Source organism: Lutra lutra, chromosome 11, assembly GCF_902655055.1.
Source record: "Lutra lutra chromosome 11, mLutLut1.2, whole genome shotgun sequence".
NCBI lineage: Eukaryota > Metazoa > Chordata > Mammalia > Carnivora > Mustelidae > Lutra > Lutra lutra.
The window spans coordinates 975414-1515576 of NC_062288.1; the positions used below are offsets into that span (position 1 = coordinate 975414).

A 540163-nucleotide genomic window follows, 5' to 3' on the forward strand; every position below is an offset into this window, starting at 1 on the left:
GGGACCTGAACAAGACTATAAGCCAATTGGTCACAACAGAGATTTACAAAATACTCCATCCAACAACAGTAGAATACACATCTTTCTCGAAAAGACATGGAACATTCTCCAGTATAGACCAGATATTAGCTCATAAAACAAGTCTTAAAAATTTTAGAAAGATGGGGATCAGGCAAAATATCTTTTCTGATCAAAATGAAATGAAACCAGAAAGGTTTCAGAAGGAAAACTGGAAAATTTACAAATATGTGGAAATTGAACATTACCTTAAACAACAAATGAGTCAAGGAATAAATCACAAAGGAAGTGTGAATATTTATTAAGACAAATGGGAATGAAACCAGAACCTAGCAGAACTTATGGGATGTAGCAAAAGAAGTGCTGATAGGGAAATTTATAACTATCAATGCTTACATTGAAAAAGAAGAAATATCTCAAAGTCAGCAACCTAACTTTACACCTCAAGGAACTAGAAAAAAAAGAAGAAAAAATTAAGTCAAAAGCTAGCAGAAGGAAGAAAATAATACAGATTAGCAAAATAGAGAATAAAAATAAGATGAACAAAACAAGATAAGCAAAATAGAGAATAGAAACAGAGAAAATCCACAAAACCAAGAGTTGAGTCTTCAAAAATCAAAAATTGACAAGCCGTTAGCGACACTGACTAATTCAAAAAAGAGAGAACACTCAAACAGCTAAAGGCAACAATGAAAGTAGGTCATTACTACAGATTTTATAGATAGGGAAGGGTTATAAGAGAATACTGTGAACACTGTATAGTAACAAACTGAATAACTGAGATGAAATGGATTAATTTCTAGAAATATGAAATTTCACCAAGACTAACCCAAAAAGAAACAGAAAATATGAACAGATCCATAATAAGTAAGGCCACTGAATCAGTCATCATTTCTCCTTACAAAGAAAAACATCGGACTTGATGGCCTCACTGGTGATTTCTACCAAATATTTAAAGAAGAACCAACACCAATCCTCTTAAACATTTCCAGAAATAAGAAGAGGAGAGAGAACTCCCTGACTCATTCAATGAGGCCAGCATTACTCCATAACCCAGAGATACTACAAGAAAAAACAACTACCCACCAACATCCCTGATTAAGACCAGTGCAAGAATCATCAACAAAATACTAGCAAACTGAATATGGTAGGATATGAAAAGGATTATGCACCGTTACCAAGTGGGACTAATTCCTGGAATGCAAGAATGATTCTGTATACAAGAAACAATCAGAGCCATAGGTCACATAATGTGAAAGGAAGGGTAAGTCACATGATTATCTCAACTGTTGCAGAAAAAGCACTTGACCACATTCAGCACGTTTTCATGATAAAAGCACTCAACAGACTAGGAATAGAAGAAACTATGTCAACATAATAAGAGCCATATATGAGAAACCCACAGTGAGCATCATACCCCACAGGGAAAGGTTACAAGCTTTTCCTCTAAGATCAGGAACAATTCGGGGATGCCAGATTTTGTCACTTTTACTAAACATAATACAGGAAGTACAAGCCAGAACCATTAAGCATGAAAGGGATCCAAATTGGAAAGAAATACGAAAAATTATCTCTGGTTGCAGATGGCATGATCTTATATGCAGAAAATCCTAAAGATTCCAGGAAAACAGCAACACTTTTAGAACTAATCAATGATAGTTGACCAAAATCAACAAACAAAAATTTGCTGCAATTCAATACCCCAGCAATGAATAATTTAAAAAGGAAACTAAGTAGACAATTTCATTTATAACAGCATCAAAAAGAATAAAATACATTGGGATAATCTTAGCCAAGGGGTAGTAGAGTTGTACACTGGAAACCATGAAATGCTGCTGAGAGAAATGAAAGAATACACTTATAACTGGAAGGCTACTCCATGTTCATGTTTTGGAGAACTTGATATTTTTAAGATGTTAATGCTTTGCAAAGGGATCTACAAATAATTTTCAACATGGGTGCCAGGATTACTCAAGAGGGAAAGGACAGTTTTCCAACAACTGAGGCTAGGAAAATTAGATAATAGTATGCAAAGGAATAAAAATGGACCTTCACCTTATACTGTATACAAAAATTAACTCAAAATGAATCAAAGTCCTCAGCATAAGACCTAGGGCTATAAAAACTCTTAGGGAAGAAAAACAGGACAAAAGCTTTATCACGTTAAATTTGGTGATGATTTCTAGGATAGGACACTAAAAGCACAGACAACATAAGGTAAAATAGATAAATTCAAATACATCAAAATTTAAAACTTTTGTGCATCAAATAATGCCATCAGCAGAGTGAAATGGCAACCCATGAATGACAGAAAATATCTGCAAATCGTCTATCTGATTTGGGGTTCATATCCGGAAAACATAAAGAACTTTGTACATCCCAACAAACAAAAAAGCCAAACACCTTGATTTTAAAATGCACAAAGTACTTCAATAGACATTTATTTAAAGAAAACATACGAATGCCCAGTGAGCACATGAAAAGAGGCTCAACATCAAAAGTCATCAGGGAAATTTAAATCAAAGCTGCAGTGAGACACCACTCACACCCTTTGGCTGTGTTTTCAATGGGAAGTAAGATGTGTTGATGAGGGTGAGTTGGAGCCATGGTGCACTGGTGGGAATGTAATGCAGCAAAGCAGACAGCTCTTCAAAAACTCAAAAACAGAATTACCACAGAGTCCAGGAATTGCACTTATTGGTATACACCCAAAAGAACTGAAAGCAAGGTCTCCAAGAGATATTTGTTCACCTAAATTCACAGCAACTTTATCCCCTACAGCCAAAAGGTGGGAAAGTCCACAGATCCCTCAGGGGAAGAGCAGCACTGGCATATACATGCCAGAGAACATTCCTTAGAATTCAACACACGCCCCAGCACGGATGGACCTGGAGGACACTATGCTGCGTGATATCCACCCGTCACGGAAGGACAAAAATGGTACGATGCCACCTAGATGAGGTGCCCGGATGAGTCAAATTCATGGAGACAGAAAGTGGAACGGCGGTTGCCAGGTCTGGAGAAAGGCAGGGACGGGGGATTAGTATCTAGAGGGCAGTGAGTTTCAGCTCGGGAGGACGGCAAGGATTCTGGGGAGACCACAATGTGACAATGCTAATGCCACTGACCCGTCTACTTGAAAATAGTTACAAAGTTAACTTCTATGTTGTGTCTGTTTTACCACAAGAAGAAATATTTAAACAAAAAGTGTGCTTTCGTTAATGTGAATGAGACCCAGCCTGATTTATGATCCAGTGAGAAACCCAATTCCTGCACATAAACTCCCTGGAGTGATCTGGAACCCCACCCACCCCCACCCCCCAGTGCCAATCTCCTGCTCACCCTGTGCGTCATCCACTGTGCCCACCCACAACATCACGGCAGTGACATGGGACCCACCTGCCATTGTGCCTTGTTTGGAGTCACATAGTGGCAGGATGCTTGGCATAATTTCTCACCTGTCTTCACACAGTGGGAATATACCCACCAGCAGCTTCACACAGTGAGGGCCCCAAAATGTCCAGTCTGGTGTTTCTTTTTTTTTTTAAGATTTTATTTATTTATTTGAGATAGAGAGAATGCATGTGCATACACAGAGAGAGCACACGACCAGGGACAGGAGAGTAAGAAGCAGCCTCCTCACTGAGCAGGGAGCCCGAGACGGGGCTCGATCCCAAGACCCCAGGATCATGAAGTGAGCTGAAGGCAGACACTTCACCACCTGAGCCACCCAGGTGCTCAGAATGCCCAGTCTCTTAACCTAGATGTAGCCGGCACCATCACATTTTATCTTCAGGGTAATGAACTCAGTCTGAGTCATTAATCCACACAGAGCAGTGAAACACAAGAAGTTACATTCCATGACTCCACTGGGATAAAAGCAGAGGCTCCCCCTCCCACCCCCTTATGATTTGTACAGGGGCAGGTCGTACAGCTGAGCAGTCACGTCTCACTGAAACTGCCCCCTGCCCCAAGAATGGGGAGCAGCCTCTCCTAGAAGGTTGTCTGTGAGCCTGTCCCCACTGAGCTTCTTGGAGACCGCAAAGCAGAAGCGGGATCATCTCTAGAGTCTGCCTGATAGACTAAGCAGGACTGAGGTAACAAAATCCGCCTTCGGAAAACAACATAAAATGTCTAATAAAAAAAAAAGTATAACTTGGGAGTCACAATGCTAAAATCAGGAGTAAGAAGCAGAAAGAAAGAGAGAAGTCAGTAACTAGAAGTTTCCAAATGCCATCAGGGAGAGACTGGCATCATGGAAGTCATGGTCATCCAGGAAAATAGCCGGGAATGACACCATTTTGGAAGCTGTTCGCCCAACAGAGAAGACGTGGCTTCGTGAATATGGGGTCGGCTCATCATGCCTTTTTGAGAACCACAGAGATGCAAAGGATCCTACTGCTTTAGAGGACAAGAGCACAGAGCTTGGGGAGATCCACATAGAGTGAGCAGAAGCAAACCTGGACTGGGTCTGGGGAGGCAGCCCCTCAGCTCTCAGGGTTGCTATTCTGATACACCCTGAGAATGGCCTCCGTTAACCAGAGCCAGGCTCCTGCGCTCCTGTCACACCCAGCAAGGACGTGTGGGGCCACTCAGGGTCCACCGGGGATTACCTGTCCTTACAAAGCTCAAGGGTAAGAGAACCACAGAAACATACTGTGTAGACAAGAAATTAGAACCCTTGTGCACTGTTGGTGGGAATGCAAAATGGTGCAGCCCCTGAGGAAAAAAGTTTGGAGCTTCCTCAAAAACTTAAAATAGAATCACCATACCTAGCAATTACACTTCTGGGGATATGTCCAAAAAACTTCAAACCAGGATCCCCAAGAGACAGGTGCACACCCATGTTCAATGCACTATTATTCACATTAGCCAAGAGGTAGAAGCTCCCCAAGGGGCCACTGATGGATGAAGGGATATCTCAGTCCATTCAGGCTGGTAGAACAAATCACCGTAGACTGGGTGCCTTCTAAATGAAAGAAAATTACTGCTCACAGTTCTGGAGGCCAGAAGTCTGGGGCTGGTGTGCCAACGTGACCAGTGAGGACCCTCCTCTGGGCCACACACATTCACTGTGTCCTCACAGGGCAGAAGGGGGTAGGCATGTGTCTGAGCCTCTTTGATAAGACACCGTCCTTTTCTAGAGGATTCCGCTCCCATGACCTAAGCACCTCCCGAAGGTCCCACCTGCTAATGCCGTCATCACCATTAGGGGATTGGTTAGAGCAGTGACTTCAGGTGGGACACAAACATTCAGATCATTGCAACAGATAAAGAAAAGATGGTGTATCAAGACAATGGGATATTATGCAGACATTACAAGGAAAGGTCCTGTCCCTTGTTACAACGTGGGTGAACCTCAAAGACCTTATGCTGAGTGAAGTAAGGCAACCACAGCTAGACTCATGCTATAGGATTCCACTTACACGAAGTACCTGAAGCAGTCCAAGTCCTAGACACGGTTAATAAAATATGGTTTCCGAGGGCTGGGGAGAGGAGGAAGGGGAACTTCATGTTCAGTGTGTTCAGACCTCCTTTCATTTTACAAGATGAGAAACTTCTAGACAACATGAATATACTTAATATATTACCTTAATATAATTAACTTTGATAATGATACTTAACTAAACACCTAAAACCCGTTAAGATAGTAAATTCAATGTTATGTGCTTCTTACCACAATAAAAATTAAGTTTTGTATTTTCTTTGTTTTTTAAATCCTTTCAAACCCAGTATTTAATCAAACAGCAATATATACATGTAGTTTAAAAATAACAATTATTGTGTATTTTTAGCCCCCAGTCCCTTCCACAGAGTGAGAAATGCTATTACTAATTTGTTGTGTGTCTTTCCGGAATTACTGCGTGTGCGCACATGCACTTGTACGTGCATGTTCATCTTGGGGACTTCGGATGGGGGCACAGTGTGCGCATTGCTTTCCTCGCTTTAAAATAGTGTTTCCTGAAGCTCGTTATCAATAAATAGATTCACCTCCCTCTTTTCAAAGGAAGGCACTCTATGCAATACTGCACCGTAGCGTGCTTTATCTCTGCACTCACCAGTGGCAGAGAACCGGACCGTGACTGTGAGGAAGTGACACTGTCCTCACAGGCATATTCTGTGCCGCTCACATGTCCTGCAGGATTCATTCCCAGGACTGGAGTTTCTACTCCGGTGTAGACGGAGCACTGAGGGGACTTAAGGTGACGCTCCCTCTAGGCTGTCATCTTTAGAGCTACACAGCAAGTGTCTGGGACCCCCTTTATTTAATTTTATGGAAATTGCCCTCCAGGGTTTGTGAGAGTGGACAACTTTTCATGCATTTATAAAACTCTCTCTTTCATTTTGTTTACAGCCTATTTCTATCTTTACCAATTTTTTTCAAGACTATTTATTTATTTATTTGTCAGAGAGAGCCAAAGCACGGAGAGCACAGGCAGAACAGGCAGAGCAGGCAGAGTAGGCAAAGGGAGAAGCAGGCTCCCCCCGGAGCAAGGAGCCCAGTGTGGGACTCGATCCTAGCACCCTGGGGTCATGACCTAAAGCCGAAGGAAGATGCTTAACCCACTGAGCCACCCAGGCATCCCTAGCTTTACCCATTTTAAAATGATATTTTAAATCATACCCATTTATTTACAAGAATGCTTTATAAATGAAGAAAACTTGCTCTTTGTCAGATATATTTAAATTTTCCCCAATTTAGATTTGGTGTCTTCTCACAGCAATTTTTTCCCACACATCATTTTTAAATTAATCTGATTTATCGATCTTTTTTTGTAGCATCTGGGTTTCCCATTTTCCTTAGCATGCTCTTTCCAATAATCCATACAAAACATTTTCTAATTGCATCTAACCCTTTCTCTGTGGCAGATTTATTTTAAGTTGTATCTATTTAAGGTATAAAATAGGGATCCAACTTTATTTTTTTTTCCAGGTTGTCCCAGTATCATTTATTGAATAATCCATTTTTTGTCACTAATTTGAAATGCCACATTTATTTTTTGCTAATTCTGTAAATATATTTATTAACAAACCCTATTGTGTTTCTTCACTAATCTTTGCATTAATATGCTAATATAAACAATATTAAGTATTTTCAAACAGCTACATTTAAGCTTGGTAAGGCATTTTACTAACTTAATAGGAATAATTCCCTTTAATACTATCCTTTTACCAATTGCTGTGGATACTTCTGCATGCAAACATTCTAAAATGAAAGTTAGAAAGACCTCATTTTAGGGTCACCTGGGTGGCTCAGTGGTTAAGCGTCTGCCTTCAGCTCAGGTCATGATCCCAGGGTCCTGGGATCAAGGCCTGCATCAGGCTTCCTGCTCAATGGGAAGCCTGCTTCTCCCTCTCCCAATACCCCTGTGTTCCCTCTATCACTGTCTCTCTCTCTCTCTCTCTGTCAAATAAATAAAATAGAAAGAGAGAAAGGAAGGAAGGAAGAGAAGGAAAGAAAGACTTCATTTTATCTTATTTCAGGGTTAGTTAAGGATGAGCATACATCACACATCATTACACTACCAAGTCTTGATACCCAAGGACAAGGATTAATCTCACTTTTCTTTGATGCCCCTTAGTGGTGTTGTAAGTATTTTTTGGAGCATTTCTTGTCAATTTTATTGTTTGTGATTCTATTATAAATGCAGTCCATGGTTCCTTTAAGTAATTACTTATAGGTACAAAGAGAAATTAATTAATTTTGGAAATTACTTTCATGAGGAGATACATCGCTGAGTTATTTTAATTTTTTAAATTATTTCCCAGGAGATATTCTATGGTTCTCCAAGAACATATAATGATATAAAGAACATATAATAATAATTTATCTTCATTTCTAATTTTTATGCCTCTTGTATTATTTCTCTATCTGAAGGCACTTCATAACTTGAAAACGTGAGTTTAGAGGCTTAGAAAGGAGAGCTTAACATGTTCATCTTTTTTTAAAAAAATGATTTTATTTATTTATTTGACAGACAGAGATCACAAGTAGGCAGAGAGGCAGGCAGAGAGAGGGGGAAGCAGGCTCCCCACTGAGCAGAGAGCCCGATGCGGGGCTCGATCCCAGGACCCTGTGATCATGACCCGAGCCAAAGGCAGAGGTTTTAATCCACTGAGCCACCCAGGCGCCCCATCACATTCATCTTTTCAGGTCATGTGGGATAAGTGCTTTTAAAAAGCCCTCCAAATTCTCAAAAGTAAAGGAAATCCCAGATTGATTATCTCTGAGGTAGGTTCTGAAATAAAGCAGAAGTTTAAAACTGAATCTGGAGATGAACAAACAATAAGGGGAAAGACTACTTTTTACCTGAGTAACACGACCCATTATGAAGACAAGTCACCCATAAGACCTCATTGACAGAAATGTGAAAAACACTGGTCTCCTTCAGACTGCCGAGCAGGCATCTGTTTTACATCCACGTTAATCCTGTTCCCTGCATAACACTGCTCAGTAAATGATACCGTAGCAACTAGGCAGCCATCTGGGAAAAAACGTGAGCACGGATCCCTACCTTATGCCTGAGACAGATACAAAATGGACTAAACCAGGGATCAAGCAAACCGTAGCCCAGAGCCAAATGCAGCCGGTGCATGTTTTTGTAAATAAAGTTTTATTAGAACACAGCCACACTCGTTCACTTACACAATGCCTGTGGCTGCTTTCACACAACAGAGGAGCTACAACAGAGACTGTATGGTCTACAACACTGAAAACATTTGTCATCTGCCCCTTTACAGAACAAGCTAGCACACCCCTAGAACACACCAGCAGTCCTCTCAGCATGAGAAATCTGAACGTATTTAGAGAACCTCCAGCTTCTCAACTGATGCCCCGACAGTACTGGCTGGAAATCTGAGGATTGCTAATCAGAAATTCTCATCATCTCAGAGTTTTAAGACCAGCTACATTAACATTTTTTTAAATACTGAAAATTTGTCATCCTCTTCTGCAAAATACTAGTATTTATTTCATTGCTGCCTTTTCCTATACAAATTTACAAAACGTGTTCTGCATCAAAGGTGGAAAATTTACTAACTGTAGGTGGGCACAATTTCTGCAACTTGCAGAGAAACTGTACGTATACAGAATGCATAAGTACACACCACACGTGCGCATTCTGTGTATTTGCAGTATCCGCAAGTTGTTGAAAGAGTAGAGTTGACGGTCCCTCCATCTGAGACCAACTGTTGGTACAACATCCTCTGAAGCTCCACTGCTCGTGTTGCAAGGGGCTGGGAGACTCTCCAGAGACTCTGCTGGAGATTCCCTGAGCTTCCCTGCCTTCCGCCTCCCCGAGACTCCGCTCAATGATGTTTCCTTTCCATGACTGTGCTGCTGCAGAAACTTCTTTTTGTAAGAACTTAATTTTTCCATTGTTCACTTTTCCTGCTTAACACAAAAAGGATCCTTTTATTTTTATTTTTGTGCTCTTTCATGGAATTTTAAAAAATCCTACTTTTAATGAAGTAGGTACAAAGGATAGACAGAGAAACAAGCCAGAGACCTGGACTCCAGAGCCGATGTGAAATAGTCATGAGATGAATGAGTTGAGTGAAAGAGAGTAGTGAGCAAGACACGAGAAAGTAGTGAGTGAGACATGAGAGAGCAGGGAGGGTCTTAGCAATTTCAGAACAGAGTGAAGGTTTTCGGGTTGGGGAGGATTGTCATTGACAGAGAAGGAAGGAAGGTGGGAAGGGAGGGAGGGAGGGAAGGAGAAGGACAGTTTTCCAGGATGGAATCCAGCATTTATCTGCTGTCATTGAGACCTACAGTTAAGGGCACACAGGAGACCACCTTAGGCTCAATAGGGATCATCCTTGTACAACTGCGTGGGGAAGCAGTGTTAAACTTCTCACTCTCATATTTGGCACCAAAAGCCTCCAACTGCATAAGCCGCATCCCATGGGTGGCTAAGGTTTCCATATCGTTAACTACCCATATGGCTGGGGCCTATTTGAGAACAACTTTCCCTTAATTCAACCCAACAGCCCTTTATCGAGAAACCATAATAGGCCTGGGCCTCCCCAGAGATCAGTTCCTGACCTAATGGCCCTGGGAGCCCAGGAAGGGAAGACACATGTAGAAAATCCAATCGCCGTCCACAACAGTTAAGCGCCTCCCACAAAGGAGGGTAGAGAGGGGCTGCCGTGGTGATCGATTCGCTGTACATGAGGAGCAGGACGGTTAAGTGGGAGATACCCATGTCCCCGCCTGGCTGAGTACACGGAAGTGACCAATAATGGAATCGTCAAGTACTGCTCCCATTCTGCTATAAACCGACTGGTCTCAGAGCCGCACTTGGACCTGGTGAGCCTGGCATTGGCGCAGACCCCAACTGACCTTGCAGGCCCTGCACACCCTTTCTGCAACTGCCTGCGCAAGGTGGGGCTTGGTTCTGTCGGGTCGTCAACTCAATAGTGAACGTCGCACCCAGACCTGAAATAAACCAGCACGGACTTAGCGACTGAACTCACAGGGGCTGCGTCCAGTGAGTTCCCCTTCGGCTCCCGGCCAAGCTGCCTACTCAGCAGAGTGCCTACTTCCTTGCACACACGCTTCCTTATTTCTGATTCAAGTTGTCCTTATTATGATTGGACACGGTTCTTATCCATTTTTGTTCTGAAATCAGGTACGGGTCTCATGATTTTTCTACTTACACCAAGTAACTATGGTTCATTTAAATCTGAATTCAATAGTTTAGGATTTTTTTCTGGTGATGCCATGTTTCAAACATATCCTGAACCACAAACACACATGTGCCTGTGACCTGGATTTCACAAGCAATTATTTTCCTGTAGGCGCACCAGCCCCTTCCCTCAAACACACGAACCAGTGCAGAAGTAACTGGCGGCCCCGTCCCATCTGCATTGCTCCCAGCATTTTCCTGTCATTTCTTCTACCCTAAACCTTTGGAGTCACCTCTGTCACACTTGGAGAGCACTACGAGGTTGTCCTGTCTTTCCGTGTAATGTTACTTAGCCTCACTAATCAGTCAACACTTTCTGCTTGGTTCAGGTTGTAAATTATCCAAAGTAGAACAAAGTTTCAAATTCTTTGCTATTTCTCTTTCATTTTCACCCAAGGACCTACTGATACACATTTTCTCAAGGCAAAAGAAATCTGTTCAATAGAATTATTATACTAGATCCTATGTTTATTTCAAATAATTTCTTTTGTTGTTTTTCTTTCTCCAAATCCATTTACCAGTCTATCCTTAGACTATGCCTTTCTCGTGCAAACATCCTGCAGAGGAAGAAAACGCCACTTAAATTCTAAGTTGTCAGTATGTTCCGGGTAGCAGCCCAATCTTGAAATCCTAAGAGATACAAAATCTTTGAACTTGAGTTCTCAGGAGTTAAGAATAAAGCCCTAATTGATCCAAAATGTACAGGTTCAGGAGATAATCTAGTTCTCAAAGATGGTACTAACTTTAAGCACTTGGTCATTGTTGATAGAAGCAACGAGAAGACACTCTGAGCTTTGTTCCACTAGGTTGGTGACTACTGGGGAGAAAGAGAGTGTCCTGCGGCCAAAGGACAATGGAGTGAGGGTCCTAAGATCTCATTAAAGGGAGGAGCACGTGCTCAGGGTAACAGGTGCCCGGGACAAGCTTCATCCTCCAGCAGGTTGGAATCTCCTGCGATCCCAGCAGGTAAGGTCACTAAAGGAGCAGAACCACTTCTCCCACAGATGGGACATGGGTCTTTTCAGTCAGCGCTCTGGGATCCTCTGGGAATCTTGTTAAAATGCAGATCTGCGGGGCACCTGGGTGGCTCAGTGGGTTAAGCCTCTGCCTTCAGCTCAGATCATGATCTCAGGATCCTGGATTGAGCCCCGCATCAGGGTCTCTGCTCAGTGGGGAGCCTGCTTCCCCCCACCCCACCTGCCTCTCTGCCAACTTGTGATCTCTGTCTGTCAAATAAATAAATAAAATCTTTTAAGAAAATGCAGATCTGGGATCCAGGAAGCCAGGATGGGGGTTGAAACTCCATTATCCCTGTCAGGATCCCAGGTGAGGCTGATGGACGGTGGGCCTCCTGTTGGGCTGTAAGGCTCGTAGTCATCAGTTCCTCTCTCTTGCAGAGAAGGGGAGGACAGGAGTAGAAAGACACAATGTACAGGCAGAGGAAAGCAGATAAATATAAAAGAAAGCAGAGGATCATAACGAGAGATGAAGACTAGGATATTTGAGAATATGGCCCTCCCAGCATCCCTCCCTTCTTAGTCCAGGGCAGCCCATTAGGGTGGCTGCAAAGTCCTTACATGGCTCTGCCCACAGCCCAGGACCCTCGGTGCCTAGCATGGGGCAGGTGGGACCACCCGGTGGCAAGGAGTCTTCCAAAAACCACAGATGGGAGTTCTCAGATGGCCCCTCCACCGGAGCCAGACAAGTCCGAGCGCTTCCCCAGGCTTCTGAACCCATCCATCTGCACCGGGAAAAACATGCCAGTAGCTGACCCAGGGAAGGCGGGGGGCAAGCCTCCCTCTTGGGTACAGCTGAGCCCAAGGCCACCTGAATCTTCCTCTTCACAATGGTCAGACTCCTAAATCACCTAGACTGATTCAAATCTCAAGGCTGGCACAGTCCCAAGACCCTAATAATGCGAGCGGCTCACTGTGCCTAATGTCTGTGCGAACAACTCATTTACACTCAGTACCCGTCGTCCTGGTCGGGTCCTGCAAAGAGGGAGCCTGTGTGACCAGCCTCAGATAAATGCCCAGGATGCTGAGTCTCTAATGAGCTTCCATGGTTGACCACTTGGCGAGGACAGTTCTCACTTGTTCTGGAGGGAACTCAGCACGTTCCGTACGTCTCTGCTTGGAGAGGACCCCTGGAGGCTCATGCCTGGTTTCCTGAGGACTTCATCCCATCGACCTTTTTCCTTTACTCCTTTCGCTTTGTACCCTGGACACATCATAGTTTTGTGACTACTCATCAGTCCCGCGAGTCCCCCCAGTGAATCACAGGACCTGAGAAGGATCCCAGGGATCTCCAAACAGCCAGGAGGGGTAAAATGCAGCCCGGCCAACAGCTTACCCAGAGGACCCAGCCAGGTGCACCAGACTTCAGAACTACAGAAACCGTGACCTAACAGCTCTGTCTCGTAAAGCGCCTGGTCGCTTTTTACATGAGTAGCACAAAACCAGGAAAATGACAGTATCTCTTCTTCTAATAAAAAGGGTAAATATCTCAAGGAAAGTTTTTAGAATCTTAATTCACTCTGAAATTGATGTCAGGAAAGCATAGATTAAAAATCAGCACCTGAAGAGTGAGAAGGGCCTCCAGGAAGGTACGTGCTTTAGGGTGAAGAGCAGGTCCTCTGTGTGAGACGGGCCAGAGAGCAGCCAAATCCGCCCAATCGTCTTCAAGAGACTGTGGGTAGAATCTTAATTATCAACTCGTGGGACTTACTGTGGCCAGAGCCGGCCATGTATGCAGCCTGGGGCGGAGACAGCACCCCGTGCACTGTGGGGATGGCTGAAGGATGTGCCAGGAGGAGCGCCTTTCCTAGAGGAGACCGAAATGCAGAAGGAATTCCTGCCCTGGAGGAGCTTCAAGCAGCCCTGAGCCGAGACGAGGGCCTCAAACAGGGCAGAGCAGGGAGCTCAGGAGAAGCGTACCACCTCAAGGGAAGGTAGATTCCACCCCTGCACTCATCCAGCAAAGATTTACCAAGGCAGGTCTCTGTGAGCGAGCTCCCCGGGTGTGGGAGGGAGGCCACCACACCAGTCGTGACCATGCAACGGCCAGTGGGACTGAGGAGTCCAAGCATCCGTCCTCAGCTGCACAGTCTAGGGTCAGGAACACCACTATCCTTGGCCCTTACTCCCCTGGGCTCCTTGAAACAAGGTGCCACATGGTGATGCTTGGGTTTGGGTCCCCCCCAAAACCGCTTAGCTAAAAAACAGGAATGGTCACAATGTCGCATCCGTGTATTGGGGTGGGATGGGGGTAAAAATATGAACCTTGGTTAATACAACTAAGAATAAGCACGCATTAATGATCCATTACCTGATTTCGAAAAGCAAGATTTAATTTGGAACAAAAGCTCTCTATATAGGTAAATGCTTCCTTAACTTTTAACTGTTATTCATTCTTAGTTAATGTTGGTCTTAACCCTGGTTTGGACCTGGAGTGCCTAGAATTAGCTCAATGTCGAGAAGCACTTCCGGTCACACACTTGGCAACTGCCTGTTTGGGGGTATTAAAGTCAGCCGGTCCCTAAACACTAATTCTCGCCCATTTTGTTCTTTTACCCAGTGTTAGACAACTGACTAGTTCTTCCTAATTCAATTTAAATCAACATCTATCAATGAACTAGAAAGCGGTCCAGAGATAAAAAATTAAATGGGCCATGATCTATGAAGTTATACTAAGTAACAGAGCTCTAAGGGAGTTCAAGTGAGGCCAATTCATTACCCAACCCAATGAGTATTATCATTTTGTTGCTTGTTAGTGTTACAGATAAGCTAACGAGCTACCAGCTAACAAGTAATGGCTTTTTCGCTGATATTTCCCCTCTTTCCATGACAAGACAGTTTTTTAAGACTTACCTAAATATCCTTACCTAAATTACATGGGACCTAAACTGTATATTTTTTATTGTGGGTAAATTGTCCTAATATAAAATTCACCTCTATGGCCACTTGTAAGCGTGCCATTGTGTACCACTGACAATCACGCGGCTGGGCAACCGTCACCGTCATGCACCCCCAGAACTTTCTCATCTTCTAAACTGAAGCTGTCGCCATTAAACAGTAATTCTCCATTCCTCCCTTCCCCTAGCCCCTGGCAACCATCTAAAGTATATATTTTTAAAGATTTATTTATTCATGAGACAGAGTGTGTGGGAACAGGGAAGGGGGGAGAGCAGTAGGAGAGGGAGAGAGAATCTCAAGCAGACCGCCCACTGAGCGCGGAGCCAACAGAGAGCTCTTGAGAATTGGCCAGAAAACCCCCGGAGACCTCGCCTCATGCACCGCATGTCTGCAGGGCTGCCCCCTGGGCCTGGCCCAGGATCCCAAGTGGTCGCAGCTCGAACCCCGCCAGAAAGCCCTCCATGAGTCAAGCACAGGTGAGACCAACGCCTCCTGCTCCTCAGCCTCTGGGGGTCCCCTCCCTGGCACTGGCCCATGGGGCCAGGCCTGCCCCTAGGCCCGGGCCCTAACCCTCACCTGCTTTTGCAGACTTCTGTTTCCAGGATCCTGTCCCTCGGGCCCTCCAATTGGGGAACCCTGAGTCCCGCACCACGACTCCCCCTAACAACCCATCGCAAACAGTGCCTTTCGCAGCTGCAGAAAACCCTCGGAGCCAGAGAAACCTTCGTGCCCCCACTGAGGCCAGCCCCAACCTTGGGCGCCCCAGCCGCCCGAAAAGTCAGAGGCGGACGCCCAGCCACAACCCCTCCCTCAACTCTGCTCCGGGAAAGCTCCCCTGCGCCGGGGCCCCCCGCGTCTCAGAGTGTTTTCCGGGTGGCCGCGACATGCCCCGAGCAAGAAACCATTGTAGCCCACGGGGGACAGAGCGGTCCGAGTCGCCACCCAACGCCAACCAATTCTCACGATGTGGATTTGGGCAGAAAGCTGGCGAGTACCGGCAGGAAACCCCCGGCAAGCTCGCTCCCTGCGGCGCATGTCTGCACGGACACTGCCTTTATCTAGAGTCGGGTCCTGAGTGGCCGCAGCTGGAACTCTGTGAGAAAGCCCTCTACGAGCCAGGTAACACGAGTCCTTTCCTCCTGCTCCTGAGCCCCTGGGTGACTGCCTCGGTCCCAGCGGATCTGGCCTACCATGGCCCTAGGCTCTAAATAATCCTAGTTTCAGTGTTCAGGCTTCCATTCCTAGGCTCCTGGCCCCAAAGCCCTGCAGATAAAGGAGGTCTGAGTGACACACTGTGACTCCACATGCCACGTGGTAGGAATTCGTGCTGATGGGAGCTATGTCGAGCCTTCAAAGGGGGTGAGACCTACATGTACCCATAAAGCTATCCTGGCCATCTCAGCACTCCCTGGCCGTAAAGCCATATACTTGTTACCCCGGAGGTGTGCCCCCAGTTCAGCCCTGAGGGCAGCCCGCCTCAGATCCGGCAGATACGGCCTGCCATGACCCAAGGCCCTAACCCTAACCCCTGTGTTGGGTTTTTAGGCTTCCATTCCGAGGGGCCTGGCCCCCAGGGCCCCCAGATTAAGGACCCCTGAGCCACACCCCCAGGCATTCGCCCTCCGCACGGATGGAAACCATGCCATTTGGAGCTGAGCTGAACCCTCAGAGGGGGAGAAACCTATATGTCCCCCTAAAGCCACCCCTACCATTGGCGGCCGGTCAGAGACAAACCCTGATTCTTCAGGATGGCCAGACGAATGTCCTAAACTCAGCCCCGAGAGGAGCCAACTTCAGTGCTGTCAAATCAGGCCTGCCATGTCCCTAGGCCTTAACCCTAACCCTAGGTGGGGTATACAGGCTTCCACACCCTGAAGCCTGGCCCCCAAACCCACCATATTAGGGATGCCTGATACTCATGCCGGCACACCCTGGCCTCCTAGGGTGAGGTGGTGCCATTGGGAGCTGGGCAGATTCCTCAGAGTAGGGAAACCTGCATGCCCCTTGAGGCCACCCCCAGCATCTGTGACCCCCTGGACTCAAACCTGGAATCTGAAACCCCCACCTGGTGCCCGCCCTCAACTCAGCCCACCAGGGAGCCTGCCTCAGCACTGGCAGATCGGGCCTTCCATGTCCCTAGGCCCCTTACCATAACCCTAGTTTGGGTTTTCAGGCTTCCATCCAAAGAGACCTGGTCCCCACATCCCCCAGATTAAGGACTACTGAGGGACAAGAAAGGACTCCACCACGTGGGAGGACGTCTTGTGATTTGGGGCTGCGCCGAACTCTCGGACGGGGAGAAGCCTACATGCCACTCTGAGGACACCCCCAGCTTCTGTAGCCTCCCTGGACACAAACTTGGAGTCTAATGCCGCCTGACGTCAGCCCACTGGGGAGCCCACCTCAGCACCAGCAGATCGAGCCTGCCATGCCCGGAGGCCATCACCACAACTCTAGTTTCTGTTTTCAGGCTCCCCTGAAAGGCCTCCCCAAGAGGCCTGGCCCCCAAACTCCCCAGATTAAGGAGCCCTCTATGACAACCCAAGAATCCGACTGCCATGCAGGGAGAAACCATGCCGTTCGGAGCTCCGCAGTGGCCTCAGAGAGGAAGAAACCTGCACGCCCTTCTAAACCACCCCCACCATCAGCAGTCCCCCTGGCCAGAAACCCCGAATCTGCCACACTGCAGGATGCACTCCCTCAACTCAACCCCGAGGGGAGCCCGCATCAGAGCTGGCAGATCAGAGCTGCCATTCCCCAAGGCCATAACCCTAACCCTAAGTTGCATTTTCAGGTTTCCTTCTACAGGGGCTTGTCCCGCAAGCCCTCTGGGTTGGGAACCCTGGAGTCACACTGTAGGAGTCCGCCTGCCACCCAGCAGGTAACCAGTCCGTTTGGAGATGCACGGGGGCGTCAGAGCCAGAGAAATCTGCCTGTCCCCATGAGTGCTCCCCCACGTTCTGCTGCCCCCCCGGAGCCCGATGCGCCACCTGACCCCCATCCTCAACTCGGCTCCTCAGGGAACGCACCTCAGCACCAGCAGTTCAGGCCTGCCATACCCCTACCTCAGCTCTCTTCAGGGACCCCTGCCAGCTCTAGGCAGACCTGGAACTCCCCTTCCTACCACAAAGCTCTGGGATCCCCTCTCCTTCTTCTTGATTGACACTGGCCCAAAACTTTCTTGACAAAGGGGGAAGGCTACCTCCTGGCTGCTTAACACCTCCTTTCCTCTTCTGCCCTAGTTCTCTCCACTTACCTTTGTACCTGGGCAAACTGGAAGGAACATATCCATGGAACATGGACATGCTCCAACATCTGAATCTTCCTGGCAGCTTTCTGAGGACTCCTTATGCAAACAGAATCTCGTGTAGCGTAACACAGTGTGTTTGCAAATCATCCTCAAGAGAACAAGAAAGCGAAAATCACTCCATTTTTACCTCACTCCTCATGAAGTAGAACATGGTCTTCTTCTTTCCTTCCTTCACTTCAATTCCAATTCATTTCCATGCAGTGTTCGTTCCTTTGCTTCAGGGGCAGGATTTCATGATTCCTCGCCTGCACAGAACACCCAGAGCTCATCACAACGAGTGCCTTCCCTAAGAGCCCTCACCCACTGAACCCTTCCCCTCCACACTCCTGCTCTCTCGCTGCCCTCGGTTGCTGCTCTAAGTTTGAATCTGTTTCCTCATTGACCTATCATTCTCCCCTCACTATGTTCATGTTTTCTTTCTGAAATTCCACAGAAGTCAAAATATAGGCTATTGGTCTTTTCTCACTGATTTTGTTTAGCTAAATCCACTCTAGATCCATCCACATCCTTGCAAATGGTAAGATTCCATTCTTTCTGAACCTGGCTCCTGTTCCAATAAAACGATGTGAGAAATTATATATCTACGTTCATATATATATCACCAGCGAACGGACATTGGGACCCCCTCCATCGTTTCGCTATGGTTGATAATGCTGCTGTCCATATCGCGGTGCTTTTACCCCATGGAATGTGCATTTTTGTGCCCTGTAGGGAAATACCTAGGACGGCAACTGCTGGATCCTAGGGTTGTTCAGTTCTTAGCTTTCGGAGGAACCGGCGTGCTCTTTTCCAGAGCGGCTGCAGCAACCCGCATGCCCACCAACAGTGCACGAGGGTTCCTCTGGATGCAGAACGTTCCCTGCCAGCAATTTCATAAGGAGGAAACAGAAAACCTGGGGGATAACATGACTCAGACAGGGTACAGCAAGCAGCCCCAGAAATTCACCCCAGGGTGAATCCTGACGCCATGCCCTGGGAAGCCATCAGAATGCCTCTATCCAGTGGAATTCCCAAAGACTCTCCTTCTGACTTCACCACCCATGGAACTGCAGAGAAAGGATGCCATGGCCAACTCTCTAGAGGGTCCTCTGAGTGAAACTAGAAAGTCAATCTTCCCTTTCCAATCGTCCAAGACACCTTGGAATCCTTTGGAATGTTCCCTCTGCACTCATCAGAACCCTCTGGATAAAAAAGACAAATCCATTAGGATCCGTCCCCTTGGACAAAGGAGAAGCCATCCTCCAAGCTTCCAGCTGACCACAAACAGCCACCTCACTCGAGATGCCGGCCATTCCACCCCAGCCTAGGACCCATGGAATCAACAGTGTTCGATGAAGGAACACATTCTAGGTCCCAAACGCCGAGTCCATCTCATCTTCCCTTTCGAATCCAAGGGATTGCCTAGGAACGAGATGCTCCAAATACCTCTGTGAGCCAGAAAGAAGCCGAGAAAATGAGATCCCCTGCCAGGTGCTCCCTGCAAGGAAACTCAGGAACCCCAGCGCCCACGCTCCACGGCTGACAGCTGCGTTCGTGGGACTTTTAGGCTCCACTGGAGATGAGAGAAAACCCAGGATGTTTGGGGCAAGAGAGAAGTTTTACCTCCCATGCTGGCCTGGATGTGCCGCTGTGCCCCACGGGCCTGCTGTTTTCTCTGAATGCCGACGTCCTGGAACAAGCTGCATGACGGATTCAGACGCTCCTTTCCATACTTCAGGTCTCATGGAGCCAGAGCGAAGAAGGGTTGTCAGGTGCGGATATGGAGGCGCCTCCCACCTAAAGCCTACACACCTGCTCCGATTCCTGGGAGAAGGAGAGACACATGCTTGTTTCTTAAGTGGTCATTCACTTCCTTCTCAAGCCGGCCGATGCCCTTGTCCTTTTTGGAGAAGCAAATAGACTCTTCCAAACAGACACTCAACCCCTCGGTTCCAAACGCACCATGGGTTGAATTTGTTTCCCCCGGCTCCAGACCCCCACCGGGACGACCCTGCTGAGCCATCCTGACAGCACATTCCCATCAACCTGGGGCAACGGGGCACAGTGCCAAGTGGGGGCTTGGCTCTAGCCGTTGTGACCACCACTCTTGAGCCTGGGGAAACAGAGTCTTCAGCTCAACACTCCGTCCTGTAAAACAAGCTGTAGTGCCTCACGTTTCCAGGTCTCTCACCCAGCACCTCCCCACTGCCCTCAGAGCCAGCAGGCTGCACAGACTCTGCCTCTGGCGTTTCCCACGGCGGCTTGCACCCCTACATGCTCTCTCGCACCACAGCGCACCACGCCCCCAGTGGTGTGAATTGGCACTGCCGAGCCTTCCACAGACTCCTAATGCAGCTCCCACACCCTCCACAGGTCTAAAGCCACCCTGGCACTGTCCCTCCAGATTGGGACCTCTGGGCCACACCCCACAAGTCTGCCTGCCACCCAGGAGGAAACCGTGCCATTCGAAGTTATGTAGAAGCCTAGGAATGAAACAACCCGCATGCCTCCCTGAGGACACCCCCAACCTCAACCACGCCCCCCCAGTCACAAACTCACAGCCTGACGTGCTTCCTGACCCCTGTGCTCAACTCAGTCCCCAGGGTTCTTGACTCAGCACCGGAAGATCGGGCCTGGATACCCTTAAGCCCTAACCCAAACCCCAGTTTGTGTTTTCAGGCTTCCGCGCCCAGAGATCTGGCCAACAAGCCCTCCACATTGGGAATCCCTGAGCCACACTTAAGGACTCCTCCTGCCATCCAGGAGGAAACCCTTCCGTTTGGAGCTGCCCAGAATCCTCACACCTCGAGAGACTTGCATGCATTCCTGAGGCCACCCTCACCGCAGATGGCCCACAGGACAATGAAATCCAGTGCCCGATGTTCCACTTGACTCCCATTCTCAATTCAGCCCATTACAGAACCCACCTCAGTACCAGCAGATTGGGTATGCCATGCCCCTAGGCCCTAATCCAAACCCTACATTGGCTTTTCAGGTTTCCATCCCCAGAGAACTGGCCCTGAAGCCTTCCAAATTGGGGATACCTGAGCCACACCCCAGGACTGTGGCTGCCACCCAGGAGGAAACTGCCCATAGGGGCTGCATGACACCCTCAGAGCATGAGAAACATGCATGCCCCCCTAAAACCACCCCAAACATCAGCGGCCCTGGGCCATAAGCCGGATTCTGCCTCAGCGCTAGAAAAATGCACTCAACTCAGCCCTGAGGGGAGCCCGCCTCACCACCACCAGGTCAGGGCTGCTATGCCCCTAGGCGCTGGACCTAACCCTCGGTTGGGTTTTCAGTTGTCTTTCCACAAGGCCCTGTACCTCTAGCCCTCATATTGGGGAACCCCGAGTCACACCTCATGAGTCTACCTGCCACCATGGAGGAAACCATGACTTTCAGAGCTGCAGAAAACCCTCAGAGCAAGAGAAACCTTCATGCCCCCACTAAGGCCACCACTTTCCCCAACTTTCGGCGCCACATTGGGCTGAAACGTCAGATGCTGAGGCCCAGCCACCACCCCTCCTTCAACTCTGCTCCGGGAAAGCTCCCCTGCACCGGGCCCCTGGGTGGGCCGCGTCGTCTCGGTACGTTTTCCCGTTGGCTGCAACATGCCCCGAGCGAGAAAGGGCCCTCGGCCATGGGGGACAGGTGGTCCACAGTGCCGCCCAATGCCAGCCAATTCTCACGGGCTTTCTGCCCAAACCGACATTGAGAGATGAGAACTGGCCCATGAGAATTGGCCTGAAAGCCCCAGTGAACTCTCTTCTGTCGGCAGGGGCCTTCAGGGGTGCCACCTGGGATCGTTCCAGGGTCCCACATACTGTCGCCCTAAGCCTATGGGAAATGCTCTGAAGGGCGGGTGCATGCATGGCTCCCGTTGCCTCCAAATGTCGGCCAAATCCGCCCTCTACTCAGGCCCCCGGGGAGTCCGCCTCAGCATGGGGGCTTGGGGGGCTGCCATGCCGCTAGGTCCGCACCCTAACCCTGAGTTGGGATCTCAGACTTCAGTCCCCATAGCCCTGGCCCTCAAGCCCTCCAGATTGGGGGCCCCTGAGCCATACCGCAGATATCTGCCTGTCACCCAGGAGGAAGCTGTGCCATTGAGCTTCGGGAAACCCTCAGAGTGGGAGAAACCTGCGTGCCCACCTCAGGCCACCCTCACCTTCAGCGCCCCCATCTGCCAAAAAAGTCTCAGGCTCTGACCCTACCTCAACTCTGCCCCTAGAAAGCTCGCTTCCATGGGGGCCCACAGGGAGCTGCGTGGGCCAGGCTCACGGTCTCACCCAGCTGCATCACTCACCAAATCAATGTGGATTTGGGCAGAAAGCTCATAAGAATTGGCCAAAAACCTCCAGCCAACTCCCTTCTGGTGCTGGAGGCCTTCAGGGGAGGCACCTGGGCCAGGCCTGGAGTCCCACATGGTTGCAGCCCAATGCCCGGGAGCAAGCACTCCAAACGCTGTGTGCAGCCTGGTCCGGACTGACTCAGAACACCGGCCAACCCCACCCTCTACTCAGCTCCCCAGGGGAGTTCGCTTCAAGGGTGGTAGGTGGGCCCTGCCAGTCCCCTAGACCCTCACCCTAACCTGGGTTGTGTTCTCTGGCTTCCGCCCCCAGAGGCCTGGCCTCCTAGCCCTCCAGATTGTGGACCCCTGAGCCACCCTCCAGGAGTCCGCCCGCCACCCAGGAGGAAACCATGCACTTTGGAGCTGCACAGCACCTTCAGAGCCGCAAAATCCTGCATGACCCCTGAGGCCACTGCCACCTTCAGCAGCCCCCCTGGTCACAAACCTGCAGCCATACACCCGTCTGATGCCCGCCCTCCACTCAGCCCCCTGGTGATCCTGCTTCAGTGCCGGCAGATCGGGCTTGCCATGCCCCTAGGCCTAAACCCTGGCTCTAGTTTGGAATTTCGGTCTTCCATCCCCAGAGGCCTGGCGACCCCAAGCCCTCCAGATGGGGGACCCCTGAGCCATACCGCAGGACTCTGCCTACCACCAGGGAGGAAACCGTGCCCTTGGCAGCTGCGTGAAACACTAGAGCCGGAGAAACCTGCATGCCCCCTCGCGTTTGCCACCCCATTTGGCAAAAAACACGGAGGCTGACGCTCAGTCACCCCCTTCCTCAAATCTGCCCCCGAGGAGCTCACTCTGTGGGGCCCTCAAGGAGCCGCGTGGGCCCAGCTGCCAGTCCCCCATGGCCCCAATACACACCTAGCAAGAAAGAACCCCCAGTACGGCTCTGGTACACGGCCAGTATCACCACACAGCGCTGGCCAATTTTCATGAGCTTTCTGCCCGTGTTGATTTGGGCAGAAAGTTCATGAGAGTTGGTAAGAAAACCCTGGCAAACTTGCTTCTGGGGCGGGGCGGGGGCCACCAGGCGAGCCACCTGGGCCCGGCCCAGGGTCCCATGTGGCGTCGCCCACAGCCTGCGATAAAGCACTATAAACACTGGGTGCACCCGCGGCTGGGATCCCCTCTGAATGCCAGCCAACACCACCCATTACTCAGCATCCCGGGAGACTGATACAGCACCGGCAGGTGGGGCTTGCCATGCCACTAGGCCTGATCCCAAACCCTGGGCTGGGTTCCCAGGCTTCCTTTGCCAGAGGCCCAGCACTCAAGCCCTCCAGATTAGGGACCCCTGAGCCACACCTCAGGAGTCCGCCTGCCACCCAGGAGGAAAATGTGCTCTCTGGAGCTGCACAGAACCCTCAGAATGGGAGATACTGCATTCTCCTGAGACCACCGCCACCAATGGCAGGTCCCCTGGCCACTAACTTGGAGGCTGACACCCTGTCTGATGGCCGCCCTCCACTCAGCCATCTGGCAATGCCACCTCAGTGCCGACATACTGGACCTGCCATGCCCCCAGGCCCTAACACTAGCTCTGGGTTGGGTTTGGGTTTCTGTCCCCAGAGCCCTGGCCACCCCAAGCCCTCCAGACAGGGGACCCTGATCCCCACCCAGGACTCCGCCTGCCACCCAGGAGCAAACTGTGCCCTTGGGAACTGGGCAAAACCCTCAGAGCTGGAGAAACCTGCATGCCCCTCTCTGCCCCCACACTTTCAGCACCCCCTTCAGGCCAAAACCCCTAAGCCTGACACCCTCACCCACTCCCTCAACTATGCCCCTGGGGAGCTCGCCTCTGTGGGGGCCCTATGGGAGCCGCATGAGCCTGGTTCATTCCCAAACAGCCCAAACATGCACCTAGCAAGAAAGTGCTCCCAGCACAGGGCCGGCAAGCGAACAGAATCGCTGACCAATGCTGGCCAATTCTCATAAGCTTTCTGCCCAAATCGACATGCTCGTAAGAATTGGCTGGAAACCCCCGGTGAACTCGCTTCCAGCGCCCCTCCGGGGGAGCCTCCTGGGCCTGGCCTGGGGTCCCGCATGGTCGCGACCTGATGCCTGCAAGAAAGCCCTCTAAATGCCAGGTGCAGGCCTGGCCTGGATCACCTCTGAACGCTGGCCAACCCTGCCCTCTACTCAGCCCCCGGGAGCCCAATTCAGTGGCAGCAGGTGGGCCCTGCCAGGCCCCTAGGCCTGAACCCCAGCCCTGGGTTGGGTTCCCATACTTCCATCCACAGAGTCTTGGCCCTGAAGCCCCCCATATTGGGGACTGCTGGGCCACACCCCAGGAGACCGCCTGCCTCCCAGGAGGAAACCGTGCCATTTGGAGCTGTGCAGAACGCTCAGAACGGGAGAAACTGCATGCCTCCCTGAGGCCACCACTAACTTTGGAGGCCCCCCAGCCACAAATCCAGAACCTGATGCCCCGTTTGCTGTCCTCCACTAGCCCCCCAGCAATCCCACCTTAGCACCCACAAATCGTTCCTGTACTCCCAGACTCTCATGGGACTCTTCATGGGGCATATTCTGGGAACAAAGGTCATGTAAGGGCCACAGAAACTGCTGACACTGGTTATAATGAGACTCTGGGATGTCAATGGAGTCCCAAGCCATGGGCCATTTCAGAGTTTGTCTGCAAACATGGTTGGTGGGAAGCCCACATGCTGACAGAGGGTAGAGGAAGATGGAAAAAGCTAGGCTTTTCCATCATGACTGCACAAGTGGCCTAGGCCAGGCCCATGCCAGTACCACAGAGGGCCCAGGAAGCCAGGTGCCCCATAACATTGCTGAGGGCTGAATCACACTCATCCTGAAGCCCACACATGCTAGATCCTCTGCTACCTCAGGAGAACCCCCAATGTGCCCATGGTCTTGGCCTGAACAAGATGACCACCTGTGTGGTATATAACCCACAAGATATACCAACCTGGTAATGGGGCCTTACCCAGCCAAAGAGTACCTACATGGAATTCAACCTCAGACAAGCCTGTTGGGGGAAGCTGGAGGACTACAGAGAAATGGAGGGGGGGGGGATTCCTGAGGCCTGAATTGTTGCCAATCTCACTATCATCTTTTTTCCCTTTCAAGTGCAGGATCTGGGGTCAGGCAGGATAGATCCCAGTGTCTTCCCACTCCACCATTGGAAAGGAAGAGCCCCCACCTGTATCATCCATTGTGTTGCAGATCTGTGGTGTAGGAAACTACCACCCATGGGCAAAATGGGATCTCCCCCCATATTCTCGAAACCAAGGGTGTCTGGAACATGAGTTATGGACAGTCTCTGGCTGCCATCAAGCCACAAAGCAAGAGTGGAGTCATTGTTGGAAACAACACATGGACTGCAACACCTAACAGAAAATCTTTACAGACGACATTACAGAAAAGTCTGTTCCAAACCCTGGTCTCAAAGATTCTAGGATCACATCCTTTCTTTAAGTAGAATGTAGCACTTTCTGGGTCAACTCTAATTTCTTCACAACCAGAGCCAAGAACTTCATCCTTTTAGCCAGAACCCCATCTCCATCCTCCTCTATTTAAACCTTGAAAGGCATGTCTGCAGGTCTGCAGCCCAACAGGAATTCACTGTCGTTTCCATGCTCGTGATGCTCAGAAACGGAGGTGTCAGTGTGAACGTGTGAGGGTGAGCATGTGTTTCCTCTTTGTTAGCCACAGCGTGCAAAGAGAATACAACACAGTAGCATGTTTTCTGTCCCACAGGAAGGGCCACGCAATGTGGTTGCACAGCGATCTCAGAAGGAAGCCACCTTCATAGAACATGCTTCATCTGGGAGGACTCCTAAGTCCCTTATCCTGGACGCTAGGTTCCACTGAGGCTGGGGGCACTCAGAGGGACAGAGACTCCCCCTGCCCATCGGGATTTTAAGGGATGCCTGCTGCTCTGGGACAAAAGATCCCAACACCATTCATGGGCCTGTCATCCAGCCAGGTGTCTGGGAGAGAGACCTACTCCAAGCAAGAAGGACAGATGGTGAGACAACTGGAAGCCTTGTGTGAAAAGTGCCACAACAGGAGACATTCAGGAGGACTGGGGGTGTGCAGGGTTGGCCAGATGGGCGACAGGGAGACCGGGAGTGCTCTGGGAGAATGTGGCAGCTGTGCCCTTGTGTGGTTACACGTGTCAGTGTGACTGGGGATTGGTCAGACCAGAAATGACAGCACCAATGAGGGAAGGTGTCCCTAAACTGTCTTCTGCAAGGCAGAAGTTTGGTAATGAGATTTCTTTTTTTTTTTTTAGATTTTTTTAATTAATTGATTTATTTGTTTGACAGACAGAGATCACAAGTAGGCAGAGAGGCAGGCGGAGAGAGAGGGAAGCAGGCTCCCCGATGAGCAGAGCAGCTTCAGCTAGAGCCACAATCACCCATTTATCTTCCCTGGACTCCCTGACTCCCATGGGACTTTTCATGGGGCCTATTCTGGGAACTAAGGTCATGTCAGGGCCAGGGAAACCTCTAACGCTGGTTGTAATGAGACTGTGATGTCAGTGGAGTCCCAAGCCATGGGTCATCTCAGAGTTTGTCTGGAAAAATGTGGCTGGTGGGAAAGCCACATGCTGACAGAGGGTAGAGGAAGATGGAAAAGCTGGGGAAAGAAGGGTTGCTCACGCCCCATCTGGTCCCGCATGATACATGGTGTTCAGCAGTGTAAGCACCCCAAATGTCCCCCAGCGGCTCCACAGAACTCACCCCTGAGTTTTGAAGCTGAGGTTCATACATGGGTCATGAGCATCCCGGCTAGCCCATGGAGGCATGACACAGGACACAGTGAAGCCACCGCCTTGACAGATGTAAGTCATGGAGCAATAGCTTTCTCCAAATATATTCTGATATGGTTAAAAAAATTCATTGATAAAACATGGATATTTTTGATTAAAAAGAAAACCATACTTGTTGAACAATAAGTATTTATGGAGTATCTACTTAGTGCAAATAGATAGCTCTAGTCTTACCTGGGAGCTTGCAAAGAGCGTGGGATATAATCAATAGATCAACAATAGGAAGGAATGCAGGCTAAGCGCTAAGAGAACCATTCCATTCAGAGACGCCCATTAAGGAAGCCCACTGGGAAGATGCTTTTAGCCAAGACTGGAAAGACAGGGCCAGCAAATTCATCTGTGAGAAGAGTCACAGAGCAATTCAATTTTTAATTATTTTGATGATAAAACATAAATGTCAAAAAATATTGTCTTAAGTGTTGCTTTGAAACATTTCATTCTTCTCTGTAACTATTTGGGTTCCATGCTAAACTTTACTCACTGTAAAATACTCTAAGAAAATGTCTTATTTAAGCATGGACATCTTGTATTAAAGGCAAATAAATTAACCCTAGCAAACTCCTAAACCCTAACACCAACCCAGGACCCTAAATCCTAACTCTAAACCTGACCATAAACCTGACCCTTGGGTTGGGCTCCGAGGGGTCTTTCCTCAGAGACCTGGCTGGCGCCACAGTCCCAGGGACTGGGGACATCTGAGCAATTTCAGAGGACTCCGCCTACCATCCAGAAGGAAACTGTGGTGTTTGGAACTCCAGAAATGATTCAGAGCAGGAGAAATCCGAATGACGTCTTGAACCATCCCTGCCTATTTATACGTCCATACCAGCCTGAACATAGAGCCTGAGCCTGAAACTCCCCTTAACTCTAGCCCTCAATTCAGATGTCACTGAAGGTCTCCACACCTCCGCACCTGGGACTACCCCTTATCTAGCTTAAGACATGAGTGAAAACATGAACACACCTTTCTACCAAAGGACTTACAAGAGACCAAGAGACACACAAAAAAGTGCTCTGCATCAAAGCCATCAGGGAAATACAAATCAAAACCACAATGAGATGCCACCTTACAACAGCTGGCATGGCTAAAACTGAGGCAGGAACAACAAATGTTGGCGAGAATGTGGTGAAAGGGGAACACTTACACTGCTGATGGGAATGCATGCTCGTACCACATGTTATCGAGTTTCTTCAAGAACTTAAAAATAGAGCTACCCTATGACCCAGCAATTACACTACTAGGTATTTACCCCGAAGGTACAGATTGTGGTGTGCCTGGGTGGCTCAGTGGGTTAAGCCTCTGCCTTCGGCTCAGGTCATGATCTCAGGGTCCTGGGATCAAACCCCACATTGGGCTCTCTGCTCAATGGGGAGACACCTGCCTCTCTGCCTGCTTGTGATCTCTCTCTCTCTCTGTGTGTCAAATAAATAAATAAAATCTTTTTAAAAAACACCGATTGAGTGAAAAGTAGTGGCACCTGCCCCCCAATGTTCATTGCAGCATTATCCACTCTAGCCAAACTATGGAAAGAGCCCAGATGTCCATAGACAGATGAATGGATAAAGAAGATGTGGTTCATATCTACAACGGAATATCATTCAGCCATCATAGAGGATGAAGATGAGCCATCACATCCCCTGGCTGGAACTGGAGGGTATTACGCTGAGCGAATTAAGTCTATCAGAGAAAGACAATTGGCACATGGGTTCACTCATATGTGAGATAGGAGAAGCACCAGAGAGGATCAGAGGGGAAGGGAGGGAACATTGAATGGGAAATCATCAGAGAGGGAGAAAAACCGCAGGAGAATATATTGCAGAAACAGAGGGTTGCTGGAGGGGAGGGGGTTTGGGTATGGGGTAACTGGGTGGTGGGCATTAAGGAGGGCATGTGATGCAATGAGCAGTGGGCATTATACACACGTGATCATCAATTACTGAACATTACATCTGAAACTAATGATGTACTATAAATTGCATCATTGAATTGAAGTTAAACAAAACAACAACAACAACAAAAACTCAAGGAAACTCTCCTAAAAATCTGTATGGAACCACCAAAGATACTGAGCAACAACGCAATGTTGAGAAGAAAACAAAGCTGGAGGAGTCACAATTCCAGATTTCAAGTTCTACTACGAAGCTGCAGTCATCCTAACACTATGGCACTGGCACAAAAATACACACTGTGACCACGGAAACAGGATAGAGCCTCAGATATAAACCCGCAATTATGTGGCCAATTAATTTTCCACAAAGCAGACAAGAATATCAAAAGGAAAAGGACAGTCTCTGTCAATACAAACTGTATTGGGGAAACTGGACAGCTATGCATAGAAGAATGCAATTACTCTGCTTCCTTCTGCCATACAGACACATAAGCTCAAAATGGTTTCAAGACCTCAATGGGAGACCTGAAACCATAAAAATCCCACAAGAGGGCACAGACAGTAACTTCTTGACATGGACCAACACAACATTTTTCTAGACTGTCTCCTAACGCAAAGGAAATAAAAGCAAAAATAAACTACTGGGACAGCAGAAGAGCAAGGATGAAGTAATAATAATAATAAGACAACCAATAATAGTAGGGGATTTTAACACTCCCCTCACTGAAATGGACAGATCATCCAAGCAAAAGATCAACAAGGAAATCAAGGCCTTAAATGACACACTGGACCAGATGGACATCACAGATATATTCAGAACATTTCATCCCAAAGCAACAGAATACACATTCTTCTCTAGTGGACATGGAACGTTCTCCAGAATAGATCACATTCTTGGTCCTAAATCAAGTCTCAACCGGTATCAAAAGATTGGGATCATTCCCTGCATATTTTCAGACCACAATGCTCTAAAGCTAGAACTCAATCACAAGAGGAAATTTGGAAAGAACCCAAATACATGGAGACTAAACAGCATCCTTCTAAAGAATGAATGGGTCAACCAGGAAATTAAAGAAGAATTGAAAAAATTTATGGAAACAAATGATAATGAAAACACAACGGTTCAGAATCTGTGGGACACAACAAAGGCAGTCCTGAGAGGAAAATATATAGCGGGACAAGCCTTTCTCAAGAAACAAGAAAGGTCTCAGGTACACAACCTAACCCTACACCTAAAGGAGCTGGAGAAAGAACAAGAAAGAAACCCTAAACCCAGCAGGAGAAGAGAAATCATAAAGATCAGAGCAGAAATCAATGAAATAGAAACAAAAAAAAAACAATAGAACAAATCAATGAAACTAGGAGCTGGTTCTTTGAAAGAATTAATAAGATTGATAAACCCCTGGCCAGACTTATCCAAAAGAAAAGAGAAAGGACCCAAATAAATAAAATCATGAATGAAAGAGGAGAGATCACAACGAACGCCCAAGAAATACAGACAATTATAAGAACATACTATAAGCAACTCTACGCCAACAAATTTGACAATCTGGAAGAAATGGATGCATTCCTGGAGACATATAAACTACCACAACTGAACCAGGAAGAAATGGAAAGCCTGAACAGACCCATAAGCAGTAAGGAGATTGAAACAGTCATCAAAAATCTCCAAACAAACAAAAGCCCAGGGCCAGATGGCTTCCCGGGGGAATTCTACCAAACATTTAAAGAAGAACTAATTCCTATTCTCCTGAAACTGTTCCAAAAAATAGAAATAGAAGGAAAACTTCCAAACTCATTATATGAGGCCAGCATCACCTTGATCCCAAAACCAGACAAAGATCCCATCAAAAAAGAGAACTACAGACCAATATCCTTGATGAACACAGATGCAAAAATTCTCGCCAAAATACTAGCCAATAGGATTCAACAGTACATTAAAAGGATTATTCACCACGACCAAGTGGGATTTATTCCAGGGCTGCAAGGTTGGTTCAACATCCGCAAATCAATCAATGTGATACAACACATTAATAAAAGAAAGAACAAGAATCATATGATACTCTCCATAGATGCTGAAAAAGCATTTGACAAAGTACAGCATCCCTTCCTGATCAAAACTCTTCAAAGTGTAGGGATAGACAGCATATACCTCAATATTATCAAAGCCATCTATGAAAAACCCACCGCAAATATCATTCTCAATGGAGAAAAACTGAAAGCTTTTCCGCTAAGGTCAGGAACACGGCAGGGATGTCCGTTATCACCACTGCTATTCAACATAGTACTAGAAGTCCTAGCCTCAGCAATCAGACAAAAAAAGGAAATTAAAGGCATCCAAATCGGCAAAGAAGAAGTCAAACTATCACTCTTTGCAGATGATATGATACAATATGTGGAAAACCCAAAAGACTCCACTCCAAAACTGCTAGAACTTGTAGAGGAATTCAGTAAAGTGTCAGGATATAAAATCAATGCACAGAAATCAGTTGCATTTCTCTACACCAACAACAAGACAGAAGACAGAGAAATTAAGGAGTCCATCCCATTTACAATTGCACCCAAAACTATAAGATACCTAGGAATAAACCTAACCAAAGAGACTAAGAATCTATACACAGAAAACTATAAAGTACTCATGAAATAAATTGAGGAAGACACAAAGAAATGGAAAAATGTTCCATGCTCCTCGATTGGAAGAATAAATATTGTGAAAATGTCTATGCTACCTAAAGCAATCTACACATTTAATGCAATTCCTATCAAAGTACCATCCATTTTTTTCAAAGAAATGGAACAAATAATCCTAAAATTTATATGGAACCAGAAAAGACCTCAAATAGCCAAAGGAATATTGAAAAAGAAAGCCAAAGTTGGTGGCATCACAATTCCAGACTTCAAGCTCTATTACAAAGCTGTCATCATCAAGACAGCATGGTACTGGCACAAAAACAGACACATAGATCAATGGAACAGAATAGAGAGCCCAGAAATAGACCCTCTACTCTATGGTCAACTCATCTTCGACAAAGCAGGAAAGAATGTCCAATGGAAAAAAGACAGCCTCTTCAATAAATGGTGCTGGGAAAATTGGACAGCCACATGCAGAAAAATGAAATTGGATCATTTCCTTACACCACACACGAAAATAGACTCAAAATGGATGAAGGATCTCAATGTGAGAAAGGAATCCATCAAAATCCTTGAGGAGAACACAGGCAGCAACCTCTTCGACCTCAGCCGCAGCAACATCTTCCTAGGAACATCACCAAAGGCAAGGGAAGCAAGGGCAAAAATGAACTTTTGGGATTTTATCAAGATCAAAAGCTTTTGCACAGCAAAGGAAACAGTTAACAAAACCAAAAGACAACTGACAGAATGGGAGAAGATATTTGCCAATGACATATCAGATAAAGGGCTAGTGTCCAAAATCTATAAAGAACTTAGCAAACTCAACACCCAAAGAACAAATGATCCAATCAAGAAATGGGCAGAGGACATGAACAGACATTTCTGCAAAGAAGACATCCAGATGGCCAACAGACACATGAAAAAGTGCTCCATATCACTCGGCATCAGGGAAATACAAATCAAAACCACCATGAGATATCACCTCACACCAGTCAGAATGGCTAAAATTAACAAGTCAGGAAATGACAGATGCTGGCGAAGATGCGGAGAAAGGGGAACCCTCCTACACTGTTGGTGGGAATGCAAGCTGGTGCAACCACTCTGGAAAACAGCATGGAGGTTCCTCAAAATGTTGAAAATAGAACTACTCTATGACCCAGCAATTGCACTACTGGGTATTTACCCTAAAGATACAAATGTAGTGATCCGAAGGGGCACGTGCACCCGAATGTTTATAGCAGCAATGTCTACAATAGCCAAACTATGGAAAGAACCTAGATGTCCATCAACAGACGAATGGATAAAGAAGATGTGGTATATATACACAATGGAATACTATGCAGCCATCAAAAGAAATGAAATCTTGCCATTTGTGACGACATGGATGGAACTAGAGGGTATCATGCTTAGCGAAATAAGTCAATCGGAGAAAGACAACTATCATATGATCTCCCTGATATGAGGGAGAGGAGATACAATATGGGGGGTTAAGGGGGTAGGAGAAGAATAAATGTAACAAGATGGGATTGGGAGGGAGACAAACCATAAGTGACTCTTAATCTCACAAAACAAACTGAGGGTTGATGGGGGGAGGGGGGTTGGGAGAGGGGTGGTGGGGTTATGGATATTGGGGAGGGTATGTGCTATGGTGAGTGCTGTGAAGTGTGTAAACCTGGCGATTCGCAGACCTGTACCCCTGGGGATAAAAATATATGTTTATAAAAAATAAAATAAAATAAATACAAAAATAAAATAATAATAAGACAACCTACTGAAAGAGAGAAGAGTGGTGCCTGGGTGTCTCAGTGGGTTAAAGCCTCTGCCTTTGGCTCGGGTCATGATCTCAGGATCTTGGGATCGAGCCCCACATTGGAATCTCTGTTCAGTGGGGAGCCTGCCTCCTCCTCTCTCTCTCTCTCTCTCTACCTGCCTCTCTGCCTACTTGTGATCTCTCTGTCAAAAAAAAAATTTTTTTAAAGAGAGAGAAGATATTTGCAAATATCCTATGCAGTAAAGGGATGGTGTCCAAAATATATAGAATGGATACAATTCAATACCCAAAAAACAAATAATCCAGTTAAAAAATAGTCCAAAATATGTACAGACATTTCTCCAAAGAAGAAATACAGATGGCCAGCAGTCCCATGAAAAGAAGTTCACCATCACCCAAGCCCAGGAAAATGCAAATCAGAAGTATAATGAGATATTAGCACATACGTCAGAATGGCTCCCATCCACAGCACAAGGAACAGCAGGCGCTGGGAGGATGTGGAAGAAGGGGACCTTCATGCACTGTTGGTGGAAAAGCAACCTGCTGCAGCCACTCTAGGAAACAGTATTGAGGGTCCTGCAGATGTTACAAACAGAGCTACCCTGGGATCCAGCAACCACACTACAGGGTGTTTACCCATAGCACACAAAAACAATAACTCAAAAACATACATGCACCCCTATGTTTCTTGCAGCATTATTTACAAGATCACAATATGGAAGCAACCCAAGTGTCTGTGGATAAAGTGATAAACGAGATGACAGATGTGTACACACATACACACACACACATACACACACACACACACACACAGTGAAATATTACTCAGCCAGAAAAAGAATGAAATCTTGTCATTTGCAGCCACATGGATGGATGTAGAGAGGATTATCCTAAGCGAAATGAGTCAGTCAGAGAAAGGCAATGACATAGGATGTCACTCTTGTGTACAGTTGAAGAAACAAAGATACATAAATAAAGGAGAAAAAAAGAGACAAACCAAAATAGAGATTCCTAACAACAGAGAAAAAAACGATGGTTACCAGCAGGGCAGTGGCTGGAGGGATGGGTGAAACAGATGAAGGGGACTGAGAGCACACTGTCCTCGATGAGCACTGAGTGATACAGAGAGTTACTGACTCACGCCATTGTACACCTGAAACTCATATAGCACTGTATGTCAACTTGACTGGAATGAAAATAAACAATAAAAAGATTTTTCTTTCAGTAACCTATTTGAAAAAGCTTTGGTACACAACATTCATATGCCCTACTTGGGAGTATTTCCTCAACAATATTTATTCACTCTATGCCTGGAATTCAGATTTCACCAAATTCTTCTATTTTCCCTGTTAATCCTAGCCCACAGGAGCCATGGTTCCTTTCTGTCCACGATCAGCACCTACGCATTCAAGAGGGTATAAGTAGAGATAGAAGCCACGTCATAATCCAGAAAGCTATTACTTTTTGTTTTAGAATGAGATGGTCACAGAGTGAGGGACAGGTTTCAGAGCAGGTTTGTTCTCTCTCCTGGGTCACTAATTCAGTGGTCGTTCCCTGGATCCATTTGGCAAATAGGTTCCCTGTGGACGAGCTTGCTTCCAAGCACATCCATGGAAACACAAAGGTAGATGGGCTCAGTGTGGGATAGGAAGCAAGTCAAGCACAGACAAGGGTACGATCCCTCCCCTGATCCAGGAACTGCCGTGGGTGTGGGTATGGGAGACAGAAGCAACAGGAAACCACCGAACTCACCAGCTAAATGCAGGAGGCACAGGTCAAGGCATCTCAAGATGTGGGATGTGGAGGCTGCTCTAAGCTACCTCTGGGAGGGAGGCAGGGGAGTTATGAGAAAGAGAAACTGCCTGCACCTGGCCCATGCCACCTGCCCACCACTCCTGGCACACATCAGTCTACCATGCTGGCACAGCCTGGGCTCAGGATGGGCTGGTTCATGTCCCTTAGCCCTCAGTGGGGCAGCTGGCTCCAGAGCTCAGAGACATGCTGAGGTCAGTGGCAGGGAAGGCTCCCCTCCCAGATCATCACCTCTTTGAGCAGACAGCCCTGCAGAACAGCTGAAAACCCACTGAGAAGTTTGAAAGACATGCCATGGATGAACTAAGGCATGGAGACACGGAAAACAATATTGTTATTAAGGTCAGAGCTGTCAGCTTAGGAAGTGGGGACAGCTTCCCTGAGGAGGACTGAGGGGAGGGCAGGCCAGGCTGAAAAGGGAGACGTGGCTCTCCTGATTGGGGACCTGCAGTCTCCTTCCAGGGCAGGGCACCATCCTCACCTCACAGGGGACCGATGGAAGTGCTCCATCTTGGGACAGACAGTGCTGCCTCTTGAGAAGCCTGCCCTGGCATCAGCTTGCACAAGGCAGAGGATGAGGGCCACATGGAGGGACGGCGACACCCCGGGGGCCGTGGGGCAAGAGCAGAGGCTCATGACCATGAAATGATGAAAAATAGGAGGCGGCAGCATGGGAGCCCCTGGCATGAAAGTGCCACGGGCACAGCGCCCACAGCTACAGTGACTGGGCGCCTTCTGTGCCAGGCATGGTTCACGTCAGTGGGCTCCAGTTTAGTGCTGACCACAACCCTAGGGAGTGTGTACCACCACAGCCCTCCTCTCCCCGTGCTGGTGATAGAAATCACAGTCACCAGATCCCAAAAGTTTTCATGGAAACTGAACAGTGCTTCCCACCACACACTGCCCCTCTGGTGGTGGTCTAGTGTGACCCTCGTGCCTGGCCAGAGACTGCTGTCTCCCTGTCTCCACAGGTTCTGATGAGACAGATCCACAGGCCCCACTTCCCCACCCACCACCAACCCCCAGTGGGTCACTCAGGACCTCGGCTATTGTCATGAAGCTCACCATGCTCTGTTCCTGTCACTTCCAACAGAAAGTCGGGTTCTGGTCCCCCAATTTACCATACAACCTGGTTGCTGACTTGGGGCCATGCCATGAACCCACATGGCAGCTTTCTGTTAGAGAAGGCCACCCTGCACCTCCTGGAAAATGTTTCTAATGAAGTGCATGCCCATCAGGGCTACGTGTGAACAGTGGCACAAGGGCTGCATGGTAGTGATCAATAACCTAACAAGGGTTGGCGACCTCCTCCAGTCTCACAAACCCTCCCTCTGTCCCCATGGAAGTCCTGGTCTGCCCTCAGAAAATACCCCCAGGAAAGTAACTTTAAACTGAATGCTCCCTTCATGCTCTGGTTCAAATCTTGTCCAACCACAATAGTATGAAAGTAGAAATCAGGGGGATCAGGTCAAGATGGAGGAGCAGTAGCGGCTGAGACGACATCAGGTAGCAGGAGATCAGCTAGATAGCTTATCAAACCATTGTGAACACCTACAAACCCAACAGGAGATCGAAGAAAAGAGCAGCAATTCTAGAAACAGAAAATCAACCACTTTCTGTAAGGTAGGATGGCGGAGAAGTGAATCCAAAGCGACAGGAAGATAGACCACGGGGGGAGGGGCCGGCTCCCAGCAAGTGGCAGAGCAGCGGAGCACAAAATCAGGACTTTTAAAAGTCTGCTCCACTGATTCCTCAAGAAATTAAAAATAGAACTTCCCTATGACCCTGCAATTGTACTACTGGGTATTTACCCCAAAGATACAGATGTCGTGAAAAGAAGGGCCATCTGTACCCCAATGTTTATAGCAGCAATGGCCACAGTCGCCAAACTGTGGAAAGAACCAAGATGCCCTTCAACGGACGAATGGATAAGGAAGATGTGGTCCGTATACACTATGGAGTATGATGCCTCCATCAGAAAGGATGAATCCCCAACTTTTGTAGCAACATGGACGGGACTGGAAGAGATTATGCTGAGTGAAATAAGTCAAGCAGAGAGAGTCAATTATCATATGGTTTCACTTATTTGTGGAGCATAACAAATAGCATGGAGGACATGGGGAGTTAGGAGAAGGCAGTTGGGGGAAATTGGAAGGGGAGGTGAACAATGAGAGACTGTGGACTCTGAAAAACAATCTGAAGGGTTTGAAGGGGTGGGGGGGTGGGAGGTTGGGGGAACCAGGTGGTGGGTATTAGAGAGGGCATGGATTGCATGGAGCACTGGGTGTGGTACAAAAACAATGAATACTGTTATGCTGAAAATAAATTTTAAAAAATGATTAATTAAAAAAAAAAAAAGTCTGCTCCACGAGGGACGTCACTCCAGAGGCTAAACTGGGGTGAAGCCAATGTGGGGAAAGCATGGTCCCAGGTCCCACAGGGTCACAGAAGGATCAGGGGTGTCTGAGTGTCGCAGAGCTCACAGGTATTAGAACGGGGAAGCCAGCTACAGAGACAGAGCCAAGAAGTGAGCTCTCAACTCAGGGTTATCTTGAACCGGTCACAGGCTCAGTCAGCTCGGAGCATGGCTGGAGACCAGGGACATGAGAGTGACCAAGCGCTTTTCTCCAAGTGCGGCCAGAGGCCAGGGAGACAGGAGTGATTGAGCGCTTTTCTCTGAGGGCACACTGAGGAGTGGGGCCCTGAGCTCTTGGCTCCTCCAGGCCAGACACTGGGCGGCCGCCATTTTCATTCCCGTCCTCCGGAACTCTACGGAAAGCACTCAGGGAACAAAAGCTCCCGAAAGTGAACCCGAGGGGATTACTCAGCCCGGCCCCTGGTAAGGGTGGGGCAATTCTGTCTGGGGCAAAGACACATGAGAACCACTACAACAGGCCCCTCCCCCAGAAGATCAACAAGAAATCCAGCCAAGACCAAGTTCACTTGCCAAGGAGAACAGCGGAATTCCAGAGGAGAAAGCAAAGCATGGAATTCATGGCTTTCTACCCATGATTCTTTAGTATTGCAGTTAATTAATTTTTTTAAATTTAATTTTATTTTTTTTCTTCTGTTAAATTTGTTTTAACTTTTACCCTTTCCTCTTTTAAAGTTTTTTAAAACTAGTTTAACAATACCTTTTAAAAAATAATAATAATAATCTTTTTTGAACCTTCATTATTATAGTCATATTTTATCCTTCATTGTATCTAACTTTACTTTTTGTATACATAAAGGGTTTTTTCTTCTAAAACATTTGGGGTACAACTTCTCCTAATAGATCAAAATATACCCTAAATCTAGCATAGGGCTTTGTTCTAGTCTCCAGCCTGAGCAAATTCTCTCCACTTTCTTTTTCTTTATCCTCCCAACCAATTTATCAACTCCCTTTCTAGAAATTTTTAAAAAATTGTTTTCATCTTTGTAGTCATATTCCATCCCTTCATCGATGGAACCGATGAAAAAAACCCTTATATATGTTTTTCACTCTTTAAAATTTTGGGAGGTAGTTTCTTCTAAGAGACCAAAATACTCCCAAAATTGAGTGGGTGACCCTGTTCTAGTCATCAGTCTAATATACATTTTTTTCTTTTTTATACTTTTTCTTTGTTTTTTTTTCTCTTCTTAATATTTTTTTTCTGAACTTCTTTTTCCCCCTTTCTCCCCCCAACCCTCTTTTTCCCCCTTTCTCCCCCCAACCCACAATTTGGGGTGTCTTCTGATTTGGTTAAAGCACATTTTCCTGGGGTCTTTGCCACCCTTTTAGTATTTTATTTGCTCCTTCATATATTCTTATCTGGACAAAATGACAAGGTGGAAAAACTCACCACAAAAAAAAAGAACAAGAAGCAGTACCGAAGGCTAGGGACCTAATCAATATGGACATTGGCAATATATCAGATCTAGAGTTCAGAATGACAATTCTCAAGGTTCCAGCCAGGCTCAAAAAAGGCATGGAAGATATTAGAGAAACCCTCTCCAGAGAGATAAAAGCCCTTTCTGGAGGAATAAAAGAACTAAAATCTAACCAAGTTGAAATCAAAAAAGCTATCAATGAGGTGCAATCAAAAATGGAGGCTCTCACTGCTAGGATAAATGAGGCAGAAGAAGAATTAGTGATATAGAAGACCAAATGACAGAGAATAAAGAAGCTGAGCAAAAGAGGGACAAACAGCAACTGGACCATGAGGGGAGAATTCGAGAGATAAGTGACACCATAAGACAAAACAACATTAGAATAATTGGGATTCCAGAAGAAGAAGAAAGAGAGAGGGGAGCAGAAGGTATATTGGAGAGAATTATTGTAGAGAATTTCCCTAATATGGCAAAGGGAACAAGCATCAAAATCCAGGAGATGCAAAGAACACCCCTCAAAATCAATAAAAATAGGTCCACACCCCGTCACCTGATAGTAAAATTTACAAGTCTTTTTTTTTAAGGTTTTATTTATTTATTTGACAGAGATCACAAGTAGTTAGAGAGGCAGGCAGAGAGAGGGGGAGAGGGAAGCAGGCTCCCTGCTGAGCTGAGAGCCCGATGTGGGACTCAATCCCAGGACCCTGAGATCATGACCTGAGCCAAAGGCAGCAGCTTAACCCACTGAGCCACCCAGGTGCCCTAAAATTTATAAGTCTTAGTGACAAAAAGAAAATCCTAAAAGCAGCCCAGGAAAAGAAGTCTGTAACATACAAGGGAAAAAACATCAGATTGGTAGCAGACATATCCACACACTCCTGGCAGGCCAGAAAGAGCTGGCATGATATATTCAGAGCACTAAACGAGAAAAACATGCAGCCAAGAATACTATATCCAGCTAGGCTATCACTGAAAATAGAAGGAGACATTAAAAGCTTCCAGGACAGATAAAAACTGAAAGAATTTGCAAACACCAAACCAGCTCTACAGGAAATATTGAAAGGGGTCCTCTAAGCAAAGAGAGACCCTAAAAGTAGTAGATCAGAAATGAACAGAGACAATATACAATAACAGTCACCCTACAGGCAATACAATGGCACTAAATTCATATCTCTCAATACTTACCCTGAATGTTAATGGGCTCAATGCCCCAATCAAAAGACACAGTGTTGTCAGAATGGATAAAAAAACAAAACCCATCAATATGCTGCCTACAAGAAACTCATTTTAGACCTGAAGACACCTCCAGACTTAAAGTGAGGAGGTGGAAAACAATTTACCATGCTAATGGACACCAGAAGAAAGCTGGGGTGGCAATCCTTATATCAGATCAATTTGATTTTAAGCCAAAGACTATAATAAGAGATGAGGAAGGACACTATATCATACTCAAAGGGTCTGTCCAACAAGAAGATCTAACAATTTTAAATATCTATGCCCCTAATGTGGGAGCAGCCAACTATATAAACCAATTAATAACAAAATCAAAGAAACACATCGATAACAATACAATAATAGTAGGGGACTTTAACACTCCCCTCACTGAAATGGACAGATCATCCAAGCAAAAGATCAACAAGGAAATCAAGGCCTTAAATGACACACTGGACCAGATGGACATCACAGATATATTCAGAACATTTCATCCCAAAGCAACAGAATACACATTCTTCTCTAGTGGACATGGAACATTCTCCAGAATAGATCATATCCTGGGTCCTAAATCAGGTCTCAACCGGTATCAAAAGATTGGGATCATTCCCTGCATATTTTCAGACCACAACGCTCTGAAGCTAGAACTCAATCACAAGAGGAAATTTGGAAAGAACCCAAATACATGGAGACTAAACAGCATCCTTCTAAAGAATGAATGGGTCAACCAGGAAATGAAAGAAGAATTGAAAAAATTCATGGAAACAAATGATAATGAAAACACAACGGTTCAAAATTTGTGGGATACAGCAAAGGCAGTCCTGAGAGGAAAATATATAGCGGTACAAGCCTTTCTCAAGAAACAAGAAAGGTCTCAAATATACAACCTAACCCTCCACCTGAAGGATCTGGAGAAAGAACAATTATCATATGGTTTCACTTATTTGTGGAGCATAACAAATAACATGGAGGACATGGGGAGATGGAGAGGAGAAGGGAGCTGAGGGAAATTGGAAGGGGAGGTGAACCATGAGAGACTATGGACTCTGAAAAACAATCTGAGGGTTTTGAAGGGGCGGGGGGTGGGAGGTTGGGGGAACCAGGTGGTGGGTATTAGAGAGGGCACAGATTGCATGGAGCACTCGGTGTGGTGCAAAAAAAATGAATACTGTTACGCTGAAAATAAATTAAAAATTAAAAAAAAGAACAACAAAGAAAGCCTAAACCCAGCAGGAGAAGAGAAATAATAAAGATCAGAGCAGAAATCAATGAAATAGAAACAAACAAACAAAAAAAAACCAATAGAACAAATCAACAAAACTAGGAGCTGGTTCTTTGAAAAAATTAATAAGATTGATAAACCCCTGGCCAGACTTATCCAAAAGAAAAGAGAAAGGACCCAAATAAATAAAATCATGAATGAAAGAGGAGAGATCACAACTAACACCAAAGAAATACAGACAATTATAAGAACATACTATGAGCAACTCTACGCCAACAAATTTGACAATCTGGAAGAAATGGATGCATTCCTGGAGACATATACACTACCACAACTGAACCAGAAAGAAATAGAAAACCTGAACAGACCCATAACCAGTAAGGAGATTGAAACAGTCATCAAAAATCTCCAAACAAACAAAAGCCCAGGGCCAGACGGCTTCCCGGGGGAATTCTACCAAACATTTAAAGAAGAACTAATTCCTATTCTCCTGAAACTGTTCCAAAAAATAGAAATGGAAGGAAAACTTCCAAACTCATTTTATGAGGCCAGCATCACCTTGATCCCAAAACCAGACAAGAATCCCATCAAAAAAGAGAATTACAGACCAATATCCTTGATGAACACAGATACGAAACTTCTCACCAAAATACTAGCCAATAGGATTCAACAATACATTAAAAGGATTATTCACCACGACCAAGTGGGATTTATTCCAGGGCTGAAAGTTTGGTTCAACATCCACAAATCAATCAATGTGATACAACACATTAATAAAAGAACAAGAACCATATGATACTCTCAATAGATGCTAAAAAAACATTTGACAAAGTACAGCATCCTTTCCTGATCAAAACTCTTCAAAGTGTAGGGATAGACGGCACATACCTCAATATTATCAAAGCCATCTATGAAAAACCCACTGCAAATATCATTCTCAATGGAGAAAAAAACTGAAAGCTTTTCTGCTAAGGTCAGGAACACAACAGGGATGCCTATTATCACCACTGCTATTCAACATAGTACTAGAAGTCCTAGCCTCAGCAATCAGACAAAAAAAGGAAATTAAAGGCATCCAAATCGGCAAAGAAGAAGTCAAACTATCACTCTTCACAGATGATATGATACTGTATGTGGAAAACCCAAAAGACTCCACTCCAAAACTGCTAGAACTTGTACAGGAATTCAGTAAAGTGTCAAGATATAAAATCAATACACAGAAATCAGTTGCATTTCTCTACACCAACAAGACAGAAGAAAGAGAAATTAAGGAGTCAATCCCATTTACAATTGCACCCAAAACTATAAGATACCTAGGAATAAACCTAACCAAAGAGGCTAAGAATCTATACTCAGAAAACTATAAAGTACTCATGAAATAAATTGAGGAAGACACAAAGAAATGGAAAAATGTTCCATGCTCCTGGATTGGAAGAACAAATACTGTGAAAATGTCTATGCTACCTAAAGCAATCTACACATTTAATGCAATTCCTATCAAAGTACCATCCATTTTTTTTTTCAAAGAAATGGAACAAATAATCCTAAAATTTATATGGAACCAGAAAAGACCTTGAATAGCCAAAGGAATATTGAAAAAGAAAGCCAAAGTTGGTGGCATCACAATTCCAGACTTCAAGCTCTATTACAAAGCTGTCATCATCAAGACAGCATGGTACTGGCACAAAAACAGACACATAGATCAATGGTACAGAATAGAGAGCCCAGAAATGGACCCTCAACTCTATGGTCAACTCATCTTCGACAAAGCAGGAAAGAATGTCCAATGGAAAAAAGACAGCTTCTTCAATAAATGGTGTTGGGAAAATTGGATAGCCACATGCAGTAAGATGAAATTGGACCATTTCCTTACACCACACACGAAAATAGACTCAAAATGGATGAAGGACCTCAATGTGAGAAAGGAATCCATCAAAATCCTTGAGAAGAACACAGGCAGCAACCTCTTCGACCTCAGACACAGCAACTTCTTCCTAGGAACATCGCCAAAGGCAACAGAAGCAAGGGCAAAAATGAACTATTGGGATTTCATCAAGATCAAAAGCTTTTGCACAGCAAAGGAAACAGTTAACAAAACCAAAAGACAACTGACAGAATGGGAGAAGATATTTGCCAACGACATATCAGATAAAGGGCCAGTATCCAAAATCTATAAAGAACTTAGCAAACTCAACACCCAAGAACAAATAATCCAATCAAGAAATGGGCAGAGGACATGAACAGACATTTCTGCAAAGAAGACATCCAGATGGCCAATAGACACATGAAAAAGTGCTCCATATCACTCAGCATCAGGGAAATACAAATCAAAACCACAGTGAGATATCACCTCACACCAGTCAGAAGGGCTAAAATTAACAACTCAGGAAATGACAGATGCTGGCGAAGATGCGGAGAAAGGGGAACCCTCCTACACTGTTGGTGGGAATGCAAGCTGGTGCAACCACTCTGGAAAACAGCACAGAGGTTCCTCAAAATGTTGAAAATAGAACTACCCTATGACCCAGCAATTGCACTACTGTGTATATACCCTAAAGATACAAACGTAGTGATCCAAAGGGGCACGTGCACCCGAATGTTTATAGCAGCAATGTCTACAATAGCCAAACTATGGAAAGAACCTAGATGCCCATCAACAGATGAATGGATAAAGAAGAAGTGGTATATATACACAATGGAATACTATGCAGCCATCAAAAGAAATGAAATCTTGCCATTTGCGACGACGTGGATAGAACTAGAGGGTATCATGCTTAGCGAAATAAGTCAATCGGAGAAAGACAACTATCATATGATCTCCCTGATATGAGGAAGTGGAGATGCAACATGGGGGGATTAAGGGAGTAGGAGAAGAATAAATGAAACAAGGTGGGATTGGGAGGGAGGCAACCCATAAGTGACTTAATCTCACAAAACAAACTGAGGGTTGCTGGGGGGAGGGTGTTTGGGAGGGGGGGGTGGGGTTATGGACATTGGGGAGGGTATGTGCTATGGTAGTGCTTTGAAGTGTGTAAACCTGGCGATTCACAGACCTGTACCCCTGGGGATAAAAATACATTATATGTTTAAAAAAAATTTTTTTTAAAGGAAAGAAAAGAAAAGAAAGCTCCAGCACAGGAAAAGAAATCAACAAAGTGAAACAGCATCCTAGAAGTGGGAGAAAACATTTGCAACCAAGTATCTGATAAATGTATATGTAAGTACATAAAGAACACATACAATTAAATAGGGAAAAAAATTATCCAATTAATGAGCAAAGGACTTGAATTTGTAGGGGCCTATTTAGCCAGAGCAACTCCATCTCGGTTAAACAGCCATTTTGTTGTTTGTGCAGTAAAACTTAACCTGACCCTGCCCCCCCCACAAGAGGAACTTACTTAAAAGCAAGTCTGGGAAACCAGTAAAATATGGTCGACCAGTCCCTGATAACAGAGCCCAAATACAAGGACAAGTCAGGCCAGGTGGAGACAATCTCATTGGCCAGGCTCAACCACATGGCCTTTGCTCTATAAAAGTTAGTCTGTGAAGCCGGGGGTGGTCGCTCTCTGTGTAAGAGACGGCCCTGGCCGGTCAGTTTGATTTTCGGTGCTGGTGTGAAATAAAGCTTTGCTTGACCTTCACTTTGTATCAGTCTCGCTCCTTTGATCACGGATCCCATCATTTGGGGGCTCATCTGGGATCAAAGGACAAGACCTGAACCAGCATCAGAATTTCTGGGAAAAGACTCCGGAGGTAAGATCTCGAGACCCTGGTCTTTGAGATCCTGTTCTGTCTGTCTGTGTGTTTACGGTGCTCCAGGGGTAGAGCCCACTGGGGAGAAACTGGACACAGTATTGCTCCCCAGGGCTGGAGTGGATGCGGGGATGCCCCATCCCTCTACTGGTAGATCGCCAGGGAGTTCGAGTCCCCCTAGGCAGTCAGGGGACTGAGAAAATCCCCTCCAGGGGCAGGTTTTTTTTTGAGTTGGGATTATATCTTGCACACCCTTAGACTTGATATCTGGTCGAGCAAGGGCCACTGGGCCTGCGGTTGTCTGTTGTGTTGTTTGTTGTGTTTGAAGAAATGGGGCAAGCGGGGAGTAAGGGACCTGTGACATCCCTAAGTCTTATTCTCCAGCATTTCAAGGATTTTCAAGGTAAAGCCACCCAGTCGGGTTGACAAGATTTACCTGGGAAAACTAAAAACACTCTGCCAGTTAGAGCGGCCCACTTTCTCCACAGGATGGCCGCCGGAAGGAATGTTTGCCTTGGCTCAAATCTACTCTACCCAGAGTAAGGTCTTCGATCTCCATCGAGACCAAATACCGTACATCATGGCCTGGCAATATCTGGTGGAAGAGCCACCATCATGGCTCAAGTCTCACCTTCCCCCTACTAACAAAACAATTTCTCTCCTCTAAGGCAGGTCAGATCACCAAAACCAGAACAGAAAGATGAGGGGGGACCAGAGAAGACTGTCCTGCCTCCATCAATGTGGAGGACGTGGAATTTCCCCTCCTTATCTGTCCCCTAAACCTGACTCTCAGTCCTGAGACACCCTTGCCAGTCCACCTCATACGTGGTCAGGATCCACCTATGGGACTACCAAGCAGAAAGACCACCCTGATCCTTCCCCTTCCCTCTACTCCCCTCTGCCACCCTCTACCTCACTGGTTCCATCAGCGCCGATGCTGCCTCTCCGTGAGGTTGCTCCACTGGACGAGAGAGGGAGCCCCCACCTAACCTATATCCCTTTCTCCTCTTCTGATCATCTTGCCTTTACCAGTCAGTCAGCCCCAGATATAAGGAGGAAACTTCAGAACATTGAAGGATTTGAAGGGAAGAATCTAAGTTAGTGGGAATAGCAGAAATAGCTGCTGAGGACTATGAGTCATGTTTGCGGTGATGAGAGCTCTCTTACAGACTCTACAAGAAAAAGGGTATTGGGTGTCAGCGAAGAAAGCACAGCTCTGTCAGAGCCACGCCACTTATCTAGGCTTTGATCTCCATGAGGGAGAGCGTTCACTGTCTGCATCCAGGAAACAGGTGATCACCCAATACCCCCGCCCCACCACGCCCTGACAAGTGAGGGAGTTTCTTGGGACAGTGGGCTACTGTAGGCTGTGGATACCGTGATTTGCAGAGATTGCCCGACCTCTCTACGAACTGGCTGAGGCAGGAGTCACTATGGTAGAGTGGACAGCTGAGGCAGAAGGAGCATTTCGGGAATTACAAACAGCCTTGCTGAGTGCCCCAGCACTGGCCATCCCAGATGTTACCAAGCCCTTCCACTTGTATGTGGATGGAAAGGCAGGGGTGGCCAAAGGAGTTTTGATTCAGACTCTGGGGCTTTGGCAAAGGCCAGTGGCCGATCTTAGCAAGAAACTAGATCCAGTAGCGGCTGGATTCCCCCCTCGCCTCCGCATAATTGCTGCCATGGCCCTCCTGGTGAAGGATGCAGGTAAATTGACTTTGGGTCAAAATGTCATCTTGACCACCACTCACGCTATCGAGGGCCTTCTCCGGACCCCACCAGACTGATGGATGACAAACGCCCATGTGACAGAGTATCAGGCCCTCCTCCTCAATGAACTGAAAGTGACTTTCCGGCCTCTGGCGGTGCTAAATCCAGCCACATTGCTGCCAGAGGAGCTGGCTGACCACCCACACGACTGTGGGGAGGTCCTAGCCCAGGTCACAGGAATAAGGCCTGATCTCAGAGACACTCCCCTCCTGGATGCAGAGATGACTCTGTTCACAGATGGGAGTAGCTACATGGTCGATGGAAAGAGGTATGCGGGGGCCGGTCGGTCTGACTCAGTGCTGGCACGAAATAAAGCTTTGCTTGACCTTTGCTTTGTATCAGTCTCGCTCCTTTGATCATGGACCCCCATCAAATTGACATTTTTCCAAAGAAAACATACAAATGCCAAGAGGTACATGAAACGGTGCTCGGCGACACTAATCATTAGAGAAACGTTAATCTTAACCACAATGAGACATCACCTCACACCTGTCAGAATGGTTCTTATCTGAAGGACAAGTGAGAAGAAGTGTTGGTAGAAATGTGGAGAACAGGGAACCCATTCCCTGGTGGGGGGATGTGAACCAGCTCAGCCACCAGGGAAGACAGTACACAGGTTCTCCAACAAACGAAAAAGCTACCACATCCAGCAATCCAGCAATTCCATTTGGGGATACATCCAAAGGAGACGAACTCACTCAAAGAGATATCCGCACTGCCGTGCTCACCGCCCCGCTCCTCATGAGCCATGCAAGCAACTCCAGTGGCACTGGATGGATACGTGGATGAAGAAGATGCAATGGGACAGTCCTCAGCCATGACAAAGGAAATCCTGCCATTTGCAGCCTCACGGACGGACACAGCATTATGCCGAGTGGGACAAATCAGACAGAGAAAGACAACCACTGCTTGGTGCCATTTATACGTGGGATCCAAAAGCACTTGAGTATGTAGAAGATTCAAATGCGGGTCGCCAGCGGCTGAGGGCAGGGCAGAAGGGGAGATGCTGGTCAAAAAGGATAAACTTCCAGTTAGGATGAGTTCTGGGATCGGATGTACGGAGGGGCGAGTGCAGGGAACACGTATCGTGCACTCACAGCTGCTGCAAGAGGGCGTGTGAATGTTCTGACCACAGCGACAGTGCGGCGATAACTGTGTGAGCTGGAGCTTGTGTTCACAAATGGTAGTGTGGCAAACACTTCACAGTATGTCCATGTAACAAATCACCACACTGTACGCCTTAAACTTACCCGATGTAGTATGTCTCCAGCAAGCGGGAAAAATTAAAAATAACCTTAATGGTCATGAAGGCAAACCGAAGCTTCTCAGATGGTTTTGCCCTTTCCTCCAGCCACAATTGGCTGAACAAATACGGGGACAGGGTAGGATTAGGATTTCATTCAAATAGGATAATGATCTAGCCAATGGAATATAGCCAAGGGAGAAGAGGCAGGAGTGCCAGGAGGGAGTGTGCAGAGCAATAACTACAAGGACTGACTGGGGAACCCAAGCTCAAGAGAGCAGTGGAGACAGGCCACCTTGGGGACCATGACAAACCTCCAGACACCAGCCAAGGGAGGGTCTGCAGGAGGGAGTAGAGAAGCATCGTCTGCATGGAGAGTGATCTGTCCAGAATTAGGACAGGCCCTCCTGGGAGAGGGGCTGAGCCAGTGACAGAGCAAAGGCAGTGAGAGCCACAAGAAGGGGTGGCAGTGAAGGCAGATGACAAGAGGGTCAGAACTGAGGATGACCTTGCCAGACCTCAAGCCCCTCCCACAGACAAGGACTGTCTCCCCCATTTTCATACTGACCCCAAGAGTCACTGAGGTCATGCAGCTGCTCAAGGTCCCTCATCCCCAGAACAAAACCCTACACCACGATGCTAGGAGAACAGGGGCTGGAGAGGAAGCCAAGGGCTGCCTCTGGCCTCCACGCAGCCAGGGACACACCACCCTCGAGGGCCTTTCCCTCTAGAATGTTCCTCTCCTTGCCCTGGGGGACTCTCCTCTGGACAAATCCGCACAGGTGCTCATTATGGGAGTGGGACAGGGGTTCCCCAGGGCCCCATCCTCTCTTCTCAGCAGCAGGGAGAATTGATTCCCCTGCGGCTCACCAACATCCCTGCTCTACGGCTTCTGAGCCTTTTAGAATCTGGAAGGCAATTTCCGCAGCCAGCTGCAGCCACTGCTGACCTGCGACCGACCCAAGATGCCAGTCCTTGCCTGGTCTCACCCTGGTGCCGGCTCTCTAGGAACAGACACTGCCACTCTGCCTGAATCTCAGTGCTTCTCCAGACCTGACCGGCTTCTCTGCTGAAGACCTTATGTTCACTCCTCGGCTGACGAGCAAGGGGCTCGCCACCCCATGTCCTGTTCCTGAAGGAAGGACCTGGCTCTGACCTCAGGCACCCATTCTCGAAATCAACAGTCATGCCATTCGCTCTTTCATCCCCCTCTCCCACAGCCATTTCCAACTCTGAGGATCTGGAGCGGACACAACAGACCAACTGATCATCTGGAAACGAAGGGTGGAATATCAGTGCCAGAGACCCGGACATGAAGGTAGGTAGATGGTCCTGCAGACAACATGCACATTCTAGAATACTGAATGAGGTTTGGGGACACATCCTAGAATATTTTTACAACAGATTTGCCTCTGGAAGCTTCAGGGGAGTGATGAGGGGACATGTATGTGCACATATGTGTCTGAGTATTTGGGAATGTGTGTGTCCATGGGGTACAGGTGTTGGCTGTGTGATTTTATTGTTCTGTCTCTGTTTTCAGGGTTTGGCGTGTCTGGAGGGGAACTGTTCAGGGATTGGCTGGATGAATGGGTGTGTGTCTACATGATCTCAGAATTAGAAATCTGGACTCTCTAGAACAACATCTCTAGCACCATTGGGCCATCAGCCTGAATGTCAGCTCTCGCCTGTATTCCTCTCCCCGATGGCCCCAGTGCTCTGCAGCGAGCTTAGGGTTCGCATGTCCTTCTATCCTCCACAGCCTCTGGCAGAGTAGAGCCTGGCTTAAAGATATGTGCACAGATATAAAGCAAGGCTCTTGGAATTAGTGAGATTCGGGTGAAATCCTGACAAGCATTAACAAACAGTGTGGCCTGAGCGAGTTATCTAACCTCACCCCACCGCCTACCTTCCTCTTAGAACAGGAGTACTGCCTCACTTCCAGGTGAGTAAAGACCAGAGTTCATCAATTAAAAGACCTAAACTCCCAGCTGGCTCTGGCCCTAACTGGTGTGGGAGCGCCCCACTGACGCGCGTGTGGATGGTAAGAGCGAGCACTTACTAAACACACACTCAGTCCCATGCCTGTTCTAAGAGCTCTCCGTGCTTCAACCCTCCACCAAGTCCGCTTTCAAGTGAGGACACGGAGCCATGGACAAGTGAAGCCACGTGCCCAGGGTCGTTCCACTGGGAAATGGCAGAGCCGAGACTGGAGCTCGGGCAGTCTGATCCCCCCACCCTTGCTCTGACTCACAGCATGAACACCTGTTCTGTCTCTTGAGCATAAATGGATCCCTATAAGCACAACATTCTCTGGGGGGAAAAGAGATCTTTCCTGAAATATTTTAAAGAAAATTAGGGGATCATGATTTTTAAACTCAGAATAGTGACTATGAAGTTTATCTATCTCCACACACCTGCCAGGAATGTGCAGGAGTGAGATTTTGCTGTAACATTTAGTCATCGCCTCTACCGTATGGTTTCTGTACCTTTAACCTCTTCAGGGTTAAAGGCTTCTGTGTTGGGTCCCCTTTTATTCAAATGACAATTTTTTTTTTTTTTTTTGCAATGAGAGCCAGGTGATAAGACAGGAGCCCTGGAAATCATCTAGGTCAGACTCCTCCTCTTACACATGGAAACACGAAGGCAAAGGGAAAGGCAGTGACTTCTCCATATCAAATAATCTAACTGGCCCAAGGCAATTACGGTGGTGGGACCCAGGGCTCCTGGGTTCTAGCTTCATGATCTGCCAGAGGACTCTGGGTTTCAAGGCCCCCAGATCATGACCATCACACTAGGGAGAAGCCAGAGGGGCATGGACACTGGTGACAGCCTAGCAGAGCAGCACTCAGTAGTCAGCAGCTAATGGTTGTATTCTCAGAAGTAGAATCCCTGAAACAAAGAAGGCGATAGACGTTCTAATCTCCCAAGTAACAGCTCTACCAAGCCTAGGGCACTGCACTTACTCACAGGCGCTACACACTTTGGAAGGAGGGGAGAGAGGCTCAGGGGGGAATCTGTCTTCCAGTATCTGAAGAACTAATCTATGGGAGGAAGATTAGATGTCTCCTTTGGCCCGCAGTCAGAAGCCAGCAAGGAACAGAAAAAGCACGGATTTGGAAAGGAGACAAGCCCAACTACAAGCCCCACAGGGCCACTCTCTAGCTGTGACCTTGGGCAATCTTCCTTCTCCCAGTCTAAGTCGGTTCTTCCACAAAGTGGAAATTCTTTCTCCCCAGAAGTGTCTGCTAAATAATTCATCAGCCAAGCTGTACTGAGGTAGGGCTAGCTTCCCAAAGCCAGGGCTCCCGTCTGTAATTGAGAGAGAGAGGTGCGCTCCGCTCGCTCCCATTGGATCCCCCGCCCACCCCACCCCCGCACCCCTCGCTCCCGCTCCCATCCAGCTCCCCGACAGCCACGACAGCCACGTCCCCAGCCAGGCTCTCTTTAGCTCCCAGGAGGTAAACTCACCCTTTCGCTCAGCCTCCTTCCAAACACTCTGGGAGTTTCCTCCCGCAGGCCAACCACAGCACCGAGGAGCGCTTCCTCCTGCTGGGTTTCTCCGACTGGCCCGCGCTGCAGCCCGCCCTCTCCGCCCTCGTCCTGCTCTGCTACCTCCTGACCCTGGCGGGCAACTCGACCCTCGTGCTGCTGGCCGTGCGCGACCCGCGCCTGCACACACCCATGTACTACTTCCTGGGCCACCTGGCGCTGGTGGACGCGGGCTTCACCACGAGCGTGGCGCCCGCGCTGCTGGCCAGCCTGTGCGGCGCGGAGCTGTGGCTGCCCCGCGCGGGCTGCCTGGCCCAGCTGTGCACGTCGCTGGCGCTGGGCTCCGTCGAGTGCCTGCTGCTGGCGGTGATGGCGCTGGACCGCGCGGCCGCCGTCGTGCACCCGCTGCGCCATGCCGAGCTCGCCTCCCCGCGCCGATGTCGCGCGCTGGCCTGCGCCTCCTGGCTGGGCGGCCTGGCCAACTCCGCCGCGCAGAGTGCGCTCCTGGCCGCACGGCCGCTGTGCGCACCCCACCAGCTGGACCACTTCTTCTGCGAGCTCCCCGCGCTGCTGCAGCTGGCCTGTGGTGGCGGCCGGGACGCCACCGAGCGCCAGATGTTCGCTGCGCGCGTGGTCATCCTGCTGCTGCCGTCCGCCGTCATCCTGGCCTCGTACGGCGCCGTGGCCCGCGCCATCTGCGGCATGCGGTCCCGGGGCGGCCGCAGGAAAGCGCTGGGCACGTGCGGGTCCCACCTGACCGCCGTCTGCCTCTTCTACGGCTCGGCCATCTACACCTACCTACAGCCCACGCGCCGCTACGACCAGGGGCGGGGCAAGTTCGCTTCGCTCTTCTACACCGTGGTCACCCCGGCCCTCAACCCGCTCATCTACACCCTCAGGAACAAGGAAGTGAAGGAGGCAGCCAGGAAGCTCCTGGGCAGTGTGGGGAGAGGGCAGGCTGGACGGTGAGTGTGGGGCGGGGGAGGGAAGAAAGGGTGAGCCCCGGGCCCACCGATGGGAATGTCCACTGGGAAGGCAGCGAGCCCTCAGCCTGTCCATTTCCCTGTGAGAATCGGCAAGATGTGTCCTCAGGGAGTCTGAGGTCCTTGGGGAGGCCCCATCCTCCCCCAGGGAGATTCCTCTGCTTCTGGACAAATCCCTCTATGCTGCATACACAGGTTCAGGGAGGGGAAGTGGCCTTCTGGCTCTCTCTTAAGCTGAAGAAGAGAGAGGGCATGATTTCAAGAGGAACTTCCCCATCCTCAGGGGCACAGTGACAATGCCCAGAGAGTCCATACGCTGGCAAGATCCTGTACGACAGGACAGCTAACGTTCCCTCTCCCCCAGTCTGATGGCGCACATCGTGAAGACCCCACAGTGTCTGGCCTCAGGAGTCCCCCAAGTTGACAGAGAAATCCCAGACTCTACCCTGCCGAAGACCCATCCAAAACAAGGAGCCACAGTCGCTCGTCCAGGGAAATCAGTCCAACCTAATGCCCACCTAACCAGGTCACTAGTGCCACCAAGAGCACTGGAGCCCAAAGCGGAACAAGGAATTCCCCTAAGTTGGGGTTGTGCCGCTGGGGTTCAGCTGGGATCTTGTCTGCACAAGGTGGTTCTTGAGCAAGTTTAAAGAGCAGAAGGGACTAGACATGTCTTAAATGGTGTCGAAAATGTGTTCTTGACCAGTCATGAGACACAAGAGGGACGGTGAGACAAAGGAGTGAGTGAGGGAAGAAGATGGAGGAAGAGACCCACATTCCCCAGGGAGGACCAGACACGGGTGGGGGGTGCAGGAGGCAGCCAGGAAAAGGCTCTGTCAGCCAGGACCTGGGCACAACCTTGGGAGTCAACCGGAGACCAATTGCAAGCCCGCACCCAAACCATACCCCCGCCCCAGAGAAGACCCACTAGACCCTAACACAGGCAGGACAGAGATGGCTCCACAACCACACCTCCCCAAGGGACCCCCCCCGCCACTGGAGAACAAAATCTCTGAGTCCCCAGGAGAGGTGTCTTCCCACGCCCACCATCATCTCCAGAAATAAGAACAGCTGAATTCGCAGTGGGGCGTAGAGAGTAAGATGGCACACTGTGCTGGGATTCATTTCCTGCCAAACAACGTTAAAAAAGGACAGAGAAGGTGGTTTAGTTGAATTTCTAAATTCTTTATTACTTAGATTATAATCATATCAGAGGAATTAACACACTTCAATATAAATCATTTCACTGTTCTCTACAAGCAGAAATTCAATTTAATTCAACACATTGAGTGATATTACAGATAAAATGTATCGGTGGGAACACAGAAAGTAGGGGAACATGGATCCCAATGCGAAACTTACTATCTTGTTGGGCAGAAGAAGAAATAGGAATTTTTCTAAAAATCAGAAGAACGAGGGAGAAGATTAAATTGCAAGCTGGCTTGGAAGCTATCTCTACTTGCCTTAAAATACTATTTTCTATTTTCAGTAATATACACAACCCAGACACCTAATCAATTGTGTTCGATCAAAAAATCATGGAGTTAGAAAGTTTTCTGCAGTCTTCCTTCCCACTTAACCCCTAACTTTCCCTATTTCTCTTTCTCGTTCATTTGGGGAAATCATCAAAGGATGTGGGAGGAGTAGGAGCTAACAGCAGGCTCACCCCCCAATGCAGTAGTCTGCCAGCCAGAGTGAAGTGCCCGTCTGATGCCGCAATCCACCATGGTCTTCCCGTCTTCCAGCCTCTTGCCATTGCAAGTCACAATCTGTTGCTCAGGCGCGATCGTGGTCTTAGTCTCGATCATCTGTTTCACCTGGGCCACTGAACTGGACCTTCGCACCTGGAGGAGGTGCCTCTGTCCCCCATCACCTGACTGCACCAGAGACACTGGCAGCTCCTCCTCACTGGGCATCACCACCTTCAGAGTGAGGTGGACAGTCATCTCCTTGTCAATGCCGTGAGACGACAGCTTCCTCTGGGGCTTCAGCATCTTGGAGCCCAGCAACAGTCCTGCACGGGATCTTGGTTTTAGCCTGGACACGTTTGTTGATCTTCCTCACCCTGTCCTCCAAGTTAGCAGTGAATATCATTAATGTCCTTCCCTCGGAATAGACCTTCACCTGGACAACAAAGGCCAAGAGACCGCAAATCAAGGTGCCTGGAATGCCTGCCACCTTTACACCACTGTCCCCTCCTTGCCTGGCCCTGCCCTCCAGCTCCTATACAACAGGCTGTGTCCTTCCCTTTTGTGGAACTTCTCTTTAGGAATTTCAAGCTTATAACACAGGAAAATCATTCTTTTCCTTTACAACCATACCTCTCATTCATCCCAATGTCATTAGTGATTTCCCACATTCTCCACATGCCTCCTATCCAGATAAAGGTTGTCAAATGCCAAAAACTAAATCCAATTACGAAACACCCACAGTTATATACTGGACGCCAAAAACAGCTCCCAAAGAGAATTATCAAGCTTGTCAGCTCATGGGACACTCATGCACTGCCCTCCATGATTACTTTAGAAGGAAACCCTGGACAGGACACAAACTCTCCATACTCCTGATTTCTTTCTTACTGTCCCATAGCCGTGTAATAACTCACACATTACGGTGACACGGTGTTCAGTGTGACTTGTTCCCCTGGACTTCCTGTGTGTTTCTATCTACCTATTGCAGAATATGGTCTCCTGTAGCTAGACCAGGGCCTCACTCACAGAAGGTAGGGCCAGATCGAGGTCTTCCTTTCATAGTCTGAAGCTGGCCAGTGCACTTCTGTGTTGTCACTGGCAAGCCTGGGAGGACCTCCCTCCTGTTCTATTCAAAACCATCTTCCCAGTCTGGACGTCACAGACATTTCTTCACAGGACCAACGCCCCTCTGTGCTAAGCAGCCCCCTGATGCCAGCCCACATGTACTGCATGTGCTCCTTAAAGGCTCACAGATCTGGTCATTAACACCTTAGAGTGAAGGAGTTTTTTGTACCTCTCTTTTGGGAGGAGAAGGTGTTGAAGAGCCCAGGCGTCCTAATCAAAAGGAGGAGAAAGGGCTCCAGACAACATTTCCATAGGTTCAAATCCAGCCCTGTGGGCCCAAAGCCCACTCCCACTTCCCACCATCCTCCCCTAACAGTGGCTGGTCGGGCCTGACACAGAAGAGCATTGAGGAGCCAAACAAGCCACTTCTATTCCCAGAACCTTCCCTCAGCTCCTGTAGAGATCAGAGCCTGTCTCAGGCCCTGTAGGATGCCTTCCCAGCCACTCTGCCCCCACCTCCCCGAGCTCTGTCCCTCATGGATTCCTGAAATCACTCCCCAACCCTTGGCGGTGCTTTCCCTCTCCCCATCCTCACTTTTCAACCCCAGATTACATGGAGGCGGGAAGAGCCAGATGCCATGTCTACAACCAACAGAGAAGACACAGAAGGCTGAGGAATAGGACTGGCGTCCAGCTTATGCATGAGCTGAGCTGGAAATCCCCTGCCTGAACCACTGTGCCCACACCCTTTGTCCTCCCATGACATCATGAATTTTCTTTCACTTTCACTTGGACAGAGTCAATACACACAGAGAATACTCTCTGATCAAAACATTCCTGTCCTCCATTCCACCCGTCCTCCTCTTCCCAACATAGGATGGTCCTTCTCTGTGGAGAACTTCCCCACTTAACAACCCACCACTACCAGTCTTGACTTATGACTTCCCAGCCCACAGCCTTGGGCCCTCACCCACTTCAAGACCTTTACTACTAGATGGTCCTCTCCTGCTGCTTTTGAGAACCTGCCCCATGTAACACTCAGGCGCCTTCCTGAGAGCAAGGGTGCCCAGGAGAGGATGTAGGAGTCTGTGAGGAGTGATGAGCCTGTGATCACCCTGTTCAAGCCAGGTGGGCAGAGTGGGAGGCCCAGGAGAGGAGGTAGAGTCCATTAGGAGTGATGAGACCATGACCAGACAGTTCACACCAGTCGCGCAGAGTGGGAGGTCCAGGAGAGGATGCAGAGTCCGTGAGGAGTGATGAGACTGTGATCAGCCTGTTCACACCAGCCAGGTAGAGTGGGAGGCCCAGGAGAGGAGGTAGGAGTCCATGAGGAGTGATAAGACCATGACCAGACTGTTCACACCAGCCGGGCAGAGTGGGAGGCCCAGGAGAGGATGTAGAGTCCATGAGGAGTGATGAGACCGTGACCAGACAGTTCACACCAGGCACACAGAGTGGGAGGCCCAGGAGAGGATGTAGAGTCCATGAGGAGTGATGAGACCGTGACCAGACAGTTCACACCAGGCACACAGAGTGGGAGGCCCAGGAGAGGATGTAGAGTCCATGAGGAGTGATGAGACCGTGACCAGACAGTTCACACCAGGCACACAGAGTGGGAGGCCCAGGAGAGGATGTAGAGTCCATGAGGAGTGATGAGACCGTGACCAGACAGTTCACACCACGCAGAGTGGGAGGCATGCCTCCAGATCACACAGGATACACAGCCTACTCTGAGAGGAGATGGGAGTTTCATTCCCAGGGTGCCACTTGCTCCCTTAACTTGGGCAAGTCTGTTCACCACCCGAGATGTTTGTTTTCCAGTGAACGTGACATGGTTGGCGAGAATTCAGAACACAGTTTGTAAAATGGACCCTACATCCCTGGGTCTGGAGCTCTCTAGCACTCTTCCGTTCCTGTCCCGGAACCGGCTGCCCAAACCTAGTACTTAGAACAATCCTGGCCCAACAATCAAGGGGCGAGCCCACCTCCCATGAAGCAGAACAATGCACATCGGCTCTCGCACTGCGGTGACTCTGTTCCCCGCCTTTACTGCTGGACACTCCCTACTCCCCGTGCTCTGTGATCTCACACACACCCATGCTACTCCTCCCTCCCCGGCTCTGGAGGTTTGGATCAGACAAGAAGGGAGGGCACAGGCCGTGTGCCCTCAGAGAATCTACTTTACTACTCTGATCCTCCTAACATTCCAGAGGAATCCCTGTCCTCCCCCAAACTCCCAGGACAGCGCCACAAAACACATTCTCCAAGAAAGCCTTTATGAAAGGAACTCCCAATTTTTTCAAATCCCATAAAATGTCATAAAATGTAAAATGTAAAAATCCCATAAAAATGTCACTATCATCTTTTTTTGCTGTGTTCTTAGCGGCCATTTACTGTATCTTCAGCACTGGTAGATGTCAAATGGTCCCATTTTACTGCAGGACTTTCCATTCTGGAGAATGTGGTTTCTAGAAGTGCCTATACAGAGTAATGGCACTTCTGGTAAGCACCAGACAAGGATTTCAAAAAACTCAACATAAATCAGGTTCTCCTATTTGAAGCTCTTATTAGATAGCCATAAACTTGGAAAATTTTTAGTTAAATGTATTTTGGGGTAGACACTATTTCAAACACATAGGATGAGTATGGAGGGAGAAAAGTGTCTGATGGAACAGACAGGAAACAGTGGGCCCTGCCAGTCTCCCTTCAGAGGCCTCTCCGGGTTCCTACCATCTGCTCTGTGCAGAAACCAAGACTGTCATCTTGGATCTGCAGAAGCTGCTGCCCCCACCCCATATCCAGCGTCCAATAGGATCTGCAGATTCTGAAACATCACCAGTAACAGAAAAGCAGAAAGAGCAGAAAAGAGCAGAAAAGGGGGGCGCCTGGGTGGCTCAGTGGGTTAAGCCTCTGCCTTCAGCTCAGGTCATGATCTCAGGGTCCTGGGATCAAGCCCCACATTGGGCTCTCTGCTCAGTGGGGAGCCTTCTTCCTCCTCTCTGCCTACTTGTGATCTCTGTCTGTCGAATAAATAAATAAAATCTTTTTTTCAAAAAACTGAGCAGAAAAGGTCAGATCAGGTGGATGGAGGCAGGGAGCAAGTCCACGGCAGGAAGAGAGGGGAAACTCACAAGCATGGGCTCCTCACTTCCACATTTTATCTGCGCTCATTACCTTCTCAGTCCTTTGCCTCCTTCCTGGAAAGGGAAGCAGAGAAGAGGCGTCTAAAGCGGCTTAGCATTAAATCATTCTTCTCCTCCTCCCCCTTCTAGCCTTCCCTGCCTGGGCAGCCTACACTATCTTGGGGCAGAGGTCTCCTGTCTAGGGGGAGCAGGGAACCTCGAGAGAAGCTCCTGCATGGAGATCCCAGGAGCCACCTTTCTCAGGAATGGTGTCTGTCAGAGCTGTACCCGCAGCCCAGATCCAAGCGGCAGATCTGCAAGTCTAGCAGCTTCTGTGCACGGTTCCGAGTTCCCTGCCACCAGGTCAGAGAGCATGCATCTCCTTCCAGCTCTACCCGGTGTCAGGGATTTACACAGATACAAGATGTAAGCTGTGCCTCCTCCAGGAAGCCTTGCCTAGCTCCTGTCCCAGTCTGGATCATGTGCCTATCCTCTGTCCAATCATTCACCTTCCCCAATCCCCTCAGAGCAAGTGTCTCCAGCAGGAAGATCATCTGTTTATTTGTCTACTCGCCCCCATGAAACACTGGAGACATGGGGCAGGGGGTCCATGATTGTGTCTTGACTAACTTGGATCTCTAGCACTTCCCAGGCATGCTGTCTGGTACAGTAAATACTTAGCATTTAGCAAATGCATGAATGAACTAAAAAAAAAAAAAAAAAGAGTAAGTAAGTGAATAACAAAATTGGAAAAGAACATTTAACGAGTACTTGCTAGACTTCAGGAGCTGCACAAGGTGTTCATAAATGGCTCCTGATGCACTGTTCTAGCTTTTTAATGAGGTAAGTGTCCGTTTCCCCACTGCGCGGCACGCAGTGAGCTCACCCACAGTCACATCAGGAGGAGCAGGTGAGCAAGTCTTCAGGCACACATCTCGATGGCTGTCCTTCTGCTCATCTCCTCCCAGTGGAAAGGAAGGGGGTCTTGACATGCACGCCTTTGCGTTACAGGGAGGGCACACATCAGGGAAGGGGTGCAGACAGACCAAGGAAAGCAGAGCCTGCAAGGAGAGCTCTGGGCCCTATGCGGGTAGGAGCCTCCCTGGAGGGGGTACCTAGACCATGGGGCAGCCACGGGCAAAGAGCCTGTGAGTGCAGCAGGCAGAGCCTGGGGGAGGATGGCAGCCCGCCCAGGACTGGGAGGGCTAACGGTGCCACTGTCACACTCGCCTCAGCCACAGGGGATCTCCAGCTACCTCAAGGGCCAGCCTCGGATTCTCCCAGGAGTCACTGATTCAGGGGATTCCCTACCCAGCCAGGATCTGGATCCTGAGAAACACTGTCCTTTCAAGGAATCAGAATAACCTAGACATTGACCTCTCTCTTTTTCCTCCTCCCTTTCTCTGCATAGTTCCCTTCCATGCCAGGGGGCAGGGCAAGGGCTGTCCCCCGCGGAGTCACAGCTAGGATTTCTCCCCAGAACCTGACCTCCACCCTGCTTCCTAGCACACTGTCAATCTGACTTTTTTTTCCCCCTCTGTGTCACAATAAATGTTTTCAGAGGTGCAAGGATCTCTTTCCATCGGCCCTTTGACAAATTCAGGAAACCAGCCAAGGTAAAAGGTTAATTATGAAGATCTCACCAGGTCATAAAACAAACGTCTGACACACACAGACCTCCCAGTGTGACTCCCTCGCTGATGGGCGGTCTTGGGGTGGTCACTCCCTGTGAATCCTTCCTGGAGAAGAGGCCTCTCTCCTGTCTCATTAATGGTTCCCAGAATGGTATTTGTAAAACTGCTTTGACATCTAGAATCTTGCTTCAGAAATGTAAACCAAACTCACTCAGAACCTACTGTGACTTTTCCTTTATTGATAATTGGGAAAAAATATCAATCCACTCTCAAACATCAATTTGGAAATCCTTAAAATATAAGTCTTTATTTGTGGATATTTCTATTATGTTCCATTGCTCTATATGTCTACCCTTACATCACTAGTACACTGTTTTTATCTCTCAAGGTCATAATAAGTTTTGAAATCAGAGTATATAATTTCTCCATTTTTTTCTTTTTTTTCTTTACAAATCTGTTTTAGCTATTCTCAGTCCTTTGTATTCCCATATAAGTTTTAAGATTAGCTTGTCAATTTCTAAAAACAAAAAAAAAATCCTGCTTTTTAAATAGGTACTGTATCTATAGAGAAATTTGAGGAGAATACCCATTTTTTTAAATACCCAATTTTAAATTTTCTTCTAGAATTTTTGTAGTTTAGCAGTAAGGTCTGTGATCCCTTGTGAGTGTATAATGTGAGATAAGGAGGTCCAGATGAAAATACTTTTGGGTGTTGGTGTGTGGTTCTGATTATAACAGGACAATTTTTAAAAAGACTATCTTTTCAAGATGAGGCAAGGTCGCAGAAGAGTAGGGGACCTAATTACATCCGGTTCCTTGAATTTAGTTGGATATCTATCAAACCATTCTGAATGCCCATGAATTCAGCCTGAGATGTAAGAAAATATATCTGGATCTCCACAACTAGAACAGTGACTGCTTTTTGCAAGGGTAGGACGTGAAGAGTCCTGAATCTGCGAGGAGTTGTCAGAAGATAAACGGAGTGGGGAGGGAGCCTCCATAAGTTGGCTCCTAGAAAGTGATAGAACATCAGAAGCACAAAATCAGAACCCTTAGAAAACTGCCCCAGTGAGAGACATCCCTCTCTGAAAGGGGTTCAGGGGATGAAAAGGGCAGAATTCTAGGTGAGTCACTGTGGTTTCAGGATCCCAGGAGACACAGACGGAATGGGGGTGCCTGAGCTGGTAGAGTCGCCAAGCAGTGGAGGAGGGAAACTGGTTACGGTCAGCAAGCCCAAGAGGGACTCTCAGCTTGGCTCACCATAAACTGTGAGTTGGACCAGTCAGGTGACCACTCTTCCCCTGAGCACCCTGAAAAGGACTGGAATTTGCAGGCCATTTACCATCCTCTGGGAGGGGCGAACAGCTGTGCCCATGCGCGGCAACAACTCTCAGGGTGGGGGTGGCCCTGGACAGCAGGACAGCAGCCAGCCGTGACCCAGGAGCAGCAGAGCAGGGTGTATGCGTGAGCTGGCAAGAGCTAACAGACCCAAGGACACAAAGGGCAGTGGTGCTCGCGGGTCCCTGGGACTCCCCCGCAGGGGACTGCAGTGGGTGCGCACCACAAGAGTCTATGAAGTTTGGCACCCACAAAAGTGAAAATTCTTTGTCCCAGAGGGTTGACTGGAGAGGGGGGCCACAGTTTTTCAGTTCAAGGCCAGAAATCCAGGTATAGCTGTTTTTGCTCTGGTCCTCTGACCTGGTACAGAAAGCCTCCAGGGAACAAAAAGCCACACAGACAACCAAAGCTGGATGCTGCTGGATGCTGCCATAAACTGTGATCCACAGCACAGTCTGGCCACTCCTCTTTGAGAAGGGGCCCAAGAAGTGGCACAACTGGGGAGAACCCCCTTCCTCCCCCAGGAGACGTGGTGCCTGAGCATGCTGCAGGCGTCTGCTGGCTTTGGAGACTTCAAACAGGGTCACATGCCAGAGACAGAAATGCTTGGTCACAGGTCCAATGAGCACGGAGTGTGGACAGAGACCAGAGAGACATGAAAGATTGACCACTTTTCTGTGAGGGCGCACTGAGGAGTGGGACCGCGGGCTCTCAGCTCCAGGGCCAGAGACTGGAGGTTGCCATGTTCATTCTCATCCCCAAAGACGGGGATCATTCCCTGCATAGTTTCAGACCACAATGCTTTGAAAATGGAACTCAGTCACAAAAGGAAATGTGGAAACAACTCAAATACATGGAGGATAGAGAGCATCCTGAAAGAATGAATGGGTCAACCAGTCAATTCATGATGAATTTAAAGTGCCCCAACTTGTATTTCTATATACTGATAACCAACTTTCACAAAGAGATTAAGAAAGCAATGCCATTGACAATTGCATCAAGCAAAAAAAAAATCTAGGAATAAAAGTAACCAAGAATGAGGAAGACCTGATATACTGAACACATGGTAGAAAAAGAAGGAAAGATATGTGCATGTCAGTGGGTGAATGTATGGACCAAAGATTTGGAAGACGACACAAACAGATGGAAGCATATGCCATGCTCATTAACTGGAAGAGTTAATAATCTTTACATGTCCACCGTACCCAAAGCACTCTGGAGAATGAAGAAGAGAGAGAGAGTCCAAGATGGCGGAGGAGTAGGACACCTTCATTTCATCTGCCACAAGGACTTTAGCTAGATAGCTATCAAACCATCCTGAACACCTGCAAATTCAAGCACAGATCCAAGAAAACAATAGCAGCAACACTACAAATAGAAAAGTGATCACTTCCCACATGGTAGGAACTAGAGAAAAGTGAGTCTAAGCTGATAGGCGGGAAGATAAATCCTGACAGGGAGGAGCCTCTGTCAGCCAGCTACTGCCAGGTGCTAGGGGCAGCAGAGCACAAAATCGGAACTTTTAGAAGTCTGCTCTGGTGAGGGATGTCACTCTGGTGGCTGGGCAGGGGGTGGAACCCTCGACGGGACAGTGTGGTCTCAGGATCCTTGGGGTCTCAGGAAGACCAGGGGTGCTTGAAGGCAGCAGAGCTCCCAGGTATCAGAGCAGGAAAGCCGGCTGCAAAGAGTGAGCCCAGGAGTGAGCTCTAAGGTGGAGGTTACCATAAACTGATCCACAGCACAGTCTGGCCACTCCTCTTTGAGAAGGGGCCCAAGAAGTGGCACACCTGGACAGAGCCCCCTTCCTCCCCCAAGAGGGATGGAGCCTGAGCATGCTGCAGGAGTCTGCTGGTTTTGAGACTCCAAATGGGGTTGTGTGCCAGAGACAGAAATGCCTGGTCACAGGACCGGTGAGCACAGAGTGGAGGCAGAGACCAGGGAGACACAAAGGATTGACCGTTTTTCTGTGAGGGTGCACTGAGGAGTGGGGTCCTGAGCTCTCAGGTCTGGGGCCAGAAATAGGGAGGCCTCCATGTTCATTCTTATCCCAAAAGATTGGGATCATTCCCTGCATATTTTCAGATCACAATGCTTTGAAAATGAAAATCACAAGAGGAAATGTGGAAAGAACTCAAATACATGGAGGCTAGAGAGCGTCCTACTAAAGAATGTATGGGTCAACCAGTCAATTCAAGATGAATTTTAAAAATTCATGGAAACACAAGAGAATGAAAACACAACCATTCAATATCTCTGGAATCCAGCAAAGGTGGTCCTAGGAGGAAAGTATGTAGCACTACAAGTGTTTCTCAAGAACCAAGAAAGGCCTCAAATAGACAACCTAACCCTACACCTAAAGGAGCTGGAGAAAGAGTAGCATAGAAAGCCTAAACCCAGAAGGACAAGAGAAATAATAAAGATTAGAGCAGAAATCATTGAAGTAGAAAGCAAAAGAATAGTAGAACAATTCAACAAAACTAGGAGGCGCTTCTTTGAAAGAATTAATGAGATTGATACACCGCTGGTCAGATTTCTCAAAAAGAACACAGAAAGGACCCAAATAAATAAAATCATGAATCAAGAAGGAGAGATCACACCCAACACCAAGGAAATACAAACAAGTATAAGAACATAGGATGCCGGGATGCCTGGTTGGCTCAGTTGGTTAAGCGGCTGCCTTCGGCTCAGGTCATGATCCCAGCATCCTGGGATCGAGTCCCACATCAGGCTCCTTGCTCGGCAGGGAGCCTGCTTCTCCCTCTGCCTCTGCTACCACTCTGCCTGCCTGTGCTCTCTCTTTCTCTCCCTGACAAATAAATAAAAAATAAATAAATAAAATCTTTAAAAAAAGAAAAAAAAAGAACATAGGATGCCAACTCTATGTCAACCAATCAGGCAGTCTTGAAAAAATGGATGCATTCCCAGAAACATAGAAACAACCAAAACCGACCTGGGAAAAAAGGGAAACCTGAAGAGACTCATAATCAGCACCAACCTTGAAGCAGTCATCAAAAATCCTCCAGGAAACAAGAGCCCAGCACAAGATGGCTTCCGAGGGGAATTCTACCAACCATTTCAAAAAGATTTAATACCTCTTCTTCTGAAACTTCTCCAAAAAAAGAGAACTGGAAGGAAAACTTCCAAACCCTTTCCATAAGGCCAGCATTACCTTGATCCCAAAATCAAAGACCCCGCCCAAAAGGAGAATTAGAGACCACTATCCCCAATGAATATGGATGCAAAAATTCTCACCAGCATACTAGCCAATAGGACCCAACAGCCCATTAAAAGGATAATTCACCACAATCAGATTGAATTTATGCCTGGGCTGCAAGAGTGTTTCGACAACAGCAAATCAATCCATGGAATCCACTGCCTTAATAGAAGAAAGAACAAGAACCGTAGGATCCTCTCAATAGATACAGAAAAAGCATTCGACAAATTAATACATCCCTTCTTGATCAGAACTCTTCACCGTGAAAGGATAAAGGGTATATACCTCCATATCATAAAGGCCAACTATGGGAAACCAACAGAGAATACCACTCCCAATGGGGAAAAACTGAGAGCTTTTCCCTTCAGGTCAGGAACATGACAGGGATACCCATTCTCATCACTACTGTTCAACATAGTACTAGAATTCTTAGCCTCAGCCATCAGACAAGAAAAAGAAATAAAAGGCATCCGAATGAGCAATGAAGAAGTCAAACTCTCACCCTTTGCAGACAATAGGATACTTTCTCTGGAAAACCCAAAAGACTCCACCCCAAAATTGCTAAAACTCATCCAGGAATTCCGTAAAGTGGCAGGATATAAAATCAATACACAGAAATCACTTGCATTTGTCTGCAGCAACAATGCAACAGAAGAACCAGAAATTAAGGAGTCCACCCCATGTATAACCAAGCCCCAAACCATAAGATACTTGGGACTCCATCTAACCAAAAAGGCAAAGGATCTGTACTGCGAAAACCATACCATAGTTATGAATGAAATGGAGGAAGACACAAAGAAATGGAAAAACTTTCCATGGTCATGGATTGGGAGAACAAATATTGTGAAAATGTGTATGCTACTCAGAACAATCCACAGATTCAACGCAATCTCTATCAAAATACAATCCACGTTTTTCATAGAACTGGAATGAATAATCACCAAATTTGTATGAAAGCAGAAAAGATCCCGAAAGCCAATGGGGTGTTGAAAAAGAAAACCATCGCTGATGGCAAAGCAACTGCAGACTTCAAGCTCTAGTACAAAACTGTAATATAAAGACAGTATGATCCTGGCACAAAAACAGGCACACAGATCAATGGAACAGAATAGAAAAACCAGAAATGGACCCTCAACTCTAGGGTCAACTAATGTTCCTCAAAGCAGGAAAGAATATCCAATGGGGGGAAAAGTGTCTTCAATAAATGGTGTTGGGAACAAGGGAAATCCACATGCCGAATAATGAAACTGGACCATTTTCTTATACCATACACAAAAAATAGACTCCAAGTGGATGAAAGACGTCAATTTGAGACAGGAATTCATCCACATCTTTGAGGAGAACAGAGACAGCAACTTCTTTGACCTCAACCACAGCAACTTCTTGCTAGACATGTCTCCAAAGGCAAGGAAAACAAAAGCAAAAAGAAACTATTGGGATTTCATCAAAGCAAACTTTTACACAGCAAAGAAAACAGTCAACAAAACCAGGACAAGAAAAAGAACGAGAGAAGATATTTCAAATGACATATCAGGTAAAGGGCTAGTATCCAAAATCTAGAAAGAACTTATCAAACTCAACACCCACAGAAAAAATAATCCAATCAAGAAATAGGGCAGGGGCGGCCTGGGTGGCTCAGTGGGTTAAGGCCTCTGCTTTCGGCTCGGGTCATGATCTCAGGGTCCTGGGATCGAGCCCCGCATCTGACTCTCTGCTCAGCAGGGAGCCTGCTTCCTCCCTCTCGCTCTGCCTGCTTCTATGCCTACTTGTGAACTCTGTCTGTCAAATAAGTAAATAAAATCTTAAAAAAAAAAAAAGAAAAAGGGCAAAAACATGAACAGACATCTCTCCAAAGAAGACATCCAAATGGCCAACAGACATTTAGAAAAGTTCTCAACATCCCTCGATATTAGGAAAATACAAATCAAGTCCATAATGAGATACCACCTTACACCAGTCAGAATGGCTAAAATGAACAAGTCAGGAAATGACAGGTGTTGGTAAGGATGTGGAAAAGGGGAACCTTTTCATACAGTTGGTGGGAATGCAAGCTGGAGAAGCCATCCTGGAAAACAGTGTGGAGGTTCTTCAAGAAGTTGAAAATAGAGCTACCCTACAACCCTGCAACTGCACAACTGGGTATTTAATCTAAACCACTAAAGGTGCCATGTTTGAGTGATAAAATCCACAAGTCAGGGAATGTTCTGTGCAGCATGGAGACGAAAGTTACCCTGCAGGATGGGTACAGGCTCCCCCGCTACTTGAAAGTAGAGTGTTCCTAGGAAACCTCTCACCGCAGAAGTGGTATAAATGGAAAAAGGAACTACCATTCATTTCTACAGAAAAATGAGTGAGCATGCTCAGATACCAACAGTTCCTTCTTTTTGGCTCTTTTTATGCCTCAGGACACAACATCCTCACGGATGCCCAAAATAAATGGAGAGAAAGCACAGCAGATGCTCACAGATGCAATTCAAAGTGCCGGTGGCTGGACACAGAGAGCGGTGCCCAGGAAGGAGCTGGTTGGGGTACACGCCACCTCTGTAGCGGTTCCCCACAAAGCAGATGCTGAACACAATGTCCACTTTTTGACTTTTTTCTTAAGAGAGAAATCCTCTTCAGGTTTCTTTCTGCTACTGGAGCTTGGTAATAACATAGATCTTTCAAAAAAGCCAAGTGTCTTACCATCATCTTTGAGAAAAGTGGGGGAGACATGTACATGAAAATTGCTGAGGGTAGAAGTTCAGAGTTCTCCCAGACACAAACATCAGCAGGTCCTCTGTGAAAGGCACCTTCCTCAGCAGGTGGAACACGGACTACCTCCTATCCCCAGAAACCTCCTCCTTTGCCTCGCTCAGGACAACCCACAAGAGCTCAGAGTTACCTCAGATCTTTTCTCCCATTCCCAATATCGAACCCATCGACAAATCCTGTGAACTCCGTCTTCAATAGGTACCCGGAATAGCATAACCCCTCCTTCCAAGGCCACCACCCTGGTCCACACTGGAGCTCATCTTTTGCCTGACTTCCTGGAAAAGCTTCATCATTGACCTCCCTTCCCTATCCTCAATCTGGGTCATCAGTTCTCAACACTGTAGCCAGGATGGCCCAGTGAAACAGGGTCCCATGGGTTCACAGCCCTGCAATGGTTTTCTGTCACCCTGTCACCTCCCTGAGGTCATGTCTTAAGCTGTCTCCTGTGGCCATAAGGCTTGCTGCTCCTGCTCCTGGATATATGTGACATGCTCCTGCCCCAGGGCCTTTACATATGCATTCCCTTCTGTTTAGAAGGCTCTTGGTGTGATATCACTTACCTTCTTTAGAACTTGACTCAAGCATCACCTTCCTAGTGAAGTTCCAACTGGCCACTATATGAATAGCAAGCACCACCATCACCCCCGCTCAGCACCCCAGCCCTGTCTCTTGCTTTATATTTCCAGAGCAGTTATCACAGTCATCAGGCCATCTCACCAAGGGGGAAATGGAGCCCTACTCAGATGGTTTCACCCCAGACTCCCTCTCATTTCCTAGTCCAGAGCTCTGGGGGGAAAGGCGACCAGAGCTCTTGCACAGCCACGATGCCTGGGACAATGGGTTCCCTTACAGCACCCTGAAGACCATCAGGAAAATGAGCCATGAGAAGAATCCACTTGCACACGAAACCTGGAACCAGACACCTTCCTCGATTCCAGGGGAGCACATACACTTCCTCCCTTCGCCTGATGTGCTCACCTGAGACAGCTGAGCAGAGAAGCCTCCAGGGTCCACATCTCCCTCTGGTCAAGGTCCTGGGAAACAGAGAGCTCTCCTCCCTGCACCAGCCACCTGTGATTGAGGTCTGGCATCCCCCTGTGCTGGGGCAGAATGGTGCACCTGTCCTCTTTCCTGGGACGTCATCACACACCAAGCTTTGCTGCACAGTTTTCAGGATGGAACCTGTGGCAGCAGCCAACACCCAGGATCGGTCTTAGTCTCACACATCCGGCCACGTGTGGAACTAGAGCTTCAAGGACACTGGTGAGTCGTGTGGCCTTGAAACCTAATGGCAGGAGCTGAGATTTCAGTTCCAAATGAAAACTGGCCTCTTCCACACAGCACAGGAAAGTGGAGGATTTCTCAGGGGTGCGACTCTGGAAGAAGTGCTCCTGCCGGCGGAATTCACAGGCACCAGGCAGAGGACACCTGCGGTGCCTCGTCTGAGGAAGCAAGGGGCACACTGGGCAAGAATCCAGAATGTTGCTGGTGGGCACCCACCAAGCCTCCTGCTGAGACGAGGGCCTGAGAACCCAACAGGAAGCAAGTTTCCTATCACATCTGCATCAGGAGGGCTGGCTGGGAAGCAGAGCCCCATCCCTGGAGCAAGCTGACCTGTGCATCCTGACCGAAGGCCACCACCATGGCTCACAGTCTCCCAGCTGTGATCTGACTCCCCTGCCAGGCCCACACCTGCTGACACTGTGACTCCTAACACCAGGAGACTGCTTTCCTCCCCAGCTCAGTGCTGCTCACAGGGAAGCCAACTCCAGCCTCAGAAGCGTGTTCAGTGTTCAAAAGGCAGGAACGGGTCCGTTTAGGCAGACCAGCCGAGCGCCTGTGTGTGCAGGATACTCGGACCACATTTTCCCTCAACACCCACGCTTCCAAGTCCAAATTTCAAACCCTCACTCACTGGGCACGGAGCACCACATCAGCATGAACACAGCTCTTTCAAATCTCTAGTCTCCCATTCCTCCAAATCAGAAGCCAAGCTCCAGGCCCCACTCCATTTTCCCTTCAGAGAAGTAAGGGAGAAGAGAGAACAAAGCGCTCCGTGTGCACAGCTCACTTCTATCCAAATAGAACTCCGTGTTCTTCCTCATACGGGCAGCCTGACATCGCCCATACTAATGAGAGGGGCCACAAGTTCAGTCCTCATATATATATCTGACCTTGTGTTTTTCCTTTTGGTATTTGGATCTTGAAGTCAATGTCTACATTGCTTAAAATAATAATAATGATGATGATGACTTGGTCACGTAAAGGTTGGGGTCTCCACAACCAGACAACACAGCTCTGGTTCAGATAAGGATGAAGACACAATCTCTTCGCAGGAAGCAAAGCCCAGACTCAGGGATCCTGACATGCCTCACAGGCCATGGGTTCCTTTGCTCCGTGGAGTTGTCCGAGTGCAAAGGATGCTGGCGCCCTCCAGGGTTCATTCTGTTTTCTTCATCAATTCCCCAGGTCAAGTCACAAGGGACTCACCAGTCAGGTTTCAGAGCCCAGAATGGGCCACCAGATGAACAGCCACGCCCCCTCCCAGGGAGGGTAGATTTTCTCTGGGAGCACAACGAGCCACTTCCCGAGCTACTCAACAACCTACACTCAGTCTCCATTTGCCCTCCTCACCCTGTTAGAGCCCCAGGCCTGTGCTTTTCTTTAAAAAAGATTTTCTAATATTGGAATGTGGTTCACCGAAGAGAAAAACATGAACACCCACAAAGGATTCTTTTAATATTTCAGAAGATTTGTTTCCCATTGTTTAATTAAAACAGGAAATAAAAATGCACAGCTCGCCCCTTCCACTGCCCTGTACGATTCACAGCGGTGACTTAGAGGAGAGCAGGAAACACAAGAGGAACAGAGGTTCTGATGACCCGTCATTTCATCATTGAGGTTTTGAAACTCCACACACACTCAAAGAAAGAAGCCCAAGCCAGCGTCCTGGCCTGGTGATGTAGAGCAGTCTGAACTGGAGTGACAGGGACAGGCGGAGAGCTCACGGGACAGGGACAGAGTGTTGCTGAGGCTGGTGGCACAGAAGAAGGTGCTCTGCCAGCTCTCCACCCAGGCCTCACCTGTCCTCAGCCAGGAAGCTGCTCATAGCCCTGACCTGTCACAGCTGTCACACAGAAGACACATGGCCACCCCTGGAGCCGGCCCTGCCCACACCCTCCTGTCGAACGCACTCCACTCTCCTTCAGGACCCCTGACAGCTCCATCCAGACCTGGAACTGCCTGGTCTGCTGCAGAGCTCCGGGATTCCCCACTCCTGTCAGAGTGACACTGGACCAAGGCTTTCATAAATGTGTCGTATTTCTCTCCACTCACCTTCCTACCTGGGCAAACTGTCAGTCACGTATGGATGGAACACGAACCTGCTCTGAGATCTGGGTCTTTCGCTGCAGCCCTCTGAGCACTCCTCCTGCAGTAAATACATCACCTACAACGGGGGTCACGAAACTAATATTTACAGAATAATACAGCCCGAATCACCTCGTTGTGAGTTGCTCTTCATTAGGCCGAAAGTCTCTGTGTAAACAGCCTTTCCACAGATATTACCTTCCAGCAGTTTCATGAGGAGAAACAAACTCTGTGGGATAAGCTGACTCACCCAGCATCAGGCAAGCAGTTCCAGAACTCACCCCGGGGTGAAGTCCGCCAAGCCCCTTGCCACCACCAGCGTGCCTCTATCCAGGAGAATTCCCAGATGGTCTCCTTCTGACTCCACCACCAGAGGAACTACAGAGAAGTGCAGCACATCAAAATATCTAGATGACACACTGAGTCAAACTAGAAAGTCAAGCTTTCCTTTTAAATGGTAAAAGCCTACTTTGAATCATTTTGAATTTTCCCTCTTCCATAACTGGAGCTCTTCAGATGAAAACACGAATCAGTTATGAAACATCACCTTTGACAAATGACAAGACATCATCCATGTCTCTATCTGGCTGCAGAAAGCCACCAAACTCTAGATGGTGGCGTTCGACCATCCCCCCGGCCCAAGTGAATAAACACTATTAGATGAAGGATCCAGTTCTACGCTAAAAACACACTAAGAGCAAATCTCATCTTCCTTCTCCAATACAAGTGACTTCCTAGGAAGCAGGTGTGCAGATGACATTTTGTACGCAGTAAATGAACAAGAAGATGGCATTTCCTGAGCTGTCCTACCTGCAGGGACACTAAGGAACTCTCGCACCGAACCCAGAATGTGGACAGGGGCTTCGGTTTGACTTCGTGGCTCAACTCGAGAAAAGAGAAAAGCCCAGGAGGTTTTCGGTTAAAAAGAAGTTTTACCTCCAGTCCTGACATGTAAGTGACATTGCGCCCAATGTACCTGCTGCTTTCTCGGAACGCTGACGTCCTGTGACGAGCTGCCTGCCTGACTCAGAAGCTGTTGTTCTAACCTTCAGGTCTCGTGGAGCCAGAGTGGAGAAGTGTTGTCAGGTGGGGATGAGAAGGCGCCTCTGACCTAAGGCCGCCACACCTGCTTCTGTTCCTTCAAGAGGGGGAGACACATACGTGTTTGTTTTTCTCTTTCTTTCTTTCGTTCTTTTTTTTTTTCTCTTTTTTGGAAACACATACTTGTTTCTTAAGTAGTAATTATTAACATTCTAAAGTAGACCAATGACTTTGTCTTTTTTGGAAAAGTGAAATTATCCTTCCAAAGGAACATCTCAACTCACCTGTTCCTCATGCAACTTGAGTGGAGTCTGGTTTCCCCCAGCTTCCAGGCCCCCACCTGGAGGATGCTCCTGCAGGATCCTGACAGCCCATTACCACCATCCCCTGGGACACAGGGCACAATGCTAAAATTGGGGGATGGCTCTGGAGCTCTTACTACCACACATGTGCCGGGGGGGAGACAGGAACCTGGAGGACCCTCCAGTGGGATCCTGACAGCCCATTAGAACCATCCCTGGGGAACACAGGGGACAATGCTGAAGGTGGGGGATGGCTCTGGGGCTTGTTAGCGCCACACCTGTGCCTGGGGGAGGGGGGGCAGCAGGAACCTGAAGGACCCTGGTGAACAACCCTGACAGCCCATTACCACCAACCCCGCAGACAGGGCACAAAATGTTGAAGCTGGGGAATGTTCTGGGGCTTGTTAGCACCACACCTGTGGGGGGTGGGGAACAGAGAACACCCTGCTGAACTCGGGGTGCTGCTCAAGGTCCATTACCTGCACTGTGCCAGGGGACAGAAGGCACCTCACTGAAGCTGGTGACTGTGGGCTGTCTTTACACGCGCTCTTCCTGGGGAACACAGGAAACCCTGAAATGTCCACAACCCATCCCACGAAAGCTTGGGTGAGCCTGGCGCCCTGGAGCTCAGGGGGCTGGGGAAGAGGGCCACTTAATGGACATCAGGCAGAAGAGACTTTCAAGGGAAAAAGAAAACCCATCTGAGTCCCCACAGTGAACTCGATTCGTGCACCCTTCAAGGACCCTACCCCAGGGACCCCCCCGGGCGGGCGCACAGCACGCACTCACGGCAGCAGGATACCTGCCCAGGAGCTCCCAGGTGCCTGCCCCCGCCTCCGCATCCTAAGGCGGCTCTGGGTCCACCCACAGAGGACATAGCTCCACCCCCACGTGCTGGTCGGTGGGGGAGGGTGGTGCCCTGAGCCCACTGGATGCCCCGCCTGCCTGGACCCAGAGACCCGCCCTTACACGCGCACCTCCCTGCTTTTGCAGGTACTCCGGGAGGTGGCGCCTCCTCCCTGGAACACCTGGCTCCGTGGGGCAGCCCTGGGCGGGTCGTGGGCAGGGCCCTCCCTCCCCCAGACATCTGGCCCCTTTCGGAGACCCCTATGGCTGAAGACCACCCTCAGAACCCTGCCCCTTCCGTTCCTGCTGAGCTGTTCCTGGCTCCTGGCAAGTTCTGAGGCTCTCAGACCTTCCCAGTCTTGGGCTTTAAGAAATGCAATGGTTGGGGCGCCTGGGTGGCTCAGTCATTAAGCCTAGGCCTTCAGTTCAGGTCAAGTTCCCAGGGTGCTCTGATGGAGCCCTGCATCTGGCTCCTGGCTCAGTGGGAGCCTGCTTCTCCCTCTCCCACTCCCTCTGCTGTGCTCCCTCTCCCATTGTGTCTCTGTCAAATAATAAATAAATTCTTAGGGGAAAAAAAAGGAAACGCAATGGTTTCCCACATTTCCAAGGCAATTTTAAGACCCCAAAAATAATGCTCTAAACGGGAGGAGCTTCACCTCCTGGTCTCACCCATGGAGTGGAGAGTGCTTCGCAGACCTTCTGAGCATCCTTCCAGGATGAGCCCATTTGTGCTGGAAAATACACACACATGCTTGGCTCTCCAGGGAAGCTCCAGGATGAACAAGAGCAGTCGCCCTTCTGGGCTGTTGGAGGCATGAACCAGGAACACTGATTTTTCACTTAAAAAGAAAACATATTGTTATTGTCTACACTAAAGGAACAAAGCACTTCAAACATTTTAGAGAGAAAAGAAGAGCTTTATTCAAACCCAAGTCAGGACAGCTTTCCTGGGAGACACAATCTTCACAAGGAAGGGAGTGCTCCAGGGGAGGAACATTCGGGTCAGGTTTCTATAATCAGTCTGTTTTGTTTTACATACAGAGTAACACATCATCATGAGGAAGAACATTCCAGAAAGTTACAGACTTTTTCTTATGCTTTCAGTATGTGCAAGTCAGTATGACTTTAATCTTATGGGAGCAGGAGAGGTTCTTTTGTTTTTCTTATCTTTATGTTTGCAATAGCACTTGGGGGGGGGGGGTCTCTTTTTCTTCTCAGTGGAGATGTACAACATGTGCTTGGGGCAGAAATAGGGCCCATGCTCTGAGGTTTTGCCCAGTCATTTGAGCTTGGTAAAATGTTAAAGGTAGCTTCCCTGGGAGCCCAGGATCCAGGCCCATGGATGGTAAAAGACAAAAATTTCCATTATCCTTCTAATTACTACTAAAGAGAGGAACTAGAGACAAAAGCACCTTTCACAATCCTACTAAGAGATCAAAGCGATGCCTACAGAAGCTTACCTGTTCCATGGTCAACACAGGTAACAGAGGTGTTCCTAGAAGCTGGCCTCCTCCCTTTCTCCTGCCCAAATCTCTGAAGCACACAGATCATTTAAAGTCAGAATTTTAGAATCTCCCGACATCTTAGAGATGTCTGGTACCATTCCCTTGGACTACAGAATAAAACAGAGTAGCTCATTGCCACAACACTAATTTAAACATGAAGTCCTAAAGCTTGGATACACTGTCTTAGTTCTTTCCCTGCAGATTAAGTCATAGTCATACCATATAAACACTACGATGGTTGGGAAGTAAGTAGTCATGGATAAGGGAATAGTTTAGCACTGTTTACAAGCATTGTCTCACTTTGTAGAAAAGGCTGAGCTGAGGGTTTTTAAATACTATTTCAGACCTGTCTTGCAGCACATTCTGAACATACCGTAAACTGAATCAATTTTAAAAAGATAGTCCTTTGGTTTCACTTATTTGTGGAGCATAACAAATAGCATGGAGGACAAGGGGAGATGGAGAGGAGAAGGGAGTTGAGGGAAATTGGAAGGGGAGGTGAACCATGAGAGACTATGGACTCTGAAAAACGATCTGAGAATTTTGAAGGGGTGGGGGGTGGGAGGTTGGGGGCACTAGGTGAAGGGTATTGTAGAGGGCACGGATTGCATGGAGCACTGGGTGTGGTGCAAAAATAATGAACACTGTTATGCTGAAAAAAATAAAAAAAAATTAAAAAAAAATAAAATAAAATAAAATACAAATAACTTTAGAGAATTAAAAAAAAAAAAAAAAAAAAAAAAAAAAGATAGTCCTTTCAGTAACTTTAATATCAGAAAAATATTATGTCTCTGTTCCTAGGGATCTTTTGAGTATCTTACTCAGAGGTCCTCCACGCTTCATGATCATGATGGGCAGAGGTGAAAAGGCCAGCTGAATTCATTCCAGTTGACCACACAACAGTAAAATCCTGAGACCTGAGATGTTTCCACATTGAGAAGACCAGAGATAAGAGGGAAATAGTACCATGTATGGAATAACAGGGATCTGGAGTCAGTTTGGGGATCCCACTTAGATTTCTGACACTCAATTCCTCTGTGACTCAAATCATCTCTGAGCCCCTAAGCATCTAGAAAATGTGACTGATAATATCTACATCCAAGTATGGACATTTAAGAGAGAGAATTCCACAAAGAGGCATGTGCTGGCTCTCCAGACAGGTGCTCAGGAAGCCATGATTACTATTGGGGTCTGTTGCTTTCCCAGAACAAAGAACACATGTTGAATCCATATTTCTAAGAGATGACTCCCAAGATGGTTTTCAAGACTTAAGGAAGGTCAAGAACCTGTTATTGTGTCATATTTCACTCAGAAAGCGTGCTGTTGGACGGGTGAGGACAATACAATAGCACTGTCATCATTAGTGCTGTGCAGCTTCCCATTTCCATACGGCAATGTTGTCCCCCTTAGCTCAGGGCCACCAGAAAGGGCAGCCTGGGCGGGGGGCACCATCATCACTAGGAGTGGGAAGCTTCCCATTCCCATACAGCCATGTTGTCCCTCTTAGCTTGAGGCTACCAAAAAGGGCAGATGTGGGGGGGCCAGGCCAAGGCTGCCAGGTGTGGCTGGGGCAGGCAGAACTCTGACTTAAGGCTCAACTCCTGTCTGGTTAATTACACTGCTCTTCACAGACAGAGTAGGATTGTCTGCAAGCTCTGGTGTAGGAAAGGTTGAGAATTTCCCTTGTGATTCCCTCTCTGACCCATAGGATATGTAGCAAAGTTACATTTAATTTTTAAACATTGAGGGACTTCGCAGTTTTCTTTTCATTATGACTATGACTCAATTTCCCTGTGGTCTAAGGATATAATCTAGTTAATTTCAGGCTTTAAAAATGTGTAGACTTGCTTCACGGCCCAACATTTCATCTACTTGGGGAAATATCCTAAGACCACTTGATAAAAATGTATTCTGTACTTAATGTGTAATGTCCCATATATGTCAATTAGGTCACATTTGTTACCAATGTTTCATCTGCTTTTTCTATCAGATATTGAGAAAGATATATTAAAATCTTCAAACAATGCTACTCTAGTCAACATTGCATTGGGAAATCTATCAACTGTTATAAGGCAAGAGAAACTAAAAGAATAAAAATTGAGGGGATAATTGTGACTATTCACAGATAATATGAGGGTGCACATAGAAAATATGAAATAGTCTATAAATATACTATTGGAATTTTAAAAATGGAAAACCTGCAAATCTTAGAACCAAGAAAGCAGCCCGGGGAATAAGATTTCTTACAGAGGGAGGGAGGAACATCAGAATAATGTCAGACCTGTCCAGAGAGACCTGGCAAGCCATATTGAGGATACTAAATGAGAAGAACATGCAGCCAAGGATCCCTTATCCAGCAAGGCTGGCATTCAAAGAAGAAATAATACCTATTCTTCTGAAGCTGTTTCAAAAAATAGAAACAGAAGAAAAACTTCCAAATTCATTCTTTGAGGCATTACCTTGATCCCAAAACCAGGCAAAGACCCCATCAAAAAGGAGAATTACAGAGAGATATCCCTGATGAACATGGGTGCCAAAATACTCAACAAGATCCTAGCCGATAGGATCCAACAGTACGTTAAAAGGATTATCCATCATGACCAGCTGGAATTTATTCCTGGGACGCAAGTGTGTGGTTCAACATTCGCAAATCAATCAACACGATAGAGCACATTTATAAAAGAAAAGACAAGAGCCATAGGAGCCTCTCAATTAATGCAGTAAAAGCATTTGACAAAATACAGCACCCCTTCCTGATTCAAACTCTTTGGAGGGTAGGCATAAAGGAGACATTCCTCAGTTTCATAAAAACCATCTATGAACAGCCCACAGCGAATACCATTCTCAATGGGGACAAGCTGAAGGCTTTTCCTTAAGATCAGGAACACAACAGGGATGGCCACTCTCACCACTGTTGTTCAACATAGGACTAGACGTCCTAGCCTCAGCAATCAGACTACAAAAAGAAATAAAAGGCATTCAAACTGGCAAAGAAGTCAAACTCTCTCTTCCCAGATGACGTGATACTTTATGTGGAAAACCTAAAAGACTCCACTCCCAAATTACTAGAAGTCATACAGCAACTCAGTCATGTGGCAGGATACAAAATCAATGCACAGAAATCTGTTGCTTCTCTATACACTAACACTGTAACTGTAGGAAAAGAAATTAGAGAACTGATTCCATTTACAGTAGCACCAAAAACTGTAAGATACCTTGGAATATACCTAACCAAAGAGGTAAAGGATCTATACTCTAGAAACTACAGAACACTTACAAAAGACATGGAGGAAGACACAAAAAGATGGAAAACCATTCCACGCTCATGGATCAGAATAAACATGGCTAAAATGTCTATGCTGCCCAGAGCAATTTACACTTTCAACACCATCCCTATTAAAATACCATTGGCATTTCTCATCGAGCTGGAATAAACCATCCTAAAGCTTGTATGGAACCAGAAAAGACCCACACAGCCAGGGAAATGTTGAAAAAGAAAACCAAAGCTGGGGGCATCACGATGCCCGACTTCAAGCTATATTCCACAGCTGTGACAGCAGGGTATTCACACAAAAACAGACATATAGATCAATGGAACCAAATAGAGACCCCAGAAACCAACCCTCAACTCTATGGTCAACTCATCTTTGACAAAGCAGGAATGAATGTCCAGTGGAAAAAAGGCAGTCTCTCCAATTAATGGTGCTGGGAAAATTGGACAGCCACATGCAGAAGATTGAAACTCAACCATTCTCTTACATCACACACAAAGATAAACTCAAAATGGATGGCGACCTCAGTGTGAGCCAGGAATCCATCAGAATCCTAGAGAAGAACATAGGCAGTCACCTCTCCGACATCAGCCACAGCAACGTCTAGACACATCAGCAAAGGCCAGGAAAGCAAAAGCAAAAATGAACTATCGGGACTTCATCAAGATAAAACACTCTGCACATCAAAGGAAACAGTCATCAAAACAAAGAGGCAACCCATGAAATGGGAGGTGTTTGGAAATGACATGTCATATAAAGGGCTGGTATCCCTGATCTTTAAGGAACTTCTCATTGTGCAGAGGCAAAGAGCGAGGCCCAGAGAGGGGAGGCAAACGGCTCCAGCCACAGGACTGGTCAGCGGAGGGTCTGGGAGGCCAGCCCTCCCGAGCCACCATCAGCCCAGCCAGGGACTCCCTGAGCCCAGAGCGAGCCCTCCCCTGCCTGCCCGGCCACATACTGGCCCCTGAGCTGGATGATGGACTGTTCTTCTTGGCTCTGAGGGTGTTGCTGGCTGACTAGGAGAGAGGGAGTCCAGCTGGCGGGACAGGCTGTAGCTACAGGACAGAATGACATGTCTGAGCTAGCAGGAGCCACACTCTGGTCTCCCTCCTGGAGCCTGGATGGGAGCTGGAGTCTGGGTGCCCAGAGGTCGGCACACAACAGGGTCTGTGCTGAACCAGGGAGTGGTGGCGTCCAGGAATTCATTCTGCTCACCCAGCCCCTGCCCCGCATAATCTCTCCACACTATGGGGTTCCAGGGCCCGGAACCAGGCCCCATAGGGCTGACTCAGCTGCATCTTGTAATGAGTTTGCCGCCCCTGGAGCAGCTAGATTTCCTGGGGCTGGAGGGAGGACTGGCTTCAGACAAGGACTGGGCTGGGAGGTGTGGGGCCTCGTGGAAGGTGAAGGGTGGGGCAGGGGCTGAGCCCTGGGGCCGCTGCTCACGTCTAAAAGGGGCTGAAATCCCTGAATGCCCACGGGGTCCCTCATTACAGTAACAATACCCTCATGCTAGGGCAACCTGGTGGTGGGCCCCTCCTCCCCAGCCTCCATCCCACACCTCTGACTCCAGCCAGGGCTGCAGCCAGGGACAGGCTGGACCTCTGTCCCAGGGTCCTACCAGGAAGATGAGGAAGAAGGAGCAGAGGAGAAGGGGAATGGGGTGGACTGCTCTTCCCCCTGCCTTGAGTCAGCCTCCACTGCTGCCTCCAGGTCCTCTGGCTCAGCCCTGCACTTAGCAGTCTGCATTCCCAGCCGCTGGGTGGGGGGTATTCAGTGACCTTTGTGTCCCCAGATGTCCAACCCACCTGGCCTCGCACCCTGAGGCTTGCTGCCAAGGATGATAATGGTTCCGGGGCTAAGTGGACTTTGGGGCCACAGAGCCCTTGGCGGTATTGAGGAAACATGGGAGACCGGTCAGGTGCGGAGCCATGGGCGTCATGCACGTCCGCCATGGGACTGGGTCATGGTACAGGTGCTGTGTGCAGGTCCCCTGTGCACACTGGGCCCTCTCAGGAGGGAGGAGTGGCCAAATTCAAACATTTCCATGTCCAACCCTCAGGGACAGTTGGGAACCTAGGGTCAAGAAAGGCAGGGACTCACCCAGGACAAATGAGGGGTACAGAGTCCAAGAAGTGGGGCTGCTCTCTAGTCCCAGGCCAGCCCCAACCCTCCCATGAGGTTCACTTTGGGAGTGAGAGCCCCTCAGACCCTCGGGGATAGCTTATCCACCCCGTCCCATGTGGGGACATGACCTTGGGCATCCCCAGACAAGTAGAGGCATGTGTGCCTGCACACACACACACACACACACACACACCCCACTATGACTGCCTAGCTTGAGGTCTACTCCCAGGGTTAGACACCCTGGGAGCCAGTTGGGTAACAAGGGGGAAAGAAGAAAGAGGTAGGAGACAGCTGGGCCATGGGGCAGGGGCATCAGGACCCCTGGCAAGAACCCAGATCCATAGCATGGGGTCAGGAGAGAGGCCAGGCTGATAGTCAGGGGGTCCCCAAGGGAGACCAGAGGGGGTTGCCAGGGCACTGGGAGAGGACAGGGTCTGGGATCTGGTGTCCTTCACAATCCTGGGCTACTGGAAGTAGGAAGAGATACCCCCCTGAAAGGGTCCGTGGACAAAAGGATGAGACTGATACAAAGCGAAGGTCAAACAAAGCTTTATTTTGCGCCAAGCATCGAGAATCAAACTGACCGGCCAGGGCCGTCTCTTGCAAGTCTCACAGACTGACTTTTATAGAGCAAAGGCCATGTGGTTGAGCCTGACCACACACAGGCGGCCAACTGAATCACAATTCACCCTACAGTAGTTATTTGAACTAGCCTATCACTCTGGTCAGAATTGGCGCCCAAAAGGCAGGGCCCACAATTTTGGGTGGTGAGGGAGGTGCTTTCCTGATTGGATGTCTCCACCTGGCTTGGCTCATCCTTGGCAGGCAGGGAGGTAATACGTGCGCTTTCACTGATTGGACGTTTCCACCTGGCCGGACACGTCCTTGTATCTGGGCTCCGTTATCCCTGCCCAGCCGGACATGTCCTGGTATCTGTGCTCTGTTATTGGGGCTATTTGGCTGTATTTCACCAGTTCTGTTTCTAAGCGCTTTCCTCTTGGGGGAAGGGGCAGGTTCAATCTCAGTTTACTGCATAAACAACAAAATGGCTCACTCTGGCTAAGTAGGCCCTTACACCCCCCAAGTCCAGATGGGGTTACATCACAAAAGGCCTCAGCTTACTCTTCTGTCAATGGAGCCATAGAGATGGGGTGTCCCTAGGGTCCCACAGGCTTGTGGAAAAGTCTGTTGACCTTGGATCTTCACCCCTGACCCACTGTGCTCCAAGTCCTGGGAAAATGCTTTGTACTCCCTCAAGGTCCTTCTGAGCAGAGGACAGCCTGTGGGCTTGGGGGCCTGATGACCTGGGTTTGCAGAACATGGCAGAGCAGTGGACCACTGGTCTAGGGACCAAGGTCAGGATCCTCTTTGTTGCAGCCTCAAGGTCCCCATTTGGAAGAGGTTCTAGAGTCAGTGCTCTGGTCAGGGTGAGGAGGCCTTGGGAAGAACCAAGCACCAAGACAGGAGAGGGAAACAGGGAGAAGGTAGGCTTCTGAGGTTTCTCACATCACCCCCTGCGCTCCCAGGTCCTGCTCCTGGGGGGCACAGAGAGAAGACAGAGACAGAGAATGAACACAAGGGAGGGAACCAGAAGAAGTCACAGACTTTCTTCAATCGGGTTGGAAACAACTTCCCAACATTTTGCTCCATTCTATTCCTTAGAGCACAGTCACACAGGCCTCCACCCTGGAGGGGACAGAATTCCACGGGGATGTGTGGCAGGATTCGGGAACGCCAGGAACCACTGTGGGGACTGCCCAGTGCAGGGGCGCAGATGAGGCCCTGGGACTGGGCCTAAACCTAATGGGAGCCCCTGGAAGTCTGTGTCGCCAGGGGACAAGGTCGGAATAAGTTCATTGCAACCTTCCCAGGCAGGAGGAGGATGGCTTTTCCTGGACCCCAGAGCAGGCCTGGGCTCCTTTGAGCTGTGTTCTATGTCCCACGCAGCCCCCCACTCATCCTTGCATTGCCATCCCATGAGTGACCCATCCTCCTGTGGTAGCAGGAACGTATGTAGAGGTCCTACCCCTGATGGCGTCCCTAGAATTAGAAGCCAGAAGACCCCACTGTGCAGATGGCGAGCCTGGGGAGGCCCTGAGAGGCACAGGGTCTGTCCAGGGTCACAGTCCTGGGCATGAGCAGGAGCCTGGTCTGAACTCAGTTCCGTGGCCTCACAGTGGGGACATCGTCTGCACCCAGGCCTCGCAGGGGCTGTGGGTAGGCTGAGTGGGTATTGCTGTATGGATGGGGCATGGGATAGAGGGTGAGCATTGAGCAGCTGGGAGAGGGGAGCCCTGAAGGTGCTCCGGTGTGAGGAGGAAGTCAGGTAAGTGGTCCCTAGGAAGTAGTGACCTCACTTCCCTGACAACAAAGCCTAACAGAATGGTAACCAGGTGGTGCCAGGTAACCAGCACCCACGTTCCAGACACAGCCCCCTGCCCAGCTCATTTTGTTGGAGATCTTCGAAAGGAGAACATGTTTGTGTGTTGCATCCCAAAGTCCTGAGGCTGCAGGCCAAGGAAAGCACACTCTGCAAACACTTTCCCTCACTGGGGATGTCATATCAGTGCTCCCCACATCTCTGGTTTGGCCAAAAGTACAGAAAGGTGACACCATGAGGCCCAGAGCCAGCCCCCAGCCCCATATGCTCTGATCCGATCCCCATGCGTGCGTGCATGTGTGTGTGTGTGCGTGTGTGTAAAGAAGGGTCGTGTGGGGTGTGACCACCCCGAGCAGGAGTCAGATGCCCAGTGGGCAGGTCATTTTCACACCCCAGGTCAAGGCTGGCTGGGTGGGACAGAGTGTGGGGTGCTGCAAGCTTCTCCCCAGGGTTTATCCGGTGACCAGCAGGTATGGGTTCCTGTCTCAGGTGTGGGGCTGTGCACGCACAGGTCTGTGTGTGATCTTGGAGCAGCAGGGGGACTGGGCAGGAGGACAGTGAGGATGGCCGGGCAGGGCTGGTTACCAGTCCCTCTTTGCAGAACACCAGGGATGATGAAACAGGGAAGAGGCTGGTGGACACCAGCTCCATCTCTCTGACACAGGGAGTGACCATAGAGGTCTTTCCAGGAGCAGGGACTGGGGACTGCCTGGGAAGGCCTCTGACACTGCCCAGACCACTGTCCCTGCTGGTATACCAGACTTTGGTCCATCACGTGGAGGCCAAGCCCAAGCTTGAGAAGGCCAGGCTGGGTGTATGTGGGTGTCTGGGGATAGGACAGAGCTAGGCCCAAAGGCAGGAGACCCCAGAGACTGGTGTAGGGCCAGGAGCAAGGACTGGGCTCAGAGCACCCAGCAGGTGGACTGCTGGGGAGATGTCCCGGTGAGGGTTCCTTCCCGGCTGTAGCTTCTCTGGGAGGCCCTGAGCTGACCTCTATCTCTGCAAAGGCACATAAACATGTTCTTCATTCCACGATCTCCAACAAAATGAGCTGGGCGGGGGATGTCTCTGGAATGTGGGGGCCTGGATACCTGGGTCTAGCTCTGAAGAGCCAGAGCTGGCCCCGACTTCACCTGCAGCTCGAGGAGGGATGGTGCCTGGAGAGACTTCAGCAGGAGACCAGGAGCCAGCAGGTGACCAGGCACCTGCCCACAGAGAGCCTGACGCTGTCCCGGAAGAGCTGGCACTGCCCCTGCCCCAGCCCCTGCTACAGCTCCTGTCCCTGTCCCTGCTCCTGCCCCAGCCCCTGCTCCTGTCCCTGCCCCTGCCCCTGCCCCTGTCCCTGCTAGAGCCGCTCCCCCTTCCCCTGCCGCAGCATCTGTCCTAGCTCCTGTCCCTGCCCCGTCTCAACCCCTGCCCCAATTCCTGCTCCTGCGGGGCTCCCAGAGCCCACAGCCCTGCTCCCTGTACGGCTGTCCCTTGCTCTATCCCCTGAACCCGACGGCCCGCAGGAATGTGTCGTCTCCTACCTGTATGTTCTTTCTCTGGTACATATTAACTGTTATTTTATCTTTCCATGTTCTGTGTATTGTTTATTATTTGTTTTAAATAAAATTATTTGCTTTCACTTGAACATGTGACAAGCGTTAAGCACATTCCCAACACTGTGCCACCACACCACAGAACATCGCAGCAGGACATCTCCTTCCCCAAAGGAGACCCTGAACCCAAAGCCCTCCCTGCATTTCTCCTCCAGCCCGGCCTCTCGCAACCCCTAAGCTGTTTCTCTCTCTGTTCCTTTGCCTGTTCTGGATGTTTCTGGATGTGGAATCACACAATATGTGCCTTTGTGTCAGCCCCCCTATTTTCAAAGGGGACTCGTCTTTTTTCTGTGTTCATGTGACACAGAATTTCCTTTATTCGATATTGAGACCCCCCCCAATGGATTAGAAATGAGATGTAATCATAGAGGCCCCTTTAGGCATTATGGGCACAATCTCGGGTTCGAGACCCCTGTTCCTGCTGGGACACCACAGCCTGACCCCAGACAGGACACGGCTGGTTTCTCCTGTGGCCCACACAGAAACCAGAGAAAAGCAGAAAGCTGGAAGACACACCACAGAGGGCAAACGCATCGCACACAACCCAAGGCCAGAGAAAAGTTTCACCTGACTCTGCTCCAAACCAGGTTCCAAGTCACGGTGTTCCACAGGGACAGAGACCCAAACACGTGCAAGGCCAAGGGGGAGGTTAGGCATGCGGGGAGTATGTGTCAGAGATGCGGGAGCTCCCAGGGAAGGACTCTGGCAAAGGAATCCCTATGGAGGCAGGACTTGTCACCCTCAGAGGCAGGTGTCTGGTCTGGGGACCGGCAGCCTTGGGGAGAATGTGAAGAACCAGAGGTCCAACGCAGGTCCCCTGGAGAGGATGATGGGCACCCCTGTCTGGGAGAACAGTGAGCAGCCCCCATCCCAGGCCTTAGGGGCCCCCATCACCTAGCAGTGCTCAGCCTCAGACTCACCCCAGGAAACTCTGGCATGATTTTTCACTGATGCATTGTCAGGAGTGTGCAGCACAGCAGTGGTGGAGAGAGCAGGGAATGGCACAACGCTAATGCCCAAGGAGATGGATGGGATCCATGGTCCCGGTCCTCATGACAGAATGTCCTATAGCATTCATGTCATGTAGAATGTCCTGGGAACATTCAGAATTGTTTGAGGAGGTGGAGAGGATCCAGGGGACAGCAGGGCCAAGGAGAAGGAAGGTCAGCACAGGGAGGACAGATGGATGTGCCCTGAGCCACCATCCAGGGCCCAGGCTGTAATGCCCTCGGACCACACCCCAAATAATATCTCCTGATGTAGGGACCCGACTTCTACACTTTCACTCCCTCCTTCTCTACCTCATTTATTCACTCCATCATTCATTTCCCCCCTCTCCTTTCCCTGGGCCCCCCTTCACTCCCCCACTCCATCGCCCTCCCTGCCTCCCTCCCATCCCTCCTCTCTCCTTCCCCTCCCTCCTTCTCCTCTCACCCTCTCATCCTCCTTCCCTCCACCTCCTCTCTCCTTCCCTCCCATCCTCCTACCTTCCCTCCCTTCCCCCCTCCCTCACTCTCATCCTCCCTCACTCCCACCCTGGCATTCTCCTTCTCTCCCCTCCCTTTCTCCCTCAATCCCTCCCCCCCATCCCTCCCTCTTCCCCTCCCTTCCTTCCCTTTTTTCCCTCCCTCCCTCCTTACCCTCCCTCCACTCCCTCCCTCCCTCATGCCTTCCTTCACTCAGCGGAAGGTCTGGGGTCCCTGCTCTGTACTGAGCACTGGGGCTTCATCAGTGAGTACCCCCCAACCCACGTGGTCATATCCACTGTGGGAGGTGACGGGGGGGTGGCTAGCAGTGGTGATGAGCACCAGGAATCTGCTCCCAAAAACAGAGGCCAGTTGCACAAAGAAAAGAATGGAGAGACCCATGCTTAGCACTTCCTCTAGAAAAATCTAGTCCTTAAAAGTGATGAAAACTAAATATATCCTAGACTTGATGCGATGTGTCAACTGGGGGTTTGTGACAACTTTTCTGTCCAAATGACAGCGTTTCAGCCAACATCTCCAGGGCCTCGGAATTTTCCCAAGGGTCTCTGTAATCCTCTGACTCTTCCATCAACCTCCTGGGGAAGCTCTGTCCTGTCATCTTCCTTGTCTCCTGCCTTTTCTGCAATGCTTCTGTGGTCTCCCCTTCCCCTACCAGGGCCACCTTCATCAGGGTTCACCATGCCCCTTGGCTGGGTGCCCACATCCCACACTGGGCTCCATGAATCCTGTGTTTTGTGCAAGGCCTGTGCGCTCCCTCTGGGGTCACCTGGCATCTCCCTTGAAGCGGCCTGCATCTCCCTGCACTGGGTCTCCTCTGATGAGTATGTGAGGCCTGCCTGTGCCCATGTCATTGGCATGGAAGTGTGAGTCCAGAAGCTCCAGACGACCTGCTCCCAGTCCCAGCGTGTGGATCTTGGGCCGAGAGTGGTCCCTGAGCAGAGGAGGAGTTGGGTTCAGGGAGCCTGAGGAAGGACATGGCACAGTGAGCCCCCAGGAGGAGAGTGAGCATCGTGGGGGTCTGGCGCTCAGGCCTGCTGGGAGACCATGTCCCACCTACACTGGATCTGTCCCCCAGGGCTGGAGGTCGTCAGGGTTTCTACCCTCCCAGGCTGCAGGATGGCAGTGACTGGCAGGGGAGGGGCATGGCTGCTGTAGGAGAGAGCCCTCAGGCAGAGAAGAGGGGGCAGGCCCTCCCCCAGCAGCAGGTACACTGGGGTGGACTAGGGTGGGGGGCATCTGCGGACAGCAGTGTCTGCAGCTGGGGTCTCCACACAGGCCTTGTCCTGAGGCTCAGCACAAGCTTCTCTGGATGGCCTGTGGCCCCAAACACAAAGTCTGGCCCGGGACCTCCCCTCAAGCTCCGACTGCCAATCCTTTGTACTCAGCTCATGCGCAAGAAATGGCCAGTAGTTGAGGTGGTGTTGGGCGCACAGAGATGTGATTTTCTGGCCCACGCTGTAACATTGCTGGCATTTTAAAGATGTCAGGGCTTTGATTCAAAAACGGTAGAATGCTGGGGACCCCAGACAGCTTTCTGGAAACCTGCCTCTGTGCCTTGCAATCCTCTCATCCCATCAGCTCTGCTCAGAAGCCCTCCAGGCCACAGACCCATGGTCTTGGGTCCTCAGACAGCCCAGATGATGTACCTTCAATCAGCGATCCAGGTGGGCCACAGCAGGACATACTGCTGATTCCAGCTAATCCCCTCCCAGAAAATGAGGGTGCTGCTGGACAAGCTGTCTGGAAACAGCCAGGTCCAGGTCCCAGGAAGACACCAGAGGCTCAGGAGAAACTGAGGAGCATCTGAAGGTCAGGTACGGACAGTGGGAATCTTGGGTGGTTTTGCCTGGGGGCAGCTCCCGTCCCTGTAAACCCTCAGTATGATGGCTCCACTGCGGGCTGGGGAGGGACCATGCCTAGAGGACCCGCGGCTCCACTGTCAGAGGTCACCAACTCGATCTGTGCACAGGTGGGGAACCTGGCCACACCCCCACAGAATTTCTGGGAAGAGTAGCCATCTCAGTGGCAGCTGACCTGAGGTCACCTTCAGCTCCCTGAGGTGGGATCGAGCCACAGACCAGCACACTAGCCAGAAACAGAAGAAGAAGAAGCAGTTCTTCATTTCCAATAGTTTCTGAGTCACCGGTTTGTTCCTATGGTTAGTATACTATGCGGGGCCTTGAAAATGTTCTCCTCATGTTCTCTGCTGGAGAGGTGCTTGAAAAATCTCTGGTTTATAGGTAAAACCATCCAGAATTGACCTTGGTTGGCACAGCCATCATGCTGGGAAAAATACAGAGTTTCGCTCAAATACTAAAAATAGAACTCCTGTATGATCCCACTACAGGGTAGACATTTGTGGGAAATGAAGTCAGTTTCCCGAAGTAAGATCCGCACACTCTCACCCAATGTCCTGGAGGAGGGGCGGCCACCCTTAGCAATAGGGCACCCATGTGGGAAGTCGTAGGCAACCCTCCCCTGGAAGCAGGTGCCTCCCTGGACAAGGGGCTGCCCCAGGGCTGGGCCGTCTCCACAGCAGCACATTCAATGTCCTGGATACTAGGAGGAGACGGACAGCACCAGGCCAGATAGCGTCAGGACACACTGCCCCAAATATGGCACTGTGGCAAACTAAATACAGAAACTGAGTGAACTGTGCATAGAGCAGAAGCAGGAAGGTCCCTCTGATGCCCAGTGGTCAGCCCTCCTTCCCTGAAGCAGGTCGGACAGAATACTCCCCTGAGGAATTTCTCTCCCCAGACGGCAGGGAGGACATGCTGATCACTTGAGTCAAGGAATTTAGGGCCACAAAGGCTGTAGGAACAAACCTGGTTAAACTAACCTTTATCTTCCTAGTTACTTTTTTACCATTTACCAGCCCTAGCTCAAACCCGTGTCTCAATTCTTCACACACTGATTGTTTCTTTGCCTAAAACATAGAACTGTCTGCTCCAGTTGCCTCTGCTGGTCTCCATGTTCCTGGGAGGCTCCCACCAGAAAAGTCCATACACTCTGCCCGCTTTTCTCCTGTTCCTCTGTCTTTGTCAGTTTCCAGACCCAGCAGGGACCTTAAGAGGAAATCGAAGAAAACTTTCCTCTCTTGCAGCCCTGGGCTGGGGGTGGTGGCAGGGGAAGTCAGGAAAACCCATCCCGTCTTCCTGACCTTGGTCAAAGCCGCTCTCTGCTGGGAAGCAACACAGGGCTGCAGGTGGCTGGGGGAGCCCCGGAGAGGCAGGTGGAACATGTAGGCAGCTCCCTGACCCCAGCCAGGGGACGTGGCCCCACTGACAAGTCCAGGGTGTGATGATGAATATTATGATGGAAGATTCCCGAATATCAGACCTTCCCCACCCCAGGCTTCGTCATTGCTGCTCATTGTGGTTGCTGCCGTTGGCTTAGTGGCTAACTGAGCTAACTTTGTCCAGTTGGTGTTCTGTGCTGCGTGTGGCCGCTGAACCCCCATGCTGTTAACTTCGTGGTCAGCCAGGGGCTGGGCAGAGGGGTCACCCGTGTTTCCACACTATGGCTACAGACTGGAGGGCCCCGCAGCCTCCTCCTCAGGTTCGAACAGTCTGCTCGAGCGGCTCACGGAACCCAGGGAAACACGTTACTTACTAGACGACCCGTTCATTCAAAGGACGGAACTCAGAATCAGGCAGCTGGAAGCGACGAGCAGGGCAAGGTGTGTAGCAAAGGCTCAGAGCTCCTCCACTCTCAGAGGGAAAGAGGCCTTTACCCCCTGCACTCTGACTTTCATCTGTACTTCGGAACTGATGACGTCCCTCCTTCCGGCTCATCTGTTAACTCAAGTCAAAGACCCGGCGGGCACCAAAACGACCCCTCAAGCAATAACCACTGCCTGACCCCAGCAAGACACCAGCAAGATCCCAAGACAATGACTGACCACAACATTACTGACCTCCTGCACCAGCCCACCGACCTCTGTCCTAGATTTTCCTCATATAAAAGCCCAGGAGTGTTTTCAGCACCTTGAGACCATGCCAGTCCTCTACCTTCTGGTGTCAGCTGCACTAAAATACATTCCTTTCTCGTGTCACCACCACTCGTCTCTCTGCCTTTGGATCTGGGACACTGTGGACAGTGCAATGTAGCAAGTCAAATCCCAGTCCTGCCCCTCCCCAGGGTTCACCGCAGCTGCTGCTCTCGCTGCAGTTCTGCTGTGGCTTAGTGACAGTTCTGAAATGATTCTGTCGAATCTGTATCCCTCATCGTGTTTTGCCATGGAAGTATCTGGTCTGTGAATGTAGTGGTCACCTGTCGACTGGGTGAGATTTCCTTAAACATCTGGAAACTGCCCTCCTTCTGGGAGAAAAAAAAAAAAAAAACCTTCCAGTCCTTGCAGATGGGGAGGAGGGCTCTGGGTGCGTGGGTGTCGGGATGCACCTTCAGCACCAGCCAGGCTTCTTAGCACTCTGCCTTGGCCTTCGCTTCCTACTTGCCCAGTCTGACAATCGCCAGAGGGCAGAGCCTAGGACTTTCTCAGGTCAGCCCTGAGCAGGCACCCAGCCCACACATGCAGTGTCCTAGGGGCTCGGGAATAGGTCAGAGCTTCCAGGCCCTTCTTCCCTAAAGCTCCTCATCACTCGGCCTTTCTTCCAGTGATTCTGCTTGGTTTCCATTTGCCCCAACTCTTATCCATAGCCCTAGGCAGCAGAGACTCTCATATGCCTTTAAATGGTTTGGACCCCGAATGTCCTCCAGTAGCCACCTCACTACTGGGAGAGTTGGTGGAAAGCAACAAGTCACAGAGGAACCCAAGGGTCTGGACTAGGTGTGTCCCTCTCCTGAGATGGGGACATCTGTGAGAAGAGCAGGTGGCCAGCTGGTGGGGGAGGGGTGCAGGCACGTGGTGTGGACAGGACAGATGGGGTGGGTGAGGCTGAGACCCCCGGGGTATGTTCCTGCATCTGGGCTGAACTGGTCTTCAAAGCTGCAGAGTGGTCGGGATCATCTTCAGGCTGAGGAGGGAAATGAGGGGAGCAGAGGGGACTGAGGAGGCTCGGCTTAGACAGGAAAGGGCTGAGCCAATCCTTTGGGGGAAAAGTGTGTCAGTTCCAGGCTCATGCGGACAGAACTTGAGCCCACTGTGCTCCGTGAAATAAGCCAGTCCCTAAAGGGCTGATACTGGAGGAGGCGACTAGTGAGGGACAGAGAGCGCTCCAGCTCATAGAGGTGGAAGGTGCTGGGGGCTGGGGCTGGGGAGGGGAATGGGGATTCGGGTCTCGTAGGCAGAGGTTCAGCTTGGGATGATGAAGAAGTGGTGGTGATGGACGGAGGTGGCAGGTGCGGAACACTGAGTGCATTTATAGCCACTGAATTGGACCTGAAACGTGCTTAATGGTACCAGTTGTACGGCAGTCACAGCACAATAGAAAAGAAGTGAGGCGGGAGACGGGGTGAGGCGGGAGGACGGAGCCATCGCAAGTCCCAGGAGGGCAGGGATCCTGTATCTTAGTTCTCACTCACGCTCGTGCCTTGTTGGAGCTCACAGCTGGCACTCAGCGAATGCTCGCTAAGACGCCGTGCAGGCAGATGAGGGCACAAGTGCAGACCCACCGGTGGGCGCCAAGGAATCCCAATGGGACGTGCATCCAGACTGAGTGAGCGCCCACATTTCACAAGCGCCAGCACAGAAACAGCCATTTACAACCAAGGCAGGTGACCATAAGCTCTATTACAAAGCGGTGATCCTCAAGACAGCATGGTACTGGCACAAAAACAGACGCATAGATCAATGGAACAGAATAGAGAGCCCAGAAATGGACCCTCAACTCTATGGTCAACTCATCTTCGACAAAGCAGGAAGGAATGTCCGATGGAAAAAAGTCTCCTCAGTAAATGGTGCTGGGAACACAGGACAGCCACATGCAGAAGAATGAAACTGGACCATTCCCTTACACCATATACAAAAATAGACTCCAAATGGATGAAAGACCTCAAGGTGAGACAGGAATCCATCCAAATCCTTGAGAAGAACTCGGGCAGCAACCTCTTTGACCTCAGCCACAGCAATTTCTTGCTATACACATCTCCAAGGCAAGGGAAACAAAAGCAAAAATGAACTGTTGGGATTTCATCAAGATAGCAAGCTTTTACACAGCAAATCAAACAGCCAACAAAACCAAAAGACAACAAAAAGGAGAGAAAATATTTTCAAATGACATATCAGATAAAGGGCTCGTATCCAAAATCTAGAGAGAACTTACCAAACTCAACACCCACAGAACAAATAATTCAATCAAGAGATAGGGTGAAGGGGCGCTTGGATGGCTCAGTGGGTTAAAGCCTCTGCCTTCGGCTCAGGTCATGATCCCAGGGTCCTGGGATCGAGCCCCGCATCGGGCTCTCTGCTCAGCCGGGAGCCTGCTTCCTCCTCTCTCTCTCTGCCTGCCTCTCTGCCTACTTGGAATCTCTGTCTGTCAAATAAATAAATAAATCTTTAAAAAAAAAAAAAAAAAGAGATAGGGCAAAGACATGAACAGACATTTCTCCAAAGAAGACATCCAAATGGCCAACAGACATATAAAAACGTGCTCAGCAGCCCTCAACATGAGGGAAATACAAGTTAAAACTATGAGGTACCACCTCACACCAGTTAGAATTGATGAGGGAGCAGGAGGCTGGCTGAAGACAAAGCAAAAGCTGGCACCTTGCACCCCCCCTCCACCCGCTCCCCTCGGTAATATGTGTCACATTCCTCAGGCACCCCTGACTGCCCTAAAAGAAAAACAAATAGTTAAGTTGCAGAGATCACAATCCTGCAAGGCAGGAGTCTCCCTTGGTTTACAAATGTCCTTGAGATTTACAACAAAAAAGTTACCTTACCAATAGCGCAATTTCCAGAGGCACATAACTCAGTTTCTCAAGCCCTAACATCACCCTCCCCTCCATAAACAAAACTGAAGGAGGCTGAGGTAGAAGGAAAAGTAAAAAAAAGTTAAATTTCTTCTAAACCTAAATCTCACTAACAAGGACGCTTGATAGCAGGAATGTGACATTCCACCAGGAGACTCCCAATTGTCTTTATGTTAGTGCCTCATTAGAGGGAAAGCGGCCTTGGCTTGATAGTAACCAGGCCTTCAATATCCTGACAGTCTTCTTTACCCCAATAGCCCTTCTGAACACCCCTTTGTCCTCACCCACCCAACTCTTGTGTACATAACCTGCAACTCCACACATCCCTGGGGCAGCAGCTCTCCCTGCCCACAGGTCCTGTCCCCGTGCTCTAATAAACCACCATTTTGCACCAAAGATGTCTCAAGAATTCTTTCTTGGTCATCAGCTCCGGACCTCACCCCACCGAACCTCACCTAGGTTGTAGAACTTCATGAGAATGGCTAAAATTAACAAGACAGGAAACAACAAGTGTTGGCAAGGTTGTGGAGTAAAGAGAACCTTCCTACACTGTTGGCAGGAATGCAAGCTGGTACAGCCACTCCGGAAAACAGTGTGGATCGTCCTCAATGAATTGAAAATAGAGCTACCCTACAACCCAGCAATTGCATGCCTGGATAATTACCCCAGTGATACAGACATAGTGAAAAGAAGGGCCAGCTGCATCCCAATATTCATAGCAGCAATGTCCACAATAGCCACACTGTGGAAAGAGCCTAGATGTCCTTCAACAGACGAATGGATAAAGAAGATACGGTCCATATATACAGTGGAACATTCCTCAGCCGTCAGAAGGGATGAATCCCCACCATTTGCATCGACATGGATGGAACTGGAGGGGATTATGCTGAATGAAATAAGTCAAGCAGAGAAAGACAATTATCATATGGTTTCACTCATACGTGGAACATAAAGAATAGTGTAGAGAACCATAGGGAAAGGGAGGGAAAACTGAATGGGAAGAAATCAGAGAGGGAGACAAACCATGAGAAACTCTGGACTCTGGGAACCAAACTGAGGGTCACAGAAGGGAGGGGGTTGGGGGATGGGGTAGCTGGCTGACAGGTATTAGGGAGGGCACATGCTGTGATGAGCACTGGGTGTTACAGGCAGCTAATGAATCATGAACACATTAAAATCTACTGATATACTACATGTTGGCAAAGAATTTAAACTTTAAAAATTAAATTAAAAAATAAAAAACAAAACCAAGGCAGAAACCATACATAACCCGGAGGGCTCCATGCTCCTGAAGGCTGAGCTACTGGCCACGGTGGTCAGGGGACAGGGGATCTGACAGGTTGCTCTGCACAGCCCTCACCCTGAAGCCCCATGGCCGTAGCAAGGTGCAGGGACTGGGAGGGAAGACCCGGCCGGAGGCCATCCTGGCTCCCGAGCTACAGCACCACTCCCACCCCCCGGCAGTGTCTGTCTAGAACCAGGGAGGAAACCTTTTCCCTCGATTGTTCTTTTAAAGATGGTTGCTCAGCCTTGACACAGAAAAACATCTGCCATAAACTGGAGCCGTTCACAGCTGCAAATGACCCAGAAGTTATCAGATCGTAGTGGCCACAAAGAGAAGGCCTTGTGTCCCCAGGCGGGCCTCCTGTGTGCGGGTGCAGCTGGTGCCCTGGACATGTCCGTGTGCGCAGGGCTGGGCTCCACAGTCTCCCTCGAGGGGACAGGAGTAGGAACCTGCTCTGACAGCTCTGCTCAGGACGGCACCCCCCGATGGAGACAGGACAGCCCCTCATGAGTCCCAGATGTCCTGCTGATTCTTGGGCATGGCCTGAATCGCAGCTTCTTCATGGCGGGGTGGGGTGCGGGGAGGGCAGCCCAGCTGCTGCGGGTCCCACAGGTCCTCCGGGGATAGCTGGGCTTATGGCCCAGCAGGTACCTGTTCAATGGCTCTCGTCACACCACACAACCTCAGTCCCCTCGCCCAGGTCGACCCCCATCGCCTGGTGACAGGCCAAGGTCAGTCGGTAAACCTCCACCACAAACCCCCCCAAAAAGGGCCCCGTGTAGTAAATGTTGCCCTGGTCCCTGGGGATATGGGCCTGGGACAGTGGCCGGCACTGGTAGCTGAAGTCTTCACAGGACACCCGGTGGAAACTGGGCTGCAGGGTGCCAAAGAGGCGGGACAGGATCTCCACGCTCACATGGTCCCAGAACTTCATGTCCACATCCGCACACACCAGGTCGTCCACCTCATGAGGAAGCGCTGCTTACAGAGGCGGCTGACCATCGCCATGCGCTGCACGGACATCCTGCAGTGTGGCAAGCCGGGGACCTCGAGGACCACCACCCTCCGGCCCTCCCGGGGGGTGAGGGCACATGGGCCTGGCAGCCCACTGGTCCGTGAAGACCTAGCAGGTGACCTGTGTCCCACCATGATGGCCTTCTGTGCCCTCTGCAGGAACAGGTCCAGGAAGACCACCTACCTACAGGGACGAGGGACAAGGCAGGAGGAGGGTCACTGTCAGAGGCTGGCGGCAGGACCCCAGAGCTGGGGCCCACGGACGTGTGCACCTTCTTCACAAGGGCAGGTCCTGTGCTGCTTTAAGCAATAGCCACTCTCCCAGCCTGTCCTGAGCAAGTCTGCTCATGGGGCCTCCCTACCTTCTGCTCCCAGAGATGGGGGCCATTGGCACAGCATCATGCAAAAGGTAGCCTGAGGCTTCAGAGTCAGGAAACCAACCCCACAGTCAGCATGCTGGAGCCAGGAACATTCTCCCTGTGCCAAGTTCCCAGGCAAACCCTGCAGGTGCCCTCCCCTTGCTGAGCCCCTGCCAGGAGAGGAGCACCTTTGGGCACAGCCCTCCTTTCTTTGGCCTCCAGACTGGCTAGCATCAGCATGGCTGGCCTCCTGCCCCACTTGGCTTGGAGTGGGCTGTCGCTAGCCCCACAGAGCTGTCTCCACCCCCATAGGGTCCTCCCATGAAGGCTATAGGGCCTCTTGCTGACAAGGTCCATCAGTCAACAACTGCTATTCCTCAGGCCACCCTCGAACTCCCCCAGATCAGAAACCAGGTCCAGCCCATGGGCAGGGAAGGAGAAAGAGGACCGCTGGAAGAGGGGGCTTGCTTAGGCCGCAGCCATGAATCCGAGGGTGGAAGCTTACAGGTCCAGGTGTACATCTCCCCAGCCCCAAGAAGTTGGAAGTCTTGTCTCTCTGAGGGGACTGCCTGTGGGGACAGCAGGTCCCCCATTTTTAGCAAGGTGGTGAGCCCCTCTGAGACTGATTTTTTAAAGGTTTTATTTATTTATTTGACAGAGAGAGAGAGAGCTAGAGAGGGAACACAAGCTGGGGGAGTGGGAGAGGAAGAAGCATGCTCCCCGCTGAGCAGGGAGCCCGACATGGTGGGGTTCGATACCAGGACCCGAGGATCATGGCCTGAGCCGATGGCAGATGCTCAATGACTGAGCCACCCAGGCACCCTGAGACTGATTTTTTCACACAGGCATTAAGGCTACTTCCCTGTGCCTGCCCCATACCTGGCATCTTAGTAAATCACTTCCACAGGGAAAGTGGGGCACTACATTTAAATACGGAACAAGGCCACACACACCCAACGGAGACAAGTTAGGTCACCGGGGACAAATCCAGGTCCAGCCAATGGGGGAACAAGCCAGACATGAAGCAGGGGGAGAAGAGAGTGCTCCTGGCAGAGGGCAGAGAGAATGTCAAGGCTCAGAGTCAGGCCCGAGGCACATGTGGGATGACACACACCTGGGAGGCCCACGGGGGAAGGGTGAATACGGTGGGAGAGGTGAGGCTGGAGAGGACAGGCAGCTGGGGAGCAAATAAATCACAGAGAGGCTCAAAGGTTATGTTCTGAAAAGATCACTCTGGTTATGGGAGAAGAAGCAGAGGACAGGGAGACCCTAACCCTAAGCCTTAACCCTAAACCCACCCTAACCCTAATCAAACATCACGCTCAGTTTTGAGGACTGACAGCTCTACTCTGAAATCACTAACGAGTTCATCACGCTCGCTTCCACTCCTTGCTCAGTATTGTAATGAAAGCTCTGCCCAGAACAGTAAGGCAGGAAATAGGGAATCCACATGTGAAAGGAAACAGTAGAACTAGGTCTATTCAGACACCAGAGATGGCAGCATCTTATACACAGAGCTTCCTTAAGAATCAACAAAAAATGATCACAGCCAGTTCCCTAATTCTGCAAAGTTACAGGACTAAATATCAATACACAGAAATCTCTCTTGTTTGTATACACTAGCAATGAACCGTCCAAAATGAACTTTAAGAAAACAATTCTGTTTTAGGGATCAACACTGACCAAATACTTAAGAACAGATGTCATCAAGGTGTACGTCTTGTACACCGAAAGTTACAAAACATTGCTGAAAGCAAGCCAGGGAAACCTAAATCAATCTGAGGACACCCCCTGGTGATGGAAAGACGTACTATTGATAAGACGGCAACAGTACACAATGCCATGTGGAAATTCAATGCGCTCCCAAGAAATTTCACTTTTGGGAAAAAATGCACAAGCTAATTGTAACAGTTAAATGGAATTTTGAGGGTCCACAAGATAACCAAAACCATCTTGGAAAAGAAAATCAAAGGGGAAAGGTCATACTTCCAAAGTTCAATCTTAATACAAAGCAACAGTAAATAAACATTATGATATAGTTGTAAAGGTATGTATACACCCTGAAACTAAATTTACAAAAATTTTTAAATAAATAAAATAATTTTTTTCAAGTATGCATACAGATCAGTGGAATTTAACTGAGAGCCCAGAAATAAAGCCTTCATTTATGGTCCTCTGAATGTTGACAAGGGTGGACAACATTACACTGGGGAGACAGAATGGTCTTTTCAACGAAGGGTGCTAGACAATTGGCTATCCATGTACGGAGGAATGGAACTGGACCCTTACCTCACACCACGTATACACATTAACTCAAGGGGCTCCTGGGTGGCTCAGTGGGTTAAGCCTCTGCCTTTGGCGTGGGTCATGATCCTGGGGTCCTGGGATCAAGCCTTGTGTCGGGCTCTCTGCTCAGTGGGGAGCCTGCTTCTCTTTCTCTCTCTCTCTCTCTCTCTCTCTGCCTACTTGTGATCTCTGTCAAATAAATAAAATCTTTTAAAAAATAAAAATAAAATAAAAAATAAAATGGACGAAGGACTTGGATAGACAGACCCTTCTCCAGAGAAATCATAGAAATGGTGAAAAGCACATGAATAGATGTTAAACATCATTAGTCTTTACAGAAATGAGGATTCAAACCAGTTAGATGTCCTTTTACACAGAATCACTCTGATCAAGAAAACCAAAAATAATAAAAGGATGTTGAGAAACTGAAACCCTTACACCTTGCTTGTGAAAAATGGTGCAGTCTGGGTTTATACCAGTTTGTCATTATACAGTTTGTCATTTACTCAAAGAGATCAAAGCAGAACTACCATATGGCTCAACAACTGAACTGCACTCCTAGATGTATCCCCCCAATATGAAAACAGGGGTTCAAACAAACAAAAATGTGCAGGAATAGTCATAGCAGCGGTGTTCCCAAGAGGTAAAACCCAGAAAGATGCAAATGTCCGTCCACGGGGAAAAGGACAAACAGGAGGTAGGTCCATAAACGGCCATCTTGTTCCGCCCTATGAAGGGATGAAGGAAAATGGCTCATTTGTGGGAAAAAACTATGGTGGTTCCTTAAAATACTAAACACAGACTTCCACTGCAGCCTGTATGCCCCCAAACAGAAAGTAGAACTGCCCTTGCTCAGAGCAGCATTTCCCACAGCGGCCGAAGGGGGGAAGCCGCCCGAGTGTCCGCGGACAGACGGTCGACAAACGAACTGCGGTGCCGGCGCCGCGAAACCGATTCAGCCCTGAGGGCGAAGCGGGCTCTGACGCGGGCCACAGCGCGGCGGAACCGGAAGTCCTCGCGCTGAGTGGAATCAGCCCGCACCGGAGGACCGACGCTGTAGGATCCCACTCGGAGGGCGCGTCCGGGACACAAAGCTGGACGGGGCTGCGGCCGCGGGGACAGGACAAGGGGAGCGGGTGTTTCGTGCGCGCGGACTCCCTCGCGGGGACCGGGAACGTTCGGAGAACGAGGTGCAACGCGGGACTCCGCGAAGGCCGAGAACTGCGCACCTGAAGGGTCTTAAGGGGCCGATGTTCTTCTCTTTGTCACCGTGGAAAGCGAACGAGGGACGGACGCGTGTCACAGCGCGGACGGACACTGAAGACAGCCGCGGTGACTGAACCGTATGGAAACCGCGCTCGGACGGCGCCGTCCGTGCCCCGCACGTCCGTTCGGTTCCCAAGTACGGAACCTGCTGGAAGCAGCTCCGGAAGAACACGGCTGAGAGCGGGAAGACGTCGCGGACGGGGCGGCAGGCGGCGGCCGCTGACGTGGGCCTGCGGTCTGGGGGCCACTGCGGGCACAGTCAGCCGTTCCTCACCTGGGGTTCCGTGGGGGTTCCGCGGGACCGTGTCGCTGTGTGGGGCCAAACGCCCCGAAGCAGCCCGTGCGACGCACAGACGTGGTTCAGAAGCGACGGCGGGGGCTCTGCGTGCGGGGATGACGCGTCTCTGTGCGGCGGCGACACGGTCCCGCAGATCTGAGGTCAACGCAGAGGACGCGGCGCTCCCCGACACCCCCGCGGCACCACGTCGCAGGAGCAGAGACAACGTCGGACTCCGGGAGGGAAGCCAAGCCCACCGGGTCCAGGTCCCCCGCGCGGACCGGCCACTCGCCCTTGCAGGAGGCCGCGGCCCGCCGGACACTAGCGGGAGGACGGAGTCGGGGAGAGACTCGGCGGGGCAGACGCGACGGGACTCGGGGTCCCAGGTCCCCGCGGCGCCCCCACAGCCCGGTCGGAGCCGTGAGGAAGCGAGTCGGGCCTCGGGACGCGGCCGGGGAGCCGGAGCGGCGGCGGGAAGGGGGCGGGTCGGCGTCCGTCCAGGGAGCGACCGTCCGCCCCGGACCCGCGTCAGGAGCCGCCGCGGGAGAGATGCCCCCGTCCCGGCCCGCGGGGAAGCGGCGGGTCACGTCCCGCAGGGAGTCGCCGTCCCGCCGCCGGTGAGCGTCCCCGACCCCGAAGCCCGGCCTGTCGTCCTCCCGGGACCGGCCTTCCCCACCGCCTCCTCCGTGAAGCCGCGGTCGCTCCGCGCTCCCGGCGCCCGCGGGGACGTGGCGGGGACGTGGTTCCCTGCCCGGACGCCGCCCGCCGCCCCCAGACGCGCCCGCGGAGCCGCCCAGAGCCGGGGCCGCAGCGCGAGGCGACGAGCGGACACACTCACGCCTCAGCGTCCGCGACCCGCGGCGTGTCCGCGGTCCGGAGCGACCGGCGGGGGGAACCTCGAGGCGGCCTCGTCCGCCGCGTCCGCAAGATCGAGACACCGGAAGCCCCGACCCGGGAGGGGACAGTCCGGTCCTATCACAGCCGCCGCCGCTGACCGCGACACGGAGGGGACGCGCGGGGACGGAGACGCCCGGGGCTCGGGAAGCACCCGCCGTCCCCGCCGCCGTCTACACAGTCCGCCGTCGCTCCGGACGCCCGGACTCCGGCCGGCCCCGCGGCGGGTGTGGACACGGGAAGGACGCGCGGGGCCGAGGCGGGCGGGGCGGGGGGAGCGCGAGCCCCGAGGGGGCGGCCGCGCCCGGACCGTCTGCGGAGCCCCAGGAGCCGCGTCCGCGGCGCACGGACACAGCCCCGACCCGGGGCGCATCCGAGCCCGGACAGCGGGGAACCCCACAGCCCCGCGCTCAGCCCCGGGGAGGCCGCCGCGCCGCACACAAAACCGCGGAAGCCCAAGGTCTACACCGCGCGCCCTTCCTCCGGGGGTCCTGAGACCACGCGCCCCCTCGGCAGTGCCCGCTCTGGCGGCTTCTGCTCACCTTCTGCTCCAGGGGCTGGTCCTGAGGAGGCCGGACGTCTGTCGGCGTGGACGCGGACCCACGTCCCCCACAGCGAGTCCTGTCAGCGTGGGAGCGGCCGCACGTGCTCCGGAAGCCTCCACAGCGGGTCCTGAGGAGGCCGGCACCGGTCCCAGCTGCGGCTGCGCGGGCCAGGCTCGGGCGGAGCCTTGGTTCGGCGCCCTCTGCAGGCGGTGTAGGGCAGTGCAGGACTGGGGAGCTCACCCTTCCGTGGAAGCACCTGCTCCCTCCCGGGGTCCCGCTGAAGCCATTTCATTCTGGAAACTGCAGCTGCATGGAGCCCAGTATGCCCCGACTTCTCCAAACATACCTAAGGAGCAATGAATTGGAAACACTGTGGAATGACAACAGTCCCTGACCCAAACGGTGGCACCAATCATGACCCTGGCACTGACCAGACCCGCACTCTGACCTCAACTTGCTCTCAAGCCTGGGCCTGACCCAATCCAAGAGCCTAACCCCAGCCCCCAACCCAAACAGTGTTCACAAGAACCGAAGGCAGAAGCTGCAAATACCCATCAGTGGTGCGTGCATAAACGAACTCTGGTGAAGGGTTTGGGTCTGGGTTCAGGGTCAGGTTCCAGTCAGAGTTCTAGATCAGGGTTTGGGTTTAGGGTCAGGGTGAGGATTCAGAGTGAGGGGCGAGGGAACAGTTAGAGTTTAGGGATTTAGGTTTATGATTTAGAGTTTAAGACTCAGGGCTTCTGGGATAAAGTCCAAGGTCAAATTTGGGGTTTGGATTCATGCTGGGATTTGGGTTCAGGTTCATGCATCAGAGTTCTGGTTTAGGGTTTGGGTTCATGATTCAGGGCTTGGATCCTGGGCTCATGTTCAGAGTCCAGGCTTTGGGTTCAATTTTAGGTTTGGGATTGAGGGCTCCAGACTGGGCTTTAAGGTCAGGTTAGGTTTCAGCATTAAAGTTAGGGGTTAAGGTTAGGTTTAGGGATGACACATTTTCTTCAGTTGTCATCATGGACCCAAAATTTCTATCTGAAGTTTCTAAATCTGAAATGCATTTCATCTGGGTGTCAGGAGCTCATTTAGAATTTAAGATCTCAGTAACTCCCTACTGACAGCATACTGATCCCAGGGTCTCCCAGTCACCCAGAAATCGCTTTTGTCTTCGCTCAAACAAACCCTTGGCAGAGAAGGGCGAGTGGCTCCCAAAGTTGGGATGATTTCACTATGGTAGCGGTGTGAATCCAAATATTGTGGACCTGTTCGTAGAAAACGAAACAGGAGACGAATAATTGGTCGACTCCTGATTCTTCCACAATAGCAAAGACCAAGTTTCCAATAGATTCTGATAATGTTCCCTAGGAAGGACTATGGTCCTCATTACCAGTACTGAAAGAGGGCCCCCTCCCCTGCTTTAAACTAGGAATCACAGCAGGATATTTCCTACTTTGTATCAAAAAAATTTTTTTTATTATTTGGCTGTTCCACTGTACAATTTGTGGAAGCACTGACAATGTTTTCCTCTCTCAAATCCTCATCAATACACGGGTAAAATGCAGGCAACGTTGTAATGCACTGCTCATTGGAATACCGAGTACAAGAAGGGCTATTAGGAGTAATAAAAAGATATCGAATATGAACCTCAGAACAAGCACCCTTGATGGGCACTTAATGAGGATCCCTAACCATGAGATCTAACATCTCATCCTATGGAATTCACCCATAAAAGTCATCAATAACAATAGCCTGCTGACTGCTGTAACCACCTCGCCATTGACCTCTAGGCTTGTAATACACACTCCAACCGCTAGAGACTCACTTCTCAGCAGCAGAAGGGGACTTGCCCTCTCCCTCTGGACCAACTCTTACAGTGAAACCAAAAAATCCCACCCCTTGGAAATCCCAGCCATTAGGATAAAGTTGCAAAAACCACACCCAGAACTCAATAAAGCACAGACCTCATGAAGCAGAGGCTGCAGATCACCCGCATCCCACGAAGTAGCTCTACAGTGGACTCCAGGTCTGTCCCCTGCCTGGGATCACACGGGGCACTGCATTCTTCCAAGACGCCATCCTCAGAACAAAAGTGCGAACTGTCCTCGTCAGTCCTGTGTGCAGGCTCACAGTGAGCTCTGTGAAAGCCAGACACCTACTTGAGAGCACTCGGCCTCTCACGACGATCCTAGCGGATGGAGGGCGCTGCTCTCCCCAACTTCCACACCAGCTAGAGAAGACTTGGAACGAGTTTTGCCAAACTCCATGCAAAGGCATGTTCTTCATCTGCAAAATGATGGACAGTGAAACACCACGGATTCCCCGCACCTTCTTGAACCTGGGTAAATTGGAGGTACAGCTTGGCCAAGCTATTATCCCCAACACTCTACACACACACACACCCTCCCCTTGTGCACTCCAGACGAGTTTCCATTCACCTTGCTCATTTCCAGCCATTGTCTCTGCAGAGAAGTACAGTAGCACTGAGGTTCTGGGACTGAGGTGCTAGGTGCTAAGCCAGCACCTTGGACGAATTTACTATCAGAAATTAAGATTTGTTTTATTAACAGATGTGCCCCAGAAGATCTTGCCGCCACGGCCATTAGAAAAGTCATTACAACAGAGGTCCTAACAACCTCTGCCAATCTCCACGGCTCCACTCCCTGGCTCCAGGGATTGGCTCATTCATGGGCATGTGACCTGGTCCCAGCCAATGAGGTGGGAGGAACCTTGGGTCTCAGCCTGCAGAACTGAGGGATGGGATGGGCCACCCAGGCCAAGGGCTTTTCCATCAGGACTGCAGAAGCAGCCTAGGTGAGGCCCATGCCAGTGCCACAGAGGGCCCAGGAAGCCAGGTGCTCCGTAACATTGCTGATGGCTGGATCAGACTCATCCTGAAGCCCACACAGGATGGATTCTCTGCCACCTCAGGAGAAACCCCAATGTGCTCATGGTCTTGGCCTGAACAAGATGACCGCCTGTGTGGTATATAAGCCGCTTACCCAGCCAAAGAGTACCTACATGGAATTCAACCTCAGACAAATGTGTTGGGGGAAGCTCGAGGCCTACAGAGAAAGGTGGGAGAATCCTGGGGACTTAATTTTAGGTCAATCACACTATCATTTTTTTTAACTTTCAAGAGGAGGGGCCATGGTCAGGCAGGATAGATCCCAGTGTCTTCCCACTCTGCCACTGGAAAAGAAGAGCCCTCTCCCCCAACATCCATCATGTTGCAGATCTAGGGTGTGGGAAACTACCACCAATGGGCCAAATGGAACTCCCCCCATATTCTCTCAGTCAAGTGTGGCAGGAACATGAGTTATGGACGGTCTCTGGCTGCCATCAAGCCACAATGCAAGAGAGGAGTCATTGTCAGAGACACCACGTGGACTGCAACACCTAACAGAAAATTTTCACAGACAACTTTGCAGAAAAGTCTGTGCAGATCCCTGGTCTCAAAGATCCTAGGATCATGCCCCTTTTTTTGAGTAGAACGTAGCACTTTCTGGTAAAATCTAATTGCTTCACCCCCAGAGGCAAGGACTTCCATCCTTTTAGCCAGAACTCCATCTCCATCCTCCTCTATTGACAGCTGGAATGGCACGTCTACAGGTCTCCAGCCCAACGGGACTTCACTGTCGATTTCATGGTCGTGATGCTCAGAAACGGAGGTGTCAGCGTGAACGTGTGAGGGTGAGCGTGTGTTTTCTCTTTGTTAGTCACAGTGTGCACGGAGAATACAACACAGTAACATGCTTTCTGTCCCACGGAATGCCTAGCCATGCCATGTGGATGTACAGTGATCTCGGAAGGAAGCCACCTTCATAGAACATACTTCATCTGGGAGGACTCCCAAGTCCCTTGCCCTGGACACTAGGTTCCACTGAGGCTGGGGGCACTCAGAGGGACAGAGAATTCCCCTGCCTATCAGGGTTTTGAAAGACACCTACTGTTCTGGGACAGAAGATCCCGAAACCATTCATGGGTCCATCATGCAGCCCAGCAATCTGGGAGAGAGACCTACTCCAAGCAGGAAGGACAGACCGAGACACAACAACTGACAGCCTTGTGTGACATGTGCCATGACAGGGGACACTCAGGAGGACTGGGGGTGTGCAGGGTTGGCCAGACCGGGGTGGCTCCGGGAAGGTGTGGCAGCTGTGCCCTTGTGTGGCTACACATGTCAGTGTGACTGGGCATTGGCCAGACGGGAAATGACATCGCGGGCGAGGGGCAGTGTCCCTAAACTGTCTTCTGCAAGGCAAAAGTTCAGTAACGAGAGTCCTTTCAGTACGATTTCCCATCACATGCGTCCGTGAGTCCCTAAAGCTGACTGTGTGGAACATCAAGTACATAGTTGGCCATTGCTTTCAAACCTGAGGTGCTGGGGACAGAGCACACTGGATATTTCATACTCTGGTATGATGACTTTTCCCACCTTCATCTCTGACCCAAGCACAGGGTACAAAGGCAACACAGATCTACACTTCAAATGTCAACAGAAATCTGCAAACCCAAGTTCTCACAGGAGCTAAAGGTTCAGGACCAGGGTGATGGAGAGGGGAGGCCAAGAGCAAGGAACCAAAAGAACACGGCATGTGCATGTGAGCTGGCCCACTTCTCTACCTGTCAGAAGCGAGCCATGCCTGACAGGAGGGAGTCCCACCTGCACCCGGTCTGTCTGTTTGCTGCCCTGGAGCAGAGCAGAGAGGCTGAGCTGGGTGTGGGTGTCGGGGGGAGATGGCCAGCTGGCCACAGATGCTACCTGCCGAGTACCTGTAGAACCAGCTCCCGGTCCTCAGCTAAGATGAAACCATCATTATGTATGATGACTTATTTCTGGGGACAGGGCATGTGCTCAGTGCTTTCGTGACTATATCCTCTCCCATTGTATTTTTTAAAAACGCCTTAGGCATTAACACTGACATACACAAAGCTGTCCCTAGTTAATGTATGTAACTTGTCCCTGACCCTAAACCTAATATCTAGTGAAGAGACACTCGATTTAGAAAACTGCTCACCAATTAGAGGATGGTTCTTAGGAGCTAAGGAATTCAGGGACCAACCCTCTTCTGTCTTCCCCCTGGAAGCTGGTAAATGGGAACACATTCGGCCACGTGCTCTCTGGAGAGTGGCCACACGGGGGCAACAGGGAGTCAGCAGTGCCCCAAACCCCACTGCAAAGCCAATTCTCCCTTCATCCTGTCAAATTTTGTTCATTCAATGTTTACAGATCATGGTAGAGATTATGAAAGGTCTGACCTTGCTTAATTTTTTAAAACCAAACGAATTCTTTCAACCTGTTCAGAATAGAAGACGTTTTCTAAAATCTCAGAGTTGGCAAGCAGAGGAAGGCCCAGGGACCTGGGAAAAGGCTATTACTGTTGAATCTCTTCAGGTCTAGGTAGGACACAAGGACGACTTCTACTCCACTTCTTTGCAGGAGGAGTCTGTGTCCGCTCACAGCACTGAATCCACACAAAATAGTGCAGCTCAGAGGAAAATAAAGGAGAATCCTCAGCCTCCAGAAGCAGAGAAAGAGCCACACCTAGGAACCAAGAAGACAGACCAGGAAGGCTCTGCGCAGGCCAGTTTGCATTTCTGGAGAGCCTCTGGAGCTAGACTGCCCCCAGTGCCCCCAGGGTCGTGGGTCAGGCCCAGCGCACACCCTGACGCTGCACTGTTGGAACCCGTGACTAGTCTCCTGGTCCCTTCCTCCCCGAGACACCCCTACCCCGATGACTCCAGCCTGCTTCTTGGAACTCCCATTCCCCTTTCTGACCCCATCCTTCACTTTTCCCGTCATGGCCATAATACAGAGTACGTTGAAATACTTTCTATCCTGTCATTTAAATCTTTGTTTGTCATGGTTGCTCTAAAACTAAACCTTGCATCATCTACCCTGATGTAGAATCCCTTGTTGCATTGCCTGACTCCACTGTGGACCCCGAGTACCCTCACGGTGTCATGGGGCTAGTGTCCAGGGCGAGGTCCTCACTAAGCCAACCCAGCGGTTGCAGGGAAGGCCTGACCCAGGCACTGCTGCTTTCGTGCAAGTGAGGCAGCACAGCCAAAACCTGGGTTTGGGATCAGAATGGCTCATGGCCCCTCAGCCACATCGGATGGCATGGGGGCACGCCCTGAAGACACTTGCTAGTCCAGTGTCACCCTGGGGAATTTCCATGCAATAGCCATTGTGTCCAGTGGGGGGATCTCGGTAGGAGCGGGGACAATGGGAGTTGGAACTCCTGAGAAGGAATCCACCTTGGAGACCGCCCGGAACTTCCTGGGAGTACATTCCATCATCTCACATGAATCAATGCCTCTAAAACCATGTCCTCACTTTAGAAAGCATGGGCCTCAGGCTCCAATGACATGACTCTCCTGGGTCGTACTGGACATCAGCGGAAGAGCCTGACTGAGCCTGGAGACGGTCTCCAGTGGGAGGCAACTTCAGCTAGAGCCGCTTCAGCTAGAGCCGCAATCACACATTTATCTTCCCTGCACTCCCCAACTCGCGTGGGACTCTTCATGGGGCCTATTCTGGGAACAAGGGTCACGTCAGGGCCACAGAAACCTCTGACACTGGTTGTAACGAGACTCTGGGATGTCAGTGGAGTCCCAAGCCATGGGCCATCTCAGAGTTCATCTGCAAAGATACAGTTGGTGGGAAACCCACATGCTGACAGAGGGTAGAAAATGGAAAAGCTAGGAAAGAGGGGGTGCTCACGTCCCATCTGGCCCCAGATGTCACAGTGGTGTCCAGCAGGACAAGCCCCCCAAATGCTCCCCAGCGCCTTCACAGAGCTCACCCTAAGGTATGAAGTTGAGCTCATACATGGGTCATGAGCATCCTGGCCAGCTCAGGGCAGCAGAACACAGGACACAGTGAAGCCACAGCCTTGACAGATGTATAGTCATGGAGCAACAGCTTTCTCCAAATATATCCTGAAATGTTAAAAAAAAATCACTGATAAAACATTAACAGTTTTAATTAAAAAGAAAGCCATACATGTCATAGAGTAAACTGGTTCAATTAATAAGTATTTATTGAGGATCTCCTTAGTGCAAATGTATAGCTCTAGTCCTGCCTGGGAGCTTGCAAACAGCAGAGGATATAATCAACGGATCAACAGTAGGAAGGAGTGCTGGCCAGGAGAACAGTGCAGACTAAGGGGGCCGTCACATTCAGAGGCCCACCAGGAACCACCTCTGCAAAGGTGGCATTCGAGTCAAGACCAGAATGAAATGGGGAGCGAATCCATCTGTGCGGAGGGCAACAGAGCAAGGACATTTCTTACTAACTTTAAAGATAAAACAGAAATCCCGAGATGTTTTCACTTAGGTGTTGCTTTGGGAGCGCTGGTTCTTCTAACTTTTAGGGATACACACTTACCTTTCCTCACTGTAAAATGGTATAAGAAAAATGTCTTATTTAAGCATTGACATCTTTAATGAAAAGGCAAATAAATTAACCCAAGCTAACCCCTAACCCTAACCTAGAGACTTAGTACTGTATTAGTTTTTTACTGGAGCTTGAACAAATTTCTACAAACTTCGTGGCCTAAACAACAGAAACTTTCTATCTCAGAGCTGTGCAGCTCGGGGGTCTAGTGCGGGGGGCAGGGTTGTGGCCCTTCTGCAGGCTCCAGGGGAGAACCCCTTCCCAGGCCTTTTCCACCTCGTGGAGGATGACTCCTACATTCCACGGCTCACAATCCCTTCCTGCATCTCCAAAGCTTCTAGAAAGGCATGTGGCTCTGCTGAAACCTTGCTTTTAACTCAGCAAGACCCAGTTTTGTCTTAAGGCCTATGAAACTATGATGAATACACCTGAATTACTTTAAGCCACTACACTGACTCACACACGAGTGAAGGTGAGGGTCAAATGCAAGGATGAATTCAGCGTGGAGGTGAGGGCTGTTAGGGTCAGAATCCTGTTGAGGTTAGGTGCAGGGTCAGGGTGGGGATGAGGATCAAGGTCACCCGAAGGTCAAGGTTAGTGTGAAAGTAAGCATCAGGGTGAGCAGGGTCAGGGTCATAATCAGTGTTTCAGGGTTAATGTCAAGGTCAGTTTTAGGTGAATGGTCAGAGTGAGTGTCAAGTTATGACTCAGTTTGAACAGTAGCATCAGACTACTGGGAGAGCTGGGTCCAATTCAGGTTCCAGGTGAGAGCAGGTTTCTGGCCAAAGTCAACATCAGAGTCAGAGTGAAAGTAAGGGTCAGTTCTGGGTCAGCACCATGGTGAATGCCAGTTTCAGAATCAGGTTAACAGTACACTGCAAGGTCAGAGTCAGGTCATTTCCAAGGCGAGGGTATGTTCAGGACCAACAATAAGGTGAATGTAGGGTCAGGATCAGGGTCAAGTGTGACCCTGATCAGCATGGTGGCTGCAAGAGTCTTCCCTTTCTTCCTCTCCCCTTTTATTTATAACTACTTAGACATTCATAATCAAACAAAAGTGCCTCTGATCATCACACCAGGGCACCCAGATTTCTACGCACCTTGTGCATCAGAAAGCAGGCAGGCAGGGCCGTGAAGGGGGCTGCAGATCCAAGGAAGATGACGAGCCTGCCCCAGCCTGACTTGCCAGGACTGGGGGAAGCACAACTGGGCGACACTCACTGAAGACAGAGAGTGTGCGGAAGCCCAGCCAGCAGGGGAAACCAGGCCCACCACCGAGGCAGGGTAGAGATGGGCTTGGAGTCAGAGGAGAAGGAAGAATTCCAGTCGGTCCCTCCCCAGGGCACCCCTGGCGACAGCCTGCCCTTCAAGGCAGGTGGAAAGCCAAAGTGGCGAGTGAGTGAGGGCGTGACAGGAACTGGAGGAAAGGGAAAGAGGCAAACGAGAACAACCAAGGAACGCGTCCTTGCCGTCCGCTTCAAGACTTCTGCAAGAGATGTGCCTGTGGGAGTCCGGGAGCCCCGTCATTGCGGGACACGCCTCCTGGGGTGTGGGCACCCCCAAAGCAGAAAGACGTTCTTCAAGGAAGGTCATTCATCATATTTGACATTGTGATGACACTGGCTACAGTCAATCATAGAGAAGGCCACCAGGGAACAAAGGAGATTCAGCTACAATGCAGCCGCCATTTGGCTATCAGCAGATCTCTCAGAAGGAACGCCGCAGGCCAAGAGAGAATGGAAGGACCTGCTCAGAGTTAAATGACAGAAACTGCCAGCCCAGAGTACTCCCTGAAGTGAAGCTCCCCTTCGGATACAGAGGCACGACAGAGACTTTGCCAGACACCCCGAAACCAAGGGAGCTCACCGCCCCTTGACCAGCCTTGAAGGAAATGCTCAAAGGGTTCTTCAGCTGAAATGAAAAGGCACTAATTAGTGACATTAACGCAGATGAAAGTACATAAAACACTAGCAAAGGCAAAAGATGAACACAATTACAACTGGAAGCTTTATATTAGAAGGGTGTGCTAAGGGGCCCCTGGGTGAGTCAGTCGTTAGCGTCTGCCTTCGGCTCGGGTCATGATCCCGGGATCCTGGATTGAGCCCCACATGGGGCTCCCTGCTCAGCGGAGAGTCTGCTTCCTCCTATCTCTCTCTGCCTGCTTCTCTGCCTACTTGTGATCTCTGTCAAATAAATAAATAAAATCTTTAAAAATAATAATAATAATACACTCAAACAGATTAAAGACTGAGACAGAAGGACCTGGAACAACAAAACTCCTAGAAGTAAATGTCAGGATGAAGCTCCTTAACCTTGAATATGACAATATGAGACCAGCAGCACCAAAGGCCAACGTGAAAATGAACACATAGACCTCCATGAAACTTAGCACCTTCTGCACAGCAAAGGGAACCGTTAACAGACTGAAAAAGCTCTGCAGAATGGAAGAAAAATTTTGCAAGCCATAACTGGGTAAGGAGTTAATACTGAAAACATATAAAGAAGTCCTACAACTCAAAATAAAAAACAAACAATCCGACTGAAAAATGGGTAGAACTAGACCTTTCTCCAAAGAACACATTGCAACAGCCAGCAGACACATGAAATGATGCTCCATGTCACTGACCGTCAAAGAAATGCGAATCAAAACCACAAGGAGATATAATGTCACTCAACCGCAGTAGGCAACAACATGAACGCTTCTCACAAAATTAAAAATAGACCCACCAAGGATCCCGTGCGATTCCACTTCTGGATTCATACACAAAAGAAATAAAAACAGGATTTTGAAGAGAGATGTGCACTCCGGCATTTACTGCAGCGTCGTTCTCAACAGCCAGTCCGAGCCAGTCAACAGATGAAAGGATAGAGATGTGGTATATAAATACAATGGAATACGATACGGCCATGAGAAAAGAGGACGTCCTGCCGTTTCCAACATGATGGACCTTGTGGAAGTTATGCTCAGTGAAGTCAGACCGAGAAAGACAAATACCATATGACATCACTTACACATGTGATCTATAAAAGCAAAACTCCCCAAAACAGACCAAAATGGTGGTTACCAAGCATCAGGGAGTAAAGGGGACAGGGCAGCTGTTGCCTGAGGGTATACATTTATAATGAATAGGGAGCACAGACAACAATATTGTGTTATTATCAACAAACTTGCTAGGAACCTAGAACTTAATTATTCTAATGACTAAAAAGACAGAATTATGTAATTATGATAAAGGTGCTAATTGTCCAAGCATATTATGATATATAACACATTAAGATACATAAATGCATCAACATGTACACCTAAAACTTACACATGTTGTATGTCAAATATATTTCAATTTTAAAAATGGGTCAGGGTCACGATCCGGGTGAGGCTATGGGGTGACTATCAAGGCAAGGCTGTGCACGAGGGTCACAGTCTGGGACAGGATAAACACCTGTGTCAGTTAAGGAATCAAGTAAGGTTCAGGGTCAAGGTCAGGGTTAGGTGAAGTTTCATGATCAGTAACTAGATCAGGGTCATGAGGGTCAGGAACAGGATCAAGTCAGCTGAGGTTCGGTCAGATCACTGCAGGTGGAAGGGTCAAGGTCAGTGTTAAGGTGAGAATCAAGAAGAGGGTGAGAGTCAAATTCACAGAAGTCCAGGGTCAGGGTCAGTGCCAGAGTGGTCAGAAGGGTCAGGGTCAGGGTCAGGGTCAGGTTGAGTGTTGTCAGCAAGGTGTGCGGGTGTCTCCAGGTCTGAATGACAATCAGTCCGATCAACCCAGGGTTGCCGAGTGTTGGAATCAGGGATAAGAGTAGGCTCAGATCTGGGGTGCCTGGGTGACTTGGTTAAGCGTCTGACTCAAGGGGGGCACCTGGGTGGTTCAGTCGTTAAGCGTCTGCCTTCAGCTCAGGTCATGGTCCCAGGGTCCTGGGATTGAGCCATGCATTGGGCTCCCTGCTCAAGCAGGAAGCCTGCTTCTCCCTCTGCCTGCCACCACCCCGCTTGTGTTCACTCTCACTGTCGCTGTCAAATAAATGAATTCTTAAAAAAAAAAAAGAGTAGGCTCAGATCTGTGTGAGGGACAGAGTCTGGGTGACAGTTGGGTTTAAGGGTCTAGTTTATCAGTAAGAGAAGATCAGGGCTAGGGTCAAATTTAAAGGACTGTCAGTTTTATGGACAAGGTCATGATAAGACTCTGGGGGAGGATCATGGTCAGTGTTAGAACTAGGTTAAGGTCACAGTCGTGATAAGGGTCAGACAGCATGAGAGTATTTCCAGAGTGAAGTTCTAAGTGAAAGTCAGGGTTACATGAGGAATGTAGTCAGTCAGACGTGATCCAGGGAGGGTCCGGGGGAGACTGTCAGGTAGGGGTGAGGTCAAGGGAAGATCAAGCCATGGGCAGAAATCGGGAGAGCGTGACTGTTAGAGTGAGGGTAAAGCTTAGGGTAGAATCAGGGTCGTAAGTCAAGGTCAGGGCTGGGATTAGTGTGTGAGGTTGAGGTTCAGGGCGAAGCGTAACAGCGTCACTGTCAATGTCACAGTGAAGTTGGCCACCAAGCCCTGGCCCACTGCCCAGCACCAGGTGCAGCTTTTGCAAACGCCACCTCCTGAAACGCTCTCCTGCCGAGCTGGGGGTCTACCTCCCTCACCTGCCTGGAGTCCTCATCGCTGCCTGACCCTCCCTGTCCACCTCCATGGGGACACAAGTGTCATGAAGGCAGGGATCTCGGAACAGAGTGTTTCATACATGGACGGACTCCAAGCCCTCAGAAGAACGTGGGGCACAGGGCAGGTGCTTCACTGAAGCTTGTTTGAAAGCGACGAGTGTCCATAAAGGTATTTCTGGAGGGAAAAGTGCATCTGGCTATAAACTGTCCACAGTAGTTCTCTCTGTGGAAGAATTACAAGAAACATCATGCTTCACTTGATGCACATCCACACTGTTTAAAATTTCTTAAAATTCATGTTGATTACTTTATAACCACTAAAAATGGATTTTTCCACTTTAAGAGAAAAAGAGCTCCAGGTAAAGATCCTGGTAAAGTGACCAGACACGCATTGCAGCATAGCTATTACCCAAGCCTCAAACAACTGGCAGCCTTCGGGGAGCCCTGGAGCATCCTCAAAGGAACCCTGCCCTAGCGCTCTTCTCTAAGGAGGGAAGACAAACAAAGAGGCAAGACAACACGAAAGGTCCATTTATTCAACAGCAGCTTTGGAAAGGAATCCTCAAGACAGTGAGGGGACTTCCCCGTCTCTGCTTCACTCCTCTCCCACACGCCTCTGTCCTTCGCAGGCTAGAGCCTGCTGCAGACAAGGTGACTGTCTTAGATGTACTTATACACCACCTTGGAGGGCACAGTCTGGAGGTGCAGACGGACAGGACATTTGTAAAAGTGGGACAGCAGAGTCTCACTGTAGCCCACCAGGAAGTAGAACTTGTGTGCAGGCAGCTGCCTCAGGACCAGGGCACAGATCTCCAACTGGTTAGCCCGGCGCTTCAGGACCAGCTGGTCGGCCATGCACCCTGGGAAGGTGCCCAGCATGAACTTCCGGAGGAAAACGTCCTCCACCGTTCGCTCTGCAGCGTGGTCCTCCCCATCCAGGTTACCTGAAAGGAGAAGGGACCTCGAAGACTCAGCAGAAACTCCAGGAGCCTGTCACTCAATTCCACCCCAACCCTGGCTTCTCTCTTCTTCTACAAGTGGAATAAAAGGAATAACACTTTAAAGTTCAAAATACACAGCACTTGAGTGGCTCGGTTGGTTGAGTGACTTCCTTCGGCTCAGGTCGTGATCCCGGGGTCCTGGGATCGAGTCCCGCATTGGGCTCTGCTCAGCGGGAGCCTGCTTCTCCCTCTCTCCCTACTGCTCCTCCCCCTGCTTGTACTCTCCCTCTTGCTGTCAAATAAACAAAAAAAAATCTTTAAATAAATAAATAAAGTTCAAATACATTATTTCACTGTATTCGCAAACAAATCCTGTGAAGTCGGTATTATCATAGTTACCCTGATTTTACAAAAGGGAAGACTGGGGCCTTAGCAGGGCATAAAATTCATATGACCCTTTCCTGTCTAGCCCCTTCCCACTCTTTCTGGGCCACTTATAGAAGCACTGGCCAACCCCTGGCCCAGAGAGATGAGGCCGCCAGCTACTTCTGAGACTGGGGACATGAGCTCTGTCACCAGCCAGGGCCATGGCCTCAACCAGAGGATTCTCAGTGCAGACCCTGAAACCCCTCCACCTGCTGCAGTATGCCTCAGGAATCTCCACACCCAGCCCCAGACCCTAGAACCAGAACCTGGAAAGGGTGGGGGACAGGAATCCATTATTTTAAGTTCTCTAGACAGATGGATCTCAAAACGCCCAAGCTGAGAAGCCTCATACTGGACGAAAGACAGCCGATTCCCATTAGTTCGCGGTAGTTATGTTCTATGAAGTCAGCATGAGCAACGAGTTAGGAACATTGAACCCTCGCTCCTAGGGGACCCAAGGGGTTAGGTTTCTGCTCGCCCTGGACTAAGACAGTTTGGTCAACACATCAATATATAACCTTGTTTCCTGCGTATTTCTGCATAAAGACCCCTTGTTTAATACACATCATGGCTTAACTCTGAACTCTCGGCCCAGGGCATTAGACCCCGCGGGGAAGGAAGCTTATTAACATGTGTATCTTCTCCCCAACGGAGGTCACACCCTTCCTGTGCGTCCCACGTCAGCAGGAGGCTCCGTTAAAGCAGCGAAGTCACAACAAGGGCACAAACTGCAGACGCGGGGCACTAACGGGCCTCGGAAAGACACCTGCTCACAGCACGGGCGGAAACGAGAAGCAGCGCCCTGGGGGGTAGGCGCGTGCGGGCGACGGCTCCGCCCTGGTCCCACGCCGATGCCGGAATATGAAATCTGAGAATGAAAACCTCTGAACGAGCAGGAGTTGAACCGGGCCTCTCGCCCGTGTTTGCCGGATGTCTGTGCGACGCCGCGACCGAGAACTTCATCCGCGGGGTCCCCAGCACCGCGACCCCTCACCTGTGTGCAGCGACAGCCAGCCCTTGCGGTGGGCGATGTAGTGCGGCGCGTGCGCCTCCTCGTAGGTCACCGGCTTGTCCCCCTTGCCCACTCTGACTCGGGCCGCCCGGTTCTAGGAGCACAGAGGGGCCGTGATGCTACGCGCCCACCGACCCAAGCTGCGGTGCGTCCCCCGACCCCTGCGCCCCCGGCCCTCGGTTTCCCGCCCTCAGGCCCCTCCGCTGCCAGGCTCTCGGGTCCCGCGCCCCTCCGGCCCTGGTTTCCCCGACCCCCCGCCCCCCACTCCCAGGGCCCCGGCCGCCCGACCCAGGACCCCGGCCCCCGGCCCCACGCCTCCAGGCACTAGGTCCCCAGCCCCCCAGCCCCCCAGCCCCTGCCGCCCAACCCCAGGACCCCCGCCCCCGGGCCCCGCCGCGCTCACCTTGGCGCAGACCGCAGACGTTTGCAGGGCGCGCGAGGAGCACGGCAGCTCTCGGCTCCAGGACAGCACCTGCGGGAGGAGGGGACGTGAGAAGGACACTGAGGCCCCCACCGCAGACCGCGGGCCCCCGCCAACGTCGCCCGCTCACTCACCCGGGGCCCGAGGACCCGGCAGGACACGGCCGCCGCCATCTTGGGCCCGGCGCCGCGCGCCGGAAGTACGTACCGCGGCGCCGCGAGGGGAAAAGAGGCGGGGCGGCCTCGGGGCAAAGGTCAACCCCCAGGGGACCGCGGCGGCCGATTAGACCGAAATCGGAACCTGCGCAGGTGCGCTGGGCGCTTACGGGGGTGGGGCCGAGAGTGGGGCCTCCAGGCCGGGGCGGAGCCTCTGTCGGGAAGTGGCCTCTCATCGGGGCGGGGCATCGGCGGGCGGAGTCTCAGTCGGGGCGGGCCCGCAGTGGGCGGGGGTCTCGAGTCGGTGGGCGGGACCTCCGGTGGGTGGGCGGGGCCTGCCTGCTGGGGCGGGTCCGTGGGCTCAGCGGGTAGAGGTGGTGCAGTGCACGTCCAGGCGGTGCAGGCAGAGGGTCCTTCCCCCTTACCGCAGCGGGGACCCCAGCTATTCACGTCTCCACCTGCCACGGTAGGGGGTGTGTGGTGGCTCAGGTCCGGGACGCAGGTGGTGCAGAAGTGAGGTCTCGCCGTCTGGGAGCTCGCAGCGACGGAGACAGGGGATCAGCGTGGGCTCCGCTGCGCCCGCTGAGCTCCGCCCCCGACCGGCCCCTCGGTGCTCAGCTGCGAGCGGACCCCGTCCCCACCTTCTAGAAAGCGGGCTGCTGAGTTCTGCCTCCAAATAAGTTTTTAAGAAGGAAAGAAAACAAACAAACCCGGCTTTTTTTTTTTAATTTTATTTATTTATTTGACAGAGATCACAAGTAGGCAGAGAGGCAGGCAGGCGGGGTGGGAAGCAGGCTCCCTGCTGAGCAGAGAACCCGATGCCGGGCTCGATCCCAGGACCCTGAGATCATCACCTGAGCCAAAGGCAGAGGCTTAACCCACTGAGCCCCGCAGGCGCCCCAGAACCTGGCTTTTATCCACAAAGAAGAAATTCGTTTGGTTAAAATTTCATCCAGTTCTTTGAGGATGCCTTAGGCAGAGAAATAGGTCATTTCCCATGGGACCATACCCTAGTGTCTGGTCATTAGGGAAGGAAAATTTTAAGTAAGAGAAAGGGCTGGATGATAGGGAAATTCATACTCAAACCAAGCATTGTCGTGGTCACCGGTATCCAGTAATTATTGTCAGAGGGAAAAATACCAGCCCTGGGTATCTTACTTCACAGCTCATCACAGAAACAGAAAAAGCACGGACTCTGGAGTAGGCCCCAGGCGTCACAGTCTTTGGACAACTGAGCCTCAGCTCCATAATCTATAAGATGGGTTTATTAGCTCTGCTAACTCTAGGGTTGTTTGGATAAATAGCTTTCATCGCTGTGTTCAGCAGAATGATACGGAATTGCCAAGGCTGGGCTGGTTTTGACCTACATCATCTACCCTAACACTGCTTGCAAAGTCTGTGCTGCTGGTGGTAGGGAGGACTGGATTGTCATCTATGTGGAGGGGAAGTGGGGGGTGCTGGTGAGCTGCCCAAGGTCACAGGGGGCAGGAGGCGGGTGCAGAGAGGGACCAAGACACGGATCCTGACTGCAGGCCACTGTATTTTCCATGGTCAAGATTCCTCTGACCACTGGAAGCTAGGTCCTCAGAAAATCCTTAATAAAGGGACAGCATATTTCGTAGGACATATTCCTAATACTAAGAATGTTTTACTTCCAAATGTTTAAACTATGGTCTCCAACTGTTCTGCATATCAGATAAGGGGGCAGAAGGAGGTGTGAGATCACAATCGTTTCCAAATATAAGAACTCTCAACTTTTCCCAAAGGACCCTCTTAAACTGATAGTATTTTCTCTTTTTAAAGATTCCCTAAAGTTTGATAATTTCATAATTTGATAAGTTTTCTAAATCTGCCCAAAGTGGTGAGGAATATGGGAGCTGGTATATGAATTACAGCTTCCGGCCAAGTGACTGGACCTTCCCAGGCTTCAGTTTTTCTAATCTGTAAAATGGGAACAATGACAGTTGTTGTGAAAATTACATTGTAAAACTCAAGAGCAGAGTGAGCAGCTAATAAATGTGTCTTTAAAAAAGAATAAAGCCAGGGGCGCCCGGCTGCTCAGTCAGACTCTTGATCTCAGGGTGGTGAGCTTGAGTCCCAAGTTGGGTTTAGAGTTTAAAAAAACAAAACTAAAAAAACCTGCCTGTCACGCCTGACATGCACCTCCTGTTGGAGAGATATAAGAACTCACAGGACCCCTCACGAGAGGAAGGAAGAACCTCTCGTTCCAGCAAAGGTGACTCTTGACTTCTGTTGGAGTCCCAGGAGGCGTGGTCTCGCCAGCAGACCTACCCTCAATGCGTCCGAAAATGACACCAGCAGATTTGGGTTTGTCTTCATTCCTGTCTCTCTCCCTTAGGTCTGAGGTGTCTCCAGGGAAATCCAGACAGCCCTAGGTCTTTCGAGTGGCTAACAGCCTGCTAACCTAACTCTCTTTCTGCCGTGCCTTGTTGCAAAGGGGGTTCCAGCTGGTGCCTTTGTGGTGGGGTGGGGGGGCGGAGGTTGCATGTAAGTGTGTTTGCAGTGATTAAAATAAAGGAAAAATCGTTTCTTAAACATTAGTATGGATTGTTAGATTGTTTTAAATCACAGTGGAAACGGTTTAATGGGATGTTTCATTTTTCTGTCATTTCCATTTGCTAATGGTTTTGTTTGGTCAGAGAGGGAGACAGAGAAAGCAAGAACAGGGGGAGCAGCAGAGGCAGAGGGAGAAGCAGGCTCCCTGCTGAGCAGGGAACCTGGATTCGGGGCTCCATCCCAGGACCCTGAGATCAGGACCTGAGCCCAGGGCAGACGCTTCACCGACTGAGCCCCCAGGCAGCCCTGTAGTGTTTGATGTGCTTTGCTTCTTCCCTCAACTCTGTAAAGGAGGCAGTTTTGCAGAACAAAAAATGGAGGCTCAGCAAGTCACCTGGGGTCACAGAACTAGCCAGTGGTAGCAAGCCTCCTTGTTCCAAAGCATGTTCCTTGTCTGGGGACCCCCTCTGGGGTCCCCCTTCTCCCTGTGTCTCGGGGTGAGCACTTAGAACCTTGTGGGACGGGGGAATGGCCTGGGCTTCCGGAGGTGGATACAAAAAGCTCAGGACTGGCTCTGGGGAATTCCCAGAAACGGAGCGACCACGGGTTGGAACAAGAGACCCACAGGAAGGGCCCACAGGGGTTCCCAAGCCAGAACCATGGGAAGATGAGGATGCACACCTGTTTCTTCACTGACGTGAGCCTCTTTGCTCTCCATGATAACCAGGAAGAGCTGGAGTCGCCTTCATGCTTGCACGATGCTGGCTTCTGCTCATTTAGAGTCAGACGGCCCCCCATCGCAAGGACGGGACTGACGGGTTTACGTGGGCAACTCCCAGAACCTGACTTGTAGCGATCCTTCTCGGGGAGAGGGCTGTTGGCTGCTCCTCACACCTCTTTTCTACCACCGGTCCTACAAGACTGCGGCAGCTCCACCTCCAAGAGGCCTGGCCTTAGTCCAGTCCTGCTGCTCTTGGGTCACAAGGCACAGGAGGGGCCCGCGGGCGCGTCTGGGCTCGTCTGGACTTCTCGGAGACAGTCCAGTAGGTTCCAGCACGGCTCCAGGGCGCACCGGTCTCGGATGAAGGAGTGCTGGCCAGGCTGCGGGTGCGACCCTATGTGAGACGGACACTGTGGGCCCAGCCGAACGTGCGGAAAGCAGTCCAGCCTGGACTGTGCTGTATTTCCTTGGAACTCACCAGAATCTAGCCTCAGGGAGGGATCCCTTAGCCAGAGACGGCTGCCTTCCTGTTGGAAGCAGGATTAGCCAAAACAACCTTATTCTCCTAACTCAGAACTGCTGACATTTTGCATTTCGTGAACCTCTGCTAAATCTGGTGCTTCGTACTCCTGGTGATTCATTCTCTCCTGATGACCACAGCCATTCACCAAAGGATCCCAGAGGCTCTCAGCTCTATTCAGGGAACTAAGCCAAACCACCAAGGAAGTCCAGTTAGAACTGAGTCTTGAATTATTCCTCGTTTTTGCACAGGCAGCCAGAGGGGTGCCATTCCCGCATTCCCCCACCCCTGCTCTCCTTCTGCTGAGGCACAGGAAGAAGGGGGACTTTCAGCAGGTCCACGCCCGGGTCAGCTCCACTATCGGTGGCCTGGGCCTCTTCCTTCAGTGCCCCCACAAAGCATCATCAACCCCCTGAGGTCTTCAGGCCCAAGGCAGGGCCCTCAGGCCGTGGGGAGGGGACCGGGCAGGGCAAACTCATGCTGAGCGTTTGGAACCCCAGGGTCTGCCCCAGGCAAGACCCGGGTTTCTGGAAATTGGAATCACAGAGCAACGCTGACTTCGGGGTCTGAAGGAGCCCTCCTGGGACTGACCATCGCCTAAAACAGGGTGAGGGGAACGCCGCGACGGATGCTCTCCAAGGCCCCAGGGCAGCCTCTCCAGTCCCTGCACCCGAGCGGCGGTGGTCTGCTCCCACTTGGTCAGACGGTGAGTCCCCCACCGCCACCGGGGTACTGCCCGGGCACCCTTGTGGCCAGATTCTGTTACGCCCAGTCTTTAGATGGGTCTGTTTCCAAAAGTTTAAACACTTTCAGCAAATACTGGATGCAACTTCGCATACAGTGATTTTCCTGATTGTGAGGCAATTAGTCTTGTCTGGGTCCTGTGTCCTTTTGAAAGCATCAGACTTTTTCCACAGAGGGAGGGAAGAGGCCACACATAATTCTCTGGAGTTCGGTGATTGACCCTCGTCTCCAGGTGACGGACAGAGCCACTAGGGATGACTTGCCTGGTTCAGGTTCGAGAAGAGCTTGCATCAGTTTGTAAGGGAATTGACATTCAACGAGCATAAGGGAGCTTTCCCTGAACCCTGGGCCCATGAGTGTCCCGGGCGATGTTCCCACGGTGCTGGAGAAGCAACTGGGTAGCCCCGGCTCTGCGGGAAGGGGGGGAAGGCAGGAGAGGCTTTGGCATTTCCAGGTGAACCAACATCTTAAAATCTGTGTGACTTAATGATCCCAAAGAGAGGAGTTTCTAGTGCCCAAGGGTTAGAGATTCCTTCTGTGTCTCAGAAGGAAGAAGGTTTTCCCAGCTTCATCCGCGGGAGATCAGGTTTTCTGAGCCCCGCAGTACTGCGTTCAGCATGCATCTTGTCCGTCCTGAGCCAGGCTCCCAGGACTCAGGAACTACACTCTGAACATCAGGGGAGAAGCAGCTGTGGCGACCCGGGGCTCCAGGAAAGCGGCCCAGGGGCTCATGGCTCAAGAAAGGGTTCCCATCCAGAGGGCTGCCTCACCGAGTCCGGCAAAGAGGGGAAAAGGACCACGGAGAGGGTCCTGGTCACCACGGAGGGCCGGTTTCCCCAAAGCCACAACATACAGACGGAAGGAGCCCCCAGGTTTCCAGAACTTGCAGAGTTGGGGTTGGGCTCCAGGGACCGCGGGGTGCCCCCCAGGCTCTGTGAGGCCAGCACAGGCCAGGATTCAGTCACAGCATCCACGGAGGAGCTCGTACGTGGCCAGAGGCCACAGACGCCATCAGGAAGAGAGCCTGGCCCTGAAGGACACGCCACGGGTCAGCTGGGTCTGGCCTGGCAGTTGTAGGGGTCTGGGGGTGAGCCACGGGCCAGACAAAGGCAAGCCTGCCCATCAGCCCCCCGACCCCCAGAGGCATATGGGCGGGGGCTTCACTGCTCTAGGCCTCCCTTCTCATCTGCAAGGTGGGATGGCCAAGGCCTTGCCCGGCATTACTGTGAAGGCGCCGAGTCCCGCTCCCGGGAACACCTGCAGGGCGGGGCTCTGCTTGAAGTCGTGGGGGGGGGGGAGGGGGGGGCATTTGTGAGACCCTTGCCTCAGGCGTCTGCCATTCCCAACCTTCCGTCCCGCACCCGTCCTCGGACGCTGTGATCCTCTTGGAGGAAACAGGAAAATCAACAGAGAGAGGAACCTGCCCGTCACCATCATTTACACATTCATTCATTCCATTCTTTTAACAAATATTTATTAAGTGCCTACAGTGTGCCAGGCCCCTTGCCAGGCCCTGGGGGACAGAGTGGGGTCACACACAGCCCTCCCCTCAAGGAGCTCACAGCCTGGGGAGGGGCAGACTCGGGAGCTGGGCAGGAGGGATGCGCTGGGCTGAGTGTGGTGGAGGTGTAAACAGACGGCCCTGGGGGACAGGGCAGTCGAACTGGCAGGACGGAGTCACCAAAGGCCTGCCCCCGCTTCCTTGGGACAGCGTCTCGGCTGCGCTCCAGGGGCACAGAGAGGGAGCCCGGACACAGAGCACTGCTGCGTCGCGCCCCCGCCAAGGGCCACTCTGCTCCTGAGAGCACCTCCGACCTGGGCTGTGAGGTCACCTCCTTCCTCTACACCGTGTAGGAAACTCCAGGCCCCCAGCTTCTGCTTCTCTCCCTTTTCGCACAGGTGGGCCGCCAGCCCCGCTCAGGCTCCAGGCACGGCCCCGTGAGGACACCGGCCCTGGAACGGGCCACCCCCAGACACTCAGAGCCGCCTGACAAGCTCAATGAGCTGCTGGATGTTTTTGTTGGGGTTGGACAGGCCGTTCCGGATGTTCTCCAGAAGGCATCGCTTTAACTCAAAAATGGCCTCACTGTACGCCAGGCTCACCGCGGCCATGGGAGGTACCCCATGCCACAGGCCCGGGATGTGCCAAATATGCTGCTTTCCGGGGTCACAGAAGGCCAGGCCTGCCAGCGTCCGCATGCCGCCACCCGGTCTCTCCGTGTGCGCCCCGGCCCTGTCCGCCTCACCGGGCGGATCCAGGAGCAGCCTCCTCTCTCGCGGCCTGGGCCCGGGGGCACACGCGTCATGAAGGTTCTGGCACACAAACTGACAGTTGGGCACGCGCCCCGTCTTCTCCAACCTCAGAAACGCGTGCACAATGGCCGGCGGTATGTCCCTGGTCTCGGCTAAGCTGACCACGGTGACGTTGCTCAGCCCCAGGAGCTGCGTGGCCAGGGAGGCCTCCTGCTCGAACCGCTCCCCGGCCGAGGCCAGGGCCCCACCGATCAGGCCCCCGGAGTCTATCACCAGGATGTGGTCGCAGCCCAGGTCCTGGCTGAAGCTTTCCGCCACCGAGACGAGCTGCATGAAGGCCCCTCGAGGCCCCCGGCCCCGCCCCGTGGCAAAGCGCAGCCCGAACATGGTGTTGAGCAGTGTGGACTTGCCCGTGCCCGGCAGGCCCAGCGCCGACAGGACCACGAGCCGCGGCCTCCGCTCCAGGCGCGCGTGCAGCTCCCGGAGGAGCCCCGAGACCCAGCGCAGTGGGGTGCTCCGTGCGCTCCCATCGATCAGCTCCACAGGCAGCCCCTTCAGCAGCAGCTCCGAGGCCAAGCCCGGGAAGTGGGCGAAGCGCCTCTGCGCGGCCGGCAGCTTCCCTGCCTCCACCAGGCAGCTCTCCGCCTCATAAAACTGCCCCATCTCCCGCAGGAAGTGCTCCACGCCCAGGGGCTCGCTGGACTCCGTGGCCCCACAGTGCTTCGGTCTCAGCGCGAGGATGGTCTCCGGAGGCTGCCTCGGCCTCGGCGGGGCCACCCGGGCCAGCCCCCACTCCATCCACCTCAGGAAGTACAGCTTCTCACCCGGGGCCGGGCCGCTGATGCCAGAGATGAACTCCTGCAGGCCCCCGGCAGGCTCGTGGCCGAGCTGCTGCGCCCGCAGCTCCAGCAGCCGCTGCCTCAGCTCCTTGTCCGGGGGGTCCCCGGCCCACTGGGCCCGGCACAGCTCCTTCTCCACCTGGGCTGCCTTCCTCCAGGCGTCGCCCTGCAGCCGCAGCTCCTCCCTGCGGTAGGCGTCCGCGTCCTTGACCCTCCGGGTGATGCGCTCTGCCCGGCCCCGCGCCCGCTGGCACTCCTCGCAGTCCTCGTCCACGCGCAGGCCCAGCTTGCGCGCCGCGTGGGCCATCTCCTCCACGGACAGCCTCCGGCAGGGGGCCCGCGCCACGTGAGCCACGATGGCGCGCACCCTGCGCACGAAGCCCGCACCATCGGTGCTGCTGACCTTCACCAGCACGTGCGAGTGGTCCATCCTGAGCACCGGGATGAGCCTGTTGAGGAACCGCAGGTTGGCGTTGCGCTTCCCGCGGTACGGGCTCAGGATGAAGTAGTACTTCGTGGCCGACCCCTTCATGGAGTACAGCAGCTTGTACTCCTTCTTGCTGATGTTGTCCGTCAAGATGAACACGGCGGAGGACACTTCGGTCAACAGCTTGAACTGCAGCCAGTGAGACCCGATGTCGCCCCGCAGGTTCAGGAAGGCCACAGGCTCCGGGAAAACGTCCAGGTCCTCCCGGCCACTGGGAAGAAACCAGGAGACCTCCACCAGCCCGTCTGCGATCTCCCGAGGGTTGGTGCCCACGTTCAGATCGCGGTGCCAAAAGCAGTCCCGCGGCCTGTGGCCCGGGCCCAGCACGGCGTTGAGGAGCTGGGACTTGGAGTTGCTGCTGACCTCCATGCGCACGAAGGCGACGGCGGGCGCCCGCGACAGGACCGCGCTGTCTTCACGGAGGCTGCCCACCCCCCGTGGGGGCTGCGCCCACCATGTCCGCACGACACCCCTCAGGGCCCACAGCAGAAACGTGTGGTAGTGGTTCTCCGAGTCAGGCAGGACAAGGGGGAGGGCAAACTGGCAGAGGGACATCTTGTGCACGATTTCTTGTTGCAGGAAACTGTCCGAGGACAGCAGAAGGGCACAGAGAAGGTCCAAGGGGTTCACGGGCGTGTCGGGCGTTGGCAGCTCAGAGAAGGAGTAGATGTCTGCGGCGAGGTCGTCGGCCGCGTCCCAGTAGATGATCTCCTCCTCCATCTGGCTCTCCTTCTCTGCGGGCCTGGCATCCGGGGGCGCGTCCAGCACCATGGTGGTGCTTCGGGCTTCGGAGCTGAGAGCCTGCAGCTTCCTGAGGAAATTCCAGGGTAAGTCCCTGGGGGCCTGAGGGGCCCGGTTCTTCATGCTGTCGCTGCTGATCTGCAGGAAGTCCTGGAGGCTGAGCTTGTGGGCCTGGTAGGTGTCCAGGCCCAGAAGCGACAGCATCTCCCGCAGCCTGCTCCTCTCCACTGTGGGAAGAACAGAAGACATCAGCGCTCACCCTGTGCATCGGGCCCCGGCTGGAGGTAGGGAGGGAGACAGCATCCTTCGGAAAGCAGGGTGTGGGCACCCCGGGCCTGAGGCCAACAGGGGCAAAAGCAAACAGACCCGGAAGACGTTAGAAAAGAGAGAGAAGAGGACACCCAGGGGCCGTGTTTAAGGATTGGGAGATGCTGTGAAAAGGTCTACATGTCTGGGTTCTCTTGGAACCTGCGAGACCAGCTCTGCCAGGCCCACCGTAACCGTGTGCAGTGTGCAGCTGTGCACCCGCATGTGGGATGCCCGCCCCTCCCGGGACCCCGTGGCCTGTCGCCACATCCTGGGCCCAGCAGCGGGCTTCCCCACGCCGTCACCAGGAATGTCCCGCAGGGGACGCGGTCCCTGAGTCACTTGGATTTTCTAGATAATCTTCTCTTCTTTTTTACAAATAAGTTGGGAGGATTTTTAAAGGGAACACTGTAAGTTATTATTAAAGCCAGTCACAGAAATCATAGCTACACAACCCTTTAACAAATCGGAAGCCCATCTTGTGGTTTTCAGTGTTGCCGTGGCAACGTTTGTGGCAGACGTGATCAGAGGCCTTGCAGCATCGTCCACCCAGTACGAGCTCCTACGGGCACTAGGTTTCGCCCAGGATCCCCGTTCCTGGCCATGGTCACACCGCACAGTTAGTACACTCTCAGTGTCGCCTACGTGAGCGGTTTAAAATGCAAATCCCACGGAGGTTCAGCATCGTCTCCATTATGAAGCTGCGTGCACATTCCCATAAACCAGGGAGGAGTCGTGGGACGCCCTCCCCCCACAGCAGGACCCGGCCCTGGGGCACAGGTGCCTGAGCAGCGGGGAACGGCCCCGAGCAGGAGCCGGCGCTGGGCACAGGAGTCTCCTCCCCAAGGGCCCTGCGGGCAGCGCGTGCCACCCGGCACAGGGCTGCGGAACCTGCGCGGGGACACCGGGGGCGGAAGGAAACCCTTCCCGCAGCTGCTCCGGTTCCGGGGGCCGCCTGGATGACCGAGGCGTGGCCTGAATGATGGGGCGTGGCCTGGATGACCGGGGCGTGGCCTGAATGATGGGGCGTGGGTTCCTCCACCCACACAGGGACAGCTGGTTTCCTCCTTTCAGCAGCGGCGGTGACACAGGAGGGTAAGAGCCAGACCAAGGAACCTCTCGTGCGCTCCCGCCCAGCGGGTGACCCGCGGGGAACAGGCCAGGGCAGCCGAAACCTGCCCGCTCCAGGAACGCGTCAAACATCAGGGTCCCAGGGACGCCTGGGTGGCTCAGTTGGTTAGGCGGCTGCCTTCGGCTCAGGTCATGATCCCAGCGTCCTGGGATGGAGTCCCACATCGGGCTCCTTGCTCGGCAGGGAGCCTGCTTCTCCCTCTGCCTCTGCCTGCCTCTCTGTCTGCCTGTGCTCGCTCTCTCTCTCTCCCTCTGTCTTTGACAAATGAATAAATAAAATCTTTAAAAAACAAAAAACCAAAAAACCAAAAAAAAAAAAAAAAACATCAGGGTCCTGCACGTGCCCCTGCAAAGACACTAGTCTCCATCTCCTCCCTGAGGGGGTCAGAGGTGGTGCACGGGGGCCGGGGCCGGGACGAGAGGGGATCTCACAGGGCTGGTCCTCCTGTGACAGGACAGGGATCCGGAACAGAGAAAGTGCGTACCTGCTGGGAAGTCACTGTCCTGAGCCTCATTTGCACCATCTGAAAAAGCAAAGGAAAATGACAAGTCAACCAAGTCAGCGCCCGAGGTCAACACAATGAAGGCTAAACTCACAGCTCCTTCTTCTAAGGCAGGAACTTCTCCCAAAGGCTCACAGTATGCATCCCCAGTCACGCCCCCCTTCCTGCGCCCATCCCGGCTGGTCCCCCCCGCCGTCTCCACAGGACTCACAGTCGTCTGCGTCCATGTCTCTCCATTCCAAATCTGCAAGAAAGCACACACACGTTGACTTCTGTCAACACGCTAAGACCTTTCTTCCTAAAGTCTCGACTTTACTTTTAGTGCGGGGACTGGCTTCAGTTCTTCCTACATAAATTTGTTTTCCAAACCCAAACAAAACACAGAGCAGCGAGAGCTACATGCAGGACAGCAATTTTCTCAAGAACATATTCCTGTAAGAATTTACTGAAGTTTCTGAAAATAAGATATAAATAAGTTCAGGACACTTACGTTGATTAATCTTGGATTTTTAGAAACTATTTAAAACATAAGTCAATGTAAATTCCTTGGTTCAGTTTCAAAATTGAAACATCATTTTTACTTTTTAAAAAAATTACTTATTTATTTATTTGAGGGCAGAGAGCAAGCGAGCACAGGGAGGCGCAGAAGGGAGGGGGACAAGCAAGACTCTGCGCTGAGCGTGGGGCCCAACCTGGGGCTCGATCCCAGGACCCTGAGATCATGACGTGAACGGATGCCAAGAGTCGGACGCTCGGCTGACCGAGCCACCCAGCTGCCCCATTGTGCACTTTCATATTGTTCTGATCCAAGTAAAACTATCATCTAATCCAAAATGAAAATTACATTTTTAAAGCTTATGAATGGAGAAAAGATTCTGCTATTTTCAGATTAATTCCTCCCATGATTCCCATATAGTCAGGCAGATAAACAGATGTTTCAAACAGTCTTCTTTGACGGGGTCTCTGGAGACCGACATGAGGAACAAGGGAGAGAAACAGGAAATCACAAGAGATGACTCACACACATCAAACTGCAACATCGAGCAATAAAAGATTATTTTATTCAAAGTGGAGAAAAGACATCAGAAGAATTTTTTCAAGGAATTCAAAATGCCCTCCAAGAAAATACGGCAGTTAAAGGAGGGGACAAGACAGGGAGAAAAGCCCAGAACGAGGTGCAGGGAACCCTGAGAGCAGCTGTGAGCAGGGGTCAGGGAGTAAACCTCAGACCCAGGCCTCGCCTCGTTAGGGATGGGACACAGCCCTGATGGGACCAGACAGATTACAGATGACAGCAAGGAGGCCCGTAGCCAGAGGGTCCACCTCTCGAACTGCGGGAACCACCGAGGGGCGGGAGAGCGTCATGGTCCATGGGCAGAGACGGCTGGGAGCCTGGGTTGGCACCGGTGGGCAGCAGAGGACACAGCAGGATTTCAGGTGGGGACACAGCAGAAGCGTCCTCACCAGTACATGCTCTTGGTCTCTCTCCGCGTGACAGTGGCCATGCAGCGGGGGTGAGTGGTGGTGGGACTGTGGTTTGCCCCTGCAGGTGCTTACTGCCCATTCAAACACCACCTCCCAAGAAATGTCCATTCAGGTCCTTTGCCCATTTGTAAATCACATTGGTTTCGGGGCAGACTTTCAGGAACTCTCCGGATACTCTGGATATTAAGCCCTCATCAGACACATGGTTGGCAAACACTGTCTCCCATTCTGCAGGTGCCCTTTCTGTGCCGTGGAGAGTGTCCTCCGCGGCCAAAATGTTTACCTTTCCACGCGGTCCCGTTTGTCCCATTCTGTTCTTGTGGACTTTTCTGAGGCATCACCTCCCGGAAGTCACCGCACGTCCAAATGCATGAAGCTTCTGACCAGTGTGTTCTTCCAAGTGTTTTGTTGTTTTAGGGCTTACATTTAGGATGACCCTGATCCATTTTTGCCTTAACTCTTGTCCATAGTGTTGGGTAAGGGTCTGACTTCAGTATTTCACATGTGAACATCCAGCTTTCCCAACACCGTGTGCTGAAAAGACTGTCCTGTACCCGGTGAGTGTTCCTGGCACTCTGGTCCAAAAATCACTTGACCACACACCTGAGGGTCCGTTTCTGGGCTATTTCACAGGTCTGGATGCGTGTCTGGACGCCAGCACCACGCTGTTTTGACTGCTGTCACTCTGCAGTAGGTTTTGACGGCAGGAGTGGGGAGTCCTCCAGTTCAGTACGTGCTGCTGAAGTGAGCACGAGTTCGGTTCATTTCTCCTTCCTCAAGACTGTCTTGGCTCTTCACCAGCCCTTAAGATTCCATGCGAAGGACGGGCTTTTCCTTTTCTGCAAAATGTCACTGGCTTGTTGACAGGCACTGCAATCAGTCTGCACATCACGTTGGGTGTCACTGACATGGGACAGTTGGGTGTCCCATCCATGAACATGGGATGTGTTTCCATTTGCTTTTGTCTATTGTAATTTCTGGCAGCAACCTTCTGTACTTTCATTGTACGAGTCTTTCAGCTCCTTGATTAATTCCTAAGTGATTTATTCTTTTTGATGCTACTGGAAGTGGAACGTTTTTTGTGATTTCCTCTTCAGTGTCTATAGAAATGTAACTGATTCTTGTGTGTTGGCTTTGTATCCTCCCTTGGCTGAATTTAATTATTAGCTTTAACAGGTTTTTGTGAAATCTTTGGGATTTTCTACACAAGATGACATCACCTGCCAACAGAGATCATTTCAACTCTTCCTTTTCAGTTTGGATGCCTTTTAGTGATTCTTCTCCCCCAGCTGCTCTGCCTGGGGCTTCCTGTTCAAGGCTGGATGGGAGCGGTGATGGCAGCCTCCCCCTCTCATTCCTGATCTTAGAGGAGAAGCTCAGTCTCACACTGCTGGGGTTGTCCATGTGTGGTTTTATTACGTGGAGGTGGCTTCCATCTACTCCTACTTGGTACCTACTTGGTAGAGCATTTTTTTTTTATCAAAATAAGGGGGTAGGGAATTTGATGAAATGCTTTTTCTGTGTCAACTGAGATCATCATTTATCTTCCCCTTCATCTCGTTGACACCACTGACGAGTTTTGCATCGATGGTCCTAAAGGATGTTGGTCTATAGTTTCCTTTCCTTTGTCCAACTTTGGTTATCAGGGTTGTACTGGCGTCAAGAGTGAGTTAGGAAGTTTTCCCTCCCTTCAGTTGTTGAAGAAGTGTGAGAAGCAGAAACATTTGTCGAATTCACCAGTGAAGTCTTCAGGACCAGGGTTCCTCCTTGTCAGGAAACGCTTTATCACAGATTCAGTCTCCTTACTAGTTACGGGTTTACTCAGACTGCTCATTTCTATGTGATTGAGTCTTGGTAGGTTTTATGTTCCTGGGGATTTGTCCTTTCCATCCAGACTAAGCAATTTTTTGGCATACAATTACTCACAGTACTCTGTTATAATCCCTCTTACTTCTGTAGAATCGGTAGTAATGTCCCATGTCCACATCCAATTTTAGTGATTTGAGTACTCTCTCCTTTTTTGTCAACATAGCTAAAAGTGTGTCAGTGTTGTTGATCTTGTCCAATAACCCACTTCTGGTTTTGTTGATGTTCTGTACCGCTTTTCTACTCTGTCTCATTGATCTCTGCTCTAATCTTTATTATTTCCTCTGTTTGCCAGCTGTGGGTTTCATTTGTTCTTCTTCTAGTTCCTTAAGTTGTAAAACTGTGTTGTTGTTCTCATTTGTCTCTAAGTATTTTCTAACTCCCTTGAGATTTCCTCTTTGATATACTAGTTAGAAGTCTGTGTTTAGTGTCCACAATTTAAAAACATTTTTCGTTTTATGCTATTGATTTCTAATTACTTCCCACTGTGCTCACTTTGTCTGACATCTGTCTCCTGACATCTATGCAGACTTCATCTGTGGACCTGGTGGATCCACGCTGGAAAGTGTCCCGTGTACACTTGAGAAGAACGCGTGTGCCAGGGTGAAGCACTGCATCTGTTCGATGAGGGTGGGTTACTGTGTTGTTTAAATCCTCTGTTCCTTTCTCGTCTTCCAACTGGTTGTTCTGCCATTATAGCAAGGAGGTATTAAGGTTCCCAACTAAAGCTGTAGAGCTATTACTCCCTTCAATTCTATCACTTTTTGCTTCAAATATTTTGATGGTCTGTCACTGGATGTGCAAATGTTTAATTATATCTTCGTGCTGTACTGAGACCTCTGTTAATACACAACATCCTTGTCTGTCTCGAAAACGTCTTTATGTGCACTCCATTCTGTCTGGTATTAGTATAGCCGCTCCTACTACCCAAGGGTTACTGTCTGCACGGAGGGACCTTTCTCCAGCCTCCCACTCTCAAACCGTTTGTATCTTCAGCTCTTGAGTGAGTCTCCGTAGACAGCAAATAGTGGGATCCGTTCTGCCCATCTCTGTCTTTTTCCTGGAGACAGCAATCCCTTTCCATTTGAAGTAATCACTGATAAGGAGGCATTACTCTGTCATTGCGCTGTTGGTTTTCCTACATCCTGTTTACATGCAAAACTCTGTCCCTGACATTCTGTCGCCACCTCTTTGGGTGCTGACATCACAAATCACAGCTTCATACACTGACTGCCCAGAACATAAGCTAACAATTCTGTCAAAGACATTAGTCTCAGAAGTTAGAGAAAACAAGATCTGGAGTTACGAACCAAAGTTGCAGTGATACTAGATCTACATTTTAAAATTTTTCTTTAAATGAATTAGTCTTTTCAATCATTAAGAAATCAGGAAGCACAGTTATGAACCATCATTAAAATTGTTAAATTAGCTATTAGAACTGCCAGGAATTTCCCCTTACTGAGATCTTTGCTTCTTGAAACTGCTTCAAGTCCTTCTCTAGGACCCTTTCCTTCTGACCTCGGGTCTCGCTGGAGCACCTCCTGCGGGTGCCCGGGTCTCCCTCAGCTTTTGTTCCCCTGGGAATGTTTGTTTCTCCCTCACTCTGGAAGGACATATTTGCTGGATATAGGATTCTTAACTCACAATTTCTTCTTTGGTTTAGCACTTTAAATATATCTGCCTGCCAGCACTTAATTATATCTGGCTGTCTTGCGGCCTCCAAAGTTTCTGACTGAGAAATCGAGAGATGATCTCGGAGGGCCGTGGGTGTGGATCACCTGCTTCTCTGCTGCTTTCTAGACTCACACTTTGTCCTCTGAAGATGAGCTTCGACGCGTCTCCATGCGGGTCTCTTCAAATTCATCCCACTTGGGGTCTCCTGAGCTTTCTGCACTTTGTGCTCGTGTCTGTGTAAGTTCTCAGCCGGGGGGCGCCCGGGAGGGTCAGTGTTAAGTGTCTGCCTTCGGCTCAGGTCATGGTCCTGGGGTCCTGGGATCGAGCCCCGCATCGGGCTCCCCGCTTCACCCTCTGCCGCTCCCCCTGCTTGTGCTCCCTCTCTCACTGTGTCCCTCTGTCAGATAAATAAAATCTTAAAAAAAAAAAAAAGGTGTTGTTCTCAGACATTATTTCTTCAATTTTCTCTTGCCCCTTCCTGTCTCTCTCTCCTCCCTCTGGGACGCCCACAACAAGCACCTACTGATGGCATCGGACAGGGGCTCGAGGCTCTGTTTGCTTTTCTTCAATCTTTCCTCTCTCTGGTCCTCAGCCTCCAGACGCCCCATTTTCCTATCTTTAAGTTCACGGATTCCTTCCCCCACCGCCTCCTTCTGCCTCCGAACCCCACGAGTGAGGTTTTCATTCTGGCAACTGTACCTTTCCTTCGGTCTCTCGGGCTTTCCAGCTCCTTACCGATGCTACGGTTTCGTTCACACGTCGCGTTCTTGCCTTCCTGCACACCTTCCTCTAGATGCACCAGCATCTTCAGGACTGTCGTCGTAAAGCCTTCGTCTGATACGTCTGCCGCTGCGTCTCTTCAGAGACAGCCGTGGATCAGTTACACTCCCTCCCTGAGCAGGCCGGACTTCCCTATCCCGTGCGTCTCCTGGGATTCCGCTGCCGCACACTGGACATCTGAATCTAATAGCGCGGTAACTCTGGAAACCAGGTTCCTCCCACCTCTCCCGGGGCTTACTGCTTTTCGTTATTGTCTTTGTCTGCGGGATCATTGGAGGCGATCTCTGTGCCCGGGATCAAACGGAGGTGTACAAGTTAGGTCCTCCAAGGTCTTTTCTGAGACTTTCTTTGGGAACACACAGTCACTTTCTAATTTTCCCATATTTGCAGTTGTCTCCCCAAAGGGGGAAAAGAGCAAAAAGTTCATGGGAGGCAGGACGCTGGCCTGGAAATGCCCTGGAAGTCACTTCAGCTGGAGGGGGAGGGGCTGGCAACCATGGGGCCCTCTGTGTCTGCACCTCTGTGACCAGAAGCGGCACAGCAGAGCTCCTGGTACCGGACAGGGTTCTCTCTACCCACTCCGGCTTGTTCCCACCCGCCGTGTGTGCACGGCTGCCTGCTGCTCATCCAGAAATGGGAGACCGGGCACTGATACCATGCCGAAAGATAAAGTCGACCGAATTAGCTGGAAACTTATTCTCCATGTTTTCCCCTGCAAGCTGCAGAGCTCCAACCAATTCCAAAGGCACAGCACAGTTCACGGAACCTTCCGGCTGGGGCAACTGTCCGGCTCAGGAGCCAGGTTCCCAGTGCTTCCCATTCTGCCATCTCCCCAGAATCCTCGTCGTAGCTTTCTAAAACCTCCTTTCAAGAATGAGCTATGGGGTGCCCGGGTGGCTCAGTGGGTTAAGCCTCTGCCTTCAGCTCGGGTCGTGATCTCAGGGTCCTGGGATCGAGCCCCACATCGAGCTCTCTGCTCAGCGGGGAGCCTGCTTCCCCCCATCTCTGTCTCTGCCTGCCTCTCTGCCTGCTTGTGATCTTTGTCAAATAAATGAATAGGATCTTTAAAAAAAGAAAGAAAGAAAGAAAGAAAGAAAGAAAGAGCTATGAGGTAACTGGCATCCTCAGACTTGAGAGAAGGTAATACACTCCGTAGGACAATTGTACACAGCACAACTAATCTACACTTTCCGGAAATGCGAGCACGCTTCTCTGGCAGAGGCAGGTGGGGAGAGGCGTCCTGGGGGGGATGACATGCTCGGCTTCCTCGTCCGGGTGCTGCTCCAAACAGGTGCGTTCCCGCTTGTGAAATGCATCAAGGTACACGCTGGTAAGATGGGCACTTTTCTGCTTGCATATCAAGCGTCAGTATAACTTTTCTTTTTGAAGGGTTGGCTTTCAGTCTTACTAACAAAACACGCCGCAGAGGAAGTCACCTACCTCAAGAAGAAAATTTTAAAAAAATAATTATGGGTGGGCACCTGGGTGGCTCAGTGGGTTAAAGCCTCTGCCTTCGGCTCAGGTCATGATCCCAGGGTCCTGGGATCGAGCCCCACGGTGGGCTCTCTGCTCAGCAGGGAGCCTGCTTCCCCCCCCCCCCCCACCGCCTGCCTCTCTGCCTACTTTTGATCTTTCTCTGTGTGTCTAATAAATAAATAAAATCTTTTTAAAAAGTAATAATTATGGGAGGCTTCTTCACTGGACACATAAGGAAGATGAACCTGGGGAAGCACCACAGTGTGTCTGAGCCTCGGTTTCCCCAAGTAGAACGAAGGACTCCGATAACTAACCCCATAGCAGCATCCAGGGAGGCGACCGTGTCTCCTGAGGCCACCCCAGCTGTCCCCCCAATCTCCCTAGAGCAACACTCTCACTCCCACAGAACTGCCTGTGAGAAAGGACACATTCTCTGTCTGCACCGACCGAAGAGCACCATGTGCCTTGCTCCTCAGCACCGGAAATACTGCTAGTGTCGCTCAGCAGCGCAATGGTTAGCACTGCTCAAATCTGCACCGTGTGCCCAGTGGCTACTGTACTATACATCCTGAGAAACTGCAGGGCTTTGGCCAATTACTGCCACTGGACCCCAATTTTGCTGTGAGGCTTGCCCTGGCCATTAATCCCCCCAGCGTGCACATTCTAGAACATAAGTTCCAGGAAGACGAGGCGTTGGGGCCACTTTGTTCACCACCGTTTACTATACTCACAGTGCCTACTACAACGCCTGCTCATTAACTGTTCAGTAAATATTTGTTTAAGTGAATAAAATAAAACAAAATTTGGTTAATCCAAACAACTTTGCCTATTTTTGTGGGACTGTCTTTGCAAGACACTATTAAATCCAATAGGACTTACTTATTTTCCAAAGTGCCGAATTAATGATAAATCCAAAATGAGTTTCTAAGAGGAAAGATGTGTGGAGTGTGGCCACAACACGTTTAAGCTGAAGTCGTGAGGGGCAGCCACAGACCCGGTCCCCAGGTGCACGGAGACTGAGCCCACACGAAGAGCAGACGCCCCAGCCTGCCCAGGACAGGCCCAGTTCACAGCCATTGTCCCAAGCCAACACTCAGGAGTGCCCAGGTCAGAAACTAGACAGTCGCCCTAAGCCAGACCCGAGGTGGCAGTTGTGGCGTGCTCGGATTGGGACAATGTGTTCCTGGTAAACTGTGGGATAATCACCGGTGTGAAATGAGTCCTCTTAGGAAAAACCACAGCCTTCAGCCCTGTATGTCTGTGGCATGTGCTCCCCTACCCCGGGTGTTCCGGAACCCAGAACCCGCCCCCATAGCTGCAGGACGGGTGCCAGCCCCATGCTACCTGCAATGGCCACCGCTGTTTGTCTCTCAGATGCTTTTATTTCTGGGGCCACTTCTCCCAAATCTGCACGTCTGAAACAATTGCAAAAGAAGGTTGTAATTAAAATAATGAAGTAATTCTACAAGTTGAATCTACCTATTAAGTTAGCTGCATATCAGAATCTCTTGGGGGAGCTTTAAAAACTACAAATCCTGGCCACACCCCAGACCACCGAAACCAGTCCAGGGGGGCAGGCCTGGGCATAAAAAACGGCTCCTAGGAGCGCCCCCGAGGATTCCCACATGCAGCCGCAGCCGAGAAGCGCCCGTCTGGACAGAACGGCACCCACCGCCACCGCAAGCTAGGGCACAACTCGCCGTTCAAAAAGACATAAAAATATACATACCCTTTGACCAGTAATTCCACTTCTACCCTAAGGAAATAATTAAGATTTAGTTACAAAGGTGTTGATGTCAGCTTTACACATAATAGCGAAAAACTGGGTGCCTTTCAAAATCAAAGCCCAATTACGGGGAAGTACAGTACAGTCTCGGCCTGCAGCCGTTAGGAAACAGCGTATCGATTTCATTTTGTGGACAGAAAGATGCTGGATGACGTTATGGAATGACTTTAATGGCATGTATATGACTGGGAAGAAATACATGAATACTTACAGTGAGAAAATGTACAGTATGATGACGTTTTAATGAAATGGTGTGTATTTATGTTTTTGTCTACAGGTTTTTAAGGAGATCTAGAAGGACGGCTCATCAAAAGTTAATAGTGTGGGCAGGGAGGGGCGAGACTGAATTCTTTTAAGCGGATTTGGTAAATGTAGTCCATTTAAGAATAAACTATTTTAGGTTTATTATAGGAATGAGTAAACGTGTTGATTTTATCAGGAGCCACACGTCACTGTTGAAGAAGGACCTATGAATGTGGGAAGAAGGTGGGGCACTGGGGGGGCTCATGCGGTGAAGCGTCGGGACTTTAGCTCAGGTCACGATCCCAGGGTCCTGGGAGCGAGTCCCACAGCACTGGGCTCCCTGCTGAACGGGGAACCTGTTTCTCCCTCTCCCACTCCCCTCCCCCTGCTTGCGCTCTTTCTGTCTCTCTGTCAAATAAATAAATAAAATCTTTTAAAATCTTTAAAAACAGCAAAATAAATATGGAAAGAAGTAAGAGGGGACTCCCAGGGCCAAGCTGGAACCAGAGGCGCAGAGTGAACACGCGACTTCCACACACATGCTAGTGTACAAGCCCACGCGTGTGCACACTGGCAGCTACACGCATGCCTTCCAGCTCCGCCCACCGAATGGGTCAAAAACCAAAGACACTACAGAGGAGCGACGAGCACACCAAGCACCCTTTAACCCCTTGCACACTAAGAGACACCAGGTCTCCTTGGAGAAATGGCGGGTGCCAGACCTGGGGCAGGGAGAGAGTAAGAGGGGTCTGAGCATCTGATTTCAGAATAGAAGGAAGTGCTCGGGGCGCCTGGGGGCTCAGCGGGTAAAGCCTCTGCCTTCGGCTCAGGTCATGATCTCAGGGTCCTGGGATCGAGCTCTGCATCGGGCTCTCTGCTCAGCAGGGAGCCTGCTTCTCCCTCTCCCTCTACCTGCCTCTCTGCCTACTTGTGATCTCTCTCTGTCAAATAAATAAATAAAATCTTTAAAGAGAAATAAAGAAAAGAAGGAAGGGCTCAAAAAAAAGCTAGGGCATGCCTAGGAACACAGGAGCAAGCATGTCCAGGGCCACTGGGCTCGAACACAATAAATACAGTAGTTAGTGAGAACCCGCCGAGAGACAGGAACCAGGGAGTCCACACGGGTGATAAATAGGCAAGCTGGGGGCGGGGGCAGGGGGCTTAGGACCATCTGACGTGTGGCAGCACCCCCGTAGGACCGCGTCGTTCTGCAACACTCCCAACCTCAGTGAAGGTGGGCTCAAGCCAGAAACGCCAACAAACGCCAGCTCTGAGAAGACCGTGTGGACCAGGAGCAAGGTGCTGCCCGGTTCCAACACAGCTCCTCGCCGAAGCTCCTCCGGTGCCGGGAGAAGAGCCCTAGCGATGGTAACGCAGGCCCTTGGGGAGCCAGATCAGGGACGGGTGACGCAGATGGCCACTGGGTGCCCCAGCTGCCCCGCCCGGAGAGCAGGCACAGCATCCCCGGCCCTGCTCTGACCACGGGGGCAAATCCAACATGGAAAGTTACACACGATCCCCAAGGACAAATGTCACCAAGGAGCAGTCAAGGACGGGAGAGATGCTCCGGGCTCCACGTCTGAGGGTGCCGCCACCCCGAAGTCCACACTGGGTCCCCCAACGCAGGGGACACTTGGGGTCCAGGGATAGAACTGAGGCACAGGTGCTGTGGGCGCCGCCGACGGGGCAGGAGGACACGGACGGGTGTGGGCCGCTGACATGCACACGTACCCTCTAATGGTTTCGAGAATCGAGACACACGAGTCTGCGCGACAGAAACACGAACACTGCGAGGCAGGGGATGGGAAGTGAGAGTGTAAGTGAGAACACCAGCAAGACGCACTCCGCATAGGAAGCCTGTTATTTTTATAATTCAGCTTTAGGTACCAATTATTTTCATAAAAATTGTAGAATTGTAATAGTGGGTGGCAGGCACATGGGTTTATTCTGTCCTGTTTGCGTTTCTTCATGCAGAAGGAAGCGTTGACTGGTTAAGACTGGAAGAGCGACGAGAAGGATGCAGGGAGCAGGGTCTGGGTCAGAGAGAGACGTGCGGGTGCCCCGAGGACACCGGCTTCTCCGCGGCCTCTTGCACCGCGCAGACCCCGAACCCATGCAAGGACCCGCATGGACACAGCGACCCAGCTCCCCTTTAATTCTGCAGCAAAACATATGAAATCCACCCTCCCGGGGGAAACCCCGGAGCCCCGGCTGGCTCTTCCGGCATGTTCTCTGGGTGCCTCGTCCTCCACCCGCCACGATCACTGTGTTCATGGCTTTCAGCCCCTGTCCAGTGCACAGCACTAAGCAGCACTCAGACCCTGACGCTGATTAAAAAATGAGAAATACTCATCGCTTTTGTAGTAAGAAAAAAAACCCTTAAAAAGAGACAACAGGACAACAGGTTAAAACTAGCCCCAGAGCAGAGGCTGCCTGGCCTGGCGACCGCACACACATCACTAGCCACCCACCCCCCCAGCACACGGGCTCCCTGGACGGAAGCTGAAACCCAACCCACCGCTTCCCACGCAGGAGAGCACGCAGGTGACAGTGTCGCAGGGACGGGCTGAGCTTGCACAAGCTCATTGACGCGCACACAGAATTCCGCCCAGCAGCAGCAAAGGCCAGGCACAATCGCATCCCTGAGCTGTGAGCCCCATGCAGGGCCCAGCCTGGCAGGGGACAGCAGAGGCCCAGCTTTGTCCCATGCTGTCTGCTTGACGATGACTCCACCTGCAACGCTAGCACGGCCTGAACTATACCCAGACCACAGTGAGGAAACCCTGGCCCCCGATATCCCGGATCTGGAGAGGGGGCCTGTGACATCGGGTCTTTGTCCCCCTTTCTGGCACACAGCTCCTAAATGTGAGTTGTGCAAGTACCGAAGGACAGGGCACACTGCCCGGGGAGCCAACTGTGCACTTGGCATTTTCAGTCCCACCTCCCCCCACGTCCGGGCATCAATCAACAGTCACCGGTGGCCAATGAGTCAAGAGAGCGTGCCCGTGTCACGAAGCCCCCATCAGACCCCGGGGGGACAGGGCTCCGAAGCTTCCGGTCGGTGCACACGAGAGCCGGTGAGCAGCGGGCTCCCAGAGGGCTCGGAGGCCCCCCTGCCCCTTCCGACAGACTCGCCCCATGCACAGCTCCCCTCGGGCCATTCCTGAGCCACATCCTGTTAGAAGGGTCATCTGGTAACGAAAATATTTCCCTGAGTTCTGTGGGTCACGCCGGCAAATTCATGGAACCTAAGGAGGGGTCACGGGAACCTGTGATTTGCAACCGGTCGGCCGCACAGACAGGTGGTGACCCAGACTCTTGCCATTGGAATGCTAGGCTGGAGCTGCTCACGGGACCCCCCCGTCTGTCACCAGCAACCACAGCACGGCAGCGTGTGTAGTGGGGGTGGGAGCCGGTGGCAGGGGGTCCCACAGGACTGAGAGAGGCCTCAGGAGAACCCAAAGCTGCCCACACGGCCATGGGGGTGTCCAGCCTCCAGGACGGTGGGAAACCACCTCCTGTCGCTGAAGATGCCCGGCCCACGGGCCTGGTGATGGCGCTCTGAACAGATGACGGTAAGACCCAAACTGTCCTTGCCCGACACCGCCCCGCCAGACCCACACATGAGTCTTCTGGTTCCCTCCAGGCCCGTTAATTCTAAGACTCAGAGAGATTTTAGGGGACTTGCACTTGTAGTCAGTAATCACAAGAGTCCTGACAATCAGACCGTCTACCCGCTCCCAGCCCAGCTCCCCGGCCTGCGGCCAAGCCTGGGGGGCCAAGTGCGCTCACCGGAGCCCTGGACGCAGCCCCGGGGGCTTTCCACAAAGCAGGCCTGCAGAACCACTACTATCACTAGTATCTTTTCTGACCCACAAATAAGACAAATACAAAATACAGAAAAGTAGCAAGAAAATGCCTTTGCCATTTTGAAAATGACTCACCATGTTAATCAGTCCTCTCCCCCTCTCATCCAGTCACGTTGCTGTCACTCCTTCTGGCCACTGACTCTAGCCTCCGGCTTCCCTAAGGCCCTCCGTCCCCTAGACTGAAGGGAGCCCCGCGGAGGGGTCAGTCTTTTCGTGCAATGCGAGCACAGTGCAGAGCCAGACACGGAGCCCAGCTCAGTCCTGCCGGACGCTGGGGGCACAGAGACCCACCGTGATGCTGACCAGACCTGGGGGTCTCCGCGCACGGACAAGGGGTGACCTGCCCACGGCCCCGAGCACCCCGAGCGTCTAGCGGCTCTTCCTCACTAAATCAGTGAGCGCACGTTCCGGCCTGCGCCCTTCGAAGGCTCCCTTCGGGCCTGCAGGGGCAAGGGGGGCCCGGGCAACTCGGCGGCCTCACTGGCCACGTCTCCCGGGGGGCGCGGCTGGGCATCCTGTACTCGTCCGTCCGCCCAGCAGCTCGGCCTACAGGACTTTTCCACCTACACCTGGGGATTCCGATTCCAGGGACCTCGATGTTCCGGGCTCGGACCACAGAGACACCGGCCCCTGCAGAGCTCAGGGCCGTGGGACCAGAACGAACCGTCTGACCCTCGTGAGCGGGGCTGATGCCCAGCGACAGACCCAGCCCCTTCAGCAGCTGGTGCTGAGGACACAGAGAAAACCACCCCAGACAGGAAGATGCAGGACAAAAAGGGCAGTGGCCCTGACCGTCATGCAGCCGGCGACAGACAAGGAATTGCTTTGGGTAATAAAAGGTCTGACGGGATGTTTGCTGTTTGATGCCGGCAGCTTCGAAGACCCACCACTTACACTCCTGCCCTGCGCCTACGCCAGCCGACGAGAGAGCCTGGGGACCCCCTCCTTCGGCACTGGCGGGACCCCCATCCCATTACCACCCCGAAACAAGATAAGACCTGCAGCCAAGTGCTCTGCCCAGAAAGCCCACTGGACGGTACTGAACTTTTAAACCAGCCTGGTGTGTGCTGTGGGTTGAAACGTGACCCCTGAGAAGATATGTCCAAGTCCTAACCCCAGTACAGCGAACACGGCCTTGTTTGGAAATAGGGTCTTTGTAGATGTGATTAGTTAAATTAAGATCAGATGATGGTGGGCAGGGTGGGCCCCGATCCAACTGCTGGTATCACGGGCAGAGGCGAGTGTGGGCAGACGCACAGGGAGAAAAACACAATACAGCAGAGTCACGGCCTCTCCAGTCCCGGGATTGCCCAGGATCGCCGGCAGCCACCAGAAGCCAGCAGAGAGGCGGGAGCACACTGGCCCTCAGAGCCTGCAGGAGGCACCCACCGGCCGACACCTCCAACTCCCAGCACCCGGAACTGAGGGGGTCCTCACGCCGCCCAGCCACATCTCCAGCCACTGACACGGCGGCGCGTGGCTCCGGGCAGGGGGATTCGCCCCTGCCTCTGTCTGCGTCTCTTCTCTGCCTCTGGTACGGACACCGGGCACTGGGGGAGGGGAGGGCCCACCCAACCCAGTCTGGCCTCATTTTACCTCATCACATCTGCAAAGGGCCTACTTCCAGAAACGGTCACATTCACAGTACCAGGGGTTAGGATTTCAACATTCGTTTGGGAGGGGACAGGAGTTAACCGGGAACGACAGCCAAGCCCAAACCAGAGGCTGTCCCACAGCAGCAGGGTGACTGTGCAGTGGCGGGCCTGGCTGAGAAAACGTCGGCGACAAGGCTGCCCCGCAGGGCACCGGGCAGGGCGGTGGGGGACACAAGAGAAGGTCAGATGACACAGCACAGGTAGGACACAAGGACCCTGTAGCCTGGCAGCGTCGCCCCCACACGTGCTGGAGCGAGCAGGGAGCACGCTGGCCAGAGCGCCTCCTGCTGCCCTCCTGCTTTTCTGCAGCAGGAACCCCTCCGCAGCACAGGGGAGCCTGCACCCTGAGAAAGACACACACCCCCCCCAGGACAGCCCCAGGTGTCGCACACTGCTGTCCTCGCGGTGGGCCCGGGGCAACCTCAGCCCAGCACAGCAAGCTGAGCGTCTTCCCAGGACAGGAATGGCGTGTCCCCACGAGGCTTTGTCCTGGGCTCCCACCGTGTGGGCCACCGAGCAAGGGGAGGCCTAAAACTCTGCCTGATCTCCGGGAGCCTCCACTAGAGCTGGTTATACCCATGGAGCACACCCGGACGACCTCTGGGCCAAGGCTGGCTGTTCCCCACCCCCCCACACACCTCCCCGGGTCACCGAGCGTCTGGAGAGATGCGCAGGGGAAGCGGGTTCATACAAGGCAGCCAGTGTTCGCGGTTTTACGTGCACGTTACTCCCTGCTAGGAAACTCCCTAGGAGTCGGGGAGAGCTCCGAGGAGCACACCACCACCCAAGTTTTAACCACAGCCTGGGCTGGGGCGCAGGGGAACGGACTGCTGCGGGTATGGGGCGGGGGGCTCCCAGAGCAGGGGGCACCACCGGAGAGCGCGGGCGCAGCGGGGGCCAGGGGTCAGCGCCAGCGGGAGGCAGGGCCCCGGCAGCAGACAGGCCGGGTAAGACGGACACTTCCTGGCCACAGGCAAGACTCACTTCTGCTCTGGAGGGTGAGCTGAGCGCAGACGACAGGCTTGTCTGGCACTGGGAGAGCGAAGGTGGCAGGGTCAGCCCCAGGGATGGCAGCCTGGGGGGCCAGGGTGGGGTGGGGGGGCAGCCCCGAGGCACCCACACAGGGTGGGGCAGGTGTAAGAAAGCCACAGGTGGGAAGGCTGCAGGCGGGCAACCTTGCGGCTGGCACGGATGGGCTGGGAGCCCTCATAAAGGGACTACTTGTGTGTCCCCGGCTCCCCAAATTCTCCTCATTATGGCAGGCGGTTTTCCAGGTCTATTTGCAAATAAAATTATCAAAACCCTGCTGCCACCCCGTAGACTAGCAGAAGGTTAGAGAGGCCGGGGAAGACTCTTACAGATGCATCCACGCTGAAAAACAGGTAAGATGACTCTGTGGAGAAATATGTGTATAACAACAATCGGGAAAATACTGAAACAGAACAGAAAGAGGACAAAGCCTGCGGAGAGGAGAACACAGGACGGGTGGCCAGAAATCAAGGCTGTGGGCCTGGCTCACGAGATGCAGCTCCGTCACAGAGAGACATGCTCCCCTGTCAGCCAGGAAGCTCATCTCCGGCCCAGGGACTCAGTGTCTGGGGTCATTCAGGCATAAGAACCTGGGAAAACAGGGCCATCTGGGGGGCTGCGTCGGTGAAGCGTCTGCCTTGGGCTCAGGTCATGGTCTCAGTCTCCTGGGATGGAGTCCACATCGGGATCCCTGCTCAGAGGAGAGCCTGCTTCTCCCTCTCCCTCTGCCTGCCACCCCCCCACCCCGCGCTTGTGCACTCTCTACTCAAATAAATAAATAAAATCCTTTAAAAAAAAAAAAAAAAAAAAAAGAACCTGGAAAATAAAGGCAGATCCTGGCCTCTCGCTTCTCCAAAATGAGTACCGACTGGACTTAAGGTGCAGACTGGAAAAGGAAACATGCCCTGGAGGGAGACGTCAAAGCCTAAAACTCAGAGTCAGGAAGGCTTTAGAGTCACAAGGCAAGCGCAAGTCTGAGGAAAAGTATTCGTAACACAAATGACAAGGGCTCATTTCCTCCACATACAAGGAACTACAAATCCATGAGAAAATGCCAAGAAAAGTCCTCTCCAAAACACATTCTGGGCTTAAAACAAATGAGGGGACATAGCACCCTGCCGTGCCCAGACTGCGACCAGCTTGCATCTCCACGTAAGTCCCTTTTCCGCCTTTTGAAATCTGTACCATGTGCATATAACTCGTTTTTAAAAATAAGGCAACTGGGGGCGCCTGGGTGGCTCAGTGAGTTAAGTGTCTGCCTTCGGCTCAGGTCACGATCTCAGGGTCCTGGGATCGAGTCCTGCATCGGGCTCTCTGCTCAGCCGGGAGCCTGCTTCTCCCTCTCTCTCTGCCTGCCTGCTCGAGCTCTCTCTCTCACTCACTCTATGTCTCAAATAAATAAATACAACCTTTAAAAAATTAAAAATAAATAAGGCAACTAACAATTTCACAAAACATCACAACGCAGAGAGCCTGACAGAACGAGCCCAGTGAACCGGGCAGGCAGGTCTGGGAACCCCAGGTGGGAGCCGCGCGCTGGTCCATCTCCAGGCGTCCCTGTGAAATGCTAATCGGAGCCTCGGACACCCTGCGAATCCAGCTTCCTCCTCCAGCAAACCGTGTGAGCTCGTTCTGACGTGGGCTCCACCTGGAGCGCGCCCCAGACACATGACAGCACACACAGAGAACCAAGATTACTGTCTCAGTAACCACATTTAACACAACCGCAGTCATGGCTAATGGGGTGGTTCCCTGGTCTGAGAACCCCAGCGTCTCTACCCCAGTCTTCCCCTCCCGTCCCCTGGGCCTCCAGCCAGTGTGAGGAGCCCACTTGGACCAGACCAGGCTCTGGCGGGAGAGCTAAACCCTTCCCAGGAGGCAAAGGCCAGGATCCCTTCCTTCACCACCAAATGACAGGGTCAGGAGAGCGTCCTCGTGGGCAGGAAGGTCAAACACGGTTAAGACGGTCCTCAGGGGACCCCTGAGTGGCTCAGTGGGTTAAGCCTCTGCCTTCGGCTCAGGTCATGATCTCAGGGTCCTGGGATCGAGCCCCACATCGGGCTCTCTGCTCCGCGGGGAGCCTGCTTCCCCCTCTCTCTCTGCCTGCCTCTCTGTCTACTTGTGATCTCTGACAAATAAACAAAATCTTAAAAAAAAAAAAAACAAAAACACAGTCCTCGGTACTCGTACATGTCTGGTGTACGGTAGGGTCACCCTCAGCTGCCAGGAAGGGGGGCGGGCCTCCAGGGCACTCGCTCACCCCGCTTGTCGGAGGGCAGGCTTCACTGGGTTCCTTCCAGAAACAAAAACCAGAGGGGACGGCGACGGCGAGGCCCTGATGGCAACCACGGGACCAAAGACCCTGGCATGGACTCGGCTGAGGGAACACAAGAGGTCAGGCAGGAAGTGCCCATCTTTAAAGATGAGGGGAGCGAGGATTCCTAGTTCTTACCTCAATAATTCCATCAGACGGGCGAGACTTTTCAAGACTAACGTCGGGTGTTGGGAGGCAGAGAGAGCCCTTCAAGTCTGCAACACCCCCCCAGCCCCCCATGAGGACACTTCAGTAGGATCAACTGAAAGAGACAGGCCCCCAGCCCCAACATCCAATTCTTGCGCACGTCCAGAGGGAGAGACAACGTGCAGCATTATTTCACAGAGAAAACTAGAAACGCTGTGGCTACGTAATGGGGCCATGCTGCACAATAGTCCATAAATGTCAAAAGTTAGGGAGAGCTGGTCCTCGTTCTGCCGCGGGGAGAACGGAAACCACCCCACCGCGGGAACCAAGCAAGCCGCGGAGCTGCATGACAGCATTCCAGTAAAACCCGAACAAACACGCTGTACAGACGGCAAACCTCACAATGTCTATCTGACCGGAACAAAGGAAAAAGCTGGGGTGCGGGACAGAGCAAAGAAAAAACAGAACCTGTAAATGCAGAGGAAAATGTCAGACTGCTTGCCTGGCTGAGACGGGCGGCAGGGACACCCGGACGCCCCAGCTGTGTCTGGAAGGCTCCCTCTGTCAGAGTACAGCCCAACTAGAAATATACCATGACTGCAGAAGTGCTATCTGTGGAAAATCAGATTACATCTGGTTTTTATTTTGTTTTATGGCTTTTTGTTTTTTAAATTACCTACCATTAACAATCTGAAAAATGGGGGCACCTGGGTGGCTCAGCTGGTCAGTCAGGCATCCGCCTTTGGCTCAGGTCAGGATCCCAGGGTCCGGGGTGGAGTCCTGGTTCAGGTTCCCTGCTGGGCAAGGGGCCTGCTCCTCCCTCTCCCCCTGCTGCTCCCCCCAGCTCATGGGCACACGCTCGCGCGCTCTCTCTCTCTCAAATAAATAAATAAATCTTTAAAAAACTATCTGAAAAATGTATTTATTGAGCCCAGGTACTCCAGTCTTGCGACCTGTACTCCAGGAGGGTGTGGACGGAGGCGGTGAGGACGCTGAGGTTGAGCCCCTTCAGATGGGCTGCGGACCCGGTCCCAGAAACACACACGCCAACCCCCTACACCGTGCCCTTTCAGGGGACACAGGAACCCCAGAAGCCCACCAGTGAGTCATGGCCCCCAGGGTTAAGAACCTCTGACTCAGACAACATTTCAAGCCATGAAGCCATGGGGCAGGGAACAGGGGCTGGGATGAGCACACACGGGCCGCAGAAGCGGCGTAGCCCTGACACGGAGGCACAGAGCACAGGACACAAGCCTGGAGGCTCACAGGACACGGCTGACAAAAGCAGGTCCCCCAGCTCCATCTCTCCCGCCCTCCAGGCTGCTGTCACAGGGACTCCCCCTCCCAAACGGCGGGCAGGTCCCCCAGCTCCATCTCTCCCGCCCTCCAGGCTGCTGTCACAGGGACTCCCCCTCCCAAACGGCGGGCAGGTCCCCCAGCTCCATCTCTCCCGCCCTCCAGGCTGCTGTCACAGGGACTCCCCCTCTGATAACGGCGGGCAGGGAGCCCACACACCGGGCCAGGTCCCACAGTCTGGTCCAGCAGCCTCGTCTCTATGTAGCCCCAAACTCCACTGGACTGTGGGTCACCCGCACCATATCTTTCCCTTTGAGGCCTTGCTCCTGGCCAGGCCCTTGTGCCTAATGCCCAGCACATCAGTCAGGGCCTCCCCTGTCCTTCCCAGGTCCCCCACAGTGATTCACAGGGGAAAGAACACCAGAGTCAGAGGCTCCTCCGTGCATGGCCCAGCAGAAATCACAGAACCCACCCCATCCCCGCCCCGAAGCTCAGCCTTGCTCCCGCAGTGCAGGTCCGGGAAGCCGAGCATCTGCGCGTCGGCGGAGACAGGCTACAAAGTCGCAGGAAGTTGGGTCTTCCTGGCTGGACTCTGCCCTACCAGTGAAACCTGCAGTGTAGACAGGGTTACACGGTGGACCTATGGACTGTCCCCAAATGCATATGTGCCTTAGTCATATGCCACAGTGCACAGTTCTCTCTGTAAAATGGAGCAGAGGACACTGAAAGTTCAGTGACTTCAGCTTTCCCATGAGCACGCATCACAGCGTCACAGCTGAACACCACCTGCAGACTCATGGGGTCACTCACAACAGAACTATACCAAATTGCCATGGACGCCACCTACTACAGGGACGCCGCATAGGCCCTGCGGGCTCATAGCAGCCCACCATAAGGCCACCTCTGAGCCAGGTCTACTAAGTCGTGTGTCTGGACGAAAGGCACCATCGCATCGGACATGCCTCAGGGCAGCCCCACACGGGCTCAGACATCTGGTGGCTGCCTGGCCACCCCGCCTCCCACTTACCTGACAAGAGGGGCAGGGACAGGATGGGACCTTGAACTCCTGTTCAGTCAGTCTGGCCTTCTGAGGGATGGGCCAAGTGTTTATTCTATTTATGAGCTCAAAGTACTGGGTACTTTGTGACCAGAGCTCCCCAGACTGGAAAGCCTGCAGGCAGGTGGGAATGCCCATGACCCAGCCAGGGTCATGAAGGCCGTGGGCAGCGCCAGCTGGGGTTGGGGGGGGCACAGCCAAGTCTCCCCAGCGAGAGGCGGGGCTCCGGCCCTCTCTACCCCAGAGGACCTGCTCCCACAGCCACGGCCTCCAAGACCCTCCGGGCGCGCAGTAGTGCCACGAGAATCTCACCGGCTGAAGCAATGACCTTGAGACGCATTTCCCTCCTCTGTGGACTGTCGTCTCCAGCTCGCATGACTAGTTAGATTATGGAAGCAAAAACTAATTATAATTAATGGCTGAGGTTTTATTTTGCAAGAAAGGATTTTTTCAGAAATGACAAGCTCGGTGTGTGTCACCATGTTTTCCTAAAGAAAGCACATTTTAGCGCCGAGGCCCAGGCCGTGGAAGACGGTGATGTCAGACCCGGGCTGTCCCCCTAGCGGCCCGCGGCCCGGCCGGCCCGTGTCCCGACCCGCAACCCCCGCCTGGCGGGCGCGCGGCCTCACCCTGCCCTCGCGCGCGACCTTCGGGGACCCTCGGGCTTCGCCCCCGGGGGAGAGCCCCGTGTCCGCTCCCCCGCGAGCAAGTGGAAAACAGCTGCGCAGGGCAGGGCGGGGGCGCCGGCCGGGCACCGGGCGCTCGGGGCCCAGCGGCTCCCAGGACCCCGGGTCGCGCCCGCCCTCCCCGCCCCCACCCCCGCCCCCGCCCCCGGCCAAGCCCCGCGGCCTCGGCCCGCGCCCCCCGCGCCCCCCGCCCGGCCGCGCCCGCCCAAGGTCGGCGGGAGGGCCGCGGGGCCCGGCGGGCGGGGGTCCGGGGGGGGGGCCTGCGGCGGGGGTCGGGGGACGGTGGCCGCACCTGCACCCGGGGGCCCCCGCCGCGCGGCCCGCAGCCCCCTCTCCTGCGCGGCCCGAGCGCCGCACTCACCCCGGCGACGCCATCAGCGCGGCGAGGTCTCCGCGCTGCCGCCGCCTCCGCTTCCTCCGCGCCGAGCGCCTCCGCCGGGGAGGGGCCTCGCGCCGGCCACGGCCACCCGCCCGGGCCGCTCCGGGCGGCGGGGATGCGGGGCGGGGGCCTTGCTCGGGGAGGGGCCCGGGGCGGCGGGGCGGGGACGGGGTCTGGGGGGCGCCCGGGGAGGGACCCGGGGCGGAGGGGTCGCGGGGAAGCACCCGGGGTCGCCCCGAGCGGCCGAAGGGAGGGGCGGCGGGGGGCAGGCAGGGCAGCGTCGGCCCCGGGAGCGGGGGCGGCCGCGGCGGCCTGCAGCCCTGACCCGCCCGCTGGCCCACCTGCCCAGGTGCCCGCAGGCCAGGACTCCGGGAGAGGTGCCACGGGACCAAACCGGCCGAAAACCTGCCCCGGGGCCACGGATCAGCGGCGGGACCGGGTGAAGTCGACACTCCCTACCGGAGGAGTTTGATTTCCCTAAGAAGAGCCTTTCCTTCAGCCCAGGAGAGCGGCGTGGTCACTGCTCTGCAGCCGGCAGTTACCGTGCTATTGCTGTGCTGTCTTACACGAATCGCTGGCCTCTCTGAGCCAGTCACCCCCTTGTAAAATCTGGATAAAATTAACACTGTTCAGCCCCAAGCACTGTGTGGCACTTGGATCCCCCCTTACGTTGTGTTATTCAGCAGTAGTCAGGAGTCCGGGTTCCTAGGGGGTATCACTTACTGGTGGAGCATAAGGAATAACACGGAGGACATGGGGAGATGGAGAAGAGAAGTGAGTTGGGGAAATCAGAGGGAGATGAAGCATGAGAGACTGTGGACTCTGAGAAATAAACGGAGGGTTTCAGAGGGGAGGGGAGTGGGGGGTTGGGTGAGCCTGGTGGTAGGTGTTAAGGAGGACAGGGATTGCATGGAGCACTGGGTGTGGTGCATAAACAATGAACCTTGGAACACTGAATAAATAAATAAATAAAATAAAAATGCTTGGGGAAAAAAAAGAAATTGCTGCGTTAAGTTCAGCAGGTAATTAATGCTCTGTAAAGTCAGCTAAGTAAAGCCACAGAGCTGGGAGACACGGATTGGGAATAAATCCAAGAGGACCAGGGTTAGGAAAAGTTTGGGGAAGGGGATACTGCTAAATGGCCTGCTTCAAGGCAGTAATGATTGCTACTGGAGTGATAATTTTTTTAAATCAACTTAATTGATTTTAAAATATATTTCTAAAAAATAACGAAATATAAGTTCACTGAAATACTCTTCCTCATGAGTTTTAGTGCTCATGCGCCATTTCTGTGCCCGGTGGATGATCATGTTTTAACCAGCCCCGATGGGTGGACATAAATATTGCTGCCGGTAGGCATGATTATATGAAACGTGGACAGCAAATAATTTCCCCATCCATGAGGATGTCATCCAGTATTCACCCATGAGTATTTCCTCAGGCCGAGTTTGTAGGAGTTGAATTTCTAGGTCAGATGACATCAGCATTTTAAGTCTTTTCAGATAGTATATAACACACACGCACACACACACGCACACACGCATATGCTACATACCCGTACCCGCACATTCATACACACAGATTACTCTCCCAGCACACTCTCCAACACTGATAGTACCAGTTTCCCAAAACTTGTTCTATAAATTTAACAGTTTCTTTTGTTGCCAATTTGATAGGTTAAAAACCAGTATTTTGGCAAAATGGCAAACTAGGAAGTTCCAACCTCTCATTTCCCCACAGAAAAGTGAAGAAAACAGCCTGAACCTGCTGAACTAATTCTGTAGCTGCTCTAACACCATAGACCAACACCAACCAACCAAGCGCTCCGGCAGGAAACAGACACGTCCACGGTTGCAGGAAGGTTTCTGGCGTTTTCACGCGCATTGCCTTGCCCCTTCCCCAGGGCAGTGGTGCTCTTGGCCTTCCGCAGATAGGACCCTGTTTCCCAGGCCCCACAGACTTATTGCCTTGGACAGGCCGCATAAGGGAGTCCATCAGACTGAAACGACGTAATGCCAGACCATAACTCACAGCAGGTTGATGGTGTAAAGATCCATCATAAATATAAAGATATGGGTGAATACAAAAACCAAAATTTTAATTTTGGTAGTAACTCCACTTTTTATTTGCAATGGGGCTTAAAAGACAAATTCATACAAATAATTATGTTATAAATATATATTACCGGGGGGCACCTGGGTGGCTTAGTCAGTGAATCGTCTGCCTTTGGCTCAGGTTATGATCCCAGGGTCCTGGGACCGAGTCCCACATTGGGCTCGTTGCTCCTTAGGGAGTCTGCTTCTCTCTCCACCTCTGCCTGCCTCTCTGCCTGCTTGTGTGTGCGCTCTCTCTCTGACAAATAAATAAAATCTTAAAAAAAAAAAAAAAGTACATTATTGGGCACAAGGTATAAAAATGTAATTTGTGATATTAATAACTTGAAGGAGAAATGACTGTAAAGTACAGAGTTTTTGTATGTAGTTGAGGTGTTCAAGTCATTAAAAATGTACTGTCATAGGGACGCCTGGGTGGCTCGGTTGGTTAAGCCACTGCCTTTGGCTCAGGCCATGATCCCAGGGTCCTGGGACCGAGTCCCACATCGGGCTTGTTGCTCCTCAGGGAGTCTGCTTCTCTCTCCGCCTCTGCCTGCCGCTCTGCCTGTTTGTGCGTGTTCTCTCTCTCTCTCTCTCTCTGACAAATAAATAAATAAATAAATAAAATCTTTTTAAAAAATTATAAAATTGGACTGATGTAACTTTAGGGTGTTATCTGCAATCCCCCTGGTATCCACAAAGAAAATCTCTATACAATATATAGAAGAGTCTATATTTGAAGGGAATCAAAACATGTCATTACAAAAAGTTAGCTAACCAGAAATAAGGCAGCAAGAGAAGAGAGACAATGCTCTAAGAAAAAAATAATAATTTTTTTAAAAAAGGCAAAATGGCAGTAGTAATTTCCTCCTTATCAGTAACTATTTCAATGTGAATGGATTAAGTTGTCCAATTAAAAGGCAGAGATTGGCAGAATGGGTTTTAAAAAATAACCCAAATACACACTGTCTATAAGAGACTCACCTTGAGTCTACAGACAGAAAATGACTGGCAGTGGAAGGATGGTAAAAGGTGTTCCGTGCACACAGTAACCAAGAAAGTTGGGCAAGCTACCTAGACAAAACAGATTTTGTTAAACTGTTACAAGAGATGAAGACATGATATATTTTTTAAAATAGTCAATTCACCAAGACAGCAATTATAAACATAAATGCACCAAATAAAGAGCCCCAATATATAGAAAGCAGATATTCACAGAACCGAGGGGAAATTAGTTCTGTAATAAAACTCAGATACTTCACTAGTCACCTCCTGCAGGAGACAGGACAACCGGCAGAAGATCAGGAAGCAAACAGAGAAGCTGAGCCATCCCGCAGACCGGATGCCCGCAGACGCAGAGAACACCGCACTCCGCAGCGGCAGGACACGCATCCTTCTCAAGTGCGGACGGAACATCCTCCCCGAGAGACCACGTGTCAGGCCACAAAACAAGTCTTAATAATTTAAACAATGCTAGATCAATTATTCAAAATATCTTTTCTTATCACAACAGAATGAAACTGACGTCAAAAATATAAAACAGGAAAATTCACAAGTATGTGGAAATTAAGCAACACACTATAAACAACTGACAAATTAAAGAATAAATCACAAGGGAAACTAGGAAATACCTCAACAAAAATAGGAAGAGTAAAACATGTGATACAATGAAAACAGAGCTAAGAGGGAATTGTATACGTGTAAATCTCTGTCATAAAAGAAGAAAAATCTGTATGCGCCAAAGGGGGGAGAAAATGCAGAGCACACCATCCAAAAGCTAGCAACAGCAAGGAAATAATAAAGACTAGAAAAGAGAAAAACAAAATGAATAGCAAAATAGAAAAAAAACCAATGGAATAAAAAGCTGCTTCTTTGAAAAGATCAAAATGAACAAACTTTCAGCTAAACTCACAGAAAAGAACAGAAGACCTACATCACTAAAACCAGAAATGAAATTAGGGACATTACTACTGATTGTACCAAAATAAAAATAACTCTAAGAGAATACTACAGATGATTGTACACCAACAAACTGCATCACCTAAGTGAAAAAAACTGATTTCCTGGAAACACAGTCAACTACAGAATGAAGAAATAGCAAAATCTGAAGAGGTCGATAACTAGACATTGACATAGTAAACAAAAAGCCTTCCAGCAAGGAAAAGTGTGGACCAGACGGCCTCAGTGGTGAATTCTGCAAAACATTTAAATAATAACATTAATTCTCTAACTCTTCGAGAATATTAAAGAGCATGAGATCAGCATCACTCCTGATACTAAAGCCAAAGACCCTAAGAGAAGGCGACAGACCAGTCTCCCTTAGTTCCCCCCGATACGAAAGTCCTCAACAAGATACTAGCAAACAGAACCCAGAAAAAGGACTATATACAATGACCAAGCAGGATTGTCAATAATTGTCAATAATCCAATAAAGCAGGATTTATTCCTGGGATGCAAGGATGATGCCATACACACGAAGTGATCAGTGTAATATATTACATTAACACAATGAAGGGTTTAGAAAAAGTACATGATTATCTCAATGTATGCAGAAAAGACATTTGACAAAATTCAACAACATTCATGACAAAAACACTCAAACCAGGAGCAGATGGAAACCTCTTCAACACAATAAAGACCACATTTAACAACCCAGGGTTAACACCATACTCGATGGTGAAAGCCCGTAAGTTGTTCCCAAAAATTAGAAACAAGAAAAGGATGCTCACTTTTGCCACTTCTGTTCAACACAGTACCAGAAGTCCTAGTCAGATCAATTAGGCTAGGAAAAGAAATAAAAGGCTCCCAAACTGGAAAAGAAAAAGTAAAATTATCTCTGTAGGTAACGTGATCTTATATGTACAAAGTCCCAAAAATTCCACACCAAAAAAAAAAAAAAAAGCACCAACAATAAAAACCCTATAATACCTGATAGGCGAATTCAGAAAAGTTGCCCGTGAAAAGTCACCATGCAAAACCCATTGGGACGGCGACAGCAGGCCATGCTCCTGCGGACGCCTGCAGCTGGCGCGTCCGAAGACCTCAGTAGTAGGTCCGTCCAGAGACCCATCGGCCAGCACACTCTGAATCTCCGGCCACGCTCTCAGACAGGTGTCCCTCCCAGAGGCAGCCAGTAAGAACAGGAAGGGGTAACAGCTTCAAATGTGCAGACACCAACACTAAGCTAGAAAGATCATGAATAATGACACCACAGAGAAGCCTAGTAAAGCTGAGGAAGCAGAAACCCATGAACTACTTGACGAAGAACTCAAAATCATTTTCTTAAAGAAGCTAAGTGAGAGAACAAAAATAATTATCCCTGATGAACTTGGATGATAAATCCTCGACAAAACTCCAGCGAGCTGGTTTACACAGCACATTAAAAGTACACCATGACTAGGGAGGACTTATCCCCGGGTGCAAGGATGGTTCAAATTGTGCAAATCAATCAATGGGATTCACCCTATTAGCAGACTGGAGGATAAAAATCACACGATCATTGAAATAGCTTCCGAAAAGCAGTTTACAAAACTCAACACCCTTTCATGGTAAAAACTCTCAACAAAACAGGTACAGAAGGACGTTACCTCAACACAAGAGAGGCTGTTGACAAGAAGCCCACAGTAACACTGTAGTCAGTGATGAAAAAGCTTGGCCTCTAGCGCGTGAAACAAGGCAAGAATGCCCACTCTTGCTTCTCCTATTCGACATAGTACTGTAAGTCCGAGACAGGATAATTAAGTAAGAAAAAAGAAATAAATAAAAGATATCCAAATCAGAAAGAAGTAAAATTATCTCTGTTTACAGAAGACATGATCTTCTACGTAGAAAGACTAAAGACCACACACACACACCAATTTAAAATAAATGGATGCAGTAAAAATCCACATACAAAAATCAGTTGCATTTCTATACACAAACAATATTTCCAAAAAGGAATTTAAGAAAATAGTCTCATTTACAATAGCGTCAAAACAATAAAACACTTAGGAATAAACTAAGGCGTTAAGAGACTTGTACATGGAAATGTATAAAACAGTGATGAAAGAAATTAGACACAAATAAATGGAACGACATTTCATGTTCATTGAACAAAAGAATTAATTTTGTTTTTTTTTAAGATTTTATTTATTTATTTGACAGACAGAGATTACAAGTAGGCAGAGAGGCAGGCAGAGAGAGAGGAGGAAGCAGGCTCCCCACCAAGCAGAGAACCCGATGTGGGGCTCGATCCCAGGACCCTGGGATCATGACCCGTGCTGAAGGCAGAGGCTTAACCCACTGAGCCACCCAGGTGCCCCAAGAATTAATATTGTTAAAGTTAATTACTCAAAGTGATCTACAATTTCAATTCAACCCAAAAAAAAATACAAATGGCATTTTTTATCGAAGTAGAAAAACCAATCCTAGAATTCATTTGGAACCACAAAAGACTTTGAGTGGCCAAAGCAAATTTTGAGCAAGAAAAAACTGGAGGCATCACACTTCCTGATTTAAAAATATATTATAGAGCTACAGTAATCAAAACAGCAAGATACTGGCATGAAAACAAATATACAGGGCACCTGGGTGACTCAGTAGGTTAAGCGTCCACCTTCCGCTCAGGTCAATGATCCCGGGGTCCTGGGATTGAGCCCGGCGTTGGGCTCCCTGCTCAGTGGAGAGCCTGCTTCTCCCTCTCCCTCTGTCTGCTGCTCTGCCTACTTGTGTTCTTTCTCTATCTCTCTGTCAAATAAGCAAATAAAATCTTTTCAAAAAATTAAACCTTACCACAGTTATGCACATACAGGAAACAACAGAGTGTATATAGAGTTCCATATTATTCCCTTTTCAGGCATCTACTGGGGGGACACATCCCCCACTGATAAGGGGGGACCAGCAGTGGAACAGACTGGAGAGCCCAGAAGTCAGTCCATGCATCTACAGTCACCTCATCTCAGAGAAGGGTGCCAAGAACACTAAATGAGGAAAGGACAGTCTCTTCAACAAACGGTTATGGGAAACTGGACATCCACGTGCAGAAGGCTGACACTGGATACTTCCCTCACATCATCTACACACGACTCAAAATGGATAGAAGATATAATCCTATAACCTGAAACTATAAAACTCTTAGGAGAAAACATAGGGGAAACACTAAATATTGCACGTGGCAATGAATTCTTGGATAAGACATCAAAAGCCCAGGCAACAAAAACAAAAACCAGACGAGTGGGACTATCCCCAGCAAAGGAACAATCAACCGAATGAAAAGACAAACTACAGAACGGGAGATGTTATTTGCAAACCACAAATCTGATAAGAGGTGAATATTCGAAATACAGAAAGAACTCCTTCAACTCAATAATAATTTCTTTTAGAAAAACTGATTTAAAAACGGGCAAAAGGGGACGCCTGGGTGGCTCAGTGGGTTAAACCCTCTGCCTTCGGCTCAGGTCATGGTCCCAGGGTCCTGGGATAGAGCCCCGCATCGGGCTCTCTGCTCAGCGGGGAGCCTGCTTCCCCCTCTCTCCCTGCCTGCCTCTCTGCCTACTTGTGATCTGTCAAATAAATAAATAAATAAATAAATCTTTTAAAAAATAGAAATGTATGATAAAAATAAATAAATAAAAATGGGCAAAAGACCTCAAGAGATATTTCTCAAAAGAAGACATAAATTGGCCAACAGATATATGGAATGGTACTCAGCATAACCAATCATCAGGGAAATGTGAATGAAAACCTCGGTAAGATATCCGCTCACACCGGTTAGTATGGCCATTATCAAGTTGGTGAGAAGGTTGAGAAACAGAAAGCCTTATACCCTAATGCTGGGAATGCAAACTGGGGCAGCCCCTGTGGAAAACAATGTAGAGGTTCCTCAAAAAGCTTAACATAGAAATACCATATGATCCAAAGTCACACATCTGAGTATATACCCCAAAGTACTAAAGCCAGTATCTCAAAGAGATACCTGTACTCTGATGTTCGTTGCAGCATTATTCACAATAATCAAGATATGGAAACAAACTAATTGTCCATCAAGGCATGAATGGATAGAGGAAAACGTGGTGTATAAATACAGCAGAATACTGGTCAGCCTTTCAAAAGCAGAAAATCCTGACGTTTGCAACAACATGGATGTACTTATGCTAAGTGAAATAAACCAGACAAAGGACAAATTCTGCGTGACCCCATTTTTAAGAGGAATCTAAAATAGGAAAATTGAGAACCACAGCATTGAATAATGGTTACAGGGGCTGGGAGGAGGGAAAAATAGAGGTATTGGCTAGTCAAAGGGTACGAAGTTACAGTTATGCAAAATGGATAATCTAATGGACAACATAGGGCCCATAGTTAACAACAGTGTATGGCACACTTAAAAATATGCCAAGAAGGGGGGCGCCTGGGTGGCTCAGTGGGTTAAGCCTCTGCGTTCGGCTCAGGTCATGATCCTGGGGTCCTGGGATGGAGCCCCACGTCGGGCTCTCTGCTCAGCGGGGAGCCTGCTTCCCTTCCTCTCTCTCTCTGCCTGCCTCTCTGCCTACCTGGGATTGCTGTCTGTCAAATAAATAAATAAAATCTTTTAAAAATATGCCAAGAAGGTAGATCTTATGTTAAGTGCTCTTAAACACAAAAGAAAAACGACATATAATAAGTAATCAAACAAAAATAATAAAATACATAAAGAGAGTGAGGAGAAACTTTTTAGGTGATAGAGGGTTTATGGACTTCATTGTAGTGATGTCTTCACAGGGATATTCTGATCGTCAAGCTCATCAAATTGTCTACATTAGATATGTAGAGCTTTTTGAATATCATTCACACTTAATTAAGAGAGTAAGAGAATAAGAATAAGAAAGAGAATAAGAAAAGTCAGTTGCATTTCCATTCACTAACAATAAGAAATATTAAAAAAAGAAATTAAGGAAACAGTTCTATTTACATTAGCACCAGAAAGAAAAAATATGTAGAAATAATGGCCACCTGGGTAGCTCAGTCACTGAAGCAGCCCACTCTCGATCTCGGCTCAGGTCGTGATCTCTAGGTGGTGAGACTGAGCCTCACATCAGGCCCCACGCTCAGTGAGGAGTCTGCTTGAGATCCTCTCTCCTCTCCCTCTCTTCCTGCCCCTCCCCTGCTCGTGTGATCTCTCTCTAAAATGAATAAATAAGGGACGCCTGGGTGGCTCAGTTGGTTAAGCGTCTGCCTTCGGCTCAGGTCATGATCCCAGCGTCCTGGGATCGAGTCCCACATCGGGCTCCTTGCTTGGCGGGGAGCCTGCTTCTCCCTCTGCCTCTGCCTGCCATTCTGTCTGCCTGTGCTCGCTCACTCTCCTCTCTCTCTCTGACAAATAAAAAAAAAAAAATCTTTAAAATGAATAAATAAATCCTTTAAAAAGTTTATACAAACTGACAGAAGATGTGATGGAAAACTACAAAACAATGTTGAAAAAATTAATGAAGATAGAAATAAGTGAAAAGATATTCCATATTCACAGATTCAAAATCTTAATATTGTTAGGATGTCAGTGCAACCCAAAGTGATTTACAAATTCAATGGAATCACGATCAAAATCTCAAGACACTTTTTTAAAGGATAGAAGAAGTCATCCTTGGGGCGCCTGGGTGGCTCAGTGGGTTAAGCCGCTGCCTTCGGCTCAGGTCATGATCCCAGGTCCTGGGTTCGAGCCCCACATTGGGCTTTCTGCTCAGCAGGGAGCCTGCTTCCTCCTCTCTCTCTGCCTGCCTCTCTGCTTACTTGTGATTTCCCTCTGTCAAATAAATAAATAAAATCTTTAAAAAAAAAAAAAAAAGAAGAAGTCATCCTAAAATTCATATGGAATCTCAAGAACACTGAATAACCAGAATACTCCTAAAAATAAAGAACAGGGGCACCTGGCTGGCTCATTTGTTAAGCATCTGCCTTCAGTTCAGGTCATGATCCCAGGGTCCTGGGATTGAGCCCCATGTCAGGCTCCCTGCTCATCAGGAAGCCTTCTTCTCCCTTTCCCATGCCCCCTGCTTTTGTTCCCTCTCTCACTGTGTCTCTCTCCATCAAATAAATAATAAAATCTTTAAAAATAAAAAAAAATAAAGAACAGAGTTGGAGTACTCATACATCTCAATTTCAAAACTAACTATAAAACTATAGTAATCAAAATAGTGTAGTACATAAAGACAGACATATAGACCAATGGAATAGAATATTAATCCCAGAAATAAATTCTCACATATGTGGTCCAATATATTTTTTATTTAATTGCTAAGACCAGTTAATGTGAAAAGGATAGTCTTTTCAACAAACAGTGCTGAGAAAACTGGATATCCACACACAGAAGAGTGAGGTTGGACTCATACCTTGATCACAGGCAAAAATTACTTGGGGGGCGCATTGGTGGCTCAGTCAGTGAGGCGTCTGCCTTCGGCTCAGGTCATGATCCCAGGGTCCTGGAATCCAGTCCAACATGAGAGTCTCTGCTTGGCAGGGAGCCTGCTTCTCCCTCTCCCTCTGCCTACCTCTCTGCCTACTTGTGCTCTCCCTCTCTCTCTGTCAAATAAATAAAATCTTTTAAAAAAAAATTACTCAGGGTGGCTGGGTGGCACAGTCAGTTAAGTGTCCAACTCTTGGTTTCAGCTCATGTCATTATCTCAGGGTTGTAGGATCGAGCCCTGCCTCAGGCTTTGTGCTCAGCATGGAATCTGTCTGAGACACTCTCCCCCGTCCATCTGCCCCTCTTCACTGCATGTGCATTCTCTCTCTCTCTCTAAAATAAGTAAATAAATCTTTTTTAAAAATTACTCAAAATTGGTCAAAGACCTGAACATTAAAACAATAAAACTCTTGTGAAAAACAAACAAACAAACAAACAGGGGAAAAGCTTCATGACATTGTATTTGGCCATGATTCTTTTGGATATGATACCAAAAGCTCCGGCAACAAAAGAAAAAACTTGATCAATTGGACTTCATCAAAATTTTTTTAAAAATTGGGGGCGCCTGGGTGGCTCAGTGGGTTAAGCTGCTGCCTTCAGCTCAGGTCATGATCTCAGGGTCCTGGGATCAAGTCCCGCATCGGGCTCTCTGCTCAGCAGGGAGCCTGCTTCCCTCTCTCTCTCTCTCTGCCTGCCTCTCTGTCCACTTGTGATCTCTCTCTGTCAAATAAATAAATAAAATCTTTAAAAAAATTTTTTTTAATTGTATCAAAGGACATTTTCAAAAGAGTGAAAAGACAACCCACAGAATGGAAGAAGATATTTGCAAATCATATACCTGATAAGGAGATTAATATCCAAAATACATAAGGAACACATACAACTCAACCACAAAAAAAAAAAAAAACAACCCAAACAGCCCCATTTAAAAATGGGCAAAGGGCTTGAACAGACATTTCTCCAAGGAAGATATACTTGTGGTAAATGAAAATATGCTCAACATCCTTAGTCATTAAAGAGATGCAAATAAAAAGCACAGTGAGATACCTCTTCCCACATACTGAAGTGGCAATCACCAAACAAAAGAAAATATCAAGTATTGATGATGATGATGTGGAGAAACTGGGACCCTTGTATATCATTGGTGGGAATGTAGGATGGTTCAACCACTGTGGAAAACAGTTTCACAGTTGCTAGAAATGCTAAACATTAGAAATACCATATGAGCCAGCTGTTCTGCTTCTGGGTATAGATCCCAAAGAAGTGAAGGCGGGAAGTCATACAGATACTTGTGCACCAAGGCTCACAGTAGTAGGTATCCATAATGGTGAACAGGCAGAAACAACCCAAATGCCCATCAACAACTGAACGGATAAACAAAATATGGCATAAGCATAAGATGGAACATTATTCATTCATAAGAAGTGGAGTTCTGACACACACCACAACATAGATAAGCCTAGAAAACACACTACATGAAATCACCCAGATACAAAGGGATATTCTGGGACTCAACTTAAATGAGGAAGATAGAGAAGGCAAACTAACAGATACAGAAAAAGAATTCGGGGTTACCAGGGGCCAGAGATGGGGGAATGGGGAGTTACTGCCTAGTAGTTACAGAGTCTCTGGAATGATAAAGTTTTAGAAATAGTGACGTCATGGTTGGACAACATGGGAATGTAATGAATGCCACAGAATTGTACACTTAAAACGATTACAATGGTAAGTTTTATTTTTTTTAAGATTTTATTTATTTATTTGACAGAGAGAGATCACAAGCAGGCAGAGAGGCAGTCAGAGAGAGAGGAGGAAGCAGGCTCCCTGCTGAGCAGAGAGCCCGATGCGGGGCTCGATCCCAGGACCCCGAGATCATGACCTGAGCCGAAGGCAGCGGCTTAACCCACTGAGCCACCCAGGCGCCCCGGTAAGTTTTATTTTGAATAATCTGCCAAGACAAAAAAATTTGAAAAGAATCTATTTAGAAATCTCAGAAATTTTAAAAATATATTGTCAAAATAAAAGGTCTGAAAGAGTGGATTTATTTTTTATTTTTTATTTATTTTCAGCGTAACAGAATTCATTGTTTATGCACCACATCCAATGCTCCATGCAATACGTGCCCTCCATAATACCCACCACAAGGGTCCCCCAACCTCCCACCTTCCACCCCTCCAAAACCTCAGACTGTTTTTCAGAGTCCAGTCTCTCATGGTTCACCTCCCCTTCCAATTTCCCTCAACTCCCTTCTCCTCTCCATCTCCCCTTGTCCTCCATGCTATTTGTTATGCTCCACAAATCAGTGAAACCATATGATAATTGACTCTCTCTGCTTGACTTATTTCACTCAGCATCATCTCTTCCAGTCCCGTCCATGTTGCTACAAAAGTTGGGGATTCATCCTTTCTGATGGAGGCATCATACTCCATAGTGTATATGCACCACATCTTCCTTATCCATTCGTCCGTTGAAGGGCATCTTGGTTCTTTCCACACTTTAGCAACTGTGGCCATTGCTGCTATAAACATTGGGGTACAGATGGCCCTTCTTTTCACTACATTTTAATTATCAGAAAATGCAGGCTATATACCTAATGGACCCTAATCCTAAAAACAATTAAAAACTCTGGATAATTACTTTAAAATTAAATTGTCTAATCAGTAGGTAAGAAAGCTGGGAATCTTCCTCAGGTCTCAGGAGCAAAGAGGTGAGCCTAGAGAAGACAGTCGCTTCTTTCTCTCGGGGGCCTTCACCAGACCAGAGAATCTGCATTTGGGATTTCACAGCCACAGGTGTTTAAGAAACAGAAAATAATCTTCAGGACCCAACCAAGGCAGGGGCTATAAAAGAGCAGCCTCCCTCCCTTGGGCTGGGATTCCGGAGGGTCATACCCATGGTTTTGACAGTGAAATAGAAATTACTGGCCTCCACCCCAGAGAAGAGTTGTCTCCAAGTCGGCTTAGGAGATTATTACCTCCGAGAATATCGGAACCACTAGTGGCCCTTACATGGCTGTGCAGCATGAATTCATGCCACCTGGGTGATCCGAAAATTGAGAAGCAGCTTTAGAGTGATCCTGGGTTGGGAGTCCTTCTAAAGTCTGGCAGACACAAACACAAATTTCCTCAAATTGTGGAAGGATCCACAATAATCCTGGGCATCAGAGAATTTATGAAATAAAATTCCAAGGAAAATAAAATTCCAAAGAATAATTCCAAATAAATTTTGAAATTCAAAAATAATGCAAACAGAAACAAGGCACCATGGATGAGAAAAAAAAGAAATTGGAACAGACCTTCAAGAATTTCAGATAAATGGAATTATTAGACACAGGCTTTAGAGTAACTATGTTTAATACTTTAAAACAGATAAAAATAACCTTGAAATACATACAAAAAAGGATGAGATTTAAAAAACAATCAAAATTTAAATAAAATAGAATTGAAATTACAAGTGTAATGGATGGGTCTCATAGCAAATTAGACACCCTGAAATTAGTGAAATGGAAAATAGAACTGAAAAGATTATCAGTAATGGAGCAAAAATTCAAAGAGAAGGAAAATATGAAGGTTAAGAAAATCAGCAGATAAAGTCAGAAGGTCTAACATATATGTAATTATGGACCCAGATGGGAAAAGAGGGAAAATGGAGAAGCAACAAATTAGCCCTAAATAAATTAGTTATGTAACTCCTGGTTACATAAGAGTGAAATGCATAAAACTAAGAGAGTGTACTCTAGACAAGAGGAAATTGGCAGATGGAAGATCTGGGCTGCATGAAGAAATAAAGACATAGAAAATAGAAATCTATTTATTTATTTGTTCGTTTATTTTTTATTTGACAGACAGAGATCACAAGCAGGCAGAGAGTCAGACAGAGATCACAAGCAGGCAGAGAGTCAGGCAGAGAGAGGGGGGAAGCAGGCTCCCTGCTGAGCAGAGAGCCCGACGCGGGGCTGGATCTCAGGACCCTGAGATCATGACCCGAGCCGAAGGCAGAGGCTCAACCCACTGAGCCACCTAGGCACTCCAAAAAATAGAAGTCTAAACAAACACTGGCTTTAGAAACAATAATAGTGTATTATGGGTTAAATTTTTTAAAAATTTAAAGCAAGAATTATAGGGAAAGTAATGGTCTCCCAAAGACGCCCACATCCTCATTCCTGTCACCTATGAATACATCATGTAACATGACGGCAAAAGAGCACAGATTCATCATCTTCCAGTTCTGTAGGTTAGAAGGTGTTGGAAAGGCTGTGTTTCTTGCCAAAGACCCCTGGGGGAAATTCTATTCCCTGACCTTTCCCAGTTTCTAGAGGTGGCCTGTTGATCTCATCTCACAACCCCCTCCTCATTCTTCAAACTCAGCAACCTTGCATCTCCTCATATTTTCTTCTGCCTCCTGTCTACCTTCATGAACTCTGGTAATGACAATGCCTCTTCCCCTAATGCAGATAATTGTTTCATATTAAAGTCAGACAATTGGGGTGCCTGGGTGGCTCAGTGGGTTAAGCCTCTGCCTTCCGCTCGGGTCATGGTCCCAGGGTCCTGGGATCGAGCCCCACATTGGGCTCTCTGCTCAGCAGGGAGCCTGCTTCCTCCTCTCTCTGCCTACTTGTGATCTCTGTCAAATAAATAAATAAATCTTTAAAATCACAACCATTATAAAAAAAAATAAAGTCAGCCAAATACCAACCTTAATTCCATCTTCAACCTTAATTTTTCTTTGCCATCACCCAGTACTTGAGAAACATACACCAAAAAAACAAAAACAAAAACAAAAACCTCATAAGCATAAAGAATACATGAAAAAAAAAGAACTTGACCTAACATACATATATAGAATATTACACTCCATATCTATAGAATACACATTCTTTCAAGTGCTCATGTAACACCCATCCCCCAATCCCCTTCCCCTCTGGTAACCATCAGGTTGTTCTCTATATAAAAACCTATTTCTTGATTTTCCTCTCTTTCTTATTTTTCCCTTGTTTATTTAAATTCAACATATGAGTGAAATCATTTGGTATTTGTCTTTATCTCACTGACTTACTTCAATAAAGGGTTAGTATCCAGAATATATAAAGAACTTACACAGCTCAACACCCAAAAAACAAATAATCCAATTTTTAAAATGAGCAAAAGACACAAACAGACATTTCTTCAAAGAATATAGACAGATGGCCAACAGACACACGAAATGATGCTCATCATCACTTATCATCAAAGATGTACAGGTTTATTTCTGAGCTATTCTATTCCATTGGTCTATATGTCTATCATATACCAACACCACACCATTTTGACTACTGTAGCTTTGTAGTAAGTTTTGAAATCAGAAACTATGAATCCTCCAGGTTTGGTATTTTTCAAGATTGTGTTAGCTATTCACTGTCCCTTGAGATTCCACATAAATTTTAGAATGGACTGGGGGAAAAAAAAGTAACTGGGATTTTGTTAGGGATTACACTGAATATGTAGATCACTGTGAGTAATACATCTCAACAATATCGTCTTCCAGTCCACAAACATGGGATAGGTTTCCATTTATTTATGTCTTATTTCTTTCGGCAACGTTCTGAAATTCTCGTGGTGTAAGTCTTTCGTCTCCTTGGTTAGGTTAGTTCTTAAGTATTTCATTCTTTTTTATGCTATTATAAATAGAATTGCTTTTATTTTTGTATGTATTATTTATTTATTTATAGAGAGTGTGGGAGTATTGGGGAGGGACAGAGGGAGAGAGAGAATCCCAAGCAGGATCCAAGCCCAGCACAGAGTCCGATACGGGGTTCCATCTCATGACCCCTGAGATCATGACCTGAACCCAAATCAAGAGTTGGATGCTTAATTGACTGAGCCACTCAGGCACCTCAATAATTGCTCTCATAATTTCCTTTTCAATTTGCTCATTGTTAGTGTAAGGAATTGCAGCTGGTTTCTGTATTAACTTTTTATCCTGCTACTTTGCTGAATTCACTTATTAAGTAGTTTTGTAGCATCTTTAGGATCTTCATATAAGATCATATCATCTGCAAACAGAGATTTTACTTTTTCCTTTCCATTTTGGATGCCTTTTGTCTTGCCTAAGAGCTCTAGCTAGAACTTCTATTACTATGTTGTACAGAAGGAGTGAAAGTGGGCATCCTTGTCTTATTCCTGATCTTAGAGAAGTTTTCAGTCTTTCACCATTGAGTGTTAAGTTTGTTGTGTTTTTCATGTATGGCTTTTATTACATGGCATTTTTTAGATTTTTACATTTCCTACTCTTCTTGTTTGTTGTATCATAAAAGGATGTTGAATTTGACAAATGTTTTCTCTGTATCAAATGAGATGATCATGTGTGTTTTCCCTTCATTTTATTGATGTGTTACATCACATTGATTGATTTGCATAATTTGAACCATCTGGGCATACCAGGGATAAATCCCACTTGGTTGTGATTACAAAATCCTCTTAAAATGCTGCTAAATTGTTTACTAGCATTTTGTCGAGGATTTCTACATCAATGTTCATAAGGAACACTGGTCTGTAGTTTTCTGTTCTTATAGTTTTTGTCTAGCTTTGTCTGGCCAACAGAGTAAGTCAGCCTCATAGAATGATTTACAAAGTATACACTTCAATTTTTCGGACATGTTTGAAAGGTATTCTTCTTTAAATGTCTGGTAGAATTCACCAGTGAAACCATCAGGACCAGCACCTTTCTTTGTTGGGAGATTCTTTTTATTACTTACTCAATCTCCTTACTAATAAGAGGTCTAATCAGATTGCCTATTTCTTCATGATTTAGTCTTGGTAGATTTTGTGCATCTAGAAATTTGTCCGTTTGGGGCACCTGGGTGGCTCAGTGGGTTAAAGCCTCTGCCTTTGGCTCAGGTCATGTTCCCAGGGTCCTGGGATCGAGCCCCACATCGGGCTCTCTGCTCAGCAGGGAGCCGTTTCCCCCTTTCTCTCTCTGCCTGCCTCTCTGCCTACTTGTGATCTCTACCTATCAAATAAATAAAAATAAATAAATCTTAGAAATTTGTCCATTTCAACTATATTATTCAATTTTTCAGCATACAATTGTTCATGTACTCTCTTAATCTTTTTTTTATTTCTGTACAATCAATAGTAATGTCCCCACTTTCATTTGTGATTTTAGTAATTTGAGACTTCCTTTTCTCTTACTCCATCTAGCTAAAGATTTTCAAAAAACCAACTTTTGGTTTCGTTGACTTTCTCTACCATTTTTCTACACTATTTCATTGATCTCTGCTCTAATCTTTATTGTTTCTTTCCTTTTGCTAGCTGTGGCTTTAGTATATTCTTTTCCTAGTTTCTCAAGTTGTTGTTGTTTTGAGATCTTTCTTGTTTCTAACGTAGACATTTATAGCTACAAGTTTCCCTCTTAGCACTACTTTCAATGCATCTCATGAGTTTTATATATTGTTTTTGTTTTCATTTGTCTAGGTATTTTCAAATTTCCCTTGTGATTTCTTCTTCAATCTGTTGGTTGTTTAAAAGTGTGGGGTTCTTTTTGTTTTTAAGATTTTGTTTATGTATTTGAGAGAAAGTAAGCACAAACAGGGGGAATGGCAAGGAGAGGGAGAAGCAGGCTCTCCACTGAGGCTTCTCCACTGAAGGAACCTGATGCACAACTTACTCTCAGGAACCCAGGATCATCACCTGAGCCAAAGGTAGGTGCTCAATGGACTGATTCACCCATGCATCCCTAAAAGTGTGTTTTATAGGGTGCCTGGGTGACTCGGTTGGGCAGCTGCCTTCGGCTCAGGTCATGATCCTAGAGTACCAGGATCGAGTCCTGCATCGGGCTCCCAGCTCCACAGGGAGTCTGCTTCTCCTCTCTCATGCTCTCTTTCACTGTCTCTCTCTCAAATAAATAAATAAAATCTTTTTTTTAAAGTGTGTTCTATAGTGCCCAAAATTTTGTGCATTTTAGTTTGTTATTGGCTTCTAACTTTATCCATTGTGGTCAGAGAATATGCCTTGGAATACAACTAACTTTTAAAATCTATTGAGTTAATTTGTGGCCCTCCATATGGTCAATCCTTGAAAATCTCCCACGTACACTTGAGAAGAATGTGTATGATGTGTGGTTAGGTGGAGTGCTCTGTGTCTATTAGAACTAGCTGGTTTGTTGTATTGCTTAAGTCCTTATCTCTTTATCTTCTATTTTGTTGTTCTATTACTTTGAGTGGGTTTCTTAAGTTTCCAAATGTTGTTGTAAAACCTTCAACTCTGTCACTTTTTAATATTTTGATGGTCTGTGATTAGGTGCATAAATATTTATAATTACCTTCTTGCTGTTAAAATGTTCATTAACACGTAATGTCTTTTTTTTTCCTCTTGTAAGCTTTTTTCTATTTTAAGTCTATTTTTTTCTGAAGTTAGTATAGTCCTTTGTGCTCTCTTTTGGTTACTTATTTGCATGAAATATCTTTCTCTCTTTTCACTTTCAAGTGGTCTGTATCTTGAAATCTCAAGTGAGTCTCTTGTACACAGGTAGTTTGATCTGCCAATCTCTGATTTTAACTGGAGAGTTTAATCCATTTACATTTAAAGTAATTATTGATATGAAGGGACATATTACTGTCATTGTGCTGTTTATTTTCTATATGCCCTATTGCTTTTTTCTCCCTTTTCCTCCATCCCTATCTTCTTTTGTATTTGATTTTTTTTGTAGCAAAATGTTTAAGTTCCTTCTTACTTTCCTTTTGTGTATATTCTACAGTCATTTTCTTGTGGTTGCCATGGTGATCGACACTTAATATCCTAAAGTTGTAACATTCTTTTTTTTTTAAGACTTTATTTATTTATTTGACAGAGAGAGAAATCACAAGTAGGCAGAGCAGCAGGCAGAGAGAGGGGGAAGCAGGCACCCCGCCGAGCAGAGAGCCCAATGCGGGGCTCGATCCCAGGACCCTGAGATCATGACCTGAGCCAAAGGCAGAGGCTTAACCCACTGAGCCACTCAGGCACCCCAAGTCTTAACATTCTAAATTGAATTTATAGCAGCTTATCTTCAACAATTTAAACTGTCTCGAACCCTTTTAGTTGATGTCACCAAATCGCATCTTTATACACTGTATGCTCCAAAACATAAATTACTATTTAAATGCATTAGTCTCTTAAATCATATAGAAAATACAATTCGGAGTTGTAAGTCAAAATTACAGTAATAATTATACTAGTAACTAGGTTTTTTTTTTCCACTTAAATGCATTAGTACCATAAATCCCCTAAAAAAAGAAAACATACAATTACAAGCTATTACAATAGTCCTACGTTTATAATTTTCCATGTATTTATTTTTACTGAGATCTTTATTTCTCCTCATGGCTTCAGGTTAATATCCAGTGTCTTTCATTTTCCAGGACTCGCTTAAACATTTCTTGCAGGGCAGATCTAGTGGTCACAAACCCCCTCAATTTTTGTTTGATTTCTCTCTCACTTCTGAAGGATGTGTTTTATAGTGCCCAAATATAGTGCTGTATATAGGATTCTTGGTTGAGAGGGTTTTTTTTTTTCCTTTGAGCACTTAGAATATATCCATCATCTTCTAGCTTCCAACATTCTGATTTTAAAAAATCTGCAGACGATCCCTGATGATCACTTGTTTTTTACAATTGTCTTCTTTCTTGCTGCTTTCAAGGTTTGCCTTTTTATTTGGCTTTTGAAAGTCTGATTATAATGTGTCTTGGAGTGGGTCTTTTGGAGTTCATCTTAGTTGGAGTTTGTTGAGCTTCTTGGATGTTCATATTCATGTCTTTCTTCAAGTCTGGGAAGCTTTCAGCAATCATTTCATTAAATATTCCCTCTGCCTCTTTCTTCTTCTTCTTTGAGACTCCCATAATGCATATGTTGGTGCTTTTGGTGATTTCCCATAAACATCCAGGTTGTGTTTGCTATTTTTCAACTTTATCTATTCCTGAACCTCAATAATTTCTATTGTCTTTTCTTAAAGTACTGATTTATGTTCTGCCAGCTCAAATTCTGCCTTTGACTCCTTGTGATTTTTTTTTTTTAATTTCAGTTACTGTAACTTTCAGCTCCAGAATTTCATTTTGGTTTCATTTTAAATTTTCCATTTCTTGATATTGCATTTTGTTCTCACATTGTTTTCTTGACTTTCTCTACATCTTCCTTTAGTTCTTTTTTTTATATTTTATTTATTTATTTGACAGACAGAAATCACAAGTAGGTGGAGAGGCAGGCAGAGAGAGAGAGGAGGAAGCAGCCTCCCCACTGAGCAGAGAGCCCGATGCGGGGCTCGATCCCAGGACCCTGGGACCATGACCCGAGCCAAAGGCAGAGGCTTTAACCACTGAGCCACCCAGGCGCCCCCCCTTTAGTTCTTTTTTAAAAGTATTTTTTAAATTTTTTGAAAGATTTTTACTTATTTGACAGAGATCACAATAGGCAGAGAGGCAGGCAGAGAGAGAGGAGGAAGCAGGCTCCCTGCTGAGCAGAGAGCCCAATGCGGGGCTCTATCCCAGGACCCTGAGATCATGACCTGAGTTGAAAGCAGAGACTTTAACCCACTGACCCACCCAGGTGCCCCTTCCTTTAGTTCTTTTAGCATCTTTAAGAACATTATTTTAAGGTCTTCACCTAATATATCTTCCAATAAGTCTTTTTCAGGAACAGATTCTGTTGTTTTTTTTTTTTTTTTCCTTTGAATGAGTAGTACTTTCCTGTCTCTTTGCCTTGTGATATTTTGTTGAACACTGGACATTTGTTTCTAATAATGTGATAACTCTGAAAATCAGATTCTTTCCCTTCCCCATGGTTGGCTGCTTTTTGTTATTTTTGTTTATTTTTTATTATACTCATTCTGTGCTCAGGATCAGCCCAAGGTGTAGATACAACATCTTCTTTTTTCCTTATGCATACACAATCACTGTGTAATTTTCCCTGTATATGCAGGTGTTTTCGAATACATTAGTTGTGTTTTTTTTTAAAGATTTTATTTATTTACTTGACAGAAAGAGATCACAAGTAGGCAGAGAGGCAGGCAGGGAGAGAAGGGGAAACAGGCTCATTGCTGAGCAGAGAGCCCGATGTGGGGCTCCATCCCAGGATGCTGGGATCATGACCTGAGCCAAAAGCAGAGGCTTAACCCACTGAGCCACCCAGGTGCCCCTGAATATGTTAGTATTTAATGCCTAGTTCCCCACCACACACACACATACACACACGCAACAACACAGCAAAAAATGAAGGGATGAATGATGGGAGCAGGGGGGACACTTGCCCTTTAAATATCCTGTAAGACACTTGAGCCAGATGGGGAAGGTGCAATGATAATGGCTCCCTGTCTTTTTGCACCTCTATGTTCAGAATAAGCAATCAGTGATCAGATGAAAGATCCCTGATATTTGGAGGGCAGAATCTTCTTGCTTGCTTGGCTCCCACAAGCAGTGTGCAAGTTGTTCCAGGAACATGGCTGCCTGCCAAGTGGCTAGGGGTTGGCAATGTGTAGCTATTACCATCCTAGAACTGAAATCAAGTGAAATTTCCTATTCAAACCTTCCCCTGAAAGTTTCAAGCCTTCAACAGTTTCCAGAGTTCCAAAATAGTTACATCCGATGATTTTGCCAGTACAATGGTTGTCCAGGCAGAGAAACAAATTCCTGGTGCTTTTGATTCCACCATATTCCTAGAATCCTCGTTAGTCTTTTGTTGTTAGTAGTGGTGGTCTTTTCAAGAAATGATTTCAAAACCTCGCTTTTCTATTCTATATTTTGTTCATCTCTCATCTTTACTATTTCTTTCCCTCTGCTGGCTTTAGTTTAATTTCTCCACTTCTGAAGGACAGTTTTGGTGGATATAGGATTCTTGGCTGACAGGGTTTTTTTTTGGGGGGGGGTGTTTTTGTTTTTGTTTTTTCCTTTTGCCACTTTGAGTATGCTAGCCCACTCACTTCTGGCCTCCAAAGTTTCAGCTGAGGAATCTGGTGGGAGTCTTATTGAACATCCTTTTTGTTTTGTTTTGTTTTTTTGAACATCCTTTTTATATAATGAGCCACTTCTGTCTTGCTGCTTCCAAGATTCTGTTTTTGTTTTCAACAATTTATGTGCCTCCATGTGGGTCTCCTTGAATTCATCTTATTTTGAGTTTGTTAAGGTTGTTGGATGTTTATATTCAAGTCTTTCATCAAATTTGGGAAGTCTTCAGGTACTATTTCTTCCAACAATTTCTCTCTCTTGCTCACTCTTCTTCTGGGACTTCCACAATGTACAATCATCTTCTAGAAGGTGTCCTACAGTTTCCTTTGGCTTTGTTCATTATTCTTCAATCTTTATTCTTTCCTTTTTTCAGACTCGATCATTTCAATTATCTTTTCCAGTTCACTGATTCTTTCTTCTGCATGCTCCGATCTGCCTTTGAATCTCTCTAGTGAGTTTTTCACTTAAGTTCTTCTACTTCTCAACTCCAGAATTTCTTAGTGATATGTTGATATTTCCACTTTGCTCATACATCATTTTCTTGACTTTCTCTGTGTCCTTTAGTTTTTCGAGCATCTTTAACACAGTTTTTTCAAAGTAATTTCTAGTAGCTTTGCCATCTGGCCTTTGTCACTGGACATTTTCTGTTGTCTTTTTCTTTGAATGTGTCATACTTTCCTGTTTCCTTAAGTGTCTTGTGATTTTTTTTTTTTTCTTGGAAACTTGGATGTTTGAATCTAATAATATAGTAAGCCTGGAGATCAGATTCTCTTTCCCTAGGATTTTCTTTTGGGTTTTGTTTTTGTTTGTGCCTTTGTTTTATTGTTGTAGAGTGTCTCTGTGCCAGAAATCACCTGAGGTGTAAATGTAATGTCTTCCCCAATCTTTCTGTAGGCATGCACAATGACTCTGTTGTTTATAATACAGTTGCCCTAAAGATTCCTCCTGCATGCTTTGAGATCCGTATCAGACAATGTTACAATTTTTGTCTCAATCACCAAATTTAATTTAGAAAACTCAACAAGAGAAAAAAACTCCATCATGTTAACTTACATATTTACTCTTTCCACTGTTTTATATCCCTTCCTGATGTTTCAAGATTCCTTCTTTTATCATTTCCTTTGAAAATGAAGAAACTCCTTTAGCCTTTTTTTTTTTTTGAATGGGTAGATCTTCTGCTGACAAATCCTCTTAGTTTTCCTTCATCAGAGAATGTCTTGATTCTCATTTTATTCCAGAAAAATATTTTCACTGGATAGAGAACTCTGAGTTACAGTTCTTTGTTTTCACACTTGAAAATACCATGCCACTTTCTTCTTTGCTTCTTGGTTTCTAGTAAAAATTCTGCTATAATTTGGATTGTTTTCCATGTATTGTTTCTTTTTTCAAGGTATCTTGTCTTTGGTTTTCAGAATTTTGACCATGAAGCATCTTGGCATGGTCTTTTTTGAAGTATATCCTATTTGGTTACCATAGACTGGAGAGCTTATAAACAACAGAGATTTATTTCTCACAGTTCCAGGTTGTTGGCCTCCTCTGACATCACACAAGCACAAGAAGGAAGACCCCACCTTTTACTGCCAAGTGAAGATGAGAGTTCACCAACCAGGCTTCAAGAATGTGATGGTCAACTTTTACATCAACTTGACTGGGCCACAAAATGCCCAGGTAGCTGGTTAAAGATTATTTCTGAATGCATCTCTTAACGGTGTTTTCAGAGGAGATTAGCCTTTGAATTGATGGACTGAATAAAACAGAGATCCTCCCCAATGTGGATGGTAATACCCAACCTGTTGAGGGCCTGAACAGAACAAAAAAGTGGAGGAAAGTTAAACTGGCTCTCTGCCTCAATGCTTGAACTAAGAAATCAATCTTCTGTACTCAGGGCTCCTGGTTCTCAGGCTTTCAGATACAGACTGGCAGATACACCATCAGTTCCCCAGCGCTCGGGCTTCAAACCACACCACGAGCTCTCCTGGGTCTCCAATTTGTACAGAGCCAGTCATGGGATTCCCATAACCCAGTATCTTATAATAAACATATCTCCCTTTCCCCACTCCCACCCAAAGTTTCTCTAGAGAACACCAATACAGAGGGTGAGGAACACCTTTTAACTGCTCCCCATGTGGCCTTCCCTGTGAGAGAGAAAAAGTACCATGGGGGGGGGGGGGCATGACAATCCCATCTCCTCTGGGCCTTCTCTGACAGCAGCCCAGCAAGGAAGGAGGATGACCTCTTTACAACACAGCTATCATCAAAGTCTAGGCTCCTCACTGAACCTTCAATAATGCAGATGGGGCCTTATTTTGTTTCATGGTGTTTGGCTATAGTAAAGCAGTTATTTCCTGTAAGTTCTCTGTCTTGCTAAACTGCCCCTTTCCTGGTCCGTGGGTGAAAAAGAACAGGCTTCTGTTGGGGCTCCCCCCCCCAACCCAACTCCCATTGATATTTCCAGGTTGTTGGCTTCTCCAGCATCAAACCCAGGATATACTGAGCAAAAAGAGAACTCACTGTCATGTCATTTTCAGATCCCATGATCCCTTCCCATGTCTGCCATCTTCTCTTCATACTTGAGAGTTTCCTCATGGTTTGATAAAGCCCAATTTATTTTATTTTTGTATAGCGCATGCCGAAGTTATAAAGTATCTTTGTTCAACCCAAGGTCACAAAGATTTTCTGTTTATTTTCTAGAAGTTTTATAGTTCTAAACTAATTTAACAGTTAAGTCTATGATCCTTTTATGTACGTAAAGCTGTTATTTTTTATACATCTAATTGTTCCAGAACCGTTCTCCATTGAATGGCTCTGACGTCCACCGCAGTCCATCTGGGTTGCTATAACAGAAAACCATAGACTGGGGACCTTATAAACAACAGAGATTTTATTTCTCACAATTCCAGAGGCTGGGAAGTCCCAAATCAAGGCACAAGCAGATTTGGTATCTGGTAGGGTCCACTTCCTAATTTATAGATGACTGTTTTTTGCTATGTACTGACATGACAGAAGGGACAAAGGAACTCCCTAGGGTTTCTTTTTTATAAGGACACTAATCCCATTCATGAGGGCTCTGCTCTCAAGACCTAATTAATTGAAAAGTGCCCCACCTCCTAATGCCATCACCTTAGAGATTAGGATTTAACATATGACATTTAGGTGGACACATTCAGTCTATGGCAGCACCTTTTTAAAAATCAGCATGTGGGTTTATTTCTGTATTCTCTATTCTTTTTCATTTTCACATTTCATTTTCTATTCTTCCATTATTTCAAGATAACTTGGCTATCTTTATGCCAACACATCTTCTTCATTGCATAGCTTTATATTTTGTAATCATATGGCTTGAGTCCTCCCACTTTGTTTCTCTTCAAATTTGGCCTGTCCATTCTGAGTCCTCACCATATCCATATAAAGGCTAGAATCAATTTGCAAATTTCTACCAAAAAAACTTGCTGGGATTTCTTTTTTCTTAAATATTTTATTTACTTATTTGAGAGAGCATGAGCAAGGGGAGAGGGAGTTGAGGAGGCAGACTCACCGCTGAGTAGGGAGAATGATGTGTGGCTGGATCCCAGGACCCTGAGATCATGACCTGAGCTGAAGTCAGATGCTTAAGTGACTGAGCCATCGAGGTGCCCCAGCTGGGATTTTTATTTTGATTACATTGAATATACTGACTAATTCAGGAAGAACTGATATCTTAACAACACTGAGTCTTCCAACCCACAAACACAGGCTATCTTGCAATTACTTTGATCTTTAATTTCTCTGAGCAATGTTTGGTAGTTTTCAGTGTAAAGGTCTTCCATATCTTTTCTCAAGTTTATTCAGAAGCATTTAATATTTTTCATAGTACCATATATGGCATTTTTTTCCAATTTCTGATTGTTGCTAGCACACAGAAATAAAATTAATGTCTGTAGATGATTTTGCACCTGTTAACAGTTAAAGCATTAATAGTTCCAGAAGCTTTCTGTAATCTCCAATTTTCTGGACAGACAAGCATGTTGTCTGCGAGTAAAAACATTTTTATTTCTTTCCACTGCATGGATTTTACTTCTTTTCCTTGCTTTATAGAAATGGCTAGAAATTCCAGTATAACACTGGATAGTAGCGAGGTTTTAGGGTGATCTTCCGGGGTACTAGACGGAGTTTTTCACTAGCTGTTGGCAAAAGGCCTCTCTCAGTTCCTTGGCACAGGGGCCTGTCCATAGGACAGCTCACAGTATGGTAGCTGGCTTCCATCAGAGCAAAGGAGTGAGGGAGTAAGGAAGCAAGGAAACAGCAAGAGAGGTTGCCCAAGACGGAAGCCAGTCTTTTTCTTACCCTAATCTCGGAAATGACTTCCCATCACCTTTTCTATTCATTAGAAACATCACTTAATCTAGCCCACACTCAAGGAGAGGAGATTACACAAGGGCCTGAATACCAGGAGGTAGGAATTGTTGGGGGCCATCTTAGAGGCTCCCTACAATAAGCCCTCAATGGCCAAATCAGGGACAATTTGGGCAACATAATAAATAATGACACTAATGGACTAAAATCAACAGAATAAAAATCCATGAGTCCATACTGATATAAACAAAAGAATTGAAAAAATGAATTTAAAAACTGGGGGGAAAAAAAGGGGTGCCTGTCTGGCTCAGTCAGTGAAGCATATGACCCCTGATCTCGGGATCATGAGTTTGAGGCCCAAGCTGGGTGCAGAGATTACTTAAAAAAATAAAACATAAAAAATAATAAATACATAAACAAATAATAAAAGTGGGGGAGAAAAGACAGCTCTTCCTTACCACAGAATTCCATTTAACAAATGTTGATAGAGGGATGCCTGGGTGGCTCAGTCAGTTGGGCATCTGTCTTTGGCTCAGGTCATGATCCTGGAGTCCTGGGATGGAGTCCCGCATCAGGCTCCCTGCTCAAAGGGGAGTCTGCTTCTCCTGCCCTGCACCCCACTTGTGCTCTCTCGTGCATGCTCTCTAATAAACAAATAAAATCTAAAAAAAATACATAAATGAAAATAAAAATAAGCATAGAGAACTAGAAATAAAAGCATAGGGAAACACCACAGGAATAAGTGCCGTAGGCAAGACTGCGACCTACAATTTGGGGATGTAAGTGTGGTGAATATGCGTGCGCACAGCCAGCAGTCCCCCTCAGAAGTTATTTTTTAACTTTAAAAAGAAAAACATTAACTTTACAATTAAAAAATCAACCTAACTGATCAGATTTAATTAGGAATAAAACTTATCAATGTCATGTACCCTCCAATATGACGCACTGGGGACACAGCAGCACTTCCGTAATAGTCTTGCCAAAAATGCATTACCTGTGTCTCATGAATCAGAAAATCCAAACTGAAGGACATTCTACAAAATGACTTTCCCATACTTGCCCAACAATGACAAGGTCATCAAAGATGAAAAAAAGACTAGAATTTCTGCAGAAGGCTAAGAGATAGGACAAGCATCAGACAATAATTGGACAATTGACAAAATCTGACTGAAGTCTGTATGGATGTCAACCAGCTAACAGTTCTGTACAGATGTTACTTTTCTGGGTTAGTTCATTGTATCAGTTCGGTGATACTCGAACATGAGGGCAGGCTGGGTGAGTAAACAAGTATGTATGGTTGTTGTTACTCTATTTTAAACAGCTTACCAACCGTACACTTACAATTCACATGCATTTTAGCAGCCACTCTCTGTTCCGCCCTCCCTCAGCCCTAGGCCACCACTGATCCACGCTCTGTCTCTATGGAGCTGCCCATTCTGGACAACTGATGTAAGTGGCATCGTACGATATGCAGCCTCTTGTAAATTGTCTCTCATTTACCATGTTTCCAAGCCTCACCCATTGTTATGCCTTGAACTGTGTCCACCCAAAAGATGGAAGTCCTAATCCCCAGTCCCTGTGAATGTGACTTCTCTGAAAACTGGGTGTCTGCAATGTCAAGGTATGATGAGGTCATTCAGGAGGGCCCCAAATTCGGGGACTCCTTATAAAAAGGAGCAATTTGGACACACAGACACCTGAAGAGGTTAAGACAATGTCAAGACACAGGGAAAACACCATCTGCTGGCCAAGAGTGCCTGGGGCTATCAGAAGCTGGATGAGAGGCACAACCCTCACAGCCCTGACAAGGAAACAACCCTGCCAATTCCTTGATTTTAGACTTCTAGGCTCCAAAACTGTGAGCCAATACATTCCACCCAGCTGTCCAGTTTGTGGTCCTTTGTCACGGCGACCTCAGCATCTCATCTACCCATGTGGCAACACTCATCAGTGCTTCGTTCCTTGTTACTGCCAGAAGTATCCCTCGGAGTGGATGCGTCACACAGCCTTTATCCCTGCAACATGTGAGTTGTTTGACCTTTTGGCTAGTACAAATAATGCTACTATACACATCTGCGTACAAGTTTCTGTGCGGGCATTCATTCTTTATTTCCTTTCATTCCTCCTGGGTACACACCTAAGAATGGAATGCTAGGGCATACAGTTGCGTGTTCAACTTCTTAAGGAACTGCCAAACTGTTTTCCAAAGCAGTAGCACCTGCTTAAGTTCCCGCCAGGACTGTATGAGGCTTCCAACTTCTCCACGTCCTCTCTGATATTTCCCGCTGTCTGTCCTTTTGACTGGAGCCATCCAGAGGGTGTGAAGGACCATCGCACTGTGTCTGCAACTCTGCATTTCTCTCATGACTAAGGACACTGAGCCTTTGTGCTCTATGTGCTTATTGGCCATTTATTTATCTCCTTTGAGGAAACGTGTATTCAAGTCTTTTGCTCAGTTTTTAATTAGTTTGCCTTTTTTATTGAGTTGTAAGCATTTTTATATATTCTGAACACCAGACCCTTATCAAATATACGATTTGCAAGTATTTTCTCTTTCTGTCGCTTGTCTTTTTGCTTCCTGACAGTGCTATTTGCAACCCCAAAGTTTTAAATTTTTCTGCAGTCCAATTTATCAATTTTTAAATCTTTTACTATATTTGCAACACTTCTGTACATCGAAAATTACACAGAAGACTGGGTACAAAATACACAACGATTAAGATAAAAAGATGTACAAAATACGGGCACCTGGATGGCTCAGTGGGTTAAAGCCTCTGCCTTCAGCTCAGGTCATGATCCCAGGGTCCTGGGATCAAGCCCCGAATCGGGCTCCCTGCTCAGCGGGGAGTCTGCTTCCCTACCCCCTGCCTGTCTGCCTACTTGTGATCTCTGTCAAGTAAATAAATAAAATCTTTAAATAAAATAAAAAATAAATAAGAAATGCACAAAATAGACAGTAATCAAAATAAGCTGTACGAAAGTTTATGTAGGAGGTCTAAACCACTATGCACTAAACTACCAACACGCAGCAGAAATGGACTGTTCTCATTGCTATTCAACACAATAGTTTTTTTCCAATTATACAACTGATACAAATCCTCTAAGGAAATTTCCTAATTGAGATCATTAGCGAAATCACCACTCAGATAGTCATTGTTGTCATGGCTATACGAAACGATTTACAAACACTTGGGATCATCTGTTTTATAGGAGGAGAGCCACGCAACAACTTACGGACTAAGAAGTCTTTACGCAGAGACAGCAAGGACAGGGGCTCAAGCAGGGCTGCTCAGGCGGGTGACCCCTGAGCGGGCTTTGGAAGGTCAGCGATGGCTCTGCTTCAGGGGAGGCAGCGAGCTCTCCGAGCAGAAGGTGGCCGGGAGTAGGGAAGGTCATGGGAATAATACTGGGGGCAGCCGGGAGTAGGGAAGGGCACCGGGCCGGTGACGGAAACTGGCGACTGTGAGCCAAGCTGGACCACGCCGGATTTTGGAGAACCTGAGGCCAGTGGGCGAGCGCCTCGCGGGCGTCCCCGCAGCGGGCCGGGCAGGGCGCGCCTTGGTGAAACGGGCGCGGTACTGGAGAGCGCGCTCCGGAACGGAATCCAGAGCTGGGGGGCCGGGCGAGGTCTGCGGCACCTCGTGTTCTGACGCCGCATACCAGGGTGAGCCCGTCCTGCTGGAGCCGGGAGACGCCTGTCCCGGGGCGAGCGCTCCGCACGTCCGCTCACCCGAAACTCGGTTTAGGGCGCGGGCGGGCGCCGTGGTCGAGCGCGCGACTCCGGAGGCCGGGCGCGAGTCCGAGCGCGCCGCGGGTGTGGACGGGACTGAACCCCACAGCGCCCGCGAAGCGCCCAGTGCGGAGGGGAGCGCGCCTGCCCGCGCGCCGGACCCCTTGCGGCTCCGCCCTCCACGCGTCCGCCCTGCCACGGCGCGCTCCCTCGCTCCCCGCCGCGGGCTGCAGCCCTCGCGCCGCGCCGCCGCCCGCGAGCTCGGGCAGGAGGCAGGACGGAGGCTGGGCCCGCGGGGTCCAGACCGCGGCTCCGAGGCCCACAGCCGCCGGCGCCTCCGCCCACACAGAACACGCGCGGGCGGCGGTACTTACAGAACCATGGCCCTCGGGACCGCCCCTCGGCCTGGGAGCGAGCCCAGCGGGCGGGCACCGACCATGGCCTGGGAGCGAGCCCAGCGGGCGGACACACAGCCGGGGCGCAGGGCCGGGACGGGCCGGACGCGCTGGACCGGGCGACCGCTCCGCCTCACAGGGAGCGCCCGGCCCGCGGGCGCCGGCCCCACAGTGCCCCGCGGCGCGCACGCGCAGACGGCCGCTCCTCGAGAGACCCAACCCGGAGACTGACAACCGCGAGGAACCCAGTGGGGGACTCCCGCCGCGCGGCCTTAAAAGGGCAGGGCCACGCCCCTGAGTCACGTGGGGCTTGCGTCACGCGGGGCGGGGCCTGAGGGCGGGGTCCGGTGTGCGGGGGGCGGGACCATATGGGGCGGGGACGGGGCCCGATGGGCGGTGCTCCGAAGGGCGGAGGGCCTGAGGGAGAGGACCGACGGGGAGGGGCGGGGCCTGATGGACAGGGTTACTGCGCTCCTGGTGGGCGGGGTCAGGTGTGCCGTGGGGCGGAGCCTGGGGCGGGGTCCATGAGAGGAGTCACCGTATAAATACTTACATATATACTGAGTAAGTAATAAGTTCCCATGGGTTCAAAATTCAGAAGGTACAAAGGGGTCTCCAGGGAGAGTCTGGCATCCACGCCTGTCCCCCAGTTGCCCTTAAGGGTGACCCGCGTTAGGGGCTCCCTCCTCCAGGTCACACTCCCCAGCCCGCCCTTCGCAGCACTGATGCCAGCATCCTTGGCTCCGTGCTGGACACACCTGCGTATGCCATCCACGCCCCAGAATGCGCCGCCACATGACAGTGCTGGCCAGGAGGCAGGCAAGTGTCGTCCTCACGACGCACCAGATAATTATGTGGAGGCCCAGAGAGGTCCCGGCGATGTTCCCGGTCGTAGAGATTGGGCTCAGACCTGGGTCTTCCAACCGCCTTCGATCAGCACAGAAATGCGATACATGAGCGGATTCGTTTCTGGCAAATCACTCTGCTCCCTTGCAACGCCAGGCAACCTTCGAAACTCCTTGGTGTTTGTTGGAGTGTCCCGGCAGAGACCACTTCTGGCCTCTCAGGGAATGTCCCTTCTTAGTGTCACCACCGCCCGCCCTGAAGAGAGACGCGCGTTCTCGGGGCAGGAAACCACCGGAGCTGGGGAGAAGCCCGGTGGGCCGCGGGCATCAGGAAACCTGCAATACAGCCAGCTTCTCTTTCCCCCATGGTTCCCACTCCCTCTCCAGGACTTGCCCCAACAGACTTTGCACCAAGGAGCTCACTCATTCATGCAGCATTGCAGAGGACACAAGTCCGGCCCTGGGAGCCCAAGTGAGCAGGAAAGAAACTGCTCTGCGGAAGTGTCTGGAAACTCACTGCCCCAGTGAGTGTGTCCCCCAGTACCTTCACATGACCTTAGTTCCCCAAATTCACCGCTGCTGTGACCACTGCTCTGCTTCCTGAGTGCTGACCACGTGTGATCCATGTAGACACACGGGGATACTGAGAACCAATGGTGGTGTTGTGGTGGGTGTCTGAAAACCAGCCTCAGGGGTGAGATGCGGCCCTGACTTTCATGCTTGCTAGTTTCTGTGGTGCGAATACTCACCATGACCAACTATATTTGGGGGGAGGCGTGGGAGAAGCACAGGACAGCCGGAGAGGTGGGGGTAACTCGCATGGTCAGCACACCCAGAGACGTTAGGTGGGATCAGGAGGGCCTTTGAGACCCGGAAAGCTGGTGACCTTCCCGAGTCCAGAGAGAATTTCCCCAAGCCTGTGCTTGTGCTGGAGAGATGGAGCAGAGAGAGCGAACCCAGCCCTTAGGGTCTACACTGTGCGTTATCACTCACCCTGTGCAAGCCTGAGTTCCACTCTACCTGCCACACCCCTCGGACAGGTCCCCCCCGGTGCTACTCCACGTGCAGGCTCCATGTGCAGGCCTGTCTCTGCACATCCTCCAGACTCTCTCCCTCAGGGAATTCACATGCCTTCCAGGGTGCAGGTCAGCCCCCAAAACAGGCTTCTTAGGTCAGAACCTTCTTTCAAGATGCACCGGGGTGCCAGCCACTCCTCTATCACGTGTGTTCAGATGCCATATTCCAAGGCAAGTCCCAGGTCAGCAAGTGGAGAGCAGATCCAAAAACCCAACTGCAGGGGTGATGTGTTATTCTTCTCTGTGGACCGGAGAGCTTGGGAAGATGTGTGACCTTAAACAACTGATCCACCACGGAAAGATGACTATTAACTCTGACCGGAGATGTCTGGGTTTGCTGGATGGTGCTGAGATCTTGGTCCTTTGTCAGACTCCAGGAAGACCCAGGAGTTCTAGGAATATGGCACAGGGTCAAAATCTCCTGACAAGGGATTAAAATGCTGGGATGCAGACATCCAGCAGTCCTAGCAGCTCACTACTGAGTGTTATGTCCCTGCCGTGGGATTCCACATACCGCCCTGCAAATGCTCAAGGACAGGCAGGTTTCTGTCTCTGCAATCCAGGAGCAAGCCTCTTTAAGGACCACAGTGGTGCTTGGGGACTCCTCTGCAGATCTCTGGGCCTGAGGTCTGTCCCTGGTGCTGAGAGAGGGCCTCAAGGTCAATATGGGCCCTCACCCCCACCCCTTCCTGTGCCGCTGCTCCACCGCTGGCCCTTCTCACTGTGACACACTCTTCCTTCCCAGCAGCGCTGGGTGAGGGCTGGTCCTCTGAACCATGGAGGCTGTGGCTGCCATTCCCACAAAGGTGGCCCAGTACCATGTGGTGCTGTCTGCTGCTGAGGGGAGGAAGTAGCCAACGTTCTCCCTGGCCGTTCTGCCAGCCTCATCATGCCCATGACACCAGCTTCTCCCTGCTGGCAGATTTGATGAGTAACAAAAATCAAATGGCTATAGAGAATCTGTAAGAACCCTATCAGACCAGTGAGCAACTTCTTGAGTTCCCTGAAAAATGTCTCCTTCCTTCCCCGCCCTCCCCACTTCTCCCAGACCCCCACTCGATGCCTTTCAGAGAGGCCCACAGGCTATCCACCACCCAGCTGCTTTCAGACATGGGGGCTGGACCAGGCTTTGCTTCAGGAGGGGAATGATAGGGCTGCCCCCTCAGAGCCAGCCTCTCACCCCTGCACCCTCCAGGTCTATCTGTGTGGTTGCAAATGGCAGGACTTCCTTCCTTTGCACAACTGAGCAGTCATGGCATTTTTCTCAATGCTGTTAGTTCTTCCTGCATGGCAGCGCCAGAGGGAGTCAGCTGGCAAGCTCCTCCCCCCATACTTGGGCTTGGGTGCCTTTAGCACAGGGTCAGCTGCCCTCAGAGGTGGAGGACATTGGCTCTGGCTCTGGTTTTGTGCCCTAGAGCTGTCATCTGAACCCACCAGGAGAAAAGCAGCTCTGTGCTTACCCTCCTGCAAGAAGGCCACAGAAGTCAGTCAGTTAAGAAGAAGACAGCGGAGTCCTAGCGTCACCTCTGGGGACATCTCAGGCTTTAATTTATTTATTTTTAAAGATTTTATTTATTTATTTGACAGAGAGAGATCACAAGTAGGCAGAGAGGCAGGCAGAGAGAGAGGAGGAAGCAGGCGCCCCGCCGAGCAGAGAGCCCGATGTGGGGCTCGATCCCAGGACCCTGAGATCATGACCTGAGCCAAAGGCAGAGGCTTTAACCCACTGAGCCACCCAGGTGCCCCACATCTCATGCTTTTAGGCGGTGGAGCAGCTGACCAAAAACGGTGATGGCTTTGAGGAAACAGGAACGCAGACAAGCCGAGGCTGGAGGAACAGGCATGGAGGCATCTGGAGAGCAACCAGCGGGACCGTTTTAAAACATTAGCAGATCACACTGCTCTGGTTAAAGCCCCTCAGGGATTTGACTACACCTAGAACAAAGTGTGAAGTCCTTCCCTGACCGACAGGGTCCTCCAGGACCCAGCTCCCCTCCCTCTCCTTCTCCTTGTGCTCAATCGTCAGTCCCTCACTAGACTGCCTCCCCCACTTCAGAGCCCCAACACCTCTTGTTCCCTCCGCCCAGAGGACGTCTGCCCAGACCTTCCACAGCTGTGCTCCCCACCCCACATCCAGTCTCTGCTCCAGTGTTACCTCTGCGGAGATGCCTTTCCCAGCCTGTCAAGTGGAAACAGACTCCCACACCCTAGAACAGAAAGCAGAATCCTGCTCCCCACCTTCCCACACCAGGGACCCCCACTTAAGAGCCTTCTCTCGATGGAGCCCAGATCTCCCTGCTTTCCCTCATCCGTGTGATGCACCTGGCTACCACACCGAGTTGATCTTTTTCCAGAACAGAAAGAGCAGCATAGCCCAATTCAGGTAAGGTGAGTTCTCCCCCAAGTTGACTGAAATGTGGAAAAGTGCTCCCAGACCTCCTCGGGGTCCAGGGACCAGAGGCTGGGCGTGGCAGCCAGGTCAAGGAAGAAACTGGGGACCAGGAGGTGTTCAAAGAGAAGACATTGCCAGAGAAAGATAAAAAACACAGATGCACTGCGGCCAAAAAGAAGGCTGAAGAACAGTAAGAGGGCGGGCTGAATCTCCCCGACTCTGGAGAGGATAGTCGCCTGAGGGCGTCTGAGGGAAAACAAGGACCGAGGAGAAGTCACTGAAGAAAAAAAGAGGGCATGGTGAGTGTTAAGGAGGGCACCTGATGTGGGCCCTGGTGTTGTGTGCCGAGTGATGGATCATCGAGTGCTGCATCCGAAACTGATGACATACTACTGTATGTTGGCTAAGCGAATTTAAATTAGAAAATAAAAGATAAGAGATTGGGAGAGCTCAGAGGCCTGCAGTTGCTGGAGCTCACTTTTCTGATGCAAAGAGGCCTGCAGTTGCTGGAGCTCACTTTTCTGATGCAAACAGAGCGCAGAACAGACCTGCACCTTGCATGAGGCCGGGCCGCAGGCGGAAGCTGCTGAAGGGAAGGAGTGTTTGTTCAGGCCCTAGACTTCCCGGGTTCGGGGGAGGTGGCTGCTCTGGCCAGAGAATGTCGGGGCTTCTGCCGGAGACCTACAGCAATAACACACAGAAGTGCACTTCTGTGCACTTAACCTGTAAGCCACGTCTGTGTCCAGACGGAGCCGACAAGCCTGTATCTGCACAATCAGACCCAACACTCCCATCTGGCGGGAAGACCTGACCGCCTGCCCCGAGGCCGTGTGGTCTTTCCATAGCCCGCCCTGGTGATTTCTCACTGACGTCGCTGCAGAAACGTGGGCGCGCCGGACTGCGGGACGGGCCCCTGCGGGATGGGCTCCTGAGGGAGGGCTCCCCGAGCGCACAGGGTCAGCACGGGGTCGCCTCTCTGACATCCCAGGGACTCATGCACCTGTGCTGGGACGTGCGTGCAGGGCAGGGAGCAAGGATCCCCGCGCCACCCGGTCCTCCACGAACAGAGCGGGGAACGCAGGTGCGGGAGAGGAGGCTCCGCAGCACCTCGGCCCGGGCGGGCGCGGCCCGCACGCAGCGCTCGTGTTCGCCGGTGCAGGTTCCGGTCGCCGCTCAGGAGCGTGTGGAAGGTCCGCGCAGAGGCTGTCACGAGCCCGAGACGCTCGAACCAGTGCGCTGACTGCGGCGAGAGAAGAGAGAAATGCGCACTCCTCCGTGAGCGCAGCTCCCAGCGCCCGGTTCCGGCTCCGCCCGCCACTCCGCACCCCGGCTCCTCCAGACGCGACGGCCCCGCCCACTCCCCGCCGGCCGCACCCTCTCCCCGCCGTCCGGCCGGCCGCGCTTCCGCTTCCGGCCGCAGGGCGGGGCTTCCGGTCGCAGGGTGGGCGGAGCCCGGAAGCGGCGGCGGCGGCGGCGGTGGCGGAGCGGGGACTGCGGCGCTGGTCATGGCTGCGAACCTGAGCCGGAACGGGCCGGCGCTGCAGGAGGCCTACGTGCGGGTGGTCACCGAGAAGTCCCCGACTGACTGGTGGGCGCCGGGCCGGCGGGGCCGGGCGGGAGGGGGGCTGGGCCAGGGCGGGAGGGGGTCCCGGGGGCTCCCCGCTCCCCCCACCGCGGCGCCCCGCGAGCTGCTGGCCCCGCCGCCGTCCCCCGCCGCGGCTCCGCCCCTCGGCCGGTCTCCGTGTCAGATTGTGCGGCCGGGGGGGGGGGGCTCGGTGGCTCCGCCAGCTTCTCCTTCCCAGCCCCGGGACTTCCCCGCGCACCGGGGCTCCCCGCGGCCCTACCCGACGGAGCGCGAACCGGGCCCGGGGTCTTCCTAGCGCCGCGTTCAGGGAGGGGCCTCTGAGCGGGCGCCCCGGACCCCGCCCGGCAATGGGCGCCCTGCCCCACGGCCAGGAGGTCTGGGTTTGGGTCTCTGGTTTTCTGGGAAAGTGGATTCTTTCCAAGTATTCCCTTTCCTGTGCGAGCCGCACGGACACCAGTGACACAGCGGTGCTGGCTGCCTGTGGAGGAAGCCCCCATCCTCCCTGCACCTGCCCGGGACACCCTCCACTCTGCGGTCGGGCCCGGATGGGGCTTTCTAACTCTGGAAGCGGGTCGGAAGTCTCTGGGATGGCCCTGGGCAGCCCCCGCGCAGGGTCAGCGGCTGGTCACTCTCCCGCTTTCTTCAGTTGTTTGCACTGACCAGTTCTGAGCACTTGCAGCCCCAAAAAATACGCTGAGTTTGGTGAACTAAGGTGACCCGCTGTGAGGAGCCTCTTCCCCGGGCCAGGGGCAGGCCCCACTCGGGCTGACTGTGTGCTGCGCCCGGCTGGTCGCCACGCCCTGGTGCTCACGGCTGGAGGCTTTCCCTGCCGCCTTCATACCCTGTGCCGTCGTGCACGGGGCCTTTTGGGGAAGAGCTTCAGAGCACCTGCTGCAGGGGTGTGCAGACGCCTCTCTGCCTGCGACACCGCTGACCCTGATGGGACTTGGGTGCTGTGTTGCTGGGGAGCCAAGCGGCTCCTCTGTCCGAACACATGCACGTAGCTAGGGAGTGCGTCTGGGAGCAGTGGGATTTCTCTGCCTTCTCCATCTCATAGTGCTTTAGGAGGGTCACCCACACTTCAGGCCCCCGACCCTACCTGTCTCCTGCTCTCCAAGGGCCGTCACACCTCTGCTGTTACTCCAAACCCTGCTGACGGGCTCACGCGCGCGCCCGGTTTCACACCCACCCGCGGCCTCGTGCCCTTGCGCCGGCAGCGTGTCGGCCCCTCCGGTCCTGCTTGGCTGGGGTGTTGCTGTTTCATGTGCTCCTGAGTAGCTGGCCTGGCCCTTCCTGACGTACCTGCGAGACTCCTGGGCCCCCTGCTGCCTTCCTTCCGACCTCTTCATTCTCAGGGACCACCACTGCTCTGGGGGTGATGTCCCACAGTCCCGCTGGCAGCTCAGGCCTCGCATGTTTCTGGCTCTTCCTCGGCTTCTCAGAGTTGTCTGCTCCCAGCCTGGTCTGAAACTCACCCACCCCAGCTTCGCTCTGTGCCCCCCGAGGGTGCTGAGCCTCTGCCCCCCGCCCCCATCCGAGCCTACCCGTCTGGCAGCACTCCAGGTCTACACCCAGTGGTGCGAGCCCCCGACTTTTGATCTCCCTGTCACGGCCATTAAGCACCTCAGCAGATAATGTGCGGCGGGCCCCCACTCATGAGCCGAGCAGGTACCTAGATCGCGCTACGTCTGTGCTTACGCTCGGCAGCTTCCTCTTTCACAGTAAGTAGAGCCCAGACATCTCACCTCAGCTGTGAGGCCCTGTGGGGCCAGCTCCCGACCCCCTCCTGCCACCCCTCCCACGTACCACACTGGAGCCACACCTGTTTGTCACCACGGTGGCCTTCTTTCTCTTCCTCAGACGTGCAAGCTGCTTCCTCCTCAGAGCCCTTGCTCTGGCTGCTTCCCCATTCTAGAGCACCTTCCCCATGCTCCCAGGGCTCCCCAGACGTCTCAGTGCTGACACCGCCTTCTTGGAGAGGCCTTGCTCGACTGCGGGCTCCTTGTGTGGTTTGCCCAGACACACACCAGACACCTTCAGTGGGCTTCCTGGCACCGTTCTCTTCACCAGAGGGCTGGGCCCTGTCTCTGTCCTCAGCGCGGTCAGCGCCCGCGTGCACAGCGACCTGAGAAGGGGACAGAAGATGTGGCAGAGGATACCAGCAGAGGGAGGTGGTCTCCAGTTTGGTGGGTCATGAAAGGTTTCCCAGGCAGAGTGGGCGGCTTCGGGCTGGGCCCTGATTCCCCGGATTGTTCTAGATTGAAGCACGTTTGTTTCCCTCCTGCTCCCTCTTCACTACCTGACAGGACATTAGTGTTGGTGTGTTTCTTTTTGGTCTCCCATTAGAAAGGAAGCTCCATGGTCAGGTCCATGGTCAGGGCCTCTGGGGATTTACTGGACGCTTCATGCCCAGGAGCAGGAAGGAGCAGGTCCTCAGTACGTGTGTTTGGAAGGGATGCTTGAGTTCCCGGGCGCTCGGTGCGCCACGCTCCGTGTGCTGTGCCTGGGCCAGCATGCCTCTCTTCCACGGTGATTTGAAAGAGGGATGGGAGTCCGTTGAACGTGGGAATGAGTCTCCGAGCTGCGAACATTCAAGAAGGTGGCTTGGGCCAGAGCCCGGGGTGGAGGGGAGGGCAGGCGCCAGGCACAGACCTTGGCTCCTATGAGCTGCTGGGTCGCTTCTCAGAAGCAGTCTGTGCTGCCTGCTGCCTGTCTGTTGTCCCCGTCTTCTGCACTCAGAGCTTGGTGGCTTTGAGACGTATGGGCTTCTTTCCTCCAGGCAGACGTCTGGACGTCCACGAACTCCCACGTCTTTTCGCTGTTTGTCTGCATGTTCCCTGTGCCAGCGTCCCCTGTGCCAGCTAGACCCTCGGGGCCTGGGTCTCCTTTCTTCCGACTTTCTCAGTCTAGGCAGCTCTGCCCGGTGGCCATACCAAGGCCCTGGGGAAGCTGAATGGAGGCTGATTTGGTTCCTGTCAGATTCTTTTCTTCCCCCCCAGATTTTATTTTTAAGTGAGCTTTATACCCATTGTAGGGCTTGAACCCCAACCCCGAGATCAAGAGTCACACACCAACTGAGCCATCAGGGCATCCCGGTTCCTGTCACACTGTCACCCCACAGCCCCTATCTGGCCCTCCTCGCAAGCCTGTCTGTGCGCAGAGCGTGGGGATGGCCCGCTGGTCCGGGGTCTGCCTTTGACTTGTCTGCTGGGTCAGCACCCGTACGCCGTGGTCTGCCAGCTCTGCCTGGAGCTGAACGGCAGCAGAGCTGGTGTTGATGTTTGGGCTCCGTGTGGGCTGTGGCTAAGCCAGCTCTTCCAGAATGTTCTCCATGGGTAACCGCTGCTCTGGTCAAGGGGCTTTCCATGCCCCGGATGTAATAAAATTTGCCATATTTCCTCAACTCCTCTGGGGGTCACCTTCATAAGCATCTTCCCAGAATTCTTAGGAACAGTTAGTCTCACAGGAAAAGGCAGGGGCAGCCTAGGGTCACCTGTGGAAAGTTAAGGCTCCTCCAGAAAGAGGATTTTGCCCAGCCAAGGAGTCTGTCCTATAAGGAGCCTGACTTCATGCTGAGTCATGGCCCATGTGGCTTCTGGGTTTTCTAGAAGAGTCCCAAGCCCAGAGCGACCTGTTCCGCCAACTCCTCAGGTTTCAGAAGACAGAGCAGACCTGCATGAGGCAGGGGGCGCCTTCCCAGTGCCCTGATGCGCACACCCGGCTCCCGCTCCTCCCAGGGTGCTTCGGGTTCAGGAAGGTGTGGAAGGTTGCCCCGATACAGCTCACCAGCCCTGGGGCGCCGGGCCGGTCAGTCAGTCGAGCGTGCGGCTCTTGATCTGGGGGAGGCAAGTTCCAGCCCCACGTTGGACGTGGAGCGTCTTTCAAATCGAACAACCTTCACAGCTCGGTGTTTCTCATGGCAGACAGGGCTCCCTGCGTAAGTTTGTCCCTCAGGAGACGCTGCCGCGCCAAGGCCTGAGAGGCCCCAGCTCCGGGAGGCCTGCCGAGCTCCCGCCTCGTGGGCCAGCGGGGCCGGTGGCCACCGTGCTCCGCTCATGGTGGGTGCAGCGGGAACGCGGGTCACAGAGCTTGTTTGTGTTGTGTTTCAGGGCTCTCTTCACCTACGAGGGTAACAGCAATGACATCCGTGTGGCCGGCACTGGGGGTGAGTATGGCCCCGTGAGGACGCCAGTGGGCTGACGGGGGCTGGAGGCCCCAGGAGGCAGGTGTTGGGGAGGGGAGGGAGTCGCAGCCAGCAGTGTCCCCGGCCGCTGGCATTTCAGCCTTCACTGCACAGGGAGTGCGCCTCTCTGCCTCTTTGCCTACTTGTGATCTCTGTCAAATAAATAAATAAAATCCCTTTAAAAAATTTTTTAAAAAAGAAAGCCTGGTACCTAATTTGTAGCAGAAATGACATCTTTTTTTTCCTGGAACTCCCTGTGGGTTTTATAGGAATGGGTTTTTTTTTTTTCTTTTTTTTTAAAGATATTATTTATTTATTTGAAAGAGAGAGAGAGATCACAAGTGGGCAGAGAGGCAGGCAGAGAGAGGAGGGAAGCAGGCTCCCCACTGAGCAGAGAGCCCGACGTGGGGCTCGATCCCAGGACCCTGAGATCATGACCTGAGCTGACGCAGAGGCTTAACCCACTGAGCCACCCAGGTGCCCCTAGGAATGGTTTTAAAACCGGGGGGTGTACACCATCACTTGAGGTCCTTGTCACAGAGGCAGATCCCACGCCCCGCCAGCTCCTGTAAGTCCGTGTAGTGGGGAAGGACCAGGAGTCTGATTCTGGTGCAGGCGGCCCTGAGAACCCTGGCTCGGGGGCAGGTTGGGTTTCCCTTCCCAGTGGGCATTGTGCAGGGCCAGCCACGGGCTTGGGGCCTGCTGACGCCCCCTATGCCTGCTGCAGAGGGGGGCCTGGAGGAGATGGTGGAGGAGCTCAACAGCGGGAAGGTGATGTACGGCTTCTGCAGGGTGAAGGACCCCAACTCTGGTCTGCCCAAGTTTGTCCTCATCAACTGGGTACGTGGAACTGGGGGGCCCCGAGTTCTCATCTAGGTGTGACCTGGGAAAACTCCTTTGCCTTCTTTCCTCCTCTGCCTTCTGTGATGGGAGCAGAGGAGGACTTGCCTTTGGGGCGGCTCACAGGCAGTGAACGAATGGGAGTGGCTGGAGTGTGTGCGGTCCGAAGGACCACAGGGGGCCTTGCCGGGGCAGAATCCCCCGCTCTACCCCCAAGCCCAGAATCATTCCCACGAAACAGAGCACACAGTGCAGTTGCACGACACCCTTGCCTTTGTCCCAATCAGAGTAGTCGTCCAGAGGGAGCAGAGGCCCTGGGCCTGGAGAAGGCTCAGAGAGCACGGGACCCCTGGGTAGGACTGGAAAGCTCTGAACCGCCCGTGCCCAGCAGAAGCGGGCAGTCATCCTGCCTTGAGAACCTCCTTGACCTGGAGGTGTGGGGCTCGCTTTATCCTCTGCTGCACCCAAGGAAGGGCGGTGGCTCTGGGAGAGCTGGCAGGTCACACTGGGTGTGTTGTGTTGCAGACGGGCGAGGGTGTGAACGACGTGCGGAAGGGAGCGTGCGCCAACCACGTCAGCACCATGGCCAGCTTCCTGAAGGTGAGGACAGCCCCCAGGGGGCCTCCCAGGGCGCCTGGGCGGGTGTGAGCGCGTGGAAGCCAGAGCTGGAAGCATGTCCACACCCGACGCTTCCTTCAGACTCCAGCGCCACCAGAGGCTCCTGCACTCGTGCTCGGCGAGTGCCCAGGAGGCCGCACTGCGGCCAGAGCCCCCGGTGAGCTGAGCTCACTGGGGAGGAAGGATGGATGACTGTGTCCTTCTCGAGCACAGAGAGCATCGTGTGCGGCTAGTCCTGGGGCTCAAGGCCTTGGCTTCCACTGTTTTTGTGAGGGTTTGTTCAGCCGTGTTGTCAGGAGCTGGAGGAGACGGGAAGTTGCCCGTGCCCGGCCTCTTCTGCGTTCTTTTCCAGCGCACCTCATTCAGTTCCAAAACCGCTTGTCGTTTGCCTGTCAGGTCACCTCGAGTGTCTGTGGCTCCTGACAGAGAGGCTCGGGACTTTGATTTCTAGCCTCCAACTCTTCTTCAGATAGGCCTCAGTTTCTCCATCTAGGAGCCGAGAGAGGATCCCAGGCTCGCTGGGTGTTTACTAACAGCGAGTGACGCCATGGATCTGACTTGTCAAAAAGAAATTGGGGGCGGGGGTGCCTGGCTGGCTCAGTGGGAGGAGCACGTGACACGCAGTCTCGGGGCTGAGAGTTCAAGCCTCCCGTTGGGTGTAGAGATGCTTGAATAAATAAAACCTAAAGAACTTCAGAAAAGAAAGAAATGGGTAGGTTGCGTTTTTTGGAAAATGTGTTTCCAGATCCTTTTTGAAGTTCGCTTTTGTGAATTAGAAAGGATCTCTCTCGTACCTGGGCCTGCAGTGGGGGCGCCTGGCACCTGGGAACAAGCCGTAGGCAGGGCCACGGAGGGCAGAGACTGCGTGCCTATGCTGGGAGTCTTGGGCGCTTTGTCGGCCCTGAGGCCCCCAGCCCAGAGCCCAGGACAACAGTTGTCCGCGCTGTGCGCCCCGAGCTGTGCGTCTTGTCCTCTCCTGGACTTGCAATGCCTGCGTGCCGTCCCGCCACAGGGGGCCCATGTGACCATCAACGCGAGGGCTGAGGAGGACGTGGAGCCCGAGTGCATCATGCAGAAGGTGGCCAGAGCCTCGGGTGCCAACTACGCCTTCCACAAGGAGAGTGGCCGTTTCCAGGATACAGGCCCTCAGGCCCCAGTGGTGAGTGCTCCCTGGGCCCGAGTGTGGCAGGCCAGGAGCCGGCAGACGGGCTTGTTTCTCCCTTGTGGGGCTGGGCTCCTGCCTGCCTGGCTTTCGGTCCCCAGGCCCCATTCCGATGCCAACGGTGACCCCATGCCGGCCGGAAGCCGGGGCTACCCCTGGTGGGGCAGGCGCTAGTGGGCACGAGGAGCAGCTGTCTGCCACCTGCTGGTCCCACCGGCTGGTCTGGGGCCTCTCATACCCCAGGGTCAGTCCAGTCACGAGGCCACGGCACCAGCATGTCCTGCACAGTCCTGGGTGGTGGGCTCCGTGGAGGGATGTGAGGTGGGCGGGCGGGCCCCTCCCCATCGGGGGCAGACGCCAGGTACCCCGGCTGTGGGGAGCCCAGTTTCTGGGGCACAGCCGGGGTCCATGGAGATTCCTGGCCACTGCCACGGTGGTCAGCTGTCTGAGACTGGGGGACTGGCTTCCATCCACAGGGGCCTGGTGCAGCCAGAGACCCCCGTCAGCGTTGCCTGGCCGCTTTCAGGGCCCTTGGGCCATCTTGTGCTGGCTGGTCTCCGGAGGGGGCACCAGGCCCGGTGCAGTCCCCACGGCTGTTGCTTGAGCCCTGGGCTCCCGAGGGCGGCCCCACAGAGGACCCTCTGTTGCCTGCAGGGCTCCGTGTACCAGAAGACCAACGCCATATCTGAGATCAAAAGAGTTGGCAAAGACAGCTTCTGGGCCAAAGCAGAGGTGAGTGCTGCAGGGCGCGTGGAGCACAGCTGCCCCTCAGAGATGGTGCCACGGCGCCATCCTCGCCGTTCCTCAGGTTCTCTCACGATAAGCTCGCGGGACCACGCCCTCGGTCGTGCCTGTGGCCAGGCGAAGGCCGAGGGGGCTCTGGTCGCTGGGCTGGTGGGCGGCCCCTCCAGGCGGGTAGCTCGGGGGCGGACGGAAGGGTGCAGGTGCCGAGTAGGGCAGGCCGGCCGCTGTCCCTGCAGAAGGAGGAGGAGAACCGCAGGCTGGAGGAGAAGCGGCGGGCGGAGGAGGAGCGGCAGCGGCTAGAGCAGGAGCGCCGGGAGCGGGAGCTGCGCGAGGCCGCCCGTCGGGAGCAGCGCTATCGGGAGGAGCAGGGCGGCGAGGCGGGGCCCCAGAGGTGAGGCCCCAGAGTTAAGAGGGAGGGAGGGCCCCGAGTGGGCCGGGCTGGGCTGCAGCTCCTGCCTCCGCCCCTCCCAGCAGGAAGAGTGAGCAGCCGGAAGTGGTTTCAAGGAGCCGAGAGGAGCAGGTGAGACCTGCGTGCCCCCCACCCCCTGAGGGTCTGTGGCAGTAATGCCGGGGCCGTCCCTGATGTGCCAGGGGGACGGTCCTGCGGCCAGCTGGGGCACAGTGGAACCTGGGACACGTGGGTGCACCGGAGGTGGCAGTGGAGAGGGCAGTGAAGGGCAGATGTGGCCAGCGTGGTCCTCCACCCGGTCCTGGACGAGGCCCTCGAGACCCTCCTCACTGCCAGGCCCATGTGCCCCCCTGCAGGAGCCGGTTAGCCAGCCAGCACACCCACGAGAGATTTTCAGGCAGAAGGAGAGGGCCATGTCTACCACATCCATCACGAGCCCCCAGCCAGGTGAGTCTTTCCTCTGAGTCTAGGCACAAGGCAGGAGCAGGCCGAGGCGGAGCCTGGGGTCCCAGTGCAGGGTCCCCAGAGGTAGCGACAGAGGCAAGGAAGCAAGGAGAGCCTGGACTTCTCTAAGGGTAGCTTCTGGGAGGGGAGGCTGGGCCTCAGGTGTTCCTTTCCTGCCCGTGGCCTCGTCCTGCAGAGACCTGGAAAGGAAGGGCCACGTGTGGCTTCAGAGGGAGACTCTCCAGCCCAGCCCCGCTCCATTAACTCTTGGTGTAGCTTGCACATGGTGGCCGGGCCCCAGAGCCTCTGTCACTCCTCTCTCCACCCCCAAGGACACAGGATGGCACTGCCATCAGCTCTCCCACACTGGGGGGCTGCTTGAAGCATACTGTGTGTGTGATGTGTTTCTGCAGCAGCTGTGTGTCCCCCTATCCTCTTCCCCCTCCCTGTGACAGCTATGTCCCGGGACAGGTCCCTGCTCTGGGCAGCACAGGGGACAGAAGCAGTAGACACAGCTCATCTCTCCCTCGTCCAGAACTTGCATGTTTACCTTTGTTTGCAGGCAAGCTCAGGAGCCCCTTCCTGCAGAAACAGCTCACCCAGCCAGAGACCCACCGCAGCCCGGAGCCCACTCAGGCCTCCTCGAGGCCCAGGGCAGGCAAGGCGCTTGGCTGCCCCATGGGGGGCTGGGGATAGGAGTGTGGGAGGGAGGAGGGCATCTGCACCCCTCCCCGGGCTCAGCGTGGGCCGCACCCTCCCATGCAGATGTCCGCGAGGACCCGGCACCCAGCCCTCCGCCGTGTCCAGTGCAGGCAGAAGAGGAGGCTGTGTACGAGGAGCCTCCAGAGCAAGAGACCGTCTATGAGGAGCCCCCGATGGTGGGTTCCCTGCAGCGGGGCGCAGCTGTGAAGGGGCCACCTGCCCAGAAACACTCTCTTCACCCATGCCGGGCGCGGGGTGCCTGACTTTCCGGTGGCCGCTACGTGGGGATTCTCTCGTTCAGTGTTGGAGTGGCCCCGGGGAGTACATGGTGTAGCATTCATCTGCCGGCCAGGAAGGTCCTGGGGCAGGGGGACATCTTGGGGGCAGTAGGATGGCAGCAGCCCTTGCTCTCTGTGTGCTGTGCCCTCCCCCCAGGCCCGGTGTGGGCCTGTAACGTGGAGCCCAGATTTCTCTTCTTTCCATGCAGGAACAGGTGCCACAGCAAGATGCCGGCCCTGAGCACGTGGACCACTACCCGGGGCTGAGTGGCAGAGGGCTCTGTGCGCGGGCCTTGTACGACTACCAGGCAGGTAATGTGCAGCGGCCCGGCCACTCACCCTGCAGGGCCCCGTGTCGGGAGGCAGGCTTCCGACGCTCCCTTGGGACTCAAGGAAGGTGGGGGAAGGACGGGGTGGATGCCCTGCACGGCCTGGGCCTTCCCATCATGCTGGGCAGCTGCCCGTGAATCCCAGTTGCCAGCGTCGTGCTAGAGCCCGGGAGTGTGAGCAGAGGGTGGGTGGACCCTGCGCGCCGGAACCCAGGGACCTGCCTGGAGGCTCAGAAAGCAGCTGCTGTGCGGAGGCAGGGGGCCTGGAGTCAGGTCTTGATAGAAGGTGTGTCGGGGGAAAGTGGCCATTGAGAAGGGCCCCCGGCCCCCAGTGCAGCCTCCAACTCCCCATCCCGCAGCTGATGACACGGAGATCTCCTTCGACCCCGAGAATCTCATCACGGGCATCGAGGTGATCGACGAGGGCTGGTGGCGTGGCTACGGGCCAGACGGCCACTTCGGCATGTTTCCGGCCAACTACGTGGAGCTCATCGAGTGAGGCCCCTGCTGCTGGCTGCGCTGAGGCCATCTCCTACCCTTCCCCCCCACGCGTGCTTCTCCTACTGCCGGGGACGTGACGTGCGTGCCGCGAGAGCCACACGGCACTCCTCCGGGCATGGGACCCCCCCGCAAAGAAGACAAGCCCTTGGGATCTCTCAGACTAGGGTGCTCAGCCTGTCACTCTAGATGCAGCAATACCCTGTGATCCCCAAACATGCTCTGGCTGCTCTGGGCCCCCCCAGCCAGCCTGGCCTCTGACCCCCACGGAGGACAGGGAGCCGTGGTGTGGCCTCGCCGGGCGGTCTGAGCAGGGGCCTTTGCCTTGTGGTTCCTCTTCTCCTGGCCCTAAAGGGTGGTGGCTTCGGCTGATAGCGATCTTCGGGAACAGTGACCTTAGCATTTAGGACCAAAGTCTGGGTGGGTCGTGAGGGTTTGGGCAGCAGGTCGTCTTTCTGGGTCCTGCCCTGTGCCCCTGTTCCCCATTCCTCCGCCCGGGGATGCAGACTGTGTGAAGTGGTGCAGGGATGACCCCATCCGAGTGTGTGATCAGCAAACCCACGTCCTTCTGTGGGGTGCGCCCTGTTCGCCGGCCCCAGTGTGTGCTGTCACCGGATTCTGGTTCCGGGGGAGTGACCAGAGGGCCGATGCCTGCTGTCGCACCTTGTCCGTCCCAGCCCACCTGTGTCTGCTTCTAGAGTGAGCACTGCCCTACTGTGGCCTGAATGCTGCCGTGTGGAAATCAGCCCCTTCCCCGGGGTGTGGGGGGGGGGGGTGTGCAGGTGTGTGTGCCGACTGTGGCCACTAGGAGAGGCATAAAGGTCAAGATGTGACTCACGTCAGCCTGTTGCATTTCCGTGTTCCGGGAGGGGCTGGCGGCCGCCCTCCCTGCCCATGCGGGGAGTGCGTGCACGTGTGTCGGGAGCTGCCATTCCCTTTGTGCTCTGGCAGCTGCCAGGGAGGAGCAACCGGGGTGATGGCTGCACTGAGACCCCTGGCCCCGGCTGCTGGCAGATGGCCCCCCTTGTCCCCTAGGCTGCAAAGGCAGGCCTCACCAGCCCTGATTCTCCGCCCCCAGCTACAGAGGCCCCAGGAGTCCCGTGTTGCCAGCTCAGAGGCCAGTGGTGGGCATGTCCCCAGCTGTGGGGACACCCAGGGGGTGGGGCTCAGTACCACCTCACCCTGCCCACCCCGGGGCTACAGGGACAGCCCACCCGAGGGAAGCTGGCCATGAGGTGGTGTCCTCGCTGCAGTACCCACTCACTGGGGACAGCTGGGTCACCCCAAGCACCCCGATGCTTGGGCAAGGTTACCAGGTGGCTGTCTCACCATACGGCGCTTGCTGCAAGGTCCTTGATAGCCCGGCTCGGGGACGAGACTCCTGCCCTTGGTTCCTGGGGCCCTCCCACCTAATCGGGTGGGCGGCAGGGCACTGGGGCAGGGTTTGTGGAGCCCCTCACTCAGGGCCTTGGAGCTGGGCATGCCGGGGCCACACCAGACTCAAGGTGGTAGGAGCGGGTACCTTTATTGCCAGAAACCCCCCCTTCATTTGGCCTTGCCCTGGGCGGCCACGGCCTCCATGGCCTTCCGCACGGTTTCCTCGTCCCCCAGGAACCGCATGGGCTTGGTGGGCTTCAGCGCTGGGTCCAGCTCGTACACAATGGGGATCCCCGTGGGCAGGTTCAGCTCCATGATGGCCTGGTCCGACATCCCTGGACCAGGGGAACAGGTCTTTAATTCCCTCGGCCAGTCTGCCAGGCAGCGGCCTGCCCTCATGTTCAGCAGGCCCCGTGACCTTTATGGGGCCACAGAGTCAGGCCAGCCAAGCAGCAGCCCTCCCATCCCCCGCAGCAAGCCCCCCACACAGATTCCCCTGGAGACAGTCGAGCCAATAGGGAGAGACTGAGTGACCTGCAGAAATAGCCGTGGTAAACCGGGACCTTGTGCCCCGAACCAGGAGCCACTGAGACCCGGGGCTGTGCTGTTGGTCTCTTCTGTTTGGTTTCTAGAACATTCTAAATTCCAGCCATCAAGAGCAGGGGTGCTCCTGACAACCGGGGGTGGAGGGACAGTGAGCAGGGCCTCCTGTGACCAGGGCGGAGGGGAGGCTGTGGGTGGAAAGGGCAAGGTTTTCCAGGGAAACCTGACCCTGCCGGCCTCTGCAGCCCCTGGCCCGGAATAGCAGCTCGACCTTTGCGGCTCTGGCACCCCACCCCCCACCTCCCCCCTTCTCCAAGCAGTGGGAGACTGTAGTGAGGCTGGCCTCCGTGCTCCTCTCCCAGACCCAGTCCCTGGAGAGCAGGGGCACGAGGTGGTCTTGAGGAGGGTGGACTGGGGCTGGCCAGGCCTCAGGGGCCCGCCTGTCTGCACTCTGGCCAGCTCCCCGTTGACCTCCAGAGCAGGGGGCTTGGGGCTCCCCACCCTACTGGCCTTCTTCCCTTTCCACACTTCAGCAAGCCTGAAGGCCAAGGATCTGTGTGAGTGTCCAAGGGAGCCCAGTGGAGGAGCGCGCCGGGCTCCCTGCTGGGAACCCAGCTGCAGGCCGAGTTCGAGGACAGCTGCACCCCTGCACCTTCTTGACTGGTCTTACCTTTTCCCTGCGTGGGTGTGAGCTGAGGGCCTGGGTTCCCCTGCCCTGGGCCTAATGAGCACCCCCCAACCCCAGAGAAGGTGGTGGAGACCCAGCAAGTGAAGTGACTTGCCCAGGGCCACACAGCAGATAGAGCTGGGGCCAGACAGCCCTGCTTTGGCCGCGGGGCCCGGGCGTCCTTGGGCATGGCCTTCCCATCTTTCCCAGGCTCATGTTCAGGAAGCCTAGCCAGCCTCAGGCCTCTGGGCCCGGGTCGGAGCAGCAGATGTTTCCACCCTCGATCTCCAGAGGGAAAGTCATTGTATTTGGTGTCCCAGTACATAAACGAGTAAAACAAACATTTTGCGAAGTAGTCTTTTTAAGTGGTTTTTTAGTCCTCCTAGTTCACAGTTTGACTCCTGACCCTGAGTGCTTATGTGTGCAGAGCTGTCTGGGCAGGGGGCATGTAGCTGAGATGAGAATTTGGGAGCTAAGTGGTTCAAGGGCATGTGTCCCGTCCGCCCCCCACAACCTGCCTCTGCCCACACCCCCTGCAAGGATGGGCCTCACCTTCCAGGTGCTTGACGATGCCCCGCAGGCTGTTCCCGTGGGCCGCAATGAGCACTCTCTTGCCAGCCTTGATCTGGGGGGCGATCTCCTCGTTCCAGAAGGGTAGGGCCCGGGCGATGGTGTCCTTGAGGCTCTCACAAGTGGGCAGCTCCCCGGGCTTTAGGCCCGCATACCGCCGCTCCTGGGGTCATCCACACTGTTGTTCTCTCCCCAGAAAGCCAGCCCCCCATCCCCGCCCGAGCCCTGCCCGAGGCCCTGCCCGCCCTAGACCCTTCCCTGCTGTCCCAGGCAGCGCACCTTGCTGATGGAGTTGTAGTAGGGGTGCTTCTCATCCATGGGGGGCGGCGGGATGTCGAAGGAGCGCCTCCAGATCTTCACCTGCTCCTCCCCATGCTTGGCGGCTGTCTCGGCCTTGTTGAGCCCCGTGAGGCCCCCATAGTGCCTCTCATTGAGGCGCCAGGTGCGCACCACGGGCAGCCACATCTGGTCCGTGCCGTCCAGGATGGTCCAGAGGGTGCGGATGGCCCGCTTCAGCACCGACGTGTAGCAGATGTCAAACTCCATCTTGGCGTCCTTGATGGCCTGGGCGCCCCTCTTGGCCTCCTGGGCCCCCTTCTCGCTCAGCTCTGCATCGAACCAGCCACAGAAGCGGTTCTCCTGGTTCCAGGTGCTCTCGCCATGCCGGACCATCACAAGGCGGTGGGTGGACATGGTGGGGCGGGGGCCGCAGGCAGGGACGGCGGCCTCCCCGGTGCACCCGGTTTTATAACAGTCTGTCCGCAGCACCCCCCCGCCCCCACACCAACTGCCAGTCAGCATTCCAGGCCGGACGGGCGGCGGCAGGTGGCCAGTAGCAAAGCCGAGGGGGGGAGGGCAGGCCCAGAGCCAGCCTTAAAATAGCCCCAGCCAGCCACCCGTGCCTGGGCTGGGTGGGGCTGCGCGCAAGATGGGGCACGAGGGGCAGAGTCCCCCACAGGCCTGGAGGGTGCTGCTGGCGGGAACCCAGCCGGTCTCTGAGCACTCGCTCCTCCCTGCAGGCGGGAGGGGGCCACACGCCCAGTGGCTGGTCCTTGTCGCTGTAACTGGGAGCGAGCGAGCCTGCATTCCGCCAAGGCAGCCGGCTTGTGTAAGAGGAGTCCGTGTCTGCCCATGTACACGTCTGTGTGCACACGTGCGTGGGCACAAGCGTGCCTGGGTGTGATGTGCACACATGTTGTGTGTGTGCGTGCGTGCAAGCCTGTGAGTGGCCAGGAGCTTCTCCCGGTGGCTCTGCTCTGCTCGGCATGGGGGCTGCAGAGGGGGGCTTCCCCCAGGAGTTCTGGCCCCCCTCCTCAGCTCCCTCTGCCCTGCCCGCTCGATGAGTCCCGAGGGGGCCTGTGGCCAATGGGCAGACCGGGGGGTGGGCCTGGTGACCTCACCTCCACTAGTCCCCTCGAGGAACAGAAGGGAGTGAAAAGTCAGGTCCCTGTGGGCAGAGCCAGGGGAGTGGGTGGGGGCCCTGGATCCAGCGGTTGGGCCCTGCAGGGGGGGCACGAGGCCGTAGTGCGGGCAGGGGGCTGAGCTGAGCCAGCCAGCACTGTTCCCAAGACAACCAGGGGAGATGGAGGGGTTGGGCCAGAGGGGAGCTGCGGATGCCGCTGCCACACTCTCCCACACGACCCACCGTCACCCAGGTTCAGGCTTGCCCCTCCCCACCGAAACCACCTTTCAAAGAAAGAAATCTGAGAGGTGTGCCCCGCAGAGGCACGGGCTGTCGGGCTCATGCCCAACAGGAGCATGGGCCGAGGTGGGTGTTGGGGACCAGACCTCTGCATTCAGATTTGGGAGGGTGGAGGCCATCCTCCTCCTCGAAGCGCCACGTAGGCCGGCCTTGCTGCTCCGTCTCTGCCCTTGTTAGAGCCCCATGGACGCTATGTGGTCTGTTTTTTTGTCCCCTTGACCGAAAGTCAGGCCCTGGGGGCCCAGCAGAGAGCCAGGCAGGAAGCTCCTGTTCAGTGGGGTACAAGGATGATACAAGCTACTCAACAAGTTTCTTTCTTTTTTTTTTTTTAAATCATTTTTTTAATTTATTTTCAACATAACAGTATTCATTGTTTTTGTACCACACCCAGTGCTCCATGCAGTCCGTGCCCTCTCTAATACCCACCACCTGGTTCTCCCAACCTCCCACCCCCCACCTCTTGAAACCCTTCAGATTGTTTTTCAGAGTCCACAGTCTCTCATGGTTCACCTCCCCTTCCAATTTCCCCCAACTCCCTTCCTGCGTCCTGGCGAGGGGAGAGGGAGAGGCGGGAGGGCAGCGGGAGGGGCTAGAGACGGGGCCTTGGAGGTGCAGGACAAAGGACTCGGCCAAGACGAGCTCTGGGGGACAGCACTACAGGCAGAGGGGCAGCGAAGAACCAGTCCCCACAGGAGAGTGTGGCAGAGGGACATGAGCAGGTGGGCCCTGCGTCCTGACGCGGATTTCTGGAGAAGCTTGAGGCATGGCTTCAAGAACTTTTATCTTTTTTTTTTTTTTTTTTTTTTTTTGACAGGTCACAAGTAGAGAAAGAGGCAGAGGGAGAGGGGAAAGCAGGTTCCCTGCCGAACCCGATGCAGGGCTCCATCCCAGGACCCTGAGATCATGGCCTGAGCCAAAGGCAGCCACTTAACCCACTGAGCCACCCAGGTACCCCCCTAGTGCCCTTTTTCAATATTTCTTATAAGGCTGGTCTGGTGATGATGAACTCCATCAACTTCTGCTTTTCTGGAAAATTGCTTCTCCCTCCTTCAGTCCTGAAGGACAGCTTGGCCAGGTGGAGTGTTCTTAGCTGGCAGTTTTTTGGTTTTGTTTTTTCCTTCAGCACTTTGAAAGTTTCATGACACTCCCGTGTAAAAAGTTGTTTTTTCTCTCACTGCTTTTAATAGTAAGATACTTTAAGACACTTCAAGCTACTCCTTTTCTTTAACTCTTGACAACTTAATTAAAATGGGTCTCAGTGTGGGGTTTTTGAACTCGTCTTATTTGGACTCTGTGGGCTTCCTGGATCGGACACGCAGTTTTTGTCCCAGGGTAGTGGGGTTTTCAGCCATTATCTCTTCGAAGAAGCTTCACTCTCTTTCCTCTTTCTGGGACCCTGTAACGCCCGTTCTGGTTCTTTGGAGTGTCCCACAAAACCCTTAAGCTATTCTTTTTCACTTTTTCTTTCTCCTCCTCTGAGCAGATGAGCTCCATTGTACTGTCGAGTCCGCTCTACGTCGTCTGTTGCTGAACCCTCCGTTGAATCCGTTTCCATTTCTGTAGCCTTCATCTCTGTGGTTTATGTGTGGTACTTCCTTAGCTTTTCCATGTCTTTGATGAAATTCTCATTTGTTCATGCCTAATTCTCCTGAGCTCAGTGGGCATCTTTATGACACTATTTTCAACTTTTTATCAGGTTAAGTCACTAATCTCCATTTTGTGAAGGTCTGTTTCTGGAGTTTTGTTCTTTTGTTTGGAGCCTATTCCTCTGTCCATTTTCCTGGACTCTCTGTGTTGGCTTCTGTGCCTTTGGTACAACAGCCGCCTCTCTGATCCCTGACAGAGGGCTCTCATGAGGGGGTGAAGCTTGTCATAGTCAGCCCAGCCCAAACTCTTGGTTCTCTCAAACCTTTGCAATGGCCCAAGCCACCTTCTTTCTTCTCAGTGGCTCCCAGTGGTTGAAAGAGTGCCAAGTCCTGCCAGTGTCCCAAAGGGGAGGCTCAGCCTTGGATGTGTGCTAAATTAGAAGGCTGACCCTCAGGCAGCAGCTTTTAAAGTAAGCGCAGTCCTCTTTCATGGAAAGCCTGGGAGATAAGATTTTAGTCTGCATACTCTGTGCTGAGCCCTGGGCAGAGAGCTGTTTAAGAACGGTGTCTTCTTTGAACCGTCCTGTGGGGCCTGTGCATGCGAGCCTCACGGGGCCACCAGAAATGGGTGATCAAGGGACGTGGCCTCTGGAAGGCAGCTGTCAGAGCCAGGGTGGCAACACGCACACAAGCTCCTTCCAGGCAGACACTGGTGACCCAAACTGCTGTGTGTACTTTCAGATGTGCCCAATATGTAGCAATTGTTCAACTGGTTTCTGGATTTCTTTTTAGAGAGCACTGCTTCTCTGTGCCTGTGGATTTGGTGTATCTAGAGAAGGAAGTGAGTTTGGGAGCCTCCTAGATCATGATTTTAGACCTGAATGTGGGCCTGGGAGATGCCAAGGGCATCACAGAAGGGCCTGGAAGTTGCAAGGTCCTGCAGTCACGTGTACCTGGAAGCCAAAGCCCCATCCTGGCTCTAGGGAAGCGAGTCCTGGCAGGTGCTGAAGAGACGCTCCTCGCCAGTCATCACCAGGCAAGTGCGAATCAAGACCATAATGGAGATCCCCACATACTTGTTCAAATGGCCGTCACCGAGAAGACAAAAGATGACAAGTGTTGCTGAGATCACCCACACCCCCGTGCACCGTGCTGGGAATGCAGGTACAGCCACTCTGGAAGACAGTACAGAGTTTCCTCGAAACATGAAAAATACCCATGATCCGGAAATCTCACTTCGGAGTATGTAGCTGAAGAAAATGAGAACAGAATCGCAAAGAGATATCGGCGGTCCCGTGTTCACTGTGGCATTCGTGACAGCCGAGAGGGAGAGACGGAAGCTGAGTGTCCATCAACAAAGGAGTGGATAAAGGTGTGATGCACACATATCATCGTACATATACACACGTATCATGTGTGTGATACACAATGAAATACTATTCAGTCAGGAGAAGGAAAATCCTGCTGTCTGCCGCAACACGACGGACTTTGGGTGCGTTATCTCATGGACATTAGGCAGATGAAGATAAATACTGCGTGGTACGACTTACACGGGGAACTTTAAAAAAAGAAGAAGGTCCAATCCAGAAGGCAACGGAGCACAAAAGTGATTTTCAGGGACTGGGGGTGGGGGAAATAGGGGGAGTCTGGAAAATGAAGAAAGTCTAGACCCAGCGCAAAGCATGGTGATTACGGCTGATAACACTGTGTCGTAGAACTGAAACTCACGCCGACGCATCACCATGAGACGTATGAAAGCTAAAGACCAGGAAAAAATTCCAAAATCAGCCAGAGGAAAAGGATTCACTTCATGCCGGGAGCCATTCTTTGCCAGACCAGAAACCATGCACACTTAGAAGGAAGCAGAACAGTATTTGTAAACTGTCAGAACGCAAGAATTGTAGCCTGAGAATTCTATTCCCAGCGGAAATGCCCCGGGGCACGAAGGTGGAACAGAGACATCCCCAGATGAAGAAAAAGCAAGAGAATTCATACCTAGAGCAGCTGCTCTAGAAGAAAATAGTAACAAAGTTCTCCAGACAGAAGAGAAACGGGGTTGTAGGGAAACTGAGAACATCGATAATACAGGAGGAGCAACATAAATTGTTAAGATACACATACAGGGGCGCCTTGGGGGCCCAGCCAGTGGGGTGCCCCACTCTGTTTCGGCTCAGGTCGTGATCTCAGTGTCGTGAGAGCGAGCCCCGCATCGGGCTTGGGATTCTCTCTCCTTCTCCCTCTGCCCCTCCTGCTTGTATTCTCTCTTTCTCTCTCTAAAATAAATAAATCTTTTTAAAAATGGGGAGAAACTGCATATATAGTGAAAATCAGTACCGGGAAACCCCCCCAGAGATGGAGGGCGGAGCTCCGGCAGGGGGCGCTCACGGCCTTCCCCTGGGCCCATCGCTGACCCGACAGGAAGAGCCCACAGGGCCCTCACCTGGACTGGAACATGCCCGAGGCTGGGACACGTGCAGGAGGGAGAGACACGTCCCTCGTCCCAGGGCCACAGCTCACTTCCCACTCCCAGCTTCCTCTGTCGCACGCACTTTGGGCTCATAACAGCCCCTCCCGAGTCACCCCGTTTCTCCTCGTTCCCAGACTTGCTTAGGGTTTTGCCCAGCTTGATTGTCTGGGATTGAAATTCTCTTACTCTTGAGTAAGCCCATCTGTTCCCGGTGAAGTAATTGGCAGTTTTCATTGTGAAGGTTAGCTACATACGTATGTACACATGGCCACACTTAAGTTTTATTTTTTTTTAAAGATTTTTATTTATTTATTTGACAGAGAGAGACACAGCGAGAGAGGGAACACAAGCAGAGGGAGTGGGAGAGGGGGAAGCAGGCTCCCCGCTGAGCAGGGAGCCCGATGCAGGGCTGGATCCCGGGACCCTGAGATCATGACCTGAGCCGAAGGCAGACGCTTAACGACTGAGCCACCCAGGCGCCCCCTACACTTGAGTTTTGTGTATAATATAAACTTAATTTATAACTGCATATATATATAAATTATAAATTTAGAATTTGTCATTCTAACACCGCTGGGGGTTCCAATGTATGTAGAGGGACTCGAATTACAACAGGAAGGGAGCGGGGACCTGCACGGCGCTGCTGGCTCTCCATCCCACACGAAGTGATGAGATGTCAGTCCTAAGCAGGCTACGAAAAGTGTGTCTATAATTCCTAGAGCCACTAAATACTTTTCTTTAAAGATTTTATTTATTTGAGAGAATGAATGAGCGGGCAAGAGAGCACAAGAATGGGGGAGGAGTAGAGGGAGAAGCAGACTCCCCGCCGAGTAAGGAGTCTGATGCAGGACTCGATCTTGGGACCCCGGGATCAGGACCTGAGCTAAAGGCCGACATTTCACCGACAGCCACGCAGGCGGCCGCATAAATATGGTATCTACAAAGAAATGCAGTCAGGAAGAGAGCAGCAGGGCAGGAAAGAAGAAACAGAGAACAACTGCTCGCCTCACCCCAAACCATGCAATAGTTTCATTAAATCAGAAGGGTCTGGCCTTGGACACGGGCACTGTCTGCACAGCAGCTAACGGAAACGAGGTTGTTTCTACTCTCGGGCTCTACTCCTCACACCACTGACCACCGTCACCGCACCAGGCAGCTCTCCACCGAGGAGAATTGGGGGTCCCACCATCTCTCTTGGCTCTAACACCGTGTCCCTGATGACCGCTTCGACCCCACAGGGGAAGGGCTCAGTCCCCCAAAACTCCCCCTGCTTCAGACGCCAATGGCAAGCCCCAGCTGCTCTCCCATACCTCCGCCAGGTCAGCCACTGATCGGGCTTCCCACAAGCCCCTCTCTGGGATGATACTTTGCTCAACAACTCCCAGAACTCAGGACAACTCTTTCATTTACCGGTTTATCATACAATAAAGAACATGGTAACAGGCCTGTTCAAACAGATGACGGTGTGCGTAGGGTGAGGTCTTGAAGGGTCCTGACTGCGTCAGTGCCTGCTCCTCAACCTTGGGGAACTGGGGTGCTCTAGCCTCTGGCACAGGACATGTCCCCACCCCAGCAGCTCTCCGGACCCGCACTTCAGGGACTTTCGTGGCATGACTGATTATGGCCATCTCCAGCACCTCTCCCCTCCCTTGAGCTTGGGGCTGGGCTTCTAATCTTGGCCCCATCCTGAGCGCCTCACTGGAAAAAAGACACTCTTTTCACCTGAGACATTGCATGGGATTCAGGACTCTGGCCAGGAGGTGGATGGGAAGACCAAATATATTTTATAAATATTTTTTATTCTATTTAAATATTTTTCTATAAATATTACATGCAGATATAAATATATAATTATAAATATTATAAATATATTTTAAAAATATTTTTATTTGTTTGAGAGAGAAAGAGAGAGAGCAGGAGTGGGGAGAAGGAGAAGCAGGCTTCACAGTGAGCAGCGCCCGGCACGGGGCTGGGTTGCTGGACCCTGAGATCAAGACCTGAACTGAAATCAAGAGTCGGACGCCCAACCGGCTGAGCCAGCCAGGTGCCCTGTACATCACAGTATCACAGCAAACACGGTGAATTAAAGACACGTTATACTCTGGACTTTTAAAAATCACCCAATCCTGGGACGCCTGGGTGGCTCAGTTGGTTGGACGACTGCCTTTGGCTCAGGTCATGATCCCGGAGTGCTAGGATTGAGTCCCGCATCGGGCTCCCAGCTCCACGGGGAGTCTGCTTCTCTCTCTGACCTTCTCCTCGCTCATGCTCTCTCTCACTGTCTCTCTCTCTCTCAAATAAATAAATAAAATCTTTAAAAAAAAATCACCATATCAGGAGAACGTTACGTTTTTTGATAGAAATGACTCACGATCATCTCAATGAATGGGATAAAAAAAAATGTTTGACAAAATCCAACACCCCTTCCTGACAAAAACACTCAGAAAACTAGGAATAAAGCTTAACTTCCTCCACTGGATAAAGGGCACCTACAGAGGCCAGACCCCTAAGGTCTGGGGAAACGCCAAGCCCACGACTGGGTGCTGGACGAAGGGGCCCACGCCCACCTGTGGCATCCCGGAGGCTCCGGCCAGGCCAGTGAGGCCACACAAGCAAGTAGCAGGGGATCTGAAATCGCTCCCAGTCACACACAGCAGGGCTGTTGGCGTGGACAGACGGAATGGCCAGAAATCTACACTAATGGTGATTCTGTCTGGTGTTGGGGCCGACAGTGACGCACCAGGGTCGGCGGGTTTGCGAGTGCTCGCGGTGACCAACTGGACACGGAGAGCATCTGCCACGGCAGCAAGGGAGGAGGACGTCAGGTGCAAACCCAACAGAGCTCTGTTGAAAACCGTACAACCCGGACGGAAGGGTCGCAGTCAAGCAGACGGGAGCAGAGACGGCATGTGTTTACGAGTCCCGAAGTAGTGCTTCGTAGACAGACAAGCGGACTCTAAAATCGCTGCGGAGAGTCAGGAGAGGAGGAGGCCGAACAATGTGGGGAGAACAGAGTCAGGGGACTCTCGCCGGCTCCCCAGTTCCGGGTCGAGTCCGCGCCCCTTTCGAAGCGACGGGCACAGCGAGGGAGGAACAGAAGAGAACCCAGCAACGGCCCTGCACAAAAACGGCCAACGGACGTCTCAGGAAGGCTCAAAGGCAATCTGGGAGGGAAAAGATGGTCTTGCCACCAGACAGTGCCAGAGCCCCGGGCATCCACGTGCAGACACCAGATTCCCAACCTCAGCCTCACAACAAAAGTAACTCAAAATGAGTCCTACACCTAGGTGTAAAATGCACGTTCTACAAGAAAACAGAGAAAAACGTTTGTTTGTAACCTGGGGTCAGAGATGTGACCCAAAATCATGAGGACAGACACTGGCAGCCTGACGCAGGGGTAAGGCAGCCCTCGTAAAAGGTAAACCGTGGGCTCGGGAGGTGCTGGGCTGAGGAGTGAACACTCGCCCGCCCACAGAACGGCCATGCGCCCCCGTGACACTGTGAGCGTGGCCGAGGACCCGGTGCCGGGCTCTGGGGACACCGAGCTGGCGCGTGTGCAATGTGGGCGCCCTGCAGGACAAGCCGGCGCGGTCTCAGAAAGTGGCACACCCTCACCCCATGAGCCCAGGAAACCCTGCATCTCCCCGTGTGCCCGAGACAAAGGAAAACCTGCATGTCCAAGTCTGTGGTGGTTCTCGGTGTCTTGTTGTCACTGGAGCCTGGACACGAGGTTCTCACCGGGCGGACAGCCCAACTCTGGGGGCTCCGCGGGTGGAAGGGGGAACAGTGGGCGCCCAGAGGACTCTCAGAGGCACCGTTGGAGGGGTCAGTCTCGGAGGTGCACAGGGAGTCCCCCTGCACTCACGGGACATCCCACAGGATACCCACGGGGACAGGGAAGCACCGTGAGCACGTGACAGTGACGGGACAGCACGGGGGCGTCCCGATGCTGAGCAGGCTGCGGGAAGGCCGCCTCCCTTAGAGGAGTCTGGAAGCCACACCAGCTCGGGAGGGAGCCTGCCCTGCCCCCAGGCTTCACCAGAGCCCCCCGACTTCCTCCATCGGACTTGCACAGAGCAGTCCCTCCCAACCTCCTCCTCCTGGTCCTGTTCTCACCACGGCTCCTCTGCCGTTCCCAAGAAACCCATTTTGCCGGTACAACCACTGGCTGTTTTATTTCAAGGCTGGCCTGGTGGAGGTGGACATGTCTACACGTTATAAGTCGTCAAATCGTACACCAAAAAGAGTCAAGGTTACTGCAAGTTACTTTAAAAAAAATATTTTTTATTCTAGCAAGTGGTCCGGGGAGTCCTAACCTGACAGAGACCTGTGCGTCGGGACAGTGTTCCGAGTGGACAGTCCAGCAGTGAGGGCGCTGGAGCGGGAGCAGGCCTGAGGGCCGAGCGGGGAACTCCGCACACTCAGTTCCCCTCCGTGATGGCCCCACGGGCGTGTGCGGCTGGGTCAGAGGTGGGGGGTGCAGAGGAGGGGAGCTGCGGAATGTGGGGAACGAGGGGGGACACTGAGCGACCTGCTGTTAAAGGCCCGAGGACAGAGCTTGGAAGAGCAAAGGCAGAGCTGGGACGCCTGCTTGGGAGGTGGGGTTCAGCACCCAAAAGTCTCTGCCCCACCCCAGCTCCAGCTCTGCGTCCTGTCCCTCTCCAGATGCTGGCGGACTCTCGGGGCGGGGGGGCTCCAGGTCCTCATCCCCTGGCTCGGAGCCCTGGGAGACCGCCGTCCACCACCTCGGGCTCTGCAACCGCCCCACCAGGGAGATAGAGCCAGTCATGTTCTCACTGGCCCAGTGGCACCCTGCCATGGTGGCCCCTGCCCCCAACCATCTTCCCATAGTCGATGGGGGCCAGGTGCCCCGCGCTCCCCCATTACAGCAGCACGCTCAGAACACAGAGCTTGGTTTGGACCATGTGCTCATTTCATTAGATCTTGGACTGGAAGTTGGGGAGGGGGGGAGAAGTGCCCTGCAAGGTGGGGCTCCAGTCAGGGGTCGGCAGGGGCAAGGGCCTGGGGCAGCAGTGCAGCTTCTCTAGGAGCCCACAGGGCCTGGCTCGCCAGCGGAGAGTGGGCCGGGCAGGCAGGTTCAGGCGTTTCTCTGCTCTGGAGGAAGGTACTCGAGGCCCAGGTGCCTGAATATGTCTTCCTCGGAGGCCACACGGAGCAGCATCTTCTGCAGCAAGAGTGCGGGCCTCATGGCCTGGGAACAGCCCCACCGCCCACGGCCACCGGGCCTTCCTCAGGAAGGGTGTGGGGAGGGCGTGGGAAAGGGCAGCCCAAGGCCAGCAGGTTCCTCCCACAGGCGTCCCCCAAGTAACACACCTGCTCAGGGTCAAAGAGCCCGTGGCTGTTCAGGCACAGCCCTCTCTCCTTCCGGCTGAAGAGGCGCAGCTCCCGCTCGAAGTGCTGGGGAGAGCGGGGTTGTGGCCGGGCCGAAACCCCTGCAGCCCCCGGCCCGGCCCCCACGGCACGCGCCTACCTTAGAGCCCGTCCAGCCAAGCAGGGCGAAGGGGAGCTGGCTGACAGGGACCACCACCAGGTCCACGCGCACAGCCCGCCTGTGGGCGCCCCCCGCCGCGGCCCCCGGGGAATGCGGCAGGCAGAAAATGCAGAAACTCCTCTCGAAGGCGTCCATGGTGTGGCTGTGCCGGGTCCGGCGCGTGGCGTCTTCGGGGTGGCCGCGGTGATGCTGGTGGTACAGGACAAGGCCCTGCAGGCAGAGCAGGTGTGGCCGCAGCCGTGGGGCAGGGCCGGGGCAGAAACCCGGGTCCCACAGTCCTCCCAGCCCAGGCAGCCCGAGCCCCTCACCTGCCTCTCCAGGCGGCACATCACGTGGGGCAGGAGCCCTGCCTCCAGACCCTCCTGGGGATGGCTGAGCAGCAAGTCCACGTCGTGGCCGTGCAACTTACCCCTGTGGGGGCACCATCAACCTGTCTGACTCGGGCCACGCAGGGCTGTGGCAGCCATGCACTCCCCGGTCCCGGGAGCAAGGCCCGCTCCGTGCCTTCCTCGAGGGCCGTCAGACCCCCTCACCTCCGGAAGCCGCCCACCAGCGTCACGGTGGCCCCGGGCAGGATGTCCACAGCGGCAGCCTCCACCTCCTGCTGCAGGGCCTCGGCTTCTGGCCGCTGCACCGGGACGCTCAGCTCACGGTAGTGCTGGAGTCCTGCAGAAGCACGGGCCCCTGACCGTCCCCGCCCCACCGGTTGCACTCTCCACCGGACCCTCCTCGCTTCGAGGTAGAGGAAACCGTAGATCCGCGGGCAGCTGCATGAAAGGGCAGAAGCCCCCACATGCCGCACCCACTCCCCACCATGGCAATGACTGTCCGTCCCATCGGGGTGCTGGTGTGGATGCCCTCACAATGCAGACCCTACCCCTTGAGGCCTCAGTTTTCCTCTCCATAAAATGGGCCAGAGGTGATAAGGACGTGAAAGAGGTAGAACCCCTTCACTGGAGCCCTGGCCCATCTCAGCACCTGCAGGGGCACCGCTACCTCCTGCAGGGTCAGGAGAGGTTTCAGGGGGCAGCAACGGCACCTGGGGGCACAGGCTCTCAGTAGGTGGTTCCTGACCACATCATGGGGGGACGAGCGGCCAAGTGGCACCAGCAGTGACAGCTCCTCTGTTACAGACATGTGATTCCCTGGGTCTCATGGCATGGGGTCCCTATACAGTCCCGTCTCCCAGCCCAGGGGAAATATCCCAAGATGCGGTGGGTGCCAGGCTGCGGAACGACTTCGGACAGGGCCCCCAACCCCAGCCATGCGGGGAGGACAGAGCATCTAAGCCCTGCAGCCCACTGGCCTCACACAGAGCTGCCCACGGAACCACACGCTTCATAGAGAATGTAACGGAGGCTCAGAGAAGTCAAGTCCCAGGGCCATGGTCACCCAGCTAGGGGCCAAGGCAGGATCCAGCCCAGGCCTGACCCACTCTCAAGCACACACTCATTCCACGGCACGGGGCCCCCTGCCATCACAGGCCCTGACCTGAGCCACTCCTGCCACACAGGTCCCCGTGCCATCTGCCAGCGTGCCAGGACACCAGCCCCATGCCAGCAAGCTGTGCACACAGGGCACTGGCCACTGAGACCCAGCCTCCCCTTCCTGGTCTAGCCGGGAGGCGCGGATGTCACAGCAGTTACTGTCACCATCACTGTTTGCTGTGGATGGGCTGCAATGGATCCAGACTCCACCCCGCCAAACAGAGAGGCCTGCCTGCCCCGGGACCTCCATGCACTGACCCCACACCCTACCATCCAGGAACCCCCCGGCATGCGCCGTGGGCCGGTGCTGAGGGCTCCAGGTGTGGGCAGCCCGAGGTCCTGCCCTTCTCAGAGGCTCACCTGCTCTCTGCTGCTGGGTCAGCCTTTGGAGCTGTTCGTGGAGGCTGTCCAGGGTCCGCAGTCCGTCCCGGTACCAGCGGTCAGCAGTCTTTACCCCAACCCCGAAGATCCCGGTGAAAAGCTGTTTGGGAGATGAGCACAGTGTGATCGGGAGCAAAGTCCTGACAGAAGACATAGACGGCCATGACCGTTGGCAAGGGCAGCAGTGCCTTGGGCCGCCCCGTGGCCACTCCCGGCTGTCTGGTTCCAGCAGCCTGCCCGAGGCACACGGTGCAAGCACAGGCAGGATTCAAACCCCTAGGCTGGCCTGCATAGGGGACAGCCCGGACAGACCCCGCTGCACCTCCCTCCAAGGGCCCCTGCTCCGGCAACCTCTCTCCCCAGGGCCCATGCAGGTCCAGCACCACACACCAGTCATGGCCACAGCCTCCCGTCCACTGGGAACCACACCAAGCAGGAGTCACTGCCTGGCCACAAGGAAGTACAGCATGGGGGCCAACCTCTCTCTGGGAGCAGCTGACACCACGTGGGTTTCCCACACGGGTAGGGGCCTGGACCCCAGCCCTAGCAAGTCACTCTTTCCTTCCTGACCACAGCTCACTGGTCGGAGATAGGCACCTGCTCTAGCCAATCCCCTCCCTGGCAATTTTTGGAAATAAAACTGAAGGTCAGGCCTGTGCCATGGTAGCGGCTGTAACCCATGGAACAGGAAGCTTCCGTGGCCGGGTCTCAGCTGGCAAGTGGGCCAGTGCCCGGAAAGGAGGATGACTCTGGTGGCCCTTGGGTCCCCGAGCCCTGCTTCCTCTGGCTACAGCCCTGCCCCTCTCGGGCTATGCTGGCCGTCCTTCCTTCCCTCGATCCCCCGAACCAAGAGCCCGAGTGCCGACAGAAAAAATGCTCAGAACCACCCAACCATGTTGCTTAAACAATGAACTTCCAGTTGTTGACCCACCTCTCTGCTGGCCTGGGCGCTCGCCCAGGACCCTCCAGCCTTCACACGTGGCTCCTCTCCCTCTCTGAAGCCCCCCGTCAGCCCCTAGCACATTTGCGGCCACCCCCAGAGCACCAACGGCCCACCCAGCCAGGGAAGCCCCCGCCCCAGCTGGTCGCTGACAGGACAGGTGTCAGAGCAGCGAGACAGAGGGGGCACAAGAGCTCGGGCACATCCTGTTCGGAGGCGGGAGGAACAGGGACAGGTGTGCTATGGACACAGGCAGGGCAACGGGCAGGGCGACAGGCGAGATCATAAGGAGGGAGACCGTGTGAGGAGGGGCAGCCCATAGACTCGGCTCCGGGAGGAAGTTAGTTTCGTCCAGCGCTCTCCATTCGAGATGCCGGTGGACACGGCACACTGGGCACTGTCCCACGGACGGTCCGACAAGCACGGGCGCTGCTGAGTGATGAACGCACTGCCCCGCGCTCAGCACGAGCTTGCCCTCACCCCGCTCGGCCTGGCTGCCTCATGCACATCGGGTGTCAGCCAGCTGCCGCCACCTCCGTGACACCTCTTCTGAGCCCTGGGCACCCTGCTCGCCTCCCGTCCACGGATGGAGCCGTGCTGTGCTCCCGGGAAGGGCTCCAAGCCCCTGTTGGGGTCCGCCCTGCACGTACCTTCATGGTCTGGTACCGCTCTGACCGCCGGACCCTCTCCACCTCCTCACACACCCCATGTTCCAGCAGCTCCTGGGGGACCAAGCAAAAGGCTCAGCCTGACTAGAGACAAGGGTGGGGCACAAGGCCCAGGCGGAACCCCAACACTCAGCAAGGCAGCTTCATCCGATCAGGACCCACTTAGAAATACAGAGCATGCCTGGGGAGGCATCAGTGCTCCTGGCTTCATGGCTCTTGGCCCAGGGAACACGGGCCACCTCTCAGATGAATGACAGGTCCCAAGATACGTAAACCACGGCTTTTCCAAACACGGGGGACATATTCAACAGGATTTTGCGTAAAAGCTTAACTGAGTTCAAAAGTACGTCTGGTCCCCACATGTTCTCCCAGGGGCAAGTGTACCCCTTAGATGGCCCACTTCAGAGGACACGCGAAGAACCTAACATTTTGGGTTCTTACATACTCTGTATGTTAAAAGGAGGTGCTCCAAGTCAAGGGCTCCCCTCCACCATCCCAGACAGCGGGCCGCCACTGGCGATGCCAGCTACCAGCCCTGTCCGGTCCCTCCCAGCCCCACGGTGTGGCCCCATTTACAGACGAGGAACGTAAGCAGAGGGCGGCTTGCCTGGGACCAGAAGCTGGCCTGCACGGCTGCCCTGAGCCCCCGACCCCCGCGCTCAGTCTCTGGACCACCTCACCCACCTGCCCGCACTCCCAACTCCACCAGGCTGAGTGTGCGGAGCACCCACCTGGACGACCCTGCAGGAGTGTTGTCCAAAGTGGGGCAGCCCCTGCAGCTGGTTCGGGGCCGTGACCTGGCTTGGAAGGGCCTTGAGCACCGCGGCGGCTCTGCGGAAGGAGAGGAAGCGGCCCTCGCTGCCCTCAAAGCCTGCGGCCTCTGCGAGCACCTCCAGAGCCTCCTGCCGGGAGAGGCCCTTGGTGAGGGGGGAGGGGGCCTGGCTCCCCATCCTCCACCTGTCCCCAAGCTGGGACAGGGCACAGTAGCAGGGCTCCCGGGAGAAGGGCTGGCCCCACCCCAGGGAGGCTGGGAACCCAGGGCTCACCGAGAGGCTGGTGTTGGGGTGTGTGAGCGGCGTGGGGCGCTGGCAGGCGTAGGGCAGCACCCTCACGGGGCCAGGTGGCCCTTTTGCGGGCACAGCCGCCTGCAGATGGGCGATACAGAGGCCATGCAGAGACTGAGGGCTCCCAGGGCCAGGCAGCCCCTGGAGCCCCAACCCAACAAGGACAGGAGGAGCAGAGTAGGCCGAGGAGGGGCTCCTCGCCCACCGCAGTGGCAGGCATGGCCCCTGCAGGCTCTCAGGGGCTACGCTTCCTGTCACTGCACCTGGTGAGGGCTCCACCTCCTGAAGCCCTCTCAGTCAAGTGGGCTAGCAGTGCTCGTCGTCCCCCTCGCAGACAGGGACGGCAGCTCGTGGCCCACAGGCAGAGCCCAGGTCTGAACTTGGGACGCCCGACTCTGAGCCCACACACACCTGCATCCCCCAGGAAGCACTGCACAGGGCAGCAGCCACGGACCCACCTGGGGGTCATCGGGTCAACTGACTGGGACTGACCATCTCAATACTTGAGCAAGAAAGGCCTGAAGATGCTCGAAATGACTAGACCCCAAGAGCTCACAGCAATGATGAGAGCCTGAGCTGGGAAGGCCTGGCCTCCCAGGGCCACTGGTGGTCTGCACTGAGCCCCACTGTTCCCCTCATCTGTCGGCCCGAGGTGTTGCTGACAGGTCACCTGTCACCTCTGAGCCACAGCCTGCACCGGCATTCCTCGCCGGCCCCATGCCAGGCCACCCAGCTCACCTCCAGACGGTGCCGACGCTCCACGGGCACAGGCCGCCCAGCCGCCATGCTTTCTGTGAACCAGCTGATGTCCAGCAGCTCCAGGTGGGTGCACTCTGGAGGAGAGGCCGCTGCCGCCCTGCGCTCCTGCCAGCACCTGGCCTCCTCTGCGGAGGTCTGCTCCATTACCACATGCGTCACCTCGGAGCTGGGCAGAGAGAGGGGACAGAGCTGATACCCAGAGGTCCTTCCTGCCTCGCTCCGCCTTGGCTCACAGTCTCCTCCGCCAGGTGAGCACCCGTTCCCGCTTCCAGCAACCTCCTCAGAAAGCCCCTTCTCGCGGATGAACGTGTCTGCCACCCCACCACCCACAGAGCTGCGGCCCAGCCCAAGTTTCTGTCCACTTGTCTGTCCTCTCCCTGGGCCCCTGAGAACAGAGGCCAGGCCCTGAGCCTCTCCATCTGCTGAACCCAGGCTCCTTGGGTCTGAACCCCAGCTCTGCCACACATGCTGCATCTCACTTCTCTGTGCCCTGATTTCCTTCTCTTTAAAGCCGTTAACGTGACTACCACGTAGGGTTATTACAAAGATTAAACAAACTCATAAGCCAAAGGGCTTAGAGGCTTAACAACCCGCATACTAAACTCCTCCGAGCAGGTCTAACCACTGGGAAAGGTTAAATCACTTCAAAACAAACCAGAACAAAAGCTGCTGGGGGACTGGCCCCTGGTTTGCTTGCTCTGTTAACTTCAAACCTTCGGGAACCCATTTCCTTAATCGCAGCAGTGTCTCCGCACCCAGCCCAGGATTTTTGCCGATCTCAGAACCTTGCGTGGCTGTCTCTGCTGGAGGGGCGAGGTCGGTCTGGCTAACAGGGCAAGACGCACTCGCCCAGGGCAGAAGGCTGTGAGCCGGTGATACCCTCAACCATCCCAAACGGCCCTCTGGCTCCTTCCAGAGCCCGGGGCACACACCCTCTGCTTGTCCCACAGAGCACTCCTGGCCCTAACCGCGAGCACCCGCTGCGGAAGAGGATATTCGGGGAAAGCCAGGAGAGCACCAAGAGGCGCGGTCAACTGGAATCCGAAACCGCGGGCCCCTCCACTGCCAGGTGAGTCGGTTTAGACCTTAACGTCCTCCGCTGAAAAGAAACGCGGCGCGCGAAAGTGGCTGGTGCCCGGCGAAGTCTGAGCACCGACATGAGGGCTCCCACCACGCAGCAGCGTCCGCGGGCCGTGCTGGCCCGGCCAGACGCGCACAGGCGTCCCTCGGTGCCCTGAGGGCGCAACACCCGCCCCGCGCCCCTGGTGCAGGCGCCCCCCCACCACGAAGGCGCCGCGGGCAGGTGCCCCCCACCACCACGAAGGCGCCGCGGGCAGGCGCCCCCCCACCACGAAGGCGCCGCGGGCAGGCGCCCCCCCACCACGAAGGCGCCGCGGGCAGGCGCCCCAGGGCTGCCCCGGGCCGCAGGCTTCTCCGCGACGGCGCACCTGTAGGCGTCCAGGACCCGGAAGCCCTTAGAGAGCGCCAGGCGCGTGAGGAAGGCGCGGCGGCTGCGGCCCATGCGCGGCTCGGCCAGGTGGATGGCGATGCCGGGGAAGCGCGGCGGGCAGGGGCAGGCGGGGCCGGGGCGGGCCGGGCCGCCGGGGGAGCCGGTCCGCGCTCGCCGCCGCCGCGGTAGCATCCTGGCTCCGCGCGGGACGCCGCCGGGAGGAGAAGCGCGGAGGCCGGAAGACAGCTGCCCGAGGCGGGCTGGCGGGGGACGTGGCACGCGGCGGACCCAGCGAGCAGGCCGTGCCCCGCACACTCCGGGCGGCTCGGGGCGCCTCAGTCCCCAGAGACGGGCGTTCGCGCCCGCTGCCGGGTCTCCATGCAAATAGCACCAGAGGCCACGCCTTTTATGCAAATAACCGCCGAGCGACCGGGAGAGCGCGGGCGCGGGGGGCGGGCCCGGGCAGAGCGGAGCGGGGCGGGGCGGGGCGGAGGTGGGGCCAGCGAGCCCTTTGGCGAGCGCGGGGGCGGGGCCGCGAAGCGGGGCGGGGCGGGGCGGGGGCGGGGCGGGGGCGGGGCGGGGGCGGGGCCGCGGAGCGTTGTGGTGAAGCGGAGTGATGGGGGCCGCAGAGCGCTGGGGAAGAGCGGGGCGAGGGGACGCGCTGTGGGTAGGGGCCCGGCGGGAGAGGCCGGCGGGGAGCGGCGCGGGCGGGATGCGCGGCGGGGGCGGGTAGGGTTAGGGTTAGGGCTTTGGGAGCAGGAGAGCGTGGGGACGGGGAGAGCGGGTCGTTGTGGGGCGTACAGGGTGGGGTGGAGAGCGCGGCGGGGGCTGGACGCGCGGGGCGGGGCGCTGCGGGGCGCTAGGTCGGAACGTGCGGGTCGAGGGGTTTCGGACCCCAGTAAGGTGTTTCCGCCCCCGGCCTTGGTACCCTTGGCCGGCCGTTTGGAAAAATAGAAGTTGGCTTCCTCTGTCACTCCTTAACACCAAAATGAAATCCAGATGCATGAAACGTCCAAATCTAAAAAGCAAACAAAAAAGGCCGACTAATGTCTATCACAATAAACCTGGAGAAGGGGGAGAAAAGAATAGTAAACTTGACCGTACTGGAATTGAGAATGCGATAAGAATTAATTAAAAGGCCGGCAGGGGGGAAAGTGTGTGTCGTGTATATGGGAGTTGTCTAATTCCTTTAATTGCGAAACTGTCCACAAATAAGAAAAAGACGATGATCTAATGGAAAAATTGGCAAGAGCACGGTAGGAATTTCGCAGAAGAACCCTACTCGAAACTCGAACCAGATTGTCTGACCGGTGCACCTGTTGGCGTGGGGGAGCTGGCAATTTGTAGGAAGGACTTCTGGAAGCTGACTTGGTAACCGTATCCAACACAATGAAAACAAAAATCACACCAGCCAAACCTTTTCCAACACCGGGACTGTTTTGATTGTGTGGATCAGTTTGGGAAAGCAGACATCCTGACAGTATGGAGTGTCCCTCTCATCTCCAGGCACTACATGTTGGATTCCTTCTGCCGCAGCTGGTTTGGCCCATGCTCAGATGAACAGGTGCGACAGGCCACAGGCAACCCTGTTCCCACCCATGTCCTTCCTCTTCTCTCCCTGGAGGCCTCCTGTCCCAGCTGGTGGGCACAGGGCTGAGGGAGGAAAGTGCCTCAGGCAGGCCTCTTCCCTCTCCAACACCGGCCTGCCCTCCTGGCACACAAGACACACGCTCCCCAGCCAGGTGGCCTGGGCATCAGCTCCTTTCTCCTTTTCCTTTTCCTGTGCCTGTTTCTCTGGCCAGTGGGGAAGGAGGCGCTCCCAGGGGTTATAGAAGGGATCAGAGCCTTGTTTCCCACCTGTGGGTCCTACCTCTCCTCAGGGGGCAGCCATTTCTCCCCTGAAACCATTTGCTTCCCTCGTAATGTCCTCTGTCTCTGGCCAGGGCACCTGGGTGCCTTCCTGGGGGCAGAGGCAAATTCTAGCGACCCATCACATTTACACGTTTACATTTACAAACGCTGGGCACCTTGCAAAACTGAGGAGCATGAGGCTTTCTGCAGGCCCAGGCGGGTTCTGTGCGGGGGGAGGAGCCCATGCTGCTGAGTGGAGGCCTGGGCCCCGTGAGCAAAGCCACGGCACTGCTGGGTGGGGTGCTCTGTCTGCCCACCCATCCCCGGACCATTAGGTTGCCCTCTGGCCCACTGAGAAGTAGAAGCCTGAGCCCTCTGCTCCCACTAAGCCTGCCTTGGGGTTCCCAGACGCCTAAGTCCCCAACCTCAGGGCGTCTCCCCATGCTGAGACCACCCCTCAAAGAGAGAGGCTACACCAATGGCCCTTGCCTGGGCCCTCCCGGCTGCCCTGCGGGCTGCAGTCCTCCTGCCTGTGGTATGGATTAGTTTTGCCCAGATATGTGAGTTTGCATTTTTCCAAGATGAATCCTGTTTCCTGTTTCCATTTCCAGCTCAGAGAGGTCCCTGGGGGTGACCTTCACAAATCCTCCCTGTGGACCAGCTTCTCGAAAATTCACTTTGGCGCACTTTGCACCTGCCCTTGGCCTGTGGGGCCAGGCCTCTGCCCTGCCTGCTCTGCCCCCCCCCCCCCCGGCTTTGGGTTCCTGTCTTTTCAGGCTGCTTGCCCGCAGCGTTCCAGAGGGCACGCGGTCCGATGCTGATGTTGCTGGCCCTGGGCCTTCCTGAGCTTCCCTCCACACTCCGCGGGCGTGGGCTACCCGCTGCCTCCGTCAGCTCGGGCCCTCATGAAACACCACAGCGGAAGCTTGAATGACAGACACTTCTCAAGCTGCAGGCAGGGAGACTTCGTCCAGAGGCTTCCTCTCCGGGCTCATAGGGCCTGATGGTGATCTGCAGAGAGCGCGACAGTGAGAGGAGATCTCTGCCTTGCCATCTGCTGCTAATCCCATGGAATCGAGACGCTACCCTTATGACCCCATTTAACCATATGACTTCCCAAAAGCCCTGTCTCCAAATACAGTCCCACGGGGGGTTAGGGCTGCAGTGTAGGAATTTAAGGGATGTGGGGGAGACACAGTTTACCCGTATCACTTGGCGTTTTCAGGTCCTCAACAAATCAAGTCGCTTCACACGACAGGAATTCATTCTCTCCGAATTCTGGAGGCCGGAGTTCTAAGATCTAGGGGTGAGCAGGGCCATGCTTCCTCTGGAGGCTCCAGGGAGAACCCTTCCTGCCTCTTCCAGCTTCCAGGGGCTCCTGGTGGGCCTAGGCTGGTGGCTGCCTCACCCCCGCCCTTCCTCTTTTCTTAGGAAGGTCCCAGTCATTGGGTTTAAGGACCACCCTAATCCAGGATGACTTCATCTTGAAATTTCTTATCTTTCTTTTTTTTTTTAATTTTTTAATATTTTACTTACTTATTTGAGAGAGAGAAGGAGAGAGGGAGTGAGAGAGCACAAGCAGGGAAGCAGCAGGGGCAGAGGGAGAAGCAGACTCCCCACCGATCAGGTAGCTGGAGGCAGGGCTGGAACCCAGGACCCTGAGATCATGACCTGAGCCGAAGGCAGACACTTCACCGACTGAGCTACCCAAGCACTCCTTGAAATTTCCTATCTTAATGACATCTGCAAAGACCCTTATTCCAAATAAGGTCACATCCTGAGGCTCCAGGCGGACATGAATGGGAGGGGAGGCACCATTCATCCTTCCCCCCTTGAGTGTGCTCTGACCTGGGCTCAGCTCTGGACTCTGCTGGTGGGCTCCATGGCCAACCATCCCTGATCTGCAAAGATGTATCAGGGCCCCAGGATTTCATTTCTGACAGGAATGGATGTGCTAGTCTTAGGGGCTGCGGCTCGCCAAGGGCGTGGGAGGTTGTATAACACAGACACGCTTTACTGCCTTTGGAGAAGGTGGACTGCTGATTGGATGGTGTCTTGGCCCGTTTGGGTGGCTATAATGAACACCAGTACTGGTGGCTTATAAACCACAGAGATTTACTTCTCACCGTTCAGGAGGCCGGGACTGCAGGTTCTGTGCTGGGGAGAGCTGCACACGTCCCGCTGTGTCCCCAACAGGGTAGAAGGGGTGAGACACGGCACCTCTTTCACAAGGGCCCTGATCTCATCCCGGAGGCCTCCACCCTCGTGACCTAACTGTGTCTCAAGGCCCACTTCCTAAACCCAGCTCCCTGGGTGTTCATACAAACACATACAAATCTGGATCAGCAAGAGGCTGGGGGTCAGGATCCAGTGGGGTGAGTCAGGGCCAGAGGGTGGAGGACAGCCCCCGACTCCCCTCGCCACAGGAATGTGGCCTGAGAACAATGGAGTAGAGGCGTGTCATTCACCGGAATTCTCTGGGTTCGTTTGGCCAACCAGCCTGGCTCTGTAGTTGCCCGTAGTGAGGAGCCAAGGGGTCCCAGGGCCTCTGAGAAGAGAGACGTTTGTGACTCGAACTCCATCCCAACTTGACAAAATTGTCTACTCTTCCCACCACAGTTTATTCTGCTTGTAGCACAGCAGCCTATAACCTTACCACGTTCTGGAGTGAACGTGACTGCAGGTCTGTACGGGGAAACCCCCCAGAGATGGAGGGGGGCTCCGGCAGGGGGCGCTCACGGCCTTCCCCTGGGCCCATCGCTGACCCGACAGGAAGAGCCCACAGGGCCCTCACCTGGACTGGAACATGCCCGAGGCTGGGACACGTGCAGGAGGGAGAGACACGTCCCTCGTCCCAGGGCCACAGCTCACTTCCCACCTCCAGCTTCCTCTGTCGCACGCACTTTGGGCTCATAACAGCCCCTCCCGAGTCACCCCGTTTCTCCTCGTTCCCAGACTTGCTTAGGGTTTTGCCCAGCTTGATTGTCTGGGATTGAAATTCTCTTACTCTTGAGTAAGCCCATCTGTTCCCGGTGAAGTAATTGGCAGTTTTCATTGTGAAGGTTAACAAAACCAATGTACTTTATTTAGGTATTTTCTCACTTACTACTGTTACCATTGAAATAAAACATAGCTACGATGATGGGGAGTCCCAGTGTAGTGGCTTCAGGGACAACCCTGGGCTGGCAAGTCTGGGTTGCGCTGGATGGCAGCCCAGAGGGTGGAGGGTCTTGAGAAGTCGGACAAGGAGGCAGCATGTTGCCCCAAGTCGTGGGGCAGGTCAAGGTCAGAGACCGTCCTTCCCCAGAGGAAGACAGGTGGTCGGGCTGCTGCTCCCGGGGGCGTCCAGGTCAGGACCCCGTGCGGTTGGAAGGCGATGGCGTCTGGGTGCCGAGGAAGGCGGGGGTCCTCATCAGGGCACTGCTGACATTTACGGGAAGCTGGCTGGAGGCCAAGTGCTCTGCTACTTGTGTGTTACGTTGTATTTCTGTTCTCTTCTGTCCTGTGGAATTGGTCCTACCGTCATGTTCCTATCTTACAGTTGGAGAAACTGAGGTTTGGGGCTGAAAGGCTGTTTCCAAGGTCCCAGAGCACTGGCCTTTGACCTCTGAGACATCGCCTCGGCAGAATCCTGCTTTTCCCTCACTCACTGGTCTGAGCACGGGGGGCGCAGCGTACTAGACACGCAGGAATCTCTGCCTCCATTGCATTTTAGTGGAAGCAAGAGGGACAACGATTAAGTGACGGCATGTACTGAGCCAGATGCCAGAGGGTGCGGTGGGTTTTGGCAGTGTGGGTGCACAGAGCCCTCGGCAGGAGGCAGGGTCTCGTTCCCTCTGATCCTGCGCCGGCCCCGGGACTTGCTCTGACCAACAGAATGCAGCAGGGGTGATGCTCTGGGACCTCCTCTATGTTTCGTCTGAAGACGGCTTGCAGCTTCCATGTCTTCTGCTCAGAAGACAGCTTCCATGGAGCGAAATTTGGGCTGGCTCCGGGGCAACGAGAGGCCAGGGGAGCGGAGGACGGGGTGTGCCTCCTGCTTGCCGCTAACCAGCATCGCACCCGGGGCCTCTAGCTAACTCCACACGGAGAGTCATCGGCGCTGCTAGAAGCCTCTCAGCTCCGGGGCTGCTCGTTACACGGCACTGGGGAGCTGGAACCACGGTGAGAAGCACCGGGTGCTGCAGGCAGAACCCGGTCCCGGGGACGGGAGGAGGTGGGGGGAGGCTGCAGGGGTGGCTGGGGTTGGGGGAGGGAGCTGCGGTCCTCGGGGAGGAGGTCCCAGGATGGCTTACTGAGCAGAGGACGTCTGAACAGTGACCTCGCAGAGGTCCGGGTGAGGGGTCTCGTGGGGGGCACCTGCCAGAAAGAGGGAGGACCTGTGGGGTCAGCGCAGAGTAAGCAGCGGGGGGCCAAAAAGGGAGGTCCTCAGGCTGCAGGCTGCTTTCCCCCAGAGTCAGAGGAGAGACTTTGAGCAGGGGCAGATCGTGATCCCACTCAGCTTCCACAAGCCCCTGCTGCTGTCCAGAGAGCAGCTCGGGGCAAGGGGGAAAGCAGGGAGACCCCTCTGAGAGGCCAGCTGGGAGGTGCTCGCTGGGACGAGGCGTGTGAGTGGAGCTGATGAGACCGGTCGGGGGGCTGGATCTGGCTGTCCTAGTGGAGAAGGGAGGACATGCTCCCGCCAAGTCCTAAGGAGCTCAGGAGTAGGGCTCCAGACGGGTCCTTGGGACCTCGCGGAAACCAGTGAGGGAGTGAGGAGGCCCCCCTGGAGGGAGGGCAGGGCTCCCTGTAATGGAGGAGGGAGACTGTCCCCAGGGCCTGGAGAGAACCCACAAGCTGATGCCCTAGAAACCAACAGGTGTGAGCCGTTGCGTCAGACTCCTTACAGCTCACCTGAGATGAGAATGGAGGGTGAGCAGGTGGCTGGATACCAGACCCCACAGCCCCTCTGGTGGGGAGTGGGTTTGGGGCTGTCCTCCCCTCCTGTAGACCCCCTTCCTCCCCCACCCTCTCCGGAGTACGTAACTGGCCCGTGTCCTGATCATAAGAGGGAGTGGTCAGGCATCCTCCTGCATCAGAGCCACGGACACATACAGGGAACAGCGGGGCCTCCTTTGGGTCCCAGTTCAAGCAACCCAGCTGCAGAACGGAGAATGCGTGGGGCAGCTGGGTACATGTGCCCGCTGAGTGACAGCAGCTCTGAATGCTACGGGAATTGTGGTCAAGACCGATTGGAGGTTATGTTGAGAAGAGAGAGGCAGAGGCGTTCCTTCCTTTTAGAAATGCGCAACAGACTGTTTCCTGGTGAGGTCATATGATGTCTGGGCGTTGCTTCCAGTGATCCCGCCTAGAGGAAACGGTGGGACACAGAAGAAACAAGACAGGCCGTGAACCAGTAACTTAGATGGGCAGGAAGTGCAGTATATCATCTCTCCACGGGTGCATATGTTTGAGATTTTAATAATAACATGTTTTTTAAGCATGTGCACCCACACGTAGTGAGACCAGAGCCCTCTGCCAGTCACTGTCCTAAGCTCGATCACGTGTCAACTCATCAATGGCCAAGATGTTCCCGGGTAAGCTCCATGCCCCCCTGTTGCCAGGGAGGGGACAGAGGAACAGAGGGTTAAGGAACTTGCCTGCCATTGAACAGATGGTTAACTGCAGTGTTGGGATCTTGTCCTGGAAAAACACTCCTGTGTCTCCTTGACTCTCACACGCCTTCTGACTCCCGCCCTGGACAATTCTCCAGCACCGGCTGGCTGTCTTACAGGTCAGGGACTCAGCCACCACCTGACTCCAGATGCCCACCTCAGGCCCAGGTGGTTCTGTTCGCCTGACTGCCTGGCTGTACGTCGGGGTTCACGGAGACCGCCTCCATCAACAAGCAAGTCTCCAGCCCCTCTCCCTTCCCAGGGGTGTGGGGGTGAGACGGAACGCTCCAGGCTCCTAACTGTGGCTTGATCCTTCTGGTGACCACCACCCCTCCTGAAACCATCCTGGAGCCCACCCAGAGGGGCTCATTAGAATGAAAGACATTCCCTTCAGCCAGGAAATTCCAATAGATTTAGGAACTCTAATCTGGAAACGGGATCAAGGCTGAATGTTAGAGCAAGAGAAGCTCCCAGGGCTCTTGTGGCTTGGGAAATTCCAAGGGTTTCAGGAGCTCCGTGTCAAGGATGGGGACAGAGACTGAGGTCGTGCTTTCTGCTATTTCAAGGATGGGACCCAGGGAGGCTGACTGCCTCACAAACCTCCCAGCCTATGTGCTTCCGATGTTATGAAACTGTTACTTGTTCTCTCTGGCAGGGGGGATACATTTGATACAACTTAACCATAATCACTTGTTATTTTGCCTGTTTTCTGATTTTTCTGCAATGAGCTTGCACAGTAAGTAGTGTTCAAGAGACCTGCTACCAGCAGCCCTGAGTGGTTTGGCAGCTGGGCGTGGTGGTGCTGAGCCCGCTGGAGTGCAGGGGCCGGCGGGGGGAGTCAGGCAGGCAGGGGTGCCATCCCTGTTTCTGACGACCCCCCCCCCCCCGGTAGGATTGCAGACCCAGCACATAGCTGGTGGGACGATCTGACGCCCAACCTAGCACAAGCCCTGGGGACCCTGCCAGCCCCACAAGCACTCATTTGGGGGAAGTGGTCTCTCAAGGGGGCATAGGGCCAAGTGGCCACCTCTGCCTCGCATCTGATCCTTATATCACACCTGGGTCGGGTAGGGTCACTGCTCCCCACACCCTACCTGGAGGCGTCTGACCTTCCCATCAGTCACCCCCAAATCCACACTGCCCAGTTCCTGCCCCTCGGTTCAGGAATGTCTGACCAGCTATCTGCAGGGATTACCCTCCCCTGGAAATGCTCTTCCTGTGGGCCCCCCTCGGACCCCACCCACAAGTTACAACCAGTGGCCTCACCGGCCCCTTCCTCCCCAACTGCGGAGCCCAGGTTTTGCGGGTGCTGCCCCAGTATCGTCTCCAGCCTGGCCTCCTTGCACCCTGCGGTCCTTCCAACCCCCATGACTCCCCTCAGCTGCAGGGAGCCCCTCTGCCCACGGGATAGAACCCCAGTGTGAGCCGGCTTTCCGCAGACCCACCCAGGCCTCCCACTGCCCCTAACCCCGGTCCACACTGACCCCCTCCTGCCGCGATCCTTGCGGCTGCTCCCCCCCCAGCGGGGTCTTCTGGACCTTGCCCTGCCCCTCTCCAGGACGTGATCCCTTCCCTGCAGGGACTTGCCTGGCCCAGCCCACTCGCTCCTCCCTTCATAACGAAGCCCTGGCAGGCCCTCCTCCATGCCCCTCAGCCTGCTGGGCGGTGGATCCGGTCTCCTCTGCTGGAGAGAAGGCTCCCCGGGGTGGGGGGTCCTTCCTGCATGGGCTCAGGGTGCCAGTGCCTGCTCATGGAATCAGTCAATAATGCTTTTTGACTGAGCAAGTCATCCTGGCCCAAAATGCATACGACCTGACCTTTGCCGCCCTTGGCAAGCACTACCTACCCGGAGAGGGCCTGTACCCAAGGCAAGCCCATGTGGCCGGGGCCTGGCCTGGCCGGGCTTACATGGCCCCACAGGAGTCCCTGAGGTCTGGCCTTGGATATACATGGGTTGAGGGTCCCCCCAGACTTCCACGTCTTTGGGGTTCTAGACACCGAGTCCGCCTCCCCTTCTTTGGGGACCGTGCTTGTACACAGGACAGGATTTGAGAGGGGGAGGGTCCTGACCTATGGCAGGTGAAGGGCATCTATATGGTGCGGACTGCGTGGGGCCATGTGCTGAGGACCTGCCCCAGAAGCAGGGGAGGAGGCAGGGAGCCAGCCCGGAGATCTGAGTGACCCCAATCCTGTCCAAGAGAAGGAGGTTCTGAGAGGAGCCATGGTGGTCCTGGGTGGGCGGAGGGCTGGTTAGAATGCCAGACGCGGGTGCAGCTGCCTGACACTGAGGAAGCAGAGAGAGGAGCACGGGGCACATCTTCGAGAGGCTTGGCCGTCAGGAGGAGGGGACAGAGAGAGAGCCGCTGCAAGTTCTAGCCCTGACACGACCCTCCCACCACCCTGGGGTGCTCTGGAACCCCCTCTGGGGGCAGGAGCTCTGGAGTCGGGGTACACGCCTACTAGGGGCCCCCCTTGCCCACTGGAGTTGGTTCCCACTTCTCACTCCAGCTGGCTGGGCTTCGGGCTCAGGTCTGCCAGCAAGCATGCAGGAACGTGAGTACTTTCGACACTGCCCTCCACAACACACTGGGTATTTTTCCGTACCTTCCTACGAGTTTAGTAATCTCGCCAGACTTGGGAGAAGACATCATCTGCTGAAGACTGGTTATTCTTCGGCATCTATTATGGACTCCTTGTTCAGTGAGAGAACTCCTGAGACTTGGTTGGCATGAGGCCATTGGAAAAAAGCTGTACTGCTCAGCTTCCCGTGGAGCTGGGGATGACCCGTGACTGCACTCTGGCCAACGCCACTGGATTCAACTTGGACCTTTTGTGTGAACTTCTAGAAAGTGTTCTTAAAGGGAGAAATTGTGTTCTGCTATTCCTTTCCTCCTTTCTGCTGGCTGGGATGATGGCATGATGGCTGGATCTCAAGCAGCTATTTTGCACCAGGAGACGGAAGCTACAAGTTGAGGATGCGGGAGTAACAAGATGAAAGGAGCTGGAACCTCTGGTGGTGGTTAGGCTGCCTTGCCAGAGGCTCTGCCTCTGGCTTTCGTTTATGTGAAAGAGCAAGTTTCTACCTTATGTAAACCACTGTTACATTGGGCTTTCCATCACTCACAGCCGACCCTGTCTTAATTGAGAAGCCATTTTCAGCAATCAGATGTTGCAGGTTATGAGTCGTCATTCGATTGTCCCTGTGTCAGTCAGCTGGGACACAGGACCCTCAGTGCTATCTGAAACTATTCAAACCTGGGTATTAGACTGATTTTTTTTTTTTTTCATTAAAGTTTCACTTGCTACATAATGAAGCTCTTAACTGGTATCTTTCAGGCAGGTTTTACATTTTGGAGACTTGGTGTCTTTTGCAGAGATGATGTAGTCTTTAAGTTTCACAGGGACAGCAGTGCCTGGCGCACTGTCCTCTCAATGATACGGGTCTACGCCAGCAGCATTCTCCTGGGGGTGTTACCTATTGCTGTTCTGTTAGGCTTCGTCAGGGTTTGTTATAAGGCAAAGGTTTTAGCTTCCAGAAGAGGACAGGGACTCTTGGCTAATCTTTGAAGCTCTCAGACGACCTGTGTCAGTGATCTAGAGCCCTGGGCGCTCGTGGTCTGCCATGCTCTTTGCAAGCTCCAGCGCCGGCCACACTCCTGCCCTCACATGGTTCCAGCTGACGCTGCTCTCCAGCTCGCGGGATCCCACGAAGATATATGGCTCGCATTCAGACACTTAACAGACATTTACTCAGGCCCGTGTGTGCTGGGCCGTCCTCTGAACAGGGACGGTGCAGCTGTAGATGTCACGGCAGCGGCAGAAAGGTAATACACACCGAGGTGTTAGTTCTTGCTGAATGACCAGCCACTTAGCTCAGCAGATGGAAACAGCACCATCTATTAGCTCACACGCCTGCCAGCTCTCCAGGCTGCTCTGCCCACAGGAGCCCAGCTTGGCCGGCCTCCCCGGTCACCCTCATGGTCCTCCTGGCAGGGTGCCAGCCCCCCAGGGCCTCAGCCTGCCCCTGTGGTCTGTTCTCCAGCAGGCTGGCCCAGGTCTGCCCGCACAGTTCTGGAAGGTTGGGGGGACTGGGGGGGAGGGACTCTGCAAGTGCTTCTTCAAGCCTCCTTTTGAGACACATATGTTCCTGTCCCACCGGCCAGAGCAGCTCATGACCAAGCCTGTATTCATCGGGGAGGGACCTCCAAGTCACAGGGTGCAGGGCACAGGGCATCAGCACAGGCAGGCCACTTCCCTGGAGCATTAATGTCATCGGGGTAGCCCCATGGGTCATTATGTCAGCTACCAAGTGTGGGTGTGGGGTGGGCTGTTCCGGGGGACACAGGGGAGGGCTGAAGGCCTGTGCAGGGCAGTGCAGGGAGCCTCAATGAGCGGGGGTCTTTGGGTAAAAGACCAAAAGTAGTGATGTCTGAGGAAAGGGTCTGCCAGCATAAAGAACAGCAAACATGTCCCCAAGATAGGACACGCCCACCAAGTTGGTGGCATTTCTTCCCAGTGAAATCGGGAATGTGTCACATTAGTCTGGGTGGGCCCCGGGAGGATTTCTCAGGAACTAACGCAATAGCTTGCTCCCCAGAGTTCCTGTGGATGGGTTGTGTGACCAGGCTTGTCACCCCCAGGGCCACAGAGCACCTCTGTGTGGCCACAGCCCACCTCAGGGTGGGGGTGCTGGGGCACGCGGTCTTCACAAGGCCGCATCCGGTTTCCCAAGAAGAAGAGCTGCGGCCTGCTGCGCCATCAGTCCTCTCGTGGCCCCCAGGGAGGTGGCCCGGTGCAGCCCCCTGGGGTGTGCATGTGGCCTGCCCTCTGGCTGAGGCCGAGGGGAGCAAGGGGGAGGCTGGAGTCTAGGCACCTGGTCCCAGCCTTTCCTGGGACACGTGGTGAGCTGGAGTTTGGGATATGGAGGGGCTAGAGGCAGGCAGGGAGGCTGGGCGGCAGCAGACAGCAGGCCCGTCCCACCAGGTGTTCATGGGATGGTCGGTCCGCTCGGCTGCTGTGGGGGACATCCTGGCCCGGGCTCTCCAGAGAGACAGATCCCTCAGGGGATATGTGTGTCACTGTAAACACACTTGTGTGTACATCACGTATGTGCAGACGTACAGATGTAGAGAGTGGGGGAGGGGAGGGAGAGGGATTGACCTCGATCTCCTGCAGGTCTGGCTCCCTGGGGAGGGCCGTGGGCTCCTCCCAGTGCGCAGGACAGCTCAGCAAACCGGTCTGGAGACCAGTGGGACACACTCGGGGAGCGAGCACAGCCCGGTCCTGTCCTTTGCAGCCAAATGACCCCAAGTGGCGGCTCGGGGTCTCCCCAGCATTACCTCCACCAGGAGATGTTCTGTCCCGGAGCCTCTCACGTAGGAAAAGTAGCACCAACCAGATTTTAATTCACATTTTCCTGATATATTTTTTTAAAGATTTTATTTATTTATTTGACAGACAGAGATCACAAGTAGGCAGAGAGTCAGGCAGAGAGAGGGGGGAAGCAGGCTCCCTGCTGAGCAGAGAGCCCGACGTGGGGCTCGAGCCCAGGACCCTGGGATCATGACCTGAGCCAAAGGCAGAGGTTTAACCCACTGAGCCACCCAGGTGCCCCCGCATTTTCCTGATTTTTAATGAGGTCAAAAGTTTGCAAGTATTTCCTGGACGCTTATGTTTGTACTTCGGTGCACTGCCGGATTCTGTGTTGTCCCCCGCTTTTAAAAAACGGAAACAAGGTCAGATTGGTTTAAAAATGTAAAGAATTTTATTGGACAGCTTCCTTTTATCAAAGGCACTGTTTTTCGGGCCCAGCTCTTTAGGTTTGTTGGAGGGAGTCCTCGTGGCCCTTGTGACCCCTTGTCAGAGGGGAGAGGCGGAAGCTCGGAGGCTGCTCTGGAGTCTTGCTGAGCCCCTGAAATGCTCTCTCCGTCCGGGGAGGTCCGCCCCTAGCATTCTGTTTGCCCTTTTAGGTGATCTTCAGTACGTTTTGAATAGAAAACTAAAACTTTAATCCAGACAAAGTTCTTGATTCTTTTTATGTAGTTTCTGCCCAGAAACTTCTCCCAAGAGGAGCCCAAACTCAGAACCCTGTTTTCCTTGAAGGCCAGACAGCTTCTCCTCTAACATCTGTAACTTCAGCCCATCAGGAGTTCATCTGGGTGAGGACAGCCACCAGGATCCACAGTCCATTTCCCAGCAGACACCGTCTGGAACCGTCCCCCTGGGACACGCCGCTGGCAGGCTGTCCGGCTGCCTCCGCCATGCACTGTGGTCCCATCTGCGGACACAGACGCTCTCACGGTGCTGGACGCCTGCCCCCCGCCAGCCAGCAGGGCTCCCATGGCTGTGGTGACCCCCATCTCCCCGGGGGCTGGGTCCTGCGGTGATGGAAGGAATCCAGGGGAACTCTGCTCACTCAGCAGAGCAGGCCTGGTGAGCTGGGCGGGGACACCGGACTGTGGAAAATCACATGTCAGAAACCAAGGAAATTGTTCTGCCAGTTGTGTGGCCGACTAGACACTGTCTGGGAGACCCCAGGTCCCATGCTGCGCCCCCCCCAGCGGCCTGACCCCCTGCACTCAAGGGGACATTTCTAGGGGCCGCTCCCCAGAGGAAGGAGCTGAAGAGTGGGCCGGGTCCGGGGCCTTCTCCCTTGATCCCGAGAGACAAAACCAGGACTCTAGGAGACGGAGAGGAGCTGGGGTGTGATCCCAGGGCCTGCTGTCCAGAGCCTGGGCTTGCCAGGCCTTCCAGTGAGAGGACCCCCACACGTGGGCCAGCTGGCCGGGCGTGGAGGAAGACTCCACTTGGCCAGCTCAGTACTGAGGCTCTGCTTCCCCCACGGCCCAGCCTTGGTGCCCAAGCTGCTTCCCCGAGGCCCCAGGAGCTGAGGAAGGTCTCTTCCCAGCCTCCCTGGCTCTGCCACTCATGCCTGTCCCAGTTCCTGTGTCCTGTGGCTGCCCCAGCCGGACCCCAGGCATGTGGTGCTGTTGGTGGGTGAATGTCCCACGTCTGCCCAGGCCCAGGTGACACTCGGGCCTCTGCAGGCCGGGCTAGCGCCACCGTGGCCCCCTGGCCTGGGCCTAGAGGCTGGGGATCCCATATGGAAAGAGCATTCAGTCCGGCTCCAAAGTCCTTCCTGGCCCTTCCCCGCCGCTGACATGCTGTGACCCGAACATATCCCTTCTCCCGCAGCAGCTGCTTTCTCACTTAGGGATGGGGAAAGATGGTAGCCTACTGGACAAGTGTGAATCCCGTCCACGTCTGCCCTCCACGCACTAGGACCAGAGACGTGGGAGTCTGACAGGGAGTCCTAGCCTGGGGGGTTGAGTCTCCCCCTCTGAAATCCCCCATCTTTTGTCTCACAGGCCAGGACTCTGTCTCCCCGCTGGTCTACCCTCCCCTTGTCGTCTGTCTCCGGACTGTCCATCACTCACTTCCTGTGCCCTGCAGCCTGACTGTGTCTGGGGCAGACGGTCTCTGTGCCTGCCGGCCCCTTGTGGAGCTCCAGGAGCCAGTGAGCCAGAGACAGGCCACAGAGGCATGCACAAATTGCCTGGGGGCCCAAAGGTGCGGGGCGGGGGGCAGGGTGGAGGGGGCTGTCACTGGGGGTGGCTGTGGGCTGGAGACTAGGAGGTGGAGGACGGTGAGACCGGGAATGTGGTAGCCATGGCGACATGGGGTGAGGCGGTCTCCTGCTGGGGTGGCCAGCTGGCTGGCCTGGGGACATCTTTAGACCCAGAGTTCAGTTCTTCCCCAGAAGAACTTCCCCTACCTGCCCCCACCCCATGCCCCCACCCCAGCATTTCCTAGTGCTTCCGGTGACCACATTTGGAAAGCAGGAACGCTGAGGTCCAGTGGGTGAAGAGAACAGGGCCAAGGTCATGGGGCCAAGGATGGGAGTGACCCTCACATTTCCCAATGCCCAGGCCAGCACTGCCTCCAAGCTGTCTGAGATGCAGAGACAGAGGACTCCTCAGGCTCTGTCCCTGTGGGGCAGCAGCCCCGGGGTCCTGAGCCAGCCTTGGTCTCACAGACTAAGTCAACAGAATTCTTCGAGGTCCCAGTTCTAAGACTGACCTCCAGGATGGTGGGAGCTCTCTCCCTCCTGCCCCAGGCCCATCCTGGGGTCCTCCTAACCACGCAGGACAGAGCTACCTTCTCTGAGCCTTCTGGTTCTCATCCTACCCACAGCGTCCTCCCTCCCCGTCCCTATAGGGTGGACCCCACCAGGCTAGAAAGAGGGTGGCCTCCATTCCTTCCCATTCTTCTCCACCTCCTCACCCCTTCCAATGTGGGAGCTCATAGCTCCCCCACCGCACCATGCTGGGGGCAGGGGACATTGCTGAAAGCAGCATCGTGGCCTTGGTGACCCCTGTCTGAAAGCTTTGTCTACACGTCCCCTGGCCCTCCCTGGCAGCCTGCAGGGCCTCTGCATGGCCCCTATCCTCCAAGATGGTGCTTATGCTGACCTCTGAGGGCTCCCCTGCTCCTGACCGAGGGTGAGGAGAGCCCCTCCAGCTCCCTCTCCAGAGGACTTGCCGCTGGCCCACAGGTTCCTCCAGGAACTCTCCTTCCTCTCCTTGGACACAGCTAGAGTGGCCCACCAGGCTTGCCCTCTCCCTGGCAAGCCCGGTCCTGCTGTGGCCCCTTGGGCAGACCCTACTGGGGGCGAGGGGAAGCCCCCGGAGGTGGGGGTATGGGACGCCGGAGGGTCCAGCAGGCCCTCACTAGCTCCCAAGAGCCCCTGAACTTGCATCCCGACACCCCACCCGGGAGCAGGAGGCACCGGACCCTGAAGGGGTGAATGGCAGCCACAGGCCATGAGCCTCCCCCGGACCTGCCTCGTGCTGCCCTCGGAGAGTCTGCTTAGCTGGCCTGCTCCTCAGCACCAAGGGACCCCCTAACAGGCCTTATGGCTGCCTGAGCATGGGCCCAGCTCGAGGGCCTTCTAGGATAAATGCGTCGGAAAGTGGGGTCCCAGCCCCAAGCACGGAGCACGGGGTCCTGGCCTGGCCCGGACAGCAGCCACCCTGCTCTCCACCTGCCCGGACACTTGGGGGCAGAGGGCCCCCAACTCCCCACCCCCACCCCCTGCCCAGCTCCCCATGAGGCTTTTGCTCCTGTTCCCGTTGGTGACTCACTGTGGCCAAGGAAAAGTTTCTTTCTATTCCTTTCTCATTTTTTTTACGGTTTCTATTTTCCCTGGCAGAGGATGTTGGGCCCAAATCTGATCCACGTGTGAGCGAGCTGAACTCAGAAGCATTCCCAGGGAAGTGACGTCCCCCCCGCCCCAGCCTCGAGCCTCCCTGCTTGACACACTCAACTGGGGGCCACAGAGCAAATTCCAAGACAGAGTTTCAAGAATGATGATTCAGAGGCTCAAAGAGGACATTTACGGGTAAGAGCTTGCTTCATCTCTGTGGCCAGGACCGGCCTAGGGACACATGACAGGGCGAGTACAGAGCAGGGACCAGGAGGCTGGCTGGGGGCAGGGGCTGGGTGGTGCTCAGACAGCACAGGTGGGCTACCAGGCATAGCACGTGCTCCCATCTGCACCACCATCTGAGCCTGGGGGCGGGGGTTTCCTCGTGCCCTCAGATGGCTGGGACGGCAGAGCTGGGGTGGGACCCTAGGGACCAGACCTTGACACAACCCCAGTGCCTTTCAAGCACGGACGAAGGTGAACCGGTGCCGAGTGAAGGAAGGGCCTTGAACAGAAAGGGTCCAGCGCCTCCCTGGGTCCTGCTCCCGGTCCGGGGACTGAGCCAGCAGCCCCCACAGTGTCCCTCCAGCTGGCTGTGGCTGCTTCCTGACCTGCCCCTTCTCTTTCCCTTTAGTCTGAGGTCCAAACTGCCTGTGGTTCATCCCAGGGGCTCTTGGATTTTCCCACCCATTTCAGGGGGGCAAAGCCTCCCAGACAACCTTGGCTCAGGGCTGACTGCTGCCAAACTTGACCCACTGAATCCCGCGGTGCTTTCTCGCACTTCCTTGCTCCGTCGGCTCAGGGAGCCCCAGCCTCAGCTGTGAGGCCCATGTGGGGCTGACCTTCAAGGAGCCTGTGGAAACACACATGTCCTAATGGGCTGCACCAGCACCCGTGGCAGACATTACCAATCTATTCTGGACTCACAGATCTAGGCGGGCACCCATACAGATACTACTGATGGGTTCTGAGATTCTCTGACTACCTAATACTTGTGCCCCCAGGCCCACGCAGCAGCTGGAGCTGCTGTGAACAGTCTTTAAAAACCAGGTTATGGTAAGAGGCACAGGAGGGATAGCTGTCCGAGCTGGGGTCTGAGCCGGTGGGAAAGCCGTGTGTCCAGAGGCGAGGCAGTGTTCACTGCAGGAAACAAAGGGAACTCTAGGGAGGGGACGAGCCCCAGACGGAAGCACCTCCTGCCTCAGCGTCGAGGGACAGTCCCTGTGGCTTGTCCCAGCACACAGCTTTGCTGGGTTAAAGGCACGCCAAGTCTCTCCCCAGCTGGGTACTCGGGGGCCGTGTTTGGTATACTCTGTCTTTGAGCGCCCCCCCCCCCATGGTCCTCATGTCGCTGGGCTCACAGGCGCTGTGGGTAAATCTTCCCGGGCTTGAACGGTGGCTGTGTCGTTTGCTGGAGAGGCCACATAAGTGGGCTGAGGAGATCCAGGTGTGGGGCAGGCAAGAACCCCTTCAGCTCTGTTGGAAATCGCTGTGTGAGTGCTGAGTCCGGGTCCTGTGAATTATACACAAAGTTAATACAATGGGAAAGGACTCCCCTCCCTCCCTGCTCTGTCTCTGCCTCCTTCCAAACTTGCCCTTGTTTGCCAGGACCCGAGGAGAGGGGGGCATTACTGAGAGGCTCCCAGCCCCAGCAGAGCAGCCTGCCTGCCCTGGGGGGAGTCTCGAACCTGCCTGTCACTAGAGAGCGAGTTCCCTAAGAGCTGTCCCTCACCGGTCACCCGCACGTGGCCCACGGCCCCGGGAAATTAGTTGGGCGTCTGAAGGGAAGCTGGTGACAGTTCACAGAGTTGCCAGCTCCAGCCTCCAGAGAGAGGGAAGGATGGGTTGGCCGGGAGCCCTCACCGCGGGTCCGGGTCCGGAGTCCTGAGATGGGGAGGATCTCGGAGGCCAGAAGCCGCGGCTGGACTCTGCCGTCCGGGCTCCCGACCCCCTCCGTTGGTCTCCCTGCATCCCGCCTCCTGGTCCCACTCGAGTGAGCTGCTGCAGACCCAGCGTGCGGGGCAGGCGGCGCGGACCCCTCGGACCTGCGCCCTCAAGACCCGCTTCCCATCCGCCCCTCCCTCCGCCCCCGCCCCCAGATCCTCGGTCCTAGGCGCTGGCCTCAGGCGGGGGACGCCAGCCCCAGTTACCGCTTCGGAAAGTGCCAAGCGCGCACCGCGCCAGGACAGATCGCCGCCCGCCACCGCCACCCCCCCGCCCCCGCAGCCCCTCCGTCCACGCCCGGCTCCTCCTCCTCCTCCTCCTTCCCCAGGGGTGGGGGGAGCCCTCTCCGGAAGCCCCAGCGCCCCCGCCCCGGCCGCCACTGGAGCTTTGGGGAGGCGGTCCGCGCGGGAGCGCGCCACGCGGGGCCGGAGCTCCCAGCCGCCACCAGCGCCGCAGAGGTCCCCGGCCACCCCTGAGCCCCCACTCTCCCCCAGCCACTGCCCGGCCCGGAGCCTTCTCGCCCCACCCCGGATCTTCCCGCCCGCTCCCTCCCGGAGCCCTCCACCGACCCCGGAGCCCCGGCCCACGCGGGACCCCTCTGCCGCCCTCCCCAGAGTCCCCCGACCCCCACCCCGGGGCCCCCCGCACCCCTGCCCCCCACGCGAGTCCCGGCCATGGCGGCCGTGCGCGGGGCGCCCCTGCTCGGCTGCCTCCTGGCGCTGCTGGCGCTGTGCCCCGGGGGGCGCCAGCAGACGGTGCTGACCGACGACGAGATCGAGGAGTTCCTCGAGGGTTTCCTGTCGGAGCTGGAGCCGGAGACCCGGGAGGACGACCTGGAGGTGCCGCCGCCCCCAGAGCCCACCCTGCGCGCCCGCAAAGCCCAGACGGGAGACAAGCCGGGGGCGCGCCCAGGGGTAGCCAAAGAGGGTAAGATCCCCAGGGGCGTGCGGGGGTGGGGGAGGGGGTTGGTCCGCTGCGGGATGGGGGACCTCTGGGCTCCCCTCGTCTCAGGTGACAAGGGCAGGCCCTGGCAGGGGTTTGGCTGCTGTCCAGTCTGCTCCGTGAGGCCCAGGAGAGCCCAGATGTCTGGCAGGAGACTCCGCCAGGCAGAGGTCAGGGCTGGCTGCAGCCCTCTGGGCATGGAGACATATCCAGCAAGTCTGCTGCCTCCCGGTTCCACCCTCCCGGTCCCTCACCCCCAGCCCCCCCCCCCCGCCCCCCAGAAGGACGAGCATTGAGCCACCTGGGGACTTGGCTGCCCCCTCCCCAGGTCTGTCCTGTGAGCTGCCCTCATGTGGTCCTGGGGCCTGTGTGTGGCACACCCTGGCTGTGCCCACGCCATCCCCCAGAGTCCCAGCCTCAGACCTCCCTTGGGAGGGCTCCAAGCAGCCTCCTGCCCAGCCTCCTGTTCCAAGAGCGCAGAGGTAGGTGAGGGGGCTGTGGGGAGCCGTGGGCAGCGCCCTGCCCTCTCTGGACAGTGCATTCACCGCCCTGAGCATCACAGGGCATGCAGCCCAGGGCTTCTTACATAATCAGTTGTCAATAAATCTCATGTGTTTGTGGTGACTTTCTGGAGGGGGCAAGGGTCCTGTTGATCTCTCTCTCCCAGGAGACTCCAGGCACCATCAATCATTCCTGAGGTCGGCAGCCCCTCCCCTGCGTCCTCTTCTAGATCTTTCCTGGCTCCTTCCCCACCCCTTGGGGGGCGGATCCTAGGACCCAACATGGCCTCCCTTCCCCACCTCTACTCCCCATTCCAGGCTTGCTGTCCTGGCCTCCTGGATGCCGCGGTGGCAGCCCTGCTTCTCCCGGCTGTGTGCATTCTGTAAATTTTTCTGTGTTTAGGCCTCGGGCCACCAGCCGCATCGCACTTTCTCAGGGGCCAGGAGGACTCCCACAGACTGCCCCGTGCCCCGCTCCTGCTTCCTCCCCCAGACTCTGAGAGGGCAGCGTCAGTGCCTGCTTGTCCTCCTGCTCCCCTGGGCCCCCTCTTGGTTAGAGCAGCCAACCCACACCAGAACCCTTACTTCTTAAAATAGGCACGAGTGACCTTTTTCTTGCTCTGCGGGGAGTTTCAGGGAGGCCCCAGGACCTGGCCCTTGACTCTGTGATAGTTGGCAGGGATGAGACCCCCTTCCCCTTTAGACCGGGCACTCCCCCAGGCCTGGATGGCTCAGTTGTCTCTCTGTCCCTTCTGTGCCCCACACAGTATAACACCCCCTGGTCAGCTGAGTGGACGCATGGGGAAGGAGAGCATGGTGACGGGCCTCTGTTGAGTTTAAGCAGGTGGGAGGGTGAGGGCCTGCTTCGGCCAAGCTGCAGTGTTGGCGGCTGAGAGCTGCGGACCAGAAGCCTGGGTTCCTATCCTAGCTCTGCCACAAGGGCGAGCTACTTAACCTCTCTGTTTCCCAATCCAAGAAACACGGGACCAGCAAGAGCTGCTGTGCCCTGGTTGTGGGCACCTTGGGGGCTCCGTGAGGTACAGAGTGAAGTCTCCCTTGATTTGACGTAAGTCTGTGTTTGTGTCAGCACCTCTGGACAAGGCCAAAGACAAAGGGAAGAAAGGGAAGAAGGACAAAGGCCCCAAGGCCACCAAGCAGCCCCTGGAGGGGTCCCTCAGGCCACCCAAGAAACCCAAGGAGAAGCCACCCAAGGCCACCAAGAAACCCAAGGAGAAGCCACCCAAGGCCACCAAGAAGCCCAAGGAGAAGCCACCCAAGGCCACCAAGAAGCCCAAGGAGAAGCCACCCAAGGCCACCAAAAGGCCCTCGACTGGGAAGAGGCCCCCCACCCCCACCTCCTCAGAAACCCTGTGGTGGCCATGGCCCCTACCCCCAAGCCCCAGCCCCGAGGAGCTGCCCCAGGAGGGAGGTGTGTGCAGGCTCTCCTGGGGTTGTGGGGTTCTGACTGCTAGGCAACTGGGAGGGGGAGGGCGTCCCTAGGCCCCTGCTTCCTGCAGATAGATCTGAGGGCCACTCAGGGTGGGCCCCATAGACTTCTTGTTGTCATGAATGTAGCCATTTGGTTGGACCTCCCTTGGGGCGGCTGCCTCCCTTGGGTGGGGTGGCCTTATGGATGGGGTTTGATCTCCAGTATCCTGGATCTGTCCCCTGGGCCCCACTTGGATCCCTTCTCCTGTGTGTTGTGAGGCCCTCAGCCTCTGGGGTGCCCTCCTACTGGGTCTGGGCTCCCCAGAAAACCCTCCAGCTCTCCGGCTCCAGGAGAAGCCAACTGGGTTCTGAAGGCCAGAGCAGTCCAGGCCTCCTGGGAGTGAGCTCAGGCTTCCAGGAGCTAACGGCATGGCCTAGGTCTCCTGGGCGCTCCGTGTACGAGCCTCGGTCAGGGTGGGCTTCCTGTCCACTGGCATGGGGGCTTTGTGTTTGCAGGTGGGGCCCTCCCAGGTCCTTGGCTGGATCCAGGAGAAAAAACTGACTTGGAGCGCCAGTCTGGTGAGTGGGCGATGTCCCCCCGGCCTTGGGGGACCCGCTGCCTAGGCTGGCTGGGTTTCTAGGGTGGGCCTGGGGAGGGGCATCAGTGAGTGTCTTCCACAAGCCAGCCATGAACACTTCCTCCAGAGCCGGAGGAGGAGACCGAGCCGCCCACCCTGGACTACAACGACCAGATAGAGAGGGAGGACTACGAGGACTGTGAGTGGCCCCCCTGCCCCCCGTCCGGATCCACACCCCTGGCCCCTGGTCCACCGAGGGTCAGCCCACCCAGAAGCCCTGTCCTCCCAGCCCCCCTGCCTTTGAGGGGGGCCCTTGGACTAGCTCAGAGCCCACCCTCCCCCTCAGTTGAGTACATCAGGCGCCAGAAGCGGCCCCGGCCACCCCCCACCAGGAGGAGGCCCGAGCGGCCCTGGCCGGAACGCCCAGAAGAGAAAGCCAAGCCGCCTGGGCCCGGACTGGAGGCCCCGGAGGAGAGGATTGGTAGGATGGGGACCCCAGGGGGTGGGGGGGTTGCCCGGCGCTGGGGCTCTGGGCCCACCCCTGCCTCCCACCTCCACAGAGCCGCCTCCAAAGCCGCTGCCGCCGCCCCTGCCCCCTGACTACGGGGACGGCTATGTGATCCCTCACTATGACGACAGTGAGTGCCCTGCCTGCCCCACCACGCCCCTGCTTCCTGTGCTTTCTGTGGGAGTTGCCTTGCCACGGGTCCTGCCACTTGAAGCCCCCCGGCTCCCATCACCGCGCAGGACTCCAGTTCCTTCTGGACGGTCACCGTCCTCTCCCTCTTGTGCCTGTGTCCACGGGGGCCTGTAAAGGTCCCTGTCCTTTCCCTGCCCCCAGGTCCCCACCAATCCCTCCTACTGACCCTTGGCCCCCGCTCAGCCCCCACTCAAGAACGACCCCTCCTGGCTACAGGCGTCAGGTGTCATTCAAGGTGTGTCCTGTGTGCGCCCCACTCCCTGCCCAGGACTCCATGGCTCACCTTTCCCCAGGCCATGCCCTCCTGAGCCAGGCTGGTGACTTCCCCGGCTCGGGCTCACCCTACCTAGATGGCCTCTCCTCCAGGAGACCCTCCCTATGCATCCCTGCCTACCTGGATTCCTCAAGGCCCACCCTGATCCCGCCTCCTCCTGCTCTCCTTCCTGCATGGTCCTGCTGGCCAGGCTCCTGTGGACCCAGGAGCTCTGGCCTACAAAGGGGGCCCTGGGGGCAGCACCTGGGCCACAGCAGGGCTCTGCCTCCCCACAGTGGACTACTACTTCGGGCCTCCCAGACCCGGGAAGCCCCACGCTGAGCTGGAGACAGACGAGGAGAAGGAGGAGCTGAGTGAGTGCAGCCGCGTCGCTCCCCCCGCGGCCTGACCCCCCAAGCAGCCCCCCAGCTCCCCCCGTGGCCTGACCCCCGAGCCCCCCAGCCCTGCAGGCCCGACCCCGGGCCCCTCGCCCTCTGAAGCCCAGGGCTAAGATGGCTTCTACCTTCCATTACTCAGAGAAACCCAAAAAGGAGGGCAGCCCCAAGGAGGACGAGAAGGATGACAAGTGGAGTGTGGAGAAGGGCAAGGACCACAAAGGTGTGCGTCTGGGGCTGGACTCACTGCCCGGGCATCTGTGAGAGAGCGCGCGTGCGCCGAGACCCAGGACCCTCTGCACCACATCTCCCTTTGTTGCCTCCAGGGCACCGGAAGGGTGAAGAGCTGGAGGAGGAGTGGGCTCCGACCGAGAAAGTCAGTGAGTGAGGGTCCTGGGGGCTGCAGGGGGCTGGAGAGCAGGTGTGGGGGTTGGGGGTGGGGAGGCTGGGGTATGTGGGGATGGGTGTGTGAGTGTGGGGAGTCTGCCGTAAGGTGGGTGCGGGTATATGTGGGGGCTGGGGATTGAGGGGTCCGTGAAGTGTTGTGGGGGCTGGGGTATGTGGGGGGCATGGTATGTGGGGGGGCTGGTGTGTGTGGCCTGGTGTATGTGAGGTCTGTGGAGTGGGGGGCTGGGAACTGTGTGGGGAACTGGTGTATGTGGGGGGCTGGGGAGTGTGGGGGATTGGGGTGGTGTATGGGGGAAGGTTGGTGTATGTTGGGGGGCTGGTGTATGTGGGGAGGCTGGGGAGTGTGGGGGTTGTGGGGGCTGGGGTCCATGCAGTGGCAGCAGGGTAAGGGTGCTAAACAGACGACCCAAAGCCACGCGTGGGTCCCAAACCTGGAATTCCTGATGATGCTCCAGGCCTCCAGAACCCTTTCCTGCTCTTAAAATCTTGGGACCCAGGAGGGACAGGTCCTGGAGTATCTCTTCCCTGGGATCACCCTCCGGGGATAGAACTCACAGCACAAGGCAGTATGCAGGAGGCCCTGAAGCAGGTGGTGGCTGGGAGGGGCTGAGCTCCATGCCTGCCGTTCCCTGTAGTTTCACGTGAGCCCCAGGGCCCTTTGGAGACAGCATCACCCGCCAGTTCTCGGGAGGAGGAAGCTGAGTCCCGGGGAGGGGAAGCACAGGCTGGGGTGCGGCTGCCCTGACGAGCGTCCCCTGATGCTCGGGCGTGGGCTCTGGGCTCCTCGTTCTGGATTTCGGGAGGGAGTGGCAGAGCCATTGGGCCACCAGCCTTGGGTGCCATGTCCCTAGAGTGTCCCCCCATTGGGATGGAGTCCCACCGCATCGAGGACAACCAGATCCGGGCCTCGTCCATGCTGCGCCACGGCCTGGGCGCCCAGCGAGGTCGGCTCAACATACAGGTGGGTGTCGGGGTCACCCGTCTTGCAGCTGGCCTGGGGGCTCTCCCCTGCTCATCCCACCACCCCCCCACAGGCTGGGGCCACCGAGGACGACTACTATGATGGGGCATGGTGTGCTGAGGATGACGCTCAGAGACAGTGGATTGAGGTCGACACCAGAAGGATCACCAAGTTCACGGGCGTCATCACCCAGGGCCGTGACTCCAGCATCCAGTACGTCAGCCAGACTCCCAGACACTTCTCGAGGGGTGGATGGCCCCGGGCACAGGACTGCATCCCACGCAGGATGTGCCACGCTCAATCCTCATGGATGAGCAGATCACCCACCCGTGGCACATAGCGGGCGTGGGAGCCACTCTTGCCGCCCAGGGCGAGCTCCACACGCCCCTGCCAGCTCCTGAGGCCCCAGGACCTGGGGTAGGGAGAGCAGCCTTGCCCTGACTGCCATCTGCTCCCCAGTGACGACTTCGTGACCTCCTTCTTCGTGGGCTTCAGCAACGACAGCCAAACGTGGACCATGTGCACCAATGGCTACGAGGAAATGGTGGGCACCTGAGCTCATGGCTCTGCCCTGGCGTTGGGACTGGGAGCGGCTCTTGGCAGAGATGGGGGGGCTGCTCTGAGCCCAGCCTCTCCCCAGACCTTCCATGGGAACGTGGACAAGGACACGCCCGTGCTGAGCGAGCTCCCGGAGCCGGTGGTGGCCCGCTTCATCCGTGTCTACCCTCTCACTTGGAACGGCAGCCTGTGCATGCGCCTGGAGGTGCTGGGGTGTCCCGTGACTCGTGAGTGCAGGGGGCTGGCGGGCAGCCGGGTGGGGGACTGGCCGGGGTGGAGGGGCTGGCTGGTGGCCCGCTCAGGGCCCCAGCCGCCTGCTGCAGCTGTCCACAGCTACTACGCACAGAACGAGGTGGTGGCCACCGACAACCTGGACTTCCGGCACCACAGCTACAAGGACATGCGCCAGGTGAGGGCCTGTCCCTGGGTCGGCGCAGGGGCGGGGAGAGGCTGTCTGGCGACTGGGGTCAGGGCTCCCAGATGCAGCCTGCCTGAGAGGGGGGTTGGCTGGCCCTTGCCTCAGGCAGGGGAAAACTGCAGGCCGTCTCCCTCTGGTGCTGGTACCTGAGAGGAGCTGGTGTTGCCCGCAGGGGCCACTCCCACCACAGAGGCCTTCCCCACCGAACAGACCGGGGTGGTGGGAGAGGCGTGGCACTGCCTGCGTGCAGGGCTGCCTCTGTGGGTGTGGGGTGTGTAACTCGGTGTCCTCTCCCGCGCCCAGCTGATGAAGGTGGTGAACGAGGAGTGCCCCACCATCACCCGCACGTACAGCTTGGGAAAGAGCTCACGCGGGCTCAAGATCTATGCCATGGAGATCTCGGACAACCCCGGGGATCACGAGCTGGGTGTGTGCCCCAAAACCCCCTGGAGGCCTGCCCTCCCTGGCATTGCAGCTGGTCCCTGTGCCTATCTCAGAGCCTCTCTGGGAGTCCCAGTCTGCCTTTTTGGGCCCAGCAAGCCTCAGCTGCCCCCATCCCCCTGGGTGGGTGCTTCCTCTGGGCCCGGGAGGTTACTGAGGCTCCTGCCCTTGCAGGGGAACCTGAGTTCCGATACACGGCTGGGATCCACGGCAATGAGGTGCTGGGCAGAGAGCTGCTGCTGCTTCTCATGCAGTACCTGTGCCGCGAGTACCGGGACGGGAACCCCCGCGTGCGCAGCTTGGTGCAGGACACGCGCATCCACCTGGTGCCCTCACTGAACCCCGACGGCTACGAGGTGGCAGCGCAGATGGTGAGTGAGGGAGCAGACGCTGGGCTGGCGGGTGGGGGTGACAGGGCAGGGGGTGGGGGGCAGGCTGACACCAACCCTGCTGGTTCCTCCAGGGCTCTGAGTTTGGGAACTGGGCGATGGGGCTATGGACTGAGGAAGGTTTTGACATCTACGAGGACTTCCCAGATCTCAACTCTGTGCTCTGGGGAGCAGAGGAGAGGAAATGGGTCCCCTACCGGGTCCCCAACAACAACCTGCCCATTCCCGAACGCTACCTCTCCCCAGATGCCACGGTGAGGCCGCAGCCTGGCTAGCAGGCCCAGGGGAGCAGCCTAGACCCTGGGGTCCTGAGCTCTGGACTTGGGGGTGGGCTGGTGGGGGACTGAGGTTGGGACTGGGCCGACTGAGGCATGGGGGCACAGAGGGAGCTTGAGTATGGGGGTGCATTCTGCAAGGGGGATGATGGCAGCTGTGTCTCCGACCTCACGCACTGGCCACCCCCAGGTGTCCACAGAGGTCCGAGCCATCATTGCTTGGATGGAGAAGAACCCCTTCGTGCTGGGGGCCAACCTGAACGGTGGTGAGCGTCTCGTGTCCTACCCCTACGACATGGCCCGGACCCCCACCCAGGAGCAGCTGTTGGCCGCGGCCATGGCAGCTGCCCGGGGAGAAGATGAGGACGAGGTGTCCGAGGCCCAGGAGACCCCGGACCACGCCATCTTCCGCTGGCTGGCCATCTCCTTCGCGTCTGCCCACCTCACCATGACAGAGCCGTACCGGGGAGGGTGCCAAGCACAGGATTACACCAGCGGCATGGGCATCGTCAACGGGGCCAAGTGGAACCCCCGGTCTGGGAGTAAGTCAGCCCGGGAGGGGCCGGGCTGGGGCGTCTGGCGGGGCCCATGGGTGACTGTGGCTCTGTCTGTCCCTGCGTAGCCATCAACGACTTCAGTTACCTGCACACAAACTGCCTGGAGCTCTCCATCTACCTGGGCTGCGACAAGTTCCCCCATGAAAGCGAGCTGCCCCGAGAGTGGGAGAACAATAAGGAGGCTCTGCTCACCTTCATGGAGCAGGTGGGGTGGGCGCTGGCCTGGGCTGGGGTCCCCGGGAGCTCACGGGAGCTGCGTGGGGCCTGCAAGGGGAACCCGGCCTCGTGTCCCTCTGCAGGTTCACCGGGGCATCAAGGGGGTTGTGACGGATGAGCAGGGCATCCCTATCGCTAACGCCACCATCTCTGTGAGCGGCATTAACCACGGTGTGAAGACAGGTACCTCATGCGCACAGGGCCGCCCCTCCTGCCTGAAGCGGGGGCCAAATCTGTGCGAGGTCTCGGCCAGACCGCCCGCGGCGCCACCCCCCACCCCAGGGTCCGCGGGAGGCGGAGGGAGGGCTGGGGGCTGGGAGCGCACGTCTTGGGCAGCAGCGCCGGCCTCCCTCTGCAGCGAGCGGCGGCGACTACTGGCGCATCCTGAATCCCGGTGAGTACCGCGTCACGGCCCACGCTGAGGGCTACACCCCCAGTGCCAAGACCTGCAACGTGGACTATGACATCGGGGCCACCCAGTGCAACTTCATCCTGGCGCGCTCCAACTGGAAGCGCATCCGCGAGATCATGGCCATGAACGGGAACCGGCCCATCCCGCGCATCGACCCCTCGCGCCCCATGACCCCCCAGCAGCGGCGGATGCAGCGGCGCCGCCTGCAGTACCGGCTGCGCATGCGGGAGCAGTTGCGGCTCCGGCGCCTCAACTCCACTGCGACCCCCGCCCCCGGCACCCCCGGGACGGCCGCGCCCCCCACCTCTGCCACACTGCCCCCCAGGCCCTCGCTCACCCCCTCCCCCACCCCCAGCGCCAGCCTGGGGCCCTGGCCCTTTGAGCCCGAGGCCACCACGGTGGGCTGGGAGGAGTCGGAGACAGAGACCTACACAGAGGTGGTGACGGAGTTTGGGACGGAGTTTGGGACTGAGCTGGGGCCGGAGGAGGAGGAGGACCAGGATGAGGACCACGAGGAGGACCATGGGGAGGAGGAGGTGGTGGTTGTCATGGGCCCAGATTTCCCTTTCACTACAGCCGAGACCTACACAGTGAACTTTGGGGACTTCTGAAGCACGGGGAAGCCCCCTCGGGGTCACCGGGCCGGGAGGGGACGCGCACGGGGCAACACTGAGGAGCCAGGCTGCTTTGGACGGTCAGGGCGCTGCAGGGCCCCATGCGCACGGACTCCTCAGCCATCTGCCCCGACAGCAGCACCAATAAAGCAAGCTCACAGCAGACACACCTGTTGCAGAGTACTGGGGGAGGGTGGAGGCTGGAGGAGGCGGAGGGAGAGCGGCCTGCCCCGCCAGGGCCCTGGGCCAGCCTCATCTCTGCCTGGGGCTCAACACCAGCACTCTGGTCAGGCTTTGTTTTAAAGACTTTATTCGTTTTAGAGAAAGAGAGTGCGCGCAGGGGGAGGGGCAGAGAGACTCGCAAGCCGACTCCACAGCCAGTGCGGAGGGCTCTGCATGGGGCTCCATCTCGCGCCCCTGAGATCAGACCTGAGTCAAAATCAAGACGTGGATGCTCCATGGGCTGAGCGCCCCAGGCGTCCCAATCAGGCTTTTCTTAAGAAACAAATGCCAATGCTGGGTCAGTGTCACATGGAACAGATAGTCGGGGTCTCTGAGTCAGGGGCCCAGGCCCAAGCCCCCCAGGTCCTCGTCCTCTGCCCCAAAGCCCGAGAAGCTGATGGGCTGGCAGGCCAGGCTACGCAGATTGACAAGGCAGGCAGTCTGCGTGGCGCTGAAGTCGGGGACGGCCACCAACAGCACCCTCTGGTCCTCTGGTCCTGTGAAGAAGACACACGGGCACTCCCACTTAGGTTCTGGGTGGGCCCTGGCTAACAGAAGTCACCAGAAGTCACCAGAAGCAAACAGGAATTCCCCATGAGCCTTGTCGGGGTGCTGGCCAGAGAAGCCCCTTTGGACCAGACGGGAGGGCCAAGGGCAGCATGAAGGTCAAAGTCTGGAGCCCTGCTGACCAGAGGTAGGCAGTGAGCCTGCTGCACAGGTACGGACTGATCAGCCCCTGCTCAGATATGCTCAGTCAGCTGCCCACAGGGCCCGAGGACTCCAGGGAGGTCTCCTCTGTGAGCCCTGTCCCCAGGACAGGGTCCCTCATGACACCCCAGGCCCAGGGTCCCCAGAAGGTAAGACTCACCTCGGAAGATTTTAGAGCCAAACTCAGGGGTGTTCCCGCAGAAGTAGACGTGAGGGCACTCCGGGAAGATGAATGGGTCGGTCTTGTAGAAGGGGTAGCAACCTGGAGGAAGCCCACAGCGGCTGGAGCTTCTCAGCTCTGCACGGTGTCCGGTCAGGGGGCGGCGCCCCACCCCGGCCCCTCATACTCGCTCGGGCTGTGCTGGTAGCAGCCCTGCTCACTGTGCCACAGCCCCATGGCCCTGGGGTCAGGTCAGCGTGCCCTGCCGGGTGGCCACTGTGGTAGGGCGCCAGGCTCTACCCAGAGCTCCCAATATGCTTCCCAGGGTCTTTGGCCCTACACAGCACCTTGACGGTGGACAGCCCAAAGATTCCAGGGGAGGTTCCAGAACTAGCGTCAAGCTTTTGGGGTTTCCCTGAGGTCATGGCAGGGCTGGTGAATGCCAATCCAGGCTGTGAACCCTCTGGACATCAAGGCCCCCGAACAGGGCTCCCTGGGCCCTCTGGCCCCACCTCACGTGGCTGAGTCCCGTTACCTAGTGTGTCTGGGGCTGTGGGGCTGATGTGACGGACACGCAGGGTCCACTCCAGGATCTCTAAGTGATCCTCCATGCTGCTGTACCGGAAAATGTCACTCACATTTTGTCCTGATGTCCCCAGGAATCTGCAAGGCAGGGCTCAGCTGATCCCCGCATGGGGCCGCCGCCTATGCTCCCACGGGAGCTGGCCCCAGCCCACCCGGTGCTCTCTCAGTGGGGGTCCCAAGCTCTTTCTGAGAAAGAGCCCAGATCTGCTGGGCCCTCTGCAGAACTGGACCCAACCCTCCCATCCCGGTGCCACTGAGGCCTGAGGCCAGGTGTCAGATGGGGGTGTGGCTATGGCTACCTGACTCCCTCGATGGTGGCCTGGTAGGGGTTAGTGACCAGCTGGAGCGTGGCGTAGGCGGTGGCCAGCGGGAACATGCAGGGGTGCAGGGGTTGCTGGGGCAGCGTGTAGTTGGTCGGGTCGAATTCACCGGGCATCACATCCACGGGCACCGACGCCTGCAGGGCACAGGGGCAGGGGAGATTGCAGGGCCCAGGGCTCTCCAAAGCCCCCCTCCTCCCCTGCCCCAGCCCACCTGCCGGTGCCCGCTGCGCAGACCCCAGTCCCGTCCCCGGCGGCCCCCAGCTCGCTCACGCTCAGCTGCAGCAGGATCTCGTCCAGCATTCTGACCGCCTCCACGCTGGCTGCCTGAGTCTTCTTGGTTAAGTATTTGGCCTGGGGATAGAAGTCCGCAGGCTGTCAGGCCCCAACACAGGCTCGGGTCGAAGGGACACTCAGAGCCCTGGCTGGACAGTGGAGAGCAGAGCAGAGGCCCACTGCTTGGGGATGGTAGGGGTTCTGTGCCACGGGATCCCCCGCCCTCAGAAAGCAGGGCTGGAGCAGAGACCACAGCGTCACTGCGAGGCACTGGCCACCAGATGTGCGAAACCCCGCACCCCCGACTCTCCCTGGGGAAGGAGGGGCTCAAGTGCTGGCGGGCGGGCGGGCGGGGACAGTACCTTGTTGATGGAATCTCTGCTCTGGGTGTTGTGGCTCAGCAGGTTCCCGGCGAGGATGACCCGGGACACGTGGGCGGCGCTGCATTGCTCCCCCTCGTCCCCCAGCTGCCCTGTCACCACGTCCACCAGCAGCTGGGTGCCCAGCAGGCTCTCGCCCCCGCCTCCACCCAGGCCCAGACCAGACACCAGCAGCACAAACCTGCAGGGGAAGTCAGGGTCCTCCTGTGCACTCAGAGAGCGGGAGTCCCACTGCTGCCCCCAGCCCGGCCCCTGGCAGAGCTCTGCCACCGTCATGGGCCAGTAGAGGACATGGAGCCCGGCAACCGTGACCCCCCTGGACCACCGGCCAGACCCCTGAGCGCCTGCTCCTCACCTGTCTGTGTCAAGGGGGGGTGCGGGCTTCTGAGGGGCGAGCTCTGCAAAGCAGTGGTCCTCTACCACGAACTTGCCACTGTCTCTCGCGGAGCCGAGCACAGCCAGCACTGTCCCTGGGGAGCAGCAGTGTCAGGCTCCAGGACGGAAGCCCGAGAGGCTACCACCTCTTTTTAGACACCCCTGGGGCAAGACCAGCTAGTTCCCCTCTGCCACACCAGAACATTCTCAGAGGACTCAGGACCAAGTCCTGGGGTCACCACCTCTGGGTGTAGGCAGGAACCACTGACCCCCTCCCTGGACCTCCGCTCCGGGGAGGAAGGGCTGCACCCACAGCGACAGGTGTGGGCCGGCCCCTCCTGCCCCCACCTGTGACCAGCCTTGACGCGTCGACGTTGCCTTCCAGTCTGATGCGCTGCAACTCGTCTTCCAAGACCAGCTCGTCGTCGGGGTGGATGTACTTGCTCCGAGGAGGCTGAGGGAGCAGGTTGTGCTGGACGGCAGAGATGGGAGGGAGTTGTGGGGCCAGAGGCCGGGTCCTAAGGCTCCTAGGCCCCATCAGTGAGATTCTGGGACTACAGCCCCCGGACCGCCCCCCGCCCAGGACAGAGGCCCAGCCCCGATTCCCTGGGTCCACAGCTGGTGGTCCCGACGGTACTCCTGGAGCAGCGGCCAACCTCACCTCTTCGCTGATCTCGCGGAGGATGGAAGGCTGGAGCGGCATGGCCTTGAAGAGGGTCCCCACCACACAGCACTTCTCCCCCGGCTGCAGCTCACACAGCTTCTTTACCTGGACTCCATCACCTGGGCACGACGGCATGGGCTCAGGGACCCAGTGGCCTCCCTGCCCACCACGCAGCAGCCCACAGGCCGGCCTCTGCAGGGAAGGAGACCACCAAGTACAGAGACCCCCTGACACAAGCAGCCTTGGCCCCAGGAAGACAGAAAGATGTGGCGGGGCCCCCGTGTCCCACGTCCTCATAAGAAAGACAGACGCTCAGAGACAGGAGCACGGCTGCTGCCAGAAACGGGGAGAGCCAAGGAGGAGGGGCTCCTGGCTGGCCAGCACCTGCATTCAGACTCCTGGTCTCCAAGATGAACAGGGAATACGGGTCTGGTGTGTTAAGCTGCTCAGTTTGTGACCATGCCGTCCGTGACAGCACGAGCAACCAGGAAACTGACACGGAGCATTACGTCACTGACACCAAAATCATAACACTCACTTAGACAGAAGCACCCTGCCCTAAAAACTGGAGGAGCTCGGTGTGCAGCGCTCACCCAGGCAGGCAAGAGGAAGGAGCACAAGTCCCAGAGGGCCTGTGGGTTTGTCAGGAAAGACCCAGAGCCTGGGAAAAATGCTGCTGGGAGCTGAAGGGATCATGTGGCCGCAGGACCAGCCCTTTCCGGAGCCCAGCTGCCCCTTCTGCCCGAGAGTAACTGAGAACATTCCACAGGGCTGCGCCTGCGGAGAAGAGGCTAGTAGTTCAAGATGAGGTAAGGAGAGTGCCAGCAGCTGAAAGAGAAACGCCAGAGACCCACGGAGACAACAAACTCCGGAGCTGGACTGCCGAGCCCTTGCTCCACACCGAGCACTGTCCTTGAAACTCATCCGCGCCTGCCAACACGCAGGGTAGACGCTACTGCCCCATCACACGCTTGAGGCAGCGGAGGCACAGAGAGGTTAAGTGACAGTTCAAGGTTGCACAGCTGGAATCCACTGTGCACACCTAAGCACCAGGCAGAACCGCACATCCCTGCGTCGAGGGCAGGACACATGTGCAGCTGGATGGCATGCGGGCATCGGGCCAGGCACCAGCATCGGGAGTGAACAGCACGGCCCATCCTCATCCTCACCAAGGGTACAACCCAGAGGGAGAGAAACAACAGCAGTCAACAAGGGGTCAGCCCCTGTGACAAGTGCCACGGAGCCATGGGAGCCACAGCAGTGGTGACTGCAAGGCAAAGCCGCACTGGACTGGGTGCTGCTGGAACCTAAACAGTGGCAGTGACACGGGGCTTGAGGAGGGTGTCTCCAAGGGCTTCAAGGAAAGCAAGGAAAGGCCACCAGGAGCTACAGGAAGGAGACCTCATTCTGTGGCAGAGGACATGCCCATGGCACTTGTGCCTGCGGTAGTGGTAATATAAGATGTCCCTAACACATGTGACGGTCTAGTTCTTGTTGCCTGGAATGACACCAGAGTCGATTCCCCCCGGCTCTGTGGGACGGGCCTGAGTGCCACGGCTCCCCGCAGCGGAGACCCAAGCTGGAGCACCAAGGCCAGGGCTGGGGCCAACACACGTGGATGGCGAAGCCCGGTCCCACCTGTAAACATTTCTGATGAAGTGAAAACAGCCCAGAAATCCGCTCTGACACACAGTAAGACCAAGGAACGGGGCATCAGCCAGAAGTTGAAACTGCGGGTCCTGTCTGCACGACCAATAATGTAACTGCAGGACAGGTCACGGACCAAGCGGAGAAGGAGGATGATGTGTGCTGACAGAAGAGTCCACGGGACCCAACCAGGCTGGAGGGCCCAGAGGAGCAGCGGACAGGGAGCCCCCGAGGCAGGAGGTGTGTCTTCATGGACCTGGCCTGCCCCACTGAGACACAGGGTGGCCACGTGCAGGCAAACAAGCACGTATTCTGCTCTCCAGACAGGGAATGTCCCTACACCAGTGATATGACCACTGTTCCCAAGAGAACAAAGCCCACCTCATCCCAGCCTCTGAACTAATAAACCTCCCTTTAAAGCCACAGGTTCCTTAATTTAATCCTCGTAACTACCTGAAGAGGCAACAGAGGCACCAATGGGTTTGCTTTCCCAAGACAACCGGGAAGGGGGGTAAACTAAAGAAGGTCCCGGCTGTATCTGGTCACTCATCTCTAGAACACCCCCCCGACACCCGGACCCTTCTGGGCTGGTGGGCAGGAAGCACTTCCCCGAATGCATCACTTACCCCAACGCTGCCTGGCGCGGCTCACCAGGAAGGGCCTCATTTGGAGGAGGCGGGTGGCATAAATGTGGGCGTACTGCCGGCTAAAGCTGCGCTCCCCGAGCCTGAAGGGCTGGGAGGAGTTGGTGTATGAGGACACAGGCACACGGGCAAAGGTGGCATTGCTGGCGGACGGTGGGGAGAGGAGAGTGTGGGCCCTCTGGGCAGCCTGCTCCGAGAACATGGTGTGCCAGACGCGTTCAGAACCCCGTGCTTGGGCCCAGGCGGCGGCGGTCACTGTGAAGACACAGATGTAGCCCTGCAGCCCCTGCCCACCACATGGCTCTCCCACCATGTCTCCCCTGCACCTGCGGGCATGGAAGGAGGACGCCAGCCCAGACGTGGCTCAGAAGAGCCCAGGCTGGATGCCAGCCGGTCACCTTGTCAGGCTCATCCGGAACCGAAGATGGGAAGGCTCGGAACGCTTGTCCCACCTGGGGCTGTCCTGACCCTCTCCAAACCAGCAACGCGCTCCCTGCCTCACGCTCTACCCGGACGACCCCCGGCCCCTGCCCCATGTCGGGCACGAGGCCATCCTCCCTTTACCTGCGCCCCCAGGAGACACGCCTGTTGGAAACAAACCTACGCCCGCCACCCTCTGCTCGACGGGCCCGTTTCAGTGAGCGAGACCCCGAGTCCCTACAACTGCGCTGCCCCCGCCTCTGCCTGCACGTGGCGGCCTCGCTGGCCCCCGTCCCCGCCGTCTCGGCTCCTGTGTCACCGTCCGCTCCCCGGGCGCTCGCGCGTCCCCCTTCCGACCGCCGCGGCGGGTCCGCGGTCCGCCCCGCGCCTGGGACACGAGCTCCCGGACCGTGGGCAGCGCACGCCTCACGGTCGCTCCTCCTCCGCGTACCGTCCCAGCGCGGCGGCCCGGAGCTCAGACCCCGGCTCGGACCCCGCTCAGACCCCGCTCGGCCGCCCCGCTCCCGGCCGCCGCGCTGCCCGCACTAACTTCCGGCCCGAACGCGCGCAGCCGGGCCGCGGCCCCGGAAGGAGCCCCGCCGGCCTCGGGCCGCGCTCTGGCTTCGGCTCTGCGCGTGCAGCAGGGACCCTGCAGGGCCGCGCGCGGACACCGGAGCCCCGGCCCAGCCCCCTCCGCCGCCGCCACGCGGGCCCGGGGTCGCAGGACCTCAGTTACCTAGTCGCCCGCCGCGGGCCTCCAGCCGCCTACAGCCAGTCTGCGCTCGCCGCCACGCCCACCTTCGAGCACCGCCTCTCACCAGTGCCCACCCACCAACGCCTTCTACCAATCGCCGCGCTTCCTGTTCCGTCCGTCACGGCGGGGCCCGCCCACCGACACAGCCTCCCGCCAATCCGGCACGCTGCCCCGCCCACCTCCTCCCCGGGTTCCCGCCAAACTGCGTGCGCCGCCCCGCCCACTTCGCGCTGCCTCCCACCTCCACCGCGCGCCGCTCCGCCCACCTCCGCCTCCAGCCAGTCCGCGAGCGCCCCGCCCCTCCCCCGCGCGCCGCCCCGCCCACCTCCACCTCCCGCCAGTGCGCGAGCGCCCCGCCTCTGGCCGCGCCCCGGGTTTCCCGGGCTACGCGGGACCCGCGGGTGGTGTGGGGCTCGCGCGCTTGCGTGTCCCGAGGAGCGTGCCTGAGGTCAGCCCGCGGAGGGCAGGGCCCGGGACTGGGGTCCCGGACCGCGGAGGAACGCTTCGGGCTGGGGTTAGTGATGGGGCCGCCGACGGGCTGTGGCCCGGCCCCTGCACCGGGGTCTCCCTCACCCTCCAGCCCGCGGCGCCCCGGACGGTCCGGGCGTGTGGGGCGTCCGCGCGGTTGCACCCGTGCAGGGCCGGCCTGCAGCCCTGCGCCCGCCTCGGGGTCCTCGCGGTGCCGCTTGCGAGGGCTGAGAGCGCACGGCACGGCGGGACGCGCCCCCGAACCCGAGCCGCTGTCGCCGCGTGAGACGGGGTCGGTCCGGATGTGTGGGGGACACGCGGGCGCAGGGCTCCCGGCAGGCTTCGGGGCGCGCGGCGGGAAGTCGGTGCGTTTCCTCGCCGAGCTGGGCGGGCCGGCGGTCTTCGCGCCGGGGCGTCTGCACGACGCAGGACGGACCCCGGAGCCACCCGGGGGTGCACGGCCCGGAGGCTTCCGAGCGCCCTCCCGGAGCCGCGCGGTCTTCCGCACTGTCCGGCCTCACCGCGGCGCCCCGGAGCGCCGCACCTGCTCCCCTGCGCAGCCACCGTCGGTCCGTCTGCCCCCAGGCCTCTGTCTGTCCCCGGGCCTCCAATCACTTGCCCGCGGACGGGAACCATGCGGTGTCCGTCTTCTCGCGTCTGGTTTATGTCACGATCTCCCAGGTACGTCGGTGCTGGACCGCGCGTCGGAACTTGCGGACTTTCAGGACCAGTAGCGCCGCCTTGTACATGCAGAGCGCGGTTGTTCGTCCGTCCGCCCGACCGGACACTCAGCTGGTTTGCATCTTGCCTTTACGTATTTATGACAGAGACACAGCGGGAGGGAGCACAAGCGGGAGAGAGGCAGAGGGAGAAGCCGGCCCCCCGCTGACTAGGGAGCCCCGTGTGGGGCTCCATCCCAGGACCCTGCGGTCATGACCTGAGCCCCCAGGCGCCCTAGCTGGTTTCCTTCTTGGGGCTCATGAATCTCGCTGCTTTGGATGTGGGTGAGCACAGTGCGTCAAGGTTTTGGTTTCAGGTTTTGGGTACATACCTCCAGGTGGAATTGGAGCAAGTCCACGGTCCTTCCGGGTCAGGTTACGGAGGGGCCGCCGCACTCGTTCCTTCAGGCTCTCCACATCGCGACCGACACATGGTCTTCTCTGGTGCTCTGCTGGTAGCCGGCCTAGTGGGGTGTGCGGTGCTGGTGCAGTTGGGTTTTATTTGCATGTCCCTGATAATGAGTGATGTTGGACGCCTTTTCATGGGCTTGTGGGCCACCTGTGTATCTTTGAAGAAATTCTCAAGTTCTGTGTCCGTGTTTTCAGTGGGTTATGTTTTTGTTTTTTAATTTCAGGAGTGCTTTATATATTCCGGATATCAATGCCTTGTTAGGGATGTAATTTTTAGATATCTTCTGCCATTCCATGGGTTTTCCTCTGTTGTCGCTGTCTTGTGACACACACAGTTTTCATTGTATTAAAGTCCCATCATAACCTGTTCTTCTTTCGGTCTCCTGTCCCTTAGATGTCATATCCAAAAAGTCACTGCCAAATCCAGTGTTGTGAAGTTTGCCCGCCATGGCTTCTTCTCAGAGTTTTACAGTCGTGGCTCTTAGATTTAGGTCTTTGATTCACGTACGATTAGTTTGTATATAAGGCTTTAACTTCTTTTGTTTGCATGGAGCTATCCAGTTTTCCCAATGCCATGTTGGAGCAGTTAGGCCTTTACCGTATTAAAGCATTGCTCTTCTTTATCAACTGTGGGTCGGGGGGCCATGTGTACGGACATCCTGTGACTGCCCCAAAGTTCGAGAATCAGTGAGGCCCCAGGGGGCGCATCAGAGATGTAGAGGCCAACCGCAAAGCTTTCTAAGGCCAAGGTATTTGGAAGGTCTTCACAGATTTTTGCCACTTGAGTCCTAACAGTGTGTTAGCGCATCTTATTAACCCTGAGGACTGTGAGCCTGGTATGCACATGTAAAGCCAGTCAGACTGCACAGACGTGACTGGGGGTTCCCTGATAACCATCAGGCGTGAGAGGGGTTCCCTAGGTGGGGGAGAATCTTTTCTGACAGAATTTTAACTGCAGAAGAGATGCCAGCCTGTCTACAAGAGAGAGCTCTGGTCCAGTGAGAAAGCAAGGGAAACACGACTAAACATATGGACCCCCGTGAATGGGGAAGCTGTATGAGGTCCATTTGTATGAGCTGGTTTCTCTGCATTCATACTTCGGGCAGCTGGGACAGGGGAGGAAGGCCCTTGCTGTGGCCTCACTCATATTTGCCCACTGGTTTTGGTCATGGTGCTACCATTTTGTCAGTAGACCGGTGGTTTAATGCAAGTACAGTGGTTAGTGGAGGGAATTACAGAGTTCCTGGTAGGACCAGATTGTTATTTGGCCTAAACCAGAGTTCTCTCTTTATGGATCCAAAAATTATTAGATTTCCAATATTGTTTTTCCTTTCCTGGGACCAGTTGACATTGACATCTCTTGTCAGTTTTTCCAAATTATCACTTGGGAGGGCATCTCTTTGGAGCACAACAGAGTTTTGGGTTGAGAGCAGTGTTTTTGGCAGAAATATCAGCGGGGGGTTGACTCCGGCTGCCAGGGAGCCAAGTCTGGAACACCAGGGAACCTTAATGACAGCCAACCAGCAGAAGTGTGGTGCCTCATAAGCTCTGGACACAGGGGCCTTTTTCCTCAAGTCCCCCCCCCCAACCAGTGTAGGGCTTGAACTCACAATCTTGAGATCAAAACCTGAGCTGAGATCAGGAGTCAGACCCTTAACTGATAGAGCCACCAGGCGCCCCCACAGGAGACATATTTAATCTTACCCCATTGGAGGTAAGGAGGCCTTGATGCTTCCAGAATGTTCCAAAGCCCTGAGCCACCCCCAAAGACATGCCAGCCATCAGTATAAATGTCCACAGGTCATGATCCCAGGGTCCTGGGATCAAGGCCCATATCAGGCGCCCTGCTCAGCGGGGAGTCCGCTTCTCCTTCTCCCTCTGCTGCTCCCCTGCTTGTGCTCCCTCTGTCAAATAAACAAAATCTTAAGAAAAAAAAAAAAAAAAAAGAACCGTCAGCAAATCCTTAAGCTCCTGCCTCTGGTTAGAGGAGTTTCCTGTCGGCTATCCCAGGGATTCGACAGTAAGCAGCTGTGAAGGGTTTCATCTGGACCCAGAGGTGGTTCTTGTTCCAAGGCGGATGCTCTGGGCACCAAAACGGAGTCCGGGCAAACAACACCTTTTCTTTGGAGACCGTAGGTCCCTTTCAGGCTAGAAGTTTGACGGTGGATGCGCCTCTCTGTGAAGACGTCTGGGAAGGGAGGAGAAGAGCAAATCCTCTACACATTGTAACCACGCACGTCGAGCCTGTCGAAAACTTCGTGTCATCCAAGTCAACCTTTGAAGGACCTTCAGTGCCACCCTGGGGTGTGACTGCCGGGGTGTCCTGCTGTTCTCCCCAAGTGAAGGCAGAAAGACGCTGGCTATCCTTACCGACCAGAGTTCTAACCAAGCACCCCCCAGGCCAGTTACCGTGGAAACTTCGCTTGCAGTGGGAGTGGGTGCCAGCAGCACGTAGGGGTTAGGAACAGCAGGGGCCTGAGGGGTCCCTGCTCAGGGGCCCAGACAAAGGTCCATTCCTGGCTGCTGGGTTTCCTCCCAGGTAAAGCGGGGGTGTGACAGGGACTGGTACAGGGGATCGTGAGGCCCTGAGCCTCGAAATTCTCTGTCACGGGCTTGAGGCCCTGAAGGGCTTCTGTATTTTTAGGGCATTGATTAATTCTAGGGAGAGGTTTTGAGCTTTCTAGCTGAATCTTGGGAGCTGCGCTGTGGATTTTACCAATATCAGCTGAGGATTTTGCCCAGAAAGAGGGTGTTAGCTGATCTAGTAGAAATAGATGATGGGTGTTCCCAGACTCTGCGATGGTCCCGCCAGAGGCAGAGCAGATAAAAGACATCAGAGCGTCATCTAATCCCCTGGTTGGCTATTTTGATCGCTGCCGTCAGATTCTAGAATTATCTTCCCCTTCAGGGAGGAAGGAATTCTGGCACAATACTTTTGTAAGGAATCCCAGACCAGGGAGTAGGGGTGGAGGGACTGAGGAGAAAAGAGTGGGTGCCCCTCCGAGGGAGTGGGTTCAGAGGCAGGAACCTGCTGAGGTCGGTAGGAGACCCCCACTGTTTGAAGCGTGTGCCCCTCCCAGGGACTGCTCTGCCGCCATGGGACTGGGCTGCATGTGTGTAGCTCTGGTGTCGACAGGGACAGAGAGAAAGTCACTCCCAACTTGGAGAGTGGTTTCTCCCAGCCAGCTAAGAGACAGGATTGGGAGAGGTCTGTGTGTCCCTCTGGGAGTAATGGCCACCCCCGTCCAGTCATCTGTGGCCCAACGCAGGGTCCCCATCTCTTGAGGTGGCCACGGCAAGGCGGGTGCTGTGGATGGAGCCTGGCAGGAACTCGAGGGGGCCCACACCAGTCAGCGCTGGCAGGGCCAATGGGATGCGGCTGCTGTTGGGCTGACCAAGGCTCCTTGGTGCGTGTTGGCGGTTGGGGGGGGGGGGAGCAGGGAGTGAGGAGGGGGTCCGGGGAGAGGGATGCTGGAGGTGTTGCTGATGCAAAGCAGGGCAAGCCAGGGTGACAAAGTTCTATTTTGGGGCTATGTGGCTCTGCGCGTCAGCAACACACTCCGTGGGGACGGTCCCCAGATGGTAGGGGAGGGCCAGCAGCCGGTGGGAGGTCAGAGGCTGTTCCAGACCCCTGGGGCGGGGGCGACAGGGCAGGGAGAGTGCAGTGGGATGGGACGGAGGGGAGAGAAGCTGGCAGGGCGTCTCCTCCCTGCAGCCGCCCCCGAGGGGCAGGGCCAGGGAAGCAGCAGGGCACCAACTGCGAGGCAGCAGGCTCTGGGGACTCACAGGGTCTACAGCCTGCTGGTCTCAGCTTCCAGAAGTCTGGAGATTCCTAGCGCTGCCCTGCTCACTCACTACACATCCCCCTGAGCACCGGCCACGTGCCAGGCATGGTGTTAGAGGTGGACGCGTCCCTGTCCCCGTTGCTGTTGGGAAGCCAGGCTGGCCTACGTCAGGCTGGGCCGGGCACACCCGGTGTGCTGAGCGGCCCTGACCTGGCTCAGAAGGTGGCTTTCCGGGGAAGGGACGCCTGGGTTGGGGCCTGAATCCGGGGAGGCCAGAGGCCAGGCGGAGGTTCAGATGCCACGACCCCAGCTGCCATCGGGACTATTCTATCACCTTCCGGCTCAGGTCCCTCTTGCCTGGGCCCTCCGTCAGAGGCCCTCATCCCTGGAGTCCCTAATCACAAGGCATGCTGCCCTGGGGGGTCTGTGAGTGGTGACCGGTGGGAGCCGGCCTCAACTCCTATAATGGAAGGTCAGAATGAATGGGAGAAACCGCCCCATGGCTTTCCAACTTAAGCAACAACAGTTCCTCATTTCCCACAGCGTCTAGGCGACCCCCCAGCTCTTCTCGCCTAAATGTGGACGTGGCCACAGGACTGAGGTCTGTGTCCAGCTGGAAGGCGGAGGGCCATGCCTCTCCCTCATGTGAGCTTGTATCCTGGGCTTCATCTCAGTGAGGTGGCCTCTGCGTCTCAGGCATGCGGGCGGAACCAGCAGGCTGCTTGAGCCCGACAAGCCCCCAGCCAGCCGGGGTTCCCGGGTGTAGACGCAGGCCGGACCTTCTGATCGCAGCAGCAACACAGAAGCTTGACCAGCCGGACCCGGTAACTACCCTGTGACTTCCCTTGGGTGGTGTGCGCATACGACCTGTGGCTTCCGGGGGACATACCACCTGAGACTGGCATCTTTGTCTCTGGCCTTGCCTCTCTGCCCTTTTGTGCTCCGAAATGGTCAGGTCCTCTGAGCAGACAGGACCCCAAGACCGTCTGGGGCACTGGTGCACCCACACGTCCCTCCATCAGCACATCTGGTCAGCAACGTGAAATCAAGTGTTGCAGCGGCCCTTCCTCATGGCCGAGCCCTCTGGCCCTGAACTAGAACGAGTGTCATGGGGACCTGCTCTGGGCTGCCCTCACACGAGGAGGCTGGGAGGGCGTGTTGGGTGCCGTCAAGTGCTGTGTCATTCGGATGTCTTCATTTTCAATCCCTGGAGACCTGGCGGCTGGTGGGCCTGCGAATGCTCCCGGAGACGGGCGCCCACACCGGCCTGGCTCTGTGTGGCGGTGGGCAAGGTGCTCGAGCATGTGGTGCCTCAGAATAGCCCCCGCCACCTGCAGTCGCTGCTTACGCAGACTCCTCACGCCCTGTCCCGAGCTCCACCCTGGTGTGAATGCCGCAGCAGGACCGTGTGGACCACAGCCCCCGCTTGCCAGCTCTGGGGCGCAGGGACAGGGCCCGGGCCTGGGCAGGGGGTTGAGGGGGTCTCTGGGTAAAATCCGGAGCCCCCCGGCCAGCCCTCCAGCAAGCCTGCAGCTCTGGAGGCTGGAAACAGTATCCACCAACGCAGAGAACTTCTCGGCAAAAGTCACTGGGTAAGTATTAAACCACAGCTCAGTGCTCGTCACTGGCCACTGCTAAGAGATCCCAGGGATAGGGAATCCTGCCTGTTCTCACCCAGACGGACCCATCCGCAGTGTTTCCAGGGAGCTGGGTTTGCTAATTGCCTTTGTCCAGACGCAAGCCACAGTTGCCTCCTGCCTCTTTCGGGCCAGAGGTGGGCTTGCTGGAGTCCCCATGCGTGAGGCAGGAAACTGGGAAACCTTGGAGAAGAGGCTTCTGGCTCCTCGGGGCCCTAACCGGGCTCCACAGCTGCCCAGAGGCTTCTCTAGCCGTCTGATGGATGGACGCAAAAACAGGTAGGGAAAGACGAGCTTTCTAAGGAGAATGCGCTAAGAAACGGGAGGAGAGAATCTGTCCTTTTTCGGACTAGGGAGTATTAACTTTGTCTTAGTTTTAGTATATGTGCTGCCGAAGCGAGCACAACTTTGTCTTAGTTTTAATGTGCATTTGCCTTTACAGGGGTCCCTGCCGGCCACTGCTCAGAGCCCAGGTGAGGGACTCCAAGGCCCACAGCCTCCGGGGTCTCCCTGTACAAAAGTGCTTGGGGGGGGGGTGTCTCTCTCTCTCTCCGGGGTCTGGGCAGCTTCTGGGGACGTCAGCCTCTGCATCTAGGCCTGCAGGGCACTGGGGAAGATGGGGTGGTGGTTCGCTTGCAGCCCCTGAGTGTGAGCCCCTGGCGGAGGAGGGAGGGGCTGGAGCTGTCAGAAGCTCTCCCAGGGAGCCCTGGGCGACTCTAGACATGGCCCCAGTGAGGGCAAGAGGCTCGGAGACCTCCTCATGGACTCCCCTTAGCAGGCTGTGGATGAAGTGTGGCGAGGCCATTCCAGGACCCGGAGCCCCACTGCCTTGCCTGGGCAGGGGTCGGGGGCGGTGGTCCTTACAGCAGCGAGGCTTCCGGGGCTCACAGGAAAAACGGGAAGTCAGGGCGATTTGGATGCCACCTCAACAAGGTTTCCCTTGGAGGCACAGGTGGCGAGGGACCCCGAGTCCCCGCTCGGGTGTGTGTCCAACAAGGCCGCACTCCCAGGCCTGGCCCTCTGTGAGCAGGATTGTATGGCCTCTGCTCTGGACACAAAACCTTCCCTCGCTTCGGCAGAACACGCAGATGTAAGCCTGCCGAACGGGCTTCTGGTGGCTGGGGTTGCAGAGAGCCCTGGCCTGGCCCGTTTCCTGGGTTAGCCTCTGGGCGCCCTGGAGTCGGCAGGCTGGCCATACAGCTAACAGCACGTCTGGTGGAGAGGGGACAGGAGCCAGAAATGAGGGCCACGCGTGGCACCTGAAGGTGCCTCGGAGCCGCAGGGAGGAAGGAGAAACAGGAGTCACCGGTTTCAGTGATGCTTGTTTTCAGCCCAACACTGGAAAGCGTGTCCTTTCAACGTGGAACCATGTGCAAATCCTCAATGAGATATTTTCCATTCTTTTTTGCACATCTTCAGGACATCGTCCTATCCTAACTTACGGCGCATTTCGAGGGCTCCATAGGCACGGTGGCCGGTGGCTACCATCCCGGGCACTCCGGGCCTCTCTCTGGTCCCGGCCTGTTCCCCTTGTCCGCTTCTCTCTCTTTCGTTGGCCCCCCACACATGAACCCTCGGCTCTCAGTTTACTCCAAACTAGTTAATACAGGCAGTTTGGGTGCAGAAAGGATTAACCTTACCAGATAACTACAGCAGGAGTGGGAAAAGAAAACTTTGGAAAGCAGAATTGTGACCTGCATACAGATATGCAGTGAACACCTGTCACAGGTTTTAGGTACTCAGTGCACCTGAGGGGCTCCAGGTGAAGCATCTGCCATCTGCTCCAGTCATGATCCTGGGCTCCTGGGCTGGAGACTCGCATGGAGGGGGGGGCGTTCCTGCTCAGTGGGGAGCCTGCTTCTCCCTCTGCCTGTCACTCCCCCTCTTTCAAATAATAAAATCTTAAAAAAAAAAAAAAAACAAACAACCCAGATTTTATGTACTCGTTAGTTCCGAGGGGACCAATAACGAGCGGTCAGCTTCTGCACGTTCTGTGTTATGTGTGTCGTGCCCAGCGTTCTTGCCGTAAAGGAAGCCCAGGAAAATAGAGCATCAAGAACACCATAATGAGGAGGGAATGTAGTGCTGTCTCGTATTTATCCGGACGAAGTCAGCACGTAAGTGGCCCTCTGTAGTTCAGACCCGTGTGTTCAGGGTCAAGGGACCCGTTCAGGGACGCTGGAAGGAGGCTGCTCTCCACACAGGTGCAAAGCTGACTTCCTCTGCGGAGAAGGGGGAAACCAAAGTGGTCGCAGGTCTAGGGACGGGAACCTGTGGCCTTGTTGGTCGCCTACGACTTAAAGACGACGAGGAGGTCACAGAAGCCCCACAGAACCAGCAGTTCTGCTCTGCATGGAAGACGCCTGCGAGCAGTCTGCTGGGTCTCACATTTCTCTGCAGAGGCTTAAATTATGCCTGACTTTCTGAAATCAGTTCGTTGAACAAGCAGAACTCAGGTGCGAATGGAGGCTCATAAGCTGGCCTGGTTGTGTCCCTGCCCCCCCACCCCCCACCCCATCCCTGCTCGGGCAGCTCCAGGACTTTCATGATCATGAGTCAGTATGAGAAAGTGCTAGAACTTTGATTTCAAGTCTCAGCGTTGTAATTAAAATCGTCAAGTCCCAGATAAAAACAAAGACCGAACACCTCTCCAGGTGAAAATGGTTTTCCTCTTGCTTGCCTCCAGGGAAGGAAAGTGTTCCGCTCCCCAGCTCTTCCCACCTCCCAGCTCGGAGGATGCAGCCAGGCTGGGGGAGGGGAGGTCCGCCTTTGCGCTAGGGACTGCCTCTCTCCCTCCTCCCCTCCTGCTGCCCTGCAGTTCCTGAGATAAGCCAAGTCCCCTCCACACCCTGGTTTCTGCAGATGAGGGGCGATGGGACACCAACAGTCCTTTCCAGAGAAAGGCTCTCCCTCTCTCCAGCCTTTACCACACCCCCACGCCCTCCGCCACCGACAGACACAAGCATGCGGCCTTTTCCTCTCTCCTTTGGAAGCGTGCAAGTCTGCATGCTCTGGTGTGTACCTTGCTTGCATTTCCAAAATGAAGTAAGTTTGTGTTTTTGGATGGGTTCCTGCGTCTTCCACATGGAGCCCAGCATGCACACGTGTTCACACACGCGCACACACACACACACACACGTGCAGGGAGGCCCACCAGCGGGGCCTTTAGCAGAATGGATGCGGAGCGCAGGGCCCGCATGTGGCTGGTGCGGGCCTGGTGGAGGCCATTCAAAGCCCCGTAGTCCGTCTCCTAGATGTGTCCTCACCTATAAAGTGGGCACCGCTGGCCCACCGTCGCAGAGCAGTCCGGGGTGGCCCGAGCTGAGCCGCCGAGTGGCTGGGTCCCTCCGCTCCCCCTGCTGGCCCCCACCCCATCCGTCCCAGACAGGCCACTACTGCAGGTGTGATTGGGAAACAGCATTTATTGTGGTGTCCCTAAGGACCGGCCCCGAGTCGCAGCTGCGCCAAGCTCACTCCTCCTTCTCGTCCCCGTGGGTGATGATGTAGCACAGAGACTTGTAGTCGATGTCCCCCGCCAGGTCCATGGGCGTCAGGGCGAACATCTGCTCCACCTGGGGGGGGTGTGGTCAGAGGCAGACAGGCTGGGGGGCCTGCGGTGGCCAGCAGGGGTGACCCATGACCCAAGGGAGACCTGTGACCCCAGACCCTCCCCACTGACTCCCAGCCCAGTGCCTTGCAGCTAAGAGCCCTGTGAAGGGAAGGGGAGGGCCTCGAAGGAACCAGAATCCTCACCTCAGCCAGAGAGAACTTGTCTGCCTGGGTCAGGAGAAGCTGCTTGAACCTGGGGAGAGCCAAAGTCTGGCCTGGTCGGGGGGGCTATGAAGGCTCCCACGGCCCAGGTGGCCGCCCTCCCCCGGGGCCCCCTGCGGATTCTGTGCCCCTTCTCACACACTTACTCATCCTTGTTCACCACACCCTTGCCATTGGGGTCGAACATGCGGAAAGCACTCAGGATGGCTTCCTCGGGGTCCGTCCCTGGGAGCCCGGGCGGGGGGAGCAGGTGAGCACTGGTGCCCCCGGCCTCCCAGCCCCCACCCAGGAGGCCCCCCAGGTGCAAGAGGCCTGTCCTGTCCCAGGAGAGGAGAGGCTAGGACCACCTCCCCTTGGGGCAGCCTGGCCAGGAGACCGGGATTTGGGACTTGGGAGTGAGGCTGACTGGGGGTTCAGGGTGACCAGTGCCCACGGGTCGGGGAGGCAGGGGAGAGCTCCATGGGCCCTGGGTGGCCCGGGCCAAGGAGAGTCCAGTCGAGGCCTGGGTGGGGCTCGGGAGGGGCTCAGGTGGCTTCCAGGCCGGGAGACCCAGCCCCCCCCACCCCCTGGGCTGACCGTTCAGCTTCTCCCCGAAGAGCGTGAGGAAGACGGTGAAGTTGATGGGGCCCTTCCCCTCCTGCAGCATGGCGTCCAGCTCCTCTTCCGGAACGCTCACCTTCCCTGGCGGCAGCGGGGCACGGGATGGACACGGGCCAGCCAGGCTCCCCACCCGCCCAGGCCGGCCCCCCTCCTTCCCTGCCACAGACCAGGGAGAAGCGTGAAGCAATGGGGAGCTGTGGCCAGTGCAGGGGAGGTGTGTGTGAGCCGACTGAGGGGGAGGGAGGTGGGAGCAGGGAAGGAGGGAGGCAGGCGCTGCCTGGCCAGGGGGCCTGTACTTTCTCAGTGGGGCTCCCACCAGCCCCCTGAGCCGGAGCAGCTCCCCTGGTGTGAGCAGCCGCCCCTTCCTCTGCCAGCAGGCAGGGGAAGGTGAAAGCACTCACCGAGCTGGGAGTAGGTCTCCCGAAGGTCTGACTTACAGATGATGCCATCACGGTTCTGGTCGATGCAGCTGAAGGCCTGGGCGGTGGAGGGCACCATCCTTCAGAGGGAACAGCCCCCACCCCGGGGAAGGCCGGAGGTGGGGAGGGGTCCTGGAGGGTGGACGGACCGGGAGGGGCCGGGACGACCGAGTACTGAGTACGGAGAAGAGGGGGTAGAGGCAGGATGGGTGTCAGGACCGGTCCCAGGCCGCTGGGGTGGGGGCACTCACTTCCTTGAACTCCTGGATCTGGGCTTGCTCAAACATGGAGAACACATTGGAAGAGCCTCGCTGGGCCTGCTTGGTGGCCGCGGCCTTGCCCCGGGTCCCCGCCTTCCTGCTGGCCTGCAACACTGTAGGTGGGGAGGGGCCCTTTCCCCGGCTCCCCAAATACTCCTCCCTTCCCACGCACACCTCCCGAGCACTCCCAGGAGAGCACTCCTAGGCCCGGCTCCTCTTCCCACCTCTGGAGACCCCCTCTCCAGGCCCATCGCGAAGAGAGAAGTCACCAGCTCTCTTCCCCCAGCCTACGGGACAACACCTGGAAGCCTGCTGGCCTCTGGCTACCCCCCGGCACTCACCATCCTCTCTCCGTGGCAGCCGGCTTGCTGCAAGGGGCTCCCAGCCCCTTTTACGTTTCAGTCTTATCACCTGGAGCGCCAAATAAGGACAGGAAGAGAGGACAAGCCCAAACTTGGCAGCCCTGCCTGAACTGGGGGAAGACAGGGCCCCAGGCAGATTCCAGCCACGTTCCTGGTGACCTTCGGGCCCCCTGATGTCTAAAATCCAGACATCCATCCATCCAGCAGCAACGGCTCCCAAGGGCAGAGCTCACAGGCTCACAGCTCTCCGCTGCTCTGGATGCTGAATGAGGTATCACTCCGAATGAGAAGTCTCCCGTATTACCCCCACCTGACTGTCCCTCCTGCAGGTCCAGTCTAGAACCTGCCCCATCCAAGAGGACAGCATGAGGAGGACTGGCCTGAGGCCTCTACTGGGCTTGGGAAGGGCAATGGGTATTTCTGAGGATGGTCTCTGGCCTGAGACCCCCAGGGATTCCCGGAGTTTGGGTGGACGGTGGCCCTGGCCTCTGGCCCCTCTGACGGAGGACAGAAGGCAGCCCTGAGCTGGCTGTGACCCCAAATGAACCTGTGTGTGAGGCATGTTTGGAACACGGTGCACGACCTGCGCCCCAAGCATCCCCTTGGACCCCCAAGAAAGTGGTCTTGAGTCCTTCATGTGAAGCTCCATGCGGGTCCCGGGCTCATCCCACTCTGCTGCAGGCCTGCCTGCTCCTTGAGGGCCCTGAGAAGGGCTGGGGGCTGGGGACCTTCTAAAACAGACGTCATGGGCCCCTGGCTGCCCTCTGGAACCCAGAGCAGAGGAGAGGGCCCACTGGCTGTCCTCCCTCCCCTGGAACTGGGCTCTTTGCCACTGCGCCCTGCCCCTGGGGGGGACAGTGCAGAGGCCAGCTGGTAGAGCAGGCGCTTGGGTGGTCCATGAGACCCCAGGCCTCTTTTGTGCAACAAAAAGAGTCTGACGATACCTCCTTCCCTCTCTGGAAATGAAATCCGTAAAATATATAACCTATCCTCAAAGGGAACTTAAAAAATCAAGAGCAGCCTCTGAACGGCAGGGAAAAGAGCTTAAGAAGTAGCTTACGTCGACACAGGGTCCAACACGGATGCCGAGACCGAAGGACTGCTGTGCAGTAACCGGACCCTTGCACGACATCCCAGTGCATAACCGAGATTCAGGAGACCTAAGATGATCTGCCCCGGTCCCCCACAGGACACCCGGAAAAACCAGAGAACGTCTCAAAGCCACGGCTCTGGGGTGAGCTCCGAATCAAACAGTCACTGCGGGTCTGTGGTTCCTCTCATCGCAGAGTGCGTATGGTCTAACCCCACAACGTGACACGTAACAGGGCATAGCTGAGAGAGGGCGCCAGGCCTGGCCTAGCTAACTCAGAGCAGGCACGTCGCCCAGGAGCCCCTGGAAGGACCTCGGCAATCACCCTTCTCTCCTCCCATCACTGTCACAACCCAAGTGGCTCCAGGGGGCCTCGGCGGAGACCAGCCCTGTCCCACCTCCCAGAGCAGCACCCAGGCCCCCAACTCCTTCCCAGGCGCTCCCAGAGGCAATCAGAGCCTGCGGGTCCCCACGCACATCCCGCAGATGGCCAGCCAGGGGCCAGGCCAAGCTGGTGTGTCCAACCACCCTCCCGCTGAGGCCACCTCTGTTCCCACAGCCCAGTGTGTCCCTTCACATTCCCCAGCACAGCTGGCTGGAGGGCATGGTGAATTTCCAGATGCCGAGGCTTGTGGAATGTCTGTGCACATGTGACCATGTTTCCATATTGTCCCCCTGCCCTTATGCCCAAAGATCAAAGGACACTGGTCAACGCCATGTTCTAAACTTTTAAAACGTTTAATTAAAAAAGCCACACAGTCACAGGTTGGGTGTCGGAGCTTGGTGTGGCGCACAGAGGTCTGGTGAGAAAAGAGAAGCCTGGGTGGCCCCTTGCGTGCGGAGTGCTGACCTCTCTTTCCCCGTCAGCCCTGTGGGAGCCCAGGACCCCATCACAGAGGTGCTCCCAGGCCTGCTCGGGGGTGAGAGGGGAGAGGTCCTCCTCATCCTGGGTCCCTCTGGGCACACAGGGGCTATAGGGGCTCTGTGTCCTGCACCAGCTGGAAGGGTCCATCCCAGAGCCACAAACCACTCATGGATGGTGGCAGGAGAGCAGCAAGGCCACCATCTCCAGGCCTCGGGGTACAAGCAGCCTCCAGGGTGGAGCTGGTCCTCTCCCATTTCCTGGTTCCCAGCAGGCATGAAAACAGCCAGGCCTGGGTGCCAGCAGCCTCTGGTCCCCTGTGGAACCCCATTCTAGATCTGGCCAGGTCAGCTGCCTCCCCAGTGGGTTGAGTTCCCAGGCAGGAGAGGGGGGGTGTCCAGAGCAGGCCCCGGGCGAGGCTGGGTCAGGCTGAAGGCTCCAGAGGAGGCAGTGTGGACATGCAGCCAAGTCTTGAGTGAGTGACTCTCTTCCGGGTCCTTGATTTCCATCACACAGGTGAAGGACTTTGTGGGGTCTCCATCCATGCCTGCTTACCTCAGCCCAAAACCCAGTTAGGGCCAGGGGCTGTCCCACCAACCGCCTCTGAGACAAGAGGCCTCCCGGGGGGCCCCGAAATCCCCCGTGGGCCTTTCCCCATCTTTTGGGGAGGCAGTGGGGATGGGAGGCGTCCACGGTCCTCACAAAGAGAGACCTCTTTCCTGGGCGAGGGTGGGGGCATCCGTGGGGAGCACATCCCCTGGGGCCCAGGTCCAGCGAGCCACTGCCTCCTCCTTGCCTGGTGGCCTCCGCGGTCACTGGCCCAGCATGCAGGCCTTCTTGCAGGCCACCGCGGAGATCAGGGCCGCGCCCCGGCCACTGCCCTCCTCCGACTCGATGAAGGTGATCTCGCAGCTGGGCGTCAGCCTACGCACGCTGGCATGGAACCTCTCCTTGAAGCTGGCAGGGGAAGCAGGGCTGCCGTTCCTCCCCCTGCACGCAGACCCCCGCCCCGCCCTCGCAGCAGCTGGAGCAGTAAGCCCAGGGGGCCCGGGGGACAACCCTGGGGGTTCCGCTCGCCTTCTGCCCGAGGCGCATGCGGGGCCGCGGACCGACCGCGGGGGCTTACCTGGGGTGCAGCTTGTACACCGAGCCGTCCACGCCCACGGTGATGCGCATCACGTCCTCGCTGCGGCTCTCGCGCATGCGGTTGATGACGCCCGCCAGCCCCGCGGCGCACATGTGCGCGGCACGCGTGGACACGCTCTCGCAGGCACGGCGCACGATGTCGCAGTCGGTGGCCGTGGGCCGCAGCCCCAAAGTGCTCAGGATGTTGTAGATCTGCTTGCGGTCCCCAGAGTCACTGCGGGGGGGTGGGGAGGTGTCGCTGGAGGGTCTCTCGACCCCGACCCCGACCCCGATGGCGGCGGCCTCCTCCCCTCCCCCTGCCCACCTCACCCAGGCGAAGGCGGGGCTCAGACTCCGCACGGGAGCGGGTCCGATTCCGCCGAGGACCCCAGTTACCGGTCACTGTGCCTCGCTCGAAGCCCAGGCCCTCCGCTCTAACGTGGGGCGACCCTGGCGCACCTCGGGGCTGGCGAGTGGAGGAAGTGGGACGAACTCCACGGCGGTGGGGAGCCACCGAGGGGACGCGTGGGCTGCGCCCTGGGCCCGGGTACGTGCTCCCCTGCGGGCCCGCGCAGCCCCGGACCCCCACCCGGACCCCGGGGCCTCGCCCACGCCTCGGCCCCGCCCACGCCTCGGCGCTGCCCCTAGCCCCGCGCGCCCAGCGCACCTCTCCACCTGCGACACGAAGCGGGTCTCGAAAGCGCCGCGCGTGCGCAGCTGTTCCGAGGCCTCCCCACGGAAAAGCAGGTTTTCGTCCACGAGTTTGAGCAGCACAAGCCGCACCAGCTCGCCCATGTACTTGCCGCCGATGAGCTTCTCGTACCTGCACGGAGGGCGGCCGGGTCACCCCACGCGCAGCCACGAGGAGGCCAGGTAGGGCACTGGGACACCCCGCTTCCAGACCTGGTGCGCGCCCACTCTCGTTTATGTCAAGCAGGACTCAGGGTTAGGAAGCGCTCCGGGGCCTCGGGACCACCCCTGCCCTATTGCGGGGCGGCGGTCCAGGCTGTGGCCTTCCTCCCGCCCCCCCCCCCCCCGGCGCCCCCCCCCCCCCCCCCCCCCCCGGCGCCCAGCCCACGCCATCCTCCCACCGCCGCGCGGTGGGTGTTGTTCTCCTTGACCCGCCCGGAGCGGGGAGCTCAGGCTCAGAGGGGCTGGTGCCTGCTGGGGCCCTGGGCTCCTGGAGTCCGCTGAGGGGGCAGAAGCATCTGCCCCCTGCGTCTTTGTCTCTATGCGCTCAGAATCCCACCGGCCCAACGGAGTGGCCAGAGTGCACGAAGGCATGAGCGGCTACACGGCTCCTTAGGCTCGCCGGACCCGGAGGAGCTTCCCGGGGCTGGTTCTCAAACCATTCAGACCAGCCCGCAGCATTTCATGGAGCTGTGACCGGGGACAGGTGTCTACTCCGGGGAGTTCTGGGCTGAACGCTGTGAGCACTGACTGGGGGTGTCAGAGCCTCCCTCCACAGTGGTCACCGGCTGGGCCACCTGACCCGTGATCCCGACCCATCGACCCACAAACCCTCTTTCTGGGGACCAAACTTCCCTGTGCCGGGTTCACAGGGGCACCTAGCGCGAGGGGGAGGCACCAGCTCTTGAGAAAGGATTGTCGTTTGCTTTTCCCCAGAGCCCTTTAGAAACACGCCTGTTATCTGCCTGCCTGAGCCCGGCGGGAGGGGGAGCCGCGCAGGTGGTCCTTACAGCTGCTGGCCGGGGTTCAGGGAGTTCTCGTCCACCACACGGTCATACTCCAGCAGGAACTCGTCCAGCTCCCCGGAGTCCCCAAAGGCGCCCCACTCAGTGTTGACGCACATGCGGCCCTCGTCCCCTTCCACGAGCTCCACGTTCTGCATCTCCTCCATGTAGCAGGCGTTACAGCCTGTGCCTGTGGGGGCCGTGGGCCGGACCGCAGGGGTGAGGGGTGGGGGAGCAGGGGGAGCAGGTGCAGTCCTGGGCGCCCACCTCTCCCGACTCTCTCCACCTACACCCCCGCAGAGCCCTCTATGGCCCTGGCTTCCCGGCTTCCCTGCTGTCACACCCACCACTGCCTGGCCTGGCAGAATGGGAAGGCGGTTCGGTTGCTGTGTGACCTCCCCATCAATGAGCCCATCCCTCTGGGCTGTTCCTCGTCCCCAGTAGGGGATGGTAACACCTTATTACCCAGGTGCTTGGGAGGACAGAGCAAAACGGGGCAAGGTGCTTTGCCAACTACAGATGTGCATGGTTTTATCTCGGTTATGCAGCAGCCTTGTTTCTTGGCCCTTCACATGCATGTGCTTGAGCTTCTGTCCTGGGCCCTGTTTTGGGGGGCATTGGAATTGACAGAGTCCGTTGCACACCGCGGGTCCAGGGATGCCCGGCCATCCAGTATTTTTGGGGTGTGTGTGTGTGTGTGTGTGAAAACCCCAGAAATCCAGATGTTGATGGGCATTCGCCCATTTTTGGGATCTTGGTTATTATCCTGTTTCTAAGCACTGAGCAGAGTGAGTGCAGGGCACAGGTGAGCCCAGGCCAGCCTCGGCCATCCCTGCTCCGGTGGGGCTGTGCCCGAGGCAGGGGCTGCAGAGCCCACACACCAAGACAGGGTGTCTCGGGGAGCTGCGGCCAGACAGCTGCCCTGGGCAGCTCTGAAGGGGACCGCCGGGAAGCGGGCTCTTGCCGCTCACATTTAGGCGGTGGACTCGGAGACGGCTTTCCGTCGGAAAGTCGAACATGGAACGAGGAGATGTGAGCAGTGAGAGGAGGACGGCGCGAGGCCAGTGGGTGCCGTGGGAGACGGGTTTGTGAGGGCCAGCTCTTGGGGGCCCCGCGGGGCAAATGACTTCGCCACTGACTTTCTGGGGAGCCAGAACCCGGAGTCAGCAGCTGCACGCCCGGGCATGACTGACCAGACTGTAGCCGCGCTCAGTGCCCACTCCGGACCCTCAAGAGCTCCTGGGAAGGGTTGAGGCCTGCAGGGGCCGGTGCCGCTCCATTCCTGGCCTTCACTTCGGACGGGGACAGGAAGACCGTCTAGGAGGGGACGATGTCACCTATGCTTGTCCTCTTCCACGGGGACACATCTGTCGGTTTGGTCAATTTACCAGCGAGGGGACTGTAGTTAAATCTCGATAGGCCCCACGGACCTTAGCCAGGGTGTCCTCTGATGCCGGGACTTGTGAGTGTTCAATATACTAGCCACAGTCAGGACACCCCTGCCTCTCCCCAAGACCACCCCACATCCTACCACCTGTGCCGTCCACACCTGGCACTGGAGCCCTGCTCTGACCATCGCCCATGGCTCAGGACTTTCGGCCCTCACGCCTCAGGGCAGGGGATGAAGGCGGGCTGAGGCTGTGTGCTGCCAGCCCCTGACAGAGCCGCGCGTGAGTCCTTACCCACAATCATGCCGACCTCACACCGGCGGTCTTCGTAGTAGCAGGAGATCATGGTGGCCACTGTGTCGTTGACCATCGCTACCACGTCCATTTCGAAGTCCTGCCAAGAGGCCCAGAGGCAACAGTGATCAGGCTGGGGTGTTGGCTCGGGCTGCTCCAGGCTCGTCCGGCGGGGGGAGAGTCGCCCAGGAGGCTGTCCCTGGCATCATGACTAGAGGGGAGGGGGATTCTGAGGGCGGTCATGGGGTGCCTCACCCCTCTCCGTTTGATGGCGTCACGGAGGAGCCCCACGATGTTGTTCCCTTCTGCTCCGGAGGCCTTGAAGCCCTTGGTCCAATTGAGGAGGATGCCCTGAGGGGAGAGGAGGGGCAGGGTGAGGCGCCCCGCTCAGCTGGACTGTGGCTTTGAGAAGTGGCGGAGGCGACTCTGTCTGAATACGTCTGTTCCTGCGGGGCTGGCCTCCAGCCCACGTGAGCGGTTCCAGGGGAAAGCCCGGGGCATCACCCAGAGTGAGGACGAGGTCCGGACAGTCGCCTGTATAAGGCTGGGGTCCCTCCCCTGCAGTACACCCAAGGGGAAGACAGTAAGGCACAGTGGCGTCACCCCTTCCTGGAGGGTCTCCCTGGGCCCCTGCGCGGCCGGCCCCTGCTGCCCTTCGTGCACTGTGTGGCCCGGCCGTGGAGAACCAAGGAGTCCTGCACTGGCTGCCTCTCTGAGAGGTCGTGTGTGTGTCGTGTGCGTTCACAGTTGATGTGCATAGACGTGTGTGTGTAATTCACACATGTGTGTGTAACTGATGTGTGTACATGCATAAACACACGTGTGCTCATCGCATACACACATGGCCTTGGCGTGTGCACATGTGTGTATGGTGCACACATGTCTGCATGTGTCCTTACATGTAGACGTGACGGGTAGACGTGTATATGTGATTGACCCGTGTGTGCGTACAGGTGCGTGTGCGGCTGACTTCTGCATGTCGTGTGCGTGGATAACGTGCACGTGTGCGCGTACGCGCACGTGCGTGTGTGTGTGTGTGTGTCTGTGGGGGGGAGGACGGTGGCAGGTGGAGCCTTGGCCCAGCCCAGTCCTGCCACCCACGCTGGTGGCCCAGCGTCACACAGCTGTGCTGCCTGCCAGCGCCCTCTTCCCACTCGCTCGCCTGTGCCCAATCTGCGGCAGGGGACAATTCTGCTGGCCTCAGGGGCTCTTTGGTTCAGGCAAACAGAACCAGCCGGATCTGTTCCCCAAAGTCACACAACAGGCTAGTGACAGAGCCACGGGTTGAGTGCGAAGCTCTTTCCCAACACGGGGCTGCATCTGAAGCCTCGGGGAGTTCCCAGGGCGTCTTTCTCTGGGGAACGCGTCCACCCCCACCCCCGACCTGTCCCCACCTTGTCGATGTCTTCATGCCTCACGGGAAAGGAGAACGTGAAGCCCAAGGGCAGTTTCTTGTGCTTCATCTGATGCTTGTCCAGGAAGTCGGAGATGCACTCGGAGATGTAGTCGAACAGCTGGGAGACAGGCCCCGAGCAGGCCGTTGGCCGCAGCGCCCATGTGGGCCCCAGGAGAGCACGGCCTCCCCGCCTGCCCTCCGCTCCCCCGGGACAGTGCGACTCCAGGACCGGCCTGGTCCCCAGCCAAGCTGTGCGCTGTCGGCCTGTCCCTCCCACTGGGCCCCGTGACGTCCAGCCACAGACTTAGGACAGAGGCACAGCTGTGGCCGTCTCTTCCCGGATTTCTGTCTCTACCATCCAGAGTGGCCTTCGCTGTCTCCAAGTGTCCCTGCTGCCCATGCCCGGTCCTGCTGGGGACTGGACCCTACTCTGCTCCCGTGGGCCTGGCCCCAGCCCCGGGTACTCCTCCGCGCCCTGCTGATCGTCCACGCTCCCCGCTTGGCCGCACCGTCCACACCAGCCCTGCTGCTTCATGGCCAGTCTGACTGCATGCAGGGGTGTGGCGAGGACCAGGCTGCCCCGGGACTCCTGCCTTGAAACCCTGGTCCCCAGGGGATGGGTTCTGCCTCTGCCCACCTCCCCGGGTCATGGTACTTCTGTACCTCTGTACCCTCTCCTGAGCCCTCCCCATGGGCAGGGTAGCATTCCCGCCTGGGCAGACATTATGACTGCAGTCACCCCACTTGGTGTCCCTGCTGGTAGCAGGTGGCGGGGGCACACAGGGAGAAGTCAAGGCACACGGGCTGCTTGGACCAGCACGTTCTCTCCACTGCCCTGTCACACGTCTGAGCCTTCTGGGAAACGGAGCAGGGAGGTGACCTGCTGGGGCCAGCTGCCTCCCTGGGCCCTCTGAGGCTGGTTGGCTGTCCTGCCCATGGGTGCCCCTGGCCCTGGTAGATAGGTGGGCCCTCCCACCAGGACTGGCGAGCTCAGAGATCCTGTGTAGACTTGATCCCGGCCCCCCAGCCCGCAGCCCCCGGCCCCCGGCCCCAGCCCGGCTGCTCACCATCTCTGCGGTGCCGGTCATGGCGTCCTCGGGGATGGAGTACATCTGGTGCTTGGTCGTCACGCTCCACTGCCCCTCCGCGCCCTCCCCCACCTTCACCAGCATCACCCTGAAGTTGGTGCCGCCCAGGTCCAGGGAGAGGAAGTCCCCGACTTCTGCAGCCACAGGGAGATGGGCATCAGCCTTGGGGCTCTGGCCGGCAGGACCCCAAGTCCAGGGAGAGAAGGAGAGAGGGAGTAGGGGCATCAGAGGTCCGAGCCGTAAGCAAGGCCCGGGGCCCTCCCTGCCCGCCGCCGGCCAACCTGAGCCCTCTGGGGTGGAGCGCACGTAGGTGGGCAGCATCTTCACGCTGGCCTCCTCGTGGGTCTGCAGCCGCAGGCCCCGCGCCATCTCTGTTTGCATCCGCCGCATCACCTTCTTCAGGTCCGCCTCCTGCAGCTGGAAGTCCGCCAGGATCTGCTCGGCCTGTGGGGGGCGGGGCGGGGGGGCAGCCACGTGGGGCCGGGGCCTGGATGCCCCAACTCACGGGGCCCCACACACACCGGGGTCTCCTTTGCGCCCTGGCCCTGGGTCCGAGATGACCCCTCTGTTCGAATTCCCTGTGAACCAGCCGAAAACCTAGAATGGCAGATCTCCAAGGGCAGCCCCAAATCACGTGTGGCCCGAGGCATGCTGGACGGGGAGGGGCAGCGGCAGATGCGGCAACCCCTCCCAGCAGCTCAGACGCCCACTGTGAGGTGCCTGCCACGCTGACCAGGAGAGTAGGTGAGACGGGGCGGGAAGATCCTGTCTGGAGGTCAGTGGGTGGCTGGCCTGTTACAGAGATCGGGTCATTCTCCCGCCAGAATTAATGCCGAGGGAGTGCATGGGCCAGTGTGCGCAAATGGAGCCTGTTTGAGAAAGGCAGCCCCTCCCCAGCCCAGGGGACAGCCCACGACCTGGCCAAGCCAAGCACAGCTATCCTGCGCCCTTTTGCTGGTGATCTGGTTTCTTGCCGGGCACGTGGCCCAGTTCTGACCAATGACAGGGAAAGAGAACTCTGATTTTAGCAGGACCTTCTCTTCCCTGGAAGGTCAGTGCCCCGGTAACTGTGAACACAGCAGAGTACGAGTGCGGTGGGTGTGATGGCTGGCACCGCAGTAGCTGTCCTATGACAATGAGGAGTCAGGGCTGTCGGTGGGGAGGGATGACGGAGAGGGGCAGAGCAGCCTGGCCCTGACGCACTGGCCAGCTCTGGGCCCTCCCGCCTCCACGTGCTGCTTGTGGGAGCAAACATGAACCAGTGGAAGCCGGAGTTAAGCCAGGTTCTAAGCCACTTCCCTGCAGCCATCAGCATTCCTAAGATACAGGTCCTTCCTTAGGGACCATGTTCCTGCACTTAAAGTTTAAACCCAAGGAAGGTCACAAAGGGATGGGGCTGACCGTCACGGACAGAACACACAGAACCAGACGCCAGTGTTTGCCAAGCCAGTCTGCAGCTCTGGGCCCCAGTGGGGGCATAGCCCTGGGACGCCCTCCTCCTTGGTGGAGCAATCCAGGTCATTCTCAGGGGCCCATGGCCACAGGCTGGCCCCCTCTGTCTTGTCTTTCACAAGCTTTCAAATGTAAAATTTACCAGCAAGGAGTAGAGACATTAACATTCGCAGAATTCTGCTAACATGCCACGCCCTGCGCACGCTGGCCATCTCGGTTCACTGGGAAGAGGTGGCCGCATCAGCTTCGAGAAGAGCCCAGGCTTGCAGAAGCCTCCTGGGAGCTGTGCCTCGTAGCCTGCACCCGGCTGAGCACAGGGGACCTGCTGTCTGAGGGCCCCGAGAGGCTGCTGGGCATCTCGACGGGGACAGAACTGTCCGGAGGGACGGCATGTAAGACAGCACAGACTCTCCCCAAGAGCCATGCAGATGGCGTGACGTCCAGCCTCAGGCCCCGCCCAGTTGCTGTGGCTGCCCTCTTGGCGGCCATGACCCGAGACTCACGAGGGGCTCTAGGCCAAAGGCTTCGCCCTCTGTGTCCAGGCCCACCGTGGGTCCTTGCCACTGCCAGTGGGTGAAAACCCCCTCTGCCGGCTCCCAGGCCCCAGAGACTCTTCTGTGGAACCCCAGAAATCACAGGAAGTCAAAACACCAGGTCAAAGGGCAACATTTAATTTCCTAAACCTAACTGTTTCTCTCCAAGGACTCGTTCTACGGGAAGGGTCCCGGAAGCATGTAAGGGCTCCCAGTGCTGGGACTCAGGAGGACCCCACATCTGCCTGGGGACGTGCCACCCCTGCCAGGACACCACAGGAGTGGAAGGACTGGAAGGGTGAGACGATTCCATTCCGCCCGTATAACTGCTTCTGGCTGCGGGTCCCACTTGTCTTGTACAATATTCTCAAAAACTTGAGTTTGCTGCCGACATTGAAATAGAGACACTGTACAGACAAATCCGGTTTGGGCAGTGTTTCTGCTAAAGCAGCTCTGCGTTCTTGCTGGGGCTGTGGGCAGGCCACCGACCTGGGCAGGGGGTGGCGGGGAGCCCGTCCCTGGCCATGGGGGGCTGTGCAGGGGACACCAGGTCTGGGAGGTTCCTCTAGTGGCCCAGGCTGACACTGGCCTCCTGCACCCTTGCCTCCCGCAGTGAGGAGTGCCGTCCGGGCTGGGGACAAGCCCCCTCCTCTCGTGCGTCGGGGCCTCCTGTGCAGCTTGTCAGCGTGCAACCGTGCGAGGACGGGGCTCTGACCTGTACAGCCCCCTCAGCCCCAGGGCGATGTGTCTGGGGGACATGGATGGGGTTCAAGTCATGGGGTGGGAGTCTGCCTCACAGAGCCCTTGAAACATCCGCAGGAGCAGGCCCCGGGTGCCAGGCACTGCTCGGGGCACCCCCGGTTTTCCCTTACCATGAGTAATCACCGCGGGATGCAGGTGCCGTCGGAGCCCCCTTTCTTACGGTGAGAGAGCTGGGCACTCTGGTCTGCCTTCTCTAGCCCACAGCGCCATGAGGTTCGGACCTGGTTTTGCACCTTGGCGCCGGCTCCGACCCCACCTCCCCACCCCACCGGGCTGCCTCCTGCCCCGTTTCAGGGCCTGAGGCCAGCCACATAAGTCTCCTGGGAGTGTCATGCTGCTGTCAGTCGAGCTGGCCTAAAGGACCTGCCTGGGTGGCCTGGGAGGGCAGGGTGCTGCCCGAGTAGCCCTGAGAAGTTCCCTGCCCCCTTCCCCCCGGCCAGGCCTTAGGGGAACAAAGCTCAGAGCCTATCCCCCCTTCTTCCCATAACCCCTCCCCACCCCCACTTGCCAGGAGGTCACAAGACACATCGTTGGGGCTCATGGCTACATCCAAAGATGGGTGGGGTTCTCTTGCCTGATTGTCTCCCCTAGGTTCCAGGCAGGCTGCCCAGTGCTCCCTGACGTAGGGGCTCCCCCACCTGGTTCTCCTGGACCGGGCATCCTTTACCCCAGGAACATGTGGGCAACAGCCCCAGGGTCACCCATTGTGTGTCCACAGCCATCCGGGTTCCCAGAAGCCTCAGAGTCAGGTTGCCGCTGGACCCACGACAGGCTCACACTGGCCCCGCAGCGCTGGGACAGGCACTGGAACCCACAGGTCCTCCCAGCGTTTGCACAGGGACCTCATCCCCTGGTCCTCAGGGGCCCACGGCTCCATACAGGCCGGCCACCCGGGACTGTGCCGGGGCAGAAAGCACCTTCAGGCCTTCCCCTCAGTGTCCTCATCTGTTACGAAGGGGCACCCCTAAGTATCCTGCCTTCTTCTCTGAGTCCCGGGGAGGACGTCCCAAAGCAATGAATGCTGTATTCAGGGAGCAGGCGTGCTCCTGATGCCGTCCCCATCATCCCCATCCAAATAGCCTGACCCCTCCCACTGCTTCCAGCCTGGACACCGGACGACCGTGTCCAGGCCCGGGGCCGTAAGGACTGTGTACACATGGATGCCTGGGCCCCCAGAGAGGTTCCACTCCCTGAGGCGGGGTGGGTGAGGCAGGCTAACCGGGAGCCTGGTCTCAGTGCGTCTAGACGACCGTTAGCCGAGGGGAGATGGGTACCAAGGGGCAGAGGGCCTGTGAGGCCCGAACTCGGGACAGTCTGGCCTCGGTAGCCCCACGAGCAAGTTCCCTAGAAGGCGCCATCCCTGCAGACCCCTTTTGGAGAGTCTATACCGTGGGTGTCAGGAGGGCGCCATGGGGAGGGGGTCGGGGACCGGCACCGCTGCCCCTTAGCCTGGATGCCTCCTTCCAGGGCTCCAGCACCAAACCGAGTGCCCCGTGTGCCCGGGAGGAAGCATAGTGCCCCGCCCTGGGATGGTCCTTACCAGACTCGAGGTTGTCTGGGCATCCATCGCCATCTCTCCGAGGGGCCATGAGGTAGGTATTGAGGGAGGTGGGGACACCCCTGTCTGCTGAGGTGCACGGCTAGGCCGCAGCCTGGAGCCCGAGGCCCCCTGGGCAAGTGAGGGCCCCTCGTCACACAACTGCCCTCGGCAGGCCTCCCGGGGCTTCTGCAAAGAGCGCCCGGCCCTCAGCCGCTAAAATGCGCACTCGCTGCCACCGGGTCCGGCGGGGCGAAGGGCAAAGGGGACCTGCGCGGGGTCAGGGCTGACCAGGGCAGCAGGGCCAAGGCCGGGGGCGATGCCCATGCTCTCTGCACCCGCTCTGCGGGTTGGTGCCTTCGGACGGGTGCCCGAGGTTCTAGGTAGGGGACAGAATGAGTCTACCTGCCCTCCAGTCCGCGGAGGAGCCGGGGCAGGAAAGTGCAGTGGAGGGCAGCGCACTGGACGGGCCGGCCTGCAGGCTGCCAAGGGAACCCCCAGCAGATCTGGGGGAGGCCGGGAAAGACCCAGGCTGCCCTCCTACCCCGCTCTGCCCCCACCCTCCCGTCTCCCGTGGGTGTGTCCCTTGGGCCGATGAGGTCGCAGGATTAATGGGGGGGGTACTTAATACCTCATTTGGGCCAGTGAGAGCTGAGCAAGGGACTGGGGAGGGGCGGGGAAGAAAAGAAGGAGTTTTTGAAACTGAGGGGCGTGGGACACTGCCCTGATGACTGTGCCCCAGCCCAGGTGAAAAATGCTTGTTCTTGTCAGGTCTTCTAGACTAAATCATCAAAACCTGCCTCTAAATGTCTGGAGGTCATTCCTGGGTTTTGGGCAGTAGAGGCCCAGGCAAGCGCTCACTCTGGATGCTGGACAGCACGCAGCATCCCCCACCCCTGACCCAGCCCCCGCGGGAGTGAACTTGTCACGGGGACATGTTGGCACCTGTGAGGCCCTGCTAAAATTAGCAGGAGCTTGTGAGGGGTTCGGGTACGGACAGTGGACTGACAGAGTACCAGACTCTCCCGCCAATGGCCAGGGTAGTCACCCCAGAGAAAGCCCTTGACACGATCGATCCCTTCCTAAAATAGAGCAAAAGCACCTTCACCAGACCCACTGTGACAGGTCACTGACCCACCAGCATCTGGCTCTGAGCCACCGTTTTTCCGATGTGTGCCATGATGGGTCTTGTCCTGGGTTTGGATCGGGGGTAGGGTGGTGGGAATCCTTCTGGACCAGCCAGTCTAAGAAGCAGCCGCCCTTCTCCTGGAGCGAGCACACAGCACCTGAGAAGAGGCTCAGAAACCTCCAGCCCTCTCCTCTGGGAGGCTGGAGAGGACAAGGGCTGGAGCACACAGGCCCCTTTCTCACTGGTTGGTCTCCTGCTGCCCTCCCTAGCTTGCACTGTGACCAGCAAGCATCCTTCCCCAGAGCCCTTTCTCCAGGCCCTAGGATGTTTGCCCTGGGATGTTTCGGTAAATAGTGAGCTCCCCATCTGATGGGGAGAGAGAGCAGGATCCCAGGGACCTCGCTCTGTGTTCCCACCGGTCTTCTCAGCCCTTGGCTGCTCATGAAACTAGGTCAGCAAGCACAATTTCATTTTCTTCTTCATTTACCTCTAGGAAATAATCCGACAAGTTCACTGGTGGAGATTCCGGGAAGAAAAATGGCACATAAGCCTTATATCCAGCTGCCGGGACTCAGTTCGATAAATTATGCTACATTTATGAGTCATTAAAAGCAATAAGATCGATCCACTGGCATGGAAAGTTGTCCCTGACATACTGTCAGAGAGAATGTGGTGGCCGCCCTCCATCAGGGCCTCTAGTGAGCCCCACCGCTGGTACTTGCGCCCCATGTGGTCCCCAGATGCTGAGGAGGCCTGTGTGACTCACAGGATCCTGCAGGAATGACAGAGTGTGACTTTTGAGGCTAGGTGGTTTCCACCTTGCTCTCTTGGGATTCTTCACGCGGAGGGAAGACAGCATGAGGACAGTCAGGTCCTATGGGGAGGTCGACTGAGAAGAACTGAGGCCTCCAGCCAGTGGTTCAGCTTCAGCTTGCCAGGCAGGTGAGGGAACCACCATGAGAGAAGCCCCACCCGCCCCAGCTGAGCCTTCAGATGACAGAGCCCCTAGGCTGCCCCCTCTTGAGACCCTGAGCCAGAACCCCGAAGCAGAAACACTCCTGGACTTCTGACCTACAGAAACTAAGAGCATAAAAGCTGTTGTCTTGAGCCAAGAAGTTCCGAGGTGGTGTCTGAACAGTGAGGAAATGGTTCGGAAATAGACAATGATCCATTTCTGTCACATAGATGTGTGCACGCGGGAGGAAATAGGGCAAAATGGTACAGTAATTATCCTGATGGTGGAAAGAGAAGTGCTTTTATTTTCCTTTTTGCTTATCTGTATTTCCTGTTTTTCTGCAATGAATGTGTGACAGAGAAATATATATTTTTAAAAATCTGTTTATCTTGGGAGAGGGGAGCACACGAGCAGGGGGAGGGACAGAAGGAGAGGGAGAAAAAGATTCCCAAGCAGACTTCACGCTGAGCACGGAGCCTCATGCAGGGCTCCATCTCACAACCCTGAGAGCATGACCTGAGCCAAAACCAAGGCTCAGACGCTCAACCGACTGAGCCACTCCAGTGTCCTGAGAAATAAGTAAAGTTAACGAAGCAGAAACATTACGCCTCATCGGCCATTTCTGCCCAGAAGCTCTGAGGCCCAGACTCTGAAGGACAGAGGTTTACAGTTAAGCTGGAAATTTCCAGACCTCGTATTCCGGTGGGATAGAAAATGGGGCCCGGGAGCCCGAGAGCCCAGCATGCCAGCCCCACCCCTCCCAGGCCTGGGGGCCCTCAGTGCCAGCTGGGCCCCGTGCAGCACTGCCCCACACTGATGCAATGGAGCTGAGAGGTCAGCACCGTGTTGCAAGTGTTTGTTCACTGCAGGGTAGACTGGCATGCCCTGTGGGAGGGGGGCCAGGGACCTGGGAGTAGGACGGTGTCAGGCAGTGTGGCCAGCATGTCAGGCACAGAGGCAAGGAGGAAGTCAGCCTAGAGACGGCAGAGCATAGTGGGGTCACGATGATGGGCAGCCAGCGGCCTCCACACACGGCCTGCCAAGCCCGCCGCTTGATGTGGAATCATAGCTGACCTGGGAGCTTAGGGTTGTTGTTTGCTATGGGGAAATGGAGGCCCGCGGCAGTGAAGGGCTTCAGAGATCCCACAGCTGTGCGTGACGTGGCTGGGGTTCCTCCCCGGGTCGGCCTGCCTTCGGGTGTGCTCGTGGGTCCGTCTTCCGCACTAGACAGGGGGCTCCTACAGGGCCAAGCACACACAGGGGTCAAGAAAGAGCCTCTGGAGCTGCTTCCAGGCTAGGAGTGTTCAGATACCCTGGTTTCGGGAGACGGGGCGAGGGGGAGGGGGAGGGGTCATGGCAACCAAGGTCTGCATTGCCCAATGTGGCGCTGGAGGCCTGGGGCCAGTTGTCAGGGCTGAAGTCCCAAGACCAGAGCCGAGGGAGGGCCAGGGTAGAGTAAGAGTGAGGGGAGAGGGAGTACCCCGCATCTTGGCTGGGGAGGGGAGGCAGAGTGAAGGGGTCATCCAGGACACCGTGTGGCAGAGGCGAGATACCGCTAGGGTAGGACAAGAGCATGAGGCCACCAGCCCAGAGTCTGAAGACGGACTGCCGTTCGCTGCCCGTAGGGCTTGGGCTAGTCCTAATTTTCCACACTTCGGTTTCCCTGTCAGTAAAGTGGAGGTAACAGTGTGCCTCCCTCGCGGGGCTGTTGCGAGGATCTGGCAGAGAGTGCAGGTAAGATCTTGGCAATCCAAGTTGTTCGATAACTCGTAGCTATTTTTGTTACTGGAGGATGCTTCGGCGCCTGGGTCAGAGTTTAGCGCACGGGCCCTCCAGTTCATGGGATCTATGGCAGGTTAAGGCCAGGCGCCCAGCCTGTGCCTGCTGGTCCTTTTTGGAGGCTCTAACGACACAGGCAATTGGCCCTGTCTCTTCGATGCCAGCCTTGCCCTAAAGCAGCGTGGCTTATTGTCTGAAAAGAGAATGATGCAGGCAACATCCCAGAAAACAGTGAAACAGGACATCCCAGGGTTAGTTCCTCCAGCAAAACAGCTATTACTTAGAAAAAGGATCAGACTAAAGGATTTGGGAACTGAGGAGCCCAGTGAGACAGTCAGAGCAAGCAGGGGGTAGTGCTTGAGGGAAGGAGTGGGGACTGATGGCTTGTGAGTGAGCAGTGTGCACAGACCCATTCCCACACCTACTCCCTGTCTTGGCCCTGGGGACAGCACCCACATCCAGACAGCAGCTGGCTGGAGGGAGGCAGGGCTCTTTGGTGTTCTGGGTTCCTGAGGGCTCAGGGCATAGCTTCCTTTATTTCAGCCTGAGATACACAATGCCAGTTAAATGTTCTCTCTCTCTCTCTCTCTCTCTCTCTCTCGTATCTTTTTTTTTTTAATACAGATATTTAAGAAATTCTCTGTCAGGTCAGAGGCTGACTACAGAAACATCAGAAAATAAACTTCTTCGGGGACCACAGGTGAGAAATACACACTTTGGGGGCACCTGGGTGGCTCAGTCATTAAGCGTCTGCCTGCAGCTCAGGTCATGATCCCAGGGTCCTGGGATCGAGCCCCACATCAGACTCCCTGCTCAGTGCGGGGAGTCTGCTTCTCCCTGTCCCACTCCCCGTGTTTGTGTTCCCTCTCTTGCTTTCTCTCTCTCTGTCAAATAAGTAAAATCTTAAAAAAAAAAAATACATAGTTTGAAAAACATTTTTAAAAATTAAATAAAAAAAGAAATACAGGAAATGTAGACCTTTAGAAAATTGCTTGGGAAAGTCACCATACAAATGGACAACTGCAGCCCTCAGCAAGCAAGAAAACCAACCCTCATGTGGGGTGGGGAGAGCCTAACTTCTGGAGTTGCTACGCGTCAAATGTCAAGTTCTCAACAACAACCCCAAACTACAAAGTGCACAAAGAAAGAGGAAAATATGGCTCATCCACGGGAGGTAAAAAATTTAATAGAAATTTTCCCTGAGGAAGCCCAAGCATTGGAATTACTAATCAAAGACATTAAATTAAACATGTTTGATGAGCTAAAGGAAACCACAAATTCAGATCTAAAAAGAGTTAGGAGAATGATGTATGAACAGAGAATGACAGTGAAAGTGGATATTACATGAAGGTACCACACAGAAATTCTGGAACAGAAAAGTACCATAGCTGAAATGGAATTGAAAAAAAAAAAAAAATGCTAGGGGAGGGTCAACCGCAGGTTTGAACAGGTGGAAGAAAGAGTCAATGAACATGAAGGTTAGGCCACTGCACTTCCCAGGCTGCCTGGCAGAAAGGCAAAAGGCCTGCGGGATGCCACCAAGCAGAGCACCATGAGTATTGTGGGAGTCCCGGCGGCGCTGAGAGATGTAAAGGGGCAGAAGAAGTATGGGGAAACAACATCCCAAGCTTGATGAAGTACATTAATGTACACATTCAAGAAGCTCATACTCTAAAATTCTGAGAGGAAAATGTAAGTGTAAATCTTCATGGTCTTGGGTTTGACAATGATTTTTCTTAAACATGACATCCAAACCAAAAAGAGGTAAACGGGACTTCATCCAGTTTTTAAATCCAGAATTAAAAACTTGTACAAGAAAACACGTCATCAGATGGGTGAGAAGACCCCTGCAGGGTCTTCCTGGTGGGAGAAAACTTGTGCAGATCTTAGTCAGACCAGGGTCTGATGTGCAGGGTTTAATAGGAACTCTCATAACTCAACGACAACCCAATTTAAAAATGGGCAAAGGATTTGAGCAGAATTTCATTCTCTCTCTCTCTCCTTTTTTAAGATTTTGTTTATTTATTTGAGAGAGGATGAGCAGAGGGAGGGAGAGGGAGGTGCAGGCTCCCCGCCGAGCAGGGAGCCCAATGTGGGGCTCAATCCCAGGACCCCAAGATCGTGACCTGAGCTGAAGGCAGATGCCCAACTGACTGAGCCACCCAGGTGCTCCTGGAGGAGAATTTCTGCAAAGACAGACAAGTGGACAGGAAGCACATGAGGAAATGCTCAACACCCCTAGTCACTCAGGAAATGAAGACCAAAGCACAGGGAACTACCACTTCGACCCTTTGAGGGTGGTTAGGTTAAAAACGAAAGGAAGTGTTGGTGAGATTGTGGGGACAGGGAAACCCACAGATGTTGCTGGTGGGAACGCTGGCTGGTCCAGCCGCTGTGGAAATCATCAGCACGTCAGGGGCAGCGTGACCGTGGCACCCAGAGACTGCTCGCCTATGTGTATACCCCACGGAGCCCAAACCAGGGACTTGACAGACGCCCGCATGCCCGCATTCCAGAGCGTGACATCTACAATGGCCACAGGAGGAAGCGAACTCACTCTCTGTGAGCAGGTGCGTGCGTAGACAAAGTGAGACACTCTTCTGCCCTGAAAAGCGATGAAATCCCGACACGCGAGATGTGGACGACAACATGATGCGGAGTGACCTAAGCCCGACACAGGGACGGCTCTTCTAGGATTCTGCTTAGACAAAATGTCACGAGAGACAAATTCATGGTGACCGTACACAGAACAGTGGGTCCCAGGGGAATGCGAGGGGAGGGATGGGGAGTCACTGAGCTTCTGCCTGGGACAATGAGAAGGTTTTGGGAAGAGCGGTGATAGTTGTACAATATTATGACGGTCATTCACACCACTGCCTTGCACACGTAAAATGTGGTTACGGTGGTGGATTCTGTTTTATGTATTTCACCATAATGACAGAAAGAGAGAATGACTAACAACCTGGTCTGTTTTTACTGTAAGAGCGTGTCTCTGACTCCCCCAGATGGGACCACCACGGAAGGCCAGACAGCGTTCTGTGGCCTGACTACGCCTTTGTTGTCTCGAGCCACAGAATAACCCTTGGGCCCTTACACTTTATCAGAAAGAAGAGGTTTTGCTTTTGTGGAGGGTGGGGGTCGGAGAAGGATGTCCCAAAGTGGGGGGTGGCCTGGGTTGCCGTGTCTCCCTGCAGGGAAGACCCAGAGTCCTGTGGAGGCACGTGTCCCCACAGGGCACGACCTTCCCTGTTCTTCATCGTTCCTTCCCCCGGGGGGATGTTCGCTGTGGGCAGCCCAGGTGGCCTCCCCCACGAGTGAAGAGGGACAGACAGAGATGCCTGCCTCTGCCGCTGGTGCAGGGACTGCACGGGACCTGGGGTCATTGCCTCTGGGGAGGAGTTAGGGTGCATTCTGTGTGTAAGGAAGGAAGGTGTGCACAGACCCGCAGTGGCTGGAGGAGTGGACAGTGGCAGACATGGCCAGTCGTGGGCCCAGGTCGCCCGGGTTACAAAGCCAGGAGTGTGGCTGGCCGGCGGTTCTTGTAGTGAGATGCATTTGGAAACGTGGGCAGAAACAGTGCACCCCTGCTGGGTCCAGGCTTTTAGAAGAGAACGGCTCTTCTGGCTTGTCCCCCGTCTCTCTGGGCTGCACAAAGACAAGGAGGAGAGGCGAGACCCCACCAGCTGGCTGACACCTTCTCTTGGCTGTCATGGGAGCGAGAAATGCAGCCCTGCAGAGCAGACCCGGTTCCTGTTTCAGTGCATTGGTTACAGCAATTAAGCATGCCCTAATTAGCCCCCAGAAGGATGGCGTCAACGACCAAAAACGGAGATTGGAAAGGGACTTGAAACCCTTGTGTATTTAACCCTACCGGGTACCTGAGGTCTGTCCCAGGTCACGGGAGGGACTCGTGGTTAGTTCTCCGGGACTTCGATCTGGCAGGAGACACCGGCGAGCAAGCAGCACAAGCTCATGTGGGCCGAGGAGGGTGTCTTTGGGGCCATGCAGGACACTGATGGGGCTCCGGGCGCCCGGCACGGGGCTTCCCGAGGCTCGTTCCTACAGCGCCGTGTGTGAGGGAGAAGGGGCAGGTAGAAAGGGACGTTCCCCACAGAGGGACCAGCAGTGTCAAAGGCAATCGGAGAAACACATATTTCAAGCGACTTGAGCTAACTCACATGCAGCAAGTGGGGCTGCTGTAAACAGCCTTTGGGTGAAACAGGCAATCTGGGGGGGTTAGTGACCCTTTATAAATGAGTAACCGGGAGCGGGTGCGCTGGGGACCGAGCGTCTGGCTGACAGCCAGAGCGGGGCTCGGAGGAGCTTGTCCTACCCTCACGTGCACAGACAGAGAAAATAAGGACAGAATCAGCTTGCTTCTCAGGGTACCGAATGCCCACACGTTCAGAGAACCAAGTAAGCCTAACGAAAATCAGAATTAAGGCACCAATAATGGTAAGAGCAGAAACACAGGATACAGAAAACGTACAAAGGAAGCCTACGGCGAACGTGACAGACAAACCCCAAACCCAATTCTTGGAAAAGCACAGTAAAGCCGCAAACACTTGCTGACCTGATCAAGGGTAAAGGCACCAAAGAACAACTTCAGTGACAAGAACGGGAGTTGGAAGAGTTTTACAATTATACAGAAGACTCGCTTCAATACACCTGTAAAATCTGGAGAAAACAGATGATTTTTAAAAGAATATAAATGACCAGAACTGACTCAGGAAGACCTAGAAAAGCCTGACCAGGCGGATTAGAAGGAGAAGAAACGTAACTGATGTCAAAACCTTCCCCTAACGAAACACCAGACCCAGCAAGTTTTAAAAACTACAGACGTGGAAATGTCTGATGCAAGGTCTGGCCCATGACAGGTCGGGTGTTTTTGGTTTTGTTTTTGTTTGGGAGAAAAAGAGGCACAAGCCGGTGGAGGGTGCAGCGGGCAGAGGGAAAAGCAAACTCCTCGCCAAGCACGGAGCCTGAGGCGGAACTCAATCCCAGGACCCTGAGATCATGACCTGAGCTGAAGGCAGAGGCCTCACCGACTGAGCCCCCCAGGCGCCCCCCCATGACAGGTCTTAATAGAGCTGACAAGTAGACAAAACCTGTTGGGCAGGGGCTGTGTGCGAGGGATCTGGTGCTGGGACACTGATGAGTGTTCACCAGTCTGTGGTGACGGCACAGTGACCAGAGGCAAGGAGGCCACAAGGCAGAGCCCTGGAGGGACAGGGCTGCGGGGACAGTCATGATGGTCACAACCATGCATGGAATGAGTGGCACAGACACCAGCCCCAGAGAGGTCCGCCATCCCTCCTGCAGCCTGCAAACACGAGGTTCTGTCACCCAGGCCTCCTACTACTCACTATGCCATCCTCCCTCTGGAGGAGAGGGGACAGGACGGGCCGGCTGGGGCAGCAGCTTAGGGAGGCCTCCATGATGGCCGAGGGGTTCTTGCCAGCGTGCAGGGGTTGGGAGCAGAGGGCTGTGAACCCAGTTCGTGCTTCCAAGATCCTAATAGGACCCTGGTAGAGTTACTCTCACCTTGTGGCAAAACAGTGTCTAACTGAATGGTTTGTATCCAAAATATATAAAGATCTCTGGAAATTCAACAAGAAGACAACACCTAATTTTTAAAAACTCACTGAAGAATACTAAATTATATAAAAATATATATATTATTAATCAGTCAGTGAAATGAAAATTCGAACCACAGGGTATGCCCCTGCACACAGGCCAGAATGGATGAAATTTAAAGACAGACAAAACCACAAGTCAAGGAGGATATGCAACTACCAGGGCCCTCAGACATCGCTGGTGGGAATACAAAGGGGCACAGCTCGCTCTGGAAAGCAGCTTGGCAGTTTCTTCCAAGGCAAGATGAGGAAGTTCTCAATTATTCCGTTTACACAGAAGAAGCAAAACCGAAGGGACAGAAAGCAGACCTGGGATTTCCAGGGTCGGGGTGTGGGAGAGGTGATTGATAGCAGGGAGGTGGGGCCAAGGGGACTTTCAGGAGATGGAAAGATTCTCTTCCTTGATGCGGACGACAGTCGTCTACATCAGACGAAACTCCCTGGACTGTACAGTTGAAGTTGTGAGTTTTATCCTCCTATCCCTGGCACAGGAGGAAGAGCAGCGAGCAAGGCCCACGGAGCCCGGGTCTGGGGGAGGGGTGGGAGGTAGGTGGGGGATGGACAGCCAGCCTGCCTCGGAGGCATGGTTCCAGTCCCTCACGGCTAGTGACCTGGCCTCAGACAAGTTCGTTCCCACAGACTTTGTTTCTGCACAGATCAAGCAGACCCGAGCTGCTCCCTCCTGCTCCTCACAAAGCCCACCGTTCCGCACGATTGCTCTTACCAGGATGACAGAGCTGGGCCCGACAGGGGTCAGGTGAGCCAGGACACCCCACCCGGTGCAGTGTCCCAACCTCAGTCCAGCTTTGCCAGAGCCAGAGCCATCTGGGTCCACCGGGCCAAGAGATCCAGGCATGGCACACGTCTGCGCCCGGCTTCCCCTTCCCCGGGCCACGGCCAAATGCCCCCCGGAGAGCAGCACCACAAGCAGCCTTCTTGGGCTCTTACAAGGTAGTGTGCCCAGGAGAGCGAGACGGCATCTGCCCGGAGCCCGGGGACCCGACGGCATCCTGGCCGCCAGAGGGTTTGCACTGCTCAGCTAGAGGCCAGAGTGACCTGGGAGCCGTCCCAGCGATGGGGTCTGGTCCCATCGGCCCAGTGTCCCGAGCCTCGGCTCTGGCCAGAGGGTGGGCATGCTCCTGGGCCGCCCGTGCTCCCAGGTGGGGGTGGAGGTGAGGGCGATGCTCTTTCTGGCCCCCACAGCCCCTGCCCCTTCTTCTCGTGCAGAGACCCCCGTTCCACCTGGGTCAGGGGGCAGTGCACCCAGCCCTGGGGGACGGACCGCCCAGCCTCAGTGTTCACTGTTGCACACCCTCTTCTGTGAAAGGCCAAGGAGGTGGCCCTCGAGCAGATGTGCAGGCAGAAGTCCCGCCCTCCTTGCTTCGGAGCCTCCCAGCCCGTTGGTGTTGCTGCTCTTGGGCCACACCGTGCAGCCGTGAGGGTGTGGCGGGGAGCGTCAGCGGGGCCCACCCAGAGCTGGCATCGGGCTGGGCTACGGGGCTGGGAGCCACGGGCTCCGACTGTTTATTACTTGAGATCCCAGGCGCTGCAGCTAAGCTCCACGGTAGCCGGTATCGGGTGCATCCTGAAGGATGGGGGCTCACAAGTCATTCCTCCCTGTCGCACGTGGGGAGCAAGGTATGGGGGTGCACGACCGGTGGTTACTTTCAACCGGGCGGGCTCCAGAAAGCCCCGGGGGGCTGAGGCAGGAGCTGGACCGGCCTCAAGCTGAGGGAAGTCGGGCAGCAGCTGACTGTCCGGGGGAAGGGGCCTGAGTAGAGACGGTGAGCAGAACAGACCCCCACCTCCCACCCAGACTTCTGGGACCTGATCGTCCGGCCCATGCGGCCCACGTCTGGTGGGGGCTCCGCACACGCCGCCCCCACTCCGAACTAGAAACGGGCTGCATGGGCTGTGTCTAAGGGTCGAGGCCAGCGCCCCGCTCTCCCCTCTGACTCGCTCCAGGGAAACAGCGCGGCCGGCCCATCGCGGGCGCACACGGCTCCCCGCACACGTGTCCTACTCTCGGCTGCTGAAGCACACTCGTGACCTTGCGGCCACCTTGGAAACGTGCGGGGCAGATCTTTACAACAGCGGGAGCGCACACCACTTGCTCCCAGTGAAGAAAATGACGTCCGCCTGAGAATTCCACTCAAGTCTCCAGATGTCAGGAAGCCCACAGCGCCCTCCGGGATGCTGGCCGGCCTCGCCTCCTGGAACACACCTCACTGGGAGCCGCCGGGAGCCCCTCCCTCGCGAAGCCCCCCCATCCAGAATCAACGCGACCGTCGCGCCCTCTAGGGTAGGCCAAGGAGGTGCCGTGTCCCACTATCTTGGGGACAGACGGGAACCTTTTCTAGTTTTTCCGGAATTCAGATGTGGCTGGGCATTCTGAACTTTTATTTCTCAAAGCTGGAGGCCCTGGCCTGCCTCCCCAGGACCCCCAGCCGACGACTGACTAGCACGGGGCACGACGTCCATGCCGGCCTCAGGACGGACCGCTCACCATGCTGTCCAGGCTCCAGAGTTCCTCATGGGATCAGACTGGAATCCGGCCCAGTCTCATCCAGCCCCACGCCGTGCAGGCCCCCTCTGACCATGTTCCCTCATGAAACAGGGGGCCCCAGAAGCCTCATCACAGCCCCCCACCCCAGACCTCCCTTCTCAGGGCCAGGATGGTCCTAGAAATCAGGCAGGGCTGCGGAGGCGGCTGCCTGCAGCAGGGTGACTGGAGGGCGGGGCCCGCAGGGGCAGCCCCCCATCCCTGCTGGTATGTGTGGGTGCTGCTGGGAGGAGGCCCCCCGCGTGATGTTGGGCACCCAGGGCTCAGGGAGAGATACCAGCCATAAGGACTGTGTGGCCAAGGAGCTGTTGATAAGGCACGATGCACTGAAAAGAAAAAATGGCAGGCTCAGGGCTCTGGATGTAAAGCCAGTGTCAGGAGACGGTCGCCTGGCAGAGTCTGTCTCCTGTAGCCAGGAGCCAATGGGGCTGGAGAGCTGGTGGGGAGGCACACTGCGGGGCCAGAGGAGGACGCGGAGGGCAGCAGTGAGCCAGCAAATGGTCCAGGACTGGCGTTCAGGGATGGTGGAGGCCGTGGTCTGGAGCGCTGTCTGGTTTTCGTGCTGGTGCTCCCTCCGATGTGTCACTACGGCACCGCTGAGTGGGGAGGTGGAGGGGCACGCGTGGTCAGTTTTCTGCGCGTTGAGGGTTCTGAACTGCGGGTTGCCAAGCGTCCTCTGGTCTCACAGAATGGCTTTGCTGCGGGAGGGACGCCTCCTCTCCCTCGAACCCCATGCAGAGGTCGGTGTGAGCTCGGGAACCGCCTCTGTCTCTCCCCCCACCCCGTCTCTCTTGAAATAAATCTTGAAAAAAATACTGTATTGCTAAAATGGGCTGCCCATCATCTGAGCTCCCAGACAGTCCAAGTCTTCTTGCTGGTACAGGGTTTGCCCTGATGTCGGTGGCCACAGGCTCCTCAGGCCGGCGGCGGCTGCAGGGCGGGGAGGCTGCGGCCGTGGCTGAGCAAAGACAGCAGCGGGCCTAGCCGCGCTGCTCGGGTCTCCCCGGCACGAGCATCGTCTCTGTAGCCCGCGATGCCATCTGACCGCATTTCACCCACAAGAGAACTTCCGTCAGCTCTGGAGTCCGTCCTCTCCAGCCCTGCTGCTGCTCTGTCCCCTCAGCTCCTGCGAGACTCCAGATCCTTCGCTGACACCCCAACAGCCTTCCCGGCGTCTTCACCAGGAGCGGGGTCCGTCCCAAGACACAGGTTCTTGGCTCGTCCCCGAGATGCAGCTGCGTCTCCAGGCACCCTTCCCACACTAGGTCTGCCGCTGCTCCCATCACCCCTGCAGGGACCACCCGCCCCCCCGCCAGTCCGGAGCCCCTCCAGGTCTTCCGTGGGCGCTGGAATCACCTCCCTCCGAATTCCTGTGAATGCTGGTATCTTGACCTTTGGCCATAAATCATGACTGTTTATCATGGTGTCTAGAGTGGTGAATCCTTTCCGGAGGCTTTTGATGTACTTTTCCCAGATAACCTCGGAGGAGTTCCTGCCTGCGGTTAGCGATGGCCTTACAAGCTGTATTTCGGAATAATAAGATGCAGAAGGCCGGGCGACTCCCGGCGCCACAGGCTGTGGAATGCATGTCGCATCAGGCACGAAGCCAACATCCATCTCGACGTCCGTGTCCGGCGAAGCTGTTAGGTGACCAGCTACCTCGTCAGTGAGCGCTGCTGTTTGGAAAGGAATCCTTTCTTCCCGAGCCATACGTGGATCCCCATGGTGGGCTGAAGTACGCAGTCGGCCGTGTTGCCAACAGATGTGCTTTGGGGTTCCACTTCTAGAGCACAGGAGCAGGACACTGGACATGATTTTAAGGGAGCTAGGACTGTCGGAACGGCCCACAAACAATGGCTTCAACTTGAAGTCCCAGCGGCATTCACCCCTCCAGGAGTCAGCCTGTGCCTTGAGCATTGAAGCCAGACACTGACCTCCCGTCTCTGGCTGTGAAAATCCTAGCCGGCATCTGCTCCTGGCAGAAGGCCGTCCCATCTACACTGAGCATCTGTTGCTGGACATAGTCACCTTCCTGACTCGGCCAGATCTGCTGACTTGCTGCCGCTTCTCCATCAGCCCCAGCTGCTCCCCCGTGAGATGCTTCTTTTCTTAAACCGCATGAACCCGCCTCTGTGGGCTCCCAGCTTTTCCTCTGCAGCCTCCTTACCTCTCTCTGCCTTCACAGAACCGCGGGAAGTCGGGGCCTTGCTTTGGGTGAGGCCTTGGTGGCCAGGGGTGCTGTGGCCGGCTTGGTCATCCATCCCGATGACCCAGGCTGTTCTGCTCCTCACCAGCCCTGTGCTTCCCGGAGTGGATGTGTGAGGTCCTTCAAGAACTCCTCTCTGCCTTCCCAAGTTGGCACACAGTTTGGTGCACAAGGCCTCGCTTTGGGACGATCTCAGCTTTCGACCCGCCTTCCTCACTAAGCTCAATCGTTTCTAGCTTCTTTTTTTTTTTTTTAAGATTTTATTTATTTATTTGACAGACAGAAGTCACAAGTAGGCAGAGAGGCAGGCAGAGAGAGAGGAGGAAGCAGACTCCCCGCTGAGCAGAGAGCCCAATTTGGGGCTCGATCCCAGGACCCTGGGATCATGACCTGAGCCAAAGGCAGAGACTTTAACCCACTGAGCCACCCAGGTACCCCTCATTTCTAGCTTCTGAGTTAGAGGAGAGACGCCTGCCTCTTCCTTGTACAAGTAGGGGCCACTGTAGGGCAATTAATTGGTCTCATTTCAGTCTCACGTCTCAGGGAACAGGGAGGCCCGAGGCGGGGGAGAGCGATGGCGGTGGCTGGAGTGGGCAGAACGCGGTTGGGGACCGGGTTCGCCGTCTTACATGGGCACGGTTTACAGTTACGACACGAACGTCAAGGAGCCCTGGTCACAGATCACCACACGGACACGTTAATCACCAAACAGTTTGAATATCACAACAATTACTAGGCTGTGACCCAGAAACGTGACGTGAGCACGTGCTGTTGGGAAAAATGCTGCCAGGAGACCTGCTTGAATGGAATCGCCACACACCTTGGGTTTCCAAAAATCTCCACAATAATGCGTCACGTCCACCGAAGCGAGTGTGCCTGTTGTGGGCTACGCTGGGGCAAGAGTGACACTCAGAGATTCTGGTGGCCATTCCATGAAAACGGACACTGACTCTGGGTCCCGGAGGGCCATCGTGGCCCCCCGGTCAGCACAGCGACATGTTGGGGTGAGGTGGCCTCCGTCTGCCTCCCACCAGTTCTGCTCGTTCCCTGGACCCCCCAGAGGTCCCAGCTCTGCGGCCGGAGTGGATTTACTGCTGCTGGAAGAACCATCACATGGTCCATGGACCTATAGGATTTGTAACAGGAACAGCCAAGTGCAAGTCCCCGAAACTGCTGCACACGCACCCCTGCACGCACAGTCACGTGCACACACACCCTCACATGCCACTCATCCCCACTCACACGTGCACACGCACTCACCTGCCCACCTGTGCATGCACACACCCTCACAAGGCGCTCACCCCCATGCACGCACTCGCACACACACACCGATGCACACACCCACCAGCCAGAAGAAAAGCATCAGTCCTGAGAAGAACGACAGAAACTGTTGCCTTCTTAGAGACCTGAAGGTCGCAGCCTGTCACCGTGAAAGTCTCCAGTCTGGTCCCCACGCATGCCGATGGGACCAGGATGGAGGACGGCAGGCCACATAGACAATTCCAGCTGCCTTGGACACAGCTCCTTCCAGAGCAGACGCCTCAGGGAGGAAGAACAGGGAGGGCTGCGCTCACATGAGACCTGGGCTCTCAGCGTTGCCATATAACGCCTGGGGCTGGACGCAGCGGAGCCAAGAGGGACAGGAGCCTGGGTATGTGGAGGCGACCCATGCTCTCTAGCAGAGGTCAGGGGCCTGCCACGGCAGTGACATCTGGGGGGACCCAGCGGTCTGGGACATGCCAGGACAATCACTTCAAAGTGCCACCGTCTGTCAGCAGAGAAGGTGCCACCGTCTGTCAGCAGAGAAGGTGCACCTCGTCGCATGGCCTCCTCAGATGGGGGAGGCCGTCTACTGTGCACTTGTCAACAGCCGCCCAGCTGCCTTGCCGGACGGAACAGAGGCCGACGGTTCAAGCACAGCCAGAGCAAGAAAGGGGTCTGCGTCGGGTCCCGATGATGCCACAGCCGGCCGCAACTGGGAGGCCCTGTGAGCGGCAGGTTTGCTCTGAGATGGGACACAGAGCAGAATGCGGTCAGGGCCCGAGAGGGGAGGGTCAGAGAGCAGAACGGGACCACGCACCTCAGTAGAGAACCAACCACAGCCACACGCCACTGGGCCCTGGGGGAGAAGGAGCAGCTGACCGCGGGACACCAAGCGCCTGTGTGGTCAGAACGACCTGGCACGAGCTGGGTGCCAGGGGGCCCACGGAGTCATCAGACCAGGGGCCCAGAGGGCGTCCCCCCTTAGACAGAGGCAGCTCGTCTGGAATCTGAGTTCAGGTCAGCTGCAGGAACGGTGTCACAGACCTGCCGTCACCTAGTGCCTTGCAGAGAGGCCCCGTGCCTCTCCCTGGGCTCAGAGCCGCGTCCCTCGCAGCAGGGATCTCTGTGCCCGGCTGCCGGAGGCGTGCGGAACCCGGCACCTGCTGGCTCGTGGCCAGGTCCATTCACCGTCGGTGCAAGCTGGAAACGCGCAAGAGCCCCACTCTGGGAAGGCCCCGGGGACCATGGGAGGACAGACTCTCCAGAGGGTCAGCATTCTGGACACGGCACGCAGTTATTCACTTTGTGTGCAGAGAGACGTGGTCGAAGGAAAGGTGTCCATGGACCCACAGGCAGAGTGAGGAACAGCCCTCAGGCACCAGACCATAAGCTGGGGCCGCCACCGCCAGGAGCCAGGGGCCACAGAAGAGGTCACAAGTGCCCGGGTGGAGGGGATGCAGGCGGTTCCCCAGGTCAGCTTGGGTTTGCCCAGCACCCTCCTAAGGAGTAAGCGTGGCGCAGGCACGGAGTCCACGTGCACACCCCGGGCTCAGGGCGGGAGGAGTATCACATCCAGCCTTGGGACCACCTGCAGACGAGGGGGCTGTAGCCCACCTCACCGAGCCTCCACTGTAGGTGTCCCCACAATCCTGGGCCACAGCCGGTGTGGCCCTCCCCTGTTCGGCCCTGCGCTGCCTCCCAAGCTCTGCAGAGAGCACTCCCTCCGTAAGCCACTCTCCCAGAATCCCACTCTCCGCCTCCACATCCGGGGAGCCTGGCCTGAAACAGACACGGGATACTGACCCTTGTGCACCGACCAGGTCTGGCCCTGGGACCCCGGCCCTGGGACGCGGCTGTGGGAGTGACGGCATGGCCCCTGGCTCTGCTCCTTTAAGCACCCAATGCCCTGCAGCGAAACCTTCGTGCTGGGAATTCCTACAGCGGCCCCATCTCTCCCAAGCCCTGACAGCGCGGTCCGGTGCCCTCACCTCACTACCGGTCACAACAGAGGCCCTGGCTGTTCCAGAACTGCTGGTCCGGGGCTTGTCTCCCGGAGACCGGGCTGTACCTTGAAGCCTGTTACACCTGTTCCTAAAAAGAGCAAGTCCGTTTGGATCTCTGCTGGGTGAGGCCAATGCCCAGCCACGTGGACCCAGAGGCCACTTCCACAGCTCTCTGGCGGCACCGGACCTGCTGGACCTGGAGTTCCAGGGAAAGGGCGCATGTGGCGGCCACCCACTCTCTGGGGAAGCATTCCACTGAGTTGTGCCGGTCCGGGGACCGCAGGGCGGGGTGTCCACCATGCTCCCTGCACAGGCGGCCGCCCCCCAGCGCACACCTCCGAGCCTGAGGCCTAGCGGAGGCTTGGGAGACCCTGCTGTCCGCCCCCCAGGATGTGCGAAGGGGGGCTTAGAGGGGGCAGGGGCGGGGTCACAGAGGACAGAGGTTTGCTGAGCTCAGGACACTCCCCGGCTATTGGGAACCCAGCGCCCAGCCTGCTGACGTTTGCTCACGCGATGCTGTTGTTTCTAAGCAGTGAACAGCTGATGGCCTGTGGGGGGTTGAGCATGTGTCTGTCGTCACGGGAACACCCAGCCTTTCTTCGTCACCGGCCACGGGTGGGCCTCTCGGGTGCTCCTCTAACAGCCAGCTGTCGCTTGTTCCATAGGACTTCTTTACAGCCGCGCACCGCAGTTCTCCGGAGTGTGTCTGCGGGCACCGTGCCCCCAGGTGAGCCTGGGGGCTGCAGGGGCCAGAGAGGGGGCGGGGGTGGGGGAGGCTGGCCCTGCCCCCTGCATGCCCGCCTCGATGCGTGTGCCAGACCGAGCATCCCCCTGCAGGCTCTGGGCCGGGCCCTCCGCAGGCTGTGGGGAGCCCGTCTGTGGGTAAATGATGTCATTCTTGGCAAGGTAACCAGCCCTGTGTGCGGATCCTGCGTCCTCTGGAAAGACTGTGTCATGGGGGTGGGGGGCACGCATGCCTTCCCTCACAGGGACGCTTGCAGGACCATTGGAACCTCTGTTCGTCGGGGAAGCGAGGCGATTCCGGAAGGGGTGCACGTGATGTGGCACAAGGCTCCCGCCCTGCTCGGGCCTGTGAGCTCCCCAAGGAGGTGTGCTGGGGGCTCACACGGGCACATAGCCCTGGGGGCCCTTTACACAGGGGGGACTGAGGTCTGGAGGGCTCTGCAGGCTGGGGAAGGCCTCCCTGCTGGAGCCAGGGGAGCAGGTTGGAGACTGAGGCCTGCAAGCCGCCTCAGCAGCGGGGCAGGGCTGGGAGGAGAAAGTGGCCGTGGGATGTGCGGACGGGGTCCTTCAGCCCCAGACTCCCGGCTCAGGTCAGCTCTGGGGCAGCACTGGGCTTTAATTTTCTCTGGGACAAAGTAGGGGTCTGCTGGGCCTCCCAGGCAGGAAGCACGGACACCTGGCTGTCGCCCCCGCCCTGTGGGGCAGTCAGTGACCCGCCTGGGCAGGCTGGCAGCACCACAGCTGGAGGGAGAGGCCCCCCCTTCCTGGACGGCACTGTCAGGAGCACCCAGAGTCTTGAGGCATCTCAGACCGCACCTGCCTCCGGAGCTCCCGGTTCCCTGAGAGTCCCCAGCTGACCTATCTCTGGCCACACCTCTGAGAAGTCTCCACGCCCATCCTACTGGACACACGCTACTCTGACCCCTTTGGCAGGCCAGACCAGAGCCACTCAGCCACAGCAGGCCTCACGGGAGCCCTTGCGGGGGCCACCTCTGGGCCCACTACTTAGGGAAGAACTCACGGCCAGGCCTCTAAATCTGGGTCTGTCCTGCTCTGTCCAGTTCTGTCCCTCTCTGTCCGACTCTGTCACCCTCTGTCCGACTCTGTCCCGCTCTGTCCGGCTCTGTCCCACTTTGGGCCAGTTCTGCAGAAGCACAGGGAAGGCAGCCTGTGCCTCTCTGTCCCAGTCCCTCTCTGTCCCAGTCCTGCTGCCACAGGAGTAGACGTGGGCCTGGCCAGGTGCTGGTCCCCGCGGCCTGCTCCTGCCCCAAGTTGCCCCAGACACTGCTGCCTCCCACCGCTGCTCTGACCAAAGGGCGGGGACTCGGGCCAGGTGCTTGTCCTCTGGACCTCTCCAGCCAGCCCCCCACACCCCCTCCTCATCCTGCTGGCCCCTGGAGGGGACAGCGGGGCTGCGTGCATAGCCAGTGGCTCCTGGCTGAGGGGCCCCGCACAGCCTCACCCTACTTCTGCGCTGCTCCTTCCACAGGGCATCGACCCCTGGCAGCTGGAAGGCCTGAATTCTGGGGGGCTCTGCTGTACAGAACACAGAACTGAATTTTGTGTCCCCGAATTCACGTCAGAAGCCCTACCCCGCAGCGTGACGGTGAGGAGGCCGGCCTTTCGGAGGCGACGAGGGCTGGATGGGGTCACGAGGGGGGGCCCTGAGAGGAGGACACCAGAGCTCCTGTCTCTCTGCCGGGGAAGGAGCCTGACCCCGCGGGCGCCGACCTAAGCCTCTCTCTGGAGCTTTTAAGAAACCGGGTTGTTGAAACCCCTCAGTGGATGACATGAGGTTCTGGCTCCCCCAGCCAGGGGGGAAGAAAGCCAGCTTTCTTCAGGGAAAGTGCTCCCCAGAGTCATCCTGCGTGCCTGTGGAGCCCCCTCCTTCCTGCCCCGCAGAGTGTGGACCAGCACAGAGGAGGGAGGGAGTCGCGCATGGATGCTTCCAAGGGGGTTCCCAGGGGTGGCTCCAGGCCAAAGGAAGGCACCTGCCACAGGGTGTGCAGGTGGTCCCGGGCTGGGCTGGGGGCACAGGGAGACGCAGTCCTGCCTGCCCCCAGGGGCCAACAGAGGCACCGGGAAGGCCAGGCCATGAGGAGGGGGTGACGGCGGAGGGGTGACTGCCCGTGAGGGTCGGGAGGTCTACACAGGCACCAGAGCCCCCCTGCAAGCTGCAGGGGGGCAGAGCCGGGTTCCCTGCGAAGCCGCCAGAAGGCTCTGGTCCTGGGAGCCCGAGGTAGAGACAGCCACACTGAACCCTTCGGGTCCCCTTCGGACGTGTGCTCCAGGGCAAACAGGGGCATGGAGTAGGGTGGGGGGACGCAGGGCTGGAGCCAAACCTCAGCTCCTTTGGGGGGACCTGACCCCAGGCCAGCCTCCCCACCACAACAAGACGCGGGTCTTCTGCCCAGCCCCTTGCCTCCCTGCACGGCCGCGGCCGCCTGGCTCACCGATGGTAGAGGACAGTGCACGAGGCTGGGAAGCTCGATACTCATGCTGCCTCTTCTGACACCTTTGTATTTTGTTCTTCCCACTTTTTTGCAGGAATTCGATTCTTTAGAATTTGCATGAAAATATCATTTATCTTGATGACCAGTGTTTTTGATGCCTCCCTCGGCGCTTGGCCTGGGGCTCTGTTGCCGGCCCTGGCTCCCGGCCTGGGACCAGCAGCCCGTCACCTGGGGGGCACCATGTCCACTGGCTCAGACGGGCAGGGGGAGGACCAGCCCCGAGTCTGCAAACGGGGTCCCCGAGCCAGCTCCATATAGCAGGCCCCAGACCCTGACACTCAAAGTCACCGAGACGCCACCTCCCTTCTTCCCAGGTAGCCTCCCAGGGGCCTCCCTTGAGCAGGGTTTCTCATCCAGACTCTAGCCACCCCACCAGCAGATGTGGGACTTGGTTGAGGCCTGGGCCCATCTCCCTGACCCTGGCTGCAGATGCCCTGGCTCGGGTCGGTTGTTTTTCCTCCAACAGCATCAGCCCCGCCGGGAGCAGAACCAGCTCTGTGTTTGTGCCGACCTCGTCAAGTCACAGAAGGAGAAGTGAAGACATGTGAGGAGGAGACCGTGCCAAAGGGACTGGATCCCGGCCCTCTCCCCGACCTCCCTGGATCTGCCTGGGTCCCTGGCCCGGGGCTGCAGGCGTGACCCACACCCCACTCCCCCCGCCCTTGGCACCAGCTCTGTCTCCTTGCTCACTGCCTGGGCACAGGGCTGGCTGTAAAGACGTGTGGATTTCTCTGTCGTGGAAAAACTATGTTCTCTGCTCCTTGCCAGAAGCCACGGTCCTCCTTCTGGAGGGATTTCTGGGAAGAAGTGTGGTGTCTCGAGCCTGTCACAGTTCCCGTTGAGGGCTGCCTCATGGTTCTGCCCCGAGACCCCAGGTCCCCAACCCCCGAGCTGGGGCTCCACATTCCCCGGACCCCCCAGCCAGCGGTTGCTTGCCAGACCTCTGGCAGCCTGCTTTCCAGGTCACAGGGCCGGAGCCTGAGCAGCAGGAAAGGCCCAGGTCTCCTGGGAAGAAGGGGCCTCCCTGCCGGACAGGTTTCCGCGCCCTGGGCTCCCTCCCCCGTGCACCCTCCCTAAGGGGCTTGTGCACAGAGTCTGACTCTGGGAAGCCTGGGCTCGTCCGTGCTGAGCAGACCACAGCCTGCACTTCTGAGGAAGCCCACGAGCGGGTGCGTTACCTTTTCCTTCTTGGTGACGTCCATCCTGGCTCTGTCATCCAGCATTTGTGCAGCGGCCCGCTCAGGTGAGCTGGGACCCCTCAGCGTTCCCCGACAGCTTCCGAAGCAGAAAGACCCCAAGCCAAGGAAGGATCCGAAGGAAGCCTCTGGCCCACCTCGCCACTGGCTTCTGGCTTGAGCTTCAGGCATAGAGTTTCCTCCTTTTCATTGTTGACCAGCAAGCCGGTGAGGCTTCTCTTCAGGGACGCAGCTGGGACCCTTCCCCACCAAGGCCCGTCCGGCCACTGCTGGAGGCCGGGGCTAGCCAGAGCCGGTCAGCCTTCTCTCCGGGCTGTGCCGTGCTATGGGGCACAGTGTCCGCTGGACAGACTCAGCAGAAAGGGTCTGCTCCCCTCCCGTGGCCAGGGACAACTCTTATGTAGTTAGGTTGTTGGTGACTGTGTCCCCCTCACACCCCAACCTGCTTTCCCCGGGCTCCGGGCCACCCACCACTTCCTGCTCCAACCAGGTGTGGAGTGGGGAGTCCCCCCACAGGGCCTTCTGTGCTCCCCAACAGGGCCTGCGCTGCCATGGCAACCAGGAGCAGGGCCCCTGCGCTGGCGGCCTCCGGCCTCTGCACGGCTAACCATCCTGTCATTAGAGCTGCCATGCAGAAAACTGGGCTGATGGCAAAGGCCTCCATCCCCATCACCATAGTGACGGCCCAATCGCCCTGTCACCATGGACTTTGCCAGCTGTCCAGTTCCCAGGGCAGGGTCACGGGGTCTTCTGAAGTCACGTCCTAAGGAGCAGAGGCCCCTGTGAGTGTGGAATCTAGAGGAAAGGGTACTGGCGGCTTGGCCACCTGTAAGCTCTGGGCTGCCCTCCCTGCCAACCTGAGCCAGAACGTTGGCCCGCACAGAACAGAGCCCCTGGGGCCCTGGGGCCCCAACTCAGGACACGTGCACACCCACTGGCACCCCAGGAACCCAGCGGAGGCCAGGTGCTAGATCAGCCATCGGGAGCAAATGGTGGGAGACCAAGGACCATCTCAACCAGAGTCTCTGGCCTCAGCTTCTGAAGTCTGGCATGCTGCGTCACCACAGCGCGTCTCAGCGCCGGCACACGGGGAGCACAGGCCTGGCCAGGGTCTGCTGCAGGAGAGAGTGTGGGAACAGAGCCAAGCAGGGTCAGGACCAAGCCCGGGGTCCAGCAGAGGGAGCGAGAAGCAGTGACCAGTGAGACTCTCCAGATGTGTGTGCGGTCCCATTTCAAGCCAGTGTCCTCCCGATGGTCATCTGGGCCACATGCACGTGTTTCTTCCAGATGATTCCTAGAGGCTGAACTGCCAGATGAAGCGCTCTGCACACCCTCCACTCAGGCAGCCGAGAGTATAGGCTCCCTCGATGGCTCCAACTCATTAGCCCTCCCCCCGACATCAGGAGCTGGGCTCCTAGCCGGCCCATACTTGAGACTGTAAACCTCGGCAGTTTTGGGTTGAACTGTCTGTCATCTCATTGTCGTTCAAAGCGCTGTGTCCTTTCCATCTGCTCCCTGGTTATTTGCATTTTTCTCTAAGGATGATTTGTTTATACTTTTTAACCATTTTGTTATGGAATCGTCTTTTATTTTTCAATTTGTAGGATGGGTTTTGTATGTTCCATTTGTGTTTTTTTTTTAAGATTTTATTTACTTATTTGACAGACATAGATCACAAGTAGGTGGTGGTGGGGGGATAGGCTCCCCGCTGAGCACAGCCCGATGCGGGGCTCGATCCCAGGATCCTGGGATCATGACCTGAACCGAAGGCAGAGGCTTTAACCCACTGAGCCACCCAGGCGCCCCTGTATGTTCCATTTGTAATACCTACTAATCCCTTGTCAAATCCATGTGGTGTCTCCCGAAGTCTATCCTAAGCTCAGACTTGAGGGTCTTCCTCACGTGGACGTGTGTCCTTCTTACGAATTTCATTCTTGGCTTTCTTGTTTTGAGACTCGTGTCTTATTAAGAAAAACGTTTCCCATCCCCAATTGGAAAAATGCTTTCCCACATTGCCTTCTAATATTTTTCTTTTTTTTTCATTTTTCCTGTTCAGCACTTTGGTCCTTCTGCAAATTGTTTTCATGTGTGGTGTGAGGTAGCGTGTCTATCTGTTGGGTGGGTGATCATTTTTCCACTGATGGGTCCTGTTGGCTGCACAGTGCGGGTCCCCAGTGTTCGGGTTCTTTATTGTAAGGGAATGGCTTGGCTCTGGTCATCTTGCAGGAGTAGCCACCGGCTATGAAGTCAGGTCTGGAACCACAGCTAAGCTGACCTTGTCACATAACTGTGCTCCTCTGGGACCAGAGGACAGACTGGCGACCAGCTCAGAGACCACATCCTGCTGTCTCGCCATCTGCCTGTGAGGCAGTCAGGAGGCCTTCCCCTAGTCTCCAGTTCTGCGATGTGAGGCTTTCTGCCCGTGCCCTGTGGGGTGTGCCTGCTGTCTGGAGTGGGCTCACAGTGAGCAGAGATGCTGTGATTTTGGGAAGCAGGCAACTGTCCCCTTTTGTTTGGATGCTGTCCTTGGCGGGGCATAGGACAAGGGGTGGCCCCTTTGGGTGCTCTTTCTTTGCTATCAGTAACAAATTGTCTGAAGGTAAGCGTGGCTCTCGTACTCTGCCTGGCCTCAGCTCTGCTGGCATGCAGGACGTCTGTCTGTCCATTTGTTAGGCCCATGTCGGTAGACATGGGCGACGGGTGGATGGACCTAGGACATCCTGGGGTCCTGTGAGACAGCCCCAACCACGGACCACCCAGGGACCACCGCCGTGCACCCGTCTGGCAGTCAGTTTGTGGTTACGGTGTGCTGCCGGGGAGCTCCATCTGTCATCTTGCTGGGCTTGTGCAGAAAGCAGCCGTCTGTCCTTATCTGACCTCTGTCTCCAGTGCAGAAATGATGACGTGGTTTCTTGCCCCTTGCAGGCATTCCAAATGCTTGCAGAGAGAGCACAGTGCTCCGCTGGCTAACGATTATACAATCCAGGCCTGTCGCTGGAATGTCGCAACCCTGGGACCCACGCCACGGAAAACAGCCATAGGAGCCCACACGCTGGCCCTTCCAAGCCTTTGTCTCTTCTGACCGGCCCCTCCTCACTTTAGTAAAACTCCGCTCTGCTTCCCGACCCTTTCCTTCCCCATCCTGTGGCTTCCTTCCTCTCCCAGCTCCGCCGCAGCCACGCACACTGCGAGCTGGCGCGGCTGGAACTTGCTCACAAACAGGATGGGTGTCCCTCCCGCCCCTTCTTTACCACACGCCTCTCCTCTGCGATAACTCGGCGGGACTCAGCCTTCCGCACGCAACCTGCCTTGCTTTCTGGGCCGCAGTGCCTCTGGGCGGCAGTGCAGGAGGCACAGTCGCGGGCAGCCGTCTGCGTCTGCGCGCCGAGCGTCCTCGCTCAGAAACTCGTCCTGGTCCCCCGCCCGACCTCCGGATGAACGTTCTCCCCGTCCGTGAGAGTCGCCCCCGAGGAAGGTGCGGGCTGCACGAGGGGCGCCTGTCCTTACACCGCCCGCGCGAGGCACGGAGCCTGCCGCTCGGGGAGCGAGCTGGGGCGCGGGCAGTTTCGGGCGGGCCGGCGGCAGGCGCGCGGTCTGTGGCTGGTCCCCGCGCGGGAGGTCACTGCGACCGGGCGGCTGGACGGACGCGCCGCAGGCCGGAGGGAGCAGGCACAGCGCGGGCCTCTGCTCGCAGCCCCCAGCCGTCCCCTGGGGCGGCCTCCGGGAGGGACCTCGCCCTCTGCGGATCCTACGGGCGGCGGAACCTCGGAGCCACCCACTGCCCCGACCCGCGCTGATCCTGCGCCCTCCTTCCGGGGGGCGGGCGGGAGGCAGACGGAGGCGCCGCCAGGAGCGGGAGCGGAACGGGGCTGGGGGGCTCTCCTGGGATCCCGGGGCTCCCCGCGCCCCTCCCGGGCTGGGCAGCATCTCCCGCTGGTTCTGCGCGGCTGCGGCTCTTCGCCGGCGGAGGGTTTGCCCGGCATTCACTCGGCCACGCGGTGCTACCCTGCACGTTCCGCCGGAAGCCGCCACCACCGTCCGCCCTGGACTTCCCGCGGACCGCGGCGCTTCTCCCGGCGCGAACGCCACCGCGTCCTCCGCTCTGCTCGGATTGGACGGCCCACCGCGCGGGCTGCGTGGATTGGCTGAGCCTCGGGTCACGTGCCAACCTGAAAACCAATTGCTGAGATCTCTGGGTGCCCACGTGCTAGCGGCGGGCTGGGGCCGCTGCGAGGGGGGCACAGGGAAGCGGGTGACCAGCCTCGGGGAGGGCTGGGGCACCCAGTGGGGGGTTCGGGGGAGGAGGTGCTCAGCGGAGGGGGAGGGCGGGGGCGCTCAGAGGGGGGCTGAGGAGGGGGGCGTGATCAGTGTGGGGGAGGGTGGGGGCACTCAGAGGGGTGCTCAAGGGGACGGGGAAGGCCAGGGAGCCCTCAGGGGTGGGGGCACTTTAGGCACAGCTGGGGAGGAGGGCTGGCTGGGAAGGAGGATTAGGCGAGGTTTTCACAGTGAGGCGCAAGGGGGCTGGGGGGTTGTGAGGCAGGCTTGGAGGGAGACCCAGAAGAAAGTGCTGGGGTTCACCAAGGGACTCACATGGGGTCTCCGGAGGGCTAAATGGAAGGGTGTTTCGGAGGGGCAGGGGATGGCTAGAGGGCGGGGTTCACAGGGGGGATGGGGGCGGGAGAGGGCCTCAGGGGGGCCCCTGGCAGCATGTGTTGGAGCTTGTGGAGCTCAAGGAAGGGGGAGCTCAGCCCCTCTGCTTTTCAGATCCTTCCTGACCACTTCTCCTTTGTGGTAACTCCCATCCTACTTTTTATTACTGGGAGTCCTGGAGACCAGCTGCTGTGAGGCCCAGATTCTGGCCTTGCAGGGCTCTCCCTACCCCTTGGTCCCCTTCCTTCTCTGCAGACTTTCTCCTCCTTCCTGTGCAGGGCAGCCCCTCAGAACGTCAAGGCCCTGGCCTTTAGACATGACCTTTGGCATGACCACGTGTCCAGCCTGGGCTACACATCCATCCCTAGTGCCTGAGCTGGGGAGGGGTCTCAGGGTACAACTAGAGCTTCTGAGGAGCCCCTAAAAGGGAGGCAGTTCTGAGGGGTCTTTCCCAGCTAGCTCACATGCCTCTGGTCTTCCCTGGCTGTGGTCCCTTCCTGGCCAGTGCCGGCCTCCAAGTGAACCTTCTAGTAGTATGTCCCTCCTCTCCTGCTCCGACACCTCCTGTTCTGTCCAGGCTGGTGGTGGCCTGGGGAATCTGCGGGGAGGGTTGTGGTAGTGAGCAGTGCTCCTGGGGGCCATGGCTGGCTTCTAGCATCAAATCTGTGCTCCTTCGGCTGGGGAAGTACCAAGAAGGTGACCAGGAGGACACATTCTCTGCCCTCTTCGGGTCCCCAGCTGTGCCTAAGAACCAAGCTGCCGTCAGCAGGAGAGAAGCATGCAAGTTTTACTCAAGCTTTTACAGGTGCACGGGAGCCTTCACAAGAGAATGAGGACCCAGAGACGTGACCAGAGCAGGAACAACGGCAAGCACTCTGGTGACAAAGAAACAGTGAAGAGCCGATATGACAGAGGGTTGGGGCAGGGAGAGGACGTTGCTGGGAGTCATTGCAGGATGGAGTTGTTTGCAAGGATTTCTCTCAGCCTCATTCATCTCTGGCCGCAAGAATGTCTTCCTCCTGCTACCCAGAGCACGCCTTTCAAGTGAGGGTTTGAAGGGAAAAAAGGAGGGTCAGAGCAGGCTTCTCGCCGCTGCTGTCTGTTGGGTGCCACTGGCTCAAAGCAGTCGGTATGTCTAATCGGCACATGTAGGAGGGAAGGCCGTGGGGCTCCTTGGGAGGCCTGATCACGTCTGTGGTCCCTGGTAGGGCTCCTGTCCTGGGTAGGCTGCTGAGGTCCACGTAACAATCACAGTGAAAACAGCCCTGCCGCCCTGGCCTTGGCTGACTGGACTAGGGGGTAGGGAGGCCAAGGCTATGGCATGGCCAGGTTCCCCCAGGAACCCTGGCATGCCCCTCAGCTGCTTTTTTCCAGCTCTGTGGGGGTTCTGCTGTGCAGCTCAAAACAGGTCCCTTTATGAGCTGAGCAAGGCCTTGAAGGTGGGTGGGCACCTGCCTGCCCAGCAGGGGTGAACTCACAGAGCTGGGCCACGTGTTGTGATATGACCGCGTGGCAGGGTCAGCTTGCAAGGGAGCTCTTCCTCTAGGACCTGGTGCACGAGGGAGAATCTGGACTTCAGAGAGCTTGGCCACCTCCAGTCCCACGGGTGCCGCATGCATAACATCAGTGCCTCCTGCCTGCGGTCTTTCGCATACCCACCTCTTTTAAGTCTTACAGAACAGTACGAGCCATTCCTGGATACCTGCGTCCCGACTCCTTCGATTAATCATGTGCGCGCTACGCTTTGCATTACGTCATACCCATGTCCGAATCCTGCAAAGGCCAGGTGAAAAACAGGATGTCCCTTCACCCCTAACTGCCCGTGTGGATTTCCCAGAAACCAAGAATTCTCTTTCATAATCACAACACAGTGATCAAAGCCAGGAAATTACAGGACAGATGATAGTATTTTCCACTCTGTAGACCTCACTCAGCCTGTCTGATCTCTGCTCCCTGCAGGATGCCCGGTGCCTTCAACCTGCGATGATCTCGCCTCTTTGTCCTAAATGATACCAGCGCAGGGAATCATAGTTTTTGCTTGCTAAACATCTACTAAGACTACTGTTTGGAATATAGTGTCTTACCATTCCAGCAACACACCGAGGAAACAGGTTGTTTCCAGTTTTGCAGGTGAAAGAGAGAGAGAGAGGGTAGTGCTTTGCTCACCTTCTGGGGGCTTGCAGTGGGGCTGGGGCTACATCTGAGCTGGGTGATGGCTGGGTGGTAGAGTCGGAGGTGAGCTTACTTCTCAGAAAGAGGGACAACAAGGCTGGGGAGTTTGCAACCCCATAGACCAAGACCGGGGGAGGGGGCAGAGGCAGGCCCAGGCCAGAGAGGATGGGAGAGCCTCTGGGAGTGGAGCTGTGCTGTGTTACATGTTGTGGTGTGGACTCGCAATGTCCTTGACCTGAACCTATTTCTGTGTCTCTAAGATGATGATACAGTCCTCCTCTCTTCTATGAGGGCTGAATGAGGTAGCATAGGGGGAGTGCTTGGGGTAAGGCCAATGGTAAGGTATCCATTTAGTACGTGACAAGTGAACACATTCTTTTTTTAAGATTTTATTTATTTGACAGACAGAGATCACAAGTAGGCAGAAAGGCAGGCAGAGACAGAGGGGGAAGCAGGCTCCCCACTGAGCAGAGAGCCCGATGCGGGGCTCAATCCCAGCACCCTGAGACCATGACCTGAGCCGAAGGCAGAGGCTTAACCCACTGACCCCCCCAGTTGTCCCAACAAGTGAACACATTTAAATCTATTCTGAGCAAGAACTGTCCTCCTTGTCCCTTTGAACAATGCTCAGTGGCAAAGGAGAAAAGGGGCTCTGGGATTTTCTCCAGCAACAGCTGCCGCCTGCCCCCTATAGGACAGCAGTGTCCACACAGCATCTTGGGACCCGTCTGGCCTGCTGGTGCTGGTGAGCCTGTGTCTGTGGGCTACTGGCCTGGCGGTGGCCGGTGTCTGTGCTTTATGTTTTGCACCCAAACAGGGGGGATGTGAAAAAGTCCTCTCCACGCTCGGCAGTTGAAAATACCCAGGAAGAGGGCTGGTGAAGGGCAGGCGGGGGGACCTTCCTTCAGAAATGGAAACATTTTTCTCCAAACCCCTGCTCCTCTGGGCACGTTTGCCCATGTCTGGAGACGTTCTTGGTCGCCGGATGGGGAATGGGGTGCCCCCGGCATCTAGAGGGTATGAGGCCTGAGGCGCTCCTTACCCCTCGTGGGATGGCCCCTAACAATCGGGTACCAGCCCCCATCATCCCACCGAACATGACCCCTGACAGTGCTGTGTGGGATGGTGCCGTGGATCCCCGCAGGCGCCGGCCCTCCCCGCTCCCGGCTCCGATCTGGCTGCTTCCAACGGGGAGGTTGTGCAAGCCTCTGCAGTTCCGAGGGCCAAGGTCCCTCGGTGTGGCCGGTGAGACGCCCATTCCGGAACACCGTTCAGTAAACACAAAGTGACCAGGACGTAAAACTCTTACGGGACGTGCCCCGTTCGTCCCCGGCCATCGGCAGTGGGTTATTTCAACGTCTCCGGGCGCACCAGGCGGCTCCCGGAGCGCGGCGCGGACCCTTCGCCATCGGTGCTGCCGCGCTCGTGCCGCAGCCGCCTCCGTCCGTGCCCACACGGACAGTGGCCGGCCCGGGAAGCCCCCGCAGGCCGGGCCCAGGGGTCCTGGGTGCACAGGGACGGCCCCCACCGGGGCAGGGGGGAGAGCCGGCGAGGGCGAGCGGCCTTCACGTCCCTACAAGAGCCTGCAGAGGGGCGTCCCTGCGCTTCGCTGTGGGGAGCTCACGAAGGACAGGCCGGCCCCGTAACTCAACCCTCCGAGGGCTCCCCGAGCGCCGACCTGCGGTGCGGCTCTGCGTGTTCCCGGAAGCTGCCCGCCCCCGGACGGCTCCGCGCAGTCCCGGAGGGAGGGGGGAGGGTGACGATGGGAGGACTCAGGACCCTCCAAGAGGGAGGGGGCGGCCTGGGTGGGGACCGCAGGGGGGAGGAGGTAGGTCCTGGTGGGGACCCCAGGGGGAGAGGGCAGGTCCTGGTGGGGACGACCGCGGGCCACAGGAGGGAGAGGAGGCCCCAGCCTAGGGCAGGGGGGCGGGGCCGGGCTTACGCACACGCACCTGCGCCGCGGCGTCTTTTCCCCGCCCCTCCCCAGCCCGCGCCTTCGTGTTTCCGGCCGCTCCTTTCTGCATCCGGGGCATGAGAAAAACCCTCTGTTGGCTCTTGGGCGGTGCCTCGACCGGAACCGGAAGTCGGCCTCGAGCCAGGCGGGGAAGCCGGCGTCCGACCCGTCAGCAGCCTGCGGTGGTCCCCAGGGGCGGCGGCTGCGCTGCTCCCTGCTAGGCGGTCCCGCGGGCGGGCGGGCGGCCCGAGGGCGCGGCACCATGAAGCTGTACAGCCTCAGTGTCCTGTACAAAGGCGAGCACAAGGTGGTGCTGCTCAAAGCCGCGTACGACGTGTCCTCTTTCAGCTTCTTCCAGAGGTCCAGGTGGGTGGGCCCGGGCGGCGAGGCCCGGGGGCTCGTGGGAGGCCCGCGGGGTGGGGGCGGGCCCCGGGGGCCGGGGGAGCGTCGGGGTGGTCAGGGGAGGCCCGGCGTCGGACTGCGGCGGGCGGGGGTCGGGGGGTTCGCCCTCCCGCCCTGGAGTGCTGCGCTGGCTCCCTGCTCGGTGTGCGGAGCGGACCCGCGGGGAACCCTCGTCCTTTGGCCCGAGGAAGGCTTACGCTGCTCTAGACGGCGTTTTCGTGCCCGGTGTCTCCCCCGTTCCCGTCGTACCACCCCGGGGGCTTGGAGGGAAGCGCGGACCGCGCAGGTCCGCCCGCGGCCCTGGTGAGCTGGCAGGTGGCGGCCCGGGAGCGTGTGTTGTCACCCTGCGCCTTCTTCCCCGAGATTCTGACCCCGGCGTCCGCAGGCCACTTTATGTCCTCCGATGGGTTTTCCCCGCAGCTGGGTCGGAGGCGCTGGCGCCCCCCGGTTTATGGGGGAAGTCGTGCGGCCACGAGAAACTGTACCACAGCCGGCCCGGATGCAAACCCCGACTCCCGTGCTTTTCCCGGTTGAGTCTGGCGGAGCGAGGGCCGCGCGCAGCAGGTTTGCAGGCGCGGGACCTGCGGGCTTGCGGGAAGCTGTGTGTGAGGACGGCCGCGGGCGCTGGGCCTGCTGCTGGGAGGGGCGGGGCGCCTGGGCGCGCCCGGCGGGTGGGGGGACCCCGCAGGTCTGAGTCCCGGACGCTGTCCTCCGGCTCCGTCCTCACTGCTTCTGGGCAGCAGTTCTCTTGTTCTTTTTGTCGGAGAGGGGAATGCGGGGGGGGCCGACGCGCGGCTCCCTCCCAGGTCCCCGGGGTCATGACCTGCGCCGAAGGCAGACGCGTCCCCCACGGGGTCCCCCAGGCGCTCCTGGGCAGCAGCGCTTGATCAGTGTTGTGCTGGCCGGGGGGGAACCCGTTTCTGTTGTCGTTCGGTGGAAGCGGTTGGTTCTTCGCGAGCTTCAGGAGGTCTTTCGCGGATGCGCCGCTTTCTCTCCCACGCCCTCTGCTCCGTTCTGGCTGTTCTTCCTCTGGGCTATCCGCGTGTCCCGAAGGTGCTCGGCAGCGGCAGCCGGAGACCTTCGCCTCACCGCTCTGGGATGCCCCTGCCAGCTCCAGACGGCGGGCGCACTTGGAACCCGGCCGTGCCCCCACTGGCGCCCCTTACCGCCGCGGCGGTCCAGGCTTCTCGCCTCCATTCTTCTTGCCTCGCGGCGGCCGGACCCTGAGCTCCAAACCTGCAGATGGGTCCCCAGCTTTTCTCGCCGCTGTTTGCGAGCTCCTGCCACAGACCCAAGCCTCCGTGTCTGGGCGCGGCTGTGCCGCGGGCTCCGCCTCCGCTCGGCTGTACTGCGGGGCCTGCCTCACCTGGAGGCTCTCTCCGTGGGGTGAGTTTGAGCACATGACGCTCTCAGGGTGACGCTGGGCCCCGGCTGTTGTGCTAAGTGCCATGCGACCCTCGCCGCGAACCTGGGTTTTGTGAGTGGGGCGTGGGGCAGGGCTTGCGGGTCCCAGAGCTCCCGGCCCGGCGGACACTGTGAGGCTGGAGGTCTCCTCTCTGCAGCGAGGGGGGCTGCACAGAGTCTGGAGAGCCCCCGTTCCTCCGGTCGAGCTGTTCTCACCTGTGGCCCTTCCATTCCGGCCGTCTCTGCTGGGCCCACGAGTGTCCTCTTCTCCGCCTTTGCACAAGTCACTTCCTCTTCCTCCTTGGCTGAGCAGTGGCCTCTCAGCGTCCTGGGGATGGGGTGCTGGGATGACCCTGCGTGGCCGCGGCCGTGCTCCGTGCGCTCTCATGGTGGACGCGTGTCCCAGCGCAGTGTTGCGTGCGCAGGGTTGTCCCTGGGTGTGCACTGGCTTCTGCTTCTCCGTGCTCTGGCCACAGCGCTACCTCGAGTAAAGCCCATGGGAATCCCCACGAGGCTCGAAGCGGGTGGTCCCGGTCGGCGAGGTCGCAGACGGTGCGGCTTGCAGAGCTGCGAGGGTTTGTGGCTAAACGGCGTCTCTTGTTAGTCCCTGAGGTCGGGAGGGAAAGGAATGAGACCCAGAAGCCGCGGCCCCTTGGTGTCTGTGCTCAGAGGTCACCTTCCATGCTGCTGGGGATGGGGACGGGAAGAGGTAACGTGTGTTCCGTCCTCAGCGTCCAGGAGTTCATGACCTTCACGAGTCAGCTGATCGTGGAGCGCTCGGCGAAGGGCAGCAGAGCGTCTGTCAAAGAGCAAGGTAAGAGGACCCGCTGCCTCGTGCCTGCGCCGCGCCTGTCCCTTCCTGCCTCGGGCAGCCCGTGGCCCCCTCCCAGGCGCGCCCCACGCCAGGGGCTGCCAGGACCGTGCTCCTCTCCAGCCTCCTGCTTCCGCTCGCGCTCGCTCCCGCGGAGCCGTCAGCGGCCACCCCAGGTGCTTCTCCTTCCGCCTGTGGCGGGCACTTTGCCAACAAGGCTTCCCCGTCGTCGCGCTGGGAGTGCGTCCTGTGCTCCCCAAGTTTCGGACCAGGAGTCCAGAAACTCGTTTTTCTCTTGGCTGTCGTTCACGTCTTCATAGTTCAGGTTTTCTGTGAGAATCGTGAGGCTTTTCTTGGGAGAAGCGTGTGTGACACAGACCACTGAGGAAGGACAGCTGTGTCACGTAGATTGTGGGAAGCGCACTCTTCGGGGACTGGGGCCACAGCCCTGGAGGCCACGTGTCCGTGATGAGATTTCTGTTACGCCCCGGGGGGGGTGCCCTGTGCGTGCTCTGCGCAGCCTCCCTGTCCTGCCCAGGAGATGAGACCGTGAGCACGGACGTGTAGTGGGTCAGTCCGGGCAGCTGGCTGAGAGCTGTGTCCTCCAGCATGGACCCGGCCGCTCCGGTCTGGGGCGTGCGCTCCCACCGCCCGCTGGCCCCTTGCTTGCTGGAGATGCAGGCAGAGCCCAGACGGCGGTGGCGCCAGTTTTGTCCTCCATGGCCCTACACTCACGCTCCGCTGCCCCCTCCGACTGCAGCGCTCACGGCCTCTCCCTCTCCTCTCTGTTGTCCACGGTTGGCAGGCTGCTCTGTGCGAGCATCGTCAGGACGGGGAGGTCCTCCTTTGTCAGCTGTGACCCTTACGTTCCTCTTCCCCTGGGGTGTAGCCAGCAGTGTCCCGTCTGAAGAGTTTTGAAAGTGAGAAAAATTCATACCAGGGATGGGACCTGCTTCCCGAAGTGCTTGTACAGACAGAACCTTCGGATAATTTGATGATGATCTCAGGCCGGCAGGGCCAGGTTTTTTGTAGATGGACCTTTTGTCCCCTCCTCTTGCGTCTCCTCTCCCCCGCTTCCCCCTCTAGCCCGTCACAGGAGCAGACCTGATGCCCCGAGAGCTGATTTCCTGACGTGGGGCTGCTCTCGGGACTTTTAAGCAGCTGGAGGCTGCTGGTCTTACCCAGGGTCTCCAGCTCGGGGGCAGGCCAGAGCATCTGCGAGCGGGCCAGCGCTGGGGCTCCGGAATGTAGCGGAGAGGCACCTGGGACCGCCTCCCCTCGGTAGCTTTCTGCGCCCGCGGTGGCTCCTTTAGAGCCTGCTAGGCCCGCCAGGCCTCTGGACACCTACTTGTACTAAGGTGGCGTTGGGCCATGCCGGTGCCCGTGCTCCCTCCTGTGCTGTTCTGTGTGAGTCTGACTGAGCCACCAGGGAAGGGCTCAGCATTGTGACACTTTCATGATTGCTGAAGATGTCCAAAGTCCTCACGTCACCCTGCGCACGTCTAACTTTTCCTTAGAATACCTGTGCCACGTCTATGTGCGAAACGACAGTCTCGCAGGAGTGGTCATCGCTGACAGCGAGTATCCATCCCGGGTGGCCTTTACCTTGCTGGAGAAGGTGAGTTTGTGGTGTGGCCGGGCTGGCCTGGGACAGGCAACGGTGGACGGTGCCCGAGGTAGAAGGGACTGAGTTATGTGTCCAGAATCAACCCATTTTCAACGTTTCTTCTTGCTCTAAACTGAGAGATGGCCCGGCATCCCTTCCCAGTTTCCTTTTCTGGAACTGGTTTCTGCCAGTGTCTGGGCTTGTGGCCCTGGTGGCACCGCAACCTGGCCACTCTACAGCAGCATTGCAGTCTCCTTCTGGGCTGGGGCCTGAGGTTGGCTGTGGCTGCACCTTCAGCCCTGGCCACTGCTCTGGCCGCTCTAAGGGCTGCTGCCTTCCCCACTGGCGACTGTTTCCTCCCAGCCACGGCCGACTCTGCACTCTGTCCTGTGACCACCCCGGGCTGCTCCTTTCCCCCACGTGGGTGTCGGACCGCCATGGGGCCCAGCGCTGTGGTGCTCGTCAGAAATATCTCGAGGATGCTGGCCGCTGGCCTCCGGCCTCGCTGAGCACCAATACATTCACCAGCACGTGAGATGTGCTGATTGCTTCGGTCCTTGGGTCTGGCTCCCCTTTCACAGAGCTGTTCTGGAAGATGAGAGGGCACGGACTTTCCCTCTTAGAACTGCGGAACCCGGTAGAAGGGAAAGTCTATAGGTTAATATTCCGATGCTCTTGTTTTCTTCCAGATGAGATCGGGGTGAGGGTGGGTACATTTTGTTTCTAATTGCCAGAAATCTTCAAACCTTGAGCCTAGATTTGCCCTTGGCCGTGAGCTGTGCTCCTCCTCTCTCGGGCTCTCTGTTCAGGTCCATGTGGCTATGGGATGGGCTCCTTTGTCGTGCAGGTACTGGACGAATTCTCCAAGCACGTGGACAGGATAGAGTGGCCCGTCGGGTCCCCTGCCAGCATCCAGTACACGGCCCTGGACGACCACCTGAGTCGGTACCAGGTAGGTGGGCAGAAGCCTGCAGGGTGTGGCTCTGGGCGATCTCCCAGCAGCCTTGGTGTCGGCATCCCCATGAAACACACAGGGACCCACTCTGAGACCTGGACCCCGAGCTCACGCGGGCTTTCCCTTCTCTGGGGTGTGCGTGCGCAGCCTGCGGTTTGTGAACTTGTAAGCTGGCTGGTTCCCCGGTTTGAGTTTTGTTTCCAGGTAGTCATTCTACTCCTCTTTGGCTCTTCCCTAGAACCCGCGAGAAGCCGACCCCATGACTAGAGTGCAGGCCGAGCTGGATGAGACCAAGATCATTCTGGTGAGTGGGGGTGGGGCCAGCACCCCTGGAGCCGGGTGTGGGGAGCCGCCCGGTGTGCGGTCCAGGCTTGGGTTTGGGGCTTTGGGGGCGTCCTCATGCAGGTGCTTTGCTGGAAGGGGTGGTTGCCCACCTCTCCCCCAGTGTCTCAGGCCACCCTGAGTCTGTGTTGCCTGCACCCATCTGGGTTCAACGCCGCTGTTGTACGAGGACCCCAGCTGAGACCTGCCGTGGCCCCGATGCCTCCCTGCCACGCGACGGTCTCCGTTCAGCGCCTCCCTGCCACTGCCGCCCCCCGCCATTTGTCTCCGAGCCCAGCAGGCGCCTCCTTGCAGGGTGGGGGCTATGGGGGCAGGAAAAGCCGCCTGCATTCACTAAACACAGACCTGGGGTCCTCAGGCCTGGTCAGAAGGGCAGGAAGCCCGAGTCTTGCCTGTGCTCAGCTCAGCTACAGCTGCTGCTGCCAATTCTCTCCTCTCCCTCCGGCTCCTCCCCTCCTGCTCCCCCCTCCACCCCCTCTCTCTCTGTCTCCCCCTCTCTCCACCTCCCCCCCCCCAGCTTCCCCTCTCCCCCCCTCCCCCCTCTATCTCCCACCTTCTTCCCTCCTCCATCTTTTCCTCTCTCCGTCTTCCCCTCTCCATCTCCCCTTCTCCTCCCCCCTCCTCCCCCTCTCTGTCTCCCCTTCTCTCTCCATCTCCCCCCATCTCCCCCTCTCTCTCTGTGTCTCCCTCTCTCTTCTCTCCGTGTCTGTCCTCCTCCCCTTCTATCTCCTCTCCTCGTCTGTTCTCTTCTTCTCTCTCTCCATCTCTCTCTCCGTTTCCTTCTCCTCTTCTGTCGGTTTCTTCCTTCCCTCCCCTGCCGCTGGAACCTCGAGCTCTCTTTGGCTCTCGCTGTGTCTGTTTTCGCCTTGAGTTTGGTCCTGTGGCCTCTGCCTCATCACTGGTCCCTGGCTTCCCACCTGGCACCAGTGTGTCTGGACAGTAGCCACTGATCTGTGGCTCTTCCGCTTACTATCCCCCAGTAGCCCTCAGGAAAGCTCTGGAGTCAGGTGCCACTCCCTGGCATAGCCCCACGGCCTTGGGGCCTCTCTCTTTCCTGCACGGTGCCCATGCCGGGGCCCCACATGCAGCCCTCCCGGATGCCACTGCGTGGTCATGACTGGCGCACACATCTCCCTGACGGGCATGTGAGCCCTCAGGACTGGGCGCTTGTCCTTACCCACCCCGCTCCCAGCATGTGGGACACACCCGTGCCCAGGCCCCAGCGAGCCTCGAGTGAGTAGAACTGAAGCCCAGCAGAGGCGCCTGAGAACTGCTGTGGGCTCCGGCCCCACGCCGTGCTCAGCACTGCCTCCTGGGGTCAGACGCCGGCCTGGGCGGGACCCGGGAAGCTGGGTGCTGCAGACACCGTGCGCTGAATGACGCGGTTTGGGGACTTCGGATCTGGAGTGAGGTGTGAGCGTGTTAAGGTGTCTCCGTGTCTCTTCATGGGCTTCTCTGAGTCCTCGCTGAGCCGCGGCCCTGGGCGCCCCTCGGCTGCTCCTGCTCTCCGAGCGGGGACAGCAGGTATGGCGTGGCGGCCCCGTGTGTCCGCAGAAACGGGCTTGCTGGCGCTGCCCTGTCCGTGCGCGTGTCCGTCTGGTTCGCTCCTTGTGCCGGCAGCCCGCGTCCTGGAACTCTGGTTTCGTGCCTTCCTCCCAGGCCCGTTCCTGTCCGTGTGCCTAGGTTTGCGCTCCTTGCTCCGAGGAAGCCCGGTGGCCTCGAGGTGCTGCACGACGTGCGCCGTGCACGGGCCCCTCGGGGAGCGGGAGTCAGCGTGTTCAGCGGGAGTCCGCGTGTGGAAACGTGGCCGTGAGCACGGTGCTCTGAGCCTGTGCTGGGTCCCTGGGACGGGCCCTGGGTCCTGCTCGTCGGGGACGCTCCTGACACTCACGTGGCGGGAGGAGCCCGCGGGAGAAGCACTTCCCGCGGCCGAGCCTGGGGGGCTCGTGTCCGCCTGCCGCGCCAACGGTGGGGCGCCCGCTTGTCTGTGTCCAGCACAACACCATGGAGTCTCTGCTGGAGCGAGGGGAGCGGCTGGACGACTTGGTGTCCAAGTCCGAGGTGCTGGGAACGCAGTCCAAAGCCTTCTACAAGACAGTGAGTGCTGGCCGTGCTGTGCTCGCTGCCGCGCCCCCCGGGATGCTCCAAGGCACGGGGTTGGGGGGGGGGCGGGCCCGGCAGTAGTGCGCGCTCCCTCAGGCGCCATGGGAGCGGGCGCGGGCAGAGGCCTGTCCCCGCCGCTCCTGCTGCCTGCTGAGCAGCGGGGCCTCCGGGCCTCCCACAGTGGCCCTTGTGCCTGTTTCCCTGGGACAGAAGTGGTTCGCTGGCGCGGACCACAGTAGGGCTGTGCATGCACCGGTGCTTTCCTGGGAGCCTGGGAGGGAAGCGGCCAGTGGGGCTCGGGGATCTACCGACCTGCTCTCTCAAAGCATTCTCGCGACACGCGCGGGGCAGGTGGTGCTGCGGGACCCGGGGTGACGCAGAGTCAGATGCTCCGTGTGCCGGGGGTTCTCCCAGTCCCCCCAGCCCACTCCGTGGCCCCAGCCTCCTGGGGTCGTGTCCACCTCTCTAGCCCCAGTGTGTTTCTGTCCAGGCTCGGAAACAGAACTCGTGTTGTGCGATCATGTGACGGCAGCCCGCGGAGGCCCCCGTGCCGAGCCGGCCTGGCCGTTCGCATCAGAACCGCAGTCCCTGGAGAAGCAGAGCCACCGTGGAGAGACCCGCGTGGGGACACATTTTCACTTGGGAGCTCCTGGCAGGAACTGAGGGGTCGTGGCAGGGCCTGGGGCTTGGGAACATTCAAATTTACATGTCCGGTGATTTTTGAAAAGCTCGTTTGAGGCCCCTGATGGCGTGTTCTTGGGCCAGATGAAACCATAAATTCGAATGACTCACATAGACGCTGCAGGGCTTGTCTCTAACCCGGGAAAGCGACCAGGCCGAGACCCCCGGGGGAGGTCAGAGCCAGCCTTGTGGGGGCTGTGTTTGTGCGCTGTGTTCACACTGTGGTAAAGCCGGGGTCACCCTGTCTGCAGGGCTGAAGGGGCAGAGCAGCCCTGAGGGCTGGGGCTGAGCAGGCCAAGATCCGAGCTGGGAGGAGCCCGGCCTCAGCGACTCCAAGGCTCCTTTGCACTGGGCCTGGGCGGACTGCTCGCTGAGGGCGCTGCCCACCCCCCATGTCACACGGAGATGCCTGTGGGCGGTGGGGCAGGGGTGTCTGCCCCGACTTGCAGCTTAGCCTTGCCTGCCCAGGTCACAGGCACCGGTGCGGCCTCTCTCCACCCTGTTCACCCACCTCTCTGGCAGCGAGACCATCATCGTGACCACCTGGGGCCCGCGTGCCTTAGCAAGTGGCCTTTGCTGTGGCCACTGTTCTTAGCCACCAAGGCCAGGTACCGGCCACTCCGAGGATTCCCAGTGCCCCACGTGTGGCCTGACCCCCAGCCTGGTCCCCACAGGAGCACTGCTAAGAGCGCCCCCCCCCCCCAGTGACAGAAGTCCCAGCCCTGAGCCTGTGTCCTCGGGCCCCACTGCCATGTTCTAGATTGCCTCCCCACGTCCTGCAGTGCTTCCTGAGGAGTGAGCTCATGGTTTGCCCTGAGACCTGGTCCCCGCAGGGTCCCATCCTCTGGGGTCCTTCCCTGAACATGCTGATTCTTGGCCTACCCGAGGTCCCACTGCCTCTGCACAAAGTGCCAGGCCCGGAATTGCCTTGTTTGGACCGTAAGGTGACATCTACATGCTTCTAAGGACCCCGACCCCTCACCCCAACAGGTTTACGCACTGGTTATCATCCCGCTCTGGGCCCTGTGCTGGTCAAAGGAGTTGGCCAGCCCTGAAGGTAACCCGCCCGAGGTACCCCCTGGGGTGCACGGACCCAGCCTGTTCACTGGTGCCCAGGGGCTGTGACCTCCCCTTAGGAAGGACGCGGTATCTGACTCCTCCAACTTGGGAAGCTGCTGGGAAGAAGCTGGTGTGGAGGCGTGGGTCTGCAGGGAGGGCCGTGGGGAGGGTGGCGCAGGCTCACGCCCGAGCTGGCATTTCCCCAGCTCCTGTCGTGGTCTCGTGGGGAAGCATTTGGCAAAGGGTGTGTTTTAATAACTGTTGCCTGACTTCTCTGTTCTATTTGAAAGGTTCTTATCTGGATAAAGTTGTCTTTTGAAATTCCGTAATAGTTTTCTGCTTTGTTCGAGCCTCAGGGACCCCTCCTTGTGTGCAGCTGCGGGGTGCAGGGCATGCTGAGGCAGCGCCTGGGTCCCACCCCCAGACCTTTCTGGCAGGAGCCAGGGGAGGGAGCGCTGAAGCAGGGGAAACAGCATGGGGAACTACGCCGCAGCAGCCTGGGCCACACAGATGGAAACTCCTTGGGAGCTAGGGGCGCGGCCCTGCGGGCCTGGGGGCATCGCGTTCCTCCCGGGTCTGCGTGCAGCTGAGGAGTCTCCAGTCCCGTCCCAGTTTAGGGAGCGAGCGTGCCGACTGGTCGTAAGGAGGTCTGCGGGCTTCACCTGTTTCACTGCTGGCCCCGGGCCTTGCTTTCAGCCTTATTTGTGCCCTTGGAAGTGCGAAGCAGGCTTGGGGTTTCTGGCTGGACCAAGGGCACCGGTTTTTCCTGCCTGGAGGACCTGCTGGAGTATGGGGTCTTCGGAGCTTCGCTCAAAGCTGGTGCCATTTAACAGGGACAAGCTGCAGTCTGTCTCGCTGCCTGGCTCGGGCATGGTGACCACTCACCCAGCCAGTGTGCGGGTCCCACCCCACCCCGGCCGGGCTCAGGATCCGTGGGTGGGTGGGGGTGGGCAGGGCTGTGCTGTGTGCCCGCGGGGAGGCCTGGCCTGGATGGCCGCCTCGGATTACAGCTGACTAGCGAGCGGAGCCCTAGATACCATGCTGGGCCCCGAGCCGCCGCCCGCTCACGCACCGCGCTCCAGATTCTCTGCGCCAGCTCCCGGCTCCTCTGTGCCTCCTGGTACAGCCCGCCCTCCCAAGCGCACCAGTGGGGCGCCAAGAAGCCGTGTAGCCAAGGGCTCCTGTCCTAGTGACCCCTGGGGCACTCCTCGCGCCAGAAGCCACCTACACACACGAGTTGGGAGCGTTCGCTGTCGAGGCGCACGGTGCTGTAGGAAAGCACAAGGCGGGAGGCACGGACAAGCACTGGCAGGGCCCGGGGAGCCAGTGCGGAGGGGAGGCCGCCCGTCTTCGCGTGAGGGCTGCGGGCGGCTGTGCGGTCAGGGGTCCTGCGGTCAGGGGTCCTTCGGCCAGGACAGCCCTGTGGTCACGAGGAGGTGCGTTTAGGCAGTCCTGGGGTGACGTGGTCCTGCAGCCATGAGCTCAGTGCTAAGTCAGCTGGCACAGACCAGCGGTGGCCCCATGTTGCAGGGGTTTGGCGGGCAGCTGCTGAGGGACAGGCCAGGGGCGTGGATGACAGGAAGAGCAGGGACTGGATCCCGGGGAAGGAGAAGGAAGGCTCTTGCTCTCCTCCATCCCCCAGATTTCTGCTCTGGGAATCCCAGCAGCCACCACCCTCCCGCGCTGCACAGCACCGTGATGTCCGTGCTGGCCCGTGCGCCGACGGTCTGCACAGCCCGGCCGCACGCATGTGGAATGGACGCACAGAGACGGTGGAGGCTGGGTCCCGGCTCTTCCCACACAGAACCGCCATGTGGCCTCCCCCTGAGAGGCCACCAAAGAGGCAGGGGCTTCGGGGTGTCCAGGGCCCAAAGAGGGGGTGTGCGGCGGTGGGTGCAGCGGCGGCCTGCGGTGGCAGAGGGGCGGTGCAGTGGGGAAGCGGGCTGGACTGGGGCTTGGAGGGGCCCCAGTGTAGAGCCCCCAGCTGCACGTGAAGCCGTTTGTCCTGTTTTTCTTTTATTTGCAGTTTCCCGAGACAGAACAAAATAATGATTTTTTACACTTACAAGGCTCAGAAAGAAAAGACAATGGAACTCAGCAAAAAGAGAGAAGGGGGGCCGGCCAGCACTGCGGGCAGCTGGCCCTCCACAGAGCAGCCACACCTCCGACATCTAGCTAGAAGAGCAGGTGTGGCCTGCCCGAGAGGGGTCATGCAAAAGAACTACCCCCGGAAAAATCCCCAATTATCCCAGACAGGCAGCTCCGTGGAGATAACAGGTGAGGGGAGGAGGGGAGGAGGCCCCCGGAAGTGAGGGTGGCCAGGCCACACGATGTCCACGGTGAGCCCTGCCGCTGCCCGCGGCCCAGGGAGCCTGACAGATGTTTACCCTGTGTCCGTGGGTGGGGACAGCTGTCCTGAGCACAGCCGTGGACGGGCAGGTGAGTGTCCATTCGGAGTGTCTGCTGAGGGACAGTCCCCTTGGAGACCAGCCTCCTGTGTCCCATTCCCCACTCTGTGCCCCTCCCGTGGCTTGATTTGTGGGGGAAGATAAAGAAAATCCTTGTTGAAAATGTGAATTAAGGGGCAGGTGTTGGAGTGGCAGGGCCCGCAGCTCGGCGATCACAGCCCATGACCAGCCCACCTGGCCGGCTGCCCTGGGCATGCTCTGCTGTCGTCGAACCCCGGTGCCCATCAGCTCACAGGTGCACATTGTGATGGGCCCAGCCTGTCTTCTCCTCATCCCGGGGTCCCTGTCACCCCCGCCACCCCCACACACACGGCAACCTGGAGAGGCCTACTGGGGGGTCCACCGCACCTTGCCCCTCAAGCCCAGGGTAGCCCTCCCTCCCTCGGCTCCGAGCCTAGACTCCAAAAGCGCACTGTTCACAAACCCCTGCCGCGCCCGCCCCGGCCTGGGAGCGCGGGGTGCCACGCACCGCCTTCTGACCCCTCTCCTCCTCCTGCCTCTGGACCAAGCCCAGAGCTCCTCTGTGGCCGCACCGGCTGGTGAGGGAGGTGGGCCACCCCAAACAGGAGGGAGGTGCTGTGGGAACCCAAGGGTTCCCCTCCCAACCGGGCTGCCACCAACAGCATCCTCTCGGCCAGACTCTGCCAGTTGGGAGGTCAGTACCTCCCCGGCCCTGGAGAGACCAGAGTGGGAGCCCCAGGCCCACGGGGGCTTCTCAGATGGCTCATCGGGCCCGCGGGGGCCGGCCCGGCCTCTGCACTGCTCATCCATGCTGGGGGCACGAGAGGAAGGGAGGGGAACATCCGTGCTCGGGTCCCCTTGGCCCCAGGTGGCCGACACTCCTGACGGCAGCCATGCACGGCGGGTGGGGGTGGGGGAGGTATGCAGACCTAACAAACACCGTTCCTCTGCCCAGCCCCTGTGGACAAGGTCACTGCCCCACTGCTCCCCGAGGGGCCAGGAGTGACAGACACGTGGAGCATGGGTGGGGGGGTGCCCCGCGGTTCAAGGCCCCACAGATGCCAGTGGTTTGTACAGCTTTTGCCTTTTTTTCTCCTGTTTCATCCAACATCAATTTTTTTTTTTTTTTTTTTTTTTTTTTTTTTTTTGGTGGCGGTTGCCATCTTGTTAAAAAGAAATCACATCCAGTCTTGGTTTTCTGCAGACACAGGCACCAGGGGAGGAACGAGGCAGACACAAACATGCGACAGGCAGGCCGCGGGAGGGCGGCCGGGCTCCAAACACTGAGTCTGTCCCACGAAGCCGGCCACAGCTCTGAAAGGTGGGGAGGGTGGGGGTCAAGGGGGAGAGGGGGTCAGCTCTCCTCTGTCCCTACCCAGGGAGAAGGGGTGGGCGGGGCATTCGCTCTCGTCCGCGCCCCCTGGGAGAAGGGGGAGAGCAGGGATGGGCGTGGCCTGCCTATAGTGTGGGGGCGGCTCTGCCCGGCGTCCCCCGCGCACCCCAGGAAAGGGCCCGAGCCGGCACCCACCTTCACTGCAGCGGCGCCACGGGCGCGCCTGAGCAGTGGAAGTGCACGTTCTGCCACTTGCCGTCGCGGCGGTGCCACACGCGCGTCTCCTCGGACTGGCTGGTGCGGGGCCGGCCCTGCCCGTCGATGTACTGCGTCAGGCGGATGTAGGCGATGCACGCGGCGTCCTCCCCGATGACGTGCACGTGCGGGTTCAGGATGGTCGTGTGGACGGGCTTGCTGTTCTTGGCGAGCACTGTGGGCAGAGGCGGGGGGCTTGCCGGGCGCCCTGGAGAGCCTCTGCCCAGGGAAGGGGGACAGGGAGGCCACCTGGAGGTCCAAGGGCCCCACGCCGCTGTCCGGGGCGGCCCCCACACCCAGCCCGGCACTCACGGTTCTCGAAGTAGAATCTGTGGAAATCCATTCCTTCGACCAAGTTGCCCAGCGCTTCAGGCTCGAACGAGGTCAGGCCTGGGTCACAGATTTTCCTGGGGGGCAGACCCAGGTGAGGAGAGGCCCCTGCCACCACCTGCCCCTCCCTTCACCGCAGGGAAGCCCCCACAGCCCGCCCCAGGCCCCCCAGGACCCAGCCCAGATGCCCCGCTCACGCGTAGGCCTCGAAGTCCCCGTTGTTGACCGCCTCGATGAGCTGCTCGGTGATCTTGATGACCTCCTGCTTCCGTGCTGCGGGGACACAGCCGCCCAGTGACCGAGGACCACCCCGTGTGGCCATGCAGAGGCCCTAGGGCAGAGTGTCCCCAGCCCCCACCCACTCTCCAGGAGGGACCTGATCGGTCCGGCTCACACTGCTCCCTCCAAGGTCACCCACAGCCCCCACATTCCCAAGTCCACAGAGCCACGTCTGTCTTACATAGAAGGTCTCCATGTGATAGAAACACCGCGTCTGAGAACGCAGAAAGGGGAAGCAAAGCCCGCCATGACTGTGGTCCCCAGTCCCTCCGGCCGTGTCCCCTGGAACCGGCCCTCCTGGCCTCTGCCCACCTAGACTCGGCTCCCAAGCCCCTGCCACATCCAGCCCCTCTCCAGGAACATCTGGTAAGGGCTGGCTGTGAAGCGGTGGGGTTTGAGGGGTGGGGGGGAACCAGGGTCTACGGGGTCAAGGCGGAGAAGAGGGCAGGGAACGGGCCGGGGGACCAAGGAAGGAGACACGGAGTCTGTGGGTCTCTCCCTGGAAGCCCACAGCCAGCCAGCTGGCCTCCTGCCTGCTTGGGTCTCTACCCGTGTGCAGTCCAGGGCTCGGGCGCCAGCCCCCCTCTGTACCCCCCGCCCCCGGCATCACCAGCCCACCTAGCACCCTCCGTCCCGGGGCTCTGGGCTTCTGCCCACTTGGCCTCTGCACTGGGACAGGCCTGGCCCCAGGGTGCTGACCTGCGGTCCCCGTTCTCTCTTTAATCACAACTTGTTTCAGAGAATAATGCAGCGGTACCCACTGCGGATTCAAACCTGGATCACTTTCACGGCCACGGAGACGCTCATAGAAATAAACCAGATAGAGCTGTGAGTGCCTGTGTTCCCCTAAATCTCGTGCTTCACTCCCCCTCCCCAGAGGAGGACTGCCCTCTGGTGGGTGCTTAACTGTCTCTGTGAGGACATGTACACCCCCAAGTACACACACACGTCGAGCGTGCGCTCACACGGCTCCCAGGGACCTCTGAACGGCAGTGCTCCCCTCAGTAAGCCTCAGACCCAGCCAGTGTGGGATCCCACAAGCTCCTCCCCATAAGCTCCCTGCCAGGTCACTGCACTTCCAGCAGCTTCCCTGGCTCCCCAGCGGCTCTCTGTCCCTGCCACTGGGCATCTGTCTGCACTCCGGCCACCGGCACCCCTGGGAACAGCACCCCCGTGCACTGATGCGTGGGCTCCAGTCCCAAAGCACACACAGCAGGGTCTCCAGAGGGTGACTCCGCATTCGGAAGCATGTGCCCACCGCCCTGGCATGGGGCTGCCCGGGCTCCTCCCCACCGCCAGCACCCTTGGCTGCCTGCGTGCCCCCTCCCACCAATGCCCACCTGAATGGTGGGCGCCGCGCAGTGCACGTGGGCCCAGGCGGGCCTCGTGTGCCGCACGGGGTCTGGAGAGTATGGGCAGCGGGAGCTCCGTGACACGCGGGGGCTTGGTGTCACAGGGGAGGGCAGGTGCCTGTTTGCACATGGAGATTCCTGTGTGCATGGACCTGAGAGCTGCTCCAGTCTCGGAAACCCCTCCCTCTGGACCCAGCTGTGTTTGTGCAAAGGCCCCCTTTCCATTTCTCACCCAACTCTGTGTCTGGACCATGCCAGGGTCTGGGCTCCGGGCTGTCTCGCCCAAGCCCAGGCCTCACTGTCCGGTCGGCCCTGGAAGCTGGTCCCCAGCATGGTGGGCTGCAGGCTCCGGGAACCCCATGTCCACCCATATCCACTGGCAGAGCTCTGTCCCTGGACCCACCACACTCTACTCTTGGGCTTGGGACCCGAAGCAGGAAGTCGTCGGACATTTTGGGTCCCTCTGCATCCCCAGTGTGTGACCTCCCGGCAGCCTGCCCACCCCTCTGCCCTCTGCCTGAGCATTTCTGCTTTGGGGACGGTTACCCACTCTCCCAGGTCCCTGTCACCACTGCAGTCCAGCTTTTCCCTGGGGACCCCAAGCTAGGCCCCCCCCATCCATGTAGGGGAGGACAGCACCTGTGTGTCCAACACCCAACACCAGTTGAGGCCCCCTTTCCACATCAGCACCCCACGGGAGCCCTCAGCCAACAACCCTGTGACCCGAATGGACTGACATGTCCGGTCTCACATCCCGTGCATCCCGTACTGTGGTAAGTCACCCCAATCTTGCCCTTAATGAAGTCGTTGTGGCGTGTTTCTAAGCCAGTTGTAAGACAAAACGAGAGTAGAAAGTCAACATGAGGCTTTGGGGTCACAGCACACATTGCCGAGTTCGGGGTTTGGGACCTGGTGTCACCGATCTGCAGACAAGCAGGGGGAGATCGCAGCAGGGCTGCGGGCTGTAACCTGCCATCTGCCCCCCGCCCCCAGCCCAGGCAGCTCCGCAGACGGAGCAGAGGTGTGTGGGCAAGGGTCTGGCATGGGAAGGGTCCCGGCGGTGGACCAGAGCCCCTACACTCCCTCTCTTGGGACAAGCTAACAGGCTGGGAAAGGGTCTGGTGGGACCCCCGCGGCCCTAATCCGCGTCCCTTGGCAGTGGGGGCACCAGGAGCCACAGCCCCCGCAGGCAGGCAGCAGCAGATCAGCCGTAATCCCTGATTATGGGGAACACCGCCTGGGCCCGTAGGCACCGACCCCATTTACACATGACGACAGCTGGCGGGCAAGTAACCTGGCCCCAGAGGTGGAGACGGGGGCGCCCCGGCTTGGACACCCACGACCGCGCGTCTAGAGAGCCAAGTCCCCTCTCGGGGCTGACTCCACCCATCCTTCCTGGCAGACCCCCTGCTCTCGAAGGGGCTGTGGTGCTGGGGACTTGGGCGGGGGCACATGCTGGAGCAAGGACGCCGTCCCCCGGGGGCCTCAGCTCCCTAGGGCTCCCCACTCCCCTGCTGCTCCTGGCCCCCCAGCACCCCTCCCTTCAGTCCTGCTCAGGGCCCCTTCTTGTGGTCCTCACCTCCACAGCTTAGTTCAGGGCAGACCCCAAGATCAGCCCGGGATGCAGTGCTCAAGGCATGCCCTGTCCTCAGAGCCCCCAACCCGGCCCGCGATGCAGACTGAGGGCAGCTCACAGTCCTGGGTGGGCAGCCCCCCTAGGGGCACTGCTCCACGTCCCAGCCTCCAGTTTCCTCATCTGTGAAACCAGGGCCAAGAGGGGCCAGGGAGACGGGCACACGGATGCTGCCAACCCCCTCCCAGGCTCCGTTTGCACCCTCTCCCTCACCACAAGACTCCCCTCCGCCCCAGCCCTGTGACCAGCCTCCGTCCCCGGGCCAAGGCGGCCCAGACACCCGCACCTGGCCTCGCCCCTCTGGCAGAGTACAGAGCACTTCTGCGGGGGGCCACTGCTATCCGGAGGCCGTCCCGTGCCCTCCTGGCCATTGGGGTGGGCTCAGCTTCCCCGAAGCTCCTGTGCCCCCCACGGTTGCTGAGCTTCGCTCCCCCTCGTCCCTGCCCAGGCCCTCAGGCCCCGCACTCACCCAGCCACTCCCCAGCCATGCCCAGCCCTGGCCCGCAGCCTCTCATCCGACCGTGCCTCCCCGCCTGGTGACTCCCGGCAGGTGGCGAAGGGGGGGGCCTGCAGCCCTGGGGTGTCACCCATCCCTGTAAGCGATCCTGGTGGCAGTCGGCAGACCGGCTGGCGAGACCGGCTCCTCCCTCCCTGCCTGGGGAGGGGCCCCAGCCCAGCGCCGGCCCTCGCCCCCCCAACCCCTCTCCCTGGGCCCCTGCAGCCAACACTGTGTCACAGGGGCCACAGATCACAGGCGCGAGGCTGTTGTCTGCCCCGACCGCTTCCGATTCCTCCCTACAGGCGTTCACCCGCCCTTCCTTAGCCACAAGCTCCTGTTCTGAGGCCAAATGATACCTTCGTGTCGAATTCCCTGTGCTCCCCTTTCCGCCCGCTGCCCCCCAAGCCGGCCCCTTCCCAGAGTGAGGAGGCAGCACACCACAGCCGGGGGTCTCCACACCCATGAGCCCCCAAGGAGCAGCCAGGGGGCCCCCCAAGGAGCAGCCAGGGGGCCCCTCAAGGTGCTACTTACACAGGGCCAGCGGGGGGCCTGGGAGACCTGGAGATAGGCAGGGTGGGGGGGGCCCTGGGTTTCCAGAGCTGAGCCCCTCCTCACCGTGTTCAGGATGGCAGAGAGCCTGGGGGCTGGGGCGGAGCGGACCAGACGGGAACGGGAGGCTTAGGGGGGGCACACGAGACAGAGAAGCTATGGGTGGACGAGCTAAGCCAGACGGACGAAGGGACAGAGGGGGACACGGGCACAGGGAGGGCAGAGGGAGTGTGGGGGGATGAAGGTGGATGCGGAGGACACAAGGAATGTGGGGCCCAGAAAGGGACGTGAGGGACACGGGGGTGTGGGGGGGGGACACAGGAGAAGTACGGGGCACGGGGGATGCAGGTGGACGTGTGGGGTGAAAGACAGGGAAAGTGGGGGACGGGGATGTGGGTGGATGTGGGGGATGAAGGGGGACGGGCGGACGGGGACACAAGGAGGCACAGGGGATGTGGATGGACGGGGATGGGGAATGTGGGGGACGAGGGGACGGGGGCACAGAGGAGGGGCTTCAGGAACATGCGGGCGGCGCGCTGTTAGGCCCATGGCCGAACAGTCGCTGTGGAGAGAGGGTGCCCCCCCCCCATGGACAGAGGCAGCCCAGCGTGTGCAGAGCCCAGGGAGGACCCAGCTGGGCAGCACGGCCAGGCCTCCCTCCTCTCGTCCACGGCCTGCGGTCATGCAGTCGGGAGAGGCTACGCCTCCGTGGGGCCCCACAGGGTGCTGTGACTGGGAAGGTCAGGCAGGAGGCGTGAGGGAGGCGAGACGCACCATGGACTGCCCGGAGGGCCCTGCCCATGCCCAGGACACCATGTTGGGGAGAGGCCTGGGGCAGTCTGCAGTGCTGGTGGAGGGAGGAGGAGGGGAGGGCGGCGGCTGGGAGCGCCTGCACGGGGAGTGGGCCCTGAGCCTCCGGCAGCGGGAGCAGCTGAGGCCGTGCACCACGGCAGTAAGGCAGCCGGCCCAGGGGCGCTACTTACACAGAGCGGGCAGTGGGCCCTCAGTGTCCAGGGCCCCCGAGCCCCTCCCCACGGAGCTCAGGATGTCAGGGACCCTGGGGCCTGGGGTGGACAGGAGGCTGAGCGTGAGCGGCCTGGGGAAGCAGTGCCCTGCTGGCTCCCGCCCAAGCAGCCCCTGGCCAGTGTCTGGAGTGGGGTGGGGGGCCTCAGGCCCGGCGGGGTGGGGAGGAGGCTGCCATGGCGGGGGCAGAAGGGCTGAGGCAGCCCTACAGAGACAGGCTGCTGGAGGACAGACCCCGCCCGCAGCGGGGGACCCCCGACCCACTGACTTACGCCTTACGCGGAGTGCGCAGGGGGCTGGCGGGAGGTGGGCATGAGGTAGGGGGTTGGCTTCAGAGCTCGCGGAGCCCCTCCTTACAGAGCTCAGGGTGTCAGGGGCCCTGGGGGTTGGGGCAGACAGATGAGACACTAACGGGAGACAGGAGGGGGCACGCGGGAGAGACGGGGACAGCACGAGGACGGGTGGGGTGGGGCTGGAGGACCCGAGACACAGCTCACAGTTGGGTCCAGGAGCGGGACACGGAGGACTGGAGACGGCAGGAGGGGCAGGCCTGGGCCCTTTAGGGCCCGCCCCGCTGCCCGAGGCTGCTCTCCCCGCCTGATGGCGCACTGGGGTCTGGGCTGGAGCAGGCCGGCCAACACTCCTGCAGCCTCCGGCCATGCAGGACGCCCACAGGGCCGGGGTCGGGGCAGAACCGCAAAGACAGGGCCTCGGGGGGCCTCCGTGCTGACGACAAGGGCCTGTGTCCGTCTGTTCACGGAAACCACGTGAACATCCACTCTCCCTTCATCCAGGGGCCTGTGCTCACCTCTGTTTTGGGGTGTCGCCGTGTCCCCCAAACTGGCAGAATGGCTGGCCATCGGGCCCTGGGGCAGCCCTGCGGGCCTTCAAGGCTGAACTGTGACCATGTGGCCCAAAGGCTCCGGTGGGCCCACATGCCACCTGCCCTCCCGGGGTAGGTGGACAGAGCTGGGAGCAGAGGGGCCCTACACGGGTGCGGCCCACCCACCCTCACGGGCCGTGGAAATACCTAGAACCCAGGCAAAGCCCCTTGCTGGCTGTCTCCTTAGTGGCTGCCAGCCAGGCAGAGTCACCGACTTCAGGAAGTTCAAGAGAAAAAATCAAAAACAAATTCAACCATGCACTTGTTCCCCTGCAGGCTGGGAGCTGCCCCGCTGGCCAGGGCGCCGGCCTCTTGGCCCGCATGCACTAGGCAGGCCCCAGGGGCTGTGGCCAAGCAGGGCCAGCGCCCCGTGGACACCCCTTGCCCGCATCCCAGACGCCCCACTGTGCCATCTTCCAGATGTACCTTTCGTGTCCTCGTCCTCTATAGTGGTGTGAGTGCTGTCCGATGACTCCTGGGGGACACACGGAGACAGCGGGTCAGGATGAGGTCTCTGTCCCAGCCCGCCTCTGTGGGGCCTGGAGGTGCCCATCCCGGAACCCCACAGGCGGTCACCCAGCCCCAGGCCTCAGCCGCTCACATCCGCAACGGCCCGCGGCCCAGACGAGCCTTCTCCTGACCAGACGCGCCTGGAGGAGAGCCTCCCCGTGACTCTTCCGTAAGAGAGGAAAACGGGCTGTCTGGCACTCCCAGCTGAACGGGAAAGCGCCCCCAGCCTGTGCACTGTGGCAGACAGGGCGGGAAGGCTCCAGGACGGCCTCAAGAGACTGGTCGTACCCACAGCTCCTGCCCCAGCAGGGGCCGCCTGCCCCTCGGGCCTGGACAGTCCAGCCAAGCCCAGTCTCCCCACTGCGGGGGCCTGCGAGGGTAGACCGGCAGTCCCAGCACCTCTGACCCCACTCAAAAACCAGCGGCCTGTCACCTCTCACGGACTCCCCAGGAGGTCCGCCTGCTCCTGAGTTCCTCCAGGGATCCTCCTAGCCCCGAGTGAGCGCCCTGTGCTAGGCCCCGCCCGGCAATGGGGTTGGCCTGCAGCTTGTAGGATCGGGGCACATACCACAGCCCCCCAAGGTTGTCTAAAGGCCCCTTGCAAGACAAACAGGAGCCTCACCCCAGACACGGGGCCCAAGGAACAGCTGCCCCGAGCTACAAGGCAGGAGGACACCCAGGCCCTTTCTGGCACGTTGCGTCTGTGCTGAGAGCCACTGGCCCCTGGTCCCGGCCTGCAGCCAGGATATGAGGGGCCCTCTGGGGAACCTGGGGCTCGGAGGCAGTCTGACTGCAGACTGGGGCGGGTGCCAGTCCTAGAAACACAGCTTGGCGGCCCGCCGTCCCTCCCGCCACCCTGAGAGCCAGCCCCTTCTCTGGCCCCGGGCGCAGGTGCCCATGCAGCAGGAGATGCCGGGCGCGGAGCAGCGGCAGAGGCAGGCCGGCCCGGTAGGAAGCACTGGGGGCAGAGGTGAGTGATGGAGGCGGCCAGGGGCGTCTGTGTTGTTCCCTCCTCCCGGCCCACGCTTGCCCTCCTCCCCTGGCACCCCAAGGCAGTCCTGCATGCCTGGCTCCCGGCTCTGCTGGTTCTGCCCGCAGACAGGGCCGGATGGACAGCCCGGAGGATCCTGAGAAGCGGACCCTGCTCTGGGCCCCCACCATCAACAGTGACTTGGTACAGCCATGCCTGAGACGGCAGCGCCTGGGGCCTCATTCCGAGGGGGTGGCCGTGGACCTGTGGGGCTCTGTCCTGCCTCGAGAGGGTCCCTGTACACCTGCCCCCCAACTCTCAGCACAAGGGCTGCCCGGGTCCGTGCCCCTGACCTGCCCCTGACCTGCCCCAGACCCTGCCTCCTGCCTGGGTGCAGGCTCCCAAGGGGGCCGGTGGGTGCAGTAGTACCTTGATCCCGTCCACGGGGTTATGAATGACGGTGGTTTGAGGCTCCTACGGAAGAAGGAAGCACAGAGGAAGGAAAGAGGGAAGTGAGAGGAGAAGATGGGTGGAAGGAGGAGGCAGCCGAGCGTGCGTGGCAGGAGGCAGAGCGGTTTGGGGAGGCCCAGCAGCCGGGAAGGCCAGAGAGAAGCACGTGCGCCCACGGAGCGCAGCACAGAGCGTGGGGGCGGTGGGCGGGCAACGAGATCCTCCTGTCCCCTCGCCTTGCCACCTGACCCTCTGCCCCGGGATGGGCGGAACGGTTTTGAAGATGTCATGGGAGTGGGGGTGGCATATGGAATGGACGGGGTCTGAGACGGGGCTGGCTGTGTGGGACCCTCCCCTCCGAGGCTGAGGCCACCCCTGCGTGCTGGACGGCCACCTGGCGAGCCGAGCCTTCCTGTGGGCAGTGTGGGGCTGGGCTCCGCACGAACTCGGAACCCGGGCCCCGGCAAACCCCGACCTCTCGGGGCGGCCGGCCATACACAGACCGCCATGGGCACATAGCGCCCTTGCACCATCACAAGCCGCGCCATCAGCTCAGAGGGGGGCCTGGCCAGGACCCACCCCCTGGCCCCCCGACGAGAGGGCCAGAGCCAGCAGGCTCCTCTGAACTTGTGTCTGCCCACACCTGCCCAGCCAGAAGCCCCCGGGCTTCCTCCGCCCCTGCCGGCAGCCACAGGCCAGCAGGGCCACGGGGCTGTGTCCCCCAGAGGCTTGGGGCCTGCAGGGTCCGGCCGCCCACGGGAAGCCGCCCTGGCTGCGGCCGGGTCATCACCAGCAACTGCCACAGCGGCTCATCTCCCTCCAGATCACTGGGGGGCTCCGCAGCTAAGACCAGCCCCACCCATGGTTCTTGGGAGACACCAGAGCCCTCAGCTCCAGGGCGGCGCACCCCTGCAGCAGCCGGAAGGCATCTCCCCGCCCAGCCAGGCCCCTGCAGGGTGGCCAGGCACACACGCTCCGGGTGGGCCCGCCGAGGGCAGAGTTGCACAGGGCAGGGCTCCTGAATGCCTCTCAGCGCTGACCCACAGGTGGGACACCGGGCCAGGCCCCTGCGCAGACCCGAGACCCCCCGAAAGGGGCTCGGCCCTAATTCCACACCCGAGCGGCAAGGGGGAGCTGGAGGGCCAGGCACCGTCCATCGGAGGTAGCTGGGGCTGCACCCCACCTCACCCCAGGCCTGAGAGGCAGCCACCGCACAGCCGGGCTGTGGTAGGGCCGGAAGGCAGGGGGCCGAGGGGCTCAGTACCAGGGCAGCCGGAGGAAGTGTCCCCTTCGGGCTGGTGGCAGCAGCACTGTTCTTGGTGCTGTTTGTCTGGGGCTGTGGAGAGAGGAAGAAGTCAGGGGGGACGGAGCCACACCTCTTCCCAGGGCCTGCCCGCCAGGGGAGGGTGGGGAGCACGGCCGCAGGTGGGCCGGCAGGGCACTCACCTTCCCCGCGTCAGCCTTCTTGTTGAGTAAGCTCTTGGCTGCTGCATCGGGAGGAAACAGGCGACATGAGCAAAGGATCTGCAGCCCCCGACTACCCACCCCTCGGTGTGAGCTGACCTCAGGGCCAGCCGGGCTCTGGGGATCCCCAAGAGCTAGGGGTCAGCCAGGGGACCCCAAGTCCCGAGGCAGGGCGGTGTCCGTCATCGGTGGGGGGTGAAGCAGGTCTGCCCAGTTCTGAGCCTGGCCATCCTGGAGAAGGCCCACGGGAGACCCAGGACAGCCCAAAGCTCTCATCCCCAGGACAGGCCCCTTCCCCCGGCCATTCTCCATGACCCTGCAGGACACCCAGGTTTCCTGCCCCACATGGCCCTGCGGCCGTGGGCAGTTGTGCAGGCTCCACCAAGAAGGAGGCGGGTGCCCCCCACCCTGCACAGGAACACAGGATGGGGCACCAGGCTGGGGTGCTGGGCCAACTGCCTGTCACCTGCCTGTGTTCCCGGGCGGGGGCGGGCTGCAGCTGGCCACCCACCCACGTAGGGAGGGGCTCATCCCCAGCGCGGGTGGCCGCCTGCCATCAGCCTCCCGGCCCCTCCCTTGGCAGACAGGACTCAGCGCCCTGCCCACAGGCCCAGGCCCCCAGCTCAGCACCCAAGGGGCTGCCTCGTTCTTCAGGAACCGGCCCTGGAAGTCCTGACCTTGGAGTCATTTCCTGGCCTTATCGGGGCAGCATCGGCCCCTCTGCCCACCCCTGAGGCCCCGGGGCTCTGATGGGCTCAACAAGGTGCCACCCGTGGGGAAGGCTCCAGAGGCCCCCACATCCCCGGCTGCCCACCGCCTGGGGGACACCCAGCAGACGGCCTGGCTCGCCCCGACACGACCACACAGAGGTCAGGGCAGCCCGCCACCCCTCCAAGTCCCACAGCATCTGGGCCCTGCGCAGTGGGCAGCGTCCGCGGACGGCTGCCAAAGCAAGGGAAGTCGGCTTACCTTCCAGGGGAGGAAAGGTGAGGAGGGAGGGAGGTGGTAGTAGGGAAAGAAAGAAAACAAGATTCCTGTGGTCAGGCAGGAGTGCAAGCGTGTGGCCCAGGACCCCCCCTGACCCCGCCCGCGCCCGCCCGCCCCACCCACACTCCCGGCCCAGCGCTGCCCCACCTGTGCAGGACAGAACCAGGGGCCGAGGCCGGGGGTGGGCCCCCAGGGCTGCTGCAGCCCCCCACCCCGCCGTGGGCCCCCAGCCTCCAGCCGGCCCTGCAGCCCACGGTGGTTCGCGGGGGGCGGGGGGGTACTCTTGACGGCGGGAAACATCCCTGGAGGCTGTGGCGCCAGGCCACTGTGCACACCAGGACCCAGGGAGAGCAGTGGTTCTCCACTGGGGGTCCCCACACTGGCAGCCTCAGTGGCAGCACCCAGGCCCCCCCGAGACTTCCCAGGGGTGGTGGGGCGTCTGTTCTGGGGCTAAAGCTAAATGCTGCTTTGGTTTGAGACCACTGTCAGGGTCCCAAGCCTCTGGACTGTGGCCCACCTTTCTCTCCGTGAAGGTCCCTTTGCCGCCCTCCAGGCTCTGTGCAGGGACATGGGTGATGTGCTCGAGCAGAGAGCCCTGTGGGGCTGTCCAAGTGCCACCCCAGGGGCGGTCTCTCGCCACAACCAGTCCACTCTCTCAAAGGCTTCCCCACCAGGAACCATGGGGCTGCGTGTCACCAGAGACCTGCCTCTTGGCCCGTGCCCCGGTCCTGCGGGCTTCCCCGCCGCGAGAAGTGTCACAGGATCCCAGTCAGTGCAGGGGTGACAGGGCCCCTCCCTTGCCCACCAGGCCTGCAGCACACCCTCCCAGTCTGGCAAGGCTGGATCAGGACCGCACCCCAACACCCTGCAGGCCCAGACCCGTGAGCGTCCCAGGACCAAAACTGCCATCTCCCAAGGGGCCGCTTCCCCTTGTGGGGACCCTGGAAACCACCACAGGTCAGCCCCAACCCACCTCCCCATAACCCACCATGGCGGGACAGCCCAAACCTGTGGACACGGGAGCTTTTGCACCTAACCCCCACTGACCTCAGTCCCCTGCTCCCTTCCCCAAGTCCAGCGCACAGGTAGGCCACCTCCCCCAACGTGGGAGTCATGCTGAAGTCACACAGCCCAGGGACCCCGTCCTTGCTGGCTGACCAGCAGGGCCAGGGTCCTCCAGGGGCCTGGAGGAAAGAGGCATCCAGCCCAGCATCCCAGAGCCATGCATCCCCACAGAACCCGCACACTAATGTAGGACGTCAGAGCTGGCCCGGCGCCCCAGGAGACACAGCCTGCCCTGCCTGGCCTTCCTCTCAAACCGAGCCCTGGTGAGAAGTGGACGGAGACCCTGGGGCAGGCCTGGATCTCAAGAGGGTCCCCCTCAGTCCCTGACTCTCCAGACCCTGCTACCTGAGACGACAACACCCCAGCAGACTCAGACCGCTCCAGTGGGGTCCGGGCTCCAGAAAGCCTCACAGCGGACACCCAGACCCTTAACCGATCCCCAAACACCTCCCCTCGGACCAGCGGCTACAAGACACGGGATGGGCCCCTCCTGAAAGCAGCTCCTGGAAATTCCTTGCCTCCAGGGCTCTGTGGACGCGTCTATACCAGCAGTACAAGCACAGGGCCCTCCCCCCACGCTTTCTCAAGTCAGATACACTAGTTGGCAGCAGGGGCCCCGGGAGGGGGGGTGCTGAGCAGGTACCCCAGACCCGTGGTGGACAAGCAGAGACCTCAGGCCAGCCACGGCTGCCCCCCAACCCCAGCTTGCCCGCCCCCTCTCGGGGAAGGCCGAGACGCTCTGACGACCTGCGGCATCCGTCTCCACGGAGACCCCGCGGGCTCCTCCGGCCAGGGCGCTGCGTCACCCGGGAGGCTGTCCCCTATGGAGGAGCCATGGCCTTGAAACGGAGAACCCCGCCCAATGCCACTGGCCGAGGTGGGCTGACCTCAGCCCAAGGCCCAGCGTCGGCTCATCCCCTCGCCGGCGGCCCCGGACAGCCATGCTGGGCTCTGTCCTCATGCACTGACTGCTTCCAGGACGGAGCAGCCCGGGGCGCCCCGCAGGGCTGGGCATGCACACGGCGCATGCATTCGCGGCGCATCCACGGTCCACGGCAGCCGGGCGGGCGCAGGCAGGGGCCCCGGCAGAGGGCAGCCCAGCGGCCTCGCTCACTGCGCTGGGCAGCCGCGCTTCTCCAGGAGCGCCCAGGCACCCTGCCCTCCCCCCCCCATGCGCTCCAGATGGCCCTCCAGGGGCCTTGCCTGCCGGACATGTCCGCTGGGCTCACAGAAAGGGCACAGACCATCCTTCCCGAGGGTGGCCCTGCCCGGAGTACCCCCAGGAGGGGCCAGCTAAGGAATGCACCCCTGCGGGACCTTGAAGCAAGAAATGGGGTGGACGGCTGGCTGGGGCCAAAGCACAAGGCACCAGCAGAAAACCAGCCCCCGCGGCTCCGTCTGGGGAGCCCTGGGGTCGGCCCTTGGCTGCAACAGGCTCTGTGCGCCCTACGCCTGCACTGGCCTTGGCTCAGGCTGGGCCCCTGGCAGGTCCTGGGGTCCGCTAGCCCTCAGGGCTCTGGCCAGCTCACAGGGGGATGGGCAGGAGCTGGCCTGAGGCCCCTGGGAGGAGCGGGGTCCGGAGAAGCAGCCTCTCTGCTCATACATTTGGGAGGAGGCCTGGGGCCTCACAGAAAGACCCAACAGGACATTCTCTGGGGGCTGAGGCCCCCGTCCTGGAGCTCGCAGAGCAGACATGCGCATGTCAGACCACACAGACCTCCAGCTCCAAGCGAGTGATGGGAGCAGCACGGTGCAGGTGCCTGGGCACAGGGACGGGCCAGGCGGGAAGTGCAGGGGGCGGGGGGCTGGCAAGAGGGCTCTCATGGTGCAGGACCTCTGCCCCCAAGCCTTCTTCCCCAGAGCCCCCATTCAGGGTTCAGACCCAGCAGCAGCCGTGAGGCTTCCTACAGGTGGTCAAGGTCACTCGGAACAGGAGTCATGACGGACAAGCAGGAAGAGAGATCACAGAGCACAGGGCTCTGACCAGAGGGGTCTCCTGACCCCCAGACTCAGGGGCCAGGTCCAAGGTCCGGTGAAATGCATCTGGGGGGAGGCATGGCTCGGGTGTCCCCTAGCCTGAGCCCTCCTTCAGCGCATTGGGTCTGAGGCTGCCGTGTGGGATCTGTCCCCAGCGGGAGCAGGGGCTCCCGGGGCCTCGGGGGCAGCTCTGGAGGCCCGGCCGGCAGCTGCGTGCAGCGAGGGGGCTGCATGCCAACAGGCGGGACCCTGGGCAAGAGCATCTACCTTGTTCCACCAGCCCCATGGTGGTGCCGGAGGCCGCGGTGGACATTGTGGCCGGAGCGGTGGTCTGTCTGCCCACTGTTAGCACCGGGTTAGAGACGAGGGAGGGGCGGACACAGACGGGGCGGGCAGGGGAAGGGAGGGGAGAGACAAAGGAAGCAGAAGAAGATTAGAGTCCACAGTTGGGTGGCGGATGGTTCCAGAGTCCCGTTCACAGGAGAGTGGGAACAGGACTGGGACTGACGGACAGTTGGAAAGGGTCTGCCTCCTTTCTCCTTAGAAAACCCCAGCGGGGGCTTCTCGTGCCCAGTGGGCATGCGCACAGGACAGGACCCGTTAGTATTGGTGTGACACACGCCCCCGGTCCCAGCAGCACGGTACCACAGCCAAAGGAACAGGATGGGGAGCTAGATGCAGACGAACAGGGATGGACCCCAGACGCTCCCGCACCCAGTGACGCGGGCGACACACAACCACAGGACAGCCAGGGGGCCACTTGCCCCGCGGGCGACGCTCTGCCCAGTGGGCCTGCCAGGGCCCCTGGCCTTGGGGTCGCTGACAGACGCCCCCATAGCAGCTGCACACCCCCAGCCCTGCCCACCCACAGCACCCCAGGCGGGTGGCCGCCAGCAAGTCCAGAGCTCGGTGGAGAGGTCCCGGGTCCTCCTCTCCCCTCCCACACACAGAACGGGTGCTCAGAGGGCTCAGGACAAGGCCACGGAGGCGACCAACACCTGGACAGACACACAGGGCTGCAGCCCAGACGGCAGCGAGGACACAGACCCAACACGCAGGGACGGGGACGTGTGCCGGGCGGCCTCCCAGGCCGGGCTGGGGCAGGGTGGGGGCGGACCCTGGGGTGCTGCCCAGAGTCTAGGCCTCGCAGTCCTGAGCGGGCAGAAGGCCACTACACCATGGGGGAGAAGGGCCGGGGGGAGGGGGGCATGAGAGGGGTGGGCCACGGGCGGCGGCGGCTCCCTGGGAAGCCTTCCCCTCCGCGCGCTGACCGCTCTTACCTGAGAAATTTCTCGTGGCCAGCATGGTGGTGAGGATCGCGCCCTGGGGACAGACATGCAGCTGAGGCCAGGCCGCCGCAGCCCGGACCTCAGCCCGGAGGCACCCGCAGGACCTGGGTCCCGGCCTGGCACCCCAAGAGTCACCAGCTCTCTAGCTGCTCAGGGACTGGCCCCCGCTTCCTGAGTGAAAACAGAGGCTGCCCGCTAAGCACAGCTTCCGGGGGCCTTCAGGACCCCTGGGGCTGCTGCAGCCGGCCTCCTCCTCCTCCCCCCACACCCGGCCACCAGCCGCTCGGGCTGCTGTCCACACCAGGCCTGTCAGGGTCCGGGCCACCCACCCACTCACGCGGGGGCACGAGGCAGCAACCAGGGGCACTTGCGCCTCCATAACCCGGGGGGTCCCTGAGTGCCGCTGCCATGCAGGGGGCTGGGTCCGCCTGACCCGTCTGCTCTGGGAGGGTGCTGGGATCGCCGGGACCCTGTGCCTCCCCTCACCCAGCCCGCAGGGACCCCTCTGGCCACTCCTGGCCTGGGGCCGTCAGGTCACGGGCAAGTCCCCAGCGGGCGAGCACGCGGGCCGTGGGGCAGGCGGGCTGGGTGCTGGGGCCCAGGTCTCACCTTGAGCTTCCTTCGGGCGTTGAACTTTTTCAAGCACTCCACGGTCTCCTGCCTGTGCATCATGGAGGCCACCGTGGAGCGTTGCTGTGGGGAGAGGGGGCCGTCACACCCTGCTAAAGGCTCCAAGAGGTCTTCGTCCCTCGGGGAGAGGGCTCAGGACAGCAGAGCTGTGCCACGGCCCTTGTGCCAAAGCCACCAGCCGCCCACTGCAGCCAGAGCTCAGCTGTGCCCCCCTGGCTGCCCAGCCCTGAGCCCACCGCCCCTTTCTACCTGGAACGCCCCCCACCCTCACCCTCCGGGCTCTCCTGACGGCCGTGTCCCCTACCCAGGCCCCCTGGCCTGCCTCGACTCTCCGTCCCCTCACACACAGGCCGGACCAGAGACGGAGGCCTTGACAGCCCGCAGTGGGTCCCAGGCCCCCGGGGGCACGCAGCCAGGAGACCCGGGGACACGCCAGTGGCGAGCGGAGGACCCCAGGGTCTGCGTGCGAGGACTTACGCAGACCCACGGGTGCTTCAGCGCCTCGTGGGCTGTGATGCGCTTGGCGGGGTTGATGGTCAGCATCTGGTTGATGAGGTTTTTGGCTTCAGGAGTGACCGTGTCCCACTCAGGAGATGGAAACTAGAAACGGAAGCGACAACGCAGGATTGTGAAGCCCCCTCCCCAGACAGCAGCCAGGGTCCTCTGAGGGCTCTCACGTGGGCCTGCCTGCCCCGGCTGAGGAGAGGCAGAAAGGGTCGAGCACTCACGTCGTAGGCTCCCGCCTTGATCTGCTGGTACAGCTTGTGCTGGTCCTCATCCCAGAAGGGCGGGTAGCCCACCAGCAGAATGTACAGAATCACCCCTGCGCAGAGCAGAGCGCCGGCCTCACGCACTGCCCTGCCTCCCCCCTCCCCCAGCCTCCTCCCCAGCCCCCCACTCTCTGGATCCCCCTTGTAGGCTCCACCCCTAGCCCACCCCCATGCCCTCGGAACACAAAGGTCACATCCAGGGCTCAGCTCCTGCAGCAACCCCGCCACAGTGGTCTGCACGAGGCCCCCCGCCCACCCCACACCGTGTGCTTCTTCTGGCCCAGACCTCTCTTCTGGGTGCAGGGCAGGCACTGGGGTGCTGGGCTTCAGCCAGGTGGGCCCCGCCGGGGTCACATGAGCAATTCTAATCTGGGTGGGGAGGGGGACTCCTGGCGGACAGCAGCCCCGAGTCAGCCCGGGGGCAAGCCTGGCACGGGTGCAGGACTCCCTCCACCGCGGCCCCACGGCCCCACCCCGCCTCCACAGAGGGCTCACCGCATGCCCAGATGTCCACTGGCTTGCCATAGGCCTCCTTGCGCAAGACCTCTGGGGACAGGTAGCCTGGCGTGCCGGCAAACCCTGGGGACAAGGCAGGGGCAGTGTGAGGGCCAAGAGGGCAGCAGACCCCTGTCTTCGCTCCAGGCAGCCGGGGGTCCCCACTCACCAAACCATGCCTGCTGGTCCCCCTGCACCTCGATGGCCAGGCCAAAGTCCGCCAGCTTCACGGCTGCCCCTTTGCACTTGCTGGCCAGGAGCAGGTTCTCGGGCTGCAGGGAAGGCGACACGCCAGTGCGCATGTGGGTCATGCCACAGGGCACGGAGGGGAGGGGACACAGCAGATGGGATGGTGGTCTGCGGGCTGATACCCTGCCGCGTGGGTGCTGCCCCGGCAGATTCCTTGTGACCCAAGGGGGCAGAGGGGAGCTGTCACACCCAGGCCGAGAGCTCAGAATGTGGCGGGCAGACCCGAGAGCCCCTTCCCAGCCTGGCAGGCAGTGCGCCCGCCATGTCCCACATCTGGGTGCTCAGACTCCGTGGGGGCTGCCTGAGAAATGGTGCCCCCCCTCCAGAGGACCAGAGTAAGAAAGCAGTGGAGAGCGTCTGACCGCCCCATCCCTCTGGCTCAGGCCATCCAGCGTCCCCAGCGGGAAAAGGCCCCTCACAGGCCCCCCTGCCTCAGGAGTAGCTCACTTGGGCAAGCTGAAGGGACGTTTGTCCCCCATCCCACAGGAGCACCACGGGGTGCTCTGTGCAGTGCCCTGTCCACGGGCCCCCCCATCCTGGCCTGGCCGCCTTCAGCGGTCAGTGCAGAGCCCTCAGAGCTCTGGCCTCCAGCCTCCCTCGTCCCCGACCACCAGGGGCCCTCAGCCCCCTCACCAGGCCACCATCCCGGCAGGCAGGCCCACTGAGAGTACAGCCGTGGTGGTGCCCCAGGAAACACCCTGTTAACAGTGCTGAGGACCCTGAGGTGGCAGAATGTGCCCACGGACCCTTGGAACCCATGAAGGATGCCAGCCCCATGGCAAAGACCGGCGCTTCCCCGGGCCCCACACAGCTGGCCGGGCCCCATGTCCCCAGCACGTCACCTGTGTGAGATGTGCTGTGGACATGGGGTCCTACCTGCCCAGCACAGAGGCCCCCTCATGTCTCTGTTTGGTCAACGTGAGTGGGACTAGGGGGCCCCCATCTCCCCTCGCACCCACATCGAGGGGTCTGAAGTGGCTGGCAGGACTGCCATGGATGAGGGCTCAGCCCCGGAGAAGAGTGGGGGACCCCCGCTCCCCCCCGGTTCCCTCACAACCCCCCACCACGGAGCCAAATCCCTCTGCTCTCCCCACGCCGCACTCGGCTGAGCGCAAACCCACCACAGGATGGCCTTGAGGGTCTGTCCCTATCAGGAGACAGGCGTCCTCTCTGAAAGAGGAGACGCCATCTGCCCTCCACACCCGGCAGGAGGCAGAAGGTCCAGTGTCCTGCCCTTTTCTTTTCAGCAGGCTGGCATGGCCCGGAACATGCCGGGGCCGGGGTGGGGGGCGCACATATGTTCATGCCTCACAGGCTCCATGGCCACGGCGGGGGCACGCTGCCACGGGACGCATCTTCAGACCAAACGTGGTGCCCGACGCTGAGGCCCACGGCCCGGGCACACAAAGCAGGCAAGGACGCAGGACCACGTGGGACGTGCAGAGACAGATGGAAAGGGCTCTGGAGGGGACCCCGGGCCTGCTCCCGGTGTGACACCATCCCAGAGCAGCCCCTGCAAAGATCGGGGGCCCAAGGGAGGTGTGACCCCATTCAGCCTGGGAAGGTAGGTCTCAAGTGCCACCTGAGGACTCTCGGCAGGAAGGACAGGCCCTTCCCCCACAGCCCAGCCCAGAGGAAAGCCCACTTTGGAGACACTGAGAGGCAGGAAAGGTGGAGGGGGTGCTGCTCCCCCTGAGGCCACGCGGTGCCCTGCGGGGGGACAAACCACTCTGCCCAGAGTGAGTCCAGGGCAGCAGACTCGCAGGACGGGCTGGACGCCGGCAGAGGCCAGCGGGGCCGCCCTCCCCAACCCTGCTCCCCGGGCATCTGCCCCACCTGTGTGCAGGTCACCTGTGTGCCCCCCTGCTGGGTCTGTGTGCCCCCCTGGAGCCCAGACGCCCTGAGTGCACATGCACACACACGCGCGCCCCTGCATGCGCCCCCACACGTGCTTGTCCTCGCGCTTCCCCTCCCCTCCCGGGCCCCTTCTTGCAGGACACGCAGCCGCCGACGGCCAGCTGGCCCAGAGCAGGGTTGGGGACTCACCTTGAGGTCCCTGTGGACGACGCCCATCTGATGGCAGTGCAGAACCGCCTCCAGGATCTGCTGGATACAGTGACTGCGGCGAACGGCAGGCGAGTTAGTGAGGGTGGCCGTGAGGGGCAGGGGTGCGGGAGTGGGGTGCTAGGTGGCACTGGGGTCGCAGGAAAGCAGAGAGTCAAGGTGCCGCCTGCCGCACAGGGGAGGAGATGCCGGCTAGAAAGGGGTCCCCTGTGGCCAGCAGAGGGCAGGGCCAGCCCCCACGCCCCACCTTCTCCTCTGACCAGGCCCACAGCAGCAGTACTCAGAGGACACACCCCTGTTCCCCCGGCTCAGGCCGCCCAGGCCTGACCCCGCGCCAGACATCCTCTCAGAGGGGGACCAGGGCTGAGCCCACACCCCGCCAGGCAGGCCAGCCGTGTGGAGCGGGGTGGCCACCAGAGCCCCGCAGTCCTGGCGCAGTGGCAATCCCACAGCCGGCCACACTGGCTGCTCGGCCCCGGGGCAGCCCCGTGGTCCTGGAAGCTTCCTGCCTCTGTCCCGAGCCCTGAGCCAGGGAGATGTCGGGGGCCCTCCGGACATGCCTGGCTGCAGGGAGAGCTCAGGGCTGTCCTCGGGCTCTTCGCACACCGGTGCATGCCCATCACCCACACCCCAGGCCCCGAGGACACAACACCCTGGGACCTGAGTCTGCCTCCCCCAGGTGCCCCGAGGGTGCTCACGGTTGCCGGCTGCCCCAGAGTCAGCCCCCGACTCCTTGGGGTCCCAGCCACCCTGCAGCGTGGCCAGCCGCGGGCTGCCAGGAGCCCCCTGCCCAGGACAGCAATCACAGCCCCTCGGGTGGGGACGAGGCAGGCAGGGAGGCAGACTGCTTCAGGACCCCTCCTGCCACGCCCGGACCTGGCAGGTGACTAAGGGTCAGCTGTTCTCCTAACCGCGAACGTGGCATGGGGGTGAGGGACCAGACCGGGTCCTCAGGTAGCCCTGGGCTGGCTGGGAGAGCACACACGTGAGGGACATCTGCCCACGGCCCGGGAAGGAAACCCGAGCTTCCTCCCTGCACAAGCCAGGACCTGGGAACCCTAATGATCACAGTGCCTGAGCTCTGCGGGGGGTCAGAGGAGCCGGGCCCAGACCTGGGGGAGGCCACCTCTTGTCAGCGCCACCACGGGCTGGAACCACAGCCCCCTCATGCCCTGAATCTCAGGACCTGGGGTCTCCTGTCCTTGTGTACTGGCCTAACTCACTCTCAAAACCTGCCTTATTCTTATGACTCCCACAAAGCCCTCATCTGCCTAGAACCATCCCCCATGGTCCTCATCCCCGTCCTGGTGGCGCCAAACCCCCGTTATGGTGGCCACGCACTCAGCACCTGTGGGCTGACCCCCACGGCAAGCTCGTTGGGGGGACCACCCCACCAGGGCCCCGCCTCTAAGGTGGGGGCAGGACGCAGGGTGCAGGCAGAGTCCCACGGCTGTCAGCGCTCACACCCGGCGCTCCGCCACGGGTCCCTGGGCCCACCTCGCACTGTGGCATTGGCAGGGAACTGGGGGGCCCTGACAGACCAGCCCCCTCCCAAGCTGCTGCCGCTCGGTGCTGGCCTGCACCCCACTGTCCCGTAGGAGCCTGCCCTGCCTGCACCAACAGCCCTTGCGGGCCACAGGGGGACATGGCCTGGGCCTCTGGCTGCTCCGGCAGGCCCCGGGGTCCCTGGCCTCTCGTCAGACCTGCTGAGCCTGCGGCACAACCTGCTTCGGCTCTGGGTCAAGCCCACCTTCCACCTGCCCCTCGAGACCCTTCCTTGGCTCTGAGCCCTGACAACACCCTCTGGGCCGCCCACCACAGTCCCACAGTCCCACAGCCTCTGCAACAGTCCCGACAGGGCTCTTTCCTCATGATCGGGCCACGCCCAGCAGGGAGAGGTTCCGAGAATGTCTGCTGGACCCTCAGGTCCATGCACTGCAGGACAGACGGAATGTTGGCTCAGACTGGGGGCTGCACCACCGCTTTCCTCCTTGTCCCCTCCTGGGAACGCAGGGCCCAAAGCAGCACCAGAGATGTGAGCCCACACTCCCGGCCAGGGTCTCTCTGAGAGCATCGCGGGACTGAGGACAGACCCCACTCCAGGGGCTTCACGGGCGCCAGGAGGGAGAAACCGGCGGGCAGGGCACAGACTCGTACTCTCTCCCGCACGGCCAGGAGGGAGCTGCCTAAGCTGGGCTCCCCGCTGGCCACGTGGTGGTGGGAGCCTGACGCTGCGGCCTGCAGGAGCCCATTCCGGGAGGCCCTGGCCTGGGGGCCTCCAGGGTACTACTGGCCCCCTGCCCACTCCAGCCTGGGAGCACAGCCTGGAGTCCTGCCTACCTTCCCTCCTGCTCACACTGTGCCATCTTCCTGGCGGGGACTTTTTGGGTCAGAGTTGTTGCCAAGATCATTCTAAACACTGGCTGGGTCCTGGACACCATTCTCCTGGTACTGGGCTCTGGGGTCACCCCAGCTGCACCCCTGCCGCCGCCTCCTCCTCGCTGGGGCAGTTGGATTCTCGGGGGCCCTTGAAACATCTCTCAAGACCCACATAGCTTTCTAGGGTTCTAAAAACTGGGTCCTAAATATTTTGACCTTTCCTTTCCCTGCTTTGGGAAAAGACACTCCAGGTTCCCCACAAACTGCCACATTTCTCTGAAGTGGGATCGGGAAAGAGCTCAGAACAGCAGTGCCTGCCTTCCTCCCGTCCCCTCCAGAGACTCGCCACGATGGCAGCCCCAGGACGTCCCGCCGCGAGCAGCACTGGCCCTGCCGGCCCCAGGGCCAGACCCTGCCTCCGCACGGGGCCAACGACCCCTCTCAGGGGCAGGTCCCCAGAGCCAGGCAGCCCTCCCAGGATGGGAGTTAGCCTGGGCCACGCCTGCCACGGTTCCTGACAATGCCCGTGGGCGAGTCTATGGCAGACGGTCAGGTCCTCCTGCCCAGAAACAAAGCACCAGCACGAAGATCAAATGCAAGGCCGGAGCTCCGGGGACAAGAGGCGCCCAAAAGCACTCCCTAAGAGTCCCCTCGTCGCCTTCTCCACGGTGGGCAATGAGCAAGGCAGGCTTCGTGAGAGAAAACTAGGCATTTGTGGGGGGAACTCCAGCCCTGTCTCCTCTGGGCCAGTTCCAAGGGACCCCTAACACCAAAGGGGCCCTCCACGACAGGGTCCCTAACAGGAGTGGGGCCAGAGGGATCCCTGGGCATCAAGTGGCAGGGCCGGGGGCTGGAGAGGGTGTTGGAGACAAGGCTGAGACACAGGCAGGAGGGGCAGGCGGGTGAGGGAGGAGCTCGGAGGCCACAAGCGTTGGGAGCACAGGGTGTGTGCACGGCTGGGCGTGGGCGGGCCGGGGTGGGGGGCAGCGCCCAGGGGCTCCCAGCCAAGAGGGAATTGCAGCCACGAGCCTTAACACCCCTGAGCTGGGAGCACCTGCTGCGAAATGCAGGGAAGGGGCCAGGCCCCAGACAGTGAAGGGTGCCGAGGACAAAGGCCCCAGAGGCAGGACGCTGCCGTTGGGGACACAGAGGGCCGTGAAGGCCCACGGCCCAGATGCAGGCAGCCCCGTGGCCATGGTGGCAGAACTGGAAGGCAGGCCCTCCTCATGCTGGCTTTGTCCTGGTGGTGGGCACCAGGCCCTGCCCCAGCCAGCGGGACCCTGCCCACCGGGCCTCCCCAGAGCTCCTCCCCCACCCGGCAGAGGTCAGGACAGCCCAGGCCTCGCAGGCAGGCGCCCACTCTGCAGACATCCCCACCCCGGCCCCACCGAGCCCGGGCACGCGGCTCGGCTGCTCTCTCTACTTTTCTTAAAGGAGGAAATGAGGACCGATCTGCTCCCGAAGGGGACCGGCCACTCCCGGGGGAGCGGACGAAACGAAGGTCCTTCCTCACGGAGCCTTGGGAAAGCAGACCATGCCCCTGCGCCCTGTCCCTGATACCCCCCAACCCCGGCCCCAACCCTGGAGGACCCAGGAGGCCCTGGACGGGGACCCAGGCCACCGCGGGACTCGCTTGGGCTGTTGCCAGCAGGCACGGTTGCCCGTAGGTAAAGAAATGAGTCACAAAAAGCTACTTCAAAAAATAATATTCAAGGGACGCCCGGGGGCTCAGTCAGTGAAGCAAACGCCTTCAGCTTAGCCTTGATCTCGGCGTCCCGGGACCGATCCCCGTGTCTATGGGACCCTAGCTCAGTGGGAAGCCTGCCTCTCCCTCTGCCTCTGCTTCCCCCCACCCGGCTCATTCTCTCTCTCAAATAGATAACATCTTTTTAAAAAATTAAAATGAAATAATAATATTCATTTTCTGGATTAGAAAAGGAATATATGCTCATTAATGAAATTTTTAGGAGCAAGTAACATGAAAAATTAAAAATAAAAAGCATCCACAGTGAACACCAGCAGCTAGAGTGACCAGAGCAGCCTTCTGTCTGTCACAAGAGGGGTTCTGGGGCCCAGCTGTCCTCAGGCTGACATGCATGGGCCACAGCTGCCAGCTGGCCGCCAATGGCATCCCTTCCAGGAAGGAGGGCCCTGTGTCCCCAGCAGCACGCTGCGGGTGGCCCCCTGATGTCCCTGGGGCTCTCATCCCCTGGGATGGCTGACCCCAGGGGGAAGGTCTGCCCAGGGGCCCCCACAGGAGCCTCAGCCAGAGGGAGACCGAGCCCCTCCATCCCTCCACACAGGGCCCTGGCTTCCTGCCCACCATGGACGGGCTCTCCCTTCCTGCCTGCCCTTCCTGCCTCTGGCCGTGGAAAGACGGCACGGAAAGGGACCCCTGCCCCATCTTCAGAAAAGCATTTGGAAACTGCCCATCTCCTCAAGGAGGGCCCTGCCAGGTGCCTGCTGTGGGCCACAGACAGATGTCCAAGGTGGGGGCGGGGGGAGCACCATGACTCCCCCTTCCACCGCCCACCCCCACCGAAAAAGCCCCTCTCTGGGCCATCCCCACCCCAGGGAAGCGGAGCCGGCCCGGGTACTCCCTGACTCCAGCCTGCTCCGATCTGGGGGAGGACACAAAAGTGGCTGCTCCTGGGACGTGCTCCAGGTTCCCAGTAGGAATGCCGCCTCCGCCCGGCAGACCGTCTGCCTCAGCCGTGTGAGCCACTCTGCCCACAGGAGCACACGCGGGCCCCGGGGGCCAGCGGCGACTGAATGAGGCAGGGGTGGGAAGAGAAGGGAGCCGGAAGGACAGAGGCCTGCATACCCACCTGGCATCCGCCTCGCTGTAGTACTCTCGGGCCACAATGTCCTCGAACAATTCCCCGCCCGTGACCCTGAAGACAAAACACAGGTCACAGATTCTGAGGACCCCATCTGCCTTATCACTCTATCCCCATTGTCACCGCTGGCAACATCAACGACTCCTCCTCCCCCTCCCCATTCTCTACCCTATTTCCCTATCGTCCTCATCTCCCAGGACTAACAACCGACCGAGTCCTTACACACGGTATCATTTCACATGTCCACTCTCACAGCCGCTCCATGACATGGCACTGTCATGCTCAGAAAATGGGCTCTCGATGGGGTGGTGGCCCCGTGTGGACAGCACAGGACTTTGACCCAGGCCTCTGCAGTGTTACCCAGGCTTTGTCATGCTAACTCTGGGCCTGAAGAGATCTGGATCCCTCATGTCCCCCGGAACCAGAGCTGTGACCCCGCACAGAGCAAGGGGCCAGAGAGCCAGTGTCCGGATCTGGCCTCCCTTGTAGGTGAGCCCGTGAGGTGTCCCAAGCCCCATCTAGGAGCAGGGCGGGATTTCTGTCTGCACACCCACTTGTCACGTGTCCCTGCTCAGTGAGGGCCTTACAATCAGGACGGACGCCCAGACAGGAAACTGCCCGGAGGGCTTCTGGGAAACCCGAGAGACTCCAGGCCACCCGGGGCCCTTTGAGTTGGAAAATAAGGTGGACAGAAAGGTGAAGACAACAGGGGTGAGGCACAGATGCAGGGAGAGCAGGGAGGAGCCCTCCCAGGGCACTCCGCAGGCCCTCCCCCAGCTCCGCAGGCTTCGGCCAGGCTTCCACCGCTGAGACGGCCAGGCCAAGAGCTGCCTCCCTCTGCAGCGGCGCTGGCCCCAGAGGCTGTGCCCTCTCTGTCGGCATTTCTGTTCACGAAGGTGGGGATTGTGTGGGCCTCAGTTCTGTGCCCCTGCTTGGGGCGGGCTGGCCTGTGGCAGGGGCGACAGGCACCGGGCCTGCTTGAGTGGGTGCCCCTGGCGTGGGTCAACGCTCCCTTAAAGTCAGACGGCAAGACACACAGGATGTGTCGGGGCTCAGCATGCCTCTCTCTGGCGACACGCCTGCTTCTGACCCCTCTGGACATGCCAAGCGCTCGGGAGGAAGGAGCTCTTGGGGTTCCGACCTGCCACCAGAAAAGCCCAAGGCTCAGAGCCGGCAACGGCCTAATGGAGGCTGAGCCTCGCGGGCGTGTGTGCGCCGGCCTGTGCCACAGGCACGTGCATGCACACCCGTGTGCACATGCACGTGTGTGTGTGTGCCCGAGTGCATGTGTGTCTGTGTGTGCGTGTCCGTCTGCACGTGTGTCCATGTGCGCATGTGTCCGTGTGCGCATGCGTGCATGTGTGTGCACGTGTGCACGTGCATGTCCGTGAGCACACGTGTGCCCGTGCGCGTGTCCGAGTGTGTGCGCGTGTGCCCGTGCGTGTCCGTGTGTGTGCCCATGTGTCCATGAGTGTGTCCGTGTGCACGTGCTTGTCTGTGTGCCTGTGTGCGTGTTTGTCCGTGTGTGCGTGCCCATGTGTCCGTGTGCGTGTGTCATGTGTGCGTGTCCGTGCCATGTGTCTCTGTGTCCGTGTGCACGCGCGTGTGTGCATGCGTGTGCCCTGTGCACGTGTGTGTGTCCGTGGGTGCGCGTGTGTGTCCATGTGCACATGGAGCGGGAAGATGCAGTCAGGGCTCCAGCCCAGGAGAGGAGACTCACTGTTTACCTCCCCGCACCCAGACTCCCAGGAGAGGCTCTGCGGACCCTGAGTCCAAACCCGGGGAGCCCCCTGGGAGCGAGGCCTCGACCGGGCTGGGGATAGGCCTGTGGGTCCCTGCACCTGGGCCATGCGGTCCAGAGCAGCAGGGCAGGGACTTGGTTGCTGGCGGGGGAGGATGGCGTCGCGTGCAGGTGAGAGGCAACCTGACCCAGAGGCCGACATCCCCTCCTGTCCTCCCTGTCCTCAGCGGGACAACATGGCTGATGTGCGGCTATCCCCAAGTCCTTGTGACATTCCCAGGGGTGAGAGTGGGGAAACCTGTCAACTCCTGAATCCACACTTTCCCCAAACTTGGGGCCTTTGGAAGGTGACGCCAACCCAGGCAAGAAGTGGTCCCCGGTTCTAGTGCCACATAGCGAGGGATGCTGCTTGGCTGGAGGGGCTGTGGTGGGGCAGGGCCTATCTGACGCTCCCCGCTCCCTCCCGGCCCACCCCAGAAGCGGCTGCCTGAGGCCCCGGAACAGAGGCCTCCGCGGGGTCAGGACCACCGCAGGCCTATGGGCCACAGAGGCTTTCAGGGAGGGCGTGCAGGGCCTGGGCCCTTCCCCTGCCCTGCCCCCCAGAAACACCGCCAAGCACTCCTCTCTGGGCTCCCCACACTTGCCTGTCATGTAGGCCAAGAAACATGAACCTACACATGTGCACACATACACACACACACAGTTACACACGTGCACCGCATGCACGAGCACACGAGCGTGCACACGACACCCACACCCCGTTCTCTCCCTCCTGTCTTCTGAATCACACCCACCCAGCTGTCTGCCACCAGGGCCCAGGCATGGCCGCCCTCCAGCCGCATGGCCGCTACACTCTCTGTGACACTGGGTGGGTCTGGGGGGACACGAGGTGGGGGTACAGCAAGCTTGTCCCCCTCTGCAGGGACCATGGGACAGACCTTTAGGGCACAGCCTCAGCCTGGCAGTGACAGCTGTGTCCCAGCCCAGCCTGGGCTGCCTCAGAGCATGGTCTGGTGGGACACTGGGGGACTGAGAGAGGACCAAGCCCCTGCAGGGACAGTCCCGGCCCCTCTCGACCACGGGACCCAGAGGGCACTGAGGGCTCCGTGGCTATGGCGGCATCTGTCTTAGAGGGAGGAGCAGCTGCCCCAGGCAGGTGTCCCATCACACAGGTGACAGCACCCCGGCCTTGGCCATCAAGAGGCCACTAGAGGCCGCCCGAAGCCCAGGGCCCTGCCCACCCACTTCCAGGGCCCCAGCGGCAGTGACTCATGGGCAGCTAAATATAGCCGCACAGTGGGAGCGGCCAGGGACGGACGGGGATGAGCTCACCGCTCCTGAATCAGGCAGGAAGGAAGAGGCACCAGAGGCCCCAAAGCCCGCATGTCGGACGTCACACACGCACACGCATGGACACACAGACACACATACATGCACGCACCCCCAGGAACCGCACGTGCTCACGAGGACACACACACTCACGCCAGTCAGCTGTGATGAGGACCCCAGGGAACACCTACAAAGGAAGGGCCACGACCGCCCCTCGGGTCCTCCCCTCCCTCACCCCTGCGCCTCGCCCGAAGGGCCCAGGGGGCAGCCCCAAGCTTGTGGGACTCCAGACACAGCCGGTGGGAGACTGTGCTGGTGAGCCTGGAAGGGAGGAGGCCTGGGAGGCAGGGGCTGAGGAAGCCTCGGATGCCCCCCTTCCTGCCCCTCCCCTGCCCACCCCAGAGCCATGCAGGGGAGCGTCCCCAGCTCAGACACTTACAGATCAAAGACCAGGTAGTGGAACCCTTCCTCAGAGATGCTGTCGTGCAGCCGCACTGTGGGGACAGAAGACGTGAGGGGCTGGCCCAGCCCAGGACCCGCCCTCGCCATGCAGCACCCCTCCTTCATGGAGGGGGCCCAACCACCCCGACAAGGGCCTGGGGCTCCCCACAGTGGGGGGGGACGCTGCAGGACAGAGCCCAACGGGAGAGCCGTGGATCCCAGGCGGACATCCAGGGGGCTCTAGGTGTCCGAGGTCCCCTCTCCTCTGCCAGACAGAGACTTGGGCCCCTCTCAGCCCCCCAACCAGGGCACAGGGGGCCGCAGGCGGGGTGGGGCCGTAGGGTTGCGGCTCGCTGGACCAGGCCCTGGAAAGGAGCCACTCACAGGACAGGAGCGCCGTGGGGCCCTGTAACCTGCCTCTTGGGACAAGTGAAAGCCGTCCACTGTGGCAGCACTTCCGAAAGCTCGGGCCCTGGGTTCGGGCCCCAGGTGCTCCCCAGTCTGGCTGGCCTGCTGTGCGCGTCCCTAAGCCTGGAGCAGCGCCCAGCCCAAGGGTGCCAGCCAGCATCCAGGAGCCAGCGAGAGGACAGCACACAAGGCCAGCACGCGCCCGCCACCCTGTGGAGCCGGAGACGCACCCTATGCCGAACAGCACGCTTCTCTAGGAACGGATCACTCTGCATACCGCCCCCTGTGCCAGACCCTGCCTCCGGCAGACGCCGTCCCGAGCGCCCGCCTGCTCACCAGCACGCGAGGGGCAGCGCACACAGCGAAGAGACACGGTTCCCCAGAGTCCAAGCAGCGTGCAGAGTGGGGCTCGGAACCCCCAGGGCTGTGGCTCCTTGGGCCTCTCCCCGCAGGGCAGGCCATCAGCGCCAGGAGGGTTGGCTGCAGCCCCTTGCTCGCGCCCTCCACGCTGCCCTCGTGGCCTGCCCTGCAGGTCTCCTCCTTCCTCCCGCTGTAACCTTCCCGGGGGCCCGGCCGGCAGCGTCTTCATGCCTGGAAGCACAGTCCAGCAGCAGCGGTGGCTGACCCAGGCCGAAGTCAGGCACCGAGACCGGGCTCCTGCCCAAGCGGTTGGGGTGTCTGGTCACCGGGGAGGGGCACCCGTGCCAACTCCGGGGCCAGCTCCTCTGGCAGCTGCCCTCCCGTTTCTGGCTCTGTGGCTCTGCTCAAGGGCCTGACGTCCAGCCTTGCCCCGTTCGGCTTCACCCCTCCTTCTGGCCCCATGATTGTGATGCAAGGTCTTCCCGGGTCCCCGGCCTCCGCCAGCTACCTGGGCTCCATCCCCTCTCCCAGGGATGTCACAGAGACCTCCGGGCGTGCAAAGCCAATGCTGACCTCCCTCCTACCGCTGATGCCCTCAGGCTGGCCTAATTCTCCCCAGCACCCAGCAGACCCCTGCCCACAGCACCCTCCTTCCAGGACTGTCTGGGAAATTGGTGCAGGGAACAGACGTTCACCCCCTCTAGGTGTGGCCTCCTCGGCCTGCCGCCTGCCCTGGCACACAGAGCAAGGAAGGCCCAGGGGCCCCAGAGGGACATTCCTGGGGGCCTTCCTCGCCTTCCCTGGGGGATCCCCAGCAGTCCAGGATGGCTACGGGAGGCCCCGGCCCCCAGTGCTGGTGGGAGGGGGTCGGGCTCCTAGGCCTGCTGGCGGGTCCCACCTCCTCGCTTAGGAGACACGGGGCGTCTGGGCGACGTGGAGGCTGTGTGCACTTGAACCCTTTTTTAAAACAAAACCATTTTTAACGTTTAACAAGCAGTGGCACATTATATTAACAGTTTAGAAGGAAAACTATCTAGCATATCAGAATGATTCCCGACGGAGCTGAGGCTGCCGAAAGTGACTTGTCGCAAAATCCGCCCAAGTAAAGCGGGACGCTGGTGACACCGGGTAGGGCACGCAGCCTCGACGCAGTCCCGCGCACTCCCAAGAGCCCAGCCCAAAAGCCCTATGGGGCCTCCACACAGAGGGCACAGGGGTGCACCCAGGACGCTCCCCTCCCCAGGGCCACAGCTCTTCCAGGGCCTGTCCCTGAGTCCCGGGCCAAGGCGTTCTCAGGGGCGGGTCCCTCCACCCTCCCAGGCAGCCTCTGGACTGTCCCGGGAATGCCCTTGCTGCCTGCGGCAGGAGGGCCCGGCCCAGATGCGTAACTTCACCAGCTGCGGGGCTGAGCAGCAGGAGACCGGAGACCCTTCTCCACTGTCCAGGCAGGAAGCTCCCCCATGGCATGTCCTCCATGGTGCCCACCTGCCCAGCTCAGGGGTAAACCACCAGGCAAAGGAGCTCAGTTCCCACCCCAGAAACCATAAGGTGGAGACTTGCCATCACTGAGCCAGGTCCTGAAGAGAAAAGGTCACTGCAGAAACAGGCTAAGTGCAGGTTGTGGGGAGGATGGAAGGAGGCTGGGGGGAGGCTGGGAGGAGGCTGAGTGCAGGTTGTGGGGAGGCTGCTGGGAGACTGGGGAGACGCTGGGATGAGACTGTGGGAGGCTGGAGGGAGGCTCAGGGGAGGCTGGAGGGAGGCTGGGGGGAGGCTGGGGAGGTTGAAGGGAGATCGGGGAGGCTGGGGGAGGTTGGGGGAGAATGGAGAGAGGCTAGAAGGAGGCTGGAGGGAGGCTGGAGAGTGAGGGAGAGTGGGGGAGGTTGGGGGGAGAGTGCGGAAGGCTGGGGGATTGGAGGAGACTGGGAGGAACACTGGGTCAGGCATCCCAGACACCCAGGCCTACTCCGTCCCCACAAAAGGCACTGCTGAAGCCAGGCCACACAGCTGCGTCCTCTGTGCAGCAGCCCCCTTGTCTCTGAGGAGAACCTGCACCCGCTGGGGAGTGCTCTGCCCGGATGGCTGGTGATGGGTGGCTGGCCCTGTGGAGCCCGCTCCCAGCGTGACAGGTCAGCAGAGGCCTCACGTGCCCGCGGCAGGGATGGGCCCCTGCTGCTCGGACAGTGTCGCTCCCTCCCCTCACGTGCGGCAGGGCGACGGCACGGCCCCCAGCCTGGCTCGAGGAGCACGGTGGGCCTGCAGAGCGACCCCCGCCGACCTGCCGGCGGCCAGCCGTTCCACTGCCGCGCATGTCACCAAAGGTGGGAGCGCGGGAGCCACACGGGTGCCCACCCTCCACGCGCGGCCGCGTCCACGGCAGCCCTGTGTGTGAGGCCGACGGGCGGCAAGAAGCCTCGGGTCCGCTGTCGGGTGAGCGGAGGCCGACTGCGCTCCGTCCACACGGCCGGCTATGACGGAGTCTGGAAAAGCAAGGAAATCCTGTAACTCGCTTCAACAGGGACGGACGCTGAGGGCACGACGCTGAGCGGAACGAGCGTGACGAAGGGACCAATGTGTGATCCCACCACCGTGAGGGTCCTTGTGGGACCAACCCACGGACACAGCGCATGGCGGTTCCCCGGGCCTGGGCGGCCCGATGGGAAGTCGTGTTTCCCGGGCGCAGACCGGGACGACGAGAAGTGTGGACACAGAGAGTGGCAGTGACCACGCAATGCTGTGAACACACGCTGCCACCGAACCCCACACTCTAAGGCGTCAGAGTTCTCAATCTCCCTCCCTTACCTGTCCGGCTCCCTCTGAGTCCCTGTCATTACGCACTCTGGGGACCTCCTGCCACATGCTAAAGACACGCACGTGGTCCTGAAGAGACCCCGGCAACCACGTGAGCCACGGCCTGCGAGCAAACCCCAGACACGCAGGCAAACCTTCACAGACGCAGCTCGGGCCGGTGTCCACACCGCACAGGAGCCCTGGAGTTGCCGCCCAAGTCCAGGCCCAGGCCCGTCCTGCTTTCTCGAGCCCCACATGGCCATTCTCCATGGATCCCGCAGGCTGTGTACCAGGCCCGAGCCCCCAGCCCCACAGCTCTCGAACCCACAGACAATCAGCGCCCGTGGGCTGAGCTTTGCTGCCTGTTATGCAGCACACGTGACTGACTCATGTGGGTTAAGAGCCACAGAAGCTGTGGCCTGGGCAGCCCCGCTCGCCACACACAGACCCTGCAGGGGCTCAGAGCCGCAACAGCCCATCCGCAGGAAGGCTGGGCCCCCACCGTGACTCTGACCCTGAGCCTCCCCGAGTCCCCTCTGCAGGCCGGGGCTCACTGCACCTGATGTCCACCTGACTCCTCTCTCAGGGCCTCCCAGGGACTCCCTGGAGGGCCCATCTCCACTTCACAGTTGGGGAAACGGAGGCTCCTTCCCGCCCCACGCTCTGAACACAGTTGCTCTGAGGAACAGCCCCTCCCAGAGCCCCTGCCCTGCACCAGTGGGACGAACAATGTCCCACTGCCTGTCCCAGGGGCACTGGGGACACTTCTGTCTACAGTGGGGCTGGGAAGACCCAGGCCTGGGAGCAAGGGGACCCCTTCACCTCCCCCTAGACCTCTCCCACTACTCCCCAGAGTATTCTCCGAGAATATTCCTTCTGCACCTCTGTCTCAGCTCTGCCTCCCCATGTTCTAGAATGTTCCTTCTGCACCCTCATCAGCTCTGCCTGCCCCACGTTCTGGAATGTTCTCTCTACACCCCCATCAGCTCTGCCTGCCCCATGCTCTGGAATGTTCCCTCTGCATCCCCCTCGCCTTGGCTCTGCCTCCCCTGTGTTCTGGAATGTTCTCTCTGCAGCACCCCCCCCCCCCCAGTCTTGGCTCTGCCCCCTGTGCTCTGGAATAAAGCTGCTATGAAGACTCAGGGACTGATCATAGCTGACCCGGAACAACATGGGCCTCCAGGGAGGGCAAGGAGTGGTCTTTTGAAGACGATCTCAAACACCCACCCAGAGAACACTGCGGTCCTCCCCTATTAGAAGGGAATTCCTGACCCGCTCTTGGCTGGTGCTCAGACGATGCAGGGGAGGCGACTGGCAAGGGGCGGCGCTGGGGGTGAGCTGGTGCCTGCTGCTGGGCTCCGACGCACAGAGCACAACAGCAGGGGCAGCGGAGGGTCTGACGGAAGCCCACCGTGGGCCCACGTCCTCCCCCCACCCCGCCAGTGAAGAGTGACTGGGGTCCTGTGGACATCGGCATCAGAATCACCAGGCTCACTGGGGAAGGTTCCGGTTCCTGGGCCCACACCAGGCCTCTGAGTCAGGAGCCTGCACGCCAGTGGGCCCAACACACACAGCTTGAGAATCTGCAAGTGCAAGTGCCCGGCCCGGGCCCAGGGCTGGAGCTGCCTGCGGGCACGGTGGGGGACTGCATGGAAGTGGGGGTTGCCTTCACCGCAGCTCCCACAGGTCCTGCAGGACACAGCCTCAGGGCAGAGCTCCCAGGACTGGCTCTGAGGAGCGGCCGAGGCTTCCTACAGCCTCCTGGGCTCCCCACGGCTGAGGCCCCGGCCTGGGAGCTCGGAGTGGCATGTACCTCCCCCCAGGCCAGGGGCTCCAGAAGTGACGGAGCCACCCCACCTGCCATTCCTTTTAAACAGAGTCCTGGGCGCCTGGGTGGCTCAGTTGGTTAAGCGACTGCCTTCGGCTCGGGTCATGATCCTGGAGTCCCGGGATCGAGTCCCGCATCAGGCTCCCAGCTCCACGGGGAGTCTGCTTCTCCCTCTGACCTTCTCCTCGCTCATGCTCTCTCTCACTGTCTCTCTCTCTCTCAAATAAATAAATAAAATGTTTAAAAAAAATTAAAAAAAAAAATTATAAACAGAGTCCTGGGCCCTGTCCTGGCCCAAAGGAGCTGGAATAGTGGCAGGAGGGGTCCTGAGCCCACCTGACCAGCTCCCTGGGTGCCCCCAGGGCAGCAAACCCACTGGCCCCTCTGTGCTTCTTAGCTGCTTCCCACAGGGGGCTCCTTGGAAGTCCCTCCAGGGCCAGAGGTGGGGCCGGGCAGGCAGATGGACACACACACCTGCTCCCTGGGGCACTAGGCAGGGACCACCCCCGAGGGACCACTCCAGAGGGGAGAGTGCTGCTTAAGCGGTCCAGGAGGCCCAAGCTGACTTCCAGGGTCCTATGGGTGCACAAGGAGGTGATCTGGGCTTTCAGAAAAAGGGCCACTGTCCTTGAGGCCATGGCTCCAGGCTCCCCAGGCTCTACACCCCCAGGGCACAGTGGCAACGACCAGCAGGGGACAACGGTGGCTCTCCAGAGCGAGCCCTCAGACCTCAGGCCAGGATGGCGCTTGGCGTGGCCTTTGAGGTTTTTGGTTCCCAAACGTTTTTCTTCTTAACTGGACTGCCTTGTGGCTTTTCTGAAACCACACGATGTTTCTGCCAGGATCCCAGCTGGGAGTTAGAGTGATAGGCCGGGACCCATCCAGGTAGAGCTGCACAGGCAGCTGCCCAGAACCCCCAGGGCCCCGGCAGGTCAGAAGAGAGAGCCACTGCCAGGTGCCCGAGGATGGGACACTTCTATGGAGAAGGCAAAGGAGGCCTCTGGGTGTCCCTCTGCAGTGTAATCTCTGGGACAGAAAGGCCGCTGGCCAGGGTGCAGAGAGATGGCACCCCCGCCCCCAAGCCCGAGCTCACCGATGTTGGAATGCTTCAGAAGACGGCAGATCCGAGCCTCTCTCTCCAGCTTCTGGTGATCTGCGGACAGAGAGCAACACAGTGTGACCCCCCGTGCCCCAGCACCGCCAATACCAGGTTGCCAGACATGCCCCAGCCCGAGGAGGCGCCCACTGCCTCCCTCCGCACGCACCGGCCAACCACCCAGAGACCCTGGCCGGCGGCACCAGGGCGGGAAGAGGGTTTGCCTCAAGAGGCCCACAGAGGCAGAGGTGGGGAGCCCCAGGAAGTCCAAGAAGAGAAAATGCTGCACATGTCATGGCAGAGCTGACGGCACCAATCTATGCTTCACCGTGTCCCAATTCCAGACTCCCTGTAGCCTCCTGCTGAAGCCTAGCATGTCCACCAGTGGCCGTGGGGCTGGCAGAACATGGCTGTCGCCGGGCAGGGCCAGTGGCCAGCAGGGTCTCGGGAGCCCTCCCAGCTCCCCGCCGCCCCTCGAGGCCAGCGCTCTTGTTCTAGAGGCCGGCTCTCTGAGGACTGAGCCACTCACCAGAAACATCTATGCCAGACAATCAGGGTAGCAGGAGGATTTTAAAATTTAATGGAGACCTTAAGAGCAAAATACTAGAAAAACCTCCCTTTCCGTTGACTAGAGAAGGCACAATGAAGGTGGTTATGGCCGCACAACAGCACGCGGCCTCCGGCGACAGCAGCACCGCAGCCCCCAACACAGGCTGGGGCACAGCGGCTCACAGAGGGAGACCCAAAATGTGCTTTCGTTCAGAGGTCAGCACACACAGGAGGCTGGGCACACATTGTGGCCAGACCGTCAAGAGAGGCAGGGGGTTCCCCACTCAGGACGGCGGCTGCTGCAAGGTGGGATGTGCTGGGGGGGGCCACCAGGGGTCCTGAGCCCCTCAGAGCAAGGGTGTGGGGCGCATGGCGCTGCGCCGGCAGGTCCATGCCACTGGCCCATCCTGGTGGATGCGGCGGCCTTTGCCGGGTATGACAAATGAGCAGGCGACTCCGCACCCTCCCCACACCTGCTGGCCCCCGGCCCTGCCTGGGCTTGGGGGCAACAGACCTGGGCACCAGAAGGCCCTTCTGCAGGAAGGGAGCCTGCTGCCGCATCTGTGGTGGGCTCTCCCTGGGCCACATGCCAGTGCTGGGCTCGGACAGACTTGTGAACACACCTGTGCTTCTCCTGAGCAGGAATGTCACGCCTGCAGACACGACTCTCTCTGGGACACCTCCGGTCCAGCCAGCCCTCCCTCCTCCCAGCACCGAAGCCCCCGGAAACGCTAACCCCCCAGCCCTGTGTGGCCAGGCACCCTGGCACTGGGAGGGCTCTGGCAGAACAGCAGGTGGGCGCTGGCCAGAGGGCCCGAGCCTCACCCCACCCCGCGCTCCCTCCCCTGCACCCCCGGCGCAGCACGCCCAGGTGCCACCCTGTCCCCTCTGCGGCGGGAGCTGAGCCCAGAAGGACCCAGCAGTGCTTGTGACAGCGGGTGCTGGGGGTGGGTCCGAGCGTCACCGTCCGGAAGGACAAGTCCAACACAATCACGACAGAACACACACAGCATGGATCCCCATCTGCCATCGGATGAAACTCGGGACAGACGACGCAAGACGTGGCTGAGGGGCCACATCTCATCCCCCATCTTCGTGGGAAGGGGCTGTTGCCACGGCCAGGACCAGCCCTGCAGGTGCAGTGGGGGCGACCACAGCCTCACTTTTTTGTTTCTGGGGCTTTCTCTTAAGTGACTACTCTGAACGGTTTTCAGACCTAGAGAAAGTTGCACAGACACTACCATGTCCTCAGAAAAAACACTTGTGCATCATCTGTCCTTCCGTACGCACACACTTTTTCTGAGTGTCTGAGAGAAGCCCCGAGGTCCCCATCCTCCTACCAGGCGACAGCCCGGGAACGTGTCCTGAGAGCGAGGGCGCTCTCGGGCATGACCTCAGTGCAGAACATCGAACGCACTACAGAACAGGAACCAACCCATCCGCGTTCCGATTTTGCCAACCGTCCCAGGACCGTCGGAGCCGCCTCCCCCATGTGTGGATGACACCGGGAAGCCCGCTGGCGTGTGGACCGGGGCGGAGGCAGGGAGAGCTCTCAGGGGGGTCGGATGGAGGGAACCAGGGTCGTTTTCATATATAGAGACAGGAGGAAAATGCACGTGGGAATCCCTTTTTCAGAAATACGCAACTGGAGAGACTGTCTTTTCCTCCTGAAAGCTGTCCCTGAGGGCGCAGCCCCATCCCTAGGACTGGCCGACTCCCAAGTGCGCAAGGGGAGGGAAGGGGAGCCTAGCCGATGGGCCTCATGCCCGCACCCACCCATGGCCCCAGCAGGTCACTGACCTTCCGGGCGGGCTGTCCCCCTTGCTGTCAGGCCGGCCTCATGGGGCGGGGAGAGGCTCTGACACGAAGTCACAACAGGCACGTGAGAGCGTGCACCCCACCCCCAGACCGTGACCGCGTTTCCCCCTAAGAAGCAGAAGCATGGGATCATTAAACAATAAATTACTTTTTTCTTTACATTTTCCCCCAACTTGCAAACAATCTCGTGTTCCTTTTATGATGAGGCAAAATATTGTTTTTTAAAAAAGGGTCTGATCCCATCTCCCATGAGCACAAAGCCACTGATTAATGAGGGCATACCCCAAAAACCTGCCACAGCGACATCTGCCTGGAAAGTGCTCATCTAAGCCGACACCCCTGAGCCGGGACGGGATGGGGACGGGAGGCTGTCCCCCTCACGGAGTCAGTGCTCCACTCTGCCCTCAGCCTTTGATCCCTTCCTGCAGCGGTGCCCGAGTTATGACTTAACTTCTGCATCAAGAACCCCATTGCAGTCATGGTGAAGTGAGTCAAATATTACCGAGTCTGGTCCACGAGGAGCACGTCCCGGCCCTAAACGCTCACCTGGACCAAGAAGGGTGCTCCCAGCCCATTCCATTCCCCAACGGGCAGCAGCGCCCCTGACCGGCCCCGGGACCTCGCCGCACCTGCTCACGGCTGCACCCTCTGCCTCCTTCTCGGGGCTCTGGCCGCGGGACCTCAGACACCATGGCAGTGATCACTGAGCAGGCCTGGGGCGGAATGCAACTGAAACGCTGCCCACTCTGCCCAGGGGCCTCACCAGGCACCTGACAGTGCTGGAGGGCTACGAGGTCTGAGCAACCACGCCAGCTGACACTGGCCATGACGCTCAAAAGAGCCCTTCCACAGCTGTGGCCAGCTGTCCCATGTGTCTGGGACACCCAGAGTTGCCCTGTGGCCCAGCACCTACCACTGCCCCAGGTTAGCGTGTTGGTACGGAACTCTGGCACACGTCACAGGACGCACACAGCGCCTGTGCTAAGGTCGAGAGAGCCCCAAGAATCTGGCCTGACACCCCACATGTCCCGGCCCCATAGGGCGGCCTCCTCTCCCCAGTCTCCCATGTCAGGCCCAGCCTGCATCACCCTCCACATGCACCGGCCCCAGGGACGGCACCCTTGCGGCCTTCCATGGACGAGCCTGAGGGTGACGGGACAGGATGGGGACAGGAGTGGGGGTCCCAGGGAATGAGGGCAAACTTGCTCATCGGGGGGAAGTCCCTCTGCCCCTTTCCCTCCTGAAGACCTGCGGGAGGCCAGCACGGACTGCGTCCAGGGACCCCGGGCCTGCACGCAGGTCCGGGCCACATGGAGCAGGTGCAGCCATGCTGTGAGCCCCGGGGACAGAAGAGGCGGAGGGCCTCATGCGGCCCTGCAGGAGCCTCAAGGGGGCCCCCCACACCAGAGAGAGGTTTTGGAGGAACATGCCCTAGTGGGGGACAGACGCGATTGTCACAGTGCTTGGGGACTCCCGAGTTCAACCGTCTCTTCAAAGCTCAGACACCCTACACAAGCCTGTGCCCGCTGGAGATGCCTCTCGCACACTCGAGACACGTTTGCACACCTGTGCCCATGAGGACTAGATCTTTTTTTTTTTTTTTTAAAGATTTTTTTTATTCATTTATTTGACAGAGAGATCACAAGCAGGCAGAGAGGCAGGCAGAGAGAGAGGAGGAAGCAGGCTCCCCGCCGAGCAGAGAGCCCGACGCGGGGCTCGATCCCAGGACCCCGAGATCATGACCCGAGCCGAAGGCAGCGGCTTAACCCACTGAGCCACCCAGGCGCCCCGACAGATCTTTGTTCTCCAACCAGAGAGGCAGGGTTACAGATAAGACCAGTGTTCACTTACAACCCACGACAGAGTGTGTCCAACGCAGCAAAACAAGACCACAGCTTTGACCCCGTTGCCGCCTGTCTGAGACCCAGCCGCGTGCACGCGTGAGGTTGCCACGGGCAGCCCATGGCCTGCACCGCCAGGAAACCCTCCTGGGTTTCCATCACCACAGCTGTGCCAGGCCCACCCTGCGCCCTCAGTGTTCCCAAGGTGAGTGCGACCAGGCTCGGAGGCTGGGAGCTGGGAAAGGGGGGCAGCAGAGCCCTGCACACCCTCCATGGGGCAGCAGCTGCCGGACCTCAGGAGCCTCCTGTGAGCAGGAGGAGGCAGGGGCTGCTCCGGGCTGCTCCAAGCCAGGAGGGCGATGGGCAGGGGCCCCCAATGGGCAGGAAGCGACAGGTGCCTGCCATGCAAGGCCACACATGGGAGCCATCTGCTCCACTACACAGCAGGCCTCACCCTCATTCCAATTACGCCCCAAGAAATGGCCAGCTCCACACAGCAAGTGCCCCCAGGCAGGGTCTCCCCCAGGCAGGGCCCCACCAGGGAGGACCTCCAAGGCAGGGTTTCCCCCAGGCAGAGTTTCCCTCAGGCAGGGCCACCTCAGGTGGGGCCCCCCAGGCCAAGTCTGGAAGCTGAGGGAGGTGGGAGGCTGCACCCACAAGTGGGAGAGGATGCCTGTGGCTCCTGCCACACTCAGTGTGACTGGCAGTCCCAGACAAGGAAGCAGGTGCACAGAGGCACTTGGTCCCCAAGGCCAGGACGTGACCCCAGACCGTGGGCTCCTCACGGCCCCTCAGGGATGTGGCCCGCAAAGCCCTGACACCCATCCCCCCAGCCCCCACCTGCTCCCTGGCTGTGGGTGACTCAGAGTAGAGATGGGGCAGTGCCAGGAGAAGGGGGACAGGAGGGACATGTGTGGGCGCCTGGCCCCTCGCCAGCTGCCAGGAGCAGCAGCAGAGCTGTCATGGGCAGAAGGACGCCCGTGAGGCACTGGTGTGGGCGGAGGAGGGATGGGAGGGGAGACGGGCCCACCTGGCAGGAGGAGCTGCCAGCGTCCCACCGGCCCCGCCCCGCCGCGCGCAAAGGTTTGGCCTAGGACAAGTGAGCCCCTTCTTGGGAAGACCCAGCAGTCTGTGCCGGATGGAATATGAAATCCCACACAAGAGCCCACACAGCCCGGCGGGCAGCAGGGGCTGAGAGCACAGCCGCTGGACCCCCAAGGAGCCCTGGGATGGCACAGGCGGGCTGTGTTCACTGGGGAGCCCCGCCAGCACCAGGGCCACCATCGGCTCCCCAACCCTGTCTGCAGGATGACCCAGGGACGCAGGGATGGCTGAGGGTTCGGGCCTGGGGCAGGGAGACTGGGACACGTCAGGAAGCCAGCCACGGTCACAGGCCACAGCAGCTGCTGCCCAGCATGGCCCACCGAGTCCAGCAGCTCCTAGACAGACAAAGCCCGTGGGGATCTGTGTCAAGGTCAGGCCCCTGCCCAGGGTCACCATCTACTTCCGCATGGACATACATGAGTGCCCACCGAGGCCCCAGGACAGGATGGGCAGCCCTCGGGCTGCGGGGTTTGGGAGTGTGTGCGTGCCCTGGTCCCAAAAGCAGACATGGACCAGCACTGGAGGGCCTGGTGGCACAGAGGGGCGGGCAAAGCTATGGGAAGCCCGACACACTCCCCAGCCATGGAGGCCACAACCAGCCAGAGACAGAACACCCCCCCAGGAGAAGGCCAGGTGCTGACCGCCTCAGGAGACTTGGGGGGAGCCGGCCCCCTCGTCCCATCCTGTACTCAGCTGTGGGCTCCACAGGGCCTGGGGCTGCCTGGGCTCCCGTTCCCTCCAAGATAAACAAGCCGGAAGCCGAACCAGGATCATGGAGCTGGGGGACTGCCCATGTTCCAACCTCCGGTGGACGTGAGGACCCTGGAGCAGCCAAGCCTCGCTCTGAGTCTGTTTCCCATGTGCAGAAAGGGTGGGGGGATTCCAGGGAGAGGACTCGACAGACATGAGACCCCAGCCCCTTGTCCTGGCCCCACCTCCGTCCCCCAACTCCCAGCCTACCTTGCAGAGCTGGGCACCTGGCCTGTTTTCCTGCTTCCCTCCTCCAGCGCCACGCCACAAGCTGCTCAAGACCCCAACAGGTGTCCTCGCTCCAATCGCTGGGGGTTTCAGCAGCACCGCACACAGATGAGAACCCACTGCCTCAGCTGACCCACCGCACTGGGCCCTGGGACGTCACACAGAGGTCCCTCCCCTCCTTCCCACCCATATACGTGTCTGAACCATCACATGGCAAGAGGGAGCCTTCTAGAATCCTAGGAGGCTCACAGATATCCATGTACCCATCGCCCCAGGCCCACGCCATCCAGCATCACCCCTGTAACTCTCATATTCCCGAATTCTCACAATCTCCAGGGACAGAGCCGGCCCCCTTGTGGCTGAGCCGCCGGACGTCCTGGACACTTACACCTGCAGGGTCATGAGGAGCGGGAGGCGCGTGGCCTGGGGAGGGAGCGGGTCAGGGAAGACACCTATTCACAGTGGGGGATCCCACCTTGGCTCTGTCCCGCTGACAGCATCGGGTCTTGGCGCAAGGCTGGTGGCCACCGGGAAGAGACCACTCTCAGGAAGGACGTCCCTGAGTCGGAGCTTCCACAGCTCGAGCCTGCAGATGGGGCTCACAAGGAGACTCCAGGAGCAGCTCGGGGTCCTGCCGGGTCACCTGGGACTAGCACCTGCCGCGTGCTCAGCACAGGCCCCGAAGCTGCCAAGGGCTCCTGCAAAGTAGGGCTGCGACGACCCTCGCCCCAGCTCTGAGATGGGGGGTGGGGCACAGGGAGGCTGTGGGGAGCGGGGCTGGGCTGCCACCAGCCCGGGCCCACGTGTAGGCAGCCATGGGGGGAGGCCCCACCAGCCCACAGTGCTTCCATGGGGCACCCCGTCCTGCTCCGGGCGCCCCAGGGTGCCGGCAGAGCAAGGAAGATGAAAAGATCCCCTGCGCGGACTTCTGTGCGAGTTTTATTTCAAAAAGGCAACTTGGCAACCAGCAATTACCGCGCCCACCCCACAGGGGCATCTGTGCCATCCTGCAGCTGCCACAGGGACAAAGACAGCCACCAGGCCCTCCCCACACGGCACACCCAGGCCTCTGAGCTGTGTGTAGGCCCCGTGGGGCTGGGGGGCAGCTGGGTCCCCAGCGCCCTCCCTCTCCGCCCTCAGCTGGCCTCCCCTGGATGGAGGCCTTCCTCGCTTGGGCCCACAGCCATCACCCGACACAACGTGCAACTCGGCTCAGAAAGGGGGCCCACATGTGAGGCCCCCGCTGTGCGGCCCCCTTGCCCAGGGCAACCTGCCTCCCAGGGCAAGTGCCCTGGCCCCAAAGCCACTCGCCAGGCACACCAGGTGCAGGGCCCTCCTACCCCGTACCAGAGAGCAATCATTCAGAGACACTGACCACATCCCACGGTGGAGACCGGGGACTCCGCTCTCTCGTCACTCCGACCCCTGCCTCCCGCAGCCCAGGCTGCTCCCGTGTCCCCAAGTGCACCCCACGGGCCTGACGTGCAGCCCTCCCCAGGCTCCGAGCCTGGGCAGCGTAGGCAGCTGTCCATCTCAGCTGTGTAGCATCTGAGTCCTGGGCTGGGTCATGTCTGCAACCACAGGGCAGGACTCCCAACCTCCCCAGTGGTGACTGTCCTCTGTAATCCTCCGTCTCATCAGCTGTCAGACAGGACACAGCCACCTTCCAGGACAGGAGGGTGTGGTGATGGGATATCCCGGGACTGCCTCCTCTCCCACTTCGTCCCTAGCCCTGGTATCACAGGACCTACTGGGTAAGGTCCCGTCACAGCCCACCCCCCATGGCACCCTCGACGCGGCCTCAGCATCACAGCCAGGCCATGCTCTTGGCACTGAGCAGAGACTGTACGCCTTCCTTACAGGGGAACCGCCCCTGACAGCGCAGGGCTCACCCCCACAGTCCTACTCAGAGAGGACACCCAGGCCCCCCAAGGCCCCCAGGACCTGCCAAGCCAGAGGGCTAGGGCCAGAACCCAGGTCCTCAGACCTAGAACTGCCCCTCTGAGCCTGCATCCACCTCTGGGGGGCTCCGGATGCATGTGGGGATGGGCAGAGGTGCTGGGAAGTGTCCCTTCAGATTTGGGGAAGGACAGGGCACAGGAGTTCACGGACATTCCCTCCTAATGACCTTCCCAATCACCCCGGGCCAGTCCACCTTCTGGGGGGCCACTGCCCCCTCACCCCTGCTGACCCCACGACCCAGTGGGGTGGGAGGCACCACGGACGCCTGAGCCCCAGAAGGGGGAGCACCAACACCACTCAGACCCCAGCCCCTGGGACAGACTCCGCCTTCACAAACGCCACCGCACCCCAGAGTCACCCGGACCCCAGAGGCCGTGCTCTCCACCTCACCTGTGAGCCCACCAGGACCCCCACTGGCCTGGCCTTTGCCCCTTCTCTGCCCTCGTCCTGGACCCACCCCCACCATTTTCAGAAGCTTTGACTTAGCCGATCTGGTTGATGAACTAGCTACGAGAACCCATTCTTCCAACAGCTGTTCCGCGCCGGCGGATGAACACAAGGCGCCGGCTGAGTCCGGGCTTCGGGTCGCAACAAGAACTTCCTGCGTCGGTATGTTCCGAAGCCAGAGACACCGCGACGCCCGGCTAGTGTGAGCACGGCCTATCCCGTTCGTGCCTGATTTGTACTCAGGTTTCCCTCAGGGTCTGTCCAAACCCACGGCACCTGCTCCATCTGCTGGCGCCTCGGTCCCCCTCCTCGCACCTGGGAGTGAGGATCCCAGGACAGGACCTGAGAGCCAGGGCCGGGGAGCAGGAGGGCGCAGAGGGAGAGGCCCCCATTCCCACGCTCTCCAAATCACCGCAGGACCCCTCCCACGGCCCAGGGTCCCCTGGAACCCCCACATGAGGGCCGAGTGGACTAGAAGTTGGTTGGGGGTCTGGGACATGCTTACTCTAAAAAATCATCATTTATCTGGAATTGGGACCTGCTGACACTGTAAGACCCTGGCTCAGCCCCAGGGGGCGCTGCGAGCGGCCAGGGTGGAGCCCCCAAGAGTCCTGGTCAGTCGGGGAAGCCGGGGCCGGGACTGGGGAGGAGCGGGGAGGGGAGGAGCGGGGAGGGGCAGAAGGGAGGGGGAGAGGATGGTAACAGAGGGGAGGGAGGCGGGATCCGGAGAAGGGGAGAGGGAGGGAGAGGAGGAGGGAACGGACAAGAGGGAGGAGAGGGGACCGTGGGGAAGGGTCCCCACCTCCGAGCGCAGAGGAGGGAGAGGGAGGGAGGGGCTCCGGCCGCGCATGCTCAGCCGCCCCTGCAATGCGGCGCTGCGTCCTCCATTAACCCAGTTCCGCAGAGCCCGGTCCGGCTGCCGGGCTGGGTGGGGGGGCGCCCCCTTCCTCACCCCGGCAGCGAAACCTGGGAAACCTAGGACTCGCTGTGCCAAGGGGGCCGGTCCAGCTTTCTGGGGGGAGGGGGCCGGGCCTGCCCCGCCCCATCACACTTTCGCGCAAGGGTGCCCCACGGCACAAGGAGCCACACAGGCCCTAGGGAAAGGGTAGCCCGAGGTGACCCAGGAAGGAGCTGGGGGTGAGCCAGGCATCAGCTTGCGGGTCCCAGGAGGCTCACAGGTGAGGCCTCATCTCCTCACCTGTCAGTCCCCTCATCCAGAGGTGAGCCCCTCCCATGAGGTGAACCCCACCTGTGAGCCCCACCTGACCACACCTGTGCGGTCAGCCCCACCCGAGACACCAACCCCTCCCCTGCGCGGTCAGCCCCATGCCTGACCCTCATCAGGCCCCCAGCTGGGTGGACCCTAAAGCTGACTGTGCCCCAGGCCCTGCTCAGCACCGCTGGGGGAACCTGAGCAATGCTCTGGACTTCTGGAGGACTCAGTTCCCTCATTTGTGAAACGAGGTGCCCAGCCAGACCACAGGGCTGAGGAAGGTCATGGAGAAGCCTGGTGCAGACACGGTGCTGCTGAAGGCAGGGCGGGCCCCTCTCCTCGGCAGTTCCTTCCTTCCCCGCCTTCCTTCCCCGCCTTTAGGTTTAGCCACCCCCCAGGGTCGCTGCAGAGACGTGGTCTGCAGACTCCGGTGCCCCGACAAGCCCTGACCCCAGGCGATTCACGTCCCTCGAGCTGCTTCTGTTAACAGTACCCAGCAATCCAGGTCTGTTCGCAGTCGCCCCCCACTTGGAGACACAGGAAGCGTTACAGCTCTAGCCCCCACAGCACACGGCACCGCGGGGGCCACCTGCAGTGTCCTGGCACTCCCAGGAGCACCCGTGACCGAGCAGGGCAGGTGACGTGTGTCCAGGGCCCATGTGCTCCTGGCCACTGCGTGTGGCCGGCCACTTCTCTATCACCAGAAGCCTCAAAAGAGCCAGGCTGCTGCCCCCTGTGGGGGGGGGAGTGTGGACCCCCTCCGCAGTGCACTGGACTCAGCAACAGGTGGACAGGACAGTGGGGGACAAGGGCTCTGCGTCTCCACTTCCCACCACTCCTCTTTCTAAGGCACTTGCCCTGGGTCCCTCCCCCTCACCCATGGGCCCCTCTCCATCCCTCCTCCAAGAAGGACAGTGGGACACAGATCTCAGAAATGGGCTACCTGGCAAGGGAGCTGGTTTGGCACATGCCACAGAACAGGCTGGGTGCCCTCGCTCAGGACACGTTCTGTGACCCTGCGGGATCTAGTTATAGAGTGGCCACCAGGCTTCCCAACCACGCTCGGGTACCCGGACGTCCCAGATGACAGGGGCATGCCCCACAGACCCAACGCAGCAGCCCAACCCTCTAGGTACCCTCCACCCCATCCCCACCCTGCATCCCACCTGGGAGCCTAACCCATCTCCAGCATACTCTGTGTACGCCCCTCACCAAAATGTATTCACTCCGGGAACGTGGCCATCCCCTCCACACCACTCCTGGAGCGCCGGGCTCTGGCCAGAGTGTGGGAGACGTGGCAGGGAACCCAGTGGATCTAGGCCCTGCCCCCGGGGCCGATAAGTCTGGTGGCAAAGACAGTCATAGTACAAAGAGGGTGCTTGGGTCCCACAATCCACTGAGACAGAGAGCAGACCCACTGAGGAAAGGTCACCAACAGACAGTTCAGGAAAATCATTTCCAGACAGAACAGACATATGCAAAGGCCCAGGGGCATGAGGCACTGGAAGAAGCCAAGGGCCTAAGGAGAGCTGGTGGGAGGGAGCAGACAGGGCCAGACGGTGTGTCAGGCCAGGGGAGAACTTGGGGCCTATGGAAGGCTGCCGGGCAGCCTGACGGAGGGTCTGGGAGCAGGAAGGGCGCAGAGCTGCTAGTGCCCTCCAGGAACAAGCCGTCGGCGGAGAGACGCCTTCAGACTTGGGGGTTTCCAAGCTGGGCGGGAGGACCCAGGGCAGCTTCACAGAGGAGGGGGCCTGGGACCTACAGGTTGGGTGGCTAGGAAGGGGAGGGAGCAAGGTGGAGAGGGGAGGTCTCGGGCAGCACTGTGCCTGTGGGCCACTCCTAAGCACCTTACTCCACACACAATCAGGAACGAGTACGCACTAGTTTCATCCCTGTTAGGCTGGGGACACTGAGGCATGGGGGGGTGCCAAGCCCCAGCCCACCGTTGGCCCACGCTGAGCACGAAGGCGAGAGTCTGCACAGAGACCCTGTCCCCTTGGCCCTCCCACTGGTCCCCTCGGCTAGGAAAGCCAGGAGGGACTGGGGAGGGCCCGAGGAGCCTGAGGCCCCCGCACAGGGGAGGCGACCAGTCCTCCGTGTAGACCGCTCCTCCCTCGGACAGACGTGCTGAGCAGCAACGTGCAGAGCAGCGGGGTGTCTGGGATGGGCTGCAGGACGGGGGTTACAGACGAAGCAGAGTCGGCGGAGAGTCGACAGCTGTCGAAGCTGGGGGACCATGCTGTCCCCTTCTCTCTATTTGGGGATGTTTTAAAGTTCCCCTGATAAAGAGTTACAAAGGAAACAAAAATGTCCCAGACCCCCCCAGTGCTGGGCAGTGCAGAGGCCTGAGCATGAGGGGCAAAGCAGCAGGGGCCCCGAGGGTAGGTGGGATGGGGCGGGCCAGCCACTCTGGCTCCCCACGGCCCTGCTGCGGCCCTGCTCCCGCCACCCATCCCAGGCTGTGCCCAGGACACGTGTGTGAGGACATGGGCAGGAGCAGGGCTGACAGGAGCCCCAGGCTCCGCACAGCTCCCTGGCCGCATGCTGGCAGGGGCTCCAGGGGCCTGGCCTCAGGGACACGGAGGCAACAAAGCAGGCTGTCAGGCCAGGAAGGGGTGAGCAGGTGCACTCCTGCAGGGGCAGAGTGAGCAGGTGCAGTGGTACTCTCCCAACACACCTGCAAGTTGAGGCTTCTGCTGGTCCTGACCCTCCCCCCTTGTAGAGCACGTTGAAGGCACCCATGGGGCAGGGGGAAGGGTACTGCAGGGGAGCCGAGTGATTCCACAGAAACATACCCACATCCCTTTCTGCTTGAGCCTCACAAACTCCTGTGCATCCCTCAAGACCCTCCTACTGCTCCGTGCCCTCCACCCTGCTCATGCCCACACCTAGAGTTGCAGTGGCTTACGAGGATGTTTGCTCAGTGCCAAGCATGGGGAGAGGGACTGCGTTGACAGTCTGGGGGACATCTGAGGGGGGCTGCCTCTCCTCCCCCCACGGTCGGGAACAAGCCTATGTTCCTCCTGCCTTAGGGACTCCACCCCTGCAGCCATATCCTCCCAAACCACCGCCAGCCGGCATCCACCCCAGCTGGTGTCAGGGACCTCGGGAGCTCCGTGCAGGCATGTGTGCTGCATGTGTGCATGTCTGGTCTGCACGTGTGCTGTGTGTGCACGTGTGTGTGTGTGCATGTGTGCTGCATGTAGGCGTGCGTGCTGCATGTATGGTGCGTGTGCTGTGTCCGTGCATGTGTGCGTGCACTGCGTGTGTGCATGAGTGTGCGCGCGTGTGCTGCGCGTGTGTGTGTGCATGTGTGCTGCATGCGTGTGCTACACGTGTGCGCGTGTTCCGTGTGTGCTGTGTGCACATGTGTGCGTGTGTTCCGTGTGTGCTGTGTGCACATGTGTGCGTGTGTTCCGTGTGTGCTGTGTGCACATGTGCTGCGTGTGTGCGTGCCAGGGCATGCTCCGTCGTGGCACCTTGTCCAGGCACGTGTGCTCTGGGGCTGCCTTGGGTCAAAGAGTCTCAGGAGATCCACCGCATTCCCCCTCCCAGCCCGGCCACCACAGCCAGCCCCACAGAGGCCAGCAGAGCCCACCACTGTCCCCCTGGGGAGGGGGTGGGCTGGTCATCCAGGGACGGTCGGGAGCTCATGCTTCTGGGTCTGCCTAGAATCTCCCTGCTCATGCCCGCATGGGGGCAGCAGGCTCTGAGGACGTGGGACTGACCCCCCCCAGGCCCTGCAGGCCCCCCACCGTGGGCTAGGACAGAAGAGCCCACCCCTGGAAACAGGCCTGAAGAAATCGCACGGGGGACTCAACGGCGTGCCCTGCAGGCCACCAGACTGACCTGCAGACCCCACAGACTGGACCCCACATCTTGGGGGGAAGGTAAGCCAGCACTACCCAAGTCCAGCGCCTCTCAGGCCAGAGAAGGAGCCTCTCAGCTCAGATCTGTGTCTGGACACTAACCAGGGGTCCCTGGGCAAGCGAGACGGCACCAGACTGGGGTCTAGCTTGACTCTCTCTGCCCAGGGATCACCCGGCCTCCTCCTGACTGGCCCTGGGGTCCCTCGGGGGGCCTGCTGGATCCCTGCCCCTTGCCCCCAACTGTGTACTCTGAGAAACCTGCTGAGGGCAGCACCCCACCACACATCACTGTTGGACCCCAAGAGGGCATGCTTCTGTTGTGTACCCAGCCTGGGCCACCACCCAGCAAGGGCTCCAGAGGGACAACAAGGTAGACAGGTTCCTGCCCAGGGCCAGCTCCTGCCCAGCACCACACTCAACCCTGCAGGCCCAGAGTCCTGCCCTACTTCGGCAAACCGTTCCCTGGAGAGGTCCCATGGTCCAGCAACCCCACAGCATCGGTCACGAGACGTCTTCAGACCTCCGAGTGCCCCCACTGCCAGCCCTCCAGGAGCTCCCAGACCAGAGTCAAGGAGTGACCCCAGTCTGAGTGGATGGGTTCCTCTCCCTGCTGCTGGCCGCACCAGGCCGGAGGAGATGCCACCTACAGGAGCCCGGCCCCCACCGGCGCAGCCATGCCTACCTCTGGCCGACAGCTTCTTGGTGTTGATGATCTTGGCTGCATACTCATGGCCGGTGCAGAGCTTGACACAGCGCCGGACCACAGAGAAAGCCCCCCTGGGGAGGAAATGGGGGACAGAGACAGAGGAGAGTCGATTAACCTCCCTGAGAGCACCTAGCATTCGACCCCAAAGCCCAGCCTGGGCCATGACCTGTTCCGGGCAGGGGCACCAGATGCTCCTGGCCCCTGTGCTGGGCGCCTGCCAGACAGAGACCCCCTGCCTGGGAGACACCCAGCTCCTGCTAGACTGTGGCCTTGCCATCCTTGCTGGATGAAGGGCCTGCCTGGGGTCTCCCAGTGTCCTCCTCTAGCTCTCTGCACCAAACCGTGAGGCCCAACAAGTCCTCCCCAAAGGCACGAACCAGCCCAGCTCCAGGCAGTGTAGCTGGGACTCATCGAAGGTTCTGGAGGGAGGGAGAAGCATCGTGCCACTAAGCTGCCCAGCTGGAGGACAGGGCCCCTCCCGAGTTGCACGGCAGTGCTGTGCTTCTGAGAGCAGGGTGGGGGGAGGCGGCACAGAGGGCCCCGAGCCGGCCGTGTGGGTGCCATCGGGTCCTGTGTGGTATTCCACTTGTCACCAGCCCTGATTTAATCTGATTTCCTAAGAATGTCACACAGGTCCCTGGGAGTCGGCCGGGAACAGGAAATGTCTCAGGAAGGGTCTCAGTCCAGCTGGGAGGCCACAGGAGACAGGCGGGCACAGTCTTCCACCGTCTTCCTCCCCAAAGGCCCCGCAGGCACAGGCCTCCCCACCATCCACGCAGCCTGATAAACCCACGGCTGCTGTGGGCGCGGGGAACGCAGCGTCTCCCACAGAGAACACTTGCCCCGCAACAGTCCCCCTTCCTCCTGGCTTTGCTTCCTGCAGAGTCGGGGCCCCACGCTCAACCGGAAGGTCATGATCTCTGGACATGTGGTCCAAAGGTCAGCGGCCGCCTCACGCCATGTCCCCAGCCTGAGCCGGTCACCTGCTCACGAGGGCTCATCACCCTCTCGCCCCGCCAGTAAGCCAGTGCACGGAGACAGCGTTGACACAGCCTCTGCTCTGACGGCCTGTTGTGACACCGCTCTCCTTTGCGGGCACGTACTGAACCCCATCCGTAAATGGAGCCTAACCCCGCGCGCACACACGGGAAGAAAACATGGTGCGCTCGGAGCTCAGAACTCCGCGCCGCTTCAGGCGTCCATTGCGGGCCCTGGGACATGTCCCCGCTGAAGAGGGGGCACCACTGGATCCTTTCGGAGAAAAAAATTCATTAAAGCGTACTATTCACTTTCCTGATATCGCACTAAATCTAACAGTGCAGCTCACTGCAAGCAACAGCTCTGTGCAGGGCTGCGTCCTTGCGTTCCTGAAGGCGGCTGGAAAAGGAGGTGGGGGCTGTTTGTGGGGGAGCAAGCAGTCTGGGGACACACATGGCTCCGTCCACACCCTCAGCCCCTGTGCTCCCTCTCACTATGTCAGAAGACAGGGAAGAGAAGGATGATGTTTTGACCCCCATGGGAGGGGAAAAGCCAGAAGCTTCCTGCCCATCTGGGTTTGAAGGCTGCTCTGTCCACCCTGCATCGTGTCTCCCCTCGGCTGCAGGAGCAGGAGAGGCTCCCAGGGAGGCCCAAGGGCTGAGCAAGGCCTGCAGGGCCATCTGCCCCCACTGCCTTGGTCTCACGCTCACTGACTGCTGGAGAGGAACCCAGCCCCACCCACTGCTGGTCCACAGATCACCCAAGGCTCCGTGAGCCTCCGGGGGACAGTCAGGACTTCCTGTGCTACAATCTGACCTCACAGCCCAGGCCTGACCCCCACCTGCAAGTTGCCAATAGCTGGGGCAGAGTGGGCCCCAAGGGAGGCCCCCAGGGGACGGAGGTGGGCTCATTCTGGGAGCAGGGAAGGACGAATTAGGCCCTCCCACCAGACAGGGTAAGGACAGGATAAAGAAGAGTGAGCAGGAGTCCCACCTGGTGCACAGCAGGGAGGGCGCGAACAAGATGAGGCGCACCTACAGCCAAGAAGGACTCTGGACAGACAGCTATGCAGACCGTGCCGGGGGCTGCCCCTCTGCCCCACATCCGGGGGCCTGCTTCCTCCTGGAGCACAGAATATCTATGTCCGGGACGGTGAGGACATGTGTAAGGCCAGGGACAGGCAGAAAGAGGCCAGACACTGGACTAGGAGGGAACAAGGAAGGCAGCAGGCACAGTGCATCCAGCAGGCACTCAATACCGGACACAGACCTTTTTCACCCAAGGTCCCACCTGCCAGGTGAGGGGAGGGCACCTCTGGGAGCCCCTCTGGGGTAGTCCCTGTTGCCTGGCCTAGAGAAAAGTTCTAGAAAGGGCTGCCCCCACCCCTGTCTGCCATTGGGCTCCTGCACCCCAATGCCCATTCAAACCCAGTCCAGGGATGAGGGCCTGGGCAAGGGGCTGGGGTCTCCAACGGTAGATGCTGTGGGAGTCACCAGGAGAGGCCAGCCAGGCACTCCCCAGACGACTCCCCACGTGGACTCGCCGGAGGGAGAAGCTGGCCATCAGGCAGCAAGGTGGGACAAGCACAGGGAAGCTGTGCAGCCCCAAGGAACCACCACCCCTCTGGCCTCTGGTCATGGCAAACCCAATCTCATGGCCCACACCAGGCATCTGCCCCTCCCCCTGGGCTGGCCCTGAAGGACTGCCAGGAACTGCGCCTCCCAGATGGGCCACCTGCCCTCCCTGCACCTGGACTGGGCCTCAGCCTGGCATCTCAGAGCAGCTGCCACCTCCTCCCCTCGCTGCCAGCTCGGCCAGTTGCCAGACCCTGAGCAAGGAAGTCCTGCAGAACCGCAAGTATGCTGAGAAAAACGTGCTGTTCAGGCCACCCACCAGGGGTCCCAACCAGGGCTCCCAACACCCAGGACACAGTGGAGAGAGGTGAGGCCAGCAGCGTCCCTCCTCGGGACTCACCCCATCCTGCCCCCAGAAACATGTCATCGAGAGACATCTACTGACCAAGGGCCCGGGTCTCTATTCTGACCCCCCTAGGACGGCTTCTCTGCTACTGTGGTCCCACTCTAGACGGGGTCATTGTCTCAGTCTCAAACCAGCAAGGACTCAAAAGACATTCTCTTTTTTTAATCAGCTTGACTTGACTCTTAAAGGCCCCACAGCGCCCTTGGTGCCGGGGGGCCTCAGAATCTGAACTCTCATTTCTAATCACTTTGAACGGGAACCCTGATTTCCACCAGCAAGGAAGCCCCACCCAGGCAGGCAGCAGGGTGACCTCCTGGCTCAGAGCGGTCCTTCAAACAGGCCCGCCCTCTTCCCCACTCTCCTCCCCGCCCTTCCCTGCACCCCCCGCAGCCGCCCTCCTGGCTCTCCCCTACAAGCCGATGTGGTCCACGGCCCCTGGAGCTTCCGGCCACACAGGGCAGCCTCACCTGGGTGCAGTCCAGAGACCATGCCGGCCCCTACCTGTCTGTGGCTCTCCGTGAGCCTGTCCTGGTGGGGGCCGGCGCCCCCCCCCCCCCGGCCCTCCTGCTCTGCTCAGGGGCCCCACGGACTCAGCCCCTCAGGAAACACCCTCCATCCCGCGGCAGATGCCCCCACCCCCTCCTGCGGCCTGCTCTCCGCAGTCCGCCCCATCCCAGTCTCTCGCTCTTTCTGGGGACCGCCCCTTCCTCTCCAGCGGCACAGGCAAGCCCACTCGTCCCCCGGGGCGGACGCAGCGAGCCACCAGGCCGTGAGGGGCCCCGTCAGCCAGCGCAGGGGCGCAGGGGTCGCGTCCTCACTCACCTCCTGCTGCTGCCCGCCCAACCTGTGGCCGCAGCCGCAAGGTCCGGCCCTGCGCTTTCCTCCAGTCTCTGAACCGCCCCCACATGCCGCCCCCCACCCAACGCCACAGGGAACCTGCCCCTGCCGCGCACCACCTGCGCCCGCCGCAGCGCCCTCTCCCCGCCGCACCTGGCCGCGAAGACCTGCCCCTCCCTGCTCCGCCCGCTCTGCGCGGGTGCCCACCTGCCCTGCCCCGCCCCGCCCCGCCAGCCCCGCCCCGCCCCGCCAGCCCCGCCCCGCCCCGCCAGCCCGTCCCTGTCGGCCCCGCCCCCTACCCCAGCCCCGCCCTGCAGCCCCACCCTCCCCGCCTCTACTGGCCCTGCCCCCTCTGTCAATCCCACGCCGCCCCGCCCCCCGCCCCTGCAGCCCCGCCCCCTGTCCCCGTCAACCCTTCATCTCGCCCCTGCGACTCCCGCCCGCAGCTGCCCCTGCTTCTCAGCTGGGCGGCTCGGCTCTCACCCGGTTTCCTGGCAGACTCTGGGGGGCAGCGGCGGTCCCTCTCCCGGCCGCCCCCACCCGGCTCACGCCCCGCCTCAGCCCGCCCTCCACGCGGGGACTCATCTGCTGAGCGGCGGACTCGCCAGGTTTGGGAAGGAGTCCGGGGGTCCAGCCCACACCGCACAGGTGCCCCTCGGCGCCCCAGGGGGCGGGCCTTCCCGCAGCGAGCCCGGCTGCGGCCCAGGTCCGACCCCTCGCAGGTGCCTGCAGGGGGCCACTGCGTTCCCGCGGGTCTCAGAGTTCACAGCTGAGCAAACCAAAGCCTTGAGTCAAAGCAAAGAACCCAACCGTGGTTCATCTGCTGGCCCAGGCACCCCGCAGCTGGGGACGGAGTTGGGGGAGGAGGTCTGCTCTGGATGGAAACGGCCCTCCTGAGCGCCCCGCCGGCAGGCCGACCGATCCTTCTGGAACAGGCTGGGCGGGCAGCAGGAGCAGCTGGCCGCTCCTCCAGTCTCCCCACTGCACACTCACCATTCGGTGCTCTGAGACCAGCCGGAGCCGGTACCGCGTTCTCCCCGGCCTGGCCGGGCCCAGACAGGCTCAGCTCAGGCAGTCCCGGCCAGGCGCCGGTCGCACCAGCCAGGCACGCCCTTCACTTGTTCCTTCCCCTTCGTTTAAACTGAATCAAGCTGCTATCTGTGTATTAGCTGGATGCCCTCTTCCTACCTCTGACTGAGACGAGCTCTGGGGAAGGAAGGGAGGGGTCCTTCTATGGTTTCAATCGACTTAGGTAACTGGGCAGAAAACATTAACTTCTACATGAAACGGAGGGCTGCGATTGTTGTTTTTATGTATTTCCTGCTTATGCTATGACTACTACTACCAGTAAGCATCATCCATGCTCCTGGCAGAAAACGGAACCAACAAGGTAGTTGGAAGAACGCGCAGAAGGCGCCCCCACCTTCATGACCCGCTGGGGGACCTGCACCTGTTTACACTCTGCTTTCCCCTCCCTCTCGAACACCCTGAACAACCCTTCCACGTGTGGCAGCTGCAGACTGCTCCGGCAGAGGACGCCAACCCCGGGGACGCCAGGAGGGAATGTCAGCCTCCCGGCCTCCCCAGCCCTGGGGCTGGAGCCAGGGAGGAGAGCGTGCTGGTCCCCAGCAGGATTTGGGCAAGCGTGTGTCCCACTGGGCAGGAGCTCCGGGTCCTGCTGCAGGAGTGATGTGCAGAGCCCAGGCCCACAAGGACCGCCAATCCCCAGGGACAGGATGGTTCTCCCTCTGGGGACCGAGTCCCACCGCTGTCCAGGGAGGACACGGGGAAGCAGGTCTGAAGAAGCCTGGCTGGAGACCAATGTGGGTAACACTGCACTGTATCCGTGAACACCCGCATCCCTGTGGCCTCGGCAGTGTCCACGCAAGCCACGCGTGCGAGAGCCTGGTTTGTGGACTGCCTTCTGTGTCGAGTGTCACCTCACACACAATCCCCACGCTCTGACCTAGATCACGACTTGTCCTCTTCGGAGCAGACAGCATTCCTTCCAGGGGTCGCCGAGCACTTTCTCAGCCAACAGGCACTGGGGATGTGTCCGATGTCCCTCCTCAGAAATGGCCTGCCATGAACATCTCGGTTATTTCCATAGAGTTATTAAGGCACATTAGCTGGGCGATTCACAACAACTTACCACACCACCAGTGATGAAAAACGCCTGCTCTTCAGCTGCCCTGGTGTCCAACCCAGGCCCTTCCCAGGCCCTTGAAATCCCGGTGGCTCCCAGCCCGGTCCTCTGAGCCCCTGTAAGAAACTAAAGCTCTGCACCATCCCTGCTGTGCTAATGTCCTGGGGCCACCTCAGCAAAGCACCACAGGCTGGTGGCTTAAACAGCAGAAAGGTACTGTCTCCCAGGCCCAAGGGCCAGAAGTCCAAGATCAAGGTTCCAGTTCCTCCTGAGGCCATGAGGGAGGGTCTGTTCCTGCCTCTCCCCAGCTTCTGGGGGTTGGCTAGAGATCCTTGGTGCTCCTTGGTCTGTAGAAACATCACCCCATCCTCTGCCTTCATGTTCACATGGCATTCTCCCTATGTGCCTGTCTCTGTCCAAATTTCCCCTTTTTAGAAAGACACAGTTATGTTAGATGAGGAGTCATCCTACACCAGGATGATTCATCTTAACTCGTTACATCTGCCACGACCCTATCGAGGGTCACATTCTGAGATCCCGGGGTTAGCACTCCAACATATGAATTCTGAGGAGACACAATTAATTCAACTCCCAACACACATGGGCCCTCACCTCAGCTCCACCTGATGTGCCACTGTGTGCACCAGGCAAACATTTCCCAAATGATGTTCCTCAGACTTTACCTCTGCAGGAAGTCAACAGATGGTAGGTACAAAGGGGGCTCTTTAGGCAAAGTTTGAGAACTAATAAGTTAAATGGTGTTTTCCTTCCTTGCTTGCTTGCTTGCTTTTTTTTTAATTGCAGGACTTCTCAGAGCCTTTAATATGGTCATCTGTGCTAGGAGTGTCCAACTAGGGAGTCATGAGGTGCAGCCTCTCCCTAATTATTTCACCACAGCTTTGCGCAGTGGCGGTATTGTAGCCAATGAGGTTTATCCAAGGCGCAATTATTGCTAATTGAAACCTAATTATTTCACCACAGAAATCTTTACTCAAGAAGTGTCATGAGGGCCAGGAATGGGGGCAGAGGGTCTTCGAGTCTCCAGGCCTCAATCCTGACCACTTTCTGAAACCTTATGAGGCCCGTCGAAGTCCAGCGACAGATGTCTTCTGAATGAACCCCCCCACAAAGTAGGAAACAGCGAGGCAGGGCAGAAACACCGCTGCCACCAGCTGGCGTCCACTGCCCGGCCACGGACACACACCCAAATGTGAGAGAGGAGCGGCTTCACCAGGAGTCCTGCGGGCGCAGCTCAGAGGAAGAGCCCGGCAGGGCCCTGCACGACCACCTGTGCCAGATGCCCTGACGAGATCCAGGCGTGAGTGTGCACAGTGGTGACTAATCATGACTTTCCGCAGTCACACCAAGGTCAGCCAGCCCCACACAGATGAAGAGCCTGACCTTGGCACGTGTCCGCAGCGTCCGGTTTCAGTCTCACAGCTCACGCCGTCACCCTCCCCTGCCACGGCTGCGCTCCCCTGCGGCCCACAGACACCCTCGAGCAGCTTCCTGGAGGGCTCCAAGCAGCAGAGGTGACAGGCCCAAGACGGGCATCAGCCCAGGGGACACGGTGAGGTCTGGAGAAGGAGGAACACGCTGGGACAGAGCTACTGTGGGAAGATGAGAAGGTTCTGGAGAGACGGTGGCGATGGCTGTGCACACTGCAAATGTCCTCAGGCTACGGATGCCGGACACTTGAAATCAGTTTAAATGATTAATTTTATATTATGTGTATTTTACCACAAGGGAAAAAACAAAGGGATGGAGAACACGGGAGCAGCCGCACTGATTTCAGATGGAGCAGAGGGAGCGAGGGGGGTTATCAGGGGTTTATCCTCACACGCGACAATCCTTAGTGTGGACACTGAAAGTGCATCAAACCGCACGAGGAAAACCTGACAGAACTGTAATAAGTTGATGAGTCCATGCTCATGGTTGGAGACGCCACCACCCTCCGTCGGAAGTGGACGCACCCAGCAGGCAGAAAACCACGAAGGCCGTCGCCACATTCGCCGGCACCCTCCGCCAGCAAGAGCTACGGGACATCGACAGCGCCTTCGCCCAGCAAGAGCGGAACACACGTTCCCAAGCTCACACACACACACACGCACCCAGACCACATTCTGGGCCGTAACACATCGTAACACACTCATTAGATGAGACATCATACACATCGTGCTCTCGGATCACAGTGGGATCACACTGGAAACAAAAGCAGAAAGACCGCTGGAAAACTTCTGAACACTAAGGTCAGACTACACACTTCCAAAAAACACACGGGTCAAAGAAAAAAATTCAAGAAAAAATTTTAACTATTTTAGTTAAATGAAAATGAAAATAAAACTTAACAAAATTTGCAGGACTTACTAACATCAGTGCTTAGAAGAAAATTCAAGTCATCGAATGCATGTAGTAGAAGAGAATACTTAAAACCAATAATCTAAGCTTCCACCTTAGGAAACTAGAAAAAGAAGAGCAAATTAAATACAAAGCAAGCAGGGGTGCCTGGGTGGCTCAGTGGGTTAAGCCTCTGCCTTTGGCTCAGGTCATGATCTCAGGGTCCTGGGATCAAGCCCCGCATCAGGCTCTCTGCTCAACAGGGAGTCTGCTTTCCCCCCTCTCTCTGCCTGCCTCTCTGCCTACTTGTGATCTCTGTCTGTCAAATAAATAAATAAAATCTTTAAAATAAATAAATACAAAGAAAGCAGCAGACATAATAAAAGAGCAGAAATCAATGAACTTGAAAACAGGAAATAAATAGAGAAAATCAATGAAACCAAAACTGATCTTTTGAAAAGATCAATAAAATTGATAAGCCTTTAGCCAGGATAAAAGAAAAGGAGAGAGGGCACAAATTACTAACATCAGAGATGAAAGGGGCCAACACCGACCCCCGGAAATTAAAGGATAATAAAGGATACGATGAGCAACTCTACACCCAGAAGTTGGTGACACAGATAAGATGGACCAGCTCCTTGAAAGACATAATCTGCCAAAACTCACACAAGAAGAAACAGATAATCTGAAGAGGCCTATATCTGTTAAGGAAATTGAATCAACAATTAATAACCTTCCCAAACAGAAGGCATCAGGCCCAGTGGTGTTCGGCATAACACCAGATGGATATTCTGGTGGGTTCCAGTGGGTTCACTGGTGAATTCTACCAAACACTTGAGGAAGAAGTTATACCAATTCTCTACAATCTTCCAGAAAAAAAAAAAAAAAAAAGCAGAGGGACTATTTCCTAACTCATTCTGTGAAGCTATCATTACCCTAAAACCAAAACCAGACAAAGACATTATAAGAAAAGGAAACTACAGACCAACATCTCTCATGAATACGGATGCAAAAATCCTCAACGAAATCCTAGCAGAGTCCAACAGTATGCTCCATGGCCAAGCAGCCATGCCTCCCCAGCAGGCAAGGCTGGCTAGTTCAACATTTGAAAACCAGTTCACATAACCGTCACACCCACTGATTTAAAAGGAAAATCACGTGATCGTATCAACAGATGCAGCAGAGCCTTTGATGACATCCAACATCCATCCATAGTAAAAATCTCAGCAAACTGGGAACAGAGCTACCGTAACTTGATGAAGAACACTGCATTGGCTCAAGATATCAGAGTCTGGGTGGCTTAAAAACAGGAACTTATTTTCTCACACTTCTGGAGGCTGGGGGTCCAAGATCAAGGTCCCTTGGGGTCTGGGCTCTTTTGTGAGCTCTCTTCTCTAGACTGGCAAGTGGCCACCATCTCCCTGAATGCTCACAGGGCCTTTCCTCAGTGGGTACACAGGAAGAGAGAGCCAGTAAACTCTCCGGTGTCTCTTCTTATAAAGACCCAATCTTATGACCTCAATTAACCTTAATTACCTCCTAAAGATCTTATCTCTAAATACAGTCCCACTTGGGGCTAGAGCTTTAACCTATGAATTTGGAGGGGTGGGCCACAGTTTAAAACTTAGCAAGAACCTACAAAAAACCTACAACTAACCTCATACTTTTGGAGAAAGTAGATGCTTTCCTCTAAGACCAGATACAAGGCCAAGATGTCCCGTTTCCTCACTCCTTTTCAACATCGAACTGGGAATCCTAGCGGATTCACTATATAAAAGGTATACAGATTGGGAAGAAAGAAATAGAGCTTTCTTTGCAGATGAATGATTACCTATGTAAAAAGTCTCCCAAATGGTTAAAAAAACAAAAACAAAAACCACGAATCTTCCTGGAACTAATGAGCGATTATAAAAAAGTTGCAGGATACAAGATTCATATACGAAATTAACTGTTTTTCTACACACCAGCAACAAGCAAATGGAATCTGAGATTTAAAGTACTATACTGTTTCCATCACCACCAAAAAATGAACTATACTTGCGTATCACAAAACACGAGATCCACAGAAGAAAAACTCACAACTTCCACGAACGAGATCCAAGAACGAAATGAATGCAGAGACGTCTCACGTCCATGGGTAGAAGACCGTACGCTGTCAGGACGTCCGTTCTTCCCCACGTGGCCTAGCTTCAGCGCAGTCCTGATCAAGATCCCAGAAAGAACCGAAACTGCTACTAAAGTCCATTTGGAGGCAAAAGACCCAGAGTAGCCAACACAAGACCACAGAAGAACGGAGTTGGAGGCTGATGCCATCCGGCTTCAAGACAGTACGAAGCTGCGGTAACCAAGGCCGCGTGGTTTGGTGGAAGGAGAGAGAACACATCGATGGAAGTGAACAGAGAGTCCAGAAACGGACCCACACATGGAGTCAACCGACTCTTGGCGAAGAGTAAAGGCGAGCCGGCGGAGGAAACCTTCGCAACAGATGGTGCTTGCTGTGGTCTGAATGTTTGTGTTTCCCCAAATCCACACGTTCGAATCTGAGCTCCCAAGGTGAGGTCTCAGGTCTTTGGGAGGTGAGGGGGTCAGGAGGCTGGAGCCGCACCAATGGGACCAGCGCCTTAGAACAGAGACCCCAGAGAGATCTCGCCACGCTTCCACGGCAGGAGGATACAGGGACAACAGCTGTCTAGGCTGTGGGCTCTCCGCAGACGCTACATGTGCGGGCACCATGACCTTGGAATTCCAGCCCCCAAAACCGTAAGAAATCATTTCTCAAAAGCCACACAGCTTGTGGTATTTTGATCACGGTAGCCTGAACAGACCAAGTCCTAGAACGACTCACTCTCTAGATGCCAAAAAAAAAAAGAGAGAGAGAGAATCTAGATACAGACATTACATTTATTACAAAAATTAACTTGGGGTGTCTGGGTGGCTCAGTGGGTTGAGCCTCTGCCTTCAGCTCAAGTCATGTTCTCGGGATCCCCCCCCCCCCCCGCATCGGGCTCTCAACAGGGAGCCTGCTTCCCCCCTCTCTCTGCCTGCCTCTCTGCCTGCTTGTGATCTCTCTCTCTGTCAAATAAATAAGTAAAATCTTTTTTTAAAAATTAACTCAAAACAGATTGTAGACCTACATGTAGAAGGCAAAATTATAAAAGTCCTAGAATACATCGTTGGAGAAAATCTAGGTGACCTTGGGCTTGGCAATGACTTTCTCAGATACGACACCACAAGCGTTTCCATGAAGGACACAAATGACCGAATGGGCTTCACCAGAATAAAACCTCTGCTCCAGGACAGGTTAGGATACTGAGAAAATGAGCCACAGACAAAAGGAAGCATCTGCCAGACACACATCTGGGGCTGGACTTGCATTTAAAATACACAAAGAATTACTGAAGTGCAACAGTAAGAAAAACAAACATAAAAATGGGCCGAAGACAGGCACAGACACCTCGTCCAAGACGAAGTAAGCACGTGGACAGACACCCCACATCCAGTGTCGTCAGGGAAATGCAGATTAAAATGACAAGGAGACTCTGTTATGCCCCGATTAGGACACCCGAGATCCAAGACCCCTCCCTGCCGGTGGGGCGCAGACGGGTGCCGCCGCTCTGGGGGACACTGGGGATTTCTCACCAACACGCTCTTACCATAGGGTCCAGCAACTGCACTACTGGGTATTTACCCAAAGGACCGCCCATCCCCCTGCCACCGCGGAGGCAGAGGGTGAGGGAGGGCAGGGGGACAGCCAGGGGACAGGAGAGAGGGCCCTGCTGAGGCTGCCCTCCACGAAGCCTGTCAAGCCACCCTGCATGCTGTCTGCTCACCGTCCCCCGCTGTCCTTCCCCCCTTCTCTCCAGTAACCAACATTCTCCAGGACTCTCCAGTGACAACCACACTGGGCCCTCACAGAAGCCACGGACCGAACCCAAGCGCCAGGGATGCATCAAACAAAGACCAAAATCAGGGCCGAGGTAGGGCAAGAGGGCAGGAGAGCCCCAGCACCACGCCGGACCGCTGCTCCCCCCGGGCTGGCTAGGTCAGATCTTCGTCTCTGGCGTTCCTCTCCTGTGGGCACGGGAGGCCTTGGCCAATCCAGAGGCCCCCGGCTCCCAGGGCCCATGCCCCGCGGGCAGCAGGAGGGCTGAGCCTGGAGGCTGGCGGTTCAGCCAACAGGGAGAAGCATCTGTGGGCCCGAAGCCCGCAGCGGACCCAGGGTGAGGCGGCGGGGCTGGGACTGACAGCATCCCTGTGTCCACGGGCCACCGGGGGCTTGGCACCTCCTTCTCCGTGAGCGGTCTGCTTCCACTGTCAGCCCCATGTCAGTGGCATGGAGACTGTAGCAGCCCCTCTGTTCACGGCTCCACCTGAAGGGGGCAGGTGCCTCACATGTTTGGGAGGGAAGCAGCAAGGTGAGTTCTGGGCTGTCCCCTAAAATGCACCTGGACTCTGCGTCTGCTCCCAGACCCCGGATGGCAGGGATTCCAGTTTGCTGTGGAAACTGGTCATCAGCTGGGAGCCAGGCACAGAGGCAGTGACACTGGGACAGGACGGGTAAGCCCAGCCAGGCCTGGAGCCTCCACCACACGGCCCTTCTGTGCCTTACCCAGGCCCTTGCCCTGCCTCGGGGTGCCTGCACCCTGCCCTGGCCTGTCCCCATGTCCACTCTGCAAGGCATGGGACAGGTGGGAGATGCGGAGAAAGGGGGGGGTGTGGGCTCTGCCCACGGCTCAAGGACCCGAGAGGTCCTCCCCCTCAGAATCCTGGTCCAAAAGGAAAACTGCAGTGGGGAGTGCCTGAGGGGCCCCCCAGGGCAAGGCGCACACCCTGAGAGACCTGTCCGTGGTCTGTGGCCTCCATGGACCACCAGGCCCGGTGGGCCCAGGAGGGTCCAGCAAAGGCCCCGAGGGAGCAGGTACAGGTGGCCACCTGCCCTGCATGGGGACAATGACATCACGTCCAGCTACTGAGCTCTCAAGAGAGGGTGCCCTGGCCTGCAGCCCACCCTGTGCCTCCATGTCCCACTGCATGCCCGGGGGCTGCCCCCAACAGTGCCTGAGCCTGGCTCCATGTCCTCGGCCCTGGGATGGGCCCGGCACCCTCCCTGGAAAGAGGTCTGTGTCGCTGCCCCACTAGTGTGACCAAGGACAGATCCAGAAGCCCACCGGGAAGAATGGGGCCCGCCACAGTGATGGCTCCCCACAAAATGGCCCCCGAGACTTCCAGCTGGGGCTCCACAGGGGCCGAGACACAGCCACCCAGAAACACAGGGCCAGGCAGTCAGGGACAGGGACAGAGCTAAGCCAGACCCCTGGACAGCCCCGAGTTACTGCCCAGGTCACTCCTGCAGCAGCCACCAGCGGACGGACAGCAACAGGGATGGCCAGTATCTCCACTGCCTCAGGGCACTCACTGCACGCTGTGCACAAGCCCCCCGAGCTGCCCGGTGTCTACGCACGGCGGCAGAGGCCAGAGGGGCGCGGGGACTTACAGTGGCTTCGGCTTTTTCCTGCAAGGTGTGTTTCAATTAAAGCTTTAGGAACTTGCTTTTGTTTTATGTTTCAGGTCGAGCAGAAGTCAACCCTCTTTAGTTTTCTCCTCGAAGGGTGCAAACATCCGTGGGATCGGCTTAGGGGCCCTGAGCTTCTAACAGGTAAGCTTTGTGGCAGGTCTCGGAGCAAAGGTGTGGGTTTCCACAGAACCAACACACGGGGTCAGAAGAGACCCCAGAAAGTCCCTGCCCCAACCCTCCTGGTTTGTAGAGGGGGACTGAAACCAGCGACGTTCCATGAAGGCCCAGGGCCACACAGCCCAGTGTCACACAGTTGTGGCCAGAAGGAGGAGACCACGTGAATGTCTTTTAAAAATGTCCTGTGCACAACCTGTTCACGGTAGCTGGGAGACAGAGACAACCGGAACGTCCGGCAACAGATGAACAGAATGTGGTATGTCCCCAGCCTGGAAGAGGAAGGAGCCCCCAACCCACTCCCGCATGGCTGACCCCAGAGGTCGCCACGCTGAGTGGAAGGAGCCGCGCACAGGACACGCTGTAGGGTTCCGGCTCCAGGAGGTGCTGGGAGGCGTCTAACCCACAGGGCCGGAGAGCAGACGGGGGCAGCAGCACGGGGGGCAGGGGATGGGGACTAGTGTCTCCCTCGCGGGGGACAGTGCCGGGGAGAAAGTTGTAGGGATGGACCGTGGTGGTGGCCGCCCCCCAGAGTGGACGTGCTCGATGCCACTGAAGCGTGCGCTTCGAGCCGGTGAGGACGGGGAGAGGGACCTCGCCAGCATCTCACAATAGCCTGTCCTCGTGCTGTGCGCAGCCGGGTCTCCGAGAAACGATCAGGGGGAGGGTAGAGGCTGGTGCTTGTAACACTTTCTTGACAACCAGGTTTTTCAGAAGACTTCCCTCCACACGCATCGGAAGAAGGCGGTGGGGGTCCGGGCAGTAGGCCAGGAGGGGACGGACAGCAGCAAGCATCTGTGGGGCTGGCGCAGGCAAGGCGGTGGCTGGGCCCCATCGGCTCCCCGGTTTGGGCACAGAGGAGCGGCCGGTCTACAGCGCCAACCACACTCGTTGGGGTCTCTGGCTCTGAGCCAGCTCCTCCTCCCAGCCCCCGGGGAAATGCTGCCGCCACCGGAGGCTTCAGGACCTGGGATGGCACACGGGGGACACGCCACAGCCTGGACTGGGACAGGCGGCCACGCAGCCAGCTCCTGGCATGCTGTACGACACACCCTCACGACAGCTGGGGCTCTGAGGCGTCCCCGTCCACCCACGGCCCCACGGCCAGCCTGTGTGAGCCCCACAAGGCCCACACACCCACAGGCTGTGCAGAGTGGGGGCCCGGGCACCTGGCCGGCTCCATATGGGGCAGGACACACTGCTGTGTGGGTGGAGGCTGGCACCCTATCTGCCCAACATGGGACAGCAGAGAAGACTCGGATGAGGCCGGGAAGCGGACCTCCTGACACTCGGAACAGCAGCTCAGCCCCGAGGGAGGGTCCTCGACGCCCCACACAAGGTCAGGGGCCATGAAGCCCGCCACTCCCCCTTCTGAGGAGAAGCCGTGGTCCCTAGGAAGGCATCAAGGTGGGACCCCAAAGGACCCTTCAAGGGCAGGGAAGGGGGAGGGACACAGAGGGACAAACCCGGCCCCCAGGCCCCCAGCAACGGGAGGGGAATGCCAATCCATCGGTGGGCACACTCTGAACCGCTGTGGGAAGAGACAGGGGAACACCCCCACAGCGCAGACCGTCCAGCAGGCGGTCAAGACAGGCGCTTGCTCACGTCCTCCAGGAAGTGAAACGTGCCGTCCCAGCTGGGCACCAGGCTGGACAGGCACCTTGAAGTTGTGTACCTCACAAGTCGCAGCGCTGCCACGGGACCCCAAGCAGACCCGCCAGGGAGGGAGGGGGAGTGCAGACGAGGGCCCCTAAGGAGCAAGGCCCTGGCCCGGGAGTCACAGATAGCATAGTCCAGGGCTACGGAGGACAGAAGCCCCTGGAGCCCCAGGACGAACCCCGAAGGCAAAGTATTTCGGAGGACCCCTCCCCGACACGTGTGTCCACCTGGCAGCTGCACTCAAGACAAGAGCGCCCCAGCTCAGGCCCTGCTCCGGGGGGGCTGGGGGGCACCTCGGAGGGTGCTTGGGGACAGTGGGAGCCTGGAGGATGGGCAGGGGGAGCAGAGAGGAGGTAAGGAGAGGCACAGGAAGGAAGAAAGAAAGGAGAAAGCCCTGCTGAGGACCCAGAGAGGCGACCATACATCCAGGAATAACAAGACCTGGGGTCTGGGCTCCCTGCCGCCCCCACTCCAGCCCTCCTGGCCTCATCATGGCCAACCCTGCTGACAGCAATCCCCTCTCTGAGGCCAGTCCCACACCCCCTGAGACCCACTCTTCCTGCTCCCCAGGGAGCCTCGCCCTCCAGAGGCAGAAGCACAGGCCTCCCACCAGCACGGTGCCTTCCAGAACCAAGGCACGTAGGCCTTGGCCCCAGTCTCGCCGCTCTGTTTGCTCTGAGACGGCTGTGGACCAGCGCCAGCCAGGTCTGGCTTCAGAAACACGGAGGACAAGAGGCTCCGGCCTCCGCTCCTCCACCGGTGCCCCAGCGGGCAGAGGGCCATGGGAACGGCTCACATCGGCTGGGCCACGGCCCCACACGGGCACGGCGGGGACAGTGCCAGGGAGCTTCGAGCCAAAGCCGCTCTCACTGCAAATCTCACTTCTTGGCAATTTGGGGGTTGAGAGCCAGATGCTAGAGTTCTCTCTTTTTTTCTACGTTGGTTTTATTTAGGTTTAAACATCTTTATTGAGATAGAATTCATGGACCAAACAATTCACCCACTTCAAGTGTATAATTCAATGGTTGTTACTACAGCACAGAACCGTCCGTCCATCACCACAGACGGCGTAAGCTAAGCTCACATTCCCATCACTCAGCACACGCTGCGCCCAACCACCACACTCCCCACTGTGCCCCCACGTTGCCCTCTGTGCCCACGAGCCGCCTGCACCGGATGTGTCAGGTAACGGGACCATACGACACGTGGGCCTCCAGACTGGCTTCTCTCCACGCTCCCCAGGCCGTGCTGCCGTGCCGTGCACCGAACACACTAGACCTCATCTCTTCTTATGCCGAGGCTTCCCAGTCACGTGGACACAGCCTGTTCTCCTCACCCATTCATCAGTCGATGGGCATTCGGGGGGCTTCGACTCTCTGGCTGTTAGGGTTCCGGCTCCAAGGAGCAGGATTCTGTGTGGACCTGTGCTTCCCTTGCTCTTGGGTACGTGTCTAGGAATGGAATGTTTGGAGAAACGGCTTCCTACGGCAGCTGAGCCATTCCACGTCCCCAGCAGCAGCGTGAGGGCTCCAGCCCACACCCTCGCCGACGCTAGCCACTGTCGGCCTTCGTGGCGCTCGCCATCGAGTGGAAGTGAGGTGGGGTCTGCTTGTGGTTTTCGCTGGCATTTCCCCAAATGACTCTCTTCACGCACTCCTCGTGCACTTGGACATCTTCTCGGGAGAAATGTCTATATAGCTAGGTCCTTTGCCCAATTTCTGATTGGGTTGTCTTCTTACTGTTAGTACATTCTTGGATTAGTCTAAGCACGAACTCCTTATCTGATATGTGATGTGCAAATATCTTCTCCCGTTCTGCAGATTGTCTTCTCACTTTCCTGAGGGCGTCCTTGGAAACACAAAACTTTTTAATGCTGATTATGTCCTCTTTTTCTTGTTGCTCGTGCTCCTGGTGTCCTACCTAAGAAACTATTCCCAAATCCTGGATCGCAAAAATTTACTCCTATGTTTTCTTCCAAGAATGTTATAGGTTTATCTCCCACAATTAGGTCTATGATCCATTTTGAGATCATAGTGTTATGGTGTTAGGTAGGGTTCCAACTTCATTCTTTTGCACATGGACACCCAGCTGTCCATTTGTTGAATGGACAGTAATCTTTCCCCATTGAGGTGTCTTGCTGTCCTTGCCAAAAATCCAATGATAAGATATATGGGTTTATCCTAGACTCTCAGTCCTATTCCCCTCTATTTACCCTTATGCCAGTACCCATGCTGTCTTGATTGCCGTGGCTGTATAGTGTGTGTTTTTTTTTTTAATTTTTAAGTACTCTCTACCCCCAATGTGGGGCTCAAACTCACAACTCAGAGATCAAGAGTCGCATGCTTTCCCGACTAAGCCAGCCAGGCGCCCCTAGTTTTGAAATTACCAAGTGTAAGTCCTTCCACGTTGTTCTTCCTTTTTAAGAATATTCTGGCTCTTTCTGGGTCTCCTCACATTTCTATATGAATTTTAGGATCAGCTTGTTGATTTTTTTTAAAGGCAGCAGGAACTTTGACAGGTATCACATGGAATCTGTAGGTCAGTTTGCAGTGTCTAGCTGTCTTAACATTCAACCTTCCAGTTCATGAACATGGGATGTCTTTCCATTTCCTTAGGTTTTGAATTTCTTCCAACAGTAGTTTGTGGTTTTCAGTGTTCAAGTTCTTACACTCCTTTTATCGATTTATTACTCAGTATTTTATTCTTTTAGATATTATTATGAATGGAATTATCCTAATTCCTAATTTTATCTTGGGATCAAACGTTGCTAGTGTAATAAAATATAATGGAATTTTATATCTTCATCTTGTGTCTTGCAACTTTGCTGAATTCATTTTTAGTTCCGATCATCCTCCTGGAACTTCCTTAGGATAATCTACATATAAGACCATGTCAACTGCAAACCCAGAGATAGGTTTACCCATTCCTCTCCAGTACGGGTGCTTTCATTTTTCTTGCCCAGCTGTCCTGGCTAGAACGTCCTGCACTTGTTAACAGAGGTGGAAAGAGCAGATATCCTTGTCTTGTCCTGACCTGACATTGACCTTGGGAGAAAGCATTCAGCTTTCATCGTGCAATATGTCAGCTGTGGGTTTTTCATAGACGACCCTTTCTATTCCTAGTTTGTTGAGTATTTTCACCAGGAAAAAATATTAGATCTTGTCGAATACTTTTCTGTATCTATTGAGATAATCAGATAATCTTTCTGCTTATTCTATTAATATACTGTATGATGGTGACTGAATTTTGTATGTTGAACCAACTTCCCATTATTCCAGAGATAAACTTTCCTTGTTCATAATCTATAACCTTTTTCTATGTTGCTAGATTCATTTTGTTAATATTTTCTTGAGGATGTTGCATCTATATCCATATCGGTCCATAGTTTTTTCTTATGGAGTCCTTTTCTGGTGTTGGTATTAGGGTATTACTGTTTCCACAGAATGAGTTGGAAAAAAATTCCTTCCTCTTCTATTTTTTTGAATGACTTTGTGAAGGACTGCTATTAATTCTTCTTTAAATGTCTGACAGAATTGACCAGAAGCCTGGGCTTCTCTTAGTGGGAGATTTCAAAATTTCTCGCTCATCAATGAGTCTGTCATTGTTACAGGTCTATTCAGATTTTCTGTTTCTTCTTGAGTCATTTTCAGTTGCTTGTGTCCTTCCAAGAATTTGTGTTTCATCTAGGTTATCCACCTTGGCACACACTTCTGCACGGACTCCCTATCATCTTTTCATTTCTGTAGGGTCAGTTGTATTGTCCCTTTTTCATTCCTGATTTTAGCAGTTAGTTTCCTCTCCTTTGACATGCCCCAACCACCCCTTTTACAGCTGTAGCCTTCCTCCTAAACGGCACTCCCGAGTCTCTGTACTTCTTCCTGGAGCAGAGGTATTAATCACCTTCTACCCCATCATAAAATGTGTTTAGTGTTTATGGCTGTGACTTGCCTCCCCACCAGTAGAAGCTCCTTGGGAGCAAGTACCTTTTTTCACGACTTTTCCCCCGTACCTAGAGAATCTCGTAAACAGTTAAGTGTGCTAGCAGACTTACAGGTTGAGGAAGTCTGCAGAAAAGCAAAAGAAACCAGAAAAGTTGCCAAATAAATAAGTAAATAAATAAATGATGGCCTTGATGCCCTAGACATGCCCTGTTCAGTGTGTGACCACAGCCTAAAAGCAGCTGTAATGACCTGAGATTGGTCCAAATGGAGATGTGCTATAACATGCACAACAGACTTCAAATACGTAATGTTTTTAAAAATATAAAATACTTAACAATAACATTTGCATTGATTTAGTGTTGAAATAATACTCTGGATACACTGAACTAAATACATCTGCTTATTAAACTTCCTTTCATCTGTTTCTATTTACTTTAAGTAGTAGAAAAATTTTAAGGACACATGTGACTCACAACTGTGTCTCTACTGGACAGTGCTGCTCTAGGCAAACAGGATCAGGAGTGACATGGCTGCATGTTCAGAAAAAGGAGGCCAATTCCCCACCTGTGGTCAGGGGAGGCTCACACAGAGCCCAGGGAGGGGGAAGGAGCCTGGGCCTGGCCTCGAGCCTGTGTCTGCGCGGTCCACTGCAGCACTGGAGACCTCATGCCCCTTGTGTCTGACCCAGTGGGTCTGGGGCAGGGTCCCCACTGTGCAGCCGGGGCTGGGAAGCGCTGTGTTGGCCACCTCTTTGGCAGGTGCACTCCTCACTAGACAAGCACTCTTTACCCAGAAAGCCCTTAACAGATGGCATGGCATGGGCACCTGGGTGGCTCAGTTGGTTAAGCATCCAACTCTTGATCTCTGCTCAGGTCTTGATCTCGGGGTCTTGAGTTCAAGCCCCGTGTTAAGCTCCACACTGGGTGTGGACCCTAATTTTAAAAAAAGAAAACAGGGGTGCCTAGGGGGCTCAGTGGGCTAAGCCTCGGCCTTTGGCTCAGGTCATGATCTCAAGGTCCTGGGATCAAGCCCCACATCGGGCTCTCTGCTCAGCAGGGAGCCTGCTTCCCCCTCTCTCTCTCTGCCTGCCTCTCTGCCTACTTGTGATCTCTGTCTATGTCAAATAAATAAATAAAATCTTTTTTTAAAAAAAGAAAGAAAACAGAAACAGATGGCCTGGCTCAAACCAACGACTGAGAACCAGGCTGCACCTCAATATACAAGAACAGGAGCTACATGAAGTACTTTATTAGACACAGAAAGAATGTTGCAAACCCTCGGTGTCAAGTCCACAGCAGGCGCCTCTGAGAAGCCTGCCTTGCAGCCACACCTCACCAAGTAACAAGACAGTGGCCCCGCAAGCCAGATGTCTGAGCGTCCCTGGGACCAGCAGCACCTCCCGCCTCCCCCCACCCACAGGGTGAGGGTGCCAACGTGCAGCCTTCGAGGTCACTGTTCTGGGCACCAACCACGTGCCTGGCTCCAAGCCCTGGAATTCAGGGTGGGCTGGGGAACGGAGAGGCGGGGCGGCCCCACGGCTCCTGCCGGAAATGGGCACCAGCCAGGAAACTGGCCCCCATGGAGGGCGTTACCTCAGGGGGGATCCAGTGACTCTGCTGTTTGAAGTCAGGCCCCCATGAGCTGCTTGTCAAGTGGGAAAGGTGGTGGCTCTGAAATTAGTCCCCTGCCCCACCCCCCATGGAACAGAGCAGTTTATGCTTCCTCCATAGAATTTCTTAAATCTTTGCCCAACTATTGCCAATCTGTTGCAGAATTCAACGAACGCCTGTATCTGGCCTAACAAAGAATCACAGCCTTAGTTCTGTCAGGATCATTATGTCCGCGCAGAAGAATGACGTGTGGCGGGGGCAGAGCCACTGGCCAAGCTAGCAGCCCGCCACATGCCAGGGGACAAGGGGCCCCCGGGACTGGGAGGCGAGTCCTGCCACTTTAACATACAAGGATGTTTTTATTTTAAATAGATTCAGACTTTTATAGGAATAAAGTATACATTTCTATGTAATATGCCAATATGATAATTTTTGGAAAACCAAGTTGATACATAATGCATTTTTATGTTTCTACACTAACAAAGTGACTCGCAGCTGTGAAAGATGCTTTAAAAATCAGATTCCATTTTTGTGGGAGAGAAAAAGGGAATTAAATTTTTTGAAAATATATTTGAAATCTCCAGAAAGGCCACATCTCATGCCTTGAACCTCCCTGGTTCAAGAGCAGAGGGAGGGATGGGATGCATCCAAGGCGCAGACACTGTTCCCATCACCTCCACCCGGTGGGTCCTGTTCAGCACCTGTTAAACCCCAGTGGAGCCACACGGACCCTCATGGGAACAGTGTCTTTTTAGGTGTAAGAAAAAAATCTCTTTCCGTTAGATGAGATAAAAGAGGGGAGGAATCTGGTCTTGGGTTCTTTCTGAAAGGGGTCTCTGTGCCCAGGCAACAACAGACGAAACCCATCCTCCTTCCTGCATAGGGATCATGTCCTCCGAGAAAGCGTGGGAGCCTGCGTATCATCCCCCATCATGCTTATCAGAGGACGGGTCCCATCTTCGGCTTAAAAACAGCAGCCAGCTCACCCTGTGTGCAATGGATGGGCACGGATGGGCCCTGAGCTGCAGGAAAACACTCAGACTGGAGGGATGGGTGTGAACAGGCGCTAGGAGCAAACAAACTACAGAATCACATGTATGGTGATTCCATCTGTGTTTTTAAAATCAGATACATGCATGACACGTACTGCTTGTGTGTACATGAGCACGCGTGTCCTCACGCTGACGCTGGTCTGCCCGGGCTCCTCCGCCTGAGGAACCCGTCGAAGAGTCACTTTCACTGCACACAAATGTATATTTACTTCCCTTTATGAGAAGATATCGTCCTTGCAATTTGCTTAATTAATGCAATAAAATCCCAAGCCTTGCTGGTCCAAACAGGGGCAGAGTGTTGGCTGTCGTGGAAGGACAACCAAAGGAAATGAGGCTTTTACAGAGAGGAATGGGGTGGGGGCCGGGGTAGCACAGCGGGCATGGCGAGCTGCCTGCTGAGGGCAGGCGGGTCCCGAAAAGCCGAGGGTCAGAGTCAAGCACAAGCAGGCCGTGAGTCAGCGGGTGGAAAGAACAGAGTGGGGGCATGAGCCGCCGCGAGGAGCAGAAGGCAGATGCTGGAGCCCACTACCCGGATTCGAATCCGGGTCCACGCGGCCTTGGCCCCAAATGGAGCTCCTCGACGCCTCCGTCCACCTGTGCCGTGAACTGGTAATGGTCACAGTGTGGATCTCAGGGATGGAGCGCGCTGATGTAATAAGCACCACTTAACTGCTGGGACCGCTATCAGGAGAGAAAGAGTGCAGGTAGCAAGCACGAGGTATATTCTTAGCTCCCGGCAAAGTAGGTTATGGTATAAAAATACCGCTCAGTAGTAACTAAAGGAGCGTCACCTTCACGTGCATCCTGCCGCAGCCTCGTGTGTGTGACTTCTTCCCCAAACACCCTCCACTAAGGATGGGACTCCAGCTCTGGGGCCAGTTTGCTCACCCCTCCCTCGAACGTGCAGCCCCACGCGGCCCCGAAGGGGCCTACACCCCACCCGCAGGCGAGCGGGCGGCTGCCTCCATGTCAGAGGGGCCGAGCGCTAGGGCCAGCCAAAAGCGGGGCAAGGGAGGGGTGGGCCCTGGGCGGATGGGGGGCGTCTGGGGGAGCAGCTGGGGCAGCAGGCAGTGTTGGCATAAGGCTCTGGGGAGGGAAGCGCTCACTGGAGGGGGCGAGAGAGCAAACAGCTGATGACTCCTCCCCTCAGCCCTCTCTTCCTTCCCTGGCAACCTGGCTTTGCTGCTCGCTCGGGAGACTCAACCATCAATTTGCTCTGAATATCCTGTTTATCTATTAACTTCCTAGCAGGTCACTCACCGGCGGAAAAGCCCATGGCCAGTGAGGGCTCGCGCCCCATGGCAGGGCCTGCTCCCGTCTGACCGGTGGACACAGGATGCAGTCAAGGACACACCAAGGTCAGCCCTGGGCCTGGCAAAGTTCAGGGGGAGCTGGCAGGGGTGGGGTGCACAAGGCGCATCCTCCCTGAGCCATGGTTCTGGGTCTGTAAAGTGGGACGGGAGAGCAGCTTCCTGGTCAACTCGAATCAAGTGAGCTGCACGTCAGAGGTGGCTCCAACGGGGCCACCTTACCCCGGGGGAGCGTCCGGAACCCCTGAAACCCGGCCCTCGTGGGAGCTTTCTTCTGGGGACATCACCGCGTTTTAAAGGAGAGAGAGGAGCCCCACAAGTGGCCAGCTCGGGAGCCCGACACGAAGACCTCCCTACCCAACCGACTGTCCAGCGGCGGAGGTCTGCCAGCACCGAGGGGCAGCGCGCCGGGAGCCGCCGCACGCACACGGAGTCACGGGCCCTCCAGCAGCCCCTCCGCCCGGGACCAACCCTGCAGAAGGCCTCACGCCTGGGCGCCCCGAGCTCCCGCGCGACCGGGGAGAGCACCGCACCCGGGAGCCCCCAGGCCTCCATGGGGTGGGGGTGGGGGGCGGCACCACGGGTCCCAGGCCAGCAGCCACAGCGTGAAGGCCAGGGCGCCACAGGTGACAGGTGCGCTTGGCCCGCAGCCGCGTGCACACGCGGTCCCAGCGTTCTGGAAAGTGACGACGAGTCCGGCGGGAGGCTCCTACCACCGGCTCCGGGCGCGCGCCCTTGGATAGAGGAAGCGGAGAGTCTGGAAGGAACCGGCAAACAGCAGCCGCGGCTGCGGGGGTTCCCCAGCGCTCCCTCTGGCTTCGCGGGGACACGCGGCACGACCCGGAGCACGAGGTGCGCGGCGCGAAGAGCTGATGACAACCCTGTCACCGCCAACCGGTCCGCCGCCTCACGGGGTCAGGGCCGCGTGCGTGCGTGCGTGCGTGCGTGCGTGCATGCGTACGAGCATGCGCGCTCGCGCGCGCAGGTGTGTGCGTGCGCGTACGCAGGGCAGCGCGTGCGCCGTGAAAACGTCGAAGACCCGCTCCCTTAGTAGGTTCCAAGCGCAGCGCGTGGGCCAGTTCCCCAGCACCGCGGCGCTGGCCGCCCCTGGGGTACCGACCGTCCGCTTGTAATGCTTTCTTCTCACTGAGAACAAACAACCGAAACCAGAGGACGAAAGAGTGGGAGTTCTAAATGCTCGGTGGAAGGGTTACTCCCGGAGCCGCTCTCCGGGTCTGGAAGCCGTCCGCCGCGAACGCCGCGGAGAGCGCACGGCTGCCCAGTGCACGAGGGGCCGCGCCTCGCTCCCCTGCTGGGCGCCCGGCTGGGGACCTCCCGCTCCGGGTGGCTCCCTACCCGGCACGTGGGCCTTCCGGCGGGCGTGCCCCACCAGGCCGGAAAGGTCAGAGCCCGGGACAAGAGCCCCCCCCTTGGCCCTCAGACCCTGCTCCCCAGGGAAGGATTCCGAGCGGGACAGGAAGGGGAGCGGTGGAGGCCATGTCACGCAGGCAGCTGTGGGCCCATGGCCCGGCCCTTCCCGGGCAGAGAGCTCAGCGTCCTCTGACTGGTGCCAGGGGCTGCAGCTTTAAATAAACTTGGACGCATGCACCTGGGGCCAGGGAAGGGACACCCACTGCCTCGGGCAGGCGCTGTCAGCAAGCGGCAAGCGGGCACCATGGCCACCTGGAACCCAGCCCTGAGCAGAGGTGCGGGCCTTCTGCTGCCTGCCCCGCCACAGCTCACCCTGCACTTGCTTGGCTTCCCCTACCCAGAACACCCCAGCAGGGCTGTGACAGGCCCCCCAGGTCATTCCCTGGACCCACTACCTGGGGGGCTCCACAAAGGTGTGCTGGGCCTAGCAGAAAGCTTCCTGGCTCCAGAGGGTGGGCCCCAGGTGCTGGGGTGTGTTCCCTTCCCCTCCCAGGCCCCTGCCCACCGCGAATGTCTCCCCCACTCCCACTCCGGGCCCTAGCTCCACCGCAGGGCAGGCAACCACGTGGCTCCCTTCTGGAAGCTGCTCCCGCTCTTGCTGCCCAGGAGGAATCTGGCCTCTGCTGTGCGGACCCCTCTCAGCCCCTCCCCAGGGCAGCTGAGACCTCCACTCCCCTGTATGGATGTGGGTGCCAGTGGCCAGGATGAACAGTCGCTGGTGGAACCAGAGGCCCCCAGTTGGGTGGGCCTCCCTGTGCCCTACGGGACCCACAGAACCTCCCAGAAAAGTGTAGGGGTGTCAGCAGAGACAGCATCAGCTTGAGGGAAGGGGTGCCTGGTTGAGGGTCTGTGTGCTCCTGAGCAAGCACAGAAAGGACAAGAAGGTCTCCTAGGAAGGGTGACTTCCTCCCACGGCCACCCTCTGCCTAGGAGAACTACCTCCTCCCTCTGAGGACCCCCCCCCCACTACCCCTTCCAGCTTCTTTCAGACTGTGTTCGGGGCCTCAGGGGGACACACAGCGGGTGTGCTGGACCCTCCCCATCCCTCTGCTCAGCTCTCCAGGCCCCCAGCCTCAAAGCCAGGCACCCAAAGAGCACCCAAGGAATGGAAGGGAGTTTCTGGGCCTGCAGGGCACGGCCTTGCCCAGAACCCCAGGCCAGGGGACTCCTCCACTCCGCCTAGCCCAGCTCCCCAGCCCTCGAGCCTGACCCGCATCCTCCCCCACATCAGGAAGAACGGGGGAATCCGCAGGGCGTCTCAGTCTTCCCAGATCAGGACCCATCTCACCAACACAAGCACTATCACAAACGATTTTTAGAAAAAGAAAAATAAGGCTCAGCGGCTGGATGTGTACGAGGAAACCTCGCCAGCGCCCCCACCACGCCGGAGGGCTGGAGGAGGAGTGAGGACAGCAGGGCTCTGGTCGCGCCAGAATGGAGCCCAGGGATTCAGGAGTTCTGGAGCCTGACCAAGGGATGCCGGGGGCAGCCACCCTGATTCACCCCAGGGTCAGAGAGCAGCCCCTGGCAGACTCGAAGTCGGGCGCCCCACAAGAGCACGTTGCAGACCAGAGCCCAGGAGCCACCTGTTCCCCAGGGGTGAGGCCCTACCTGAACAGAGCCTTTGAAGCTCCTCCCCATTTCATCTCCCACCCTCCCCCTCCACCCTCCCCGCAGGCGCGTCAATAACTCTCCGAAATCCACCCCCCATCCCCCCCCCCCCCCCGCCTACTTCGATGACCCTGAAATCAGGAGCCCATTCGGCTCCCCACCTCACCCCCTCATCTCCACCCCAGGGACCTGCCAAGCTTCCTGACCTCAGCCCCTCAGCTCTCCTGACTCGTGTTTCCAGAAGAATCTGGGGGAAAATCCTCCAAAACCCTGATTCCACTGGGGCCCCGCAGCAGAGGCTGTTCCCACGCGGCCGGGAGCGCAGTGGGCACCCCCGGCGCGGATGGAGCCACGCGGAGGAGCAGGCGCCTAGCAGGTCCCGCCGCCCCCGCGCCTGGCCGCTGGGGTGGGGGTGGGGACAGCGCGGCCCGCGCCAGGGGCGACCCTCAGGCCAGAGCCGCCCCCTCCCCCGCGCTCTAGGCCCCGCGGCCACCCCCGCGCGCCGCTCCTTTCTGACCTCCCGCCGCCAAATGCGTCACGTCTGCCCGGCGCTCCGGGGACACCTGCTGCCGCCCCCGCGGCGCCGAGCCCCGAGTCCCGAGTCCCGGCCTCTGGCCCGGCGGCCACGCTGAACAGGGCCGGGCAGAGCTGCGCGCGCCGAGGTCCAGCAGCCTGGCCCAGGGCCCGGGGGTCGGGGCCGCGCGGGGCCGTGCGCTTCGGGCCCCGAGCCCGGAGGAGCCGGGGGCGCGCGGGGCCGCAGTGCGCCCGGAACCAGCGTCGCGGAGGGTCTTGGTCTCCGGGGTCCCAGCCCTCCGCGCGCGGCGCCCTCCCGGGTCCCCGCCCGGCCCGCACGCGCCTCGGCTCTTACTTGCCAATATCCTCGTAGAGCTGGTACTCGTCGGTGAAGCGGGTGCAGGTCACCGTGGTGGCCATGGCGGCGACAGACGGGCTCGGCGTGCGCTCTGCTGCGCTCGGGCGGCGGCGACTCCGGCTCCCGCTCGCGGGCACGGCGGCGACACGGGCGCGGGCGCGGGCGACACCTCGGCTCGCGGCGCCGGGCGGGGGCCGGGCTGGGCTGCGCCGGGCGGCGAGCGCACGCGAGATCTGCGCGCTCCGTCCCCGCCAGGAGCGCGCCGCACACCTACGCGCGGGGAACGCGGGTCGGCTGTCGCCGCCGCCGCCGCCGCCGCCGCCGCCGCGCCCGCCGTCCCTGCACGCGCCCTGCACGCGCCCTGCACCCGCACCGCTCCCGCGCCCTGCACACGCACCCGCACGACTCCTGCACCCCTACCCTGCACCCGCACACGCGCCCTCGCCCTGCACACGCACCCACACCTCTCCCGCACATGCACACGCACCCGCACCCTACACTGACACACACACGGGTCACATCACCTGCACCACTCCCGAAAACGCGCCCGCACACGTGTCCTGCACCCAGGTCCTCTCCCTGCTCACGCTGTGCCGGGACCCGCACCCGTGCCTGGGTGCACGCACACACACACACCCAGGCACCAGAAGCCACCTAAGTCAATTTCTCTGTTCCCTGCTGGAGACCCCTTGGGCACAGGGGACGGCATACAATGAACCCCGCCCCCAGTCCCCTGAATGCCCACCTCACCCCAATCGCAAGAGGACACTCAGGCACACATGGGTGGATGGGGCACGTTTGTCACCCTCCAGAGGACATTCCTCACACCACCAGGAGGAGATGCAGCCGGGACCCTCCTGTCCTGTCTCCAGTACTCCACACACTGCACAGCCTTGTCCCCCCTGGCAGAGTTGCCCAGGGGCCTTCCAGACCAGTATACACACTGGGGACAGTGGGTAGCAGGATGAGAGGGTGGGGACGGCCTGTTCCCCATGGTCCCAGGGCCCTCTCCCTGGATCCCTGAACACTCCGCGCTGGGGTGCGCCGGTGCAGGCGGAAAGGCAGAGAGCCCCTGAGTCAGGGGAACAGGCCTGCTCCAGCTACGGTAAGTCAGGAGTCCAAATGCCCAGCCCTGTGCCCCGCTAGGGGGACACGTTCTCTCCTCTCAGGCCTAGTCCACCTGCCTGCCCCTGCTCTGGCCTAGAAGAGGGTCCATCTTGAAAGTGACCCTGGAGCAGAGGAGGAGGAGAGAGCAGGAGGGAGGGGCAGGAGAGGCTGGGCTGACCCCATTTCCCACAAAAGAGCCTTCCCCTAGGGCCACACCCAGGCTGCCATCTAGAAGCAGGACTTGAGAGCTGGCAGAGGACTCCCTGGGCTCTGGCAACCACACTCTTCTGAGGAGACAGGGCCGGGGTCTGTCCTGGGCAGGCCCTGAGGACAGAAGTTTCCAGCAGCCAGCTCCTGATTTAGGTCGTGCAGTGGCCCTGATGTGAGCTACTTACTGTACCGTGGGCTCCCCAGGCGTAGGGTGTGGGCCTGACCTGCACATCTCGGTCACCTTGGTCTGTGGCTCACCCCAGAAGCCACAGCAAGTGCCTCTTGAGCCAAAGGTCAAATGAAGGCGCTCTGGGGTGGGGCAGCCGGGGCCTCCCCGACCCCGGGGGCCTCCAGCACCAGGCTGTCAGGCAGGGGAGCAGAGCGGGTGGCAACCAGTTCTGGTCCTGGCTGGTTTTGCAGAACCGATGGGCACCCAGGAGGTGACCAGAGGCTGAGGACTACACTGGCTTGGAGCAGGGGCACCCATGGGGAAGGAGGGTCTGACCTTGACCTCAGCGGTGCCAGGCCAGAGGGGAGACCCCTCTCATGCCTCAAACCAGGACGGAGCACGCCTGGCTTCTGGTAACAGGCAGCTGGCCACCCACCTGGGGCAGCAGGCGCCATGGTGTTCAACCTCACGGGCTGCTGGGCCATCCACATCCTTCGGAGAGTCCCTCACAATAGAATACAATTAGCAAAACAAACAAAACGAAATTGCACCTCTTGGCCAGTCCACCTCTCCTGAGGCTGCAGCTAGACCCTGTGTGCTTCCAAGGTCAAACACACTCCTGCCAGGATGAGTCCAGGCCAGGATAAAGTGGCATCAAAATCATGGAGACAGCTGGCATTTGCTTACTTGCATTTTACATGTACTACCTCATTTAATTCTCAACCCCACAAGGCATATACTATTATTCTCCCCATTTCACTAGATGGGACAATGGAGAGACAGAGGTAAAGTCACATGGCCAAGAGGTGGCTGGGACTCCAACCCCCCTGCCCCAGAGACCCTCCCTTGTCTTGTTTATTTTCACACCCATGCATGCACATGTGGGCACGCACACACACAGAGAATACACACACACACACACACACACACACACACACACACACACACACACACACACACTTCCTGTAGCCCTTGGCAAGGACAGAGCAGTATTCTGGGTGGCCTGTGTTGAAGTCCCTCTTTTCTCTGCTTGGGGAAGCTGCCCAAGACCAAGTTTCCCCAAGAAGTCAGGATCACTAAAGGGTTTGATTTAAGGCCCTTGTTCTACTCTTGTCAGGAACTGAGGTTCGCCCAAGCAGCCCCTCGTCTGGGCTGGAATGTTCAAGGTATGATGTAGAAGGAATCAGAGGAAGGCCGGCAGGGCAGGCTGAGCTACTGAGGGGACCCACACTGCTCCTGCACCCCACTCACAGAACAACCTACTCTCCACCTCCAGACTCCAAGAACTCCTCCCCAGCAGAGTAGAAAGCTGGAAGGGAGAAGCCAACCATCCCTTCCAAGCCAGCCATGACTCTTTCTGGAGTCCCAGGCCCCAGAAGCCCTGTCATCTGGCTCCGTCCCCCCAACCCTCCTTCAGGAAGGGCCCTCTTCCACCCGCACCCCCACATCATCTCTGCCTCCCACCTTATCCTCTCTAGCTGGCTTTCATCAGCAAGGAGGGCTCTCCCTCCCAGGTGGCAGCTGGGGCGGGTGTGGGGAATATCAGTTCTGGGAGGTTATTGTTAGGACAGTCACCATGGCAACAAGCATCACATCTGCAGAGCCAAAAGTGCTGCACGTGGGGCTCATTCTCCCAAGGAAAGACACAGCCTTTCCTGTCCCCCTCACCTCCAGGAACGGATGTCAGTGCCACCACCTCTCCCAGACCCAGCTATCTGCCTGGAGGAGCAGGCTGTGGTTCCCCAAAACAGGGAGACCCTAATCCATCAGTCTCCAATCACCTGGCCCTTGACATGGCAGCAAGACATCATGGCAGGTATGTGGAGAGATGACAGTAGTGGTGTTGGTAATGCTGATGGTGATGATGATGAAGGTGATGATGGTGATGGTGGTGATGGTGATGATGATAATGTTGGTGATGATGATGATGATGGTGATGGTGGAGATGGTGATGACGATGGTGATGGTGACGATAATAGGGATGAAGAATGTGGTGATGGTGATACTGATGGTGGTGATATTGATGATGATGGTAATGATAGTGATGAGGATGATGATGATGGTGATGATGAAGGTGAGGAGGGTGATGATCATGATGGTGAGGAAGATGATGGTGATGATGGTGATAGTGATGATGGTGATGAGGATGATTATGATGGTGATGATGGTGATGGTGATGAGGGTGATGATGATGGTGATAGCGGTGATAGCGATGATGGTGATGAGGATGATTATGATGGTGATGAGGGTGATTATTATGGTGATGAGGGTGATGATGGTGATGGTGATGATGATTATGATGGTGATGATGGTGATGGTGATGATGGTGATGACGGTGATGAGGGTGATGGTGGTGATGGTGATAGTGGTGATAGTGATGATGGTGATGATGATTATGATGGTGATGATGATGATGGTGATGAGGTGATAGCAATGATGGTGATGAGGGTGATAATGATGGTGATGAGGGTGATGATGGTGATGGTGATGATTATGATGATGATGATGGTGATAGCGGTGATAGCGACGATGGTGATGAGGATGATTATGATGGTGATGAGGGTGATGATGATGATGGTGATGAGGGTGATGGTGGTGATGGTGATGATGGTGATGAGGAAGATGGTGATGATGGTGATGAGGGTGATTATGATGGTGGTGATAGTGGTGATGGTGATGGTGATGATGAAAGCCATAGCTACAATTCACAGTGTACCCGCTACATGCTGGAAACTTCTAAAGTTTCTACACCCACCACTTCATATAAACCTCATAGCAACCAGGCAAGATACGGGTTATTGTTATCCTCCTTTTACAAGTGAGGAAACTGAGGCACAAAAGGATTCTGTAAAGCCAATATTGCCATTCAGATCCACATGACTTTATAGCCAGTGCTTTAACCACTGTGCTCTGCTCGTGGGTGACCACTGGCCTTGTTGGTGTGGCCACCATGTAGCACCTCTGTGCCCAGCGCTGCCCTGGCATTGGGTCACACTGGGGACGGAGGTGGACAGGGTTGCTGCCTTTGCAGGGCTTATGCCCAAGACCAGCAAGACACAAACCAGAAGCCATCGAGCAGTCATTTTTGTTCTATACAGATTTAAAACGAAGTGATTGGCTCAATTCTGACAGGGCAGCAACTTCAGAGTGGGTGCTGCGGGGGGGTGCTCTCTGAGGAGGTGACATTTCAGCTCAGATCTGAGTGACAGAGAAGGGATGAGGGGAAAGAGCACTGCAGGCAGAAGCAGCAGCTGAGCAAAGGCCCTGTGGCTGGAACCAGGAATGAAGAAGGTGAAGGAGGGGGCTGCGAAGGTAGCCCATGTGCCGCCATTTGTCCGTCTGCACGTTCTGCTCAGCACCTGAGCTCTGCGAGAGAGTGTGAGCCGTCTGAGTGACTGACAAGCAAGGAAACAAAGCTAGCCAGCAAGCCGGCGGTGCCCATGGGCCTGTGCAAATATCCTGCCCGAGGCCAGGAGAGCACAGAGCCTGCAGAGCTCCTTCTCTCTCAAGAGGCAGCCGAGCACAAGGTGCATGGCACTGCATGTCCAAGAGGGGCTCGCTCTCTGGCCAGAGGGCGTCCCTCCGCCAGACACCTGTGGGGGCTCCTGCTGAGCCCACTCCCAGGCCCGGGGCTGGCCCTGCTCCTGCTACTCCGCAGCACCCTGCCCAGGCCTCTGGCTGGCCCCCAGCAAGTGGCCCTTCGTGTCCAACTTCCTTCTGGTGGGTGGCATTGCCAGCCTCCTGGAAATTCAGGCCCCGGGGCCCAGAAGGGCCGGCATGCTCCCTGCTCAGCACCCTGACCCAGCGTCCGGCTTGCACAATTATCCCCAACAAGCAGAGCCACTCAGGCCAGCAGGGACAGGCAGGATGGCACTGGTGCCCCCGATGGCCAGATGGGGCCAGGGAGTCACCCCCAGCTACTGTTTCCCTCACCATGAACACCAGAACTTGTCATGGGAATGGTCTCCAGGCATGAATGAGGCCCCTGTGCCCACCTGCTCACCGTCCCCCCTCAAGCTTTGTGGGCATAGGCCACGGGCCTGGGGGTCCCAGCACCAACACAGACACCCCGTGCTGATCAGACACACATGTGCTGCCCTATCATCGAACAGGCAGGGTGGCACAGTGGGCTGGGCTCTGACCCTGACCCGAGTTAGGAGACCCGGCGTCATCAGGACCGACTCTTGTGGAAAACACGGTAAGGAAAACATGCATCAATCAATATGGGATGCCACTCTGGGGAGCCCCTCGCTTGTGTCTTAGAAAACTAAACAAATACCTTCCCTGAGACCCACTAATTCCTCTCTTAAGAATTTACCTGAAAGAAGTAAAAACATATATCCCCCCAAAAAAAAAAAATGGAATTTGTATAAAAACATCACATAGCTCCACGTGGAAGTCAGGGACATTTGTTGCGGTTCAACAGATAGGCGTGCGGACGTGAGAGAGGGGCTCCCGGCTTACCCCACAGCACGGGTGAGCCTTCGAAGGATGCAGACACAAAGACCACACGCTGCAGGCTCCCACTGCCATGGAATTCCACGACAGACCATGGCTGCTGATACGGGAGCAGTGGCCGCGCCCATCAGGGGCTCAGGCTGTGCCGGGATTGACTCCCCTACAAGGGAGGAAATGTGCTGTGTTTCTGAGGTGGACGCGTTTGTCAAATCCCCAGCGCGCCACGCAGGCACAATGGGTGCGCTTCCACGCCACGCACGCCGGTGTTGGGGACCCCTGCCCGCAGTCTCGCGGGGGTGGCTCTGAGCTTGGCCCAGCATCAGGAGACAAAGGCAATCTCACAAAACCCTACAAAAGCAGGCATTGGTGACAACCATGCAGTAAAATAAAAAATAAATACCCAAAGAAAGCCAAAGAAACCCACTCAACGGGAAATTTAAATTTCCAACTTTGGAAGCTCTCCAGATGTAGCTTAGGAACGGACCGGAGTGAGACCACCAGGATCATGCGCGATGGGGATGCAGCCACGCCCGGCTCAGGGCGACAAGCCAGCTCGACTTAGCAGCAAACAAGCACGACTGAAAACACACCAAGGTTTACAGCTGAAGAAACTGGGAACATATAACAAAAGGACCCCAAGAAAGCTAAAGGGAGGAGTTTCATAAAACCAAACAGAAATTAATGAAATGAAAAATAACCAATAGCACAACCAATCAGTGAGACAAAAGCTAGATCTTTGGAGTGAAAAGTTGTTTGTTTTTTTTTTTTAAGATTTCTTTCTTTTTTTTTTTTAAATTCATCTCCACCTGCAACCTGGAGCTTGAACTCACGACCCTGAGATTAAGAGTCACACACTCCTCCGAATGAGCTGGCCGGGCGCCCCTGAAAAGAGATGTTTCTAGCAGTAAAACAGACAGATCTTTGACAAGTCGGGTCAGCCCCAAAAGTAGGTATGAAAAGGGCGATAGAAGCAAAACAAAGAGACAAAGATTATAAAAGAACAGTATGCACAGCATTTTGCCAATAAATGGGGAAAATACAGTGGAAATGGACATTTTTCTAGGAAAATAGACTCATATCGACTCAAAAAAAAGTAAAATGCCATAGAAGAATGTAGAAGCTTTGAAGTTTGCACAACGAGAATGTTTTCACGTGTTACATCTGTAGGAAGGGGAGAGTGTAGATGAGGGAGCGTGCGCCGTGACCCTCTCCTGAGCGGACGAGTCAGCGCACACTGGGTGCTTCTCCCTCCCTGTTGATTCAGGGTCACATACGCCCATGAATCTGCACTCTGGCCTACCCCCCTCGGTCCAGCAGAGTGAGGGTCCGCACGCACGGCCAGGAGGGCAGCCAGGCCAGGAAGCTAGCTGGGTCTTGTCAGCTGCGCGCGCTCGCTGAGTCCTGGGCGCCGGGGCTCAGTTATTCAGGGTTTCAGAGGAAAGAAGGATTTGTAATAAAGACATGAACAGAGGTGCTATTTATAACCAAGAAAACTGGAATCAACCCAAATCGCCCCCACAGGGACCGGCCTGGCAGATCCACAGAGGAGGGGAAGGAGATGCTGGCCACGTGACGCATGGGGAGGGGGAGCTCAGGGGCGACAGGAGCTCCGTGCGTGGGGGGAGCCAAATATAATGCAGTTTGCACACAGCGACCATAATTACGGGACACTGCGGGCTCGCACTGACTTACAGGTGTCAGGCCAAGGCTGAGCGGAAAACAGCCAGAGCAGCCCCAGGGGCAGCCCTTGGCCCGCAGGGACCTTGTCCCCTCATCGCTTGGCCAACGTGGACACGGAGCTCTGAGGCAGAGTCGGTGGGTGTGGGAGGCTGGCAGTCTGCCCTGGGCACCCCCAGCAGGGCCCGCGGGCAGGCCAGCAAGCCGTTCGAGCAGAGTGCCATCGGCCAGGGCTCCAAACGACGGATACAGACTTAAAGATCTTGGGCCTTGGCCCAGGGAGGCAATGACCACCTCTGAGCTCCCTGCTGCCTCCACTGGCAATGGGGGTGGCAGGTCCGCAGGAGCAGGAGGGGAGGTAAGACTTAAAGCTCCCCTGGGGAGTCCTCCCCCGACACACATCCTGCTGGAACTGCCCTTCCTCTGAGGTGCTCCCCACGCTCGGAGTTCCAGCTCTGCCGATCTCCCCACAGGGACTCCCGGCTTCTGGACCCACGTCCTCCCAGGGGCCCTGAGGGCAGTGGTGGAGAAGGGGTGGCAGGAGCACCCCAGCCAAGGTGTCTCGGCCTCTGCTAGCTGCTGCCTGCAGTCAGCCTCCCCATGGGTTTGGCGGACGCTTCCCACATGGACACGGCCCTCCTGTCCCATCCCCAGACCCTGCCACAGCTGCACCCCCTCCAACCCACAGGTCCCACACAGCACTGCTGCAAGAGGAGGGCCTCCCTTGGAGGGCAGGACCTGAGCCGGGGGTGACCATCCTGTGGGCCACCCCACCTGCCGTCACCCCCAAGCCAGCAGCCGTCGGAACACCCCAACTCCTGGGCTTGGCAGGCCTGGTCAGGCCCCCATCAGAGCACCTGTAGCCAGGGCTCTCTGCCAGGCTGTTGACCTCTGTGGGACCCAGGGCCTCCTGAACGCTCCCCACCTTCCCTAACCCTGCCCTGCCTGAGAGAAATCGGCAGGCGGAGGTCCCAGCCTGGAAACTGCACATACTAGCCCCTTCATGGTGTTGATATTAAGACTAACGGGGGAGGGGGTGCCTAGAAGGATTCATCCGGACGGGCACTTTGGAAGCAGGCCTTGGGGGCCATGCAGGTGAGCAGTGAGTGTGGGGTGCTGCTCTGCACAGCGGGGTGGTGAGAGCAGTGAAGACGGGAACCGAAGGGACAGACAGGACCATCAGCAGGGGGCAGGAGCCACAGCGGTGAGCTATCAGGAGGAGAGAAAAGAGGAGGGGTCTCGGGGAAGCTGGTGTGCAGGGGAGGCCACAGGAGGGCTGACTGGAACCATAGGAAGCGGCAAACAGAGGATGAAGGAACCAGCATGGACACGCACTGGGATCCCAGGCAGAGGCGTCTCCAGGCAGTGGGGCCGTTGCTGGCGTGCAGTGGGGTGCTGGGGTGCAGCACTTAGGGACAGGGCTGGACACAGAGCACTGCCCCTCGGACACAAAGCGGACGCGTGACTTTGGCTTACAAACGTGGATTCCCAGGCAGCAGACCACCCTCTGGCAGGAGGGAACCCCCGCCTGGGCAGAATGTGGGAGACACCCGCTTTCAGACGTGAACGCCAGACCATGCCAGGCCGGGGGCCCTGAGGTGAGGGGTACAACTTACAAAGGCTCGGCTGTCACCTGGGGGCAGTCCCTGACGGTGGCTCAGAGCGCTGGAGGTCAGAGGTCGTGTGACCCAGATGAGGGGCCTCCGCAGCTGTTGGGATGAGCGGGACAGGACACCAAAGAAAGGGTGGCTGTGGGCAGGGACCCGCAGGTCCTCGGGGCCCACACACGGGGCAGCTCTGGGTTGTGCCCCATTACAGGGCCCAGGGAGCACCTTAGATTCTCTCGGATCTGTGCTAACAAAGCACAGAGCCTAGTTCAAGGTCTGAGCAAGAGTCAACATTCCTCAGAGGAAGTTAACAAAACCTTGAACTTCACATCTTAGCCGCCCCAACCATCCACTGTTCAATTAAAAAAAAAAAAAAAAAAAAAAACCATTTAGGAATACAAAGATAGAGGAGGATGGGAGCCCCAGGCAAGAAAAAAGTCATCTACAGAAACTGAGACATTAACCCAAGATGACCCAGATGTTGGGCTTGGCTGAATTTAAGGTCACTGTTACGAACACATTCGAAGACTGGAGAAGCTGCGGCCTTAGTGAACGGACAGGAGTCTCGGCGACCACACAGATGAGTGGGAATGACACAACCTGCACGGGACCAGCACATAGCCTGACCTTGAAAAACAAGGTCACCCAGTCCCTTGCATGGGACCCTGGAGTCTCCAGACCAAGTGTGAAATTGAGGTAGAATAAATGTTTGAAGACATCATGTCCAGAAAACGTCCCCAATTTAATGGAAAACATGAATTTACGTTTCCAATAACCCCACAAGCCCCAGTGAGGATAAATATAAAAGAACAACAGTCACACAAAGTTCCGAAAACCAGAGGAGATCCTGGAGACCGCGAGAGAGTACAGACGCATTGCTCCCAGGGGAGCCGTAGCAGTCAGAACTGACTTCCCACCAGAAGCTGCCACGGCCAGATGGCGACGACATGGCATCTTCCTAGTGCCCCCCAAGTCCTCATCCCAGTAAAAATGTCCCCCAGAAGCAAGGCTGACATAAAGGAAACTAAGAGAAAGGCACAGACCCAGCAGTGCAGTCCACACCATGGATGGCCCTGGCTCGAGGTACACCTGTAGGAAGGAACTCCACTGAGAGCAGGACAGATGGACGTCACCACCACTGACCAGGCGGAAAACAAGGGACATGAAACAGGACTCATTCATTAGGCAGCTGAGCTCCACCCCTCAAAGCCCGTGAGGCCCACGAGGCCGGGACAGCTGCTGATTCACAGGACAGCCGCTGGGGTCCTGGGCTGCATGCTGAGCGGGTCAAGGTCACAGTGAAGGCAACAGAGATCCTGGTGTGGGGTCTGCGGAGCCAATGGTGAGAACAGAGCCAGATTTGTTCCCGATTTCGGCACTTGTACTGTGTTTATAAGGGAAGGGACCCTTAGCCCGCACGAGGGCATGAGGGAATAATGGGGCATTGTGCCCCCAGCTCATCAGTCAGATGAGTCAGAGAAATGCTCACCTATAGAGAGAAAGATTTGTAGGGCAAATGTGGGGAGATGTTGACAATTGGGGGGTCTGGGAGAAGAACATATGAAAGCTCGTCTGCATTTGCAGCTTTTCTACATATTTGAAATTATTTCAAAAGAAGACAGCAGCTTCCTTGGGGCAAGAAGGAAGAAGAGAAAGCTAAAGAATGGATAGGGGCCACAGAAGGAGAAGTACTTTTGCTGAAGTCTAAGTCCCCACAGACGAGGGCACAAGTCACTGACCGTCCTCCCGCTGCTCCGGTCTGGCCGAGCTAAACAGTTGGACTGCATTTTCCCTTGTCTGGCTTTCCCTCCTCAAAGTTATGCTGTGATATGCAAACGTGTTTCTGCGTTTAGGAGCAGCAGCATTTTTGTTGGTGCAAAGTGTCCAATCGTGTGACTATATTCATCCGTCCCATGCTGCTGGGAAGATCGTTGCTCACGTCTTAGGGAGCACACATGTGCAAACACCTAGGAGTGGGATTTCAGGGTTACTGGGCACAAGTCTGCTCCCCTTTCAGGGACCCAGCAGAAAGTTTCCCAAGCAGCAGCATGGGGCTATGTTCCCACAACACAGTGTGGGTGTCCCAGCTGCCCCACCGCCTGACCCGTGAGCCCTGGCACTGTGCCAGGTTGGGATAGCCAGCCAAGTATATGTCCCATGTTGGTCTCAGCTTCCATTTCCCTGATAACTCAAGAGTGAGCACCTTCTCACAGTTTTGGACCGTTTGAGCCTTTTTGTGAAGTTACTACCGGCTGTTTCTCTTTTCTTTTTTTTTTTTTTTTTTTTTTTTTTTTTGCTTATTTGTAAGTGTGCTCCATGCCAGCTTGAGGCCCTGACATCAAGACCTGAACTGAGATCGAGAGTCAAACATTCTACCATATGGGCCACCCAGGCACCCATTTCCCTTTTTCTTATTGATGGGTACAAGTTCTTTCTATAGTGTGGCTCAGAGACCTTTGTCTGATGTGTTTACTGCAGATGGTTCTCCCAGCTCTGTGGTTGGCCCTTTCACCAGCTTGCACACGATCGGTCATCTTTTGACATACATAAGTTCTTCATCTCAACATGATCAAATTCACAAATGTTTTCTTCACTGGCACTGTGCTTGTATATTCTCTGTACGGACCTACTGTCTGCCCTCTAGTTCATAAAGATGCTCTCTTATGTGTTTTCCCTACCACTTTGTTGTTTGTGCCCCCTTTTGACTTCTAAGACCGTTGAGAACGAGGTGTGTGCCCGCATGTGTATGTGCGTGGGTATGCACACACACGTGTAGTAAGAGTGGGCCTCAAGAATTGTTCCCCAGGGCACCTGGGTGGCTCAGTGGGTTAAGCCGCTGTCTTCAGCTCAGGTCATGATCTCAGGGTCCTGGGATCGAGTCCCACATCGGGCTCTCTGCTCAGCAAGAAGCCTGCTTCCCTCTCTCTCTCTCTCTGCCTGCCTCTCCGTCTACTTGTGATCTCTCTCTGTCAAATAAATAAATAAAATCTTAAAAAAAAAAAAAAGAATTGTTCCCCACATATGTACTCCATAATTTTGCGAAAAACACTTCTTCCCCCGATTATAATCAAGTGTCAACTTTGGCCATGTCTGGGTTCCATTCCAATGGTCTATTGTCTCTCCTTGACTGAGGACCAGTGCCACCTCGTGAATCACTGTGGCTTTGCTGGGTGATGCCTGCCAGCCCACGGCCTTCAGCTAAGCTGCTCTTATTCTTTCTCATCCTCCAATTCATCTTACTTGTTCTTTGTCCCTTGCAATATCAGGTAGCTCCCAGAATCGGCTTGTCATGTAGAGACACACACACACACACACACCAGTATTCTGGGGAAGTAATATGCACTAAATCAGCTCAGGTCATACAGAATTAAAATTATTTCTGTTCTGAGTCTTCCGATCCATAAGCAAGGCATGTACCCTTCCATTATTTAGGTGAACTGCACTTTACCTCAGTAAAGTTCCTAATTTCCTGTGTAGACCTTCTGCATGCAGGTATGTGATGGTTTGGAAATAGTATTGTAAATAATTCCTCTTCAGTTTTTTTTTACTTAAGTAAACTCCACACCCAACATGGGGCTCGAACTCATGACCCCAAGATCAAGAGCTGCACACTCTTACCAACCAAGCCAGACTGGCACCCCATTATTGTAAGTAATTCTTAGCATATTTATAATTGTTGCTGGTACGTGTAAAAAATTTTTCAAAAGACTGACATTATAGTCAGAGATCTTGCTAATTTCACATATTCTAGTAAATTGCCTAAAATTTTAGGGGGTATTCCATGTACACAATAATATCACCTGCAAATAATGGTGATTTTATTTCTTCCTTTCTAGACTTTTGGTCCTTTCCTACATTTTCTTTTATGCTGGCTACATGCCCTAAAACAATGTTGAGTAGTCATGGTGAGAATCTCACTGTGATTCTCAGGGGGAACGTTTTCAGAATTTCACGAGACATACACGGAAGGAGCCATGGTACATGTGGCTCATGTGTCCTTCTATTTAAGATGCCCCTTGTAGCAAAGCACAGTGTACTGTTCAGTTTTGTTCCAATTCAGTCTGTCCCAGCCTTTCACTGGAAGAAATTAGTCCACTTACATTTAGTGTGGTTTCTCATACATGTGAACTTACACCTACCGTGCGAGTGCTTGTTTTCTGTTTATCTCACCTGTGTTATTTGATTTTAATCCTCTTTCCTGACTCTTCTTGGATTATTTATTATCCCATCCCCCCATCTAGTAGCCTAATAGCTATCCACCCCTTTGCTATTATTTCACTATTTACTACACACTCTCCTACTGCTTAGTGGTAGAATAGAACATGCCCCCTTTACTAATTTATTAGGATCTGCCACAAGCCAGCATGTTGTTTTTTTTTTTTAAAGATTTTATTTATTTATTTGACAGAAAGAGACACAGCAAGAGAGGGAGCACAAACAGGGAGAGGGAGAGAGGGAGAAGCCGGCTTCCTACCGAGCAGAGAGCCCGATGCCGGACTTGATTCCAGGACCCTGGGATCATGATCTGAGCCGAAGGCAGCCGCTCAACAGACTGAGCCACCCAGGTGCTCCTGGCATACTTTTTTTTTAAACCTTGTCCCAGGCCCTATAACATTCTATTTGCTGCATTTCCATCCTCTTCACTTCTGTTGTTGTTACTGTCACACGTTTTATTTTTACATATTTTCCACCACAGGCAGAATTGTTATTGTTATGGAGTCAATATTCATCTCTATTAACCCTTTCTGTCCGTTGCTCTTTATTCACTCCTGAACTTCTGCCTCCACTTTTGAAGAATATTTTTTCTGCACAATTCTATAGAATTCTACGTTGTCAGGGCTTTCCGCCCATCCTTGAAGAGTGTAATTTTATTGCCTTCTGACTATGTGTTTGTGTTGGAGAGTCTGCACTGATTGTTACTGCTTTGTAGTACTTCTTGTCACTCTAGCTTGTTTGAGACAATCTTTGTGCTTCTCCTGGTGGGGTTCAAGGAGTTTCTTGAATGCATAAACTCATGGCATTCTCTGATTTTCAGAATTCTCAGCCACTATGTCCTCCAACATTTCTTCTGCTTCAGGAAGAAATTTTTCTTTTCTTGCTTCTTTCTGGGACCCCAGAACTTTTTAACATGTTCTACGATCTGTCACACTCTTCTCTGTATTTTCTCTCTCTCTTCCATCTCTATGCATCAGCTTTGAGACTGCCTCTAGTCCCATCTTAAAACCACTCATTGCATTCTAAGTACTAATTATTGTGTTTTCAGCTCTAGACTAGGTCATTGAAATTCTTCATCTTATTGTTTTAACACACTAATAGCAATTACTTTAAAGTCTGGTAACTTCAGTATCTGTGTCATCTGAGAATTTTTTCCCTGTTTTTTTTTCTTGGTGTGTCTAGTAATTCATAATTGAAAGGTAGACACTGTCCATGAGAAATGACAGAGGATTTCTCCAGAAAGGGTCCACCTTATTCTCCGGGAGCAGCTGGGTGTGGGCAGACTCCCTCAATCCTGGTACATGAGGCAGGACTGCTGTCCTGATGTCTGTCCATCCATGGGTCATGCTCATCCCTAATATGTAGCTGTCCCCAGGTCCCAACTCAGATCCTGAGCTCCCATTTTTATCTCTTCATAACCATGAAATCGTTGAAAACACCACTGAGCTTTTCACTGCTATCTTAGCTTCTTACCATGTGCATTTGATATGCAGGTGAAGGATTTGGGGGGTAAATGCCTGAGTTTGGGGCCTCCAGCCTCTTCAGTACTGGCCATTTCAGCACTCCCCCCCCCCCCCCCACCACCAAGAACGTGCTGAAGCTCTGCTGGCTTCTTTACCTCTTAGCAGTGGCAACTCTATGCCCAGTTTCCCACCTCTTGAAGAGTCTGTAAACACCCGGAGGATTATAGTGTGCGAAACGTCCACTCACCAATCTCCAATTCTCTTCTCTTTGAGGACTGGCCTCCTCAACACCTGGTCATCTGCAGCAGCAGGTTACCTAAACCAATTTTCTTTCTTTTTTTTTTTCTCATCTGCGTTTACTAGTTGTTCTCTGTGGAAACAGTGATCTGCTCCACCACTCCACCAAAACTGGAAGTGGTAACTCAAGGAAGGGTCATTTTATAGATAGCACAAAATTGAATGTCTGTCTAGAGGAAAAAATAATAAAAATAATGACAGAGGTGCCTGGGTGGCTCAGTTGGTAGAGCATCTGACTCTTGGTTTTGGTTCAGGTCGTGATCTCAGGGTCGTGAGGTGGAGCCCTGAGTCGGGCTCCTTGTGAGGGGGGTAGTTTGCTTGAAGATTCCCTCCCTCTATGCCCCCAAAAGAAACAAATCTTTTTTAAAAAGATTTTATTTATGTATTTATTTATTTGAGAGAGACAGCACACAAGCAGGGAGAGTGGGAGAGGGAGAAGCACACTCCCCACGGAGCAGGGAGCCCGATGCGGGACTCGATCCCAGGACCCTGAGATCATGACCTGAGCCGAAGGCAGATGCTTAGTGGACTGAGCACCCCCCCCCCCCCCCCCGCCCAGGCGCTCCTGTATTTTCACTTTCTTGAACAGGTCTTTTGATGCACAAGAATTTTAATTTAATTTTTTTTAAGATTTTTATTTATTTAACAGACAGAGATCACAAGCAGGCAGAGAGGCAGGCAGAGAGAGAGGAGGAACCAGGCTCCCTGCTGAGCAGAGAGCCTGATGCGGGGCTCGATCCCAGGACCCTGAGATCAGGACCTGAGCTGAAGGCAGCGGCTTAACCCACTGAGCCACCCAGGCGCCCCAAGAATTTTAATTTTAATAAAGTCCGTTTTATCTATTTGTTGCTGTGGCTGGTGCTTTTGTTGCCACATGTAAGAAGCCGTTATCAAATCCAAAGTTAGGAAGAATTATGTTTCCTTTTAGGAGATTCATGGTCTAACTCTTACATACAGGTGGTTGATCTACTTGGAGTTAATTTTTGTGTGTGGTGTGAGGTAGGGGTCTGACTTCACCCTATGAAACAGGTGGGTTCACAGGGACAGGAATTAGATTAGTGAGTGGGCCTGTAGGTATGTGGGGTGATGGGAAGTGACTGCCGATGGGTGTGCGGCTTTTGGGGGGGGGAGATGAAAATATCCTAAACTTAGTGCTGATGGTTGCATAACTCTGTGAATACATTAAAAACCACCGAATTGTACACTTTAAAAGGGTGAATTTTACGCCATGTGAATTATACCTCAATAAAGCTGTTACTAAAACAAACAAAAAGAGCAGCTGGTGGCCCGTGGGAGGGGACAGGCCTGGCAGCCCCACCTCCTGCTTCCAGGGGAGTAGGCATGCTGCCCTCCCATGGCCCCCGTGGCTGCCGGCCAGGCTCCTGCCCTACACCAGACATGTAGCCCAGGCCCGAGCCTTCCTTCCCCTCAGTGCGACATGTCAGGTAATAAAGGGTCTCCTTTCATAAACGTTCCTCCCACTTTGGCCCCAAGCCCGACGCTGTCAGCCCATTACCCTGGAGACTCAGTCCAGAGAGTGAGACGCCACAAGCAGCTGCTCCTGTGCCCGCCTTTCTTCCTGAGGCATGGACGGAGCCCCAAAGGACAGACAGGCCCTGGTGGTCCCACTGGATTCCTGGGTGAGCTGGAGGCTTGGCTGGGCCCCGTGTCCCATCTGTGGAAGGTGGGCCTGGACTCAGTCTGTCCCCTGACATGAACAGAGCTGGCGAGCTGTCTGTCTACCTGCTGCGAGGCCAGCCTGGGACCGGGCATGGACTCAGACTGTGACCAGGCCATCGGGGCTTCCAGACAGGATCTGAGCATTTTGATTCATGGGCAGCTTCTCAGGAGCCCAGAGTGGTCACTGGTTAGTTGCACGAGGCCTCTTTGTGGCTGGTTTTGGGGTGGGAGTACGGAAGTTCCCTCTGTGCAGAGCACAGCACGGCCCCCGGACATCATAGCCACGGACAACACACTGTCTTCCTGCACTCAGAGGGGCAGGAGCTTGGGCAGGAGTCAACATCCTCACCCGGCACTCAGCAGAGCCCTGGAGAGGTGACATCGGTGTCCTTCCTGGGAAGAGGATGCATACAAGGGCTAGAAAGGAGGAGGTAGGGCGCTGGGTGAAGACGGTGGTCGAGAGACTGCGTATGGTCCGAGACACACACTGGCCCCCTTTGTGTGGCAGAGTCCCTGGGGTGGGAGCTGAGGGCCTGAGCCAGTCCGACTGGGCTGTCCCCACTGGGCCCCAAGGGCACTGAATCCTCCCAGGCCCTGCCTCTCAGCAGGGTGGGGCTCAGAGGAGGCCCTAACACCGCCTCTGAAGGTGTGTGAGGTCACAACGAAGAAGCTGGGAGGGCTGCCCACATCCTTCCCATCCCCAGCCACAGGCCCAGGTTGGCTCTGTGGCTTTGGTCTCGAGGCACCTGCCACTCTTCATCTGGACTCAGCGACTGCTATAGGCCTGCCTTGGCATTTTCATTGCTGTCATTAAGATGCCTCCCCTCGCTGTGGCCGGGTCAGCAGTTCCTGGCCTTTTTGTGCAGAAGCTGCGAGCACCTCAACCTCAGTGGCCTCCCCCAGGGCTCCCGACACACTGCTGCACAGGGCACAGGCTGGGTCCCCAGGCAGAGGGGCCTGGTGCACCTTCCCTGTCCGTGTTCACCCTGAACATCTCAGGGGTCAGTCCCTGTGCAGAGGCCATAGTGAGTGGCTGAGGGCATGAGCACTGTCTTCTAGAAGGTTCCCTCAGTGGCGTGCACCTGTCTGCCTCGTCCCTCTGACCTCAGGACCTCCACTGGGACACACAGCCCCCAGGGGTGCTCAGTGTGGTGTCCCCTGCCCCTAGCCCACCCAGCCAGTCTGGGTATGACACGTGCCTGTCTGAGGATAATAACCAGGATGTCCTTTTGAAAGGTGATGACCAAACGCCAGTCTCCCTGTGCCCCTCTAGGGCCTGGGCCCACAGCTGAGCGTCTGAGTCCCAGGAAAACCGTCCAGCCACACTTCACACAAAACGGCAGCTCGGGGGTTGAATTCTACCCAGCAGCAAGATTAGCAGCTGACTCTGCAAACTGTTATTTTCATCTCTGGCACTGGCACAGCTGGAAAAGGGGCCTCCTCTTCTGCCGCCTGGGGACCCCCCAACCCCGACACTCCTGGCCCAAGGCCTGCTCGCCTCCCTTCCTCGCTGGTGGGGATCTGTGAGTCCCAGGATGTGGAGCAGGGGGATCCCAAGAGCCTCCAGAGAGGAATGCCAGCCCCCCGGTCCCTGCCCTGCTCCCCTCCCGTGTCCACAACCCAGAGCCTCCTGCACTGCCCATCCCATGCTGGGTAACAATAGTCCCGGACTTTGTGCTCCACGGACAAGGGGTCTGTGGGGCTGGGGTCCCTTTCTCGCTGCAGGATGCCCTGGAGAACTTCCTCACCCACTACCTGCCTTCTTGCTGCTGATGCGGCCTGAATCGGCCAAGCCGTCCCGCAGGAGTGATCCTATTATGGTCCCTGCTTCTACAGAGAAAATCCTGTGAACGTCCAGCTCTAGAAGAGGGTGCTGCAGACACGTCTCCCAGCTCCTCCTCCCTGGACACAATCCAACAGACACTACAAATGGACCCTGACATGGAAAAGAGAAGGCAGACAGGCCAAGGGCCTCAGGACTTGAAAACCAGGTGCCATGTGGTGCTGGGCACAGAGGCCTGTGCCCTGAGCTGCCACCAGGTGTCCAGAGGACAGGAGAAGCTGCTCTGGGCGAAGTGGGGGAGGGGAGGCAGAATCCAGGATCCCTGGGCCCAGCCCAGGGGGACCTCACCCGCCCTCGCAGGCAGAAGCACGGCAAGGACTCTGAGAACCAAACGGCAAGATCACAGTCCCCAAAAGGAGGTCAGAAGCCACATGCAGAAGCTAAGAAGGGGGGCTCCTTGCTAAAATAGTGAAGACTGTCCTCACCAACCAATCGACCCATCCAGGCTACAGGAGGAAGTCCTGTACCCCACCAGAACTGGGGAAGCACAGTGAGAATGAGGAAAGACAGTGCACGGGTGCCCAGACCAAGATGAAGCAGATGCTGGGAAGACCGGACAAGGGTTCTACAGCAGTCATCACAAACACGTCTCAACAAGCAATTACAAACTCTCTGGAAACAAAGACAGAAAATCTCAGCTAAGAAGTTGTATGCTTCTTCTCTCTAAAAAGAAATGTTCTATAAAGTAAAAATTAATGGAAAGGAAAAATACACTAACGAAGTTAAGCACATTGCCAGGAGCCCCAACAGCAGAGTAGAGACCACGGAAGACCGAACCAGTACACCTGAAGACAGACCGACACAGGGCACGCGTCCAAAACAACAAAGAGAGGACAGGCTGGGAAACAGAACGACAGAGCCTCTGGGATCTGTGGGACAACACCACAAGATCCAACATTCACGTCAGTGGAGTCAGAAAAAGACAGAAAAAATGGGGGGGGGGGGGGCAGAAAAATAATTAAAGGAGTAACATCTGAAAATACCCCAATTTTGACAAAAGACATAAACCTACACATTCAAGAAGCTAAGCCAGCCCCCGCAGGAACCCTAAAAAGATCCTCATCAAGACACGTTATGACTGAAGTTCTGGGAACCCTAAAAAGATCCACACCAGGACACGTTACGACTGAAGTTCTGGGAACCCTAAAAAGATCCTCACCAAGACACGTTATGACTGAAGTTCTGGGAACCCTAAAAAGATCCACACCAGGACACGTTATGACTGAAGTTCTGGGAACCCTAAAAAGATCCACACCAGAACACGTTATGACTGAAGTTCTGGGAACCCTAAAAAGATCCTCACCAAGACAGGTTATGACTGAAGTTCTGGGAACCCTAAAAAGATCCACACCAAGACACATTATGACTGAAGTTCTGGGAACCCTAAAAAGATCCACACCAAGACACATTATGACTGAAGTTCTGAAAACCAGGGGCACCTGGGTGGCTCAGGTGGTTACAAGTCCAACTCTTGATTTCAGCTATAGTCATGATCTCAGGGTGGTGAGGTCGAGCCCAGAATCTGGCTCCCTGCTGGGTGTGGAGCCTGCTTGAGATTCCCTTTCTCTCCTCTCTGTCCCTCCCCCTCCTAAAAAAACAAACAACAACAACAAAAACCAACAACAACAACAACAAAAAAAACCAAAAGAACTTCTGAAAACTGAAGACAAAGAAGAAAAACATTTTAAAAGCAGCTGGACAGAGGTGACGTATCTCTAGCAGAAGAGCACCACTGACAAGATGGCAGGCTTATCCCCTGCAGTCACGGTGGGCAGACGTGAGCAACCTGGTCTATGCCACATCACCGCCAACACACCCAGTCTCAGTCCATCTCGGAAGCTAAGCAGGGTGGGGCCTGCTTACTTGGACGGGAGAAGTGAGTAGCCCCCAACACACCTCAAGTGTCGACAGAAAGGAAATGTCACAATCGCACACTCCACAGCCAGTGAAAGTATCCCTCGGGAGTGCAGGGAAACAAAGATAGTCCCAGATGAAGACGCTGGGGCCTGTCTTTAGAGTATGGCTGAGGACGGGTCCCCAGACAAATCTTCTTTGGGAGAAGAATGATCAAAGGGTGAAATTAAGGGCAGACATAACAGACAACTTCACTTGATGAGTTTCTGTCATCTGTCCTATGGCTGAAGTTCTCACGCCATCTGATGGGGCTCCTAAAAGAGAACAAAGACAACTACAGAAGTAAAATTTTGGAGGACAAAGAGACATTAACAGAAGTAAGGTTTCTACACCTGCTCAAAGCGACAGCAGTCATATGTATACATGGAGATGCATACAGAAACCCCCAAATAACGACATGAGGCGATTTACTAAAAACATGACCAATAAACCAGAAGGGAATTACAGAAGAGGCTCAGGAAGTCCACAGGAAGGCAAAGAAAACCAAACAGGAATGATGTGAAGAGAACAAACAGGAAGCAAATAACGAAGCGGAATAAAGCCCAACACAGCAATGATTACTTTAAACTCATGTGGTCTAAGCATCCCAATCAAAAGACAGGTTGGCAGGATGGATAAAAACATGCCCTAACTATGTGCCACCTCGGAGGAACTCAGTTCACAGAAAGGCTAAGGGTAAAATGTTGGGGAAATACACATCATGTAATCACTGATCACAAATACTATTTCTGTTAATGTGGCAGGAGTGGTCACATTACATTGAGGTAAAGCGGACTCCAGAGCAAAGAAAACTACCTGGGACAAAGAAGGACATTATGTAAGGATAAAATGACCAAACTGCCCAACAGGTAGAACAGTCCTAAATGTGTGTGCACCAAACAACAGAGCTCCCGAATCCATGAAGCAAAACGGGGACAGCGGAAAGCAGAAGCGGACAAATGCGCAGTTAAAGCTGGGGACCTCCAGCAACTTGACGATACTACTAAATCAAGAATGAACCAGGATATAGCAGAACTGAATACCAACATCAATTATCAGGACTCAATTAATGTCTATGGAACACTCTCTCCACCCAGCAGCAGGATACACAAAAGCTCTTAAGTGCCCACTGACACTCACTGACACAGACAATATCCTGGGTCCTAAAACAAACATTAACAAATTTAAAAGAACTGCAGTCACACAGGCAATAATGGAATTGAAGTAGAAACCCATTAGAGAAAGACAACAGAAAAATCTCCAAACACTTGCTTGGAAATTTAACACATTTCTGAAAGAGTAAATCTCAAAGGAAATTAAGATATATGTGATTGAATGAAAAAAAAAAAATCAAAAGTTGCTGGATGCAGCTAAAGCAGTGCTGAAAGGGAAATTTATAGCATCACACTTACATCAGAAAAGAAGATCATAAATCAATTACCTAAGTTCCCACCTCAAGAAACTAGAAAAAGTGCAAAACAAGGCCAAAAAAAGCAGAAGGAAGAAGATACAAAAGATAGCAGAAATTGATGAAACAGAAAACAGAAACTGTAGGAAAAAAAATAATGAAATGAAAAACTAATAAAAACAAAAGGATTAATTAGCCTCTCTCAAGACTGACAAAGACAGAAAGAGAAAACACAAATCATCAGTGTTAGGAATGAACTTGGATATAATGACAGAGCCTGAAGCCAATAAAAGGAGAATAAGAGGGTGGTGTGAGCAGTTTTATCCTCAGAAATTGGACAACTTAGAAGAAATAGATCAATTTCTTTAAAAAATCACAAACCACCAAAACTCAGATCAAATAGACAACCCAAACAGACTTATAACCATTTAAAAAACTGAACACACACACAAGAAAACCACAAAAAAATCTCTCACGTAAACAGAATCCTCAGTAAAATATTAGCAAGTTGAATCCAACAGCATATAAATCAAATGTGATTTATTCCAAGGATGCAAGGCAAGTTCAATATTAAAAAATCAATCATTGTAACACACCATATCAACAGGTTAAAGAGAAAAGAAATCATATAATATAAACTTATGCAGAAAAAAAAATTTGACAAAATTCACAACACATTCATGAAAAGACTCTCAGAGCACTAGAAACAAAAATTAATTTCTTCAACCTCATAAAGAGCATCTACCAAAAATCTAAAGCTAACATCATACTTACTGGTGAAAACTGGACGTTTTTCTAAGTTCTGGTATGAGGCAAGGAAGTCTGCACTCACCACCCTTAGCCAGCATAGTACTAGCCAGCACAGACAATGCAAAAAGGAAGTAAAAATAAATCAAAGGCACCCAGATTGGAAATAAATAAACAGAACTATCTTTATTTGTAGATAACTGACTACAAAGAAAATAGAATCTTAAGGAATCTATAAAAAACTCCTATAACTAATAAATGAATTTAGTAAGATCACAGGATATAAGATCGACAAAAGTCAACTTCATTTATATGTGGTAACAACAAACAAGAAGAAACCAATACTAAAGATGCAATATAACTTACAACTGGCCCAAAGAACACAAAATACTTAGGTATAAATCTAACAGAACATGTACAGCGTCTAACGGAGGACAGTTGCACAACACTCATGGAAGAGATGAAAGACTGAAATGTTTGGGAGAGACATACCATATTCATGGATTGGAAGACTTAACATAGCAAAGGTGTTGTTGGTTCCTCCCAAATTGATCCACAGGTTTGATGCAATCCTTACCAAAAGCCCAGTGAGATGTTTTGCAGACATGGAGGGGCTTATTCTAAGCTGTTATGAAAAGGGAAACACCCCAGAATAACTGAAACAACAATGAATAAGAATAACATGCAGTGTCATGGCCGACCACTCGGTGCAAGGAATGAAGACAGGGTGGCACTGCGGCGGGCAGACATGTAGATCCATGGAGCAGAGATGAAAACCCAGAAGCAGATCCACAAAAATGTGTCCAATTAGTTTATGAAAAAGGGGCAAAAACTATTCAGTGGAAAAGAGAGAGTCTTTTCAATAAATGGTGCTGGGACTTAAGCTCTATTACAAAGCTGTGATCACCAAGACAGCATGGTACTGGCACAAAAACAGACACATAGATCAATGGAACAGAATAGAGAGCCCAGAAATGGACCCTCAACTCTATGGTCAACTCATCTTCGACAAAGCAGGAAGAATGTCCAATGGAAAAAAGACAGTCTCTTCAACAAATGGTGTTGGGAGAATTGGACAGCCACATGCAGAAGGATAAAACTGGATCATTTCCTTACAACACACAGAAAAATAGACTCAAAATGGATGATTCCTTAGTGCTGTCTCCCGGCTTCCCGCATGGCGAGAACGCAGCACGCACTACATGACACGCAAAGTGCGTGTTCACCGATGGCTACGCTATTGACACGGCTTCGGACAACAGCCAGGTGGTGTGGTGGCTTGAGTGGGTCCAAAGTTGTGTGGCTGGGACCCCCTGTGCTGCTGGAGCCCCAACTGTATCTCCAAATCAGAAGTTAGAAGTTGACCCAGAAGCTGCCCCGGACCCCGTCTGCTCAAGTGAGGAAGACAGCCCCTGGCTGTGCGGGGAGCCCCTGCTCTCCCCCTCCCGCTGGCCAGCGTGGATGCTGGGATCCTGCTTTTCTGAGGCATCTGCCATCCTGGGACCCCTACACAGGCTCTGCTGGGGCTGCCCCCTCCCACACCACCACCCCCCTCAACGCCCCCAGGCTCTCAGGACCTGACTAGACTGACAGAGGCTCTGCCAAACTCAGACCTGCCAGGGCTGTGGAGCAGGCGTAGGTCTGGACCTTGGTCCTGGTGCTGGGTGACCCCCAGCCAAGGCATGCCGGCTGGGGACTGGGCAGGACAGGGTACAGGGCAGAAGCCACAGCCATCGGGGGCAATCCCTCCATGACCAGGGCCCTCGTGCCCAAGGCAACAGCCCGGCGCAGAGTTGTTTCTGGGGCTGCTGTAACCAACAGGCTCAGGGACCTCACACAGGTTTGGCCTTAGCTCTGGAAGAAGGACGTCTGACATCAAGGCAGGAGCACCCCCTTGCCTGCTCCACTTAGGGACGCGTCGGCCGACCCCCCATTTCGAGGTCACATTCCCTTCTCCAACCCTCAGCCTCTGGCCCCTTTGAAGAGGGGTTGGCAAGGACCCCTGGCCTGCCATTACCATGTAAGGAGACACGACCCAGGTTTAGGGGCGGGGGAGACCCTCTCACAGGTCTGCCTCTCACAGCCTGCCACCTTCTACAGACCCAATGCCTCTACTGCCCCCTCGTGGGGCCGAGACGCAGGGCCTGGCCACTTCTCCATTCTGGGTGGCCCCTCACCTGTCCTGGGTTGTAGGCTAGGACCAATGTCACCTGAAATGGAGCTCCAGCCTCCATGGCCACAGAGGGGACCTGCCACCATGTGCCTCCTGTGCTGCATCTGGCCCAGCCCCTCCCTCTGCCTGCAACTGAACCCCAGAGCCCTTGTCTGCACAGCACCCAAGGCCCCTCCCTCTGGCCCCTATGCCCTAAGCACATCCCTGCCCCCGGAACCTACCTGGGCCATCCCCTAGGCCAGGGCGCCCAGCTGGGCCCCACACAGGGCCAGGCTGGTGGGGGAGAGGCCGCCTTTCCAGAGGTGGGTCACAGGGGAGCCCGTGGTAAGCAGGCGGTGTGGTGGGGCCGTGGGGTCAGCTCTGCCTCCACCACAGCCACAGCTGCCCAGACCTGGCTGGGTCCCAAGTTTACGAGAACCCAGAAATCGGAACTTTTGGAAAAACCTCATCTTCAACACCAGCAACAAATGAAAAGACATTGTAATGGGTATGGAGTTTCCCTCTGGGAAGATGAGAAGATTCTGGAGACGGACGGACGGTGGCGGCTGCACCAGGGGAACGTGCTCCATGCACCTGAACACAGGTAACGACAGTAGGGAACTGGCCCCGAGGCACAGTATCATTAAGGGCGCGGGTGCCTAGAGGTCGGGGAGGAAGGCAGCCCTGAGCGAGTGGGGAGGGGCAGCCCTCTCTGAAGGAGGGGGTAGTAGTGACAGCTGCACCACACTCTGGTGGCTGGACCAGGGGTCTATGGGGTCCGGGGGGTTCCTGGAGGCAAGGGGTCAGCATCCCACCCCCAGTGACAGTGTACCCCCCGGTGCTGAGGCCTCTGTGCGGGACGATCTTGCAGCCAAGGACACAGAGGAGCAGAAGGCCCATCCACACCTTCATGGTGCCCTCTGGCTTGGAGTGGAGTCAGGAGCCCCTCAGGTGCACACAGCTTCCGGGGTGGACGTCTGTGTGGTCATAGCGCCTGCAGAAGGGGCCCTGGAGGGGTGACAGGTGCCCCAGCAGGACCTGCCATCCTGCACACCCGGGCGCCGGCCTGCACCTTTCTGCCAGGCAAGGGCCTCTCCTCTCCGGTGCACATCAGAAGCTGCTCCCTGCCCCCAGACTTCAGAAATTGGGGTCAAAGCTAAGGCCTGACCCTCGCCTTCAAGTCCTGAGCTGGTGGGACCTCTCCATCCCCCCTCCTGGCCCTGAGGGGAGCGGTGCTCTGCGTGACCTGCTGAACCCTCCCCAGTCCTGTCACTAGCCCCGATCACCCGGAGTTCTGATGACCCACTTACCTCACCTGTAAACACAGGGTGCGCACCATCTTGTGGCTGGCATCGGAGCGTTGACAATCCCCGCTGAGACCAAGGGGTACCCAGGATGCCCTTTGTGGCCTCTGATGATGTGTCTGGTGCTCCAGAAACACCGCCTGCCTCGCCTTAACCAAGGGGGTTGACACAGCCGTCTAGAGACAAAAGCAGGGACGCACCTGGCTCGTGGTGCAGTCCTGAGCCAGCCAGGTATCCCCAAGGGAGTCTTCAAGGAAGCCGCCGCTTGGAGGGCAGAGTCAGGGGCCCCACGGGGCCAGGTTGAGCCCCACCACTTTCCCTACCAGAGGTGGTCTCCAGTGGTGTGCCCCCAAACTCTACATCTGATGTCTTGGGAGGAGGGTGGTCTGGACACAGGGTAGGCAAGGCGCCCAAGTGCCTGGGAGTTTAGGCAGGGAGGGGTCTGGAGCGCCCTGTCTGGGGGAGGGAGGAGCACACGGAGCTGTGTGGCAGGATGAGAGACCTCTCCCCCAACCCCGTGGCTGCTCTCACAGCGCGGCTCAGGATAGTTCCCTCCTCCATGTCAACAGCCTCTGCCTCCGGCGGCCCCTCTGTGGCCCGCTCAGCCCTGGAGGCTGACAGGTGATCCGCAGGGCGGCGGCACCTTCCCCGCCTCACGCACAGGTGCCAGCGAAGCCAAGCCCTCCATGGGCCCGGCACGAGCTGGACGGCTCCTTAGACCCCTGCTGCGGCCCACCAGGAGACATTCCCCAGGCCACAGGACCATCCTGGCCCCACCCCTGGAAGGTTACCACCTGGGCAGCTTCTCAAACACCCTGCCCTGCGGGAGAAGCCTCCAGCTGCTCAATCTCCATAGCCACACTGGGACCCCTCCTTGGAGAGGGGCGCCTGGGCCATTGGTTCACTTGGCAAATGACACCGGGGGCCTACCCCCCCACCTGCAGAGCATCCTTCAGTGCCAGGCCTGTGCTGCACGATGGCAGAAGCGGGGGAGCGCCGTGGAGCTGGAGCAAGGAGCCAGCAAGAGCCACAGGGTGTGGGGCAGGAGTGGGTCCAACTCAAGCCTCAGGGCATCACTTCTCTGTGGCCATCATACAGCGTTTGGATCAGAATGTCCCCCAAAGGTCCATCCACCTCTGGCAAGAAAGCGTGGGAAGCAGCAGGACAGAGAAAGTCAGAGGCCTGGCCTGGTTTCCTCCTCCAGGGAAAGCAGTCTCCGGCCAGCCCAGCAGGACAGCACCTACCCCAGACAACCACACCAGGCTGCCGGGGCTCCTTCCGCAGCCGGGGCATGACTCTGTCCCATGTCGGCTAGTGTCCATGAACTGGTCCTGCCCCCCAACACTGTCCAGGCAGGCAGCAGCAGCCCAACCCCTCAAAGCATGCTGGGGGCAAGGGCTGTTGCTGTCCGCAGCGGGAGAGGACACAAGGCGGCACCAGCTTGGCACTCGGTGGCCGAGGCCTGGGCAGCTCTGAGGCCCCGCGCCAAGCAGACCTCTGACGGCAGGCCAGGTGCAAGGAGTTGGAGCGAGTGAGAAGACCACCAGCTTGAGCAGATAGCGGGGTGGGGGCAGACGGTACCAGAAGCTGGGACGAGTGTACAACCACGTCCATGTGAGCGCCAGCCTGCCCGTGCAGCAGACCCGGGTCTGGTGGCCTGGGGTCTGTCCCTAGGCGGGCAGTCCCAGGCACACAGGTGGGCACCTTGGCACGGCGGCTGCCGCTTCCCAGACGCATTTCCACACGGGAACATGTACTGTTCACCCTCCCACACGCTTTGGAGCAAACTGTTGAAAGATGGGGCCACTCGTCCCCGTTGAGTTATGCCTAGTCCTGGACATCTGCGTGCTAACGGACCATGCATCCTCCCTCCATTCATTCAAGAAGGACCACCAGGTCCTGCCCACTGAGCACGGTCCCCAGGGACGGGGGCGACACGATCCCACGGTGCCCGCGAGGGTGCAGGCAGATGAGAGAGCCCAGCACAGCGGGGCCAGCGCTGTTCCATGGGGCGCGGGGGGAGGGGTCCTCTGGTGGAGGCTTCGGGACCCTGTGCTCACCTTGGGTTTTCAGGACCTGCTGGAAACCCATGTGAGCTCTGCAGCCGCAATCCTTTTTTCTAGATCAAAACCTCTGATCTTCTGAAAATCACACGTCAGAGACAAGTGATGTTGCAAACACACAGGAATCCCCCACTCTGGGGTCTGCTTTGTATGGAGCCGGCTGGAGTTCCGGAAACAGCCACACGCACACACAGAAGTCTCAGCAGCAAATGACACACACGGACACCACGGTGCTTAAACACAGATTTATTGCAAACTGACACTAGAGAGGGACTTCACAGACCGGCACCCTGCTCTCCGCAGACCTCGGCTGACAGAACTCAGTGGCCGATCGGCGGCGGCCGCGTCTGGAGAGAGAAAACACGCAGGCTGCACCGGCTCCAGGGCCCAGGCCAGCAGCAAGGGTCAGAGGACGCCCGTGAGGACAGCCCGCCCTCCACCGCGTGGACCAGCACCTCGGCCCGGCCCACCACTCCCAGAGGCCGGGGGAGCCACTGTCACGACAGGCAGGACGGGCAGAAACCAACACTGACTATAATGTCAGACAGGGGGAGACAAGGGACCACAGAGTCCATGGTCCCCAGTCTCCCAAGTAGCTGGGGTGCGGGCACACGCCACACCTCGTCATGCCAGAAGACCCTCACGGTGTGGCCCAGGACCCGAGACCACCCAGAACAGTTCTCACACAAGGCGCCGGTGACGTGGGACAGGCGCGCACATCCCAGAGGCCCCGAGGATGAGTCTCAGCAGTTCCATGACCGGCCGCAGAGCCTACTACAGGGGACAGGGCTCCGCATCCCTAACAATGCTCCCCCCTCAGCGACCTGGTGTCTGCACTTCCCTTGACGGCACCAGAGCCACCCGAGGCTTCCCAGGGGTATTGGGAAAGAGACATTCAGGAATCCCCACCAATTTCTGGCCTCCGCGAGCCACATACCTGCCCCCACAGGACTGACGAGCCAGCTCCCACCTACTCGGGTGACAGGGGCTGTTCCCAAAAGGACCATCACCCAGAAAGGAGTCCCTGTCAGCCGGAAGGACAGAGCCACGAGGGAGGCCCCAAGAGACCCGCTGGCCGACAACCCAACACGCCACGGTCCCAGCTGGCGGAGCAGGGGCACAGCGGACACAGGAGGAGGGGCGCCACGCTCTGCTCTCCCGAGGACACCCAGTTGGCTCTCTGATGAGAACTGGGTCCCACAAGAAGACGTGGAGGACAGTTCCTGCTGTGCCTGTGGCCACTCGGGGCGGTGTCCCCACGTTCAGAAGCAGCGACCAGGACCCACCTTCTGCTGCTCTGTGACGGGGCTGAGCAGGCAGCGGACGCATACAAATGCCAAGCGACACCACACGCGCACAGGTGCAGGAAGAGGTCATGTCCAGGGCGCCCCCCACCCCCCGCGGGTCAGCAGCTGGCCCGGCACCCACGCCTAGCCCCCAGCACGAGGAAAGCAAGCAGAGCGTGCGCACAGCAGCCAGAGGAGAGTGGGTGGCGGCGTCCCGCTCGCCCCGTGCTGCTCCCAACAGTCCAGAGGTGCAGCGCCGGGTGCCGCGGGTCCACCCTGGAGAGGAACGACGGCGAGGGCAAACCCGCCAGTAAGTCCCTGGCAGGAGGGAGCCCGGGGCGCGCCCCCTTTCCTCCGGGCACTAGAACTGCACGGCCCCCGGGGAGATGTTGAACATGGCCGGGTCGAATCGCTGGCCTCGGAAGGGGGAGCCTTCAGCATCCCAGCCCTTCTTCAGCATCTCATGGACTTTCTACAAACAGAAAACAGACACAGAGGTTAGCGCACGGCCCAGGACGGCACTCGCTCCCACCCTGCACGCGAGGATCTGCCGTGCCTCCTGCCACGGCCCCTCTCCCTCGGCATTAAGCTCAGTGGTGCAGCCGCGAGCACGGCCGACACGTGCCAAGGTTAACGGACCCCTGCCAACCTGGGGTGCACAACCACACCGAGGGCCTGGAAAGCACCCCAGCCCCTCACAGGCCCAACCACCCCTCCTCTCCAGCTCCTGCCGCCCTCTTCCAAGCCCCTTCCCCGCCAGCCACTCTCTGGACAGGAGCCCCACGTGAGCCCTGACCACTGGTGAGGACTGTGTACTGGGGCCACCCAGGGTCGTCCAACTCCTGCTCCCCCCCTACTACACCCCCAGGCCCTATCTCCTTGGGAGCCACCAGCCAGTCCTGCTGACCCCCTGCCCCCATATTTCCTACTTCTCCCGGGGACCTGCTTCCTCCAGTTCAAATGTCCATGGCCATAAGCTTCCCCAGATCTGGCTCCCTCACCGCCAGCTCCCGGCACAGTGCTCCTGCCTTCGTGCTCGTGGTCTGAACCCGCTCCCCACACGATGCGTCCCTCACAGCCACGTGCGAGGACAGTCCACGTGTGCACACACCCTCCCCAAATCCCTGCTGAGCACAGAGGAATCCTGGACGGCAGTGCTGGTGCCAGCCATTCGAGAGTGGGTCACCTGGGCAAGGGGCACAGCAGCCCCCGTCTCCCCCATGTGGGCTCGGAGTGCCCGGCATGCACGTGCCCCAAGGCCGCACGCTGCCCCTGGTACACGTCAAGTCCTCGCGGGGCCCCCTTCCGACTCGAGGCACAGAGACCTGTCCGTGAGACGGCAGCACCGCTAAAGCTCTTCTTCAGATACGTCCCCATCGAGTGTCTGTCCCTGGGCCCGTTGGCGAGAGCCTCCTGCTCCCCATGCAGGCGTACGTGGGCCTGGGAGCCCGGCCACTTGCAGGCGGCGGTGCTCGGGGCCCCTCCATGGCCCCGAGTGCACACGGCTTTCTTCTGGTGGCCATAGGCAGCAGTCCCGTAACGGCCCGAGGCGGCTACCAATGCCCACGAGGGCAAGGCCCCCACCTGCGAGCTTGGCTGCGACAGTGGGAGACCACCTATAGGCCCAGGTGGTCAGGGAGCCCGACCAGGGGAAGGTTCAGAGACTCGGGGCAGGAGGACTGAGGCAGGAACCAACTCGGGATCCAGGCCGCAGCCCTGGTGCCTGAGCCACCCGGCCACCTTGGACACGAGCTGGCACCAGCACCTGACGCTCCTCTCAGGGGCACTGCAGTCCATGACCCAGCCAGCCCTGCCCGACCGGCGTGCAGTCGCACTCCCTGAGTGACCGTCGCAGGAACGAGGCTGTCTGCGTGGGGGCCTTGAGGAAAGCGCGGCAGGAGCGACACCGGGAGGACCAGTGAGGACGCCTCAACCCTGAGTGGCATGGGGGGGGCCCTGTGTCGACACAGGTGGAACAAATGAGGAACCCCGCCCCCACGAGACAGGCCTTGGCCACTGCCCGTCACACTGAGGAGCGCACACGAGCCGGAGGGAAGCGACCCTTCCTCGCCTCAGCGGCCACTTGTGGGAGCGCCACACAAGGAAGAGCGAGCGCGCCCAGCCAACCTTCGTTCCCACCCCCGGCACGTGCTGCGCGCTGTGGACCTCTGCTTGCGCACAGTGTGGACGACCTCTGCCCACGTGGACCCCTCCTGCCCTTCCTCCGACGTTCCAAGGTGACTCGGAAGGATTCTTTCTTTCTTCCCCAGGGCCCTGTGGCAAGGCTGGGCCTGGCTCCCCACAACTCTGCGGAGGGTCCTCCCGGGGCTCAGGGAGGGGCTGTCTGGGCACCCCCCACACCCCCCCGACCCCAGAGAGCTGGCCTCGCGTGCGCGGTCCCACGTCTGTGTGGACCAGCTGCGCGTCCCAGCCCCGCCCCCTAGGGCTCTGAGCACGGTGGAAACGGCGCCCCGCCCCACAGCCCCGGTGAGGACCCCGCGGCAGACCCCCCCGCAGCGGCCCCCAGCGCCCCCACCCACACGCCCCTCACCAGCTCGTGGCTCTGCGGCTTGCCCTGCAGCTTCTGGTGGTAGTCGAAGGTGAGCCTGTCCAGCACGGCGTGCTCCTCCTCGTCCACCGTGGCCATGGAGCGCTCCTTGTTGATCTTGTCGATGTCGATGTGCTCCTCGCCCTCCAGGACGGCGCTCCACCAGTACTCGCCCACCTTGCTCAGGCTCACCTGGGACAAGCGGGCACACAGCACTCCGTGTGAGGGAGGCTCTCGTCGCCCCCCACCCCAGGTTCTCCCGGAGGCGGAGGACCCGCGGGCGTGAGCGCCCCGCACCTGCTCGGCGGCCGGGACCCCAGCCTGACCCCCACCCCAGCCTCCCTACATGGCCAGGGACAGGGGCCTCCATCCACATCCTTCTCCCTCGTCGTTCCGGCTCACCCACCACACCCCCAAGGACTTCCCTTGCTTCCAACACAACCCCAAAGCCAGGGTAGCACACAGGAAGGACCCAGACAGCATGCTTCCCTGTGGGCTGGTGGCAGAGCTCCTCAGGGGCCAAAAATAGGTTGGCGGGCGGCCCACTGTCCACGTAGTCTCCAAAAGCACAAAACCCCCAATCACATCCTGAAGGCAGGGCGGGTTAAGACTGGCCTGCGCCAGGTTAGCTGTCACTCAGAGCAGCACCCCAAGGAGAGGGTTCTTGGCCAGAGGGCAACTGTGACACCACAGGTCGGGAACTGGCCCCTATCAGGGATGACTGTGAGAACGCCATGTGCCTGAGCCCAGCCCCCCCGAACGTCCGGCCCCGGCCACCAAAGCAGGGCTCCATCCCAGTCCTGCAGAAGAACTCAGGGTGCAGGCACAGATACAGGGCAGGTCACACAACAAGAGGGTGTCCAGGTAACAGCAGGCTGTCAACGTCCGAGGATGGAATAAGCCTCCCCCTTGCTGAGTACCCCAGCGGGTGTGGGGCCTGAAGACGGGAGGATGAGGCCGTGGGCTCGGAGATGAGGGACTGCTCCCTGCCAACGCCACGGCTGGCATCTGGGGTGCTCTGTTTAGCCGCTTCTCCCAGATTCTGCTCCCCAGTTTGTGTGCAGGGACCTGACCCGGCCCTCTGAGACCCCAGTATCGAGAACGCAGCCCACCTCCGCCGAATACAGATCTGCATTCCAATGCATGAGAACCTTCCGGGGGAGAGGCCTCATTGTTCCTGCTGTTCCTGGACAGCACTCCAAGGCACTTCCAGGCCGCTCTCCCTCTGGGGGACAGAGACCCTCAGGCTCTTCCTACCTGCAGGCCCCCTTGTCGTCACCCCTGTCAAGGGCACTGCACACACCCCAGAGTTAGCACCTCCCACGCCCAACCGTGCAGGGCTAAGGGCAGAGCTGCTCTGTGGCCATCAGCCCCACTCTCCCAAGGCCACGGCAGGGGTTAGCCCCGCACTGCCAGGAGCTCCGCCGCCGGCCCTTCCACATGGCTGGAGAACCACATGGTTCCCGGGCAGGACAGGCCGACTCTGCAAACAAGGACCTCCTGGGCCCTGCTGCCTGCACAGGCACTTCGCAAACCCAACAAAATCCAAGAGAAGCCAAGCATGACCTTTAAAAACACCACGTTTCGAGATGAAATCAGCTGATGGTTCCGACACGAGCAATTCAGTGCGCTGAGCGCTCGGTGTGGGGCAAACACCGCCGCTGTCTGCTTCAGAACACCGTCCTCACCCCGAAAGGAGCCCCACGCCACCATGTCCTCACGCTCCCCTCCCCCACCGCGCACACCAGGTGCTCTGCCCACCCCCGCCGCCCCTGCTTGCACTCAGCGTGCTATCCCCGCGGTCGGTCCACGCCACCCAGCAGCCACGGTCGCAGGCAGGAAGGGGCGCGCTGCTGTGGTGCTGGCTCTGGTTCCACGCCCAAAGATGCCGCCATCCTTCCGCGTGCCCATTTCCCAGCGTCTTCCTGAATAGCTAATCGGGAGCGCCACGGTGTTGACCGTCCCGAGTGCCGAAGGCCTTTAGGTGGACGGGTTTCCAGGCTTCCAGCGCTCGCCAAAACGCAGAGTTCCCCAAGCCCATCGCCGGGACGGATGATGCACGCTCTGTGACCTTGCTGGCCACCGAGGACACAAGCGACAGGACAGCGCTTCTCACCAGGGGGCCGAGCGGGAGAGAGGAAGGAGTGCGGGCAGCCCGGCCACGGTAAGTTAGGGTCGCACAGGGACTGGCGACCCCGCACACGGCGCAGGAGCGCGTCCGCTGGCACGTGGCCAAAGACTACGGTGAGGCAATAGCTCCACTGCCGAGAACCGAACTTGAGGGAACGACCTAAGTCATCTGAGGACGTGGGGGCACAGCCCGCACACACACACTCGGGGTCCACGGCAGACACACGCTCGGCGAGCGCTAAGCCGGGCAGGAACCCGCCCTAGCAGAGGGGGCCGCTGGCACCACCTGGGGGGAAACAAGGACAGGGCGCCGGGGCGCCTCTGGGACAGCATGGCACGGGGGCGGCGCTGACTCCACGTCTCCGAGCCGAGAAAGGAGCCTGCCTGAGAGGCAAGGAGCCTCGTTTAACATTCCCGAGTGTGGGAGGGAGGGAGGCAAGAGCTATCATCCAGTTTGAGCCGCCGCCTGCCTGCTGGGAAGCCTGCGGGCGCGCCTGACGCGCACCCACTCGGGCCCAGGGCCTGCCGCTGGGAGCTCAGAGGCCCAGGGGCCACAGACTCTGGGTCACCCCTCATGGTCCATGAGGCCCTCAAGGCAGTCTTGCCCCTCGGGGCCCCGTATTCTCTGAGTCCAGAGGGCAGAAGTCCCAACATCGAGGTGTTGCAGAGCTGGGCTCCCTCCCGAGGTCTCCAGGGACAGGCGGTGGCTGCATCTCCCCAGCGTCTGCCTGTCTTCACGCCAGTCCTCCTGCGCATCCTCCTCTGTCCCCAGCCTCCCTCTTGTTCTCTCATAAGGCCCCATTCGCAGATTCCAGGCTCTGGCAAGGACACTGGAGCTCGTCGCGGCCTGCTACAGCCCTTGGCCCTTGACGTGTTCCTCAGCAGCCCTCGTGCCCATCACAGGGCCTGGTCTTGAACCGTCAGCAACCTAGAGATGTCAGCAGACGGACCAACCAAGGCTCTCAGTCTCATCCTAACGGTCAGGAGCAGAGGTCCCGTGCGGCTGACGGGACTACCAAAGCCAGGCAGGGCCAAGCGGAGCTGAGGTTTGTGGCAGGTGCGGCAGCTCCACCGCCCACCCCCGAGGCCCCAGGGACGTGGCACATGCTCCCAGCAGCAAAAGCAGTGAGGGTCATCACACGTCAGAGCAACGTGCTTGCTCAGCTGCACCACCAACAAATGAGCCAAGAAGCCCAGAATATGGCCCGTGGTCAGGAGGGGAAGCAGGGAGAAGTCCCACATCCCATGCACAGAGCACACCCACTATGCCAAGGCTGTGCCGACGGGCAAGCTCGGGGGGAGCACAGGCAAGTGGTGAGGCCCTTGCACACACAGTGCCAGCTGCTGACAGTCAAGCTGCTCCGTGGCCTGCAAGAAGGAACCCGTCCAGCACCCGTGCCCCTGAGGGCTCCCACACGGACCCTGTCAGCGGGTAACACTCCCAGAAGTCACATTCATACGCAGTGCCAAGTGGCCTCTGCCCGCTGCGAGCTCCGCTTGGCTGAACTAGCAAACTAGGAAGGCCAGTGGCAGAAGGACACCATGCAGGCGGATGGGAGGAAGGCCTCCCTTGGCCGCACATGCGCTCCCCCCCGGGGCGCCCTGCAGCCACAGCCGGAGGCAGAGAGGGAGGGAGCAGGTGGGCTCTGGGGCAGGGGTCGGGCTCCGCCTCGGGCGAGTCACAATCCTGTGGTGCCTCCGTGTCCCTGTCTGTGAGGCGAGCTTCTGGGAAGTTAAACAGGCCCCATGTGCACTCAGAAGTGGCAGCCAGGTGACAAGGAGCTCACCATCTGCCACGAGCCACAGCCGTGTCCAGGCACTCACAAGCAAAACACAGAAAATGGCAACACGGCCGTGACGAAGTCACAAGTCATCTCTACCAACCGAAGGCTGGACCAGACGAGCTCAGGGATCCCACAGCGGTAAAAAACAGTAAGCGGGCGGCGACCCTGACGGCCACCAGGGCAGCGGCCGGGAGCCTCAAGCACCAGTGAGCGCACGGCCAGCCCATGTGCGCAGGGCTGCCGCCTCACACATCCTGGCAGTGGCGCCACGACAGACAGCGTGCTGCTGGCTTCCAGAGATGTGCTCCTCGTGGGCGCACCGCGACCAGGTGCCCCTGGGCCTCCCTCGGGGGCGCTGCTCGGGAGCCACCCTCCACCCTGTCCGCAGGCAGCAGCACCCTGGATCTCGGGTCTTGGAGCTCCACTAGGATGGGATGAGCCTTTGGCCGCGGGGAGGCTGGGGTACGGCGGTGAGGAGACCCAGACTTTACCTCCCACAACCCGTGAAGCACAAGGCAGGCCAGGCCTGTGCAAGCACTCTGCAGCAGGGAGGGGGCTGAGATACGACTGGCCACAGGGCCGGAACATGGGAACGGTTCAGGTGTACTGGGGGACACGGAGGCATGGCATGATGGCGAGAGACCACGACTGTCCCACTCCCCCAGAGAGGGCCAGAGGCCTCGGGGGGCAGGGCTGGGCGCAAAGCAAGCTTGAGAACAAGAGCAGGTGGACTTGGCCTGTGCCCACGACCTGCTGTCCTCATCACGCAGAGGGCCCCGTGAGCACTCCTCAGCACCCCTGCACGGCAGACCCCTCCCCGTGGGCGCCCGGCCCACGAACGTGAAACTGAAACTTCCCTTCCCTGTTTCCAGCGCATGTGAGGAGTGGGTCTGTGTGAAACCCTGAGGTTCTGTCACGGACCTGCCCTGGTCTGTCCCTGACGACCTGCACCCTCTCAGCAGACTGCGTGAGGCCCTAAGGAGGGGCGCGGGGCTACCGAAGGCGCCTGGAACGGGAGCGCCAGAGAGCTCTCTGCTTGGCTTCTGCGCAGCCCCAAGGAGCGTGGGCCGCTGAGCTCCCCTCTGTCAAATGAGCCGGTCCGTGTGAACCTGCCGGCTCTGCACCCCCCGGGAGGACGTCCATGAAATTCGATCTGCCTTTCAATTTTTCACTCATTTGGTTCTGCCTCAGATGTAACCAGGTCACGGGCGAGCGGAAGCCTCTGGGACTGAGGGGGCATCCCACGCAGGCACGGCCACACTCTGGGGGTGACCCCGCAGGAGCTCCACTGTGGTCACCACGCATGGCCACCATGTGGGGCAAGGACGGAGGACCAGGCACTTCACCTTAACAACGGCTCCACTCCAGAGAACCACCTGCTGCGACCCCACGGGGCCGAGGCCAGCAAGGGCGCCTCCGAGCTGCGCCCCGGACAGCGAGAATCCAGGCCTCGCGGTGGTGCGGCCCCTACCCCCTCCCTGAGCTCCAGCACCAATGCCCATACTCACCAGGACGCACTTGCCGGGCTCCAAGCTCCACAGGGAGCTCTCAGTGTTGACCTTGTGCGTGAACTTCCCTTCCATGAGGACGTGCTCCCCATCCTCCTCCAGCACAGCCACACGGATGGAGCTGCTGCTCAGGGCCACCGAGACCTGGAACGGAGCAGAAGGGAGTCACTCTGCTGGGACGATGGTGCCCGGCACATTCCCAAGCAGAACCTGGCTGCATACCATAGAGGAGCAGGAGGCAAGGCCGTCCTGGGGGCCCATGGGCATTCTGGACGAAGAGCGTCCCACCCACCCAGCAGCACGGGAGCAGCCCGCACACCGCCGTCTCCTTCAAGAGAACGTTACTGGAAGTTCTGTTTCAACATGCGCAATGACGACACAGGGAAAACTGCTGGTTTTCCAAAGAAATCCCTTCTCCAAAGGGGAGACCAATGCCCATGGCGGAAAGCAAGCACGGCTGGTGCAGGTGTGGGGGTGCCTCCTACCCCCATCTTGCTGTCAGGCCTCGTCAGCAGCACAGCCCCGGAGGATGCCCGGGAGGGCCGAACCCCCACATGCCTGCCCGGTCTCCAGCCGTGAGCCACTGTGCCCTCCCCAGGGACAGTGAGGCCGGCACCCCTGTTCTTGAAAAACCCAGCCTCTCAGTTTACCATCCTCTCACTGGGGACACTTGTCCTGGACAGTCTCTCCCCTCTTCCCTGTCATCTGTCTCCACAACCACACTGGGACCTGCTGGAACCCTGGCTCGTGAACCCCTGGAGGTCTGTCAGGTCAGTAACTGGAAGAGGAAAGAACGCAGAACTCGTCGCTACGCCATTTCAATTCTTTTTAAACTCTAAAATGTGTGTCTATACTGCAGAATCTTTTTATGACAGCATCTGCATAATGCGTGCATTACCCGAACAGACACTGGAAGAGAGAACTCAGGCCTATGGGGGGGGGGGCACTCCATCTGCTTTTGTTTGGAGACGACCCTCCCACGTGGCTTGGTAAGTGCTCGCTGAACGCTCGTACAGCACTGAGCAGGAACTCTCCAAGTTCCGGAGGACTGGAGCTCAGCTCCCGCAGCCTAACTGCACTGCAAATGCCCTCCCGTGGAAGACGGGCCGCGGAGGGTTGCAGCTCTGGAGTCGGCACCGTCAGGCGGCTCTCTGGCAAGACAGCAGGAGCTCCTGGACTGAGTGGGCGGGGACGAAAGAGCTCCTACGGAGCGGAGTGACCCACGGCCCACACTGAGCCCAAACCCGGGGCAGGGGTGTCCTGTGGGCACAGCTGCCCCCTCACCCCACCTCTGCAGGTGTCCCGTTTACTCGGCTGGCTCTGCAAGGACACGGGCCCAACGCGGCTTACTCGGCATCCCATGGAACTCAACAGCAGCCTGGCACACTCCCAGACGGTGTCCCTGACCATGAACTTGGATGTGCGGTGGAGGTGCCCCAGAAGCAAGCTCACTTTAATAAAATCCTCCCAGCCAACTTTACATAACACGGTAATTTCCAAATTTGGGCAAGCTTCTCACACTGCAAGGCTTGCACAACAGGGGATGAGCCAAAGCACCAAAGGGGACCCAGACAGGAGACACTTCCAGTTCGAGATATCACTCTGGGAAGGGTGATTGTGTGTGTCCCAGCCTCTGTGAACCACAGAAACTGACAGGAACAAGACACAAAGAGAAAACCGCCCCCAGACAATGCAAGGGAGGAAGGAGGAGGAGGAAATGAGGAGACCAGGAGAAGAGCAGGGACGGGCGAAGGGTCTGCTGGTCTGCATGTGGGAGCCTCAGCTGCGAGGGGCTTCCGGCTGGCGGTCGGCAGGTAGGGAGGACGGGAGCAGAGCCTCTCAGAGTCAGCCCTGGGACAGCTATTGCAGCCCCGTCAGAAGGGAAAGTACCCCACTGTGGTACAGACTGATGGGGGCCATGCTCCAGAGACACCAACCAGCAGTCTGAGGGGACTGCGTGGGCGGTTGGCCCCATGTGCTGTACGTAAGGCTAGCCAGTCGGCCCCTCGGCTCTCAGCAGCCGTAGAGTAGTAGACCTCAGATACATAATGGAGAAACCATCAACACCATCCCCTACTCAAAAGAATAGAGAAGATCTATTTTTTAATTAAAAAAAAAAAAAAAAAAACTACCAGGGAATTAAGAAAGGCATCCTTAAACCAGCAACATTAAAAAACAAAGACTTTAAAAAAAAAAAAAAAAGAAGACTACAGGATGAATAGGAAAAAAGGAAATTCTAAAGTATTTCCAGTATATATCCTCAGGGAGGTGTGAGAGGTGTAACTATGGAACTAAAATGAAATATGAAAATAGAACAATCACATACACACACCACTTAGAATTAAATATATAGAGGCTAAAACAGAATCTTAAAAAATAAAAAAGACTGGAAAACAAAGTCAAAAAACATAAAGTTAGAGACAAGGACCGATCCGGGCGGGGGGGGGGGGGGGTGGCAGGAAACCATCCAGCAACAAGACAATGCTCCCGAGTGGAGGAAAACGTGCCTTAGGACAAAAGCGACCAAGAGCTGTGCAGAAGGACCAAAACATGATGCACACAAGGTGCATGCGCTCAGAACACCAAGAATCCGAACTACGGCCCTAAAAATTCCAAAGACCAGGGATTTTTTTATCCCTGGATAAAAGTTTACTCACAAGAACCTGAACAGAAGAGATCTCTAGAACCAGTAACACCGGACACAGGACAAAAGGCAGGCAATACCTTCGATCTGCTAAGAGGAGAATTTTTTTGAAGTTAGATTTGCATTCACACCCAAACCATGAAATATGGGGAAGTTTAAAATAACTACAATTTAAGACATTCAAGAATCCCTTACTTACAACGTACCTTGAAAAAGTTCCTTGAGGCAACAGCCCAGCAAAATGAGGGAAAAAAACAAACCAGAGGAAGACCAGGGGAGAAGAGGGCCAAAGGCACAAACGCCCATTAAGAAGGTCAGTGGGGCCTGGACCTCCTGCACAGCATGGTGACAGCAGCTCACAACACAGTACACCATGTGTGCAGAAGCTGCTAAGAGAGAAGAACTCCGACACTCTCATCGCACACACACAAAACTCTACGTACAGTCACAAGTGTAACAAATCCTACCGTGAGGACCATTCTGCAATACAGATATCAAAGCCTTATGTTATACACCAAAGCTAATACAGTGTTATATGTCAATTTTATCTTAATAAAACTGGGTGTGAAAGGAAGATCCAAAAGGGATCCAAAATACTGAATTTATAATCTAGAAGTACAGTGAATGGAAGCTCCAGGATGGGAGCTATACAGCAGAACTGAAACACAACTGGTCCAGACTGGAATCAGAGGTGACAGGACTTCAGGACAAGCAATTCTAGACAAATACACTGTACTAGTGAGTCTGGGTGATTTGGACATTACGATGAAAGGATACTATTTTTTACAAGTTAAAAAGAAAGCAAGAAACACCAGGAAAACAAAAAGCTACCCAAGAAATTCCTGATCCAAAAATGAAAATAGTAGAGTAACACCTTCAAAAAAGCTCTCTTTCAAAAAAGCAACAAGAACATTGGCAAAAACTGTCAATATGTACTTTTTCTGAACTTTGGAAACTAACCAAAGGTTTGCAGGAACCCAGAGAGCATTTATTCATGAAAAACAAGCTTTATGACATTTTAACTTACCCCTAGATCCATTCTCACTCTCTAGCCCCTTGGTAATCCACATTCCCAGTACAGCCTGGCAGCCATCAGAGGAAGCACAAAGGACCTAGAGCTCCTTCAAAGCTTCATTCCCAAAGAACTCTGATTACTTGAGCTGTGGGATGGTTCCCTAGAAGACCCCACTTGTTAGGCTATTTTTAAATGGACTCAGAAAAGCCTTTTTTCCCCAAGAAGTGTTTGTTGAAAACAATTAGAAGCAAGTATTTTAACTTCACAGCTGACTGAAATAGTGGATAACAGCTGAGGCAAATAAAAGGGAAAGTTGTGGAATATAATGTCCATGGAGATTCTGAAAACTTGGGACACATGAATGTGCAGACCATGTGTAGGCTTAGAAAAAGCCCTTCGGTGAGGTCCTAACCTCTCACCACTGGCCAACTTTGAGACTCAGCATGTGCAAGTGGAGGCTAAGGCAAAATTTTCAACTGCTAGTCTAAGTGTTAAAGGCAGGCCCTAATACGTACGTGGAGTCCCTTAGGAGAGAAATTCACTGGTTCTAGGTGTTTAACAAAGTCTGTCCAATCATTTGCTGATCACTAAGTTCACCAAGTAGAGACTTCACTGACCACACACAATAAAGAATACAGACTTTAGAAAATTAGTTCAGAAGAGTCATCAAAGAAACCAAGAACAATCACATCAAGTACCAACAGCAACAAACCATGAGGAAAAGGGAGAATCTGAGTTCCAGAGTTGCCACATTGTTATTTAAAATGCTAATTTTCAACAAAAAATGACAAGAGTCACTAAAATAAGAAAAGATAGCCCATACACATGAAACAAAAGCAAACAATAAAATCTGTCCCCAAGGAAGTCTAGATCTGGACTTAGTAGAAAGCCTATAAATCAGCTATTATAAATATACTCAAAAAACTAAAGAAAACCATGTGTAAATAACTAAAAGAAAGTATGAGAATAGCATCTCATGAAGAATATCAATAAAGCAATAGATACTACTTTTTTTAAAAGAACCAAATATAAATTCTGGAATTTAAAAGCAACTGGGTCAAAAAACTGAAGAAGATCTACGTGAGGGTCTCAAAAGTAAATCACAGCAGTCAGAAGAAAGAATCAGGAAATCAGAAGTTCAGACAAATGAGATTACTCCATCTGAGGAACAGAAAGAATCAACAGAGCCTCAGAGAACTGAGGGACACACTAAGCACAACGCGCACAACGGAGCCACAGACGGAGAGGAAAGGAAAGGGTAGAAAGAATGTATGAAAAAAATGACTGAAAACACACATTCATGAAGCTCAACGAATGCCAAGTAGGATAAATTCAAAGAGATCAAGACCTAGACGATCAAAATCAAACTGTCAAAAAAGCTAAAGACAAAGAAAGAATCTTTGAAGTAGGATGAAAAGCAACTTCTCACATGGCAGGGCTCCTCAACAGGGGTAACAGCTGACCTGTCATGAGAAAGCATATGGGCCAGGGTGTCCGGGTGGCTCAGCTGGTGAAGCATCCGCCTTTGGCTCAGGTCATGACCCCACGTGGGGCTCCCTACTCAGCGGGGAGACTGCTTCTCCCTCTGCACACCCCTGCTCCCCTCTCATGTTCTCTCTTTTTCTCTCTCAAATACATAAATAAATACATAAATAAAATAAGAAAGAGACTGAGAAAAAAAGAATGAAAAAAAAAAAGGAAGGAACGAGCCATGCAGGCTAGAGAGCAGTGGGCGGAGTATTCAAAGGATGACGGGAAGGCATGTCAGCAAAGAATTCTACATCAGGCAACACTATCCTTCAAAGATGAAGGAAAAATTAAGTATTTGCAGATTTAAAAAACAAACAAACAACAACAACAACAAAACCCTGAGATAATTCATCCCTAACAAGCCTATCTTTTCTTACATAACCCCTGCAAGAAACTAGAGAAAGTTCTTCAGGCTGAAATGAAAGGACACTAGATAGTAACTTGAATCCATGTGAAAAACTAGAGAGTGCTGGTGAAGATAAATATTAAAGACAGGGTAAATGTACCTTGTGTTAACTCTTTCTCTCCTATTTAATTTAAAACAACTGTACCACCAGGAACAGAGAACAGAAGTTATCATATAAAAGCCAATTCCAGGTACACATTAAAATTAAGTTGTATTGATCTGAAACATGAAATAGATTGTAATCCCAGAGAAAACACTAAGACAATAACCAAAAAATAGAGTTTAAAAAAAAAAAAAGATGAGAAATTAAAATACTCTCCAGGGTGCCTGGGTGCCTCAACCGGTTGAGAGCCTAACTCTTGGGACCTGGGTGGCTCAGTGGGTTAGAGCCTCTGCCTTAGGATCAGGTCATAGTCCCGGGGTCCTGCATCGGGCTCTCTGCTCAGCGGGGAGCCTGCTTCCCTCTCTCTCTGCCTGCCTCTCTGCCTACTTGTGATCTCCGTCTGTCAAATAAATAAAATCTTTAAAAAAAAAAAAAGTGCCTAACTCTTGATTTCAGTTCACAGCATGACCTCAGGGGTCCTGGGATTGAGCCCCACCTGGGCTCCACACTCGCAGGGAATCTGCTAGAGATGCTCTCTCTCCCTCTGCCCCTCCCTGGCATGCTCTCTCACTCTAAAAAAAAGAAAAAAAATCTTAAAAATTAATAATAAAAATAAATAAAATACTACACTAGAAAACTGTTATTTAACATAAAAGAAAGCACTCGTGGAGGGGGTTAAAAAAGAACAAAAATTTCAAAACTTACTACAAAGAAACAATCATCAAAACAGTGTGGCAACGGCATAAGGATAGACATACAGATAAATGGAACAGAATTTAAAATTCAGTAATAACCCTACAGATTCGCAGTCAATTGATTCTAAACAAGGGTGGCAAGGCAACTCAGTGAGGGAAAGACTATCCTTTCTAATACATGCATCTATGACAAATGGATACTGACATGCAAAGAATGAAGTTAGACAATTCCATCAAACCGTGTCTAAAACTGAACTCAAAATTAATCAAAAATCTGTATGTAAGAGCTAAAACTATAAAACTCTTAGAAGAAAACAAAAATGTAGACATCCATGTCCTTGGATTAGCCAATGGTTTCTTAGATAAGCACGAGCAACCAAAAATATATGAATAAATAAATTCTAGACCCTATCAAAACTAAAGATTCTCTTGTGCTTCAAAAACACCATCTCTTAAGAAAGTAAAAAGAGGGGCGCCTGGGGGGCCCAGTCAGTGAAGCATCCACGTTTGGTTCAGGTCAGTGATCCTGGGGTCCTGGGATCGAGCCCCATGTTGGGCTCCCTGCTCAGCAGGGAGCCTGCTTCTCCCTCCCCCATTTGGGCATGCTCTCCCTCTCTCTAAGTAAGTGAGTAAATAAATAAATAAATAAATAAAATCCTTTTAAAAAAGGAAAAATACAACTCATGGAGACAGAGAAAATACTTGCAAATTATCTAACAACAGTACAGTATTTACACTTTAAAAGAACTTTTAAAATTCAACAAAAAGACAATCCAATTTCTTAAAAAGTCAAAGGACTTGAACAGACCTATTTTTTAAAAAAAGATTTATTTATGGGGTGATGGGCGGCTCAGTTGGAGAAGTGTCTGCCTTCAGCTCAGGTCATGATCCTAGAATCCCAGGAACGAGTCCTGCATCGGGCTCCCTGCTCAGCACGGAGCCTGCTTCTCCCTATGTCCCTCACTCCACTTGTGCTCTCTCTCTCAAATAAATAAATAAAATCTTTTTAAAAAATAGGAATACAAATAAAAAGATTTGTTTTAGAGAGAGAATGCAAGAAAGTGTGCATGTGTGAGTTGGGGGGAAGGGGGCAGAGAAAGAGGGAGGAAGAATCTCAAGCAGACCCCCGCTGGGTGCAGAGCCCGACCCTGGGCTCAACCCCACGACTCTGAGATCACGAACTGAGCTGAAACCAAGAGTCAGACACTTAACCGACTGAAACACGCAGGAGCCCCCAAAATAAAATTCACTAAAGGGCATTCGTTGTGTTGTTGTCTATAACGGCGGAAGGCTGAAACAGCCTCAGTGCCTATCACCAGGGAACTCGGTTCGTGCCCAGCTTGCTGCCAGAAGGGACAGAGGCAGACGGGAGCCTGGGTGCGAGGGGCTGTGGGCTCAGGGCACCCGGGAGGTTCCGGCAGCCTGAGCAGACCTGCTTCAAGCACGGGGACATGGTAGCCGGTGGCAGAGCCCGGAGCCGCCCGGTGTGGCCCGCACTGGGAACAGGGGCAGAAACATGTCATTGCGCTGGGGGGGGGGGGGGGGGGGGGGAGTGTGTGACAGCACACGCTCCTACTTGGTCTCATGCGTGTCATCTGCCAGAACGTCCCAGAGGCTCACAAATGATGCTGGGGTCGGGGTGGGCACTGGGAGAGGACAAGAGGGCGGGCGCAGGGGAGACACGCTCGGCCACCCGTGCCAGCGCTCCGCAGAGACGAACGTCCTGGGCGCCAAGTGCCGTGCAGCAGACGGGAGTCCGGAGCCTCCGCGCCCGAGGCCGGCTCTCCCAAAACCCTCCAGGACGGGAACTGGGGTTCAGAGCTTCCAGACAAACCCCACCCGCTGCCCCGAGCTCAGGGGCAAAGCAGTGCCGTACAAGACATGCCAGAAGCCTGAGCACTGTTCTGGAAGGTTCCTGCGAAGATACAGACGGCGTGAGGCACAGCCGTGAGCCCCCCGGCTGGCAGGATGTCGCCCGCTGGCAAAGACCAGCCCCACTGCGGCAGGAAGCAGCGCACTGAGGAGGACAGGATCTGCCCGTCATTCAGCTACTCGGCCGTGACTCTGCAGCAACGCCGTGACACTGTCCCCCAAAAGGCCACAGGTGGACAGGCAGGGTCCCAGTCCCCACTCCGCCACTGTTCTACCAGACGGTCTGCGGCTTCGGCACCAGCCGGACAGGTTTAGACCCCCCCCATCTCTGGGCTCCGGCGTCCCGGCACCGCAATGCTAGGACTCGGTGCCAGGCCAGGGTCCCACCCAGCCCCAGCCGACACCGGCGACACGGCGACGCCTGTGGTGTCCACACGGCTCCTTCTCTCTGCTCTGCACCGAGGACAGGGACGCCACTTTCCTCAGCACAGCAGACCGCGTCTCTCTCCCACACGAGACCAGACCTTCGCTGTGAGCTCTTCCCCGGGTGGCCAGCGACGGACTGTGGGACGCCTCCCGCACACGCTCTCTCCTGTCTGCCGCTGCCACAGAACCCGGCCCGGAGAGGCGACGCTCTGCTGCTGCGGGGACGAGTGCGGGGGCCCTTTGTGAGCACGTGGTCTGCCCCCTGCCGCCCCCACCCACCAGTGTGACTTCGTCCCCGAGCGCCCGCGACCACAGCTGCTGTCACGATGACATCTGACAGGCGCCACAGACAAAACCCAAAAATGAACACGGCTCCCAGGTAGCTGTGACAGGCCCCTCAGGGGAGAGTGGGAAGGCAGCCAGTCCGGAAGAACACCGCGACTCAGAGGGAAAAACCCTGAGACCAGCAAAAGCCAAGACACATAAAATAAACCTATTCCCAAGTTTAAAGTGAGTCATGGCAAAAGCGCTCAGATCAGGGGCGCCTGGGTGGCTCAGTGGGTTGAGCCTCTGCCTTCGGCTCAGGTCATGATCTCAGGGTCCTGGGATCGAGTCCCGCATCGGGCTCTCTGCTCAGCGGGGAGTCTGCTTCCCTCTGTCTCTCTGCCTGCCTCTCTGCCTGCTTGTGATCTGTCTGTCAAATAAATAAATAAATAAATCTTTAAAAAACAAAAAAAGCTCAGATCACTAAAACAATGAGAGACCACAGAGATTTAGGAGCAAGTTGCCACGTGGGAGTAACTCAGAGACGAAATCCGGAGCGTCCTGGTCACAGGAGAGACTCCGCGCCCGCGCAAGGCGACAGGTGTCTGCCAGACTGGCCGCAGACTAGGATCGAATCGCTGAGCGGCATGTCTGACCCCAGCGCGTCAGCCGCACCCCAGCTAAGACCAGATGCCCCGCTGACCGACAGGACGGCCCTGAAGGAGGCGGCTTCCCGCACATCAGACAGGGGCCGCCAGACAGGCTGGCAGCAGGCATCGCGCTCACGCGGACGCGGCCCCTCCGTGTGGCACCGTCAGCACCGGGAACGCGGCTGGCTCGGGACACCCTCACTGGGTCACTGTCCACCATGGCCTCCAGGGCATGCCCCGGGCACTGCAGAGCATCGGCAGGAAGGGGTCCGGCGCTGAGCCAGTGCGGACCACCCCGCACAGGCCCCCCGCTGCCGACAGTCACCACCCGAGCCCCACGGACGTCAGCTGCAGAGCGGCCATCTCGTCCGAGTCCTGGGGGCCACCACAGGCCCTGTGAATGTCTCCTGCGGGAACAAGCAAAGCCCAGGGCTGCCCTTGGTGAGAGCGAGGGTGCATCACCCCAGAGCTCAGGCCACCCGTCGGCAGGAAGGGTGGATGTGACCCCCAGGTACAATGGCCTGTCCCTTGGGCGACGTGGTGAAGGGCAGCAGGAACCCCACAATACACGGCTCGTGGCAGAGCAGTCAGGAAGACACACTGCCGTCACCAGCAAGTTCACCTCCTGGGTGGAAAGGACAGTGGGAGAGGCCAGGTCCCCCTGAGTCTCCAGAGCCAACAGAAATTCACTAGTTTTGGGCCAGGTCTGACAAAACTTCTTTTGGAGAAGCTCCAGAGGCTCACGGATAGTCAGGAGACAGTAAATCAGCAAAGTCAGCAGCACGTTTCACAGTTCCTTCACCTGTGCGCGAAGCAACCCCACCGAAAAGTGAGCCTGAATCAGCACCTGCCCCCACAGACCCTCAGAGAATGCTGGGCAAAGCGCTCCCCCAGGAAGGCCACCTACAGCAGCCGGCATGACCTATCAGCACCAGAGGGGACGGGGTCAGCAGAGCCAGATCCCGTGCAGGTGACCCGCAGTCGCCAGGTCTTGCTTTGGTCACTGACCCTGGTGAGAGCTCCTCGGACAGGGTGGGAAGAGGGGTGAAGGGGGAAACGAGGGATAGTGCCGTGACAGCCAGCCACATCCACACGGAGCCACGAAGCCCGTGCAGCAGAACGGGCCGCCTTCACCAGATGCTGGCGGGAGGCAGACTCCCGCACCCAGGGCGGGCCGTTCCAGGTGGAGCCTGGCAGGGTAGAGTCGGCACGCGGAGATGGGGGAACTGGAAGGCCGTGCACTGCCCAGCCTGGTTCACACACATCCAGACCAGCAGGAGCTGGTGCCACTTTACGTGACAGTCGTTTCCAGAAAACATAGAGGCAACTCACGCAGGAGCTCCATTTCACGTGCTCTGGGACCGTCCCTTGGAAAGAAGCCACCGGGGTGCTCGGACACATGGGAAAGCAGCACGAGCTCGGAGGCCGACACCCCTGCGCCAACCACAGCCTCACCCAAGCCACGGCCACCCAGACACGCTCTGGCACGCTCAGTGTCCAGGCCAGGCCAGAGTGGGGGACGTGGTACACTCCCGATGTCAACTCGGGAGGCTGAGCGGGCCCTCGGCCTCACTGTCCCGCCTATGGAACGTGGCAGGCACCGCTCCCCTCGCAGGCCACAGGCTTACGCGATGCCTGCACCAAGGACGCGCCCCAGCTGATGAGCGTGAGAACACTCTCCGCTCACCCCGCTCCACAGACCACGGGGGGCTTCTCCCTTTAAAGTGAAGCCTACCTACTTACGAGTAAACGCGTCTCCCGCTGAAAGATCACATTTCTACTCATGCTCACGGAGGTGGGGAGACCACCTCGAGATGTGAGCGCCACATCTGCGGGGGAGCCCCGCAGAGCCAGGACCAGGTGGCCACATGCCACCGCAGAGCCCAGGGGTCCCTGCTCGGGACATCACCTTCTCCCCCTGTGAGACGGGCGTAACGACCACCCTGCGTCCTCTGGGGTGCTTCCTGCGAAGACGCCGTGCAATGAATGACCCACGGGACAGCAGCGGCCCCGAACCGTCCGCCACCAGGTGCGCCTGTGCAGTCCAGCAGGGCTGGCAGGTGCGTCTGGAAGACAGGGAGGCCACCCCCGATGCCTGTGCCCGAAGACGGAGGCCGCGCGGAGAAGCCGGAGGAGCCCCATGGTTACCTGCCTGCCCTTCACCACGTGCTTGGGCACCGGCACCTTGAGCTCCAGGTCGGTGTAGTCCTGTGACCAGGTGTAGTTCTCGCGCACGGCTCCGTTGTAGCTGTCAGGGTTTCTCTGGAACTGCTCCTGCCTCCTGCGGAAGAATGACAGGTGAGATGCGCCCGGCCTCCGCCCCACGCCAGCGGCCCCTGCCGCACGCTGCCCGCGGGAGTGCCGCAGGCCCCGACCGCACACCGTCTCTGGCTCCCGAGACGCTCCGCCTGAGCGGCACAGGTCCTCACCCTCCTACTCGAGCTTCCCAGGAAACTCTGGGGACAGAGGGACACCGCAGAGAAGCCCCTGAGGGAAGCACCCTAGGGCTGGGGACAGCATCCGTAGCCACGGCCCAGAGCACGCCGCGCCTGCCGGGCTTCCCGAAGCTCCCTGACCAGGCCCGTCGCTCACCAAAGGGCCGCAGTGACCAGTCCAGGCTCCTGCTTTCAGGCCACCTGCTCAGCAGAGCCTCTCTTCACAGCACAGCACAACCACCTCAGCCGGCGGCCGCTCAGCTCCCGCCCTAACCCACCACAGCCCCGGCTTTCTCCTGGGAAAGAGCATGCAGCGAGGGCAACATACCGAGCCACAGGTTGCCCAGAAACCCACCCGCCGCGCCCCTGGATCTGCCGGGCCAGCCCAGCGCACACGCACACGGGCCTGGCCAAGGTGCAACAAAATACAGTGCAGCCTGCCGTGAAACTGAACGGCGCTGAGCACGGCAGACACAGCACGCTCACAGTAAGTGTGGACTCACGAGCCCACCACGGCGAGTTTAACGCCTCAACGAGAGACAGAAGCCCGGTCACGGAGGCGGCCATCCCGACGACCGGCGCGGCTCGGCCACCGTCCCCAGCCCTTCGGAAGGAAGCCCGGACAGCAGCCCCGTGCCCCGCGGAGAGACGCGGCATCGCGAGGGTCCCAGCAGTGCACGTGCACACACGTGGAAAAGGCTCAGCGCACGCGCCCCGCCAGGCCCTCGCCTCCGCCAGGTGGCGGTTCACAGGGACGCACTTTTTCAGGCCGCAGCTGTAGGACGAGAACGTGTTTACCTCCTGTGGGTCCGCCTCACACCCCTTATACACGAGCCTGGGCATCCAACATGGCCCAGCCCGTGGGGTTGCTAGCTGGCTCCCATTAGGGGCTGAAATGTGACCCCCTCAAATCCGACACTGTCCTAACTTCCAGCACCTCAGGATGCACCTCACTTCCAAGTGACAATGAGGTCAGCGGGGCCCTGAGCCGACCTGTGCCTCACCAGGACACGAAGATGCACACAGAGGGACGACGGCGGGAACGTCAAGACCCAGGCCACGGGGCTGAAAGAGGCCAGGATGACCCTCCCCAGAACCTGGAAGGAAGCTCAGGAAGGAGCTGTAGAGAGCAAGGTGGAAAAGGCAGGATAGGTCACGGCCAGGCACGCTGGGCATGGAGGCCACAAGCACTCCGCCTTTCTCCTCCGTACCTTTAGGCCTCACCCAAGCTCCTGGCAACACAGATGTCTGATCGTGAGAAAAACAGCTCTCTTCGACGGCAGGCAGCCGCCCGCCCTGCAGCCCACTACCGGGCAGCTCTCGCGCCAGCCTGCCGGTGTCCCCGCAGCTGGGACGGGGCCGAGGAGACGGCACCTGCACCCCAACCCGCTCTAGCGCCCGCTGTGGCTCGAAAGCTCGCATCAGGCAGACGTGCTCAAGTGTGCAGAGAACAGCTCCGGCAGACATCCTCCCCGCGTGGCCTTCCCACACGGCCTTTTCAACTGCGTGTACTAATAATAAAATCATCAACGCTACTAAAACACATACCGAAGACACACACAAAATAAAGGCTAACGTGGCTTCGCACTTGGCAGAAATCCAGACATAAACCCCAGGACCTCTCAGGGGAGGGCAGGCTCCGTCCCACACCCAGCGCGGAGGCTGCACCGGCTGGGGTCCCCATGACCCCTCAACCGTAAGGCACAGCAGATGCCACCAGAGATGTCACAGGGCCACACCTGCTCAAGCGGCCCCCTGCCCGTGGGGCTGTGCCAAAGGCGCGGACCCAGAGCCGGGCTCCCACACAGGGGCTCTGGCCACGCAGCACTGCAGGCCGGGCAGCTAGGCGGGCCCCTGACCGGCTCGCCCTGAGCAGACCTGCAGCCTCCTCCCGACGGAGCTGGGCACATGGCTGGGTGCTTTTTTTAACACTTGGAATCCACATTCTCTTTAAATAAAGTTGATTATTTCCAGCCAACGATGTGTAAAAATAAGCCTCCTGTCATGTGCAGGTGCTCTGTGCCCCACTCGCCTTGTCATCCCTGCTGGGCCTGTAGCCACACCCCTGCAGCTGCCTCTGAGTACACTGGGGGTGGGGAGAGGGGAGGGGAAGAGTGAGTCAGCAGCCAGGGTGCAGACAGCAGGCAGGCCTCCCCGCAGCGCCCACGACCGAGAAGCCCATCAGCCCCATGACAGGCTTCTGACCGGGTTAAAGGAAAAGTGAGGCCAGGCTCCCTGGCCTGCACAGGTGGGAGCTCTGCTCAGCCCCTCCCTCCACATGGGCTCTGGTGCATGGCAGGCACCCTGGGGCCTCCTTCCTCCCCCAGGAGGGAACAGCAGTGGCCAGGAGGAGACACGGTGGGGAAAGGGGCCGCAGACCCAGCATGAAGGCGTCTGAGCAGAGGCTCGAGTGCGCACAGAGAATGGGTACCGCTGTATGAACGGGGCAGCCGGGGGCCATCCTCACGCCCCTCCCCAGCTTCTGGGAGTGCAGGTGGCTCCCCGGAGTGCACCTAGTGGGAGGGACTGGGACCTGAGCGTGTGCACGTGCACACACGTGGGGCGGGGGGGGCATGGGGAGCGTGTGCATGTTTAAGCAGTGAGATCTCTCCCTTCCCCAATAGCTCCATCTCTCCCACCACATCCAGCGCCCGGACAGGAGCCACAGCATGTGCGAACCCAGGAATTCTTCTCTGGGTGTCTGCGTTCCACAAGCTGGAAGAGGTGAGCCCACCCTTGCCGGCCACGCCCTCCTGCAAGTGGCCCTGAGACGGGTCCGCCAGGCTCACCGTGCAACTTGGAAAGGAAAGGTCGGACTGCAGTGTGTGCAGTGACCAACCTGGGGGGCTCCAGGGAGGCCCACCGTGCTCACAGCCTCCCTTCCCAGCAGCACCCGCCCGCCCTCCTCCCCCAACCCCCACAGGTGCCTCTCTAGCCATCACCTGTTCCCAGCTCCTGGGGCAGCAGAGCCCACAGCGTGGGGTGCCCTACTCCAGGCCCAGCTCCATGAGGTCCAGGAGCCTCCCTGACATCCACTGTCCCTTCTTGCAAGGGTCACCAAGGGCCTCACACTCTGTTGCCATCCTCTTCAGTGCACTCCTGCCTGGAAAGACAGTCTGGCCCAGCCACTTCACAAGGAAGGGAGACTTCCTGGCCCTCTAGGGCACTTGGGGAGACATGCTGCACATCCTAAGATGTTCATGCTTTACCCATTCCCTCTCGACAATCCAGCCTCAGTTCTGTTCTCTCCACCTGGCGTCGCCAGGTCAGCATCCAGCACCACTCAATCTTCCCAGCGGGAGCGGCCTGTGTCCTACCAGGACCAGAGCCTGAGTGAGGACACCATGCAAGACGAGGAGGCCCCAAAAAAGGGACACATGAGCCCCCAAGCGGCTCCTGCTGGCAAAGATGAGACCATTTGAAAATCCAAAGAGAACAATGTCAGGGCGCCTGAGCGCTGTGAGACCAAGCCCCACAGCGGGCTCTGCGTTGGACGTGGAGCGTGCTTAACGTTCTCTGCTCCCCCGCCAAAAAACAAGGTCCACAGAAGACTGAAACATGTGATGTCTCCAAAGGTCCATAAGCTCATAAAACAAAAGCCCACCAGCCCCTTGATATCCAGAGTACAGCTCCATCTGAAAATTAATAAAACCGTTCTACAGGGGCCAGAATTTCAGAAAGCCTCGTCCCTCTACAAGGACTCCAGACAGCAAATGAAGAATGCAGACCAGCATGAGAAAGTCACCATTTCGTTACCTGCACTGGAAAAACCTGACTCTGCGCAGGAGTGCTCAGGGGCCATCGGCTGAAGGGCTGACGAGGGGGGTGGGGGTCTTCCCAAAGAAGGGTCCAGAACACCCATGTCCACAATGCCAGACACCAGGCGCTTCCTGCAATGTCCCCACCTTTGTGACAGTCCCCAGCGCCGGGCCTAAAACCCACTACCCCTGGCAGGGTACGGGGGCAGGAGCAGAGACCAAGGTCATCAAAACTGAACGCACTGGCGGCCAAGTCCAGAATGCAGGAAATCTAAGAAAAGTTCCAAGTTTGTGTTTTTTTTTTTTAAGATTTTATTTACTTATCTGACAGACACCGTGAGAGAGGGAACACAAGCAGAGGGTGTGGGAAAGCGAGAAAAGGCTTCCCGCCGCGCAGAGCCTGATGTGGGTCTTGATCCCAGGACCCTGAGATCATGACCTGAGCTAAAGGCAGATGCTTAACAACTGAGCCACCCGGACGCCCCAAGCTCCAAGTTTCTTTACAAGCAAAGAGCAAGAGATTAAAGAGGGAGGGGAAGTATGTTAAACCCGGAGGCTCAGAAGACGCAGCACATGAACAGCACGCTGGGGCTGCCAGAAAGCGCATCTGAGAAGAGCCAATGACGAGGCACCACGCGGCAACGGAAGACTGGACACAGCCTGGGCAGTGGGCGACCATCAGAAAGTCACAGCAAGTACATTAAGCTTCGGTCCTACTTTACTGAAGTTTGGATGGGTGAAGTTTCACAATTTCTGGATTTGTCCTATCAAAACCAAAACCAAAACCAAGTCGGGGCAGATAAAGATGGACGAGGTATTGAGAAAGCCAGGTGCGGAAGCAGACGGAAGCTTCGTGGGCGCGGACGGTGGGGTTCTCTCTTTTCACGGAATTGTGAAAGTCGGGGGTTGGGGGGGTCTATCCTGGCTGTGCACCCAGCGGGGGACCCACAGACCCAGGCGGTGGGGGAAGCACCCCGCCAATAGACCTCGCCTGTGGATTTCCAAGGCCGCCCCATGAGCCAGCCCCTGCAGTGTGCCTGTGTGGGGTCCCACCAACCCCTGGGGCCTCTGCCCACCGAGTGCACAGAACAGTGTCTCAGTGCGACTTGCACTCACGTTCCTGTGTGTGCCCAGGCTTCCTGGCCATGTCCTCTCACCTCTGTGACACTGCTGCCACGGCTTCTGTTGGCACTCTCCCTGGTTTGCACCAGAACTCTATAATCATGGGAGAACTCTGTCGGCTTCACAGCTCACAGACCTCTTCTCCTGGTGTGTAAGTGGTCCTCACACGTTCCTCATGATGTCTGTTTAACACAAGCCCCATCTCTGGAATCAAATGGCTCCTGGGCCCTCCCTCGCTGGGGGCCCTCCCATGGCCTACCAGGGCCCCCTCCTGGGCTCTGATCCCTATGGTCTCCCAGTCACCAGCCTGTGTCCATCCTTGCTCACGTGTGCTCCCACTTCGGCCCTGACCAGACATACCAGAAGCCTATGTGAAGACAGAGACAGTATAAGGCTGAGACGTCCAGAAGGACCGGCAGGGACTCTGCCCACCACTATCAGGACTTCATACAAAATTCTAATAACAAGTATATTTCGATAATCTGCTTTTAACATTTTAATTTTGCAGCACCATTTAAAAATCCCAGATGATTCTTTACCTAAGAGAAATGAGGCAAGGTAGGTGATGTCCGCCATAATAAGACCATGATCGATCTGATAGGTTTTACTGCGAATCACGGGAGCACCTGTGACCACGTGCGCAGCCGTCCCCAACACAAACCTCGTCGGTATTTACAGCACGTGGTGCTCATTCCCCGGAAGGGGAAGCTTGTTAGGTGAGACATTTTCTGAAATCACATTAATTACCTGAACAAGGGAAAGAGCGTTCCAAACATTTCACGAGCACGTGCGTGTAAAACTCCTACCTCCCAACAAAACGAGGTAACGCACGCCAGGAGTGCGTCAGGTGCAGAACGCTCGACTCTTACCCATTAGCAAGCTCAGACGAGCCCCGACCAGCCTTCCCATCGCAATGCTCAACGGAACACAATGCCCCATCGGAGAAACGGTCACACACGGGGGACACCACCGGACCCCACATACCCTGCCAGAGGGACAGGGCCCACAGCATATACCCTGCCGGAGGGACACGGCCCACGCACACAGCACATGCAGAGAAGCCCCGCCGGCAGGAGGCCCGGTCAGGGTGACACGCAAACCAGAGAGCCCCCCCCCGTATGAGAGCCGGCACTGCCCCAAACCCCCCAGGACGCCAGCGGGGCACCTCAACTCCGTCCCTGGCCTCCCCCGCCTTCCAGACAGCGGTGTCCCCGGAGCTGTCCAGTCTCCCTCGGATGTACGCTGACCGCGGTTCGTAGCCTCCAAACCGCTCCTCGCACCGGGAGCCCCGCGGCGCCCAGCCCCGGGCGGGCCCCCAGCCCACACCGCCATCTGGAAGGCCTCTAGGGGGCTATCCCGGAGGCAAGCCACCGCCAGCCGTGTCAGGCCAGCAGGGCACACGGCGGTTTCTGGGGCCGCCACGTGCCAGCACACGAGGTACACACAACGGCATGCACACAGACGGACACGGCAGGGCGCCGACCCCCCAGCCTGCTGCAGGTGGGCCGAGCTTCGAGAACCGCAAAGTGCCACACTGGCAGAGCCAGGGCAGGCGTCACTGCCACGACAGGTAAAGTGGAAGACGCTGGGGAAAGGACGCTGCAGAGGCTGGAAAGGGCGGTGGGTCTTCCGAGGTCCAGGCCTCGGCGGGGGACAGGGCTCCGGGGGTTGCGGAAAGGCTGCCACCAGCAGGTCTGAGCCGCGCGCGGGCGAGCAAGAACTCAGCACGGGCCCCGGCACATCGTGTCGCCCCACTGGACTTCCGTCCGTTGCACGTCCCACACACAGGGCACGACTCCCCGCGGTTCAGGCCTGCGGCAGCTCTGCCTCCAGCCATCACCGCACACCCGACACACGTGAAGAGCTGTCCTCCTCGGCGTGTCTGTGCTACGACTCGGAGTGCACATGTCCCCCACGTCACACGACACACGTCTCCGTGCTTCCCACCTGGCCCTTACCACACGTGTCAAAACGAGAGCTTTTGCACCCTGGGACCAGCTCCCCCCAGCCTCGCAGGCTCAGCAGCTGAATCCCCCGAAGACGGATGCATCCTACCAACAGCGGCCCTGGTGGAGGCTCTGGACAGACGGGATCTCAGCACAGCAGGCCGGGGGCAGGGGCCCGGGGACCCAAGCACTTGGCATGAAGAGGGTGGCCGTGCCGATTGACCGGTGCCCCCAGGAAGCCTCCGTGCTCTCCTAGCAGCTCTGTCACCTGGTTCTCCTCTGCACAAGCCCCATAACCTGGACCAATCAGCGCGAGCTGTGCGGGACTGGACTGGCTCTCCACCTGGACCCGACACACACCTCCCTCACCGCACACACATGCCTGCCATCACCATTCTGGAAGCACACGAGGAACTACAAGGTTTCTATTAAATGAACTTTTCTCCAGGATCAGCATAAGGTAACAACCACCGTATTTAGTGGTAGAGAAACCTCCTTCATTACACAATCCCACAGAGATGAAAAAGAATCAATTATCCTGAAATAAGTTCTACTGCTTTTAAATTTGCCTGGATTTGATCTTGTTCTGCAAACAACACGTGTTCTCGACACATAAGCATTAGAAACAAATATAGAAACGAGACCCACTCAAGAGTAGGAAAAAGGTTTAATTCAGGCTTTAAAATTAAAAAAAAAAATTAAGTCAAGAATTCTTAGTTCAAATTCTGTTACCACAAAGTTAAAACAAAGATAAGTTTCAAAAACTCTTTTCTAAATTGAAAAGCAGACCTAAAAAGCAACCAATTTATACCACAGAACCCCCAAAGGCTGCTGAATCGGGACACGAGCCCCCTCAAAATAAAGGTGGGCTGAGTGCGGGGAGGGAGCGAGCCTGTGTCCAGGAAGGAGGGGCCCGTCCCACTCCACACCAGCAAGGGCACTGGAGGCAGAGATGCATCTGCAGGCGTCCACGCTCTCACAGCAAGACGACACCGAGCCCAGAAACGAGAACAGCATGGTACTTGAAGATCCGCGGAAACAATCCCTCTCGAAAACAACGAGCTTGTGGAAATGAGTAATGACAGCAAAGAAAAAGCCAACTCAACACGAGGACCAGCAGATGCAGCTGAGGAAAGACGTGTGCATCTCCCCGGAAACGGAACAGAACCAGAGAGGGAGCACAGAATGAGGTGGCTGGGACGCTGGAAGCGGGAGCCGGAGAGAGGGGAGGCGAGAACCAGAAAGAACCACAGCAACGTCCGTGGATGTGCAGGACGGGCATCCGAGCAGCAGCCGCACCAGCGCGCCCTCCCAGAGCCGGGGCCACCGAGCGAGGGGTCCCCGCCGCACACAGGCGTCCCGGGTCCCAGGCTTTCCTCCAGGCAGCACCGGAGGCCCACCCGGTCACGGGCAGACTGCGCAAGTCCTCATCCCACGACCCCCCGAAACCGGGATCTCAGGGGGGCTCCCATCAGGGTCACTTCCTCTGCAAGAGGACGTTCCTGACAGGGACGGGACACCCTAGCCGCCACCCACTGCCTGTGCGCTTAGGGGTGGGTCTGAGCCCTGGCCCAGGACCAGGGGCCAGACAAGGGGCCCGCTCTCCGCACCTCTGCTCAGTGAGAGGATCCAGGCAGGGCAACCAGGCAGGAGAATTAACGAGTAAAAGGCACTTGCCAGAGGGAAGAAGCAAAACTGTCTACAGATGGTACGACCTAGTGTACACACACGCAATCCTCAACAATCTATTAAAGGTTTAACTCAAGTTAGTGCGTGAGTTAAGCAAAGCTGCCGCTCACAAAACCAATGCAGAACTCAACCGTGTCTCTCTGCCGTCGCTACAAATGACCTGAGAAGACCACTCCCACCATTCCGCCTACAGCGGCACCCAGGGCGCCTGTGGCTCAGCCCGTGCAGCGTGCGGGCTCGCTCTCGAGGCCCTGGGTTCAAGCCCCGTGCTGGGTGCACAGGTTACTGACATAAATAAAACTCACTTAAAAAAAAAAAAAAAAAAAAAGAATAAAATACCGAGGAACAAATTTAATGGCCAAAAAACCCCCCACAAAACTGAGTCTCCAAAAACAATAAAACATGGCAGAAAGAACTAAAGAACAACAAATAAAACAGGCACCTCAAGGTCACAGACAGGAAAACAAGCATTACTAAGGCAGCAATGCGCCCCGGATGGGTCCACGGCCAGCGCAGCACCTGTCAGGACTGCAACTGGCTTCTGGGCAGGGACGGACAAGATGACCCCGAAACCTACGTGGACATGCAAGGACAGAACAGCCAAAACAGGGGTGCCTGGGTGGCACAGTCAGGTACGCGTCCGACTCTTGCATTTCTGCTCAGGCCATCATCTCAGGTGCTGGGATCGAGAGTCTGCGGGAGTCTGCCTCTGCCCCCGCTACAGTCTTCATGCTCTCTTAAGAAAAAAAAGAAAATAAAAAGCCCAAACAATCTTGAAAAAGGAAGGCCAATTAGAAGACTCACACATCCCAATTTCACAGCTTCCTGACCCCTGCAGTAGTTGCGACAGCACAGCATTAGCACAGAACAGGCACAGGATTCAACAGAATAAAACTGAGGGTCCAAAAAGAAACTCAGAGGTTCATGGCCAATGGCTTCTCAACAAGGAAACCAGGTCCACTGGACACGGAAATGATAGTCTTTCCAACAACCGATGCTGGGACAACCGGACATCCATACGGACCATGACCTCACACACACAGAAACGAACTCAGAAGGTTACATAAAAGTCTAGGAAAAAATACAAGAGTAGATCACGGTGATCTTGGGCTACCACAAGCACATGCAACCAAAGAAAACCGAGATAAATCAGACCTCATCAAAATTAAAGATTTTTGTGCGTCTTGTCAATGTCAAGAAAGAAAAAAGGGAACCCACGGAATGGGAGAAAATACTGGCAAATCATTTATCTGAAAAGGGTCTCACATCCAGAATATATAAAGAACTCTTCTATTTATGGATAAAATGATGACCCAATTAAAAAGCGAGTGACAGGTCCAAACAGGCATTTCTCCAAAGAAGAGGTACAAATGGTCAATAAGTACACGAAAAAAAATATGCGACATTTTCAGTCATTGGGTAATGCCGATCTAAACCACAAGGATGGTTATGACCAAAACGACAGACAGTAACAAGTGTGGGCAAGGCTGCAGAGGAACCGGCACCCCACCGGGCGCTGGTGCGCAGGGGCAGCTGCTCTGGAGAAGTCTCATGGCGTCTCAAAAGGCTTAACAAAGAGCTAGTGTCAGACTCTGCCATGCACTGCCAGGGCTGCGCCGAGAAAACAGAGCCGTGTGTCCACACAGACACAAATACTTACAGCACTGCTCCTCGTACAGACAAGCCGCATGTGCGCGAAGCAGGCCTTCACCAACCGGGTGGTGCGTCCACACAGCGGAGTAGGACTCGGCACGAGGAACGAGGTGCTGACGCCTCCCACTAATACGGGCGAACTGGCAGGTGCTGCGCGGAGCCAAAGCAGCCAGACCCCCGCCCACAGCTGGCGTGACTCCAAGTACACAAAATGCCACGATTTTGTCGAAAATGGCAAAACTATAGACACACAAAGTAGACTGGAGGTTGCCTAGAGCTGGGAAGTTAGGGGAGAAATGGGAAGGGAAGCTCTTCTTGGGGTACTAACGACGCACAGGATGGACAGCAGCGACGGCTGCGCAGCGCTGTAACTACCCTCGGGATGTCGCCGAACCTGCTAAAGGGACCTGCGGTGCGGGCTCTGGGGTCCGCTTTCAGCCGTCTGTGCGCACGCGAGCGTGAGAAAGGTGCACGAACAGGTTCTCTGCACTATCCACCGTCCGTTACGGAACTGGGGGAAGAATTTATTTTTACACATACATATTTGTGACTCACCTGTTACAGTGGCCAAAGATTTTCTAACGTTAAAACGACCTAACAAATTGTAAATGTAGTTTTTAACTGGAAATTCGACAAGATACTAATCATGATAAAACCTGAACAATTTTCTTTCCCAAATTTTCTCACCCTTGCATTTATGACTCTTATAATTAAGTAACCGCTTCCCTTCCACGAGCTGTAGCACACAGCGGGAAGATGCCATTCCTAAACCAACACACATAATCAATACCTGCTTGTCCACCGATCTCGGGACACACAGAATCGTGTCCAACTCTCCAGGATGACTTTCTGCGCGCGAATACAGCGGGAGAGGAGCGGGAAGCTGAGACGACGCGACATGTCAGCTTCCCGCAGCACAGTTCATGAGAGGAAACCAGCAATAACCCTCCGTGACGTCAGCTGAAGACCACAAGGGTGTACGGCAGAAGCTACCCATGTCAAGTGATGTTCATTTTAAAAGAATCAAACAGCATTGAAGGGCAGTCTCGGTCCCTTTCACAGACAGACGATGGTGCATCCATGCTGTGGCATGAAGGGAGACAGAACTTCCTAAAATCCACCAGAGGAAATCACCAGAGACAAGATACATGATGAAATCCCTGGCACGATCAACAGAGGAAAGCAGTGCACAAGAAGGCTCACGAATTTTATTTACAACCCAAGAGAGGGGCGGTGGCCAGAACCCAGGCGCCAGAGCAACGAACAGAGGCAAACGCCACGGGTAAATCACGGTGTCGGAAACCTCATGTCTCTTCTCACCACAGCGGCACAGCCTAAGTGAAGGTAACGTCATGCAGGTCTCAGTACCACCTAAACCCACTCTCCGTGCCCAGCAGCGACTCTCCAGGACGGGTGATCAGAACATGGCCCCCGGCCCACAGGCTGTCGGCGGAGCACACCACCCTCAGCCACAGGCCCTTTCCAACACCCAGCAGTACGCGTAATGTCACCAACACCAAAGCTAGATGACCCAAGGAAAAACAAAACAAAACACACAAAACAGCTTTCAGCCCTGATGCCTAGTGACCCTTGTCCTCTCCCCGAAGGACGTTAGAGAACCAGCCTCCTCAAACGAGGAGAGGAGAGCAGGAGTGCCACATGGACATAAAGGACAGAAGGACCCAGTGCTTCAACTCTGTGGGGAAAAGAAAGATCTAGAGTTTAAGTGCCGGGTGCAGAGGAAACTCCAATTTGCACTTTGCACTGCATTCACACAAGGCACAGTATACTCCCCAGGAACTGACTCCACCACCCAACGGTGGCCACCAGCCTTCCCACAAGCCCTGCATGGAGGGCTTTCAGCTTTCCTCTGCTGGAAGAACTCTGTCTCTTCAAAGCTGCTTGAACTGTGCCCTCTTTCCCAGCACCACATTCCCTAGGTGCCCCCCGCCAACGCTCCTTCCAGACTCCAGCCCCCCAGGGAGGGCCCTCCTGCCTACTGGCCCCCGCACAGGTCCCGCGGCCTGCCCAGCACACCTCCTGCAGGAGGGAAGTATGCTGGGTGTCCCGGGCGCTGGGATGCAGCTGTCTGTCTGTGTTCGCACACAGCAGGCCCCTCAAGTATCACTCGTGGAGCCCTCAGTGCCTATAAGAGAGACGGAGAGAAGCCTGGGAGCCAAGCCCAGACAGACGGGTCACGGCAGCTCCTGGGGCCTGCAAGGAAGGTGCCCCCACCTGGGATGAGCACGTGATGCTGGGGCTTCTACAGCAAATGGCGCAGTGCCCTGACCTGCCGGCTGAGCAGGCGGTCTCCCAGGCAGATGCCTCAGCACTGCGGAGCGTGAACACAGGCAGCGCAGGTACAAAGAGAGAGTTCTTCCCTGGCCCTGAGCCAGGAGTCTTGCACAGACCTATGTGCACACACGGGGAGAGGGAGACACAGAGAACTGTACGGTGCCTGTGTCCTGGAGGACATGTCCAGCAACTTCACCAAAGACCTGGACGTGTTTTGCTTGCAAACAACATATGCCAGGGGTGCCTGGGTGGCTCAGCAGATTAAGCGTCAGCCTTGGGCTCAGGTCATGATTCCAGGGTCCTGGGATCGAGCCCTGCATCGGGCTCTCTGCTCAGCAGGGAGCCTATCCCCCCCGCCGCCTGCCTCTCTGCCTACTTGTGATCTGTGTGTCAAATAAATAAATAAAATCTTAAAAAAAAAACATATTCCATGAACTGCTGTGAAATTTCATACAAAAATGTTAACATGAGGACAGACATGACCCTCCCAAGCGTCCTCAGCACGCCCACGGCAAGGTCACCTGCAGAGCAGCACACACGCTGCTCCCGCACCATCACCCGACAACTGTGTCTCCGGAAAATCTCCAGCCGAAGTTCATCCAGATACGACCTTAACTCCCCATGGGTTAAAGAAACCCTGAAGCAGGTCACCCCACCCTTACAGAGGAAAGTCCCAGCTGAGGGGCAGCTCTCAGAGGCAGGGGTGCTGCCCAGCGCGGGAGGCCTGGTGGGGGCTGGTGGTTCCGGGCCCCACACCTTCCACACACCCCACCTGGCGCCAGCAGGTGGAAGAGTGGAGCCCAGTTCTGGTGTAGACAGAAACCCCGTTTTCACCTGGTCTCCGTACAGTGCACATGTCCCAGGCACACAACCCTGTAAGCGCGTTTGATTCTGAGCTCGATGGCAAGTTCCCGCCTTCCTGAAACTTGCGGCCCCTGCAGCACTGCTCAGGCGACCATGCCGGCAGCCTCTACCTCAAGGTAGTACTGGGCAGGGTCGCAACACACTTACAAAGAGGGAGCGAGCGCCGACACTTACAAAGAGGGAGCGAGCGCCGGTCGGGCAGGGTTTAGAGGACGGCTTATAAGGAAACCTAGTTTCCATGTTTTATATAAATAGACGCCAAGCCGCTCTCCAGCAGAGAGACGTCTCTGCCAGAGACATCTCTGCAGATAAACCTAAGGGTCTGAAGAGTGAAACAAGACATGAGGCAGGACACTGCCACCTGCCAGCAGGGGCATCTGCAGGGCTCCGCCTGGCTCCGGGGGACACGGTGGGCTCGTGAAGGCCCAGCCCCGTCCTCGCGCGGCTCCACGGAGCTCCAGGCTAAGACGGTCCGATGGGGGAGCACGATGCTCCCGTGAACCTGAGCAGCGTGCTGGTCCACACGCATGCGGGTCTGCCCGCTGCCCCAGTCCCAACAGAGGGGCACACGAGCCGGGCCTGTCCTGAGAGGTCCCACAACTTGCTGACGCCAACAATTCGAGTCCTCTTCCTGAACCCAGCCCCTGCGTTTTGTAACAAACGCCAGGGGGACCAGGGCGACCGTGGCTCTCACAGATGCAGCAGATGGACTAAGGCGCGAACACCGCGAGATCACCACAGCAGGTCGCTCCCCCAGAACTACAAAGCGTACAAACGAGGAAATGGCGAAATCCTTCATAACCTCATTATAGGGAGGCCTTTCTAACTCAAAATCCCAATGCAAAAAATAAACAAATAAAAATATAAATGTAAAATACAAATATAAATAAAAAATAAAAGACTAATGCATTTTATAACAAACATTTTAAATATTAAACACCTTTGCTTGGAAAAAAATCATAAGCAACATCAAAAACAAGCAAAAAAAGACAAATAAATTGGAAAAAGTGTATTACAGATAAAGACCTAATTTTCCCAGTATACATAGGGAGCTCTAAGAAACCGAAGGACAAAACAACAAGGTCTCACGGTCTCACGGAAAATGGGCAGAAGACACAGAGAGCGTTCTCAGAAAAAGATACGGTGTGGAACTACGACGTCACACGTCATCCAGGTAAGCTCTAAGCTGTCAGCGCGCCCCTCTTCCGGGCAAGCTTGACTACAGAGTGTAGCGCGCCCCCAGCCCAACTGTGGGGACAGGCTGTCACATGTTGTGCAGAGCCGTCCACACGGGCTGGAGTGGCCTAACTAACAACAGGGAACAGGGGAAATCGGGGGGCCCTGGGGAAGCTTCCAGTTCTCTCCCATCTGGGAAGAGCTTGTTCTGGGTGGCGACTTAGGGCAATGTTCAGTTCGCAGAACACGCCAGGCTGTACCTGAAGCTACACCCACAGCAGACGTGGGCGGCATGTCATCTTGGCTGCGGGGGCCCGCCTTCCTACACCCCCTTCCCACGCAGCTCTGAGTCAGAAGACGCCTGAGGACAACGTGATACGCTCGACAGGGCCACAGCCTCGGCCAGCGGGCACACAAGAGACATGGGCTGGACCCCAGCGCTCACAGGCCGCACGGGGCCTGGAGAGAAGGCAGAACGACCCCCACACACAAGGGAGGGCTGTGGGGCTCACATGTGTGTTCTCATGTGTGCACACATACACACGGGGTGGCCTGTTTGCACGCTCAGGTGAATGAGCAGGCGCCAGGGGGAGCAAAGACTCCAAGCCCAGCTCTGTGTGCATACCCCCTCTGCGCACACGCATGTACACACACGCACGCACGCACACCCGAACGGGCAGCACACAGCCCAGAGCACAGCTGGGAGGCAGACAGCAGGACTCCGCTCCCGCAGGGCGGCAGCCAGCTCGGAGCCCAGGCCGCGCCCCAGGGCTGGAGCGCACAGCCATGGAAAGGTGACAGGCTTCGCCGGGCGACCGGAACCTGGAATGCATGGCCGCAGCTCAGCAGACCCCAAGGAAAGCCAGCTTCCTGGAGAGGCTGAGGCTGCGGGATGCCAAGCAGGTGCGCTCGCGTCCCCAGGACACACCGGGGAGGGACGCAGACTCCAATGCCACAGCCGCTGTCCGCGCACGGGCCAGCCGCGCGCTCTCTGAAAGGGAACAGCGCCGCTCTGAAGCTGAACTCGGGGAGTCATTTCTGGTGGCTCTGCAGCTCCTCACAAGGGTCTAGCCACTGCTCCAAAGAATAAGGAAAAACCGCAACAAAACACTCTCCAGATGAAATCGGGAAAATCTGGGTCTTTACGACCTTTCAGGCTCCTCCAGAAAACCGTCCCGCAGGACCACAGCAGGCTAACTGGCAAAGCGAAGGCCACGCAATCCAGCTCCCGTGGGTAATGGAGCTCACCTCACACGGGGCTGGACCCCGGCTGCCGGGTGGCGGCCCCTCGGAGGGGAGGGTCCCGGCCGCCTGCGCCGCGGGCCTGCCCAGACGTGCGCGCCGGCCCTCACCACCCTGCCTGCGCGCCCACCGGCGTTCAGAAGGACTCACAGCCACCCTTGGCCCTCAGGCTGCGGAGAGCCGCACAGCGCCGGCTGCTCCCCCTGTTCCACGCCCACTCGCTGGGCACAGGCGGGCCCACCCCTGCCTTCTGGCAGCGCGGCTCCACCCCTACCGGCAGGGCACACGTCTGCCACGGCAGCTGACTCACAGTGTCTACGCGGAAGGTGGGCTCTAGGCATCTGCAGGACAAGAGGGGCCCAGACTCAGTGGGGGCCTAGCAGGGCAGGACTTGATGACCACAGGACACGCAACGGTCATTCCCTCAGTGTCAAGACACACACTTTATTAAAACGATGTTATTTGTTTATTTTAGCGGGAACTCATGTGAGCATGGGGGGAAGGCGGAGGGAAGAGAGTCTCGAGCCTGCGGAGCAAGGAGCCTGACATGGGGCTCGATCCCACAGCCCCGAGCCGAGATCACGACCTGGGCCAAAACCAAGAGCCGGACTGAGCCACCGGGTGGCCCTCGGGGGACACTCCTAATCCCTTCATCTTGGTTGAACGTGTACTTCCTAGTTTTCCTCAATGAACAAGTGCCCCTTCTGCAGACCTCATGGTCAAGTGCTTCATCCACGCCGAGCTGACTCCAGAACAAAGCCAGCAGAGCAGACACCAAGCCGTGGGCAGAGCCGAGCAAGGCACCCCGGGAAGCTGGCCCCGAGAATCCGCAGCACTGGCGAGGCCGGTGTGGATGCGCGGGCACGGCACCACCGTGCGAAACCAACCGTGGGTAGCAGGGGTGCGGGCGGCATGCAGGAGGCCCTGAGTGCGGGCCGGGGTGTGCGACAACCGTGCCCGCTCACTTGGCTGGGAGCCCGAGGCAAGGAGGATCCTGCTGCCTGCACAACTCTCCCGAAAGGCCTCCCCGTGGAGACACGGAGGCAGGGTCCCGGTCAAGGAGCCGGAAGATCCACCGCACCCTCTTTTCCACTGCCACGATCTCTTCAAATGTCTGCACGTCCAAAACGCCAGGAAAAAAACATTTGGGGGGAAGGAAGCTCCAAGGCAGGAGGGCTACCATGGAAACCGATCTAAATACGGGCGAAACCCAAGACGCCCAAGCAGACACGGCGCGGGGACGAGAGCCGGCGTGGAGAGGCAGTGCGGCGGTGACCGCTGGACCCGCGGGGGGGGGAGCCGCTGGCCGCAGCGGGGACAGGCCACCAGGCCCACTGAGCGCATCGTCCAGGGGCCCCCTCAGCGTCCCCGTCATCAAGCAGATGCAGCCTCAACCTGAAACGCATGGCAAGCTACAGCGAGCTCTCCCCAGCTGTGGGGGGCGTGTGTGGGCCCTCGTGGGGGGCTGCGCCCCGCCTTCCTGTGAGGTGGGGTCTGCTGCTTCCACTGAGGATTCTGGGGCTTGTTTTCCTGGGGGTACGGCAGGGTTCTCTCTTTTCTCTTACACGGGGCCCAAGAGACGGACAGGATGGGCAGGGAGCCCCGGAGCAATTCGGGGAGTCAGTCACCCCCGCGCCCGCCCCATGCAGCCCCCCCCAGCTGGGGTGCAGGCAGCAGGTCGTGGCGTCAGCAGCACCGCCTTCCGCAGCGAGAGGAAACAAGGACCTGGAAGAGTGTTCTCCTGGGAGGACACGAGCATCTGAAATGACATCCCTCCTACTGTACTCCGCTTCCCCAGGGACTCCTGGAACGCGCGCGAGTGTTTTTAGGTCACAGCTCGTCCTACCACCCACTTACCGCGGAGCTCGGGCAGCAGCGGAACAGAAGGCTCTCGGGGGGCCTGCCTGCACTGGGATGCCATGCATGGAGAAGGACAGCCCCGGGGGGTGGGGGGAGAGGCCGGGACCCACTGGGGGACCAGCGCGCCCATCCCCCTGGAGAGAAGATGCTGTCCGAGCGCACGGGGGCCCCTCCTGTGGACCCCTGAAGGGCTCAGGCCGCCTTCCTGCCAACGGCCCCCCACCACCCCCCAGGCTGGGCCTGCGGTAAGCCACAGCTGCCCCACAGAGGGGAGAAGCTCCTTCCGACCCCACAAGGCAACAGTGCGGCCGCAGGAAGCAGCACGGCTCGCATCCTCAGTGATGGAGGAGCGCCCAGCCCTCCATCCCCACGGCCTCCAGTCAGAGGCCCAAGCAGGCTGGCACCCCTGCCCACCAGCCGCCCAGGCCCTGAGACGAAGGACCCACACACTCACGCCCCAGGCCCCACCGAGCGGAAGCAGAGGCCCTGCGCTCAGCTCCAGGCGACGCACTCCCCCCACCGCTGCACACAGCCCGGCCCGGCCTGGAAGCCCGGAGCCTCCCCCGTTCCCAGGCGGGCAACAGCGGCCCCAAGGCCAGCGGCTGAGTGACTCAGAGCCGGCACGCAAATGCAGGGTGCTTTACTCCCATCTGTACCCCACATTTCAAAGAAGGGGAGAGGCGGCTGTAGTCAGGAGGGGAAAGCCGAGCAGGAGGGTTTCAGAGGGTGACGAGAAACATACCAGGAAAGACATCAAACACCATGCCTGGAGCCCAGCCCCAAACCCCGGTTCTCCGGTCCCAGGCCCAGGCTGCCCGTGGGAGGACCCGCATGTCACGTGGTGCGGGGACACAGAGCCAGGCTGAGAGACAACGTCCACACATGAAAAGGACGCATCCCCTGGAAGGGACACCGCGAGCAGCAAAACCAGGGAGGGGACATCAGTGAGCACAAACGCACACACACAGTCGCACCCATGACTGAGCGAGGGAGGAGACAGAGCATCCTCTCCCCCTGGGAGGACTGCAGAAGCAAGGACGGGAGCAGAGTCACAACCTGGCGGCCACCTCAGCAATCACGGCATCAGGCGACAACGGTCGATGGCTGTTTGTGGGGAAAACTCCCCAGGGAACAAGATGCACACCACATCGCAACACACCTCCGACAACACACCTCGGCAGTGACACGGGGGCAGAGGAACGCCTCAGCAGAGAAGCGCAGCGGCCACTGCCACCACCTCAGCTGGTCGCAGGGAGCATGACAAAGCCACACTGAGGGACACACTGCCAGGAGAAAAAGACGCCGGCCCTCCCGAAAAGTGTCCAGGTCCTGAGAGACAAGATGGAGGAGGAACTGCGCCCCATACGCAGTGATGACCACGGGCCACCCCCTGGGCTGGGATAAAGGACACCACTGGAAAAATGGCGACATGGAACAAGGTTCAGGGGAGCTCTCAGCTGCCCGCGGTTACGGAAGACACGGACGCCTGGAGACGCAGGAATTCTCTGTACGATCTTGGCAACGTTTTTCTTCGCAGACCTGAGTTAGGTGCAAACGCGAAGTTTTTAAGAGCGTGTGGACAGGCAGAAGCTGAGAGGCGCAGACGGAGCACGCACTGGCCCTGCTCGGCCGTCGAACCCAGCTCTATGGCCAGCTCCTCTGCTCGCGGTGGACCGGACGCGCCCGACGCACACAGTCACGTGACCCCCAAGGGGCCTCACGGAAGCTTCCAGATGAGGCCGCCCGTGCACCCGGGCCCTGCTTGAGGCCCCGACCCTCCAACGGGCAGGCGCCCAAACTCCACCTGTCGTACACCAAGAGCGTTCCAGGTTCCACTTCCAGGCATGAGGTGAGTAGCCTGGGGTCTGGCTCACAAGCCTGAGGCCTGTATGGAGTAGGCCCCCTGCACACCGTCCTGACTCCCTCCCATGGGGGCTCATGCCGCCAGGGAGGCTGAGCACCTGAACTCTCAGGGAGAGGCCACAGCAGCCTCAGGACCCGGCTAGGGAGTCTGGAGAACACCAAGTTGTCCTAAAAGGCACGAGGGACAAGCAGAACAGATGCCGCTGTGAAGGGCGGTACTCTGAAAACTCAAGAGACACAGAACGTTACTAGGTCACAACTTTTACTAGATGCGCTCAAGCTCAAAGGGTTGTTTTTTGACCTGACTTTAAACTTGAACCGCTCATGCACTCAGCTGGTACCGAGGGCCAACTACGTGCCAGGCACGTTCCAGGCGCTGGGATGGAGGGTCACAAGTAAACAGGGTCAACAGCATTGCCCTGATACCAAATCCAGACAAAGACTCCACTAAAAAAGAGGACTGGCCAGTATCACCGATGAGCAAGGGCAGAAAATTTCTCAATAAAACATTAGCAAACCAAATCCAGCAACACATTAGAAGCATCATTCACCACGATTAAGAGGGACTTATTCCCAGAACAAAAGGGTGATTCGATGTATGTCACTCAATCAGTGTGACTCATCACATCCGTGACAGGAAGGATAAAGACCGTATGATTATTTCAGCAGATGCAGAAAAAGCAACTGACAAAGTACAACTTCAGGTCACAGTAACGACCCTCAACAAAGTAGGTCTGGAGCGAACACACCTCAACAGAACAAAGGCCTTACGTGAAAAACCTACAATGCCCTACTCAATGGGGAAAAACGGAGAGCTCTCTCCCTAACGTTAGGAACAAAACAGGGACGTCCACTCCCACCACTTTTATTCAACGTAGTACTGGAGGTTGTAGCCACAGCGATCAGACAAGAAAAGGAAATAAAGGCATTCACATTGGTAAGGAAGAAATAAAACCTCTACTATTGGCACATGACATGACACTAGATATTGAAAACCCTAAAGATGCCACCAAAAAGCTCCTAGAAATGACAATTCAGGACAGTCGCACGACACAAAATCCATGTACAGGAATCTATTACATTTCTATACACTAACAATGAAGCAGCAGAAAGAGAAATTAAGAACAATCCCATCTACAACCGCAGCAAAAATAAAATATCCACGGATAAGTTTAACCGAAAAGGTGAAAGACCTATGCTCTGAAAACTGTAAAACACTCATGAAAGAACGTGAAGAGGACACCAGAAATGGGAGGACGCTCCATGCTCACAGGCTGGAAGAACAAATGTTGTTAAAATCTCTACACTATCCAAAACAGTCCACAGATTTAACAGAATCCCTATCAAAATACCAACAGCATTTTTCACAGAGCTAGAACAAACAATCCTAAAATTTGTACGGAGCCAGAAAGACCCCAAATACCCAGAAAAATCTTGAAAAAGGAAAGCACAGTGGTGGCGTCATGATTCTGGACTTCACGCTGTATTATAAAGATATAGTGATGAAAACATTATGGTTCTAGCATAAAAACAGACACACAGATCGATGGAACAGAATACGGAGCCCAGTAACAGACCCTCAATTCTACGATCAGCTAATCTTCGACAAAGCAGGAAAGAATAACCAATGGGAAAAAGTCTCTTCCACAAATGACGCTGGGAAAACTGGACAGCCACATGCAGAAGAATAGAACTGGACCAGTCTCTTACACCACACACAAAATCAAACTCAAAATGGATGAAAGACCTACACGTGAGACCTAAAACCATAAAAATCCTCGTAGAGAACACAGGCAGTAATGTCTGACATCAGCTATAACAACATTTTTCTAGATAGGTCTCTGGAGGCGAGGGAAATGAAACCAAAATAAACTATTGGGGCTTCATCAAAGTAAAAAGCTTCTGCACATGGGGCGCCTGGGTGGCTCAGTGGGTTAAGCCTCTGCCTTCGGTTCAGGTCCTGGTCTCGGGGTCCTGGGATCGAGCCCTGCATTGGGCTCTCTGCTCAGCGGGGAGCCTGCTTCCCCCTCTCTCTCTGCCTCCCTCTCTGCTTACTTGTGATCTGTCTGTCAAATAAATAAAATCTTAAAAAAAAGAAAAAAAAGCTTCTGCACAGTGGAGGAAACAATGAACAAAACTAAAAGGCAACCTACAGAATGGGAGAAGATATTTGCAAATGACATATCCAACAAAGTATTAGTGTCCAAAATCTATAAAGAACTTATACAAGTCAACACCCAAATACCAAGTAATCCTATTAAAAAATGGGCAGGAGACATGGAACAGACGTTTCTCCAAAGAAGACATCCAGACGGCCAATGGACACATGAGAAGGTGGTCCACATCACTCGGCATCAAGGAAATACAAATCAAAACCACAATGAGACACCACCTCACACCAGTCAGAACGGCTAAAATTGAAAAGAAAAGAAATATGATAAGAATAGGGGGGAAAAGGAACCCCCGTACACAGTTGGAATATTACTCAGCCACAAAAAAGAATGAAATCTTATTATTTACAACACAGATATCTCGAGAATGTAACGCGAAGCAAAGTAAGAGAAAAATGAGTAGCATGATTTCACTCATATGTGGATTTTAAGAAACAAAACAAACAAGCAAAAGGAAAAAGAGAGAGAGAGACATACCAAGAAACGGACTCTTAACTATAAGAACACGATGAAGGTGACGGGGGAGCTGGGAAACAGGTGATGGGGATGAAGGCGCACACCTGCCGTGCTGAGCACTGAGTGCTACACGGAATTCCGGAAATCAGCACATCCAGGCCTGCACTCCACACACACGCCTCTCAGCTCCTCAGACGCAAGGCAGCCAAGGCCAAATCCAAGGCCCGGAAGAACCAGCCCCTCGCTTGCTCCTGCCTCCTCAGCTAACATCAGCCCCACCGTTCCAGCTGCTCTGGGCAAATTTTGAGAGGCAGAAAAAAACGCAGGTACCTTGAAAATTCTAAATGTTAAAAATATATCGAATGTATTACGCAGTTACTAAAATACTATAGTAAGTACAAGATATGACCCCTGAACAACGCAGACATTAAGGGCACCAGCTGCCCCCTGCACCAGAAAATCCAGGTATGATTTCTGACTCCCGAAAGACTAAGCCGACCGCTGACTGGAAGCCTCGGCAGGAACACAATGAGCATGTTTTGTACGTTGTATGTCGTACCTGCCATATTCTTCCAAAAAGTAATAAAGTACTATGCCGGTGAGATTCTAGAAGAGTGTAAAACAGGACAAGTAACTAAGACCTAGCCTGTTCTTAGACAAAGAGACTCAATAATGTAAACATGCCAATTACCTCTAATTTTAAACATAAATCTGATGTATTCCAATGAAGATTTCAAAAGAATTTTCATATGGAAAATTTTTCCAGAAAAGTTGGGAGGTGGATACAGGGGACAGAGAGATGAAACACTAGTCCTACCAAGTGTAAAAACACATCACAATAGGGGTGCCTGGGTGGCTCAGTCCTTAAGCATCTGCCTTCAGCTCAGGTCATGATCTCAGGGTCCCAGGATCAAGCAGCGCATCGGGCTCCTTGCTCAGCGGGGAGCCTGCTTCCCCCTCTCCGTCTGCCCCTCTCCCTGCCCGTGCCCATGCTCTCTCTCCTCTCTCCCAAATCAATAAATAAAATCTTTTAAGAAAACCAACCATATTACAATAAAGCCCTGGTGAACCAAACAGCCCAGCACCAGCAAACCAAGAGGACAAAGGGTTCAGTATCTGAGAATAAGCAGAACGCGAAAGGAAAACACAGAAGCATACACAAAGCCAATCAGAATCCAACCTAAGTCACAGGGAAATGGCATTTCAAATCGAACCGACGCAGCAAAGGTGAAGAGAAGCCAAGAAATGGGCCCAGGGCTACCGGCTGGCACCTGGGCTGGGTCAGACACCACGGTCAGACACTCCGGCAGTGAGAAACCTGGTACACCCCGCCCCCCGGGGCCGATCTAGCAACACCATCACAATTACACACGCCGCACCCTCTGACCCAGTCGCTCCTGTCCCAGGAATTCGCTCCGCGGACACTCACACACTGTCCCAGGCGCACGTACAGCACACTCGGTGCAGCACCCTTTGCGACAGCAGCACACCGGAAACACCTAGCTACCCTCCCCGCGGGGACTCTAAGCCATGGCGCTACGCCACACGGTGGGCGAGCTGGAGGCCGTCAGGAGGAGGAATCTCGGCTACAGTCAGAGGGGCCTGGAAAGCTTCTGGAAATCGCAACATGGGGCCCACCCAGGGCAATTCAATGAGATCGCTGCGGGCCGGCCCAGTAATCGGCATTCTGAAGCCCCAGCGATGTCAAGGCCAACCCAGGTTCCACGGCTCATCTCCACAACGTTCCCTGGGTCCTTCACTGCGGCACAGGGACCTGACCCGGGGCGCCTACACCAGGAGAGTGGGGAGACCCCAGCACCTTTGGGGGGTAGAAGGAAGTCCACACACAGCATACAGACGGGGGCCAGGAGACAGGCAGACGCGTATACCCACAAACACGACACACAGGAACTGTATAAAACAGAAACGTTTACAAAAGAAAGCACGCACAACGGTCCCCTTAGGGAGCGCGCACTTCCAGTACACACGCCTACTGTATGTAACTCGCCCAACACACACACCGTAAACTGCCGATTTCCTTCACTGTGTGACGGTCGGACAACGGGAAACTGCACGCACCGCAGTCCGATGTGCATTCAGGCGAGCTCTATGCCCAATGTGGGGCCTGAACTCAAGACCCCAAGATCGTGAGTCACGTGCTCCATGGCCAGACACCCCGGGCTCTTTTTTAAACAAATAAAGTGTAAGAAAAGAAAAGAGAAATAAACGGTGTGTGGCTGAAGCCTAATTTGTAGATTCCAACAGACCTTTATCGTTAAGTAGGCTACAGAGAAACCTGGAAGCTTCAGCGGTTTCGGATACGTACAGATGAAATGGCGAGGCAAACGTGCTTCACGGCGCGGGAGGGGTCAGGCGCTAAGGCTGACCTGAGCACCCACACACGCACACACGGGGTCCCGGAGCACAGGTGGCGGGTTCCCTGCTGTCTGCTCTCCTTTGTATTTAAATTCTACCTAACGCATTTTCAGCAAGAGACATATATGCCCTTTCCGATGAAAAGAAAAGCTAGCATACAAAATTACGTTCTTTTTTTTTTTCTTTTTTTAATTTTATTTATTTGACAGAGAGAGAGAGATATCACAAGGAGGCAGAGAGGCAGGCAGAGAGGGGGGAAAGCAGACTCCCTGCTGAGCAGAGAGCCCGATGCGCGGCTCCATCCCAGGACCCTGGGATCATGACCTGAGCCGAAGGCAGAGGCTTAACCCACTGAGCCCCCAGGTGCCCCACAAAATTACATTCTTTAATGTTCTAGAAAAACATTTAACTAGAAACCGGTTGTTTTACTTCTGAAAAGGATCTGTCAGACAGTTCCGTTAACAGTCACACTTTTCTTAACACAACGAAGCAAACGTATCCGAGTTCAGGCCTCTGCGTGCATGGACTCTTGCTTGAGTCCCCCAACCCCATCTTCTACCGCATGATTTTAAGCAGATCTCTTCACCTGTAGAAAGCAAGCACACCGGGTCCGCCGTCTCCACGCACCCTTCAGACGGACGAGCCCCCAGGTTCCCCACATGCCTCCCCCCGACGCACACATGCGCTCCCGCAGCCTCCACCCTGCACACTAGGGCACCCAGTCGTTGCGCCCAGACACTTCCAGTGCTGAGAACAGTCAAGAGAAGTCCCTGTCGTAAGATGTGCAGGCCAGCCTCCTCTAAGAACAAAGCCTGTCAGCTGTCAGCGCACTGCAAATGAAGACGAAACGCAGCTTCTAGAAAGAAATAAGTACTCGTAACGAACAACCAAAATCAGATCTCCTGCCTCAGGATCTAGATATATCATGCGGAGGGCTCGGCGTCCCAGGTTCGTAGAGGAGGGGCAGTTTCGGAGCGAGGGGTCAGAGGGCCAGGCAGTGACTGCTGCCCCAGAGGTCACAGGACACGGACCCCAAGGCCGCTCACCCAGGCACAGCCCTGAGCGGGCACAAATGAATCCACAGGGAAGGCCGGCAAACATCCCCCCCAAGCCTAGCTTCTGTCCACGGCTCTCTGCATACGGGATGAGCATACCCCCGTGTGAGCACAAGAGCTCAAGGCACACAGCCCTCCACAGTGGGCGACATGAGTTCAAAGTCAGCAACAGGGAGGCAGGAGAGACTCAGCGAAACAGAAGCCACAGCGTAACACGACTGGAGAAACTTCTGCGTGTGCATGTGTGTACACCAGCACACATGCGTTCACACGCACAGAAGGTAGAAAATCCAGAAAATCTCCCAGAACACCGGGAACAGCGCTATGTTCTTATTCTTTTTTTTTTTTTTAAAGATTTTATTTATTTATTTGACAGAGAGATCACAAGCAGGCAGAGAGGCAGGCAGAGAGAAAGGAGGAAGCAGGCTCCCAGCTGAGCAGAGAGCCGGATGTGGGGCTCGATCCCAGGACCCTGAGACCATGACCCGAGCAGAAGGCAGCGGCTCAACCCACTGAGCCACCCAGGCACCCCGTATGTTCTTATTCTTTAGACACATCTTCATGTTCCAAATAATCTATGCTGTGCATAACTAGAAAGAAAAATGGACAGCTTGTTTTTAAGAGAAGTAACATTGCTAACAGCAGCTGGGACCTAGAGGAGTGCTCCCTGCACAGCCCTCCAGTCCATCCTCTCTCGTCGGAGGACACAGTGGGCATCAGGGGTGCCATTCAAGTATGTTCATGTGTTTCCGCCAAGGGGCCCCCTGCCACGGGCGCCTGAAAATGCCAGGACCGACAAGCAAAGGAGCCGCTGAGCAACAAACCCAAGGACCCCAGCTCTCAGGGAGCAGACGCCCCAGCAGGGAGCTGCACCTTCTGCTCCCCTGGCAGCCTCCCCAAGGCCACGTAGGCCCCAGAACCAAGGGAGAGGTGCTGAGCACACATCGGGGGCTCCCCTCACACAGGGCAGCGCAGCTCTCGGCCCCAGCGCTGAAACACAGGGGAACAAGCAGCGTGAGCGGACAGCGAGATGAGACATGGGCTCCGAGAAGGCACAGTGACCTGCAGGAGAAGGAGGGACAGAGGCGCTGCAAGGCTCTGCTGAGGGGTGGGCACGGATGGGAGCACCGAGGAACAGGGCGGCACCTGGCTCTGGGGGCAGCCGAACCCGGAGGAGAAGCAGGACGAGGACAGAGCCTCTGCCGAGGGTATGAGCAGGAAGGCTGCAACCTCTCCTCCAAGCCAGGCCATCCCTGCCCAGGCAGCACCCCGACCCCGCCCTCCAGCAGCAGCACACGAAGGCCACATCACCGAAGCCAGAGCAGCTGCCCAGCCCCGCGTGCTCTCCCAGGAGGCGGGTCAGCACACCGGGGGTTCCCTGACACCTCTTCCCACACAGGGGGTGGGTAGCCTCGGTGCTCCCCACGCACACGGCCGCACAACCTCGGCCGCACGGAGCACCCGTCCTCCATCCAGGCACAGCTCCCGGGAGACACCATTTCCATGTCATTATTTACTCTCTGCTTATCTCTCCTTTCTCTTTCTTCTCTTCTAAAGAATTCTGTTTGTGACTTATGAAGGCAAAAGCCAGACAAGGCACAACAGCGTTTGTGGACTCTGGCCGGCATGCCAGCACCAGCAAACGCAGGGATCACTGTGGCAGCGGCAGCGACACCTGCGGGCCTCTAGAGGGGGCTGCAGGAACCACGGCAAGCCGGCGCCGGAGGGACGCCAGGCCAGGGAGGACCCTTGCCGCTGCCACCGCCTGCCCACCCCCGCCACAACCACTGTGCAGAACAAGACCGCAGGCACAAAACGCAAAACTGGAGCCCCACCGAGCTCTGAGAGGGGCCCAAAGCCTCTGATGCTGTCGCTTTCTGTCCCCCTCTCCTTCCACAGTACAGTGATGCTGGGCTGCAGTTTCTAAAGCTTCCCAGCACCCCGGGAGTCAAGCTCACTGTAAACACTGGGACAGAGGGATGTGTGCTGTGGACGACTCCGTGCAGACACAGGCACGTTCTCAACCGCCCCCCTGTGTGCACAGGAACTCTGTGAGCCAGAACTCAATCTCCTCTCTAAGGAACAAAACCAAGCACTTGAAGCAGCGGGGCGGGCCCCATTCCCGATTTTCCCTGGAAAATCCCTGCTGACAATGACAGCAGGGCAGGACAAAGAATGAAATTCACAGCAATGGGAAAACAAGACCCAATTCAAGTTTCCCTCAAACATCCCCTCAGCGACCCCAAAATACCATTCATGTGGCTTTATTATAAAAATCAGTATGTAATTATGTACAAAAGAAAGTGTATCCTGCACCAACTCTGGGGCAGAAAACAGATCTGTGGCTGGCAAGGCCTGGATGGGGGACAGGGTGACTCCACAGAGGCAGCTGGGACCCGGGCGGACAGAGCCATCTGTCTGGAGACGAGCCGCCACGTTCTAATAAGTGCATCCCAGCACGCACCCCACACAACACAGCCGAGGACGCGCGTGTGCGGAGGACGCGAGAGCCCACGCCTGCGCTGTCTTCCTTCGTTCCCCAGTGCCCAGGCTCCTCCTGTTCGATTCAAGGAGCACACATGTGACCCCACCGGTCGACAGGGCAGGACCACCGGCAGGGGTGGCAAACGGGAGCAGCAGAAGTCAGCCAGCTTGGGCCCAGACCGCAGGTGAGTGGCTTCCGAACGGGGGCCCAGAACAGGCGTGCTTCTGCGCACCCAAGGCCGGAGCCCCATCTCGTGTCACCCCGTCAAGGGAAGCGCAGAGCGCTACGGTTACGGGACACGCGGTCTTTGGCACCGATGGGAGGCACGAGGGGTACCACTAAAGGGAGAACGAGAAAAAGGCTGGCTTCCACACTGCCCTTCCAACCGTCCTCCACACTGCCCGCCCGCTGCAACACGACGGGGGGGGGCACGACTTCCTGCTTGTTCATGGGAAGCCACTGTGTACCCGAAGGCCAAGAAGATGCCCGCGCCGGGAAGGGCCGGCCCTGCGGCACCGGCTCTCCCGGAACACGCCCCTCCTCCATGCTGGACCCACACGGCACAAAACTCCAGCAACTCGCTCTCATTCTGGCCCAGGACACAACTTGTGGGTTCAAGAATAGAAAAACAGGGGGTGCCCAGGCGGCTCAGTGGGTGAAGCCTCGGCCTTCAGCTCAGGTCATGATCTCAGGGTCCTGGGATCAAACCCCGCATCAGGCTCTCTGCTCAGCGGGGAGCCTGCTTCTTCCTCTCTCTCTGCCTGCCTCTCTGCCTACTTGTGATCTCTGTCTGTCAAATCTTAAAAAAAAAAAAAAATAATAATAATAATAATAATAAATAAAACAAAATGCAAAAAAAATTTAATAAAACAAAATGTATGTTCACTGCAGGAAAATTAGGGCACAGAGGACAATGAGACCTGAATCCACCAGTCCCTGACAGCCACTGCTCGTCACTGATCTCCTGCCAGTCTTCTCCTCTGCATGTCTACAACCTCAAACGTTTTCAAATTTATTACCACTCTGAAAACCGCTGTTGTCATACAACATTCCAGGACAAGAGTATCTGCGAACATCAGGGTTCACCCAGAGACAGAACCAGCAGGACCCCCATACACACGTTCAGAAAGTTATGCCAGGGACAGGCTCAGGCAGCCGTGGCAGCCAGCTGGGCCGCGCCCAAATCCACAGGCAAGCCACAGCGGAGCTCTCCAGGTCAAGCCGCCTCCACAGCATCAATTTCTTCTGCTTCAGGGAAGCCCCGGCTCTGCTGTCAGCTCCCTTCAACTGATGGGTAAGACCCATTCAGTCACCTAGGACGATGTCCCTTACCTGAAGCCACCAGGTCACGGACACTGAGCACCCCCAGCAAACACCCTCACAACAACACCCAGGTCAGCGTCTCTGTGATACCCAGGGATGGGGCCTGGCCAGGCTGCCACAGAAAATGGACCGTCACATCCCCACATCGGTCAGCTTTTAAAATAGTTTATAAACGTCCATAACTGTTCCCCAAATGCAAATGTGGCACTCTTCCAAAATTTTGCTGAAACGAGTAATACCAGAATAAATAAAGCTAAAGTGAGTAAGTATATGCTCAGTCTTCATTCTGGTACTCGAATATTTTATGCAAAGAGCCCTGGAAGAGGGCCGCTACACACAGAGAGAACTCCAAAAACTGCGCAGTGTCTCTGAGTCTTTGCCGTCAACCGCCTCCACGTGCGACGTAACGGGGAGGAACTAGCCCGCATGACCCCAAAACTAACAAAGGGGTGGGAGGAGTTCCTGTTTCAAGCAGCAACAACAGAACATTCTGGAGAGCCCAAGAGGGCCATGTTCTAGAACAAGGAGAACTAGCCGTAGAATCAAAGGTGCTCTGGACATACCCCCAAGAAGCTCAGAAACAAGGTTCGGAAAGACCGTACTGACGTGCGAGTAACTACCTTCGAGATCAAAACTCGACACTCTTTAAAGGAAAAAAACAAAATCCAGAGATGGAGCAACGTAATACCCACAATGGCAGGCATCCTATAAAAAAATCACCAGATGTGGGGCGCCTGGGTAGTTCAGTCAGTTAAGTGTCTGACTCCTGATTTCAGCTCAGGTTGTAATTTCGGGGTCCTGAGATCAAGCCTGAGATCGAGGGATCTACGCTCAGCAAAGAGTCTGCCTGAGCACCTCTCTCTTCTCCCCCCCTCACCTGCACATGCGTTCTGGTTCTCTCACATTAATAAAACCTTTAAAAAACAATTACCAGATATGTAAAGGAGAAGGAAAATACGACCCAAAATCAGGAGAAAACCGCCAACAAAACAAAACATTACAGAAATGATGGAATTAGCAGACAAAGACTATAAAAAGCTATTATAAACATATTAAACAACTCCAAGAGAAACAATGAGGGTAACAAATCAAAGCCATAAAAGAGAATCAACAGGAAATGCAAAGCCAAAAAACATCTTAAAAAATAAAGTCAGTGATGAATTTAACTAAGGATCAGACACTGAAGAAGAAAGACAATAAAGGTGATGACAGGGCAGTAACAGGTTCCCAAGGAGGCACACAGCATCTTAGACGGGGGTTCACAACACAGCAGCGGAACGAAGTGCAGAAACCCCAGTGGCACAAACTCAGAGCCCCACCGTGAAGCGGGTGGTCACCAGATCGCTGAGACTTATAAGTACCTCACCAAGCACCCGGGGAGCCGCAGAGGGGAACAAAGAACACTCACTTCTTATCAGAAGACAGCAGAATAGGGCATGACATTCTTTAAAGTGCTGAAAAAGAAGCACCCGTCAGGAACCCTACAGACGGCAAACACGCAGAAACGAGCCTCCGATAAGGATTTTCAGGCAACCCAGAGCTGAAAGACGGCCCAGCAGCAGACCTGCACCACACTACAGGAAATGCCGCAGAGAGCTCTTTGGGCTCCGAGAAATGATCCGAGCTCTGCCCTCTGACCCAGACCCCACCCACATCCAGGCCCCAGACCCTATTTTGCCCCTTCTCTACCAGAGCTCCATATCCAAGCCCCACTCTTCTGCACCAGCCGGATTTGCGCACACGACCCCTGCAGTCTCTGAGCCGCACTGTTCAGCCTGGCCTTTCCGCCTCTGCACTCCTGCCCCATATCAGCATCACAAAGTGTATCCCACCCCCACCCCGCGTTTTATGACCCCGCAGCTTGTCGGCTTTGCCTCACTGTCTAGGAACCACAGAGACACTAAAACAGGTCAGAGAGCGAGCAGAGAACTGCAGGGAAGCCAAGCCAGAGGAGGGACCACAGCGGGAGCGGGAAGACGGCGGACTGTGCCAGAACGGAGCAGGCTGACAGCATCCGGCTGCCTTTCAGACACCGCCACAGCTCGCAAACAGGAGCAAGCAGATCTTCGCGCCCACGTGGGGCAGCGAAGGACCGGGCGTGGCACCGGGAGGCAGGAGCTCTGCAGGACCAGATGCAAGGCGAGCCAGCAGCAGCCAAGCCCCAGCCGCAGGGCCCCGGGCTTACAGACCGACCCCGGGCGCACGGACTGACCCCGGGATGCGCGGACCGACCCCGGGCTCACAGACCAACCCCGGGCGCACGGACCGCCGCAGCAGCCTGAGGCAGGGGCCGGCAAGCTCATCTTCGCTTTACAGAGGTGAAAACTGAGCCGCAGGGAACTCTGCGTGCCAAGGAGTCCGTTTACCAAGTGGCAGTCTCCAAGGGGACTCTGGGTCCACGGTCCCCCATCCCACCTGAAGGTCCGGGGCCCACAGCCCAGCAGCACGCCCTTGAGAAGAACGGAGCCGAGCCCCTGAGCCCCAGCCGCACACGGCGGGCAGGTCGCAGGGAGAGCGTCTGGGCATCTGTGCTCTCGCTCACCCCGGCTCTGAACTGGCCGTACGACAGGCAGCTCATTACTTTGCCATCGAGGGAGGAAAAAAAGACGACAGCCAAGTGATCTCCTGCCCCATGTAACCAAAGCACCATTTGTGCCATAAACGCGGAGACAGAGTGGATGGGGCACCGCAGACACCTGAAGCCAGCAGAAACCGAGCACGAGAGCAACCAGCTGTGAAGGGGAAACTCTTACCTGAGAAGAGCCGGGGCATCCTCCGGAAGTCCTGCGGCCCCCGCCTGAGCTCCTGGTGACTCCGCCTCCTCCGAGCCGGGGGCCACCTCCAGCCCGGCACCCCGTGGGCCCACTGGGCCCGGAGGCCCGCCTGATTCTGCCCCAGGGCCGACCTCCACCTCCTGTCCCGGGGCCGGGACTGGCTCCTGCTCAGCAGCTGCCGCCACCGCCTCCTCGGCCTCCTTCCTCCTGGCCTTCTCCTCCAGCTCCTTCCTCCTCTTCTCGTCGTCCTGCCGGGCCATGTGCTCGAAGGCTGTGAACACCTAGAACCAAACAGCAACCCAGAATTAGTCCGCCTGCCCAGGGCCAAACCACACGCGCCGCAGGAAGGTACCGAACTCTGGCTCAGAACAGAGCGACCAAACAGGAAACTGTGATGCGTTCCCACGAGCAAAACACAGACGCTTCAACCTGACCAGGAGCCGCCGCGGAGCCGCTGCAAAGCAATCTCTGACAGGCGTTGCGAGAGCAACAGAAGCGAAACCCTGCAAGCCACGGTATCCACGCGCCCACGAGCCGGACACTGGGGTCTAGAGGAGGCGTCACCACATGGCCTCCCTGTCCTTTCTGTCATAGTGCCCAGCAAGACTCGTCTGCCAGGGAAAGAACACACCGTCCTGGTACCAAGAGCTGCAAAGGTGCCAGCAATTCAAACTCGAGAAGAGAAGATGGGAATCGAGTTGAACACAGGGTGTCAGCAGCATGACCAAGCCGCCACTGCCTTCCCACACGGCACAGGAGGTGTGGCTCTCAGAAAACCTGGCAGTGGGGGCGCCTGGGGGCTCAGCCGGCAAAGCCTCTACCTTCGGCTCAGGTCAGCATCCCGGGGTCCTGTCCCTGCTCAGAGCCTGCTTCTCCCTCTGCTTTTACCCCTCCCCCTGCTTGTGCTCACGGTGTCTCACAAATAAATATGTAATCTTTAAAAAAGAAAGAAAGAGAACGTGGCAATCAATTCCAGAAACCACCGCATGTGCCTACGATGAGCGAGGAACACAAAAAAATCCCACCCTCTAAGAACTCGACATTGCGGTGTGAGGACCAGCCCTCCCCGGGACACAGTGACATCCATACATGCCCTGGGACTCTCTACCCACAAAGGACACGGGAAACACGCGTTCTGTGTGCACCTTTCACGGCACAGACCCTCTCGCAGCAGCACCAACGGGAGGGGCCGTGAGGAGGACGAGCGCGCAGACGCCCACTCCAGTCCCGGAAACCTACGGAAGTTCCTTGTGAGGAAGGACTCTGTGGCAGACCCCGAAGGAAAGCTCACGCTGGCCAGCAGACTACCAGGGGCAGGCTGCGGCGCTGAGAGGTACGGCCGTCTGCGGGAGCTGGAGAAGGGAAGGCTGGGAGAGCCTCCTTGAGGGGCTGCGTGGGGGGGCGGGGGGCTGTTCCAGTCCATTCAGCAAGCCTGCCCCCTGCTACCCACCCAGCGGAGCTGAAGACACATCCATACAGAAACCTGCCCCGGGTACCGCAGCAGCGCCGCTCCTAAATGCCACGGAAGCAACTGAGCTGTCTGCCAGCGGGCGAGCCGACCGGCCGGACCACAGCATCCTTATCACTCCGCACCAAAAAGAAACGAGCGATCACGCCATGAAAAGACCTAAAGGAAACTGAAATCATGCCACTAAGTCAAAGAAGCCAATCAGAAAAGCCTATACATGTTCTGCAAGATTCCAATCCCAGGATATTCTGGAAAAGGCAAAACTACAGACACGCTGAAGATCGGCGGTTGCCGGGGCCGGGCGGAGGGAGGAATGCGCAGGGAGCACGGGCGATTTCTCCGGCAGCGAACAGACCCCGTGTGGCGGACACCTGTCTTTAGGTGTTCATCCAAACCCCGGAAAATGAGCCGCACTAACACTGAACCCTAATGCCAACTAAGGCACGGGTGTCCGGGGTGGAATGCGGGCGGGTTCGTGGACACAGCAAAGGGCCCCTCTGTGGAGACGCTGCCAGCAGGAAGGGCCGGCGAGACGGAAGGCGCTCGGGAACCCTGGACCTGCCCCTCCACTGGGCCCTGAATGTGAAGCTGCTCTCAGAAAGCGCTGGCAGGTCGGGAGGGGCCCGTTCCAAGCGGCCAGAACGCGCCTGTCGATCAAACCGTCCCACTGCCTGCACGGAGCAGGAAGACAAACCGGAAGATCGCTAACACAGAACTACACCGCGCGCTTTCACCCTCTCTCCCAGCCTTCAGGAGATGCAGGGAGGAAGGCAGGCAGCACTGGCGCTTCGAAGACGGGGAAGAACTACGCCCAGAGAAGCTAAGGGACTCGCCGGAGGTCCTGCCAGCGAAGAGGCAAGCGAGCGGTCATGCAAGGGCGCTCTGCGGAAAGCCACGCGTGCAGAGGAAGACACGGCCGTGCTAAGGCAGAAACCAGGCATCGACCCCAGACCCATTTCTACTCCCTCCGGGAACCCGAGCCCCTGGCCGCACCTCTCACACCGGTGTTGAGGACACCTGACTGCGTCCTCAGAGCCACTCATCCTCCTGACGTCCCAGCCCTTCATCCTGACTCCACGTAAAAAACGGACAGCAAGGACTCTGTCCCCTCAGCCCCGGGACCTCCGGACGCAGGGCCCGACGCTCCTCGCAGAGTCCTCGGCCTCTGCCCACGCTGCCCCTCCACACTCATCCAACCTACCTCCGCCCCTCCCGGCCCGGCCGCGCTCTGCAAGCGCAGCACGTGGGGAGGGCGCAGACAGCGGTGACCTCCCACCAGCCCCTCTGCTGACACGGAGGAGACTCTCCCGGCAGGTTCAGCGAGGCCCAGGAGGAGCCGGCCTTCCTGATGCTCGGGCAACAGGCCTCACCGGCTTCTCAGACTGGACTCAGGACGAGCGCGGGGCACCCGGGAGAGAACAGCAGCTCAGAACGGGCCCTCAGCGGCCTGACAAAGACCCGGGCACACCTGCTTTCTCAAAGGTCCTCCGGCACCGCAGACTGCTGGGAGCCAACTGCAGAAACGCTGGGAAGCGGCCCCTGGGTTTCTACGGAACCTTCCGCTCTACCCACTCCCTTCACCCCCAACCACACGTGCAGCCCCCGGCGTCTCCAGTCCCTCCACTGGGGTCGTCCAGCAAGGTGCTGCCCTCCATGGTCAGCTCTTCCTCCCCTCACACCGCTCTGGCTCCTCATCTCCTCTACACCCTGTCCTGCGCTTCCAACAGCGCCAGCGCGGGGACTTCTGTCTGCAGTTCGGACTTGTCTAAAACTAAACTTCTCACCCTCAACGGAGGGCCAGTTCAGCGTCCTTACTCCCGACACCCGGGTTTGAAACCACAGGCCATCTCCCACTCACCCTCCCTGTCTGAGGCGCGCAAACGGGTCTACCCTACACTGCGACCACATCACCGTCAAACAAGGGCAAAGACCAACCTTCCGCCCCGTGGGATTAAACAGAGGAACAGCTAAGACGGCAAGGGCTGCCCCCCAGGTGCTCAGCAAACACCCTTCCTGCAAGCATCAGAGGCTCTCCCACCCTGCAATGGACTGAGTAAGAGCGTGGAAGGAGCCGGAAGGCGACCGCGGGGCCCCGGGGCCAGCTCCAGGAGGAGTGCGGTGAGATCACCTGAGCCCGCTGGACAGACACCTCGGCGGCCACCCTCACCGGACCGCGGCTCTTTCACCCGCACCTCCCTCACGGCCTTTGAGAAGCCATCCCGAAGCCTTCCCGCACTCGGCTGGCGTTGGGCCGCTGGAGCACCAGGACGGTGGGGCCTTTCTGGCGGGCCCCGCGACACCCAGCTTCTGCTCTCCACACGCGCACCGCGGAGCAGGACAGCCGGCCGCGCGCGGCTTGCGGGACTCCAGGAGCACCATCTGCCAGCGCCCCGCAAACCGCAAAGCGCCGCGGGAGCTGTGGGAGGAGCCGGCAGCAGCTCCCTCCTCTGCGGGGCCGCCGGCAGCTGCACCCCGCCTGCCCCGCAAGACGGTCCTCTGACTTCCGAACCGCAGCCTGCCCCGTTCCCGGCAAGGGCTCTGGCCCCGGGCGGCCCCGCACGGCTCTGTCACCGCCCGGACGGCGGCGAGCGCGTCTCAGTCAGAGCCCGGGCCCGGTGCTCGGCGGACGACGCACGCTCCGTCGGTAACACCTGCTCCCGCGCCAGCCCCGCCCCGGCCCCGGTGCCCAGCGAGGAGGCGGCCCGGGCCCGCGCCGCAGCCGGACCCCCGGCCTCCCCGCCCAGCGACCGCTCCCGCCCACACCCGACCCCCGCGCGCCGGGCGCTCAGCTCCCGCACGCAGTAACTCCCGCGCCCAGCGGCGTCCCGGCGAGCTCGCGGCCGCGGGGGGCGGGGCCGGGGAAGCGCCCGAGGGGAACCGAGGCCGGGAGCGGGGGAGCTCCCCCCGCCAGGCCGCCCGCCGCCCGCCGCGCGCTACCTGCAGCACCAGGGCCTGCGCCGCGCCGGGCGGGAAGCCCATGCGGTCGGACGGGTGGCGCAGCAGCCGGTAGAAGTCGGTCTTGCGGTAGAGGAAGCCGAAGAGCACGCGCAGGAAGTCCTGGACGTTGCCCACGTGCTGCAGGATGCCCAGCAGGGCCTGGTCGTACAGCTCGGCCGCCCCGGGCTCCATGGCGTCGCCGGCCGCGGAGACTCTGCTCACTGCGGGCGCGGCCCGGACGCCGGCCCACGGCCACTTCCGGCACGCTGCGGTAACGGCTCCGCCGCCGGCGCCACTTCCGGTCCGCGCCCGCCCGGCCCCCGGCTCGTCGGGCCCGGCCGCTGCGCACCGGGCGTCTCCGCCGAGAGCCCCGCCCCCGCCGCCCGGCCGGCCTTCCCTGGCAGCCTCGCGGAGAACCACACGCGAGCCCCGAAGTGGCTCCTAGGCGCGAGAAGGCCCGGGATGGCGGGACCGAGAGCGCCTAGCGGCCATGCTGCAAACGGGCGGAAGGGGTGTGGCTCGGGCCGCGTCACGTGAGACCGGTGTTGTCACGTGGTGGGCGGGGCACCGCCCCTCTCCGGGGAGAGAGCGGGTCCCAGGCGGCCCGAGTCCCCGCCGCGGGCGTGTGGCGTTAGAAGCGCCAGGAGTGAGCGCGTGGAGACGAGCGTGCGCGAGTGCCCCGTGGAGGGAGCTCGGAGCGGCGCGCACACTGCCGTGCCCTCGTTGTGCGATGCCCGTACGCACGCTGTGTAGCGCGCCGTCGGGGGCGCGTCGTCTGCGCCGGACCCCGAGTCCTCAGGGTACGCCCGAGTGCGGCCTCGGCGAGCTCCGACCGCGACGCCGGTCAGACGCGGGACGAGCACCTGCTGGGGATGCCCTCCGACGGCCGAACCCTGCGGGAAGTAGCGCAGGGTAGGACTGGTTCCAGGAGCGTGCGCAGGAGCTGGGCATTTATGAGCGCTTTGAGAAACAGCGACATCGTCAGCTTGGGCGCAAAGCTGGCCGTGGCCCGCGGGAGGACGCGACCGTGCCTTAGCTACTCCAGCGGGCAGAAACGCTTTGCATCTCCGCTGGACTAAAATCTACAAATGAGGGGCGCCTGGGTGGCTCAGTGGGTTAAGCCGCTGCCTTCGGCTCAGGTCATGATCCCAGGTCCTGGGTTCGAGCCCCGCGTCGGGCTTTCTGCTCAGCAGGGAGCCTGCTTCCTCCTCTCTCTCTGCCTGCCTCTCTGCTTACTTGTGATTTCTCTCTGTCAAATAAATAAATAAAATCTTTAAAAAAAAAAATAAAAAAAAATCTACAAATGAACGTGCATCTTCATCCCTGCGGGCTCTAATTAGTTGCAAATACAGCCAGAACCAGGAGAACTGCCCTCGGGCAGTGATTCTGAAACTTCTCGGAGTCATTTACACTCTTAACATTTATTGAAGACCCCAAAGACCTTCTTTGTGTCTCATTATTATAGATAGGTACCACCTCAGATATTAAAACTGACAAATTTTAAATCTTTATTCATTTTTAAATAACCACAAAAAGCACATGACATGCTAACATTTTTATGAAGGAATAATATTCTTCGAACAATTAGGATTACTGAGAAGTGTAGTATGGTTTTACATTTTCACAAATCCCTTTAATCTCAAGCTTCATCGAAGGCAGCAAGATTCTCAGAACTTTTGCATTCACTGCATTGCAATATGTTGTTTTGATGGAAATACATGAAGAAATCGCATCTTACATAGATTGTAGTAGGAAAGGAAAGGAGCCTTTTCATTGTCTTTTCAAATAAAAGCATTATTTTTTGAAATCGAAATTGCACAGGGGTAGTTTCTTAACAGTGGTAATATGGAATCTGAAACACCAATGTTTGCTAATTGTCACATTAACACCCATCAGTCTGTCCCGAACCTTGACTGGATCTCTTACAGGCATGATTTCCTAACACCAGGTCGGAATGCAGACTGTCACATCACAGATGTGTGAAGCACACTCAACTGACAGGGCTGGGAGAAAAAGATGCTGACCTAAGTACCTCTGGAAATGAGCAGAGTCTCAGGCTAAAGGCAAAGGGAGCTAAAAAGAGACTCTTCACCCTAAAGTAGTTTCCCAGGGGGGTGTAGGCTGTCATCTCTAAAAACATGACCCACATACAGCGGAGGTGAACAATGAAGCAGATTGTGCGTGTGGTGGACTGAGGCTTCTCACTGCTGGCGTGGGAGCTCACGGAGAAGCCAGGAGGAGCCTAGAATGATTCGTGTGACGGTGAATTAGAGCTGGAGGCATCAGCATGAACCAAGTTTAGCTTTGTCCAGCTACAGACGGCTGCAGGTAGAAATATTTATAGAAATGGGCACATACATGTGCCAGTTTACACACACATATTTCGTTGCTCTCTCGACTGAGCAACAATGAGCAACAATGCCCCAGCAGCAAAGTGCACACAGAGCACCAGATCCTGGGTTCGAATCCCATCTCCAACCAAAGGGCCAAGACTCCCTGGAGAAATGGCTGATTCTGGGACTGGGACAGAAAGTATACGAGCTGAACCTGGACCAACTTGCTAGTCGCGCCAGGCAGCAAGGAAAAAGGAAAAACCCTCCATGATGGGGTTATGGCAGAGGGACGTAGGAGCCCACAGAGAGACCCTCCCAAAATGAATACCCGTGAGTCCACACAGTATATATCACACTGAACAATACACCTATGGGAGGAAACAATGTTCCTGTCGGGAAGAATTCCAAATAATTTATGTAAGTACTCTGCTCTCCGGGGCATGGACCATAACACCCCTCTCCCTGAGTGTAGGCTGTGCACAGCGACTTCCCTCCAAATAGCACCGTAAAACCAGCATGGAAGGGGGAAGGGTAACTGTACCGAGAGATGCCTGACGGACATGACTTCGGCCAGGTGACGAGAGTCAATGCCAGCAGTGGGAAGGCACAGGGATACCAGGCACCCTTCATATGATCTGCTGAGAAGGGCGCTCCACCTCTGTGGTCTCTCAGCCAAAGACTATAATTTCAGTCTAATTAGGAGAAAAACGCCAGACAAGCCCCGTTTGAGGGACATTCTACCAAACTCCTGACCAGTGCTCCTTAACGGTCAAGGTCATCACAAACAAGGAAAGTCTGACAAACTGTCACAGCCAAGAGCCTAAGTAGACATAACAAGTAAATGTCATGTGCTGTCCTGCGTGGGATCCTGGGGCAGAAAGAGGGACACCAGGTAGGCTTAGCCGTTATTAATACTGTTTTATGAATTGTGCACTGATAAAGGTACTACGCTAATATGATATATTAATAAGGTAAAATGGGTGTGAGACCTATAGGAACTCTCTGTACTATCTTTGCAATTTTTCTGTAAATCGAAAACTATTTTAAAATTTTTAAGTTTGCGGGGTGCCTGGGTGGCTCAGTGGGCCTCTTAAAGCCTCTGCCTTCGGCTCATGGTCATGATCTCAGGGTCCTGGGATCGAGCCCCGCATCGGGCTCTCTGCTCAGCCGGGAGCCTGCTTCTTCCTCTCTCTCTCTGCCTGCCTCTCTGCCTACTTGTGATCTCTGTCAAATAAATAAATAAAATCTTTTTAAAAAAATTTTAAGTTTGCTTTCAAAAACTGTATTTTAAAAAATGATAATCAGGGGTGCCTGGGTGGCTCAGTGGGTTAAGCCTCTGCCTTCAGCTCAGGTCATGGTCTCAGAGTCCTGGGATCGAGCCCCGCATCAGGCTCTCTGCTCAGCAGGGAGCCTGCTTCTCTCTCTGTCTCTGCCTGCCTCTCTGCCTACTTGTGATCTCTGTCAAAGAAATAAATTAAATCTTTTTAAAAAATGATAATCATCCATAATCCTACCCTTCCCCACCAAGAGCAAGTGGGATGTGCTGCGTTGGTGTGGGTCCAGGGAGGGAGGCTCCCTTATCCGCTGCTGGTGGGAGTGTGAAGAGAGCAGCTGCTCTGGGCACGTTTCATCTGTACCTGTTCCTTAGCTCGCCAACACTGCCTCCAGGTAGCCCTCCCGTGTATGCACAAGGAGACATGCAAATCCATGCTCAGCCTCATAGAGGTTCCTGCTCTGTACCTGAAATCCCATAGGTGCAATGAATTTCAGGATTTAGGTTACTAGAAAAGTAACATGATGCTCACCTTGCCTTAGGTATTACCCCACATCAGGGCCTGTGGCTATACACAGCGGAACCAGGCTCGCCGTGTGCCCGATACCCGACCATGCCTGTCAAGGACGCCAAAGCCCGTGAAAAGTATAAATAGACACACCTTGTCTGGTCAGTTTTTGTCACCAAATGAGTTTGCCCCACACTTACAAAAGAGAAGGAAGATAAACTAGATTTCCAGAGACTTGGGGATTTGGGAATTCTTCATAAGCAATTATGGAGCTGGAGTGGAAAAGTAATTGGGAGCAATGTGCCCACCAGCAAGGGGACCGGACGAAACCACTGCGTTGGTTCACACAGGGGAACCCAGTGGGGCCACTGCCACGAGGACTGGGCAGGTCTACACGGCCCCATGAATAGATCTAACGTGTGTAGCCTGCGAAACTCGCGAAAGCGGATGTCAAGCATGATTCCATTTACGAAACATTTTTAAACCTGAGATAATACTATATATTGTTTACATATAGATACATGGAATTAAAGTTTCAAAACTTGCACGAAGAAGACACACACCGAGTTGGAGAGACAGGAACAGGTCACACCCACGCTGCCACATGCCGCCTTCAGCTTAATCATGTCCTTACCAGTCCGACCTGATGGCCAGAGGAGGTCCCACTACAGGCACCCCCGTGGGGACAGCCTCTCCCAGACCTGAGTGGGAGGACCTGTCGGGGACCCCTATCAGGGGACACGCATGGCCCTGGGGTCATTCTGATGAACTAGTGTCCACTGTGGGGCAGAGAGCTGTGAAGGCCACTCTTGGAGGAATGTTCGAAGCCGTAGTTGACGTAGGTGCTGCTGGAGGTGGATGTCGGGCCTGGGTGGCTCGGGCAGGAGGCCATCCTGACCCTGGTGGCCTCTTCCATCTGCTTCTGCTCCAGCACTAGAGCTGCGTTGACGTCAGGGCCTGCAGGGGAACAGCCACAGAGGACTACGGTCAGGGGGGCCATGGGCTGAGCAGGAGGCTCCTCGCTGCCCTGAGTCGGTCAACGGGAGGAGGAACAGCTTCTCTTAGCAAGCAGGCCTTGCTGGGTACAGCCACAGGACCTTCCAGGAAGAAAGGAGACAGGGATGCACAGGTAGGCGGGGATGTGCTCTGCGAGATAGAGCGATAGGATTGGTGCGGTCGCCTGCGTGGGAGGCCCTGCTGGGCTGGGAGTGCTGAGTGCAGGGGTCGGGGAGGCCCCGTTCGGTGCAGGGGGCGGGGCTGCTGTGTGGGAGGGGCCTTGCTGGGGAGGGACTGCAGGGGCGGAGGCCAACTGCAGGGGCGGAGGCGAACTGCAGGGGCGGGGGCGGGGCCGCTGGGTGGGGGGGCCCTGCTGGGCTGGGAGGGCAGGGGCGGGGGGCGGGAGGGTCTGCCCGGCGCGCAGGCGCCTGGGCGCTCACCCAGGTAGCTGAGGACCACTGGCAGCAAGACCAGGCCGTGCAGCAGGCCCAGCACGGTGATGAGGAGGTTGAGGCGGAAGAAGAAGATCTGGATGAGCTGCGCCTTCGCCAGGCCCAGCACGAGGATGCCGGGCAGGTTGGTCATGGCCACGCCAGCGAACACCTGGGGGTCACAGGCAGGCGTGAGGCCAAGCAGGCGGCGGGGCGGAGGGGGGAATGGGAGGCGGTGGGCCCACTCACAGCGCTGCCCATGAAGACGGTGGCTTCCTTGGCCCTCTCCAGCCGGGTGGGCCGGGTGCTGACCGCAAAGGCACGGGTGATGTGGGACACGAACTCCACGGAGATGCCCACCGCCTAGGGCCAGAGAGGGGCGTTAGGCGAGCGAGAGCCAGGGCACGGGGTCTCCGGAAGGCAGCGGAGTGTCTGGCGAGGGCGGGTTACCGTGACCAGGTTGATAAGGGACACAGCGTTGTAGCTGATGCCCCACAGGGCCATGAAGCCCACGGTGTCCACGAGGATCATGATGATGGAGAACAGGTTGAGGAAGCCCGAGCGCAGGTCCATGCCCAGCAGCAGGCAGCAGACGATGAAGGTGGGCAGCAGGCAGATGGCGAGCATGAAGAGGCCCTCGGGGACCACGTTCAGGTACTGCTCGTAGAACACGTTGGTGATCCTGCGGGCGGCGGGGCACCGTCACGCCTGGGGCACATGGCTTCCGGCGTGGGCTGCGCCCACCCCTCACCCCTGCTCTCCCCCCGCTCCCCTCCGGGCCTCACGTGTAGGGGAAGACCTCGAAGGCTGGGTCGGTGCCGGGCACCTGCCGCAGGTAGGCGGTGATGTTGGCCGCCATCGCCCGCGACGCCCTCAGAGCCTCCGTGTAATCCTGCGAGTTCCGCAGCGGCTTGTGGTAGGCCATGAACCGCGAGGCTGCGCCCGAAGGGGACAGGGGGCAGAGGAAGGGCAAGGTCAGAACCGGCTCGCTGCAGGCGCCCTCAGACCCCGGGGCACATCCGGGTGCAATCAAGGTTCGGAGGCCACCACAGTGGAACATTCCTCCATTGTGAGCAAGGGGCCCAGCCTGCGGGTTTCCCGCAGCAGCCCGGCAGTCCTTCCTACTCCCCGGGGAGCCCCAAGCCCAACCTGCCTCTGCACAGTGCACTCTAAAGACGCCTCCCAGATAAACCCACATGCTGTGTTCTAGGGCTTCAAAACATGCCTTGGGTTTTTCAGACTAAGTCAATTACTTTTCCAGCGTGTATCCTCCCAGAGGGAAGATCCAGAAGGGGAGACAGAAAGGCGGGAGCCGTTCCGCTGACAGGGTGAGGGCAGGCTGTGCAATGGTCATCCATTTAGCCCGCTGCCCACACCGGTGGTGGTTTGTGCGTGTGAATGAGGGGTGTGGCTGACCCCCCCAGCACGCGAGGAGTTCTGGAATATCCCGCTGACTGAGGATTTGGGGGAGGGGAGAGGGGAACAGGGCACACAGGGGTGAAGTCAGAGAATGTGGAGCCAGGTACCACGGCCTCTGAGGACAGGGCCAGTGGAAGGCTCCCCAGGAAGGAGGAAGGGGAGACGATCCCAGGTCGAGAGGCTCTTCCCAGGGGCTTGCGGTGACCCCCGAGGGCCGCTGCTTCTGGCCGTCCCCACCAAGTGAGGCCAGGCTTACCTAAAATCTGGCCATCGTGTCCCAAATGCACGGAGGTGTTATACGCCGCCAGTCCCCTGCAAGGCCGGAGCAAGGGCTTCATCAGGGACCTGGCCACCCTCGAGGGCCAGCTGTGCTCCCCACCCCGGGCTTACCCTTTGGGACATTTGATGTTCGGGGGGTCGCTCAGGAACCAGGGAAGGTACTTCTGGAACTGCTCCTCCGAGGGCCGCACAGGGCCGAGCGTCAGGCTCATGCAGTTCTTCAAGCAGGCCAGGGAGTCTGCAAAGACGGGGGGACTCTGGGCAGCGGCCCCCCAGCCCAGGCCGGGCGGCCCCCCGTTCCCATGCAGGTCCCCGGGCACTGCCGCCACCGAAACACACGACGCACGTGTAACAGGTGTGCTCTGGTGGAGGAGGGGCTCCCCTCTCGGTCACGGAAGCTGCCTGCAAGTCTAGCAGGTGGGAGAGCCAAGCGGGGGGCCAAGAAATGACCCCCCCGCGGTCTCCCCTCTCCGCCGACAGATGAGACTCCTCTGAGGCCAAGGCCGCATGCTAGGTGCGGCTCTCCCTCCCACCCGCGTGACCGCAGCTCGGGGTGCGCTCACCCCCGCACGTGCCCCAAGCCCATACCCCCACCCTGACTGACCCTGAGAGAGTGCGGGAGGGGCAAAAAGGGCCTAGCCATGCTCCTTCCCTTGCCGCAGCTTCCCAAGCGCTGGAAGGCCGGGCGCCCCCAGAGACCCTGTACTCACTGACGGTCGAGGGGCAGAATTCGCCTTTATTAGGCCCATAGATGTAGAGGCGGCAGCAGGAGGACGGGGTCAGCCAGTCGATGAAGTCATCCACCCAGGAAGAGGCGGGGATGGCCAGGTATGACCTGAGGGCCAGGGGAGAGGACGCTGAGTGGGGGCAGGACCTGGCAGGCGGGCAGTGAGTCCTTCCTGCAGTGCCCCCCACCCCGCAGGCATGGGGCAGCGGGAGGACAACTGCGTGGGGTCAAGGAGTCTGGAAGCGGGGCGGGGGACACCGACAGGGCTCGGCCGGGGCACTCACTCCTCGGGGAACTCGGAGGCATATTGTATCTTCTGGGTTAAGGAGTAGCTGTCACATCCCGCGCTGGAGCAAATGGCGTTCATACCCGCTTCGCTGGAGAAGTTGTAGCCCCCTGTGGTGACAAAGTAGACTGGGGCCCCCACCTCGAAGTAGCGGTTCAGGCTGAAGAAGTAGTCCAGCAGGTATGAGTCCTGGAACAGAAGACAGTCCCGGGGCTGGGGCCTGACTCACCCGCAGGGGCTAACGGAGGCACACGCACACTCACAGAGGCTCACACTCATGGAGGCGCCTACACACTCACGGAGGCGCACACTCACGGAAGCACATACACACAGAGGCACGTATAGAGGTACATACACACTCACAGACACGCATACACACACACTCATGAGATACACATTCACGGAGGTACATACACTGTCACAGAGGCACACACTCACAGAAGACATGCAAGAGGTACGTCGTAACAGACACGTGTGAGAGGTACCCGCACAGACGTCCGTGCCCACACAGACCCGCGCCCGCAGATGCCCGCACCCACAGAAGTACACTCGCAGTCACCTCGCAGAGGGGTTCGGTCGGAACTGTACCCACAGAGTACACACTCAAAGGTAGTCACATCCCTGCGTGATCACAGGGACACACACAGAGCACACCCACGTAGGTGTAGGCACAGAAGCACACATGAGCACACTCTGACACACCCACACTCAGGTCCTGCTGCCCCTTCCCATTATCTCCTTTCTACCACAGCTACAGTCTAATGAGCTGCTCTGTGACCGTAGCCCACATGCGTGTGCACCTGTGAATGTCTGCCTGCACACCGGCAAGGCCGTGTGTCAGGTAGCTGCCTGATCTATTCCCTTCCCCTGAGTGGTGTCAGAGAAGATTCCATAGAAGGTACCAGGCATCTGTCCCCTGACCTGGGCAGCCCTGCGCAGGCAGCACCTGTCTGATAGAGCTTGGAGCTCTGGGGTCTGCTGAGGGCTCGCAGCTCCCTGGAGGAGGCCAGGAAGCTGAATCGTGATCCATGCCAGCGGCCTTCAGCTCTCAGCATGGTAGTGGCCAGCCGGCCACGTGCAGGCACTTTGCACACAGCTTGCGGGGTCCAGTGTGGGACATGAGGACCCCAGCCCCCAAAGATCACGGATTTGCATTCTGACCACTGGCCGCTGCTCTGACCTCAGTGGTGCAGAGTCAGGCTGCTGCTGTCAGCTCCCCTTCTTGAGCTGGCGCGATTGTCGAGGGGTCTAAGTGACTAGTGACGGGTTTATTAAGTTGCCTCTTCATGTTTTCCCTTTTCTCCCTTTTGGCAGCCAGACATATAAGGAATGGGACATTCAAAGGCAATCACAAATACAAGTGAAGTCACCACACTTTACCCGGGCAAGGCTTGGGCTCAGAAAAGATCTGATAAGACTTTAATTTTACAGCTCAGGCTAATCTCCAGGACAGAGACACCGGCAACAATCACATTTTTTTAAAGCAAGCCCCCAGGGAATGGGGAGAATCTGATCTTTAGAGTTAGCAGACGGTAAGACTCAACTGTCTATTTCTCAACAACCGTCACAGACACACAGTCAATCAGGGAAGTATTGCCCATACCTAGGAACGAGCACTCATCAACAGGTGATCTCAAGAAAGACCAGATGGCAGATGCATCAGACAGACACTTCAAACTCCTGTCTTAGGGATGCTCAGAGAGCAGCCGGACAAAGTGTGAGCACACGGGAGCACTTAACCAACAGAAAACATGAAATAGAACCCAGAAAAGAATTTCGGAGCTGGAAAGTATGAGGATTACGTGAAAAATCCTGGTCATAGATTATATGATCTTTTGTACGTGAAACTCTAAAATTCCACTCCAAACCCCTTAAAACTAATAAATAAATCCAGCAAGCTTGCAAGTTACGGGATTGACGCACAAAAAAAATCAGTCACATCTCTCTACACGAGCACTGACTAGCCCAAACGGAACTAGGGAAAGCCTAATTATAATAGCATGAAAAGAATAAAGTACTTAGGAATTAATGGTCACGCAAGGGGTGAACGGCTACACACTGACAGCCACACAGCAACGCTGAAAGGAACTAAAGGACACACCAGTGGGAAGATATTTGCGTCCGTGGGCTGGAAAACTGACTATTGTTCAGGCCGCTAGAGAGTCTCCACATTCAGTGCAATTGGTCCAGAACCCAATGACCTTTCTTACAGAAACAGAAAAATCCACCCTAAAATTCACAAGGGACTCCAAATAGCACAGACAATCTTTAAAAGAACAAAGTTGGAGGACTCGGGGCGCCTGGGTGGCTCAGTCAGTTGGGAGTCCAACTCTTAATTTTGGCCCAGGTCATGGGATCCAGCCCTCATTAGACTCCACACTCAACAGGCAGTCTGCGTGGGATTCTCTCTCCCTCTGCCCCTCCCCATACTCGCTCGCTCTCCCTCAATAAATAAATCTTTAAAAACAATGTTGGAGGGGCGCCTGGGTGGCTCAGTGGGTTAAGCCGCTGCCTTCGGCTCAGGTCGTGATCTCGGAGTCCTGGGATCGAGCCCCGCATCGGGCTCTCTGCTCAGCGGGGAGCCTGCTTCCTCCTCTCTCTCTGCCTGCCTCTCTGCCTGCTTGTGATCTCTCTGTCAAATAAATAAATAAAATCTTAAAAAAAAAAAAAAAAAAAACCAATGTTGGAGTGCTCACATCTCCTGGTTTCAAAACTTGCCACAAAAATACAGTAATCAAATCAGTGAGGTGCTGGCACGGAGACAGACACACAGACCAACCGAATGGAGGAATGAGCCCAGACACAAACCTTGGCATATATGGTGACATGGAATTTGACAAAGGAGTGAAGGCCATTCAGTGGGGAAAAGGAGTCTCTTCAGCAGATGGTGCTGGGACAACGGGGCATCCACACACAAAAGAATGAAGTTGGACCTTCAAAAATATACACAACTATAGCAGCCACGTCCACAAGTGCCAAACTGGAAAGAGCACAAATGTCCATCGACAGATGAAAGGATAAAGATGTGGTCTATACACACAGTGGAATATTACTCAGCCATCAAAAAGAATGAAATCCTACCACTTGCAATGACATGGATGGAACTAGAAGGTATTATGCTAAATGAAATAAGTCAGAGAAAGACGATTACCATATGATCTGACTCCTGGATTATAAGATACAAAACAGAGGATCACAGGGGAAGGGAGGGAAGAATAAAACAAGATGAGATCAGAGAAGGGGGCAAACCATAAGAGACTCTTAACTCTAGGAAACAGACTGGGGGTTGCTGGAGAGGAGGTGGGTGGGGGGAAGTGGTAACGGTGATGGGCCTTAAGGAGGACACGTGATGTAATGAGCACTGGGTGTCATATGTAACTGATGAATCACTCACCTCTACCTCTGAAACTAGTAATATACTGCATGTTAACCAAATTTGAGCTTAAATTTTAAAAAATAACATATACATTATATATATGTATGTAATTACATATAATTTTGATTATATGCTATTAAACAATTATCAAAATATCTGTATCTCTTTACAAATTTTATACAAAGATTTATACTCTTTCTAATGTGTTATCTCTTTTATATAAGGACATTTTCTTCTGTGATTAGCTTTTACTAATGTAAAACTTGCTTTGATTTCTGTGTGCCTCATCCTAGTCAGATAATAAAGTGACTATACAATCTATAAGAAAAACAATTATATAAGGAAGTGTTTGTGACACAGGTATGATAATTTTTTACATTAAAAAAGTAATCACAATAAAAAATTATACACAACTTTAGGACACCTAAGTGGCTTGGTCAGTTGAGCGTCTGACTCTTGACCTCAGCTCAGGTCTTGATCTCGGAGTTATGAGTTCAAGTCCCATATTGGGTTCCACACTGGGTGTGGAGCATATTTAAAAAAAAAAAAAGGAAAAATATACATAACTATGTACAAAAATTAACTCAAAATGGATCCAACACTTAAGAGTTGAATTTCTAATACCCTTAGCAGAAACATAGGAGAAAAGCTTCAAGATCTTGGATTTGGTGATTATTGCTTAAATTACACCAAAAGCCCAGTGAACAAACAGAAAAATAGGCAAATTGTACTTTATGAAAATGAAAAACTTTTTTAAGGTTTTATTTTTAAGTCATTGCTACACCCAGCATGGGGCCTGAACTCACGACCCTGAGATCAAGGGTCACAGGCTCCTCCAACTGAGCCAACCAGGCACCATGACAATTAAAAACTTTCATTCAGGGCACCTGGGTGGCTCAGTGGGTTAAGCCTCTGCCTTTGGCTCAGGTCATGGTCTCAGGGTCCTGGGATCAAGCCCCACATCAGGCTCTCTGCTCAGCAGGGAGCCTGCTTCCCCCTCTCTCTCTGCCTGCCTCTCTGCCTACTTGTGATCTCTCTCTTTGTGTCAAATAAAAAAATAAAATCTTAAAAAAAAAACTTTCGTTCATCAGAGGACACTACAAAGAGAGTAGAAAGGCAACAGATATGAATGAAGGAAACATCTGCAAACCATGTATCTGATAAGGGATTCTACCCAGAATATCTAGAGAACTCCCCAAATTCAACAAAGAAACAAAACAACAACAACAAAAAAAAGGAAGCTGTTTCAAAAATGGGCAAAACACTTGAACAGACATTTCTCCAAAGAAGACACACAAATGGCCAATAAGCGCATGAAAAGGTGTCCAGCATCACTGATTATCAGGGAAAGCAGATCAAAACCTCACTGAGATACCCCTTCACACCAATTAGGACGGCTGCCATCAAAGCAGAAAAAGAAAAAAGCCAGAAACAGCAAGTGTTGGCATGGACGTGGAGACTTCGTGCCCCTGGAGCGCCATGGCGGGGGTGTAAAACAGAACAGCTGTGTGGGAAACAGTATGGCGGTCCTCGACAAATTAAAATTAGGATTATCATCCGATCCAGCGGTCCCACCTATGGGAACATATCCAGAAGAACGGGAAGCCCGTTCTGGAAGAGACAGCTCTGCATGCTTGTTCACAGACTCAGTCCCACCTGCTCGAACATGGAAGGAACCCGTGTTGTAGCAGACACACAATGGATAAACAAAATGTGGTGTGTGTGTGCACGTGAAAATCCCCAGCCTGGAAGAGGAAGGAGCCCCCAACCCATTCCCGCGTGGCTGACCCCGGAAGACACCACGCTAAGTGGAAGGAGCCGCGCACAGAAGGACACGCTGTAGGGTTCTGGCTCTGGGAGGTGCTGGGAGGAGTCCAACCCACGCTGACTCAGCACCACCTGCCAAGCCCCTGCCCCCAGCCCTGTCCCTGACTCTTTTGAACCCCAGGGGAGTGAGGCCACCAAGCAGGCTCACCTTGGGCAGGGCCAGCTCCTGATCCAGCCCCACGCTGATGTGGCACATGAAGTAGAGCCCCACTCCAAACAGGCCCGTGAACAGCAGCAGCTGCGGGGAGGGGGGATATTCTGAAGCTGGGCGGACGTGAATTCAGCCGCCCCGGGCATGAGCCCCACGGGGCCCGGGCAAGCCATCAATCCCTTCATGGGCGGCAGGACCAGGCGCCAGGCTGAGCAGACCCTCCCATCCCCCTGCCGCACCTCCCGCCCCGCTCACCACGACCCCACGCGTGACCCGGTGCAGCAGCAGTGGGACATAGAACTTGCGGAAGAACCAGAGCAGGAGCCCCTCGCTTTGGTCAGGCGGGGGCAGCTTTGGGGCGCCCACGCAGCAGCAGACATCCAACCGGGAGGCCTGGAAGGAGGCAGACCCTCGGGATGGTCCCAAAGCAACCCCCAGAACTGCCTCCCTCCCGTGGAAGTGCCTCCCCAGGGGACGTCCCAGAGTGCTTTGTAGTTTGTTTTTCTGTCTTGATTAAACACCTCTAAACTTTGCACTGTCGCAGAAACGCTAGCTCCCTCATCTCATTTATGTTTTTTTACTCGACCTTTTGTACTTTGCAGGTTTGATTGTATTCCCCTAAACCACCTTTCCTCTGGGGCCCTGGGGGCTTCATGCCCACACAGCGCAGCACCTGTCCCTGCACCCAGCCCCTCTCTCTGAGCCTGCTCTGTGAAGGCATGAGGCTCCCCCACCCCCATCCCTGCAGAGATGAGCCCGAGCAGGTCCCTGGGTCCTGCACCACCCCTACCTCCTGCCTCCTGCTGTCCAGAGAAAGCAGGGCCACAAAGGCGGACACCTGGAGCAGGAAGTCGAGAACGATTGCAAAGCCGGAGGTCAGGGCGAAGGTTCTCACAGCTGGCATGGGGGTCAGGGCCCCTGGAGGGTGCAGGGGTGAGTCTCAGGGCAGGGTGTCTGCTCAGAGGAGCGCAGGGAAGGGGGCTGCCCACCCCCAGTGCCCCCAGCCCCCCTGGCCGCCCAGGCTCACCGAGAAAGAAGCAGATGGCCTCAGACAGGCTGCAGAGCAGCATACTGGGGGCCACTCTGCCCAGCGCGCGGCCGATGTGGGCCTCTCGCCGCTCCTCGGGCCTCCGAGGCAACCTCTGCATGGGGACATCAGGGGCAGTGTCCAGAGCCAGCCATGGGCAGGGAGCTGGCCTGTCTGTGCCCGCGCTCTGCCCGTCAGGAGCAGAGCCCACCAATGCTCTTTGCCTCGTCCACTTATCAGGGTCTGGCCCAGACACATGCTTGGCACGCTTTGGGACATCCATAGCCTGCTCCTTCCAGCAGGCCCCTGGGTCCCTCAACGTCCGCCCACAGGAGAGGCAGATCAACTCGGATTGTCCATCCGTGGCATGCCACGGGGGAGGCCGTGCGGTGCCACGTGATGCCCCGCAGAGGGCATGGCGGCCCGAGGGAGAGTAAGTGCAGGGGACACGAGCATCATGAAGATGACACGGAACCGTCTGTGGTCTATGTGCCCATGTTTGCCCACGCATGAGCAGAGTCAGCCCGGCCCCGGGGGCTGCAGGAGCCCCCCGCCCTCTCACCTGGTACTCCAGAACGAAGATGAAGATGTTGTCGGCCCCCACGGCCAGCACCAGGAAAGGCACCACCTGAAGGATCACCAGGGAGGAGGGCACCCCCAAGTAGGAGAAGAAGCCCATGGCCGCCGTGACTGCTCCAATCACCACCGCCACCCCGCCCAGGCCCAGCGTCACCTTGGAGTCCACCTGCAAGGGAACCAGGCTCAGCTCCAGGCTGCCTCGCGTGGTGGGGTGTTCTAAGGGTCAGCTCTGCAACTGCTCTGGGGGCCGTCCGAGAGCAGCGCACCTCCAAGAAGCGTTACCCCTTGGGGAGCCCCTGTGGGGAAGGTTCTGGATATCCTGACAAGCCGAGCCACCCCACCCTGCCCTCCCACCCGCCCCAAAGTCTCACCAGCACTCGGCGCCAGCTGGAGTAGCTGCCCAGGGCCAGGGAGATGTATAAGAAGATGACGATGTAGCTGACCCCAAAGATGGGCAGGTCCTGGGCCGTGGTGCGGTTGATCTCGTCCTCCAGGGAGCGCTGTGGACACACCCCGCCAGCCCCGCTGACCCAGGGGCTTCCTGAGCCCCAGCAGGGCTGCGGTCCTGGCCTCCCAGATGAGCGAGCCCAGGGCTGTTCAGGAGGGGAGGAACCCACCCGAGCCCCGCCCCGGGTCCCCTGCCCACAGAGCCAGGGACTCTGAAACCTACCTCCGCCATGAAAGTGACCTGGAACCTCCCAGCTGTCTGCCGCTGGAAGGCTCTCATCTCCTCTAAGAAAGCTGCCTCCCAGAGCTTAACATGGGCCAGCCGGGGGTCCCCAGGTTCATAGTTGTTGAGGGAGAAGGTCATGATCAGGGCCTCCGCCTCAGAGTAGTCCTTCCCTGGGATGCGAAATGCTCAGCTACCCTCCTTCCTCACCTCTGCTCCCCTCCTCACCCAGCCTCCTCTCCCTCACGCCAGCCCATCCCTGTCTCCCCTCCCCCTCCAGCCTCACACACTGCTCCCCTCCCTATCCAAGTCATGGTCTAACCTCTCCACCTGACCTCCCTCTCTCAGCCAAGGACCAGACCTGTGAACCCAGGCACAGACCAGAGGACCTGAGGGAGCGGGGGGAAGCTGAAGGAGGTGGCAGGTCCTCGGTCCCTCCAACCCCTGCTAGGACCGGCCACCCCCAAGCAGCAAGAGCCCATCACTATTCCCTCCCACCACTGCCCCTGCCCCATATGGCCCCGTCGCTGGCCTCCCCCAGGGCCACTGGGCTTACCTTTGTAGCCTCCCACGGCAAGGAAGGGGAAGACCGGACCTCCATAGTCAGCCATGCAGCTTAGGGCCAGGGCTGTGCCGTCCTTGAAGGTGAGTGGGGCACTGGGGGCAGAAGGAAGGACCTTTCCTGACCCTGTGCCTATTGCCAGGCCTGGTGCCAGCCCCAGGCTGCCAGCACTGGCATCTGACCCCATGGTCAGAACCGTTTCTCCCAGTAAGATTTCATGCGACCCAACTCACAGGGGACCCTCTCCCCGCACAGCTGCCCAAGGCTCTGGGCTAAGGGCTGCACCCAGACAAGGTGGGTGGGCCTCACACACACAGCCCCCGGGGGGACTTCGCCCCTGGGGTCAGCACACATAGCTGCGCGGGCCTCGCACCGCTCAGCCTCCTCCCTCGCCAGCCTGGAGCCCTCCAGGCCCGAGTTCAGATCCTTCTTTCTGCGGACAGGTGAGCAGCCCGGGGCCTCAGGCACGTCTCTACTGAGCCTTCCTGCAAACACATCCTGGGCACGGGGATGAAGCGTTCTTTGTGAGTACGTCCGTCGCCAGCTGTCCTGGGCATGCTGGCTGCCTGGGACGTGGAGAGGCTCACGACACCCTGGGCCTGTTTTCCTGTCTCTGGGTTAGGCATCATCAGCCACTGGAGAGCTGCTGTGAGCTTCCAAAATCAAAATCAAGCCGGCGTGAGCTTTGGACCCGGGGCCAGAGCTTCCTCCCCAGCCCGCTGGCCAGGGCCAAGCACAGACTCTGGGAAGCGGCCCAGAGCGTGGGCTTCCCCGAGGGGCAGGGCTCTGGGTCTCCCTCCCCTAATCCAGTGGTTCTCAGTGTGGCGTCAGGGCCCAGGGTCTGCAAGGCCAGAACTAGTCTTATAACCGCTAAGATGCTGTTTGCCATCCCCTCATTTGATCTCAATATAAGGGGTACAGACGGTTCACCAACACGGCTTCAGGCTCCGTATTGCAACCGACAGCCAGGACAAACCCCTGTTGACTCTGGTGCAGAGGCAAAGCTAACCCAAGCCCGTGGAAGGCTGTTGGCAGCCTCCCTCCCTCGTCCAGTGCATAGGGGTGAGGCCGTGCATTCTCACTGGGCTCCAGACCAGGGCCCGGCTGGACTCTATCTAGCGAGACACTGTGCCACTCTGTGGATTTGCGATGCGCTCGGCACTGTTGTTTGTAAAGAACTAACACAGATGTTTTCTTTTCTGTTCTGCTTTCTCATGTGGGAGAGGTCGGGGTACTGGGTCTCTCCAGACGCTGGGGGGACCCCTGTCCACTGCAGCCTCAGACAGCCTCGGCCACTGCCTGCCCACGCGCCGCCCTCCAGGCTGGGGTGGCTGGAGCCTTCGCTCCCAGCCCCAAGGCCTAGCAATCTCCTTAGCTTCCTGGTTTGCCCCGCGGCAGAGAGGAGGCAGCTGGCCCTGAGCCCCAGAAGCGCCAGGCTGTGTGGCCGTCTCCTGCCCAGGGGACACCCAGCCCAGGCGTGCAGAAGCTGAGCTAAGCCCCAGCCCCTGCCCTGGCCCAAGGGCACCTTGCAGGGGACCCTGCTGGCCTCCGGGGCCTGTGCGGAAGCCCACGCACGCGTGGGGCCGTCACATCATTCTGTAACACACAAAGCAAGGACGTGCAAGGATGCCACTGCTCTGTCCGAGTGGAGTGGAAGCCGGGAGGCCCAGATGGCCCCGTGCAAATCTGCAATAGCCAGTGAGAGCCCACGGAGAGAGCGGGAGGGAGCTTGGGGGAGACGTGGAGAGAAAGGGGGTGGTCTGGGTCTAGGTCTGAGACCCAGACACGGAGCCACCTGGGAGCCCAGTGGCCGCGAGGCCCCGGCGCGCACAGCAGCCCCAGCTGGGGCAGGCTGCGGGGGACTCACTTGACGCAGTAGAGGAAGTGGTCCCTCCAGTCCACCTGGGAGGTCTGCCCCGTGAGTGTCTGGTTGGCTGTGAGCAGCAGGCGCGAGCGATTGCTCTGGAAATACTGCAGGATGCTGTTGACGCAGCAGTCGGAGAGACTGGCGTTGTGCGGGTTGAGGGGCGCGAAGCAGACATCCTGCAGCGAGATGTTGCGCTTCTCGGTGGGTGACCACACCTGCAGGTGCCGCAGCCTCTCCTGCAGCTCCAGCAGCTCCAGCAGGAAGTCCAAGGCCAGGATCCCGCTGAAGTTCTTGGGCCCGAGCAGCAGGGAGTCATAGTGGTAGCCGGGCTCCCCGGGGGCCGTCAGGATCACCTGGTTGGTCCGGAAGAAGGGGCCGAAATGCTGGTCGTGGAAGGCCTTCTCGCTGCGGGCTTGGCTGCTGGGGGCCGACCACAGCTCCACGGGGTCCGTGGTCAGCTGCACAAAGGCCAGGCCCCCCGACAAGGCCACCACCACGGCGATGGACAGGAGGAGGACGGTCAGTGGCCACGAGGCAACCCACGTGCCCCAGGCCTGGAAGCACCGGCTAAGGACAGTGTGGGTAGAGAGGCTGAGTCTGTCGGACAGGCTTGTGCCTGCCTTGGGGTCCGGTGTCTTGTCCCGGCGGCGGGACGCGGCCAGGCGAGTTGCCACCAGGAAGGCGGTGAGCAGGACAAGCACAGAGCAGAGGAGGATGACGAGGACTAGCCCGCCCGCCATCTGGCCCAGGTAGAAGGTGGCGTCCAGGGCCTGGGGCCGGGCGATGACAGGGCAGGATGCGGCACAGTCCTGGCAGGAGCAGGTGGCCGTGCTGTTGCCCTGGGACACGTTGCAGGGCTGGACCTCCCCGTTCAGAGGCTGTAATCCGCTGCCGGGGTCCTGGCCAGGCTCCAGCAGGTGGAAGGTGATGTCCAGGGGAGCCAGGCCGTTCCCCGTGTCCCCCTGGAAGTTGAGCCAGCGCTGAGCGGTGCAGAGGGCGGAGCCGTACACGCCACACATGGCGCCCACTGCCAGCGTGGCGGCCGCGGGGATGCGCACCCGGCTGCACGAGTCGTAGGTCCACTGCGCAAAGTCCTGCTGGTAGAAAGCCTCGTAGGCCACCACGGCCGGGGGCTGGCCACCCCCACCCCCCGCCACGCGGGTCACGTTGATGAAGAGGCTCTGGTTGGGGCTGCAGGTGTTGTGGCAGTGCAGGTTCACGAAGTTGTCGGAGCAGGCGGGGCATCGGGTGAGCAGGGCCTTGGTGACCGCCAGGCTGGCCTCGAGGGACACCAGCTGCTTGGAGGAGCAGCAGGCATACGTGGAGTTGGGCCCCGAGTAGAGGCGGGGGCAGATGCGCCGGAGGAGGTTCAGGTGGTTGCCGGTGACGAGCACGGCACGCGTGTTGGACAGGCAGGACACATTGGACAGCGGGGCCAGGCCCCCGGACAGCTCCGGGTTCCTCCCACACTCATCGTAGAAAGCGCAGTAGCCGGGCTGGTGGATGGGCGTGTACGGCTTGCCCTGGGCCTACGGGCAGGGCGATGTCAGCACGGGCCCCCTGCCGGGCAGCACCTCAGGAGGCTAGCGGGCAGCGGGGGCCGAAGGACCTGGAGCCGGGGCAGGCGTGGGGGGCACTGCTGAGAGACCCAGGGAGAGGTGGGGCCCCTCCCACAGTGTCTGGAGGACACCCCTGCCAGGCCACAGTGGTGGGGTCTCTGGAGATGCAGGTGGCCGGACACACCTGCATTTCACAAGGTCACGGCGGAGGGCAAGGGGACAGGTAGGGAGAACGGGGTGGGCTGGGGGACCCCTAGAGGGTGCTGCGTGGTCCCACTGGGACACTTTGGCCCCTGACAGGTCGGGGGCTGAGACCAAGTGGCCTTGCCCTTAAGACATGGTTGCTTCAAAGGTGGCTGCCATCTGCCTGAGCCGTGGCCCATACCCAGAGGCCTGGGGCCCTTCTTGGAGATTCTTGGGGCCCAAAGCCTTCGCCCGTCCTCCCAGATGTGCAAGTGACGGAGAAACTTGAGGCAAGCACCCCGGAATTACCCGGCCCCCAGATGCTAAATCCTCGTCAGGTGATCCCCCGAGCCCACCCCACAGCACCCCGGGATGGGAGCTTCCCTCAACCCTCTGCTCCCACCTCAGGCCAGGACATCCACACGCACCACGGATGGGAGGCACTCCGCCACCCCGGTCCCCAGGACCCCCACCCGCACCCCTCCTGGGGCTGCCTGGAATCCCTCATCCCTCCAAGCCCTCCTCACTGTGGCCACGCAGCCCCCAACACATAGTCCCCTGGGGCCGCGGTGGTGGAGTGGCTGTGGCCGCCCGCACCTGGACTCACCAAGTGCAGGAGCAGTGCCCACAGCAGCCAGCTCCTCGGGCCAGCCTCTGCCATCCCAGCGCGGGAAGAGGTCCCAGGGCAGTGGGGCTAGGCCACAGGGACAGCTGGGGACAGCCAAGGGCTGGCTCTTGGAGACCCACAGTGCTTGTCGAGGTAGCTCATGTACTGAAACTCGGGGTGCACAGTGAGGCGGGCTCCCCGTCAGGGACAGCCTGGCCTGACTTGGCCGGGACCAATGGGGCTGAGCCCCACACCTCCCATGGCTCTCCGCTGGTTAATGATCCACTTCTCCTCCCTCCTGCCCTTGTCCCCGTCTCTCCACAAGCCTCCCAGTGAGGTGCTGGGGTCTCCCTTGGGCCCACTTCCCAAAGCGAGAGCGGGCCATCCGAACCCCACTCAACACCTGCCCCTGGCCTGTCCAGCCTCAGTGCCCCCCTCTACCCAGCCCCCTCTTGAGACCAAGCCAGCTGGGGCCAGGACACACCCTTGCACTGTCAGCCTTAGCAACAGTTGTTAATTAATATTAACAACCTGATAACAGAGGGGACAGTTAGGGGTGGAGTGACCAGTGACAAATGTCCTCCTCTGGGCAGAGGGGGAAGATCGGCTACCCTGACAGCACACAGAGTTCCCAGATGCCAGAGCCCAGGCCCTCCTCTGCCCGCCCCCCTCCGTCCCGTCCCGACCAGGCCAGGCCTGTTCACGCCAGCCCTGGAGGGGCAGTGTCACCGGGAGCCCCATGCAAACAGCGCAGGTGCACGGGACTCACCTTCTGCTCCCTCCCTTGGACTCTCCCTATCACCAGCGGTCCAGACCTTGGCCCCGCACGGAGGCTGAGCTGATAAGAGAGCCTGTGCGATCACCTTCTGTGTGGCCGCCCACCCCGTGCAGCAGCAGGAAGAAGCCTGCTATCTCTAACCTACCACCGGCTCAAGGACCCTGGTCTGACTCAGAGGAGCCACCCCAGCTGTGCGGGGAAGACAGAAGCCGAGGGGAGCTCAGGCCCACCCTGAGTCAGCTCTGAGTCAGCCTCGCGTAGAGAGAAGAGTCAAGGGCCCCAGGCCCTCTGTGTGCAGCCGCCACTGTCTGGTCCCCCTTTGGGCCCCGCCCCCATGTGCCCCGCTAGCGGATGTGGAGCCTCCAGCCCCCCTCAGGGCTTCTGTCCCTGCTCCTGGATCTTCCCCCAGAAGCAAAGCCTGAGACGGGGATGTCACTGCACACAGTTTATCACAGGTGACCCAGATGGCCCCAGCAGGGATGCAGGGATGAGCCAGGGAGTGGAAGGAAGCCTGCGTGGTCTCCGGGGTCTCAGCTGACACACGCCCAGGCCAGAGCAGAAGACGGACGTGCTCCCCACAGTCCGTGCGCGCCCAGGCTGTGTCCTGCAGAGCGACGTTATCATGCCTTAGTTTTCGGTTCGTGACTTTGTGCCCAACTGTTAGCTCCTCGATCTCGCACTGATTCAGACCGAGATCCTGGAGATCAGATTAGGGGGCCAAAAGGCGCCAGGCTTCTGTCCTGCGTGCCAGGCCCGCGGGCGCTTCCCTGGGCTAATCTGGAGTGTGGTGATTAGCAGATCGCACTGGGCACTGGTGGGGGAAGGGCTCGGATGGCCGACACCCCAGCGCTGAAATGCTTTCCGCTGACACCGGCGATACCTAAGCACCCCGGGCAGCAACCTCGCCGTCACCGTGTGCCGTCTCTGCTGTCAGGCTGGACGCCTCCTTTCCCATTTTCCTTTGAGACGAGGGACATGGGGTCATGGGCCCGCTCTGGCCCAGAGAGGGGTGAGCGGGTCTCCCGGCTCAGAAGACGGCGCAGGGGAGAAGCCTGCTGGGGTCCGGGTGGCGGATGCTGGGCAGCGGGCCCCAGGCCATCGGAGAGTCCACGGTCTGGGCTGAGAGGCGGGGGTTGGGCTGCAGCACTCGGCCAGCCTGGCACGACCCCGGGCTGGGTGTGCGGGTGACGCTCTGACCAGCCCAGGTGCACTGTGGGGACTCCCTGGGCGGCCGGCCTGGAGGGGGAAATGTGGGGTCTTGGCACCTCGGGGCAGCCTTCGTCTTCCTGTTGTCAGAGCCCCAATGCTGTGTGCGAAAGGACTGTGTCCGCCGTGCAGGGGAGAGACGCTTCCCTTCCCTCCCTGCCTCCTTTGCAGCGGGCCGTGGTCCTGTGGTCCTGTTCTGGCCAGTGTGATGCCTTTTTTTCTCATGTGTCATTTTTTTGGAGCGGTCCCCTGTTTGCAGGAGATCCCACCCGCCCCACCATGGGCCACAGCCCGTTACTAACCGCGTGTGTTAGTGGGGCACTTTTGCTGCTGTCTATGACCCAGGAGGGACAGGTTACTATTAAGGCGAGTCCACGGTTTACGTTAGAGCTCACCCTTGGGGAGCTGTGGGATTTTACATCGTATAGAACCCGTCTCTCTGCCTAAAACTCCCGCACTCCTCCTTTACCCATCCTGCCTTCCCAAAGCCCCGACCACCACAGCTCTTCGCGCAGACGTTTGTTGGCAAAACACACACCACAAAACTCACTGTCTCCACCGTCTGAAATTCAGCACCTTCGCACTGTGGTGCCGACATCACCACCGTCCCTCTTGTAAATAGGAGCTCTGTGCCTGCCAAACCCCACCTCCCCGGCCCCCCGAGGCCCCCGCTCTGCTTTCTGTCTGCACGATTCTGAGCACCCCAAGTGCCTCACGTAAATGCCACCAGGCAGTCCTTGTCTTTCCTGTGACTGGTGTATTGCACGGAACGGAAGGTCCCCGCGCTTCATGCCCGCTGGAGCGGGTGTCTGCAGTTCCTTTTCTAAGGCTGAACGCTGTGCCATGGCGTGGACAGACCAGGGGCTGCCGAAGGACGCCCGGGGCTTCCACTGTTGGTTACTGTGAATAATGTCGTGACCATGGGTGTGCTGCTTGCCTCCCAGACCCTGTTGCAAATCTTTGGGGTACGTATCTAGCCATGGAATTGCCAGATCAATTGGAAACTTTATTTTTAACTTTCCAAGGAGCTAGCCTACGGTGTCCCACAGTGGCTGCAGCCTTTCACACCCTCACTTTTTCACACCCTCTGCATGGGGCTTGCCGCTGTTTCAACGGCAGAGGTCCTGATGTCCTCATCTGCTGATCCCTGGAGAAAGGTCTCTCCGAGATCCGTGTCTAGTTTGCAGTCAGACTGGGTGTCTTGTTTGGTTGTTTCTTGTTGCATATAGGCATTGTCTATAAAATCTGGATTTGATGCTTTATCAGAGATGTGGTTTGCAAATATTTTCTCCCGTTCTGTAGGTTGCCTTTTTACGCGGTTGACAGCAACCTTCGAGGCACCAAATTTTAAGATTTCACCGTGTCAGATTTGCCGATTTGCTAACGGTGCCTTTGAAGTCATAGCCAATGACTCACTGATAAATCCCATGTCACGAAGCTTTTGTCCTGGTTTCTTCTAAGAGTTTGTACTCTAAACTCTCCTTTCTAAAAAGTGGGTCGCATGCCCAATGTGGGGCTTGAACTCATGATCCTAGATTGAGAGGGGCATTCTCCACTGATGGAGCCAGGCAGGCACCCCCAATCTATGACCCAGCTTGAGGTCAGTTTTGTATATGGTGTTAGTAAGGGCCCAACTTCATTATTTCACACAATGGATATTCACTTTTCCAAACATTTCATGAAAAGACTGTCCTCTCTCCATTGAAAGGTCTCAGCACGCTTCTCAAAACTCATTCCACCATATATGCAAGGGTTTGCTTAGGAGCTGTTCATTTGGTGCCATCCCATTTGTCTATATGACTGTCTTACGCCAGCACCACTGTGTTCATTACTGTATATTTTTTAGAGAGGGGGGGGCAGTGGCAGAGGGAGAGAGAGAATCTTAAGCAGATTCCACACCCAGCACTGAGCCTGACATGGGGCTCTATCTCAAGACCCTGAGATCATGACCGGAGCCAAAATCAAGAGTCGGATGCTTCACAACTGACCCCTGATGACTCTATATTTGTGTTAAGTTTTGAACTCAGGAAATGTGATGTCTTCCAACTTCATTCTTTTTTCAAGATTTTTTTTTAATCTATTTGAGGTCCCTTGAAATTCCAATATGATAGATTTTTTCCATTTCTGCAAAAAATGACATTGGGATTTTTTTAAAGATTTTATTTATTTATTTGACAGATAGAGATCACAGGTAGGCAGAGAGGCAGGCAGAGAGAGAGAGGAGGAAGCAGGCTCCCTGCTGAGCAGAGAGCCCGATACGGGGCTCGATCCCAGGACCCCGAGATCATGACCTGAGCTGAAGGCAGAGGCTTTAACCCACTGAGCCACCCAGGTGCCCCGACATTGGGATTTTGATAAGGATAGCATAAAATCAGTAGCTCACTTGCATTAATAACAATATCAACTATTCCAACCTGTCCATGAATACGGGGTTCTCTTCCAGTCCATCTCCTTTAGTCTCTTTCAGCAATGTTTTCTCATTTTTGGTCTAGAGAACTTTCACTTCCTGAGTGAATGTAATTCCTAAGGATTTTACTCAGTTTGATGCTATTGCAAATGGAATTTTCCCCTCAGTTTCCAGAACAGTTTGTTCATTGTTCTTGTATAGAAATGCAACTGATTTTTCTGTGTAGACTTTGAAACTTTGCTGAATACCTTATTTGTTCTAACGGGTGTTTTTGTGAAGTCTTGAGGCTTTTTTACATATAAGACCATATCGTCTGCAAACAGAGATCATTTTACTTTTTCCTTTACAAGTTGGATGCCTTGTATTTCCTCTTCTCCCCTAACTGATCTGGCTGGGATTCCCCGTAGTATGCCGGGTGGGGTGGTGATTTGGTGGGGTGGTGATTTGGGCATACTTGTCTCATTCTTGATCTTAGAGGAAAATCTCTCCATCTTTCACTGTGAGTAGGACGTTTGCCGTGACTTGGTCATAGACGACTTTTATTATGTCTAGACATTCTTTCTACTCCTAGTCTTTTGAGCATTTTTATCATGAAAACATGTTGGAATTTGTCATATGCTTTTTCTCCATCAATTGAGATGATATAAATGGGAAATTTATTGGGCTTTCCCCCTACATTTTGTTGATGTGGCGTAACACACCGAAATCGTACTTAGTCGTGGCGTTTAATCCTGCTAATATGCGCTGAACTCTGCTCACTAGAATTTTGTTGACTTTTGCATCAATATTCACAAGGGATATTAGTCTGTCATTTCCTTTCTTGAATGGTTTCTTTGTCTGGGTTTGGCATCGGGAATGCTGGCCTTTTCAAATAAGTTAAAAGCGTTCCCACCTCTTAATTTTTTTTTAAAGATTTTATTAATTTGACAGAAAGAGAGAGAGACAAGCGGGGGGAGCAGCAGAGGGAGAGGGAGAAGCAGCAGGGTGTGGTCAGAGAAGACAAAGCATATGGTATCTACCTTTTCAAATGTTGGGATTTAATTTGCGGCTTGACCCCAGGACCCCGGGACCATGACCTGAGCTGAAGGCAGGTGCTTCATCCACTGAGCCCCCCAGGTGCCCCCATCCTTTTTTTTTTTTTTAATATCACTGAACTGTACACTTTATTTATTTTTAAAGATTTTATTTATTTATTTGACAGACAGAGATCGCAAGTAGGCGGAGAGGCAGGCAGAGAGCGGGGGGAGGCAGGCTTCCCGCTGAGCAGAGAGCCCGATGTGGGGCTCGATCCCAGGACCCTGAGATCATGACCTGGGCCAAAGGCAGAGGCTTAACCCAGAGCCCCCCAGGTGCCCCCATCCTTTTCAATTTTTAGGGCAAGTTTGAGGAGAATGGGTGCTAGTGGCTCTTCAAATGTTTGGTAGAAGTCACTCCCGAAGTCATCGGGACCAGGGCTCCCCTTTGTTGGCGCCATTTCTGATTGTTTCAATCCCCTTGCTCGTGTAGCTCTATTTGGGTTGTCTGTTCTCTCCTGATTTGGTCTTGGCAGGTTTCGTTTCTAGGAGTTTGTTCATTTTATCTGGGTTATTCAATTGCTTGTCACACAACTGTCCACTGTGCTCTCTTGCAACACTTTCTATCTGTAGGACTGGCAGTAATTTCCCCACTTTCGTTTCTGATTTAGGCATCGGAGGCCCCTCTCTTCTTTTTTCTTAGTCAACCTAGCTACAGGTTTGTCAATTTTGTTGATCTCTTCAAAAAACCAACTTCAGGGTTCATTTATTTTCTAGACTGTTTTCCTTCTCTCAATTCCATTGATCTCTGCTTTAATCTTTAGTATTTCCTTCCCCCTACTATCTTTGGGTTTAGTCTGTTCCTCTTTTTCCAGTTCCTTAAGCTGTAAAGTTAGGATGATGATTTCCGATCTTTTTTTTTTTTCTAATGTAAACATTTACGGTTACAAATTTCCGCCTTAGTAACTGCTTTCATTGCATACCCTAGGTTTTGGTGTGCTGTGTTTTTCATTTATCTTAAAGTATTTTCTTCTTCTTCTTCTTCCTCCTCCTTCTTCTTCTTCCTCCTCCTTCTTCTTCCTCCTCCTTCTTCTTCTTCCTCCTCCTCTTCTTCTTCTTCCTCCTCCTTCTTCTTCTTTTTTTTTTTTTGAGAGGAAGGACAGAGGGACAGAGTGAGAAGGAGAGAGAGAATCTCAAGCAGAGACCCCACTAAGCACAGAGCCTGACATGGGGCTTGATCCCATGACCACAATCATGACCCAAGCCGAAATCAAGAGTCAGATGCTTAACTGACTCACCCAGGTGACCCAGGCTTTGAGTATTTTCTGGTGCTTTGTATTTGTCTGTTAGATCTGGTCAGTTTATTGTGTTGTTCATGTCCTCTATTTCCATACTTAAGTCTACACATCCTACCCATTATTAACAGGGGTCCTGGACTCTCCTACTATCACTGTAGGACTTTCTATTTCTCCCTTCCAGTCTGTTCATTTTTGCTTGATCAATTTTGATGGTCTGTCATTAGATGCGTAAATGTTTATACACACTCATCTTCTCTGTACTGAACCTTGTACTAATATATAATGTCCTTCCTTGTCTCTTGTAATTTTTTTTTAGATTGTATTTATTTATTTGTCAGAGGGAGAGAAAGAGAGCATGCAGGAGTAGGCAGAGGGGCAGAGACAGAGGGAAAAGCAGACTCCCTGCTGAGCAGGGAGCCTGATGCGGCGCTCGATTCCAAGACCCTGAGATCAACACCTGAGCCGAAGGCAGAGGCTTAACCCACTGAGCTGCCCAAGTGTCCGTCTTATAATCTTTTTTATTTAAAGTCTATCTTGTCCAATATTAGTATGGCTACCCCTCATCTCTTTTGGTAACATTTGCATAAAATATCTTTCTCCATGCTTTCACTATCGACCTGTGGGTTTATGTGGCTCTCAAATGAGTCTCTTGTAGACAGCAGAGTTTGGATGTTTTCTTATCCATTCTGTCAACTTTTGACTTTTTATTGGATGGTTTAATTCATTTACATTTAAAGTAACTACTTTAAATTTAGTAACTTAAAAAAGAGGAACTTGGGGGCGCCTGGGTGGCTCAGTGGGTTAAGCCTCTGCCTTCAGCTCAGGTCATGATCTCAGGGTCGTGGGATTGAGCCCCGCATCGGGCTCCCTGCTTGGTGGGGATCCTGCTTCCCCCTCTCTCTCTGCCTGTCTCTCTGCCTACTTGTCTGATCTCTCTCTGTGTCAAATAAATAAATAAATCTTAAAAAAAAAAAAAAAAGAGGAACTGGGGCATCAGGGTGGTGGAGTGGGTTAAGCGTCCAACTCTTGGTTTCAGCTCAGGTCCTGATCTCAGAGTCATGAGATCAAGCCCCGTGTCTGGCTCTAGGCTCCGCATGGAGTCTGCTTGGGATTCTTTCTCTCCTTCTCCTTCTGTCCCTCCAGCTCATGCTCTCTCTCTCTCTCCCTCAAATAAATAAATAATTTTTTTTTTTTTAAGAAAAGGAGGGACTTAACTTCTGTCACTGTGCATTCTGACTCCGTGTCCTTTGTTTTCAATACCCCCTATAGCTTGTTGAACTCATTTTCTGTCTTCTTTTGTGTTTACCTTTTATTTTATAGTGACATGTTTAAATTTGTCCCTTGTTTCCTTTGGTGTATATTCTATAGCTGTTTGCTTTGTGGTTGCCATGGGGATTACATTTAACATTCTAAAGTTACAACACTCTCATTTGAATTTATACCAGATTAATTCAAATGATATACAAAATCTTCGCTTCTTTGTAGTTCTACCCCACCTCTTTCAGTTGCTGATATCACAAAATTACACCTTTATACCTCAGGTGCCCCAAAACATAAGCTTACCTTTCTTTAAGTTAAAATGCCTTAGTTTCTTCATTTATGCAGAAGCAAGATTTGGGGTGACAAGAGTCTAACTTTATCGTTAACAATTATTCATTGTTAATGAATAATTGTCTTTTAAATTTATTAGTTCTTAAATCATGCAGAAAACAAAAAGTGAAAGTACGATGAAATAGCTTTTATAATTACCATGTGTTTACTTTTCTTGAGGTCTTGAGTTCTCTGCGTGGCTTTAAGTTATGGCCTAGGGACGTCACTTCACTCTGCGGAACTCTGAGCACTTCTCAGAGGGCAGGTCCAGGGGCTACAAGTTCCATCAGGGTTTGTTTCACTGAGGTCTTAACTTCTCCCTCACTTCTGAAGGACTGTTTTTCCAGATGCGACTCTCGTTCATACTTGGTTTGGTTTTCTTCTGCATCCTGAATATATCGGCTCGCTGTCTTCTGGCCTCCAAAGTTTCTGATGAGAAATTTACTGATAATCTTACTGAGGATATCTTGTATGAGAAGATTTGCTTCTCTCTCGCTGCTTTCAAGATTATCTCTTTGGCTTTTGTAAATTTGATTGTAATGTGTCCCGGTGTGTGTCTCTTTGAGTTTATCTTACTTGGAGCTCACTGAGTTTCTTAGATGTTTATATTCATGCCTTTCGTCATGTTTGGGACGTTTTGGCCATTATTCAAGAGAGCCCTCTCTGTGCCCCTCTCTCCTCTCCTTTTGGCACTCCTGTGACGGGTGTGTTGGTAGCTTGCTGGTGTCCTATGGGTCCTTTAGGCTCCAACTGCTTTTCTTTCCTTTTTCTTTCTCTTTCTCAGACATGGTATGTTCCATTGTACTGTCTTCAAGTTCATGGATTCTTTCTTCTGCCTGCTCAAATCTGCCTTGAATTCCAATAGTGAATTTTTCATTCCAATTATTGTACCTCTCAGCTCCAGAATTATTTTTTAGGTTCTCTGTTATTGGCATTTCATACAATATTTTCTTAACTTTCTCTACATCTTCCTTTAGTTCTTTTAGACAGTTATTTTAAAGAATTTGCTTAGTATGTCTGCCATTACTTCTTTTTCAGACAGTTTCTGTTGATTTTTTTCCTTTGAATGGGTCATACTTTCCCACAGCTTTGTATGCCTTGTGATTTTTTGTCATAGTTGCACATTGGGCATTTGAATCTAATAATGAGATAACTCTGGAAACCGTTCCTTTCCCTCCCAGAGTCTGCTTGGTTGTTATCATTTTTATTGGGGTGTGTTTGATTGTTGTAGGCTGTCTCTGTGCCAAGGATCAGCCCAAGGTATGAATGCAATATCTGCTGAGGTATTTTCTTTTCTGAGCCTTTCCCTGGGCGTGGGCACAGTCTCTTTCTAATTTCCCTGTACACGCACTTGTTTTTGAATGTCCTAATTCTTAATGTCTAGATCCTGAAAGGGGATAAAGCAGAAAATGAAGTGGAGGAATAAAGGTGCCCTGATCCTCTAAATCTCCTGGAAGCCACTTCAAGGAGAAGCTTGTAATGATGGGGGGAGAGGTGAGAACAATGACTGGCCGCCTGCCTCTGTCTGCACCTCTGCGATCAGAAACACCGACAGCCATCAGAGCAGAGATCCTTGATATGTGGAGGACAGGGCTCTTTCTTGCTCACGGTGGCTCCCACAAGCTATGTGCAAGCTGCGCCAGGACTGTGTGCCTAATGCCTGCCAGGGTCTCAGAGTGCAAGATGGGTAGATATTACTGTGCTGAGAGATGAAATCGACCAAATTAACTGCAAATTTCCCCTGGAAGCTGCAATCCTTCAACCAGAGTTACAGAACAGTTACATCAGAAAGATTCTCCCTGTGCAATTGTCCAGGTTGAGAGACATTTCCTGGTGCTTCCAACTGTACCATCTTCCCAGAGTCCTCCTTTTCCAACATGAAGGCTTTTGTTTTCCTCACTAAAGGGTATGTATGCTGCTGGCACAGTACTCTAGCCTTCTTCCCTTTTCACGGCCCTACACAGAGATGGGATATCTGGAGCTACAGCAACTGTCTTGTAGTCCTGAGGCATCACACATGAAGAAAATGGCAAGATATACAAGAATGGAAAGGGAGTGACATCAGCAAAGTGGTGGACTAGGAAGCTCCAAGCTCTGGTGTCCCCACAGAAACATTGGAAAAAAGAAGAAGAAAAGCCTGGGTAACCCGGTCAGTTAAGCATCAAACTCTGGGTTTCAGCTCAGGCCATGATGTCTGGGCAGTGAGAGCGAGCGCGCGCTCCGCGTGGGGCTCTCTCCACCTCTCCACCTCCCTCTGCCCCTCATCCCCCCGAAAGAACAATGAACACAACAGTCAGAACCAACCTCACAGGCGCTCTGGAAAATGACTAAAGGTGCAACCAAGAAAAATATGTCTTCAAAACAGTGGGAAAGTTTGGTGGTGCTTTCATTCACCCTTGCCCGATTCCGTCCCCCGCTCGGTGGAGGTATCAGTTTTGATGGCAAAATAATCACCTCACTCCCCTCAAATCAGAGGGAGCAGAGCTAGCCTTCTTTGCATGTTTCTGTGTACATATGTTCTCCCCTGTGACAGGACCTAAAGGACCGATGCAAGGCACTCATCTCTCTTTCACCTGATGTAGGACTTGGGTGGGCAAAGCGGCAGCCGCTGTTCATAAAAGATGCCTGGGGCAAGGGATTATGGGTGGCGACATACAGTAGGTTATCAAGGCCCCGAGGAGAAGCTTGGAAAGTCAGCTGCATATACAGGGGTACTTAGAAAGGCCCACACACGTGCAGCAAGAGACAAGTAATCGGAAAGACCTGCAAAGACCTGAAGCCTTCACCCTGGCCGATGCTGAGACTCAGCAAGCCTTGCTGAACGTTAAAGGAGAGGTCGGGTGCGGAGCCAATCCGAGAGGATGGGAAAGAGGGTTGGCTGGTTTGCTTTCCTGCGTGTGCTGTGCATGCGCACCTGCACACATGCACACATGTTCTGTTCGTTCAGCTCCTGGTATTGAAGGCAACGTCTGCTGAGTATGGGCTGAATGTGAGTTACACGAGCAGAGACTACAGTGAGCGCACGGGGGGCAGTCCTTGCACAAGTAATTTGGAAAAGCATCAAAATTACCAGACTACAACAGCCTTCCACAATAAAAACAAATAAACACAAACCAAATGCTGGGGAAGAATAATCTTATTTCCAGAGTTACCACATCATAACAGTCAAATGTCCAGGTCTCAACCAAAAAATGACAGTGTGCAAAGAAATAAAATATGTCCAGTCAAAGGGACAAAAATCCTGATACAAACCACTCCCAAGGAAGCCCGTAGACAAAGACTTAAAATGACCATCTAAAATATGCTCGATGAGGCAAAGGAAAAAGGCTCAAAGACTAAAGGAAGCTAAGAAAACCACGTATGAGTGAAATGATGTTATCAACAAAAAATAGAAAACCTGCAGAGAAACCAAAGACAGTCCAGAGCTGAGATATGTACCCAGAATGAAAGCCTTGCTAAAGGGTTCAAGAGCGTGTATGAGCAGGTGGAGCAAAGAACCCATGAGCTCAAGACGGAACAACTGAAACAATCAAGTCGTGAGGAGCAGAAATTGAAAAAAAAAAAAAAAGCATGAAGAAAACGAACACAGTCTAAGGGACTTCAGAAGAGCATCAAGTAAAGTAACAGATGCATCATGGGAGTCGAGCAAGGAGAAGGGGGTAGAAAGGTTACTCAAAGGAATAATGACTGAAAACTCCCAAATTTGATGAAAGATGTTGAGTGTATAAATCAAAGCCACTCAATCAATTTCAAGGAGGATAGATACAGAGACCCACATTGTGAAAACACAATGTACCAAAACTCATGGGAAACCATGTTGACAGAAAGTTTTATAGCTGTAAATGCATACCTTAAAAAAAGAAGATCTCAAACAAAAAAAAAAATCTCAAAATAATAGCTTAGTTGTATATCTTATAGAACTAGAAAAACAAAGACAAACTAAACCTAAAACTGGCAGAAGGAAGGAAATAATAAAGCTTAGAGCAGAAACAGACAAGATCGAGAACAGAAAACAGTAGAGAAAACCAATGAAACTGAGTTAGGTCTTCAAAAAGAACAACTTTAGGTAGACTAAGAAAAAAGGAGAAGACTCAATTAATTAAATCAAAGATGAGAGAAAACAGTACAGCAAGTTTTAGGGAAATAAAAAGTAACACGAGCACGCTACCAACAACAGATTAGATGACCTCCAAATAAATTCACAGAAACACAGAGCCCGCCAGACTGAATCATGAAGAAAGAGAAAATCTGAGCAAAGTTACAACCAGTTAAGAGATTGAGGCAGCGATCAGAGCCATTCTAACAGATAAAAGTCCAGGACCAGATGGCTTTGCTGCTGAATTGTAACTGATACGTAAAGAAGAACCATCGCCATCCTTCTTAAGCTCTCCCAGCAAGCAGAAGAGGAGCAACACTGCTGGACGCATTCTGTGAGGCAGCATTACCTTGATAACGAAGCCAAACAATGACATCACAAGGAAAGAACATGAGGCCGATACCCCTTATAAATACAGATGCGAAAGTCAGCAACACGCACAAGCAAACAAAATCCAAACAGTGCACTGAGAGGACTGCTACATCACGTCCAAGGGGCGTCTATCCCGTGAGTGCACAGGTTGCTCAACCTAAGAGACTCAATCGGGGGGCACCTGGGTGGCTCAGTGGGTTAAAGCCTCTGCTTTCGGCTCAGGTCATGATCTCAGGGTCCTGGGATCGAGCCCCGCATCGGGCTCTCTGCTCAGCAGGAAGCCTGCTTCCTCCTCTCTCTCTCTGCCTGCCTCTCTGCCTACTTGTGATCTCTGTCTAATAAATAAATAAAATCTTTAAAAAAAAAAGAGAGAGAGAAACTCATTTGGTATAACATCCCACATTAATAGAATAAAGGGGGAAAGCCACAGTTATTTCAATTGATGCACTCAAGGTATTTGACGGAACCAAAGACCCTTCCACCATCAAAAGCACTAGGAAATAGGGGGCACCTGGGTGGCTCAGTCAGTTAAGTGTCTGACTCTTGATTTTGGCTCAGGTCATGATCTCAGGGTCATAAGATCAAGCTTTGCTTGTGCTGGGCTCTGCGCCTAGAGGGAAAAACTACCTCTTGAAATTCTTTCTTCCTCGCTCTCCCTCTCCTCCTCCCCCTACTCTCTCTCTCAAATAAATAAAATCTTAAAAAAAAGCACAACCCCACACACTAGAAAGAGAAGGGAACTTCCTCAACATGATAAAGGATATCTAGGAAAATCCCACAGCAAATGTCATACTCAGTGGTGAGAAGCTAGGAGCTTCCCTCTGAGATCAGGAACGAGACAAGGACGCCTTGTTCAGCACCGCTATTTGACATTGCACTGGATATTCCAGCCAGATCAGGTAGATAAGAAGAAACAGAAGACATCCAAACTGGAGAAGACAAAGTAAAACTATCTCTGTTCACAGATGACATGATCCTATATATATAGAAAATCTCAAAGAATCTACAAGAAAGTTACCAGAGCCAAGAAACAAATTCAGTGAAGTTGTACTGAAAATATCAGTCACACAAAAGTCAACTGGATTTTTATACACTAACAATAAACAACCTGAAAAGAAAATCAAGAATTCCATTTGCAATAGCATCAAAGAAACAAATACTTAGGAATAAATTCAAGGAGGTAAATGATTTATACACCAAAAACTACAAAACATTGCTGAAAGAAATTAAAGAAGGCACAAGTGATGTAAAGACACCTCACATTCCTGACAGGAAGACCTATTGTTAAGATGTCCCGACCACCCGAAGTGATCTACAGACTCAATGGCGCTTTTGCAGGAATGCATATGGAAACTCGAGCGGCCCCAAATATTCAAAAGCCATCTTGACAAAGAAGAACAAAGTTGGAAAACTCATGCTTCCTGTTTCAACAGTTAATACAAAGTCACGGTTCTCAAAACGGGTTTGGTACTGCAAAGACAGAGACCAGCGACGGCCTTTTCAACGCAAGCAGCTGGGAAAACTGAATGTTTGCACACGGAAGAATGAGGTTGGATGGTTACCGTTCAGCACACATGAAAACCAGCTCAAAATGGACCAAGATCTAAATGAAAGAAGTGAAACTGTAAAACTCTGAGAAGAAAACACAGGAGACAGTCTTCACGATGCTGAATTTAGTGATGGTTTTGATGCTAGGACCCTGAAAGCACGGGCAAAAGAGAAAATAAATTAGAATGTGTCAAAGTGGAAGTGCTTCGTGCGTCAGAGGACATCGGCAAGGGTAACCCACAAAATGGGAGAAAACATTTGCAAAACACGCACCGGACAAGGAATTAATACCCAGAATACACAAAGAGGACCTGCAATTTGATGGCCAAACCACCCACTGCATTTAAAAGCAGGCAAGAGTGGAACAGACATCTTGCCAGAGAAGACACACGGGAAGCCCGTGAGCACGAGGACGCTCAGCGCCATCTGTCCGAGGATGACGCGGCGCGGATCACGCCATCGGGCCACTGGCCTCACACCCAACAGGCCGGCGGTCACTGAAACAATGGAAACGAGCAAGAGTCGGCCTTGTAGCGAGCAGTGAGCGTGTGTGTGGGCTCAGCAGATGCTGGCGCTGCTGGGGGGACGCAGAGTGAGGTCCCCAAGGGCCAAATGTGGAATGCTCCTGGCGGCGACACGGCTCAAAACAGCCGGAAGCTGGCATGAGCCGGGTGCCCGTCTGCAGACCAGGGGACACTGCGGACCACCCCGCAGCCTCAGCCCAGAAGGAAGCTCTGACCCAGGCTACTACACGGACGGATGCTGAGTGGGGAGAGCCAGTATACAGGGACACACAGCGTGACCCCACGTGCACACGGTCCCCAGTGCAGTCCAGTCCACAGAGGAGAGCAGAGTGGGGGGCGCCGGGGACGGGCCGGGGAGCTGGTGTTCCATGGGGACAGAGCTCCTGTTCCGGGACATGAGAATGTTCTGGACGTGGGCAGTGAGCACGCTTAATGCCACTGAATTGGACACTTAAAATGATTAAGGTGAGACATTTTATTTTACACATATTTTACCACTTAAAAAAAAAAAGATGGCAAGATGGAAAAACTTGGGTCTCTGAGGCGTAGTGACAGTCTGCAGCCTTCCTGACACCTCAGAAAGAAGCCACCCCTCGAATCAGCCCACTCTCTGCTTTCTCCAAATGCAGCTGGAGGCACTCCAAAGCCACGTGTGGGAAGACCACGCCCCTCCGCCCGGCTTCCCCCGAACCCGCCACCGTTGCTCTGTGGGGCCCTCAAACTTCCTGGCCAGGTGACTCTGTGTGGGGCTTGTTCTGGGCGTTAAGAGGGTTTCAGCAGCATCCCTGGCTTCTACCCAGAGCACATCGGCAACACTGCCCCCCAGACCTCCTCAACGGTCTCCACCCCTCGCCAGATGCCCTGCAAGCACTTATCGTCCCCATTGAGAACCACTGTCTCCCCATCACTTTTTTTTTTTTTTAAGATTTTATTCAATTTGACAGAGCGAGATCACAAGCAGGCAGGGGGTGGGTGGGAAGCAGGCTTCCTGCTGAGCAGAGAGGCTGATTTGAGACTTGAACCCAGGACCCCGGGATCATGAACTTAGTCAAGAGCAGAGGCTTGACAGACTGAGGCCCCAGGTGTTCTGAGAACCACAGGCCTATGGAAGCATCTGCTGAGCCCACGCACCTGCTCAGTGCTCGCTACAAGCGTGGGTGCCCTCCCAGCTCGGCTGGGACTCCACTAAGACCCCTCTGGCCTTCCCAAATCCTGCCTGTCCTTCACCACTCACGCCAAATCTTCCATCGGTGGGGGGATGGTGGGGACCTCAACCACCACCCCAGACCCCAAATGGCTCCCCCTGCTCTAGGCATCACAGCACTCAGCCCTGCTGCCTTCTGTGTGTGTCTTTTGCTCCTGGAGGCTAAGTTCGTGATTCCAGGGGGCAGGGATCCTTAACACACGTAAGGGTCTGATCTACACATCTCGGTGAACACCGGAGACTGTCTGTCCTGGAGGCTCAGCAGCAGTCCAGCTGTCTGGCTTTGTTCCTGCTTCCCAGTGCGGCAGCCACAAGCACCTTGGGAGGCTGCTTCTCCAGGCCCCTGCTGCGGTGGGGAAGGGCCCACAGGCCCATGGAGAGGGTGACCCAGGCCTGAGGCCAGCAGAAACCAGCCGTGAGCTTTATAGAACCCCCCCGCCATGGACAAGACCCCAGATCCCTCCCAAGGGCCCCCTAGATGGGGCAGGTGGGCAGCCCGGACAATCTGTCCCTCACTGCTGTCTCCATAAGCACCTCGGGCCCACCTCGAGGACCCACTAGAGACCTTAGTTCTCAACACACCAAGATGCAGGCAGGGCTAAGCACACAGAAGCCAGGCCACCGAGCAGGGGCTGTCGGGATCGGAGCCAATCATCCGGGCCGAGTGGGGACAGGTCTGCAAAGCTGAGCCTGGATGCTTGCTCTCTACCTAACAAGCACCGTGTGGCTCCCACGTTCTTCCCAGCCCTGGGAGCTGGGGGGGCTGTCTTGTCTTCACAGGGGCCATCTGTGGTGGTCTGCCTGCGGTGGTCCCTCAGGGTGCCACAGCCTCTGGACTTCCGAATCGGGGGTCAGTGAGTCAGACGGCAAGCTGCAGGACCCCAAGGAGCCTGGAGGTCTGAAGCAGGGTCCCCAGGCAGGGGACCGCCCTGTCCAGGAGCAGATGGGGGAGGAAGGGATGGGCCTCTGACTTCACCAGAAACCAAACTGCCTTGGCAACCAGACGCAGCCTGGGGCAACCCCACAGTCTCTGCCTTGAGTCACAGAGGTGACACAGAGGGTGTGTCCAGGCTGCGGCTTCAGGGGGCAGAATCCAGCCTAGTCAGTACATCCTTTCCTTCCACTTTGAACTGGAAACAGTCAAGAGCCTCGGGGAACAGGGATGGTCTCAGGGAAGAGCTTGGCCCTGTTGAGTCCCGGCCGGGCTAGCAACGCCACTTGGCTCAGCCCTGCCTGTGCAGGCCTCACAGGCTGGTGGGGAGAGCAGCCCCGAGACCGGCTTTGTGGGGCCAAGGCAGTATGAGGGACACAAAGAGGGTGCCCAGCCCAGGCAGGGTGTCAGAAAGCCACGGGCCAGCAAGAGTGTATCCAAATTCACACAAGAAGCAGGTCAGCCATCCAGATCTCAATTTCAGACAATGAATAATTTTTTAGTGTATCACAAATATTGCATGAGACGTACTTAGGCTAAAAAGGGACACTCTTGGGGCGCCTGGGTGGCTCAGTCGGTTAAGCGGCTGCCTCTAGCTCAGGTCATAATCCCAGGGTCCTGGGATCGAGCCCCACATTGGGCTCCCAGCTCAGCGGGGAGCCTGCTTCTCCCTCTCCCTCTGTGTGCCTCTCTGCCTACTTGTGATTTCTCTCCAACTCCTTAATAAATAAATAAAATCTTTAAAAAAAAAAAACAAAACAAAACAAGTCGACACACTTCATCACTGCACCTCACGATGCAGACCAGGCTCGGAGAAGGGACGGGACGAGCCTGAGTCACGCTCGCTCACCGAGGGTTCCAGAGCGGCATCTGCGATCTGAGCGCCGGCCCACTCTGTCCCAAGCCAGGTGGCACTGGCCTGGCTTGGCTTTCTGCAAGTGCCAGCTTCCCAACCTGCAGAACGCAGTAGGTGTGCAGGCATTAAGGCCTCCCCTGGCAAGGGAGTGCCTGGGACCCGCATCTTAGGGATAGGCCCCCGTGACTGGGGCGCACAACACGAGGGGACTCTGGGCACAGCCACCCGCAGGGGCACTGGGGCTGCCTGACCTCATAGCGTGTCCCAACACAGGAACGCTTGTGTGGGTCACTTGACCCCGCTCACAGATGAGACCCTGGGGGGTAAGCCGAGACAAGTGAAGGGCCTCCTCGCTTGAAGCCCAGCTGGGCCAGCACGTCGTCTGAAGGCCTGTCGGCGTGGCGCTCCCGGCTTGGCCGCAGGCTTGTGGGTGAACCCCGAGCTGGTGTCCTGAGAGGGTGTCTGCCCAGCGGGGTCCGGCCCCCTCCCCAGCGGGTGAGCAGGCTTCGCTTCCCAGGCATACCCGTTAGGGACGGACACGGGAGAGCCTTGAGGCAGGACATCCTGGCGCTCCCTCCCAGCAGGAGAAGCCAGCGGTGCCTCCTCACACGATTCCACCCACCCACCTGCTGCTACCCCAAGACCAAAGTGCGGGGTGCACAGCTGCCAGCCGGGCACCCGCGCACTTCGTGCTCCGGGTCCAGAGGTTTCCAGGAACAGAGTGTCCTCCCACCCGTTATCACCTGCCGGCCTATCTGATCGGGTGCTCCCCAGCTTGAAAAACACCTGCCCACTCACCTCCTGCGTTTTCAGCACATCACCACGTTATCTCTGACACGAGTCAGTTTTAGCTTTTCCCGATTTTGGTGACAACCACCTCTGACTCCTTTCGACCTCAGACGTGCTGGGCCCCCTCCCACCTGTTGTACTCCTACACGCCGGTACCCGTCTGTGTGCTCACCACGCGGGCACCCCAACCCTTCCACCCCAGCTCAGTGCCGGCCCCTCGCAGGCCCCGGCCAGTGGAGCCCACAGCCTGGATGCGTCCAAGGCCTGACGCTCAGAGGCCCCTGGCCTGTCTGAATAGCGGCGCCGCTGAGGCTTCTGCGTGGGTTTGACTGCGGCAAAGGGGCGGGGTGGTCACTGCCAGCCTCCCCTGGGGGACCTTCTGCTTCGAGCTTAGAGCAGGCTCACCCCACCGTACCCCACCCAGGCCCAGGGTGCCCTTCCCATGCACGGTCTATCCATCTCTGGTTTGGACATCCATCAGATGGACAAATCCCTAGAAGCCTCAGTTTCCCCATATACAAATTCCCCATATACAAATTTCCCCATATACAGCAGGGCCTATCCTCAGGGTGGGGTGGGAGGGGACTGAATGAGATTTCTGAGCCCTGGGACACCCTCCCTCTGCGGGGTCTGGGTGCAGAGACACACCACTTTCTCCTCTGCCCCCGCCAGCTGGTGAGAGCGCCAACCAGGCTGGCTACACTTCCTCAGGGGCAGAGAGTGGACCGTCCCGAAGTCACGCCCACCCCCCAGCCCTCGCCTGCCCCTGCACTCAATGTGCTCAGCATGTCAAGGAATTTTCCTGGGGCTTGTTGAGGGGGACGGGCATACAGCCCCGGCTCCATCCCCAGGTGGGGACAAAGGCCCAAACCAGCTCCCGTGGCCCCCACGGCTCCTGCATCTGCATCCAGGCTGGTTCTGGGACAGAAGCCCACTGGCCAGAAGCACTGGAGGTAGCGGGCTCAGAGGGTCTAGAGCCATCTGGGAGAAGGCTGTTCGCGGCCAGGCCCGGCGCCTCGCCTGCCCCAAGCAGGTGGGACAGTGCCCCGTGGACTGAAGCCCTGCAGCCTGGTGGCTCCAGGCCTGCTAGAACCCCAGTCGCCCACCGGGGCTCGCTAGCAAAGCCCCGCCTGAGCGGCCCCCTCGCAAACCGCAGGTACCCAGGAATCCTCAAACACAACCGGACCAGAAATGTCGAGACCCCGCCCGCCCCAAGCACGGACCGCACGCAGATGAAGTGGAGGCACAGCCTCCTCCCCCTGCCACGCTGACCTCAGGATGCCCACAAGCCAGTGACGATGATACCAGGACTCCGCCCCCTTAAGACCCCCACCTGCTGACAGCAGTGGAGCAGTGGAAAGAAGACCCACCTTTTAAGCCGCAGGCAGGGAGGCTGGGACCTGCTGGCTAGGTGGGGCACCCAACAGCCGGTGCACGCATCCCAGCAGCACGCGCACTCTGGGAACGCACACGTGTGCCCACGGGAGCAGGACAGGAGCCAGTACCCCCGGCTCCAGGGCAGAGGCTGAATTTACAATGTGCCCGAATTTGTAAATGGAAGGACGGGGCTCCTAGCTGGGCAGGCCCACCTTCTCTGAGCTGCAGGGGAGGGAGGCTGGTCCATCTGGCCGGCAGTGGGCTGGCCCGGGGACCCAGACAGGCCACTGCAGCCCCTCACAGGTGACCTCTGCTGGCCAGGCAGCCGCCATGCACAGCAGGCAAAGAGCCAGGCCCAGCCTCCTGGAAGCAATTTAATTCCCAAGGTTGCCAGGGATGAGCATCCCTTCCTGCTTGCAGAAAACCCGAGTCAGGATGGCTGCAGTCTGTTGTCACGAAGCACAGGGCCAGGCTGGCTGGGCCTCCCCAGAATCCAGTCCAGCCAGCGGGGAAGGTCGGTGCGCAGACCTGGAAGGGGCCCCGGGAGATGGCGAGGCTGCAGAGACCTCAGGAAGGCACGGCTGTGGGTCTGCGTCTCTCTTTCCGATGTCTGAAGCTGCGCAGGGGATTCTGGGTCTTGGCCTTCTGCTGGGCAAAGCCGCAGGTTAGCCTGAGGGCACCAGATGTCTGTCTGCCTAGATGGACTCAGGGAGGGGAGAGGTGTGGTCCCTTGGCAAGGCCCTACAGGCCATGAGCCAAGGACAGAAGCCACTCTGGTCACCCTCTGCAGCCCACTAAACACCACCTTCCTCTTCCCACCGCCTGGAGCACGGGCCAGGCCGTAAGGACAGAAAAGCAAACCGTCCTGTGCTCTTGAAGCTGCCTGGGGGTGGCCCAGCGAGCGTCTGACCCTCACGACTCCCCCCGCTCAACCCAAGAGTCTGGGGCCAGGTCTGGGACCTTGCTCATCCCTCCCAAAGGCAAGGAGTACGCGCACCGTGATGACCCGGGAGGAGGGAGGAGGGAGGAGGGAGGAGGGAAGCCCTGCGGCGCAGCCAAGGCCCCGGCACACGTACCTGGACCTTCCTGGAGGCCAGCTTCCTTCGCTTCTTGTGAGGACGCACGAGGCCGCGCAGAGCAGGGGGAACTAGAAGCAGCATAGACTCAGCTGCGGCCACGGCCCGTCGCAGCCCCCCCCCCTCCAGCCGGCACCCAGCCGGCGCCCAGCCCGCGGCCCGGCTCCGACCCCGCGCCTGGCACGCCGGCCCCACCTCCGACGGGCCCAGGGCTGCAAGAATGACGCCGCCAGGGCGAGGCCACAGAAACCCCTGCTGAGTCCCTTCCCGGCCGCCCCGAAGTCCCTCACAGTGAGCACGTGGCAGAAAGAAAAGTTCGCATGTTTCCAAGAAAAAAAACACCGCTGAACTACAACAGAGATCTCCGTGTGATTTCTCCCTACCAGGCCCATAATTACACGTCTGCCCGGCACAACGGGCCTCTCCCCTCACAGCCTTCCGACACCCACGGCCACACGGTCACTGCTGCCACCTGTGGCATGACCCTTGGCCTCCGGCCTCACCTCCTCCTGACCTCGGCAGGGCCCTGGCTCTCAACATGCCTCCACACCCCATGGCCGCCCTCTCCCCACTCACCCTGACCCTTGAAGCCCTCCGGCCTCACACTCTTGCCAGAGACTTTGTCCCTACAGGGCAGAGGAAGGGGGATCCCTGGTCCCCACGTGGCCGACGGGCCCGTTCTCTCCGGGGCCGATAGACTCCAGCTGCCCCACCCTATCTTTGCCTGGTGACCAGCCCCGTGTCCTCTGACAGGGGCGGCACCGCCTCCTGCCCGTGACACCCCCTTCCACACCTCCGTGTCTGCCTGGCCCGTTCCCGGCTCCTGCCCTCAGGCACCTGGCCTCCATGTGGACTCTGCCCACACCCACGGCACGGGGGTCCCCACACTGCCTGCTTCTCACGTCCGCAGCAGAGGGGGCTCCCGTCGGCCTGGGTGCAGGGGGAGCATGCCCGCATCAGAGCAGATGTGTCCGTGTGAACTCATGCACGTGCCCGCTGCCCGCCTCCGAGGTCCCGCCTCAGCCCAGTACACACGGCGGTCCCCCTACTTACCCAGGTAGTCAGGGACGTGGCCCAGGTGAGGCTTCACCACGGCAGGGTGCAACGGCAGGTCGTGCCGCAGCAGCTGGAGGTCCCGGGGGTTGTCTTCAAAGTACGTCTGTGGGGGACGGGCGCACGGCAAGGTCAGTCTGCCTTCCGTGGCTCCGCCGGGGCCTCTGAGAGGGTGTGCCGTGCCCTCCCGGAGCCACCGCAGCGCTGGTCTCCCACCTCCCTCAGGCGCCACGTCTGCGGGGACACAGCCCTTCCTGTGAGGCAGCCGCGCCCCACACACTCTCCACGCAGGGCCCCACGCAGGCCACCTCCCCCAAGCGTGTGCCTTCGCCTAGCAGGTCCCCAGGGCGCCCTCCCCACGGCAACATGTCCCGAGGACAACTCCGCAGCGGCGGTCACGCGTCCCACACGGACGCCGAGCCTCACCTTGAGCCTCTCCGAGTGCAGAAGCTCCTCCTTGATCTCCTTCAGCCTTGCCTCTCGAATGGCCTGTTTGGTCACCGAGCGCATGGCATCCTGGGCATACACACCAACGGTCAGGATGGCAGCGGGACAGGGCACTGCCCTGTCCTCCCTTGTGCCTGCCTCAGTGCTCAGTGGCAGGGGCCTAGCCAGGGGACTCGCCCACCCGCACGAGCACAGACCCCGCTCACCTGGCAGCGATAGCGGAAGCCCTCGATCTCCTCCATGCGGAGCTGGTAGGGGAGCAGGACGGGGACCCCGTTCTCTGTGGGGAGAGAGCACAGCAGTGAGGGTCCCCTGAAGGTTCGGGGCGGGTCTACCGGAGGCCATCTGCCCAGAGCCCCCAGGACGAAGCAGCCCGGCCCCCAGCCCACACCTTCCTCGCGAGGAGCACGTGCGGTGAAACGCCCAAGTCCTGTGGACGGCCCACAACAGCCTCTCGGGCCCTGGGTGCCTGTCACAGCAGCTTCACCACCTGCCTACCTCCCCATCCTCCTCCCCCACAGCCACTCTGGACGCTCGACACCCGTGACAGAGTGGCGTCTCAGTGCGGAAGTAGCCCTTACGCTCTCGCCAGCCAGCGCCCCAGACCCCGTCTGCACGAGCCCACACTGTCCGTCCCAGACCCCCAACACAGGCAGGAACAAGGCCCCTTTGGGGATCCCCCTGGCCGGCGGACGGCCCTCCCCACGCCTCCTCTGCTGGCCGCCACTCACAGCCGGGAACAGCGGCAGCTGCACGGCCACAGTGTTGCCTCCGGAAGGCCCTGGGGGCGCCCAGGCTTGGGCCTGGCAAACTGGGAGTCAGAGAAGGACCCCCCTGCCCCCCGATGAGCTCCCTCTCCTAGGTCCCCTCCTGAGACACCACCAGCCCCATCTCCCAAGACCCCCTCTCCCCTCCCTTGGCTCTTCTGCCCCTTGAGTCTGGACCTCAGCTTGCGCATCTCGGAGGACCCTGCCTGCCACCCAGGGCGGGATGAGGATGGGGCAGGAAGGAAGCACATGGCGGGGCCGAGCGGGAGGTGCTGCCATCACCGCCGCTGAGCCTAAGGCGTCATGGGAAGAGAGCGCAAGGTTCTTACCTCCGAGAAGCTCCTCGATCGTGTGCAAGTGAGACTGCTCAGTGGGCAGCACGAAGGTCAAAACCATGCCCGGGTTGTTGGCACGTGCCGTCCTGCAAGAACAGAGCACCCAGCTAAACCTCTGGCCCGAGGTCCCGGTGCCTGCCCACCACACCCCAGCTCTCCCACCTGCCAGCTCGGTGGATGTAAGCCTCGGGGGTGGGCGGCAGGTCAAAGTTGAGCACAGCAGACACGTGATGGAAGTCTATGCCTCGGGCCACACCTGCCTCCAGGTCAGAGGCCCTGTGGGGAGACGTCCCAACGTCAGACCGCCCCCCACCAAGATCAGCAATCTCAAGCCACTTACCAGTAAAATCACTCAATAAACCCTTATAGCAAATCAGAGAACTCTAACAGGTTGAAAACTCTAATATCAGAAATGAGGACTATGTCAGAAGCTGGGGTAGCGGAGGTGGCTGAGCCCTCGCCCTGACCTCAGTGCCTCGGGAAGGACAGAACTCACCGCAACACAGGGCAACCCGACAACCGCCCCCACACAGCCTGCTGGGCAGACGCTGGGTTCCCAATCCCTTCGGAAACCCCCTCCGGACAGGTCACAGCTTCGAGCCCAGCACAGGCTGCACAACGACCCGACAGCCACAGGGTGGGCCCTGCCTGCCACCCCGGAGTATGTGCACGTGCGCCCTTCACTCTTCTCCAGACCGTGGCAGCCGAGCAAGGCCCCCACCAGAGGCCAAACCCCAAAGCAGGACGCCTTGCTCGGGGACTCCAGTTTCACCACCTTCTGAAAGGCTGAGAAACAGGCCCTGCAGTGCGCCAGGGAAGGGACTCACCTGTCCCCCTTGGAGCCTCGGGCCCGACGCTTGCCCTTGACGGGGGCCCCCAGGACTTCGGCGTCGGTCGCTATGACACAGTCGTAGAAACCCTGGTTGAACTGGGAGATGATATGGCACCTACGGCCCAAGAGCGGAGGAAGCCTCAGCCCCAGAGCCAGTCGGGGGCCCCCTCCCACCCCCGACATCATCACGACCGTCATCCCGACTCTTCCCTCTTCTCCAGCTCTGCTCCTGCGTAGCCTTCACGCCTCAGCTCCTCAACTGAAGACAAGCGACAACGGAATTCTCACGGCCGTGACACAGAAACTCAGTAGAGTTGGTCGAGCCCATAGCCTGGCCTCCATCTCCCACTGAAGACACAGGCGCACCCCCTACCCCCGCCCCATCTCCCCCTCCCAAATCTCAGCTGAGGGGCCTGGCTGCCCACCTGGAGCACAGCGGGAGCTCTCCGTTGAGCACGCAGGCGGGGATGCTGAACTGCTCCAGGAACAGGCGCAGCCGGTAACTCCTCTCCAGAGTGTTGACAAAGAGCAGGGACTTGCCTCGGACCAACGACAGCTTGAGCAGGGCATACAGCAGCAGGAACTTGTCTTCCTCCGTCTGGCAGACCACCTGGAACTGCCGCAGCTGGTCTGGCCCCGGCAGCTGGGACTCCTGCAGCTTGAGAGTCACCTGTAAGGAAAGAGCCCCATGGTCAGGAAAGAGAAGGAGACAGAAGAACCCCAAGCTGCTGGCTCAAAGCAGGGCAGCCCACGTCCCCTCCCACTGGGGGGCGTGACAACTCAATGCGCCTCAGCCATGCGCTTTGCAGAGGATATAAGGTTACGAGGTGTTGCAGGCACAGAAGAGAGAATACACGGAAAATGAGGACATGACCTACAGCAATAAGCTCTCAGGAGAACCAAGCTCATGTGCGTGAGAGCTTTGGCCGTGCTGCCAAAAGCAGCCCTTGAGTCTCAGGGGTCCCTGCTTCTGCCTTCAGGTAAGCGTGTCTGGACCACCCCCAGCAAACACCAGCAATGACGTAGCGACTACAGACTAGTAGATGGGGTGTACTGAGGACCACCAGCTTCTGGTGCCTCAGGACCAGGGGGCTAACCCGCTAACGAGTGTCCCCCCGAAATACCAGAGAACTCCTTTGAGCAGCAAGTGTCACGTCCTGGGCCCCAGAAGCTTACTGGATTATGGAGTACCAGCTCCTTGAGTGCTTGTACGTCCTCATTAAAGGTAGCTGACATCAGAAACGCCTGGTAAATCCGGGGCAGGTGACTAGAACCGAACAGAGCCCATCAGCCTCCAGCTCCAGGCCCTGGGGTCAGTCCCGGCCTCACACACCCCTTCCTTACCAGAGCAGACTCTTGAGCTCCTCCTCGAAGCCGAAGGAGAAGAGAAGGTCGGCCTCATCCAGCACCAGCAGCTCCAGGGAGTCTCGCAGGACCAAACTGGCCTGCTGCAAGTGGTTCAAGATGCGCGATGGGGTCCCCACGACGATGTCGGGCTTCTCCATCAGCACAGCTCTGCAGGTGGGCAACACCTCCGTGTTGGGGAGTACGCACCCACCCAAGCTTCACCCCGGCCGGCCCTGTTTGCTGCACACCAACCCAGCAAACCCGATCCCACACTCCCGCACAGGCTCGCTCCTCCGCGGCCGGGGGCTCTCACCCACCGCTGAGAGGCAGTGTCCTCAGCAGCTGAGACGTCGGCCACCCGGATGTCTCGAGCGCAGTAAGCAGCCAGCTGCTGGATCATGGACCGGGCCTGGCGCGCCAGCTCCTTGGTGGGCACCAGGACGAGCCCTCTCACGGCCTGCTCTACTGCAGGGCCCGTCTGCGACAGCACGAATGACAGGCGTCAGCCGGCCGGCCCGCATCCTCGGGGCCACCTGACCCCTGCAGTCTGACCCAATGCTGGGGCCTTCCACACGACTTAGCTGTGCTCTGACCAACCCTCACTGAGGGCCACCCTCCCCAGGACAGGAAGGCGGAACAGCTCTTTCCCGCGCACTGACCCTCAAAGGACGCCACTCCATGGTTAGCACGTTACTGAACACACAGCAGCCAGAGCGCTGCACGGTCCCCTGAACCCCACAAGCACGACTGAGAGGAGCTCCCGCTTCTTAAAGTAGGTGAAGAGAAAGAGATGCGCTTTCTCTTCACAGAAGGATGACAGCAGCGCCCGGGCCGGGGCCAGGCGACCCGAATGCAGCCGGAGTGCGGAGCACAGCGGCACCCCGGGCCGGCCTTCGGGAGCCCCGGCCCCCCAACCCGCCGCCGCGACCCACCGTCTTCCTGTGGAGCAGCAGCTGCAGCGCGGGAAGAGCGTACGCGGCCGTCTTCCCCGAGCCCGTGCGGGCCCGCGCCAGCAGGTCCTTCCCCTCCAGGGCCAGCGGGATGGCCTTCTCCTGGATCAGCGTGGGTCGCGACCAGCCCAGGTCGGCGACGGCCTAGGAGACACGACGCGCGGCTCAGCGCGCCGCCCCTCCGCCGCCCCCAGCCCCGCTGGCCCGGCCGCTCAGCCCTCCCCGGTACCTGCAGGAGCCGGGGGTCGAGGCCCATGTGCTCGAAGCCCAACGCCTCCGGGTCCGCCATGTCGCGGCTCTGCGGGGACAGCGCGCACGCGCGCACGGCAGGAAGGGCGCGACGGCGTGTGGGGCGCCGCCACCAATCAGCTTCGCGGGCACGGCCCCCTCCCGGAAGTGCTGGAGCCTGGGCTTCCGGCGGCCGGCGGGGTTGTGCGGCTGCGCAGGTGCGGGAGCTCGGGGTCTCGGGGGAGGCGGGGCCGGCGCCGGCCGCCGCGGCCTCTGGGGCCTGGTCCCTGCTCACCGCTCTCCCTTGCTTCACCGCGCTCCCCTCAGCGGCTCTTGCGGTGACCTACGACGTGCGGTGCCCGGCGGGCCGGTCCTGGGGGTGCCAGCACGCGGTCCGGGGGCACGGGCGGGCGGAGCTCGAGAGACAGAGGTGGGCTGGCCTGTGGCTGCCCGTCGGCCACCGGAGCAGCGTAGCTAACAAGGACTCGGGCCCCAGCTGTGTCGGCTCGCTCTCGCGGCCTAGCCGGTCACCACGGGCCCAGCGGCACGAAGCGGCCCAGCTCCTCTGCTGTGGTTCCGCCGCTGTCCTGTAAGGTCTCGCGGGGCTGCTGTTGTCCTGGAGACCTGGAGGGACGCTTCCTCCCTCGCCTTCCCGGTTGCCTGCGCCCCACTTCTTCCTCCGAGCCAGCGCAGGAGGCCGGAGTCCTCACGTCCCACCATGGCGACCCCTGGCCGCCACTTTTCACAAACCTGGAGATGACCCTGCGCTCGCCCGCCTAGTCCGAGACCATCTGTCTTAGAGTCCGTCGGTAGCAACCTTCGTTCCCTTTTGCCCAGAGCCGGAGACGCGCGTTTTGCAGGAAGGATGTGGTACAGTCTAAGCAAGCAAGAATTCCAGAACAGAACTAGGGTAGTTTTGGGAGGAATAACAGAATTACCTCAACGTAGCCAAACTGGTTTCTAAACGCAACTTCTCCCGACCGTGGAGTGTCTGTGGATGTCACACGGCAGCGTGGAAGTCCTCCCCACAGCAGCCACCTGCTGGCCCATCCTCCCGCCATCCGTTCCTACCTGCCCCAGCAGTAGGACAAGCGCTCCTTCCCCTCAAACCTTCACAGGGGAAACCTGGACCTTGGGAGCTACTGGCAGAATCAAGATGCACTGACTTGTGCCTACAGCTGGATAGACCACCAAAGGCTGCAGGGTTGCCTGCCCTCCCATAGCCCACCAGAACAGCCACGGTGGCAGAGACATGTTCCCTGCCTGTAGTTCCTGTCCTGTAGTTCCCGGGAAACTCAGGCTAGAGGCCCACACGGCTAACCATCTCATTTTCTCCGGGTTCATTCTAACGTGAGAAAACTGAAAACCATCCTGAATACCCAGCTTTAGAGAAGTCAGTTAGGGTAATTTCACCTCGCTGGACCATTAGCCATCCAGAATGAGACATAGGAGGAGCACCTGGTTTTTAAAATACAAAAATATTAAATGACAGAGCCTAGAAACAAACTTGTATGTATTTTTATGGGTAAAAATAGGTACATATACAGAGCAGTTTAGAACATGGAGAAAAAGACTTTCTCTGTAGGTCACATAAGCAATGTGTACTAATACGGATGACAAAACCCTAGAGAAGCAAGGGCAGCCGGTTTTAATATGGCAGAAGGGCAGTGTACTAAGATGCTTCAGTGTAAGTCGAAACAGGTGCTTCATCACCTCACATGATTCCCTGCTGGTGGGCCCTCTGGGGTGACCTTTGTGAATGGCCAAACCCTGGCAGCATGAGCCCCCCTGTGGACGTCCCGCTCACTGAAGGTCAGCACAGTAGCCCCCAAGGCTGGGGCCTCTCTTCCACCCCGATCTGTGCTTCCCGTCTGCCCACAGCCTCTTAGTTCACTTCAAACACAGCTACTACAACACATTTTATTTGACTGGAAAAATCTGTATGAAGAACCAAATGTGGTTCCTGTGAAGAAACATTTAGCACAGCTTAAATAAAAGTGAAGAAAGGAGGGAGGGGAGGAGGGCCCTGCCTGTTCTAGTTCTGCCACCACCTCACTCTGGGGCCCCAAGGGATGGAAATGCCCGGTGTCCCAGGGAGTCCCTGCTCGGCCCTCTCGGAAGGCCCTGAGAGCACCTGTGGTGTCTGCAAGCTGCAGTGGCCCTTAGCAGAAACGTACGGGCACACAGAAAGCAGACGAGGCCGCACTGGTGTTTTCAGCTAGTCACACACAGGCAGGAACACTTCAACTAGGAAGTAAAATATATATAATTTATCAAAAAATAGTTCTAATATATAGAAAAAACATTTCAATCCTCTGAGGCCTCTGCCCCTTATTTACATTCACAAAGCCACTGAGCAAACCCAGGACTCAAGAGGGACAGTGAGGCAGGGCCTCCCTGGTGGGGCGTTTCGGCCGGCTACTGCCTAAGTAGACGTAAAGAGAGAAGTTAAAGGAATAGCAGAGACTTTTTTCAATTGCTCTTTTTGTAAGAGGAGGAGGGGAATCACTGCAGATGAAACAAGGCAGACTTCATCCGGGGTCAGTTTCGATTCTGAACAAACCCCAAAACAGACCTTTGAAAACCTGGACCAACGTCCTGGGTCCTTGAGAACCCGTGTGAGCGAGTGGCTGATGTGAGCGCTTTGTTGCCATGGAACCGATGTGGCTTGTATTCTTTTTTCATTTTCTTTCCCTCAAAATCCAGGCGGATACAGTATTGGGTGGGGAAAGTACGAAATAATAGAGGTGAAGGGGAGGAATTGTACGGAGAGGATACTACACCAGCTTCTTGGCCTCAAAGAAGCTTTTGAGGTGACGCATCTGCCAGATTCCAGTGAGGATGAGAATGACCGTCTGAGCGATTGACCACCACAGGACCCTCTGGTTGGTGCTCTCGCTGGTGAGACGGAAGCGCTCTTCGCGATACTGTGTAGGACAACAGGCCGGGATTAAACGTGCAGGACAGGTGGTCCCTGCTGTTGTGAGGCCCTTCCCTGCTGTGCGAAATTCAGCTTCAGGACCAAATGCCTCCTGAGACGCTGCCTCGGATTCCGCGGGGAGTGCCCCGGGAGAGTGCCTCGCGCCCCTCCACAACCAGCTCTGCCAGGCTGGGAGCGGTGCTCCATGCACTTCAGTCTGCAAAGCTTGGAAGTGGCCAGGCACACGGACACCCTCCACCCCATTCTCTGAACAGCTGAGCTCCCAAGCGGGGAAGGCCTTAAACAGAAACTTCCAGGGGGCATGGCGGGCACAAAGGTCATCTGCCACATCCGAGTACGGTCATACGCATGCTTACCCTCTGGTAATCCTGCTCCTTCTGGATCTGTTCCACCTGATCGAGCAGCTGGCGGGCTCGGAGCTGGAGCTCTGTAAGCTTGTCCTTGGCGGCGATCTCGGGGTAGTTGTTGGCGTGCTCCCCAACCTGGATGTCCAGGTGCACGCGCTGGAAAGACACGGGGTGGAGCCCCAGAGCCCCAAGGTCAGAAACCTTCGGATTCTCCGTTACAGGTTGGGGAACCTATTCTCGTCCCTAGCAATGAAACAGAAATGCTACACCTATCTCTGATTGTGACTGTGTCCCAAAGTGTCCCAAATGACGGTGGCTGTTAGGTCAGAACTCGGCAGAATCAGGGGAAAGATTCTGAGCTCTGGCCAAAGAGGCAATCCTCTTACCAGTCTGCCCCCAGCGAAGAGAGCCATCCTGGTGGAGTTCGAGTGCAGGCAGATCTGATGGTCACCAGGTGTGTGGGAGGTGAAGGTAAAGCGGCCCTCGGAGCCGTACTGCCGGGACAGCACCACCTGCAACGGGACACACCGTGACAGCCCCCACCTGCACGGTGCCCTGTCCTCGGAGCCCTGCACGGCCCAGAGAAATCGGGGAAGCGTGGCCTCCTGGAGGCTGCAGGGCGCCCGTGCGAGCACGACCAGCAGTGGCCCTACCTTGCCTTCGGGGTCCTTCACCTCCACATGCATGCCCAGGCCGGGGGTCGAGGGCAGGAAGACCTCCTTCTGCTTGTCCCACATCTGGGTGCGGTAGTTCCCTGCGGAGCAGACACAGCCGTCACGACCCGCCTGCTCCAGCCGGCTCCCACACTCCGCGGGGCGCCGTGGCCGCGTCTCGGGGACACACAGGGCCCTGTCCTCCCTCGCCCCGCCTGACCGATGACCATGGTCTCGTCGGGGATCTCCTCAATGAAGCAGCGCTTCTCGGTCTCGCCGATGTGGAAGTAGAGCCCTCGGGCGCAGGCTGCGCACAGCGCGAGCAGCAGCAGCGCCGTTCGTCCCATTGCCCGCCGCCACCCGCCCCGACACCTGCCAACGCGAGCCCTCCGCCCGTCGCGCATGCGCGCGCCTGCGCCCCAGTCCGGCCGACGCCACAGAGCCGAGCGCAGAGCGCGCATGCGCCGTTACGCTCGCGCTGCGTGCGTCTGGCTCCGCCGCTAGGCCTGGCGGAGAGGAGAGTACGCATGCGAAGGACTCTGGGATCCCTTTGTCGCTTTGCGGGAGACGATGCTTTGTCCGACACCTACCTGCGCGCCTCCTCTCCCCTGCGCGCATGCGCAAGCCTGCGCCCGGCTTCCAGGGGAGGCTGCATAGCCGGACTCGGGGCGCTTATGTGGCGATTGGCTCGCGACCCGCTCCTCCGCGGGCGGGACGTGGTGGGGGTCTCGCACTGGAGAGGGAGAGTGGGGTCGTGGGGTCCCGCGCGGGGGAAGGAACGTGGGGGCGTGGGGTCCAGCGGGGGGGGGGGGGACACAAGGGATCCCATCCAAGGGATGGAGCGTGGGGAAGGGACGTTGGGAGGAGGAGTCCCAGGCGGGGAAGGGAGCGTGGGGGCGTCGGGTCCAGCAATTGGGAAGGATCCGGGAGAGGAGGGGTCCCGCGCGGAAGGTGGGGCGGGGGCTGCCCGAGCTGGTGGGGCTGTGTCACTCGCAGTGGTGACCGCCACGCGTGACCTGTGACCCGGCTGTTGTGCTGGAATTTCCTGACCCTTGCGTGGGAGGGACTCACTGGGCGCGGGGCAGGGGGTTGCCAGGTACCGCACTGCTGGTAAAGGAGATGTGGTGGGCGTGGCACGGGGACTAATGAAGAAAAGGGTCGCTTCCTCAAGTTTTTACTAGACTCTGCAGGGCGGAGCGTGTGGTCGAGTCCGTCTTATTTTGTCCCCTCAGGGCCTGTGGTTTTCTACCAGCCAGTCAGACTGAACTACTCTCTGTGTCCTAGGTGAGGGCTGAGGACCTGTAGGGGCCCCCGGGAGGTGCAGCGTGCCTATGCTGAGAGCCGTCCTTGCAGAAAAGCGCTGTAGCAGGGCTCTGGGTGCTCTAGGCATGGCTCGTGTTGCGTGTGCTGCTGTGTATCCTGTAAGTTCTGGTTCTGAGCCAACACAGGTATCCTGGGGGATCAAAGAAAATCATTTAAAAGGGAAGCTTCCCCAGTAGTTGTGTGAGGACCCAAAGCCTCTGTTTAAAGCCCTCTTCTTCAGAAGCTGGAAACTCTCTGATTTTTAAATACAGGCATTTAGCTCACTTCCTTCTAATGGAATGGACAATAAATAATCTTCGGCCACCTTCTGCGGTCTGATCCCAGTTCCGATCTGAGGGACGGGCTTGGGTTAACTGTCTCGACCCATGCGCTGTTGCAGCCCCTTCACCCCCGCTTCCGTTGCACTAAGCGCTGCAAAATGAGACTGAAAATCTGGGCTAAAAAAAATGGAGGGTGAGAATGAGGGAAACAGAATGAGTAGGGTCATGGGTGCGTTTGCCTCTCCTAGTTAGAGCACCCCCTTCTCTGGGACGAAGGAAGACGAACACCAAGCCAGGACATTGTTACTGGGCATAGAATCACAGCAGAGCTTGGTTGAAAACCTTAAATTTTTTATAAAGAGAATTTCCGAACACACGTAAAGAGGGAATAGTTACAATGAACTTTGATATACTCATCACCCGCCTTCAACAAAAATCAGTTTCTTGCCTGCCTTGTTTCATTTCTTTGGCGTGTTTTCCCTGAAGTGTATGAAACTGTGTCCAGAAATGATGTATTCCAGGAAAAAAAAAAAAACCCACATCATTTCACCTAAAAATACTTGTGTCTCTAATAGACAAGGATTTTTAAAAAATACCATTTCCATGTCCAACAAAATTAAACAGTTCTGTTAATGTCATGTAACACTTAGCACATGTTCAGTTTCTCCTCGTTCTCTCAAAAAACTTCAGAATGCTTAAATCAGGGTCCAAACAAGGTAAAGTCAAGCCGTTCAGGGACACAGCTCCTCACTCTGTTTGTTGTTGATGCTGATGGTGCCATTTCCTACCGAGGCACCCAGATCACCTGACCAGTAGAATCCACGTTCTGGACTGGGGGTTTGTATCTTAACATGTCACTTCCCATGTATCTCTTGGTCACTGCTGTATCCTGTAAACCATTATATCCACAACCAGGGAGGATTTGCAATAAAACTAAATGTGTCTGCATACATTTCAATCATTACCCCTTTTTAATGTTCAGATCGTCTTGTAAGATGTCCAAGTGCTCTGCGCCCTTTTAACACAACTCTGGTAGTCTTTACTGGCTCTCTTGCTTTCCACTTTGCACACTGCCTGCCCTACACACAAAATCTGCCATTCGGGGGTCCCTGGATGGCTCACTCAGTTGGGCGTCTGCCATTGGCTCAGGTCATGATCCTGGGGGCCTTGCTAGGGCTCCCTGATCAGTGGGGAGTCTGCTTCTCCCTCTGCCCCTCCCCCTGCTCATGCTCTCTCTCTGAATTCATTCTAATAAATAAATTCTTTTTTTTAAAGTCTACTGTTTACCTAAAGGATCTTGATTCACTTTGGTGAGAAATGGTATTCATAGTTCTAATTTTGTTGTTTTTTTTTTCTTCAAGAGGACCCTAAAATTTGTCCTAATTGATGGGTAATCTTAGAGATTGCATTACTCACAGGAAAAAACCTATGTTAGGTAATCGAAATCCCCAGGCCTGAAAACTTTCCCCTCAAAGATGGTGGGCAATTTCTGCCAATGTTACCTAAGCCAGCTGCCCCTTCATTCAGCCAACATCTATGAGCAGCTACTGTGCTGGTGTTTTAAACCCTGGGGACACAATGATGAACAAAACACAAAAATCCTTGTCCTCATGGGTTTATTTTGGTTATCACCTTTTGGTTATCACACACTCTATAGCATGCCAGAGGGAGAAGCTGTCAAGGAGAAAAATTAAGCAGGGAAGAGGTTAGGGAATGTAGTGGCTTGAATGGTGCCCCCACCAAAGACAAAGGATCGACGTCGAAATCCCTGGAACCCGTGAATGTGACCTGCCTTGGGGTCTTCCCAAATGTAATTAAGGACCTGATGTGATAATCCTGGATTATCCTGGGCCCTAAATCCAGTGACCAGAGTCTTTACAAGAGACACAGAGACACCCACACACCCAGAGAGTGACTGCTGTAAAAAGCAAATAGAAAATAACGATCAGTGAGCATGTGGAGAAATCAGAACCTCAGGAGCTGTGGGTGGCATCATAAATGGTGCAACCACTATGGAAAATAACATGGAGGCACGTCGAGAAATTAGAACTAGCATATGACCCAATCATTCCACTGCCTGGTAGAGCTCTAAAAATCTGAAGACAGGACCTCGAAAAGACACCTGCATGCCCACGGTTACAGAAGCACTATGCACAGCGGCCGAGAATGGAAGCACCCAAATGTCTATCAATGGATGAACAGAAATCAAAAGGGGCACAAACGCACCACTGCATACCATTTAGCCTTGAAAAGGAAGGAAATCCTGCACCGAGTCACAGCACGGATGAACCCTGAGGTCAGCGTGCTAAGGGAAATACGCCTGTCACAAAAAACAAATAGTGCATGATTTCACTTACAAACAAGATGGTATCTAAAGCAGTCAAATTCATAAAGACCGAGAGTAAGGTGGTGCTGAGGGAGGGGGGTTGTCTAATGGACACAGAGTTTCCGATCTGTATGATGAAAACAGTTCTGGAGAGCTGTCCCACGAGGTGCCTGTCACCGAACTGTGTAGGCTTGGAAGAGCAAGCTGCACAGATAAAAGGACTCACCACGCAGCCCAGAGCCAGACACTGCAGCCACAAGCCAGGAATGCCTGGATCAGCCAGAAACTGGGAGAGACGCAGGTCATCTCTCCCAG

At 56.0% G+C, this 540163-nt stretch overlaps 19 protein-coding genes and 2 pseudogenes across 51 annotated transcripts; 6 read left to right on the forward strand and 15 right to left on the reverse strand.

The window, feature by feature from the left end:
- The first annotated feature begins 46894 nt into the window (after window positions 1-46894).
- LOC125081281 (putative olfactory receptor 2I1) lies at window positions 46895-52683 on the forward strand. Its single transcript, XM_047695826.1, has 5 exons — window positions 46895-46919; window positions 47025-47250; window positions 50143-50167; window positions 51627-51683; window positions 51742-52683. The coding sequence occupies exons 1-5, from the start codon at window positions 46895-46897 to the stop codon at window positions 52681-52683; spliced, it is 1275 nt and encodes a 424-aa protein (XP_047551782.1).
- Window positions 52684-53876: 1193 nt separating this feature from the next.
- On the reverse strand, window positions 53877-108561 carry LOC125081105 (ubiquitin D-like; annotated as a pseudogene).
- Window positions 108562-112812: 4251 nt separating this feature from the next.
- MRPS24 (mitochondrial ribosomal protein S24) lies at window positions 112813-115415 on the reverse strand. The gene is made up of 4 exons (XM_047695577.1): window positions 115231-115415; window positions 115079-115147; window positions 114658-114769; window positions 112813-113240 (listed from the first exon to the last, which is right to left on the reverse strand). The coding sequence occupies exons 1-4, from the start codon at window positions 115267-115269 to the stop codon at window positions 112957-112959; spliced, it is 504 nt and encodes a 167-aa protein (XP_047551533.1). The 5' UTR covers window positions 115270-115415; the 3' UTR covers window positions 112813-112956.
- A 637-nt stretch (window positions 115416-116052) lies between these two features.
- Window positions 116053-178903, reverse strand: URGCP (upregulator of cell proliferation). Of its 10 annotated transcripts, XM_047695574.1 has the most exons (7): window positions 178648-178713; window positions 150833-150918; window positions 135024-135050; window positions 134639-134709; window positions 126225-126257; window positions 125996-126034; window positions 116054-124300 (listed from the first exon to the last, which is right to left on the reverse strand). In XM_047695574.1, the coding sequence occupies exons 5-7, from the start codon at window positions 126238-126240 to the stop codon at window positions 121731-121733; spliced, it is 2625 nt and encodes an 874-aa protein (XP_047551530.1). In that variant the 5' UTR covers window positions 126241-126257; window positions 134639-134709; window positions 135024-135050; window positions 150833-150918; window positions 178648-178713; the 3' UTR covers window positions 116054-121730. The 10 variants fall into 10 exon arrangements, with proteins under 10 accessions (XP_047551525.1, XP_047551530.1, XP_047551522.1 ...); XM_047695566.1 differs by lacking the exon at window positions 150833-150918 and having other exon boundaries at window positions 178648-178903; XM_047695576.1 differs by lacking the exons at window positions 150833-150918; window positions 178648-178713 and adding an exon at window positions 148215-148365.
- Window positions 178904-181318: 2415 nt separating this feature from the next.
- LOC125080725 (proline-rich protein 12-like) lies at window positions 181319-184520 on the reverse strand. Of its 2 annotated transcripts, none has more exons than XM_047694724.1 (3): window positions 183982-184520; window positions 183499-183662; window positions 181319-181504 (listed from the first exon to the last, which is right to left on the reverse strand). In XM_047694724.1, the coding sequence occupies exons 1-3, from the start codon at window positions 184486-184488 to the stop codon at window positions 181477-181479; spliced, it is 699 nt and encodes a 232-aa protein (XP_047550680.1). In that variant the 5' UTR covers window positions 184489-184520; the 3' UTR covers window positions 181319-181476. The 2 variants fall into 2 exon arrangements, with proteins under 2 accessions (XP_047550680.1, XP_047550681.1); XM_047694725.1 differs by lacking the exon at window positions 181319-181504 and adding an exon at window positions 182274-182796 and having other exon boundaries at window positions 183536-183662.
- Window positions 184415-195615, forward strand: DBNL (drebrin like). 4 transcript variants are annotated; one of them, XM_047694718.1, is made up of 13 exons: window positions 184415-184569; window positions 188676-188731; window positions 189477-189589; window positions 190115-190189; window positions 191220-191366; window positions 192024-192101; window positions 192350-192504; window positions 192585-192633; window positions 192879-192969; window positions 193529-193624; window positions 193732-193844; window positions 194156-194258; window positions 194635-195615. In XM_047694718.1, the coding sequence occupies exons 1-13, from the start codon at window positions 184487-184489 to the stop codon at window positions 194772-194774; spliced, it is 1299 nt and encodes a 432-aa protein (XP_047550674.1). In that variant the 5' UTR covers window positions 184415-184486; the 3' UTR covers window positions 194775-195615. The 4 variants fall into 4 exon arrangements, with proteins under 4 accessions (XP_047550674.1, XP_047550676.1, XP_047550675.1 ...); XM_047694720.1 differs by having other exon boundaries at window positions 194162-194258; XM_047694719.1 differs by having other exon boundaries at window positions 192588-192633.
- Window positions 195616-196279: 664 nt separating this feature from the next.
- PGAM2 (phosphoglycerate mutase 2) lies at window positions 196280-198708 on the reverse strand. Its single transcript, XM_047694723.1, has 3 exons — window positions 198210-198708; window positions 197913-198093; window positions 196280-196485 (listed from the first exon to the last, which is right to left on the reverse strand). The coding sequence occupies exons 1-3, from the start codon at window positions 198621-198623 to the stop codon at window positions 196319-196321; spliced, it is 762 nt and encodes a 253-aa protein (XP_047550679.1). The 5' UTR covers window positions 198624-198708; the 3' UTR covers window positions 196280-196318.
- A 7304-nt stretch (window positions 198709-206012) lies between these two features.
- POLM (DNA polymerase mu) lies at window positions 206013-216320 on the reverse strand. The gene is made up of 12 exons (XM_047695297.1): window positions 215945-216320; window positions 214476-214662; window positions 213720-213818; window positions 213405-213575; window positions 212656-212727; window positions 211045-211165; window positions 209731-209863; window positions 209506-209608; window positions 209177-209407; window positions 209020-209103; window positions 206969-208870; window positions 206013-206849 (listed from the first exon to the last, which is right to left on the reverse strand). Exons 1-11 carry the CDS (start codon window positions 216136-216138, stop codon window positions 208784-208786), a joined length of 1482 nt encoding a protein of 493 aa, XP_047551253.1. The 5' UTR covers window positions 216139-216320; the 3' UTR covers window positions 206013-206849; window positions 206969-208783.
- An 18668-nt stretch (window positions 216321-234988) lies between these two features.
- AEBP1 (AE binding protein 1) lies at window positions 234989-244810 on the forward strand. 2 transcript variants are annotated; one of them, XM_047695450.1, is made up of 22 exons: window positions 234989-235527; window positions 237130-237254; window positions 237288-237471; window positions 237987-238049; window positions 238176-238247; window positions 238395-238529; window positions 238609-238686; window positions 239298-239375; window positions 239539-239619; window positions 239723-239776; window positions 240656-240765; window positions 240839-240978; window positions 241225-241309; window positions 241406-241550; window positions 241647-241732; window positions 242045-242168; window positions 242357-242553; window positions 242646-242825; window positions 243037-243388; window positions 243469-243608; window positions 243703-243802; window positions 243978-244810. In XM_047695450.1, exons 1-22 carry the CDS (start codon window positions 235275-235277, stop codon window positions 244640-244642), a joined length of 3447 nt encoding a protein of 1148 aa, XP_047551406.1. In that variant the 5' UTR covers window positions 234989-235274; the 3' UTR covers window positions 244643-244810. The 2 variants fall into 2 exon arrangements, with proteins under 2 accessions (XP_047551406.1, XP_047551405.1); XM_047695449.1 differs by having other exon boundaries at window positions 237130-237471.
- A 323-nt stretch (window positions 244811-245133) lies between these two features.
- Window positions 245134-251870, reverse strand: POLD2 (DNA polymerase delta 2, accessory subunit). 4 transcript variants are annotated; one of them, XM_047695632.1, is made up of 11 exons: window positions 251783-251870; window positions 250609-250881; window positions 248333-248454; window positions 248020-248143; window positions 247652-247766; window positions 247279-247477; window positions 246914-246994; window positions 246620-246777; window positions 246271-246398; window positions 245736-245837; window positions 245134-245364 (listed from the first exon to the last, which is right to left on the reverse strand). In XM_047695632.1, the coding sequence occupies exons 2-11, from the start codon at window positions 250826-250828 to the stop codon at window positions 245204-245206; spliced, it is 1410 nt and encodes a 469-aa protein (XP_047551588.1). In that variant the 5' UTR covers window positions 250829-250881; window positions 251783-251870; the 3' UTR covers window positions 245134-245203. The 4 variants fall into 4 exon arrangements, with proteins under 4 accessions (XP_047551588.1, XP_047551587.1, XP_047551589.1 ...); XM_047695631.1 differs by having other exon boundaries at window positions 251498-251820; XM_047695633.1 differs by lacking the exon at window positions 251783-251870 and adding an exon at window positions 251366-251389.
- Window positions 251871-252149: 279 nt separating this feature from the next.
- Window positions 252150-255241, forward strand: LOC125081467 (translation initiation factor IF-2-like). Its single transcript, XM_047696142.1, has 2 exons — window positions 252150-252949; window positions 253623-255241. Exons 1-2 carry the CDS (start codon window positions 252322-252324, stop codon window positions 253658-253660), a joined length of 666 nt encoding a protein of 221 aa, XP_047552098.1. The 5' UTR covers window positions 252150-252321; the 3' UTR covers window positions 253661-255241.
- A 6983-nt stretch (window positions 255242-262224) lies between these two features.
- On the reverse strand, window positions 262225-264338 carry MYL7 (myosin light chain 7). Of its 2 annotated transcripts, none has more exons than XM_047695803.1 (7): window positions 264212-264338; window positions 263862-263975; window positions 263593-263668; window positions 263168-263272; window positions 262738-262816; window positions 262574-262622; window positions 262225-262392 (listed from the first exon to the last, which is right to left on the reverse strand). In XM_047695803.1, exons 1-7 carry the CDS (start codon window positions 264212-264214, stop codon window positions 262291-262293), a joined length of 528 nt encoding a protein of 175 aa, XP_047551759.1. In that variant the 5' UTR covers window positions 264215-264338; the 3' UTR covers window positions 262225-262290. The 2 variants fall into 2 exon arrangements, with proteins under 2 accessions (XP_047551759.1, XP_047551760.1); XM_047695804.1 differs by lacking the exon at window positions 264212-264338 and adding an exon at window positions 264045-264097.
- Window positions 264339-266086: 1748 nt separating this feature from the next.
- On the reverse strand, window positions 266087-301082 carry GCK (glucokinase). The gene is made up of 10 exons (XM_047695802.1): window positions 299423-301082; window positions 273451-273613; window positions 273149-273303; window positions 272080-272199; window positions 270941-271036; window positions 270686-270785; window positions 269010-269193; window positions 267977-268132; window positions 267311-267544; window positions 266087-267141 (listed from the first exon to the last, which is right to left on the reverse strand). Exons 1-10 carry the CDS (start codon window positions 299609-299611, stop codon window positions 266997-266999), a joined length of 1542 nt encoding a protein of 513 aa, XP_047551758.1. The 5' UTR covers window positions 299612-301082; the 3' UTR covers window positions 266087-266996.
- A 7233-nt stretch (window positions 301083-308315) lies between these two features.
- Window positions 308316-317904, forward strand: YKT6 (YKT6 v-SNARE homolog). The gene is made up of 7 exons (XM_047694760.1): window positions 308316-308582; window positions 310754-310836; window positions 312351-312451; window positions 313287-313391; window positions 313633-313698; window positions 315732-315833; window positions 316330-317904. Exons 1-7 carry the CDS (start codon window positions 308479-308481, stop codon window positions 316363-316365), a joined length of 597 nt encoding a protein of 198 aa, XP_047550716.1. The 5' UTR covers window positions 308316-308478; the 3' UTR covers window positions 316366-317904.
- Window positions 317905-321111: 3207 nt separating this feature from the next.
- Window positions 321112-398467, reverse strand: CAMK2B (calcium/calmodulin dependent protein kinase II beta). Of its 14 annotated transcripts, none has more exons than XM_047694744.1 (21): window positions 398210-398462; window positions 370737-370831; window positions 356271-356330; window positions 349793-349847; window positions 346272-346337; window positions 341047-341119; window positions 338921-339023; window positions 338752-338835; window positions 338215-338309; window positions 337964-338086; window positions 337466-337549; window positions 336848-336890; window positions 335835-335909; window positions 331521-331561; window positions 331339-331410; window positions 330054-330098; window positions 328571-328619; window positions 322124-322199; window positions 321909-322003; window positions 321537-321771; window positions 321112-321322 (listed from the first exon to the last, which is right to left on the reverse strand). In XM_047694744.1, exons 1-20 carry the CDS (start codon window positions 398272-398274, stop codon window positions 321539-321541), a joined length of 1632 nt encoding a protein of 543 aa, XP_047550700.1. In that variant the 5' UTR covers window positions 398275-398462; the 3' UTR covers window positions 321112-321322; window positions 321537-321538. The 14 variants fall into 14 exon arrangements, with proteins under 14 accessions (XP_047550700.1, XP_047550701.1, XP_047550706.1 ...); XM_047694745.1 differs by having other exon boundaries at window positions 331521-331558; window positions 398210-398458; XM_047694750.1 differs by lacking the exon at window positions 330054-330098 and having other exon boundaries at window positions 331521-331558; window positions 398210-398465.
- LOC125081483 (uncharacterized) lies at window positions 377597-377782 on the forward strand (annotated as a pseudogene).
- Window positions 398468-406854: 8387 nt separating the features above from the next.
- On the reverse strand, window positions 406855-425346 carry LOC125081282 (uncharacterized). Its single transcript, XM_047695827.1, has 3 exons — window positions 424449-425346; window positions 407450-407687; window positions 406855-407361 (listed from the first exon to the last, which is right to left on the reverse strand). Exons 1-3 carry the CDS (start codon window positions 424475-424477, stop codon window positions 406855-406857), a joined length of 774 nt encoding a protein of 257 aa, XP_047551783.1. The 5' UTR covers window positions 424478-425346.
- A 1390-nt stretch (window positions 425347-426736) lies between these two features.
- On the reverse strand, window positions 426737-484799 carry NUDCD3 (NudC domain containing 3). Of its 2 annotated transcripts, none has more exons than XM_047694759.1 (6): window positions 484315-484799; window positions 479889-480190; window positions 447515-447647; window positions 435762-435905; window positions 430343-430531; window positions 426737-426852 (listed from the first exon to the last, which is right to left on the reverse strand). In XM_047694759.1, exons 1-6 carry the CDS (start codon window positions 484504-484506, stop codon window positions 426826-426828), a joined length of 987 nt encoding a protein of 328 aa, XP_047550715.1. In that variant the 5' UTR covers window positions 484507-484799; the 3' UTR covers window positions 426737-426825. The 2 variants fall into 2 exon arrangements, with proteins under 2 accessions (XP_047550715.1, XP_047550713.1); XM_047694757.1 differs by having other exon boundaries at window positions 426737-428263; window positions 484315-484795.
- Window positions 484800-488878: 4079 nt separating this feature from the next.
- Window positions 488879-505241, reverse strand: NPC1L1 (NPC1 like intracellular cholesterol transporter 1). Its single transcript, XM_047694741.1, has 19 exons — window positions 504975-505241; window positions 502626-504154; window positions 500753-500853; window positions 500197-500369; window positions 499898-500026; window positions 499510-499692; window positions 498948-499062; window positions 498711-498838; window positions 498176-498313; window positions 497918-498007; window positions 492565-492755; window positions 492264-492388; window positions 491665-491791; window positions 491531-491586; window positions 490641-490791; window positions 490306-490537; window positions 490105-490218; window positions 489865-490027; window positions 488879-489385 (listed from the first exon to the last, which is right to left on the reverse strand). Exons 1-19 carry the CDS (start codon window positions 505026-505028, stop codon window positions 489198-489200), a joined length of 3987 nt encoding a protein of 1328 aa, XP_047550697.1. The 5' UTR covers window positions 505029-505241; the 3' UTR covers window positions 488879-489197.
- A 20082-nt stretch (window positions 505242-525323) lies between these two features.
- Window positions 525324-532160, reverse strand: DDX56 (DEAD-box helicase 56). Its single transcript, XM_047694593.1, has 14 exons — window positions 532000-532160; window positions 531753-531914; window positions 531138-531298; window positions 530818-530988; window positions 530650-530740; window positions 529899-530143; window positions 529469-529588; window positions 528804-528917; window positions 528636-528727; window positions 527746-527819; window positions 527519-527608; window positions 527093-527198; window positions 526040-526110; window positions 525324-525608 (listed from the first exon to the last, which is right to left on the reverse strand). The coding sequence occupies exons 1-14, from the start codon at window positions 532057-532059 to the stop codon at window positions 525531-525533; spliced, it is 1635 nt and encodes a 544-aa protein (XP_047550549.1). The 5' UTR covers window positions 532060-532160; the 3' UTR covers window positions 525324-525530.
- A 1744-nt stretch (window positions 532161-533904) lies between these two features.
- TMED4 (transmembrane p24 trafficking protein 4) lies at window positions 533905-536415 on the reverse strand. Its single transcript, XM_047694594.1, has 5 exons — window positions 536160-536415; window positions 535940-536040; window positions 535673-535798; window positions 535296-535442; window positions 533905-534925 (listed from the first exon to the last, which is right to left on the reverse strand). Exons 1-5 carry the CDS (start codon window positions 536398-536400, stop codon window positions 534776-534778), a joined length of 765 nt encoding a protein of 254 aa, XP_047550550.1. The 5' UTR covers window positions 536401-536415; the 3' UTR covers window positions 533905-534775.
- Between the last annotated feature and the right edge of the window lie 3748 nt (window positions 536416-540163).

Bases quoted from the DNA above. Each gene is read 5' to 3' on its own strand.
- LOC125081281 (XM_047695826.1), top strand. From the start codon at position 46,895: ATGGCCCTCCTGGTGAAGGATGCAG. The intron at 47,251-50,142 runs GTATGCGGGGGC...CCTTCCTCTTAG, and splicing joins TACATGGTCGATGGAAAGAG to AACAGGAGTACTGCCTCACT. The intron at 50,168-51,626 runs GTGAGTAAAGAC...GCTCCCATCCAG, and splicing joins GAGTACTGCCTCACTTCCAG to CTCCCCGACAGCCACGACAG.
- MRPS24 (XM_047695577.1), bottom strand. From the start codon at position 115,269: ATGGCGGCGGCCGTGTCCTGCCGGGTCCTCGGGCCCCGG. The intron at 114,770-115,078 runs GTGAGCGCGGCG...CTGTGCTCCTAG, and splicing joins CGTCTGCGGTCTGCGCCAAG to AACCGGGCGGCCCGAGTCAG. The intron at 113,241-114,657 runs GTGAGGGGTCGC...TTCTCCTTTCAG, and splicing joins CTGGCTGTCGCTGCACACAG to GTAACCTGGATGGGGAGGAC.
- URGCP (XM_047695566.1), bottom strand. From the start codon at position 178,712: ATGGTCGGTGCCCGCCCGCTGGGCTCGCTCCCAGGCCGAGGGGCGGTC. The intron at 135,051-178,647 runs GTAAGTACCGCC...TTATTTCCTTAG, and splicing joins GTCCCGAGGGCCATGGTTCT to GGTAGAAGTGGAATTACTGG. The intron at 126,258-134,638 runs GTAGCATGGGGC...GCTTTCTTGCAG, and splicing joins AACAGCGGTGGCCATTGCAG to ATTTGGAATGGAGAGACATG.
- DBNL (XM_047694718.1), top strand. From the start codon at position 184,487: ATGGCTGCGAACCTGAGCCGGAACGGGCCGGCGCTGCAGGAGGCCTAC. The intron at 184,570-188,675 runs GTGGGCGCCGGG...GTTGTGTTTCAG, and splicing joins GAGAAGTCCCCGACTGACTG to GGCTCTCTTCACCTACGAGG. The intron at 189,590-190,114 runs GTACGTGGAACT...GTTGTGTTGCAG, and splicing joins AGTTTGTCCTCATCAACTGG to ACGGGCGAGGGTGTGAACGA.
- LOC125080725 (XM_047694724.1), bottom strand. From the start codon at position 184,488: ATGACCAGCGCCGCAGTCCCCGCTCCGCCACCGCCGCCGCCGCCGCCG. The intron at 183,663-183,981 runs GTGCATGAGTCC...TTATTGCTGTAG, and splicing joins GCACGCACGTCCCAGCACAG to GTCTCCGGCAGAAGCCCCGA. The intron at 181,505-183,498 runs GTGAGCTCCAGC...CAAATCTGCCAG, and splicing joins GCTCTGTTTGCATCAGAAAA to CAGGGAGAAGCTGGTGTCAT.
- PGAM2 (XM_047694723.1), bottom strand. From the start codon at position 198,623: ATGTCCACCCACCGCCTTGTGATGGTCCGGCATGGCGAGAGCACCTGG. The intron at 198,094-198,209 runs GTGCGCTGCCTG...GGATGACCCCAG, and splicing joins ACTACAACTCCATCAGCAAG to GAGCGGCGGTATGCGGGCCT. The intron at 196,486-197,912 runs GTGAGGCCCATC...CCCCTGGTCCAG, and splicing joins CATCGTCAAGCACCTGGAAG to GGATGTCGGACCAGGCCATC.
- POLM (XM_047695297.1), bottom strand. From the start codon at position 216,138: ATGCTACCGCGGCGGCGGCGAGCGCGGACCGGCTCCCCCGGCGGCCCG. The intron at 211,166-212,655 runs GTACGTGCAGGG...TCTCCCAAACAG, and splicing joins AGCGGTACCAGACCATGAAG to CTTTTCACCGGGATCTTCGG. The intron at 208,871-209,019 runs GTGTGTTACTTG...CTCTTGCTGCAG, and splicing joins GGCTCTTTGACCCTGAGCAG to AAGATGCTGCTCCGTGTGGC.
- AEBP1 (XM_047695449.1), top strand. From the start codon at position 235,275: ATGGCGGCCGTGCGCGGGGCGCCCCTGCTCGGCTGCCTCCTGGCGCTG. The intron at 239,376-239,538 runs GTGAGTGCAGCC...TCCATTACTCAG, and splicing joins CGAGGAGAAGGAGGAGCTGA to AGAAACCCAAAAAGGAGGGC. The intron at 242,169-242,356 runs GTGTGTGCCCCA...CTGCCCTTGCAG, and splicing joins CCCCGGGGATCACGAGCTGG to GGGAACCTGAGTTCCGATAC.
- POLD2 (XM_047695632.1), bottom strand. From the start codon at position 250,828: ATGTTCTCGGAGCAGGCTGCCCAGAGGGCCCACACTCTCCTCTCCCCA. The intron at 248,455-250,608 runs GTAAGTGATGCA...CGTCGTGCCCAG, and splicing joins CCGCGCCAGGCAGCGTTGGG to GTGATGGAGTCCAGGTAAAG. The intron at 246,778-246,913 runs GTGAGCGAGCTG...TGTGCCCTGCAG, and splicing joins AGATCCTGCTGCAGCTGAGC to GCGTCGGTGCCCGTGGATGT.
- LOC125081467 (XM_047696142.1), top strand. From the start codon at position 252,322: ATGGGGCCGCCGACGGGCTGTGGCCCGGCCCCTGCACCGGGGTCTCCC. The intron at 252,950-253,622 runs GTACGTCGGTGC...TTTTAATTTCAG, and splicing joins TTTATGTCACGATCTCCCAG to GAGTGCTTTATATATTCCGG.
- MYL7 (XM_047695803.1), bottom strand. The intron at 262,817-263,167 runs GTCAGCCCAGGG...CCGGGCTCCCAG, and splicing joins CTTCGGGGAGAAGCTGAACG to GGACGGACCCCGAGGAAGCC. The intron at 262,393-262,573 runs GTGAGGATTCTG...CACCCCCCCCAG, and splicing joins ACAAGTTCTCTCTGGCTGAG to GTGGAGCAGATGTTCGCCCT.
- GCK (XM_047695802.1), bottom strand. From the start codon at position 299,611: ATGCCTGAAGCTCAAGCCAGAAGCCAGTGGCGAGGTGGGCCAGAGGCT. The intron at 270,786-270,940 runs GTGAGGCACCCC...GCCTCTTGGCAG, and splicing joins ACGCCATCAAACGGAGAGGG to GACTTCGAAATGGACGTGGT. The intron at 269,194-270,685 runs GTAAGGACTCAC...CGGCCCCCACAG, and splicing joins TGAGGTCGGCATGATTGTGG to GCACAGGCTGTAACGCCTGC.
- YKT6 (XM_047694760.1), top strand. From the start codon at position 308,479: ATGAAGCTGTACAGCCTCAGTGTCCTGTACAAAGGCGAGCACAAGGTG. The intron at 310,837-312,350 runs GTAAGAGGACCC...ACTTTTCCTTAG, and splicing joins AGCGTCTGTCAAAGAGCAAG to AATACCTGTGCCACGTCTAT. The intron at 312,452-313,286 runs GTGAGTTTGTGG...TTTGTCGTGCAG, and splicing joins CCTTTACCTTGCTGGAGAAG to GTACTGGACGAATTCTCCAA.
- CAMK2B (XM_047694742.1), bottom strand. From the start codon at position 350,791: ATGAAGACGCTGCCGGCCGGGCCCCCGGGAAGGTTACAGCGGGAGGAA. The intron at 338,310-338,751 runs GTGAGCCCTCTG...TGCTCTGCGCAG, and splicing joins AGTGGACATCTGGGCATGCG to GGGTGATTCTGTACATTCTG. The intron at 337,550-337,963 runs GTAAGTCCTCGC...CTCTCCCCACAG, and splicing joins TGAAGCACCCGTGGGTCTGC to CAACGCTCCACGGTGGCCTC.
- LOC125081282 (XM_047695827.1), bottom strand. From the start codon at position 424,477: ATGGTGCGCACCCTGTGTTTACAGGTGAG. The intron at 407,688-424,448 runs GTAAGTGGGTCA...GTGCTTTGTTAG, and splicing joins ACCCTGTGTTTACAGGTGAG to CACAGATCCGAGAGAATCTA. The intron at 407,362-407,449 runs GTAAGTTGTACC...CATTCTGCCCAG, and splicing joins CAGGTGACAGCCGAGCCTTT to GCGGGGGTTCCCTCCTGCCA.
- NUDCD3 (XM_047694757.1), bottom strand. From the start codon at position 484,506: ATGGAGCCCGGGGCGGCCGAGCTGTACGACCAGGCCCTGCTGGGCATC. The intron at 480,191-484,314 runs GTAGCGCGCGGC...GTTTGGTTCTAG, and splicing joins CGCAGGCCCTGGTGCTGCAG to GTGTTCACAGCCTTCGAGCA. The intron at 428,264-430,342 runs GTGAGGGGCGTG...TTCTGTTTGTAG, and splicing joins AGCCGCAGAGCCACGAGCTG to AAAGTCCATGAGATGCTGAA.
- NPC1L1 (XM_047694741.1), bottom strand. From the start codon at position 505,028: ATGGCAGAGGCTGGCCCGAGGAGCTGGCTGCTGTGGGCACTGCTCCTG. The intron at 500,027-500,196 runs GTAGGTTTCAGA...GTGTGTCCACAG, and splicing joins AGGTCACTTTCATGGCGGAG to CGCTCCCTGGAGGACGAGAT. The intron at 499,693-499,897 runs GTGAGACTTTGG...GTTCCCTTGCAG, and splicing joins CCAGCTGGCGCCGAGTGCTG to GTGGACTCCAAGGTGACGCT.
- DDX56 (XM_047694593.1), bottom strand. From the start codon at position 532,059: ATGGCGGACCCGGAGGCGTTGGGCTTCGAGCACATGGGCCTCGACCCC. The intron at 529,589-529,898 runs GTGGGCAGCCAG...CTTGGGCCGTAG, and splicing joins GAGCTCCCGCTGTGCTCCAG to GTGCCATATCATCTCCCAGT. The intron at 527,199-527,518 runs GTGAGGCTCGGC...CGTCCCCCACAG, and splicing joins TGCACTCGGAGAGGCTCAAG to ACGTACTTTGAAGACAACCC.
- TMED4 (XM_047694594.1), bottom strand. From the start codon at position 536,400: ATGCGCGCTCTGCGCTCGGCTCTGTGGCGTCGGCCGGACTGGGGCGCA. The intron at 536,041-536,159 runs GTCAGGCGGGGC...TCTGCTCCGCAG, and splicing joins CGACGAGACCATGGTCATCG to GGAACTACCGCACCCAGATG. The intron at 535,443-535,672 runs GTAAGAGGATTG...GTGTCTTTCCAG, and splicing joins TCTTCGCTGGGGGCAGACTG to CGCGTGCACCTGGACATCCA.